This window comes from Neopsephotus bourkii, unplaced genomic scaffold (assembly GCF_033783945.1).
Source record: "Neopsephotus bourkii isolate Nb327-2 ecotype Australia unplaced genomic scaffold, CSIRO-AGI_Nbou_v1 NB_107, whole genome shotgun sequence".
NCBI classification, from domain to species: domain Eukaryota; kingdom Metazoa; phylum Chordata; class Aves; order Psittaciformes; family Psittacidae; genus Neopsephotus; species Neopsephotus bourkii.
This window is the reverse complement of record NW_026900624.1, coordinates 12,915,056-13,376,721: the sequence shown is the minus strand read 5'-3', so window position 1 is coordinate 13,376,721 and position 461,666 is coordinate 12,915,056. Positions and strand designations below refer to the sequence as shown.

Genomic DNA, 461,666 nt, shown 5'->3' with positions numbered 1-461,666 from the left:
AGAACCTGTGGCAAAAGCAGCCTCAGGGCCCCCTACTTATAGCCATCACTGCCCTGTGATTGGCCTGCCGGAAAGCACGAGTTCCATTGGATAGCTTGAAGGATTTGAAATGCCCGCCTCCGGTTGCTCGCAGGGTGGATTGTAACGGCCGCTTCCCGCTCCGCAGTCCCCTCCCCCGATGAAGGCGGTGTTCCTGTCACTCACCCTCTCCACCCCCCTCTTTTCCCCGCCGAAAGGAGCCGGCAGCGGCGGCGCCCTCTGACCACAGTGGAACCTGACAGTGAAACCGCGGTGTTTGCCCCCTCCCCGCAGTAGGCGTTTTTGTCACCGCCGCTGTCCCTGGCGCGCATGAATTCAGCAGCCTTGAGAAAGGTTTTTTTCTAAAGCCAGACTTACCAAGCACATCCTGCACCATTCGCAGTTCGATAAAGCGCTTCCATTCACTTTTTTTTTTAAGCACCTCTTCTATTACTAGGTAATAGTAACTTATTACTTAGAATCTATAAGGAATATGTTTATTCTTCTCTATCAAAAAGAGGTGGCAAAATAAACTCTATGCTGCTTCCACGTAAAGTCTAGGGATGAATTAAACGATACCGATTCTTATACAGTTTCATTTCAGCTGTGCGCAGTGACAAATTTCATGAAACATCGTATCCCAAATGTTGCGCATACGCAGACTAACCCCGACAGAGCTCTCCGAGTAAACAAGCCGCTCTGGCTAGTGGCCAAATTGCTAGAGACTGATAGCTGAGGGTTAAGAGACGACGGAGATTTATTAGAAATTGGAGAACCTGCATTACCATAAGGTTGTTTTGTAAGATAAAAGCCCACTCAAACAGAAAAGCTTTATTTCATACCGAAATGTCCTCAAGGTTGCAGTGCATGTTTATCTGCACTTGCTCAAAACCTAGAGCAGATAGTAACTTGAAAATGAAAAATGGTAAACTTAATGGCTTTAGAGCTCGATTAGGCTCTTAGCATTTTTCTTACAACCTTCACGATGAGCAATTGAGGTGGGGAACACACAAGATGACCCGCATCATTACTAGCACTTCAACATTTCCTGATTGAATGCTACCTACACTCAGGGAAATAACACCAAATACAAGTACCACTCACCAAATACAGCGTGAACGACTCTTTTACTGAAAATGTGGGTGGCTCTTAAAAGAGCCTTTGGGTTATGTGATCCACCATTTACTTGGAACTGGTATACTTGGTGACAGCCTTAGTGCCCTCAGAGACTGCATGCTTGGCCAGCTCACCAGGCAGCAGGAGCCGCACAGCCGTCTGGATCTCCCGAGAGGTGATGGTGGAGCGCTTGTTGTAGTGTGCCAGGCGGGAGGCTTCGCCGGCGATGCGCTCAAAGATGTCGTTGACGAAGGAGTTCATGATGCCCATAGCCTTGGAGGAGATGCCCGTGTCGGGATGCACCTGCTTCAGCACCTTGTACACATAAATAGAATAGCTTTCCTTCCTAGTCTTTCTACGCTTCTTGTCACCTTTCTTCTGCGTCTTGGTGACAGCTTTCTTAGAGCCCTTTTTCGGAGCAGGAGCGGATTTTGCTGGTTCCGGCATTTTACAAGTCTGTCTCTACCAGTCTATTGCAGAAACGACGTAAATACACTGCCGGTGCCCCCGTATTTATAGGGAAGGTATGCAAATAAGATGACTCAGTGCTGTTCTTTTCCATTGGACAGTCCGCGTCTCTGATGTCAGACTACATGGCATCTTTGATTGGTAGCTCTTTCATCTGTCTTCCCATTGGTTAACTTTACAATCTCAGTCTCCGCCAATCAAAAGTCCCACCGAAGCCCAGAAGGAAGAGATAAAAAGGCTGGGCGGGAGCTGTCGTTTTTCTTCCTTTTCCTTAGCATTTTTTCGGTTGGTTGTTCTTTTTTTCGTTGTTTGTTTGTGGTGGTATTCTTTATTTCGTAGCTTTTATTTGCGGTATGTCTGGGCGTGGCAAGCAGGGCGGGAAAGCGCGTGCCAAGGCTAAATCGCGCTCGTCGCGGGCAGGCCTGCAGTTCCCCGTGGGTCGCGTCCACCGCTTGTTGCGTAAGGGCAACTATGCGGAACGGGTGGGCGCCGGCGCCCCGGTGTACCTAGCAGCAGTGCTGGAGTACCTGACTGCTGAGATCCTGGAGCTGGCGGGCAACGCGGCCCGTGATAACAAGAAGACACGCATCATCCCGCGGCACTTGCAGCTTGCTATCCGCAACGACGAGGAGCTCAACAAGCTGCTGGGCAAGGTGACTATCGCACAGGGTGGTGTGCTGCCCAATATCCAGGCTGTGCTGCTCCCCAAGAAGACCGACAGCCATAAAGCTAAAGCCAAGTAAAACTTGGCAAACAACCCAAAGGCTCTTTTCAGAGCCGCCCCCATTTTCCTAAAAGGAGCCGGAACACCCGAGGTATATTCAGTTTTATTTTTCTAGTTGGTGAATGTCCTTACCTGTTCTTTATTTCATTTGTTTCTAAGGACCATGGTTTTATGTAATTTTTTTCTAGTTTTACTCTTGAAAAGCCAATAAAAGGTGGCAGTTGCAAGTTATGAAGCCTGTCACCGCCGCATGGTTTAGGAGGGACGATCAGAACAGGTCAAGTGTTGTGGACTCGCCACCCGTCTGAGGTGGTGGGCAGCAGCACCCCTCTCCGGCCAGGGGTAGGTTCGGTGTGGGGGGATGGCTATACTTGGCCACCGTGAGGCGCGGGGTTGTCTCCGGCTAATCCGCGCGGTTTTCAAAATCGGGTAGGGTTGGATCGTACTGTTTTCCACGCGCAGCTAGTGCTATAGAGGGGAAAAGTATCCTGACCGCTTTGTGTAGAGCGGCTGCTTTGTTTGTCTACCTATTGAGGTTCTTTATTTACTTATATTTTGTGGCTTTCAGGCAATAGTGGCAGAACTGTATTTCACTGGGATGCCAGACTGTAACCACCCCGGAGTGGTTTTCAAAGCACAGCATCAACTGTTATGAATGATTGGGGTGTCACTGGAAATTGTAATGCAGGATGGCAAGTTAAACCAAAAGAGGGTCAAGTATATTTTTCTGTAGCATGTGAGTGCTTATTGAAGCACTATGGAAAGTCATATGTAATTGCAGCAGGGGATAAGCATGTACTAGTCTAGACTTGAACTGATGCTTCGATCATTTTTTTTATTCTGACATCATGGGTGGCATTTAAAGGTGCTGTTGGGCTTCTCTACAAAGGTTTCCTCTTACTGTATATCCTCTTGGGTGCTGCTTTCATTAGTGCCACCTTTGTGAGCTAGGTAGCCTTAGTCATCTTGAGTGTAGCGGCTGCCGGCTGCTTGGGAATTCTGAAGTCCCCTTTAGCCCACTGTAGCACCGGAGCCCTGTGCTCTCCTTGGCGGTGAGCACGCCCCGGGACACAGAATCGGTGGCGCTTGGGCCTTGGGGTTTGGAGCCGTTCCTCACCGTCTGCAGCTGCTTGGCAATCGGAGCCAAGACGACGGGAAAAGCATCGGGTATGGCTGGGGACAGGAGAGGCCGGAATTTGTAGGGAGGAGTCTCTCGACCATTGGTGCACCGAGGAGCCAGCTGTGCTGGAATGTAGAGAAGGTTTAGCTCACTTTTGTTTTCTCTATACAGTTTATTCATTTGCTTTCACTGTAAAAGAATATGTTAGGCAAACATAGATAAAACAGGCGTTTACTTTTTCCTCTTCAGTAGTGTTTTATGAGGAAGTAAAAGCTGCCCGAAGGGTAGGCAGGAATGCAATCACAGAAGCCTTCGAAGGAGCTGCCCGGGGGTAGGGAATGTTCCCTTTGTTCTTTAAAAGAGCCCCTTGAGCCCTAAGGAAAGAAAAATTGCTGCTTTTATAGTGTCCTGCCTCAGCAGACAGATGAGTGAGTCATTGTGGCAATGGTTAATCGCAAATGTTTTTCAAGCAGAGATATAACGCGGGGGGGGGTGCCCGACTCAAGTGCCTCTTGGAAACAGGATGGTTTCGGGTCGCGGGTCCGGCTTCAAACAGTACTTGCTGCTTACACAATTTACAAGACTGTTTTGGTTTGGTTTGGTTTCTTTTCCCTCCTGAAATAGAAAGGACTTTTTTATCTCCGTGTCGTGTCCGTCCGTCCCCCCCGTCCCCCCCCCGAGTCAACCCCGTCTTATTGGAAAAAAAAAAAAAGGGGGGGGGGAACCCAAAATACATTAAGTATTAATCTTCCGCCATTTAGAGATAGACTTTGAAGCAGTATTAACCACAGGACTTTGGTAGTAGCCATGCTGAAACTTGAGACTAGAAATAAGTTTTGGGAAAAAGTTTTTTTCTTTTTCTAGAATAATTTCGGTTTCTTGTACATTAAGTATATTATACTTGTAGGTAAGTATATTCAGCCGAAGAACCTTCTGTTAGTGAATACTTAGTAGGTGGGAAGAGATGGTGTAGGTCTGAAGCCAAGGACTGATATGTAGAAAGGCTTGGTTAGGCCGTTTGAAATCCCGTTTTGAAACAAAGGCCTCACATGTTTTCTTTTTGCTCTCAAAAGCAAAAAGCTGTTAGGAGGGAGTGTTTCTTTTCAAGAGCAATGTCACACTGAAGTACCTGAGAAGATAGTATCTCTGTTCCACTGGCCTTAGAAATTACAGGAGGTTTTTGTTCTTCAATGATGTTTGAAAAAAAAATCCCTTGAAGACACAAGTATTTTCAAATGAAGTATGAGTAGATTGAAATCTAGTCTAAAGTATGTTTTTCTATTCACTCAAAACTAGCTACACTCAGTAATGGTAAAGCGTTACATATTTTTCTCTGTCTTTCTAGCCAAGCTTCCACCGTGAGATAGCACATACAAAGAGCTCAGTTTCCTTATATAGTAGTTTATAATTAGTGTTCTATTTTCTATTATTGTATTCTAGTATTGTCATGATCATTTTGTTTCAGGCAAGATGCTTTAAGCTAGCATATTTACCAGAAAAGCGGGCAAGTTAGAGTGTTTGCCTAGGCCAAGAGAAGTAAATGGAATCAAATGCTTTGTACCAAGGATGTGTCCATGAAGCTGTGGGTTAAACTTATTTAACATTTGAGCAGCAGAGTGTATACAAAGGCTAAACATATATAAATATTTTCATAAACTACTCTTAAACCTCTTCACTCCAGATTTTAGTTCCTCTAGTACCTTTCTGCAAGCATACATAGCAAACCAAAATAAAACAAGTTGGGAGCATCTTGCAGATCTGATGTAATGTATAGAAAGCTCTTGAATTTTATCAGTAATTTTCATATTCAGACCTTCATAGGCATCAAATGAAGTTAAAAAATATTATTGATATTGTTGTTTATTTCTCTTAGGTACACAGTGCAAGATTAACTTATACATTGGTAACACGAAAAAGTCACATGTCTCTACTCACAATTTCAGAAGCTCTGACATTCAAAAAGTTTGAATGAAAATCTGAAAGCCAATTGCACTAAAACTGAGAAATGCAGCAGAAACCTTCATTTGCAGACAAGAATGGATGCTTCGAGTAACAGAAAAGCAGATTGCTGCAAGCTGCAGCTAAGTCCTTGTGTGTCTTTTCTCTTTGCATCTTCTGTGAGTCTCCTGACATTTCTGTGGCACAACTGAGTACCAGGAGGTGTATGGATCAGTTTGGTCTTTTCTTCCAAGCTCCGCTATCTGATTGGTACAGGCTCGGGCCTGGGATTGTCACTCCACCCAGACTGCAGCAATTCCTGACCAATCCTGCTCAGGAAGTGGTTTCTCTCCCTCCCTTCCTCCCTCCTCCTTCTCCCTCTGTTTACCTTCTCTGCCATTCTCTCCCCCTGAATAGTTTATATATTTTAACCATGCTTTCTTTATAATGTAGCTGCCACCCAGGATTGAAAAAAGTCAGGGTTCTAGTTTGCTCTGTTAGTAAATGTTATGCTGTTCTTCAGGTTTTAGGACAGAGAGAACGTCCTTCATGATAAGCTCATAACCATTAGAGGTTTCCACCCCTTTGTTCATTATGTCCTAGAAAACGTGATGCGTGGTATGGAAAAAAGCCTGCCATACTAACTAGGCAAATGCAAACAGGCTTTTTTCCCCTCTTCAAATGCTATCTCATATATAACTTCTCTAATAATTTTATTATTTTAAGACTCTGAACTCTGTATGTGAATAATACTGCTCTTTACATGTGAGGAAAGTTTTCAAATGGAAACCAAGTTATTTGTTCTTGCAGTAGAGAGCTGTTGGATTATTTTCTGTTATGGAAGTTTCTCTGTTTCCTCCCCAAGTAGTCTGCGACAGAACTATAAAAATACCTGCACAGGGAAGAATGCTTGTAAGTTGGAAGTCCTGAAAAAAAAAATAGTTAAATTAACAAATAGGTGCTCTTTAAAGGTGAACTCTTATGTGGGTCAATTGTTTGTTTAGGCTTAGGTTTTGGTGAGTTTGCTTTGGGACTGGAGGTATTTGACCTTGATACAAAACCAAAACTTATCCTCAGGAAGCGTCTATAGTTAACTGGCAGTTGACAGCACCAGGGATCAGCTTAGAAGTCTTTTAGAGATGGAAAATATTTACCACTGTTGTTACAAAGTGGTTATGGTTGGCAGCTGTGTTCTACAGAATTGATTGCTGTAGAGGAGAGAGATGGCTCTGGCCTCACCTTAAGTAAAGAAGATAAGCACAAACATCTTCATCCAGTTGTCCAGTAGTTATGTCTGCTCTGAAAGAGTCTCAGTATCCTTAATTTGAGGTCTAAAATAAGCTTCTCTATCTTAATTACTTTTCTCAGAACTCTCTATTCCAGTTGCATTGCACTTTTATTGTTATTATTACTTTTAGAGGCCAGAAATGTGCACAGTTCTCAAGGTGCAACTGTTTTGCACAATGGTGTTAGCGTAAGAACTGACACATAACCACCGGAATGGCTATATGAGGTGCTTTATTGCAGCGCTGGGAAACCAGGGGCACGCGCCCAAATCTGGCTTCGACCCCCATCTCATCGCATCCGCAATTTATACACTATTCAATACAGATTACATTATTAACTAATACATATGCATTAAGGATTACCACATCAATCTATTACGACATCAGCCTCCTCTACACTTGCGCAGCCCCCTGCGGTGGTCGTCCTGATGAAGTAAGGAGTCTTCCTCGGATGAAATAAGTCTTCCTTGCTCTGTCCTTTTTCACCTTTCGTTCTTTGGACAGGCCCCAACCATTATGTAGATGCCACCATTCTCTTATCCTCACTTGACTACCCTTAGTATGCCTGTGATTTCTGCTTCGATAGAGATTTACAATACTTTTTCATATCTACTCATGTGCCCTTCACCATATATGGCTATGTTAGCTCTTGCTACCAAGACTACCATTGTAACATTTGTTATAACCACGATAGAAGACTGCAAACCAAGCCACAAAGTTACATTTCCTAATGTACAAAACCAGACTATTGACTTAAAATTTCTTAAATATAATCATTTCTAATGTTTTATATTATTGTTTTATCATAAAAACTTCACCCTTTTCTAAGAATGGTACAAAGGTACAATATCTTCTGGTTTGCTTTGTGCTCCTTTTCTAGTGATTCTTGACGTTCAAAATATTCTCATTGTAGTGCTTCTGATCATTAAATTATGTGGGCTTGTTTTTTGTTGTGTGTGTTTTTTTTCTTTTGGGTGTGTTGTTTTTTTATTTTTGTTTTTTTTTGTGGTTAGGATCAACCTGGAGGGAGTGAAGATGGTGAGACAGTTCTGAGTACTGAGTTAGTGATCTGGCAGTCAGGCAGTGAAACTGAAAACTGGTCAAACCCAAGTTTATCAATGAGAAGGCTGAAATTTATTTTCCTTTAATGACATTCAAGTTGCCTAAGCCTTGGAAAATACAAGATGGTTTTGTTGTTAAGGTCATAATAAGATCACAGGTCAGGCAAATGGAGACTCTATCACCAAAAGGATGGTTTGATTTTCCACCATCCATTACAATCCAGAAATCTAAGGCCATGTTTCTGTAGGCAGTGAAGTTCCTATTGGTTGCTAGTCCTAGGCATTCACTGTGTTTGTACGGACTGCTAGCTGCTGAAGGACCTTGCAGACGCATCCCAGCAGCTCTAATGATTTTTCTAGGTGTGTGTGTGTTCAATAGAATATTTCATACTAGATGCATGTTTCTGTGTGTGCATGCACGCATAACATGCCGAAGGTAAAAGGACAGTTATTATACAGAACAGCAGAAGGATATGGAAGATAATTCTAATAAGCTTAATATTTAATTACTATACATTGGGAGAAAAAAAAAAGCTGAAAATAGTTCATTACCTTGTAAAGGACTTTATAACTTTGTCTTATGTACACTCTTTGCTGTATCCCACTTTCAGTCTGATCTATCCCTTCTTCATCCCTAAGAGTTTGGGGGTAAAAAGTAAGGTTATTGAAGGTTTTTGCATAAACACATCAATGCATGAAAAGGTAATAGTTTAAAGTGTCAGTAAGTAATAAGTACGTATATGATCTTAGTGAGGTTTATAAAGCTCTGTCAGAGATGGATCCCACTGTTCCTGGTGTAGGAGCTGCCCAGAATCCAGGCTGATTTCCAGCTTCCACCTGGAGGAAAACAACTTTAAATGCACCATTTGTGGCTTTCAGCAGACAGTTGCAAGTAGAGCCCAGAGGCAGATGCACACCTGAGAAGAAACCCTGTGGTGCCCTGGAGCAGACAGATCCCTGGGGAGCAGTCAGTACAGGGGCCATGTCCATCAGGCTTGTCCCAGTGCATGAGAATGAAAACTAGAGCTCAGCTGATCAAAACTCGGATCCTCCAGTGGAGATTTAGCAGCATATTGAGTAGTCGGGTGCTAAATGTGACATTCCTTTATATTAAGGGGATAACCACCAGTTGTGGCAATGGGCCTTTCTTCAGTTTTGTGTAGATGGCCTGTGCAGAGATTGACAGCTCAGAGGCCTCATGTGAGTAGCATGCACAGAGCATTAATTTTTGTGATGCTGTAACAGAAACTTAGGTAAAAAACTTACGATGCAATTTTGAACGATTTCTTCTGCTTCTCTTTTTTGTTTTTTGTTTGTTTGTTTTGTTTTGTTTTCTCCCCATTGAATTACTGTATTTCTGTAACACTTTCTCATCATGTTGATTGTCACTAAGCAAAAATCCATCTCCATGTTTAGCTGGACTTATACATTTCATGTGGTTATGTTCAGAGAATGCTTACATTTTCCTAGGAAGATGGTTTAGTGTAGTTTTATTCCTTTCCCTCACAAATGTCTTACCTAAGCAAAATAGAACACATCGCAAGCTTCTGCTTTAGAAGGTAAAGCAAATATGTACCTTCAAATTGAAGCATTTCTGCCACAATACTTTTTAGCTGGTTTAAAAAACATTTCAGAGACTACTCAAATATTAATTCTCCTAAGGACCTGAAAAGGCACCGATCTACTGAGAGCCAGTAACTCTGAGATAACTAAACAGATTTCCTGGAGGGGGAGGAAGCAACCAACCAACCCCCAAAACAGAGTAGGTCACTGAAGAGAAAACATTTTAAATTTTGCATTATTTCAACAGCTTTCTCATGGGGGTGGCTGTCTCTTGGGAAGGCCAGGACTGTTAGCAGGAATAGCAGGATGACAGATTGAAACCTAATGCTGAAGGGATGAGGACTGCCACAATCTGCTACGACATGTACGAGGAGTAGAATAACGTTCTTGCTCCCTCCTGCCCTCATCCATCCCACTCATTAATCTCGGTATGCCCTGGCTGCCTTTCCCACATCACAGAAGCAACTTAAGGCTCTTCCAACAAATGCAGCCTGATCAGGAATAGGAAAACAGAACTTCTTGTCCTTCCCCATACTGTCTTGATAAATTACTGTCTTGAAACTGAATTGTAAATAAATAAATGGAAAATTAATGGGTAATTCATATCCTCACTTGCTGTCTCTGAGTAACAAAATCCAAGTAAAAGAGCCACCAGAAGTGAAGGATGAACAGTAGTCATAAAATACAAGACCAAGATGTCATGTTAGGGAACGAAGTGTTAGTCTAGGATTCAATCAATGCAACTTGGAGCTCCTTCCTTCTTTCCCAGAACATTAAAAGCCTCAAAGAGATCCAGAGAACTAATATGAAGCACAAAAAGGGATGTCAAAAGAGACTGCAAATTTTTGACAGTGCCAATCAACAATAGGCATGGGAGGTTAATAGGGCAACTTGCAGGGCAGAATACCTCTTCTCAGTAAACTACACAGAGACATAAATACCTTAAGTGGATAATAATAAAAAAAAGTAACACCTACACATTTGAAGTTACCAGATGAAATGAAAGCAGAGCTATAGAAAAGATGTGTAAAAAAATTAATACTTAAGAACAAACGTGCCAAATGAGTGATTCTATGGATCTAGACAAATAGAGGGAAAACCACACTAATCACTAAAAAGGAAAAGATGCACGTTCTTAAATAGTGGGAGAAGTAATAGGCAGGGAAGAATATAGTTGTGCAAAAGCATTACTGAGCTCTCTTGTATTCTATTTGTGCTGTTACTCATAAAGGGGGGGGGGGGGAAGGCTGTACACCAATTTTGTTTATTTTCGCCTCAAACAGTAACTGAACTGATAAGCAATGTGCAAAGACAGTGACAAAGTGAGGAAACCCATCTGTCCTAAGAGCACCATTAAGGCTGATATGCAAAGATGATGTCTTCCCAATTTCTGTAGAACATAATAAAGAGCTATTAAAAAGGTTTATATAAACACTATAAAGCTGGCTATTTACACGTAAAAATAGTTATCAAAAAGTTGGCCAAACATAGCCTGAATGAAATAACATACATACTAAGAGGCTACAGAGAAAGACAAAAAAAATCCTCAAACGCTTCCTAAAGCTCTAAAGAAAAATATCTTCCTGGAAAAAAAAGGAGGAAAAAGGACAAACAATGACACAGGAAAAAAAGTATACAGAAAAAAACAACCAACCACAAAAGCCCCTCAACTAAGTCTTAGTATGAAAAGCTAAATTTACCCGAGCACCGACGCTACCACCCCTGTCCGCCGCCGCACACACCGCCCGTTCGCCACAATCCCCCCCCCCCGCCCAATCTCCTTTGTTTAAATGCCGCTAAATGGCGGCGGTGGAACGCGGGCGGGGCTGGGCGGTGCGGTACCGCGCGGGAGGGAAGCGGCGCTCCCGGCCCCACCGCCCCCATTGGCTGGATTTTGCTGCAGACCCGGGCCCCGCTCCCCCCACAGACCCCGAGCACCGCAGCGGCGGAGCTGGGCAGCTGGGCCGTGCGCACAGGGACGGAGCGTGTCCCCGTCCCGGGGGTTTGCTCCCGCGGCGCCCAGGCCGGCAGGAGGCAGGGTCGGCCGCCTCCCAGGGCCACGGCAGAGACCTGCATCGCACCACCCATCCCCTGTCGGAGGCGACGGCGCGAACGTCGCTGTCCGCCGGGGGAAGGGCGGGGACAAGAGCCCGCCCTTGCCCTGCCCCGTCGCAGTCCCCAACCAGGTCGGACTACTGGCAATATAGAGCCGCGCTGGAGCCTGTTCCCGCCACACGCCAGTTGAGTTGAGAAAGGTGAGGAGTATGTCTGGCAGAGGCAAAGGCGGAAAGGGGCTCGGCAAGGGTGGCGCTAAGCGGCACCGCAAAGTGCTGAGAGATAACATCCAGGGCATCACCAAGCCAGCGATCCGCCGCCTGGCTCGGCGTGGCGGCGTGAAACGCATCTCGGGGCTCATCTATGAGGAGACGCGCGGTGTGCTGAAAGTCTTCCTGGAGAACGTGATTCGTGACGCAGTCACCTATACGGAGCATGCTAAGAGGAAGACTGTCACAGCCATGGATGTGGTGTATGCTTTGAAGCGCCAGGGACGCACTCTCTACGGCTTCGGCGGCTAAACTCCATTTTTGGGACAGGTCACTTTTTCAGAACACAAAGGCTCTTTTCAGAGCCACCCACGCTTTCAAAAGAAGAGCTTGAATCACGCTTCGTGCCTAAGCTTTGTATTTCAGGACTGTAGTAAAATAACGGTGGCAGTGGGTGGTGTGATCTATGTTAGAGGCGGTAGGGGTGGGGTCTTTGTTCTCATCTCTAGTCCTTGTTCCAGATGGTCCTTTTAATGCTTAGTCTCAAGCAACAGGTAAGCGTGAAATCCGTGGTCTATAAACAGCGACCTTCTGCCGGGACTCCCTAGGCTCGGGAGAAACATTCATTTTCCCCAAAATCTACGTCTTTCATTCCCCATTCGTTCCCCCGTTTTCGTCCCCATCTCCTCCTCTTCCTTTGTAAAGGGAACGGAGGGGACAAGCCGGCGAAAAAAAGCTGGAATCCCCGGTCAAGCGCTATTGCGACAGCCGGTCTCCCGCCATCGGCTTCACCGCAGCAGCCTGAAATGGGAGCGCACGAAATGGCGGTGTTGCCCTCCCGCCCCGTATGGGGGACGGGATATGGCGGGAAGAAGAAACGAGAAACGGATACGACCGCCCGTCGCGCCCCATGGGCTGCAGCGGAAAGGGACGCTGAGCGAGAGCCTCCCTTTGCTCTGCTCCGACTGCAGGGCTTTCCTGTGCTCTGGAGCACTCCCCCGCCCTCGGCCTGCGCCGGCAGGTTATAAATGCGGAATCTCGGAACGTCAATACATAACGATCGGGTGGGGGCTGAGAGAAATATCCCACACTGAACCTCCGCCCCGTTATCCCACGATCAGCACTGCCTCGAGTACGGGAAATTGCGCTAGGCTTAGGCTGCCTATACCTGCTCCTAATACCAGAGACCCAGCTCTCTTTAGTGGCCATGTGGTGGCTCTTAAAAGAGCCTTTTCGGTTCGGGGGGATGGGGGCACGACAGGCACCTCAGGCGCGCTCGCCGCGGATGCGTCGCGCCAGCTGGATGTCCTTGGGCATGATGGTGACGCGCTTGGCGTGGATGGCGCACAGGTTGGTGTCCTCGAAGAGCCCCACCAGGTAGGCCTCGCTCGCCTCCTGCAGCGCCATCACGGCCGAGCTCTGGAAACGCAGGTCGGTCTTGAAGTCCTGCGCGATCTCACGCACCAGGCGCTGGAAGGGCAGCTTGCGGATCAGCAGCTCCGTCGACTTCTGGTAGCGCCGGATCTCGCGCAGCGCCACCGTGCCGGGACGGTACCGGTGCGGCTTCTTCACGCCGCCCGTGGCCGGCGCGCTCTTGCGGGCCGCCTTGGTGGCCAGCTGCTTGCGGGGCGCCTTCCCGCCTGTCGACTTACGCGCCGTCTGCTTTGTACGAGCCATAAAGCTATTTACTCTTCCGTACAATAGCTACAACCTAGCAGATAGAAGCTGAAATAAAGCGCACAGCGACTCCCTTTTATATCCAACCGCTGCTTGTTCATTGGCCGCTGGAAAGAGCCGAGTTCATTGGATAAATTTGAAAAGCCCGCATTAACCCCCTCTGTGCTGAACCGCGCTCCTCAATATTTGAGTCACAGATTCAGTCCTCTCGACTTCCGTTTCTTCGAAAACGCCATTGCTCTGCTTAATGACTTTATCTTAAGTTTGCCCCTCAAAAAATCGCTACCTCTTATAAAATTCCTGAAAGGAGTTTACTACAAGACATAGGGCCCCCCCGCCCTCCCCGTATTTTCACCTTATTAAAAAGATAATTTTTGCTTACAGGCTTACTTAGTAAATTCTAATTATGTAAAAAGCTCACCAGTTTTATTTTGACTTTCTACAACATTGAAATAAGTATTTCCTGAAGGAATCGAATTATTTACTTGCAATCCAAAACTAAAACTAACATACTACTAAGGTTCTTTAATCTCCGAAATTCATAGCAGTCATCATAACACATACTTAAAACATGTATGAGGTAAGAACAATTCATAGTGTCAAACATAAGGGGGAACAAAAAATATAGGAGTAACTACTGTAGAAATAAAACTTTTATGCAAGAAATCCTTAAAAGTTCATCATATTACTTTGAGAAATAAGGAAAAAAAAAGGGGTATGCCTTGTGTAACGAGTTGGAGCTCTGCGGCTTCAGTCACCTCCGCGGTTACCCAATGAAAAACTTCTCGTCGACCAATCAGAGATGAGGGGCGTGCCAGACCCCGTATAAATAGAAGTCGCACAATGTGCAAGTCTTGTGTTTTCACTTTTTGAGCTGGGGAGTCTTAATGGCGCGGACAAAGCAGACGGCGCGTAAATCGACAGGCGGGAAGGCGCCCCGCAAGCAGCTGGCCACTAAGGCGGCCCGCAAGAGCGCGCCGGCCACGGGCGGTGTGAAGAAGCCGCACCGGTACCGTCCCGGCACGGTGGCGCTGCGCGAGATCCGGCGCTACCAGAAGTCGACGGAGCTGCTGATCCGCAAGCTGCCCTTCCAGCGCCTGGTGCGTGAGATCGCGCAGGACTTCAAGACCGACCTGCGTTTCCAGAGCTCGGCCGTGATGGCGCTGCAGGAGGCGAGCGAGGCCTACCTGGTGGGGCTGTTCGAGGACACCAACCTGTGCGCCATCCACGCCAAGCGCGTCACCATCATGCCCAAGGACATCCAGCTGGCGCGACGCATCCGCGGCGAGCGCGCCTGAGGTGCCTGTCGTGCCCCCATCCCCCCCGAACCGAAAAGGCTCTTTTAAGAGCCACCACATGGCCACTAAAGAGAGCTGGGTCTCTGATATTAGAAGCAGGTATAGGCAGCCTAAGCCGAACGCAATTTCCCGTACTCGAGGCAGTGCTGATCGTGGGATAACGGGGCGGGAGGTTCAGTGTGGGATATTTCTCTCAGCCCCCACCCGATCGTTACGTATTGACGTTCCGAGATTCCTCATTTATAACCTGCCGGCGCAGGCCGAGGGCGGGGGAGTGCTCCAGAGCACAGGAAAGCCCTGCAGTCGGAGGAGCAGAGCAAAGGGAGGCTCTCTCTCGCTCGGCGTCCCTTTCCGCTGCAGCCCATGGGGCGGGACGGGCGGTCGTATCCGTTTCTCGTTTCTTCTTCCCGCCATATCCCGTCACCCATACGGGGCGGGGGTGGGCGGGAGAGCAACACCGCCATTTCGTGCGCTCCCATTTCAGGCTGCTGCGGTGAAGCCGATGGCGGGAGACCGGCTGTCGCAATAGCGCTTGACCGGGGATTCCGGCTTTTTTTTCGCCGGCTTGTCCCCTCCGTTCTCTTTACAAAGGAAGAGGAGGAGACCGGGACGAAAACGGGGGAAAGGAGTGGGGAATGAAAGACGTAGATTTTTGGGAAAATGAATGTTTCTCCCGAGCCTAGGGAGTCCCGGCAGAAAGTCGCTGTTTATAGACCACGGATTTCACGCTTACCTGTTACTTGAGACTAAGCATTAAAAGGACCATCTGGAACAAGGACTAGAGATGAGAACAAAGACCCCACCCCCACCGCCTCTAACATAGATCACACCACCCACTGCCACCGTTATTTTACTACAGTCCTGAAATACAAAGCTTAGGCACGAAGCGTGATTCAAGCTCTTCTTTTGAAAGCGTGGGTGGCTCTAAAAAGAGCCTTTGAGTTCTGAAAAAGTGACCTGTCCCAAATGGAGTTTAGCCGCCGAAGCCGTAGAGAGTGCGTCCCTGGCGCTTCAAAGCATACACCACATCCATGGCTGTGACAGTCTTCCTCTTAGCATGCTCCGTATAGGTGACTGCGTCACGAATCACGTTCTCCAGGAAGACTTTCAGCACACCGCGCGTCTCCTCATAGATGAGCCCCGAGATGCGTTTCACGCCGCCACGCCGAGCCAGGCGGCGGATCGCTGGCTTGGTGATGCCCTGGATGTTATCTCTCAGCACTTTGCGGTGCCGCTTAGCGCCACCCTTGCCGAGCCCCTTTCCGCCTTTGCCTCTGCCAGACATACTCCTCACCTTTCTCAACTCAACTGGCGTGTGGCGGGAACAGGCTCCAGCGCGGCTCTATATTGCCAGTAGTCCGACCTGGTTGGGGACTGCGACGGGGCAGGGCAAGGGCGGGCTCTTGTCCCCGCCCTTCCCCCGGCGGACAGCGACGTTCGCGCCGTCGCCTCCGACAGGGGATGGGTGGTGCGATGCAGGTCTCTGCCGTGGCCCTGGGAGGCGGCCGACCCTGCCTCCTGCCGGCCTGGGCGCCGCGGGAGCAAACCCCCGGGACGGGGACACGCTCCGTCCCTGTGCGCACGGCCCAGCTGCCCAGCTCCGCCGCTGCGGTGCTCGGGGTCTGTGGGGTGAGCGAGGCTCGGGTCTGCAGCAAAATCCAGCCAATGGGGGCGGTGGGGCCGGGAGCGCCGCTTCCCTCCCGCGCGGTACCGCACCGCCCAGCCCCGCCTGCGTTCCACCGCCGCCATTTCGCGGCGTTTAAACAAAGGAGATTAGGCGGGGGGGGGATTGTGGCGAACGGGCGGTGTGTGCGGCTGCGGACAGGGGTGGTAGCGTCGGTGCTCGGGTAAATTTAGCTTTTCATACTAGAAATTTAGGCATCGTTATTAATCCCCCTTCCCCCCCCCCCCGTTATGACACTAGGGGGTGAAGTCATTTGCATTTCCTGTATTCCTGTCTTAATGACCACACGCCTGTTTTGTGTTTATGGGACTGAGGTGCTGATAAAGGAACTGATTTGAGTGTCTTGTGAATATACCCATGTAATAAATCGATTTTGTTCCATGTGTTTTTATATGTGTGGCATGTGTTTTTTCATTTTCATGTTTTTACGTTTTATTTATGTGTTATTCCTCGAAGTTTTAATTTCACCTTTCCTTTTTATTCTGGACATAAATTTTGTTGTTTTTTTTTAATACATAATTGGGTGTTTTTATTAGCTATAGTACTGTAGCCGTATTCATACGGAGGGTAACCTTTTTAACAAGTTGTGTCAGTCATCTTCAGGCATCATATGTGCCCGAACTTTACTTATTTTGGAAATGCATAGCAATTTCTTTCCCCTCCCCCCCTTTTCATCTTGTGGGTTTTTCAGTGCAGTTATTTCATGCTGCAGAAATGTAACCTGTATATTTATTGCTTCTTTAAGCAGTTATGATGCCTTCAGATAGCAGTGACACTCAAGAATTTACGAAGGTAGAAAACTTGCAGCTATAGATGTGAAGACATGCAACATGTAACAGGATTGTTCTTAATATTTTAGTCTCAACAACTGAAAGTCCTATAGTAGCTACCTATAACCTTTAAACTCAAATTCTCTAATGCAGTTATAATACATACCATGCACCATAATAATCACAATTGCTATACAGCTGCACCTCATCATTAATATATTTGTAATGCTCCCTAATGCTTATGCGCTCAGTGCCTTCTGTTGAAGGTGTATTGTTTTGTAACTTTTCCTGGGGCTTCTCCTTCATTGTCTTCTCCGTACACCATACAGAGGAGCACACCATTCTAAAGGAAAATGGTGTTCAGAAACCAATGTAAGTCTCCAACACTTGTGCTACTACACTTAAAAAATCTACCTTGTTATCTCTGCTTGTTTGCTTTGGTTCATGTTTTTTATTGGTTTGTTTCTCAGGAGCTTTTGACATTGGCAATGTGTACTCTGTAAGCCCAAGATTATACACAGGCTTCTGGCTTTCCCTCATCAGCTAAGTTGTCCTCCAGCATGTCTGGCTAAAGAGGCTGCAGAAGGTAAATTGTTAAAGCCAAGATGATATTCAGAAACATTTTTTTTCTTGAAGTCCATTTAGGTAGTAAGAAAAGAACAGAAAAGAATTATCTTTCTGACCTGAGGTTTCAGAATAGGAAAGGGCATTTTTTAGGAAAATCTATGCAGACCTTACTCAGGAGCTCTTGTGGCAGAATACTAGCAGCAGCTTTGCCTTTATGTCTTACCAGTGCCACCTATGAACTTCCAGTTGGAGCAGTTACCTGAACAGAAGACAGCTGAGACCCTGTAGCACAATGTGCTCACCCGGCAGAGGGACACTAACCAGGAGAGAGTCCCACAGTTCATACTGATTGGTAATGTGTAATAGGCTGGTGACTTCTTCAAGTTCTAACATCCTTGAGTTGTTCTGGAACTGTTCTTGAAGCCTTTTCTCTATTCCCTCCCATCAGACTTCAGTTTCCTGACTCTGAAGGATTATTTCTTTTCGATACTTCAAAGCTTTGGTTAATCACTAGAAATTCTATTGTTAATGAAGTGAGATAGATGATGGACGGTGACTTGCTTTAGTGAACATGGTTTTTCTTAGACTGCAGAGGGGAATATGAATATCTAGATTCTTTTTTCATAAATCACAGAAACATTGAATGGTGTGGGTTGGAAAGGACCTTAAAATCATCCAGTTCCATGGGCAGGGACGCCTCACACTAGACCATGCCGTCCAAGGCTCTGTCCAACCTGGACTTCAACGCTGCCAGGGATGGAGCATTTAGCACTTCTTTGGGCAGCCTGTTCTAGTGCCTCACCACCCTCACAGTAAAGAACTTCTTCCTTATATCTAACATGAACTTCCCCTGTTTCAGTTTGAACCCATCACCCCTTGTCCTGTTGCTACAGTCCCTAATGAAAAGTCCCTCTCCAACATCCTTGTAGGCCCCCTTCAGATACTGGAATTGTGTAGAAACTCAGTTCATCTTTCTTCATTGGTTAGGCTTCCACAATCAGTTCTTTCCTGGAATTTGAGTTCCCTTTATAAATATCTTCTAACCCTCTTTTCACTCCTCTTCCCAATTCTTCAGCACTCTCCAGTATCTCTTCATGAAAGGGCAGCACACGCAGCCACATTGTTCCTACACCAGGAATGGCTGTCCTTCAGTTATTATTCAGCTGTTGGGTTTGGGGGGGTGTCACTGGGGTTTTGTTGTGTGTTTGTTGTTTTTTTTAAACAGATTTCTTAGTTGCTCAGTTCACAGTAGCTGCCTTCCCTCAATGAAGGCTCTAACCTGAATTTCCTTCTATTCTGTAGCTGATGTTTACAAAACTGGTTAGATTCTCCAAGACATGGATCAATTACAATTTTTGTTGGAGGTGATCAGCAGACTTTAAAGAATTAACATGGTAAAGAGGGTATTTGCAGAAGCTGTTTTTTTTTTAGTGGGGGAGGGTGGATTGATTTGTTTTTAATACCCTTGCTTTCTGGACCTATTCACTTAACATTGCTGAGATTGCCTGGTGATACTCTACATTTTGTCTTCCAGAGCAGTGTAACAAGAGCAATAGTCTTCATCTGCTAGTGTGGAACCAAAACTGGAAATCCTACACACATTGTTCTGGAGTGCCATGTCATGTCATGGAGCTTCACAGAAGCTCAAGAGAACACTCCTTACCAGGCAGATGTGTTATCAGCGAACTGCATTTCCAAATAATGTTTATGCCAAAAGAAAGCCATCAGGTTCACAGCATATGTGAGGGGTTAAATGTTTAAAGATGGGCTACTCTGGCTTCTTTTCTTGCTTCACTGAGAGAGAACTACTCTTCTTCACTTGAAAAAGCAGATACAGCTCCCTCTAATCTTACCAGATTTTCTCCAAGCTGATGGAGCTGCTAAAGACATCTGTGGGGGAAGCAGGGCAAATGAAGGTGGATGAGCAATTATCCCATCCCTGATTTGATGAGAGGGAGCGGGGTTGGCATGAGGGAGGCAGATATTAAATCAGAGAGCTGCAGCATCATAAAGGCAGCATGAAGCTGCTCTTCCCACATGGGTAGCTGCTTTTGTTTCCCCATTTTAGGTGTTAGCGCAGCAGAAGCATTTCCAAGCAAGCTTTATTGGGAAAGAGAAAGGCCCCATTTTTTCCTCTCCTGCCTCTCTTTCATCAGAGAGCACTATTTTGGACATAAACTGGAAATCTTTCTGCATCCAGAATTTTGCCCAGCAGGCAGGATAAAAGTAAAAAAAAAAAAAAAAAAAAACACAAAACAAACCAAACCAGAAGCAAACCCAGTCTGTAAGGTGATAGATCTTTTTATTGTTTGAACCAGTATCCAGGCTCTCCCTACTCTTATAAATATCCTTAATTGATCAGTCAATTTTGTTGTGATTTTAGCAGTCTCACCTGCTTTAAAGTATTTACCTGTGCTTCTTGTATAGGACCATGCCATCCATCTCAACGGATACCAAGGTCTAGACTTTAAAAGGCCCTTAGGAGTTCCAAAAGGAAATAGCATTATTATAGCACTGGCTATTTGATACCATTTTATGCAGTTCTAGCTTAATTCAAGCACAAATTAACTTGATCCCATTGAAAGTGGCTTATAGAACTGTGATGTATTGATGAATGAACCTATAATTATCATTTATAATGTGGCTGCATTTTAATATAAAACCCCCAAAACTAGCACATCAGAATTCCTAATGCCATTAAATAATTTTAGTATATTTAAAATATGTATATTTTCCTCTTGCTTAATGTAGTTAAAGGTGCAAGAAAGCAGCTTGAATTTCTGATTCATGATAAATTAAAAATGCAGTTGAAAATCCACAGTTAATGACTAGGATTATCTCAGGTTTGACATAAAACACATTCATCCAATATGCATTGCATCTCAAAAGAAATCCACATTCTTTCAAGTTACAAAGTAAATCATTTAAAATCCTGACAGACAAGCCATACCCTGTGGACCCAAAAGAATTATTTTCCTAAGCTATTAACGATGCTTAGTGTTCCAGATCCTCTGCATGATTTTCTGGTTGTTTTTTTGCCCTTTAAACTTGTGGTCATTACAAGCACAAGTTACTACATGAAGTATGCAGATATACCACTTCTTAAAGGGAAAAAACAGCAATCAACCAACCCAAAAGAGTATCGAAATCCCTTTTAAATTTCTCTAAGGTGTTTTTTTTTTTTCCCTGGATGGAGTGCGGATAACCATGTCCCACACTGCTCGCACAAAGCCGCAGAAGCAGCTGCCACAGGAGGGGCTAGAGCCCGGGAGAGAGGGGGGGCCAGGCAGCCGCTGCCGAGCTTCGCTACCAACCTTGAGATTGAAAGAATTCATTGCGATTGGCTGGTCGGATCCGCACTATCAACCAATAACAGCGTGGTATTTAAAAAGGACAAATTGCAAAGCCGTTCGTAAGAGAGGTGACGCCACCTGAGCTGCTATCCAATAGAAGCGCTTATCCCTGAAGCCAAGTATTTGCATAAGGGACCTATAAATAAGGGAGTGCGCACACTGCCGAGCATTCTGTTGCTTGCGGGTGACTTGAGAACTGTCGCAATGCCTGAGCCGGCTAAGTCTGCTCCTGCGCCTAAGAAGGGCTCTAAGAAAGCTGTAACCAAAACCCAGAAGAAGGGGGACAAGAAGCGAAAGAAGAGCCGCAAAGAGAGTTATTCTATCTACGTGTACAAGGTACTAAAGCAGGTGCATCCCGACACGGGCATCTCGTCTAAGGCCATGGGCATCATGAACTCCTTCGTCAATGACATCTTCGAGCGTATCGCCGGTGAAGCCTCGCGCCTAGCGCACTACAACAAGCGCTCCACCATCACTTCTCGGGAGATCCAGACGGCTGTCCGGCTGCTGCTGCCGGGTGAGCTGGCCAAGCATGCAGTCTCTGAGGGCACCAAAGCTGTAACTAAATATACTAGCTCTAAATAGAATATCACAAACCAGCAGTTTTAACCCAAAGGCTCTTTTAAGAGCCACCAATTTTTTCAAGTAGAAGGGCTGAATTGCTGTTGATTTTAGGAGCTGCAAAAGTAAACCTGATCATTTGTATGTCACCAGTGAAGTGCTTTTTCAGGTAAGTGAATTGAAGCTATTTAATTTCTGATAGCGGAGAATTTTTAATTTGCAGCCCGCATCCGGCATAAAGGGCCGTTTAAAACTTGAGCACGCAACACTAGCTGGTTTTCACTGTGGCGAAAAAGCAGCAGCCAACTGTGCCCCAGTGCTTTGGCAGCTCGCTCGGTTTCCAGAACTTAGGAGTCCCGTGGAGAAGATAGTTGGGCTTTTTATTTTAGAAGAGCTTGAATTCCTCTTAGTATGTCCGGTAGAAAATTCTGCTAAGAACTTGCACTATGCCTGTAAAATAATAATTAAAAACTATTTCTGTCTCTTTCAGTGAATAATAAATCTTTTGAAACCAAGTCTTCCAGGTGCGTTTGTAGCTTGGTTTCACTTTAAGTATGTTTTAAGCGCGGGTCTAATTCTCCCTCTCCACCATTGCCCCCACACACATCCCCTTTCCCCCGCAATACTCTCTTTTTCCAGTGAGGTAGCTGCCATACTTGATTAAGTAGAATTTTTCTTTACGAAAGGTTTTCCGGTTTAAAACAGCGATGGCCAAATGTGTGCAGGAGTTAATTCACTGTGAATCGGCGTGAAGCCGGGGCTGTCAGTGATGTGCAGAGACTTGGGGTCAGACAGCTGCGTTCGACTGTCCCGCCGCACTCACTGTGAAAGTGCAGCTTTGCCCGCAGAAACTGTAGGGTGAAAGCAGAACGGGAGCACTACGCACGCGTTTTCCATATCCCTTATCTATCCCGTTTTGCCACAGAGCCCCCAGGAAGGCGGCCCGTGCGGCGCCGCGCGTAACCGAGCATGGGGGAAGTGTGCGTGTGGGGTCACCGCCTTAAGAGGCGGGGCTTGACATCAACGGGGTTTGGCCGAGTGGGCAAAAGGGACCAATCCCGTCCCCGCGCGGGACACTTAAGCCTTCCCCCGGCTCCGCAGCGGAGGGCCGTGAGCTAGGGCTGGTGCCGGCCTCGTTGAACTCCGGGAGGGCGGAGCGCTTAGCGCTCGCCGGGCTCCTGAATTGTACGTAGGAAGCAAGACTTCCTTTTCAAGTTAGCTCTGGTCTCCCATGCAGGCTGCGCAGGCCGCCCGCCTTTCGGAAACGGTAACTTTCTTAATCTAGTATAAACCCCTGCCAACCCCTTTTCAAGATTTGGTTGTGCTGCTGCGATTACTGTACCGTTCCCCTTTTCAAGATTTGGTCGCGCTGCTGCGATTACTGTAGCGTTACAGCTCTTTTTAAGTTCAAGTGGGTGGCTCTTAAAAGAGCCTTTGGGTTTATTTAAATGAGTAGACTATTATTTCTCAGTCTTTTTACTTCTTTTTGGGCGCCGCCTTCTTTGCCTTGGCAGCTTTGGGCTTGGCTGCTTTAGGTTTGGCTGCTTTGGGCTTCACCGCCTTGGTTTTAGCCGGACTCTTTGCTGCTTTCTTCGGGCGACCTGCTTTGGCAGCCTTCTTAGGACTTTTAGTAGCTTTCTTGGCAGCAGCAGCCACCGGCTTCTTCGCTTTTTTGGGACTTTTCTTCACTGCTACAGCTTTCTTGGGCTTCTTGGCAGCGCTGGCGGGCTTCTTGGCTGCCGGCTTCTTGGGCTTGGCTGCCGGCTTTTTCTTAGTTGCTTTCTCCTTTGTCTCGCCTGGTTTCTTATTGAGCTTAAAAGAACCAGAAGCACCGGTGCCCTTAGTCTGCACCAGGGTACCTTTGTTGACGAGGCTTTTGAGCCCCAGCTTGATGCGGCTGTTGTTCTTCTCTACATCGTAGCCACCAGCGGCCAGCGCCTTCTTGAGCGCGGCGAGGGAGAGCCCCTTGCGTTCCTTGGAGGCGGACACAGCCTTGGTGATCAGCTCGGTGACGCTGGGGCCCGCGGGCTTCCGGGCTTTGGAGCCGCCCGCCGCCTTCTTCGACTTCTTGGCGGCGGCCTTAGCACCAGGAGCAGACACAGCGGGGGCGGCGACGGGCGCGGTCTCCGACATGGCTGCAGCAGTCGTCCACGGATCGGGGGAAACCACTGGGCCTGAAGCGGGTCCGAGGCCTCATATTTATAGGGAGGGGCTGCGCGGTGATTGGTGCTCTGAAGTGCCCGCCCCGCCGCCCGGCGGAAAGCTCCCGTCTCCCCTCTCATTTTGTGTTTCTTAGGAGGCAAAAAAGCCGGGTTTTATCCAAATTTCGGTCATGCACCCCCCTCGGTTCGCAGCACCGTGGAAAAGAAAGACTGTTGTTCCCCTCGGCGAAGTTTCTCTTCGGAGAGGCAACGGGTGAGTTAAAAAAGAGGCGATAAACCCCGAGTCCTGGACCCGGAGAGACCTCGGGAGGCAGAAACTTTTGTTTTTCCTTCTAAATAAAAGCCGCGAAGTGGTCACCTAAACTTCCAAAGTAATTAATTGTTATTCTTTAAAGGGTCTTCTCTTAATCTGAACTGAAAACAGGACATTTGAACGGATATTTTAAGCACAAATTGGTTTCAAAGAGGAGGAAGTAACACAGGTTCATCTTGAGCACTGAATATGGATTAGAAATTAGCTCCTTTGTCCCAAATCCTTTACCCCTTTCAAAATAATTTAAATAAATCCAATTAGTGCATGATGCAGCAGGGCAAGAAGGAGGTGAACGTTCGGTGAGGGGCTGTTTGTATCCTAGAAGGGAATGACTTTTTTACAGCATAGCAGCCTGTGCTGTCTTGCTCAGTGTGCACACAATGCAGGCACCATTCCCGAATGCTCTGCTACTAAAATATTTATTTTCCTAATAAATTAGGTGACAGAAGAGCTTAACACGGACAGGTTTTGTTAATAATTATAATCAGCACCCTGTCACTTCATGATTTGGCGGTGGTTTCTTTTCTGACACTGCTTGATTGGTGAAAAATCTGAGTCAACATTATCTCAGGAGACACGACTGCAGCTGAGTGTTTCCCAACTTCTGCACAACAAAACTCGCTCCCGTTATCGTCTTGGACTCCACTTTTGTGGCAGATTGTGAAATATTTGGTGATGTTTTGGTTTTGCTTTTGCTTTTGTTGTGGGGTTTTATTTTTTTGTTTGTTTGTTTGTTGTTTTTTTTTATATATATACTCTTCAATGACAGATTCCTGCACTGGGAGTAATATGAAAACAATATATAAGGCTAACATACGTGCTGTGCTGAAACAGCTGGCTGTGAGCAAGAGGGGGAAGTCCTCCCCTGCACTTTACCAAGACCACATGTAAACAGGTTAAAACTAAAAGTATCTTATTTTTCAAAGTACAGAGAGTTGAAAGGAATATCCCCTGATATTTTCCTTATTGCCTACAACCCTTTGTTTTGCCATAGGCCTGTAAACTGCTTGTTACCTCTTGGCATTGTGACTGTCAGTGGTACTAAAATGTTGCATGGTGTTATGATTAAAAGTCTTCAAATCGATCATTATTAAAACATGTTTGTTGACCTATAATCACCAATTTTCTGTTTCTATTTTAACATCTGTATGGTGGTGTTCAGCACTATAGGTAAGGTAGAATCAGAACTGGGAACAGTCCTGTTTACCTCAAATTGCCCATCCCAAAATTGCCAATTATTCCAAAACCCACTCAGATTTCAGTTTCAGCAGCTCAGGCAGAGCTGTGAGAAAACTGTATGAAAAATTACTAATTCAGAATGCCTGTTGGTATGAAAACCTGTAGGTCAAAGAGTTATTAGAAGGCTTTTAAAGATGTTGGTGAGTTACTTCAATTCCACCCAGCCTCAGAAAGGACAAGGCCGGGGGGGGGGGCAATTTCCTTGCAACATCAACTTTGGGACTTTGTCCCCGAGAGCAAAACAATTCATTCCACATGGAATCTTATTTTTAGTGTTTACCAGCAATTAACATGTTCCATTTTACTGAATTAATGTTACAACAGGTTTTGTTCTAAATTGAAAAATCGAATTTTCAAGAACTTGGACTTTACAAATTTGGGGGTGTTTGTGTGGGTTTGTTTTTTTAGTTAGAATGTACAGCTCCTTTTATGAGAAAGTGGGTGGCTCTAAAAAGAGCCTTTGTGTTAACTTTTGAAGTGGGAGCCTTCCTCAGTTTTTACTTGCTTTTTGCCTTATGGCTGTCGGTCTTCTTGGGCAGCAGCACAGCCTGAATATTGGGCAGCACACCACCCTGCGCGATCGTCACCTTGCCCAGCAGCTTGTTGAGCTCCTCGTCGTTGCGGATGGCGAGCTGCAGGTGCCGCGGGATGATGCGAGTCTTCTTGTTGTCACGAGCTGCGTTGCCCGCCAGCTCCAGGATCTCAGCCGTCAGGTACTCCAGTACGGCTGCCAGGTACACGGGGGCGCCGGCGCCCACCCGTTCCGCGTAGTTGCCCTTCCGCAGTAAACGGTGAACGCGGCCCACAGGGAACTGCAAGCCAGCTCGCGACGATCGTGACTTAGCCTTGGCACGCGCCTTCCCGCCTTGCTTTCCACGCCCAGACATCACTCTTAGCTCTCCTCCGCTGCTTCCAGCTGAACTGACACGAAACACCACTTGTTATGGCCCCCCTTTTCCGCGCCCGGCCTCTTTTATACCTTCCCCGGGCGCCCGGGCCTGCTTTCTCATTGGTTGCCACACGCTCCCTCTGGCTACTACCAATGGCGCTGCGGATCCAAATCCACCCAATCAGAGAGCGGCCCTCCCCGCCGTGTTACCCCCGCCCTCCAGCAAATGAAGGGAGGGGATTGGGGGGGGCCCTGGAGGGGTGCTTCTGGAGTAGCGGCGGGGTGGGTGCAAGCTCCGGTTCCGCGTACGGCAGCCACCTCTGACCCCTAGCAGTGACCCAGGAATTCATCTTACAGGGAAACGTATGCCTGAGGAGCTGACCCCCAGGAACAGGGGGAGCCCCTTGCTAGTGCCATTGCTGTTGTCTTAGAACCCTGTATTTAGAACCTAAAAAATGCTACTACAGGATTATTTATTATCATGAAGAAATGCTTGTATCAGTAGGCACATTTGCAGCCTAGCACTACTGATATCTGCAGAAACCAGGCAGGAACACATAACAGGAATTTTCTCTGCTCCAGGATAAAATTACTCAACTGTTACTGCAATTAAACTAATACAGTATTATTTTCAGGGCCATTCTGCAGAACACTAGAAATTACTCAAACTGGAGAATACTCCACTATACAAATAAGCTGAAGTGACTTTAAGATCAAATATTTGGTATATCTGTCCCTATTTTACACCAGGATTCCTGTTTGGTTTTTTTTCCTTTACTCGAATTACCCAGTTTCTCTTTAGTCCCTGACATCTTTTCCTCTTCTTCTGTATTTTGAGCAATGGCAGATACTATCCTTGTTCCAAGCAATGAAGGAGTCTGCACGCTGGACTATGCCACATCATTTTGCTACCCCAGTGTTGCACAGCAGTCTTTTCCTCCATTCTGCCCTGTTCCCTAAATTCCAGTTCTGTGACTTCTTTTGTTCCCTTCTTCATTCACTGATGCTTTTGGACTGTAACTCATGGTTCTTTTTTATAATGCATCCCAGGTCCCATTACATGGGTATCATAAAATTACAGTGAAGGGAGCAGTGTGTGTGCCAGACTATGCTTGGTTACCCTTGGATATGAACACTGGCATGGTTCAGGGAAAGACAGAGATATGACTGCTACACAGCCATTCATGATGGCCTAGCAAAGAAAAAAAAAAAGAAGAAAAACCACCAAAAAAAACCCCAAACAAAATAAAACAACCCACAAAACCAAAAAACCCAAACAACCAAGGAAAAAAAACAAAACCACACCCAAAACCCCAAACAAACACACAAACAAAATGAAACCCACCCAAAGCAATCAAACAAACAAAAAACATTTCATCTAAACTATGCCCCACAGAGCAAGAAAGAGTCACATCCTTCTTTCCAGAAGGGTACAGTAATAGGAATTCTGGTCTAAACTGTTCAGGATTATAAACAAGGAAAAATAAACATGTCATAGTGCACACAAAGTACTGTCACACTTTTAATAATGCATGGATAAATGGAAAAAAATAATCTTGATATTGCAAGTATTGCCAGTTTAGCTATGAAAACTCTTTGTCATAATTTCTGATGCTGGGGGAGAAAAGGTTGGCAGCAGTCTTTCAAGATGGATTTGGTGTTTCTGCCATGGCACATCATTCATGTGGATGATGAAGAACCAGACATTTACTTCACCAAGTTGTATGCCCTAAGATGGATAAGCCATTTCCTCAGCTTGCGCTAATCAGCACAGTTTGAATTCTCAGTTGTAAGGTTAGAATCTCAACACCTGTAATGATGTAAATCTACCTCCACTGATTTTCAGGCATATTTAGAGCTCAGATCTGTCACCTTGTGAGCATGTGGTTTGGTCACCAAGTTGTCACACAGAAGATGGGCACCGCTGCTGTTCCTCTCTCCCTTTAGTCTTAGATTATGGCTCCGCTCAGAGCAAAGCCACTGGCAGGTGAGCACTGGCTTTAAAGACTCCATTAATTTCTTGAAAGAAAAATGAAATAGTAAAAATTTTGACAGTCCATAAAAATGTAGCCCAGCAGTCCCATAGATTTTAGTCCAAATAGGACTGCAGGACTATGTCCTAATTGGGAAAAAGCTGCCTGTGATTCATAGGAAGAGGAGGAGGAAGTTGCACAGTTAGGTGAGTTGGCAGCACAGAAGTTTTTGCCTGCTTCTGAGCATCACAAGTAGCTACTCTTAAGCATTGTGTTTCCTGTCTATACAGGCAATCATTTCACTTCTTGCTGTGACTGCAATAAATACATTCCAGAACTGATTGTGTTCAGCACCTGAGTGCACAAATTGAAGTCAGGGCATCCACACATCGCATTGCTTTGATAAAAGGGACAGGAAGATCTTACATCTTTGTGCTCCTTCCACTTAGAACTGTATCAAAGGCAAGAAAGAAAAAAAATAAAAATAAATCACCCACATGGGCATAGCTGAAGAGAAACCACAGCTCTGGTGATTCAGATGAGTTATCAGCCCCACATGCAACTTTTCTACACACATAATCACAGGTAGCCATACAGCTCCCAACTTCATGTATTCATCCAAAACCACAACAGAATGTGAGAAGCCTCCTGTACAAGAGCCACAGAAGACAGTGGGCACCCTGGCCTTGGATTCTTTCCATTAAAAACAAAACAAAACCCAAATCCAGCTGTTTCATTGTCAAATCCAGCTCTTCCATGTGGCCACAAAGCCTATTCCAGGACTACTCTCTCATACACCTCCCTTCTCCACAACCCCTTAAAGGCATCTTAGAGGTCTACCAGTAACCACTCACCTGTTTTACACCCCCCCTTCACCTTTCAGCCCAGACAGGATAAGGAAATGCCCTTTCTGATATGTACAGTCCTTCTGCACCACAGTTCATATTTTTAGCCATTTTAAAGTTGTAGCAAATTCAAATCCATTTGTCTCCATCTGAAAACGATAGGTAAAAACACACACACACACACGTGTTCTCTCTATCCCAACACAAGAAAAGGTGGCTCAGCTATGTGAGAATATGGCAAAAGGAACATAAATAAACCAAGGCTCAGAAGTACCACAATGACGCTCCTTCTCCAAAAAATCACCATTCACATGTTTCACTTGAAGACAAAAATGTCTTAAAAGAAAAAAAAGCTGAAATATAAAGAAATATAGCTAAAGATTTATGATACTACTAACACAAGTGCAATTAACGCCTGAATCAGAGAAAGAACTGTTATACAAACCTGTTTGCGTTCAGAATTAATGAAAAACAGATTTGAAATTTTCAAGTGTAAGTTCAGGTAGATAATAATTCTGTTTCCTCAAAACACATTTAACTTCAAAACAGTGAGTACTCAGCTAAGTCTGAGACAGCCAACTAAAGGTATTGTTTAAGGTATCTGTTGGTCTGGCTGCTTGGTATAAACTCCCTTCATTAAAAATCTAAAACTCCGCAAATCCAGAAATATTCATCTAGAAATTGGTACGTTAGAGGTCTCACTCTTGAAAATGTTAAGAATCTCTCAAGTTCTTCAGCAGGAACAATGCAGAGCTTTCTCAATTTCTTCTATGCTGTATCATACTTATGACACTACTAGTACGTTTTGTGCTCAAATTCAGTGTTCCAGACAAAACTTTGCATATTTGCATCTATTATTTATAATGCAGCTACTGCTTTTCTTTTCTGAGGTTCAGAATTCCTCTATCTTCCCCCAAGGCCAGCAAAGAACCTCCCCCCATTTCCATTCACATGCTAGCTTTAAACAAATCACAACGAAAACAGTATTTTAATACACTGAACATTTATTGTCTTTCAGAAGACAAAATGAAGTCTCCCCAGCTGATGAAAGCCATCAAGATGACCATAAAGGGGATAGGGTGCAAAATTCCAGTGTACAGTATATGCAACAAGTTACCTCCCTGACTGCCCTGGAAGAAAGATGATTGATCAATCTCACTGCAACTAAAAAACAGGATTATAAAATATTTACAGAAAGGAACAGTACAGAAAATAAAAACTGGACAACCATATGTGTATGAAATGCTGCTAACACTTTCCTGTCTCTTTAAAAACCTGTTTCACTACCCTCACCAGAGCATTCAGGATGTGAAAGGGTTCAGGCAGAGCATAGTAACCCCCTACTCCCACACCTCCCTCCCCAGAGGGCCATTATTCCCCTCCAAGGAAGGGGGAGGACTTAAAGGAAGCAGCATCACCACCTTTACTGTGATTTCCTTCCACCAACTGGACATGCTAGCTCCTGAAAGGAGGTCCCCAGCCACACCTCATCTGCAGCGGTCTCTGTCCAGAGCATACTGGCAAGTTAACCTATGGGTAACTATTAACAGGCAAATATTCCCTGTAATGTTAGCCCTTTCATTGCTTGAAGGAGAAGTTTTCCTTCTCCTTCCTGGTCTGATCTGTGTTCAGAGGGGCAGGAAAGCCAAGTAGGACTACAACATGTCACAGGAGACCCTCCATTTCCTTCATGAAGGCTTCATACACATCATCCTTTGTCTGTACAGAGATCGGGGCAGATGATCCAGCCTTAGGGGCAGCTTTGGTTAATGGAAGAGCAGGCTCATCATCCTGTTTTCTCTGGGAGGCAGCCGAAGCCCCTTTATTCTCCCGACGCACTCGCAAGGCAGTGGGCACAAAGCGAGTGATCTCAGCCTTGGGGTTAGTGATCTGCGGCTTGGCACTGATAGTGGCCGTAGCTTTCTTCTCAATGGTGGCTGCACTGGTGTCATCCACCTTGGGGCGCTGAATCAAGCTGGGTGGGGCACTCAGAACCCCAGGATTTGGAATAGGAGCTGGTGGAAAGAGCCCAGGCGGGGCAGGTCCTAAGGGAGGCACCAGAGGTGGCCGTAACATGCCTGGACGAGGAGGAGGGATACCTGTAAGAAGAAAAGAAAGTATGAGCTGACTCCACACCTGGATGTCTTAAAAATGTTTGACTAAAAAGAATTCCACAGGCTCTGGAAGCCAAGAAGGAAAAACAAAATGGGAACAAAACACCCCCAACAAGAAGCAGTTAGCACTGGCTTAAAAAAAGTTTTCAACCCTGCACCAACGCTGGGTTAAAAATGCTCCTGCTCCTCAAATTTCAACAGCTACAGGAGCCTGTGTATTGCTCCCTTTCAAATTTTAAAGTTAAAACCTGAAAAATAAAGTTTCTTGATGATCCATCCCACTGGAATTTCAGACTCATCAGAAATGTCTCTGACCAGGCACAAAAAAATAAATATCCCTATCTCCAACTCATTAAGTGAATTATACCATCCAGGGGTTATTCAGAAACACTCCAGCAGAAGCTTGAAATCCAAAATTCCCTTTTTGAGGGCATGTTTCTTACTACCAAACTACACACAGAAGTATAGAATTACTTGCTGGCATTGCACAGAAAAATGTAATAGCACATAGCACAACCCACTCACACAAAGACAAACCATTAACCAATTATATTTACTGACTCAGTCACCACAGTAAAAACTGGGAAAATAAAGCTAGAAGAGACTTGTGTTGAAGTACACAGAACACTTTACCTGGTGGGGCTGGAGGGGGAAGACGAGGGGGGGGACCACGTGGAGGAGGACCTGGGGGCAGGCCTGGTGGGGGACCTGGTGGAGGGCCTGGTGGTCGTCCAGGTGGAGGGCCTGGTGGTAGAAGTCGAGGTAAAGGTCCACGCAGTCCTGGTAAGCCAGGAGGTCTCAGGAATGGAGGAGCTCCTGGAAACATGCATAGAAAAGAGAAACTCAGTTTATGGTTAAAAAGAACCCCAAAAACAGCAACTATCCCATCAGCTAATATTGAAGATCTTCAAAAGTAACTTGAAATCTGCTCTAGAACTATCCAGCCACCAGATTAAATAGGTCTTCTGAATATCTCAAAAAGAGGCAGCAGATGTAAAGTTAAGAGTAAAGCTTCATTATAATAATCAAGTGGAAGTATCTTTTCCCTCTGAAAAGAGAGCTCCTCTCCATGTAATGAATCAATAGCTGAGAACAGCTACTGAGCCAATGCTGTCAGAATTTTAACAGCTAAAAACTTTTCATGCTGGCATTTAATTGCCCTTCTGGCTTTTAAAGTAGTTTTGCACTATTGAAAGTAACTGATTTGTGCTTCCCCCTGTAGGAAGTATCAGAAATGGAGCAGCAAGGAAGACAAACTTTGGAAAGCAAAATTTGCCTGCCCCCCAACCCAGAAAATCATGCTACTAATGTGCCCACATAGAGCAGAATACATTAAAATTGTGGTATATAATACTCCTCACTATAGCCCAACTATTGATGTTTGCAATTTAAGAACAAGCAATATATTTATATACTTCAACTACAAAGCAACCTGCCACTGTTACTCAGTTCAGCTATACAGCAACCCCATCAACTTCCAGAAAATCAACTTTCTCCAGATCAAAGAAACTCGAGTGCTTCCCCTCAAAAAATCATGCACTATAAAAGAAAATGGTACCAATTAGTCTTATTATTAATAGTCTCTAGGCAGCCCAACATTGCTGTGAATTCAAATGTAGTACTTACTTCATTTGAGGATATCTTCCCTAATAAGAGGGAAATACATTCATGTGGTAGAGTAGCAGAAGCCTTCACACTCTAGCTTACATTAAAAAAAAAGAAATCTACACCAAAACCTAGAGCTAGGCAGTGGTTCCCAAACCTCTTTCATCATGCCTCACTCAGTGGGATGTGGGGAGATCAACACAAGAAGGAAAGAAATCAATAAAGGAAATCCACCCTACACTGGAGGGGCACATAGCACCAGGCCTTATGCTTCACATTCCAATACTATTCATGTTGCAACTACTGCCTCCTGTCAGTGTTACAGCTAACAAACTGTAACAATGCCCACCAGGCTGACTACAGCAACAGAGGTCTGATGCCTCAAAAGCACAGTACAGCAACAACAGATTGACCACAGAAGAGATCACACAGGTCTCATCAACTACCACAGGGGGCTTCTGTACCCTGTCTGCAACACATTCTACAGCTTCAAAACTCCCAAACTGATAGATTCTGTAGTACCAAGTGCCTGCACAATTCAAACCAGAGTACATCAAGTGTTTACCTGGTGGAGGGCCAGGAGGAAGGCCAGTGGGTGGGCCTGGGGGCCTCAGTGGAGGGGCAGGAGGTGGGCCTAGTGGAGGTGGCCCAGGCATAGGAGGTGCCTGTATCTGAGATGGAGGAACAGGCTGGGGAGGTGGTTGCTGCTGTTGTGTCTGGGAGGCTGCAGTAGACGACCCGGTCTCTGTAAGAGCTTCCTCACTGAGTTGTTGCTGTTGCTGTTGTGATGCCTCTTCAGAATCCGAGTCCTCTTCCTCTTCCTCCTCTTCTTCTGAATATTCCTCCACTTCTCTCCCTTCTTCTGGAATTTCCTGTCCTGGAAATGGAGACATGCTTGTAAAATCCATCCACAGGTAATATCTTTGTGAAACACCACAGAAACTGAGCATGCAAAATAAAAAAAAAAACAAACAAGAAAGACCATTGAGTAAGGTATTTCTCAACAAAAAGAACTGAGCGTATTTAAACAGAAAATTAAAATACAATAATATAAAAGTCACAGTTCTGTGACTGCGTGTTCCTGTGGGAGCAGAAACTTCTACTACCAACGTGAACTGCGACTATGTGACCTATGGTTGGTGGCAGCTTGCACAGGTAGCAGGGCATATGGGGGCACAACATCAAAATAAACATAGTCCCCATGTCCAAGAAACTCCAGCACCTTTGAAAGATACTGGGGTGTCTAAAACAGTCAGACAAAAGAAAGAAAAAAAAAAAAACTTCACTCTTGGTTAGCTTATTTCTGAAGAAGGATCTTTTTAAAGACTACAAATCCTTTCAGGTTACAGGCTGAGCCCAGAGCCAATCACATCCTTTCTTTTTCACTCATATTCAAACAAAACAATTGTTTCAAAGTTAAGAAAGGTAAACTTTAAAAGAAAAAAAAAACAAAAAAACAAAAAAACCACCCAAACAAAAAACCAATACCTAAAAAAAAAAAAAAATCCATATAGGTTGCTACTGTAACTTCAACTGCATGCAAAAAAGACACACTACTAGACTAAAATTAATAAAAACCCCTACCAACAATATCTAACCACAGTTTATTACAGTAAAATATTTACTCTATAAAATAAAACCTGTTGAAACCTAATAAGCTTACCAGAAAAACATTAACTGGAAGCCTAATGCCATATCTTCACATATCCATCTCACTCACCTGCCATTCGTAACATCATGGCCTGGAGTGGAGTCAATTCTTTCATGTTCTTTTTCTTTTTTCGTGACTTCCCAGGCATGTCTGCAAACCGCACGCTGTGACCTGGAGAAAGCAAAGCAAAGCAAAGCATGGGCAAGAGTGGTGGGAGCTGGGAAGAAAATAACAGAAATCAGGTAACATTTAATCTACCTACTATGGTACCTGCTCATTGCAGGGGGGTTGGAACTAGATGATCTTAAGGTCCTCTCCAACCCCAACCATTCTGTGATTCTGTGGCTAATATATCATTCTAATTAGTGTAATGCTGCTCCTTGCATAAGGGTTAATATACTGGTGTTATTGCTTATTTAAAGTTTTGCTAATTCACTGTCATCCATCAATTGGTCTTCCCCAAGTAATGAAGAAAAAAAAATTATCCAAAAGAATCAGTGGTACGAAACATAGTTCTTAGTTGCTCAAGTGACCAAAAAGTGCATATATTTTACACTGAGCCTTAATTTTCTGTAACATACCCTGACAACTCAACGCTTCAGATGAAACATGTCTTATTAAACTAACTCAACTGTTAAGAAAGCAGATCCACATGAAAGATGCTTCACTTCTAGATAGTTTCCTTCTGATCTGTTTGTTAATGAAATTTCTTCAGCTGAAATTCAGACAAGTTAGAGCAGAGTCATACAGCAAAACAAATTAACTTTCCTCCCCTCAGCCAGGAAAACAGACACAAACTCTGTTAAATAGTGTTGATCTTCTGAAAAATCAAAACCCAATCTATAACTTCCCATATCATACCTGATTTCTTTTCCTCACCACCTTCCCTCTCCTTGTCATTATCACGATGCAGGAAGTCCTCGCCATCGCTGTCTGCATCTGACCTGTCACTGTCACTATCGTCACTACTGTCATCATGCTTGTCCTGATCCATATCCTCAGGATAACCTTCATCTTCACTAGTACTGGACATGTCGTCATCATGCCCTCGCTGTCCTGTGGGAAGCAAAGTATTAGGAAATGCACAAACTCTAAATACACTGGTGTGAAAGACTGAATATTTTGTATGTCTACAGTTAGACAAATTCTCCTAGCAACAGCATGGACATATTGCCAGCTCTTTGCTGTTTAGCTCATATTCTTAAAGAATGTTTTGGGAGAGTCTATTTGTAATATTTTCTATTAAGCAGCTGGTTAATTTGCATAGCAAACAAGCGAAGGCAGCTCCCATCTGCTCAACTGGAACAAACAAATGAGTTGCAATCACCCACCACTGAAACACTTGGATGTTTTCTGGTGTGCAATAAAGCTGATTTACCCATTTGCTAAAGTTCCTAGAGATGGCACAGCAACTGTGAAAAGGAAGACCTAGTTTCACCTAGAAAATGCGTACCCAGGGTTGGCTGGGGCTTTTCTCGTTGTGGTGCTGGTTTGTCGTGGATTTTGGCTTCAGTTGGGTTTGTTTGGTTTTGGGGGTTTTTTTTGGTGGGCTTTTTTTTTTTTTTTTCTGTTTTAGAAGGGGTAATAGGAAGACTTCTTTGAGACTAGTTAAGTTTAAGGGATTAATAGGTCCAATGTTTCAGCACTGTTAAGACTACATCAGAAAGCTGTAATTAGAAGCTTCAATATTTAAAAATATAGCTGATAAAATTGCAGAATACCAGGATCAGCTCAGAGGTCCAATCACTTAAGTCCTTCAAGTAGCATTAACACCCATGCTGCCCAGAGAATAACTTGTGTAGGGCACACTACATTCACAGCAGTACTATCTGTATGAGAACGGACAGATCAAGCAAAATCTAGGGCAGGGAAGTTCTTACCTGCTTCAGAACTGTAAGAAATCTCCTCTTCTCGCCTTCGAGGAGCCATCTCCAAGGTGAAACCCACTTTACGGCCATACATCTGGAGGACCTGAGGTGGTGGTGGGCCTGGTGGAGGTCCAGGGGGCTTTCTCCCTGGAGGTAAACGTGGAACACCAAGCCCAGGAGGAGGAAGTACAGAAATGGACCGAACTGGTGGTCTGGAAATAAGGAAGGAAACAGAGATATAGGAAGAGAAAGAAATGAAAGCAAACATACGCTTAATAGAATTCTTTAGCCTTCTTTCATCATTGCTTACACAGCAGCCTTCTAAAAAGACATAGGAACATTTACAGATCTGTCCCAAGGAGTTTACAACCTCATACAAAGACATGACTGCAGAATATCAGCCAAAAGCAAGCTTCTCAGATGGCAAAAAACCCTCTTAAGGTTTTTTGGAATCTAAGGAATCCCACCACAGAAGCCAAATGAAGTAATCACAAAGTCGGTGAAAACAGAAGACTATTCAGAGAGAAATAAAAAGACCTAGCTGTAGAATGAGAGACAAGTAAACTAGGAAATTAAACTGCATATACTATCAAGACAAAAGAATACATAAGGTATGCCAGTTTAAGGGGCATCTATGATAAAAGTGGCAGAGCTCTAAGTTTTACTGATATACAGAAAGACAATAGATTATTACTCAAAGCAATTTAAACAAAACCCTGTAACAGTAGGGAAAGATTAAAAAGGGTTTTGGTTAAAAGAAAGTACAATTAACTCACACATAATTCCCAGTTTCTGCTAGTCAATATTACCTCTGCGTCTACCCATAGTCCCTCCCCAGTAATAAGAGTGCTCATTTTTCACTTCCTCTCCAAGTTTCTTTCTCCACTTACCCATACGCTGATGTCTTCTTGAGGATAGAAGGTGGTTGGGCCCCTGGAAGGGGAATGTCCTGGATGAGGATGTTGGAGGGAGCATGCGGCATATCTGGTAAGGGAATACTTTCCACTTCTACATGCTGAGCATTCTGGGCAGGGGGGAAAGGAGAAGAAAAAAAGAAACAACGGATTACTCCCACAGAAGCTCCTGCACAATCTCATTACCATTCAGAGTACAGAACACATGGGACTTGCTATCACTTGCCAAAGACTTCTTTTGTGGCTTGCTGCAAGAAAACACGGCCTAAAAAACAGACATTCAGGAAGATGTCAACAATAAAAGCTTTCAACACAAAACAAAACACATGAAGTGCACCTATGAAAGGCTTTAGTACTTCAGTCAAAACCCAGACAAGCTTCCATCTCTCTTTAGACCTTCAGTTTCCAAAGCAAAGAGGCTGTAGACACAGACAGGTTGGACAGAGCCTTAGGCAACATGGTCTAGTGTGAGGTGCCCCTGTCCATGGCAAAGCACTTGGAACTACATGATCTTAAGGTCCTTTCCAACTCAAACCATTCTATGATTCTATGCCTGTATTTTTTAAGTATCCAGAATGCACGAGTTACAGGCTGCTGCATATTCTAAAGGGGAAAAAAATTTTTAATTAAAAAAAGTTTCACAGATATTTGCACTTGGGCAACATTATGTTCTCCAATATGGTAGGGAAGAGCATCAAATAAAGCTCTTTAAAGGAGTGCCAAAAATTCTCATTAATTCCAGCAACAGCCTTCACAGAAATTCACAGAAATATCAACTGCACACTCACAGCCTGGCTCTCTAATATGGAAAACAAATTCTAACATGATTTATTTTTAGCAAAAAATCTTTTCCCCCATGATTTCATGTTGAATGAAATCAGTATATCATGTTGAATGAAATCAGTATATCAGACACAAACTCAGACTTCACTACCCCCATGCTGCCCTTACTGGAAATGCTATGCAAGTAAGTAGTTAATATGAGCCACATAACATATAGTCTGGTCTTATACTATAAAAGTTTATCCTTTGTAATGTTTGCACCTAAGAAACAGATGGAGTATACACTACCACAGTTAAAAGGCTGAAATATAACAAGCATTACCTTGACAGCATCAAAATACTGGCTAAGTTGTGATCTCTTCTGCTCATACTCTACTTCCAACTTGCGCAGTTCTTTGTAGATGTCAGGATTTTCCTTCTCGTAGAGCCGCAAGATACGCTCAAAAGTCTCACGGAGTTTTTTGCGTTTATCTTTCAGCACTTTTTCGTTAAGTTGTGGCTGTTGTACTGGGTTAAATTCTAATCCAAGACAGAAAAAACAACACCCCAAAATTCCTTAGTTACTCTGCTGCACAACTGTGATTAATCAAACATCTTCAAAGGGAAGTACAGGGACTGTAGGACAAGGGGAAATGAGTTTAAGCTTAAAAAGGGAAGTTCAGGTTAGATATAAGGCAGTTATCTACTGTGAGGGTGGTGAGAAACTGGCATTTTATCAGCCATCTTCTTGGGGGAGGGAGGGAGGGAGAAGTCATCTTCGATGGCACCACATCACTTCAAATCACGATCAATGCCCAATTACTCATAAAACTGTCACTTCTAACAGGAAAGGAAAAACGTTACTCTACCGTAATCTTTCAGACATCCCATGAAACTGTGTTGTCTACATAAAGCACCACCTAAGTCCTATACCTGGTATATCCACTTACCCATCTCATCCAATTTTTCCATGTCCCGAATAATCTGCTTTGGATCTTTCATCTTCAATACAGCTGCTCGTACCATCATTCGCTGCTTTTTGTTCTAAGATCAGAGATCAAGCAGATCAGAAAAGCAGCACAGGAAAAAAAAGAGAAAGAACATTTGTACCAAATACTCCCCTCTTAGTATGTTCAGTCTGCAGAAAAAAAAGGTGCCTCAAAATGCCCTGCAAATATTAACCATGGCACAAGCCAGCAGCAAAGGTAATTAAAACTTCTAGGAATTTAAATCCCACTATTTTGCCATATACAAACGTTTCTATAATTCATTCACTCAAAACCACATACAATCAACAAGATAACAAGTGTCTAAAGGTATGCAGTAAAACACACTAAAAAAGTACATGAGTCTGGGGTGGTTTATTTGTTGGGGGTTTTTCGTCTTTTTTTTAATGCCTACGTTCTTACAACGTTTCAAAAAGCTGTAGTCATGACAAGTTAAAAAATAGCAGATTATGAGATTATTATATTATATATTATGAGATTATATTATAGCAGATTATTATTTATTACTAAAAAGAAGAATTCTGTCTGTTTTCTTAAGCTACTTGTTTGAACAGTATATTCCAAAGTCAGTCTTAGGATATCAACCAAAACATGTGTAGTCTATCCATCAGCCACAATCACAAACATGGTACACAGTAAGCAGAATGCCAAGTAAATGTTCCTGATCTCTTCTATTTACCTTCTTTAGTTCCCTTTTCCGAGCTTCCTTCCCTAGAGAAGAGGGGAAAAGAAAGAAAATAAAAACTTGAGACAAATTCATGAAGAACCTTTCCTTCAAGACTAGTGCTGCGTCTCAACTGTTCAGTCATTTTGCAAAGACTGCAAGATTGCAACTGTTTAATTCATCTTCCCAGTGAGAGAGAAATACAGCACAAAATAGACTTCTATTTCATGTGTGTTATACAGAAAATAAAGGAGATGTAGGAGCCTTCACATCTCCAGAAGCAGGGGTGTTTCTACACAAAGAAAGAATAACAGGCAGGAAAAGTCAGTGTTATGTGCAGTCATGAAAGGATTTCTTCCCAGAAACAGAAGTTAACAACAGACAATGCACTTTGAAAATATGTAAGCTTTGAGTATCCATTAAAAACAAAGCATATTCACCATGAAGTCTGGATGTTTTTTATCTGCTTAGCATTGGTAACACCTGGCATGTTATTAAAAGGGAAAAAGAGTTAGCCAAGTCTCTCATGCAAAATTTGCCATGCTCCTCAAATTCTAGCCTCAGACAGATTAACTGTGTCCCAAGCAGCAGCTTGCAGTTTAGCCAGCAGCTAAGTACAAAGTCCTTTGAACACTGACAACCACAGTGTATAAATACACAGCAGAATGAAGCAAGCAGCCTTCTCAGAGAGTTTTTAAGCCCACCAAAACTGAGAAAATATTTTTTAAGTTAGGGAAGCTCAGTTCTGATTCACAAGTGAGGCCCTTATCCTCAGAGAAAGCTTTCCATCTGCCTCCTGAGGACCCTCTTACCCCCCATTTCCATAAGCTTTTACTGATACTTACGCGCCTGATCTGTGGGATTCATAAACTTCCCACTCTTGGTGGATGATGTAGATCTCCGCCCCATTTTGACTTTTTTATTTCTGCCTCAAAAAAAATACTTAAAAAGAGGGAGAGACCTGGAAAAGATGACATGGTTTCAGTGCCTATGCAACAGTAGCTTGAGTACTCTTAAATCTCTTTCTCTGTATCAGCAGGTTGCTCCCTCAAAAACCTCAAACGCTCAGGCATTTACATGAAAAATTACACAAAATTCATTAAAGAGTAGTACTTAGTTACAGTTAAGTACCTGCTTACTACTGCTTTACCAAATATCTATTTTAAACTAATCAAGTAGTTCATTATTATACATCCAAAGACTCAAAGAAGCTTCTTGCTTACATTAGAGGGGCACAGTGAAAACACGCTCTCTTTTTATAAGTGCACTCTAAGGGCCCATTTAGCTTTTTATTTACTTTCATGAGAGCTCTCCAATGTTTACTTTCCCATTCTTCTCTATTTCAGATGCTTCCCACAAATTTCCTCCCTTCTTCAAGACTTTTAAGCTGCCCTTAATTTCTCTCCTCAGCACCTACCATGTCCATCAGCAAGTGTTCTACAGACATTCTTGTCATCTCCTCCCCATATGCTGCTGCTGTAAAACTGCTCTTACGTTTTCTGACTCTTCAGTATTATTTCGAACTGTGTTATGAGGATCAGGAGAAAAGGTGATTCTGGGAAGAATTATTTCCTGTCTTCAGACATTTCTTCAGTTTACGGACAGATCTCAACAGATCCCAACCCAAAACTCTAAAACACCCTCTGAAATTTGGAAGTTGGTGGAATGCACCTTTCTAGTCACCATACTGAATCTAAATAGATAACAATCATAATGAAAGTATTCACAAGCTTAGTCCAAAGTTCTCTGCAGGCTTACTGCAGTCACCATATGCACCCTTCTTCCACAACGACAGCAGATGCCGTTTTCAAGCCACTAAACAACATGCCTGCCCTTCCTTACCCTTAAAAAGAAATGTAAGCACTGTGCCTCATTTAGTGCATCAAGGCCTCACAAAGAAAGGGGTGTTAACAAGCTTCAAGAACTGATCACATTCAATGTTCTGACTAGTAAAAACCTACAGAGCTCTGCTCATGGGTCCTACTACACGGCTATGTGCAGTTGCCTGGCTGTTTGAAAGGGCACCCCACGGTGGGAAACTCGCCAGAAAACAGTACCCTTTCCCGCATTTCTAACATTTAAAAGGTAAAGGTGAAGAGAATAAACTTCTGAAATCTCAATCCCTAATCCTTTCAGAATATAGAGCAAAGAGCTTCAATGCTGCAATTTAACAGCCGAAGAAACACCAACCCCCCCCCAAAAAAAAAACACAAACAAAAAAATCCCACTGAATTTATGAATTTGGCGTGCAGAGAGGACCGAGGCAGTAAGCCTCCCATGAGGCACACGAAAGCCTCCCCTCCTCCCCCGACGGAGGAAAAAAAGGCGGTAGTGCAAAACGTCGCCTTCCTTTCGCTTCCTTCCTCCTCCCCCTCCCCAGCTCAGCACCGTCCCGCTCCTCTCACCCCTCCGGCCAGCTCGGCTCCGGCCAGTCCGGCTCCGTCCCGCCGCAGCGGCCTCGATCACCGCCTCCCTCCTTGCCGCCGCGGCTCCACCGCCATCTTGAGCCTGGACCGAACGGCACGCCGCCGTAAAGTGCGACTGCCGCACCTCGCCGTGCGGACCCGCGCTCCGGAAGCGGGATCTTTTATGTGCTACCCGCAGCTCTATGATCCGCGGCTCTATGGTCGGGCCGGGGGCGGGGCCGGAAGGGGGGAAGCGCGTGCGCGGCGGGGGCCGTTGGGCTGCTCAGGCGGCGGATCGGGATCAGGAGGGTGAATGGGGACGGGGGACTCCCTGCCCGCCCCGCCGGACTTTGGGAGCGGGTCAAGGGAGAGCTATGGAGGGAAGATGCTACGCCGCTGCTAGGTATATTACGGGGACAAGAGGGCGTGGCCGTGGTCACTGCGGCAGTCTTCCCGCACGCTCTCTTGAGGGGATCCTACAGAGCGTCTCCTTGTTGCGAAGCAAGGCAGAGCTGGGGGGTGTGCGAGGAGCCTCTGGGGAATAAAGACAGTGTCGGGGGAGCAGTTCCTCTGTCACAGGTGTTCTGTGCGTTTCGTGTTGGGTTTGGCCTGAAGGCAGCGCTGCTGCATCCTTCTGTTGGGCTCATGTGCCAGCTGCTGTTTGAAGGGACTGCTGAAGCCAAGTGGTGGGATGACGGTCATCGGGCTGTACAGAGAACAGGAGAGGTGGTCTGGTCCCGGCAGGGACCACAGAAGCTAATCTGTTAGTTGTCATTTCCTGCAACATTCCTTGTGGTAAAGTGATGATCAGTTTACACTGGTGAGCACTGGGTAAGAGCTGTTCTGCCTTGTTGCCCTAAGTGCCACTACCAGCAAAAACCCCCGGGCACATGAAGAACCAGGATAAAGATACATGGTTTCTTCGGGTACCAGTTACACCACTGTGAAAAAGGAGGGGGCAAACAATAAAGCATGGGTGCAGTTTAAAAGAATTAACATGCCAAGGGGAGGTGTAGGAAGGGCATTTTTATCTGCACAAATACACCTGGGTGCAGAGGTTGTCTGATCTCTGAGCAGGATTTGTAGCCCCCCTGTAGACCCCTTGGTGAATGTGCCATGCAACACAACGTTGCAGTACTCTTTCAAGCAATAGAGGCTCAGCTACAAACTTGGAACTTTATGAAGAATCATTGCAGGGTGGGTAAAAGCAAGGTTATAACCTATGTCTGGCTTTTACACCAACATTACTCATAAACTGCACAGAGTCCAAGTTAGAAGCTGACCAGTCCAGAAACGTCCAAAAAGCCAGGGCTCCAGGAGCTCTCAGTGCCTGGGGAGCCTTCCTAGCCATGCATATAACAGAGTCACCCCCTCCGTGTGCCTCTTTGGCCTGTTCTTCTATACTGTTCTTGTTACCAGAAAGACTTCACTGCAGTGCAGAGTTTGGTTGCAACCACAGTGTTTCTACACAGGTTTGAAAGCATCTTAGACTGGTTTTGGCTCGTTTACAGTTTCTTTTCTTCTTTAGGGCTGTTCTTATTTGGAACACATATTATACAATTTTAACTCTTAATCTTTTGTCCAGAAGAATAGACTGTGCAGAAGGAGAATGCCTGAGGCGGTGTGATGGGAACGCTGCATACATCCCTGTCATGTACAATATCACTGGACGGGGAGACAGATGAGGCTTTGAAAATCGTCCACTCCTCACAAGGCTTGGGGTCTTCTGTCATGACAATACTGGGCTCAGTGGTACTGCATCAACCCCAAGACACTGCTTTCTCTCAGCAGTGTATGCTGACTTGGAGGACAATAATCCTGTCATACTTTTTACTTGGCAGTTCTGTCACACCAAGAGGCAGCTCCAGGAAGTCTCAAGAACAGTTCCACACGGCCAGGAGAAGCATCAGCAAACTGGTTATAACATTTTTGGGGGACAAATGCAAGACTGGTCAGAGGGCTAGAGAGGGCAGGAGCTACCTCTTATTTTGTGGGACAGAGTTTCAGTTAAGAAGCAGATATGGAGCTAAGCTGTTCCTGCTCCTGCTCCACTGGGTGCTCTCCCTTGCCTCTAGCCAGTTAAATGCATGCTGCACTCAGTTCAAGTACGTAACAGTTTGTAATGCAAGTAAATCCCATTGACTGTCTTATTGTTAGAGTTGAGGGAAGGAGTTTGGGAAAGTCCCAAGCTGATTGGCAGGTTTTTTACCTCAAAACCATCTTCTTGTGACTGGATGTTGCTGTACGCCTTTATGAAGTCAGAGGTGGCTCTCCTAGGTGATGGGAGAAGCTGGCCCAGTAAGCAGAGGGACAGGCTGCTTCCCGCCAGCCTCTAACATCTTCAACATCTTCCAACATCTCATGGCCATTGTGGGAAAGCCAGAATTCCTTTAAGTCCACCAGGAACAAGAAGTGAGTAGATAGTGTATATCTTTATGTTCCTCATTATGTGTCCTGCTTCCTGACCCCACTTAGAATTTGTTTTCAAGAAAATGTCAGCAAACTGTCTGATAAGTACAACAGATTTGTTTTATTTGACCCTGCTATTTTTATTCAGCAGTGATTGTCAATGTCATAACAATATGTGCTGAGGTGGTGGGTTTTATTCGTAAATTAGAATGTATATTTGTACATAGGAAGTCAGCAGAAGCCAGGAACTCCTGCCTCTCTAACAGCTAAACATCACTGTTCTGCTGATTGGCAGTCTTTTGCCACTAAACAAGTACCTCTAAACTGAGTGCCACTTGTGTCAGGAGGTAGGAGATGTCACATTTTGGAGAAATGATGCCTCAGGTCACCATGTCACCCACCACGATGCCTCATGAAAGGCAGTGGTTTTTGCCTCTTCTGAGTTGCATCTCTTGGCCCACATTGCCCAATTCATGGCTTGTGCTCGTCCCAGTTTGTCAGTCTGTGCTATCCATCCATATTCCTGAACCCTGGATTCTCTCCCTGAGAGCTGGCAGAGCTGCTTGATAGCCAGCAGCTGCACTGGCATCTAGTGGCTTTTGAACACAAAAGCAAAGAGGAGTCAGAAAAGATAATCAGAATGGGAACAGTGGGGGGAAAGGGAGAAAACACAACAAAAAAACAAAACCCAAAATTGAAGTGTTATGAAGCCAATGTAGAGTTTCCTTGTAATCTCACTCATCTCTCTACGTTCACAGGCACAATCTAGTTATCAATATAATGCATAATATTGGTAATATTGAATATTAACAAACATGTATGAATTCAGATATGCTTTTAGTATGGGGGAAGCTCATACCAAAAAAGGATCCTATATGCAATCCTACTAGATTAGTCTATCATGGTTATAAAAATAAATTGGATCTATAATGAAGATTTTAATATTTTTTCATTAATTGGTTTAAGATGGTTTTTCAGACAGAATATAAAAAAACTCAAACAAACCATTACAGGAAAAAGAAATTTTACAATAATCAGGTACATTTTTATTAATGATTTTATTACCTTTTTTTTTCTTTTTCAAAAGATCAAAGCAAAAAAAAAAACCAAACCAAACAAACCACAGCAAATCAGAGCAAGAGACTGCAAATAATGTTCCTGCTTCCAGCTTTGTTTTTAAAATCTGAAAAATAAGGACATTTGGTAGCATATTGTGAAATGCAGAATCTAAGCACGCTGTTGGCAGTCCCACACTGGTGAAGATTCAAAATAAAGCACTTGGTGCATTAATAGGGCTGTAATCCTACAGATACTTGTACATGTTTAGCATCCCATTTCAATCAACAAAGTAGCAACTGTGCACGGAAATAGTTACCTGTAGGTTGGCAGGAGCACGGCAGTGCTGAGAATAAGAGGTCATTCACAGCCTGGAACACTACAGCCTGTTTCTCTCAGTTGTGTGGCAAGATTGTGTGTGTTTGCTTGTAGGCCCATGCTTCTCTTACCTGCTAATCTACTGGAATTAGAGTTTATTTAAAGATCTCTGTCTAGCTTCTTAGGCAGGGATGGGACAGGAAATAGCAGCTAAATATGCTTCAGCTAGTCCTTGTAAGCAGTCCAACAAACATGGAATTGAGCCTACCAGATTTAGCACTAATCCACACTCTGAGTTTAGCAGACAGCCATCCTGATGATTGCTGAAATTTTTTTCTCCCACCATATTGTCATGTTTGATATGGAAACATAGGAGAAAAATCACACCTCCTCACCACTACTCCAGCAGTGAGGAGTATGTCACAAGTATAAGTTACAGTTCAAAGTTATCTACAGTGCACCCCAGAAAATAGCTGAAGAAAAGTTGCAACATATTTGAAGTGCTACCTCCCAGAAGCACCTATAAGCCAGTTCCTTATTAATATATTTCAATGCCAGTTCCCTGGTCTCTTGCTCTCTTGCCACTAATAAGAAAAAAAAGCCATCAGTAGTTCATTTACCATAATGAAGCAAAAAGGCTTCTGTGGGCATAATTGCTGCAGCCACTCTCACAGCAGGAGAAAGAGCTCTGACTTCATTCACTGAACCTGCTGTCTCACCAAAGAAGTCACTTCATGTATGGCACGCCGGTACTTTTCTGAGGCTGCTTTAAACTCAGCCAGGTGCTTCTCATAGCTTCTCACAGCTGCCAGAAGCTGATTCCTTTCCATGGCTCCCAGAATGGCATGGAGAATCATTTCGATGCCGAGTCCAAGAATAGTGATGCTGATTCCCCCAAGAACGGATGCCCCAATCTGTGCAAGGAGACTGACGAGCTTGCTCACAGTGAGCGTTAAAAAATTGGAGCTGAGAAGTTTGATAGCTACCATCCCAGCTGTTGAAGTCGCTTCTCCAAGTACAATGGAAAAAACTTTATGGGCTATTGCTATTTTCTCCAGCTCAGGCTCTTTGATGTCATACAGCTTCTGGTACAGCACAGGCTCTAGCTTTTCCTTCAGGTCACTATCAATCTTCTGTACCTGATGCTGAATCTCACTCATTGCTTGGATGATAATGTCACAATTTTCCTTGACTGTTCTGTTCTCTCTCATCTGAATGTAGGTAATGGTACAGCCCAGGTGTTCATTCAGCACTCTAGCCAGCTCATTTGTTGCATGGAAATTTGTGGACATGCAGTCAAGCAATTCCTGGTGCAGATGGATCAATTCTTGCCTTCTCTTGGGGTTATCTGGGTAAAGGAGGTCACTCAGCGCCATTCTTTAGAATAATCTACTTCAAGAGAGAAAAGAAATATATTACTCTCTTCAGCACCATAACCCTAGCCCTTACAGAGCAGTGAAGTGTGCTTTGTCTCTGCCTTACTGGTTCTTTCTATACTCAGAGATTCAAATCCCAAGTCATAGCTTGTAAATCTAGAAATCTTAATTCTTCTGATCTAAAGATCTTTGGATCTTTAACCAAATGATTGGAAAAGGACCCTATGAGGCATGGAATATATTGCTCAATATGGAGCAATAAAAATAGCCAACAAATAAGCAATTAGCAGATTGGTAAAATGAACATGGGTCATTCTTCCCCTTAGAAACTGAACATGGTAGAAGCTGAACTAGTTCATTAAAAACCAGAACAGTCTCATTTAATCAGCAGAATCTAAAATAAGCTGTGCAAAGGAAAGGCCTGTTCTAGACAGATCTCTGTATCAGCCTATTTTTATTCTTTTTTTTTCAGTTAGTGGCATCTGATTTTTATGACTGATGGAGTAGGCACAGTCTTTGTCACCATAAGGGTGTTTTATGTCAGTGTAGCTTATTTCTCTTCACAGTCAAGAGAAAATGTTAGTATATAAGCCCTCTGTTCTTATAGTAATAAATTCACACTTGGTAATTCATAGAAAATAGTAATATCTATGATAAACCCATCCTAACCTCTATCACCTAACACACATCTCGCACTGTATTTCCTTCCCTGATATTTAGTCCCTCTTCCCTCATTATTTATTCACCTCCCTAATGCTGTAATCAATTCACCATTGTTTTCTCACTCGTGAACATCGAACACTGCAGAGAGCACCTGATGTTCAGCATGCCATGGAAGCACCTACTGCAGCAGGATGTCTGTGCTGCCAGATGGCCTTGGAGCAGCAAGCACTGGGCTGCAGGGAGAGCCCTGCTTGCACAGCCACACTCCCTCCGTTCCCAGAGTGTCCAGTATCAGCAGATGCTCACCAGGCTCTTAAACCTTGACTGAGCAGAATCCGACTCTTCCTTATCACTGTACAGACCAGAGCACAAAACTTAACTAGTTTGATTCCTCCCCCTGCAAACACTTGTGTCTAGCCCTTATGGTCATTATTCTCTGAGCTGTCGCTGGTTTGCCAGCAAAAGAACATTTTTCTTCGTTACTTCCATGTCAATATACAGAGTCCAAAGCAACTGAATTACCTGTGATCATGGAGTCATTCTTCATACCATTTCCCTTTAATCCATCACCAGCTGCAAAGTAATCATGCTGTAGCATGATTTTGACTTGAATGCATATGTTTTTACTTTGCAACAGGGACATACTGAATGAGCAGGATGACTCATTTCTTTGTTGGCACTTCTTTTTTCTCAGTCTTCTTACTGCAAATCTGGGCCACTTTTGTGCAGTGTTTCACATATTTCCAAGATAAATCTCCTCTTGCTGTTGGTGCCTACATATCATAACTTCAAATAGGTATGTGTACGGTACTAGCTAGATTTTTATTCTTAAAATGATAATTTGATACCATTTTGGTCCTTTGTAGTTCTTGCATTAACTGCTAACTGTAAACCATCTGACAGTGACCCAGCTGTATTTTACCAAACACACCCTCCCCCACAAGATCCGTGTAGAAAACGAGAATGATTTCAACAGTTCCCCAGCCAGTTTTTTGTCTCTGTTGAAATACAAGCCTGTCTGAAGGTAATTTTTTCCACACTATTTTACACAGTGCTGTACATTTCTTTCAGCCACTTACCTTGCAGCTCTGTCAAGAGAATAAACTCTTTAACACATTTTCCTTCTTCTTCAAGCTAGAGGGAGCAAAGTAAACATACAGGAAAGGTTTGTGATTTTCAGGAAACATAAAGCCATGTCAGTGCAAAGTATGATTTCATACCAGTCCTCCCTCAAGGATGTTGCTGACTTGCTCTCTGACTCAGTGTGGTATTAGATACTTTCTGCTCGAGTGATGCTTTGTTGAAAGGTCATTTGTTTTACCTTATTTGTAGAAACTGAGAAGATAAAATGTTCTAAGAGGAACAGGACTTCAACAAATATTTAACGTATTTGACAGGTGTGGAGGAGACTTTTTAGCATCTGTTCTTTATGCATAATTATTTCAGCTTCCTATAAATGCTCTAGATTTTATGTCTCTTAATACTAAAAGCACCTTTTACTGTTCACATTAACATGCAAGAATTTTTACATTTGCTTTCTGGAGTTAGGAAAGCCACATATATTCCTGTATTTCTGACTATTTCTCCAGCTCCAGGGAGATTCGCTCCTGAAGCTTTTCTAATTAAACATTTAGACTACCTACCTGATTTTGTCTGAGTGCTCCTGCAATCAGCTGAAATGTATATGGGACAGTGACTTCATCTCTTTCCCGTGTGTTCCTCTGGTTGTTTCCAGTAGCATGTGATGAGTTAGGGATCCAGAGGCTGGGCTTCACCTCAGTCCTGTTGCCTGCCTGCTCATCATTAATTCTATTGTTTGGTGTTTACCCAGATTCATCTCATTTTCTTACTCCTGCCCCCTTCCAATTTGAACATATTTCAGTTTATTTAATGCTAGTTCCCAATAGTTAGATCCTCGAAAAGCCTTTTGTTCCTGGAGATAACAGGTACAGTATGAATACCCCTGCCTACAACAAAGGTACCAGCACAGGTACCTTTAGCCATGGCTGAAAGGGGATGATATCACCCTTCTTTGCCACATTTTGCAAGGTCCTCTGCTCTGATGCCATGAGAATGGAAGTTGTGTGGAGCCCTAGAGCCAGCTCTGGCTAAACAGCAGTGGAGGTTAAAATCTTTGCCATTCCACACAATTTCATACCACTTTTACCATGGAAAGGGAAAGAAGGAAGAGACAGAGGGCTGAGCTGAGCACTGGGAGAAAATTCTGAAGTATGAAGTGAGATGGGAAATTTCAACTGCTTGGACACACCTAACCACAACAATAGCTGATGAAACACATCTTCTGCAACCAGTCTGGCTTTTCGAGGCTCTGGCACAAGCAAAGGCAAAATCAGGAGCAGTCCTCAGCCACGTAATGTCCCAGGACTATACCTACAGTTGGCCTTGGAAGAGCTCTTTAGGTGCAAGTAGAAGGACATAACTTCCCTAGCAGTCAAAACAGTAGCAAGGTGGGAGCCCAAGCAAAGGAAATGTTTTGTGCTTCTACCTGTCAAAGGATGCTTGCAACATCTAACTGCTATATGAACTGACAGATATGGGTCACTTTGCAGGAAATTGTAGCCTGACAAAACCTTGTATTACTCTGTCTTCAGTCTCTTGTCACTTGAATGTAGATGTCTGATGCATTTGATTTTGCTGTGTTTACTTCCCCCTCCCAACAGTATGAATTGAATTCTGCATAGATCCACCATACCTTGTAGCAGCCTTCCAGTGTCTGAAGGGGGCCTATAAGGCTGCTGGGGAGGGCCTCTTCATTAGGGACTGTTGTGATAGGCCAAGAGGTAATGGGTTCAAACCTGAACAGGGGAAGTTCAGATCAGATGTAAGGAAGAAGTTCTTCACTGTGAGGGTGGTGAGGCACTGGAATGGGTTGCCCAATGAATTTGTGAATGCTCCATCCCTGACAGTGTTCAAAGCCAGGCTGGACAGAGCCTTGGTTGACATGGTTTAGTGTGAGATGTCCCTGTCCATAGCAGAGGGTTGGAACTTGATGATCTTAAGGTTCTTTCCAATGCGAACTATTCTATGATACTATATACAAACTGAAAGATTATGGTTCCAAGAATGGTGTAGATTGTTTGTTAGGACTCCCATAAATTTACCAATAAACACCAAAAGAAAATAATAATTCACTTACATCACTTCCATTCCTTTTCAGATTACATGCTGAAGGTCAGAGACACAACTTCCTGCAGCCATAAGAGTAATAATAGTTGCTGCTATTTACACCATATTTTGCTGGCCTGCTTAGTGAGACCCTACAAAGGCTGACAAAGACCTGTTTCTGTGTTTTCTTCTAACATTTTGGGGGAGGAAGGGTCAGGTGGATTGAAAATTTGTAATACTGGTTTCAGAAATATAACATTCTATCTGAAAATATTGTTAAAGAAAATTTTCTGCTCTAGGTTTCCCAAAGCACAGTCTCAGACTTCTGATTCTTAGATAAATAATTTGCTAATGGGGTGTTACAGGAATAAGAGCAGCTTAAGACTGTGTGTCTCTAGGGAGGGACTGAGAAAAAATAAATTCCTGGGATTTTCTACCATTTCAATGTATGCACCTTGCATGTGCCTCTTGGCCCAGGACTGAATTTTGGTCTGGGGTCCCCTTGTCCATCACTGGGTTCTTTCTTTACCTCCAGGAGATCCATACGTTATTTATCTCTCTGTTGCTCCTTGCTAATGTTTTCAACTCCTATCTTCCAATTTGCAATGGTCTTGTGGCCTTCATTTGCATAACTAAGCAAAGGTTGTAAATTAAGGTCAGCTTTATCTAAGTCAGAGTTAGCTACTTTTAGCCAAAGACTCCAGTAAACTTTAGCTTCCTATGCTAAACAATTACCTATATAGTCATATATATAGTTACATACTTATATATATATATGCATACTATAGTATGTAGATACTATAATATATAGTACGTATCATTACATACTTACATAGCTATATAGTATAGCTAAGCAAAACCACCAGTCAAAAGAACACATTTAAAAATTTCAACTAACTAAAATTAATTCATAACAATATATCTAGTTTTATTCCCCCATGTCTTCTGTATTTCCTCTATTTTTCAGAGTCAGATCCTACTCCAGAAATGTTAGCCCGCCTTGGTTTTATGAGTAATAAAGAAAGGCTGGTCAGGGCCTGTCAGAATCTTCATGACTTAGTGTACATCTATGTCTCTTCCATCAACGCAATCTTCCGACTCCTCAATAGAAATTTTGGCACCGACTTCCCTATCATGTCAGTAAAAGAAAACTTCAGCATTAAAGATAATCTACAGTTCCTGGTCAGTGCTTTGAAAGAGATGCAAGCCAACATGGAATCAAAAGACAAAGATGTACATGAAAGCATCAGCCAAAGTTTGTATGCTAGGATTGCCGGTCCCACCACCCCCCTGCAGGACAAGATCACTGCGGTAAAGGAACTTTATGAGAAATACAAGGAGACAGTAGAAAGCATCATGGGTGTTCTCGTTGCAGTGATGTTGAAACATGACAATTTCCCTGACACAGTAGAGTTTGCTATGCATCAGTTATTGAGTTCACCTGCCTTATCCCTCCAAGTATCAGACCTTCTCATGGATTATGCTGATATTGTGAAGATGCTGCAAGAAAATGAGGCACCAAGTGCAACAGAAGACAGCTCCTCCTCAGATGAACCACCACAACCACGCAGGCTTCGCTCTGTGTCGTCCTTCTCTTCACTTCTTGTTTTCCTACAGGCTATCCTTCAAGGACACAGATCCATAAAGAAAAGCCTGAAAATAGCAGCTGACTACTTAGAGGAGGCTTTCAGGGTGTTGAGACCACCTTGTGAAAGATTCCAAACCTTTGTCAAAATGGTTGAAGCCTGCATCCACGTGATAAAAGAGAAGCAAGAAGAACTATAAACATGCTGATGTGTCAGAAATCCATCTTGATTCCTCTAATTCTCACATAGGAAAGAGTCTGAGCATGTCTGAACACACATAAAAGAAGTATCTGCAGCAGCTGTTTCTAGTGTTTTTAATTTTGAAATCTGAGCTTAGTATCTTTGAGCATTTAGTGGTCAACATCAAGTTCTAACAACTTATTTCAAATAACTGGTAAACAAACAGCAACAAGAAAGTAACATGACACACAGACAGAAAACAAGTTAATGGTAAAATAGTTCTGTATTGAATCTGTTCTGGCTGCCTAGGCAACCATGTCTCAGGATTTCAGGGTCAGTAATTCAGTTTCACAGAACATGTTACTAGGTTTCAGATTATTAGATGTTGGCCTCTTCCATTACAGATACCTAAATCTGATACACAAGATGCTGAGCCTCAAGCTCCTTCATTCAATTTGCTAAAATATGAAGACATAAAAATTCCTTAAGTGCCTTTTGCATCCCACAGACTCTTTCTCACTAAAAATAAAGGCACAAAGAGATCTGCAAAGAATCCAGAGTCTGTGTGTGTGTCTTTCCTGAATGCGTATGGGAAAAACTACATACAGTGAAGGGTATCGCTGACCTGTTCTTCAGAAAGGCCATAGATAACTGCCCTCCTACCTGAAAGGGTGCAAGGAATGTATCATTTCATGAGTCAGGCTGAATGTTACGGTCTCAGCTGGAGAGCTGCAGTTGAAAGCAAAGGGAGGGTTGAACCTTCTGTAGCAACAGGAACTCCAGAGTCTGATTTCCTGTAGTTCTTCTCACCTGCTATTCAAGTGCATATATCTAGATGCAGCCAGAGAATCAGTCACTGTGAACCAAGCACATGAAAACTCCAACTACACTAGGAAGAATGGCTGAGGTGAGGGCAGTGGAACCACTGTTCTTGCTTCTTGAAGCTGAAATAAAGCCAAGAGAGCAGTCATTTAGACCTTTTTTTTTTGCTGCCTAGAGCTTCCTGAACTTGATAACACAAGCTTTTCCCAGAAGAGCCATTTTTCAAGTCAATCTACTACTTTGGCTTAGGTCCAGGCACAAACTCTGACTTCTGAATAATTATTTTTTGCTCTAAGGTTGCATTGACACACTATTGTCCAAAGAGACAAAAGCAAGGGTATTGGTGGTGTACTCATTAACTGGAACAGACCCAGTGAGGTCTTCCAGCATGGAGTTAGCTCTATAGCCAGGAAACTATGCATGTGCATTGCCAAAGGATACCTTTCCTCCCTGTTCTCACAGGAGAGAAAACACCACTAAAGCAATGGTAGTTTTGTTCGCGCTTACCTCAGCTTGCCGGAGTAGTAGTGGACCAAAGCCCAGAACAATCCTGAGGCCTGAAGCGCAGCAGCCTTGGAAGCCACCAGAATAAATATCTGAATTCAAGCTGCCTGCAAATCTCATCTGCCTTTGCAATAGGAATGCTGAGGGACCCAAATGCATGTGTCCTATGACATCCTTGCAATGGCAGATGGGATAAATGGAAGTAACAAAGAGCCCTGCAACCTTCTGTGTATCAGGTGAACTGTGGTGTGCTCCCAGGTTTCATGACAAACAAGTAAAAACCTGGGTCATGTGGCTCTCATAGGTGGACACAGAGAACACAGCTACAGATTTGGCCTTCGGTGTGGACCCGTGTTGGTGCAGCTGGCGGGGGCTGCTTGGGGACCTTGGAAACACTGTCCCGCTCCCGCCCGCATGAACATCTGTATACGGTACCTTCCACGAGATGGCAGTGGTACTTGCTGTAGTTCCCCACAGAATGAAGATGCAGACGGTTACCGTGCTGTGTCTGAGAGAAGCTTTTGACAAGGAATGTCTCATAAGGGGGAATGAGGACTTCCTTTTCAGATATGTAGTAAGAAAAGCCTTGCATAGCTGCTCCTAGGCAAGTGGTCACTGTGAACAAAGTTTCATTCCCAAACTTCTGAGCTTCATTCCAGAGGCGGGAGGTAGAGGTGAAACGGCCAAATCGCACCTTGCTGCCTTCCATGGCTTTGATATACAAGTCTTTTACACCCCTGTGCACCCGGTAGCACTTACGTTTCCCCATGCTCTCCTTGCTGCTCTGCCATTGCTTCATTATCTGAATAGCAGTTGTCAGGTAAAAGTGAAAATATTTGAAACTGAAGTTGTGTCTGTAGTGCTCTGGAGAACTTCCTGCTGTAGATGTGGCCCAGTTCAGCTGAGAGTGCAGGGAAGAGTTCATGGTGTAAGCCATGAGGACTATGGCATGGCTTTCCTGCATCTCCCTCAGGAGACCTACAGGGCTCTTTAACAAAGCTTCTTGAGCCTTCTTCCAGAGACTCAAATAATCCTTGTTAGCAGCTATTTCCTTTTGGAAATAGTCTCCTCTCTCCAGTTCTTCCATCACCTGCTCTCTGCACCCTAGATACTGGTCATCAAAGGAATGCAAAGCCATATCCATCATGAGCTGGCATGCAGCCTACAACATAAAAGCAAATGATGATTAGTATCATGTGTGTTTTGTGTATGTCTGTGGATGCAAGACAATTTTTCCCTGCCCTCTTCTTGCCTCTTTGTCATTACAGGCAAAGCAAGGACAGCAGGTAGGCATCTTCGACAAAACCACCCTGAGCAGCCTCAGGTTATTGTCCAAGTCCCACCTCAGGCAAATTCCAGCCAGGATGCCAAAATTCTTATTTCATGTGGATGAGTGGCACTGAAAACTTAAGAAGAGTTGGTCCTTCAGAAAGTGAGGGTATAAAGCCTGGAGGACAAACCCACGGTCCAGTTATTTCAATATTGTGCTCATGATTAATAAGTGCTTTTGAAAAGGGAAAGAATAAGCAAAAGAAGAAAAATTGTGCTAGGGTCAATGCAGCCTGAACACTCTCAGAGGTAAATTTCTTCTTCCTGTCTTGTCATACCTCTCGGACATGTTTTGACTTCAGGGACTGATGTTCAGTAAAGAACAGTATAGTAGCAGTGAACTAAAACTTTTGTTCATCCAGTTTGTCTCGGGGAGGCCAGCCTGACTTGTCATACCTTAAATGAATGTGTAAAGATTCACACAACTGAGTGCTGTAACAGGAAAATAACGTCTAATATATAACACTATCTGTTTCTAGCATTTCTAATTAATAAAAATCTTCTGTAATAAGATCTAAGAAATGGTGCGAGTTATGGCATTGTTATTTTTGCTGTTTGATCTCCCAGTAGACTGATCATGTACTGTAGTCAGTTGATAATTGAATTCTGTAAGTAGAAGTTCGCTTCATGTCAAGTATTCATCCTAGACACATAACCAGATTGATACCTTTCTTAGCCTCTGAAGTTATAGTGGCTCATAAACTACATGGGGATTCAGTTTCTCTATGATGCCATAATTGCTCTGATGGAAAGCTAAAAGGCATTACAAGAAATAGAGCGATATTATCACTGTCCCACCCAACAAAACATTTTGACAGAGCCTTGGCCAAGACAGGCTGGAAAAAAAGGAGAGGACCATAATTCCATGAGATCTACTCACAAACATACCCTGGAAAACCACCTGGCTCCAAACAAGAGGAAATTTCCAACCAAGTAGTTAAAAGGAATTTGAACAGATAAGAAATTCAACAGAGCAACTGAAAGCAGAAGAGTTAAAGCAGAACCCAAAGCTCCTTAAAGAACATGTTTCAAATGATAAAAAAGAGGGGGGGGGGGGGGAGAGGGGAAAGAGGAAGGTTTATTTCAGTGGGATAAGCAATTTTGCCATTTAAAATTAAGAACAATGTTAACAATGTTTAGTCCTTTTACCAGCATTCGAGAGATCAACAACAGAAGGCTAACCAGCAGCACTGTCATCCCAGAGTCTTCCTAAGACATCATAGAGAATATTTTTGACCAAGTAGAGGTCATTTATATGTGTTTCCCTTTTTCTTGAACTGGAAGATTCTGCAGTTTGTAATTTGCAGTCAGGTTTTGGTTACAGTTCTTCAACTAAAGATCATTCACCAGATTCTTACAGCAATTCAGAAGTCATTAATCAATCCAAAAAGACAATTTACTGGTAGAAGTGAGCTGACAATCCGTAAGGAAGGGTCTGGTTTCCCCAGCTCCATCTAGTCTGGTGTCCTTCACCTTGGTAGTTCTGTTAATTCCAAGGTATCTGATGTTCTTGTTCTTGCAAAAAGGAAGAACTCCCTGGCTTGGAGATGTCAAGGCAGGTCTCTCCTGAGGAGTTATGTGTCAGGATGAGGTGGAGAGCACTCCCTGGTCAAGAGCCCTTTTAAAAAAGTGCAGAGCTCTGATAAAGCCAACACAGAAATGCAGGGTAGGTTGGGATCCCATCTGGAAGCAGAGATAATTGTCCTCCTCCTCCTTAGCTCCTCGTGGTTTCTAATAACATGTAGCCAATTCTACCCTTACACCAGAGTGGCACCATGTTGGACTGTTTACACTGGATAAGCTCAAAATGAGTGTAAATACAGATCCTCGCCAGCAAAGCCTCATGGTCTCTGATAGCTCCTCTGCATGGAAAATAGCCAAGAAGATGTGTTAGGGCCTTGTTCTGACTACAGAGAATTGAAGTCTCGATTTAGGAGGCCAGGTCTACTGGAGGCTGGTGAGGCTGGTCTTGAGCGCAGTTTTGGTAGGAGGCCTGCCAGGCTGGTCAATAAAGCTTTAAACTAGATGTGTTGGGGGAGGGGCGGGGGCTTCATTCCATCCCAATACACCCAGTCAGTTGCCAGCACCTACAATAAATGCTTGGACCAATGCAGAGATATTCCGGCTGCTCCAGCCAATGAGGCGGCTTCATTTGGAGCTCAGCTCAGATGCCTCTATACAAATGTCCGTAGCATGGGGAACAAACAAGAAGAATTAGAGATGTGTTCTCGTCTACGGGGGTATGATATAACAGGCATCACAGAAACATGGTGGGATGGCTCCTATGCCTGGAGTGTTGGAACAGAAGGTTACAGGCTCTTTAGAAAAGACAGGCCCAGCAGATGGGGAGAGGGAGTTGCTATTTATGTCAGTGATAGGCTGGAGAGTATGGAACTCTGTCTGAGGACAGATGATCAGTCAACAGAGAGTTTGTGGGTCAGGGTTAAAGGGAGAATAGTGATGGGAGACGTTACTGTGGGGATCTGTTACAGACCACCTGATCAAGAGGACTCTGTGGATGAAGTACTCTATAGACAGATATGAACAGCCTCACACTTGCAGGTCCTTGTTCTCATGTGGGATTTCAACCACCCTGATATCTGTTGGAGGGACAATATGGCCCAGCACAAGCAATCCAGGAGGTTCCTCAATTGTGTGGAAGACGACTTCCTCTTGCAAGTAATAGAGGAGCCGACATGGAGAGGTGCCGTCCTTGACCTCGTGCTCACCAACAGGGAAGGGCTGGTTGGAAATGTGACAGTCCAGGGCAACCTTGGTTGTAGCAATCATGAGATGGTGGAGTTCGAGATCCTCAGGACAGTGAGAAAAGCGTGCAGCAAGGTCACTGCCCTGGACTTCAAGAGAGCAGACTTTGGCCTCTTCAGGAACCTGCTCAGTAAGGTTCCATGGGATATAGCCCTAGAGGGTAGGGGGGCCCAAGACTGTTGGTTGATATTCAAGGACCACCTGCTACAAGCTCAGGAATGCTGCATCACAACTAGAAGGAAGTGCAGCAGGAGGGCCAGGAGACCTCCTTGGATGGATAAGGAGTTGCTGAGGAAACTTCGAAGGAAAAAAAAGGCGGAAGCAAGGACAGGTGGCCTGGGAAGAATACATGGATGTCTGGGAAGCAAGGGACCAGGTTGGGAAAGCTAAGGCCCAGTTAGAATTAAACTTGGTGAGGGGTGTGAAAGATAACAAGAAGGGACTCTATGGTTAGCTTGCAAATAAGACAGACTAGGGACAATGTGGGCCCTCTACGGAAGCTATCAGGAGAACTGGCTACCCTGGATTTGGAGAAGGCTGAGGTTCTGAATGACTTCTTTTCCTCAGTCTTCACTGGCAAATGTTCTGACCACACCACCCAAGTCTTGGAAAGCAGATGCAGGGACTGTGAAAATGAAGACCTTAGACACACTGTAGGAGAGGAACTGGTTCGAGATCGTCTTAAGAACCTGAATGTGCACAAGTCCATGGAACCTGATGACCATCCGCAGGTCCTGAAGGAGCTGGCAAATGAAGTTGCTAAGCCACTGTCCATCATATTTGAAAAATTATGGCAGTCAGGTGAAGTTCCCAATGGCTGGAAAAAGGGAAATATAACCCCCATTTTCAAGAAAGGGGAAAATGCATGACCCGGGGAATTACAGACCAGTCAGTCTCACCTCTGTGCCTAGCAAAACCTTGGAGCAGATTCTCCTGGAAGGCATGCTAAAGCACATGGAAATCAACAAGGTGGTTGGTGACAGCCAGCATTGCTTCACTAAGTGGAAATCCTGCCCAACCCATTTAGTGACCTTCTATGATGGAGCTATGGAACTGGTGAACAGGGTAGAGCAGTTGATATCATCTACCTGGATTTGTGCAAAGTGTTCAACACTGTCCCACAAGACATTCTTGTCTCTAAATTTGAGAGACATCAATTTGACAGATGGGCCACTTGGTGGGTAAAGAACTGGCAGGATGGCCACACATGAAGAATTGTAGTCAATGGCTCAATGTCCAGCTGAAGACCAGTAACGAGTGGTGTCCCTCAGGGATCGGTGTTGGGACTGGTCTTGTTCAACATCTTTGTCAGTGATATGGACAGTGGGATTGAGAGTACCCTCAGCAAGTTTGCCGATGACACCAAGCTGTGGTGGTTCGGTTGATAGGCTGGAGGGAAGGAATGCCATCCAGAGGGACCTTGACACACTTCTGAGGTGGGCTGATGCCAACCTCATGAAGTTTAACCATGCCAAGTGCAAGGTCCTACACCTGGGTCAGGGCAATCCCAGGCACAGCTACAGGTTGGGCAGAGAAGAGATGCAGAGCAGCCCTGCAGAGAAGGACTTGGTGGTCCTGGTCAATGAGAAACTGAACATGAGCTGGCAGTGTGCGCTCGCAGCCCAGAAAGCCAACTGTATCCTGGGCTGCATCAAAAGGAGCGTGACCAGCAGGTCGAAGGAGGTGATCCTGCCCCTCTGCTCTTGTGAGACCTCACTTGGAGTATTGTGTGCAGTTCTGGTGTCCTCAACATAAAAAGGACATGGAACTGTTGGAACAAGTCCAGAGGAGGCCACGAGGATGATCAGGGGACTGGAGCACCTCCTGTATGAAGACAGGCTGAGAAAACTGGGGCTGTTCAGCCTGGAGAAGAGAAGGCTGCGTGGAGACCTCATAGCAGCCTTCCAGTATCTGAAGGGGGCTTATAAAGATGCTGTGGAGGGCCTCTTCATTAGGGCGTGTGGTGATATGTCAAGGGGTAATGGGTCAAAACTTAAACAGGGGAAGTTTAGATTAGATATAAGGAAGAAGTTCTTTACTGTTAAGGGTGGTGAGGCACTGGAATGGATTGCCCAGGGAAGCTGTGAATGCTCCATCCCAGGCGGTGTTCAAGGTCAGGTTGGACAGAGCCTTGGGTAACATGGTTTAGTGTGAGGTGTCCCTGCTCAAGGCAGGGGGGTTGGAACTAGATGATCTTAAGGCCCTTTAAGTATATAGTCCCTAACTATTCTATGATGCTATTCTACGATTCTATTCTAGAAGTCCATTTTCCATTGCCTGCTAGTGATAGCCCGAGTGAGGGGGGCACCTGCAGACATGGTGTGATTCCCTGAGAAAAGAGATGTATGTGCATCTGCTTGGGTTCTAGGGACAAACAGCATTTGCTGAATATTGCTGAAACAGGGTGAGAGATGACATAAGTTTTCATAATGGGTTTCTTGCAAAATAATCTATAACTGCTCCTGCTGATGCTGCTGATGCTGCTGATGCTATCTAGTGATATGCCACTAGTGATATGAGGTGATGGCATGAAGGATGATGCAAAGTGATAAATGCAGCCTTCCCACTTTGCTTTCTTGGAATTGCTCTACCGTCCTGGGCTGTATTTTAGAAAGTGGTTCTTTGGCTGCTAAAAGTGAGTTCACAGAACAGCTTGTGAATTTATTCAGAGGCATCTCCTCTTCTGCTTGTGAAGAGATGAAAAGGAGATAAACTGTGGCAGGCTCCAGTGCGAACTTGAAAATCAGGAAAAACAGCCCCACTAACATTTCAATTCAGCTGAATATAATTGAGTTGCAGATTATGTCTCTACTTTTCCCTTCTGGCCTTTTATCTTATGTTGTAGAACAAAGCAAATCAGGAAGAAAGCCCACTGGATTTATATTTTCAAATGCTTCAAAAGCAACGTAATCATTAACTACAATAAATACAACGGACATAAGATGGCAGCAGAGGATTAATAGTGGTACTTCAATCTGCTTTAACCAAGCTAAAATACAGTTTCTCCATTCCAGCAATAAATTTCTGCACTCAGATCTCCAAAGGTTGTAATGACTTCAACCCGTATAGACATCTGGTAACTTGGAGCAGACAACATGACTGAGGCCTTCATGTGCAACTTCCCTGAAAAAAATATTTACTGAAAGGGAGAGGGAAACATAAAACTAATTCAAAGATGCAAATATAGACAGGAAGCCTGATTTTCTTTTTGTGTGAACAAAATCATACAGTAACAACCCCCCTAACTTACAGTACAGCAGGCACTAGGATTTCAGTGGTTTTCCCAGCAAAATTTTCACTGATTTCAACAAGCATTTTGTTCATTTTTGTTGGATGGCATTAAGTTCAATTTTGCTGTGAGCAATGAAAGTCCATCAGTTTATGCCAGTAGAGGAACCAGTCTCAGGTGTTTGACCAAGGAAAGCAGAGATTAACTGTTAACATTAACCATCTTCTCCTTGGCCAAGATCAGCATGGCCAGTACAAGTCGTAGCAGCTTGCCAAACAAGAGATGCTCACACTCACACTGGCAGCCATCTCTGCGGACTTATCCCATGTCCTTACTGTAGGGCAAGGGCTTTCAGAGAAATGCTGAACTTAGCAGATGATAAATCAGGAAAAATCTGGCTCTCCTCTCCATCACTGTCACAGAGTACTGGGATCATGACCTGAATTTCAGTGTCGTCACTTTTGATTCACACTGAGGCACAGGAGAGGAGAAGGCAGTCTCACACGCAGGGACCCTGCTACTCAGGGGTCACAAGAGCAGGCTTTATCCTTCAGGCATCTCTTTAACCACAGATGAAGGCTGTTCAGAGAAACAGAGAGAAGCAGCATACCAACCTGCTTTGCATAAGCAGTATTGTACTAGGCAGCTGGAGATGGCTGCATCAGCTTACACACAGTCAGAGAGATCTGGTCTTTTTCAGCCTCCTGATGGTCAACAGTCTCTTTTTTTTTGGAGATGGGACCTGCCATCTATGTTTCAGAGAAGGAAGCTGACAAAGCACATCAATGGGGGCTGTGCAGAAAGTTGTTAAGGTATAACATTCACACCAGGGGACAGAATGAAGTAGTACAGAGGGTGGATATGTATATAACTACATATTTTTTATATATGTACATATATATATGAGAGATACAAGTTGTCTTGAACCGATTTTATTTTTGTTTATTTCAGTGTTTATTCTTTTTTTAATTCTTCCTCTTTTTTTGGAGCTATTTAGACACTTTAAGTTTCAGGCATAAGTGCTAAAGCATCAGAAAGAACAGATTATTTTTTTTATTGCGCTTGGGTATAATCAGTTTCACCAGAAACCAGTCGTAACACAAACAACAAGATTGCCAACTTACTTTTTAAAAAGACAGTCACTGAATGCAGCATACAAATGGAAGGGTTCATCTAAAAGGACTCCTTAAACATGCCTTTTGGGATTTATCTGTTGTTGCTATACAGGCAAATTTTGTGAGAGTATAATAGTATTTCCACACTTGTCTTTAGAAAATGATCCTACACTAGCACATATTTAGGGTGATCATACTACCTGAAAATAGTTAACTTTCCTAGTCGTTGTACCAGGAGTCATCCATTCTGCCTTCTTCCCAGTGAGCATCCTAGGGTCAGATCCATTGCATTTACACACAGTGTGACATCCTTCTTCTATAACCCTTCCTCATCTTGCAGAAGATGACAAAAGGTCTAGTTGTGTTGCTAAGGCATATATTGATTTTCCTTAGAGTAATCCCTTTTTTTCACCAATTGTGTCTTAGGGATTCAAATGGAATGGGGTAAGACAGAGTTTTCTGGTGAAGCTCAAAATGCCACAAAAGGCAACTGAAGGGAGACTTTTTTGGTGACAGGAAAAAAGCTAATGCAAGCTAAACAAGTGTAATAATTGTTGCCTTGGTGTTCCAACTGGTTAGGGAGACAACAGAAGAAGACTCCAGTCTAGATGGTTTTCTTCTCTCCTTCCCACCCACAACCTTCTTTCTTCCAGGTGGTTTAGAGTGGACAAAATGACCATCCCATCCCTAGTATCTCCCAAAGAAACGGTTGTAGGCCATGGAAAATCCTATTTGGTCGGAAAGATAGTCACAGGGGGGGTAGTTTTCACAACGCTCATGCATCTGCTCCATTGGACTTTTGTAATACTCATAGTACCTGGAGTAAACAAAAAGAAAGATGCTGTTATGCAGATTCAGTTAATGCAGTTGCAAAGGGTTCACACTCCTGACACTAACATGAGAAGAGTGATTCCCCAGGCTGTCCAACAGGGGACTTCTCATGGTCTACTTACATGACAATAAACTGCTTGATCAATGCTGGGAACAAATGGAATTGAATCCAACTTAAAGCAATTGAAGCAATTGTTCTTGAGGTTTTATCAAAAAAGAATACCATGGAAAAAGTTTGGCTATTTTTTGTTCCCAATTTCATTCCTCAACTACTCAGGAATCTTTATTAATTATTGTTATTGTTATTTTTGTTGTTACTGTTGCTGGTTTTAGTTCTATTATTAATATTTTGATTGCAAATTTATTTAGTTATTTCCTGTTTACCTTTATTTGCACCCAGTTTCTGCTTCCTTTCCTACTAGCCACTATCGTTCTTTAGCTTAAGCAGTTTTCTGTTATTATCCTCTCTTCTGCTGTAGATAGCAACACTATCCCTGTTCAGCTTGTGTTTTTCCAGGCTAAGCAAATCCAAATCTTTTAGTCTCAGCTATACACTCTGGATGCCCTTCTTAATTCTTCTTCTAGGTTTGGTTAATCTTTCCCAAAGACTGTACATACTGCTACAAGAGTCCCACCAGTATCTCATGACTTTTTACTTTATTTCTGTATTGAAAATACCCTGCAGCACCCCTGAATTACATTTGTTGCATCCATATTACCAAACTAACCTTACATCATGATCAAATAATATGCCGCAATGTCTGTCTACCTCAATCCTTCCTGCTTAATGCTTATAACAGAAGCTGCTTTTATGATCCCTCACCTATAGGGGGTAGTCAATACAGACAATACAGTTGCTGCTACTGAATTTCATCTTGGTTTTAAGCACTGCAGTTTTCAATATCAGTAAGTTTCTCTGCTACAGTACTCTGATCCTTTCCTTTAATGATGGGGTCTCCCAGTCTTCTATAGTCTAAACCCAACAGTCCAAAGACAGATTGAATAAAAATCTTTTTGCACAGACCTACACAAGAGTGGCTTAACAACCTTTTCCAGGAAATATGTGAAGAACATTCCTGGATTACTTCAAATTTATCCAACTGTTCAGAGTTAAGATTTCTCCAAATCTTTGTGTCTAGGATTTCAGTACAAATATATGCAGGATCTAGAGCTTCAGAAATAACAGCCAATCTGATCTAGCCACATCCCTGTAACAGAGCTGTGCTTCTTTTGTAGGGAGCCAGAGGCATTGACCAAGGTTCTGTGATACTCATTATCCTGGAGATTTGTTCTGATGACCCTGTGTCCAGAGAAGCTTCTAACTTGTATCCTGCTCTCCACATGGCTAGCCAAGACAGCTAGTACTATCTTCCTCCCAGGGAAGAATATCAGAGTCCAGCTGATATTCCTTTGAGTTTTCAAAAGGATATTTATGAAAAAAAATTATCTATAAATGTATCCTATAGCCTGTTTTTGCTACAACACATAGATGTACAACAAATCAATGCTTTGTCATGTCTTATTGCCTTCCCATCCCCTCTTCATAACAGGTCCAGAGTCTAGTTCTCAGCCTGACTCCTGAGTTGTTACCATTCATACAGGCTGGATCTCTTCTGCCTCTTCACAAAGGTATTGGCAACTTCTTTTTTAATCTTGATGCCTATGAAGAAAGAACACAGCAGGTTAGAGATGCAGGCCCATGATCTATGAGAAATAGAGACCAGCCTAACCTCTGGAACCGGACAGTCTACTCACAAGCAGGTGACTGATACAAATCATCCTAATCATCATCTTCACCAACACACTCTTCACTCAAAGCCCAACAGATGGGCTCCCTCCTCACTCCAACCTGCACAACTCCATGGAGTAAGGGCCTTTTCTGTCATAAACTCCATTCTCTTATCACACAGGGACATCTGATACCACAGCAAATGTGCTGATGGCAAAGTCATGACAGCATAAAATATGAATAAGGAGAAAATTCAAGGAATGGCACTCTCTCTCCCTGGCCTGGTTAACTTCAAAGTCTTGGCTTCCTTTCTGTATTTTGACTCAGACTGAGAGTGATGTGGGATACCAGCCACCAGGCCTTAAAATGCCTCCAGTGAGCCATAAGCAACAGTCAGTGCATAAATATACCAATACTCACATGTACATAATGCCATGAAAAATGAAGGATATAAAAGAGTGTCAGCAAACATCACCAAAGGAGAAATACACACAGGAGGTGAAAAGATCCTGTTGTTTAGGACTTGGAGAATATGAGAGGTCTTTCTGCCATGACGGCATTGGCACCTGGTCTCCACTAACATGTTGTCAGCACGATGGCTTGTTTGTTCCCCTGAATTTGTGGTTTACAAACACCAGGGTGCTGTGGAGTGGAGCACCTGACGAAGAGCAGGTAAAGCCACTTTGCTCCTCACCTCCACAGGGCTCAGCACAGCGCAGTCTTGCTCTGCAGTATGGATGCACAACAACAGAGGTGTGCACAAATGCTGACACACCAGCAACACAGGCAGCTGTGCATCAATACATGTGTCAGCAGGGCAACTGGCAAACTGCCAAGTTTCTAAGTTTCTAGAAGCAAGTTCCTGAGGACTCTACCTGGGGGGTGACGGTGGGGTTTGTGCCCTTCCCTCATCATCGTGAGGCATTTGACTGTGTTTTCGTTTGGCAAACGAGAGGTGCCCCCTCTCTAACAAGCTGGGGTTAAGCATGGATCAAAATACTGACTACACAGAAACTGACAGCTAATAAGCTGTCAGAAATCACCACCTTTCCCTGAACACTCTTTTCAGATCTTTTTTTATTTCCCAATCTGTATTTGTATTGGCTCACTGGAGAAATACCAGCTTTCATGCTCCTCAGCAGCAATGTTATCCTTTAAGGTGTGAGAACAGAGAGACAGGAAGGAATAAAAGGGGTTTTCCATAAAGCTTTCTGGCAGGATCGGCTTGCTGCAAAATCTGTGGACAACCCAAGGTGTGCAATTCACATGTCCCAGGCAACCTAACAGAAGGGACTTCAGGAGGCAGCCTGGAGCAGCCATAGAAGGTGCTTGCTTTCAGGCTCTCCAGGTTGAGGGATCTGGCAGGGATGTCACAACCTGTTGCTATGTGGCACTAAACCTTTCTGTTTTGTGATCCTGCACAACAGACTGACTGTTTAGAAGATCCAGAAGAACAGAGCTTGGAGGCCCTGGAGCAGATTCTGCTCCCTTAGCAGTCTGGGGATGCAACAGTCACTTTGGGTAAGTCTCTAATGCCAGACCAGAGAAACAGGGAGACTGGCCTTGTTGCTCACACTGTTTCACACAGAGCAGATGCATCCAGCTGCTAACAACCTTCAGGACTCACGTCTTGCCTTGGGGGCTACTCGACAGTTGTGGTAATGCAGGTTGCATCACTAGCACACATGGAGTGATGCTAGGGTGCCTGCATGGGAGGCTGACCTCCCTTGTGTCCACTGCCACCAGGGCTGTGAAAGGCAGTGCCTCTGCTCATTGCAGGTGTTCCTGCACCTCAGGGACTGCAGCGCTGCAGGAACTAAAAAGGAGCAACTGGAAGGGCTCAGCATGGTTCTTGTTCACCCCTTGAACCTATCAAAGGGGAAAAGGAGGCAGATGCAGAAGAATGGGGCTGAGCATCAGTCACAATGATAGTCACTCACTGTCAGTGCTGGGACCTGGAAGACAGACACAAAGGAGTTTGCTTGTGAGTCCTTCTCCTCTGCTTTGTTCTGTAATGAAACCCCTCTGTCTATTGCCTGGGTCCAGCTTCCCCCAGTTTTCCAGAAGGTCTGTTCCTTCCAAAAAAGATTTTGTAACACCCACCATTTAGAGACAGACACTTCTACCACAGCAGATTTCCCTCGTTATGCCTGGGTTTATTTAATTTCAACTTCCCCTGATCCAGATTAAATGACACAATAAACATATAACTACCATGGAAGCTGGAGGAAGACCTTCATCAACCTCCTTGCCCTTGATAAGAGCAGGGACAGCTAGAGCTACAGGACCATTTGAATGAAACCTCAGTTTGGACAGAACCCCAAGGGAGCTGAATATCTCACCTATTTTTGGAAAGAGAGGTTTCCTTACCTCTGGGGAGAAATCACAAGTCATTGATAAGGAATAGAAATAGGGCCAAAATTTAGGAAAAGTTCTGTCCTTACAGCTTTCTGTCTCAGGCTGAGGTACCTGGATCCCCAGCCCTTGCAAGAATTTACACACTGTATTTCTGTGTTCAGTCCTAATCTTAATCCCTAATGCTCCCTGGAAACACCCAACGAAAGCATCCTCTAAGAGAATAGAAGGTCTCCTAATATTGGGTCTCCTACACTTCCCTATTTCACAAATTTTTTCTTCCACTGTTTCCCCATACCTTTTTTCAAGTGTCGGTTCCACCCAAGTCACCAGGTATTTGGCGTAAGTGTATTTAGGGGCAGAAAGAGGGCTCTAGAGAGCAAAAAAATAACAACTGTGTTTAAACAAAAATGTTACATGAAAAGGGTTGTGTGTAGCTCTGGTTTTAAGCAATATATACATTCCTTGGATTAAAAAAAAAAAATATTGAAATTATAGAATGAGAAGTTACTCCAATGCAGATAAGCATTCTGGAACACAATAATGACTAAAAAAAAAGCAGATATATATGCCAGACTGAGAAAGTGAGAAAGAGACTGACAGAAGGAAAACACTAATTAAATATATATATATTTGCCAGTATTGAATCATGACTGAATAAAATTTAACTCTGAATGAGTTAAGAAGAAAAGACTGAGCTCTCTCCTCCTGCTCAGCTTCAATCTTCTTGCCATAAAGTGAAAACACTTGTTTTTATGATCTTTACCCCCTCCCTCTCTCTTCAACTATAGAGCTGCCACTATGTTACTATCTTTTCATCATGAAGTCACCATCGCTAGATAGCTTTCAAATGTGATGTGTTCATATTTCAATCGGACAGCTAATTTCTTTGTAACCACTAATAGGAGGCTTTTTCCCCAAATTCCACATTTCCCTGCAACTGAAGGCTTCACTTTGTGCTTATCTCTGTGTTCCTACAGCATTTCAGGACTGGCAGGTACAAAATCCTCCCCCCTACCGTGGTCGACACAGATCTGCCTGCAGTTCAGCCCTCTTACTCAAAAGCAAGCATCCAGCACACCTTTGCCAATTCACCTAAATGCTAAACTGGTTTAATACTTAAACATATTCAATTGTTCAATTTCTCTGCTGCAGTTCAGTGGTGCAATTAGGGGGTAGGGTTTGATCAGTGGAAGGAAGTGCCCTGCAAGAGACAAGGCTTTCTGTCCCCAGACCCTCTCAGCCATGGTTCTGTCTCTGGGACAGAGATGTGTGATGGTCAGTGGTGCACCTTGTCCCTGCAAAGCTCTGTGTCTCTCACAGACCAAAGGGAGGCTGGCGGCAAGCTACAGGGATGAGCAGCACTTCCAAGAGCCTTCCCAGAAAGACCTCCCCTTACCTTTCTCACCACAGCAGAGAGCTGCCAGGGCCAGAATCACGATCAGTGATGCCACCAGACTCCTCATGTCTTCCTTGGCTGTGCTCGTCTCTCTAACCTCAGAGCTTTCCTGGAGGTTACTGAGGTTCTCCAGAGCCTCCTTTTGGACAGCAATTTATATCATGTGATCTGCTGGAGATATCAGGGCTCTGGCTTGTGTTCCTTTGTCTGAGCTCCAAAACAAAGCATGTCCTTCTAGCCAGGAGATATTTAGTCCTGGCAGCCATTTTGACATCCATCTCAGAACCTGTGGCATTTCCAGAAGATTTTATCTGAGGTTTTGAATGAGGCAGTTGAAGAAAAACAACTGGATAAAGAAAAAAACAGTTTTATTATAAACATGAAACTCATTAATGTTTGTAAGTAATACTAGCTTCTTGCTTTGAAAGCCAGGGGAAAAACTAGTACGCCCTGAAGCAGAGCAACCTTTCCGTGTGATGGGGCTCTCTCATGTAGAAAATCAAATGATACTGAACCCAATGGCGACCCTTTTCCCATACCTCACCCTGACCCATTCCCGTGAAGGTAAAGAAACCCATGAAATAGTTTGCATAGGGCAAACACAGAGTAGATTTTTGCTTCAGAGAGTTTCACCAAATCACTTTGGAGAGCTGAGATTTTTACACTGTTGGGAATGTTGGGTAGTTAGTTTGAGGGAGGACCTTTCTTTTTCCTTCCTGGAAATCTCCTTAGTTTGGAGGTTTCAGTTTGGCTTCTCTTATCTAAAAATCAAATAAACCTTTAGACTCCAAAGTGATTTATTATTCAGGAGTTGGGTGATTGTGGTTATTCAGTATGTCAGGAGCCTCGCATGGGCTCTTCTACATCTCATCTACCAATAGCCTCATACTCCCTAAACCCACCATCTAAGTTCCCAAAACGGTGTCTCACAAACAACATATGGATCACGTCTTCCTCCACCTCAAATCCAGTCTTCCTTAGACCCACATGCAGGGAACATGTCCAAGGATTACAAAATTAACAGATAAAAAGCTCCCTGGGGCAGTCAGAGCCATTAGGGATTTTGCCAATCCTGAGAAATGCTGTCTTTTAGTTTACAGAGATTTCAGAATTTGGACGAGGAAAAAAGTTGAACTTTATATACAGTCCAGTATAACAATTTCCAGCAAAAGTATCTTGAAGACCAACAGTTTAAAAATAAATAAGTATCTATAAATAATAGGCATTCTAGGAAAGTTATGCTTCTGAAAGAATATTTGACATAATATAAATATACATTCCATGTAATCCAAACATCTTTACTTGCCTTTCCAACTTTTCCCAAGCTTTCTAACCAGCATGTAGTCTCTTAAACGTGTTTGGTTGTTGCTCACACTACCAAAATCCCACAGAAATCTCCAGTACTATTCATTATTCGTACTGGTAAACCTGAAGTTGGAATCACAAGATATTTCTGGACACACACCCAGACAGCACTAGCCCTGTGACTTCTGTTTTGGTAGTGTCAGAGTGTCAAGGCAAACCCAGACATTATGAACTTGTTGACTTTTGGGTATGAAAGTTTTGCTCTAGTTGTTGATTGTAAGATTCACTTACTTGGGAACATGCAGAACAAGTGTGGGTACAAATATACCTAATCCGTATGGCTTTTTTTCCTTAAACTAACTTCTCTCTCACTTTTTCCTTTGGACAAAACTTTAGCAGCTGTCAGGGTGGAGTTTCAGAAGTGTTTTCAATAAATAAATCACATTGTTTTCCGGAAGTTCATTTTCAAAGCTGGCAAAGCCTTGAAGCATATTTTGGAAGGAGATCTGTGTTTCTAATGTGGTAGGTAGACTTGGCTCTAAACTTAATTCCACAAATTAGTCAACATTTTGATACTTTATTCCTCATAGACTTTGAGAGTATGCCACTTTTATAATTTGCAGATGCTTATGGAAGTCTGGAGATGCAATTATTGAAACCAGCTGCGCTGTGATAAATGTTATGTCTTGTACATATGCCACAACAGGTAGCATCCAAGCTGCTGTAACTGCTGCCCAGCCCAGAGCAGCACTGAATTCTTGGGCATGTCAACACTGGTGCCTCTTGGCCTGGGGACAGGCTGCTGCAAGTTCCCCTGGTGCTGTTGGTGGTGATAACCTGACAGCAGTCACACTCACTCCTCAATGGGCCGAGAGGTGAACAACAACCTGTGCACAGGCCAGGACACATCTCCGTTTCCAAGGGATTATGAACAATAAAATGGAATTGTTCTAGGTAAACAAGGTTGGGTTTGACCCTAAACATTGAGTTTATTTGTTAATTTACCATAGAATCATAGAATGGTTTGGGTTGGAAAGAACCTTAGGGTCATCTAGTTCCACCCCTCCTACCATGGGCAGGGACACCACACACAAAACCATGTCACCCAAGACTCTGTACAATCTGGCCTTGACCACTGCCAGAGATGGAGCATTCAGAACCCAGAGCCCCTCTTCACCTTTGGTTTCTGCAGCTTTCTAGTGCTACCACAATCATTCCAAGTGGAAGTACAGGCATGAAAGAAGATTGCAAAAGGAAATATGAGTAAAGCCTGAACCATGTACTTCTTTCTACAGGAGTATTCTACCTCAAGACTCAAGGTTAGCTGGATAAACAAGTTGCAGTTTACATGCTTTTCCTGTCACTTACTCTCTCCCCAACTTTCAAGATTATATAGATGCCTTCTGAATTTTGTTTCCCCAATTAAGGAAGGATATTTTAGATTTCATTTTCAAAAAGTGCATCTCACCCTGCCTTCTGAACACCATGCCATTTCAGGGTCTCTCAAGAGTGAGAGCTGAAATTTGCCAGTGACTTCTAAAAGAAGCTACTTGTAGATCCTGGAACAAAAGCTTTGTAGATAATTTCAAATTCATGGGACTGCAAGGTAATGACTTTTATTTTCCATAATCTACACCAGATTCTATAATAAACAGACTCAGCTTCTTCATGGAAAATTGCACACCTCCATCCCAAAATACTGTGACTCACAAGAAGATAGTATCAAACTAGCAATTTATTGTGTAGTAAACACCCACATCTTGAACTCTCTCTGATCTCTGTTACATCAGCTCAGGGCTAATTAACACGATGTAGGAATCCATGGCTACAAGGGAGAGAAGCAGCAGGCAGGATAACATACAGGGACATAAGCAACTGAGTATGTTTCAGAGCCACTGCATTTTCTGGGAAGATACCCCGGGCTCCAGGCCCCAGGGTGGGTTTAGGTCATCGTTTACTTGGTTCTCCTCCTCCCAAAATAGTGCCTGTAAGCAGCAGCATAGCCATGGCGAAAAGCATACAGTTCACATGGGTAGTAGTCCTCGCAGGCCTCCCTCTGACGTTCATAGGGTGCTTTACTACGTTCCCTGATCCTGCAAAAGTAGGAGAGATGAAGGGTAAATGCTGTCCTCTTAAATATCCGTCTACAGCCCTTTTCTGGCCCACAACCCCCTATAAGGGTCCATAATGAGATTCCATCATCCACCTGCAAAAAGCTCCTCATACCATATTCTGTTTTCACCACTTACAGGGGAGCAACGCGACTACAGCAGGAACATTTTGCCTCTGCAGGCAACCTTTCATTTCAGGGCTAAATGGGCTGGTGGGGAGAGGGAGGTGGCTCCTGCCTCAACTTGGAGAAGAGTCCTTCCTCGGCAGTACCCCCATCTTGCTGCCTTCAGCTCTTCTGCTGTTCCCCAAAGCCATGCATGGAACAAAAAGCCCTGGAACATCCTGCAAAGGGGCCACCAGGTACTGTGGAGAAAGTTTGCCTTGATGCCTCATTAAGAGATTATTTCTGTGCTTCAGCCTTTACTTTCAAAAGCCCTGAATAAGGCATGAAACTGCCTATATTTACATTTCATAGATGAGGCAAGGAGGCCCCCAGATGGCCCTGTGATTTAGAAAAAGCTGTGTTAATTCTGCTTGAGATTTGAGGACTAGAACAAGATCTCAAACTGAGCTGTCTTTCTGGCCATCCAACACTGATTTCCTCTCCTTCTGTTGGTGTTTCCTTTGAACAAATTAAACAGAGCCCCTCCAGCATATGACATGATTTCAAATGTAAGGACTTGCTCTCTACGATTTCTAGTTCCAGCTTCTCCAAGGGATGAGGGACTTCACAGGCACCTCACATTGAAGAAAGGAACTGAGGCTTCTCAGAATCATCATGGCTGCCACCCCTGGTACCAGTCTGTGCTTGGCAAGGAGACACCTCTTCCCGCTCTCATCCTTAGCATCCTGAGGCTATAACATACCTCTCCTGAGTGATGGCTTCTAGTCTTGAGTCAGCTTGTATGAAGTCATTGGCCCTTCGCCTGTTGATGAAGGGATCTGAGAAGGGAAGGGGTTATTTAGAGTAGATTGACACTTTTTCAAGGCTGTACTTCAGCAAAAGCTAACTTCCACATCTATAATAGGCTTTCTGTCAGCTCTCCCATGCACAATGAAACCCAGAACCTTTTAATAGTCCCTGTTGCCTACCCCACTGCTTTGCGCACAGGCTCTCCCTCTGGCTTTTGCAGCCTCTGTGAAAGTGCACAAGCTTCTCTTGCTCTGCTGTTAATCAAGCCACCCAAGGGAAAGCTACTGTGATTTTGCTGCCACAGCCCCCCTGAGTGAGCAGAGCTTGGACAGAAGATAGGTGCCAAGCTGCACAGAATATGGGAGGTCTGGGCACACTCAGCATCAGGAAAGAAGATCCCGGGTAAGTTCATCTGCTTCTGAGGTTTGGTAGTCACAGAGCAGTCTGTGTGGCAGTTTTAGACTGAGGTGTCTGAAGGTCCCTTCTGTCGTTTTTGGGAAACACCACAGCCCTATTGCAGAGTTCAGGAGCCTGTGGATGTCTTTGGTATTTTCTCCCACATGTGCCTTTGTGCTTCTGACTAGCTGCTTTGTGAAGTCCTTCTTCCAGATGGTTTAATTTCATTTTAGTTTCAATCCATCTGTTTTCTAACCTCTCCAGGATATTGCTTGTTCCAGACTGAGGCTCTCCACCCTTTCATGCTTTTCCTGTGACTCAAACCCTCTCTTTCAGCTGAAGGATCTCTCCTGCTCACACATCCCACCTGTTTCTTCCAAGGTGCTGCAAGTAAGTCTCTCCCTGTCCTTGGAGGAAAACAAGTCATGTCACTGGCTTCTGCAATACTGCTTCCCATGCTCATCCTAGCATTTTTTGAGCAATGTCCTTTTCTAGTGTGACTTAACCTATTTTACATGCATGCAGCAGGGGTTTAAGCTCACGACTCTTCATTTTCCAGTTCTCATATTCTTGCAAAACAATGAAATGCATTTGTGTCCAAACATGTGAAGTCTTTTTTAATCCTTTCTCTTTTCATCTTGAAACTCCATCACCCACTAAATTCTATTTCCCTGGCCTCAGTGGTTTCACATATTTAATCCCTACAGTAAAATACGAGGAAATGATCTTGAAGATGTCTGTAGCCCATTTCAAATTTAAGAAAATAGTAAAGCAATCTCTTACTGAGATACTCATGGGATTCCATGCTCTCATGGGACTCTGGGGAAAGAAAGATTAAAACATATGGTAAGATACTGTACTGATGGGATTCAGAGTCTTTCACACACGACAGATCAATCTTTCATACATACATACCAGAGAAACCAGGAGAAAACAGGATATCTGTTTACCTTCAAAGCCTGCATGTGGTCTTAGGGAATGGATCAGCACAGTGAAATGTGCTTGACTCTTGCATGAAAAAGCATCTTAATTCCATCAGTGTGCCGCATAGGAAAAGGGGGTTGATATTAGAAAAAGAGAAAGGGAAATGTCCCAATTCAAAAGGAAGAAGAGTAACAACTCTTACTGTAGTGCAGACAACAGAGAAGCAGAAAGAGGAGCAGTCTTCAAGGTGAACTGGAACAGAAAGGAAGAGGCTGAAACATCTTGGACCACAAATCGCATTAAATAGAGCTGACAGCTCTGGAGCAGGGCTAGGAGGATCTGACACAAGGGCAGGAAAGCACTCAAGAAATCAAGTTAAGGGGAAAGAAGGCACAAAGGTGAATAAAAAGTGTCTGAATAGACCCAAAGACATCTGTAGGTTTGGAGCTCTACCCAATGAAAAAGGTCACCTACCATAGCAAGTAGCAGCTATCACCAAGACAGCCAGGAGCATAAGGATGATAAGAGCACGCATTGTGTCAGTGCAGGGAGGAATATCTCACTCCGTCTTTCTTGCTGTGTCACTCTCTTCCCACTGAGGGCAGCTGGAGATCCTGGGTTGCCTGCAAAGTTAAAACTGGAATGTTTATTATGAAAACAGAGCCAGGAGGGGCCCATGAAATAGCCTGGGGAAGGCAACGTCTGGCTGGTACACACTCTTTATGGACCCGTAACAAAACATCCTCTATTAGCAGATAGAATCAGCTTCTGGAAAGGAAGGGGCATACCCTCTTCATCTCCCATTTCAGGGTTGGGGGCCATAATTTACAGGCAAGTATGTCACTCACTAGTACTCCATGGTCAGAAAAGCCGATCTGAGCAAGTGGAAGGAATTTCAGGGGCTTGTGGGGGCCTTGGGGGAGAGTTATGTGCTGATCCCAAATGTAAATGTTTGCCTTTCTAATTTTTCCTCTGATCTGCCCTCTTTGCCCCCACCATCCCACATTTGGATACACCCAGCCCAGACTGTTCTGTTAGCTTTGCTGATAGAGACTTAGAGAATGAGGCTTCAAACATTCCCTCCCCACTCAGTCCCCCTCCCTCCAGTTGGCCCTGCTGCAGTCTCAGCCTGCCAGTCATCAGAGGAGGAATCCGGTCCCACTGCCTCTTCCTCTCTCCTACTTTATTGCTCCAGGAATGACAAGCAGCAATCTAGAAGGATCCCTTCTTTCTGCTGAAGGGATCATAATTTTTGCATTCAGATGAGAGCAGCATGCAGAGCTCTATCTCTGCAGGTCCTCACTGTAGTCTTGGCCCTACATTGCTCTTCCAGCCCAAGGGACAACATCTTAGTGAAGGCAGAGGCAACCGTATCTCTCAGGATTGCCACCTCTTTAGCACTAAAAGCCATTGCCCCACCAGGCACCAAAGTCAGTGCAAGGAGTTACAGAGTTAGCCATCCATCATGGGTGACAAGCAAAGGGAAGTAGTTTGCTAGAGGCAAGGCAGGGAGGGAAGATGGGTATCTTGTGCCTGCCAGCTCTCCCTCATGACAGTGATGGCTGTGATCATGCACACTGCCTGGGGATGAGCACAGGGCACAGCAACCCTTGTTATGTCTGATCCAAGCTCTGGTGACCTCCTGTTTTGTCTATGTGTAGCTGCAGGAATGATGACTTCTCACTGACAGGGTGCAGACTATGTACACCCTGGGTGCAGATCATTCCACCCAAGCCAGTGTGATGCTGTTACTGCTGTCACCTTCAGAGGCTGGTCTGGGGAGCCATGCTGTAGATGACACAACCAAGAGCTACAGGGACAGCTAGTCAGAGCCTAACACTTCCCCAGTGTGAAGTAGAACTTTAGTGGAACAAGATTACTCTGGGCTTTACAACTTACCCTTTCGATGCCAACTCCTGGCCCTTGCCTGAAGCCTGTGGTCTCTGGGAGAGAAACCAAGCAGGGCCTTCAATTTCAAACCAGAGAGAAATAGTTGCTTTTCTTTCCCATTATCCCACCCCAGTCCTGCACCATCAATACCCCTTCCCCCTCCATCCATGTCCTGCCCGTTCAATGCTCACCCTAAGATGAGGAAGAAAACTAGGTTGTGCTGGGGCAAAAGCCCAAAGTCTGCCATAGACACAAGGTCAGAGATGTAATGAGACTTTTCTGCTGCTCCTCCAAGCCCTGCCATTCCAGTCTCTTTAAGGGAATTCTCTGCTCTGGGATTGTTTGCATTCCATAGAGCCAACAGTTTTGGAGTTAGTACCACATGTGTATTTTATAGGTTTCCTGAATGTCTTGTACACTCTTGGAGGAGCTGCCAAGAAAGGGCGGCTTGAGAGAGAGTCTGGAGGAGAGAACCCAGTGGGAAAGCAGTGGAGCACAGAGAGGAAGATGCTGGAAGTACTTTGGCATGAAGTTGAGGCTGCACAGTGGGAAACTCCAACATGTTTTCCAAACAAACCCTCTTTATTTACCCTCATTCACTCAGGGCAGAGCACTCTGCTCTCTGGAAGACTCCACTCCCATTTCAGAGGACTCTGATCCCAGACTGCCTGGAGTATCCCCTACCTTCAACCACAGGAGAAGAGCCACAAACACCATGTTGACTCGAATGTTTCATTTTTCGCCACAGAGGCAATGCATTTTCCAAGAATGCTGGTATGACTGAGTATGCTGGCTACACAGCCCCAGACCAACTACCCTCCTTCTGGGAACACTTTCCCTTGCAAAAGTACATCTCCTTTTTACCCTCCCTGTACTCCATGCTTCACCAGCACACATGCCCCCTTCCCAGCATCAGTGGGCTGCTGCAGAGGTAACACAGCACACAACACAGTGAGCCCAATCCCCCTGATTTCTAGCAGCATCCATTGGGTAGCAAGTACAGAAAGAGAAGCTAAGATGAATTGTCTTCAAGTGCCAGGGAAACATCTGCTGTCCCCTAAGATAAAGGGGAGATCAGAAAAGCAGCTCTCTGTCCTGTCCCCTGCTGGAGTGGAGAATCACAGCATTCTGCATGCCATAGCAAGAGCTCAAAACATTTTGCACTGTGAAGCACCAGCAAGGCATCAATAACAAGCAGCTGTCCAGGAAAAGCAAGGCGGTCCCTGCATACTCACTGAGCCGTCGCTTCCCCGCCAGCCTGCAACTCTTGCCTGTGGGGCAGCTCTTCTGACGTCCTGATCCCTGGACTGAAGTAGAGAGGCCTTTTATTTATTAGCATCGATCACTGACTCCTCCCCTCTTCTGTCTCCTACTCTCGATCCACCCCCAGGCTACCACCTTCTCAGTCAAAAACATCTCCTGCCCACAGCAAGGAAACCAACAAGCTCAAGGAACTGAGCCAAAAGGGAGAGGAAAGAGCCAGAGCAGGCACCAGGGGCCACGTCCAGGCTGCCTTTCTGTGCCCAGGAGCAGTGAGTAGGAAGAGGTCTGAGAACAAATGCTAGTCTCCCTGTTTGCAGTTAGACCCCTCTCTCTGCTACCCCTTTCTTCCCTAGCTGCGCTCTAACTACAGCTGTGCTGCTGGCAAGGGCACCTGTTCTGCCACAGGGAGCAGGAGGCCAGAAGCCTTCTCCCATCTCCTTCCATGGTCCTTTTGCAATTGTCTGGTCTCCCCTCTTAATAGCAGGCTAATGTCAGGCTGAAAAGTCACATAACAAAGGTGTCTGCTTTTGGAGGCAGCTCTGAAGCCCCCAAAAGTGACAAACCCCAAGAGGCAAAGACCTGGCTTATATAAACCCAAGCCTCTGAGATGCACCCTCACTTCTCACAGCAGACCCACAAGAGTGCTGGACAACATGTCAGACGATCTACATGTGCTTGCTAGACTAAGTTATTGGCTTTCTAGCCCTTCCTGCACCTGAGCCAAGAGCACACAATGCACCATGCTGAGATGCTGTACCCATGTGAATAGCAATCCACAGCAGCGCTCCTTTGCTCTGCAGAGATCCATGCCTGGTGCATGCAGAGCATGGGTGCTGGCACATCAAGTCCTTAAGTAAGGGTAGGCACAGCCCTAGAGACAGAGCTCAGCAGAGGTGAGATGAAAGTGATGACCAGCTGCAGAATCAGTGGCTTGGGAGGTTAAGAAAGAAAACCCATCACATCTATTCACTAACCAAATAGCTGGTGAGTGTAGCTTGTCTGGTCCTGAAAAAGATCAAGCGTAGCCTGATTTGTAGGTTGCAAAATTACTTGGTAGCAAAATAAAAATTATAGCATAACTATGGAGTTAAAGACCCACCAAATGATTGGAACAGAGGTGGGATTTGTTGCACTTCTATAGGACACTTTGTGACCCTACAACTAACACATTCGTTTTTGATCTATGTATTCTTGCCTGGTTTCCAATGAACAGTAAGGGATTCCTGTAGGATCGTTAGCTCCTACAGTACTTGATAAGGTTGGGGAAGTTCAGACCTACCTGTGGTAACAAAGGTACCATATTACATGTGTCCTTGTACAAGCAGCTGTTGACTCTCAGAGTCTGACAGCAGTAACCTTGAGCTCCTCAAGGTATAGGATGCATGATCATGAGCCACCTTTGAAAAGCAGTGCAAACAGGAGGACGTTTCTTGCCCTCTTTTACCACCCTTCAGGGACAGCTGAATCTTCAGCCCTGTGACATGGTGAACCCTGTAAGTAACCACAGCCCAGATCTGCTCCTCCTCATCTACCTAGACACTGGAAGAGTTTTGTCCCCAGTGTAATCTTGCAAGTTTTTAGTTAACTTGGAGAAAATGGGAATTGAAGCCAAAATTGTGAGATGGTAAGGAACCAGGCAAATGGGGCCGAAGCTTGAACAGTGGAAAGAAGAAATGCTGAAGAATTACTAATTTAATTTTTCTTAGGACTAGTTTTACTGAATGCTTCCATTAATGACTGGATTAAAAAATGTATACTTGTTGAGGAAGTTTGTTGATGACACTAAGCAAGAAAGCAACAACAGTGGAAAAGAGGCCTGAGCACTCATAAAAGAGGAAAAGGATGACCTAGAAAGCTGAAGTAACAGAAACAGGAAAATATGCAATGGTGGAAAGGCAAGGTCTTCCATGGGGATTAGCAGTAAGAATCCTGCTGTAAATTAAAAGCTTGCAAACTGAAAGAAAACTGGGAACAAAAGATACAGCTATGAACCAACAGTCATAAAAATGATCACAGAATACTGGTTCTGTGATGTCTACTTGCAATGTGCCAGCAGAGATGGGCAACTGCTAGTGCCACTGGATAAGATACCAGGGAGACCTCAGGAGGAGTCATCTGTATAGCCCAGGTCACCCATGTCCATGGAAAAAAAAAATCCTGTGGGAAGTGGTGTAGATGAGGCCTAACAAGGTGAGGTGATTTGCAGACACCCTCAAAATGACAGGCCTTTTCACCATAGCATGTGGGAGTCACCAAGCCTCTTCTTCCCAGCATTGTCCACAAGGCTTTTCCAGCAGGACAGTGGATTAGTAATTAGGTTGTTTCCAGTACTCCTCCAAGGACTGTTTCAGAGCCCACAGCTCTCATGTTTAGCAGAAGTCCCATTTCCAGCCTCTCCATCTTCAGGGCCATAATCCATATCCATGTATCCATCACTGAGTGCCCAGCTCATGACAGCGAGGCTTCAGCTAAGTCACTGAGCGCTGCAGCAAGGGAATAAACCCTATCAATCAGCTCTGTGAAGGAGCAAAGTTTCCAAACCCAAGTTGCCCAGAGTGTCAAGTAACTGGACTCATCAATCTGGACAGCCCTTTCCCAAACCCACAGCCTGCTCCTGTGTTTCAGGACGTAAGTTAGTCAACTACCACATGGTCTATGGCTTAGGAAGTGATTTCTCAACATGATAAACAAATGCTTTTTGGAACAACTAGTTCTACAGCACATGAGAAAACAAGACTTTATTTTTGCTTTTTCATTTAGTCCTAAGTAATACCTAGGAACTGATCCAAGAAGCAAGTATAATTGAGCCACTAAGTAACAGTGTCTGAGCATCCACGATATAATTAAAGTCAACAACCTCATGGAATAAATCGTGCTGAAAACTAGCATACTGACAGTAAGCTTTAGAAAGGGTGATGTTTTTTAAACACAGGAGCTAGTCAAAAGACTATAAAATAAAAATAAACAGAACAAATTAGAAGAAATTGGTATGCATATCTGAACATGTGTTAGCTCTGGCAGAAAACTCACTCAGCTACCTGAAATTAACCCTGAAACTAGTTCAAAAGCTAGTTCAACCTGGGAAAAACACAGATTTAAACATTTCAGGCTAGATTTAAAACATTCCAAATATCAAAAGAAAAGGGGAGCTCATAAACAGGAAACATTTAGTTTCACAGCAATAAAAAAAATCTGTTTTAACGTAACTGAAATGATTAATTTCTATTTCAGTGGTGGGGTGGGAAGAAAAGAGTAATTTCATAACAAATAAATGGGGTTATTTTCAAAAAATATTTAAATACTTATCTTTGAAATCTGTTTACATTTTCCCAAAAAAAGAATTTTGTTCCCAGCATTACAGCTTTGTGCAAAAACAAAAATTCCTAGTGCAAAAATGCATATTGGTTCTAACTACAACTTCTTCTAGCAAAGTGAATCTGTGTAGTTTTGCAAGTATTGTGGACACCACCTTTTGTAGAAGTATTTTTGTATTGTAGAAGCTTACAGATAATATTGGTCTCCTGTAGCTGAGAAAGGCTCCCCTGCCAGCTCACAGCTTTTCTTTTATGCCTTCTTCAGTGTTTTTGGCCAGGGTACATTTTAGAAACTCCATTTTCCATCCTATGCAATGACTTCCAGTGCCTTTCTTTCACCCGTGGATGTGGAACACACCTGCACATTTAATCTGAGGGATGTCACGCTGGACTCGTGGACAACTAGTTTCTCAGTATCCCAGTGCCAAGGACCAGGACTGAAATTAAACACTATGAAAAAGCCCAGGTCCTTCTTCCCTGACCGAAGCCGATGGTGGGAAGATAATTCTTTTTCTACCTGCAGTATCCTACAGAATTTAGGTCTGTCTCCGCATTAGCCTTACCATAAAGACAAGTTTCTGATTATTGAGCTGTGGGTTCAGTTTACCTGTCTCCTTAGTAAACTGGGGAGGGTTTTAGCCACTGTATTTTGCTGGTGGTGGCATACGCTTAGTCTGTTGACATTCTGATATTAGTGGACAGTCAAAACCTCACAGCCATGATCTGTGGAGCTGTGATTCTCAAAGTTACTCCTAATCCATCAGACTTCAAAAGTTCCGTGTCCTGGAAAGATCACAATCTGGACATAAATGCCAGGAGCATTTGGGGTCAGCAGTACAGTTCAATGAGAACTCATTGCTCTCCATTTCTGCTTGGTGCAAAAAGTGAGCCTGGCTGAAGCCTTCAATTTCAATACTTGACACTCTCCACTTGAGTTAAGGTAACTTAAGTTACCATAAGGACTGATGCTCTGTTTGGCCAGGACTTTACAGTGTTTGGCTGAAACAATGAAAGAAGATTACTGGTGACGGGAAGTTCATGAGCACAGAAGACTAAAATTCCACGGAAGCCAGACCAAAGTTATTTAATACACTGAATAAAGCACCAAAGCCTTCAGGGCTAAAAGCTAACTCTGTCCCTTCCTTTGGCTTCACTCCCACCCACCCACACATGTCCACATGCACTAATCAGACTATTTCTCTTTCTGTCTGGAAAGGAAGGAAGAGAGAGGGTAATGTTAATATTATTTGGATGTTGAAAAAATTGGCAGAGGCTCCTGTGTAGGGACGAAATAATCCATGTAAGTAACTAGAATTACTTGTATTTCAAGTATCCTATGAAAACCTGAGCAAGCAAAAATGTTGAACTCTGACTATAAAAACAGAGCATACTTCTGGGATGCACTCTTACGGGAAAAGAGAGGAGAAATCTCTCTTCCACCCCCATCCCCCTCACTTCATATGAGCACAAAAATGTCCTGACCTGATTCATTCTTTGAGATCAGATGAGATTTACCCGTCTTATTTCCTGTCCAGACATGCAGAGCGATAAGAAAGCAGCTGTGGTTTCACTCTTTTCATCCTTCTGGTAAAAAAAAAAAATAAAAAATAACAATAATGCCCCTTTTTCCAACAATGAACTTAGATATCATCTTTGATCAAAAAACTGACAGTCCTTGTGAAAACAAGGTTGGCCTGAAATGTGTCTGTTCTGTCTGTTTTGAATGAAGGAAGCCACTGATAAATTTACAAGCATCCCTGTATTGTTATATCTTGGATTTATCAGTATCTATACTAAGATAAATTTTGTTTTTAGTAAATAAACAACATTTTCTGTGGTACACCAAGCCTCTGGTCTTAGCCTCTCTTGTAAAAACCTGACAGAGTTCAAAGGAACATGAGCCGGCAGTGTGCGCTTGCAGCCCAGAAAGCCAACCGTATCCTGGGCTGCATCAAAAGGAGTGTGACCAGCAGGTCGAAGGAGGTGATCCTGCCCCTTTACTCTGCTCTCGTGAGACCTCACTTGGAGTATTGTGTGCAGTTCTGGTGTCCTCAACATAAAAAGGACATGGAACTGTTGGAACAAGTCCAGAGGAGGGCCACGAGAATGATCAGGGGACTGGAGCACCTTCCATATGAAGATAGGCTGAGAAAGTTGGGGCTGTTCAGCCTGGAGAAGGCTGCGTGGAGACCTCATAGCAGCCTTCCAGTATCTGAAGGGGGACTATAGGGATGCTGGGGATGGACTCTTCATTAGGGACTGTAGTGATAGGACAAGGGGTAATGGGTTAAAACTTAAACAGGGGAAGTTTAGATTGGATATAAGGAGGAAAGTCTTTCCTGTTAGGGTGGTGAGGCACTGGAATAGGTTGCCCAGGGAGGCTGTGAATGCTTCATCCCTGGCAGTGTTCAAGGCCAGGTTGGACGAGGCCTTGGGTAATATGGTTTAGAGCAAGGTGTCCCTGCCTATGGCAGGGGGGTTGGAACTTGATGATCTTAAGGTCCTTTCCAACCCTAACTATTCTATGATTCTATGGTGTAGGGGGAAATGCACAATACCCACCTGATTGTGAAATGCTGTTTGTGGTGCAAATGACATTCCCTGAAGCATGAAGTTTTACTACTCTTATCTTCCTCTGCATAGCTACAAATTATATTAATGTTCCTAACATAACAAGTTAGCCAAGTCATTTGACTTAATGACTTTCCTTAGCAATTAATTTCACATATTAATTATATGCTCTTTGGATACATATTTATTTTTTATTTGTATAAAAAATAACAATTGCTTACTTTTTATCAAGAAATTTTGTGTTCTCATAAAGCAGGAAAGAATTTTAAAGGCAATATTGACAAAGGGATCTTCTGGGCTTCTAGTCTGGGACAAACAGAGCACTATTTAAAAACAAGATATGTCCTAAAACATGGGACAGGGTAAAACTAAAACATAATACAAGCAAAAATTCAAACCACTAGTGATGGTGGTGCTAACATAAAAAACAAGATTGAGCCATAAAATACCTAAATAAGAAGACAAAAGGCAGTGACATCTAAAGATACTCAGAGGTGGGAGAAGATGGAGAGACAAAAGACCACAGTCACTGCCAGCTTCTGAAGGATGCAAAAGAAGCATCCAAAATAAACATGTGGTGGCCAAATCACGAGAAACCCAGGAGACATAAGGACTCCGGAGCCCGTACCTTGAGTCTTCTATTGTGACTTCAAGAAAACCAAATAGCATGAACAAATGTATCTTGGTACTTGTGAATATGTGGTTATAAGAATGTTAGTCTGCATGAGTGAAATCAGTGTCACTTAAAAATAAACAACCTTCCTTTTCTGTAGTGTCTCACATTGACCTCTGTTACTCCAATATTGCAACATGAAATACCAAAAGGTAATGTGAATACTTTTTATGATGTCCTCAGTATGGAAAAGTCTTCATCCAAAACCATCTCACATCATTTTTCAGCTTTCGGGAGTGATCTGTGTGGTAAGAAACTTCTTTGAGAGCTCTTTCCACTTATGGTCCTTTTAGCCAGACACTGGGAGGAAACCCAAGACAGGTGTACAAGAAAAAGAGGAAGGCTCCAATGCTGCAAGCATGCAGTGACCTTCTTGGACTTAACATCCTCCCTCACTTTTTTGGTCACTGTTGGATGGGGTCTGCTGTGCTGAAACTAATTCCCTTTATTCTTTACAACAACAAAAAAAAAAAAAAGGATGGCATTTTAAGAATCAATACAGGTGCCAAAAATCACATAAAATCACATATATGACTTATGACATCTATCAGTTCTAGATGCTACTTGGAGCTTTTTCCACAGCAGGATGTCTCTTTAAAGACTCTTTCCAGCAAAGACACTTTTGCCCTTCCTAGGCTTAAGCTGATGTTTTTTGTTTTTTTTTCTGGTATTAGGATCTGTTTACAGTACTTACTGGAACCAACTGGTCTGTATTATTTAGGATTTCTCTTCTTACTGCCTCCCACCTACAGCTGTGCCTGCACTGGAAAAAGTTGCTGTCCATTTATCAGCAAAATACACTGCATGAGTCACATATTGGGTACATAAATGTTTATAATCCTGCTGGCTGGCTAAGCCTAAGATTAATGAGGATATTATTTAATACTGTACATTTTCCTGTACAAACCCCAGAAGGGCGAGATGTGGTTACGTGCCCGTCCTCGCCTCTCCATAGGACATGAGGCCTGTTTGGCACCTTCCTCAGACAAGGATCTTCTTATCACTGTCTGACTTTGCCTAGCCTGGGGCTTGGTGATGACAGAAGATATACAAGTATCTCGAGTTCACCCTCTTTTCTAGTCCCTGGAGCTCTTCTGCATTACCTGTTCTGCCTGGCCCCTTCTGTGCTATCACTCTAGTGATAATCTGTTGCTGATCCCCTGGGTTTCTGCTAAACAGATATCTGATGCCATTATACCTTAGCTGGGGAGATCTTGAGATAGTGAGAACATAAGATAATTTATCACAGTGGGTTTGCACTTCTAGAGGGGGGCACCATCAGTAAAAAAGCAGTGGAAGGGTTACTAGGAGCTCTGTACAGCCACTGAAAAGAGACATCTGATGCAAGGCTGAAGTGACAGCTGAGATCTTGGCTTTAGCTCCTTCTCTCCTGCCTGAAAGATTGCTTTGGTCAGGCTTCTGCCTTCTCCCTGCAGCACAGCACTGAGGCACAAAGCTGACCCCAAGCTGCTCCTCAGAAAAAGGCTGCTGCTGGCTTGCTGCTGAGGCTGTTTCCTGCCCATCCCTGCCTGCCTGTTGGCTGCTGTCTTTCATTCTTGCAGTCTGCTGAACCATGTGAGCTCCCTGAGAAGCTGCTGGGCCCCAGGAAGGGTTCCTTCTGCACTGCTGTCCTTCAGCTGCTTCCTGCAGTGACATGAAACCCCACCACCTGAGCCAATGTCCAGCAGTTGCAGTGGAGAAAAGTGGCTCAGGAGATGAGGGAAAAGGATCTTTCTTGACAGCCACTGGGCTAGGATCACCACTGTAAACTAACACACGTGCCTGAACTTTTGATTTGACCAGGCTTTGGTTTTGTTGGGAAACTAAGTTGCTAACTTGGAATGAAGTAACAAAATATACCTGCGGGCCTGAACAGGCAGAACACAGGGATTCCACTTAACTAGCTAAATTTCAATTCCCATATCAAGGTCTCCAAGGTATCAGAGGGAAAGGAGGGTGCCATGGCCATGGGAGCATCGCAGAGAGGGACCCCAGCTGCTGGGGAGAAGCACAGCGGGAGCATGCACAAAGAAGCCCAAATGACAGAGGAAAGCAGTTGCCAGTATCGGCTGCGTAGCCAACAAAGAAGCAAAGGTCTTGATACCCTGGAGCCCATCTCAGGACCCAGGCTTCCTCACTCTCTGGAAACCTTCTGGGGCTGCTAACTTTGCTGTTCCTCCCAGCCCCACTCCTTGCTGTTAGTGGGAGCTTTTGATACTTTTGTCAGTGACGTGGGGAGGAGGGTCCTTGGGAATTCGATAAGTGGGTGGTGGGGCTTGGGGATAAGCAGAGGAGGAGGGTGCTTGTCTGGAAATGGGGTCTCCCCACACACACAGAGCCTATCTGTGGCATGTCTGTCTGTCACAGAGAAATTCAGAGACAGATTTAATGTATTAAACATAAACCTACACCAAGCCTTTGGCTGATTGTCACAGCTAGAAATAGAAGCCAACCACTTCAGGAACTTTGCATTTGCATGCTCGATGGATTCCCAGCCCAATGCAGATATTCAGCTAACTCCAGCCCAAATCAAAGGAAACTCGCCTGCTTGGATTTTCAAGAAGGGGGCATGGAGGTGAGTTAGAGAACACGGGTGCCATACAAGGCAATGGCAAAAGAGCAAGAAGCAGCTCTCAAGCAGCTCATCTTGGGAGGGTTGAGGGTCCCAGCAAGGATGTAGGAACATGCTATAAGCAGGACCACAGTATCCCTGGCATAACAAAGGTAATGATGCAGCACAACACTTAGTGTCACAAAACTAGTAGCACCATTACACCTTAGAGACCACTGCCCTGCTGTCAGGTGTGTTTGAGCATTTGTAAGTGGGAACAGGACAAGCAGACACAGGAACCACCTCATGTTCATAGGAGCAATCACAGAAATACACTACTGATAAAGCAGTTTCTCAAATGTCCTCTATACACTTATCTTTATTATTAAAAGAAGGAGGGTTTTATTGTCCTAGAATACAGAACCAGACCTACTAAGAAGGCCTCCACTGAAATACCAGTTACAGGACTCAGACTGCTAACAGAAACCTCTGGGTGAACTTGGCCCCAAGGCAAGGCAGCTAATCCATTCCCAGATGTTGCTAAAATCTTGCTTCATCACAACTCTGATCCAGGGTGCCTGGTCACTTATCTTTGCTCTCTCTTTGTATGGGATATTTGTTCTTTTTGAAAGGGAGAGCCTAGGGCATGTGCATTGGGGCAGGAACATTCCCTTGGGAGCAGCAGGGTTTATGCTTGAGACAGAGCTGCCTTCAGAGCACAGAGTGAGTAAAAAGAGAAATAAAATCATAACAAGGATCAGTGGGTCCATTACTTCCACAGAGACAGAAGTCAAGTCAGCCGCAAGGAGGGTGCTGTGTACCCTTGAATGTCTTCACACTGCTGAACAGACAGCAAGGCAGAAAAAAAGAGACCCTTGTTTGGGATACTGAGAACAATCCTAAAGAGGTGATTCTTAGGTCACCCTACTTCTGCCTGCTTCTCTGTGGGAGGATTGCATCTTTCCAGAATGCTCTGCATCTCTATGCAGTGGTGGTGAGTTATCAGGTCACAGGAGAGATACCAAAGTCCATGCTGTCCCCATGTTAGGGAACAAAAGATGGAAGTAGTTGGAAGACCTATTAGCTGTGGCAGCATCCAGACTCCTGGATGCCAGAACAGACCAGTAAAAAGAAGACTTACAACCATTTAAAGATTATGATCTTTGATACAAATATTGCTACCTCAATTACAGAATGAGAAATAGACTTTCACTTTAACAATCCCTTCCTTTCTGCTACTGTCTTGCCAAGAAAAATGTACCAAGCAGAGCTCATTCACATTTTCCTCTTACCTGCTATAGGCATTTTTTAATATTTTCTTAATATCTTTGCAACAAAATATTTATAATAGAATACTATTTAATTATCTAACAATTACTGAGAGTGATATTATGAAATTAATGTGAAACTATCTCTTCCTAATATTTTCTTTTTACTTTACTGCCAGAATCTCAAGAAGGGAGAAAGCCTGAAAACATTGCTACAGAAGGAGGTCTGAAATCCAGGATGCTCAGGGATCCAAGAGAGCACTGAAACTGCATTGAGAAAGCCAAGTGGCAAGGGAGCACATTCCCCATAAGCCTCCATAAGGATAAGGCAGTTGCTCCAGGAGGAAAGCTCTCGCTGGCAATGAGTGAGAGATGGAGAGAAAGCAGTGATCCAGATTTGTTCAGCTTCAGCTGTGCCAAACTAAAGCAATCAAAAAAGGCAGGCTTTGATTCGTGGCAAAAGACTATCATTTCAACTTACGACAACAGCCATTGAGAGTCACGGGGAGATGGAAGGTGAAGAGAAACTATGCCCGTGTTCCTAAGGCTCAGGAGATCTGAATGCAGGAGATCTCTCTCCAGCTCTGCCCACAGACTTCCTCAAACAATCTGGGGTAAGTTACTGTCTGTCTTTTCTGTTTCTCATCCAAAGAACTGAAATCATTAGCCAGGAAAATAAAGTCTTGATTACAATGGGAAATCATGAAATAGCCAAGGGTCAACTCCGAAGTTGAATTTCAAAATACCAAAAAATTACTAGAGCACAACAAACTCATACTGAAAGTCTAATACCTATATTTTAAAACACAATTTTTTAGGCATACAGCCTTGTATTATTCAGTGGGTAAGAAAACAGATTGACTTTTTTTTTTTTTTTTGAGGTCATTATTCTATTGATATCAGTGATCAATAGCAACAAATCAAAACCCAGGGAAACTGCAAGACCCCATCTTGCTCTCCTGATAGCTGAGGACTTGACATTTCTCTGCAGTTCCCCACACAAATCAAGGAACCAGAAGCAGACTGCACCAATTCTAATTATGTCTTCTGGTGCCTATGGAAGTAATGACTGTCTCAGATCTGTCTCAGAAAGTTACAAATAGCAATACTACCAACACCTCAGCGATAGATGAAAGGCAAGATAATGCTGGTGATGTAGGCATTATACAAACCACATGACATGACTGGTATAGAGCTACACAAAGTGCCTAACACTACGATGAAATGTGCACTCTGGCCTAGGAAGAGAGGTAGGTAGGAGACAGGAAGGGTATGTAATACTTAGGGATACACTGGGATAGGGAGAAACCTGGAGTGCACACACAGCCCATGTGTTTAGACTGGAAAGTGGATTTGCCTGGCTTCTCACCCTGTACATGGACTCCTCTAACCTGGAGAAATATGCCGCTTGGCAGCTCATGGGACTGGCCTGCCTATCTGGATCTGTAGGTACATTAGCAGAGAAGGAAGAAATTCAAAGGGGAAGAAAAATACTTTCTTCTTCAATGTGCATCTTGTGGCTTTGCAGGTTTTTCCACTGAGAATATTCCTCTGATGTTTCCTTAGTGACTGAGCCAAAATTGGTCAAAGAGGTACTTGATTCACAGCCCCAGAAAAAAACACTGTTATGTTTTTCTCTCCATCATTATCAGTTCCCTGTGGTACCCACCCAGAACCTTCCCTCATTGACCCTTGCTGTCCCTTGCCACATCACCCCTTGGACAAGTTCTTTCCTTCTCCCTGACCAGCCTCTGGCTCTTGCCTGCCCTCTTCCTTCACAGTCCTGCAAACCACTTCCCCAGTTGCATACTTCAGACAATATTTCCCCCTCCTATATCAACCTCCCCACCTCTTCGCTAGCCCATGAGCTGCTGTTAACGGTACTGAGGGAAAGCCATCCTGAGCGGAGGTGAGAAGTGACTAAGCCCTGTTGTCTCCCCACCTGTAAGAAAGGGTTTACTTCTACTACTGCTGCCCGATTTATTGGTTCAGCTTCCTTCCAGATGAACAGAGGTGTTAGACAGCTGTGCCCTTCATTCTTTTATTATAAGGAGGACATTCCCTACCATATCTTACACTAAATCTTCACCATTTCCTCCCCCACGTAGGACCCAGCCCTCACATCTAAGGAAAATATACTTTATACCACAACAGTTCAGGAGGATAACTGCAAAAATGTTAGCCCCTTGCTGAACCTCCAGGTCTTTGTAATATTCTGCTTTTGAAGGCATTCAAATCTTTTCTCACCAAGGAAGAATATAGAGTTGCATCTTCCACAGCACAACCCAGTTCCCTGTTCCCTGTGGTAAAGATGGCAGCTCTCACAAGCATCTGCAGCCTTGCTTTGCTGTCAGGCAGGCTCAGCTGCTCTCTTGGCTATTTTGAATGTCCCTTGAGTTCAGGCAGTGGCTCTCACACCATGGTACCTCCATAATACTGAAGGGAATAAGAACCCCCCATGCTTCCCTCTGTCAGTCAGTCTCCAGCACTTCCTTCCTTGAAAACCAGCCCAGCCTCTCTGGCCAGCTCAAAACATCTGGGCCAAGTACATCACAGATTCAAGTCAAAGGGTTAATACAAGAGGGACAAAACCCAAACCAGAACAACAAGAGGCTCCCCCTTCATAACATTATGCCTTTGGTTTCTACCTTGGATGCTCCCCCACAGTGGCTAAGCCCACCAAAGCTGCATTGCAGAAGCCTTGGAGCACATAAATTCATGCAAACCCCCTGGCTCTACCACCACTGTTGTCTGTGCCCAGGGCATCCTGAGCATAGCACTCCAGGGCTGCCTGTGCTATGCAAGTTCCAGAGAGTATGGCAGAGCAGCTGAAGAAGGAGGAGGCTTTTCCTGTGGCTGCTTTGTGGCTCCCAAGGTTGTTGGTTAGGTGCAGAGCTCTGGAAGGCACAGAGGGAATGAAGCTCCCCAGTGTACATAATTAAACTCCTGAAAAGCTGTCCCTATAATTAGCTATGTACACAGCAAACACGGTCAACGGGGACATTGCTCTTGGTCCCAAGCTTGTTTGCAGAACCAGAGCTTCATTCATGTCCTGTTTTTTTCCCTCTAGCACTGAGGAAGAGTCACGTCGCTGTGCCCAGTTCCTGCAGCTATTGTGTTCACACAGGACCAAGACAAGAACCTCAGATGCCCATGGACCAGGCCAGTTTCCCCACAGTGTTTGGTCTGGACCACCAAAGGTACGTGACACTGGAAACATTTACAATGTCAAGGCTCCTCACAGATGTCCCCGCAGAAGACCTTCCCACTTCACCTTACTACAGAGAAAGCAGTACAACCTTTCCTAGCGAGAAACAAGCTACAGCCATAAAAAAAGAGCAATTTTCCCATTTAGGGAAAGCAGAGCATTTGCTAACAGACACCGCCCTGTGTGTTCTAGGACTGGTATAAACCCAGGAGTTCAAAACCATCATATACCACTGACATGGGATGTTGGAAGGAGTTTACTCTGCCTGAGCTCTGGGCCAGTATGAGATGAGCCATGTCTGATCCTCAATGCTGTAATGTGTGACAGAGTCTGGGACGAGACCCTGTGGCTCCCCAGTGTTTCAGAGGGCCTGAGTCCTGTGCTCACACTTTTACACAGCCATATGGTCAGAGACAACAGATCTTCCCATTACAATGCCCTTTGCACAGGCACACACAGGCCTGGCAAGCCTCATGCATTACACAGGGAACTCCACTGCCAAAGTTTAGACTTCATTCATGCTCTTCTAGTCCAGCACTACAACCTCAGCCCATACTCTGGGGCTCAGACACCAGCCGAAGCCAGCAAGACATTCTGACACTTCGGACATCGGCCTCCTATCCTCAGCATCTTTCCTGTACTTTTGCACACTTTCTTCAATGCACAAAAGCCACAGGAGCATCCAGCAGGTTAGAGGCATATATATTACCACGAGACACACGCTCACCCAAGAGGTCATCTGGTGCAGACAGTTCTCTTCCCTGGCCTTACTGATGGTGAGGGCCTACTTTGGTCTGCTCAATGACAGCATCTCCTGAGGAAACTTATCAAGTAGTAGAGAAGCTGCAGTGAAGCCACATGATGCTACCAGGCAAGGCCCTACATGCCAAGGAGTACCACTGAGCAGCAGTCTTCACTTGCAGCTCCAAGACTAGCACGCAAATCCAGGGCACCAAACAGCAGCAGGTATGTGACCACCTTGGATAGTCTTGTGCTTCAAAGAAAAAGACACTTAAAAGGCCTGCAGAAATGGCTCACTCCAGCTGTCACATGAACACTACACCCATGGACCAAACCTTACGGCCTTGTAGGCTCCAGCTGATGATGGTGACACATCATCTTCTGGGACTACATGCTAGTGGCACGAAGTCACTGTTAAATGGTTACTCAGAAGAAAGGACACCAAAGCAAAACAATTTTATGGGCTGAGGACTGTTGCCTCCAGTTTTACCAGCCCAAAGAAATAAATATGCAGAGTGTAATGCCTCAAACTCACGTCTCTCTTGACATCTTCAGTGTTAATATCCAGCTGTGGCCAGAAGCAATACTACATGTTCTCAGAGGCCACATACAAACCAGAGGTTAGGGAGCACCCAGCTGTGACAAGAGGAGAATTGAACAGAGGTGGTTTGCTTCTCTCATCTCCTCACTGTTCTGCTCTTTTCTGAACTGCCTCATTTAGGAAACAATTATTGGCTATTTGTTGACCATGGAGCTTCTAAGACCCCATATTGACCACCACCTTGCCTCTTAGGGGATAGTTCCCTGGGCAGGGAAACAGTTGCTCAGCCTTGCCAACAAAAGGCGCAATCCTGTATACTGTTTTGATCACACCACTCTTCCTTGGAAATGTGCAGCAATTTTGACTCCCCATACCAACTGTTGCAGCATTGGATTTGCTTTAGGTAAGCAGAGTAGAAGTAACAGTAGAGCGCTGAAGGAGCTGAGTCCAGCTGCAAGGAAGACAGAGCCTTAGGTTGATGGAAGGCATCAGCTTGACCCTCACGGGTGAAGCAAGAGCTAACACAGGGCTGGCACCTGCCTCTCTATTGTACTGAGAGCCTTCCTGCTATGGTGATCATCATGATGGCTGCCACTTACTTTGCATCCTTGCCATCTCCTGACTTCTCCCTCTGTGGTGGGGAGCTGTGTTTGTCTCATTCGCGAGAACAACTTTCTATTCCCAGTTCTTCCCCTTGGGCCAATCCCTGAGAGAAAGGATCAAGTGAGGTTTCTCAGCTTTACTCCACTTAGGCTCCCTGTCCCAAGCCAAGTCTCTCAAGCCCTGAGAGACAATGCAGTCACTGTTTGACAGAAGCATCCATGCTTCATGCCAAAGGATGCTCAGCCAACTATGAGGCAAGCCTACTGCATGAATCTAGTACAGCAGCACACGGATGGCTAATACACCTCGTCTGCAAAGTCCCCATCCCCTGTATGCCAGCACTGGGACCTCTGAGGGATGTCTGAGGTCAATACACAGACATTAGCCTTCCTCTCTAATGCAATGTGAAGATATCCCCTATCTTGCAATGCAACTTCTACTGCTCCTCTGCCACAGATCCCATTCCTCTTAGCCTCAATCTGCATCTTAGTCTAATTCATTTTTGCTGCACCAGCTCAGACCTGCTGTACCCAGTGCTGTTCTGATCCCAAACCTTCACAGAAATCTCTCATCTTGCTGAAAATATCTGTTGATGATGGGTATGGTTCCATGGGAAATGATTCTTAGCAACCAATCTGACTGGTTAGGCATTGCAAGCCTGGTGAAATTCAGAGAAAGGAGATTTTTGAGCTTACTCACTCAGAAATACACAGGCTTTGTCCTTAAGTGAAAGACATACGGAGTAGAAAATCACATATTTGCATAAAAAATCAGGCTATTCAGTTTCTGGTTTATTTAGTAAAATAAATGGAAAAGTTCATGTGATATCAAGCAACCAATCTATTTCTAGTGTCAGGAGAGGCTGACAGTGGAACTCAGCATGGCACCAAAAGAAAAGAGAATGAGGGAAACATCTCTGGAAACTATATTCTTCATTTCTGATATTGCCACTTTGCTGTGTCACAGAGCTGTCATGGACGGACACAGTGTAGGGCAATACCAGAACTACTGGAGTACTGAGAAAATGAGAGCTGGAGACAGCAAATGAGAAGGGAGAAGAGATTTCTAGAAAGGACAGACAGCATATATGTACATGGCATGGTGATGGGAATCCATGACTGACGTGGTCCCATAATCCTGCCATCCCAGGACTTCCTGAGCTGTGGGGCTCAGTGAACTCTTCATATGCCAGAAACAGACTCTGGCAACAGTCATCCTGATGGCTGAGAAAGAATCATAGTTCCTCATTGGGAGTCTTCTCCTCAGGTTCATCTTCACCCTAAAACACATTAGAGGCATGAAATCAGTTTTTATGTAGCTCAGTTTCTTCAGCATAATGATAAAAGGAAACAAACCAGCTTAAATGCCTCTCCTGTCTCTGCCACTGCCCTGCATATCCCATTTCAATTGCCCAACACAAGGTACTGACACACAAAGCCTCTGTGCTATAGGAAGATGAGCCTTGACAGAGAGAGCTCTTAACACTGAATGAACATGGAGATTAAATTGTCCCTTTACCAGCAGAGACCTCTGCTAGAGTTCTGAGCCTTTGTCTGCATACTCTGTTCTGTGGCCTTCCTGATAGATTTCCTTCCTCTCCGTGCCACTCTCTTTCTGACCCTATCATGTGCTGCCTTCCTAGTGTCCAAAAGCACCCTTCATTCTGTCTCCCAGCTGCTTTCCCCAGAAAAAAGATGCTTCACTGACATCTTCATACAGTTGCAGAGGTCAGTGAAGTCTTCCTGCTGCAGACTAGAAGGCAGAAATCAATGAAGAAAGAAGCTCTGCAAAAACATCCATTTCTGCTTTCCTCTAGATTGAACGTTTTTCTGATATCCAGGTGAAATGAAAATAAAAGAGGAGGTGGCAGGGCTGGGGAGGAATTCAAGGAACTGAAGAGAGCCTTGTGAGCAACAGCATTGTCCTACAAGATCCCAGATTTCTGTAGACTGTACAGAAGTTCCCCTTTACCTTCTCCATTCTTTCTATGAAACCATTACAAAAGTCCTGTACACGCTCAACAGAGACTTCATCCAGAGTCAAGACATCCTGCTCCTCATCTGGTGCATTGAATATAGCCAGAGCTGGCAGCTGGGACTTCTTCAGTTTGAAGAATGACACTGTTCGTTCACTGCTCTTCAAATTAACGTCTACCAGGATAAAGAGAATCTGTGATGGAAACAGGACAGGAAATGTAAGCAAAAAGGAAACTGAGAGAGAGACAACAGCTCCCCAGACCATGATCATACGAAGATTAACAGCAATGTTTTTAGAATTAGAGAAAGCCTACTATACTCTCTTAGGACACCACTTTCCTCTGCCACTATATAACTGCTCCACACAGTGCATTTTTCTGTATTTTATCAAGTCCAGTCTTACACTACCAAATAAAATGTCTTCTTTCACCTTCTTTAAAAGTATATCTACACTATGGCAAGAAGGCAATTTCCACTTCAATTCTCTTAGTAGCTGAGGAAACAAAATGGCTTTTATCTTAGTGGCACATGCAAAAGAAGCTGACTTCTCTCCTTGCATGATATTTGGATAAGATCACATCTGTGGAAGACCCACAGTGGCAGAGTAAAAAGGTGTTTTGGTGTGTAAAAATCAAACTCAATTGCAAGAATGTGGGAGTGAAGTATAGGGCAGCAGGAGCCTGCAAGGATAAGAACATAAGAGAGCCAAACACAAACATTTAAGTGAGCTGCAGTGAACAGAAATGAAGATGCAATCATCTAGGAAACGAGTTGGTGGCAAGACACCAATATCCATACGGCTCAGCTCAGTGGAGGGTTGTTCAGACCTGAGGAGAGAAGCCCAACAATGACTAAGCCAAGATAAGAACAACATTCAGTTTTCTGGGCTCATGAATAGTCCTGGAGAGCAAGGGTTAGGATTCTGACATATGATTCACTAGAACAGGTTGCACAGAGAAGCTGTGGTTGCCCCATCCCTGGCAGTGTTCAAGGCCAGATTGGACAGGGCTTGGAGCAACCTGCTCTAGTGGAAGGTATCCCTACCCATGGCAGGGGGGTTTGAACTGGATGAGTTTTAAGGTCCCTTCCAACCCAAACCATTCATGATTCTATGATTCAATAGTATAGATTTAGCAGAAATGGTAAGCAGCTCCATGGTTTTATTTTATGAATAACTTTCAGCTGAGATCTTACAAGTGCAGTAGGAATTGGTATAAATTTTAATGGTTTTAATCTGAAAGACTAACAATAAAATATACAGCTATCTCAAAGACCTTTTTTAAATTATCTGTTAATGCTAGGTGAAAATATTATGTACAAATTTAAAAATAAAAAATAAAAAATACAGCAATTGAAAAATTTAATCAGTGACCTGATTAAATAGATTCCCTTTGGCTGCTGACAACCAAGTCAATGAAACAAACATCCAGCTATCATGCACCATTTTACCTTACCTTTATCCTGTGCAATCTACTGGGCCTAGCATATTCAATATACCTATGGACATGGATATGACTTAACTTACACAAAAGCCAGAAAGAGTTTAAGAAAAAGGAAAGTAATGCAATGTGAAGATGATGTGTCTGGTTCCCAGGCTGTGACTCATGTTTTTCTTTCTTTTAGATCAAGAACAAGCAAGTTAGTTTGAAACCTTTTTCTTCTCAAAAAAAAAAAAAAACAAAAACAAACCTTGGTAAATCTCAAATTCTTTATTAAATTTGTGTTCTATAAAAGACCAAATATACCTGGAAACTTTCCTAGGAAACAGCCTATGGGAAGGATGGATAGTTAGGCTAGTGTAAGGTTTAACTCCGGTTAATCACTGCAATACAGAAACAGGAACAACATTTTTCACTGGATACGTGGTATTTATCACTTGCAATTTCTATTCCAAAAGTCAACTGTACCCCGAGGAAAACAAGCTAGTGAGCAGACATGCTGTGGAAACTTCTCCCTGAGTGCTAAATTCATCCTTTTGCAGGATAAAACACTAAATAGATTAACTAAAGAAGGGCCACAAATCTGAAGGTCACAGGTCTAAGCACTCAATATAGGAAACTCTCAGCTGGAGCATCAATATTTATATTTTAGGGCTCTCCTTCCAACTAGCAAGTTGGGAACAGAGGCCAGTGTTGGTGAGAAGCATTTTCAGAAGGTTGGTACAGGATATGGTATCACATTTTCACCAGTTCATTCAGCAGCTTTTAGATTTCTGTATGAAAGATTCACTAGACAGCAACATTATTTAAAACAAATGTTAAGCAAGAAGCTAAAAAAAACCCCACATTTAGAAAATTTAGGTTGTTAAATGTCACTTTCTATGCAAAATTTCCTCCACCTTTAAAAAGATGGTAATATAAATAAATATCAGTCAATATTCTTCACTTTATCAAGCTTCCAGCCTTTGCTAAAAATCCCCAAACTAAAAAGCTGTACATACTTTATCTATGAATACAGAGAATAGAGTAAGAATAAAAGAATAAAAAGGTTTAGAACTCCAAACATCTTTTTCCTTACAAAAGAAAAAAAAAACCACAAAACCCACTGGCCCCTCAGCTAGAAAGGCTGAGATGTCATCATTCACAGTTCCTGACTTGGATCTCTCTAATGACTCACACTTGGCTCATGGACTTACAGGATGCCAAAGTATAGCAAAAGTTTCCTTCCCCTCATATTCCAAAAATACAGGAGAGACAGCAATTGCATTTGTCCACTGCCTCTTGAAAGAAGACACCTTAATGCTTATCCTAAATGCATTTTAGAATGACACATTCTAGGCAGCTGTTGTGATGTGGGATGAATCCTCCTTCAGCAAAAGGACGTGCACCCTGCACTGGATGTGCTCCATGGGTCCTGACAAGACCTGTGTGGCCTCAGAGTCACACCTGTGAGGCACTCTGTAAGGTGTGTTGGTACTGAGGTCACAAGCATTGCAAGGCTGGTCTCCTCAGCAGCTGGAAACCAAGCAAGTTTCTCAGTGGGGGCATTTCCATGATAGAAGCCACCTGGCATTTTCTCATGAGGAATTTATTTTGTTCAGAGATTCCCAGCCAGCTCCAATCACAAAGAATGAATGCAGTGACCATGGAAAAATACACTGGCATGAGACAAGAGTTACGTTGCCTAACATCTGACATCCAGATCTTAGTCTTGTATCAGACAGTTATTTACATAACCTCCGCAACCAATGGTGGCAGGCACATTATTCCACCTATTTTAGAAGAAAAGAAGGACATGTCCTTCTCTATCAGTGCTGAAAGGAGCCTAAAGCCTTTGCTCAGACAACTTACCAAAGCTATAATTCACAAAAACATATCCCACTTACAATGCCAACTGTCACATCACTGCTAGAAACCAGGTAGTTCCATCCCAGACAGAAAGTTCATTTTCTATTTCATCCTATCCTGTACAATAGCTGTGTTTGTTTGCTTTGGTTTGGGTTTTGTTTTTTTTTTTTTTTCATTCTGAAATGATTTCTATGAAACTGTTTCATTTTGAAGAAATTTTCTTGCTTGTGTTCAGAAATCAGCTGCTACAGGCAGTGAAGGATCACCTGCATGGATAGGGAATTCCTGACACAAATTCTCCCCTCCAACGTGATATTATCTGTGCACTGTCACCTGCAAATTTCTCTTTCAGAAAATTTTGTACAGTGGTGCCATCTTGGTGTCTTGACAGCTTGATTCCCGGTTGAGTGCTTTTAGAACATCAAGTTCCTGGTAAATACTAAGATACTGAATGATGCTGTTACCCAAGGAATTAAAGTTAATTGCAAATAGGACTGCAGTGGTAGAAACCAATTTGGTGTTGTTTAGTTTTTCCTCTAACAAAGATAAACAGGAAGGATGATCCAACCTCATGTCCAGTGTTTGTCTTTGAGCTTCATGAAGCTGTAACCTTCATTCTTTGAGGAGACTGTATAACCAAAAAGATTAAGGTCTGTAGATTGAGTAACTTCTTACATAGCTTGCATAGTACATCAGAGCAAAACAAAAATATCAGTCATAAATTAAAAAAAAAGAAAGCTATAAAAACGAGTTTACTGCAGATATCTTTAAATGACATAGACAATCTGAATTTACAGGTTCCCCTGGTTATGGCTAGACAAGGCATTTCTAAATATTATCCCTCTCAGTTCTGGGGCTATCAATGACAAGAAAAATCAAAAGTGTATGAATGGCTGCCTGAAAAAGAAGGGGCAGCATTGTACTCCTGAAGGGCTCTTGGGAGTTTCTCAGAACCCCTTTCTAAATAGGCCTACATAGAAAGTAAAAGGGACTTTGCAAACATCTCTATCTAAACAATTTTGACGTTGTAAACCAGTTACATTAGTTGCAGCAAAAGTTGCCTTTGTTATTCCCAGCATCACCTTATTAAAACTTCTTCAAACATCCATGAGATATGCCAGCTGTAATTGATATGTTATGCTCTGATACTGTGGAAAGAAAATTGAAGATGTTTATGCTAATTTGGCTCAGCAATGCAAACCCTGACGTTTTGTTTCCATTAGAAAGCTTGGACTCTTGGCAGTACTTTCCCAAATACGCACATGTTTGATTGCAGTGGGGTCCTTCCAAGAAGGCTGGTGGATTCACTTCTGCAGCTGTAGCACCCTGAGCTCTGTCTGTTCACTGTTACCCACCTGTAATTGTTTCTCCATGTCCGCTAGAAAAGTATTGTATTTTTAATCTTGTCAGCTCTTGCTCTCTTAGCATCATCTGACCTTTTCATTTTCCCCTCCAGCATTTTACAGACCCCAGGTTCCATGATAAAATCTAAACTGCTTTCAGACACTGCTGCTCAGGGTGAAGTTCAGGCTGTTTTGAAGTAACAGTCCTCACCATACAGCCTCATGGATCCTCCAGCTGAAAACCTCAGCTTCGTCTAAGGCAAAAATGAAAAATCTTAAACCAGAGAGGAAGTGACTATAATCCAGGAACTGGCAGATTAATCATTTCCTCATGATCTATTAACAATTGGACTTCATGATCTTAAGGGTCTTTTCCAACCTAAATGATTCTATTTTCTTTAGTTTTCTTCATCCTTTGGAACCAGCCGCTCAGCAGGAGCAGTTCCACTTCATCTATTCATCAATGCAAGCAAAAAATTTCTCCTCTGCCTCCAGCTAGTGATGACAACAACAAGGACGCCTCTTCCCTTAGAGCAAAGTAGAGATGTGTGAAAGGATCCATACCCTTTCTCCTGCTTGGGAACCATCTCAAGGCTCTGTGTTCTGCACTGGCTTGTAAAGAAGTTGCAACACACACCAAGCCTCCCCACTCTGTTCTGGCACTCTGCAATCACTGTAAAGCACTGATGGATGCAGTGGTACATGCTCAGAGGGAGCTTGAACTGCACAATGATTCCTTGCTTGAACTACTAACAGAACTAACCCTGCAGCACAAACAAGCCTTTCACCACCAGCCCACACCAGGCTGTGAATTATTCACTGGTAATCCTAAATAAAATTCAAGTCAAGAATCTTGCATTTATTTGCACATAATCTGTGAGCTGCAAAAAGGCAAAACCTACTCAATACTTTACTTGTTTTGAAGTAAACCTGAGTTAACTTTGTGATCCTGACAACAGATAACTCCATGTCGTGGTTTAAACACAGTCAGTCACACAGTCTCTCACACACTCCCCCCTTGCCTTCCCCCTGCTCCCAGAGGAACAGGGAGGAGAATCAAAAGAATGCAACTCCCACGGGTTGAGATAAGAACAGTTTAGTAACTAAGGTATAACACAAATCACTACTGCTACCACCAATAATAATAACGATAAAGGAAATAACAAGGGAAGAGCATAAAACCTAGTCCAACCCCACAGTCCTCTAGCCCTTCCAGATAACTCCCAGTTACATCCTGGGCATGACGTGCTGTGGTATGGAATACTTTTTGGTCAGTTTGGGTCAGGTGTCCTGTCTCTGCTTCCTTCTGGCTTTCCCTCCTCCCTGGCAGAGCATGAGACTCACAAAGTAATTGGTCAGACTAAACACCAGTGTTACCAGTGCTGTTCTGAGGCTGAAAGTCAAAAACACAGCGCTGCACCAGCTACTAAGGAGAAAAAAAAATGACTGCTACTCCTAAACACAGGACACTCCACTTAGGAAAATTAGATAGCAGAGATTTCTGTGGTATTGTTCAGTGGCTGCTTCTGATACCCAAACTAACTCATGTCTTTCTACATCTCAGAGCACGAGACAAACCTAAGTGGGCATATTGTTCTGCTTACTCCTTACTATCCAGATCTAAGGCCCAAACAGAGAGGTCTTAGTTCTCTCTTACTGCTTTGTAAGTGGGCAGCACAAATCACAATTTACTCCTCAGAGTGGCAGTCCTTTGTGAAAAACACTTTATTAGACTCTAAGTCTTTTCATCTACATGTTCTTCAGTACCGCTGCAGTAGAAATAATAACTCAAATCCCCCCATGTTTAATCTCTATTTTTACTGTGGGAAACTTCTAGACTGGGAAACTTGCCTGGATGAATTTAAAAAAAGTTAGATTTGGCTTGTCGGCAATCCATAACTTATCTGCACATCAGTACAACATTTTATCCAATGTTTTATGAAGTATTTCCAGGAAAATTAATCACATTTTCTCAGATCTAGGCATGTCACATGAAGAGAAAGCTAGCTGGAGTTGCACCAGCAAAGGATAGTGATGCTAAGCAGTAATGTGTTATGTTGGAAGAGTTAGCTGCTTGGAGTGGGGAGACCTGTACCAAACTCTGCTGCTCACAGAGGACAGTGCTAGTGGTGTTACTATAGCACACATCTCACATGAAACAGCTGTAATTTTTCAGATAAACAAGTTTTCTTTTATCACTATGTATTCATCAAAGCAAAACACTTCTGAAGAGACCCTTTTACTTTGAGGCATAGTTTCCAGTAGGTGGGACAGATGGCAAAGTCCAAAGTAGCCTTGCTGTAAACAAGTCTCAGACTTTAGAGGGTGCACAGCTCCGAGGTGGCCCCTCCATTTGAGGATGATTATACACTTAATTTTTAATCTGCCCTTTCAGTACCACAAACAGATGCATGCAGATGTTTATGTTCTCAAACCTTCTCTTTCCAGCTCCACACATCACCCAGGAAGATTTCTTCCACTGCCTCTCAGCTCAGCCTTCCCCCCTGCTGTGATCTTCTGCCCCCTCCCTTCTAATCTTCTCCCTTGCCCCAGATGCATTCCTTTGCTTGCCAGTTCCTTCCTCAGTACCATGAACACAAATTCCCCTGTAATCCAGCTGCTGGCAGAGAATCAGCCATGGGATGTTTACTGTTTGGAGAGTTTTGTCCACAGTGGGGTGGGAACCAGGCAGAATTTCTCTGGAACACACCATCTATCCCATCACCTTAGTGTGGGAAAACTGACAAACCTATTTGCAACTCTTTTAAAACAGTTGTTTCCCCAGGATACAACCAGAAGGTTAAGAGTTAAGAATCACTGTGACATTAGTTGCTATCACTGGTTACTTATATAATGCTCCTTGGCACCTTGCAGGCTGTATATACAAAATCATCTCTCACACCAGTGGAATGCAATCATCACCAGACTGAAGTGCAGCAGCTGTTTGTCATCTCTTAATACAAGGGAACAAAACTGGACCAGAAGCAAGGAAGTACATAATGTCCCACTGAGGGAGCAGAGGAGCGAGATACAGAGAATATTTTCCCTACAAGGAGGAAAACTGGCAAAAGGAGAACAGATCCAGCCCCTCCACTTAATTATCCATCCAATCCTCTTTTACTGCTACTTGGATTTGCTCCCCTAATCCACAGAGAAGAAGATAATGCCATCCCCCTCCACTGAAGAAATCACTGCTCTCCAAATCGCTGTTTGGACTTACCTTTCCCTTGAAGAGCTCTGCTGCCTCCCGATATCTGCGCATTTGCTCAGGGTACTTTGGGGATGTTTTGTCTGTGACCAGGAGAAGGTGAAGCTGGAACGAACTCTGCATTACACCTATTGCTGTCTGCCACCACAGACAGAGAGAGAAACACACACAGAGAAGGAGATTGAGAACATTCAATCTGCATTGGTTGCAGCACTGAAGGGACATTGGTCCCTATGTCTCAGTTTAGATTTCTTTGCAAATCAGCCTCCCAAAAAAGGGACCTCTTAAAGCAGGAGGGATCCAATCTGGGTGCTCTGTGGAAGCACTTAACCTCATGACTTTGCTTATTGCCAAGATTAGAGTCTAAAGACCACAAGGATTCATCACTGGCCTCAGGACAGTCAGTGACTAGGAAAGAGGACTTCCTTGATACAGCAAGCTGAAAACTAGAGGGGCAAGGAAGATGAGAGGGAAGGCCAGCAAACACTGAACATAAGAGTGCCCTGAATGACTGAGATCCAGCACCTGGACAAAATGGGATCAAAAAAGTGGGAAGGATTTGTAGTGTCAGGGTTGGTGCCTTTCCTTATTTCTTTAGCAATAAGCTGTGTGTAGGATGGGGATGAGTCCAGAGTTTCAGCAGCTCCAGGGCCTGGGTATTCCAGAGTGTTCAGGGTTAAAATTGTCTCTGCAGTCTCATAGTGGGAGACCTGGAGCCAGCTGTTCTTCAACCCCTGGGTAAGGGCCAAGTGGGCCGAATACAGTGGCCCTCTGTAAAGGAGACAGTGCTGGCGCTGCCCAAGAAGGTGCTGCACCATCTTCAGGCACTCACTCACTCATCATTTTGCTCCTCCTTCTACCCACTTCCTGCAGCCCTGCAGCCTCTCCCTCAAACTAAACAGCAGCCAGACCAGAGCTGCTGCCTCCCCCGTGCCACTGAAACCACAGAAGTGCAGACTGTTGCAGCTCCCTGCCAGCAGGAGAAAAAAGTTTCCACAAGCTCCAGGAGTAATAAGGAAGGGGTCACGAAGTGCACATTGGCAAGGGCCATGAATCACAAAGCATCTAGTTGTTGAGAGCCAGGACTCTACCATTAGCCTCATGTTTATGAGGCATTTTGTATCCCTTCACTTCTCTGGTGGTGTGCAGATGGAGAAGGGGAGAGTAGAGGGGATGCAAAAGAAGGCTGGAGGGCATTAGACCTCATGGGAGAGGATGGGGCTGAAGGTGAGGGTGAAGCCACCCAGCACCGAGGGTCATGACAAGTCTGGACTGAGAGAGGGCAGGGCTGAAGCAGCAGTTCCTCCTGCAGCTCCAGACACAGGTGTGGCTGTCCACAGAACCTTGTGCAATAGCGATCAGCAGAGCTCATCAACATAGCTGAGTCACATCTGAGTCTCCTGGAAAGCCCACAGGGTAAGCATTGCCTGAAAATGCTTGAAGTATGTGGGGGAAACAGTAAGGGCCCCAGGATGGGAGAGAAACTCTTGGCAGGACTCAGTGTAATCCATGTGACCCCAGCCTCTGCTGCCCAGCAGCATTCTATGATGTAAACAGCATACGCACTGGGAATAAATATTTACCAAAACACAAGATACATTAGCAGAGCTGGGAGGGCTTTGGGCTGGAGACTGCAGGAGGCACTGTCAACTCCAGCACCTTGATAGGACTCCAGAGCATCTGGAAAAAAAAATGGAGCAACATGTGTACTGCCAGTCAGGGTGGAGAGGACCAGCTGAACAGCTCAGGGCTTCTCTGTCAACGGAGACAGCCTGGGTGCTGAATAGGATGCCGAAGAGCAAGAGCCCAAAGCATCAGCAGAAATGCATGAAGAAAGAGTCATGATCTAATTAATTGCTAAGAGATACAGTAAGAGGTCCCAGGGTTCAAAAGGTCTGGGCAATTATAAAGATAACAAGTAACAAGAACATCACTTCTGACTTGAGTGTTCATTGCAAGGACAGTGGGACAGGATACGGCTTTTCTGTCCTCCAAAATACTCTGTAATCTTGAAATTAATTTTTCATGTCCTTTATCAAAATGAAAAAACATCCAATTTTTTTTTTTTTCTTGAGGAAACAGAACTTCTCCAGTATTTCAGTGTAGAAACAAAATTTTGCATTTCCAAAAGAAAATATCCTCTCTACTGGCAGGCTGCACCTGAATTAGGGAATTTGTCAGCCTCTTAGCTGAACCTTGACGTCAACTTGAAAAGACTGGCTTTCAAACAGGCTGGCTCATTCTCCTTTCTGTAAATTGAGCCAGATCAACACTGTTGCAGCTATCTAGAAGTCTGCAACAGAACCCGTCAGTGATGACAGTCTCCACCTTGCGGCCACTGGGACTTCTAAAACCTATTGAATTCACAGCAACGCGACCAGTTAACTGCTGAGATTTCAGAGGAGCCTGAATCTTTTGTCACTCTCTATAGCAGAAAAGAGCACTGGCATACTGCCAGTGCCAGTCAGATGGGTGAGCTAATGAAGATGTCCAACATGGAAGTATCCTATGTCTGACTTTATTGTTTTTGAACTGATGAATTCTGAAGTAAGGGATGGAGGGAATGGGAAAAATTTTGCCTGGGAAGTTTCCAACCAACTCTTGAATATGCCTTCAAATAGCCAGGTTTACATCAAGCCATGTGTGCTGCTGGGCCAGGAAGAAGTCTGCCTTCTGGCAGTAGGTCAGTCAAGTTTCCATGTTTCTCTAGGCTTCTCAGTCAAAGAGAGGGGATGTGGCTGAGAAGAGTCTTCAGGCATGGCACAACATGGCAAAAACCATGCTGGGAGGAAGCAGCACTACTAAGGAGTGGTAAGAAATGGAGCTCTCAGCCCACCAACACCCCAAAATTACTAGAAAGCGAAATGAACCACCATGTCTCCCTTCCTCTCCCCACCCCACTTGCACGCCCCAGTACAGCATTTGCTTCCTGTCCCTATACGGAGTCACAGCAAAACTGTGTGCCTTCCTCCATCCACACCATTGCCACAACCCTCACACGTGTCTGGGTATGCAAACCCTTGGACCAGAGGATGTCCCCGAGGAGGAGGCCAAGTGACAAGGTGAGGACTGCGGGGAGCTTGTAATTACCATAGGGGTGTACTCTGTCACCAGGCGAAGCTCGTTGATCCGAATGAAACGAGTCATCTTCTCAGCATCAATATCATTGTTGTTCATATCCAGATCCCTCCGCTGATTGTCTACCTAAAGACATGCAAAGACCCCAACAGTCACAGCTGTCCTCTACTCCTATCACCCCTTCAAGAGGCACTGTTGGCACTCAATCACAGAGGCATCCACTCCCTGGGACACCATCATCCTCTCCCCGCCACCACATAATCCCCACTTCTGAAAGTCCAGCACCTACAGAGATAAGGATCTTCCACCCTCTTTCAGTTTCCCAAAGACAAGGCAAACTCATGGCAATACAGAAATCACCAAGAACTCCAGACATCCCTACAGTATCCTCTCCTGATGCACTGGAGACAGGGAGGATTAGCTGATAAACTATTCAAGGTGTTGTGGGGAGAGATCACGAAATAGCCTAACTCCTAGCATCAATTTTGGCTTTACAACCCTTTTCAAAATCTTCATCTGCTTATTCTATTTCTTCTGCAAATAATAAACATTGGCATGGGCCTGTATGGATTTCCTAGAAACATTGTGAAAGCAGGAAATCTCTCCAATAAAAAGAGGATTATTCTTTTTCCCAGTACAGCAGAAAAAAAAAAAAAAAAAAGGAAAAATATCAAGCCCAGCACATTTTAGCTTTAGAGGAAAATCCACCCTGCCACATATCTCCCCACACTCCCTCCCTCCCCCAGATGATGTGATTTTATTGAGGTCTTAGTGACCCTGTAAACAGAAAAAGAAAAAAGCAGTCAACCACTGGATCATAGCTAAACCACCTGAAGGGGCAGAGTTGCCTTGCAGCATATGCAGGACATGACTGAGTTGAGCCATGGGGATGCTGGGCTCTGACACGTAATAGGATCAAAGTTTGGTATTTGAAGGGCTTCAATACATGTGTTAAATGAGGTTCTTGGGGCTCAGGAAAAGTCCACATGCATAGCCCATATTTTACTCTCTGCATCTGTAACAACCTCTGAAAGTGCTTGTGTTAGTTTTTCCAGCAGTGTGCAGACATTTAAAGCCTTTTTCGGTGTTCTGTGGTCATTTGAAAGGTCTTTGATCTAGTAGGGAGCCAAAGCACCCTGTCTGGCAACTCAAACTAGTGCTTTTCAGACTGCATAGTCTCATTTCTCTCGTAGATTTTCCTCCTCCATAAAATGAAAGGGCAGCTCTACTCAAGTAAATGAGATCAGGCTAATGTGACACCTTCGTGGGTGGGAACAGACAGGCCTTGGGAACCAATCTAAAGCACTCCAGACTCCACGGAAAGTCTTCTCTTGACTTTCATGGGCTTCTTAAAACTGATTTCCATTTAGGGATAATAACTTCTTAAATCTGCAGTCAACATTCATGATCTTAAGGAAATAAGGTTGGGAAATGGCCTGCATCTAATAGTTGAAGATCAGTCAAAATGTCTTTATCACTTCATATAACTAGCTTGCTCGCATCTGTTAATTATGTTCTTTATAGGTCTATCAGGCCAGATTCCTCACTAGAACAAATCAGTTTTCTTTCACCATATGCAAAAAAGTGTCACCAGTTGACAGTAGCCCATCCTACTACTGTAATTACAGTTTAAACTTCTAAGCAAAAGCAAAGAAAAAATGAGTTTATGCTTCTGATTCACTGCTGTCCTGGTCACGAATCTTCAAATAAGTATTTGATTCAAAGTTCCTGTCTCAGCTCTTTTTTTCTTTTCCTTTTTATCTTTGATCCCTTACTCCTACACAGTATTTAGCACAGAATAAAAGGAAAAATAATATATCTGAATATCTTAATTTAAGAAAAACTGACAATTAGATAAGTGAGTTGTCAACCACATTTAAACCTAACTAGTGTATTAGCTTCCTGCTTGGGTTTTGTTTTGTTTTGTTGGGATTTTTTTTCCTTATTAAACAAGAGTTCAGCTGCAAAAACTGGACCATGAACAAAGAATATTCAATATAATCCAAATTCTAACAATCCAGACATTTTCTTTTATCAAACACCCTCCCAGTGCAGTCATCCTCACTATCTGCCACAGTGAAAAACAAAGGAACTTTTCAGTATTTTTGGAAGAAAATCAGCATGACTAAGAAACAAAATGGAGATGGGTGTCACTTCAAATTGCAACGCCTGCACATAGCAAATAAAAGGTTAAATAAAAGGACCTGCCTACCTATTGCTCACTCTTAGATCATCCTTTCTGAATTATTTGGATAATGTCAGTGGTAAACACAGTGCAGGAAACAGTGAGAAAGGAAGTGGAACAAACTGGCTTTGTCCAATCATTGACCAACCTGGATCTAGGACTTGGCCAAGCTGTCACATTTAGTTTCCCTAGTACACATAGTGTGTCTTCATTGCAATACCTCTCCCAGGGTGTGCTTAAAGCTCTGTTGACGTAACAGACTTCACTGGCTTTCAGGACATCTTGTGCTGCCTAGAGCCGCTCTTCTAAGATACATCTCTCTCTTTCCAGTATTCTAGTACCACACTTGTGTGAGAAGGGGCCACACTAGGAAATGGATATAATCGGCAGAAATTGCTCTTGCTCTTAGCTTTTTTCAGTACTCTTGAAGCAAGTGTATAGTCCTTCTCAAAACCATCTCCTTGAATTTCAGCAAACTTCAAACTTCAGTAGCTTCAAACTCAGTGAGGCACCAGCACTTACTGAATACAACTGTATCCATCCCTAAGAAACTGCAAAGTAACATTTTTAATGGGCCCATGCCCAAAGCCCATTTAGGGAATAACTGCAAATCATAGTGTAGCAGATAGAAAAAGTGTTTGGGACTTCTTTTGGTGGCAGAGCATTTATAATCACAGAGACCTGGTCTGGATCTGTTTTCAGTCATGATGGAAAAGTTGTGCACCGATTGAGACAGCCTTGCCTGTCTGAAGTGATGCTTGGTAAGATCTGATATCATGCCTGCTGTGTTGATCCATTGTAACATGGCCTCTAGATGCTCTTTGTGTGCCTCAGGAGCCTTACCAAAACCACGGGAACTCATTCAAGTAAAACTGAGTTCCAGGCAGGTCACTCAGAAACAGAGACGTCATTCTTTACACTAGGTGCTGAACCAGACCCATGGGGCAAACACTTTAAACGAAGAACCTTATCAGGTGTAATAAATGTTGCATATTTTGGTGATGGGTACTCTGTAAATGAAAAGTAAAACGCCTCTTTGGGGCAGCAAGCTCTACAGATGTGCTTTTAGGTGGGCAAGCAGTGACCGTCAATGACAAGCCTTGGTTTTTGGCTTCCTCTAAGGTGACTGCCATGGGCAGGGACACCTTCCACTACACAAGGCTGCCCCAAGCCTTGTCTAGCCTGGCCTTGAAGGCTGCCAGTGATGCGGCAGCCACAGTTTCTCTGGGCACCTTACGCCAGTGTGTCACCACCCCCATAGTGAAGAATTCCTTCCTAATGTCTAAGAGATGAGCAGCTTTAAACTCTGTCACTACTGCCTGGAGATTTCACTTCTCTACCGTGACCGCAGGCAGGTCTTTAGCACTTGCCCTAGAGCCCCTCTCATCAAACCTAGCAGGCAGGGGAACTCCTAAATCAGGGAGGTGATTTCGGGGGATACAGCTTGTTGCACAGCACCCTGTGTCCCGAGGCGGGAGCAGCTCGGGGGCAGCCGCGGCTCGCCCCCTCTGGCTCCCCGGGGTCATCTGACCACGGCGGCGGCGGCACGGTGTGTGCCGTTCCCTGACACGCTACAACGCGGGCTCACGCACCATGCGGAATAACGTGACGGTGTTCGCCTCGACGCCGTAGTGGGACAGGACCGCGGGGCTGGTACTGAGGCCGAAGGGCACCTCCGGGATCCGGCCGGCCGTCAGGAGAAACTGGGATGCTTCGGGGCTCCCCGGTTCCTGCGGAGGGAGAAGGAGGGAACTCGCGGAAGGCGGGGATGGAGAGCAGTGCCCGCCGCCCTCCGTGAGGTAGCGCGAGGGTGACACCTAGCAGCCGTCAGGGAGAACCGTCCGGATCAGCCCCCCTGCCGGGAGAGAGGGGAGAGAACCGGGCAGCCGGAGGAAGGGACAGCATCTTTCTCTCCAGTTATCACCCTGCCTGCGCTGCAGGTATGCTGCAGAGATCACCCTCCTCCCCTTGCCCCGCCAACCATCGCTCCTCCCCAGAATCAGGGATGTTACAGGAGACGATGCCCGGCGCGCTGTGGGTGTCACAGACAGCTGGCAGGTGAGGCAGCGCAGTGTAGGCCTGGCCTTGACTTTCCGTGAACCCACGCATCGTACCCACACACTTGCAGGTGACACTGTGATCGTGAGAAGCCCCAGAGGTCTCAAAAGGGAGGGGAGAAAGCCAGAACCTGGATGTAGCATGCTTAAATGTATATCCATATATGTCATGAAATCATGGAATCAGAGAAACACGGAACAGTTTGGGTTGGGAGTGACCTTAAATCTCATTCAGTTCTAACCCTCCTGTCATAGGCAGGGACACCTTCCACTAGACCAGGTTGCTCCAATCCCTGTCCAGCCTGACCTTGAACACTGCCAGGGATGGAGCAGCCACAGCTTCTCTGTGCAACAGGTTCCAGTGTCTCACCTACCCTACAATGAAGAATTTCTTTGTAACATCTAAACTAAATTTACTCTCTTTCAGCTTAAAGCCTCTTGTCCTGTCCCTACACCTCCTTGTAAAAAATCCCTTTTCATCTTTCTTTGTAGGCACCCTTTAGGTATCAGATACACATGTATAATTATGCACATACATGTGTGTATAAAATAAATATATAAAAATGCCATTTTTAAGATAACCTTGGTTTTAGAGTCAGTGGTTTACAACTTTTGTAAAAATACCGTGCATTAGTAGTATCCTGGTTCCTTTTAAAAAGCTGTCTTGGACACATAATTTAAAAACACACCAAGGGATTAAAAATGTGCAATTTCTCAGTAATTTAAGGTCCATTTTCTTTCTTGAGCAAGAGCATTGACTACAGCCTTAACCCATATTGAAGCATCCGTTGCTATTCCCATTCCAAGCTTTTGAGTAATGTATTTCTGATACCTTTTATTGGATTTAAATTCTCAAGACATAGTCTCTGCTAGAAAATAACTGGTTTGTTTTTCTTTTTAGTTTGAGCCATCAGTTCAGCTGTTTGTGAGCCCAGAGAGGACGGAAAACAAAATTCTTTCTTTATTCAAAAGAAAAACATGTCTCGTGACCTGTTTTGGAAATGCCAGCACATCGACATGGCTCTGGTGAGAGCACTGAAGCCTGGGGTGTGAATAACCGCACTGAATTTTGGAGCATTCCTGGGAAAGCTGTGTTTTAATCAGGCCAAGTACTGCCCTTTCTTGCAGACACGCAGGGTTTCTGGAGCAGTGTGCTGTTTTTCCATCATGGCATTCTGTTCCCTGTCAGAGAGGCTATGCTCGTTATACAGGGAGCTTGCCGAGCCATGTACTGCAGTGAACTAAAAGGCTGCAGTAGAAAAATAATTTACGGAGAACAGAGAACATGGGCATTATGTGGATGAATATACTCTCAGGCACAGGGCCAAGACAAGCCCTCATGGCACACATAGGTCTTTATCCACTGTTTAAAAGCAGCCCTGTCATGCTTCAGGCGCTGGATGACCAACACGTTGCTGCCTGCTGCCTCGTGCTCCTGGCAGCCTGGGCCGCATTGCACCAGCCTCCTGTCTGACTCTGGAATGAAATCCTGCACCAACAGAGAGGCCACAGTGGCACAAAACACCAGTGGTTATGCCCTTGCATAGCTTCACCCAGCAAGAACCCACAGTCCCTGCTGCTGCTTAGCAGCAGGCTCTGTGCCCCAGGTACAGCCTTGCCACAAGCCCAGCCAGCTGTCCAAGGGGAAGGAGGCACCTCCATACAGTAAGATTCCCTTGCTGGTTTGCAGCACTGTATCACTGTAAGAGCAAGGAGCTCCAAATGCCTGCAGGCACTGCAAGTGAGGCAGCTGGTGCTCTCTGATCCGTGCTTAGCAAGGCCCCTGGGGCACAAGCCTCCAGCACTCACATGCTTCTTGCTTCATACCATCAGTCCTCACTCTGGCGGGCTGTAAGATGCCATTGCCCTATACCAAGGCCACAATGCCCTCCCTAGGCTGCCCTCCAGCCCCAGGCATGGGGCAGAAGAAGGAAGGTGCTTCCAGAAGGAGCTGTTTTTGAAAAGCTGAAGTCTTTTCTGACAGAAGCAATGAGGCAGTGTCTGGCAGCAGAAACCCAGAGCAGAGCTCAAGGAAAAGGAGGAAAAAGGTGCAATTTGGGCACCTTAAAAGTAATGAGGATCCTGACAAAGAGGTCTCTGTTTTGCAGTGCTCTAGATAAATATTTTTGTCTTGTTTTCTGAGGAAAAACATTCACGTCATTTTGGGAGCAAGGGATGCATACCTTTGAATTCAATTGAATTCACGCACAGAGAGGCAGAGGCCTCAAGGGTATCAACTCTGGGGAACAAAGCAGCAAGGCAGAGAGACCATGCCTACATTGCCCCTGGGAGGAGGCTGCAGCTTGAGCTCACTGATGGACTTCAGAGGGCCCGCACCAGTGCTGCTCCCCAATACCCAGCTTCCTTAGTCCCATGACAGAGGCAGTGCCTCTTTCTGTCATTGCTGGCTAAAGCAAACAACTGACATTCCCACTCATGCCTCGTCAATGCTGCTTCTCTGCCACCCACATTCCTATTTTGTTTCCCCTGCAGCATTTCTCTTTCTCTGGCTCCAGGGTTCTTATGACCTCCTTCACCTTCCTCCTTTGCTTCATCTCCCTTCCCACACATAAATGAAATTCCCTGCATTCCCTCTGTGGCCTGTCACAGCCCCAGCACCTTTTGGGACAGGAGCTGCCTTTGGAAGGTGTATATGCCACATTCAGCTCCATGCTCTCATCAGGGTGGGACTGAGCTCATAGTTGGTGGAGCGGAGGTACTGTGAACACACCTGGAAGAATCCAATGACCGCCACCTCTGCCCCACTGATGAAGGCTTCAGCATCTGCAACATTGTCCAACAGGACAGGTTTCTCTGCATTGCTGGCTGTGCCTGGAAAGGAGAGGTCATGGTTGGACAGAGGGTACACAAACAGCTCCCCAACATGCATGAAAGCATCCCCCCCTTTACAGTGTCACCCACACACCTCTCCTGCAAGCTCAACAGAACCCTCCTGGGTAAGAAAGACTCCCCACAGCAGACCCAGCCTTTCCCCAAGCCAGGAGGAATTCTCACTTACTGTGGGATGCAGAGCTGTTGTCTCCAGCAGACGCTGCTGGAGAGCCCCTGGTGAGCAGGATGATCAAGAGGCACAGGAAGATGGAGGTATTCATGGTGTCAGCTTGCCCTGTCCTCACCATGGCACTCTGCTCCACTCCTCTCCAGCAAGAGACACGTCAGCTGCTGCAGGGGCCTGCAGCCACTCCCTGCGTGGTGGGAAGAGAGCAGCTGGCCCAGGGTGAAGCCTTCAGCTCTAGGGATAACCTCCTAGCTGGGAGAGAGCCCCTCGCTGCTGCAGAGGCAGCAGTCTTGGAGAGCCTCACCAGCACCACTACCACTGCATCCTCACACACAGTGCTGGATGCTTTGCCTACCCTTTGCCTGTGTGACCAGGTGCCCCAGCTGGGTAAGAGCATCTCTCCTCACAGAAGAAACCACTGCACTTCTCCAAGTGCTAGGGCACAGAGGCTGATGCTCCCTTGTGCTTGGCCAACAGGGCAGTCACTGGGACATGTTCTGAAGGAGGCAGGCTATTTGCCTCCTGAAGCATGCTCTTAAGCCCTCCTATAATGCATTCTCCACATACACATCACTGACACACACTAGAAAAGAATGTGACGCTTATACAGAAAAGAAGAAAGAAACTGGTTTTATTCTGGGGACACTGAAGTCTTGTTACAGCATCTAGCTGCATTCCCCCAACTGGTTTTGCCTGCACAAGGATGGATTTTAATGGGGTGGGGCACCAGATACAGACCAGGAGACCATCATGGAAGGTAAGAAACCATTTACGGTGAGTCAGAACATATGGCAAGTATAACTCAGGGATTTTCCAGGGACCAGTCCACCCTGCCAGGTGATCTCGTTTCCTAGAAAAGGCACTTCCGGGACCAGAGTTGGTACAGGAGAGATGGAGGCAGCAGGAGGAAGTACTGGGAGAAAGGGAAGGAGATACTTCCCAATTTAACCCATTAGGTGTAATGATGGGGTGGTGGTGAGAAAGGGCAGGTTATTTTCAGTGTATCAGAAGCAGCAGCAAAGGCCGCCTACAGACCTGTGCATCGACAAAGGCTGGCACAGAGCCCCAGCACCCATGGGAAGGGCTGCCAGGGTTGTGGCTGGCCGCAGTGGCAGGAAGGAGCAGCGTGGTGGGCATGGCCCACCTGGAGACTGGTGCAGGAGGCAAGGGAATGGGAAGGGGGAAGGCATACTGAGTGAACTCATTCTGTCCATTCCTTCTTGATGGACAGGTTCCACTCCCAGGTGAGATGGTCATGCTTGTCATCATCCGTGAAGAAGGACTTGTTGTGATAGGTGCCTCGAGCCAGCATACCCTTAGGAGCCTCCTCAGTAGGTGTCAGGAACTCATACTCCTCTGGCCGCGGCCCATAGCTGCCAACCATGAATGTGGCTTTGTCCACTAGGAGAAAATAATCCACAAGGTATGAGTCCCACGGGTGGAGAATGATTAAGGAGCATGGGCACAAATCACAGACAGAAAGGAGACAGTGGGGAAAGAAAGGGACAGTCCATGTCAGCAAGGGGAACAGAAACAGTGGGAAAAGTTAGTGAAGCATAAGGACAGCTAGAAAGATAAATGGATGAGCAGAAGGAGAAGCAATTCAGTACCCTCTCATATGTACGTTCTGCTGGAAGGGAGTGGGTACACCCAATGTATGGCTCAAGATCTCTCTTGATCCTCTGCTACTCTATTTTCTTGTGAGAAGACACCACTTGCATGTGCTGGTGCCTTAGAGGTGGTTGCATGCAGAAATGCACATGGGGGATGTGTGCATGCAAAACGGGGCTCTCTTGTGCATCACCCAGGCAGGGCAGCGCTGCACAAAGAGGAGTGCTTTTTGGGGCAAACACAGGACTCTGCACACAGCAGGAAGTTCCATAGAGCAGTTCTGAATTTTACCAAGTGCATTTGGAAGAGCTTTCAGGGGGTGACAAGCTCCACACAGGCTGAGCCACTCTAAAGGGGAGGAGGGGAGGTGAAGAGCTCTGTATAGAGAGGAAATCTGTGGCAAGCACTGTCTAACCAGTATCTCTGAAGACTGCTGCTGCAGATGGTGGTGTAGCACATAGATACCAGAGCTGGCTCATATTGAGTTTGCACAGGAACAGGAAGCAGTTGGCCTGGGTGATTCAGGGTGCAAACTAAGGCACTCTGCTGAGAAGCCTTGCCTCCTATATGGTGGCACAGGGTGGGCCTTGGGATGAGGGGAGGCCCTGTCCTCATCCAGAGATGCTGGCACACTTCTTTAAGCAGAGGGAACACAGAGGTAGAAGCACTGATGTGCAAGGCAAAGAGCTCTTACCCTTCACTCCTGTCCGGTAGGTGTGCTGCACGTATTTCAGTCCCGACACAATGTCCCTGTTTACCTGCAAGAAGTGACCAGAAAGAAGTGTCAGGGGAGGGGGGTTGATTTAATAGCTGCTGGTTTTCCCTCTCCTTGGAGACCTACCCATCTTGGCTTCCTACACCACTGCTCTCAAATGCTCAGCACAAGGCACATTGTGAGGACTTCTCCATAGGCACCTGGAGACCTGCAGCATCCTCTGTGCATTTCCTGCACTTCTCCATCCTTTCCCCTGACTTTGAAGCTGACTGAAGCACATCAGCCAGCTTCACAAGATGGGCTGATGAGGACAAAGAGAAGTGAAGAAGGGAATTCCTGGTTAACAATTTCCGTGTTGAAACCCAGACATGTATGACTAAGGTTATCCATGTAGCACAAATTGGAGGGCAAGGTTAACTGAGCACTCCCAGCTACTCTCTAAGCTCTGTGGAGAGCTGGCAAGTTTTTCCTCAAAAGACAAAGGGGCACGGTTTTCTTCATAGCTTTTCCTCAGACCTCCTATGGATAGCTTGAATGTATCCCTTGCTGTCCACCTCCGGCATACATCACCTCTTCACAGCACTACTCAATCTGGAAACAAGATGGGCAGATCCTTTTAAATCCCAGGAGATAATTCACATGGTGCCAGCTCTTACCAGCCTTAGGACTGAGGGAAGGAGTTAGAATAACTTGTCTGGCTCCAGGTATCTCCTGTCAACAGGCTTCAGATACAGATGGAAATATTTCACAGCACAAAGGAGAACTGGAGGTGTCTCTGGACACAAATTAATCTCTGAAAAAGCAAGCTTCAGAGAAGAAGGGAAATCTTTCCTACAGAATGAAAGACATTAACACTTTCCCTTGTCCATTTCAGGAGAGCTATCTTCCTTCCCTTTTTGCCTTCTCTGCCAAGCCCAGCTTTGTCTGCAGCAAACATTTGTTGGGGATGATCACTTCAGCACTGGATGCCATGCTGGAGTGTGGCCAAGTTTCATTTTCAGGTGGAAGCAGAAGAAATGTCTGACACACTGGTTAACAGGAGAGGGGAAGAAATGAGCCCATTTGGATATATCATGGCCCAGAAGAATTCAGGTATCTTCAGCCAAATGCTATGGTATTAAATCTTTTTTATGTATTCAGCCTTCCAGCTCCTAAAGGAGGACTACAAGAAATCTCGAGAGGGACTTCCTACAAGGACATATAGTGACAGCATGAGGGGAAATGGCTTTCATCTTAAAGAGGGTAAGTTTAGATAAGATATAAGGAAGAAATTCTTTACTGTAAGGGTGGTGAAGCCCTGACAGAGGTTGCCCAGAGAAGCTGTGGCTGCTCCATCCCTGGCAGTGTTCAAGGCCAGGCTGGACAGGACTTGAAGCAACCTGCTCTAGTGGAAGGTGTCCCTGCCCATGGCAGGGGGTTGGAACTGGATGAGCTTTAAGGTCCCTTCCAACCCCAACCATTCTATGATTCTATACATGATGCTCAGCAACGCCAGCTGAACCAGTACTTCACGGAAAGCAGTTTTCTCTTCCCTGTCCATTTCCACTTTATGTGAAGTAAAGGTTTTCTGGTGGCTAAAATGCGAAGCCAAACTCAGCCAAAACTACCCATCTGGCTTCCAAACCACCTGTTGTTCACCACTGTGAGTGGACAGAAAGCAACTTCTTCCAAGGGGCAACCAAGCACAAGGAATTCCCTGGAAATACCCAATCCCTTGTTGGGCAGAATGACACATGAAGCTATGGAAGCTTTACAAAGGCCCAACTTTTAGGCAGGCATGCTGCCTGGCTCTACTTATCTGGTAGGCTGCCACTGGCCAGATTCAGCAAGTGATGAGAAGCAACAGGAAGGAAAACAACTCACTCTAAAGTGGATCTTAACTCTATATTCCACTCCTTCCTTTAATACGAAGGTCTCTTTCTTGAGTGTTTCAAGATCACCTGTAAGGAGAGGATCAAGCCATTAGCTAGACATGTCACAGTGGGAAGACTACACGCAGGGAGGATGGTGATGGGATTGGTGTCAAAAGCAAGCATCCCTTCAAGCACAGCACACTTGCAAAATGAGTACACAGAGGTCTGTGTAAGCAATTGCCCTGTTGAGAGCACATACACAGAAATGCCTAGGTGTACATATGTTTTGACTCTATGAACGTGTACAAGGTAGCAATCTCTGGCACAGTCTTATGCAATGACAACTGAAGAATCATGAAAAGGAAAAGTTCTACCTGCAATAACTATGTACATATAATTCTGAGACATGACTATCAACAAGGACCATCTTGGACCTCAGCTGAGCATCAGAGCAGCATGTCCTATTTCCACCAAAAGGGAATCATACACTTATGGGCGACAAAGGCTCATTTGTTAAACAAATGTCAGTTGCGTAGAAACACTTGGGAAACAGGATTCTGGTGAACTAGAAAAAGAAACTGGAAAATCTGCATATGTTAATTTAATTCCAATCAATGAACAAGCTAGAAAATGGATTCTGAATGGAATGTTGAAATTTCTATTTAATGTTCACCTGAAACCCAGCATGAGCCTCTCAAACCCAGTCCCTCTAATCAGTGGGATATTGAGGTTACACCTGCCTTAGCTGTGCAGTTGAGGTCAGGGCTGTCTTTGGAAGTGAAACTCTAGATTATTCTATTCTATGTGCCTGTGTCCACATCTATGAAGATAATGCCTAAACAAACACAGGTCTGGGCACATATACACAAAGATGTTTATGCACAGACCCACTGCTGGGAATCTGCAGGAGCACGTACATGCTTGAATGTACATGCCCAGCCCTGGCTTGGGTGAGTGAGCACGTTTTACAGCTGCTGCCCAGCTTGTGAGACTGCCTGGACTCTGCAGGGTTCTGAGTGTTTTTTGGTTGAACAGGAAGCCTCTCTGCTCCTCTGGGCCCAACTTCCTCTCTCTGCAGAAAAGCCCATATAAGGTGAAGCCTGGTTCTCTCCCCATGTCTTCAGGAGCCGGAACTGCAGCATTGCTTGATTCTGAAGTTTCAAAACAGTCGGTTACCCAAATGCATGCACATCCCATGTGCTCATGAGGTCTCATTGAAAATAAGAAGAGAATGCAGGAAAAACTCAGATCAGTCGAGCCAGAGAAAAAGACCCTCAACAATTTTCTCTGTACATCTCCTTTTTCATATACATATACATCAAAATAAGAAACAAGGCTAAGATGCCCTTAGAGTTCCTCTAAAATCCACTGTAGCATCCCAAAGACAAGCTCCCTTTCAATGTGAAGCATGCTAGGGCCTTTGTTTGTTCCCCTTTGTGCGCAATGACAGTCTGTACCTACCTGTAAGGTCCATGGTGATTGGTCCTGGAGCAGAGTCACATACCAGGGTGAGGCGGGTGACCACCACATTGGGAGCTGTTGGGTCTGCAGGTAGGAAAGTCAGGGGGAAGCTGTTAGCTTGCAATATTAAAGGGGGGGGGGAGAGTGAACACTGTCTCTGAACACTGAAGAAACACAGAAACTCCACTTCACGCAACACCTAGTAACAACAGACTGTTAGTACAATAGGACCATGTATCTACCCCAGTCTGCCAACATGGATCCCTCCAGCCTCCATCCCAATACCCAGAGGAGGTCTTTCCACTCCAAGGCAATCCCCCCATAAGATCATTCTGAGCAGCAAGTCTCTCTTTCAGCATACACTGGTTCCCAGGGGATTTTAAGCCTTCAAGGGTCCTCCAAGGCCCACAGACCTCCCACCACAAGTCCCTTTCTGATGTCAGCACGTCCTAGTAACCTTACATCTAATGGTTAGAGCATTTTCCCTGTTTCTTTGACATGCATCTTTCCACCTGTCCATCCCCAGTCCTCCAACAGAAGCAGCTCATGTGCCTGGACAAACAAGCTCCCTCTTCCTTAAGGCTTTGCACCATCCCCACAGCACACTGTTGTGATGCATCTCCCCAGTCCCTTCCTATCAGAATGCCCCAGCCTACCTACTACCACAGGTCCATCTCCCAGCAGGGACTTCTTGTATTTAGCAAGGCTTTCATCATCCTTGTCCAACTCTTGCAGCTCCTGCAGTGTCTTCTGGGGAGGAGGTTTGTAGTTGAGTTTCCCATCCAGCTCATCATCATCATCCTCCACATGAGGTTCTTGGGTCTTCTCAGTCATGGTCACTGAGAAGAAGTGCGGGTAGTCAATAAGACTGGTCTGGAAGGTAATCCCCAGGGGCAATTGCTCTGGGCACAGCGCAGCTCGATCCCTGGATAGGCAGGCACACACCCAGCACAGAGCGGGATCGTTAAAGGCAAATGGCGCTGGTGATCAGCTGCAATCCCGGCACTGCCGAGCCAATATTCTGGCTCGAACACAATCCCCCTCTGCCCCCGCTCCTTTCCCTGCAGGCACCACGCGCACACGCAGACCTACAGACCTACACCATTCTTCCCTCCTGGGGAGGAGGTGCAGGAGCAGAGGCTGAAAGCAGAGTGATTTACAGCCACTCTGCAGCACAGTTGTGGCCGGCAGCCCTGCAATTACAAGCCACCATGCAAGGCTTCAGTGCTCGCCAGCTATATCACACAAAGAGCCACTGCCACGCACTGGGGGACAGAAAGACATGAATAAAGCCAAGGCCAGGGGTTTCATTTACCCTTTCACAGTAGGCTAAAAGCCACATTTCACAGAAAGCTCAAATACCTGGCAGCAGCTCCCTTATATTAGCAAGTAGCCCTCAAGGAAATGCACCCACTACAGTCATCTGCTGGCGTTCCCAGTGCTTGCTCCAGGAACAGCTCACTTCAGGCACCGATCTTATCTCCTTCCCGCTGCTGCATCCAGCCCAGCTTCAGAGCAGCCATGTGTATCTGTGCTGCATCAGCGGGGTTTCTCCGAAAAGAGAGGCAGGATGGCTGGAGCCCGCAGCCAGCACAGCCAGGACATGCACTGCTGAATGCAGGCATGCAGCAAAGCTGCTTGGGTGGCATCTCAAATGGGAGCCAGAGCAGGGAGAGATCAACTGATGAGCAGCCAGGGCATGGAATGGCGGAACAGGAGACAGGCAGAAGAGGTGAGCAGTGCTGTGCCAGGTCCCCCTTAGTCATCTGCCTGCCCTGCGGAGCCAGCTTGCACGGTTCCAGACACTTTCCCATTCTTCAGAGAAAGGAGGAAAACAGCAGTGCTCTGGTGCAGTGGCAGTTGTCACAAATGGCCAAGCCATTCCTCGCTGTTTGGCAGCAGAAGGATTTGGTCAAGCTACACAGTTCATTCAGTTCACTTCCACTTACCCTTGTATTAACCCCCTTTTTGAGACTGTCCCAACTAAAAATTCCCCTTTTGCCTGATTATTTGCAGTTTCCCCAGCAAGCCCTTTATCCTTCTCTGCAGCTGGCCTTAACATTCATCCCTGCTCCCATAAGTTAAACTGGGAGCTAGTGGGATAGTTCTCTCATTCATTAAACTAGAAAGGAAATGCAAAAAAAGCTATACACGCAACAGTTCAGGATGAATCAGCAAGTGGAATCAGGCAGCAATGAGTAATATGCAGACATCCCAGGGCAATTCCAGTGGGGAAAAAATAATGAAAAAAATCCCCCAAACCAAATCAAAACAAAAACCTCACAAAGCAGGGAGCGATATATTGATATGTTACAACAGGACAGAGAAGGACCAAGCACCAGAAGAGTAAGAAGAGTGGTGTCACAGTTGAGAAAGCTAATGGCCATCACAAGACTACTTTGCGATTTTGTGGTGAGTCAGGAATTAGTGCAGAGCAGGCAGCTGGGAAATAAAATGGGAATCTCAGCTCACATGAACAGGGAAGAAAACACATCCCAGCAGCTGAATAACTGTGGCTGAGTTCATGCCCAGCCTTAGAAGTGTGAAGGGCTTACACACCATAGGGAAGGCCCTTCAGCTTGTCCTCATGAGGAGGGAAACCAGAAGCTCCCTCAGGACAGCAACAACTGCTCATGCCCCATTGCTCTGCGGCTCCAGCATTAGTCACCTTACAAAGCCTCGCAGTCCTCTCAGTGCCATCCCACATGCAGCACAGGAAAGGCATGTAATGAGCTGCAGCAGCCACCACCAGGTCTTGCCTTTCACTTGGGCTCCAGCTGCAGTCCCAATAATTTTCTCTCTCCTTAGCTCTCTCATGACACCAGGCTGCATCTGCCACCATTACAACCATAGCACAGAACTGCCTGTCTGCCCCTGTCCTCCGGGAGGGGAGTGGGGGTGATTTAACACCAGAGAGAGCAATGGCCACTAAGAGAAAAAGCAGTCAGGGTTGCACTAGCTGGTTGCTCTCCATCCCTCAGATCTTCCCTTTGCACCACATAAGCCATATAGACATTCTCTGACAGCCCATGTGGGTGGCTCATTGAACAACCCCTGGCTTACACGCACCTTAGTATGGCTGTGGTGAGAGCCCATTCTGGCATTTCTCCCCGGGCTGTGAACCTGACCCTGCCTTCCTGCCAAATTCTCAGGCAGGAAGTGACCAAGAGGAAAGCTCACACCTCAGCTGCCCCTGCCCCTACTCGCTCCAGCTCTACAAGCTGAGACATGCTGCCGGGCTTTGGCACCAGCACTTCCCCAAAGTGAGTGTGGTACCCAGTTATCAGGGTCCCTGGGATCCTGTGCCACTGCCCAAGCCAAGGGCTGGGCTAAGATGGAGATCCCCCCTTCAGGCCACAAGCCACAGTACAAATGAGAAAATTAACCCTATAAATGCTCCATACAAACAGAAATCTGGACGATTTGTGCCTTGCACCACTACATTTTTCTTGCATTCCTGCAGCCCCAACCCACAGTCATGCATCACCTGTGCTTCTGAGGCCTGGCAGCACCCACAAAACAGTGGGGAGAGGGGCAAGGGTAGCGTTAGAGGTCCTTGCCAGAAGAGGAGATGGCTGCAGGACATGAAGGAGGAATCATACCCTGCTGAGTGGTGCGAGCATCTCATGGCTGGGCTCTGCCTGTGCAGGGAAGTGATTGCCCTCACACCTGCAGTAGGAGTTGGGTTGCAGCAGATGGTGGGCACCTCCGCAGCCCCCACATGCCTTCATGGGTGCAAAGAGCAGTGACACAGGGGCAGCGACACAGGGGCAGCGTTTTATTTGCCCTCCCTCTGTCCATCACTCCCCCAAACACCCTCTGATCGAGGGCTTATCTCCAGGAAGTGGGTTTAGCAGGGAGGAAGTAATTTTCCACAACAGGGGCAATGCACAGCGACCCCTCCAGCATCCCCCGCCATGACTCCCCATCCCACCCGGGGGGGGGGAGGGGGGAGAGAGCAGAAAGGGAGCTCGGGGGCCGCCGGGTACCATCCCACTGGGGTACACCCACCGACACCCCACGGGGGCCCTCACACCACCTCGAGGGCTGCCTCTCCTTCCCCTGTCCCTCCAGCCCACCACATCGTGGAGCCCAACTTCCCCCTCGGATGCAGTGGGTTTCTGCCCGTCTCCCCGGGCAAGGCTGGGCAACGAAGCCAGCCGCCGGGAACAAAGGCGCAAAGTTGCGGAGCGTCCGGGGACATGGAGCCGGGAGTGAACCCTCTCCTGTCCCCCTACCCGGCTTCTCCCCGGACTCTCTCCGCCGGGGTTCGTACTCACCGGCTCAGCGGCGCCTGCGACCGGGGTCCTCCACTCAGAGCTCAGCTTTGAGCTTTGGCAGTTGAAGCAGGAAGGAAGTTGGTGAAGAGAGGAGAAAAAAAAAAAAAAATAACGTTCACACGAATGGGGAAAAAAAAAAAAAAAAAAAAGGCAGCGGCCGCCAGAGCCCACTCGCGGAGGAAGCCCTGCACAGCCCCGCATGCTGCAGCGCTCAGCAGCGCTCGCTGGCCCCGCTTTGTCTGCGCGCCCGCTGCGTTCTTTTTGCGCAGAGTTGCGCAGGGCTTTGTTTACGGAGCTGAGCCCGGCTAGAGACGCGGGAATGTTCCCCGCGCCCGGATCCGTGTGCCTGGGAAAGGGGAGTCTTTGTTTTGTAGTCCTGGCTTTTATTTTGTTTACTTTCCTGGTGTAATTGCGGTCGATTTCAAAAGCTGGCCCTGATTTATACCGATTAAAATAAGCGGAGAATCACGTTGAGTGTATTCCTGCATAGGTGGAGGGATACGGAGGGGTGCAATTAGGTTCATTACTGATGAACCTCCTTTTTTCCTGGTTAACGTATGCTACCTGCTGCACTTAATCAGCTAATTGTTCCCAACTCCCAGCCATTTTCACACAAGCGGTTTCATAAAGCAGCTACCTCAGGAAGAAGAGGCTCTCCTTCCCCAGATTAGAAATTATCAGAAATTATCAGAAAGATTTTACACCACTTCCTTGAGAAATATCTTCAGCCAGAAAAATCCTTCACACGCACAATCCCCAATGCACAACAAATTAGATCATTGGTTTGCAAACAGCAAATCTGGATCTGCAGTGACTGATAGACTGCTCTTTATGCATTTCCAGAAGCAAAATAAGCAAAGCAAATCTATTAGCAGTGGGCTTAAATTCACTGCCCTGGAGCCACATGTCTATTAAAAAACATTTATCGTACGCAAATTTTTTAAGGCTGCAAACAACTGCAAAGGGCTCTCCTAAAGGGGCAGGAGATCTCGGAGGACAGGAACTGATATTCTCAGCCTACCATTGCTTTCATTTAGGGTATGGGTGGCACTTTGATTCTGACCTCATGCTTTTCAAGGGACCAAGAGAGCATATGTCTGTCTGGCAGTGAATTTCCATTTAGCAGGGGCTGTAGCCTCAGAAACATTTTAAGCTTCCATGAATTAGCTTCACCACCATGAGAAATTATTTTATTCTCTGCTGCTCTGTTTCACTCCTACGCTAACCCTGCCCATGGGCCAGCACAAGAGAGCTGATCTGAACACAGCACTGAGCTGAGTGTAAAATGTGCTTCACACAAATATGCAAACAAATGCATAAGTACATAATTTTAAACCCAGATAGGTTTCCTGGTCCTTGTTCAAGTGGCCCAATGTGGCTAAACCCTTGTGCCAAAACAAGGGAAGGGGCTGTATGGGATAGGGATGGGGAGAGGACAGAGCAAATTCTGCCAATGACAGTGCCACATTATGGTGGCTCAAAGCGTCCATGTGAATAGCCCTGGCCTGAGAAAGGTGTGAAAAGCTGGATGTGTAAACTATGGGGAGCTTTGAGGAAATGGTCTTGTTAAACAGCCTCTGTGTCTGGTACACCAGCTTCTTGTTTCCTGTGCCGTCTGTACTAACACTCTGATTTCAGTAGATTTCCCAGTTTGTACTGGGAAACCATAACACCCTTTAGGAGGGTGTGTGGGTTAAGGTTACGGTTCAGTCATGGCTTGGCTTGAAATTCGCTTGATTTTAGTGGCTGCATACAGAGAGAGCAAGGCAGTCATAACTCCAGCGCCATTACAATCATTTTTGCTGGGGGGTGGTTGAGTTTAGCTTTGTCTCTTTTTTTTTTTTTTTTTTTTTTTCCAGTTAGACTGGATATTAGGAACAATTTTTTCCCCACAAGGGTGGTCAGACATTGGAACAGGCTGCCCAGGGCAGTGGTGTAATCACTATCCCTGAAGTGTTCACAAACTGTGTAGATGAGGCCCTCAGTGACATGGTTTGGTGGTGGCCTTGGCAGTGCTGGGGGAACAGTTGGACTTGATGATCTCAAATGTCTTTTCCAACCTGGCTGATTCTATGATTCTATAAATGCCAGACTGCCTGTGCTTTTGTGTAGCTATTTGCATACTATTTCTAAATGTGTGTGAGCATACATCAAAACCAGTATACCCACAAATATGCATGAAGGTATAGGGATGTATAGCTATGTGTCACCATAGAGTACATACACTCAGCCTGTATTGACACGTCTGATGATCACACAGGAGAAACAGATTTTACCCCTAGATTAGAAATTAGCTGGTATGTAATCCTGGACAAATCATGTCATTGCTCTGTGCTTCATCTTCCTATTTGCAAGAGGGGTGAGAAGGAGCTGCATACGTTGGGTATGCACCATGTCAAGCAGATGAGAACTTAGAAGCCAGGCATCATCCTTTGGGTCAGCATATCCAACATCCTGCTGGGGAAACACGTCACTGATCTGCTGGAAGAAAGGCAAGTTTTGAACCATGTTGGAGAAGAATATTACTGAAAGCAAATCCCTACCACTGAGTATTTAATCTCTGACAAACTGATGCCATGCAATGAAGATCATCTCTTGGCCAACATTGTTCAACTCCAGCCAGTTCTTCTGTCTGTAGCAGAAGGAGGCAAGAACAACAGCTAGAATGTACCAACTTTATTATAAATGAAACTGTAATATTTCAAATGTGTTCTTAGTTGGAAAAGAAATATTTTCTACTTAAAATATTATGATTAGGACCTATTTACTTTGATCTAACTGATCACAGTTGGTTGTACAATTAATTGACCACATTAATACGTATCATCAACTGTAAGTATCTAAACTTCTTTCAAGTAAATAACCAAAAGCTTATGCAAAATTTTAAATACATATTCTTCAATTATGCAGCCTTTATTCTCAAGTCATACACTTTCTATAGCACTTTATTAGACCCAACAAATCATGAGCTTTCTTAAAAATTGTAAGATTTAAAAAAAAAATTAGGCATGTCATTTTTTATTATTTTTTTTTCTCTGTTTGTGTTTGGATTGCTCCCATAAGCTGTCCAGCGTTTCTGGGTTTTAATTTTTTAGACTGGTGGTACATTGTTGCTGCGTGCTGCTAAATGTAACCTCCATCTTCTGCAGAAAATGTGGTTGCATTTCAGGAAAGAAGCTATTTTATGGCCTTCAGGAGTGACTAATTCAGGAAATCCTCACCTGTTAGAATCCTTTACTTTCATCTACTCTTAGTTTCCAAAATTGTCTAATTTGAGCTGAAATTTCCCAAGCTGAAAGATCTGAGGGGAAAAATAAGAAGAGATTTCAGTCCAGGCAGGGAATTTGTTTTTGTAACTGTAAGAGGCCCAATAGTGTTATATTTTTTTTAGTACTGCTCTTGTAAAGTGGTTTGGAGCTCCCCGTTTGAATTTGCACTGAACTCAGTACACAGTGCTACTCACTTAGGTAACACTGCTGACTCCTGTCACTGCCCCTCAAGCTTTTTGCAGTCTCCAGGAAGACTAGTGGTACGCTGGGAAGAAAACATCATGATGCAGCAAATTCATGTCAACAGCTGCTGCAAGGTAAGCATCAGTTTCAGTCATAAGCATCTCCAGGTGGGTGTCCCCAGATGGTGTCCTTCACTACCTGCAGAGATCCTTTCTCCTCCAGAGATGGGAGGAGGTAATCCAGGCCTGAGGCAGTCACAAGGTGATGAGCATGGGGGAAGGTGACAGGTCAGATGCAAGGCTTTTCCCTGCCGTATGAGGGGGTATTCACTGCATCACCAAGTGTCACCCAACTCCTTGATAAACCCAGCACTGCCTCCTCCCCCTCCCACTTAAGCAGGATAAACAGGGGTTACACGCAATGAAGCATGAATTCATTCCACGCAAATCAGATGCAGGCACAAGGTGTCTCAGCATTTGTTTTTTAAAGGAAGCATCCTAATGTTGATCCTGCTGTGCCTAACACATGTTGTGCTTGTCTTCTGCCTACTCCGTGCTACTCTCCGCTCCTGTAGTGCTGCAAAGGAGTGTGCAGATGATAGGGTAAGAATGGAGGAAAGGAATGGGCACTAGACACAGTGCCAGACAAATTAGCCAATATTCAGCATGGAGAGCAAGGAGGAGGAATGTACTCTTCAGGGTGTAGCCACAGAGCCCCTAGTAAGGGTTTATTGGGTTTCCTACTGCCCAATCCCATGGCAATCCCTTCAAACCACCTGGCCACAGGACTTGAGGGCTCTCAGCAGGGCAAATAGCTGACTCCAGTCAACATGACTGTGTGCTCCATCTCTCCATCTCCTCCAGAAGGGATTTCCTGAAAGATGGAGAGAAGATTGGAGATTTAATGCTTGCCTAAGCAGCTTTCAGGCCAGTTAACATGCTTATCTCATAAACCTCATCTCCAGCCTGAAGGTGTGCAAAGACTTCACATGTTACGGCTAGATGACTCGATTCCTCTGGGGGAGCAAGGGAAACTGCAAGAAGAGGGAAAAAAAATGATTTGGCTGGGGATGAGAGAGTAGGGGTAAAACAGAGCCAGTTTCCTCCAGAGACTAGCCTGAGATTGATGATGGAAAGAGCATCCCAGTAAAGGAGAGGGAGAGCTAAGCTGGTAAAAGGGGGAGAGTGAGAGGACCTGGCTTGGTGAGGGGAGGAAGGTCCCTGCCACTGGGTAAGAGGGGTATCTGCCTCACCCCTGCACTCCAAAGCCTAGCACAGAAGAAATCAGCTTTTGGTCTCCACCCCTCAGTGGATATTTTGGTGGAAGCTGACATCTCCGGGTCCTGGAGAAGTCACCCACAGAAGCTGGATTTGAAAAAGGACTGGATTATTTTAGGACCTCTCAGAAAACAGGTGGTTATGTAAGGTCAAATCTCAGCAAGTGTAATCAAATCTTAGTTCTAAGCTGATCATCAGGCAGGGTGTTAGGAGGTATTTATTCAAACACTCCTCCTGGTGCTGTGACTTTCCTTCAAAACATCCAGAGCTGAAGTGGAGACTAAATTAGGAGGAGAGCTGTGCCACCCTCTCCTCCCCTATTGGCCTTAGAAAATCTCTCTTGCCAGCTGCACCCTGCCTTGCCTGTGCTAAACACTCCTCTCAACAGACACCTTGATTTTATATTGGAATTCATGACTCCCCGTCAGGCTGCATCCAGGCTCCTGCTAGCTCTTAGGTGCCTTACGTGCTTTGGTACTTTCACCTTAGCAATGCTCAGGGCATGCTGCTTGCAGCTACAAAAGCTCTCTCTGAAGCTATGAGGCAGTAATTACCAGTGTCTCTGTGGCAACAGTTTTCCTTTATTGCACTTGTGCTGTTCCCATATTATTGCTGTCACAGCCCTGCCTCTGCAAACCCCCACAGTGTTATTGTAGTGGATTCTAGTGGAAAGCACCAGTGTGAGAATTGCCTCTCCTCCCTCTGCTTCTTTATCTCTTGTTTTGTAGACTTTAGCATACAAAAGAGAAAACCAAATGTCACGTTCAACAAAGCAGCTAACAGCTATTTAAATTCTCAATAAATATTATCTGATAATACGTATTCACAGAAGCTCAACAAGTAATGAATGTGCAACATTTGCACACGATGAGCATTTTCTTCCCAGAGCTAATAGAATCACAACCAGGAGTAACCAACAGGGGGTTTAAATGTGCCCTGGTGAAAATACATGATACTAAAGAAAAGCACAGCAAGAAATCATCACCCTCACCATTTTCATTGTCATCACATGCTGCACTGGAGAGAGCTCGCAGAGGACAATGTTCCTATGGGACCCCATCATTGCCTTCCCCAGCTGGCCACTGGAGAAAGTTTCCCCTCTTTTTTCTCTCTCTCCTCTTTCTTTATTTTAATTTTTCTCTAGAAATAACTTTCACCACTACAGGCAAAGTATGCCATTAGCTATGAACACCACAAACGAATCTTTGTATATATGAAACTGTCAGAACATCCTCTGTGCCATGCATGCATGCCCAGCGTGCAATGATAGCTACTAAACAGTTCACTTCATCTATGATGTGTTTATGATGCTTGACTGGGCCCAAAAAGCAGGCTACAGTTCCAGATTCTTGGCATAGAAGTATCCTTATGGGCCTCCCAGTAAGAGACTCTAATTCACTTTATAGATGTATGTACCTTCTCTGGAAAGCAGGACTGTAGAGGGTCTAAATTAAAAGAAAGGTTGGGATCTGTCAGTGAAAGGCCATAAAAATTACACACATTAAAACACTAAACTCTACACATTAGCAAGATCTGAGGGGAGAGCAGAACTAGGTGTATTACCTAGCAATACACTGATCAATAAAAGGAGAAAAGTGGGGTGGGGTGTGTGGAAATGATTTGTATGTTCATCCCCTGGCTTTTCCCCTTCCACAGTTATTTCCACCAGGGATCTACTATCACATGGCAGCTAGAGCATTTAGCATCCATGTACGTGAGAGGTGAGCAGCCACCCAAGAGACAAGATAATGGAGCAGGAAGAGCTGCCTCCTCTGCCCATTAGTTGAATCCTCTCAAGGAGAGTACGTGATGCTCCCCAGAAGCAATCATTTCTGTTTGAAAGCCTCAGCTGTCACATGAAAAATTCGTAATAATGGTGGCAAAGAGCTGAACTGAATGAGATTGCACAGCGGTGCTTTTATCTGGTAGGAGGAGGAAAGAAGAGTATAGTATGAAAGCCATAGGAAGAGATGTGTCCCCTTAAGAAGAAGAAAGAAACATTCTACCAAACTGTTTTAGAAGAGCCTTTCTTTATTGAGCTGCTGGTTGCCAAGGAGAAAAAATTGATCGTTCAGAAAAGAGATGAGAAAAGGAGCTGTCAGGAAAGAAGACATCTGGAGCTGACTTGTGTACAGTTTCTTCTTCTTAGCCCAGTGACACTGAATCATTTGCTTCTCTGTTTTAAAAGGAATAAAGCTCTGGAATTATCTGATTTCCATTTAAATAAAAACATATTCTCACAGTCTATTTATTTATTTATTTATTTTTAACAAAGCATTATTATTTCTCTGTTTAGTTCAATGTGTGATCATTTTAGTGAGTGCTAGTGGGTCATTTAATCACTGTTTACAGGTATGTGGCATATAATTCATACAGAAGGAATCAATTATGGAAAAAGAAAAATCTAAGGAAGACCCTTGAGACAATACTGTACAAACTGTTATTCAGGTACATTTTTAAGAGCAACCACATGCTCTGCTTTCTGGGAGTCACATAGATAACAAGATTAACTGCTTGGGTTTGATCAAAAAAGAGAAAAATGTTAAGTATGGTTCAGTATATTAATGTTGAGCTTGTTCTGTTCATGTCATTCAGGAAGGGAAATAATCTTACAAAAAAAAAAAAAAAAGGAATCCAAATTGATATTTTTATTCTGGGCAGAGTGAAAACGTGAAAGAAACAGAGCTTTTTAAAATAATCTAAGAGCTCAATCTCATTACAGCCCTGCCAACACCCTACTGCAGACATTCAGCAAAGTCGTGCATGGAAAGGACGTATGTTAATGTTACTGCTTTCTCATGGGACAACTCTACAATGAGCAGGGGGATGCTCTTAAACGATGAATCACAAAGCAGTTACAAAGTACTGAGCTTTTTGTGCCGCATGGCCAAGCACATCAGTCCCCGCAGCAGATGTCTGGATGGCTGGGTCTCATCTGCAGGTCTATGAACTTCCTGTTCGTCAGCTTCTGTATTTACAAATAGGGTTGATGAAAATTTAGCTTTGTGTTTTGAGATCTGTGGGTGAAAAGTGCCATCTAAAAATGGAAAAGATAATTCTGGTTTTCCTTTTATTTATGCCAATAAGGCAGAAGTTCATGTAAGTTAACAAAATCATACCAATGTAGCAGTCTCGTTAGCGTTTAGATGGTAAAACTTGATTATCTGTTCCAAGAAAGACCAGACTCACTACTCAGAAGAAAATGTAACTCTCTGGTAACTAATGAAGTGTATGACAGGCTACATGTTTTTATCATCTGCTATAAAAAGCCCCAGCATGTCGTAAAGTGTTGGTGCCTGAAAGCCTGGGGCCTGTAATGATCTGACATGCAAAATCAAGTATCCTTGGCTGAATGAGAAAATCAGGAACTTGATTTTTCCTCAAGAGCCTTGGCAATGACCTTGGCTTGCAGACTTAGTCATGTCCCCAGTGCTGCCTTGTCATGTCCCCAGTTTCTAACGCAGACAGGGTGATTGCTGATAGATCAGCTAAACCTTATGGTTTGACTGGTGCTTCCTCAAAGGACCCTTTTCTCCAGACTGACCATGGAATCTCTCTCTAGAACCCTGGCAGCAGAAAAACAGACCTCAGCCTCTTTAATCTCTGCATCATTGACGAAGTATCCTCCAGGGCATGAGTGAAAATGAGAATTGAGACCAGGCTCTTTTTAAAGCTGGGTTTGGAGACACCCAACATAACTCTTTGAGCCAGCAGCAGGCACAGATTCCCAGAGTCAGCACACCCAGTTGACTGCAGGCTGCTACAGATGCTTAATCCTAACACGAGAACAGTGGTGCATGATTTCCTGGAGGCAGAATGATAAAACTCTCCACTAAGATGCCTTCTTCTCTGCATCTTTGATGGACTGATTTGCATGTACTCAAATAGACAAATATCTGCACCAGGCAAAGCCCAATCCTCTACATCTCTTTCTCTTTTTTTTTCATTAACACAAATGACAGACAGCTTAGGAAAATGATGGGCATTGGTAAAGGAGAGTTACAGCATGAATATCTTCTTTTGCAGGCACCTCAATATGCTGAGTTTCTCACCAAAATGCTGTTGACATGACATCCTCACTGACTTTCTACAAGACCAATAGACAATCTCATTCCAAATCCAGGTCCTGCCACTGTCCTTCTCCTGTCAGGGATACAGAGGCACTTCATGAGGCTGCCTGCCTGCAGGAGGAAAACTGAGGTTTAATTGCAGATGCCTTGGAAAGTCCCTGCTCATTTCTGGTCAGGTACACCTGTGTGGCAGGTGATAAAGCTCTACCAATAAGGCACAGAGTCTTCCGAACACCTGGCACAAGCTTGTAAAGATGTATTTCTAAAGAGTTATTGTGGCCCATGCCAGCCACAGCTCTCATACGCTGCATCCCTGAGAGCACGCCTCGACTGGGATTTCCTCCCACAGTCCCATGAGCTCAGCCAGCCCCTGGAAAAGTCACTGTCTTGTAAACTTATGTTTTCTTTGTCATTCAAGTGAGCTGCTATTTCTGGTTACGTACAGTTACCATGGCTACAGCAGCTCATAAATAGGGTCAGAAACCTTGGCAATGTTTTTAAGTGATTCCTTGGAATAGAGAATAATCTGGACAAAGGCAATGAAGCTCATGGGTTTTCTTTTGGAGCCACAGGGACTGCACTCCTGCTACCACTTGGAACCCATGGCTTCTGCTGCAGCTCTCTTCTGGATTGGGTGACAACTGATGCAACCCAAAATTCTGGAGCTGGCTTTCCTGGGGCCAGGGGAGGAAGAAGCTGGGAGGTGCAGGGACGGACAGGGATCAGGTATTCTGTCCTTGGACAGAAGCACACACATTCCCACAAAGCAAATGCCACAAGCTTTGTGAGGGGAAGGGAGAAAGGGAAAGAGAGGAGGGAATGGCCTGATAATCACAAGAGATAAGGAAAAACATGGTGAGTACGGCCCTTTAGGGAGTTTCTGACATGCTTTGTCAGTGGCCAAAAAATAGTTTCATGTGACACCATGGAAATTTTATTCCCACGTGTCCACTTTTGTGAAAGAGAAATGAGCCAGATTTCATCTGGAAAACAGGAAAATAAAAGGGCTGTTTAGAAAACAAATAGTATATATATTTTTAAGGTTCGGAGAAGAGGAGTAGGGGGCTATAGAGCTGATTTCCCCAGCAACTTTACCTATACAGGAGAAGGCAGAAGAGGAGGGAGAGCCCCAGGAAACCTGTCTGCAGCAGATGGAGGCATGGGAATGAGCAGCCGGGATGGGAGTGAAGTCTGCTGCCAGCAGGCTTCACCTCTTTATAGCCACACAAGCAGGTCCCGGCCCACTTGTAATCACTGCTGCTGTCAGGAGCTGCCGAGTGCCATCAATCTCCATGCATTTGTATACAGGCTCCAGTCATCACAGGGAAGAGACAACGCCAACACAATGCTGCCCCCGTCCTCCTTCCTGTGCCCAGAAATTATCACACAAGCGTCTGAAAGCTGTGTGATCATTCTCAAACACGTGGGAACGTTAAGTGTGTTTGCTGCTTCTCTGCTAGATTGAAAGCCCTTTGGCTGTACCTAGGATTTATATCCTGTGTCCACTCAAGAGCTAGGACCTTATCAATTTTTAAAAAGTAAGTTAAGGGTCTTTCTGAAGGATTTATCTTGTCTAACTTCAGTAGTCTGAAAAGCCAGCCTTAGCTGTGGGCTTTTGCTCAGCATCAGAGCACTGCTGGACTGGTCCCTGCCGCCAGGGTCTGTCATGTCAGAGACTGTCCCTCCTTGGTCACATGCAGTCACACCCCTGGCTGTCATCTCCAAAATCCCCTCCTCCATCATTACCCAAAGACAAAGCCCGTCCATCACTACACAAACCCCTACCTTGGTTTCCTTCTGCTCCTGCACTGCTCTGCTGTTCCTAGCACAGCTCTGTTTTCTGGGTCCATTTTCGGCACCGCCAGCCCTGATCTCATGTTGTGAGCTGGATGCTCAAAAAAGGTTTAATGAGTGGTGCTTAACCACAGCCAACGGATCCCAGAGGATTGTTAACCCTCTGGTTATGCCTCCAGCCAGACAGCTATAGTCCATGACTGAGGTGCTGCCACAGCTGAGGATGAAGATGACCTTCCAGCACCTTCTAGCAGGACCCCGGACCTTCTTTTTTCGCCTTGTGATTCTGCCTACTTTTTCCACATCTCTGACACCAGTCTCCTGGGCTGAGCTGTCATAACAGGCTTGTAAAATGCATTGGAATTACAAAACAGCTGGTAAAGCAGTATGCATTACCATGCATGGAGATTTGTTGGGTTGCAGTTTAGGCTGAGGTACCAGCTCTACCCTTTCTCAGGCAGTGCCTCACAGTAGCAATGCTACTAGCACCCAGATGTGACCTATCTGTTAACCCTAAATCCAGTCCCTCTGTTCTCAGAGGTGACAGGCCACACTGCTGGCTGGCCACCCACATGCAATGCAAACATTCCCACTTCTTCCCCTGCCATCCCATCTGCTGGATGCAGTTAAATATTCACCAGGTTCCTGTGCGGCATCTCAGCAGTGTTCCCTATGACTCTCTTGAGCGGACTCAGCCCTCATGCACTAGGCTGACTGCATGCACCACTCTGGAAGATGAATCTTGACCCCCACAACACTGCTGAGAAGTTTGCTGGAAGCCTTTCCATGCATTCACCAACACAGGGCAGGGATCTGAGCTGATTAGGACCAACTCCTCCTTCCCTGCATGTGCAGCCTTGTGTGTGTTCACAAACAGAAGCATCTCTCAAAGGGCAGGTGATTTCCTTATTCCTCTTTGCTTCTCCAGACATCTCCCATCAGGAGCTTCAGGGAAGCCACAACCTCTTTGTGCAGAAAGGAGCACTTTGCCCCTCAGGATGGTGCTGAGGCTCTGCTGCTTCACCACACCTCCTTGGAGCTGTGCCTGCTGAGTGCCAGGATCACAGAGTGCTCCCAACACGTGTCGTCCTCCCCCCAGCCATGTGGGCACCCGCCTATGATTGACACCCGAATGTCACCTGGTGGCAGGGTATATCTAGAGGAGACAGGACATCTTCAGACACTTTCTACACAGGCTGGAGGACTGGAGTTGAATGATTTTCAAGAGGAGCCCTTGGCACTGTAAGTGTGTTTCCCAGGAGCAAAAAGCAATTATGAGGGTGGCGGGGGGATGCAGGAGGAACTGACTGCAAAACCCAGAGGAGAGAAAAGTCCTGATAAAACCCCATGGAGGAGAAATTTGGTTGTTTGTGCTTGGAGAGTGTGAACAGACCCAGTAGCTAAAGAGAAGGAGATGTGGTTGTTGGGTGTTTGTTTTCTGTTTCCTCTAACATTAGGACAAGTGCTGCAGCAGTGGTTTGTCTCAAGGCTCTCTGGCTGTGCGATCAGCTCTGCCCTCCATGGGGCTGCTCGGTTTCTCATGTCAGGCGTCCCTTAGTTGAGGCTCCCTGGCACCCCCTTGGCTTGTGCCCTTGGCTAGATGAGCCTATGTATGAGCAGCACTGGTGGGGCTCCTGAGGAGCAGTCAGGACAGACAGATGGTGTCTCCTGCCCCAGTGCCCAGCAGTACATGCAGGGTACATTGGTGGGGAGTTTATACCATGTGATGCTGTACTTCCAGAGTTACTGAATGTCTTCTTTAAACTGTCATAGTCTATCCAATGGTCTCCGTCTGGGAAACAGTTGTGGGAATATAGTTCTACTTTAAATGGGTCTCTGCCTGCTAGAATGAAGGGCCTGAGATCCTGTGTAAAATACAGGAACAGAGAAGGATGAACCGATGGACTTTTTGCATTGCTATGATTACCCAGCTCAAGCAACTGAGACTGGAGTTGTGATACTCCTCACAGGCATCTTACACCAGATACAATACTCCCTGATGAAAGCCTGGCTGCAAGGGTGATGCTAGTGGTTCTCATGAAGTCAAGAGCTAAGAATGCAAGAACCCCATCAAAAGGGATGTGAAAATATTTCCTCCTGGTTGCTGTCTACTCCCAGTGTATCTCTGCATGGAGGGCCATGAGGGTTCTGTGTGGGACACCCCTGAGGCACCACAATGACACATGGAGGAGTCTATATTTTTGAAGGTTTCAGACAGGGGAAGATGAGTTCCAACACTGAATCTGTCTGAAGAAGATCAAGTGAGGCATCTGCATTATCTGTCACAGAAATTTTCCACAGAGAATCAGAGATTAAGGAGAGAGCAGATTAAAGAGTCAGCATTTGCCAGTAAGTGTTGAAGCTCCTTTGAGTTCAAAGAAAACTAAAAGAAGGATGATTAACCTGGCCAGCAACCCAGAGATGGGATATCTGACGCAACTGAGATAAGCCTATTACCATGTATTAGGTATAATTAGCATTTGGACGCAAGCAAAGCTTATAACCACAGGATTAAACCCTGGAATGAGCAGAAATGCTGTCAGGGGAAATTTGGTAATACCTTGTCAGAGGAGGGAGCAGAGGAAGTGCATGGAAGAACATCTTGTTCCTCAACAGCCTTTGATTTCACAGCCATCAGCTCTCACCCGGGAGCTACATCCCAGAGCCTGCAGCAACAGAAGGGCTCTGGCAGCCCAGGAAGCACTGAGAGAAGGCAGAATAGCACTTGCAGAGATCTAGAGAAGGAGCCTCAGTCTCATCAGACCTTTGTCAAGCCATCTGCTTGGTGTGGTACCAAGGACTATCCGAATACCCAGGTATGGGGAGGTGAAAGGCTGGGAAATTCCCCTGGGAAGCTTCTGTGGTGTTTCTTCCACATCTGTGATCTTGGGGTGTCTGCCCCCCCCCCCATGTCTGGCTGTGTTCAGGGGCTACTAGTTCCTGAGTTGTGGGAACTGGAACCGGTCTTGTGCTGTGGGACAAGGCCCTCTCCATCATGAATGGCGACACACCTCTGTGTGATGGCTAGTGTATGAATCCAACCAGATCAACTGTGGGAGGGCAGCTTGATTTCTGCTGCAAGATAGAGGCTCTTATGTGGCATTAAGGCTGCTTTCCATTTTTGCCATTTCTTTTGGTGATGTGTGGAGAGAATAGGTAGAGGGATGTTGTTAAGGGAAAAGTTAGAATTGTCCCTTTCAGTTTCATTGAGTGCTCTTTCTTGAATTCCTACAGGTGAGAGAGAAGGTGAAGTTTGATTTGGGCAGATTTTCCTACCAAATCCTACCTTTTCCTACAAAATTCTGGGTTATCGAGTAGTTGGTAGGTGGATACAGCTACCTCAGACTGGGGGAAAAGGAAATTCCAAAGACTGAGTCTTTTTATTAGCTATTTTCCTATTAAATAAAGGCCAGAGACAAAGCATGGTCTCAAGGAACTAAGAGGAGCTGATTCTGAAAGACATTTTTGTGGTTAAGGTACTATGCTGGCAAACAGCAAGGGTTGGTGAAGCAGTGCAGGAACTCATGTGGAGATGGAACTCAGATGTATTTTACAAATTTTGGATGCCAGTCCAAAGGGTTGGAAATCTGTTAGCTGGCTTGTTTCTTCTGCTGTACTTTTGCAAGTAGCCCTTGAGAGGGGTACCATGTATGTTGTAATGTCAGATGAGCATGGTGCTTAGAAATGGATGTGTGTCTCTCATAGTTCAGGAGGGATGTCTAGCCCTGCGGCAGACACCCTGTTGATGAGAACTGCACCTGAGGCAGAAGCATAATGTTATACTTTGGAGCATTAGCAGACATAATGGAGCAGCATTTTGTTGTAGACCAGTAACATCTGAATCCCTCACTGGTCCTGAGTAAAAGTGAAGCACGAAATTCTCTCTTCATTTTGGAGCCAAACTGCCTTCACCTCTCAGTTTGGTCCTAAAATCTGTGAATCAAAAGATTTTGTCACTCCTTCCAGCAGTGCAGTCCAGCTCATGCCAATCACTGCACCTCTTTTCTGTTCTGTAAAAGATGAAGGTGACAGTGTTTGCCTGTCCTGCCACTGTGTTGTGAGGATAAAGCTATAAATACTGGGCTGCAGAGATGGCAGCTAAATAAGTAACTTCTACAATCTGAGTTGATCGTTGTGTTTGTGGGCACAGTATGTGCTTAGGAAGCGCCGTGTTACAGGAGGGAGAATAGCATCTGTGCATACTTCAGCTGCAGACACAACCATCTGCTGCTCCATTTGGGGCTGCTGGAACCCATCCAGTTTCCTGCTAAGGGGTATTACAGCTGAGAAAGGAGCCTGACCGCAAGCGACAGGAGAATTAAAATGCCTTTAGGTGCTCTCATTAGGACTCATGCCACTGTCAGCACAGATGGAAAGATGTCAGGAGTGAAGTATTCCCAGACCGCCACAGACACAGAAACACTTCTTTGTCTTGCACTGATGTGGAAGTGACACGGAATTGCTTGGATGGTCTTTCTCATCTCAGGCTTTGCTTTCAGGTACTTTAGATATTTCAGGGCAGTCAAAGACACAAACTGTCTTCAGACTAAGGAAAGAAGAAAACCAGAATTACCCACAAACCGAAAGATCTTTGATGGCATTTACAGTTCTGAGTTTAAAAGTCTGGAGTGTCACTGCATGTGATGTTGGGGATTAGGCCACAGCACTATGGTGACATAATGTGATTACCCCTTAGTACCAAATCCTGAAGTTAATTCCATCAGTGATTCCATCAGCCTGGCTGCACGGGGACAAACACCTGGAGATAGGAGTTAAGTAATGGTCATGGGGAAGAAGAATGTGACTTCAAGGAGAGGAAAAAAAGAAAAGGCATTTATTTTTGTCCATAAATGCACTTGCTCAGACCATTCTAGCATACTAATAAGCATAAAATCTGATGAAGGGGTGGTGAGGGTTATTGCCGTGCAGTCTGAGAAGGAAGCAAAGGGCTCTGAGTTCTGCTCTCTGAGGCCAGAGAGATTTCTCCTGCACAAGAATTGCTCCCTGATAACTACTTAGCCCTTGCGAAGTGGAGCTTGGCTCATGTGCAGTGTGGTGCAGAAGAGGTGAACACATGTAATGTAATGCTCAAAAATACCAAAATGAACATACCCTGGGGAAGGTTGCAGGCTTTACTCTCCTAAATCCTGAGGAATTCCATTCTGCCTAAAAGACAATCTCCAACACTTTGCCTTAGCCTTCTTTACCATCTTTCAAAGATCCTGTGCTATTTCCCGTGAGTTTGGTATTGACAAATATGAGACCTTAATTGAAGTTCCACCCAGACTAAGGGCCCATCTAACTCAGCATTCAGTGTGTAAAACGTATTTGTGCTTAGGTACAAGTGAAGTATATAATGATGATTCCCAAGTATAGGATATTTCTCTAAGCCTTAAGTGTGTATTTGTAGCTCCTAGTAGTCACGTCCTTAACCAACAAGTAAAAACATTAGCACTGCTGTTTCAAGACTTATTAGAAAACAAACTACGTTGTCATTAACCTTCCTATTTCACCCAAACTGTGGGGAAAGCTACTGCAGCGACCTGTCTCCGAAAGTCCAGCTATGTCTGGGACAAAAGAAGGTGTGACTCTTCATGACTCTGCAAGTTACTGCACTATGGAGCAAAGTGTCTTTTTGTCCTTAGCTCAAGAGTCCTTTGTTTGGCATCTTAATTCTAGCATGCCAAATGAAAGGCAGTGCTATCCTACTTACTTTGAATGCATTACAATATTTCTTTATGTTTAACATCTTTATGTTTAATCCTGTCACAATTATATTTTTCATAATTCTGTGACCTGACTACTGATACGTAGAAATGCTAAGCAGAACGTTGCATCAGTCCTTGCTGTTATCTTGCAGCCAGAGGAATCTGAGAGAGGCACGTGCCTGGCACACACAGCAGCCCAGAAATGAGTGAGAACCCAACCACCAACCTCAACACTGGAGATGCTCCAACTGGTCCCACCACACCACGCAAGGGGCCTCCCAAGTTCAAGCAGAGACAGACAAGGCAATTCAAGAGTAAGCCACCTAAAAAAGGAGTAAAAGGGTAAGAGCATTTTCAAAAGAAAAGAAGCCATGCTAGTAGGTGGCTCCCCATTGCTAAGGTTTCTGTGGTAGCGTCTTCCCTTGGGCAAGGAGCCAGGAGGCTTCCCCCTGCCCCTGGTGCCATCAGCTGTCGTGCCTGAAGCTGCTTCTCTTCATTTGCTGCCCACCCACAATTCTCCTTCCCTGGCTGCATGTGCAGGGCTGCTCTCCTTGCCTGGGTGCCTTTTGGCCCAAACTCAACTCTTCACCTTCTCTTTTCTCCCCTAGGTTTGGAGACGACATCCCAGGCATGGAGGGACTTGGCACAGGTAAGCCCTGTGGGACGTTGTTGTCATGCCCTGCTTGAACAGCTGTGCAGTCATGCTTCAACACAGGAGAGGACTCTCTGGGATGGCCTTTCTGTTTCCCTGGCCTCTCTGCAGCTCTCAGGATCATCAGAGAAGGCTGATACTTCCACCTCAAGCTGCCACAGTCATACTTATATTTATTTAGGCATGCTCCAATTTCTGAATACTTTCATTTGGCTGCAAATGGGCTTGTTTGTTTTCTGCTAATACTCTGGCTTAGAATTGCAGCAGAATGCGGTTCTCAAAGAAATGACAAATGCTAAACACAGGAACTGAATTCCAGCTGGTTAAGTGTTCATGTTATCACCGGAATTCTAATTTTAAGAATTTTATGCACCTGTCTGGGATTGAGAAACATGCACAGGATGGGATGTATCCAGTCAGAACTTCTTAGGTATCAATAACAACTGCAACTATCAAAGAGCTGCAGATCCTGAATGTTGTAGACCAAATTATTCAGCATCTGATTTAAGATTGCATGTGTCTTCAAGGAGATCACAGTTTTGCTACAGTTAGTCTGTAAGAACAGTTGAAACCACATAACCAGAATGAATTTTTATACCAGTCTACAGAGTCACTAAAGAGATTATAGGAAATGCTGAAAACTTAAGCAGGAGAAGATACAGTTGTTCTGTATCCTGTATGTAGATACAGTCTAGTAGGTAGTACAAAATTTGGAGAGCTCATCTGCTCATTTAAGCTTCAAATGGAGTTGTCTTCTTCTTAATGTTTTCCAAGTAAGTCAGCTTTTCCCTTAATCCAAAAGAAATCCAAGAAATGCAGTGACCAGAACCCATTTCTCATTCTCTCTTTTGCAGATATCACAGTGATTTGCCCATGGGAAGCTTTCAGCCATCTGGAACTGCACGAGCTGGCCCAGTTTGGGATCATCTAAGGTGCCAGTATCTCTAATGGTGTCACCTGGTGAATCCACCAATCCCAGCAGGTCTTCATCACCTTTGAAACTTATTTTTGGCCCTTACATTCACTTATTCACGGACAGAGGGATTTTGTAAGAGCTAGTTATGAGAAAGTCCTTTGCAGATTAATTTGGCAAAGAAGTTATTCGGATCCCTGAAAAGACCTCATGCTCCATGTGATGAAACTACTCAAAAATGTCTTAATGCCCCCCTGTACCATAATCTGTTTTCTCCCACTGTTGTAGCTCTTTATGTTTATGGAGATACAGGGAGGCTGTATTTGAACTTTTCCCCTATCAGCTGAGATACTGTGTGCATGGGTGTGCATGTATATCCAGACCTATTTATATCAAGCCTGTTCTGTTTGTTTCCTTCCCTCCCTGAAAGTTTTCTATGTAGAATTTACCTGGCTATATCCCCATGTTATCTGGGCCACCAATTATTTGCTGAGAGTATATTTGTAGAGGACAGAAGTAGAGTCCCCAGTCCGATTATTAGGCTATTTTTCCATAGGAAAACCTTCCCCAGGGGTTCATTATAAGGAATTGGCTGCTAAGATTTACCTCATGAGCAAAGGGAAATGTAGATGTCTCTGCTGTACTGCCTACAGTTATAAGCCATTCCGTCCGAATAATGTTAAATGAAAATGTGCGTGTCTGAGATCAATAACTAAATGAATTAATCCTATTCCTAATTCCTTTGTGTTCACAACTCCAAAGAAGCAGTGCTCCAAATGACACTGTGCTTCCTGTCCTTCAATGGGACACCCGTGTGTGACACTTGCAGTGTTCGGATGCGCATACATACTTTGATGAGTCATTTGCTCCCCAGGACATGTTTGCTGCCAGCCGCTATGACAGAGAATCATTATTATGTGTTACCAGGCAGTGCCAGCAGACCCATCTCGTATAGCAGAAGATGGTATTGCATACCTTGATCCCTCTTCCCTGTATTTAACATAGGGCAAGTCTCCCTTCACGTCACCCCCCCCCCACATTCATCAGCAGGAAGGCTTTTCTTTTTTCACCCCTTGGCAAATTTAAGCTCTGGATCTTGTCTGGACAAGCTGGCAAATGGTAGTTCCCTTGAGAGAGATAACAGCAGAGCAGGTGGGGACGCAGGGGGACATTAGGATGTGTATATGCAGGCAAGCACAGAGTGAATCCACTTAACCCTATCGATTTGTGTCTCCTGGTCTCCAACAGCCTGAGTGCTGGTGAGTGGTGAGGCACTCATAAGCACTTAAACGCTCAGCGAAGGCACCAAGATTTCCTGCTGCCCTGGCACTAAGGAAGGGCTTTTGTTTTGTTTGGAGGCAAGGAGCGAGCTTTGTTGTAGCTACATAATATTTAGAAGAGGAGGTGGCATTTTTTATCATTGCTTTCAACTTGATGAGCTTCATTGCATAAGAAATGCCTCCCCCCAGCTTATCTTTCCTATGCCAAAGATGTTTATGGGAGCAAGGAGTGGCTGCAAACAGGAGAGCAAAGCCTGCCTAAAAGGTCAGTCCCCATGCATAAAGCATTGCTATAAACCCATGGTTGTGCTATAGTTATCTACTAGTGTTATTCCAGAAATAAAAGCTAATGTTTTTGTTGTTTTTTGTTTTTTTTAATATAGTTTCAGCACCAAAAGCTAAAGGAAATTCCTGTTGGCAGTCCAGAGAATACAGCTTTTATTATTCAGCACTCCTTCCATTAGAAACAGGAGTAAACCAATGAGTGGCTCAGAACCACAACATAATCACAGAGCAGGAGTCATGTACCATTTAGCTAATTGCAGCCCACAGCTACTTCTTCGGGCAAAGGCAATGTGTCCTTCCCACTTACTCCTGATTTCTCCCACCTTTCTCACCTTTTAAGGCTTTTCTTCTTTCCCTAAGTGTTCTTTATGTAAATTACTGCAGAGGACTGATTTAATCTTTTTTTACAAGTTCCTGTGCTAGCCTTCTGCTTCTGTGCTTAAATGTGAATGTGCTTGTGTGCTTTCCCTCACATTACACCATCCTGTAGCATGTGATCCTTATTCCACCTTTCAGTCTGTCCTCTTTTATCTGCGGAAAGACACAACTGGATCCAGTTTTGGATCCTGTAAGCTTGCTGCCTCTACTATCATTGAGTTTTCCCTTTTTTAAGCTTTTTAAAACAAGAGATCAAGGAGACAAACTTTGAATTAGCCCTTTTGCTTCCATTTCATCCCAGGCCTTGGGAAAGCAGTCCAAAGGTGGTGAGATCCTCTGTCAGAAAACACTGGGATAAAAGCAAAGTTCTCCTTATTCCAGGGACTGAAACATTTCAGCAAATGTGAGGGTACTGGTGAAATTCCACACCTGATTGTCATAACCCCTGCTCCCATCAGAGAACTGCTCCGTTCCCCTTCCTAGAGGAGTATAATAAGAATATACACATACCCCAGCCCTCATGCCTGCCTGATGACTTGTATTAGAAGATGTTTTGAGTCAACATAGTTTGTTAGTTAATTTTAAAACTGATTTCTATGTATTAATAGGAATTACATTCCTTCCTTTACTTGTAAGGAGTTTCAAGGCTTGGAAGAAGAGTCTTAATACACCCTCATACTTGTTTTGTCTGAGGTTCTGATTTTTTTCTAATGAGCTATAACCCCTGAAACTTCCATTTTCGAACATTGTGAGATGGTTATGATGCAAGAAAGTAAATGTGTTAAACTAGCTTGTTGAAGGACTTCAGTCTATATACATTGTAATATTTTATTCTTTATTATTTTACTATAAAAATAAGTCAAAAGTCATAAAAATAAATAAAAATATTTTTAAAATCATAAAAATGTAGTTTGACTTGCTTACAAAATATATCCAGAGAAAGGCAGATGAATTAGCTTTTCATTCTAAAATCTTTTCCTGAGGAAAGCTTGGAAAGCCACTCACTCCTCATGAAAGAAAATCAGCTAGCTATCTGCAAACAATAGGCAATAAAGACTGACTGTGATATCATCTGAGAAGCAGTTTTTTCCTGAGTAATGACTGGTGTTTTCTCCCAGGCGTGGTGCACATGATTTCCTTAGGGCTGAAAACTTTTGGTCAGTTACGTATTCTGGGACTCTTTAGATAATTGAGTGATGGCATTTTTCTACCCTATAGCAAAGAATGACTGAGATGTGAATACCACTTAGAGCTGCTAACACTCATCCCCTTTTGTTTCTTTATAAATGTACATAGGGGTTTCAATTTGGTCAGGTTTAACTGCCTTCTGATACGAGATACAAATATGAGTTAGGCAAGAGTCATTCTGGGCCCTTTTTATAAATCCCTTCCAAACAGCACTTTGAAAACCCAAGAATCTTCTTTTCTCATGGTTACTGCCACCTAATAGCACCAACCTTAATGATGGGTTTAGCTGATCCCTGTAAAATTCTGTATCACAGCAAGAGTGACCTCAGAGATGAGTCCCATTCTCACCAACCTCAGTTTCTGGATCTACTGAGAAAGTTAAATAAACCTAAATCTCTGCAAGAAAAGAAGAATGGACCTTAGGAAAAGTGAGAAGCACTTGTCTTGCTTTTCCTCCCTTAGGATATCTAAATCACTTCAGAAAACTCAATTAAGATTAAAAAAATCTTCAGTGCAAGATTCCCATCCTCCAGCAGTTTTCAAATCAGCACATCACTCAGTACCAAGCCACTGTCGTATTTTCCAGTCTGATATGGTATGGGCTACCAAAGGTACTCTGACAATACCACTGTGTTTTGTGGAACATTTTTCTATTTTATAAATGATATTTTGAGAGTTAGAAAACTTAATGTCTAGAGTATCCATCACCTTTAAGTCTCCAGTACCTGATTTTTCAGAGTGCATAACGTTATGTCTTGGTGTTTAAAATACAGCTGTTGTTGATTGTCGTTGCAGCTATGAGCACTCATTAGTGAGTCTCACTCTCTCTGAGTCTGATCTCACTCAGACAGTAAGATCCAAGACCGCAGCTTGGAGATCTGAGGAACAATGAGTATGTATTTTGACAGTATTTATGCAATACCTCATAGGAATGACATGTTGAGCATCACTCAGGGTGAACAGGTTATTCCAGCCAGCAGTCTGTTTCAGCATCACCACAGCCCTGTGGTGTAAATCTAGACAGATTGGGAAAAATAAAGAACAGAAGATTATGCAATTAAAATTTAAGATAGTATCACACGCTTATAAATGTGATCAGTTCTGAAATTTCTTCATACTGGACTGCTTAACTTTGAAATCTTACTCCCAGTCCCCATAGTTCTGCCAGGGTTGTTAAAGCTGGGCTCAGCCTGATGTCAGGCTCCTGCACCTCCAGAGGTTGTCCTGACTGTCCAACGCAGTGAGCAGTTATGGCTCCCAGGCTTCCCCACACGGACTGCAATCCACCTGTAGGGAGTGGGAAGGATGAAGCCTTTGTGCTGGGAGCACATAAGGATTTAACGAAATCAGTTGAAACTTCTAGCTTCAAGTGCTCTCATTTTCTACATGGTTCCCCTTTTTGAAGTTTAGCATAACTGTGGTGAAATTTTTGGCCCTTTCTGTTCCTGGTGGGTAAAACAGATACTTTCAGTATGAAGGCTTATTGTCTTCAGGCATTTTCAAACACTTTCTTGACTCTGGCATCTTTCTAAGGGCCTCTCACATTCGTGAGGCTATAAATGAAGTGGCTGAGCATACCAAACACCAGCACATACATAACATACACCAGGCTGTCCCAGTGTCTGGGCAGACCATAGATAGGACATAAACAGATGAACTACATCATTACCTTGTGAAGAGTATGACTTTGGTCAGGAAGGCACTGGCAGTGAAGAAAGTTTTTGGTACCCTGAGAGCTTGCTCAAGACAATGGTGAGCACAGAAAAAGTGCATAGGAAGGAAAGATTCCTTCAGGAGCACGGAGAGCAGCAACGTGATGAAGACCCTGCTCTGTGAGCTGACTGCCAAAGCTCACCTGCTTTGTCTCACAAGCTAACCAGATATAAGTCAGCTCAAACCTGTACAAAGGACAGCCACCTTAACATCCAGGCAGCTGCCGGCATGAGCATAGTAAGCTTGCGTCTGTCTGCATCAGGGAAGCTAGCTGTGCAGGTCTGAAAGTAAAGGAAGAAGAATAACAGCAGGGAACAACAAGTAGTGTTAGGTCTGGCTTCAGCAACTGCAGTGCTACCAGAAACTCTTACTGGATTGAGGTCTTTCCATACTAGGCACTTTTAAGTACATCACAGGGAACTAATGAATTATAATAATCCCTATCTCCAAGCCAGTTTGTTACTCCAGCCTGTGGATTCTAAACTTTACTAACAAGCAGGGAACAGTAGAGATGCAGCACAGTCTTGAAAATGTCAGTACATGGCCAGGTCACATATAGACAGTTGGGATGAGGAACACACAGATGGAGGCATCAGGAAACAGTCCTTTCAAATACAAATCTGAAGCTAGGAGAAGAGCTGGTAAGCACCACCAAGAACAAGAGGAAAGCAAGTTGGCAATAAAATTGGGATGAAATACGGTCAGCAAATGAAGCACTAAGACTAAAGCTGTGTATACAAAAATAGTACCATGTCGTGGTTTAAGCACAACTGTAAATCAGAACCAAGCAGTCTCTCTCTCATTCCCCCCCTTCCCCCCCCCACCCTGGCTCCTGGAGGGATGGGTAGAAGAATCAAAAGAATGTAACTCCCAGGGATTGAGATAAGAACAGCCCAGTAACTAAGGTATAACACAAATCACTACTGATAACACCTGATAGCAGTAATGATAAAGGAAATAACAAGGGAAGAGAATACAATCGCTCACCACCAGCTGACTGATACCCCGCCCGACCCAAGCAGTGATCTCCCCCCTCCAGGTAACTGCCTCCTGTTTATATAGTGGTCATGACATGCTGTGGCATGGAATACCTCTTTGGCTACTTTGGGTCAGGTGTCCTGTCTCTGCTTCCTCCCGGCTTCCCCTCCTCCCTGGCAGAGCATGAGACTCACAAAGTCCTTGGTCAGAGTAAACATTACTTAGCAACAACTAAAAACATCGGTGTTATCAGCGCTGTTCCCAGGCTGAAAGTCAAAAACAGAGCACTGCACCAGCTACTAAGAAGGAGAGCAATGACTGCTACTACTGAAGCCAGGACATACCACAATGAGCTATATTATGCGAAACCGAAGAGGAACTTAACACTGTTGCATCTCCCTGCAGAAAGCTGCATTCAGTTCTAGGCATTCTGAGGATAGGGGCTGATAAACTGTTACACATTTGAGCTAGTGTAAAAAGGGGGCAGAAGAGGAAAGAAACATACAATAGAAAAATCAAGAAAGGAGGAGTAAGGACTCCACAGGCAGCAGGGAATTTACTCCAGCAAACACAGCCCCCTGAAATAGCCAGGTGGTGTTGTGATTCCCATCTGGAGGTATCTGTAGACTACAGATAACAAAGTAGGACAAGTATTAGGTTAAGATGGAACAATGAAAATCTATTTGAACATACCAACACATCAAAATTTTAAGTAGTTATTATCAAGAAGTCTTATCAAATGCCTTCCTTGGGAAAGCTGGCCTCTTGTCGCATGGGAAATGGAAAGTCTGTATTAATTAGGATGCTGGTGACTGGACTGTAGAAAGCATCCAAGAATCCCCTGAAGGGAACATCTGGTATGGATCAGGCATAGCTCCTGTAGGAGGCAGGACAGTTGTGCTGGGCCATTGCCATCGCTGCTTTCCCTCAAGATATGCAGTAGTGATGTATAGAAAATAAGTTTGTTTTTCATACGAAATTTATGCTCAGTGATTAAAATATCAAAGTTAAATACGCAACTCTGTTTAGCAGCCATCTGTAAGCTTCTGATAACAAGACACAAACAAACCAGTGAAGAAATAGGAACACCTTCATATGATGGAAGAAAAACATGTTAGCTGATCTTTCACCCCTGATCTGTGTTACCTGTTAGGAGTTATTATTTATCTGTGGAACAGAAAGCAACAGAAAACAAACAAAACCAACCAACCAAATAGGGATTCCTCTGCTCTCTTCTCCTCTTCTCTCATGGTTTCTTTCCTGCAGTTCTGGGTGTCCTTTGCTGACTCTCTAGGAGGTAAGGGAGCAACTGCAACCAAAAGCTCATTTGGAAAAATAAATATAAAAAACCAGCAAAAATCTAAGTCTCGAAATAAAGAGCATGGAAGCACATGAGATATTTTCATTTCGCTGATCACCAAGATCTGCTTCTTGGAAAAAAACAGTGAGATTTCAGTTCTGCATCCTGCCTCTAGTGCCAGATTTCTCCACTTTGGAATCTACAAGATGCACCTTGTGCTATATAATTTTATTTCTTAGCTCCAGTCTTGGAGCATTTCCCTGAAAGGCAGAAAAAACATTTGCAGCTTTATCCCAGCCATGTAAACTCTTTGCATTCATTCATGGTAATGCCTAATCCCATTTTTAATCTTAATAAGCTCTTTAGTACAATAATATCCTATGGCACTAAGGCACACAACTTAATTCCTTGACTTAAAGCCAGGATTCTCATAGTGCTATTTGGTTTATATCCTTTTAACAAGTAGCTTTTCTATGTATATAAAAATCTGATCTAAAATATGCATCCACAAGCACTTCAAACAGTGTTTAACCTGAATAATTAGATACTCTGATTCCAAGATGCTCTCGATAAACCCTGCAGGAAAGAATATTTCCTTCCCCTCACTGCCCTGGCCCTGGGTTGATACAGTAATTCAAAAGGAGAAGTTTGGAGCCCTCGAGTGCCTACTCTTAGAAGAACTTTATCTCTCAATCTATCTAAATTAGTCAGTTAAAAACAAGATTCACAAGTTCATGCAGACAAAAATTATAGAGATAAATTTAATATGAACTAAATTGCAAGCAGGGGAAATTGCTGCTAGTTATAATAATTTAATTACAGAGAACATTTCACACCACCTCTTTTGAAGGACTGAGAAAAGTCACACTGTGTGGAACACCTGGAATTCCTCTCTAAGACCCAGATGAAGGTCCCGGGTGGACCAAACAGTACAGACCTTCTGGCCTGCTTTCAGACTGGAATTGTGGCTGGGAGCTACACAACAGTGCAAAAGCTACTCAATGCCCTTCATGTGTATTCACTTTGACATTACCTATAACCAAGAAGAGAAATCTGTCTCCATAGCCCCTTCAGCCCCTTGAGCTTTGCAGTGAAACACTGAATGTGCGCAGAGGGGGTAAATTAGCTCAGGGTTCAGACACATCCAAAGCAAGGGGGTTGCCACAGCTTTAAATGTTACTGCTCATTGACTGGGTTAGAGAAGATGACCTGTTTGACTATGCCAATTGTCAGTTAAAATACAAGTCACAGTGGCTTATGCTTGCATGTATTCTTTCTGCTTGCATACCCCCTGTTTGGTTTGCTAAAGAGATAGTGAAAAGGCCATTTGATGAGACTGAGAAATGTCTCCATGTGAATGCACTTCTGATAGAAGATGAATCTTTCTTCTAAGCAGCAAAAGTAAAGTCAGATCTGGTAGCTGGAAACTGTTTTGACAATTCAGATAAGAACCACATTGCTCATTTCTGACAGAGGAAATAATGGACCTCAGAAACAACATTGCACATGATGTGTGCCCTGTAGATCTTTAAACCAAGACCGTGTGACAGGATAGAAGATAGATATACTGTGGCTAACATCTGCAGTTCAGGCAGTTCTTGTGCAGGACCACTAGAAAAGTTTTCAGGTAACCTTTAAATATCCTTACAAAACACTGTAATAAGTGACAGTGGGAGGCTGATTTTTCATTTAAGTCAATGCTACTTAAGAGCAGCATTTCAAGAATTCAGATAGGACATGGTGGAGATTAGTAGAAGTTATTGAAATTGAGTTAGTAAAGCTCCTGTGGGCAGATAAAATGATCTTTACAATCACTGCATTCTCCCAGTAGTTTCAAGACAGTAAAAAACACTTCACAGCCTTCCCCTACACACAGACTAGAACATCTGCTGCTGAAAATTCACCTTGCTCCCATAATTCATCATGCACTTACTGCAACTAGTCAAAAGACCATCTTTCCAGCTCCTTAGGAGAAGCTCAGTTGTTCTTGTGTGCCCTGTTTTGAGGAACTGTGCTTTCTTCCAGCAAGCAGTCTTTCTCCACATTTGGTTTTTGAGGCATCACCGTTCACAATATCAGTCTTGGGCTTCTACAAGAGTTGGTAGTTAAGCTCGTTGAAACAGTGGGGATGGCTATACTATGAAAAGGGATGTAAAGTTCTTAGCCTTCGTGAAGTAACTAGAAAGAAGGAACATTTTAGCTAAGACAAGGGAGTTTCTAGATTTAACATTTTAGCCATCTATGGCAAACCAGAAGACACTGCCTCATGCTCACTGGTATCTTAACTTGGGATATTACATTTTGGGGTTACTCAAAGCAAGGCTATGGTGAAGAATTACTGCCTCAGAAAGGCCAACAAGACATACCTAGAACTGAAACTGCATGATGGATGTTTGGAGGGGGTAAGTGCATTCAGCAGGCAGGGTCCACACTTAACAAAGCAGAATCAGAGGGAGGACTGCAGATGCCTATGGAGATCAAAACAGGGATATATTAACAATTTATGTTATAGAATCATAGAACAGTTAGGGTTGGAAAGGACCTTAAGATCATCTAGTTCCAACCTCACTGTCATGAGCAGGGACACCTCACACTAGACCATGTCACCCAAGGCCCTGTCCAATCTGGCTTTGAACACTACCAGGGATAGAGCATTCACAACTTCCTTTAGCAGCTTGTGCCAGTGCCTCACCACTCTCACAGTAAAGATTTTTTTTTTGTAGCAAATGAGAGTATTTGTAGCAGATCAAATTTAATTAACAAGATGATAGCCAGGACATCCCTATTGCCTCAGGCAAAGTCCAGCTACAGAAACAAGGCTGTCAGTACCGGTAAGCACAGGTTGGAAATGACCTGGTATTGCTTTTGTTCGAGTGCTGGAAGTGGCGAGGTTGCAGGTGTATAAGTGGGCACCCTCTCCAATTCTTGATCCCCAATCCCTGTACATAACTGCCTCCTATAAGTTCCTTTTGGAGAGACAACAGTGGGTGGCAAACATGTCCTGTTCTCTTGGGGCTCCTCATGTGCTTGTAGTGGTTCTGCCTGCTATTCATCCAAGGGTCATTGTGCCCTCCTCCCCCTTTGAACACAGTGTTGGGCACTCAGCTTCTGGCCATGCCAAACTCAAGGGTAATTTCCTTAATATAGAGAATGTCCTTATTGAGGACACAGACCTGTATGATTAGACAGTAACATCTGTGGTGCATTGTGAGAACTGGAGCTATAAATACAGAAAATAAGGGTAACTTTGGTATGTTTTCCAACTTCAATCTTTATTGGACTTTTTAGATCTAGAAATACCAAAAAGTTCCTTTTATGACTATGGTATTCTCTAAAAGGTTATAAAAACAACGCCCTAAAACCTCTGCCCTACCAGTCCATGCTTCTCACGCCTTTGTGCAAAATCACTCTGACTGAGGCTGTGCCAAGGGAAGACCCTCCTGACACGGCACCACTGTCCATCCCACTGCCCTTTCCCATATTCCAGAAATTATCTGCTTACTTGTTGCCCTGTAAGTCCACCTGAAAGTGGAGAAAGGAGAGCTGGAGTAGCTTTTGCCTTCCAAAATGTACTGCCAGAACTGTGCAACAGCAGTTGGGCCACGGTCGGCTTACAAGGTGGTAGGAGGCTACATCCTCAAACAGCTTCTTGTTACTGGCACTGAAACACTGGGACATTCCTCATCCATAGAAACATTGAGTTTTCAGAAGTTAAGAGGAACCATGGGATTGGTAATACCTGACATCTGAATGCAGAGCATAGGGAGCTGGCTGCCTCCCACAACCCACGCCACCATGTGGGAGAGGAGCAGTATTATAGTGTTTTGGGCCAGGAACAGCACAGAGGGGCCCAGAATACACGCACAATGAGCTGTGTGTATCTCAGGATATATTCTCCCTACATGGAAGCAGTGATTTCTGCTCTAGGAAATAGCAGCCACTAGTACAGAATTTCTTGAACAAAAAAGCAGCTTTATAACATGAGTTTTAACTTTTGGCAGCTGTCCCATAAGTAAGAACTTTCTCTTACTGGAAGCAAAGACAGGCGGGGGGAAAATATATTGTACCTTCAGCACTATCAAGTACTATGCAAGCTCTCCATAGCTGTAGAAAAACAGCTCTTGGGTCCTGTTTTAATCAGTGAAAGGCACAGTTACAACTTTGAATGATACAAGTACAGAGATAGAAATAGCTTGGTTTTATTTATTTTGTTTCCTAAAATCTACAAAAATAAGCATCTTCAAGTCTGTGACACTTCGCAAAAAATTAAAAATTCAATTGAAGAAAAAAAGGAACAGCCACACTGTTCCTTACCCCAAGTCAACATAAAAAAATAAAACTAGCCACAGCAGGGTGAGTATAAGAAGTGTTTTCCACCCTACATGCTTGCGTAATTCTCACCTCACTTCCCAGTTATGAATGCAAAAAGAAATGAAGAAAATAATTCATTATCATACACTGAACATACTTAGCATTTTTGTTCTCAATTAGGTTCTATTTGCCGTGCACACCACACTGTCCTGACCTAAAAAGCATTCCTTCTGTCTCAAATAAGCTATGAATGTATTTGTGGATGCATCATCCTGTTTTTTCTGCTGAAAGAGATGCTGTGTCCCAGGAATTTGTAAGGCACCAGGAAAGAGAATTATTAAATGATTTTCAGCCTGTGGTCTACAGTCCCCAGGGTTCCATGAACTACTTCTAAAGGGTCCATGAAGAACAACCAAGGCAAACAAGATGTTTGCCACTACACTTCAATTTGATGGGCAGAAACTCACCCTACGGTAGAAAGATTTTTGAAGCATATTGGAAAAAGATAAAAGACATCATCCACGGTTGGAGGCGGCCTAGAAAAGTCCATGCATCACCCCTAAAGAGCAGGAACCTGCTTCATTCATATGACTTTCTGGACTCTAAGTGTTTCAACTAACTGAAACATGAAACTATGGTGATTATGTATAGCTTCTCAGCAGCATTTTGCAGCCCATGCAGAATTTTTGCTGCTGCACCAATTTTCTCAGCAGGATCCATGCCAGATAACTTACAGCTAGTGCAGTGGTTTCATCACCTGTACTGCTACTTGAGCTAAGCTGTTGTTATTTCCCTGAGTCAAGAGGCTTTGCTTTCATCTTGGAAGCAAAAACATTATTGAACTGTTTGTTTTCTGCATTATAGATCTGCTTTGCTGATTAACCCAACCAGCCCTGGATCTTCTTGACTTACTAAGCGTCACTAGATCTACTCAGATTGTCCTAATCTGGGTGCAGCTATCTTGCAACAGACAGGTGAAAATGACCTCTGTTGGGTTAATGTTTGTCATGTTGTCTGTTATATCACAGATCTCCTTGGTACAGAAACAGGCAATAGAGCATACTTGCATCCTACAACAGAGTCTGGTGCAAAGGTTGCAGTTAATGGCCACCAAAATAGCTCTGGATTGGGAAACAGCCTAACACCTCAGCACAGCACCCTGACCAGCTGATTTTCCCTCCAGTGAAATGTCATCACTAGTGAAACTGCTGTACTGTCCTCTAGATCCAGACTGCTACATCAGCACAACACTGTTCACATATTCCAGCTCTAACTGGAGCTAGCTGCAGCACATCTGAGCTATGAAGTGCATACATGCCACCTATGTGCTAGTCCAGAAATCACTGCAGGGATGATGAGTACACAGACCACATCACCTTTAGAAAAGATGTTTCCATAAAAAAATAAATGAGCAAGTAACAAAGTATTTGCCATGCTCTTGTATAGCAGCATAAAATAGACTAAATTAAGGGTGGTACATTAGAAATGCAGCAGGTACAAGAAGCCATAGCAGCATAATTCGTTTTCCATTCCATCAGGGGACTGACCACTCAGAGTCATTCCCAGATTGAGTTAGGCAGAAAAGCAGACTTTCAAACCACTGGGTTAGCTTCAGAGGGGTTTGGCTTTAGGCTATCACTAATGCTGTTGAAATTTAAATTCAAGTTTATTCTTCTTAACAGGGTACTCAGTCAGGATAGCTGTTCTCTAAGTGCTTTTACCTATCACTGTAGTGCTGTAGGGTCAGAGCTTGCCATCAGTAAGCACACACTATCCCTTTTGTAAAACAAATCTCTCAACTTTTTCTTCTCCAGAGCATCTTCTCCATCAGCTTTTCTCACTGTCTCCCCTATTTCTGTGCCATTTTGGAAAGTTGGTCACTGCTCCTCCCAGCACTGGTGTCACATTGCTGCTTACCATTAACCTGTATTTTACAACACCAGAGGGTGTACTCTGTCAGCTAGAGAAGACTTCTGGCTGGACTGCACCTTACAATGGTCTTCCTAAGTCACAAGAATCTTCAGAGCCTGGTTATCCCAGCAGGTTTCTGTCCTAGATGACTGAATATTAAATCAGAGGCAATCTTTAGTGCAAGCAACAAACTCACTGACTCTGTACGGTCATTAAGGTGCACCAGCTCTCCTACCACTGGTCTCCCACAAGGCCCTTATCACCCCTGATGACAGTGCTTTCATTAACTGTTTCTCCACTCTCTGACTATAGCCAATGTCTTTGGAGTTTATAACTAAGGTGAACTTAATTATTATTTCATCTAAAAAATCAGAAGTAATTAAGGTGGTTCCTGTAAGTAAACCCCCAGTTTACAAAACAACACCAAAGCCAGCAATGCCCAGTTGAGAGTGAGGGGGGTAGAGGAAGGATTAGACATGTCAGCCCCAGACCCGCTGCCACAGTACTGCCTTTATTTGTGAGAGTTCATGGATTTCGATCCAAAGATAATATCTCTGATTTAGAAAGACTTTGAGCCAGGCATCTGTAGACTGGAAGTACCGCCATGGGCTTGCCCTTCATCTTTCCCCAACGTCCACTACAGGCAGCTATCAGAAACACAGCAGAGAGTTGTGAGCCCTGGGGCTGGCCCAGTTCAGCTATTTTACATCCCAAGCTGTTTAAAAAAATGAGCATGGAATATCTCATTCTTCTATTGCCCATGTAGTTAGAAAGACACTAGTGAAAAATATGGAGTGAAATAACAGTGAAACCAGTGAAAAACTGGCAGACTGGGTACAAAGCAGCGTAGGCACAAGTACAGTGCTGCAAACAGCAGCAGAGATAACCAAAGGAAAGAGCAGGACAGGGCAGGGCGAGGAGGGAAGATGTGGCAGAGGGGAACAGGGAGAAAGATTATTATCTGGAGTTCATGCTTTGCTCCAGATGTGGCAGACTCCGTGGGCCCAGTTACAACAGATTCACAGGATAGGGAAAACATAAAGGATCCCCTTCACTAGGCCAGAGACAGCCCCTGTAGCACCCAGCCCTCTGATTGGGATGGGTTAGGCACCATCTACACATCATCTTTCTCCGTTGTTACGCAGGCAGCACAGTAGAGGTCTCTAAGGATGGGATTCATCTCTGCTAACTTTAGCTATCTATAGGATGGCTGCCAAGGGGAATCTAGTCAATAAAATCACCACAGTTGAAGGATGTATTCATCTAACCAAATACAGGCATATGCTTCAGCATGATATGAACCGTGCCCTGGTCACGGCTACATTGGTTAATCCTCCACAGACAAGGGAAAAAACTTACGGTGCCTAGCTCAGATACAGACATTTGCATGTGATTAGAGGTGCCATACTCAGAATCCAAAAACAAAGGAGTCCAGAATAGTGAGTACTAGTCATGGTATGACAATGACAGTGACAGTCACACTAATATGTAGCTGAGAAATGTGGATAAAAATAAAACCTCTGGGAATAAGACAAATTCTCAAAGAACTACAATAACCATTGGTTAAATAGCACAGTTTTCACTGGCATTCTCAAAACGTCCAAAAAACCTTAGCAGGGCTCAAAGCTTTGCTGTGCTAAGCACTGTAAATCCATGTAATAAAGACACTCCCTATCCCTGGAGAATGTGTGTAGGAGCAGTTAAGATCTTTGCATGGTTACCACCCATTTTCCCTGACTTTTTTTTTCCCAGCTGTTTCCAGGAAGGTCTCACCCTTGCCCAGCTCTCTCAAGGGGCTGTGCTGGAATGCAGTAACATGATTTTGGGAAGCACTTGTGTTAAACAGGGTTGCTCAGAACATGGCATATATTCTTGCTTGCAAGCTTTCTGACATTGGAGGACCAAGTGTGTACCACGACATTTCAAGTTTCATTTTGGGTGATCCAAGTTATTTCAACACAATAAGTCTCCAGAGCTTTAGCCAAGGCTTTTAAACAGATTAACAAAGGAAAACATTATAAATATTCCCCAAGTATGTGAGAGAACTTCTTTTATATGTACAACAACCAGAGCTTTGGGAGGAAAATGGGAAAGAAACGTACCACCTTTAATGAAACATTTACAGAACACCTTTTTAACTCAGTAAATGCAGGAAGGAACATAAACATTACAACAGGCTCAGAACAATTTGTTAATGAAGGAAGAAAAAAATGTTAAAAATTTGTTTACTTTTCCAGTACTCCAGGTTTGAGTTCAGATGTGTGTCACGTACCCATCTCCAAAGAGCTTCAGGAGCTCTTTGTTCAGTCTTAAAAACAAGGTCACTTGACTTTTTAATCAGCCTCAGAGTACACAAGGGTTTATATGCAGTTACAGATGAAATCTTCAAAGAAAGCCCAGAAGGCTTATTAAAGTCGGACCTGGGAAAAGGAGAAAAAGAGAAAGAAACCCATGCATGGACACAAGAATCAGTATTGGCAGCTAGGGATGTGATGTTCATGAGATGGCCCAAGAGAAGAAAATATCTCGAAAGAACAGAAAAGTACAAAGCAGAAATAACTGGATTTAAAGGAGCTTGCTTGACAAAGAGTTTCCCAAATACCTGTGAAAATTCATAGAGATTTATTAAATCCCATAAGTGTGACAGTTGTATAAATATCCAGAGGGTATGTTTATTTAGGTAAAGTAGTTGGAATATATATTCTTACACAATTTGCTTTCTACAAAACTGAGGATGCACCTTTGAGGATTGTGGAAGTAAAGGAAAACATGGAAATTAAGGCAGAAATAGAAAAAGGTATCAATGAGTGTATGAGAGAGAAACAATTACCTTTACCTCCAGTGCTTCATTTTATTAAGCAGTGAATGCTCAGTCCATACTGATGCACTTTTTTCTTCTTTGAAAGGTTTAAACTCCATGCTGCAAAATGTCTGAGCATTCACATCTGTGCACCATGCCAAAATGAAACTATTTGCAGTACAACTCACATTTATATGTACAAACCCAGTAAGAAATGAGGGTCTTATTTCGTTGCAGAGTTGAGTGAATTTTATAATGCTGTAAATTGAATGTTGCCTTTATATTAAGTTGTGCTGACACACAAAAACTTCACTCAAGTATGATGTAAAGCAGATACAGGGTAGAAACAGGTTAGTGTTAACGAGTCCTCACACACCTTCCCATAATCCCCATAAATCAAGAAAGATGAAGTTCTCCCAGAATTCACAATGAATCAGTTTACAGAACAACCTCCTGTCTTTTCTGGTAATCGTAATCCAGATCAAAATGATCCACACAATTGTCTGCCCTAGTAATCTGTCAGAACCTCCACTTTCTGTTCGTTTCTCTCACAGCAGGAGCAGCAAAAGTAAAAGTGGGTTGTTTGTTGCCTGGGGTTGTTTTGGTTTTTTTTTTTCCAAAAACTGTGGTTTCAATTGCATTAATGGCACTGCCACATAGCATAAATTTAATCTTGATCATGTGTGGGGATATGACTGCATTTCTATTAAATCGGAGCACATGATGGAGTTTTCACTGTCTTTTTCTATTAACACAAATTTTATGTCAGGCCACAGAGGCTGGATGACATCTGATTTCTCACAAAGCCAGGCAGTATGAACTTATTACATTATGGATTACATTACTCTGAACTGATCTGAGCTGTCAGAAGAAGGGATATGTCTGAGGTCAGCACCCTGCAACCTGGGGCCATGCCATTCTGAATGCCATCAGGAGAGCCCAAACAGCAGATGGGCTGCACAAGCCAGCCAAGACCTCATGGCAGCACACAAGCCCATATGCTAGTTTACGCTGGCAGTTTTTAAATGGATTTGGAATTGGCATCTTTGCCCATGCTACCAGCCTACAGAGACAAGAAGAGAGACATTATGGTGTTAATCTCCTGTTTTTCTACCTCGCATAAGATTACCTCAAAGTAAAAGAACTCAAGAAAATATATCTAAAATAACTCTGCTTGAACACTGCAAATGCTCCCCTGTACAGTGTAAGGCACACAGACAGTATTTGCCTCCTTGGATCAAGACGCAAAGATAGGAGCCATCTTCTGGTCCGCCCTTACAGACTGCTACCACCTCGTGGCCATTCTTTTCCCTATGTTGACAGCAGCAATTAAAACCTTAAAAGTACGTTTTTTCCCTGTCCTCTTAACTGTTCCACTGGAAAGAAATGGTGTTTGGGGAAAGAAGCAGCAAACCGAAAGCACTGTGGGAGAACTGTGTCACTGTATAAAAGAGTAGCATTAAAGAAAAACATTTCAAAACCGGTTTTCATAAAGTTTACTCAAGGTTGTCAAGATAGCACCTATCGTTCCGTTTTGCAAATGCAAATAAAACATTTTAAAAGAAAATAGTGCAGATGCTTTAAAACAAATTAATGATTTGTGAAGAATGACTTCTCTAATATCAAACAAAGCTTTAATCACTTATCCTGAAATCCTGCCATCCTGGATTCATTCGGGAACAAATTAATTTTGAGACTGAGAAACAGTTTGCAATATAAAACTTAAAGAGAACATTTTAAACCACACTGCTACCAACAAAAAATGGCTTTCCCCCCAAGAAGGAATACAGAAATACACAGCTTCTCACCAGAGGTACCCAAGGTTACTGGAGACCCCAGATTGAAGTTTAGGCTGTGAACTTTCCCCTGCCACCTGAGCAGCTCACTTTCGGTCTCCTGTAAGGAATAATGCTACCTGTTGGCAGGACAGACGTATGACACACTTTTTATTAGCAGTTCTGTCCCTCAATCCTCTGGGCAAAGTCAATCCTGCCTTCTCTGCCTTTTATGTTCACTTTTCTCAAGCAAGGGTGAACTCTTAGAAAAATGCAGCATCTAACACAACATGGACCTATTAGAATTGATGATTTTTAAGTACCTTGGTGATAGAAATAAAAGTGAATAATTGAAATAAGAGCATATGACTGACTTTTATGTTTCATTTCATTTTTTGGAATTTGGGTTTTTTGTGATTAGGTTACATAGATTATTGTTTATAGAAGGGAAGCAAATCTGACAATTCAGTTGGCATTTTTGGCAATCAAAAAAGCAATTCTGGAAATATCAGGATATTGATGAGTTAATATTGCTTCTCAGCCTACAAAACAGAATCATTTTTAAGGTCTGTTTCAGAAGTGTTCCCACTATTTGCTTATATTACAGAGGTTTTCTTGAAGCGCACAGTAGTATTCTAAAGGTGGTTACATTAAATGCGCAATCATAAAAAGGGGAAATATGGTTTAAATCTCTTTTCTCAGAGACTTCATTTTATTCAAACATTTTAATAGCATGGGAGGAATTTTTTATATCTGCATGCATCTAAAGACCACCTTCACTACAGAGAGAAACATACACATTGCTTTCTAGTGCTGAAATGCAGGGTCTGACTCTAGAGGGGGATGTATAATCACATGCGTAATGTGACTATTGCAGGGAGGAAGCAATATTCCTACATGTGTTAAGAAGCAGTGATCCCCCCTTTCATGCACAATTGATGCAACCCTAACACATATTGCTGATATAGAGGCCATGACACCTGTCTTATGGCAGCAAACAACAAAACTCCCACATCTGTTTTGTCCTAGAGACTATCTGTGGAGCTATTAGGTGCTCTGTGATTAGACAGATCAAAAGCACATAGTAACATGTCACTACATTTTTCCTGGGTTTCAAAAGTGGCTAGCATGGATTCATTCTCTGTGCAGAAGGTCTGACTAAATGTCCAGCTTTTCCTTCTCTGAGATGAAATAACATTTATTTTTGAAACCCATCCACCCTCTGGGGCACTGTTCAGGAGGACATTTTCAGGTTTTGCAGCTACAAAGGAAAAGAGAGAACAAAATTTCTACCTGGTAAAATCTTAGCATTCGTCACCATAACTCAACCGAGAATGTAGATTATTTGAGAGCCAATGCCACATGAGATGCTGGAAGAGAGGCCAAAGGGAGGGCAAAGGCTCTAACCTTCCCTGCCTTTCAAACACCATCTTCAGCTGAGAAATGTGAGGGTTGGGGGCTGCAACAGCTGTGGCAAAGAACAGAAGTTGTATCTTGATAATGCAGCTTCGTTGTTGAAACTGCTCAAGGACATGGCAATGGATACTTTCTTTAAGAACTCTGCAATAAAAAAGCATAACATTTTAGGGCACCTAAAAACGTTGCTAAACGGACATGAAAGGATTAAAATGATGCCCTGAAAATGGGTAACAGGGGCATGGGAGGCTCACCTGGAAGATCTGTGTTTGGTTCCTGCTTGGTCACTCTCAGATTCAGCAGATACCTGTACAATGACTACTTGCCAAGATACATGACTTATGAAGAGTGGTTACTGCCTTTAAAAATGTGAACCAGAAGAAGGCCGAGCTTAAAAGCTAGGAAAATATCCTAGTCTGGAAACAGAACACTATGTTAGTCTCAGAGAAGCTCACAAGGAAGATGGAGAGCTTGGCATATTGATCTTGAAAGACATGGGAAGAAGACATTGCAAACCACTATAAATGCACTTAGAATTAACCCAGAAGATGTACTTCTTGGGGGGAAAAGAAATACGCAAGAGGAGAAACTGGAACAAAGTATTCTGTATACCTTTGCTCCCCATAGTCATTCACCAAGAATGCACAAGAACAGAAGGAGACACCTTGTAAGGACCTGTGGTCAGGGTTAGGATTGACAGAGTAGGGACCTATTTTTCAGTAGCTGTCAAAAGTCCAGATGAAAGAGTCAGCATGAAGTGCCAGGCAGGATAAGAAGTTCATTTTGCTGTCTCTGTAAACTGTAGTGTAAATATGCCAATAAATACTTCCAGCCACTGCTCCCTGTGATGCTCTGGATCTCTGCTTTTGGTTGACCTTCCTCCTCTGCTTTATGTTTGTGGTGGTCAAAGACTGCATTGTTTACCTGATGGTACATGCTTCTACTTGGTCATCATTGCACTTGTACTGGGCATGGATGAAGCCCTTCCTAGGTCTTCGTTCGGGAGGCCAAGCCATCATCAATCAATCCTGCTCACTAGCCTTCGGGCAACCATCCTAGGAGGACAACTCTAACTTCAAACCTGGGCAGATGGAGCTCATCTAGCCTTGTAAGACCATCCATCTAAGAGAAGGACACTCTAAACAAACCTATAACCTGAGGACTTTGCTGTCACTGTCCAAAATCGCAGATAAACCTCAGGTGTAAAGGGTTGAGGCAGTTACGCGCACACTGAGCCTCACCTAAAAAATCCACTGCGTGGGCCTGAAGGGTTTGCCTGTACTTGCAAAGCCCTGTAGCGACTCGTAAGGGTCGAAACAGCAGGTGATAAGGTGCACTGGAAGCCACATACCCAACCCTTCATGCAGGCAGTCAGGACATTGGTCACTCAAGATTGACCCAGCAGATAACAGTCTTGTTCAGAAACATCCCAAATGACCAAGCAGCCTTTTTTCCAACCGGATTTGCCTACCCCACATTGCCTTTTTAGTCCTCATTGCGCTTGTAGTAAGTGTGGGTAAAGCCCTTTCCAAATCTTCATTTGCAAAGCCAAGCCATCAAACATGCTTCTAAACACGTGTCTAGTTACTGTCTGTAGGTGGGCACCGTTTTTGACAGTGAAATTCACAAACTCTGTGTAGGACCATGAGGGAGTCTGTGAATTCATCATGAGCCTGGATTGACTCTTAAAGGGTTATCCTGCAGGTGATCCCTCCTCCCACGTGCCAGCACAGGGGCTCAGGACCCCATTTCAGCTCAACCGATCCACTGATTTCCTGGCTTCACCTTAGACCTGCCCTGATGATGTGGAGGCTTGGCTGAGCCAGACTACTACCTACATCTCCCCTGCTCGCATTAAAAGTCTCAAGTGGCAACTGTATTACAGCAAATTGCTAATAGTCAATTAATGTAGTTTTAAAAAAACAAAGCCCCACATGAACTCCCTCTCATTTTAAGCTTTTTTTGTTAAAGAAAACTTACACAGTATTTACCACTACTGTGAGATTCCCAAGCAAAGTTCAGTCAGGTGCATAACAACAGAATCATGCAAGGAGCTATTTTGTAATGCAGTTCCAACAGGTGAATTGCTTAATGCAGTTTCGTTTAAAGCTTTCACAGTAGCAACCCACAAAACCAGAAGTTGGTAATAACAAATATATAAAAAATAGATATGCATAATTGCTGTGTACATTTCATGGGTTGTTTAGCCACATCAGTTAAAGTTGAAATGGGCTGGATGGGTACTTTGAATCTTGCTCTTCTAGGTTATAAAGTTCTTGTGTAATGAGCTCTTTGGCAGGAAAATCAGTTTGGACTGTGTGATCTGCACAGAATCCACCATACTGGAGCAAGACATGTCTTCCCTCTGAGCATGCTGCTTGCTGTGCCCCACTGAAGTCCTACCACCTGACATCACCTTCATGGTCAATTTAGCCAAAGACCTTGAGATACATTGTGTGGACTTTGACACCTTCTTCCATTTCTGCTACCATCGTCACTAATCAAGGGATATGGATATTGCACATCTCTCTACAATACTGACTCCCACTCTCTTGTCTTCCCCATCAGAGTTGTTTTAAACTGCTTAAGCTTATGGTTCTATTAGAGGGACACAGTTATATCCCAGTATCTCTCCAATATTTTACTGTGTTGATCTCAGTTTGGAAAAAATTACAGCTAAGTCTTCTGTGCTTCGTGAATTTGTAACCAATACACATCTCATCCTCTCATATTTTATCTTCCAGGCTTCTTTCTCCTTCACACTCTGGCTATCTCTGACAGGTTATTTTATGCTACTCACACTCTTTTTTAAACAAAGGCTATATAAACATATAAAATGTTATCCAGTTTAAATGGAGTATGATCTCTGATTTCTTTTATGGTGCAGTAGAGACATCTAGTGACTATTTTGTATTATTAAAATGCAAAGGATTAATGTAAGATGGCAAACCCTTGAAATAACCTTCTAGTGATCAGAACTATGCTTACCCACTCCACCAAGTCCACGAGAAAAAATCTTTACATGCTCTCTACCAAATCCACTGAGAAAATAATTTTGTCAGTTCTGTGCAACTGGTAATACACAGGATGGAAAACAGTGATCAAACATCACTGCCTTCTGTGCCTCCAGAGCCTCTTTTCTCTTTTCCCTGGTGTCTTCAAAAACCTTGGATGCTACAGTAAATATGTTTAGTCTAGGTTTCCATCACTGACACTGAGGGCACAGTTTAGTGCCTAAGTGCCAATACAAATCCATTCCTCGTGTGTTTTTTTTTTTTGCTGCAGTAAAGACTCTGCCTCAGAACATCTTGCCTGTAAAGTCATGAAGCAAATGTCTTTTCCATCAGCATCATCCATCTCCTGCCTGCTAAGGGAAGGGGAAGATGTTGCATTTAGAAGAGGAAGGATGTTGGAACTGGAAGGGGCCTGGAACTAGGTGACCTTTAAGGTTGTTTCCAACCCAAGCCATTCTATGGTTCCATGTTTCTGTGTTCCTTTGGACATAAATATTTTAATGCTAAAATTTGCTCACTTAGATGCCTATAGGTAGGTGTCTAAATCTAAGCTGTTTACTTTTACTTTCCAATTAGTAGAAAGAAATATGTACCTCCACGGTCCTAGCATCTTCTCCTGAAAAGTCAGAGAAATGGTCAGTCCCTGAATGTCTCCAAACAAGGACAGACCAGGTGAAGAAGGCACCAGGGGGAGGTGTGTCCTCTGTACCTGCAGTGTCCCAAGCTGCTGCTGAAGGGCAGGACCTGGCTTCAGGGTAGGTGCTTTGAGTGTGACCACTCTATGCTTGTTTTACAAGGTGTGTAAAATAATGCAGGTCAAGCTGATGGTGCTTGTCTCCTTTGCCCGAAACCTCCTTTCTATAAAAGGAAGACTGTCTTGAATCATTAACATGAATCATTAGCTCACGATGGGCCAGAGCTACTAAAAATGCCCTTAGCAATCAAATTCTTCCATTCCCTACATAACACTCGAAGATGGCACAATGTCAAATGTATACCCATATACATACTCAGGTTCCAAATGAAAATGGGGGAGGGGGGGTGAAAGACACAACTTATGAGAAAGTTGATAGAAATAGAAGGTATGCAGCTTTTAGTGGAATGTGCACCAGCAGAAGTGGCTGAGAATTCATAAATGTTTATCAAAAGCTACAAGGAGAGAATTTGTATTAAAAAAAAACAACACAGAAAGGAAAGGAAAGGAAAGGAAAGGGAAGAGGAAAAAGAAAAGAGAAAAAAGAGAAAAAAGAGAAGCAAAGATACGATATCTCATTTCCTTCTGGTTTACAGACATTTAAACATTTATTTTGACCTAATGTGGTCTGATGGGTGGGGTGAGACCAGAAAGGGTGTGATACAGGGTACTACTTCTCCAATGAGTCCGTTTTGATTGCAGATCTGAAAGCATCTTTTCAAAATGGCAAGTGAGGTGGTTTATGCAGAGGTATTGCCCAAGGAAAGAGTGCATTTTACTTCACAAACTTCAGATACAGGTAAAAAAATGGGCATCTTAATATTACTTACTTTTCTGTTGCTTGGTGACACATTCTGAAACTTTAATTTCTTCTTAAATCTAAGCACTCATTAGAAGCATTTTCATAACTATTAATATGCATCTCTGTTTATTGTAAATCTATTTGCTTGGCAAATTCATGTTTTTTTATAGAAGTAATATTGAATTCTAGCAAAAGTAAGGAATGACCTTTAAAATCCCGTTCTGGATTTCAGTAGTATGGTTGAAATGTGCTGTTTCTGAAACACATTAATGACCAGACATTGAAGATATTAATACAGAGTATTAATAGGTAATTAATAGGGTGAAGAAAGCCCCACCATTGTGGAAAATTGTCAATAGGGATATGATAACACCTCAAGATTAGCTCTGAAATATATCTGATTTTGTGTATCCTTTTCAAATCTGGGGAGAACAGATATTGATTTGGATGTTAGTGGGAGCCAATTTTGAGGTAAAAACTGAACCAGAAGGAGAATTAGTAAGACATGGAAATCTCTTTGAAACTGGGATGGACTTTTGCTCCAGTTCCAGACCTTAATCCTAATGAGATGGCAAGTGAACCAGGAAAAAGACGGGGAAGAAAGAAATAAGAAATAAAAGGCAAACAGAAACAGAACAATCGATCTATCTCCCAAGAAAAACCTGAGGTGAAAATTTGATGTTAGGATTAATGAAAGAGTTTGCTAATTTGCAGAAAATGTCACAAATGACTGTTTAACAATTTCAAGAGCAGTAATTGAATCAATCCCCTGGGGAATTTTAACTATGAATCTGACAATTTTAAGTAAAAATGAAAACAAACCTTGTGAACAAAAACCTGTGGCTGAATGGCAACAACAAATGGAAACCATTCGGAAACAATGGAAATCCCCAGGTAGTTGGGCTGACTGTGAGAAATTGTTAAATTATGTTTTTACCAAAATAGGGAGATCTAAGACTGTAGGACGGTGTTCCTATGGTGAACAATAAATGTTAGTCGAATGATCATGGAGTGAAAATGAAATGAGACAAGTCTGACACAAAAAACTGAGGCAAACTGGGACTCTTGTTTGGTGGACTGTAGCCATTTTATCTCCATTTCAATTCATGGCTAAGGCACCTTGGTGTTTTATTTGGGCTAGAATCACTTTTGCAACCTGGCCAAATGTAAAGAATAGGAGTAGTTCATGGTAAGAAAAGGAAAACTGAGTGTCCTGATGGAAGTGTGAAAAGATATCCAACTGTAATAGCACTGATATGGCGATCTAGGCTACTAGTCCTCCTTTAGTTGCTGCTTTAAAATATGGACATTTGTGTAGGGGCCTTAGGAATGACCTCAAATTGACTGAGATATACATACCCAAAAGAGAAACAATGCTTAGTTGCAAAGAAATCTGCACTCCGGAGCCCAGGACACTTAGTGTGGACAATGAGTGATGGGACCTGGATAACTCATTTCCCTTTAGATGGTAAAGGAAAACAAATAACATGAGGCATGCTGATTCCATGTCCAACCTGGAAAAGAACTTTTAGAGGAGCATTAGAAAATTTAAAATTGGAACGGGTGAAGAGGTCAGAAATAGATGAAGAATGGAATGAACCTTCAACTGGAGCGAAATTCAGTTGGGCTGTGGAGCCTTTGCTAACTCCTTTAGCAATATAGAATAGGGAATGCATTTACCAACTAATAGGACAAGTAGAAAAGCTAGCAAATGCAACCAGAAAAGGATTTAAGGACTGGATTTTACAATTACAGGCAACTTCAAGGATGGCTTTATGAAACAGAATGGTTTTGGATATGGTCTTACTTGAAGATCATGGGGATTGTGGCTACTTAAAAGGTAGAATTAATTATTATTGTATACATATTCTGAATGCGACTCGAGATGTGGAACATAACTTAGATTTCTTGTTAAAGGTAGAAGAGAATACTCAAAGGCTCCAACAAGGCATACAAGAAAGTTGGAGAGATAAAATCTGCAAGGGATTAGGGTGAAATCTGAGTTCATGGATAAAATCACTGATTAGCACTGCATTAGCTGTGTTGATAATCTTTTTAATAATTATTTTGATCTACTATTGTTTAAAAAGGCAAATAAAGAGCAAGACTGCATTTAACATAATGATCATCCAAACAGTGGCCAGTCAAAAAGATGAGCAAGAATCAACAATGTTAGAATGAAAGTACTGAAATGATTTTCAAAACTTTCCAAGGGGGAAAGTACCAAGCAGGGTCAGGCTCAGTTAGTACTTTGATGAACCTAAAGAATTGTTTGTTCACCTTAGAGAGCAGTAGCTGTGTCCATATGTTCAAGGGAGATACATGAAACGTATTTCCTTGCAGAGTTACTTTACTGCACAGTCTCAAAATCTGACTATACGCTTTTCCTCATGCCATAGATCTGGAGAAGACACGAAGGATAAAGAAAATTATTCCAGAAATAGAAATAAAATATCAAAACCAGAAAACTGAGTGGAAGTAAATATCTTCTGAGATCTAGCCTTTGTCAAGAGGTCCTTCTAGTTTGGTGACACAGAAATCCCAGGCTAACCACTTTGGAAATGTGGCATGGAAGGCAAGAGCCAATACCTTGACATATCCTAGCTGAGGTGCTAACCTCAAGCTCCAGTGCTTATGTCTTTTGGATAAGAGCATAATTTGCCAGCTTTAAGATGCAAGTCCACCTTTTGGTTTGCTTTCTGCACATTCGAACAGGAAAAAGAAACGGAAGGGTGATCACAAAACCACTGCTGAGCACAGCTGTCCAAACTGAGACATCTTCAAAGCTGGAAAACATTTTATTCAGTTCTGTGTTTCAAGCCTGAACCTATTGTAATCAGGAATTAGGTGTTGGATATCCAAAGTTGAAGTTCTACAAAAGTGGCTGTGTATTCTTCAACAGTGGCAGAAAGAAATACATGCCAGTCAGGAAGGGCAGAAGGGAGGTAATGAGGAAGAAAGAGAATATAGCAATGAGTGAGAGAGGAACATTTTCTTTAACGGTACGTGATCAAGGAAGTTCAGATGTATCTTGATGTCTCAGCTGCTTCATTTGTGCCTGCCAGTATGAGGAACCTGTGCAAAGGGCTAGATTTTCTTACTAGCTGCCAATGCTAGATCTTTTTTCTACCTTTTTGTTCTGAAGCTTTTCTTTTTACCAGCTATGACAGAAGTAACATATGCTAATCTCAGATTTCAAAACAGCCATGAACTGGATAATATCGCAGAGCCCAAAGATACTAAGGAAAAAGGTGTAGTATATATCAATCTTTCGTTACTTATCCTTACTAAAGTGTATGGGATGGGAAATACTTCTAGTTATAAGCCAAGCTGGCTTTCTTAGCTTTGCTATTGTCAAAAAGTTATACTAGTTATAAATATACCATGTTTTTTGTTGTCATTTCTGCCTGAATCTTCTGAGTTTGGAAGGTGAAATAGTGATCTTATTGTTTCATGACAAAGCTTATTACTGAGCGTTATACTAAGCTCCACAAACAGTCCTAATTGTCTAAATCTCAGAAGAGTTAACCTGAACTATTTTTTAAAGTGAATTATTTCAATTTAATTTCTCTATCCATTTTCATTCAGGCTTAGAACTGAATAAGCTTTAACTGACTCACTCTATTTCACTTCTGAAGTTCTGGGCTGAATCGAGATGCTGGTCTTTGAAATGGCTATGTCTGTTAAAGGGGTGAATGCACTCAAAATACTTTTTTAAATACTAACTTACAATTAATTTTGCTTAATTTGTGTTAAATTGCAAAGATAAGCTCTAGATTTGAGTAGTGCAACTCCTGGAAACAAAAGAACGTAGAAAGTGTACAGGGGTGGTGTAAACCTCTGGAGCAGAGGTTCATAAACAAGGAGACAACTTGCTTGTGATTAAGAATTCTCTAGAAAATTCTGTATCAAAGAGCAGTGGTTTCTAAAGCTATTATGTTTTTTGAACTTTTGTAATATTTTTTGAAATTTATCAAGTTCTGGGTTTGAGTATTGCCAAAGCATAATTCAGAGGCTAAAAACCAAAAAGAAAAGTTAAAATTTAACCTGTCTTTGTGCTAAGCTATGGGCTTCTTTTCCTTTAATGTTCAATGACACCAGTATCCTCATACGACTCCAGATATCCTGCTTCTCTGTCCCAAGTAGAGAACATATCCTGTGATGAGAGCACCATCCTGAGAGAATGTGCATTATTTTGATTCATAATGCTGCCCAGAAAATATTTTGTAGCTGTTTATGAAATCTTACTTTTGAATACAGAATCTTTGTCTCTTCTCATCTAAAAGCTCCAGGAAGCATAGACTACAATGCTTAGGGCTGTGACTTTGTAGGGGCAGGAACAATTTTTTTCTTTGCCCTTTAGCTCCAATACATATGGGTCTATATAGCAGCCTGCCTTAGGGGGTTAAATTTCTATTACTGAAGTTCTCCAAACTCATAATATCCACCTTCAGAGCATCTATAGAAGCACTTTGACATTAAAAACACTCACAAGTCAAAGCATCCTTGGTATGATCTATGTGATTCATCTATTCAGGTTTTATCTCTGAGCGTTTCTGTCATATGTCTGTAAGATCAGACTCTGGAAAATAATGTGGAAAGGAGGTGTTCTTTCTCTTCTGGGTATTTCTCTTTTATGCAATAACAAGCAGTTAGAGCACTTCCTTAGACTGGTGGTGCATTCTGGGGTGAAATACAGATGCATGGAGAGTGGCAGATATATAACTAGCAAGGCTTTTGTGAGTAGCTCTTATGGTATTGTCATTTTAAAACTTGAGGAAGTTTAGGGCTGAATGATGAGCTGCTGAGTGGATTAAAAACTGGATAGACTACAAGGCTGAAAGGGTACTAGCGTCTCAATATCTGTTTGGTCGCAGAGTCCCTCAGGGGTCCTTCAGGGGTAGATCCTGATTCTATATTGTTTAAAATCCTCATCAACAAGCGAAAAAATGACACAGAGTGTGTCTTCAGCAAATTTCTAACAGTATTAAATTAGGGATTTAGGGTTTCTTTAGTAGCTGATGCTATCAAGTTGTAGAGCTTCAAACAGAGAAACCTTGAGAAACTTGAGGACTGGGTGAGCAGAAACCAAGTGGCAACTTTAGTATTTGCCCTAGAATTAGTGCTTCCTTGACTGAATGCTTTTTCTCTCTTCTTTGGTGCACCTTCACCCATGAAATCTTCCAGTTTCTATAAACATGGATGACCCACATGCTTAAAATTTTCTTTGCTCAGGAAAAGAATTGTTCCTTTTTCTCCTCACTGAGTCCTCATGTTTATATCTAGGCTGTAATCCTTATTGCAGAGAAAATTTCTAGTAATTCCTAGCTAGAAATTTCAAACTACTATGAAGCAATAATTTTCAAACTACTATGAGTTAACTGTAAAACTCAAATTAACCAGATTACCAGATAAATTTCACACATCACAAATTACCACAACCATACACTGTGTGCTTTTTTTCGGCTTTGATTTTGCAATATCTTGCTTTCTCAATATCTTTCTTGCTACCATCTGTGGCCTCTGAAAGGACCAAGGCTGTTCCACATTCTTCACTGAACTGTTGTGACGTCTCACTCTTACTTTGTTTGTGTATCTTTTGCTGTGTGCAGACATTCTGCAGCAAGAATATACTACTGTAAAGTAAAAGCAATTATTTATCGACCAACGCATCACAAAGATGGTTGCAATTTAGTGAGGCATTCACCATTCCCTTCTTACCACACTTTCTTTTCATGAATTCCTACCAGGATCTCCCACTTCATTCCGCTCTTGCTGGACAGCAGTCCTGATTTTGCTCATTTTGTGCCTGACATTGCTGACGGCGCTGGTGACCCTGGCAGTTTTATGTAAGTACTAATGCATTTCTGTTTGCTGAAGGGCTCAAGCTACTAAATAACATCAGACTGACATCTTCTTGAGGTGCAATTTCTGGTTCAGCTGAGAACAGGCAACCATAAAAATCAGGTATTTTCCCTTGCTGTGGTACCCTTGTCCTCTTCTTGACGTGATGACGTTAAAAATGAGCAATGAGGATAGGAACTGGAAAAGGGTGGAGTAGAAGATTCACTGCTTGTTCTGATTGCCATTGTTTGGTCTCCTAAAAACTGTATCTGCAATCCTGCTGTACTGACTAAAGATGGAGTGAATTCTTCTTTGATAATGTTATATCTGAAGGGAAGGAAAAAGCTTTGTGTCACAGTAAACAGGTTGTGTGTATTACCTCCCAACTGCAATGGTTCAATGTGATCCAGAGCTGAAGATCACATTTTAGGAAAAAAAACACAGCCTGGAAACTGATATAAGAAAAAAGATACAACATGGAAATATGTGATGAAAAGTGACACTTTAATTTTCTTGTTCACTTCTTTCTTGTTCATTTGTTAGGCCAATAATACGAAACCCACTATGCAAATGTTTTCCATCTCAGCCCTTACATGCAACTGTTCAGGGAGGACTAGCATTCCAAATGTTTTATTTATCCCTATTGATCTGCTAAGACATCCCTTATCTGTGTCCCACCCTTTCTGAAGGACAGCACTGGAAAATTTATTATTGTGAATATTAGTTTTCCAGATTCCTAAGGGCTACAGAACACAACTTAGAGACCTCAACATGACAAAGAATGAGCTGCATGCAAATTTCTCCAACATGCTGCAAGCAATAGGAAATCAGCTATGCCTGGAAGGGGAAACAAACCTTAAAAATAATGGTAAATCAAAAAGTTTTTATGAGAGCTTATCTTTCAAAATGGCAGGGAAGGAAATCAGATGTGTCTTCTGTGTCCACTCAGGTCTGTCTCCTCAGGTAAGCCTGTGTCTTCTTATATGTGACCACCTAGAATGTAGGGAATGAGAATATCTCCTCATGCAGCACCTGAAGGGAGGCTCACAGCCTCGTCACATGTGAACTGGCATGGGACCTGGCAGTAGTACCAGGGTTTCAGGATTTAGTTTCCATAAGAAAAGGGTTGTGTGGGATATCTTCTGGATATGCCAGTTCCTGTCAGCACCAGAACTCTACAATATTGTTCATCTGCATCTGATAGACAATTTTACAGTAGTGACTGAGAATTGAACAACTTTATTGCGCTCTGTGTGAACAGCAGTCCATACAAAGGACAGTGTGCTTGTACTTGTGCTTGTCCAAGACAGACAACAATCTCCTAAAGTCAGAACTGAAGTGTTCTGAAGCATAGCTAAACCAACCTGTGAGTTCACTCCCTGCCTCCTGACCGTGTACAGTTCAGGGCTGTTTCTGAAATCAGTTTGCAACAGCTTGGTTATTTAAGTGGCATCTGACAATGAGCCTGCCAGAGAAATAGTTCTCTTCAGACAGCACTATTAGGCATCAGGCAAAGGGCTGTCAGGAAGGGGGATTACATTTATCCAGGTATCATTTCACAATGAAGTTAATTGTCTGGGCATCCATTTTAGTTAATGAAGAGAAATTGGTAGTGCAAGGATGCAGTCAGTTTTCTCCCAGGAAAGACATCTTAAATGTCAGGAAAACCATGCACGAGGCAAGCCTGCTTCTGTCCGTTGACTAAAATGGGAATCCAAACGAGTTGATTCATGTCACCTTTGTAGACTCCTAAAATTAGGCAAAATGAATCTCATTTGCAACACCTGAGCCTCTTCTCAGGGCTATAGGAATGTGAGAGATAAACGGATGGTTCAGTTTTCATCTCTGTTATTAGTTGAACCTTAACCTTCTGGGACCACAATAGGATTTTGACTGAATTAGGAACATCTCAAATATCATCAGCCCTACATATCTTGTTGTCACAGGTCAACAGCAATGTTCTATAAGGGACAGCCTGGGAATAGAAATAGGGTGATGGTTTTTCTTTTCCAGGCCAGAACTGCGTACTCTGCCCCACAAACTGGAACTGGAAAGGTGGTGATACGTGTTACTACCACTCCATGGAAAAGAAGTCGTGGGAACAGAGTCTCCAACTTTGTTCATCTCAAAACTCTACTCTTCTTCTGATAAAGCAGAAAGAAAAGCTGGTATGGACTGGTTTCTCACTCTGTTTAGTGTGGAGGAAGTTCTTACACCCTATCAGCTACTTGCCTCGCACAAAATTTTCTTAAATGGCACCATGAGCAGAAGTTTTTCTGCAGTGGTTGAGCTGTCCTGGGCAATGCTAAGGCATACAACTGGTCTACATCACTCAAAGCGTGGCCTTTCAAAGTGGCTGGCCATCAGGGACAGCCCATTTTGCCTTAGCTTGCCATGGCTGGCATCTTACTGGGTTGAAGGGTGAAAGCAGGTTCATGGCTGCTTTGCTGTAGGTAATGATTTCACTAATTTTACCAGTATTGCAGATCCATACAAGGATTTGGTAAAGATATTTCTGTGAAAATGTCTTTTAACCTGTTTTTTCCCCACAGGCAAATCGTAGTCTTCCCCATTTTGCAGAACTTCTTTCCACAAAAGTTGATCTCATCTTTTCAGTCAGGATTAGCAATGAGCTGCTGAAACCTGGCCTAATCTTCTAGTAAATGAAAACAAGCTGAGCTGGGGAGAGAAAATTCCAGGTGCAGAGGGAAATAATGCTTTTGCTTCTGAATGCCAGCAGATGCATTGGAAGAAAAGGCAGAAAAGTTGTCTCAAGAGCTAGCAGTCAGGACTGGGCCTGCCTGCTCTCCAGCACTTGACAAATGTCAGTTTCCCTCTCACTGAGCTACAGGCCATAAGGTTTGTCCCAGGAGTAAAGGCAAGCAGCATAATTCTCACCCTCGCAAACTGGTGACAGAAGTGATCGTGTAGTCTGTTCTAGCTGTCTTAATCATGGCATTGAGAGGTATGAAACAAAACAGAAAATGGAGAAGTGCAATCGGGGTGACAGTGATATGTGAAGGAAGGAAAAGAACAACAGAAAAATTGAATTCAAATCTTTAGAAATTTTCCTCCAGCAGCAGTGAGAAAACCAGCGTTATTCAAATCTGCATTCTCACCTGTTCTGCTCAGAGCATTTTTTAAGACTAGAATATTGCTTAACTCTAAGATCTCTTCTACTTGTCATGTTCCAGCTTTTGGGAATAAGTTAATGATGCTAGAGCCAAGTGTGACAGTTCAACAAATCCAAGGGAACGGCTCCCTGCAGAGGCTTCCTTTTTGCTGTTCACAAATGCTAAGGACAGAGTCAAGAAGGAGGAATGATTCATGACTAAAGGGGGGAGAATGATACAGTGTTTCACCCAGAGGGTTTATATCAGGTTGATGAGGGTGACATTGCTCTTCAGAGCTAGAAGTGCATGTCCTCTCCTATTAGGAACAGTTCTACTGTCGTTTTCACTTTGATACTAGGTAGAACTTAGATGTAAGAGCATCTAAGTGCAGAACTTGTCCTGACAGGTGGAACAATTTGTGGTGTTTATGTTCTTTAAGCAACTTCCATCAATGATTTCAACTTCTGAACCTAAATATTTGTTTTTAATATACTCCTACTAAACATCCATTTTGAATTGTCCTTACTATGCATAGGAATTGGTAAAAAAAAACCCTGAAGCAGAATACTGGCTTGGATTTAGAGTTGAACAGAGCGTCTGGTATTGGGCAGACAATACCACTCTTACAGAACAACAGAAGTCTTGGTAAGCTGTCATCTTTCTTGAAGTACATAAAGTTGGTCCTCACCCACGTACAACTCCCGGTTTCTGTGACTCAAAGGGCAAGTTGAACATTGAACATTTATGCATCTCTCTCTGTATCGTGGGGCTCACTTTTCCATTTCAGATTTTTCTTGACCTCACCCAGAACTGCTTGGAGGGTGATCTAAGCACTATTACTGGGCAAAAAAAATAAATATCTAGAAAGTTTATTTCCACAAGTTAATTTCAAATAGACCATAAATGTCATATGTTTCTCTTATATTTGACATCTTGTTTCAGTGAGGAGACAAGGTAAATATCCAGTGGAGAGGTGTTTCATTTCATGCTTTTGATTTAGTATCTTGTTACTTTCATAAAAGGCACTATTTGTTCTCTAGAACCATTTCATTTCACTTAGGTTGAATGCATTATTTCAGAAATACAATATATTTTTCCTCCTGCTTTCAAACCTGCTTTACCAATTTCCCTTTTCATCATTGGGCAGTCTCCTCTTAGCATTTCTGTTGAAACAGCCACTGACAGCCTCCAGTCAGTACCCAGGAGTTAGTGTTTCTTACTGCCAAGTACAAGAAACGGTTTAGGATCCACACTTAGTTTCCTCTGGGGGTGCTTGTTGGCATGTTCAGGATAGGGTCAGCCTCCTAGGAGTTGGTACACGGTAACACTAAACACTTCATTTTATTGCTGGGGATATATATTCTTCATGAAAGCCATATAAGGAGTTCTTGCAAACACAGCTTTTTGGAAGGGGCAAGGATGCACCATATGAAAGAGGTGTGATGTAAAAATAACGATTCTTCTTTCCTAGGGTAAAGCCTAAATACTACTCCCAGGGCAGTTGTGGATCAGTTTATCATACTACCATATATTTCAAATCATGTAAAGAAGTGCTTCACTATATCTGTGAAAAGCCTGCCGTCCAATTACAGCGATGTAACAACTCTTGTCAGGAGGGCTGGTTTGTCAGACCAAATGATTATGAGAAGCTAGGAGATGCTCTGCAAGGTTGGAATTTTTTATTTTCTTTTTGGGAACTATCACATGAGAATTTAAATATGTTGTTATCAGTCCTAATATGTTTCCCTGTTTTCATTCTCTTTTAGACATGTAAAAATATCTTCATATTAAGGAAATGGGCATGATGGCAGGTTCCAGGAGCACCCCAAGTCTGTCATTCCAGATTGAATACTGCCAAATAATTACTTAGTTTTAACCAACACAATTGATGGACAAAATGGCCAAAAGTGACGGCCAGGAGAAAAAGTACAGTGACAAGCACAGAGATTCATAGTCTTCATAAGGACTTGCGCATGTGTCACAGGAGAAGATACCCTTCAGCTATAAATGTCAAGCTCTTTTCCATGTTCTATACATCTTCCTGGCACTGTTAGTTCTCTTACACACACACACCCCCCCTTCTTTTCCCTTTTTCTTTTTTCCTAGTAATAATTCTGCTCTTCTTCTAATTCTTTCTAATTTTCTACTTTTTTAATCTATTGAAGAGTTACACTGGGTTTGAGTCAGAGGCATGAACAGAACCTGCTATTATGCATTTTTAGATATTTCCTGAATGCCATGCTGCTAATTTAATGTGCTGAGCAAGGGTCTACAAACCCAACCATAGTGAAAATATCCCAAGCAGTGCTAATGAACAAAATGTCTCCCTCCACATCTCCATAGAACAATGACAGTCAAGTTGAAATGAGAAATTGCAGTCCCATAACTGTGTTTTGATTTGAGCAAAAAGTCCACAATTTCTTAGCTTGGTCTCCTCTGGAGACTTGTGCATTCCTTGTGGATTTCATCCCAGATTATTTATTGTGGATCATCTACCAATGGTGTAGCAGCTGGGCTTCTGAAGCATTAGTCATTCTCTTCAAGAGGCTGTTCTAGTGTCTCGCTGCTCTCAGCACTACGCAACTATTTCTGATCACCGACATGAACATTTCGGGTGTTATTTTCAAATACCAGTTTCATACTCTGGAAACCTTAGTGGATTTCTTTTCCTGCCTGCTGTTTACATTCACCAATTGCATCTGTAACATAACTCTTCCTATCTGCTCCTGTCTTTGGGGGTGAAAATGCACAGTGCTTCTGTCCTGTCATGCAGACACAACCCTGCTGACTTCCTGGAGTATCTCTCAGCATTCATACAAGCTTTACACGTGGAAGGTATTCTGAACTGTACTCATGATGCATTCTCTTGATAATGATGGGCTTTGCTTTAATTTGCAGAAATAGTAAAAACAAAGAAGGAAATAAAAAAGAAGTCTGACCTTTTAAGTTTTCTCTTATGTTAGAGCGACTGTGAAGAAACAGGAAAGATGTTTCCAGGATGTTTTTGTATTAACAATCCATGTCGAGGATCAGATGGGCTAATCCTGGGTGGTTTTGCAGTATGTGGAAGACAAACATGTCCTGAGATTGACAGCTCTGCATGCTGACAAGCAGCCAAAAGGCTACATCATATCTTTGCTTTTACCTTTTGTGTCAATTTACTGCTGGCCCAAAAGCAGTTTCCAGTGCAGTGACTGTATTTGTAACTGTAAAGGCAGGTGAGGTTAGAGTATGGTTTCACAGTGTGAAACAATGTCTGAAACACACACACACACAAAAATAATAAAAGGAAGGGAAAAAAAAGGAAATAAAGTAAAAATCACCCCAAATTAAAGAGAGGCAGTATCCTACCACTCACTGCAGGCATTCAGAGTGTAGCGGTGAACAACCCTGTCCAGCAAGCTTGCAGCTGGCAAAGGGGATACCCTGGTTGTGGGGTAATCACAAAGGCTTTAAGGATGTGCTGTCAGTATCCCCTTTTCCACTGAAATTATAGCAGAAGAGGCACAGAAATGTACTGTTTGTGTATTGGCTGAGATGGCATTTTTGAATCACAGTTCCCTACAATAGTGTGTTTCCCATACCTAAATTCCACTCCTCACCAAGCCCCTTTCCAATCCCCCCAGCCATAGACTCCAGATAATACAATTTACTAAGTCACACTCTGGTTAATAAACACAGCTGTTTTGTCCAGCCTGCTGACAATATTTATACGAGTGTTCAAACGTAGACCCAAACTTCCTGCCTTAGTTTACCTTTTTTCAGTTTGAAGAAACAAGACATTTTGCCTGCTCTGCATCCTTAAAGGTCAGAGAGTGTGATAATGAAGTGCTATAACTGACAGGCTGCTTATTGACTTCAGAGCTAACAAAATGATAAGAGAAAATTACTTTGCCTCCTGTTTTCAGAAGTAAAATCAGATTGGAGACCTTCCCCCAAAGACAATCGATTACATACTTGAGAAGTTGTTGCTAAGACTGAAGAGGTTATAGTCACGTAAGCTGTCAACCAAATTCAGTAGCACACACTTGAATCCCAGTTATCTGCAGCAAAGCCTTTTTTTACACTAGGTGCCAACATACAGTTTTCAGGTCCAACAGACAAGTATTTTTGCACGATATTCAGCATGAGGTTTCTGTGAGGATATTATGGGTATAACATGAATACACAGTGACTGCTATTCCTTGTTATTCTTTGTTTGCTTCTCTGTGTAACAAAACTGACCGTAAGCACCCTTTACTCCCAACTTTTCCATCCTGCCTTCTTTTTGCATACAGGTAAGATATAATGCAAGAAATGCATGCAGTCCGAGATATTTTTGCTCTGAAAAAAATTCACCATCTGCAAAGCAAAGGAGGAATAGCCCAGTCATTGGAATGTATTACAGTTTATTTCCAGGTTGTTGATACTGTTTTGCAAATGGAAGAATTTGAACTTTACACACAAAAGCATGAAGAGCTACCACAGAAATTCCTCTCTTGCAAGAGAAGAATTTCCTTCCGTCAAGTCACCACAATGTGACTCATCATGTCTGGGGAGTGCTCTGTTTAAGGAGAGTTGGTCACTGAAGATGTTGAAGAACTACAACTCAGCATTGGATCAAGGCACTGCAGGGAGCTAGACATGAAGAGTGAGGATGGGCAAGCCACTTCTGCATGGTGACTTCTGTGTATGGTACAGCAGCAGAAAGGAGTTCAGTGAAGTCTAGTCTTCCCCTGACACAGGCTGAGCAGTCATGTGAATTACGCTGAGCTCCTGGCCTCACCATCCTTTCAGCTCAGCTTTTCCCCTTCTAGCATTTATTTCAGTAAATTTTTGTAAATTATTTTTTCATTTATTTTGTAACAGTGTATGGAGTTTCAGCCTGTTGCTTTCCATGCAGCTCTTCTGTTATATTTGTGCTCTGATATGTGAACAGATACCTTTCGAACTGCAATTCAAAATAGCAACTATTTCTAGAGCTTCTTATTTTAATGAGGTAGAAAATCCAGATATTTGCCTAATATTCCAGGGTCAGATCAGGTGGATAGTTAAATGAAACAGTCTTAAGTTCTGACCAGGAAAGGAGCCTTCCCATTTTCACATTCAGGAAGAAAATACCCATCTTTAACACTGCCACTTTAACTTCTTAATGTGCTTTCAACATGTTACACTTTTGCTATGACACAGTAATCAGACTAGAGCCAGCTTCCTTCGTGGTTTCCCTGGAAATGCTGAAAAATGAACTATTCTCATTGTCTCAGCATTGGTCGTGCTGCAGTGTACCCTTACTCCCAAAGTATTGCTATTGCAGGAAAGAAGTGTGGCTAGCTGGCGATGGAGGATGAGGAAGGCTACACCGCTTTAAATTTACGACCCTCAACTTCAGTTATCACTCCTGGATATTTGAGCAACAAGAAATGTTCTGCATTTAAGGCTCCAGGCAGTTGTGTTTTAGTAGACAGTAAGTACAATTGAAATTAGCTATTCTATTTAAATAAAAATGTAACTTAAATTTTCATGTTCATGGTGATTGCTTTAGAATCCTTCTAAACTTTATAGCATGCTCTGATATAAATGTTCATAAAGACAGCAGAAAGAAAAATCATAATGGAGTCTTGTGTGCTACGGGCTATGATCGCAGATTATATTCTTTCTGAAGCCTATCTTTACTCCAATTATTTTTTCCATTTATTTCAACACAGAAAACAAATTCCACCTTTATTAGGAATTTTTATCATTTTGGTAGGAGTCATTTTATACGACAGAGCACTACAAGAGAAGAAGGCTCTATAGTTTTATCAGATAATATAGGCCTAGGAAATGGAAGCAATTTCCTCAGCTGTGGGGAGTAGTGGTGCCCTGTTTATCAGTCTTAATAATGAATGTAAGCTCTGAGTACGTATTTTTATTTGTTTGTATCTAAATTTTTTCTGTAAACAAATTTAATGTTCATTGTGACCATTAAATGATGACTTGAAGACTGTTGCTGATGCTCATAAATTCACCAGGTGGCTTATGTGTGAAATAAATGTCATTGCTGCTATTTTCAGTTTGGGTAGAGTAGACAGAGACTAAATTAACATCACTTTGGTGCTGTCTGAAAAAGATCTAGGGCTATCCATTGAGAATGACTACTTGGCAAAGAGGATGCAGGAGAGGCTGTTAAAAAGCAGCAGCCAGAATCATAGAATCATAGAATAGTTAGGGTTGGAAAGGACCTTAAGATCATCAAGTTCCAACCCCCCTGCCATGGGCAGGGACACCTCACACTAAACCATATCACCCAAGGCCTCGTCCAACCTGGCCTTGAACACTGCCAGGGATGGAGCATTCACAGCCTCCTTGGGCAACCTATTCCAGTGCCTCACCACCCTAACAGGAAAGAATTTCCTCCTTATATCCAATCTAAACTTCCCCTGTTTAAGTTTTAACCCGTTACCCCTTGTCCTATCACTACAGTCCCTAATGAAGAGTCCCTCTCCAGCACCCCTATAGGCCCCCTTCAGATACTGGAAGGCTGCTATGAGGTCTCCACGCAGCATTCTCTTCTCCTGGCTGAACAGCCCCAAACCAAGAATAAAAGGGAGTGTGATCTAGCAGCAGTGCTTCCTGAAAAGAAACAGGTTGACAAGCTCAGAAAACTTTTAACTCTTTTGATATGCACAGAGAACATGACTTATGATCAAATTATACTGGGAGGGACCTCTATAGTTCATCTTTCTCAGTCTTTTGCTCAAAAGGGCTAGCTCTAAAGCCTGATCAAATTGCTCAGGGCCTTGTCCACTTGAGTTCCTGAAGCCTCCAGGGCTGAATATCTCACAGCCTCCCTGGGTACTTTTTCCAGTCCTGAAGGAAAAGAATTTTTGTTCTGCACATCTAATTGGAAATTTCCTTGATGCAACTTGCAACTCTCATATTGTGTCTTTTTGCTGTGCCTCTCTGGGAAGAGTTTGGCTCCATCTATAATGCCCTTCTAGGTAGCGAAGGGCTGAAATTAGGCCCTCCCTCAGGCTCCTCTTCTCCAGGCTAAACAAGCCTACGTCCTTCAGCCTCTCTGTAGGTCCCTGACCAATTCAGCGTTCCTCTGATGGACTCTCTGCACTTATCTGATATGTCTCTTAAACTGGGAAGCTCAGCACCAGACACAATACCCTGTTGTAATCCTTTCCACTAATCACTCTTACAATTTCACTGGCTTTATACTTCTGATAAATAATACCTCATAGTTTTTCAAGTCGTAAAGCATCTTCCAGAAAATACTGAGATTTCACATATAACATGGAGAAGAGAAGGCTGCGTGGAGACCTCATAGCAGCCTTCCAGTGTCTGAAGGGGGCCTGTAGGGATGCTGGGGATGGACTCTTCATTAGGGACTGTAGTGATAGGACAAGGGGTAACGGGTTAAAACTTAAACAGGGGAAGTTTAGATTGGATATAAGGAGGAAATTCTTTCCTGTTAGGGTGGTGAGGCACTGGAATAGGTTGCCCAAGGAGGTTGTGAATGCTCCATCCCTGGCTGTGCTCAAGACCAGGTTGGACAGAGCCTTGGGTGATATGGTTTAGTGTGAGGTGTCCCTGCCCATGGCAGGGGGGTTGGAACTTGATGACCTTAAGGTCCTTTCCAACCCTAAGTATTCTATGATTCTAAAAATGGCTCCATGATTGTCAAGTACAGTGGAATAATCACTTCTGTTGACCTGCTGGCTGCAGTCTCGCCAGTGCACCCCAGTCCTGGTCACTTTCACTGCCACAAAGACACTTGAGGACTCACATTGAACTTGTCCATCAGGACCCTGAAGCATAGCTTCTTTCTAGTCTCCTACCTGTACTGGTGCATGGACTTGTATTGTTACACATGCCAGATACCATATTTGCCTTTGTTAAGCACTTACAGCCCATTCCTAGGATTTTTAGGTCCCTTTTAAAAGGAAAGCCTGCTTCCAGCATATCAGTCACTATCTCAATGTGGTGCCATTTACAGTCTCTTCAAATTGCATTAACTGATGAGGGTTAGGGTCATCTCACTTAACTATGGCTATGTGAGTTTTAGTTGCCAAGTCTATCTGGACTTCTAGGCATCTCTGGTGTTTCTTTTCACCTAACAAAAGTGTCCCTGGAGGTGCTTGCTTTTACACACTGGACTCCAGTAAAGAACTTGTTATGTGCAATCTTTTTCAATAAGTCTGAACATTCTAGAATAGATAGTATGAATATCACAGAAAACTGCTGAGCACTGCTTCCCAACAAGGAAAAATGCATATATTTTTAATATATATATGTGGATACTCAGCTGTAAAATTCTGGAGCACTATAATCCTAATTAGACTTTGAATCACAATGGAAATCTGAAGAAAGAGCCTGAAGAAACGAGAACAGTTTAATGTACAAACACTGCGATTATTTAGAAATCCCAATCACGGGTTCCAGAAGTAATCATTGAAACCTAGGTGGTAAATTTTACTTTTTAAGATGAAGAAGTCACAAGAATTGTTTTATTATTTCCAGAACAGTGAGAACAGCAAAATTTAATCTGTTTATGAGTGTCATGAGAAGAAGTTGTAATCTAACAGTCGAGCCTTAGTTAATAAATATTCTCAGTGGTAAGTATATATTTTCTCAAAATTACTCTAGGAAATTCAGAACAGTGATTATAAAAACTGCATTGAGACAAAAAAAGAGGCTCTGCAGAAGGAAGTTGTGAAAGCTCCATCCCTTGCATTTTAAGTTTAAGGCCAGGTTGGACATAGTCTTGGGTGACACAGTTAAGTGTGTGATGTCCCATGTCAAGCAGGTTGGACCTGGATGATCATAAGGTCCTTTCCAACCCTAACTATTCTACGATTCTATGATGAAGATGAACTGGTGTTGTTAGAGAGGAGGTAACATCACTGCATGGAGAGAAGAGTTGTTAGTTTTGTTGCTGAATGTGTTTATTGTTTGTCTCAGGAGCCTCTGCCTCATCTTCCATATGGCGGCCAGTGGCCTTTGCTTTCCTCGCTTTGTGCGTGGTGCTGCTGCTGGGGCTGGTAGCCCTGCTGGCCCTGTGTAAGTACGAAGGTGTCTCAAGATGCTGATGTGTGAGTGAATTCCAGATGTATGGCTGCTTCTTCTCTCCCTGCAGACTGTCCCTGTTTCCGCAGTGAAAATAATAAGGCAAGAAGGGAAACAGTGCAGCTCTCCCACAGAAGTAACCCCATGGCTGAGTGTCAGCACAGGTCACTCAGGATCACTACTATCAGCACGTATAGTTACCTTAACCATAATGGTCACACTAATCCTAACACAAGATCTAAACCTAACTAAACTTAACCCTAAAACTAAGCCCTAATCTTAATCCTAAACTCAATAACCCTAACATTAAAAATGATCCCTGATCCTATCCCTAAGCATAAAATTAACCCTTAAACTGAACTCCAAGTGTAATCCTAAACCATAAACCTAAACATAACCCCAACACTAACACCTAATGTCTAACTCTAATCATAGCGACCCTAAACCTTCTCCTAATCCTAACTCCAACCTTAACCCTAACCCACACCTTTAAGCCTAATCCTGACCTTCACCCTAAAACCTAACCCTAACCTTCACCCTAAAACCTAACCCTAACCAATGACTAACCCTAACCCCTAACCCTTAACCCTAACTCATATCTGGAATGTTTAATTTCCACAGTGGTAGCTCACCTCATTAGATACACAATCAGGGTAGTAGTGCTTCCCCCACCCCCTGTGACTGTTACTGGAATATTTCACAGCTACTCTCTTTTTTTCTTGGATTCCAAGCTTTTTACAAGGAGGGCAATTCTGGCATTGAAGCACTGTGACTGGTCCATTTGTCCACAATTACAGCAGATTTTCCACAGCAACATTTCAATGAACAACCAAATATGATGCCAATACATTTGGAAGCAGAGACAGGGAATCCTCGTCTCCTTTTTGGCAGGAGGGAAGCAGTTCCAGGTGCCCAGAACAAATACTCAAGGTGGTCCATGGCATTACAGCAATGTTAGCTCAGAGGCAATTCTTCAGGTTTCTACTCTGACACCATCCCTTTCTTCCCCACAATACAAAGCTGAACTGTCAACAACCCACCTGTAGCTTTGTCTAATGACCTCTGAAAAACTTCAAGGGTGGAGATGCCCTCACCTTCCCAGGTGACCTTTTCCAGTGCTGCACAACCCTCCTGGTTAAGAAAATGTGGATGATGTACACACGATGGTGGATGTACAAATAAAGTAGACAAAAAGAAAAAAAGTCAAAAGCTACAAACTGAAGCTGCAATTAAAGCTACAATTTTTATAAAACCAATCTTTGATAAGCAGTTTCATACCCTTCAGTTTTTCAGGTTTCCAAGGACCCTGAGGAAGGAAAGAAGCTGCAGGAAATGAGGGAAGCATTATGTTTTGAAGGGAAGGAGAAGAATGGTAAATGTGGTTGTTATGTAAATAAACACAAATCACCCCCTTTACAGAGCCCATTGTCTGAGACACTGTAAAATCACAGGAAAAAAATCTGACTGGTTCATGTCTGGTTTTAACTGTGGTAGTATTTGAGGTGTGGATATGTGTACACTAACATGCAAAACAATTTATCTCTTGCCCCTCAAGAGCTTAGCTGATTCATGGCTCCCCCTAATCTTTCCTCAGTCAAGCCAGTAGCTAAAGCCCTGTATGCCTCACAAAGTCTTCATAATACTCCTTCTGATTTCTAGAAACAAAATGTGCCCTCTGTCCAGCAAGCTGGCAAAACAGTGGAGCTAACAACTGCTTCTACATTTCAAAGCAGAAGAAAACATGGAAGCAAAGTCAAGAGTTCTGTTCCTCAAGAAACTCCACTCTTCTTGTGCTAAAAGACAAAGCAAAGATGGTACATCTTTTTTTATGCTTTTAACCTCATGCATTTCTTTATGTGATGTGTTTTCACACAGGCAGAAAGTAGTTGGGTCATGTGTTTAAGTTTCCCTGGTGAAGCAGCCTTCCTGGAAGTCACAACATTGTCATGACTTGCAACGCTTTCTAAATTGTGTGCTGTGAAGATTACGCATTACATTAAATAGAACAAGCCATTGCATAAAGTACCTTTGTTAGCTAATACTTAGGTTTTCACAGAGAAAATAATTTTCATATTATCAGCATGGAGGAGAGAGACCCAGCACACAGAATGCATGCTTTCATTCTCTTTTTCCACATGTTTTATTACTACAGGCTCCCGACATCAAATTCACATCTACCATGAAATGTAGAGAGTGTCTGATTCATCATGGTACTATCATTTGCATGCTGCAGTGCAAAATGGCTATAAAAGGTTGTTTTCTGGTCTTGTGTTATGCCCTCACAGAGAGCTGTTAATGGTAGCACAAAGACTAGACAGCCTTGGACTTTAGGGAATTACTAATTTCAAGTAGTCTTACTAATTTGGGGTTGTTTTTGATAACTAATTAAAAATCTCTAATTTGCTGTTAAGATCATATTTTCCCTTTTTGTACACATATATCTAGAAACTTTTTTTCCAAAATATATTAAGCTTACAAAAAAAAACCCAAATAACCTTTTTTTTGCTACATAAAACTTCGAAAAGGAAACAAGCTTCCCTGAAAATCTTTCTCCTTTTTCCAGAGGGAGTTAGTTTCAGACTGGGGTTCTCAACTATTATTTTAAGGCATAAAGGATGGCCTTTTGGCTTTTTTTTTTTTTTTTTAATGAAAAACAGATGAGATTTAAGTGAAAATCAGAGACAAAATAGAAAGTGGAGAAATGATTTATTATTGTGTTTAGCAGCATCCTGAGGTTAGAATCATGGTTCCCATTGTTGGGAGACACCTGAACACCACACCTTCAGTGTTGAAGAGATTGTTTTGATGTGCTATATATATCCCTGGATAGCTTCATTCCAGATGTCCGGGTGCTTATTTTTATTTCCTTGTTTGGTATAGGCAGCTGCAGCTAGGATGAGGCCACAGCAGTTTAAGCCAGCTGTGAATTTTAGATTTTGGATGAGTACCTAGACATGCTACTAAGTAGCAGTAGAGTAGTTGGATGACATGAAAGGGCTAAAATGCTGAGGAATCTTTTAGGTAGCACTTAGGTGCCTATGGAATTATTCCAGTGCCTAAGCACAGGTTTCTAGAGCAATCTGAAATTACCTGTTCAACCTCCAAGCAATACCTCAGCAAGGCACAGTTCTCCCATAGGTTCTCAGTCCTGTCTGTCAGCCCTATGTAAAGACCTCAGACCAGCTGGAGAATCTCAAAAGGTATGAGAGGCCTGTATTTAGGTCACAGACTCTGCCCTCTAGGTTGGGAATTATCTCACCTAACTTCAGGCATCTACAGCATAAGTGGCCTGCAACTTCAAAGCTACTTCCTCAGGCTCTGTTAACAGTCACTGGGAGCTCTGGGCTATAGGAAGTGCTCAGTAGCACTCCCACTGGGTGAGGTGGGTCAGTTGTCATGCTCCACTTGGCCACACTTCTGCTGACTCCAATCGGTGCTTAAATAGTGTTCTCATAAGTATATCTAAATTGCAGATGTCTAAAGGCAGTGTAGATACCTAAAGGCAGACAAGGTTTCTGTTTATTTTAAAAAGCAGTGGTTTTACAGATCATTTCTCTTTTTCTCATTTACAGTACATTTCTCGCAATTCAAGAAACAATGATATTTGAATGATCCTATAATTAGAGCAGTCAGTATTGCCTCATAGAAAACAAGCATGGAGAACAGATCACTTTCCTATTGAGTAAGAGTTACCTCCTTTGGTTGCAGAACCTTCAAGAAGACACAGGAACTTAGGTCTCATTTTTGAAATATTATTGTGATGATTTTCTCATACGTACAGGTTTCTCTGCCACAGGATTCACAGTTTTACTGGGTTGGATTATCATACATATCTGAAAGGAGTGGCTGGTACTGGGAGGATGGAACAGCTTTTTCAAAAGAAGCAACAAATTGGTAAGCCTTCATAGTTTAGGACCAGTGCAGTTCTAGCCGGTGTGCCCCAGTAAATTATATGAGACTTGTGCTTCCTTTTACTTGCTCATGCTTGTCACATGTGCAATGATGAAGGAGCATGGAGACTATAGTATCTGCTATGGAGCTTCAGATTCATGTCCTGTGTAAGGAACAATGGGTGGCAAAGTACAGCTCAATCACAGTAACATGATGAAAGGACCACCTAGCACAAATAAAGTATCTCCAAGGGGGAAATAACTCTACATTCCAGTGGAAAATGATTACAAATGGGCTAAATATCAATCACGTGCTATTACCAGGATGTCATTAAAACATATTTTTTAACTTCCTAGGGTTTTGTTATATGACAGCATCTTCTGTGCCTCCTTATATGGACGGATCATTTATGCCAGCCACTCCTGTTCAACACAGCAGTTCTGGATCTGTGAGAAAGTGGCTGTTCATTTCACCTGAAGAAGCAGTGCAAGAAGAGATGTGGGATCTGCCACTGTGAGATACCCACTTTAGGATTTGTCATGCAGTTTTCTCAGAACAGTGATTCAAATGGGTGTGTTATTAGAGGCTAAGTCTTCCTCTTTGTCTGCATTTTCCCTTCCAGGTTTACAAATCAGAGAGGAAAAAAGAAAAACAACCTACAAAGCTAGAAACTACTAGCTGCAGTCAAGCAATGATTCTTGCATGGCTAAGTTGACAACCACAAATTTTTGCAGAGCTTTATGTTTTTGAGCTTCAGTCAGCATTTTACACTAACACCTGCCAGGCATGAACCAAACCGACCACATCTTTGATGATTTTTCTCACTGACTTTCTTAATGTATGCACTAACTACTGTCCACACATAACCCTCTTCTAGAGCAGTTTGCCCAGGCATGCCTTCTTTCCTAAATCTATTCTGCCAGCTGTTACCCTGGTTGAGTTACAGGGACACAGAAAGAACCCAAAGCTCTATCTATGCATAAAAATATATTCATATATATATATTTATAAAATTTAAAGGACAACTGTGAGAAGACTACAGGAAATCCCTGGAAGCAATCTCTTCAAAAAAGCAGAGTCAAATGTCACATTTGGATTAAAATATTACCTGAATAACTTCAGTGCTATGATATTATAAATTGCTGTGCAAATTACAGTAAGAATATTAATTATGTGCTCCATTCAGAGCTACACACAATTTGTATTCAAACTGATGCAAAATCCATTGCCACACTTGAGCTCTTCTATTATATCCACACTGCTTGAGTTCTCTGGACCCCAAGGTACACACTGTGCATCCTGTATTATTAAAGCACTTGTCATACTTCTTGAAGGAAGATGATGCCTCAAATTTTCTGGGTGGAGTTTCATTGTATGAGTTCCTTGAAGTTGTATGTCAGCATCTGTTTTGTATTACATATGCATATATTCCTTGTGTATATATACCTTGTATTGTGTGCATGTGCCTTAGTATTTGGAGACTTCCCTTAAAATAAGTGAAAAAATGATAGTATGTTTTTAATATTAAATATTTCCTTGGAAAATATTCTTACAGACTGAAGCAGTTCCTTGGTATAAAAATGAACCCTTGTTCCTAAAACGCTAAAATATCATAGAATCACAGAATCTTTAGGGCGGGATGGAGCTGGGCATCACCTACAGATGTCGTGGTCCAGAATCGTGACACCTACATGGCAATCCACTCTTATTTTTCAACCAAAAACTACCTGCCTACTGACTATCTGTTGAGTGCTCTCAGGCACCAGAGAGTTTGGGAGATCTTCATCCTTGGAGACTGCATGAGATTGACTTGGATAAGTCTTTGATCAAGTTCATCAGAGTTTAGTTCTGCCCCAGCTTTAAATAGGTGGTTGAACCATTTGAGTTCCAGAGGTTCCTTTTAAACAACAGCACTTAGGACATCAGTCTTAAGACACCATGGTTCAATCACGCATCTTTTCTTGGGGGTGCCTGAATTCTTGACACAGTTCTCAGCTCTGGCTCACGCATCTCTAATGACAAGTGTCCAGCTACACAACCTCACTACTACCCTACAGATTCACATTGCCCTAAGCCTGACTTGTCTTTCCCACAGAAACTTTTGCCCTTAACAGGAGCTTTCAACTGCTATTAGTTTGCCCATAGAGCATGGTCTTTCATGCTGTCCCTGCCTTCACTTGGTCAGTTTTTGCATTTGTTTTGTGTTAAATTAAATAAGCCTCTACTCATCTGAAACATCTGAGGCAGGAGGAGAGGTGCCAACCTCTCAGAGACTTCTCTCTTGACATCATGACTTCAATGCATCCTGTTCTCCTGGTAGGGGAATTTCCAGAGGAAAAAGGGAAGAGTGCACAGCACTGTGCAGAAAGGCCAACAAACTGTGAACCAAGCTTTGCAAGAAAAAAATGGGCTCTTATTGCAACTGAGTGGTGCAGAGGATTTGAGTTACTAAATAAAGCAGCATCCAGTCTGTTTCTCACGTCCTGAATTTTTCTCTCCAAGTTACAAAAATGTGGAACAGATAAAGCAGTTCTGGGTGGTCTACTATTGTTACTGTGTGCATTCTCCCCTAAAAATTATAGTGACTTTTCCCTTCTTACTCATAGATCACAGAATCATGGAAAGATCTAATTTTATAGCCCTTAACACTGAATAATCAAAAAGGCACAGAGCTGAAGTTAGTCTACCTCTGAGATGAATTGAAGGTGTTTGTTTCGGTTTTGAATGTGAAAAGTTCAAAGGAGATGGAAGTCATGGGAAGGTTAAATGGAAAAAAGGGGAACTACCACGCTGTACATATGCTGTGACTCATGTCATCCCTGCATGTCTTTAGAAGGGGGGATGCAGACCCAGGCTAAGACATATGGGTGAGAAGAGAGTTCTTCCCCTGAGGGAGGAAAAGGAGAAGTCACATGCAACATTTGAATACTAGTATCTTGCCTTAAGGCATATAAAGTGTGAGTCGTCCTCCTATCCCCACCCTCCTTCTGCTTTTCCTTTTGCTTCTTCACAAATCATTCAGTCTGTCTTTTAAGAGGATCATTACTGAACCCCGAATGAGTTCCCAGACCATGCCTATGAATACAGACGAAGAGGGTGGATACTCTAATTTATATCACCTGCCACAGCATCCAGCCAGATGCTACATGTCCCTGAACATCAACAAAGGTACAACTGATGCTTGCTCTTTGAACTTTCTGCACTACGACAATAATAGTAGGAACAGTTTATTTTGTTTAGGTCAGTAAGTAACACACTTATGTGTTTAATGTTATAGATTTTATGCACTATTTGGCATGGTTTTGTCTGACAAAACCCAGCATGCATGAATGTGAAAGTGCATAGAGTGGAACTACTGCCATTACTTGCCTTGAATTTCTGTAGGAAAAGACAGGTGGCTGCAGGATCAAACTCTAGAATGTAGGCATAAGTTTTTATGTGGTTAGTTTTATTTATGGTTTATTTATTGTTACAGGAAATGGCTGTAGACATAGGGCAATCTGACTTTAATAGAAAAAAACCCACCCTTTACTTTTTGACCTCTGAACCTTAATATGACAGAAAATGCTTAAGGCTGGAAGGGATGAGGCAGCATCAGGCCTGTTATGTCATTTCCGTTCTTCAAATCCCACAGGTCCACTTGGGCTAAATCATAGAATTATAGAACAGTTAGGGTTGGAAAGGACCTTAAGATCATCTAGTTCCAATTCCTTGTCATGGGCAGGGACACCTCACACTAGGCCATGTACTTCAAGAGGGCATCCAGTCTTAAGTTAAATATTTCTTTATCTAAAGGTCCATCATACCTCATTGCCATGGTTGTTTGGTGATGGTAACTCTCGGGAACTTTTGAACCCAGGGAAACTTCAGTGGATATTTTGCACTCTGGAGTTTTCCTGAATTAGGCTTCAGCCTTGTGGTAGCATGCAGAGTGAGCACTGTGTGCCCCCAGAGCAGGAAGGATTTCTGCAAAGTAGATGGTAAAGATGGTATTCAAACCATCCTTACTCTGTTCTGACAAAGCACAGTAACAGAGTACTACCAAAGGAGAACAGCATCATCACCTACTTCTAAGGCAAAGGATAACTACAGTGTTCCACAGTTTCAATATTCGTCAAAGACAAGCAATCCCCTACCTCTTCCATTTAAACCATGTCTAGTGTCTTCTTTCAAAGAGATATCTTTAACAGAGGCACCACATCTTCTGAGCTTGCATTTGGGTTGATCCTTAAAATATACAGCCTGGAAGGGGAACTCTTTCAAGAGTTACCATTTGGCTTTTCATGAAGGGGTGGAGGGTTGGGAGTGCTGCTGAAATGGGTACCTGCTCTTGGATAAATTGTTGATTTCTCCCAGGGCACTCTCTTCCACTTGCTGTATGGTGGCCAGCTATCTTTACTTTCTTTGTGCTGTGCCTGGCCCTCACCATAGGAATGGTAATCCTAGGTAAGTGCTCAAATATACTGTGTGCCTTTATTCATGTGTCCATTTTTCTTGAAAACTGACTGCTACACCAGGACATCATGTTAACACCTTCAACTGAAAGAAGAAAGGTGGCTGACTGTTACAAGGACAGTCATAGCTCATTCTCCCCACATATACAGTCCTTTCCTCTCCTCCTAGTTGGCTATGATAAACACTCTGAAGCTGAGTGCACATAAGGCTCTGAGGGAAGCAGTATTTTTAAGTCTGGACCTATGCTCAGAGCAAGGATATAGAAGTCAAGATGATACATTCTGGAAGAAGCGGGAGGAATGGATTCTGTCCTCATCCATCTATTACTCATTTATTTGCTAATTCAAATTAAGTTATAAAATTCTGATGTGACTGTCATAAATCAGTCTCTAGTTCCCCTTCACCTCTTCTCTTGTTGTTCAAGTCTCCCTACTCTACTGCAAGAGCGGTTCTTATCTCATTCCTTTGATGAACCTTACATGTTTGTGGACTACTTAAATTAATTCACAGTAGTACATCAAAAATGGGCACACTTTTAGTACTCAGATTCATGAGAAAATCTCAGTTTTTCTGTCTGTTTCACTCAGTCATCACAGAAAGACACTCATATTTATATTAGCTTTTATAATGTGTGACATGACTGTACCTATGTTTTCTACCATGGAGCCTGGAGATAGTAATTCTGAGATGTTGCTACTGGAAGCCAGTGTCAAATACTGTTGAGGAAGTTATATGAAAAAGTCCTCCCCACTTTCTTCAGAAATTTTACAAACTTTAATAGTAAAAGGCTTTTTCAATCTGAAGAACGTTTTGAATTCTAGTTTTTTTAAAAATCTTATAAAACTTCCTTTCAGATCAACACCATCAGTTCAAGATGGTCCTTCCTAAGCATATTTTTTGCATTATTTTAGTCCTTTATTAGATGACCATGTGATCTGCAATGACACTGTGATTAAACTGCGCTTAAAATTTGGAAATGTTTTTATTCATAATTTTCTGATCTGCTAATCTCACAATATGAGACACTGTAGCATCAGACTTGCATGTGAGCACGCTGTTGCAGAAACTGAATTTGCAATACATGATGAAACATGTATCATGCAGTAGCAATGTCACAGCTTTTTTTGTCTCATGAAGAATATCTTTATGAACTCCAGGTCTCAGAGGTTCTAAGGCACCTGCGGGACATAATGAAAACTTGCAAGGACTAAAAGAGAAATTGTGCTTGATGGGTGATGACAACAGTAAGAACAATAGTAAGTAGAACTACTGCTCACACAGCCTGAAATCTAGGTGTTAGGCCTTATATCAGATTAAACAAGGATGCTATATGCCCCATCAGATTAACTAATGAGTTTAAAAAAAGAATGTGACCTGTAAAGTGACATATACATTTCAGTTCTGCATTACTCTTCATTTATCAGGCCTATGGGTATAGAATTCTCCACTCTGCTTTTGACTATTTATAAGCAAGTGATGGTTTCTTTCTGTTCTAGGACCTGCATGTACTCTCTGCCCTGCAAACTGGAAATGGGTTGGAGGCAACACCTGCTTCTACTTTTCAGAAAAGAAGGCCACATGGCAGGAAAGTGAAGACTTTTGCTTCTCCCAGAATGCCACCCTTCTTATGCTGAAAATGAAAAGCAAGTTGGTATGGTTCCAATCACACTGGCATTTCTTTGCATTGGTATCAACTACTCCAAATTCCTTGCCAGTCAGCAAGTATCTCTTATGTTACATAGTAATAGAGGTAGTGTTAGCAAGGTCTGAGGCAATGCAGACTGCAGAATGTTTAACCACCGGATGTGTAATGATGAGGTAGCTAACAACACAGGATATTACTCAGCCAAACAGTGAACATGAGCATCGTGGATCCTGTGACAGTTATAAGGAGTATATTTTTCATTCAGGAAATCTCTTTGAATACTCTGAGAGAAAGGGCTTTAAAAATAATTGCTGCCCTGGTCTTACATTTAGTAGAGATGTCAGACACAAAATATTCCAGAGATGCATGCCAAATAGAGATATTTTCTTCTGGGAAGAGTTGTAGGGGCCTGATGAGTTGTTCAGAAAGTCATTGTCAAATTACCTCCTTTGATTCTTTCTTGATCACTTCCTCTCTTAACAGTAGTTGTTTAGGTACAACAAAGAAAACTACTTACATGCTTCTTGGTGATAAAGGTTTTGCATTTTTTTATAGATTAGCATATCTCAAATATTACCGAAACAGTCTTACTGGGTTGGATTATCATATGGAGTTGATGGCTGGTCTTGGGTAGATGGAATGAAACTTTCTACAAAGAGAATGGACTGGTAAGTTTTCTGAACTTAAACAGCTCGTGTTTTTTCATCTTTTCTTGCACAATATCCTCCCTGTGCACTGAAGGAGGAAGAAACAAAAATCCCACAAACGGCAAAGCCTCAAGGCAGAGTACAGCTGCAGATGTATTTGGAGTTAAAATAACTCATTCTGGTTGGAGTCCCCATGCTGGTTTGGGCTGAAATAAGAGTCAATTTTCTTCATAGTAGCTAGTATGAAGCTGTGGTCTTGATTTGTGCTGGAAGCAGTGTTGATAATACTCGGATATTTTTGTTATTGCTGAGCAATAAATTACTTTTCTGTTTCTCACCTCACTTTCCAGTGAATGGGCTGGAGGTGCACAAGAAGTTGGGAGGGGACACAGCCAGGACAATTAACACCAGCTGATGTCATGCTTAGCATATAAAGCTGGGGGAAGAAGAAGGAGTTATGGCATTTTCTTATGTGTATGGTTTTTGCTTTACCTATTTAGCAGTCTTTATCTCAACCCCTAAGTTTCCTCAGTTTTACTTTTCAGATCATCTCCCCATCCCATTGTGGGATGCGTGAGTGAGCAAGCCACTCTGTGGTACTTGATTGCTGGCTGGGGTTAAAACACGATATCCCCTGAAACAGACAATGAGTCTCAGAAAACTAGAAGTGTGAGCAGGACAAGGAGTCAAAACCACTGCAGACACTGACTTATCTCACAGTTTAAAACCATGCATTCTGTGAAATATTTCATGGCTCTAAAAGAAGCAACCCACACTTCCTTCAACACAGCCTACCTCCTGCAAAACCTGCCTACACCTGCCTCTTCTGCTCAGCCACCAACATTTTGAAACCTTTATTACACACAGAAAAAGTCAACATTAGGTGGAGCAAACCTGTTTTTATTTTCTTTTGTAAAATCTCATTAACTTACTTGGTGCATTTCTCCTTTACTAACCATGGCGGGGGGGGGGGGAATAATTCCCATTATGCTCTGTGTGAAACAATCACTGTATGCAATAACGTGAGAGTCTTCTTCAGGATCTGGAGAACCTTTTTCAAGTGAAGATTCTCCAGGGTCTCTTTGGAAATACACGCTCATTTTTCTTGCAAACTCTTACACTTCCCAAAGCTAGTAAACATCAGGCAGAATGATCTGACTTCTATTTTTTGCAGACCACTGCCTTTCAGTTTCCAGACCCAAATTATCACTATATGAAGCAATAGTTGGACAGGCAGCTTTTGTGAGGAAGTAGTACTATTTTCTGTTTTGATGATATGATGGTACATACATAGACTGTCTTTTTTACATATTAGAGCTGAAGGCAGGTGAAAGAATGATAATAGAATCATAGAATCCTAGAATGGTTAGGATTGGAAAGGACCTTAAGATCATCTAGCTCCAACCCTCTGCCGTGGGCAGGAATGCCTCACACTAGACCATGTCTCCCAAGGTTCTGTCCAGCCTGACCTTGAACACTGCCAGAGATCCTTCAGACTTGAATTATACAAGCTATTATGACCTTCAATATTGTATATAAACTTTTATAAATCTTAAAATGGCTAAGAAACTTTTGCAATAATGTATAATTGTCCAAAAGGGCCTTATGTTTTTTTTAAACACGTGTACCTGGGAATTTTTAATAAGATGGTCTGTTGTTTTGTTTGTTTGTTTGTTTTCTAGGATTGATTTGTCCTTTAAGCAAAACTGTGCATACCTATTTTATCATAGGTTAACAGTTTACAGTGAGAATTGTTATGAGAAACATCCCTGGATTTGTGAGAAGGCAGCAGTTCAGCTGATCTAAAAAGATTATCAACAGAAAAAGAACTGGAAGAGGATGAAGACTTTGATGTTCAGATTTCCAAAGAAGAGGTGTAAAATAACATTTAATACAAATTCAGAGCAGAGTCCATCCTTTCTTCCTAGTGTATTCACACAAAAAATGGAGATGATACAGAAAGCCTTTGCAGATAAAAGGAACCAGTATTAACAAGTATCTATGAATCAGAGACAACATGTTAGTCTTAGTGTTCTAGTTCAGAAACCTGTACTTAAGCAATGCTGACAATCTTGAGCATTATGTACAGCCAAAGGAATCAGAAGTGTAAAGGCCTTTAGGACCACTTCTTATCACTGTTTGGAATTTCATGTATATCCATCTATGCTGACCTCCCATAGTTCTTAACTATTTCCAGCCCTCTCTTCAGCACACTCACTTTCAGCTATTCTGTATTATTTTAAAACTCCAAGGCAGTCTCCTCTCTTTTAGTACTCAGAAACGTGTGTCTCCCTTGTTTTGGCACCCTTGTCCTCTTCTTGACTGGGTATAATATATGAATTTTAGATATGTTCAAATTTTACTTCCAGACAATGTTGGGTTTGCTTTACATGCAATACTATGATCTTCTAAGAATGCCTGTATGTCAGTGTTACATGAGTTTTTATAAACATTATGTTATTATCATAATCACCATTGCACTCATGCAGGGAGAAGGATTCTTGCAAGAATGCCATCTGGTGGCTATTAGTCTTAAAAGAATGCCATCTGATGGCTATTAGTCTTTAGCTAACATAGAATATGTTGTCTCTTTACCTAATGTATCTCATTGTATGAAAAGATGGATATGTGCCATAGTGGCTACACACTCAATGCATGTGACATGAATGGTGGCATTGATAGCTGAAATGCTGTGATGGTATTCAGAAGAATATTAATTGCTGAACTGGGTATGGAATTTTCCAATTTTCCTGGGTTCAGCATTAACAGTCATTTTTCTCCTTCTTAGTAGCTGGTACAGTGTTGTGTTTTCGACTTTAGCCTGAGAGCAATACTGATAACACACCAATAGTTTTAGTTGTTGTTAAGTAATGCTTACAACTTAAACCATTGATGTGTTATCAGGTATCCTGAACCCAGGACACTGGGTAATGTATGTAATGGCAACCACATATTTTTGGTGTTGTATATTAATTGTCTTTCAGAATGGATGATTTTCTAAACATAAATAACTGTGTCTGGTGTACCTTCTTCAGGATGCTGAGGAGAGGGAGGTGGGTAAAAAGCAAGCTCACAGTCCTGGACTTCAGGAAAGCAGAGTTTGGCCTCTTCAAATATGAGTTTTCTGACTCGAAAGAGTCCCATGGGATAAGGTTCTAGAGGGAACAGAACCCCAAGAAAGTTGGTTAATATTCAAGGATTACCTCCTCCAAGTTCAGGAGCCAATTCCAACGAGTAGGAAGTCAGGCAGGAATTCAAGGAGACCTACATGGATGAACAAGTTTATCCTGGCAAAACTCAAACACAAATTGGAAGCATACAGAGAGTAGAAGCAAGGACAGGTAGCTTGGAAGGAACACAGAAACACTGTCTGAGCATGTAGGGGTAAGGTTAGGAAAGCCAAAGCCCAAAAGGAATTTAATCTGGTGAGGGGGGCATCAAAGGCAAAAAGGATGGCTTCTACAAGCACATAGGTGACAAAGAAAGGGAAAAATGTAGAGAAAATGTAGGCCCTCTGCTGAATGAGATCATCAGTAAGTTCAGTAAGGAGAAGTGCAAAGTCCTGTAACCGGAAAGGAACAACCTCATGCACCAGTATATGCTGGGGACTGACCAGCTGGAAAGCAGCCTTGCAGAAAAGAATTGTGGATCTACTGGACACTAAATTTACCATGAGCCAACAGTATGCCCTTGTGGAGAAGAAGGCTTATGGCATCCTGGGCTGCATTCAAAGTGCTGCCAGCAGGTTTAGAGAGGTAAACTTTCCCCTCTACTTAGCACTGGTGAGATAATACCTGGGTCCAGTGCTAGGCTCACCAGTACAAGAAAGACATGGACCTACTGGAGAGAGTCCAGTGAAGGGCCATGAAGATGACAAAGGGACTGAAGCAGCCCCCCTATGAGGGAAGGCTGAGAGAGCTGTGATGGTTTAGCCTGGAGAAGAAAAGGTTTGGAGGAAAATTTATTAACGCATATGAACACCTGAAGGGAGGGTACAAAGCAGAGTGAGGCTCTTTCCAGTGGTGCCCAATGACAGGACCAGAGGCAATGGGCACAAACTGCAACACAGGAGGGTCTCTCTGAACATCAGGAAACACTTATTGTGAGTGGCACCAAACACTGGCACTGGTTGCTTAGAGAGGTTGTGTAGTCCTTGTCCATAGAGATATTCAAAAGCTGTCTGGACATAGTCCTGGACAACCGGTTCTAGGTAGCTCTGCTTGAGCAGGAGGGTTGGAGCAGATGACCTCCAGAGGTTATAGAATCACACAATATTTTAGTTGGAAGAGACGTTAAAGACCATCTAGTCCTATCCCTGCTGCCATGTGCAGGGACACCTTCCACTAGCTTAGGTTGCTCAAAGCCCCATCCAACCTGGCCTTGAACACTTGCAAGGATGGGGCACCCACAGCTTCTCTGGGCAATTTCTGCCAGTGTCTCACCACCCTCATTGTAAAGTATTTATTCCTTACATCAATGCAAATCTACCCTCTTTAAAATCGTTGCCTCATGACCTGTCAGTACAGGTAAAAAGTCTCCCTCTGTCTTTTGTTTAAGTTCCCTTTATATCTTGAAAGGCCACAATAAGGTCTCCCCAGAGGCTTCTGTTCTCCAGGCTGAACAAGCCCAGCTCTCTCAGCATTTCCACTTACAAGAGGTGTTCCAGCCCTCTGATCTGAGGTCCCTTCCAACCTCAATCATCTGGTGAGTCTATGTTTTTTCTAGGAGCTCAAATTTTAGATCCTAGTGAATAAAATCTCTGTGTGATACTGATGTGGCTACGTTGAAATGAGGTGCTCAATTTAGTTTATAGTGCTTGCTATTTTTTAGTAGGAACACTAATTACAAAAATCTCATTATTATTGTTCCAAGTTTGAAAGTGACTTTTAGATGTTTACTTCATGTTGGAAAACTGAATTGGGTGGACAAATTAGAAAAGGTATTTTGGCGTACTTTGTCACACTTAATACATTACATCCACTAGAGATTTGATGCATATTTCTATATGCATTTAGCATAGGGACACACTGGAACCACCACATTCAGCAATGACACTTCTTGGTCTATGAATATGTGATATTTGTGACACGGTCTTACTTATACAGCAGAATAAACTGCTCCTTTCCTTTGGGTTGCAACCTTATGCTTGAAGATGCAAGTTTTCTAAGTGCATAAGATTTTTGCACTCATAACATGGTCAAGCTGATATTATTTATTTGCTTTCCCCTACAAAATACTGCTTTCCAGCTACACAATTCTTACCAAATACATGCACCACAATCTGTGCTATGGAAAACCTTCAGCTTAATCCAACACTAAAAATAGCAGCAAATATGACTTCAGCATGGTCATTTGACTGTCCGTCTCCAGTAAACGCTTTACACACAAAGGCATCGTGTACATTTGTGTTCCAACTGAGTGCTCCAATTCCATATGTCACTTGAATCTGTTTGTTTCAGGTGCTGCTGTTACTAGCTGAGTTCTTCTGAAAGAAGTCCAATAAATCTAAAGGTTGAGAAAGAATGAAATACAGGAAACACTGAATACTGAGGGAACACGGGGTTTCCTGCTGATGGCTTAATCAGACTTATGAGGTCTTTGCCAAAAAAATATTTTACAAATGAATATTTTGCTTTCAAAACAGAACAAAAGGGCAACTCTTCTGCAGGAATGAGCACTTCCTCCTGTTCAGTTTCCTGATGGGCCTCCAGAGTGGTGACGAGCAGGGAGGGTAGGTAAGTTTTCAGGATAGAAGTCATATGTGTGCAAATCACTGACTCCAAATTTCTGAAACAGAAATAGGCTTCTCTGGAAGCATTTAGACAAGCTCTGCCTTTTAGCTTTCTAGCGTAAAACCATAAAGTTCTTTATGCTGAATTTACAGGATGAGAAAATTTAGCAAAATTTAAAAAAAAACAGTCCCCACATGATTCTAACCAGAGAACTGGAAGATGAGTAATATTTCCCTTTTTACTTCTTCTTTTAGCATTAAAACTAGTTCTTTTAACCAAGAAGGTTTGAGATGAGATGGTGGTGGAAAGAGAATCAAAGATTAGAGAGAGGACAAAAGATTAGGCTAAACACATTTAAATGCATAAGTTTAAATGCAGTTTCCCAAAATCCTGACTCTGAAGCATTCCAAGTGCACAGAAAAAAATATCTCTTGACCATCTTCCATGCCTTTTACTTTGATTTTAGGTCCAGGACATGAATACATATTTTAAACAAAACTGAAAACCTCAGAAAACTTAAATATTTCACTCAAAACACCAAATAGGCAGCTGTATTTACTGTTGTATATTCAATAAATCATTGTGTTTCTCTCCTTGCTTCCTTGTTCTCTCAGCAGTCTTTAGCAGAGGTGATTTAGCACTATTTTTTATCTATCTATCATGTAGCTGTGCAACTTGAAAATGACAGTATATTTTGTAAGGCCTGCTGTTAAAGACAGCACCTTCTTTTTCCACATGAAATAAGAGATGTATATATTTTCTTTGTTAATTATGAGTATATGGATCCTGCTGCAAGAACATTTTTCCCCACTTGGATTTAAAATTTTATGATGCAGATGGTTTATTGACTGTCTGCCACCAGGGTAAAGAGCAAGACAATGCAGAGAAGAAAACTCATTAAAAAGCAAAGATGTGACACTCTGTTCAAGGTTGCATCTCTGAGCTTTGTCAAGAAAGGAGCTACTTCTGCAGCTATACATCAGTACGAAGCAAATGAAAGCAGTAGAAGAAAACTAAGTGAGTAGATCTATTTGTCTTTAAAACACATAGGCACTACGTGTTTGGTAGATCTACTGAGACAAATAATCATGTTGGAAACAGTAAAGAAATTATTTGCCAAGAAGCACTGAGAGGGGCCTGTGAGATGATCACTTCTTTTGTAACATCATGCCATAGGTACAAGGCTTATATTCTGATTTTAGCAGACTTTGCACTGAATTCAAAAGGCTAATTATATACTTTCGATTTTTTTATCACAGTGAAAAACATAACCTCAAGAATGCAGAACTGCCTGTGCTAAGACCTTAGAGCAACAACAGAGAACTAATTGCTAATCTAGCAGTAGCTAGCAAAAAACCCCGTTTACTCTTTGCCTTTTTCAGTGTGCAACAAAATCCAAAGATTTGCCTATGACTATTGTATAACTCAAAATGAGCCAGTTCATTCAACTGAGCTATTGTATGCTGCCTTTTGAACTTTGTCAGTTTTAAATGCTTTCTGCAGCCAAATGACAGCAGAGATGATTTTGCTTTCAAGACAAATTGACATTGAAGTTGTGGTAATTTTGAAGGACCAGACTTCATAGGTAGCTGTGCAGAATGTAATGGTTAGCCCTATATGCGTTATCCTTCCCACTATTCATGTTTTACCTGCATCCCCTGTAGACCAGTCAGTGCTGAGATCCCAGGTAGTATTTCCATGGCTGCTTAGGCCCTGTGCTTAGACTTAGAAAATGCAGCATTTCCAGACTAAGAGATAGCTGTGTGGCAAGACACTCTGCTGTCCCTACTTATCTAAATTACTTTGTCATATACATAATTAAAATAATGCCCAAAGAAGAGGTAAATGCCCCATCTTTTGCAGTGTTCCAGGCCAGGCTGGACAGAGCCTTGGTCTAGTGGGAGGTGTACCTGCCCATAGCAGGGGGGTTGGAACTAGATAACATTAAGATCCTTTCCAACCCAAACCATTCTAGGGTTCTATGATTGCTAAGCACTCATTTAGTAAAGGAGACAGCACACTTGTTGGCTGTTACTACTGCACACTTCCAGTGCACAGCTTTATGTCTGAAATAAACATAATTAGAGACTTGCCTAAATATCTTCACTTTCCAACAGTTTCATTTTTGTTGAATGTCTCAAATTAGTACAAAATACACACAGGAACACAAGTTCTAACCATAAACCTGACTGCTCCTGAGACGTTTCAAAGAACTCTCTTGTTTGCTAGTGACATGGAAGAAAGATGCTCTCTCTGAAGCAGTCTTCTCTTTGAACAGCCTCTTAAAGAGCAGCAAAGTGGCAGGAGGCTTTGCATCATTAAAGGCCCTTTATTTGACAGTTGTTGAGACGCTTTGTGCAGTGGCTTACTAAAAAGATACACTACAGAAAAGGTCAATAGCAGCAATATTTATTCCAGTTGTGAAATTCTGCAGCAGAATGGAAAAAGGATTTGAGAAATCAAAGAACCGCATCATGTGTGATATGGATTATTTTCAAGGCCAATGTCTTAGAGGAATGCAGCTGCAACAATACAGTAGTAGCTGGACTGGCATTCCTAGGCATTAAAAATTGCTGACTTTCCTCAATGAAGATGTGTTGTGTATTTGCCCTCTGTTTTTTTGAGCCCATAAGGAATGCAATTACATTTCAAAGTTTTTTTTCTCTAACCAGGAGGACTAGAAATATTTTTGTCTTTTAAGGGAGGCTCTGATTTGATTGAACTTTCAGTTATCAGCAGGTGGAGAGTGAAATTAAATAAAATATTTGGAGAACTATTGCAAGTTGGGAGCTCACATCTATGAATACCTAATGGATAAATTTTGAAAACATGCTCTTATAAGCTGTCATTGATTCCTGTTTCGGGGAGATAGGTATGAATCTTTACAATAGAGTTCCAGAATCACATACTTAATTTTGTTTCATTTACAAAAGAATTTATGAGAAGTGTTTGCATAGGAATGCAAGGGCTGAAAGAAGAAAGAGGAAATTAAGTTGTTTTTAATTAAAGCCCTAGGACTCTGACTGAACTAAGACTCAGGATAATGTTTTGCCTCTTGCAAATTCTGGGCCAGAACTCATCCCCACTGTTGTATGTCCCAGGACGGGGCTCTCTACAGAGCTCTGCACCCTAGTGCCTGTCTGAGTAGCTCACTTGCTCGACCATCACAGGATCCATCACTTTCTCACAGATGTAAAATTTGTATTCACCACACTGTGCAGTGTCTATGTTTGCACCTTGAAGCCACACACAATCTAGAGAAGGACTTGAGCTGGCTCGTTGGATCTGAAACCTGTGAAAAAAAAAATAGCAGAGATATTCATCAGCCCATGGAAAAAGTCACAGTCTGATACAATAATTCCTGACTGCTGCTACCCGTTTGACCCATAAGTTCTCTGCTGGGGGCTTGCCTAGGTTGATGAGTGAATGATGATGGGAAACCTGTCTGCTGACAAGCAGGCAGGGCAACAGGCCATTACTGAGTGGAAGTTAAAGGTTGTTGCTTCTGACTCAGAACAAATATGCGTGGACATGGTCTGCTCCCATCTGTGTAAGGACTTACAAATCAGAGGAGAAAGCTGATCCATCCTCCCACAGCCAGGTCCCCTCTGCTCTGTTGCGAGACAGCCCAATCCAAAAAATGGAAGAACTGTGAGACAGTGCTGATCGCATTATGAAGTCCTGTGGGGAAATTCAGAGCCTGTGAAACACATCCCTGCTTCAGTCACAACAGCATATGATTTGGAAAAGCCGAGAAGCAAATGAAAGTGAGTTGCTCACACCTGTTTCCCAAGTGAATCTGGACCCTGACTTCTACTTCTGGTCATCAGTGCTGTTTTGGACATAGGGAAAATGAACCTCCTGAAAGCTTTCATAGTTCTCAGCTAAAACCACAGTTCAGATGAGATAACCAAAGCTAGAACATAAGCTGGATAACAACTTCCTTTCAACACTCTGGTTGCATAAGCCAGGCAGGAAAAGGCCTTTGAATCATTTGGTATCATTTTACACAAGAAATTCAAAATACAGACAATAAAACCATAGAGTTCAAGACATGATCATAGAATCATAGAATGGTTTGGGTTGGAAAAGGACCTTAAGACCATACAGTTCCAATCCAGATGCCTCACATTAGACCATGTCGCCCAAGGCTGTGTCCAGCCTGGCCTTGAACACTGCCAGAGATTGAGCATTCACCACTTCTTTGGGCAACCTGTGCCAGTGCCTCACCACCTCACAGTAAAGAACTTCTTCCTTATATCTAACCTGAATTTTCCCTGTTTAACTTTGAACCCACAACCCCTCGTCTTATTGCTGCAGTCCCAGATGAAGAGGCCCGTTGCCACTAAGAGTCTGGGTAGAACTTCCTTTGCACTCAAGAGCTCTTCTGGTTGTGCTTTTTCTGTTACTTCATCTACAATGTGACAGTCAGAAAAAGATACAGATCCTCTTCTGCTCATATGGGAGAAGACACCAGGGAGCTGGCCAAGCTGGTGAGCTTTCTAGTTGTGGACAGGCTCCTGATGTTTGCTAAATAGCTTGCCCTAGTAAGAAAACAGAAGAGTTGCCAACCGGTACTACTAGCTCAGTTATATTTGCCCTGAGGTGGGACGGGGTCTAGACACAGACCCAAGTTGGGTCTTCCGTGAAGTCAGTAGAGAGGCACCAGGGAGGGTGCAGCCACAGTACAGGAAGGAGGAATCCAAAGGGGCATGCTCAGTTTTTGCCCCTGGTCCAGCACATACATGCCATAGCATACTGCACCAGTGGAAGGATGGAATGGCTGCCTAGGCCACAGTAAAATGAAGACTGTATAGCTAGAGAGAAAAAAAAATATGTATCTTTACCAGCTTTTCCTTACTCTCTATCTTAAGAAGTCTGGACTCCAGAGCCAAGCATTTTGCCTTGCTTTCTTGCCAGGTTTTCCATTCCTCTGAAAACAAGTAGCAGTTCTCCCCGTACTGTAGCCAGTTCTCAGGGCAATGAATACATTTATGTCCTTAAAAACAACAGAGTACCTGATCAGGTTTGTCAGTGACAGCAATCTCTAGTGGTCTAGTGGATCCCTGCAGGATCACTAGAGCAATGCAGAGCCTATCACAGAGGAGCAACAATTCCTCCTTCATTCTGCAGACAAATTCACATCTTCATTGGAGACTTAATAAATCCAGTTGCCAGAAGACCAGAAAAACATCTCTAAATGAAAATCAGAAAAAAAAAAAACCCAAACAAATAAAAAAGATTTTTTGAATATGACCAGGAATCCTGGAGGTGCTGGTAAAATACAAATAGAGGAAATTTTGGAAGCTTATGCCATGTGCACAGACATGGATCTAGGTTCATGTAAAAAAAATCCCTAGACTTTCAGTCATACAGGTGCATCTCTGTTCATGTGAACATACTTTTAACTTCTTGTTAACATAGAATCATACAATGGTTAGGGTTGGGAAGGACCTTAACAGTTAAGTGCTTTACAATTCAATTTATTCTTTAACTTTCCTTACAGCATTTCATGCTTGCTGTGGATTCAGTGTGCAGACCTTGGATAGGGATGGCCAGCAAGTGAAAGATGTACCCACTGTTGTTAAAGAAAATGCCTTTCAGACAGCTGCACTTTGACTCTATTCTGCCACATTATTTTGTTAGCTGCCTGTTGGAACCCTGAGTAGTACTGAAGCCAGAAGGAACTCAAAATGATGGATTTTTCTTTCACTCCTGCACCATTTGGGGAACTCCATTTCTAGCTGGAAACCAAAATAATTGCAAGCAGCAAGAAAACCTGTCAGCCAAAATATTCTGAAGGCCTCTGGGAACTGGGTCCCAACCATAGGATGAATCATATTCATGGCTCTCCAGTTCACAGGACCATTTTATACTGTAACGAACCAGTGCCAGCTGGGAATTTCAGGACTTAATGCTGAATGGCAGTAGGTAACACAGAACAGTGCACTTGACTCTTACAAGTACCTTATGGTTTGTGTTAAATTGAAATGCAGACATCTACACAGATAATAACCTTGCCACTCTCTCACAAGATGCTAATTTATTATGATCAATTTCTCTCTGCAATATGATAATCCAGCATATTCAGCTAATACATCATTAAAGTTTCACATCATTATTTTGCACAAGAAAAAAGAAGAAATTACCTTCTGCATAAAGTCTGTAAACTGTTAAAGCCGGTGATTACGATCACATTTGGTAGAGAGCAGCAGTACTTACAGTGCTGCACCCATTACTGCATAATACAATGAAGCTGTCTTGAGAAAGTAAAGCTTTCCAAACAATTAAAGCCAGTAGGAATTTTCCATCAAAACATTTTTACTATGATTTCCTGAAACCGACTGTGAAAGAAGGAGCAGTAGCATCAATGAATCATCAATTAATTATTTTTGCTTAGAAATTTGTTGTTGTTGTTGTTTATAAAGTGTCATAATTTTCTGAATTAAAGTATTTGGTTTAGGGTATAAACCAGCTCCATTATAAAAATTCCATAAACATACTTCAGAAAGACTCATGCTTAAAAAATTATCAAAATGGAAATGCAGCTTGAAGTTTGTTTTTAAATTAAACCATTCAGGGTTATGTTAGAGATTTTGATTTGTCCTTCCAGTATGGTTGACAGAAAAAGAAAAAGAAATCAATCTGTGTCTACCATAAGCAATACAAAGATCATCTTCCCATCACTGTGTACCTCTGTGGGTGGCAAGTTGCTTTACAGTCTCTGTCAAGTTCAAATTCTGAGCCTGGAGGAGCTCTAGCTGCTGGTTGAGGCTTTCCATAATTGCCTTTTGCAGGGTGAAGTTTTCATCCCTTTCATGCATAAGGTGGGAGACCAGGATGACTTGAATCGCAGAAAAACAAGAAGGAAATTGTTCCATCAATATTAAAGATAAACTGCCCAATGCAACCTGAATAAATTTACCAAAGACACACGTACCTCCCCATAACTGAATATACCTGACCTACTTACAGTTTGTGCACACCCATAGGCATGACATAATACATACCAATCTCAAAGACTGGGAGATCTCTTGAGTGGGTAAACTCTCCCAGCAAGGGCCAGTTTTTTTTCATCATTAATTTCCTAGCTAATCCTCTTCTTTAACCAATTTCCTAGGCTTTTAGTTTCTCATACTGAACTCTGAACACTCCTGTGACCATACTTACACTTGGCAGCCAAGACTCCTGCAGCTGCCACTGAACTTAGGCAGAAGACCCCAAGCATCACTGTAGCCAGTCGCCAACAGGAAGATGGGCTGGGGGAATCTGAGGCAAACAAAAAGAAGCGAAGGCAGCAAGAACAGGAACCTCTCATCTTTGTATCTGCAGATCCTACGATGCACAAGACAACATGAATGGTCGTCAGCCCAGTGAATTCCTGAGTTTCAGACTGGTGTGCGGTATTACATTATGAAAACTGTCCCCTTGTTAGGCCATTGCCAGTACCCCAACTCCTTAGCAGTTGGGGGCTGGAAAGGGAGCAAGTCATGGAGACTAGCTTAGCCAGGAGCTTTCCAGAGAAAATGAACTGGACAAATAAAGCTGAACAGCACAGGACTTCAGATGTGGGGAAAGAGCATCAAGGAAGTATTTGTGCTCACAACATGGCTGAAATTTTCATATGTAGCCAGATATCAGGGTATTTTTACTTTTGAGTGCCTAACCTGACAAGAAGGAATGAATTCACTGTTTCAGAAAATAACCTCAGAAATAGTCACCAATGAAAGCCAGGCCCTTGTAAAATAACCTGAAACTAGTGTACGTAGATGTGAACAAGTCACAGCTTCACAGAAACGGTCTCACACCTGGAAATGCATACACCCATTCTTGCAATACGGGCAAATGCAAGTGCCCGTGTGAATTTACACAGTCCCAAAACTCAGGGGAAAGGACTGTTTCCAATTTATGACTTTTGTGTTCTTTTACTAGAGCCCAGTCTTAAATGTCAGTAGGAATACTAATATTATGTTGAAGTCACCAGCAGAAATACCAGCATATCAACCTGTGGTATTCTGGCATTTTATTCCCTGTGTTCCCTAAACCTTTAACCAAAGAACCCTACTAGATTACTGGGCATTCAGGTTCAGCTTCCAAGGATAAAACTCAAGGATGCCTTAAAAAGTGGGAATGAGATAATCACGGGCTAGTCAATAAGGGGAAATTTCCTTCAGAAACAGTTTTTTAATCTACTAGATAAAGTCAAATTTATCAAATCCATCACCAGACATTTAGTCAGGCTAGAACATAATATTCCCATTGCTTTGCCACTACCTTCCATACTGAGCAATCCTAAAGCACTAATGCAAGCATAAAGAATATAGATTTGCAACCAGTCACATTCCTCCCTTCCTCTGTGAAGCTATGTAGCATAATTTTTATGATTTTAAAGTACAAAAAGGTTTTTGTCCATCTATTCCTTTCCTTAAGAGAAAACATCTTTTTCCCTAGCATTTACTTTCAGTTTGTCATATTTAAATGAGTAAAGCTGAAAGACTTGCAAATTCCCTTTGGCAGATACTTCATTAAATTCCAGGAGCTGACACTTAATGTCCAAACGGAACACGTCTATTTTTACTTACTGTATCCCACAACCTTATTTATATCTCTCCTCTCAAACTGAAACAGTTTTTCACATTCTCCACCCTTCTATTCCTTTTAATCTCCTGCTTTCTTTCTTTTCTCCCTCCAATTTCTTAAAAGACTGGAATCCAAAGGGCTCCCAGGAGCCAGATTCTTCTTGGTGGGTGACATCCTCCTTTGAGCACCACATCAGAAATGTTCTCCAAGGTAAGAATTTGCCTTAGAGAGAACTCCCCCTTCAGCACCACCATTACCTTTTGCTGTGACAGTCTGGAGCTCCTGGTCCTGAGATTTTTCCAGTGTCATGAATTTCAGGTCTGCATAGGTCACTTCTTCACTTCTCATTTCTGACGAGGTTACAGGACAGTTCAAAAGTTTAATTAGTCCCACAGGAGAAATAGGGATAATCTGATCTGGCTGGGATGAAGCAAACCATCAGTGTCATTGAGAGCTAACAGAGTGATTCATGCAAAAGTTGAATTATTATTTTTTTTTTTGCTCATGCTAAAGGATTTCATGACGCAGTGATACTGGGGGTTGTTTACATGCAGCAGAGTCCCAGAATAGTATTTAAATATCCTCTCCATGTGCAAAACTTCAATGGGTCATGGAAATCTTACAGTTCTCAGTTCCTGGAACAGAAGCCTAGAGTTCCCTAATTTGAGTACATCCTTTCTGTAAAAAAAACAACAAAAAAACCCCCAAAACTAAAAATAAATTAGAAAAAAACACAAACCAAAAAAGAAGGGGAGATGTGAAAAGGAAATTACATTAATTTTTGATTGAGTCTAAACAATTCCTTGAAGTTTTTCAGCAGCAGGAGTGTTTGTTTCCTGGGTTTATTATACAGTGATAAATATTCAGTAAATTCAGTGAGAAGGGCTCCTTGATTTCTCAAGTGGCACAGGAGAACTGGAGCCAAAATGAAGTGAGCAACATCCTGATACCCTTTATTTATTGTTTGTAACCACACATATCACATTTATCTTAATGGGGTACCACACTGACTTGTCACAGTCATTGCCCGTTCCTAGGACACAAAGAAATTAATCCGGGTTTCCCATCTGCTGTTCCAGCTATGACTGCACTGTAAAAGGTAATAAGCTGAAGATATCTCCTGAACTAATGGGGAGTCTGGGTAGAAAATTCATGTACCAGAATATGATGCTGTGCTCCTGGACTTGCTCTGGGCTGGAAGTAGTCTAGGCACAGGCACATGATAATCCCTGCGTTTAGCAAGAGTGATTGACAGAGCACAGCAGCATACCATTTCCTCTAGGGCTGCTGCTGCATCCAAGAAGGGTTGTCAGCTTTAGCAGCTGCACCATGCTCTTTGGAAATTTGAGCACTAGGAGTAAGATGGAGAAACTTAACTGGTCCTACATTTCCTAGTATTTCTAGGTTTGATGGCAAAATGACAGGAATGAGATCTGAATTTTAATTTTTACTTCATATGGCTCTACTTCACACAGCTCCAGAACTGCTGCTCTCACCAGCTGTCAACTCAGGAACAAGCACGAGCGCAGAACACAGCCCCCCAGCACGACATCTCACCAGGGCTTTGCCAAGCCCAGGCTACTGGAGATAGAGCTCCCTGGGTACAGGGCAGAAGACATTCACTGACTTACCTTACCATGGAAAAAGCACGTGCAGTGTCTTAGACTCTAACATTTGGGCAGACAAATATAGACAAATAAATATTAACTTTCAGGATTGCCTTATGTTGCCTTCAATGAGCTGCATACGGCTCATTGGAGACAGAGATTTTGAAACCTCTGTCACATTTTTTGTCAAGGAGAGGTAACCCTTATGTCCTACATATGTCCAGTGTGAAAAGAGCATGTGTGTCGGTTTGGGCTGGGATAGATTAAATTTTCTTCATAGCAGCTAATATGAGGCTATGTTTTGGAATTGTGCTGAAAACAGTGTTGTTAACAGAGGGATGTTTTAGTCATTGCTGAGCAGTGTTTACACAGAGTCAAAGCTTTTTCTGCTTTTCACCCTATCCACCAATGAGCAGGCTGGGGGTATCAATAAGTAGGGAGGGGACACAGCTGGGACAGCTGACCCCAGGGATATCTCATACCATTCGGCATCAACATATGATATGGGATATGCTCAGCATATAAAGCTGGGGGTAGAAGAAAGAAGGGGGGGCTGTTCAGTGTGATGTTGTTTGTCTTCCCAAATAACTGTTATGCATAATGGAGCCCTACTGTCCTGAAGAACATCTGCCAGTGATGGAAGTGGTGAATGAATTCCTTGTTTTGCTTTACTTGTGTGTGTGGCTTTTGCTTTACCTATTAAACTGTCATTACCTCAACCCACGAGTTTTCTCACTTTTGCTCTTGTGATTCCCTCCTCCATCCCACCAGGCAGGAGTGAGTAAGCAGCTGTGTGGGGCTTAGTTGCCAGCTGTGGTTAAGTTATGACTGCATGAAATGTGGGAGGGAAGTGTTCTGCTTCTTTATGCACAGTTTATTAAAAAAGGATCTGGTTTTGCTTTGCAAGAAACAGAGCCCTTTTGGACTATTATCAACCAGTGTAAAATACATGAAAGCTTTGATAATCATGTGTCTTACGTAATAGATAATAAGTAAGGTGTCTCACTACACCTGCAGAAGTATCGAGGGCTCTTCTGGGCCCCAAATGTGTTTCCATACTTTATATTTCTAAATGTCGATGGGGAAGCATTGGGGATGACTGATCAAGCTGGCTCTAGTGGAACACTCCTTTGAAGAGTAATAGGAAACAAGCAGTAATTTCTCAACAACTTCTAGGAGCAGTATAACAGCAGTTTTTCAGCTCGTTAGGAAGCTTTACTCCCAGTTAAGATCGTTCTACCTATGAAATGAAAATCAGAACTGGCTTGAGCTGCATCCCTTGATGCAACCAGTAGAGGGAAGCAGAGAGGACACAAGTATTTTCTGCTTTCTCTGGCATCCAAGGAAGGATCCGTTCAACTCACAGATTCAGACTATGGAATGGACTCTAAGATTTTAAACAAAAACAAAGAAGAGAGAAAAAGTCAGTGATGATATATTTTTGTTTAAGCAATTCTCTAAAAGTCTGATCACTTTTTTAAACCTTTTGAAAGGTGGTAAGGGGAAAATATGAAAGAGAAAAGTCACTTCAATAAAGCATAAAGCAAATAAAGATAGAGATAATTGAGGCAAAATACGAGGGTTATGTGAAGAAATTTAAAGCATTCTTGAATGATAGCCTAGCAAGGCCATAGGTGGATTACTGGAAGCACAGTATTAACGGCAATGCCATAGAAATAGAAAGAGTGATCAGCAAGATTCATCAAGAACGAGTTATGATACGCACTTAACAGCAGGGGGCACTGTTTTATGCCACACGAATGATTTTTCTTTAGAGAAATTTTGGTATTTCTCCAGTTTAATCCGTCTAGAATTTGAAATCCTTATGAATTTCAAGTAAAAATCAAGTGGTAATCTACTGAATTATTACACTGACATTAAAAAGCCCCCAAAAAACACTTTAAATTTGCACTTTCTTTCCATATTGAATCCTACTAGTTTTAAAAGTTATACATATAAAAAAGGCTACTTTACAGTTCTGCTGGGTCTTTTCTTCTAAAACTCTTCTAATACACAAAATAATTTAAGGAGAAAGACAAAGAAGGAGAGAGACAAAAACAGTATTGGGCAATTCTCATATAAATATAAAGCAAATACCTCATGTTTCTATGTTTCTTATTTGTCCACCAGGTCTCAGAAACATTCTTCTAGTAATCGAGTGGGACGGATGGACGGACGGACAGACAGACAGATGGATGGATAGATTAGATAGATAGATAGATAGATAGATAGAGATAGATGACAGAAAAACTCATGCTAAGGGATGTTTATACTGCACCACTGCTTTTATAATTAAAGAACGGTAAACTTTTTTTAGCCTGCCTTGAAAGAGTACATTATGTTTATGAGTCCATTGGTCCTGCTCTGCAACTCTAAAATGCATCACCAGGGCTAATGATTCACCAGTTTAATGTGAATGCATTGTGACTGCAACACGGGGCAACAAGTTTCTCTAGCTTCTATCTTGCCCTTAACATATATTAATGTACTAGTCCCAGGTGGTTCCCGAACACAAATAGTAACCCATTACTGCAGAACATTTTCTTTCTCTTTCAGCTGTTTGAAAGAGAAGGTGAACACAATTATATGCATGTAAATAACACTCTGAATAGCCACGAGCAGTAACAGAAATCTAAAGCAGCTCTACAAGAGAGAAAATTAATGGTTCATTGAATGCAACCTACTAATATAACCAGCTGCAAGACAGACAGTGTCCAGGTCAACATGTATTCCCTGTAATGCACAACACTGACTGGGCCTTGGCTGGCCATGCAGGAAGTTCAGGTAAGAGAGGGATGGTGGAGGAGCCTTAAAATAGGAGATATAAGATGTGCTGCATATGCATATATATATGTGTGTGTGTGTGCATATGCATACATATATGATACAACCTATGATATATATGCACAGATGTGAGAAAAATAAATGCTACAGCTGAGCCCAGGACAGTTACGTGCATATCTGTTGCATTCATATACACATATATACATATAACTCTCCATATAAAATGCTGTCTATAATTATTATATTGAAAATTCTTTCACTTCAGCAGGACCACCTTGCTTGTAACATGCACTCTGTATGTTGACCCTACGGCTAAAGTCAATAGATTGGATCCACAAAGGCGGGACATTGTGAGGGCAGGGACAGAAACAGTACTGGAGGAGGGAGAGGAATCTAAACTTCATTTAAACAGGTCAGTAACATGACCTTCAGTCCACCCACCCTCAGGGTATGGGTGGGGAGATGAATAATTGGGAATGAACAAACTCAGAGACCCTTTCTGCTCACAGAAGGGAAGGGTCAGGTCTGCAGAGATCTCATGATGCCCTTCACTGAACTAGTTCAACATCTAAAGTAAGAACTTGTAGCGACCGCTTTTCTCCTGATCTGACTGGAAGGCTTTAGAGATCTCTTCAAAAGAGGGAGAGAAGCAGGCCCAGAAAATAACAAAAGGAGACAAACAGAAACAAACGCGAATTGCCAGGGACAAAGAGGGAAAGAGAGAAAGCAAAAACCTGAAGGGCAGAGAAGAACAGACCCAGAGGAGGAGAGGAAGAGATAGAACAGGAAGAAGAAACTGAACTCAACACACAATAAGAAATCTGCTCCTTCTTCTGGTCAGTGGACTGGTGAGGAAGAACAGAAACTAAAGGACAAGAAGACAACAGCTTAAGACATCAAGAGGCCACTGAACTACCAGCTCTACAGGGATGCATAGCCCAGTCATGATCTGCTTTGGTTTAGGGTGTTTCTTATGGGTAAGTCGCATCTCAGGTTCCTTTTCACAGGATCTCTGCTCAGTTATGAAGTTGCCTTAGAAAGATGGAGGAGCATTAGCAATTGACAGTCACAATAATTTCCCTGATATTAGAAAGAACTAGACATATAAAAGGCAGACATGCAGTAAAGAAGAATATTTGCTGCTATTCCAGAGATGATAACACAGAGATCAGGATATCCAAAGAAATTAGAAGGCTAGGAGTGCTGGAGGGTCCAAGCAGAATTCAAGTCAGTATGGGTATAATATGAAGCAGGACATTTAAAGGTTCTTAATATTTGAGCATGGAGAAGGATCTACATCTGTAAGGGGAGGGGGAAGCCTGTGGTGAGGGTGAACATAAGCTGGGGTGTGTTCTGGGAACAGTCCTAAGTAGGATTTTAATGACTACAGGAAGTTAAGATATGAAACAATGCAGTTGGTATCACAGTAACTTCAAAACTACAGCAAAATTTCTGATGCATACAAAGAAAGGTAAATAACAATAAGTCCTTACGGTAGGAGATTCAGACTGGTAACGATCCAGGTAACAAGGCTGTATATGACAAACTTAATTCACACTATTTGTGCCTTGTTTGGTTTTCCCCTTCTAGTTCTCCCAAGTCAGAGGTGAGGAAAACTGTCTCAACACTGAACTGTGAGTACTTGTCTATTTTACACTTTTTTAAGAAGACAACTACAGACAAAAGCAATAGTAGACATCACTGTTATGATGTGATGGCTGACAATGTGATGGCTGCAGCTTATTTAACTGCAACTACTGAAAACGCACATAAAATCTCCACCTCTTTGAATGTGAAGTATATTAATTACTATTTTATTGAAAGCATACTGATTATGCTATACTGTTCCTGCTACCTTTTGTGTAACTGTAATAGTTAAGAGCTTTCTGGTGTCATTTTGATTGGCTGAAATTATGAATTTGGAATCGACTATTCCTTGAAAAATATGGTTTGAAATACACTGCTTTAGTGAATATTACTCTAGGGAATGTCATTTGTAAGAATAACAGAAATTACGTTCTGACAAAAGCAAATATGAATGCAGATCCCTAAGGTTTGTAAACAGGCGCAAATATCAGGAGAACAACAAAGAGATAAAACCAAATAGAAGGGAAAGTCTATCAGGGAGATTGATGAGGTTGGTCAACTCTATTCTCCATGAAGCACAGTAAGTTTCTCGTCCTTGTGCCCTTTAGAAGGTGGATGGTAAGTAAGGAGCATGGGAGGAACCTGAAGAGTGTATGGTAGAGATCCTCCCATACATTTCGTATTCTATGGCTAACTATTTCTTGTACCCTCTCTTCCTCAGCTGTTCAGGTACGGAGTGGGACCACTTGTGGTATATCTGGTAAGATGGCATATATTTACTGTAAAAATCTGCATCTGTGGACAATTCCAGTAGCAAACAGTGGGATTAAATGTGACCTGCTCAAGTGTGATGCCATCTCCCACTTTTCCTTGGGACGCTCTAACAGTCTGCAGTAGCAAAGCAACCCCTTACATATTGCATTGTCTTGAACAAATCTTGACATGCCAGACTCCTTTTTTATTCCACATATTTTTTCCGATTAACAATACCAGTAAAAAATCTGTGGCACAGTGTGCCCTTTAAAAGGCCCATTTTAAAAGTAATTTTAGTCTGATTCCTTAGTAATTCTCATCAGGATAAGATAAAAAAAAGATGGACATCTACAAGGCTGCATTGATCAGTATAGCCAGCAGATTGAGAGATGATTTTTCCTCTCTGCTTGTCACTCCTGAGGACACATAGGAAATGTGTAGTCCAGTTTTGGTCCCCCAGTACAACAGACATGTTGACAAACTGAAACAAGTCCACTGGAGAGCAAATAAAATGGTCACAGGTCCAGAGGATATGATGTATGAGGAGGGTCTGAAAGGACCAGGTTTGTTCAGTGTGGAGGAGGCTAAGGGAGCAACCTAATTGCAGTTTTCCACTACCAAAAGTGGATCTTGAGAGAAGACAGAGCCAGAGCCTTGTCAGAGATGCCCCTGCAGAAGGACCTAAGCTGACTGACTAAGCTGCATATGGGGAAATTCTGATGAGACAGAAGAAAAAATGCTTCCCCTCAGGATGGTGAAGCACTGTAACAGGTTCCTGGAGGGGATATGGGATCTCCTTCCCTGGAGACTGTCCAAACTCTGCTGGACAAGGCCCCAGATTACTAGACTTTACCTAGCATTGAAATTATCCTTGCTTTATGCAGGGAAAGACATTAAGAGGTTCCCTGCAAATAAAATCTTTCTGTCCTAATCCTGTGTCCTCTCCCTTTCCAGGCTGGTTGTGGTGATTGGTGGGCTGCTGCTCCTGTGTGGCCTTCTTTCCATATGCGTGAGATGCTGTTTTCATTGCCATCACACAGGAGAGGAATCAGGTCCTCAGCCCTATGAGGTTACCGTCATTGCTTTTGATCATGACAGCACCCTCCAGAGCACCATTACCTGTGAGTTGGCTTTGACAGAAGCTGGGGACCTCCATATACCCTGAAGTGAGGGGCTGCACTGACTGCAGCATCCCAAGGCTGACAGAGGGAATTCATGGCAGAATGCAGGGCAAGCAGCATCTGTACATAGCACAAATTAAGGTGTTCACCAGACTTCATGTAGCAAATGCAGCCAGATAGTGAATCAGCTGTGAGACATGTTTGGATGGAAATGGGGCAGCTAAGAGCCTTGGTGGCATTTGAGGAAGGACTGACTGTGGGATGTTGCTGATGAGTGTTCACATACACCTCTTTTAGTGAAGAATGAAGGGGCAGGAAAAGTCAAACATTTAGGTTGTGGGGAGAGAAAAGCCAGTGTGCTGCAGATATATTTGTCCTCCTCTAATCATGTGGTGCTTTCAGGATGAGGCAAACAGCTTTTGTCTTCTCCCTTTCAGCTCTCCACTCTGTGTTTGGGCCTGCTGCCAGGAGGATATTAGCAGTGGCACACTCCCATAACGCTGCACAGGGAACACCATCCCTCTCGGCATCAGACACTCCTCCAGTCTACGAAGAGGCTCTGCGCATGAGCAGATTCACAGTTGCCAAGGCAGGGCAGAAAGTGCCAGACCTGGATCCAGTGCCAGAGGAGAAACTGCAGGCATCTGCAGATGGCAAGGATGCCCAGTCAGCCCTCCCAGGACACTAGTGCCTGTTTCTACTGAATGGCAAATAATACAGAACAGTTCCATGCAGAGACTAATTTTTCTGAGCAGGGTCAGGAATATCAGATTAGCTTTCTTAGTCTAATGAGAAAGCGAAAAAGAATAAAAATCCATATATTTTCAGATCCAACATATTTTGGTGGCCTCTTTTGACACTTCCTTCAGATAATTAGCTATTGACATTCTCTATGCCCATTTATTACATACACACATCACAACTACAGTCTGCACAAATAAGCAGGGAGTGGGACCAAGGTGCTGACCCACTTTACAGGCTACTGACCTGCAGGGAGATTGCAGATGTTAGCTCATTCTGCTTGCCTCCAGCCTAAGTTTCCTGGGGATGACAGAATGATTTTCACAACAGGAAAAACAAAGACATGTGAGAAGGTCTTGATACCAAATAATAACACCAAACTTCTGGAAAATGCCATTTATAGTACATTTAAAAAAAAAAAAAAAAAAGAATTTGTGTAGGAACACAGTCTGCATGCAAACAAGACAGAATACATTGGTAATATCTGCAGTATAGGCCTTAAATGCCCTACAGGATATATAGAATGAAGACAGTCCAGTTCTGAATAGGATATATAGCAATTATGAAATAGTAGTCACAAGCTTTTATATTTTAATTTAAAAAGATGATGTATGCACTAACAGATCAAAAGGGGGGGGGGAGGAGCAATGACATTACCCCTGAAATAAAGCTCGATCACATTTTTCTTGTATTCATATTTTATCTTTTATTAATTATTGTTACTGGTGCTGTCAAAAGCAGATCAAATTAAATAAGGCCATTTAAAACACTTAAGTCATTTCCCAGATAGAAATAATTTGAGTCTTTCCTTAGCAATACAAATATGCTGAATAATTCAGAAATATTAATCAAACTCTGTGGATCACCATAGGTACAGACCATCTGTAAAATGTTTTCTTGCCCTAGGTATTCATAAGAAGGTGATTCTTGAATTACATCAGTATTGTCTCTACCCCATGTTCAGCAACTGAAAACATTAACACAGAAAGATATCAAATAACACACGAGAAGCAGCCATGAATGAACTGCATGTATATGTTAATGTTGATATGAATGCACAGGTCATGGATATATCTTTCTTAAGCATGTGCATAGGTCTTCCTAGTAGAATACCCGAATTCTCACTTTCCTTCATATGCTGATCTTCTTGCCTGTGAAATACAGAAAATATGGTTATTTTGAAGGTAAAGAGTACAAGGACCAGGTCCCCAGGTAGGTTTTGGAACCTAACTGCTCTTTCAATTACAACCATAGAGAATTTTAGAGAAGGTTGGTAAGATAGCTTTGGGGATAGCATAAAGCCAAAGAATGGTTAGAATAACTTCGATGATGTGGGAATTTAATGAGGGTCTTGATTTCCTAGGTGACAAACCTCTGCCTCGTCATTACCTAACTGTACCATTAATGAGAGGAAAACTGGCATGGAATGAATGTGACATTAAGGTTATGTCTATTCTTCTATATGGCACACTTGAAATAATAGTAACAGCTGTTTGTAGAACATCTACCAATGTGATTTATTTCATCAGCTGCTCTCTGAAGTCCACTTCAAGCCTGACATCACCAAGCTAGAGTATTTCCTGGAAGGCTCTTGTTTACTCCACAGTGAAAGCCTGAAATAAGTAGAGACATTTAGTTTTGCTGAACATGCGTCAAGCATTATCAAGCCCACAAACCTCCTGGAAGCCTTCACAACTGTTTCCAGGGGGAACATACAGTCCTCTGCCACTTCCTACTGCCTTCCAGCCCCGAGGTATGTGGGCATTTAACACAAGATGGCAGCCCTGCTCCACGGGGCAGTAATCCTGCCTCACGAAACAGGAGTGCACACTTTGTAGCAACTTGCAAAAATAATTAACACTGTTTGGGGTTTGTTTGTTGGTGGGTTTTGTTTTTTTTTGTCTAAGATGTACAATAGAAAGGGAAGTTTTCAAATTCTTAGTTTTCCCTTCCTCTGCATCAAATCACCTCTGCTATCTCCTTTCTCAGTTTCAAGGGGAAAAGTTACAGGTCAGCCATACCCAGAGCTGTGCATTTACCTGCTAATTTCAGTGGTTTCCTCTTGACCAGACCCAGTTTTGTCTTTCTCTTCTGTCCTTTCCCGTCTGCTCACATCCTACTTTGCTTGTCTCACTCTCAGTTGTACGTGCTAGAGAAGGTATGCTCAAGTTCGGTTTTTTGGCATGAATAATTAAGATCCAAAGATCCTCATGCACTTTTCAGACTTTACCCATGTTGTCACACTGCCTACGCATCAGACAAGCCTTAGTATTCCATCTGTAGATGGGGAAAATGACGCACAAAGTACTGAAGATAACCATGATAACCAGTTCACTGACTCTCAGCTCAGCTTTGGCTTGCTTGTTCCCTCAGTCCTTGGCCAAACACTGGGAAAAGGGTGGGACCGGAGCAGGCATAGGACTAGTGATCTCAAAGGAGAAAGCAACCAGCCCCCACTACGTTTAGCCTGCACATGTTGCAATTTGGGCTGGAATCACATGAGGGGAACACGAATACACTGACAAAGGTGTTGCAAACGAGTTGTCCATGCCACCCATAGATTCCCCTAGAATATATGGTACTTGAGAAAAAACAGTCTTCAGAAACACCGCACCAGCCCCACTTTTGTGTTGCTCCTTTGTTTTCACAGAACAATGATGCCCATCCCCAACAGGCCACTCCAAACCACTGGATGGAATAAAAGGATCTCAGACTTGTGTTATTCAGACCTGGGGTTGTGTGCTTTACTGCTGCTTTTTACCAACAACGTGGTATGTTCCTCAATCCCCTTGTAACATCATTTGTATGCAAATTGAGCTGAGGCTGGGCCATGCAATCAGTTTTGAAGGAATGAGCAGCTTCTTTGTAAAAAATAAGATGCTGCAGAAAAGGGAGCAGTGAGGTGGCAGTTCAGTGTATACAATAGAGAGTCCTTTTCTAGAGGAAAGGAAAACATCTGCACAATTAGCCATTGTTTGCTGGGGGTGACTAACCCTATGCCCTCACACCAGGGCCGATGTGCTAGTACTGGCTCTGAGGCTGCTATAGATCCAGTGTCAAGTGAAACTGGTGACGAGTCACGAGTGGTGCAGAAGCACCAGGAGAAGCAGCATGCAAGGGCTCTGCCACGGATGGACATCAAACAGCAAGATCAGAAGTAACTTCAGGTACACCCTCTATGGTTTGATCACAATTCAGACTAAAAACTAAAGCTTTCTGACAAGAGAGGCTTTGATACGCTGAATCCATGCTAAAGATTAAATTAAAAATAAGGTCAGCCTGTGGAGGCACAAATTAGTACCCAGGTGGAGATACTAATGAAAGAAATAGCCAAGGGAGTCCAGAGTTATACATGGCTGAACAGTAGCTCCAGAGGATTGCCAAAAGACATCCAGGTAGATACCACCTCCAAGAAACACAGGGCAAATGATTAATATCTTTTGTCCTTAATGCACAGAATTTTAGGCAGTTAGCTACCTAAGCTGGTTCACTTCACCGTAGTGCACTGCAGAGCTCCTAGCAGTGCCCCTGGAGCAATGTGTGGTACAGCATGCACTGGAAACCCTGCCTCCAGAACCAGCACAAGTATTTTTATCTCCTGCTTCTATGGCTACAGGATTGGCAACACTTCAGGAATCCCTTTTAGAAGGAACTTCTGACTGCAGACAGTGATATACTTCCTGCTCAGTTGTTCTGACACTCTAGGTTAAGAAAGAGTATATTGTTTTGACACTCTATGGAGAAACACTTTGTGCTGTCAGTCGAGGGTAGGAAAACTATCCAAACCCATTTCCAGTTCTTCTCTCTAGCACACAGATCCAGAATATGGGGTTTGTCACATGCCTGTGCTCTGACATTTTAATAAGAAGTCAGATGATTAGCTGTTTGTCGCTACTGCTGCATGTATCATCTTCCTGTCTGCTGTTGTGCCAGTGACGTTATTGTTTTTACTGAGCTGGAGAAGAGGGCTGGGAATTCAGTGCCTGATGGGGAGGAAGCAGGGTAGTGGGAGGAGCAAGGCTTATAGCTGCACATCCAGGGCTGCATCATAAGGGCAGCAAGAGTTCAGTAAGAAGATTTGCAATCCTCACGTGGGATTTGTTGGGGGAGGCGAAGTCACCTCACAATAGACTCACAGGCCATGTCTTTGCATCAGACCAGGGAAGAACCCCAAAGCTCCTCTCTGGTTTGTCAACAGAAATTCAAACTAGATGCTAGCTCAGCACACTTATGTATAGTCCTGGAGATGGAGACAGCAATGCACAGCACAACAGGAGTTTGAGATCAGTCAGTTAAAACTGCCAGAATGTGTTGGTGGCCAGGCTGAAACAGGCTAGAAAAATCCCTCTTTTATCCTCGAGGAAGGGGCTTCATTCATAGTGATAGGACAAGGGGTAATGGGTTAAAGCTTAAACAGGGGAAGTTTAGATGGGATATAAGGAAGAAATTCTTTGCTGTAAGGGTGGTGAGGCACTGGAATGGGTTGCTCAGGGAGGTTCTGAATGCTCCATCCCTGGCAGTGTTCAAGGCCAGGTTGGACAGAGCCTTGGGTGACATGGTTTAGTGGTTTAGCGGGAGGTGCCCCTGTCCATGGCAGGGGGGTTGGAACTAGATGATCTTAAGTTCCTTTCCAACTCTAACCATTCTATGATTCTATGATCTAATCACTACAGACAAACACACTTCAGCAACTGCTATGCTGCAGGCAGTTAGGAAGCAAGGAGCTATTACGGAAAGTCACAATGCCAATAAATCAGAATTTTCCCCAGGCCTAAACGCTGGTATTCTTTCATTCTAGGCTGTTTGCTATGGTACTGCAGAAAAATAATTCTTTCCTTCTGACTCACACTTCTGAGATCCTCTGACACTACCTGCAACCATGGGGAAATGTTCACATGTCCCAGGACAGACAGAAACAAGTTGATGATGCTTCCTGTACAAACCTGATGCACATGAACTGGCAAAGGCTATCTGCTTCTCTGGATGAGGCACACAAAGAAAGAAATATTTGATACACTCCTGTTAGCTGTCCCCCAGCAATTTATTGTGCTGATTTGAGCTGATCCATTCTCTAATACTTCTTGTTTGCTGGTTGGTAAATAACTGTGAGCCCACTTATTCCTAGGAAAAAAACAAAGATGTTCCAAGTATGTATCAGCTGAGTAACTGGGCTAAAATTGGCCAGCTATTTTGGCTTGTTTGCGGACAGTTCCCTTGCACTGCCTGCTGTTTGTAATCTGCATCTGGTCTGGCACATTACGTGACAAACTTTCTGCCCCTTGTTGTTTACCTGAGCTGTCATGAACAGGGCAGTAACCAGATCCAAACAGCAACAGGGCCGGGCACGAAAACCAGCCTTTTTTTGGTCTTACATCTCATAGCCACATTAAGAACAGATCAGGACAAATGAGGCACCAAGCCTCACATGGGGGACAAGCAGCCCTGCTCCCACGAGTCCATCCCCACAATCACGGCTGGATTATGTGCCTGCTCATGCTGTATTTATAACCGCCGACTCACGCGTGGGTGCAGCGTTGCTCAACGTAGGTTTAGTTTGCGTTTATATATCTAAAATAAACGTTTATTTTATATATATATAAAATTACATATTTTATGTGCATCATTATTCATTGCCGCAAACAAAACCAGGGGGCACCTCCTTTCTTGTCCCCCCCTCCCCGGTACGTGAATGGTCCGCACCTTCCTCCCACCCCCTCCACGGGCGCTTTGGACACGAGCCCCGCCCCGACCGCACGGTGACGGCGGCGGCGGGGGGGGGGGCGGTGGGTGCCTCCCCGTGACGGCGCAGCGCGCAGCTTGGCGTCGGCGGGTGGTGCGCTCCAGCGGCAGGGCCCGGGTTGCGCTGGTGCGCTGTGCTGCGCTTGTCGCGGGGTGGGTGGCAGAACACCCGGCCGTAAGGGGAGGAAGCGGCTGCGGCGGCCTGCGGGAGGGACGGTGAGAGCCCGGCAGCATGAAGTTCCAGTACAAGGAAGACCACCCGTTCGAGTACAGGAAAAAAGAAGGGGAGAAAATCAGGAAGAAATATCCCGACAGAGTCCCTGTGAGTGCGGGTGACGAGGGCGGCTTCCCTGGCAGACGAATCAGCCTTTGTTGGCCTTGCTGCCGGCTGCTGCTTGCTTTATATTTATTCTTTTCTGAGGCAGAACAAATGAGATCAGTAAAGATGGTTGCGGTCGTGACGATCCGATTTCAAATCCCAGGCTGCTTTTGTGTTAAGCGCAAAGCTAGGGATGTTTATTGTGTAAGGAAGTCCTATGTCGGTGGGTGGCTGGATCCCGGCGCTCTTGGGATCCGCAGTAAGTCGGCAGTGGGTATGCTGCTAATCTCTTTTTCTGGGAGCCTGCGTGCGTGGGGATGGGGGATGGGGAGGGAGCTTACCATCCTTTGTGGAAATGGAGGAGAACAATGAGGTGGGTGAGCCGGGTACACTTCGTGGAAAACAAGCTCGAGATCCTTGTCATCTGATCCTTTCCCTTTATTTTTATTTTGCTTTCTTTGGGCCTTTTTTTTTCCGGCACGGCCTTGCTCTGTTATTTTCTTTTGCATGAGAGAAAAAAAAAATAAGATACTTCTCAGGCTTCTTGCCCTCCTGTTTAATCATCCTGTTGGAAAAAAACGTCACTTGGAAAACAAGGTCATCTCCTACCTAAACTTTGCTTCCTCATCTTTTGGTCCCTTTGGAGTACCTGTGGAAAACTTCTAGCTTTATAATTACTAATAATAGTTGGGAAAAGAGGTGACAAATTGAATTAATTGTGGTGGGGTTTTGGGTGGGTTTTTGTTGTGGGGTTTGTGTGTGTGTGTGTTCCTTTTTAATAAACGTTTTGCAAATTTTCCTTCTTTCCATCCCCACTGGAGAGGTCTGTCCTAGATTTACTGCCCAGGGGTACTGCATGCAAAATAATTTAGACTCCCCCATAAATCCAAGCACAAGGGTAACAGTTACTCCACATGTTTTCCCTACAGGCTAACACCATTTTTTTCATCTCAGGAGCGGTCCTCAACTGGACTTGTGAAAGTTCTTGGAAGTCAGTATTCAGGTGCATTTGTCCTAGCTCATTTTGAGAACCCCTGAAGCCTAGCAGGTTGAGCAAAAGTCTTGTGCGGTTTTGTGATATATGATGAAGACCACAGAGGTCAGGAGTGAGGCAAGTGGTAAACTGAGGATTAACATGGCAGATTGCACAACAGATCATGATAGATGTGTGCAATAGAGCCGTGTGAGGAGCACAAGACCACATCTGGCAAAGGTAAAAGAGGTCAAGGTCGGGGGGCACCACCAGATCATTATGGAGAAAGCCACGACCAAAATAACATGATGTGCTATAGCTCAGGATAAGTGAGAACGCCACTTGCTGAGGCCCAGATGTTAATTGTTGGGGGTAGCCTGTGGTCAGATCTGTGTAAGGAGCAGATGAATGCGGCAGAGACATCACTTATGTCTCTGCCCTTCCTAACAGGAAGATCCTTGAAGATGACGTCTGTTTGGCTGCCTACACTGCAGTGCCCTGATACATCTCAGCATTTTGCTGAGATTATACTGCTGGCATGGTCCCACCTTACCACAGTCACCACCCAGCAACAACAGACATACAGATAATCTGTATCTGCCCTTTGGATTTTATTTGTAGGTTTATTTGTGTGTGTGAAGGGTTTAGTGCTTCAGAAGAGATACCTGTGTTATCAGGCAAACTGACTACAGTTGCTAGTCAGATTAGTAGAGCACTTCCATTCCTTCCCCTGCCTCTTTGCAAGATATCTCTAAAGCTTAGTGGTGATCTGATTTAAATATTCAGTAGCATTTAGAAGCCCCAAAACTCTCGCCTCTTCCTTATAGCCAGTGACTTACTTTCCTTTATTGTCTAATGACAAGCCACCTTTCTGGAGACAGGGTGGTCATATCGGTGCTGCTGATATAGCAGTTGTGCGTGTCAGTAGTTTTTAAAATTGGAGGTAAGAATTAAAGTTTTCTCTCCACTGCAGTTTCTTGTGTTAGGTATTGCCGTGTTGGATGTGCAGGTGAAAAAAACATGCAAAGTGCTGTTGCTGTTCAGCCTGCATCTGTTCAGTGAGATTGTGAAACTCTCCTTCCTTCATAGCATTTACCAGCAGCATCTTATATGCAAATATATGTCCTACCGCAAGCTGCCTGAAAGAGCTTGAATGCCTTGTACTAATTGAGGTGCTTCAAGTTCTTGCAGTAACAGAGACAACCCTTTTTCTGTTTTAAAAACAGAGTCTTCAGGGGTTTTGGCTGCGTTGGCAGCATCCAGATGGAGCACATGGAAGAGACGTCCAAGCTAGCATCTCCATGGTGTGACATGCTTAGCAGATATTCACTTGGATCTAGAAAGAGTAAAGTTAGCAAGCCACTTTGGCCAGGCTAAATACACCAAGCTCATCATCATAATGTTTTCTCTAGCATATTGTCTCACTGATGTGGCACCACCATTTTGCTTCTAAAAGAAGACTTAGTCCACAGCCTTTTTGGTTAGACAACAGATAGCGTTGCTGATTTGAATTGCCAAAGAGCTGTGGGAGCATGGAACCCTCAGAAATTAGTCCCACAGTGTCTCAGATGGAGTATTTACATTTACAAGGTCTAACAGAATTATCAAGCTGAGGAGATCCAGAAAATCCAGCTTCTTGTTAGATGGTCAAAATGGCTTCTGCAGAACAGCATGCCATACAGATGGAGTTGTGTCATGTATCTCTTACCAGTTCAAAACTACATATCATTAAAAGAAAACAAAATAAAATAAACCTGCCTGCAGTTGTTTTCTGCACAAACCCAGTAGTTCCAAAGGTTTCATGGAAGAAGATCAGGTCATTTTGGAATATTTCCTGCTTCTGAGGTAAGCATTTTGCCTAGCTCTAGTAGCAAAAATGTTCCTATAGCAGAAGATCTCTTGGTCAGTTTGACTTTAAAGGTGCTGAGCTTCATATTTTAATGTGTTGTAATGATATTAGAATATAATGAGGATTAGGATTTTGTGTCAGAGGTCTCTCCAGTGACTCCAATTGCCTGGATGTTAGCCTGTACTTTATTAGACATTTATATGGATAAGAAAATACCCATAACTAGATAAAGTAGGGAAAATAGCCTTAAAGGATACAGATTTCACAGTAGAAAATAACTACCAAAGAACTGGGGATTAAAAAAACCCAAACATTCCCCAGTGAGCTGTAGTTTCTCTTTAATTCTTTGCTTCATTCTAGAGCACTTGGTATTGGTGAATATAGAAATTAGGATGTGGGACTCCTGAGAGTAGGGCTGATTTTGTGCCAATCAGTTTGGAACTGTTACCTGGAAACAGTTCAACTTGTGATGCTTCTTGTGTTCATGTATTAGCCTCCTGGCAGCTCCTACATACAAAATTAACCTGCATTGGGACCATCAAGGTGACCTGATTTTTTAATTTTTTTTTTCCCTTGGCTATTATGGTTTATTTTTATGCCTGTTCCAGACTGTTTTTTACTCAGTGTGCTTACTGCTGCAGTCCTGGGCTCCCAGCACAGCTATTGCCGGCAATTTTAAGTCTTCTCACCTATCCGTGCTTTAATGTTGTGCATTTGTTATAGATTAAATAAATTTCTGGTGCCTGGTAGCACCATCTCTCTCAAAGGGTAATATCCTTTTTCACTGATGCTTTTTGGTACATTTTGTCTTATGATGCTCATGGGTTATTTCTTGCTTTCTCTCACTCTCTAGGTAATTGTGGAAAAAGCACCAAAAGCCAGAGTACCCGATCTAGACAAAAGGAAGTATCTTGTGCCTTCTGACCTCACAGGTAACAAAGTCCATTTTTCCTGATTTTTCAGTGAGAAGGTCTCGGAAATGTTTTTTACTCTATGATCAGCACCAAGAAAATATCCAGGCAGGCTCCACATCTTATCATCACCTTGTTATATTTATGCACTTTACAGCCTGGATTACAACATGCAGAATTCTTTTGAGATCTTCTAACGTATCCCATTGACTTAGCATGCATGTGTCACAGATGACTTCTAACCATGATGAAAATGGCTGAATTGTGTATCATAGGCAGTAGCATAATCATCAGTTAATAATGACCTAGCTGCAGAGTAGTTGCCAGAGGCTATATCCTTGTTGCAGGAAGAGACACATTCTTGAAATAGTCCCATAATTTTCCAGGATGGAGTGGTTGGAGTCGTAGCTACAGAGTTTCTTTTCTGAATGGTCATAGACATTTTGTGTGTGAATACATTTGTTTTAATTTGAGAACATGAACCAGTTAAGAGAACAGTGTTTCTTTTTCTTGCAGTATATAGTGGATTGCAAAATACTTTCTTGTGCAATGTGGCTCAAGCAAATAGTAAGGAATTTGTTTTCAGGAATGGTATGAACACTTACACCAAGGCTAAATTCTCTAAGGTGTGTTTGAGCTATAGGATATAAAGGTTAAACTATTTAGACATCTTCCCACCACTCCCTGTAGTAGAGTATTTAATACCATAGTAGGTGGAGTGTGGACTTACAGGGTACATACCTGAGGCATGTACCTGAGAAAATCCCAGCTCCAGGTAGATTGGCTGCTAATGTGGTTGCAATCATGAAGTTCCCCTACTTTTCACATACAGCCTGTGACTTCCACCACCAAAGAAAACAACCATGGTTAGGGTAAAAAAAAAAACAACAGAAAACAAGAAACCAAAAAACCCAAACCAAATGTTCTTTCTGCACCTAAGGCATTCTTCTCTATTCCTCTTCAGTTGGCCAATTCTACTTCTTAATCCGAAAGCGGATCCACCTGAGGCCAGAAGATGCCCTATTCTTCTTTGTCAATAATACCATCCCTCCCACCAGTGCTACCATGGGCCAGCTGTATGAGGTAAGCCTGGCCCATCTCTTTTTTCTTTTGTTGAAGTATCTGGAAGAATGTTCATCTTCACTGAATGACAGCTGACCACTAGTCTACTGGCAAGGGGTGCAGCTTGGTCATAGATGCCTGAACACGAACAATTTTTGCCTGGGCTGCATTTCATCATTTCTTTAGGGAAGTTCCATCCTGCAGTTACAAAAGGTAGCCCGGGGAGCCTCATCATTTTAACTGATTGTTTGCTCGTTAAAAGGATTGTTGTATCAGATGGTAAATGATTGCCTCAGCAGTGATATGTTAGTCCTGCCGCTTTAACAAAGTAATGAAATAAACCTCTTTATTTCTCAGTGGAAAGATTGGGGGGGGGGTTGGAGTAGAACACATACTATAGCTTTCCAGTTTATACAAAAGAGATTTCCTTTTAGCTAGTAAAAGAACACAGTATCACTGGGAAACCAACTGTCTATAAATACATTATCAAGGAACACTTACTCTTTGTTGAGAATTTTTCATCGCTTGCACTGTATATGTGAGGACCTTGTAGGGCACTGTGAACATTGCTGCCCAGCATTTCTACTGAGCAGTATTATTTGATTGACCTTAAAGGCATTATTCTGTACTCATGAGAGGAATGTCCTCAATTAGCTGGTTTGCAGCCTGGATTGATTTCTTCTTTTGCTGTGTTAGTGTGCTTTAATAGAAGAGCTCCAGTATGGTGCTGGGAACCTTGGAGTTGGGTTAGGGTTTTCTTTTTACTGTCAATTTTTGACAGTAATTGGACAATTTGCATGTGAATGGATGAAAATCATGTAAGATTAACGCACACAGGGAGTTTTCCACATTTGGACATGTAGCAGGAAGGTATGTCTGACTGTCCAGATCTGAGATGAGGACTCTTTTCGTGGCACTCTGCAGACTTTTTGTCTCAATGTAATCACTTAACATCTCAGCTTTACTGCCCATATGTAAACCAAGACTAGAAATACAGCCACTTGCCAAAGTGTTCTGAAAAATGACAAACACAGCCACATTTACCAAATACTGAAGTATCTAGAGGTGATTTTTGACTTGTTAAAGCCTTCCAAGTCTCTCCTCTTAATCTCAAGGCTATACTAGTGCTGAGATTCTACTGCTTAGCCTGAAACAGTCAGAGCTGTGTCTGTAGCACGTTTGCAGCACACTCTGGCTGTGGCTCTTCCAAGTAATTTCACTGTGTCCAGAAACGTGACATGCATGAATTAAGAAGCAGAGCTGTGGCCAGAGAGAGGGAGTTGCTATACGCTTGCTTTGGTATGAAGAAGTGAAGCATTTGATATAAAGGGGGAGAAACAGTGAAAGAGAGGTTATGCCCTCTTGTTACAGTGGTCCCTGCCCCTCAAACACAGGGCTTTGGTGTGTTACTTTATTCCTTTCTCCCCTTGCAGGATAACCATGAAGAGGACTATTTTCTCTATGTGGCCTACAGTGATGAGAGCGTCTATGGCAAATGAGCACCAGCACCTCAGGCATGCAGGCGAGATGGACTGATGGAATGGATTTGGAGGGGGAGTGTTGGAGAGGCAGAAGGAGGATGCCTGAGAAGAGGGGAAGAGAACTGGAAGTGAAACACATGCACAATGCCATCACCTACCATGCATTAATGATAACCTTTTATTTTTTAAATTGAGGGGAGGGTGGGGTGGGGGGACAGTGTATGAAAGGGTGAACTGAAAGGCTAACAAGGGGTTCTGCACTGAGGGATGGGGGGACTCCACTGTTCATAGTTATTCTCTTGCCACAGATGAAAGTAGTTAGCCAGTATTGGAGGCTGCTAGACAAGCCAGTGTGGTGGAGCTCCAGAATGACTGGGCAGAAGGCCATTTTTGTGTAACCCTTTCTTTGGATGAAGGCATGCCATATATTGTACACTGACCTTGTCACGCCTTGCCCATGGCACAGGCTTCACTCCTGTGAGCATTCAGTGAGCTGTTAAATACTTCACTTTGCCCACACAAGGCTGTCCTGTGCTGACGGTCTGCACTCCTACAGCTACCTGAGAAGTGTTCCAAGAGTACTGTATTTCCCATCATTTCTCTCAGTATTAGAAGGGCTGACTCTGAGGGCTGGGAACTCCTCAGCTGTGAGATGTCAAGGTTGGGGAAAAGAAGGATTCACCCCCCCCAGCTTTGTTGCTTTAATTGAAAGTGCTGGAGAGAAAAATTAGAGAAGACATTTTCATTCTTACCTAGTGAAGTCAACTGATAAACTTGTAAGCACAGGGCTAGAAAGGACCTCAAGAGAATGACTAGCCTTCTCCAGCTCTGCAACAGGACTGAGTAAACCAAACATGTCCACCATAGCTGCTTGTCAAACTTGTTCTTAGTGAGCTTCACTGAGGTGGATCCTGGAAGCTGCTGAATTTGTCTCTTCAGTTCCTAGCTAGTCTACAAGTGAGAGAGCTTTTCTTGCTACCTAACTAGTCTCCCTTGCTGTGTATTAAGGTAACTAACTACTAATGGTCTTGTTATTGGTGAACACAGGAAATTACTTTCAGTGTTGTTCTTGCACCAGTCTTCTGCAGATTTGAAGATGGCAGAAGTCCTGTGGGTTTAGCCTTCCATGTCTCATCCTTGTACAGTCCTTGCACCACGTGCACAAGCAGAAGAAATCAGTCGCTTCCACAAGTGTTTTGCTGGATTTTTGTGATTGGAGGACAGTGCCACTCTTTGTGACAGGAGAGGTGCTTTTAGACTTGAAGGGGAATAGATTCTCTGTGGATTTATTTTTTTTAATTATTCTATTTTAAGCCAGTGTTGTTCTTAGAAGGATGACAGATGCTGTCCCGTGCAAGCCTTATGCTGTCATGCCAAAGCAGTTTCTTCCCAATGGCACAAACATCAGATTTTCCCATAATTGCCATAACTCTGATGAAGGAATGAGGGTTGGGGAGCGAGCTGACTCACAAAAATTGTGGGTGTTTATCTAAAAATCAGAGAACTGGGTCTGAATTACTGCTATCATTCCTACAATTGAGAGGGACCAAAAGGGAGGAAAAGACAAGAAGGATGAAGAAGACAGGCAGATTCTGAAGTAAGTCAAAGGTGTTTGCTCTCCTGACATGAAGTTAGGTCCCAGTTCTCTTGTGTTCCTCAGGAATGAGAAATCACAAAGAGCGCTTCTTGATTGTAGAAGAGAGGAAAATAGGTTTCAGCCTTCTGTGTTGTTCCACAGAGGTACATGAGACAGGAGAGCAGGCTGGGAGCATAAAGTGGGAGTTAACTGGCAGAACTGTGTGAAGGTCAGGGAAGGCAGCATGGTGGGGCTGGAGGGTCGCTACCTGTGTGGTATGGGAAATAGTAGAAGAATGGGAGAGAAAGGGGGACCGCAAAGGAGGTAGACAGAGTAGTCATAAGGAGCAGACAGAAAATTGGGAAATAAAGGATGAAATGGGTGGGTTAGCATCCCCAGTTTTTCCTCCTGAACTTCAGGTTTGCTGTTCCATCATCTGGAATAAATGCATTTGGATGCATTGTACCTTCTCCCAACTGGGATAACTTCAGTTTCTGCCTGCAGTACTCAGTTCTCTCTTTTTAGACCACTCTTCTCCAATTACCAGGCTCTTTTCACATCATTTGGGTGCAAATCCGAATCAGTCTCTTGTTTTAGGAAGCTCTGACTGTTCTGAAGCAAAAAACAGACCCAGGAGGCTTTCAGGGGTAGAAAACAAGATGCAGGCAGATGCTGTGCATGTCTCTGCCGCTGTCACGCTTGCTCACATGCGTGCTGCCAAGCACATAGTTCTGTGTTGTCTCAAAGCTTAAGGGAGAAGTGTTGGCATTCGGGGTGCTTGGTTTTGAGTTCAGACCTCTCCTCCTGTCCTGCTGCTGGGTTTATATATGACATGTGTGGGACTAATCTCAGCCGTTTGTTACATGTAGAGTTTACAGTTTGATTTAGTTATATTACAGTTCTTTTAACTGGATTGTGGCATTTACTTCTGTTTTTGTGCTAGTCTGATATTGTACAAGGTAATGATGGTAATTCTTTTTTGTGTTGGTTAGCTGCAGGTTCTTGTAAACTAAAGTTCATACTACTTGAGCTAAGTCAACCAATCAATAAAGACGCATTTGAAAATCACACTCTTGATCCAAAATGGGTGACTAGCCTGTCTTCCTGATGTGGGCTTGTAAAAAGGAACAGCTTTACCAGAACTTCTTGATGCTACTTTTTTCCAGAACCCCAGATTTACTCTGCCCTGTCTACCAGGACGACTCACTTTGTTACTTAGCCTGGGTATGTTGCCACCAATGTGGACTTCAGTTAGACCTGGACATGAGAAGCTCTTAAGAAGCGTAATGGAGGTGGAGGCAGAGGCATTCTCTGCCATTTTAAGGCCCTGAACAGTCCTAGCCAGTTGATGGGGCCCTGAGGGCACCATCAGCCATTACTATCCTTGCCAGGTGCCCAGGACCACCAGTCAACCTGCCCATGGCCTGGGACCCCATCCTACCCCCTCCAGGGCTGTCATCCCTGTCTCAGTCCACAGCTCTTCACAGGCCTGCCCTGCCAAGCCATGAGCTGTGTAGAGCCAGATCCATGGGGCCCAGCTTCAGCCCATCACCATCCCAACAGCTCTGCCATCACTGAGCCTGATCCTGACCCCGGCCTGCAGATGAGATTCCCATCTTGACCTGCCTCATCAACATCATGTTTGGGGCTTGGGCCTGGGCCTGGCAACCATAGAATGGCTTGGGCTTGAAAGGACATTAAGATCATCTAGTTTCAATCTCCGTGCGATGGGCAGGGACACCTCACACTAGACCATGTTGCCCAAGGGTCTGGTCAGCTTCAGAACACCCTCAAGTCCTCCGAAGGGCTGTTCTGAATCAGTTTATCTGCAGCGTCCTGCTCCAGGCTGGGCTCATCTCTCCTACGCTGGTGCAGAACCTCTTGCCGTGGCTGGACTCCAGTTCAGTTAAACTGCAGGTGGCAGCTGCAGCTTTCTTTGATGAGGTAAGGCTAAGGGCTGTGGAAGGAAGGGATCACAGGGCTTTTATTGAGATACTGCTGCTTGGGAGGACTGGTTTCATGCAAAGATCGGTGGAGAGCGGGTCCCTCGAGCGGGGCAGCCATGGGAGCATCTGCCTGGGACCAGGTCCCCATGGCTCTGCCTGTGTTGTTCCAGATCCCTCGAAGCTACAGGACTAGGGGGCCCTCTGATCGAGGCAGGAACTAAAGAAGACCCTCTGCGATACCTGGCTCCAGCCAACACCCAGGAGTTCATTAAAGCTCATCACTTTAATGACACCTAAGGGGGTGTTTTTCCCTGGTGGCACACTCGTGGTTGGCGAGACCACCTATGGGTGACAGCAAGGGTGGGGTCTGCCAGCTGTGGGGACATGAAGTCATGCCAGGAGAGACCGCAGAGCAGGGATCTCCCCACAGGATCCTGGGGCCTTGTTGTGGCCTCCCACTGTCCAGGGGAATTCCCTTGCCACCCTCCCATCGCTGCATGACCATGTCCAGCTCCATCCAGGGCTGGTGCAGAAAACAGCCCAGGGCAGACCTGACCATATCACCACAGCAAGCTTTGCCCTCCCACCGTCCTGTCACTCTGGGACCCTCTCCCCAGTGATACAGTGGGGGTGTAATAGGGGAAAAGGGGAACATGGGCAGCTGATGAGAACCACCACCCTCAGCCCCAGCACAGTTTGGAGTCTTCTTTTGTCACAGGCACAGTGCTGGTGTGTCTCGTGCATGCCATGCTTCCTGAATAACAGCTGGAAGAGCAGATCTAAAAGCAGGTTTGGCTGTCCTGGGTTCAGCTGTAGCAGTCATTTTTCACCTTCTTAGTAGCTGGTGCAGTGCTGTGTTTTCAACTTTAGTCTGAGAACAGTGCTGATAACTCACCAATGTTTTTAGCTCTTGCTAAATAATGTTTTCTCTGATCAGGGAATTTTCAGTCTCATGCTTTGCCAGTGCGGAAGGGCACGGGAAGCTGGGAGGAAGCAGAGACAGGACACCTGGCCCAAACTAACCAAAGGGGAATTCCATACGACAGCACATCATGCCCTGTATAGAAACTGGGGGGAGTGATGCTGAAGGCCCAGATCACCGCTGGTAGGTCAGGCTGGGTATAGGTCAGCAGGTGGTAATTGTATTGCGCATCACTTGTGTTTATTGTTTTCCTTTTCCCTTTTTAGTTTTATATTCTCTCCTCTTGTTATTCCCCTTACCATTATTATTATTGGTGGTAGCAGTAGTAGTTTTGTATTATATCTCAGTTACCGGACCCTTCTTATCTTAACCCATGGGTTTTACATTCTTTCAATTCTCCTCCATGTCCCTCCAGGAGCAGGGGGAGGAAAAAGGCCCCTCCAGTGCTTTGGAACTTCACCTCTGAACAAGTGCGAAATCTGTGAAAATTAGCAGAACACTTAAATGAGGTGTGCTATCATCCTGGCAATACCAGAGATGGACAAATCACTGCAACATGCTAGGGCTTGGCCTACGCCTACAGAGCGCCTCTGGAGAAAGATGTCTCTGGATCTGATGGCAAAGCAACAGAAAACACAGCTTACTCAACCCCCAAGAACAGCAGCTACGCCAGCCTGAACAACAGACACTGCAGCTGCTACAACCCTAGTGGCAGACACTGCAGCCGCTCCAGCCACAGTGATAGACACTGCAGCTAAACCTAAGGACCAATCCATGCCAATATCGGTTGCCCCTGTAAGCAAGGGGAAAAGCAAACGAGCCACAAAGGGCAACTTGTGCAGTGAAGAAGATGAAGACCCAATGAACTTACTACAGGGGATAGCATCTGAACAAGAGTTATTAATACATGAATCAGAGGAAGAGGAAGAAGGAGTGGCAGAAAACTCCAAGGGACATCTGAGGTCAACACCTTGGCTTTTGTAGTGGGGTTTACAGAGGATCTGAGGCCAGCTATATTCCAACTGAAAAAGAGATACTAGCAGCCTGTGAAGGGGGTTGAGCTGCTTCAGAAGTGATTGGCACTGAAGCACAGCTCCTCCTGGCACCCCGGTTGCCTGTGCTGGGCTGGATGTTCAAAGGCAGGGTCTCCCCTACACATCATGCAAACAATGCTACATGGAGTAAGTGGGCTGCACTAATTACACAAGGAGATCGAACAGGAAATCCCAGTCGTCCAGGAATTCTAGAAGTCATCATGGACTGGCCAGAGGGCAAAGATTTTGGAATGTCACCAGAGGAGGAGGTGATGTGTGCTGAAGAGGCCCCAGCATATAATGAACTGCCAGAAAGTGAAAAGCAATATGCCTTGTTTAGTGATTGTTCCTGCCATACTGTGGGAAAGCATCAAAGATGGGAGGCAGCTGTATGGAATCCCCAACGACAAGTTGCAGAAACTGCTGAAGGAGAGGGTGAAAGTTGAAAGGTGAAACCCTAACCCTAACCTAAGCCTTGAAAGGTGAAAGCCATCCAGCTGGCCTTGGACATTGCTGAATGAGAAAAATGGCCAATACTTTATACTGACTCATGGATGGCGGCAAATGCCCTGTGGGGGTGGTTGAAGCAATGGAAGCAGAGTAACTGGCAACGTGGAGGCAAACCCATCTTGTTGCTGCACTATGGCAAGATATCGCTGCCCAGGTGCAGAATCTGGTAGTAAAGGTACACCACGTAGATGCCCATGTACCCAAGAGTCAGGCCACTGAGTAACATCAGAACAACCAACAGGTGGATAAAGCTGCTAAGACTGAAGTGGCTCAGATGGACTTAGATTGGCAACATACGGGTGAATTATTTTTAGCCCTACAGATGGGCTCGTGATAAAGGGGTGGACTTAACAATGGACACTATTGCCCGGGTTATTCACAAATGTGAAACGTGTGCTGCAATTAAGCAAGCCAAGCGGTTAAAGCCTCTCTGGTATGGAGGACAATGGCTAAAGTACAAATATGGGAAGGCCTGGCAGACTGATTGTATCACACTCCCACCAACCTGCCAAGGCAAGCGCCATGTGCTTACCATGGTGGAAGCAACCACCGCTACCTGGAAACGTACGCTGTGCTCCACGCCACTGCCCGGAACACTATCCTGGGCCTTGAGAAACAGATTTTGTGGTGACATGGCACCCCAGAGAGAATTGAGTCAGACAATGGGATTCATTTCTGGAATAACCTTATAGACACTTGGGCCAAAGAGCATGGCATTGAGTGGGTATATCACATCCCCTACCATGCACCAGCCTCTGGGAAAATCGAACGGTACAATGGGCTGTTAAAAACTACACTGAGAGCAAAGGGTGGTGGGACTTTCAAACATTGAGATGCACATTTACCAAAAGCCACCTGGTTGGTCAAAGCTAGACAATCTGCCAAAAGTGCTGGCCCAGCCCAATCAGGACTTTTATGTACTGTAGAGGGGGATAAAGTTCCTGTGGTGCACGTAAAGAATTTGCTGGGGAAGACAGTCTGGGTTATTCCTGCTTCAGATAAAGTCAAACCCACTCGTGGGATTGCTTTTGTTCAGGACCTGGATATACTTGCTGGGTAATACAGGAAGATGGGGAAGTCCCATGTGTACCTCAAGGAGATTTGATTTTAGGGAAAAACAGCCAATGAGTTCCATTATATGCTGTTGCCTCCTCTATAACACTTTTTTAGTCGATCAGCTAAATGCCCATCACCACTCTGGGCTTTGAAAAGAAGATATGTGCTGTCATGAACATCAGCAGAGAATGAAGTCATGGGAAAAGCCAGCAGCAGCAGAATTGTCCTCAGGTCACCATGAATTGACCCTGACTTCCCTCCAGTCATCACCCCAACAAAGAATGAACTTTGATGAAACCAGATGAGTCCAGCAGTGTCGTCAGCAGGCAACAATCCAACACTACACACCATCTCTCCCGCCCTGAAAAGCTGTTTCAAGAGATGGAGCCTGACACCATGGACTGAAAGAATTCAGCAAATTTTATGGTGGTGGTCCATGGACTAAGGAATTATATCTCTCTCTTCGTGTGTATACACAAGACAAAAGCGATGGTATCTTGAATGTGCAATCTGAGCATGATGTGAATGTTATGGAATAAGGAGTGCTTATTATCCTGAGTTCAGCTGTAGCAGTCATTTTTCTCCTCCTTAGTAGCTGGTGCAGTGCTGTGTTCTTGACTTTAGTCTGAGAACAGTGCTGATAACACACTGATATTTTTAGTTGTTGCTAAGTAATGTTTACTTAGCTGGATGGAAGCAGAGACAGGACACCTGACCCAAAGTAACCAAAGGGGTATTCCGTACCACAGCACGTAATGCCCAGTATAGAACCTGGGGGGAGTTACCCAGAAGACCCAGATAGCTGCTCAGATCAGGTTGGGTATCCGTTGATGGTTGGTGAACAGTTGTATTGTGCTTATATTCTCTCCCCTTGTTATTTCCCATATCATTATTATTACTGGTGGTAGCAGTAGTAGTTTTGTGTTATACCTTAGTTACTGGACTGTTATTATCTCAACTCATGGTATTTACATTCTTTCGATTCTCCTCTCCATCCCTCCAGGAGCAGGGGCGGAGGCGAAGAAAGGGGGCGGATTGAGTGAGCGGCTGTGTGGTTCTGAGTTACTGGCTGGGCTTAAATCACGACATTGGCCAAAGAACCTGGGTGTGTGCCAGGCTGGCCACATCTGGCTCCTTCCAGCACCATTTTTAAAACCCAGCTGTGAGCTCCACAGCCCCTCCAAAGCATTATTCACTGATGTGACAGACAGCACTGTTGATAAGGGAGAACCATCACTAACCACACAAACCCCCAGTAGTACTTTTGCTGCCCAGCCTCTTTGACTGAGCACGTCTACATGGGTATTGCTGCCTGACAAGGAGGTGACCAGCTCCCAAAAAGTATCTTAGCTTGTCTTGGCTCTTTATGCTTGAGCTGGCTGACTACCATCACCAGTAGAGATATGGACATCTTCTGTGTCACCTCTCCCACCTGAGGGCCTTCTTCCCCTTCCATGGGGAGAATGAGAAATTCAGACACTTCTCACATTTGCACCTCATTCGCTTCCCCGCCAAGGCTGACTTAGTTGAAGAACACCTAAGCTGCTCCTTTGTGCCTTTTGAGATTTCTAAAAGTTCCCAAGGTGGGCAGTGGAGAGCACAGACCTTAGTTTTGATGGTATCTGTCATCTCCTTGCTCACAGAAGCTCTCATTCACTGTCTTCCCCAGCCCCTGGCTTGAGGTTAAACTAACCGTGTGACACAGTGAGAAATTCTTGGCAGCCCACAACAGGGCAAAACTAGTTGGCCTTGTGTTAAGGTAGTGACACAATAAACGGGAAAAACTACCAGTCAAAACACAGGAAAGCAGAGCATCAGGATGAAGCGGTGAAGGAGGAAACAGAAGGTGAATCTGTAACTGAGCTGGGGATGCCTGGTGCTGCCAGTCAGAAGCCCTGTTCCTGTGCTGTGCAACCTGCAGCAAGACAAGAAATCCACTTGTGTAACCCGAGGATTGCATTCCTTTTGGATCTGGTGACTGGTTAACTGCTCACCCTCCTGATCAAAGTCAGTCCATGCCCCAGACTGTACAGGGGCCAAACACCACCTCAGAGATGGTGATGGCACCTTTTCATTCAGGCACCAGTCGGTGATGCTACAAGAAGAGCTGGGTGTAGTGTACTGCAGTGCAGTGTGCCAATGCTTCCCTACCCTTTAAGTCTGGAGGGCAACCAGTTGGTTTCAGCACAGCTCAGAGGTTGTGCTGCTGCTTCTGCACAAGTGGCATGGGGTGTCTTCTAGTAAGAGCACTGGCACGTGGCACAGCGAGAGCCACAGGATCTGTACAGACATGAAGCTGTGCCTTTGCATGAAACTTCCCTTTTTTTTCTTAATTTCCAGTAGGCAATACTGCTGTTTATTCTCCGTTTCCTGTCTTTTCCAGCACAGTATCATCAGAGAGCTGTTTAGTTTTATTTTACAGGGGGAAGCTACTGGACATAAGCACAAACAGGTTTGGATTCCTCAGGGCCATATCTAGTGCTCGCATCAACTTCTTCCTCAGCACAGCTTCTGCCAAGTCCGTGGGCCCTGCAGGGCCTGTGTTTGTGCCACTGAGCCTTCTGAATTCTTCAGGATAAAGGAATGGTTTTGGCCCCCTTGGTCTGCCTAGGAAGGCAGGAGGGTTTGGGCTGGAAAAATATTTTCTTTACTCCTTAAGCAAAGACATTCTGAGCTTGTCTGCAGTGTGTAAGTTCCTTTATCTGAAACTCATGGGACGCTAACAGAAGCTGCTCAAAGGTGTGCTTTCTGATCCTGCTGCAGTCATTCACTGCAGTGAGATATTTAAGAAAGAGATGGGCTGCAGGGAGGTGCAAGGCTGTCACTTTAGCAGTTTCAGTGGCACTGTAACCCACCAGAGTAGGGCAAGTCGGCCAGTTATGATCCTGACATTGCTTAAGGCACTGTGCACTCCAGGCTGGAGCTGAAGAAATCCCAGAGCCACAAATGCTTGAACACGCATCCGTGGCCTTGGTGTGGAAGTGGTTAAGGTGGTAACCACCGCTGTCCACCGGCCTGGTGACCTTTCCTGCCGTGCCACCTACACCCGAGTTGCTGCTGCTTGGAGACGCTCCGCGTAGCACCGAGCAGGGCCGTGTCTGCCCTCGCTAGAGCAGGAGGAGCTCCGCAGCCTTCAGCTAAGGGCAGGCCTGGATCTCTCCTCTTCCTTGAGGCGCTGCTGACCCGCTCCTTCCCTGCCTGGGGGAGAGGGAGAAAGGGGGGGCTGGGAGGAGGTGCGGGGCAGCCCCGTCCCGAAGCCGTTCCGGTGCTGCCCTGGCCGTTGCAGCCCAGCGGCAGCTGCTGGGGAGCGGCCGCAGCAACGGTTCCCTGGGCAACTCCCGAGTGCCCAGGCTGCCCGCAGCCACCGAGCAGCCCGTGCGGAGCCGGGGGGCGACACTGGACCCTGCACAGAGGGGATCCTGCAGGAGAAGCGTGAGTTGCCCGTGTGCTGTCGGTGCCGGGCCCCTGAGGAGGGAGGAGGGGGTTCCCCTGACAGCAGGACCCAGGCTGTGGCAGTGCTGTAGGGCTCGGCAGGGTTTGGACGCGCCTGCTCTAAGAGGTTACGAGGGGCTTTAGCGGGTTCTAAACTTGCCGTGCAACTTGCAGTGATGGTGGACACTTGTAGCTTTATCTGTACAGCCTGGATAAAGGGAGCCTGCGGGGAGGGAGGGAGGGGCTGAAGCTTGGGTGTCCTTGGTGATATTCAGCTTGGCACCCAGCCCTGATACGTCGGGTTTTCCTGAGACGTGTCAGGAATTTTAGCCCAGCCCTGGGCATATTTCTTCATTGCTTTTCCAGGTGGTCTGGGCTGTTGTGGCCTGACACAGCAGGTCCTTCTGCGCAGGCTAAGGGCATTCACGCTCTGAACCCAAAACAGCTGCCTGTGTCCTGAGGGGGAACGGAGGGGAAATTGCAGCCCCTCCTTCCTTTCTGGGGCAGGTAAAGGGTTCTCTGGGGTGGGGAAGATAGCGGCAGGGATGGTGGGCTGAAGGTGTGCCGTGTCCTGGTTGCTGTTGTGTCCTGCCTCTACACGGAGTGGCTGCTTTCTTAGTGCTGCTCCTTTCCTCCTCCTCTCGGCTCTAGGGATGTGGAGCTGTGGGGCTGTGGAAGAACCTTGCTCCATGCCTAGACGGGAGGGGAAGCTGCTAGGCTGGGGTTGGGGTGTGGAGAGTGAAAGCCCATTGGAACAAGTGCTGTGCACATGAGGAACAGGACTGGCTTCAGGTAAAGTGACACTACAGTTTAGACAGTTGTGACAAATAATCCAGATATTCTCAAGACCCAGTAATAAATCACTGAAATCCAGATGAATGTTGCATGACAATGAAGATGCAAAGTACCATTTCCTTCCTTCTGTTCCCAGGAAAAAACTGTCAAAGAGTACGAAGGGGCAGTTTGGAGATGAACAGAGATCTGCTTGATATTTCTAGTAAATGGGGTTCTGTAATGGAAGGTGAGAAGTGCCAGCAGTTCCTGGTGTCTGTTCGTGGCTTGTGGGACTGCACTAATAGAAAAAGGCTGTTTTGGCTTGAGGACTGTTTATTCTGGGGTTTTACTTCTATGATCTTAACTCAGGTACTTAAATATGGCATTATCATGAAACAGGGTGGGGAGGCCCTATGTTCTCTGCTTATGAAGGGTGCCACAGCCAGAGACACAGGTGTATCCTTGGGTCTGCCGTGCCTGAGATTCTGGATTGTGAAAGTCCCATTTTCACTCCTTCCAGGTGATCTCTGAGATATGGCTACTGTCAAGATGCTCCAGGCCATGAGGTCCTCCACAAAGGCTGGTAGATTCCAGAGCAAAGTGGTAGCTCCTCATAATCTTGAGCTAGTCGGAGAATCAGAGGAGTCTGGAACTGTAAGTACATGCTACAGGCCAGGAAGGAGCTGTGCTGACGCTGGAAACTCCCTATGTCCCTCATGTACCTGCCCACGTTGTCCAGCAGCACTGTGAAGCTAGACACTACCTCCCCATCTCTTTGCTGCAATGCTTGTGGAGGATGTGTCAATCATGGTGCAGTAGGTGCTGGACTGTGTCCTGCTTCAGGGATAGTCCAGAGTCTTGCCTGAATGTGCCGCTGGAGCAAAGTTAAATGAACGTACTGGGCATTGCACTGGAGTAGCTGAAACATGTGTGTGGCCTTCTGTCCATCCTCTTTCTGTAGGCAGTCATACCTTCTGTCATGTAGGCATAGTTGCCAGTGCTTCTCTGGCCATACCTGCCCTCCAGGCAGCTGGGCATGTGGAGGGCTGCCCAAGCTCTGCCTCAAAGCTTGAGACACATGGCTGGTCCCAGATGGAACAACTGTTTTGGAACCTCTTCTGTCTCCTATCCTGTGTGGAGGACAGATCCAGCCCTGCAAGCAGCAGTGGAGTCAGGGCAATTCCTCTGTCCCATTCACAAATGTCTCTTTTGCTGACTGGAGCCCACTAGACTGTCAGTGACCTAGTGCTGAGTCTCTGTCAAGGAGATACCTCTGTATACTTCAGGGGAGAGGTCTGTGAGGCCAGAACAGAGAGAAAACAAGTGCTAATTAAAAAGAGATCACTACAACCCATTCCTTTTCACCTCAGTCACAAAATCATAGAATCATAGAACAGTTTGGGTTGGAAAGGACCTTCAGGTCACCTAGTTCCAACCCCCTGCCATTGTCAGGGACACCTCACACTAGACTATGTCACCTTGTCCAACCTAGACTTCAACATTGCCAGGGGGGAGCAGTCCTGCCATAACACTGCTTTTCTGCTCTTTTCTGATTCACCCAGCAGTGACATCTGCATGCGTGTGTTGGTTGTGAGTGTTGTGCAAGGATGGAGTTATGGGATTTTTGGGAACTCCTCCCTGATCCCTGCAAAGGTCACTGGCTCAATCCTTCAAAACTGAAGATGAAACAAATGCCTGAAGAGAAGTGACACATCAGGTGATGAAGAAGAGAAGCTAGTGGTACATAGCCACTTGATGAGAGCACATGTATTCCACTCAAAATCGTTGATTTACTGATGTTAAATATTTCAGGAGGTAACTTCCAGGACTGTCCTTTGGCTGTGATCACAAATTGTTCATCAGTGGCACTTGAGCAAAGCCTTTCTGAGCAAAGGTTTTTCTGTAGCTTTTGATGGTGTTTTCTGTTTCAGCTGACTCCCTCTGCCTTCTTGAAGAAGATGTCTCTCAGCACTGAGCAGAGGCTGGCCAGCACTCGGGAGATGAGGCAGCCCCAGATTATCCAGCTTCAGGACATGAGCGAAACCTCCCATGGAAAGGTAGCCTTTTCCTGCCCTTTCCCTTGCTGTTTGATGACATTTGAAGAAGTTACATGCTTGTGACAGGCTTGCCCCCAGCTTATCTAAAGAGCTCGGTGACTAGGTCCTGTTGTAATTTCAAACTGGTGGTGGTGTAATTCCTTCCGCTGGGGGAAAGGTAAAACCTTTTTCTCCAGTGAGAGTCTGGGACAAGTGCAGCTGGAAGAAGGGAAAAACAGCTCAAAGTAATGCCTCTGCTCTGGAAGCATTTGCTGTTTGTGTATTCATACATGATTCTGCAATAGTATTGAATAAACCAGCAATAACAGAATACACTAAAGCTTCCATTTAAAGCTCATGGAAAAAGAAGATACCATGTCCCGTCTTAGTTCAATTGCCCAATAATGCTGATAAAAGAGGTGAACCGTATCACTATCCAGCATTCACCTCATTGTTCTTTTTCCTAACTACTGTGTTACTTTCTTTTTGGTCTTACATCCTCTGGTACTGCTGTCTTCTTACTCGTTTCTAAGCTCTATATAGAATTAAAGACATTTGGGCATGTCTGGGACTTGTTCTCACTCTCTGGGAGAAAAGATCACGCCCAATTGTTTCCCTGTGGAGTTTCGTTTAAACTCTTGGGTTTTGCTTCCTCTATAAGGGTTCGTGGCTCTTTCGGTAAGTCTCTGGAGCTGAATGACCCCATTAGCAGAGGGCTCTGCTATGGGTAAGCACTGCCTTGCGTTTTGCAGAAGGAAACCTAAATAAACACCCACCAAAAGTGCTTCTTAGTTTAAACCTGTTCAGCATGGTCCTGAAACATCTGATCAGCTCAGAAGATGGGTGGGTGCTCTGCCATCTCCTTCATGTAAGCTGGGCACATGTACTCACCAAGAGACTGTACTTCACTGGAGATCAATGTAGGATTCTCATTCATTAACATATTTACCAGCAGCTGAACCTCTCACTGCTGTGTCTTGCATCTCCAGTTCTCAGCAGTTGACCTCGACAAGAGCTTGTTTCAGCCTTTCCCGTCAGAGGTGGTGTTTCAGAACTACCTTCCCTTCAAGGTCTGTGAAGTGCCGCTGGTTCTGAGGAACAAAGACAAGGTAAGTGCTGGGACATGGAGGTTTAACCCTGTGGTGGAAGAGGAGAGCAGTGGAATCCACACACTATACAGCATAGCAGGTTATTTGCTCCAGCACAGCACATCCAGAATAAAATGTCTCACCACTTTTATTTTGCAAGATGGTAGAAATCTTCCTGTGCTGCAGGTTCTCCCTCTGATTTTGGCCATGCATTGGTGGTATCTAACCCAAAGGAACTTTCTAGGCAGCATGCTTCCTGTGGAAACCCCTGGATTGATGGGAATGTTGAGGGCTGTATAGTTCATACCTGCTTGGATGCTTTACCGAGAGTGAACCATGTCCTGCTGGATCCTTTGTTAATCTTGGTTTCTGGCAGGGCAGTTTTCCTCTCTCAGCCTGTCTAGCTGCCTCTGTGCATCTTACTGTCCACCTTATGGTGAAATAAGTTATAATTCATGCCATTAGCACCCCGGGAAAGGTGTTTTCAAACAGCAGTGGAAACAGAACGATTTAGTGGACGCAGTGGGGAGGACTTCCCGTGTCACTTTAGGCTCCTGCTAAGCTTAATTCAGTTGTGCTCAGGTTTTTCTAAGAGCATGTCTCTTGGCTTTGCCTTTGGAGAGCCAGAGCACAGCCAGGGTAATGTGCATTTTGGGCAATCTTTGCTGTAGGTATCCACTTTTCTTATTAAAATGGGCCTCAGTTTCTCTTTTTCTGCTGCTCTGCTTCACTCCTCTAAGTCTTTTGGCTTCAGCTGTTCCATTATTCATGCAAAATGTTTGTCTTTGGCAAGTACCAGCTAGCAGGTGAGCAGTTAATTTGCTTCCCTAAGTGGAAAAGAACATCTGCATTAATATTCCTGCTATTCCCCAGTAAAAAGTTATATATGTGTACAGCTGCACCTTGGGATTTCTGTACCCCGTAAAACGGAGGCAATGTGTGAACTGTTGATTTTATCCAAAATTGTGAAAAAATAAAACCCACCAAAAACCCAATCTTCTGAAGCCAGTAAGACCTCCACCATTGGACAGCACTGGTGTAAAAGTAAGATTGGCTCTAAGGAAAATTCTTGGCATATTTAAGTACACAAAGATAGAGATGATAATCCCAAGAGAGGTTATGATGTTCTCCCTTTGCTGGCTTTTGGTAATGTCCTGGAGAAAAGTAACACTGTGCTCTGTCTCAAGGTTTTCTTGCCAATTTCCCAGATTCCTCTGAATCTTACTGCATGGTAACCTGAAGTTGTCTGCACCACAAAAATCCAGCTAACTGCAAAGTATATTCCAAATAGAAGCTGGCTCTGTAAGCACTCCATCCCAGAAGTGCTTCATTATGTACTTGCTGCTCTTACCTGTATGCTGTAAAATTCTTTCCTGTCTTCAGGCTGCTTCTCAACACCCAGCCTTCCAGTATCTGAAGGGGGCGTATAGGGATGCTGGGGATGGACTCTTCATTAGGGACTGTAGTGGTAGGACAAGGGGTAATGTGTTAAAACTTAAACAGGGGAAGTTTAGATTGGATATAAGGAGGAAATTCTTTCCTGTTAGGGTGGTGAGGCACTGGAATGGGTTGCCCAAGGAGGCTGTGAATGCTCCATCCCTGGCAGTGTTCAAGGCCAGGTTGGACGAGGCCTTGGGTAATATGGTTTAGAGCAAGGTGTCCCTGCCCATGGGAGGGGGGTTGGAACTTGATGATCTTAAGGTCCTTTCCAACCCTAACTATTCTATGATTCTATGTTCTGTGTGGCTTTTGATGAAGATCATTGCAACCTGTGCTCATCTCTCAGAGGACCTGGTGACTAAAATTCTTGTCTGTAGTGTGAAATTGGCTCCTGGAGCTCACTGCAGCAGGGCATTACTGGGAGCAAAGGGCCTCTGGAGAGCTCAGCACTGCCTTGGCAGTCCTTGGTTATCACGCTCGGGTGGGTGGTGGAGAATGAGCCTCCATGTTTTCCAAGCTTCATGTGGGTTTGTTGTTTATCATAGAACCATGGAATGGTTTGGGTTGGAAGGGATCTCTAAAAGTCATCTAGTCCAACCCCCCCTGCAATGAGCAGGGACATCTTCAACTAGAGCAGGTTGCCTTATCAGTGAAGCTGCCTGTCAGTCAAACCTGTTTCAGACTTTCTGAGATGAGACTTGAACTCAGGGGTTGATATCTGTGTGCTAGGAAGTGCCTGCTTACTGTTTCCATGCATTTGTGTCCTGGGTTCAGGTAGAAGTCATTTTTCTCCTTCTTAGCATGGTGTAGTTATCTTAACCCATGGGAGTGGGGGAGGAAAAAGGTGGTGAGTGAGCTAGCAGCTGTGTGGTTCTGAGTTATCGGCTGGGCTTAAACCACGATAACGTGGTATTCCAGAGGGCAGAAACTTGCAGCAAGGTGCCTGTAGGGATGCCTGGCTGTCGGTACAAATTCCCAAAAGTCTGGCTTTGCTGCAGTGACAGCTGCCTGACTGCAGGCACCAGGCCACAAGAGCCTTTGGGGAGTTGAGATTGGCTTTTCATAGTGAAACCACACTGAGTCAGTGCTGTCACCTATCTCAAGGCAGAAAATTCCTTTGAAGCCCACAGTTGATAGGTACAGCCTGGGGGTTGTCTGGCTTTCCATCATTTAGTCAAGTTGACTGCTCTCATTTTCTGCTTCAGCCTTTTCTTTTAGTGTATTGTGTTTTTCCTTTGTTTCTTTGCACCCCACTTTAAATTCTCTTAGCTATCCCCTTCTTTCTGGTGTTGTCTTTTTATCTTGCTATGCTCCTCCTTTTGCTCTTCAGGTTTACTTTTATTCCCAGTAAGGCCACAAAGTCTGTGGTGTCCTCTTGCTGGTCTGCTGGCATGACTAGCACAACAGCTTGACTTCCCCACTCGAAGCTGGTATGTTAGAAGTGAGTTTCTTCCTCCAGTACAAACACATACTGTTCTGCCTTCAGATAAGATATTCCCTCTAGAGGCATGGGTGTGTATAAGCAGAAGCAAGCAGGTTCTTTGGGCTCGTTGAATATACAGATGACTTGATTCAGGTATTTCACCTCTATGTTGCTGGTGTGTTATGTGGTGTGATGTATGTGCTGGTATGAAAGAAGCTGCTTGGTGCTTCTTTCACAGCAGTGCATTGCCCTGCTGCCTCTGGCCTAGAGCGTTTTGGCCAGGCAGAAGGGGTTCAAGTCCACCCTTGTGTACTATGTGGCCTAAGTGTTTTGGAAAGGTGGTTAAGGAGGGATGTCACCAGGGCATGGCCAAGTCTCCTCTCCCCATGTTTCCACAAGTGGCAAAGTGATAGTTTCATGTCTGCCCTGCAGGTTCCTCGGTTGGTGAAGGTCGTCTTGGAAAACTCACCTTATTTCAAGTTGATCAGCCCCAACGGTGGGAGCCATAAGGTAGCAGCTGGCCTGTCTTCAACCTTCCGCATCATTTTCACTCCTGAGGAGAACAAGGTGAGCCTGGAGGTCCCAGGAGATGGTGCCTTCAGTGGAAGGTGAACCTGCAGGGCTGGTTTCAGAACAGGACATCTGGTGTGGGTTTTGAGGAACTGCCCTGATTCAGTGGAGTTGCACTGGATCTAGAACTGAGAGAAACTCTTTCCTCATGGTGAAGGTTATGCTCTCATAGGCTGGAGGCTGTTACATGTTTCAGATTGTTTTTTATCCTTCAGTGCTAGAATATGTAATGTAATGTCTGTTGGCTTCAGGGATGAGCACTCTCTGTGGTAATGTGGCCTCTGGGTGTTGGTTTCTCGTATCTGTCCATTGCTGCATGATGATGTGTTTGCTCCAATAATTATAAACACAGAAGTCTGTTTAAAAATGACCAGGTATTTGGAAAACCCAGAGTTGGTCCTGATCAGAGTGAGGACCACCACCTCTGTCAAATGCAGTCTCTTTAATGTATAATGTTGGACACAGCAGTGAGACAGCAGCATGTTATCTCTAAAGCCATATTTTTTCTTGTACTTTCTGGCATTCTCTGTGTCCATAGTGTGCCGTCAGACCTTCTCTAGGTTGTGGGCAGGCAGTCTGCAGCTAGTCCCATCTTGGCATGGTGTGGTGCCACTGGTCACTGCAGTTGGGACAGACCAGCTGTGCTTTCCCTCCCTGTGCTTTCTTGAGCATTCATGAGGGAAGATCCACATGTACCGGTAGGAAAATGGCAGGGAGAGGTATTGATATGATGTTTAGCCCTCTCTCAGTGGTAGGGGTTTAATTATTATGGAAGTACTGGAGGAACAAAGAGATCCAGAGAGCTTTTCTCTTTCCCATCTGGCAACCACTTTCCTGCCTCACCCTAGGCTGGAGCAAAGCTGATGCTTTTTTATACCCTGGGGTTTCAAGTTTTGCAGCTGTGCTGTCCCTGAGAATACTTATCTGCCTGCATCCAGCCGTGAGTCCAGGGGAGAGAATATGCTGTGCACATGGCAGGGACATTTTTCTGGGAGGTTGAGGCATCAGTGCTGTGGCCCTGGCAAGTCTGATTCTCTGTGATATGAAGGGTCAATGGTGAAGGCTGTTGTACAAAAGGATTTCTTACATGGCATGGAAAGGAGGAAGCATTGCAGGGAAATGAGGGCAGACAGGCCAACTCCTTCCACTAGCATCCTGCTGCCTCTTTGCGTAATGGTGGTGGAGAGGCAATGTTAGGGGATAGCTCTGCACCAGCTGATGTTTCTGCACTGGGCCAGAGGTGTACGACTCCTTTGAGCATAACTGTTTTCTCATCTTCCATTTACTGCTTAGGCTTAGTTGAACACTTTGTCCTATCCTCAGCTATCATGGATATAGAAAACTAAAGAGGAACTGCCCTGTGGTCCCTAGTTACCCGTGCTTGTACAGTGTGGGTGTTCTTGCGCCACTGTGTGTTCCTGTGTGTCCACACGTTATGTTACTTACATCTGTGCACATAAACAGTACGGGACATGAAGTGCCCAGGTAATGGATTCACATGGGCTGCCCTTAGCTTTTATTTTAGAAGGCTTAGGATGCAAAATTTGGTACAGAATTGCTAATTCAGAAAGACTTGCTGAAGATGAAATGCCATCCTTGAAATGTGATATTCAGTTCTGTAGGTAATTTGCTGCATTCTCTTCCTGGCATTTTACCTTCCAAATGTGAGAAGCAAAAGCTCTTCTGCAGTTTCCAGTGTGAATATTTTAGATGTCTAGAAGAAAAGATCCTTCTTTAATCCCTTTATGTCTTGGATGTGACCACATCTGTTACAGCAACCTTAAGCCCCAGCTGAAGGTTTAAGGTTTTGTTGTTGTGTTAAAGCAATAGCTTTCTGTCTGTGCCTCATCTGGCTGCCTTAGGTCCCTTCCAGGCTTAAACAAGGTAAGTATGAAAGCAGGAGATTGCAAGTGCAAAGTAATCTGGATGAGTTCTGGTTAAGGGAGTTTGCTGCTGCGTGCAATTCCTACATCAAATTGTTTAGGGCTACTTCAGCAGTTACAAAAATATCAAATGAGTTAAAATCACTGAAAAGATCAGGACAGCAAGTAAGTGATAAGAGGCAGAGCTCTTATCAAGTCATCAGCAAGGGAACTGCTGGAGGCAATGGCTCCTAGCCGTACTACAGAAGTTAGATCATTGGTTTCACTGGAGGCAAGGCGATATTTCCAGCACAGCAATGCCACACTGTACATCTGGAGATGGATGATGGATCTGCTCATCCCTACAGGAAAAGCTGTTAGTGATTTGATTCACCTCTTCCTGCTAAATACCAGGATGCTGAGAGGGGGATGTCTGACTCTTTTCTGAACAAGCCAGTGACTGAGAGTAGTATAGTTGAGTTTGCTGTGGTAGGGATGTCTGTCTGACCCCTGAAGCTCCTGGTGCCACCTGTCTCAGGTAGGCATGAGAAAAGGGCACCAAGACCTTACCAGAGAGATGTGATTAAGGCATCAACCATGCAGCATCGAGGAAGCAAAGCTATTTCCTGCATCCCCTGAGGCTATGATGAGATGTAAAGGGAAATTGAGATTAGGCTCAAGAGGAATTCTCTTTAGGTCTAGGGTAGAGATGGAATAGTCTCTAGAGGGCAGGGGTGGAATTGTTAATGTACTCCTCAAACATCTCACAAGGATAGTTTGGGTATAAGACAGAGATAGTTCAGGGGTGGGGGCGTGCATCAGATGGCTTTTTAAACATGTGTGGCCACAGCCTTGTCCCTATAATGACATGGGAAACGAAGGTAAATACACACATACCCTATGCTCACCTGACATGAAAAATATGCTTGCTTCCACCTTGTGAAGTATTTCACCAAAGACAAACTGTTGACCATGCGTGTGGCAAAGGCCTTTTGCAAAATCGATCTGAGCATCCCCTGCCAAGCTTCAATGGGTCGCTGCATTGCTGGGATTGGAGTTAGTGCTGTGGCACAACTGAATTCTTAGCAGTGCCTTTAATAATCTGCAGTGGTGATCAAAGCAGGCTCTGTTACTGCTTTGATCCCTTACATGGAATTATTTTGGTAAAGAATCATAATCAAGTATGAGCTAATTTTGTCTGATGCTGCCAGCTCGCTGTGAAAGCAGGTGAATCAATGGGGTTGTTTCTTCTTTGCAAGTTAACAGCCCTGTCCAAGTTATGCTACTGGAATGAAAGGTCATTAAGGCAAAAAGTACTCCTACATTCTTGAATGCTACTGTTAAAGTCACAGAAAACAGCAGATTTTTCTCCTGCCATAGGGGTGGTACTAAATGCACTGTGCTAAGATTGTTTCTTCCCCTGCAGGATTATTTCCACCAGCTCATCTGCATCACAGAAAGGGAGAAGTTTATTGTGCCTATTCGAGCGATAGGTGCCCGAGCCATCCTGGACTTCCCTGACCAGGTGAACTTCTCAGAGTGCCCAGTCAAGTTCAGCACTCAGAAAACTCTGCTGGTGCGCAACATCGGTAATCGGAAGGCTCGCTACAGCATCAGCACTCAGAGGTAAGGGAGCTTATCTTTCTTGTGCAAAACACTGTTTTGTGATAATATAATTGGTAAACAGCAACAGAAAGGAATTGGTGCATCTGAGCTGCTGTACTGCAGCCATAGCTGGAGATAGGCAGAACACCTGGGGTTTGCTGTTGCTTATAGTGTTTTAAGCATGATGCGACCTTTGAGAAAACTCCGCAAGATGCAGTGAAGTTTTATACTGCAGTGGTGTCTCGAAAGCAGCATCTTGCACAACTGATTCTGTTAGATTGAAAGAGCTGACACAGGAAGACAGCTTGCCTGATGATGGCAGATGACAGCTCTAGGAGCACAGTTTATGTAGCCCAAACACAGTGCTGAGAAATGAGCACACTATGAGCTGGTGAGACATTGAAGAATTTAGTAGCAGCTGTGTCTGTATTAGCAAGTGCAGAGATCGTAGATCTAAGCAATGGGTATTGAGGCCCTGGAAGTAACAGTGTGTGGTCCAAGAACTTTGTTTTCCAGGGGGTTTGGTCTGGTTCCTGGGATCAAATATTCTTAAGTAGAATGAACTCCTAAATGAGAGGAGCAGGCACTGGCTTCAAAGCCGCATTATAGCCCCAGACCAGAATGCTACTGAGGGCTCAGGCAAAAGATGTAACCAGTATCTGGTGCATGGTTTAGGGGCCTTTTCTTCTGGGGCTTTCTCCTTCCAAGATTTCCTGCAGAGGGCTAGAATATGTTAGTAGCCAGGTTGTAACCTCCTGATCTTAAATAACCTTCTGAAATGGTTAAATACCACTATCAGCCAAGTACACCTATTCTCTAGGAGGCCACAAGAACTCGGCATTCGGGTGGTCCCCCTGTCAAATGCCTCATGTGAAGTCAGTGTCAAGTTGTGTATCCAAATAGCTCTTTCCCCACCTCTGTCTTCTTCAAAACCTATTCTCTGATAGTACAGCTGGCAGTACTATCTGGCTACAGATGGACTCTGGAGCCTCACTGCAGAGAACTGGATACAGAGTATGGGGAACATGAGGTCATGTTGTACCCTGGGATCTTCTGAGGGCTGAGACTCTTCAGAAGATCCTGTATGTTCTGTTTTTCTTCTACTAACTGTGGTTTGCTTGCTCCTTGCTTGCACAAGTGAGCTGAAGTGAACAAGATTGCAAAAGGAATATAGTCCTCAAATTTCCAACTATAGTCCTGATGTCTCTCTTTGTGTTGCAGCCCTTTCTCCGTGGATCCCTCCATCGGAACTCTTGGGATTGGTGAAGTCATGCAAGTAACAGTGGTGTTTCACCCACTGAAGACTGGTGATTATTCCCGATCCCTGATAGTTCACTATGACACAGGTAAGAGCTGGGCGCTGCATGGTGCACCCTCTCTATGTCCTTACAAACAGAGCCCTTCCTAAACAGAATAATGTTAAACTTGTTTTGCAAGACTTTGCAGGCTACTTCTAAAACCTTTTAAAACCTGTGCATGCTTCAGTTCTTAGAAGTGAGCAGGTAAGAGGCAAAGGCTGAGCTTGTCCTTGTTCTCTGTGTCCTGTGTTGCTGTGTGCCAGCTCATTCTTGGGAAGACCCTGGTGTCAGCACAGTGTTCTCCACACAGCACCCACCCATGGCAGTCATCTACCCTCATTCCTGTTGTCCCAGCCATCTGAATTCTCTCTCCAGGTGCATCTTCCCTGCCTCCTTTACCTCAAAGAAAAGTGAAGCTTTGTTGGTGTTTAAGGGATTGTTAAGGTGGATCCCCTCAAACTGGAATGAGGTTTTTGGAATCCTGTTTTGCTCAGAGTTGCTGAGTGGAGGAAAGCAGAACCTCGATTCTCCATTAGTGCGCATGTGCAGTCTTATTCCTAGACAGTGCTGTGTGTGAAGTGTGGCGTGTCTTGACAGACTCTTTCCAATGCCCACTGTCTCTTATACACCTCTGTCCCACATAGTGGTTCTCTGTTGTCTTGCCACAGAGCCTTTTTCTGTTTCCCTCTACCCATCTACGTCCCACACTTCACAACATCAGGACTAAAGCAGCTGGGTCTAGAGGCCACTTGGGATTTGGTAGGAAGTGCTCACTGTATCCAAACATAGGTATAATATTTATACTAGGGAATGTCATTCCAGGATCAGGCCACAGAAATACTGTCGGTATTAAACGTCGCTTCAAATGTAAGTGGGAAAAACTCAAGAAAAAGGTGAGGCGTTAAAATGCTTCTGTAGCCTTGCTTCAGCAGAGGTACCTTGTGGAGCTGAACACAGCATTTGCTCATCTGTGTGAATGCATTTGGTGTGCATTTTCTCTTTCCTGAAAGAGAGGTTTGTGTTGTCTTTGTTCCTGAACTCCGGTCCTGGGAAACAGGATGGCCTAACTTACGTGACACTGCGATACTTTAGCCCCACAAAGAGCATTTGAGTTGTTGTGAGTTCTAAAAATGTTCCTGTATCTTTCAAATGCTCTTTGTAGCCTTCTGAGTTTTCACACCTTTGTTTAGTACTTTTCAGTTAATGGCCTATTCACAGAGAACGGTTTATGCTTACACAGAGAGGCTCATTGGTTTCTTCCTTGAAAGAGCTACTGAATTCTTTACATTGCTGCTTCTAAGACCATAATGATTTACATTGAATATTTGACCCTGAGTGTTTTACGTGGCCTGACTCCTACATTTCTCCATGTACATGTGTCTGGGTGTGAAAAAGGTAGCTTGGGATATTATGGGCCACAGAACATCCCTATTCGTCTCCTTAACATCAGGTTGTGGTTAACCAGGAAGAGTTTCTGAAGTCTGCCTGCCAAGTACACATGCAGGTTTGGAAAGGGTTTATCACTTGGTGCCAGTGAAGTCCTCGGCCCTTCCCTGATGACTTTCAGCCACCCTGTGTGGCTGTGGGAAAACGAGTTTGTGGAGTTAAGTCTAGTCTCAGCCAAGTCAAGATTCATAAAGCTTACTTACTCTTTAAGCTTTCAAGCAGTGTTCAAGTGAGATGCCCAAGCTAGGTGCCCTGTGTACTGCTGTTCATAGATCAAACCCAGTTTGCTGGAGTCACAACTTTTGTTGCAGCCTGATAGTATAGCACAAGCTTGGTGTGGGAGGGTGAGCTTTGCTCAGGGACACATGGCTAAGGAGATACGTAGCAGCTTCCCAGAGCTGTGCCACAGGTGAAAAACAAATTCACCAGTCCCACAGCACCCAGAAACAGTAACATCTATGGCAAATGTTCCATGCAAGTGAAGGAGGCCAACAGAGACAACACTTGCTGGAGAGATGCTAGAACTGTGGAAGGAGAATCACTTCTGTGCTCAAAGCTCCCCAAATCCTGTTTTACGTTAGACTCTAGTCTCCAAGAAGTCCCTAGTATGGTATGATGGGTGGTTTTCAAGGTGTAGGACCCAATTCTGTGCTTGTATGTGGGTATCTGCGGTACCCACTGGGCCTCGTGGCAAGGTGCTCCAATGTGCTTCTAGTCCAGGAGATCTATTGTTCAGTGCTGAAATTACTCTGTACAGTTTTTCCCCACTGGTTGCTACATCCCATGGGATCTCTTTGTCAGCACAGGAAAATTTGGTAATTAATAAAGCACCCCTGAGCTTGTGCAGGGCTGACAGACACTATATACTGAGCTGCTTTTATTGCCATCCGTCATAAGAGTGATTACGGAGAGCATTTTCCTTTGGTGGCTCTGTGAGACGCATACAGAATCAAACGCCTCAGGGCAGATCTCACCCTGTTTGAGGAAAGAGATCAGAGTCAGTACACATAGGAGAATTTTAGGAGAAAGCATATGCAAGAAAAACCAGCTGTCAAGCAGGAGTGTCCACTCCATTACTGTCCTGTCTGTCCTTGGTGTGGAACCCCACAAAGCAGCTTTCCCACAAGAGAGGTAACGTAAGGCTCAGGAATACTTGGTGGTTTTAGTCCTGCTGGAAGCCTCCAGCCTTGTGCTAAAAGCCTGCTAAAGAACCAGCTGCATATTTGGCATTTGGCTGTTCTCCCTCAACTTCCTACACATCTTACAGGAGTGATGACAGTTCCTGAGCAGGAGCTCTCCTAAAGCAAATCTCAGCTTGTTTTGGTGTGTATCACAGGCCAGGCTCAGAGCATCCTTTGTGGCTTTGCACACCCAGGGCTAGGAAGAGAGAGCTCAGCCTCAGGTCCTTGATTATTCCTTCAAGGGCAGGTAGAAGATGTGGGTGGTATCTGCCTCTGGCTCCATAGTAGCCAATGAGTTTCAGGTTTTTCTGCACAGGGTTTATTACTTTACTTGTACAAATTGGATGGAGTAATGCCTCCCCTCCTGAGCCCTGGGGAGCAACACTTGTTCTCTGCCAAATTCAGGTTATTCCTGTACAGAAGAGAGCAGCTAAGCATGTTTCTCCAGTGCAGCACAGTAGGAGCTTGAGATGTGTGAGCTTGCCCTGCCCTGGGTGAGGGGAAGGCTCTGCGTTGCACACCTGCCTCTGAGCTTTGCTCGCTGGCCCTGAAAGTACAGGGTCCCCAGCAGCCTTTCCTCCCCATTGCTGTTTGCTACCTGTAGGACCAAATGTTATCAGCCTCATGTTGATGAGCACTAGGCTGCAGCATGAAGAAGCAGGCCCTGACTTGAGACAGTGTCCCACCAGGTTCCCAGAGAGCCTCCATGTCTAAATGGTTTCTGTTGGCCATTTAAAAACTTGGCAAAGGATTTTCTGTCTGCTTATTGCAGGTTGTGAGTGCATGTTGTGCTTTTCTTCCTTCTCTTGTGGGAATTCCCATGAGCATGGCTGGTTTCTGTCAGTCTTTTAACATTCTTATATGTTTGCTTCAAGGTAGGCAAAAACCAAAAGGTGTAAATAGGAGCTTGTGCAATTATATGTTGACTTTGCACCTTAACAAGTAGCAGCACTGCAACAGACCGAGGACTGGGAGCTGATGCTTTATACACCGGATTGGTGATGGGCTTTTATAGTTCAAATCAATTAGATTGATGGGTGAATGTAGTTGTTCTCCAAAGTGTTTGTTTATGTCAACACAGCCAGTATGTAGCAACTGTTTCCTGCCTTTGTTGCCTTTTCTAGAACTGTTTGTAATATGTTGTCAATTTTTTAATACTATTTTAGATAAGGTTGTTTCAACTCCTTGCAGACAGAGTGTGGCCTTTGCCCCTTTCCAGGGCCTCATGTTTCAAGACGAATGGTCTGTCATTGAGGGTACATGAGAGGGAGTTAAGTTTGTGCTTCATTTACTTGAGGGGTTTTTTTGCAAGAGCCTCATAGCTCCACAACACTGTAACACTCCTCCTGACAAAAGGCCTGCTAAAGCAACCCATAGAGTTGGCTGCATGAGCACAGCTCGGGGTGTGTGTCATAGGAAGGTCATTTGCAAGTTAAAAACCTCCTTTTGACTGTTTTATTTGTGCCCATGTATGCACAAAAGCAGATTTCCCTGTGATGCCACATCAGCCATTTTTAGCATATGACAGATTTCTAAAAAATGTGGTTTTCATCTCTTTGCAGGTCACCCCGGGCCACAGCTTGCCTACTCTATCATCAGTGGAAATCACCAATATGTTTTTAAGTCTCATTAAGCCTGGACGTGTTTCAGGGCAGAACTGACCCTACATTAGCCCCTTTTCCTTGTGGATCAGTCAGCATCTGCTGAGAAGCAGAAGAGCAGCTTGAAGGCTGATTGATTTATTAAGTAGTATATTGGGCATGTCTTTGCCAGGCAATCAGAATGAATCTCACTGTAAATGTTGGCACCTTGGTGATAAATCTCTACAAACATGCCCAGAAATAAGGTGCTTAAGGTGATATCAGGACATCATCATGCTGTACCACATGCAGATGTCAGGATGGATTAAATGTCTGATCTGTGGAACCGCTGCAGCTAAAAGCTGTAGCTCTTTCTTATGTTAACTGTGGTTTGCTCTGTTCCTTATACTTCCATCAGCAAATGAGATGAGCAGAGACTTCCATGTGCTTCATTCCAGGTGAAGATATTCACACAAGCCTTTATGGAGCAGCTGTAGATGTCAACATCAGGCTAGACAGGAACTCCTTGACGGTTGAGAAGACTTACCTCACGCTGTCAAACCACAGATCCATGGTCATCCACAACCAGAGTGAAATCATAGCCCACTTCCAGTGGAAGCCTTTTGTTAACCAAGAAGAGGAGGATCAGCAGAAGCTGAGGTTTGTTTCAAAGGTTCATTTTGGTAAGACACACTGCCCAGGCCCAAGAGAGGTGTTGGTGCTTTTGAATGGTTTAGGACAAGCAAACCCATACACAGCACCAGGGTACGTGTCCCTGGGCTTCAACGCAATGTAGCTTAATACTTGCCATTCCAGTTCCAGCCATATTCCATCTGAGGATGATGTTTTGGGGAGGAAAGGTTGGTTGCAATCACTGTATTTTCTCAGAGAGCAAATTCACATCTGGGAGTTGCAAACTACTGAGGTTCAGAGATCCTTGGGCTATGGAGGGTCCATGAGGCTGGGGAAGGTGTCAGCACTCATTACCTGGGACTGCACTGAGCCTGAGTTCCTTAGTTTGCTTTTGAAGTGCTTCAGGATCACCTGGTGGAAAGCAGGACAAGCAACAGAGCAGATACAGTTTCCTTATCCCCGTAGGTCCAAAAAGGAAGAAAAGAAGTGTGATGCTCGTACTGTGTAGCTGAAACCTACCTGCTTCTCCCCTTCCCACTGAAGCATTGCAGTGTGTGCTCCTCAGTCGTTTTCTTACCCCCCACATTAGCCCTATGGTAGGAAAAACCAGCTGAGGTTGTTGGTGAAATCACTATTGGCTGGGCCAGTGAGTTTGAACCAGGAGGCTCTCTTGAGGGCTGCTAGCTTTCAGAAACCTCTTCTTAGCTTGTAAGTGTGGAGTAAAACTACCTGCTCTGCTAGAAAATGACTGGTAATAATCAGATCCATTTAGGAGCCTGTGGCTTGCAGTCAGCCACTTGCTGAGCTGCTGCTGTTCTTCCCCGAGTGTTTTGCTGCTCCTGCATGTATAGGACAGTCTCTGCAAGTATGTTGCTTACTCATTTTCCTGCTTGGTTTGTCTGTCCCTGTAGCTGCAGGCTACAGAAGCGGGAAGAGGACAGGATGGATTGTGCTCGCAGGGAGGGTGGGGTGGACCCCCCTCTCCAAGAGCGCCTTTCTCTTCTCATCCGCACCTTTGAGAACCAGGTGACGAAGGTTCAGGAAGACTCCATGCTTTCCTCCGATGATGTTTTCACCATTGAGCCAGTGGTAAGCAATATCTGAGCACAAACCTTCACTGGCTGAGAGAGCTTGTTGCAGAAAGCACTTCTGAGCAGCTAGCTCCTGACAGGCAGCAAAAGCCTGCCGAAAGCTGAGCTCTGCTACTACTGCTATACATTAAGGGCACTTACTGGGTGTTCTTACAGTGTTCAGAAGTATTGATTATTATAGGTAAGGGCACAACCTTACACGTAGCATGTGGGGATTAACTAGGGATATTAGAGCACTCTCAGTTCACATGGTGACCCGAAGAATGAAATGGCTTCTGAGGAAAGGAGACCAAATTCAGCACAAGTTTAATCATGGAAATACTAATCCCTTCATATAACCTGGATTTATACCATGTCTGAATCACAGAATCCTAAAAAGGTTTGGGTTGGAAGGGACCTTAAAGCTTACCCATTTCCAACCCCCTGCTATGGGCAGGGACACCTTTCTCTAGACCAGGTTGCTCCAAGCCCCATCCAACTTGGCCTTGAACACTGCCAGGGACAGGGCAGCCACAGCTTCTCTGGGCAACCCTTGCCAGTGTCTCACTACCCTCATAGTGAAGAATATTTTTTCTGATATGTAATCTAAATACCTCCTCTGTCAGCTTAAAGCCATTCCCCCCTTGTCTTACCACTACTCATCCTCATAAAAAGTTCCTCTCTAGCTTGCTTGTAGGCCCCCTACATGTGCTTGAATCTCCCTTCCAGTGTCACCTGTGAGCCTGTACACAAGGCTGGCAGGTTTAAATGGACTTTTTGAGTTCTACTGCATATAGGCACAGGAAAGATTTTACTTTTCTGTTGAGGCAAGCAAAACCCCATTGTCCTTCAATCAGCCAGTGCTCTCATTCTGAGTATTTGCATGGTCTGAAATGAAGGATGCCTTCTGTCTGAGCAGTGCAACATCCCTTCTCATATTGGAGTAAAACCCTACAATAATACCAAACTCTTATTTCTTTTAAAGTAGGTGAAACTCATTCATTTTTTTCCAAGGAAGAGTAAGGCTGAGAGCCACCAATGTTGGCATAACCGCAGTTTCACCCCTCTGTTGACCCATATGACTGTGGGTTGCAGGCTGAGGTCCCCAGTTTGCTTCCTCATGCAAGTGTGTTGTCATGTGAGGCTTCATCTCAGCCAGTTGCTTGCTGGATAGAAATATGAAATACGTTTGATCTGACAAAGGTGTTTGCCATAGGTTTTGAGAAGAATCCAATTGACTTTATCCTTTCAGATTTCTTTTTCCTATTGTTGGTTTGTTGGTGTTTGGAATGGTTTTCTTTACCTATTATTCCCTCTGTTCTTTGACTTCCAGTAGGCTGTGCATTAGGATATTACTTGCAGCTGCAGCCCAAGAACTCACCATGTTATAGCCCTTTCATTTTTGTGGGGGCTGTCCTTTGAATTATAAGTGCTAAGTTGATGGGAAGTACTATAGTTATTTAATATTTATGCTGCAGGAGTGCTGGAGGCTCCAGTCATTTTGAGGCTTTTGGACTAAGTATGGAGGATACCCAACAGCAAGCAGAATCAAAGCCACACTTTGCAGACAGAAAAATAACTCTGTTCTTTTCATCTTCTTCTAGAGTATTCTTACAGTTGTCAGAAGTGCATATATTTATGTCAACAGACATTTGCAATGCTAAGGGCTGAATGAACGTAAGTGGTGACTTTGTTTAAACTAGTTGCAAGAAGTGAGAGCCTTTAGAAACAAGGGATGCCTCCAGAATGTGAGACAAGGCTCCCTGGGACTGAGTGCCAGTGCCAGGACTCTTTGGGATAAGACCCTGAAGAAGCAGCAGACAGTTGCAGGCACTGGTAGCACAGCCCAGACTTGGATCCCTGAGTAAGAGCATGACAAGGGAAAGAGCTTGCTGGTTGAAAGAGGTATGGAGCTGAAAGCAAATCTCATCTCTTCTTGTTTGAGCCTGTGCTCAGGGAAACAGGAATGTGTGCACCTTGCAGAGAGAAACAGGCCCTCTACTCCTTCCTCTGATTGTCCATCAGCTGGAAGAGCCTGTGCTGCCTGCCCACTCCAGCTGCAGGGCAGAAGCAGCCCTCAGTGGCAAGGAGTCTATTCTCCCTTGGTCTTCAAGCAGGAGGGTTTGTTCTGCAAGGTGCTGAGCACCCTGACTCACCACAGTACACTAAATACTTATACACATGGAAAGGTGAAAAGTACAAGAGACAGCACCTTCATAACCAAGAATGGAAAAACCCATCTGATTTGCTAAATCTCTTCTGATCTGAGTAAAAATGTTTGTGTAGCCATAGTGATACAGAGATACAAGGGGAAGTTTGCAGAAGAGAGATACCTTTTCCATAGAGCATCTGGTACCTCAAAAGAAATCCTGATTCATTTGTTAGAGTGTGAGCCAATTTGGTTGCTTCTGTCTAGCCCTAATTTAACACAATGCCTCTACCAGGTGGGAGTAAAGGTAAGGGACTTAGAAAGGTATTTTTGCAGCAGCTTCCAAGCTCTCTCACAGTTTTTGTCAATGAGTATTGCTTGCTTCTTGCTCTTCGTTGATGCTCTCAAAGCTTACAGGGCTCTGCTTGAAAACAAGAAATGCGACTTTTGAAGATAAATGGTTTGCTGTCTCCTTCTGTTTCAGGAAGGAGATGTCTGGCCAAATTCTTCAGCTGAAATCAAGGTGATCTTTAAGCCCCAAGAAGCCAAAGTCTATCAAGAAAGAGTCTACTGTGACATCTCAGGTACAGCTCCTTTCTCCTGCTCCTGTTACCCACAGTGAAGGCAAAACCACTCTTCCAGTCCACTCAGTTCTCATGTAATTGCTGGAGTGGTGAGCAGGGCAGTGCTGGCACGTGCCCACTGTCCTCTCCTGTCCCAGGCCAGGTTCAGGATGCCTGGCACTGGATCACTGATCCCAGAAGAGTCAAAGCAGTGAAGGGATAAGCTTTCATGCCATGGGTTTGCCAGCATTTCTTCTGCAGAGATATGTCTGTAAAGGCCAGAGAGCTACAAAGGAGAGCAGTTTTTAGTAAAAGAGCACTATGCCTCTGTAGAACATTTCCCTCCAAGATGAGCATTCCATGGATGCACTGTCAGACTCCTTAGGTGGCTGGAGCTGAGATAAAATGTGCTGCCTGAGCCTGGGTCCCCTCCCGCTACCCACACGCTGCCAGACTGCGGGTGACTGAGCCCTGTTGACTGCAGGGAGTTTGCAGAAGGACCACTCCTGGCCAGTATGTGCTTCTCTCCCTGCATGGGAGTTGCTGTGCTCAGCAGGGTGAGCAGTCTGCTAGACATACTGCTTTATGATTGCCCTGTCTTACAGAAGTGCTGTCAGGTCTTCTGGGAGCAGTTATCACTGAGCTGCCTGAGTTTGTACCACCTCTGCTCTTACAGAGGTAATTGCTTTGCTGTGCTAGCACAGGGTGGGGGACGTTTGTGGCAGGCTGCGTGATTCAGGTTACCTTGTCCTTCCTCTCCATCTCTGCATGTTGCTGCTTAAGGTGTTTTTCAGGAGTGGGAGATGACTGTCAAATCCAGGGAATATTTTGGTTTTGCTATTAAAGAGGAAAGGGTGCAAGGCCTGTGGTCCTCCACTGACCAGTCTCCTTTCCTGGAGGGTGCAAATGCAAAGCTGGTTTGAAGAGGTTTGAAATTTGCTCTTGCAGATATTTCAGCTTAGAATTTGCTTTCTTAGTTATTCATGCAAATAAAACTGTAGGACCTGGAAGGAAGCACATGGTAGGGGCTTCAAAAACCTAATTTTTTTAAATTTTTTTTTTTAAGTTTTTCTGCATATGGAAATGTTTTGGGTTACATCTGATTTCTTCCAAAACCCATTTCTAAGCCACTCTTGCAGGGAGAAGCAAAATCCCAAATGATGATCACTCCTTTACCTTCTGATGTCCTGCATCATGTACATAGTGGATCTACATTTATTAACAGGGTCAGATGGGAATCATGTTCAAAACCAGTCACGTTCTGTGAACAAGAAGAGGAGTGTCAAAAAGCAGCAGGAGTTAAGGGATTTGGCAACTAAGTCCTGTGCTGTTGGGCACTTCCAGGATTAGTGTAGGGGTAGAAGAAAGGATGGTTTTCGATGAACCTTCTGGAGAGGCTGAGGACTTACTGCAGAATGGGGAAACGCTGCCACTGATTTTTTGATCAGCATGATCATGGACAAAATCTTGTCACTCAGAAATCTTTGCCATTTCCTAAACCTTTGGTGGTTTATACCTAGAGTTTTTAATGAAAATTAAGCCACACGTGATGCAAGATAGGGAAATCCTTTGACAGTGAGCACCCAACACTGCCCATTTTATGCTGTCTGTGAAACAAATACACAGCCCTCTAATTAATGCCTGAGCTGTGAAACATAGAATCATCTCTGCTTTCAGGTGGCCTTTGACTGGATCCACTTACAAATTGCTGCAATGCACAAAAGCCACGTTGCCTTTCCTTCCTGGCTTTGGACATTATCAAACATTCTCATTTCAGGATTGCAAGATTGAAATCAGAAATCATTGCAAAGGCTGTTCCAGGAGAATTGTTTTCAGATTGTGATGTGTTCACCATGTTATCACACGTGGGCTGCTCTTTGCAATAAGAGACTTTACTTACTCATTTGGGACATTCTGGAATAACTGCAGCAGATTAAAAAAAGAAAAAATCAACCTTAATTCACTGATATTCTGTTAATTACAAGCATTGCACAAAAGGAGCTTGAAGGATGGGAGGATATCTTTGCAGAAAAGCTACAGTGAAGGGTATATACAAGTTAAGGGCTTTCTTCTCCTCCTTGTGCTACTTGCTTTTCATGCAGAGTAGAATGGGATGGCAGGGAGACCCTAGCCAAAATCTGAGTTTAGGATTGAGACTCTTCAGGCTTCTGCAGTGGTTCAGAGCAGCCTTCAGACTTAAAGGTCCTGCACTATATGTCATCTTAGCAGACTCAGAGAAGAAAATTAGCATCTTGGAGTGTAGCTATAAACCTTGCGGTCTTGGTTGCCTTTCAACAAGGGATGTTCATGTTAGCAGTACTTTTATGGCCTACCTGATCTCAGTAGTGAGGAGGGTGGTTTTCCAAAACTGATGAGCATGCTTTCAGGTTTCTTTACAAAGGTGAGGTCTTGGTGTCTTGAATGGATAGGTGAGTGCTTCTTCTCTCTGGAGATCATAAAGCCCTTTCTTATTTAGGCACTGCTGCAGGATGTGAGCCCTGGGGTACCCCAATATGGAGCTGTCTGTTAGGCACAAGCATTGGCTAAGATGTGTGTGTCGCTGTTAGCAGGGGGCTTCACCTTGCTTGGGCTCATGCTTTTTGACTCCTGTGCTGTTGTCTCTGATTGCATCAATACAAACAGCAGATTCTTACCTTCAGTTCTGTTTCCTGAGCTTTGTGCCTTCATGAATGGATGTCAAAGCTCATGGAAGTCATGGAAAGAGATTCAGAGATCTTGTTTTAAACTTGACATCACATTTTCAGGGTGCAAACCAATAACTAAATTACAAACCAGCCCAAGGGACTGGTTAGAAATGAGAAACCAGCCCCAAGGCATCTTTCAGCATCTTGAGCTGGCCTAGCGCTGTGGCAACCTGGAAAAAATGTGTAATTGATATACACTTCTATTCTATACCTCCCAAAGTACAGAGGTGGTGACCACACTGGGAATACAAGCCAGATCAGTTCATGATCAATGATTCTATTGTATTACAAGTCATTACCATAAAGTACAATGAAACAAGAACCTTAGCCAAGGCCCTCAGCTGATAAACACTAACACAACAAATACCGGATGTAAGGTACAACATGCTGGAACTGTGAGATCAAAAGCAACAACTTTGAGAGCCAATAAATCAGCATTGTGATGAGTGACTATTAATCCAAAACAATAAATGCTTATCACAAATGTGATTAGACACGCTCCAGTCAGAGCTGTCGTTATCTCAACCCTTCGTGCCCCACACTGGGCGCCAGAAAGAACTGTCAAGGTTTAAGTCCAGCCGTAACTCAGAACTATGCAGCCTCTCTCTCACTCCCACCCCTGCTTTCTCCCCCTGCTTCTGAAGGGATGTGGAGGAGAATTGAAAGAATGTAAAACCTGTGGGTTGAGATAAGAACAGCCCAGTAGCTATGGTATAACACAAACCACTACTGCTAACACGAACAATAATGATGATAAGGGAAATAGCAAGGGAAGAGAATACAGTCGCTCACCACCTGCCGACCGATACACAGCCTGACCCGAGCAGTGATCTAACCCTTCTGGGTAACTGCCCCCAGATTATATAGTGGGCATGATGTGCTGTGGTATGGAATACCTCTTTGGTCAGTTTGGGTCAGGTGTCCTGTCTCTGCTTTCTCCTGGCTTCCCCTCCTCCCTGGCAGAGCATGAGACTCACAAAGTCCTTGGTCAGACTAAACATTACTAAGCAGCAATTGAAAACATTGGTGTTATCAGTGCTGTTCCCAGGCTGAAAGTCAAAACCACAGCACTGCACCAACTAAGAAGGAGAAAAAATGACTGCTAATGCTGAACCCAGGACATGGAGGGAATTATACTGAAAGGGTTCTCTCTCCCCAGGCCGTGAGACAAGGCTGCCTCTGTGCATCAGTGGGGAAGGCATTGGACCCCAGCTCCGCTTCAACTTTGACCTGCTGGACATCGGGCAGGTTTTTGTTGGCTCAGCCCTCAGCTATGAGGTGAGCAGTAGGGGTTTGCAGGGGTTGGGGTGGATCCTGATGGTTCCTGGGGCAGCAGTGATCCTCATAGACCTGCAGGATTTCTGGCAACTCTGGCAGTTGTGAGCAGGGAATATTTGACTTAATAGTCAAATCTGGGGGGTATCACAGAGTCTAGATACTTTTGATGAGCTCTGAAAGGTGTGTATGTTATTCATGAAACCCTAATCCCTGCTTTTCGGCAAGCTTCCTTTGAGATCAGCTGGGAGGCTTAATGCAAAAAAACAACCAACCGAACTTGATACATGAAAGCCACACTGGGTCAGAAAGTTAAGTATTTAGATTTTTTTTTCAGCCTTGTGTGTACCTTTGTATTCTGGCTGTTAAAAAGCTGCTGGAACAAATTTACTGTGTTTGAACTTGAGTCCATTGCAAATGGTTTTCAATTAAATGTGTCCCACTGATTCCTGGGAGTCGGAGGAAAGCTGTCCAGCTCAGAGCTGTCCCTTGCAAAGAAACTGGGAGTGCTTTCCCTTGCTGACCAGTCTTTTGCCATGCTTCAGACTTGGTGCATTGCTGCCTCTATAAAGAGCAAAGCATTTCTGGAAATGAAGCAAAGGAATCTTCTACATATTTGCCTTCTCCCATCCTCAACAGCATCAAGTCTTCTGCAAAAATAAATGGCATAGAGCAACTCAGAGAGGTAGAGGATAATGCAGTGCATCATGCCACATTTTCAAAAGCTTGACTGTGGCAGGGAAGGACACATTATGGTGTTTTTTTACCAAAATACTGTGTTCTCTTTGCATTTTTAATGCCGATACTTTATTGATTCTCTCTACATGAATTTATTATTTCCATTACTTGAGACAATGTGAATAATTAGATTATATTGTTATAGCTGTACTATGCAGTGAGACTGGAGGTAAACTTCATCCTGGCATAGGATCCCGAAATGCAATTTGTAATTAAGGTATAAAGCACATGAGAGGAGAAAATAATTTTCAAGTTACCATTGCAGAGTTTGAATATGTAAATATTCACAAAAATAAAAAAAAAGGGGGACGTCTCTCTGCTTCTGACTCAATTTTTCTGACAGGTTTTGCAAGGACAAAAATTAGGTGAAAAAAAGAAAAGAAAATAAGTAGGTGCAAGGATGTCAGGATTTCACCCTGCAGCAATCAGAACAGCTTTGCTTTGGGTAGGTTTGTTGGTGAAGGGCAGTATGCTCATGCTGGTGCTCAACAGACAGGTGTGGGTGTTTCTCAGCAAATGAATGTCAACAAATGCTGTGGAACTGTGTTACTTGTTTGAGGCAGTTGATTTCTCAACTTGGCTGGGTTCCAAGTTTGCTTTTTCTTCTGAGTAACAGTGAATTTGTAAATAGGTGAAGCTACTGTACACCTCACTCTTGTCCTCTCTTCACATGTCTGCTTAAGCAGGGACTAAGAAAATACCATATCAAAATAAAAAAATAAAATAAACCTAAATTATATACGGCAGCAGAATAGGGGAGTGCTTCTGAAGTTGTTTATAGTGTATCCTAAGGTGTCTTCTGCATGCAGTAAACTTGCTTGCTGCAATGGATGCTGAACGTGACAGGTCTGGGACTTGTCTAGAGCAGAAGCAGTTATGTGATGATTCACTAGTAATGATGCAACTGCCCTTTACGGCTCTTAGAGATGGGTCTATATCAACTTGGTGATGCTGAAAAGTTCCTCTGCACTGCAAGTCAAAAGTGGACTACTTTGTGTCAGTGGAATAAACCCAGAGTGATTCTGTTTATGTGAACTTATCACTGAAAAAACCCAAAGGCAGAACTTGTCATATTGTATTTTCTTTGGCTTCTGTCAAGTAGCAGCACACAGCATCTTCTGTCTTCTACAGATATTAATTGTTTAATTAGAAAACAAATTATTTAATTAGAAAATAAATCAGCCTTCTCCTCATGTAATTCCATTTTGTTTCCTTGGTGCTGCAGGCAATCCTACTTAACAAAGGAGCCATCGATGCTCCCTTCAGCTTGGTCCTTCCAGCTACAGCTCTGGGCTCCTGCTTCACTTTTACCCCACAGGAGGGCATCGTTTTGCTGGGGGGATACCAAGTCATCCGGATCTCCTTCAGACCCACTATCCTGGGGCAGTTCACGGAGGAATTCATGTTCAGCATAGACAGATCCCCTGAGCCTGTGGCCTTGACTATCAGGTGAGGAGGGTTATAAGAGCTTGGTGGTCACGTTTGTAGCTAATGATCTCCCACCTACCTCCTTTTACAATGGAGCAGAGAAAAAGAAGGATATGCTAAGGTCTTAAGTCTTGGCTCTGATCCTAGCATCCCCACACTAAGAGCCAAAGCTTTTTAACCTTGACTTCTGCCTGACCTTGACTCCTGCCAGACCTTGACTCCTTGCAACTGCAGCGGAAATGAAACGTAATTGTTTGCAAGGGGGAATCATGAAGTAGCTGGACCACTCTCTGCAGGTGTGGTCTCACCAGATAAGAACTGAAATGACAAGTCTAGGTGGTGGAAATACAGATGACGTTTTATGTGATGCAGATGTTGCTTTAGTAAATTTTTATGCTGATTGCTGCCATTTCAGCCAAATGCTGCATCCTATTTTTGAGGACACTTCTGACTTAATTAAGTAGGAATATCCAGATAAGAATCAAGTGGCGTTTGCTAGAATGTGATCATCATTAGGATATAGCTCAGAGATACGAGATAAGCAGATACCCAGCTCTGAAACTCTTCTGGAATGGAATGATGGTAGAGAGAGAATACAGGGCCAGAGATCTGTGACAGCAATAGCAGATCCTGTCAGGCAGCAGGTTATTCTTGTAATGCTGTTTGGGAGGTCCAGGATTTGGAAGAGATCAGTTCTTTTGATTGCAGCAGAAGAAATATTGTTGGATACTTTAAGCAAAAGGACTGACTATTACAGAACCTTTGAAAGACTGGCAAATATTTTGCATGATGCTTGTGTATTCCTGTCTGCCTTTGAAGCTATTTCAAAAGCAGAGAGATTTAGCAGAGCCAATGTATCCAGCAAGCCACAAGGGGAAAACACTCGAGGTACAGCGTATTTAGGCTCACCAACCAATTTTGATTTGATTTATGCATGGACACAACATAAATGTGCACTGTGCTTCTGAGACCAGCTTTTACCCATTGGAGCAGTAACAAAAGCTGAAGGATTTGCAGTTCTCTTTATAATCAAGCCAATAGCTCCTCTGCCTTTGTCCTCACAGGGGCTGTGTCATTGGACCGACATTTCATTTCGATGTACCTTTCCTCTGCTTTGGTGATGTCTCCTTTGGTGAGTGTGCTCTGGGCTTGGACCGTACATCAAGAAGGCTGTGCATTACCAAAATGGAGCCCTTCAACATAGGAACATCTGTCACTTATGTTCCTCTGTAGCAGCCTTTAGGATGTTAAAACCAGGGCTGCTGGTTCCCTAGGCAGTGTTTTGCCATCATGAGATCATCATGTGTGGTGTCCCTCACAGTCAGTTCAGCCCCAGCCTCCCAGACCCTGGAAGCAGAATCATTGTGAAGGTCCTTGTCCCAGAAGGATCCTGAGGATGGGACCACAGGAGAAGGGAGTTTAAGCCATCTACTAGTTTGTAACTGCTCTGGGTAAATGTTCCTGTTGTAAGGCAAGAGCACCATTTACCCACCTGACCTTTAGTGTGATAAGTTAATTAGTGGTATGAGGGCACTTTGTTATCACCTCCCAGGTAATATGCCCAAACAACAGCTCTGCATCAGGCACCGATGTCCTCAGAAACTTGGCTCCTCCTTCCCCACCAAAAGCCCAGCTCTGATGGCAGGGCCAGTGGGTGCACACGTAGAGCATCTCCATTGAAATTCACATTCTGGTATTCTATATCAGTCTCACAAAGGGCTTTTTACTGAGATGGTCTGAATTTTAAATGTGAAATCAATTGTGGATAGATCAAAGGGCCAATTTCATTCTGTGCCCAGGACACCTCTGTTTTCATGCTGTCCATGGACTTCTAAAGAAAACTTACTAACTTTTCTAAGCAGCATCCCCACATCACCACTTTGTCACTTCTTTTTTTCCTTTTGAATAGCTAAAACACAAGAAATGCACCAGGCAGAAATGTGGTCATGTAATAGGAGAGTCATCCTATTTAATCTGATTTCATTAATAAGGCCTTCTCAGCTAAAGGCACCTATTGTATTTTTTGCAACTGCTGCTGACTGTTGTCTGCATCTGGTGGCTTGGGTCTCATTCGTGATTGTGGAGTCTGTGTTTCCTTTTCATGCAGGAGAAGCCTTAAGGATCCTGACTAGAGAATCTGTTTCTGAGTGCTTTGCATCTTTCTGCAGTTCTCAGTTCCCTCCTTCCTTTCTTCTACTGTAGCTTCTCCTCAATGACAATGTATTGCTTTTATCTACTGAAAACTGTGAATGTTTGTGGAGTTAACAGAGAACTTTTACGGGTTGAATTTTCAGAGTAAATGGTCTATCTGAAGTCCCACTCATGAGTGAGAAATAAATGGTGCTGGTCTGGGGGCAGGTGAGAGAGCTCCTTACAGTTAGAGAGAAACTTCTGATGCTCAGCATCGCTAAGAGTGGGCATTTCCAAGGAAGCAACCTCTGTGATCAGCATAAAAGGAACTTACTTGATTAATTCCTCACTGAGCTTCTCAATTAGCTGTAATTCAGATTGAAAATAACTGAACTCCAAACACAGTTTTATTATAACAGGATATTCACACCAGTAATCAAGGAGTAATTGGTGCATAAATTCATACTTGTGTAATTTTCCTAGGCTTTCCTCGCACCTTGTCATGTCGCCTCACTAACACCTCCTTGGTGCCCATGACCTTCAACCTTCGCATTCCTGGGGATGGACTGGGAGAGCCCAGTGTGACCAGTTTTGACAAGGTGTCAGAGAACGCTTGTCCATCCTGGAGAAGGGGAGTCCAAGGTCATGTCAAGCCAACAGAATTTACCATCAGGCCCTGCAGAGGGACTGTCCGTGCCTGTGGACACCTGGATATCCAGGTATGGGGCAAGTCCAGCTGTAAGTGCTTTAGAGGTGAGCTGAAGCTTCACTGATGTGTGAGCAGGCTTCAGCACTGCTAGCTTTGAGCATAATGTAAGGTACTTGCACTAGTGTTAGGCTTTTGTTAGCTGGGTTGCTCTGAGACTTAACTGAAGGAGCACCATTTTGTTTCCAAAATCATAATCAAGATTATGTACCATATGGTCAAGTAGATAAGTCATTCATGTGGTTTTGAGAGCTGCTTAGAGTGGTTTCTTTGATTTAAAATGGGCAGAGGAAGGATGAGAACAAAAGGCAGCTGTTAAAGAGTATTGTATAATGCAGTTGGCTTTTCTTTCCAGTCTTGTTCCTTGTCTCCTGTTGAGCAGAATGAGTTGTATTCACTGCAGTGATCTCCAGTGGGGACTGAAAAAGCTCTGGCAGCCATGAACTGCACAACATCTGCTGGGCCACATTTTGCCTTCAGGTTCCCACTGTAAAGTTCAACTCATTCTGTTAAAAGTCCATAGATTTCCCCTGGACTTATGCTATTGTACACCCAAGTAGGAAAGAACTTTGAAGTCTGGAAAGGAGTACTAGGCAAGCACGGTGTTGGCAGCTGCAATGATAACGGTCATCTCTTACTAGAGTTCTGTGCAGAGCAACAGCTTACCATCACCAACACTGTCTTCCAGCAGAAAGACAGCTCGAAGACAACCTGGATGCATCCTCGATCTAAACATTGGCACCATATTGACTATGTTTTAGTGCGCCAGAGAAATATTCGTGATGTCTGCCAGACCAGAGTGATGCCTAGTGCAGAATGCCAAACAGATCACCGCCTTGTGCGTTGCAAACTTAATTTCCACTTCAAGCCCAAACCTAAGAGGGGTGGCATTCCAAGGAGGAGGCTCAATGTTGATAATCTTCAAATAGCTGCAGTGAGGGACAGCTTTCAGGCTAACCTTCAAACTAGGCTTGAAGACCAACTTATAGATTCTTCTCCTGAAGCGCTTTGGCAACATATCAAAAACAGCATCCTGCAGTCCTCCGTAGAATCCATTGGGTTCTCCTCAAAGAAAAACAAAGACTGGTTTGACGATAGCAACCAGGAGGTCCAGGAATTGCTGACAAAAAAGAGATCTGCTCATCAAGCACACCTCGCTCAGCCACTCTGCCATGTAAGAAAAGCAGCCTTTCGTCTTGCATGTAGCAAACTCCAACAGAAACTTAGAGACATCCAGAACAAGTGGTGGGTCAACCTAGCAGAAAAGACTCAACTATGTGCAGATTTGGGTGACCACAGAGGATTCTATGAGGCTCTGAAGGCAGTGTATGGACCCACATTCCAGGTTCAAAGCCCCTTACTTGGTGCAGATGGCCAAACGTTTCTTACAGATAAAACCTCCATCCTGAATCGTTGGTCTGAACATTTTCAAACCCTCTTTAGTGCAAATCCTGTAGTCCAAGGCGAAGGAATCCAGCACATTCTGCAACATCCGGTGAAAAACGAATTGGATTTAGCCTCTACCATGGGGGAGACTCTTAAGGCCATACAGCAGGTGAAAACTGGCAAGGCAGCTGGGGTTGACGGAGTCCCACCTGAAATATGGAAGCATGGAGGCCAAGCACTTCACACTAAATTTCGTGAGCTAGTTGTGTGCTGTTGGGAACAAGGCAAAATACCGTCAGACTTTCGTGATGCAATCATCGTCACTCTGTATAAGAAAAAAGGTGTAAAGTCAGACTGCTCAAACTACCGTGGTATAACTCTGCTCTCCATTGATGGAAAAATTCTTGCAAGAATACTATTGAACAGACTAGTACCTGCTATCGCAGAAGAACTTCTACCTGAAAGTCAGTCTGGTTTCAGGGCTAATAGAAGTACCACAGACATGGTATTTGTTCTCAGACAATTGCAAGGAAAGTGTAGAGAACAGAATAAGGGGTTATACGTAACTTTCGTTGACCTCACCAAAGCTTTTGACACTGTGAGCAGGAAAGGCTTGTGGCTGATCTTAGAACGATTAGGTTGTCCCCCCAAGTTCCTCAAAATGATTATTCTGTTACATGAGGATCAGCAAGGCCAAGTCAGGTATGGTGATGCACTCTCTGAGCCTTTCCCAATAACCAATGGTGTGAAACAAGGTTGCGTTCTCGCACTGACCTTATTCACAATCTTCTTTAGCATGATGCTCCAAAGGTCTACAGCAGACCTCGACGAACAAGACGGCATTTATATTTGATATCGTACCGATGGTAGCCTATTCAATATAAGGCGACTGAAGGCCCACACTAAGACCCTAAACCATCTTGTCCGTGAACTGCTCTTTGCTGATGATGCCGCCCTTGTTGCCCACACAGAAGCAGCTCTGCAGCGTTTAGCATCTTGCTTTGCGGAGGCGGCTGAGGTTTTTGGGCTGGAAGTCAGCTTGAATAAGACAGTAGTCCTCTACCAACCTGCACCCCAAGAAGATCATCGCCATCCCCATATTACCATCGGTGAGTCAGACCTTAAGACAGTTCAGCAGTTCAGCTATCTGGGAAGCATCATTTCCTCGGATGCCACAATCGACAAAGAGATAGACAACAGAATAGCAAAGGCATATACAGCCTTTGGAAAACTCCACAAAAGAGTCTGGTGTAATAAACACCTGAAGAAAAGTACAAAGATTAGTGTCTACAGAGCCATTGTATTGTCTACTCTTTTATATGGGTCTGAATCATGGGTCATCTACCGTCATCACCTGCGACTCCTGGAACGCTTTCATCAGCGCTGCCTCCGTACAATTCTAAACATCCATTGGACTGACTATGTGTCTAATGTCACTGTCCTCGAACAGGCAGGGGTCACCAGCATCGAGGCCATATTGCTGAAATTGCAGCTGCGCTGGGCAGGGCACGTCTCTAGAATGAAGGATCACTGCCTCCCCAAGATCGTGTTTTACGGTGAACTTGCCACCGGTAGCCGCAAGAGAGGTGCCCCAAAGAAGAGATATAAGGACTCCCTGAAACAATACCTTAGCCTTGGCCATATTGACTACCATCAGTGGTCCACCTTGGCCTCCAATCGGGAGACTTGGAGGCACACCATACATAATGCCGCTGACTCCTTTGAGTGCTCACGAAGAACTAGTCTTGAGGAGAAAAGACAACGCAGGAAGAATCGTGTCCCACCTGTTCCACCCAAGGAGACCTTCTGCTGTGCTTTTTGTAGCCGGATTTGCCTATCCCATATTGGCCTTCTTAGTCATCAGCGCGCTTGTAGTAAGCGTGGGTAAAAGCCCTTCCCAAATCTTCGTTCGCGAAGTCAAGCCATGATGCTATTGTAGCTGAAATCAAAAATTGGTCTCCTAATTTTAATACAGTGATGAATAGAGCCTTATTCTAATTGTGCTTTAATTTAGCTTATGTATGCCCTGATAACTGCAAGGTTTATTTAACTATTCAGACATTGTCAGAAGACTTTTGTTACTCACAGAGACTGTACTCTACATGTGGACCAACAGAAGAATTAAGACAAAATCATGGAATCATAGACTGGTTTGGGTTGGAAGGGGCCTTTTTAGACTGTAAGGGTTGGAAAATCATCTAATCCCACCCCTCCCCACCACCACCACCGCAGGCAGGGACACCTTCCACTAGATCAGGTTGTTCTAAGTCTCATCCAACCCGGCCCCGAATACTGCCAGTGATGAGGCAGCCACAACTTCTCTGGGCAACCTGTACCAGTATCTCGTCACCCTCACAGGGATGAACTCCTTCCTGATGTCTAATCTCCCTAATATCCAAGAAATCCTCCCTTTCCTTAGTGTGGAATGAGAACTGGAGGATACCACACATGGCCTATGCCTTTTGGGAGTGATGAAATATTTGATGCTCTTGTCTTCCACCAGGTCACCCTGTGTTCCAACACTGTGAAGAGATACCAGCTGGCACTGGTGGTAGATGTGGATGGTGTTGGCAAGGAGGTGTTGGCTCTGCTCCTCACAGCCAGGTACCAGTGCTTTCCTTGCAGCTTTCCTCATCTTTCCTCATGCATCTGACTCCAGCACACTGCCTCGCACATGGCTTGCTGGCTTCAGCTCCAAATGAGAAGCATTGCTTAGTGAGCTACTTCTGCCCAGCTAGACAGGAGAACAGTAGTGCACTGAAAGCAGCCCACGTGCTTAGAGGGCAAGTACAGCAATGAGCCTTTCTCTGAAGGGGAATAGTGATTATATTATTTATTAGCCTGGAGTTTTGGTTCTTGAAGTGTACCATTTCCAAAGAGCCACCCCTCCTTCTTCCTTCAAATGCTGGACTTGTACTGGATTGCAACCAAAATGCAACATCGGTTTGGGCCACAGAGAGCAGCTTGCTGAAAGCTCATGTCTGGTTCAGTTAATGAAGGCATGTGCAAATGGGAAAGGGGCTTACGACAGGTCTGGTGAGGGAAAAGTAAAGGTGAGATCTTATGAAGGGGAAAAGGGTCCTTGATATGGAAGGTGAGCTCATGTTTCTCTGTTTCCCTCTGATTCTTTTGAGCATTAATGTTCTATGACTTAAGCTGAAAGTTGTTTTTGCTGCAGCCAGATTCAAGCCTGTTGTGCTGCAGTGAGTGTCAGTTTGATTACAAGAGGGGTGCCGTTCACTGGTGCTGTTCCCTCTCCCAGGCAGAGTCATCCAGTCAGTGCCTGGGCTGCATTTCTGTAAAACAAGTGCAAACGGGAACAGACAGTGTATGGACCCATGGAGTAAAGGAGCAATGTAGGTATAGGGACTGGGAGAGGGTGAACACCCACTGTGTAAGACAGGTGATGACCCATGCCTTCTGACACTGGGGCAAATAACTGGGTTTTCAGGCAGGGTGGCAGAGGAGTGGGTCGTTTTCACTGAGACACTAGAGTCTGGTGTTCCTTGAGCCCTGGTGAGTGCTGCTCCTGAGACTATTGGGAAGGTCCTTGCAAGCTCCTGGGGCAAAGGAAGGGCAAAGCCTATCTGGGGCAAAGCACCATGCTCTACTGGGTGCTTGTCAGCCTTTACAGTGCTGAGTCCCAGGTTCTGCCCTTCCTTTGCAAGAGGTTGTTGGGTAAAAAGAAGTTAAAGGCCATTTATGGCTGTAGGGGTATTAAATGTTTGACAGTGACAACTGTGTTATGCTCTATTTCGTGCTTTTCGTGGGGTAAACAAATTCTACTTTTTCTCAGTATCTAATTGCCTTTTGGTTGTCTCTTTCCCTAGATGTATAGTTCCTCCGCTGCGAGTGCTTGACCCTGTCATGACGTTTGGACGGTGCTTTCTAAAATTCCCTTATCAGCAGATGCTGACCCTTGTGAATGACAGTGACCTTCCAGGCTGCTATGGGGTTCTTCCTCAGGTTTGGCATTCCATCCACCTCCTGCCCTCAAGTGTTATCAAGGGTTTATTAGGAAAAAAGGGTTGTTAAGACCGTGCTGATTTATAGTCAGACCTAAAGGTTTGCTGAGAACAGGAACCAACCTGAACATAAACTTCAGGAAGCAGTTTAAACTCTTTAGGAAGCAGTTCATATTCTAGTTTTGGGGGTGCTTTCATGCAGGAGAACTTGGAGAGTTGTGCAAAGCTGCTTCAAAGAGACTGCCAGCACAGCAGTGGGTGTTTGTGGATGCAGCAGCTTTTGGACCTGCTGAGGATGCTGAGCCCATACAAGTCTTGCATCTTGTGTTGTGCAGAAGCTTTCTCCTAGGGATTTTTGAAAACGTGTGTGAGTTGCCATTGTGGTAGATTTTAAAGACTTGAAAAGTTTCCTCAAATGTCTGTCTGAAGTTGTATTTGATTCTATTCTTCATAGGAACGTAAGGATACCGCTGCTGTATGGTACTCCAGCTCCATGCCATGTGGAATTATCCAGCCTCACAGCTCAGTGGAGATCCCATTCACACTGGAAGCTCAAATGACTGGACAGCAGGACACTGTTGCTCATGTTGTGGTGTTTGGGAGCAAAGGTGCCCCACTGGTGAGTGCTAGGGAAGATGTGCCATTGTGTGGCTCATCATGGTGGAGCATAAAGTGTGCAGGGATTCTTCCAGGGAAACCAAGAATTTGTCATAATGTGACTGGTATGGACAAGGAAAAAAGGGATTCATGGCATAAGCAGCAACTAATGCCTACAGAAGAGGAAGGATGGTATCCTCTTAGGTGGTAATCTAAGTGTCTGACACAGCATTTAATTATGGATATGTGAGATGACATAACAAGCCCAGTCTGAAACCCAGAATAACCCTTGGGTCTTATACTCTGCTGTGTTACAGCTGAACAGCAGCTGCTGCTTCATTAGAACTTTTCAGGAGCACACAGGGACACCCCTAAACCCTGCTACAGCAAACTTTTTATTAGAAACTGTGCCAAAGTGATGTTCTGTCCAAAGAATGATTTAAGCTTTTCTGAAAGCCAGGTCCATCATATCTGAGAACTATTTGTCCATCATATCCCTTTACAAAAAGCCCCAGCAAAAGACATGCACACCACTTGCATCTGGAGCACAGAGGCTTTGTTTTTTCCACCAAGTGTGGAAATAGATGAGACAAAGTGTTTCTGTGCTGAAGCCTCCTGAAAGATGTTGTTTGCATTCAGACATATGCAACAACAGCAATGACGACAGAATGTAGGCAAGAGAATAGTGTCTGTAGTGTCCTGGCTCCATCTAGCTGGAACTGAGAACAAATTTAATTAAACTTCAATTTAAAATTATATTAACTTTTGAAGCAGCTGTTTTAAAATATCCTGTCTCTCTGAGCATGGAAGAGAATTCCTAGGAACATTAAGTTTTCTGTAACAGAAAAGAAGGCTGACATTTTGAAAGTAGTTGCATGGATTTAAACTTTTATTAAAATTAATGGAAATGATGCTGCTAGATCCCCTGGGTGCCACTGAATGTCTCCACCCAGGCTATTGCGGATGTGTATGTAAATAAGTCAACAAGAAGGCCATGAAGGAAGGTCTGAAGTTTGACAAGAATTGCTCATAAATATAAGGCATATTTGCCTTGGGGAGGAGGGTTTCTCCCCACTAGAATAACCAGTTTTTTAACTGTGAGCTTGCTTTTTAACTACATATTTCATAGAATCACAGAATGGTTAGGGTTAGAAAGGACCTTAAGAGCATCTAGTTCCAAACACCCTTCCATGAGCAGGGACACCTCACACTAAACCCAAGGCTCTGTCCAACCTGGCCTAGAACACTGCCAGGGATGGAGCATTTACTACTTCTTTGGGCAGCCTGTTCCAGTGCCTCACCACCCTCACAGTAACGAACTTCTTCCGTATATCTAACATGAACTTCCCTCTGTTTAAGTGTGAACCCATTGCCCCTTGTCCTATCACTGTATTTCCTGATGAAGAGTTCCTCTCTAGCATCCCTATAGGCCCCTTCAGATACTGGAAGGCTGCTATGAGGTCTCCTGCAGCTTCTCTTCTCCAGGCTGAACAGCGCCAACTTTCTCAGCCTGTCTTCATACGGGAGGTGCTCCAGCCCCTTATCATCCTTGTGGCCTCCTCTGGACTTGCTCCAACAGCTCCATGTCCTTCTTATGTTGAGGACACCAGAACTGCACAGTGCTCCAAGCGGGGTCTCACGAGAGTGGAGTAGAGGGGATGAGAGTGTAGAGAGACAGTAGAGAGCTTCTCACAAAACTCTTAGCCTTGGGCTAACAATTTATAGTTTTAAAGTTTACTTTACATGTTGGTTTGGGGTTTTTTTTGGGGGGGAGATGAACATGCCTGCAGGGTGAGCATTTCAACTGGGAAATTTTAGCTGTCCCTAAAGAAATGACCAGTGTACAACTGAGTGACTCTGTGTGCCTGTTCAGTCGATGTTCAGTGAGCACGCTCATGCTTGGTTGCTGCTGCTACAAAGTTTGCTGGGTAAGCTGCCTACACAGGTAGGAGTTTCTAGGTGTCAGGGTAGATAATCTGCATTTTCTATAGGTCTGTCTTATAGATTGAGTGCAAGTAGCTGGCTTATCCAAAGCTCTCTGGCCTAGCAGAACAGCTGCCCATCTTGTTCTGCATCCAGCACTGGTGACTGGTCCTAACCATATGGATTATCTGATGCAAATCTGACTTCAGGGGGATGGCTGCCATTTATTCCAATAAAATATTATAGAATCCTAAAAGGGTTTGGGTTGGAAGGGACCTTAAATCTCATCCATTTCTAGCCCCCCTGCCACACGCAGGGACACCTTCCACTAGAACAGGTTGCTCCAAGCCCCATCCAGCCTGGCCTTGCACACTGCCAGGGATGGGGCAGCCACAGCTTCTCTGGGCAGCCTCACCATCCTCACAGGGAAAATGATATCTAATCTAAATCTACCCTCAATCAGTTTAAATCCATTATGCCTTGTCCAGTCACAGCATACCTCTGTACAAAGCTCCTCTCCAGCTTTCTTGTTGGCCCCTTTAGGTATTGGAAGGCCTCCTCAGAGCCTTCTCTTCTCCAGGCTGAACAAAGCTAGCTCTCTCAGCCTGTCTTCATAGGAGAGGTTTTCTAGCCCTCAGAGCATCTTTGTGGCCTCCTCTGGACTCGCTTGCTCTTTATGCTGTCTAGCACTGATATAAAGTCTTTGCACTGTTTTAAATGAAATATGATGTAGATCTTTCATCTGGGCTGTGTAGAGTCCCTCCTTGGGGTCTGTTGCCTTGTATTTTGTTTGCAGGTGACTGCATGACAGATTCAATTTGTTCTTTGTCATCTGCATTAAGGAACTGCTAAAACCCAACCCTAGCTTTACTGGTGGCAAAGCAGCCTCATGTGCCACAGACAGGAGATTTGGCAGCTGGCTGCTACCAGAATAAATGGTCACTCAAACCACAGCTGCCAGGGGCAGATGCTCTTCATTCTTTAATGATCAAAAGTGGGGTTACATACCAGTCAACAAAGCCAGCAGTGCTGCTTGGGCTTGGGCAAAGTTGCTGTCTCCTTTACTGTCTTTCCTTGTGTGTCACATTGCTGTAATGCTCTTCAACAGATTTTTCCTTGTCCCTTTTAAGAAGACTGTAGATAAAGGTTTGGGGTTCTTAATGAGCCTTTTCCTAGGTGAGGATATATTATGGTAGTATACACTCTACTTGAAGCCATCTGGCATGAGCATCCTCCAAACGTTATCCTGCTCATCTCCAAAGGCTCCTGCCCTGCCTTTATTCCTCCTTCTCTGCTGTTGCCTGGAAGTGAAGCTGGCTGGCAAGGCACAGCTCCTCCCTCTGGCTTCTCTTTCCCAGGAGCTTTGGGCAGCATCACAGCTAACTGTACTGCCCTTCTCACGGAGGCGTGAAAGGTTTATCATCATGCATGGCTTCAGTTCCTTATTGTTGAGGTACCAGCCTTGATACATGATTTTTGGTCCGTCCTTGCACCTATTAGTGTCCTGTCACGAGATGAGCATTTCTGGAAGCTGCTCCTGCTGGTTGAATTGGACTAGTGGTTCTGACAGCTGTCAATGCCATTTCCTTGAGTCAGATGTCATTAAAAGTTTTACATCATGGAGGCTGGCTTCTTCCATGGTTATATCATACCCCATGCCTCCAGTGAATCAACAGCATCTTTTCAGATGTGTTCAGATCCTGTTTAAGAGTTGGTATGTTTGGAACTGGTGAAACCAGCAAGACTGGATAAATTCTCATTGGTTTTAGTGCTGTGAGAAGGTGGTTTAGCAAAGTGATCCACATTCCTCCCCCAATAGTCTGCAGTAGTTCTGCAAGAACAAACTTTTGGGTCTCAGACACTCTCAATAGAAAAAAATACTGTTTGAACAGTGCAATTAATAATTAATACCTGGTTTTCATATAGAATCATAGAATAGTTAGGGTTGCAAAGGACCTTAAGATCATCTAGTTCCACCCCCCCTGCCATAGGCAGGGACACCTCACACTAAACCGTGTCACCTAAGGCTCTGTCCAACCTGACCTTGAACACTGCCAGGGATGGAGCATTCACAACTTCCCTGGGCAACCCATTCCAGTGCCTCACCACCCTAACAGGAAAAAACTTCTTCCTTATATCCAATCTAAACTTCCCCTGTTTAAGTTTTAACCCATTACCCCTTGTCCTATCACTACAGGCCCTAATGGAGAGTCCTTCCCCAGCACCCTTATAGGCCCCCTTCAGATACTGGAAGGCTGCTATGAGGTCTCCACGCAGCCTTCTCTTCTCCAGGCTGAACAGCCCCAATTTTCTCAGCCTATCTTCATATGGGAGGTGCTCCAGTCCCCTGATCATCCTTGTGGCCCTCCTCTGGACTTGTTCCAACAGTTCCATGTCCTTTTTTCTGTTGAGGACACCAGAACTGCACACAATACTCCAAGTGAGGTCTCATGAGAGTAGAGTAAAGGGGCAAGATCACCTCCTTCGACCTGCTGGTCATGCTCCTTTTGATGCAGCCCACGATACCAGAAATGTGCATAAGCACAAATCAGGCAACTAACTTGCATGATCTCTACTCTGAAGAGCCAGCTTTGCTTCTGACTTGTGCTGATTTTCACAGATGTAGCTATGAGAATGCTAAAGAATTTCCTGTGCAGCATGGCTGTGCAGTAGCAGTAATCTGGGAGTGTGGTTTGGGGCCAGACTGAGCAATAAAAGGAGCAGGAGAGGGCATAATGTAGGGGAAGGAGAGCTAACAGCATGGAGGTGTGAAGAAGCATGCATGGGAAATGAGGTTTCTTTATCCCCTGATAACTAGGAGCTTGTGGCTTTCAAATGGGACCACTCCAAATCCCACACTTGCTCCAGGCCTTCTGTTTCAGCCTCACAACACTGAAAACTTCAGTGAGAATTGTTCCCCAGTCTATGTGTACCCTTACAGCTTTCCCTATGTTTTTTTTCTCTTTCCAACCTGCTTCCTGGAGCAGAAAATCCATTTAGTGAGCATTGGAGAAGGACCAGTTGTCTACGTGCATCCGAGCAAGATAAATTTTGGCACTATCCAAGTTCTACAAGATGCTTCCCAAACCCTTCACCTCTCCAATCAATCTGTCATCCCTGCACCCTTCTCAGCAAAGATGGTAAGTGTCTGTGGGACTATTTTCCAATGAAAATGTCTGGTCCATATCAGCCTGTGACTTTTTTTTTTCATATGCAACTTTTCCACATCACCGAGAGAGAAAGCAAGATATCCAATCACAGTGTGGCAAGAGGAGCCTGGGTTTGGGGGCTGTTTTAGCTGGGGCACCCCTCAGTTAAACAAAGAGTTTACACAGATGTTTGGGCAGAAATGATCCTGGATAATTTTTACAAGTTTTCCCTTTATTTGGAACTCTGAGATCAAGAGAACTCTGTGGCTCTTTGCTCCTGAAGGGGCATGAATTTCCCTATGGTTTCCCTGTTATGTCTGCATCTGCTTTGTGTTGAACTGCTGTTAGATAGAGACTGAGGTGTGGGGTCTGTCCTCAAACTGTTCACAGTGAGCTGAGTTTCACACCTACTGGGGGTCAAACCAGCTGCATTGTTGCACAAAAATAGACTTGTAAGGGGTTGCGTACCTACAGAGTCTGTGTGCTCCATAGAATTGCAGAGCATCTAGCTGCAGAAATAGACTATTTAATTCATAGAGGCTGCATAGTGTGACAGGTTGCACAGCAGGAGGATGGGTTGCTCCTCTGGCATGAGGAGCAGGGCTGATGCAGCCAGGAAGGGCTCGTGCTGGGCGTGGAGGGGGTGTGCTCCCTGCTGGAGAGGGGATCTGTGAAGGGCTCAGCACAGGGTGCAGAGGAGGTTTTGTCTTCTACCATGCTGAGTGGGTTGAACTTCTGGAGCTGGTTAACCCAGACCTGGTACTGGGGACTTGGTTGTGTCTGTGGATAAAGCATTGAGTGGTGAGTAATAGTACAGGCTCAGCCTCCTGGGCCAAGGAGGAGGGGGCGGAATTTCCCTCCTGCTGCTTTTCCAGCTGTTTGGGGGATAAATGTAATCTCAAAGTGGGGATTCTCAGGGCAGCTTTCTTTCACTCCGCTTTCCATCTCTGCAGAGAGCAAGTCACCTCAGATGGGTGGTACTGGTGTATAAATGATGAGGCTTGCATGCTCATAACCAGGTACTGACCTGCAGAGCTCTTTAAGTACTGTTGTCCTGGCGTAGTGCCTTCCCTTCTTCTCCTGGGCAGCCTGCAGTTACCCAGCAGGGCTTGCAGGGTGCATCTGCCTCTCCATTGCTTCAGGGCCGTCATGTGTGGGATTGGCAATAAATCCTATCCTGCTTCACTGCAATTTCTGCAAATATTGAGTCTAATAAATAGAACAAGGATAGGAGAGGAACTGGTTCGAGACCAGATGGGCTTGGGGTCCAATACCTTTATTGCCACATCCATAGAAGGATGTCCATGAGAAACCAGAGGAAGAGAGTGCTTGGGAACCCCAGGCCATGCCCACAGGGCATGTCTTGCAGTTCTCTTTCTGCTTATTGCTTTACTGCCCTACTCTAAACATTTGTAGCTGAATTTTCCAAAGCAGAGGGCACTGGGGCGCCTCACTGCAGCTGATGATCAGTGGGAACAGAGTGCTTCAGTCCTTCAGGGGCTGTTGAGAAGCACTACCTAATTCTTGGGAAGGAAGACTTTAGTGTTGGGGTTTTGATCAACTGGTTTTGCAGTTATTCTTCAGGCTGTCAGCAGTATCCCCCAAATCATGTGGCTGTTGAGGTGGGATTTGAGCAGTTCCGGCTTCCTCTGGCCTTGAGCCCTTATGCAAACCTAGCCACCATTGATGGGAAAACAGGAGAAAGTTTCCATTGGCATGCACTCCAAAAGAGAGACTGCAGGGTGAATAACCATCTCCTGCAGATGAGCATCCCTTCGGTTGGGCAAAATTAGGTTCATGAGGTGAGTCTGTTAAGGGAGGGTAAAATACAGGTTGAGTAGGTTCCTGCATAGTTGCTTTTTCCTATTTCCAGACACCAGCTTAGGTTCAGAGAAATTAAACCTTTGTGGGTTTTACTCTCCTGCCTTTAGTCCTTCCTCTTCCTGAATCATCCTAGATACCAGGGTCCATGGTTTCCATCCTAAATTATAATTTGGCTTGTCTTACAGGCTGACAAACGCTCACGCTGGAGAATTGAACCCAGTAACGGAGTGATCCCCCCTGAGACTGTGGTGTCTGTGGCTGTCATAGCAAACTTGAATGACACGGAGGAATTCAGTGATGAAGTGAAGCTGTTTGTAAAGAACAGCCATACCTCTGTCGTCCCTGTCCAGGCTGTTGGCATTGGCACCACGATTGTCACCGACAAACCCTTTGCTCCAGAGCTCAACCTGGGACCCCACTTCAGGTAGGGTATTCCGTGGCTCCTACTTCCCCCATGGGCTCAGCAAAGAAGAGCTGTGCTGCAGTCCTTCACATTAGTTCTTCAGTGCTCAAAGTCCTGGCTCCATTTTACTGAAGCCACAGGGATTCCTTTAGAAACACTTTTGACCACTTGAAAGACTAGATACACTCGAAAGCTACTGAAATGGAAACCAGTTGCTAAATTGTCACTGAATTGTCTTACATGGGCTTCATCAAGGCTGCATCAAAAGGAGTGTGACCAGCAGGTTGGAGGAGGTGATCCTGTCCCTCTGCTCTGCTCTCTTGAGTCCCCACTTGGTGTATGGTGTGCAGTTCTGGTATCCTCAACATAAAAAGGACATGGAGCTGTTGGAGCAAGTCCAGAGGAGGCCACAAAGGTGATCAGGGGGCTGGAGCACCTCCCAAATGAGGGCAGGCTGAGAAAGTTGGGGCTGTTCAGCCTGGAGAAGAGAAGCTGCGTGGTGACCTCATAGCAGCCTTCCAGTATCTGAAAGGGGCCTAAAAGGATGCTGGAGAGGAACTCTTCATCAGGGACAATAGCAATAGGACAAGGGTTAAAGGGTTCAGATTTAAACAGAGGAAGCTCAGGTTAGGTATAAGGAAGAAGTTTTTTACTGTGAGAGTGGTGAGGCACTGGAACAGGCTGCCCAAAGAAGTAGTAAATGCTCCATCCCTGGCAGTGTTCTAGGCCAGGTTGGGCAGAGCCTTGGGTGACATGGTCTAGTGTGAGGTGTCCCTGCCCATGGCTGGGTTGTGGAACTGGATGTTCTTAAGGTCCTTTCCAAGCCTCACCATTCTATGATTTATTTCCTCACTTTATCAAACAGAGATTTGGATGAAAACAGCAGATCCTGGAAGCCTCCAACTGAAAGATGCTGCATTACAAGTCTGAACATACTTCTCTGCAATAACGTTGCTTGCTTTTCTATTCCCTACAGAATATCATAACAGTGGAAAGCCTTGGCAGTAGCTTACTAGCATCTGCTTGACTAAATTAATGGTGCTGGTTTACCTACCCTCTGCCCGGGAGTCCTGGAGGAGCAGCAGAATTTGTCTCTGCCATGTATCATCCCTCTGTTCACTCATTTTCCCTGGCTACCCTGCTGGGCTGCTCTTTATTAGATGTAGTGGCTCTTTCCTTGTTTCTCCTGCCTGCTTCCCTTGCCACAGTGGCAGCCATAGGCATGGTCACATGAGCATGGGTACAGGACCAGCTCTGAAAGGGAGAGGAGGAGACGTCTGCTGTGTTTGGGCAGGATAAATTAATTGAAAGAGCTGAGCTGGAAGGAAGGAATTCACTCATCCCAACGTGTGTGTCTGAAACCACGCCCATTCTTAAAAATGGGACTAAAATAAGCTTTTTCAAATTGCTGTTTGCCTTGTGTTGGAGACCTCTTGGGACAAGAAGAATAGTCCTCTTGAGGTGCCTGATCCTTTCTCTGTCTGCAAAGAGGGTCTGTAGTGCTTTGATACCTACATTTTGGGGTAGAAAGAGCAGGTTAATCCTACCATAAGCACTCAGTATAGATTTTGGGGGTTTAAATATGCACCCACATGCTGTCCACTTAAGCAGACACATTGAGGGGGGTTGCTACTTGTCCAGCATGTCCTGTTCTCCATGCAGCCACAAACTAGCTACACGATGGAGGGGACATCAGTGTGATTTGTGTCATCACCCTTTCACGTCTTTGCCTTTGGGTTGGAGTTGTTGCCATTGCAACCACTGCCACCAGACAAGCTGAGATGGGATCCAGGTGAATTGAGCTTTCACAGAGCCACAAATCCTGCAGCTACCCAAAGGTTCTGCAAGCTTTCATCTGTTGCTGTCCAAAACATAAACCATTCCATACTAATCTTGTACACGTCATGTTTTAACAATATGTTACCAAGACTGGTGTGTTCTATACTGTCACCTCATTTTAGTTGCTTGTGCCAGATGGTAATTTTATAAGCTATGTATTCTGTACCTTTCAAGAATAAGAAGATAATTATTCTAGGAACAATTGATTTTCTGGTCGTGCTGAGATTTACAGAGGGTAAGAGTAGCCTGCAGTTAGTGTTTCTTAACATGAAGTAACCAATTTCCATTGAATATTCATTTTGTTTTAGGTCAAACTCTAGTTACAGAGTCACAGAATCGTAGAAACAACAAGGTTGGAGAAGACTTTTAAGATCATCAAGTCCAACCGTTACCCCAGGACTGCCAAGACCACCTCTAAACCATGCCACTGAGGGCCTCATCTGATAGTCTTTTGTTGTTCCATTCCCTCAGCAGTTAGAGCTGGCCTTGCTGCTGTGTTTGTGTTGGGGAAACTCCTCACAGGTGTTTCCACAGTGCATTTGTCTTCCCAAAACTCAAAACCAGCTATACTGTTCAGGCAAAGGGTGATATGGGGGCAATGAGGTTTGGATGCTGCCATGGGATGAGGGGATAACATGGATGCCAGGGCAAGGGTCCCACCATCAGAAGCAAGCGGTGTCCAGACCACCAGATGAATCGATATACCCTGCAGCTCCCCAGTAGCACCTTCAGAGGAAGCCATCTGAGGCAGCAGCTCACAAGGGAAGGTGAAATGGCAGCAAAGCTGTTTCCTCATCTACTTGAAACCAGGACAGGCCAGCTTAGTGCCTGATGCAGTGAGACCTGCAGGAAGCATCTTGGAGCAGCACTCCATATATTAAGCACCAAAGGCTGGTGATGCTCTGTCCACACCAACCAAGATCATGGTCTGCAAGAAGCTTTTCCTTGCTGTATGCAAGCAGACCAGCTGCTTGATGTTTATAAACTTAGGGACAGCCAAGGTCTCTCTTTTGCTGAAGCTTTGAGCTAGGTCAGCCTTCTGGGAGGAGGTTTTATCACTAGGTGTGCAGTCAGATCATGCCATCAGGGTGCTGAAGCTGGGTGACTGCTAGGAAATAGCAGCTCCCATTGCATTTTCTATCTCTGCTTCTCTTCTAGCCTGGATCCCTGCTATTACAGCTTCAAGGTAACAAACAAAGGACAACGCACCCATCTACTCTATTGGAGAACAGAGGGTTTCACTGCGTTTCAACGGCGTGATCGTCTCCCTCCCATCAGTAGCACCAAAGGCAAGGTTTCCTCCCAGGCTCCGAGTCCTACTTGCCCTGTGTTTAAGCTTCAACCAGCAAGGGCAGAGCTGATGCCTGGCAAGACAGTGGAGATGGTGCTTAAAGGCTCCTCTAGCACTCCCCGGGTGAGTTCCCTATAAGGGCTGAGCCTTCATTGCCAGATCACTTATACTGCAACCCCTTGACATTTGCCTGGGCAAATGAGCAAATGCTTTCAATAAGCTGTGGCATTTTATTAAAATGCCACAAGTTACTGTGGCAGCACCAGTTGCTTTCCGTCACCATCAGTTGCTAAGGCTTTTTTGTGTGTTCATAGCTGCCCTAAACCCAACTTGATGATACCAAAATGTGTCTGGCAGGACCTATTGCTAAGTCAGGGGCAAACAGCAGGTTACAGTTTCTCGTGTGCCAAGGAGGAAAGAAGGGCAGAGAAAATAAGTTATGCTTAAACTAGGAGCACAAGCAAAAATTAAATAAAAAATGCGAAGTGCTGTTATCTGGGGAAGCAGCGAGTAAAAAAAAAAAAACCACAAGGGAAGAGAAGGAGTATCTGTGAGCAGAATAATTTTTCCTCCCTAGACAAACATGGGCAAAGAGAACTTGTCTAGCACTGAGTCCTGGAGAAGAGAAATTAACACAGTGTGCCAGCTCTAATGATCAGAATGACATTCATCCAGGTGGGAGACTGTTCTCCTCTCTGGACCTGTCTTTCTAGGGGAAATCCAACTCTGCAGAGGAGCTGCCAGCTGACCCTGGTGTGCATTCCTTAGTTCCAGGAGCACTGGGCACAGATGTTTAAGCAAATATGGAAAAAAATCTGCATTAAGCTCCTGCTGCTACTAGTGTTTGAAATGTGTTTTAAAGGGTTGCCCTAGTGGTAGCTTGAGGAGGACTAGATTACTCGCCATGCAATGGGACTGTCCCTATGCAGTTCTGAGTCCAGAAGTTTCGCTGAAGAGGGAAGAAGGTACATAAAGGAAATAAGGTGGTCAGGGTACTGATAAGAGTGCCTTGCCTGGAAAGTTGAAAGAGCATCTGTGAGCTCAGCTGTGGCTACCTGGCTCCTGCAGTCAAAGACTCTTTCTTGGTCTTGAGAACTTCATGTTGGTCAGAAGCCCAGCTCCCTGTATTGTGTGTGAAACACAGATGATTCTGAAGCCTGCAGGCTCTGAGGAGGAGTTGGGCTGTGGTGGTGTATCAGAAAGAAGAGTGTCATGGTTTAAGCCCAGCCTGTCACTCAGAAACCATGCAGCTGTTTGCTCACTCCCCTCACTTTCTCCTCCCACTCCTGGAGGGATGGGAGGAGAATCAAAAGAATATAACTCCCACGGGTTGAGATAAGAACAGCCCAGTAACTAAGGTATAACACAAACCACTACTGCTAACACCGATAATCATAATGATAAGGGAAATAACAAGGGAAGAGAATACAATCGCTCACCACCCACCAACCAACGCCCAGTCTGACCCGAGCAGTGATCTAACCGTTCCAGGTAACTGCCCCCAGATTATATAGTGGGCATGATGTGCTGTGGTATGGAATACCTCTTTGGTCAGTTTGGGTCAGGTGTCCTGTCTCTGCTTCCTCCCGGCTTCCCCTCCCCCCTGGCAGAGCAGGAGACTCACAAAGTCCTTGGTCAGAGTAAACATTACTGAGGAGCAACTAAAAACATCGGTGCTATCAGCACTGTTCCCAGGCTGAAAGTCAAAAACAGAGCACTGCACCAGCTACTAAAAAGGAGAAAAAATGACTGCAACTGCTGAACCCAGGGCAGTGAGAAATGAGGGGAGGAAACATTGAAACCATGAGAAATCAAGAAAAAAAGTCTTGAGTATAAGAGCATCCAGCTTAAGCAGAGGGCTTTCATGCGAAGTGCAAGGCGTCTCTTTCCTGGGAACGTTTATCTTAAAACCAGCTCTAGGAGGGCACATTACACCCTAGGAAGACAGGCTGGTTATTGGCATTTTTCCCATGGATCCTTTCTGCCAAACTTCCAAGGGAGGTTTGCTGGTATTTGTTGGTCTTTCTATCAGCTGTTTCCCTTAATATAGTTTTCAGTTGGGTTTTGGGGGGGGGGGAAGCTGGGTGTCTGTGTTTTTTTTTTTAATTAGTTCCTACGGCTTTCTGTAAGCATTATGTGTAGCAATGGGGCAAATGAAACCAATAAACATCTGGTGCAGGTAGTATTACAGTTGTAGGCAGCACATGACTCATGAGTGCCTTTTGTGGCTATTGGGTTGTAGCATTAGGAACATCTGGGTGCAGAATCAATAAGATGCAGCATAGAAAGAAAAAGGTGCTATTGAGGAGACCAGTGATTGTAACTTTATGTCAGTAATAGGGTCCATGGCTGGTGAGCAAATGGAGTGTTTTTTTCTGGATGCCCTGATAAAACCCACTGGGTGACATGTCTTGCACACAGGTGGTGAAGGAGCGGCTGCTGTGTTATGCCGTTGTGGGGAACACAGCAGGGAAAACCCTGATCATGAAAACAGATGTCATGTGTGAGTTCATTGATCCCATTCTGCAAATGTCCACCAGAGAAATCACCTTCCATGTGGAGAAGGTAGGTCTCTGAATTGCATCCTGGCATTTACTGGTGTGGCTGATAACTGAAAGCCAGTGGGGTGTGTGTGCTTGTGTTCAAAGGAAGAAGTTTCTCCAGCTTTGGCTGTTGATTTGAGCTGGACCAAGCTTTTGCCATGAGCACCAAGATCATTATTTCACTCCTCTGAGGTTGTGGACAATCTCAGTTGCTCTATTCTGCCCTTCTTCAAAGAACCCACAGTTGCCCTTCAGCTGCAGTGTTGATAACACCAACCCAAAACAGGTGCCCGTCAGTCTCTGGATCCCAAATCCTGCATCATCTTGTCTTATCACTACAGTCCCTAATGAAGAGTCCCTCCCCAGAATCCGTATAGGTCCCCTTCAGATACTGGAAGGCTGCTATGAGGTCTCCACGCAGCCTTCTCTTCTCCAGGCTGAACAGCCCAAACTTTCTCAGCCTGTCAAAAGCAATTAGCAGAGGATAGTTACAATCCATCGGGCCCGATTATTATGATCTGATTTATTGAGTGCTGTGACACTGCAGCTGTTGGATATCTGTACATCCAGAACTAGTTTTCTAAACACTGTCTAGTTTCTAGAAACCATGCAGGAAGCCCAGAACAATGCATAAACAGGAAGAAATAGCTTAGGCTGAGCATAGGAGCTTTGAGACTACAGACACCATGTCACTGTAGCAGGGGCAGTAGGTTGCAACGAGAATGTTGAGGTTTCTAGCTGGCTGTGTGTATGCTTCAGTGTCCAAAGCTAACCCCAGGCTTCTGCAGATTCTCCACTATGGAGAGCAAATCCTGGAAGCAAATCCTGCTTGCTTTTCTCCTCTGAGTAGCATCACTGCTTTTATGAGGCTACTAGAGCTGATAAGGTTGTTAGAAATTACCATATGTGAGTGAAAATCATCTTGTGCCATTCTGGCCAAGAGAGGATACAAAACTGGAGGCAGACTGAGTTCACTTTCTGTTTTTCATCTTGTTCAAGCAACTGCCTCCTGTACAGGTCCTACTCTCTCATCTATATGAAGGACTGTTTCCCTGTCCACTGGGGTATGCTCTGGTTTCTAAACATGAAAAGCATCTGATATATTTTGACAGAACACTGGAACAGGCTGCCCAGGGAGGTTGTGGAGTCTCCTTCTCTGGAGACATTCAAAACCCACCTGGACATGTTCCTGTGTAACCTTATCTAGGTGTTCCTGCTCCGGCAGGGGGATTGGACTAGATGATCTTTTGAGGTCCCTTCCAATCTCTAACATACTGTAATGCTGTGATACTTAAAGAAAAAAAAACCTTCTATAAGGGTAGAAACTAATAAAAATAGTAAATACAGATGTATGCACTTTTAGGGTGAAAAATTTTAAATGCATCTGAAGGGGAAGGAGGTCCATGGCCTGAGTTCAGTATTTTTTTCTTGTCTTCTGTTTCTGTAGCAACCCAGTGATGTCCTTACTCTGCAGTACAAGCCTCTTTCTTTAAAAAACATCTCGTTACTGCCCCTCAGCATGGTCCTGGCCTTAGGACAACCTTTCTCCATCTGCAGTGCAGACCAGCAGCCCCTCCCTGCAGACACTCAGGTGAGCAGCTGTGGACCTTCCTGCTGGTGGGGTTTGAAGAGGGAGGAACGTGGTGATGCGTTTCTGTTGGGATGTCCTCTAGCATGGAAGTGTATTCTGTAGAGTCTGCAGTAGACTGGCTTGAGCTAAATCAGATTTGAAACAAGCTACTGATGGAAAAAATTATCATCTGTATTGGGAGGATATGTCTTGTCTGTAAGACATGAGGAGAAAGGAGCAGGCAGCTAGATTTGGGCAAGTTGTGTAGTAAAGGTGTCTCTGGGAAACCATCCCAGCTCTCCAGCAGCCATCAGATAACCTAAGGAGCAGCCTGCTGTCTTTGAGGACAGCTTTGCCTTTGGGAAGGCTGAGGATGCTTCTCCAGCTGCTGCCTGGCTCCTGCCCTGGTGTCAGTGGAAGGACATGGACTCTGCTAGACGTGTTGTTGTAGGTACAGGCACCATTTCTGTGCCCTGTCAGTGACTAGCCCCTGCAAGGGTGAGACTGCAGTGCTGATAAAATAGGTCCCTGAAGTCAGGGCAAAAAGCCCTGGCTTTCCAGAGTGCTGATTTGGTTGTGCATTTAGCACATAATCTCTGCAGATCCATAATTCAGGAGAACAGTGTTTATTTCTCTTCTATATTGATGCAGAGCACAGGAATGTGACCCTGAGATAGATAGTTTCAGACAAAAGCGTGGTGGTTGCAGTCAGACACTCATTGTGAAGAAAATGAAGGATGAACTGAGAAGCCCACATTGGGGTCCCACATTGCACATTTACCTTTTTGATGCTATCAGACCTTGGGACTTCATCGTACTGGTGATTAACTCTATCTACTTGCAGCCAGTGAAGCTGGGGACAGGAGAGGAACTTCATCTCTGCATCAGATTTAACCCTGCTTATGGGGAGGATTTGAGTAGCCGGGTAGTAGAGAAGGCTCTGAAGATACAGTTTCTCGAGCATCCTCATCAGGAGCAGGTCACGGTTCGGGGAGAAGTCTGCTTCCCGAATCTCCTTATCCCGACCACAGCCGTGGACTTTGGCTGCATCTTGAATGACACTGAAGATGTGCGTTATGTCAAGATGACCAACTGCAGCCCGCTTCTTGTCCGGTACCACTGGTCATTCCTGGCAGACAGCCATAGGAACCTCATTAGGTATGTGCACCTTTGCCCTCTCCCTGAAGCTCTTCTTCCTGGTATCCTGTTTGTAGTTTGCAAACACCAAGGCCATTTGCCTGATCTGGCAAACTGTTTTCAATTTTCCCTTTTGGAAACAACACCTACTGTCTGTGGTCAGGCTCAGGGAACAGGTGATCTCCACTAGTTTGATGCTGGAAAGGAGATGCTGTTCTCCAGCCATGCTGGGAAGGTAAGGCACTCTTAACACTTTTTGCATAGCCCTTCTGCATTATCTCTGGAGCTACAAAGCCATGTTTAGGCACTTGGACAAGCAGAGGTAAAACACGACCTCTTTTCTTTCCCTGCCAACCCTATTTTTTGTTATATCATAATAAGATCCTACATAGGCACTGCCACCAGAACTATGTACTCCTGTGCCAGGCTCTTGCTCTGCTTTGCTGTAGCCCCTGTACTGGTTCCTGGGGGAAGGAATGCTGGTGTGGGAGGCTGCTTTCTCAGACCTTGGCCTGAGTTTTTGTCTGTTAAAATACATACCACATTCACAAAAGAGCTATATAGCAGTTTACAGTGAAATGGCAGGTTCTGCTGCATCTTTAGGTACAGCTGTAGATGTTGGTGGGAGCACTGGTCTAGACATTCCTTGGGAAGCAGGCCCATTCAGCACCTAGCCTGTGGTTTCCAAGCCCAAGAACAATCTTGCAGTCATACTGAAGCACATCTGTAAACACATTTCTAGTGGTTCCTCCCACTGTGGCCTCTGCAGAGTACAAAAGTCTAGTCTCAGCAGTTTTCATTATGGTAGCAAATGGTTTTTCCGTAACGTAACGCCCTAGGAAACTGAGCGAAGTGTTGCTGTTACGAATAATAGAGATCATCAAGAAACAGTTTTGTTTAGGGAAGGTGACCTGTTGGGAGCTGAAAAGTAGCTATGGCTATGAGAATGCCTTGGGGGAGAAGACTGGGGCACTGTGGTAGCCCATTCTCAGCTAGGTCTTACCAATTCACAGATCTTTAGTGTGGCCCTTCTTGATGCATGGCAACTTCAAGAACACATTTAAAACGCAGAGTTGAGTCTGAAAAAGTGGATGAAGGGAAATGAGCGGGGCTGTAAGTTCTGCTTGGAGTCCTCTGCTATCTCCTGGTAAATGAGATGAGGATTTAATTACAAGCAAAAGGGAAAATCTAATTTTGGTGATAGAACAATACATATATTTTTTAAAAGCAGAGAAACAAACACATTACACTGAAGGGCTTTGGGGTGCTCCTGCTGGTACCCCTACACTGCAAGCATTTCCTTTGCCACCAGGTAAAGGTAACATTCAGCTGCAGGTTGCCCAGAAGCACCACTGTCACAGCTGAGCTGAATTTATTTCATCCTGTGCACCTCTACGTGGTGCTTGACAAGCCACACCTGGAATACTGTGTTCAGTTTTGGTCCCTGCTATACAAAAAAGATGTGGACAGGCTTGAGAGGCTCCAGAGAAGGGCCACAAAGATGACAAAATTACTGGGAAACTGAGAAAAGGCTGAGAGAGCTAGTCCTGTTCAGCCTTGAGAAAAGGAGGCTTCAGGGAGACCCTATTACTATGACCCAGCACTTAAAGTGTGCCTTAAAGAAGATGGAGACTGCCTTTTTACAAGGAGTCACATGAAAAAGATGGGAGTAATGGGCACAAGTTATTCCTGGGGAGATTCCAACTGGACACTAGAGGAAAGTTTTTCACAATAAGAACAATAAGCCACTGGAATAATCTCCCCAGGGAAGTGGTGGACTCCCCAGCAGTGGACACTCTTAAGATTTGGCTGGACAAGGTGCTGGAACATTTAGTCTAGGTCATGCTTTACTAAGAAAGGTTGGATAAGATGATCATCGAGGTCCCTTCAAACCTGGTATTCTGTGATTATGATTCTGATGCAGATACCCAAGTTAGTGGCTGCTAGAAGTGTTGAGCAGTTTGGTCACCCATCAGAGCACCCCAAGAGCTATTAAGGTACCTCAGCTGAGAGGAGCTAAGGTTGCATAGGTGGGACCATAGATGGGCCACCCTTTGCAGGGGCAAGTGAATGCCTTTCTCTCCTCCAGCCCTGCTTCATTCTTCCACGTGGAGTTGCTTCTAAGGTCTTGCTTAGGGTCCACATGAGGTCCCAGCAGCAGGCAGAGGAAGGGCTGCAGAGGAGCTCACTTGGAGCAAGCCTTGTTCTTGCATGTGGTTGTAGGAAGGACAAGTCAGGTGGGATCCCTTGGGGGTTAAAAAGAGCAGAGCCTCCAATCCAGAAATGAAGAACAGCCTTAGCTAATAAGCTACAAAGCTAAAGACAAGTATTTATTAGGGAACGTATCATTAAAGGCACAGAATTCCCAGCTGGGAATGAAGAGTCCAGGTTGTTGTAGAAAATCTGCCTTGTTTGACTACAGGAGGAACACTTGCAAATGGGCACAGTGACAAGCAGTCCTGGTTCGAGCATGTCCCTCCATGTGGCATTAGAAATGCAAGCAGAGTTCCTGTGAGCACCTGCTGCGATTTAAAACAGGGAACATAATCTGGGTCACCTGGGAATGTTTGAAAACGTTAAACCATCTACCTTTTACTGTCAGATATTGCTCAAATGATCAGCTTGGCTCTGTTCATGAGTGAGCTGGTGAGCCGCTTTGCTCAATCATTTGCCAAACTGGTCCTCCAGCAGTTTGTGTTTAGAAACTGCTGGGGAGGTAATTGCAGCACTGGTAAGTGCCACGTGGGTATCAGGCTGGTTTCAGCAGAGCTGCTGCCTTTTTAGCTTGAGGTGCAGTTAGAGCTCTTGCTTTGTAGTCAGGGAATACCTGTGACACAGCAGGGAGCTGAACCTTGTCACAATTTGCAGTACCTTAGTTAAAAATGACCAAAGCTTCTTTCTGCAAAGTACCAGTCGCTGCTGCTTTGGTGCTCATCAGAGATTAAAGGGCTGTTTAACTGTGAGTCTCTGCCTGGAGCTGCTTGATATGTCTTTCTGTGTTGCCTTGCATGTGCATCCCATGCTGGGCTCTATGGTGCCCCTACATGGTACTGGGCTTTGTTGGGGTCAGGCCACAGCAGGCTGTGGGCTCTATCTCTCCTCCTGCCTGATGGCCCTTGGAAAAAGCCATGGGCATCACAACTTGTTTGTACTGACCTGCAGCTACAGGTGATTGTCAGGGGAAATATTCAAGATAAATACTTAGTAGAGCTGCAAACTGTCTCGCTTTGGGTCTCTGGGTATGGTCTGTGACAGTGGGTGCTTTTAGGAGGGCATTTGGTGGGTCAGTACTGGCTCATCACTGTCTGGATCTGACCGTTTGTGTCTCAGTCTCACCTTTTTGCACTTTTTCCTTTCCTGGTGTGCTTTCTGCCTCCCCACAAGGCATTCAGCTCTGTCCTTTTTAGTTCCTTATTGCAATCAGTTGCCAGCTTCCTGTACCACTGCTATACCAGCATCATTCCCAGGCACCCCCAAGTGCTGGCCCACTCCATCCTGGTTTTGGAGCTCCTGGGTCAGACCCATTACTCACACCACCAGGGCCCACAGGGACCACATCCTGCTGAGGAGCTGCTCATGCAGGCTTTCTTACTCCCACTGCAGGTCGATGATTGAAGCTATGTTATTTTTCCAGGTACAGCCCTCCAACATCTAAATTTTTCATTGAACCCCAACCACTGAAGGAGAAGGGAACCTCCTCAGAGCACTCAGCATCTTCAGAGAGCAGCTCCAGGAGTGGAAGTAGAGAGGAGCCAGCTGAAGTCCTGGGAGCAGTGGGAGATCCTATCCAAGAGCCAGCACATGCAGATGACTCCCTGGAAGCAAAGGTAGATTTTCTTGTACACCTCTCACTTGCGCTGCATCCCCCAGCTTCCCTCCCAAGAGTTGTGCTTGTGCCAACCTCCCTTTCGCTGCCCTGAGAGCTGGCAGAGCATCAGGACCAGTGGCTGGGCATGAGTCTTCAAGGGAGGAGAAATTAACAGAATAGTTTTGCTTGGAGAAACCCACTCAGATCCTACTGACCTGTGTTGAGTTTGGGTTGGGTTGGTTTTTTTTTCCCTTTTTTTTGGGGGGGGCCTTTTACAATATAAAATGGGCTTTTGTCTGCATTGTGATGTGAAAGCTTCCAGTTTCCTTCCTGTATCAAGCTCTGACAGGCACTAATTTCCATGTCCCATCTTCTCACCCCCAGCGAGAGCCACCCATTTTCACGTCTTTGCATTCACCTGAGACCAGTATTGCAGCAACAGCCACGGAGCTGTCTTTTATAAAATAAGACTTTGTAAAGTCACTGTCTCTTCCTCCTAGCATGGCCTTTGGAAAATGGTCTTTGATCTGCTGACCTTTCCTGGTGAGCCTTGGCGCTTTAGAACTTGCTTTAGAGCTTGACCTCGATGCTAGTGGGAGCTGATGCCTTGTACAGCATCTTGTAGGAAAGAAACTGCTTCTGGGGCAATAAAAAAGGATGTAAGAAGGTGTGGGAGGTTCTGAAAGTGCCAATGTTGGTATTAAGTTCAAGGAGAGGGGTTTCACCTGCTCACCTCCAAGTATCAGTCATTTTAATGTCATAAGTCTGCACATATTTTCTGAATCAAGAAAAAATGATACCATGTAGATATAAAGAATAGTGTGGCTGACTGTTTTCAGATAGAAGCATGCAATAATCTTCATTTCCTGCTTTTTGCCATGTATGCACAAATAAACCAGGGAAATTCAAGTGGATATGGCTAACTAGGAGCTGAAATCGCTTCAAAGGATACATCTGGATTGCAGCTTCATCTTCTCTTTATGTCACTGTATCAAGGCAATATCCGTGTAACCTTCCTGGGAAGATGGGAGACCATAGGCCTGGAAAAGATGTGGGCTATCACCTTTGGGAATATATACTTAGTAAAACTTTGCTAGGTTTGAAAATGTGGAGATGACAGAAAGAGCATTGAAGCATGAGAAGACTCACCCCTCCCCAGTGCTTTAGCTACTTGGGGAGATGTAGCCTTTGATTATGTCTATAGGTGTCCTCTAAATATTCTTGCGAACTCTGCTGATGTCAAGGCCCCAGCACAAAGCACTTTTACACTGAAGAAGCAAGTGTTATTCGACTGTAAGAGAATCACAAAGCCCTTGGGTCAGAAGCCCAGGGACAAGCTTCCCTTTGAAAGATGGTACCTCTGAGGTAAAAAAACAGCTCTCAAGGGCTGCAAGACATCTCTGCCTTCTTCAGGAAGGTGTCATTTGAGAAGAATGCCCTGTTGGAGATCCTCAGTTCTCCACCACTGAGGAGTGTATGAGATGAAACTTAAACACCGTCTGAAATTGGGTAGTTGTGCCAAGCACTTCCTAAGTCCTTACTTTCCTGGGTTTGATACTTCTCACTTGCAATTATGTTCCTGTTTTTGTCATGGAGAAACTAACCTGTCCAGCCATGGGGATTTTGGGTGTGTTCCTTGGTCAGGAGTGAGTGAAACTGGGCTGGCACAAGGGTGCAAAATGCCCTTGAGATCTCTGCCAGGACTGAGCGCTGGGTACACTTAGCTTTCTCATGGGAGTTTGCATGTAGGAAGTATAAATGGAGCCCATGTCTTATCTGTGGATGGGCTTGGACCTACACTCAACTGATGGCATGGACATGCCATACTTGATTTTCACCTAGGTCCCATCTCGGCTGCACCTGGCTTGGTGGGGTGGTGGAGCCTGCAGCAGAGTGATCTTACTCAGACCAGCCAGCTGCTTACTGCAGCCCATGATGCTTGTTTTCCAGCTGCTGCCGTCCACTGCTGAGGAACTGGAAGGTGCTGCAGATACTCTGAGACCAAAGGAGATCAAGGAATTGGTCCGGTTTGTGGAGACAGAGCCCTTTGCCTTGGGAGTGGAGGAGGTAAGTGGGAATCTGTCTTGCTTTCAGGCTGCCAGTGTGGCAAACAGTGACGTAGCCATCACTCACACTGATGGCCCTCTGCAGTGCTCACAGAGTGGCCTCACATCCGTCCAGCGGCATCGCATGGCACTGCTGAGCTTATTGGAGAGGCCATGTGGGACATGTCGTAGGGCTGACCAAGGATGCCTCCTGTGTAGCACCTGTGGAAGGCATTATTCGTCTTGTTACTCATCAAGTGGGCAGTAGAAAATGTCTGCTGTAGCTTTTGCTGTAGCATCTTGAGAGAGCAGGGTGCAAATCAGAGAGAGATTGGAAAACATCAGCAGCCAGATGAGCTGGGCTGGACCCAACCCCCAGCTCCATGGGCTCTCACCTCCCAGGCTTGTAAAAAGTGTTTTTAAAGGCAAGTTCTGCAACAGAAAGAATTTCTTGAGGCCAGGAGATGTCACATATTATTTTACTGTAGTGTATTAATTAATGCGTTCATTAGTGAGTATGTAAGAAGATTTTTCCCCTGGTCCCTCCATTTTAAGTGGAATGGATGCAGGCTGAGATTAGGATGATTTTTGCCTGTGTTTGAGGAAGATGCCACTCCAGCCATGTCTGTACTTTGCTCCCCGGCATGGCTACTCTTCTGCATCAATTAACCCATTCTTGACTTTTCAATCTCTCCTGCGCTGCCTCCAGGTTTTTGATGTCCTGCCACTGTATGGTGAGCTGCAGCCAGGTGAGAGCCAGGAGGTCACGTTCACCTTCTTCGGCCACACAAACATCGTCGCCAGTGTCACAGCACTCTGCAGGGTGGAGGGCGGCCCGAGCTATGAGGTGATGCTGAGTGGGGAGGCTTCGCTTATCAGCTACTTCCTAGACACCACAGAGATCGACTGCGGGCTACAGGTACCACACACTTCTCTTGAGAGAGGTCCTTGTCTCAAAACTGTCACTGGTGGGTTCCTGCCCACATAGGTCTAGGGCTCTCTCCCCTTTGCAGCTATTTCGCTGGTTCTGTGGCTTGGAAGTCCAACTTGTGAGTGATATGCCCTGCCTCCTAGCTGTTTTTTTTAATGACCATTGCCGCTCCAGCGATAAAGCTGGGAATTCTTCCTCTTTGAGGTAATTGATGCTGCCTTTTGGGACAGACAGGATCCCAGTGGTGATCTCCAGAGGGATGTGTCCCTGAGACATCCATTTGCTGTCCACTCCTGAAGCCGGAGGTCCAAGGAGATGCTCTCTTTTAATGCTCTTGATTAATCAACAAAATAAATGAGGGAGGAAGCTAAGCTGGCTTCCAGTCACTGGAGAGAATGTCCCAGACCAATCCCCACTTCTTTTCAATTGAAAACCACACAGATATTTCCAGCTGTTGGCCCTGCATGTGTTGCCCTGTCTGTGTCCCTTTTTGCTTGTATTTTGCTTACAAATACTTGTATGCAGGTGCCTTTTCTTCTGAAATTCCTTGATGCTTCCTTCTTTGTTTCAGCTAGCTGATAGATGACATCCTCAAGTTCAGAGAGCTTGTATCCCCTGGTTTATCTATTACTGAACTTTACATGGTTGTTACTGCACCTCTGCATGCTGCTATAACCATCTCTTCTTATGTAGAGCTAAGAGGTACCCTGTTGCTGTGGATTCTCCAGGTTAACCCAGGAGAGTCAAGAGTCCATTTCTCCTCTGCACTCCCTGCTTCTGTGCTGTGTTCATTTACTTTGAAAGCAGTGAAAGAGGAAGGAGATCCCCAGCAGCAAACCTGTGTCTGTAACTTCCTATTCCTTTGTTCTGCTTTCAGCTGTTTAATGAAGTCATCAAAGCAAAGGTCACTCTGCACAACAGCGGGAAGCTGGGATTCACCTTTGTGGTGCTGAGCCCAAGCACAGCCACTGCAGCCAGCCCTTGGCCTGGCATGCCCTTGGTGGTGCCCAGCACAGTGAGTACCATAAGGGATTAACCCTGGCCCTGTGTCAGGCTGCCAGGAGAGGGTAATAAGGAAAAAAAAGGGGGAAAGGAAAAAAGACGACCATAAAACAAGCCAAGAGAGGGGGGGCTGTGAGCAATTGCTACTTGGGGCAGAGAAGGTCAAGCAGGTGCAGTCCTAATAGACTCCCATAATGGCCTTGGCTGACAGGCGGCTCTGCTGTCATACAGCAACCACTAGCAGCAGGCATGAGGTGCTATGGGAGCTCTTCAGACACAAACCACTGAGCTCTCGGTTGTGTGGCATTGGAGCTAGACAGTGCTGGTTCTTAGGAGGGTCTTCTTACCTAGGTTGTGTGATCAGAATGAACTTATTCCTTGTCCCGGTCTGTAACAAACACTGCCTGCCCCTGCCAGCTCTAAGCAGCACTTAAATACTCTCTTGCTTGGGCATGAAGCTCCTTTTCCAGAAACCGTAACAGCCCCTGTGCTGGTCTGTCACTCCTTCAGCTTTGCTGCTCTGCTTTTGCTTTTTTCTGCTCAGCTTTGGGCAGTGAGGGGGTCAGGGAGGAGCAAGGCTGGGATGGCAATGAGAAGAGTTTGCAGCATCCCAGCTTCACAGTCCTGAGCTGGCTGTCTGAACTGAAGCAGTGTTTCTATCTTTATCCCCTTCTGCAATCAAATGGCTTTCTGGATAGACTCCTGCACCCTTGAAGTAACCACACAGTCAGGAGATGTTTGGTTGGGATCATTAGCAATGGCTTAGGCCCTTCTACACCAACCTGGGAACCACTGGTGTGCTTGACAGGAGCTGCTGGCCCTGCTGAGAGCACAGGCTCTTCACTCATCTCCCTTAGTGGCTGGTAAAAGAACTTTTGTTTATTCTGTGTGGCTCTTGATAGCAGAGGCTAAACCCCATCTGCAGAAGAGCTATGTTCATGCTGAGCAAAGGGCAGACTGCACTGCAGGAGTACAGCTTTGTGAGGACTCCGAAGGACACACTTCATCCTGTTGTAGGAGACCAGAGCTTTTGGATACGTGAAAGCTAGAATGTGGTGACATCTGGTGTTTATATATGAGAACCTGTCTTGTCTTCTCAGCATGTCTGTCATCTGAGCCATCCCTCCACCAAACCCTCTTTGATGCATTTCCTCTTCTCCTGTGTCCTGCAGGGTTACATTGGACCTGGCAAGGAGCAAATGCTGAAAGTCTATTACCTGCCAGGAGTGCCTGGAGTCTTCTACAGGAATTTCCAGATCCAAGTAGGTCACCTGGAACCAGAAGAAATCTCCCTGAAAGGAGAAGGTACCTTTCCTAGAATCCACCTGGACCTGCCCAGGAACATCAAAGGTGAGCACTGCCTGTCTGCTCTCCAGGAAAGTCCCCTGTTTTTTCCCCCATGTCATGTAACCATAGCACAGCTCTTACCCGCCTCCACCAGGCCTGGAAGTTGCTTCTTGAGTCTCTGAAAAATGAGCCCATGTGGGCTTTGCCCCAGGAACCATCCCGCAGAAGCTGCTGGCCTATCTGTCAGAGGCCTGGGAAGATGATGGTTAGACAGAAAAGCTTGGGAAAGCTGTAATAGAGGCTGGCTGGGATTTTGGCAAGGTTGGATTTGTGTCACATTGCAGGAGATGAGGTGCTTCTGTGTGGAGAGGAAGATGGTGGGGGGCGAGTATCAGTATTTGGAGCAGAGCAGTGGCATCGTTTTTCATAGATTACTTGAAGAGTTTGTTTCTGGGAGAGGCCAGCATCAAGGCAATAGGGCTTTCCAGTTTAAATGGGAATGGCACGAGGCCCATGCTCCTATTTGTGGATGTTTTCTTTCTTCAGGAAACAAAAAATATGAGAAGATTCTCAAAGAGGTGAAAGAGAAGATGGAAAAAGCCAGCCAGCAAGATGAGGCAGTTGTTCTGGAGGAGGCTGTGGCAGCAGAGCCAGCCCCAGACAAGTCAGGCACCGTGGTGAGAACAAATGCTGCCCCACTGGCACATGCCACCTTCCCCCTGTGTCACTAGAGCCCCTTGCAGTCCACAGCAGGCTTCCCAGGGCTCTGCGGGCCCTTGGGACCTCCCTGCCCACCACTGGCCATGGTCTGGGGAGCTCAGCATTGCTCCAAGGGCTGCCCACCTCTCAGAGTTGTCCCTCCTAGAGATGCATCAAATTCCTGACTACCCCAGGAACAGATCCTGAAGGTGGTTCTCAAGCAATTGAATTTATGGTACTTTGAAGGAGGTGCAGGTCATTGCTGGGGTGTTTATTGCTCACAACACAAGCCCTGCCAGGTTTAGAGAGCTTAAAATCAGCAGCCTGACTGTGCCTTGGGGCTGTGCTATCAGTGTTTGTCTCCATGAGATGCCAGCTTTATTGTGGTTCCCTTTTTCAAGAGAGCTTTGTCCAAGCTGCTTTGTCACTGGCTGAGAGTAGGCAAATGCTTGGAGCTCTGAAAGGTTCCTGGCTTGTCTCTCTCTGTTTAGCCAGATCAGCTCTTATAACTGGGCAGGTGGAGATGCTGGAGTTCATTTCTCTTGAGATAAAGTGCTAAGAGAGCAGGTGTCACAGACACTGCGCAGTGAGACAGGAGGACTTCCATCATCCCTCTCAAAAGCAGGGTGGGATACTCCAGAGACAAGCAGGGTACAACTGTTGCTAACCAGCCACTGTCTTTCCTCAGTTGGATGCTCAGCTGCAGATGCAGATGGAGCAGATATTGATAGAGGAACATGCTCTGGAACAGCAGAAAGCTGTCACCTCCAGTTCCCCAGAGGAGACTGCTTTTGACCAGCGTGCACGTCAGAGGCTTCTCAGGTTAGTAGGGACTCCTCTATTTTATCTCCTGGTGCCTCGAGGGTAGCACCCAGCAGTGCAGCCCTGCTCCTGAGATTTCCTTGTGTCTATAGAGCTGGGAATAGCTGGGGACTTCAGAGAGGCTCTGAGTCCCATAATTTTGACATGCTCCCTGTGAGCAGCTCAGTGTCCTCACTTCCACAGTGGCACTTCCACAGTTGCTGGGTTCTATTCTTGGAGCTGAGGGGGTCCAGTGCAGACTGTCTAGGCAGCACAGCTACCATCCCTGCTGGCCAGCTCTCAAAGAGGCTACTCAAAGCTGGCATCTTTGTTCCAACTATCAGACTGCACTAAGCAAAAAGAGCAGGGAATCACACAGGCCGACAAACCCTTGACAAACCCTAAAATCAGGTGGCTTGAAAGCTGTGGGACTGCAGAGCTTGCCCAGGTAAATTGGCCCTTCCCTTTGCTCTTTGATGATAAGGCATGAGCACAGTAGGTTCCAGTTCAGGACGAAGATGCTTTGCAAAACAGATCATGTACGTGCTTTCCCAAGGGCGATTGCTTTGGAAAAGGACCTTCCCATGAATTTTGTAGATGTCAATTACTGCCTTCACCGGTGCCTCTTTGGGGAGAGATCTGGTTGCTGAGCAGTGAAAATTTGCCATGCAGGCAAATCTTACGATGAGGTCCAGGGCTGTACACCAGCTTAGCAATTCCACTGAGACCAGTGCAGGTCCAGTGGACTTAACTACAGTGGCTTTTCATAGCAGATGAGCTGTGTCCAGTATGCATTTAAAAGTAATTTTATTACGGAGTCCCATTGGTATCTGATAAAACCTAGGACCTTCACTCCCCATGACCTAGTCTTATTACCAGGTTGTCAGACCTTAGGTTTTATGGGCTTGAGTTTTTACAGCAGTGAATACAGAAATATCCACTGTATTTGCATCTTCCACCCTCTTGGAGATGTAGCCAGACTGTGTTTTAAGGACTTTCCTTACTCCTTTCAGAGCTGAGCTGCCAGAGTACATCCTGGACTTTGGCTACATCATTCTTGGTAACATCCACACGCACATCGTGAAGATTACCAACACCGGGCACTTCCCTGTGTCCTTCCACGTCAATGGACATGTCCTGCGTGACACAGGTAGCCTGTGCTGGAGAGACTTCATATGGGCTTGAAGGAGCTGTCTCTGACAGACTAGCTTAAGACACTGGACATGGGGAAGGGTTTGAGTGCTTTCTTGTATAGCTTTTTCCTCCTTAATACCTCCTGCTAGGTGCTTTAGAGCCTGAATTCCAGCCAACAGTGCCCAGAGACATGGCCAGGCTGTGGCTGTCCTAAAACTTCATTGCAGGGGCTATATGGACTGATGACCTTGGTCGCCTCTGCTCTTGCCTGCTGTGAGCACCATCTGAGTTTCTTTGTGCACTCTGTAGGCTTGTATTGCAAACAGATGGGACCCTTTGTGATTTGGAAGTGCTTTGTTTAGAGTTCATAGTGTCATAGCACTTATGTTCAGCCTTAACTGAGAAAACAGCCTGTGAGATCCACTGGTATATCAAAATAGGCTTCCAAAACAGGCTTTCAGGTAAAGTTGCAGCTCCGTCAGTGACTTGCTGTCCTAGAGAAGTGGTCAGGTGTCTCCTCTAAGTTGTTGTCCATGGAGCACCACAGCATGGAGGTATCTTAGTTGGAAATTCCTTCCCTGAGATGCCTCACAGAGGAATTGCTGGAGCTCCTCAACTGATACGTTACTACATGAACCTTGAATTTTGGCTGTGAAAACCCTTTCTCCGTGAGTGGTGAAAAGGGAGGAAGAGCAGCAAGTTTCTCTGGAGATGCAAAGGGGACTTTCACAGAGCTGACGGCCAGGACACCTATATGGCCTTAACATGTTTTCTATTGCTTACATATCTCAGCTTTTTTCATGTGTTCAAGGATTCAGCGTGGGGCTGGACCGTGTGAAGCACCTGCCCTGCTGCGAGACTGAGACATTTGAAGTGCGCTTTGACTCACGAAGTGCCAACCTGCCGCTGGGAGAAGTGGATGTGCTCCTGCCCATCAAGGTACTACAACTTTGGGGACAGGTAGCAGGTTGGGCACAGCAGCAGATGTCACCTGCTCTCTCAACTGGATGCTCTGTCCTTCACTAGGTCACAGGAGGCCCGACGTTTCACATCCGCCTCCGTGCCAATGTGGCTGTGCCATCCATCTGCCTCTCCAGGGACAGACTGGTATTCTCTGCTGTCCAGCATGGACAGTGCCAGGAAGAAACTGTCCAGCTCCACAATCAGCTCCAGATCCCCTGTAAATGGTTCATCACCATGGAACAGTCTGTTGAGAAGGTAAAGCACAGACAATGTTTAACACCTGACTTCTTGGTTGGATCTTCTTTGCTTCTCTTGCCTTTTCTGCCCCTATGACTTGCCTTGGGCTGCAGCTTGTTTGTGGAACAGAGATCAAGGCTGATTCGCTTTGCTGTTCATTAGCTGATGCTTCACTTCCCTGCCACCTTCACCCACTCCTTCTCTGAGGACAGTGCCTCCCCAGCTGCCTGTCCTGCCAGCATGTTTTCCCTCCAGTTCTAGGCTGTGGTGGCCAAATCTGGTTTGGGTGTGGGATGCTCTCAGCACCTTGACATTATCTCAGAGCACTGCAGCCACAGAGTGTGTGTCCTCACAGACCAAGGAAGCCTCACACGACTGGTTTCTGTGCTCCAGGTGGACAAACGTTTGCCAGTAGGAGTGCGTCAGAAGCTGCCTCAGGAGTTGAAGGCTGAGCCCTGTGTCTTTGAGGTGACGCCACTGGCTGGAACCCTCGCTCCAGGGCAGCGATGTAACGTGCAAGTCAGGTTTTCACCCACAGAAGAGGTGAGATTGGCAGGTGTCACCCCCAGGAGGTCTGGCAGGGCAGCATGGTCAGGAGAGCCCAGCACAGGGAGCAGGAGATGAGGTCTGCCTCCACACAGATTTTGACAAACCCTGTACCCACTGTGCCTCAGTTTCCCCTGCAGTACACTATTCTGAGAGGCACTCTGAAATCCCCATGGGGAGCTTACACAGAGAGCATCAGGGGTACTGCATACGGCTGCTTCTCAGCAGATGGGAGAAATCTTCCCATTTCCCATCATCTTCCGCCTTATGCGGGCCTATTTGCAGGCTGCAAGACTGGTGCAGAGCATCTGGCATGCTCACAGGGGATATCTCTGTAAGGGCCAGTCTAGGTTCATCCTGCTACTGGCACCAGCAAACAAAGCAGCCTTCAGACACCTTCCTGGCTATGGTAAGACTGTCAGAATACCTATAGCAGTATTCTGCCAGCAGTCCCTGTGCCTCTGACCCAGCTTGCTCCATGTTCCCCTGCAGTCTGGGAGTCAGCTTAAATGATGGAGCATTCCAAAAGATGAATTTGCTTGTGGCCACTGTGGCTTGGAAATTGACAGTGTGTAACAGTATGGACACAAGTGGTTCCATGCCTGGGAACAGTCCCAGGGATCTTTTAATTGCTAATAGAGATGAACTGTCTTGTGTCCGACTTTGACCAGAGCCAAACACTAAGCAGAGAAGACAACCATTATTTCTAGCCAGTGAGAGCTCATCTGCCTCTTTCATATAGCTGATGTTTGGTGCAGCAGTCCAGGACTGTGTCTGGGCAATGTAACCCTGAGGACCTTTCTCATAAGCATTACGGTCCCTCGTGATGAGGTAAAAACATCTGATAGACTATTTTAGATCCATCTGATGCCTAAATATCCAGTTACACTTCACACCAGGACTCATCCCAGTTACTCAGAGCCAGCATGCAGATACTGTAGCCTGTGATATAAGTAAATACCTGTTTTCCGTTCACCTCAGAGGTACTGATAACACTTCTGACCTTGGGGTAAAGGTTGAATTGGAGGCTCTGTCACCTGGGGAGCTTTCTGCGCTTCTCTCTTTGCAGAAGACCTACAAAAGTAAGATGAAGATTCACATTTGCCAAAACAGTCAGCACCTCCAGCTGTCAGTGCTGGGACGTGGTCTGGAACCACGGCTGGAGTTCAGCCCCCCTGTGCTCGAGCTGGGACCATTGCTGCCATACAGCTGTGGGGTGGAGGGGACAGTGATGGTGAAGAACCCGTGTCAGTTCCCCATCGAGTTTTACTCACTGGAGTTCGATGAGCAGTACCTTGCTGAGGAGGAGGTGAGAGGGAAGGTCTTGTCCCCATGTGCCTGCTCCCATAGCTTCACAGGGCTCTAGCATTCTCAGGCTTCTGCCAGGGATATGGGGGCAGTCCCCAGGACAAAGCCTGGTGACATTTCAGGGTTAGCCAGCATTGCTGGCAGGCTGTAGAGGGGCTTGGATAGTCAGTGTTGTTGGGAGGAAGGAATGAGAAAGGAGATAGGTTGGTTGGGGGGGTCTGTTCATGTGATGAAGGTCAAAAAATGCATCCTATATATGGTTACTCCTTATGCACACAGATCTTGCGGATGCTGAAGGATTACAATTGTCACAACACTTTGTTGCTGCCTCCACGTGCCCCGGGTGAGAGTTTACCCCCAGAGGTGCTAGAGTACTGTGAGGAGCAGAAGAGGCTGCAGGATGAGCAGGAGAAGTCCAAGACTGGGGAACCAGAAGGCCAGGACAATGGTGAGGGTTTGATATTGACTGTCCTGAGTGTGGACACAGCAGACTTCATTACCCATAGAAAGCCCATGCTTTCATCAGCTGCTTGTTGCCCAGCTTGGTGGAGGAATTCCTGGATGAATGTCTGTGGCTTGTAACACACAGCCTCTATCAGCCCTGAGTGCAGCCAAAGCAAGCTTGTATCTGTCTGTTGTAGATTGTGTCCCTCAGTCACAAAGAGCAGGATTGGACGAGTTCTTCAGCCAGTAGGACCAGGTCTAATATTGCTAGCTATTTTCTACTACTCCTTCCCAGCAATAAAAGCACAAGCTCAAAATTCCCTGAGGGCAGAGACAGCCTAGACAGGCTTCTCAGTGCCTCAGAGTTTCCCTCCTTGGGAAGTTTTCCACCTTTAGCATGTGGCTGTGCAAAGTGGCGAAGGGCAAAGAGCAGATTGCCAGGCTGTGTTCACCCTCTTCTTTTCTCTCTGTGTTCTTCTTCCTCAGCAAACACTGAAGATGTACAGTTCCCGTCAGATCAAGGAGGAAAACACTCTGCTGGGATGATTCACACCAGCTCAACTCGTAGCTCAGTCGTTCCCTTCTCCATTTTTGATGAAAGCCACTCCAACAAGGTGGACTCTAAATCTGTCTGTGGAGAAGAGGAGGAAGGTGTTGAGAGAAGACACAGGACAGGTAATAACCTTAAGCTCTTCACCTCTTTTATGTTCATTGTGGCAAAAGGGCCTAAGTGGAGGATTTCAGTGTCACCTGCATCCCTTCACTGCAGGCTGGTGTCATCTTTGCTCCTGTAGACCCTGAATCTGCTCTTGCAAATGAAATCTATAGGATCCTGAGAAGAGTCTGGGGCAGGGACGAGTGAGAGGCCAGAGAGGTTTTCCCCGGTTTTGCCAAATAAGCACTTTGCCCCCAGAAGCTGCTAGGATCAGGATGATACTATTCCCTTTCCTGGTGCAGTGCACTGCACCTTTTGTCCTACATGACATTGCAAGTGGTGATGGCTTTGTTGACCTTCTAGGGTCAAAGGCAGGAGCTCTTTGTAAATGCTGTTACAGTGAATTTAGAGCCCAGCCAGATCTCCCCGTGTAACGTGTAACATTCCTAAAGCGTCCAGCTTTTGGATAATTGCTTTATCCCCAAATGGAGCCTCCCCACTAGGACTGTGAAATGTCCTGGGTCTGCCTGTTTCCCGTTACTCATGAGGACCCAGGACCAAACTCCCATGAAGACCATGGTGACAGTTCATGGAGAGAGGTTTGGTCTGGTCCCTTAAGGTACTGCTGGATGCTCGTTCTCCCTCTTTCTGCCACCTCACTTTCAGGGGCGACAAGTACTCTGAACAGGCACCTTCACCAGCATCTAGGCCAGACCCTGATCTGCACAAACCTAAAGGAACCTTGGGTGTGACGTTGATGTCAGCAGTCTTTTCTCCCAGGATCTGAGGGGATTGGAAGGATGGTCAGGATCTAAGGTAGGCAGGTGACTGACTTTTCTATCTTGTTCTGCACAGCAGAGCATTGCCACAGCACCACCAGCAGCAAGGAGGCAGCAGGAGAACTGGACAACAGCCCTGTCTTTAGGGCCATCGCCCGTCACCTCGGCATTGATATCTCTGCAGAAGGGTGTGCAGCCCGAAACCGTAGAGGGATTGTCATCATTGTCCATGGGGCACCCCTGACAGGTACTTGAGCTGCAGCCCTTGGCTGCAAGGAAGAGGGAGGGTGGAGGAGCAGGACAAGAGAGACATATTCTGGTGGACATATTCATGGTGCTCAGTTGACCATTTGAAGTGAAATGAGGTGAGCCATAGCTCTGCTGATATGTGAAATGGTCACACACCTACGCTGAGCTGGTGTAGGTGGTGTGGTTTATCTTGTGTCCATACAGTTAGGCTCTCATTCCCCCAAACGGGGTGGTCATGTTGCCATTGCTTCATGAGACCACACTGCCTAGTTGTCCATGTTGCCTTATGGGAGCAGTCCCAGCCCATGCTGACCCCTAAACCACACCTGGATATTGCACAAGACAGTTCTGATCAGCACAGGCTAGTGAATGGTCTTGAGGGGTGGTGGACAGGGCTTGAAACAATGTCCTGGCCTAGGCCTCAGGTCACCACAAGTGACAGAGTCCTCAGCTGAACATGAGGTGGAGATGATCCACCTGGTTCTAGAATTCAATGCTTCTAACCATGCTCATATTGCTACCCTCACGGTCTCCCTGAAAAAAAGGACACTTGTTTTCCAACTGTTCCTGAAACTGAAATCCTGTCTGGGGGCTTTCCGAAGCCTGTCCCTGAACATGCCTCACAAGAAAGTGTCACCAAGCAGTCTTCCTCTCTCTCTCAAGGAAAGACAGCAGCAGCAGTTGCCCTGTCCAAGCGTTACGGTGCTGCCTGCTTGTCCATTGACGCTGTGGTGAAAGAAGCCATCTCGAGCAGGAGCAGCTTGGCAGGGCTCCACGCCCGGGAACTCTGCATCAGGGCTGCCATCGAGCGGAGCCAGCAGGAGACAGAGAGTGCTGGTAAGGAGAAACATGGGACCCAGAGCAGCACTTTCAAACACACCATGACCACCTACTTGTGCTTGCTCCACAAAAGAAGTTTGAAAGCCCTTGGGTCTCTTCAGGAACATAGGTGCAGCATGTACAAATGCAAAACAACTTCTTAAAGCATCTCTGGTTATTAAATATATATATTTTAAGCACTCAGACAGGCACTTTTACTGCCTTTGGCTTCTTGGTGCATGTTCCTTTCTGTAAGAAAGGTGAAGCACACCTGTATCTTTCTCAAAGTTTTTGTATTTCCTCAAAGCCGAATCCAGCCTGCTCCTCGTGGCCATCAGAGAGAACTGCTGCTTACTTCAACAAGGAAAAAGCCCTTTGAAGTGGCTCATTAAGCACTAGATGACTGACTTAAGAGTATGGCCTCACTCCTAAAAGGAAGGGAAGAATAACCTCGCAGAGGAATTTCACATGAGACACATGCTGTATATAGCAGAGATTTCTCCAGAGATTTCCCTATACACCCAGTCAGGTCACACAGCTCATATCTGTTGAGCTGTTCTCCATGCGAGACTGGAGACTTTTAGGAAGGTTTTTTGGGCCGTTGGTGCTCCAGGCTCTGCAGGGTGAGGCCAGACCTTGGCTCGGGGAGTGAGGGAAGTTTTGCATTGCTTAGCTTTGAACTTGGCTGGGAGCTGGGGGAAGGTCTGGGATGGGGTTATCCCACCAGGAATTAGCTCCAGTGGAGATAAGGGGATGCGGCTGGGACAGGGTTGCATATTACAGTCTCCATGTGAGAATACAGGATGGGTGCAGGGTGGTCATGGAAGACGAATTCTTGGTTTGATCCATAGCGGAGCTACTGTGCAGTGTCACCTGCGTGCGCATTTGCTATAGGAGGGACACAAGGCTGTGCATTAAAAACTCTCTGGCTTTAAAATCCAGTACCAGACAGTGTTCTTTATCATGCTAATAGAATCTGGGCAGGAGCTGCTTCTGGAAGGCAGTGCTGCTGGTGCCCTTCAGGCTAGGGGTGGGTGCTATGTCTCTGGCAGAGTGCAGGGCTGTGCCCATTGAGGTGAAAGGGCTCTGCTTGCTCCCCACTGAGCCTCTGTTCTCTCCACAGTTCAAACCGCAGTGGTGTCCCTCAGCCCGCAGCTACACACTGAGGCCACACGCTGCCCAGGTGCAAGCCAGTCCAGCTCTGAGGGCAAATCCGGCCTGCAGCCTAATGGGCTGAGTTCCCAAAGCCAGTCAAGCACAGCAGTGGGCAAGAAAAAGATGGATAGCCACACTTCCCAATCCCAGCGATGTGTAACGGATCCCACTATCTCCCAGGTGAAGTGTGATCTGCATTGGTTAATGCCTGTTGCCCTGAGAAGTGAAGGAGCTGCTTACAGTGGAGGCTCCATGCTACCCAGAGCTTTGTGTGGTGATATAGACCACAGAGCACCACCTGGGCACGGCTCAGGGTGCGATTGAAACCTTGTGCTCTAGCAGAAAATCTCTACTGGGTCATAACGGTTTGCTGGTCGAGTGCAGTCCTGGATAACGTGGCTGCAGGGGGTGGGCAAAGCCATGGGATGCTGCGCCTGGGGCTTGCAGGCTTGTGTCTCTGCTGGCCAAGGGATGTGCCCTCCAGGGTCATTCCCTGGAGCTTCTGACCTACAGTATTGTTCTAGTTTCCCACTAGTGAGAAACCCAGCTTGAGGCCCAGCATTTGGAATTGTTTGGGGGTTTCCAAAGTGGTTTATTTTCCTTGTGGTGTTCAACATTGCAGGGCTCATCCAGTTCTCATCTCACCTTTTCCCTTCCCTGCGTTGCTATGCAACAACGGCTGAGCATCAATGGCAACACAGAGGGAGAGCTGAGCTTCATGAGCTGCGTGCTGCCCGAGGACTTGCTTGTAACCATCCTCTCTGAAAGGCTGCAGGTATGGCATGGGGGCAAAGAAGATGTTCCTCCTATAGAGAGACACGCAGCAAGGTACAATTCAGATTGAAGGAGGTCTGTATCTGCTGTTCAAGATGTCATGGGCTGCATGCAGGGATCCTTGGGTGAAGCTGCAGATGCTATAAGTTGGGAGTGCATGGTGAAAGATCAGAGCTTATCTGAGCTGCTGCCCTTGAACCACGATGGCTGGTGTCCTTTGACATTTGTGTTTAATAACTAGCTGAGAGCCCAACGTGTGCAATAGCTGACTTTCTCTTCCTGACTTTTTCACAGTTGAGTGACTGCTACCAGGGAGTGGTGTTTGATGGCCTGGAGACCCTCTTTGCACACACCATAGCATCTGCTCTCCTCTGCCTTCTCAAAGCTGTTAGAAATCGGCCTCATATCTATTTTGTGAACCTGTTTGAAGATTATGCTGCTTTTAAAGCCAGGGAGACAGCTGCAAAAGAGCAGGAAGGTGAGATTTTTCATCTCCATAAGTCTCAAATCTTCTCTCTCAAAGCCCTCAGCAGTATCCATGTGTTATCTGGGCTACCAGCAGAGCTTGTAAGTAATGTTTTTATTAATCCATGTTCTGCCTCAGTACAGCCAGTATTCAGCTCACAGTTGTTTAAAATATAGAGGTGCTAAGGCTGTAATACTTACCTTAGCCTCTGACAGTGAAGCTTGGGTGCAAGTGCAAGCCTTGTGGCTCAATAACTGTGGCTCAAAGCATACCACGGCACTGGTGCACATGAGCCAGGCAAGGCACAGGAACTCACTGACTGGCGATTGGGGGTTTATCTGCATTTTGGAGCAGGGATATGAGCTCCCCACTATCTCCTGGCAGGATGATAAGCTGTGTCAGGCCAGAGCTGTGAATCCTCATAGCCTCCCCAAAACAGCAAAGCTCTGCTGGCAGTCGCTAATGGTTTCTCCTCTGGTCTGTGCAGGACGGGAACAGGAAGAAGCTGCCAGGAGGGAGAAAGCACGTCTCTGGGAGATGCATGAGGACGAGTATGATGCCCTCACTGAGGAGCAGAAAACTCAGTTTAATAACAATATACGACAAGTCCAGCAAGAGAGGAAGAGGAGGTCTGTAAGCCTTGCATGGGAAACTCCCTAGGATAGTGTCCCTAAAGGGTTTGCCTGCTCTGGAGACCTTTGTTGAGCTCAAAGCTTGCACTTCAGCACTTCATTCAGCCCAGGCTGAAATTTGTTTCACTGGGAGGAGATTGCCAGATCTGCTTTCAAATCACATTTTTCAGGACAGACAGCACAAGTTTCCCCTGGTCACACCTGGGTTCCAGCAGGAAACCTGGTTGTTCAGAGCCAGGATGGGAGTTACTGCAGCCTTCGCTTTGTGATTGATAGAATTTGTCTCAGTAAGAAGCAGGCTATTATTAGGGAGGATAAGGGCTGGGTAAGCCAAGTTAAGTATTTGTGCAGGTATATATATATATGTGTGTGTGTGTGTGTGTGTGTGTGTGTGTGTTAGCAATTTGTGAACTGGTTTAAATTGGGAAATCAAGAGAAGACTTCAGGCATCAGTGCAGGGAAATGGTGGATCAGTCTTCAGCAGTGTGCTGGAAGTGTCCAGGTGGACCTTATCAGAGAATTTGCCCAACTGACACCTTATGACAGCGAGGCTGAGATTTGGCTGGTCCTGGAGGTCCCCTCCCACCTTTCCTCACTTTGGATGTTCCCAGCCTCCCCAGGTTGAGGGAAGTACATGGGGATAGCCTAACAGTCCTGCCTGGCCTCAGGATCAGTGAATTAAGTGCAGGACCAGCTGGGATTGCAGTGAGCACAGATTTCTGGTGGTGACTCTCAAGGATGTTTTCTGTTTGCCATATTGAAGGGAGATGGCTCAAGTGCTTGCAAAAAAGCACCGGCAGAAGCTAAAGCACTTGAAGAAAGAAGAAGAGGTGAAAAAGAAGCCTAGGTGGGGGAAGAGGGAGCTTGGAAAAGACAAAGCTAATGCTTTGGGGAAGAAAAGCCATTCTGGAGTCAGGCAGGTAGGTAGTTGTGTTTATAGAGACGTATAAAAGCCCTGTGGACCTTCCCATTGAGTTGTACCATTCCCTGAGAAGCCAGCAGCCACAAGCAGTGCTGGGGAAGAGTACCTGGCCCTGAGCAATGTGAGGCTGTGCTGGGAAGCAACAGCCTGTGTTTGTACTGCTGCTTCAGCAGGGGTGTTTTCCCATGGATTTGTTGGTGGAGTTGCTCTTCTAGGATCATGCTGCCTTTGAGTCATGGCTTCAGATAACTCCATACATTCACTGTAAAGCTCTAGATAGTTTTAGTCGAGCATTTCTCCCCACTCCACATGCGACTTGCCATCTCTGAGCGATGACCTGTCTGGGATGAGGTGTCTTTTCTGACATGTCTGGCAGGAGATACACCAAGCCTTAGTTCATTCATTAGGAGCCAGACTTCCAAAGAGTCAACCAGCCACAGGGATGCTCAGCATGCCAGAAACAATCCTAGAAGACCACCCTGGTTTTAAGTACTCTGGGTTTGAAGCTGTTCTGTTTCTCAGCTGGTTTGCAGGACTTCTTGTCAGGCTAACACTGGAGAGTTTGGTTTCATTTGAGCTAAACTGTACAATCTGTGTGCTGAATTGCAATGTGTAGAACACCTAGCATGGGGCTCGGGCAAGGCTTAGGGTGCTGTTATAAAGATAACGAGTGCCCTACAGCATTTGAGTCAGTGCTTTGAAATAGTGTTTTCTCCTGCTTCTCCTGTCCAGATCATTAATGCATCCACTGGCAACACCAATGCATCCAACAGCAACCAGTCAGATGTCACAGAGGAGCTGGACAAGAAAGGACCTGTAAAGGAGCACCCAGACTCTGTTGCAGGTGACAAAGAAGATAAGAAAAAGCAGAGCAAGGTTCCCCTGACAGATGTCTGCACGGTGGTGGCACTGGACCCAGAACAGGAGGAAACCAAAACCAAGACCCAGAGTGATAGCAAAAAGAACTTGGCCCTGAGGTTTAAGAGCTACGAGGCATCACAGAAGGATGTCACCCATATTTTGTCATCCTGGGACAGAGTTCAGGGTATCCTGCTGATCCCTTTGAACGAAGAGGAGATGCAGCAACAAACAGAACAGCGGCACCAACGTTTATCCAGCTACAGGGCTCGTAAGAGCAGAGAGAAGGAGCGTCTGAAAAGGCTGGAGAAAGAGCGCCTGGAGAACGAGCGACTGGAAAAATTGAAGGCTCTTGAGGACTCAAAGTCATCTCTGCTGGAAGGGGAAGGTGCAGAAGGGTCAGCCAGAGACCACCATGTTGGGGTGCCCTGCTTGGAGGTCCAGGTGCTGCACTCAGAGGATGTGACCAGGACAATCCTGGAGAGCAGCAGGCTGCCAGCAGCAGAGCAGGTAAAGCCCTGCAAGGCTCAGATGCTGAACCTGCCATGGCCTTGGGCCTTGGTGCATTGTGTCCCACCAAATAAGAATGGCACAGACCATTGTCCAGGCTACTGATGATCTTCCACAATGTGTCCACAGCAGCCATGTGGCTGGGGAGGTTCTCACCATCCCTCAGATGGGTGGAAAGAGAGGGTGCTCTCTGTACAAGTATTCTGTTTGTTCAGAGAGTTTCCCAGCCTGGAAATCATTACAAATGGTCCCAGGGCAATGCAGCTCATGGTCACTGTTTCCTTCAGCTGAGTCACTCAAGGAAGAGGTTTCTCTCTAGGTCCCTCGTGTAGGTTGTGGCACTGCTCTGGAGCCTGCCAACCCTGCTGGGCATAAAAAAGCGTTGTACTCCATAGAAATAAAAAAAAAAAACAAACCAACATTGCCAAAAACTCAGTGCCTTTAAGGAGGGAGGGTGAGGGTGAAGGTGGTGGGAGTATAAACAGAGTTTTCTCTTGTGCTTTATTTAGATCCTGGATGACCTGGGGCTGGGTCCCTCAGGGCCTCCCATTCCCCCTACCACTTTGTACTCTGTGATCCACTACCCGGAGAAGCGGATAGCCCCCACGGCAGGAGAAGCCCTCAAGCACTTCTTCTTTGCTGTGCCAGAAGGTGCTATTTCAGAAGAAAAGAAAACTGAAAGTCTCCTCCTGGATGTTCCTGTTGTGCCCACAGTGAAGGTGCCAGAGCAGGGGCCAGGCTGGATGGGGGGGTTATGAAGGAGGTCGTATGGGATGGGAAAGGATAACTGTGGAAGGGCAGTGAAAATGTGATCGGGTGCCATGTCGGCAGGCATCACTTCTGATGTCCAAAAGAGATGGCTCTGCTTGAGACATAGGATGGTTCTGTAAAATGAGAGAGAAAGATACCACCTCATACCCTCAGCTTCCTTTGAGGAGAGGGTCCTGGGCAAGGAGAGGTGTTGTAGGCAAAATGAAGGCCAGTGAGGAAGGCCAAGTCCATGTGCAGATGCAGCTGCTTATTTATTCTCTTTCCTGTTTGTTATCCAACGTGCAGCTTTCTCTCCAGGAAGGGGATGTCCTGGGGCAGATCTCACCTCTCTCTCCCTTTTCTCTCTCCCCTTGGTGCTAAGACCTCAGAAGAGCAGATCACCCCGACCAAGAGCCAGTCAAGGAAGGAGAAAGCTGCGGGCAGCCGGGAGGCTGTGAGGGAGAGGCAGGGCTCCAGCTGGGGCAGGAAAGGGGTCCAGGGGCTGGGCACACCAGCACCTCCCCGTCCCCACAAGGTGCGCCGAACTGTCACGGACATGGTCCCACCCCCAGCGACATGCGTTAGGAGGTGAGCTGTCGGGGAGGTGATCCCTCTCCTTCATGGCCATCTTGCCAAATGAGGTCCATCATCCCCAGTGCCTCAGGGATCCTCTGATAATGCCTCCACGGGATGGCAAGTCCATGATCCTCCTCCTTGTCTTAACTGTTTGTTAGCAATATCTGAAGTCTCCTCTTTAATTGCCAGGCTGAGCAGCTGCCGGTGGATAGTGCCTGCCCACGGTGAGGTGGAACTGAAAGTCTTCTTCAGCTCCACAGAGGTTGGCCAGTTTGATCAGGTGCTGCATTTTGAGATCCTGGGGACAAACCGACTGTACCAGCTGCACTGCAGGGGCACCTGTCTGTATCCCACCATCAGCCAGGACCCACGGTAAGGATGGTCCGTGGGAGCCTCCCACACTCATTCCCCTTTAACTCAGAGCCAGGACTGCCCCATGTACCCCAGTGACCTTCTGACTTGTGCAGAGCATGCTGCTTGAGCCGCCTAACATCTCTTCTCATGCTTGGAACTGGGAACCAATACTAGTACCTCAGTCACCAGTAAGGGTTATGGCTTTCTAACCATGATTTCTACTTAGAGCATCTCATAGTTTCTCATTTGACACTTTCTCTGTCCAGGGTGGTGTTCCCTCACCAGAGGAAGAGCAAGACAGATGATGACATCATCTTAAAGCAGTATGTCATGGACACTGGTGTATTCCACTTTGGACCGCTGTGGTGTGGGAAGTCAAGAGAGTGGTATGTGCTCCTTGCACCCTGTGAACATCCTGATGTACTGTTGTGCAAAGTGAGACGTTGGGATGAGATCTCCAGGGCCTTGTGCTCTCATGATCATGCTTATGACATGTTGTCCCAGTGGCACAGTTCAGGGCAGGCCCAGAGAGAGACCCAGGAAATAGATACATGGAGTTGAAGGACCACAGGTTTGTGAGTGTTTGACAGGCACATTGGTCTTAGAGGAGCTGGGAAGAGGTAGAGCTAATCTTCCTACCTGGTGGGTGCCTTGGTGTCCCCCCTCCACATCTCGGCTTTATCACCTATGAAATGAACTTTATGGTGCTTTTATTGAGTGCTTTGAGTTCTACAGATACACTGAAGGAGCAATTATTCTGCTGATGGTTTTGTAAACCATTCCTTAGTCTGCAATATTAGTAAGACTACGATTTGACCTGCCAATATGGAGGATAGGAGGGTGTGCACTGGGCTACAGAGGAATGAAACTGGGAATTATGTTTTCCTGATCCTCAGTGCTGGATAAAGTCTGCCTAAAAAAGTTGGCCATTGTAGCATGTAACTTTTGTTTTAATATTAGAAATGAAGCTCTTGTCTTCGTGGGAGCTCTGCAGAGCTGGTGGTATTTTGCCAACCCGAGGAAATTAAATCAAAACAGTTTAAAAAAGAAAATGGGATCTTTAGCCAAGCTGATCAATGCTTTTGAGTTTCTGTTCATGTTCTTAGCCCTTTAACTCCAGATTCTGTTTCACACCTGAGAGGAGGGACATTGTTGAATTTAGCATTCCTCTTGGGAATGAATCCTTTCTATTTCCTTCCCTCAGGCTTTGAGCTAATCCATTAAATACAATGACTTGTTTGAAAGAGATAAGCCAAACTATTTTTAAAACCTTTTTCAAAAGCATTTCTTTTTACCATGCAGGGAAGGAAATCTAACAAAGAAGGGGGAAGAACCCATGTGCCTGGTGTATTTTTATTTTTGTCTTTGAATTGATATTTTGTAAAATGCTCTTTAAGTGGCCTGTGCATGATCAGGCTTCTGGGATGGAGGCACCAAGTATAGGGAAGACATCAAAGTAGCACAAGGATGAAGACACAGACTGTGCAACATGCCCCTGGAAGTGATCCTTAGCCAGCTTGTTAGATTATGGTCTTCCAGTGAGGCCTCCTGCTGCCAGGACATGGTGCTTTCCTCAGTGTGTTTCAAGGGCAGTGGTATCCTCAACAGCCTTTTCCCTTCTTGTGGACAGGTACAAGGCATTGCCCCATCCTAGCAACTGTGAGAAGATCACCATCCTCAACATCACTGCCTTGGAAGCAGAGGTGCATTTCTGCTTTGAGCATGATCTCAAAGCAGACACATTCCTTTTAGATCCTCCCAGCATGAAGCTGAAACCAAACGAGAAGCAGGTAGGAGACAGGTAGTTAGGGCAGGCACAGGCAGAAGTGCCCAGGACCTGTTCATCCTGCTCACTGAATGCTCTTCTGTGTTTCTTTTTGTGGGGATGGAACCAGGAGCTGAGCATTTGGGCATATCCCACTTCAGCTGGCCTCATAGAAGACAACCTCATCTGCTCCATTAACGGCAACCCAGAGCCAGTGGTGTTCCACCTGTGCTGCCAGGGGGTGCAGGTGGAGCTGAGGGTCAGCCCCAGGCAGTTGCGTTTCGACAGGCTGCTGCTGCACAGGTCAGTCATCCCACCCCACAGGCTCTGCTGGGGACACGAGCTGTTAGCCAGGTCCCTTCCAGCTTCCTTTGCTGGCTCTGTGGCCACTCAGATGGGAGGCTGGCTTCTTCCAGCAGATCCAGTCTCTTGATCACCATTCCTTGCTGCCTTGGATATCTCATGACTTCCACAAGCTCTGTAGCACCTAGCAGTGCTGTGCAATGGGAATCCTAGGGTACCCAGGTCTCCCCAAGGACCTCACCTCTGAGACTTGTGGCAAAGGGAAAATATTTAACTATGGTTTTGGATGTGGGGATAAGGCTGCTCCAAGGTGCATGCAATTGCAAGGCTGGCATGCCAGTCAAGCAGCCAGTGCTGAATGTTGTCTGGTCTCTGCAGGAGGGACAGCAAGACGCTGGTCCTGCAAAACCGCACCCCACTGCCTGTGGCCTGGCGACTCAGGGGGCTGGAGAACCTCGGCAAGGACTTCTCTGTGTCTCAAGCTGAGGGCATCATCGGTCCCTGCACGGAGTTTGGCGTGCATCTATATTTTAAGCCTATGAAGGCTCTCAGCATTAAGAAGACAATCCGACTAGAGGTGAGGGGAACTGTGGCCTCCCTGCCAAAGCAGGGTGGAGTGATCAGCTCTGTGCTCTTAGGGATAGAGACTGTGCTTGAAGGATACCCTGCAGAGAGAGCAAAATTATGAGCCTTCATGAGATTTCTTTCTACTTGCATTGCTGGGTAACCAGGCCCTGGTTGTCCAGACTTTGACATGCTCCCTGAACCCTTGTTGGAGTCTGTCTGGGGCTCTTAACATTGAGCAGCAAACTTTCACCTTGAAATGTTGCTCTGCATGGTTTAGAAGCTACATTTTGGTGAGGATGCTGAGTGATTGGAGAGGGTTGATTGAATCAATGCCACCTGCTCTGGGACAACTTACACTTCTTGTGGTTTTTTTTACATGCCTGCTGTGGTGCTTTAGCAGCAGAATTTCGTGCTGTAGGAGAGCAGAGTTGGGCCCATAGTGTTTGTTACTGCAGCCAAATCCCACTGGGTCAGCCCATGAGATGAACAGGTTAGGAAAACCTGAGAGTCCACAAACGCTTCGCAAGCAGGGGGAGGTCACGGTGGAAGCAGCTGGCAGAGACAAGGACTCATATGTTGTCTACCAAAAGAATTGAGGAGAATGATTTAAGCAGTATTTGTTTCTTGCTGTCTTAGGTTTCAGACACAGAAAACGAGCTGGGGGTTGCTCACACTGAAAATATCCAAGTCTTTGCAGAGGCCTATGATGTTGCTCTGAACATCAGCATTTCTAAAGGTCAGTGGATGTCCCCAAAGTACTCTGTTGCATTGCCTTATGTTGGCACATAGGCAAGCTAAGCCCTTGGTGTGTAGGATGAGACATCATACAAGTGTGGCACGGATCTGTAAAGAACATATCCTGCAAGCTGCTTGGAGTAAAACACTGCCAGGGCACAGCCAGCCTTGAGCCTCTCACCTCTGAGCTTCGAAGTGTGCAGCTTCACGTGCAGATTGATGTATCTCCTGTCACTTGGTATACTCTGCAGAAGATCACAAATATTTCTCATTTCTCACCTCACTCTGTGTTTTTTCTGCAGGTACAGATGGCAGTGTGGATTTTGGAATCCTTAAAGTCTTGGAGGGTGCAAAGGAAGTGCTGACTCTGAGGAATAAAGGGAAGTACGAGATTGCATACAGGTGGGTCCAGCTGCCTGCTCTGTGAATGCATGATGCCACCATCTGCCTTCTCCTCTTGCCCATGGCTAGAACCTGTTCCTGTGTTTGGCTATGTCATGGTCTGAGTGAATACAAAACCTGGGCTCTCTTAATAGAGAATCCATCCAAACACAATTCACAGCTCAGCAAGAACCAGAAGAACCCCAAAACATAAGCCACTCATTGCTGAGGTTTGTTGCATTCTGCTGTGGGCTGCTCATCCCTCTTAGTGAGACTCTTTAAAGAAGGGAACGAAAAAATGCAGTGTCAGGGTTAGCTTGCAACACTCATGATTGTCTGCACCCTGTGTCAAGATTTGGGAATCCCCAAGCAGAACTGGACTCTTTTCTCTTGATATTTTTTATGGTGATATGCAATGTCCTTGCTGTGCTGGAGGCCCCTGGACTTTCAACTGCAGCGGTTTTGTTCCTTCTCTTTCTCCCCAGATTCAAGCTGGAAACCACACATACCAGCATATCTGACTTGGCATCCCACTTCACCGTCCAGCCTCAGAGGGGCGTGTTGACTAGCTCCGAGTGCTCTGCGCAGGTCCAGCTGCTCTTCCACCCTAAGACAGAACTTAGCATTGAGAACAAACCCATCCTGCAGTGCCAGGTGAGTTGCCTGGGCCAGGCAGTGGTAACACACAGCTACAGGTGGTAGCTGGGGAGTGGGAGCAGGACATGTGTTTCTGGAAGGAGGGCTTTAGCTGGGGAATCCTCTCTCACATTCATATGACAAGGTCTTTCAGAAACCATTTGTGATGCTTCCTAAGCAGAGCTGAAAATCTGGTTCTGGAGGAGGCACTTAAATAGGGACAGTGAACCGATGGGGACCTGGGATCAGGGGACAGAGGTACAGGCTGGCCTTTTTGCTGTAATTACCAAGCTATTCTGTGGTTGCAGGTGGTTGATCCCCACATCTGTGAAGAAGGTGAGACCATTGCCATCATCCCAGTGAGGGTGTCAGCAAAAGCTGTGTTCAGCAAGTACAGCATTCGCCCTGCCTCACTCATCAGCTTCGGTGCCATGGTGAGTGGCACCAGGAAAACCTGCAGCTTCATGCTGGAAAACAAAGGCATCCTTGACTTTAAATTCTCCATCTACCAAGAAGACCAGGCTGCACCTCTGTTGCCAAAGAAAAGGTGAGAGGGGACCTGCACCATCCTTCCTGCCTGACAAGGCACCATGGCATGGCTAGGGTGTGACAGGCAGCCAGGACACCTGGGTTACTGTCCTTTAGCATCACAGGCTTGTGAACAGGGAACAGAAAAATGCTTCAGTATACCTATATGTAGGATGAAGCTGGTGATACAGCTAACCTATCCTTAAGCTTCAGCACAGTGTGCTGCAGGCAGCCCTCTGGGAGCAGCCAGGAGCCTGAAGGCTTTCCTCCATGGCAAGGAAGGCCAGCTTCAGCCTCTGAGAAGGGCAGAGGCAACTGTGCATGATGGATGTTTCTGTTTTCTCCTCTTAGTGCACATCAGAGGAAATCTGCTCACTCCCAAGAAAGTGAAAATGAAAAGCCAGTGGTTCTGTCAGCCAAGCCAAGCAAGTGCTTGCTGCAAAAGGACCCAAACCCTGTTCCACAGGTGAGTTGTCCCTGCTCCCCAACACATGCTGCTGCAGGCAGGGGACTTGTCACCACGGGATGGGGCATGGTCCACATGATGGAGGGCCATCGTCTCCCACCCACAGGTAGAGGCAGAAGCTGCTCAGTCCCACTGACAGTCCCATGCTTGGCTCAGACCTGGAGCTTGCAGGGCAAAAGAGGGTAACAGGTCCTGTGTTTGGCCAAAATAAGTGTATGAATACCACAGATGCAGAATGTTCCTGTTTGAACTCTCAGTCCACAGACATCAGATGAGCTTGGTTTTTCTTCTTGCCATCATTCTTCCCATTTGCCATCATTTCTCACAGTTTTCTGCTCTCCTATTGTACTCCAAGAGGCTGAAGGATCCCTGCTGCCACATTCACCCTTTATACCCAAACTCCTTTCTCCTCACTCAGGACAAGCCTGCAGCTCCTCCTGGCTTGTTCGTTTCATCTTGGGGCTGCCTTTAAGCCATGGAGTCATCCTTCCCTGCCCTGGGGCTGGGGGCTTGGGCCTGCCTGGAGGCGAAGGAGTGGCATGCTCCTTTCTGGGGATGCTCAAGGTAAGGCTGTTGATTTGCCTCTTTCTTCAGGCTCGTCTCACCGTGGGCATGTTCACAGTGTACCCAGGCTTTGGCACCATCCCTCCTGGGGGCCAGCAGATGATCACGGTGGAGTGCTGTGCAGAGCCGCTGGGGACATGCAAGGAGCTCCTGTCCATCGATGTGAGCGACAGAGACCCCAGGGATAATCCTTTTGGCATCCCATATACCCTGTTTGCTGAGTCCTGCTTTCCAGGTACACCCTGTCCACTGGTGCTAATCAGCACTTAAACTTACTGCTTGAATAGAGAGGCACCCTGACCTTGAAGTTCCATCTTAAAATCCTCAGAAGTTCCAGTCATTTGGAAGTGCACCAGTGAGGAAAGGCTGGGAGGGATGCATGGAAGGATAAAATGAAATCAATAGCCTTTAAGACTGAGCGTGACTAAGCTCTGTTCTCACAGCCAGCTCTCCCACCCAAGGTTGGGTTTTGCAATGACCTGGGCAGAAGGGGCTCATCAAGCCTTCTGAGAGGCCAACACGGTCCAGATAAATTCAGGAGGATGGCTTCTCCATCCTCAGCACTCCTCTGATCTGCTTGCAGCATTTGTGGTTGATGACATAGAGTCCATCTTTGAGGAACATCGAATCTGCAGCAACAACAACCTCTGCCACATCCTACGGACAGTGCAGGACAAGGGCATCTTCATCACAGATGAGAACAAGTTTATCTTCACCGATGTTCTGATTGGGCACCGGGCCACAGCTCGCTTCAAGATCTGCAATGTGGGCAAAGTCCCCTGTAATGTCATCCTATCCATCAGACCTGTCTCCAGTAAGGTAAGGACAAGAGGCCAAGGTGACTGTTGCTGTTTAAAGGCTGTGTGATAGCCTGCCTCATTCTCCAGATTGATTGCTTCCTCTTGCTCAGACTAGTTCAGCGCTGTGCAGATCAGACCATAGGGGAGTGCGGCAATGCTGGGGTGATGGGTTGAATTCAGCGTCTCTCTAGCAAGGTTTTGGCTCACCCCTCTGGGTCTTTGGTAGGAGACCTGAACCCTTCTGAACATCTCTTGGAAGCATACTCAGATGGGGTCTTTTACTGGACTGTGCCTGGGCTCAAAGCAGACCATTTCCTTGGGCTCCCTGGTTTTTTTCTTCTCATTAAAGGTCAATTCTAGACTATTTGCAGGGTTTTCCATGCAGTCCCCACCTCCCATGTATGCTGGGTTGACTGCCCAGAGCACAAAACAAGCTTTTGCAGTTCTGGCCCTTATGGCAGCTCCCCATGCAAGGTCATCACCACTCTGGGATGAAGGAGCCTGTCCAGGGAAGGAGGGAGAAATACATGCTGTGTGGGGCTGTTCCCAGTGATGCATATATGAATAACACTGCATCATATTGAAGAATGTTTCCTCCTAACCCCATTCTGTGGTGCTCCCAAGCTTAACAGCCGTGTTAGCGACGTTTTCGAGGTGGATCCTGTTCGAATGTGTATTCCCAGCTGCTCCCATGCCTTTGCTACGGTGGCGTTCACTCCCCAGTCGATGGAGACCTACCAGTGCACTTTTGAGGCTTCCCTTGATGTCCGGGCAAGGTAACTCACCCTGCTGGGGGAACCTTTCTGACAGCTGCCTCTCCTGTGTGAGGACATAGACCTCTTGTTAATCCTAAAACTTTCAGTCACCTTAGGTGAACTTAGCTTTATAGAAGGCAGTAACTACTAGATATAGCAGAGCAGAAAAATCAGGGTGATAGTTTAGCCAATAGGAGTGATTATGAAGACAGTGCAACATGAAGTAGCCAACTGGAAGTGACTGAATCAGAAAAAAACGAGGTGTGTAACAGCTGAGCTGGGGCTTTCCAAAGACAAGGGATTAGATGAAGATTAGATGCCGGAAAGTCAGTGTGCATTATTTCTTCCCTGTTTATAGTAAAATGATATGATCTATGTAGTTACCAGGGGTATATTAAGTTATTTTATGTTAAAGGAGCATTTGGATCCCTTATAAGAGCAGAGGCCATTTTCTCTGTCCCAGGACCTATGTACCGGGACCCTGATGTGCTCTTCCAAGACCTTTGGTCACTGAAGTGGGGCAAGATAAGTCAGCTTTCTGCCCTAATGAGCAATTTTTTAGTGTCCTTGGAAATAATCTGTACTGATGGTGTTATTTATTTATTTTTCCCTTCTAGTTTTCATACTATTTTCATGCTCTGCGTGTGCTTTTTTGCATATGTCTCCTATCACCACAGCCAGTGCATTTGCCACATCTCATATGTTTGCTTCTTAATTTGTCTGTAGTACTACATGAGTGAAATTATTATGTGTTACGCTGGAAGGCTTTGGCTCTTCAGCCATTCCTCTTGTGAATGGCCCTGATCAGATGGGGAGGAGAAGGGTGAGGGTGAATTTGTCATGGGGAAAAGAAGCACCAGTCAAGGCAAACACAGTGGATGGCCTTACTTCATGGCTTGCCCAGCAAGAAAAGGGTTAGTGCCTTCTGTGGTGATGCCACCTCTGCCTCTTCTACAGCCGTACAGCAATGAAAGCACAAAGCCTGATCTTTGATATCAGTGGAGATGGGAATTTGCCTCGGGTGACGGTCCTGTGCCCAGTCCTTCACAATAAGAGAGGGAACCCCCTGTTGCTCTTCAAGAAGTTGTTGCTGGGTGATTCAGAAAAACTCCCTCTAGTCCTTCATAACAGTGGCAACATACCTGTCCAGGTGAGTACCTGCCATGGGGCTGCTCTGGTCTGGGAACAAGTGCTTGTTCCATGAAGGAAAGGTCCCAGAAAACATGGTAGATGTGGAAGTAGGTCTTGGGAATTCTTCTTAAGCAACTGACGGATGTCTGTTTCCAGGAAGGGAGTTTCAGAAATGCAATATTCTCATCAGCCTGTCCTTTTCAGTTAAACACAACACCAGAAAGTTGGTGGGGTACTTTTCCTCCATCTCTCTTCTCATGTTTTGGTTTTCATGTAGGCACATATGATGTCCTAGTTACATTAGATTGTATTTGATCCTCTTTTACTACAACTTAATTTATCTCAGTTGTAGTTTATTCTGCTCATTACTTTTAGTACTTTCTGTCCTTTTTGGTTATCTTTTAATTATATCCCAACGCCTCTGAACACTTCCCCCCCGCACCCCCGCCCTTCCTGTCTGATTTTACTTAAACTTCGTGCTAAGAGCTGTGTGTGAATAGAGAGGCTGCTGAGCTCCCCATGCTAGACCAGCAGCAGTACAATGTTAATCCACATGCCATCCTGTGCCCACGCTAGTGTGGTCGTACTCTGTTCCCTTTCCTCAGCTGATGATTGACCTGTTGGATGAAGGGGGAGTTTTCTTCTTGAAAGCCAGGCCCACCACACACTGTATCTACCAAGCTGCAGACATGAAGGAGGACTCACCTGAAGAAGGTAAATTCATAACCATGAAGTGTGGTCATCCACACAGGTAAAATTTGTGCCCTACTCTTGGCTTGTCCAAACAACAGCCAGATGTTAGAGATAGTTTCTTTCCTGGGCTGCTCTGTACCCCCAGTTTTTCATGTGGACTCTTTGCAGGGTTTCCTCCTATCAAGTTTTAGGAAGTTTTTCTGTTCCAGACATTGTGGTTTGAGCTGTGGGGAACTATCACTAAGTCAATGCATTGAGGTCTTCGCTGCATGTGGGCAATTAACAGGAAGTTAACAGTCTGAATGGAGGCAGCCCTTGAGCCCACATCCAGCCAAGAAAAGCTAAAAACACTATTTGACTCAGATTTATGTATGACAGAAGCTGGCTAGATGCAGTCTGAGTGAGAGTTGGGTGTTAACCTGAGATTAAGACACTTAAACAGTGATATGCATGGTGGTGTTATAGTCTTGTGAACATAGCAGAAGAACATTGTGAACACTGTGGAAGAGCCTGCAGTTAGAGGCAGCTGAGTTTCAACCTCTTACTCCTGTTTATACCCCATGAAGCTAGTTCCCCTGAATAGCTTTACCACTTGTCTCTGATTTCCATTGTCATGTAGACAGGAAACCTCACACTGCTGCCCTGGTCCTGCATCAAGGGGAATCAGCGGAGTTTGATGTGCTTTTCAAACCCACCGTGGCTCAACGTGTGAAAGGGAAGATCTACGTGTCAGTGGTGGACAACCCATATGAAGAGACCAGCATTCAGCTGTTAGGTGAAGGCTACGAGGATGACTTCACGCTGGATAACATCCATGGACTAGTGTCAGACAACAAAGAGGAGAACACTGAGAGCAATCTGGAGGAAGACAAAATTGAGGGTAAGAGAGGAGAGGCTGCTAAGATGAAGCAAGGAACAGGAAAATGCACATCTGCTCGCCCTGTGACAGCGCAGGTCTGGTCCAGCCTTTGGGAACAGCTCCTGTTGCCTTTTGTAGCCTGCAGAGCAGCCACGCATAAGAACACAGGGGAAGATCCTCTGTCAATGGAGAATCTTTCAGGCTAGCCGGGAAGGGTCAGAGATGCCAGCATTCAGCTCCTATCTCTGGAAGGAGGTCTGTTAGCTCATAGTCAGTGAGTGAAATGAAGACCATGTGTGGCAATTTGTGCCCTCTGTGTAACCGGGCCTGTGCTGTTGCACAGTGGACCAGGTAGCCTGTGAGAATGCCAGCTGCACGCACAGACACAGTGCATACTGTACAGCTGTCTCTCTGCACAGCACAGCCACGGGTTTAGGGACGTGTTGGGGCACGTTCCTGAAAGTGGCAGGATGGAGACCTGCATCTCCCAGCAGGAGGAAGGCTTGGAGCAAGGAAGAGTGGACATACATATGTCTGTGCATGTGAGGGGTCAGATGGACCTCATTGCGTGCTGAGACTTCTTGTCCTTATTCTTTGCAGTTGCCAGAGTGGAACACATCCAGTTTGGGGACTGTCACATCGGGACACCCTACACCGTGACCTTCACGATCAGCAACCGCAGCAAGGCGGAGGTGCTGCGGTTTGAGTGGCTGGTAGACCCCCCATTCCAGTTCTCCCCGCAGGTGAGCTAGGACAGCTCTGCCTTTCCCTGTTGCTCAAGCCCTACCCAGTGGTTTCCTGGGAGCTAGTGGGGAGTCACCATAGACCAGTGCCATGTAGGAGATACAATCCCTGGTTTTATTGGGGCAGAGCCATAAGCCCTGCAGTAAAGACTGTGTTGCAGGATGTGACATCTTTTTTTTGTACTTTCCTCTGTCAAACCTCAGACAAAGACACAGTAAGATTCAGGTTCCTGGCACAGCTGCTCACCATCTCAATCCCTTTGCTGTCAGTCCTGCCCTTGCCAATGATTCCAGTTTGGTCTTGGCTCTCTGGTTCTCCGTAGGTGGGACACCTCCATGCTGGCTGTGCTAAGGACATCACAGTGACCCTGAAATCAGATGTCACAGTTGCCTTCAAAATGCACCCTGTGAAGTGTAAGGTTGTGAGGATCGCCTTCCAGCTGCCACCAGAGGAGGTGATGGACTGGGATGACCATCTGCACACCATCAAGTGGATGGATGCCAGCAGAGACTCAGCAGCCATGTGGCCTGTGAGAAAGGTAAGAAACACAATAGCAAAAGCTACTGAGCTTCTACAAAAAGAACTGCCAATGGCAGCAGACTGATGTCTCTGCTGGCTAAGCAGCTCCTGCCTCCTCCTTTATTTGATCCATCCCATGAAGTTAAACAGCAGTGCATTTTAGAGGAGAGGTGCATGCACAGTGGCCTGATATGCTCACATAAGATGGGGAAGTCTTTTGGAAAGAGATGTTTAGCTACATGCAAACTATCGGTCTCTGCCAAATGCTGAAGTGTTGCAGCCTGTGTTTAATGGGAGGTCACACTTTCTGATTTCATTGCATTTTATGGTGTTAAAATGTCTTATCTGATTTAGTGCCTTTTCACCAAGGAGTTAAATTCACTGTGCTCTGTCTCTTGGAGAGCAACATTAGTGCTCTTCTGTGTATGATGGGTAACCCACCAGCATGTTGTGTGTGTGCTCTGAGCTCTGTCTACACTGACATCAGAGATTTTGGTTGTGGTCTCTGTATCATGTGGGATATCTCATTATGGAGCAGCCCAGGCACTGTAGGACAGTCATGCAGGAGTCTGGATGTCATCTCCGGAAACTCCTGCTTCTACTGTCATTATTGTCAAACACACTTACCCAGTGATGGTTCTTCCCTAGTTTCTGAAGCACTGTAAAAGCTGTAAACCAAACTTCTTCCTCATCAGAGCTTCAGCAGTCAGAGGCCTTCCTAAGGAATTCATTTCCATCCCAAAAATACCTGTCGCCAGCCCCCACCACTGTGACTGCTGCCTAGCATGACATCTGGAAGGCACTTCCTCATAAGACAAGAAGGAAAAGGTGCTTTCTAGGTTTGTTCAGTCTTGGAGGTATCCATCCACAGAGCTCCTGCAGGGGAACTTATTTGTAATTTAGAGGCCTTCTGAGATTTATAGGGGCCAGGAAAAACATCAGGCACTCTACAGCGATGAAACACAGGGACTGATACCTGGTCATAGTCCCCATGGGCATACACAGTTGTGGTGGTGATTGCTTTGATCAATAGGTAGAAACAAATAGGCAACAGAAAGGTCAAAGTTAGTCATCTTTCAGGCAAAATAAATGGGAATGGTCCTTTCTAGCCCCTATATCTGACTTTAAGGCCAAAAGACTCCCTGCTCAGCCTGGCTTTCTGGGTTTTGCTTAATGATTCTTCTCTTTCCTCTATGGAGGTGATCAAGACAAACCCAGAACCAGCTCACACTGTCCTGGAGAAGAGCAGCCGTGAGGTGGAGCTTCACCTCAGTGCTGTTGTTGACTATGCTGAGTTCCAGCTGGATGTGGACATGATTCAGTTCAAGGAGACCTTGCTCTTCCAGACAAGGACAGTCACGTGAGTGCTGGAGGCCAGGCAGAGACCTGCAAGTGGGAGCTGCCTTTCCCAGGGTTGACCCAGCATCTGCTTCCCCAAAGATGTGCAGTGCTCTCTGGTGGCCTCTGCTTTTCCTTCTACTCATGGTCCTGTGCCAACAAAAGTTACACTGACATATTTATTCCTCAGCCACTTCTAATTCTTCTAATTCTTCTAAAGCCTCTTCTAATTTCTAAGAGGCTGAGCAGCCTTGGAGGGGGGTGCTGCTGCCTGCTAGTTCTTGGGGTTTCAGTTTCCATGTATCCTGGGGTCCTGGGGATCTCCCACATGCAGATTTGAGTCCCTTCCTAGAACTTTTTGTGCAGTCTCACCTGCTGTTCTTCCCTTTAAATAAGTCATTTATTGTTTCATCCTTTCCGGGTCCTGGCTAAGTGCTGAGGCCCACATATCTGCATAAAAGCCAAGCAGGAGATGGTAGACACCATGCTGCCAAGATATGCCAGGAGAGGTTCTGGTGAGAACAACCATGGTCTTGCTTTCTTTCCATGTCGCCTGTCCTCATCTGCTTAAGAATGAGTTTGCAGTCAAAATAATGTCAAGCTGAGATATAAAGACCAGAATAAGACCCTTGAATTAACCTCCTGGGCACTATGTCTGCCTTTTCCTCTTTACCTTGTCTTGGGGCAGCCCAGGGCAGCAATCTAGATGAAACAGAGATGCTTGAGGAAGAAGATGCTCCTCAGCATAAAGAAAGGGGTACCGGGAGTCCACCATAAAGCATTACTTTTCTACTTGCTTTGTAGTTATTGGATGTTTTCTTTTTGTTTCTTTTTATTTATTCTCTTGCTGAAAAGCAGTTTCCAGCTGTCTAATACAGGGAATGTGGCCCTGGAATACACCTGGATGGCAACTGTGGAGGATGAAAGGGCAGTGAACCATACCAGGGAGCTGCTCCTGTCCAATCTGAATGGTAAGGCACTGGCTTTGGGTGGGAGCTGGGCATGCCCAGGGTGTTTCAGTTGGTAGCTGAAGGCTTGGGGAGAAGACTGTGCCACTTCACCCCAAAACATGAATTGCTTTTTCGTCCCTGTCCAGTCATCTGATTTCCTCAGCATCTCCCCAGCTGCAGCTGTAGACTTTCTCCTTGTCCTACTCTCTGCCTTTCATACTGTCATATGCTTGCTCTGACACTTGTGGTCTGCATGGGAGCTGAGCCTGTGTCAGGACTGGCAACAGGGACATGAGGGCAGCAATTTGGAAAGTCTCTGAGACTGGGAAAACTGATGATGTAACACTAAGTTAGCTGATCTGTATCACTGTCTGTGTGTGATTCCCTAGTCCAAAGCAAATGCAATGTCACTATCTAAAACTGATCCTCCTAACTCAGGCACAGAAGTGTTGCTGCCGGCAGAGACCCTGCTTCCAGCATGTTGGAGCTCAGTGGTGGGGCTGTGACTCATTAACCCATAGCAATGTGCTTGTGTCTGAGTCCTTGTTTTCCTTGGGTGACTGCAAGGAAACAGGGCTGTGTGTCCAAGAGGTCCCATCATAGGATCATAGAACAGTTAGGATTGGAAAGGACCTTAAGATCATCTAGTTCAACCCCCCTGCCGTGGGCAGGGACACCTCACACTAAACCATGTTACCCAAGGCTTTGTCCAGCCCTGCCTTGAACACCACCTGGGATGGAGCATTCACAACTTCCTTCGACAGCCCATTCCAGTGCCTCACCACCCTAACAGGAAAGAATTTCCTCCTTATATCCAATCTAAACTTCCCCTGTTTAAGTTTTAACCCAGTACCCCTTGTCCTATCACTACAGGCCCTAATGAAGAGCCCATCCCCAGCATCCCTATAGCACTCTTCAGATACTGGAAGGATGCTATGAGGTCTCCACGCAGCCTTCTCTTCTCCAGGCAAAACAGCCCCAACTTTCTCAGCCTGTCTTCATACAGGAGGTGCTCCAGCCCCCTGATCATCCTTGTGGCCCTCCTCTGGACTTGTTCCAACAGTTCCATGTCCTTTTTATGTTGAGGACACCAGAACTGCATACCAGAAACAGGATATAGGAAAGCAGTCAACCCTTTTGTTTCCTAGCATGGACAGCTTTCTGATGGTTAGGATGAGAGAACTTAACCAAAGTTCTTGGTGCTCTGAATATGCTTATCTCCCTCCCCTGGGGTCCAGGTGTTGACTCTTCCCCAGCACAGGGCGCCCTCATGCTGGAGCTGGTCTGCTGGACTGAGACATTAGCTGTCTGGTTGTTACTTATGAAAGCCTGAGAAAGAGGAAAGAAGGAAAGGGTGTAAAGGACAGCAGGACTGTTCCCAAAGCCTTTTCTCCACCACACACAACAAGTAAAGCTCAGTTCTGCAGGACTCAGCACTGTCCTTAATGCTAAGTATTGAGGCTGGCTGGGCTGGGATGTGAAACAGCACCCAGAAATTCTCACAGATGCTGTAACACAGGTATCTCTGTTAGATCCTGGACATGGTTTGGGAATGAATGCTGGCCAGAAGTGATCCTGCACAAGATGTTTGCATCTAGCTCCCCAGTCCAGCATGGAATGAAGCAGCAGGCTTCTGTCCTGGGCCCTTTTGATTTGGTAACATAGACATAGCCTTCTTGTCCACCATCTGAGTGTCTTTACAGAGCGATGTTCAGTGGTGTGTTTTGGTAAAGCAGTTCTCTGGGTCTCTGCAGGGCCATTTCACTGTATTTGCTGCCCCCCACCCTGTTCTCGCACCTGTTTTCCCACCTCTCCCCAGGACTGTCTGGGATTATGATTTAGCAAGCAGTATCACAGAAGAAAAACACAATCTGGCCACTCTGCCTGTTCTTCAGTGGGAGCCCTCCTGCTGAAAGCACTTGGCCAGAGACACTCCAAATGCATACCAGCTCCATTCTGTCCACTGCAGCAGGAGGCAGAGTTGCTGGGAACAAAGGATTTTCTCCTTGAGAGATCTCATGCTTCTTCCTTACCACAGGGGATTCTCTTTCCTCCACTTGTGGTACCTCTGGGAAGCTGCATCCCAGTCATTGTTCAAGTCAGCTGGACCGTGAACTGGAGCACGTCTCTTCCTCCCTGAACTCCTCTCTGAATGCCATCAGCGGCAAGTCACCATTCACTGTTGAGCCCTGCAGTGGCACCATCCCTGTTGGCCAGAAGCAGCTCTTCCAGATGAAGTTCTCTCCAGTGTACGTGGGGGACTTTGAGAGCCGTATGCTCTGCAGGTAGGAAATGCCCTGGCACTTTTCAACTCATGCTACTGATGGATAGTCATGGTTGTGCCTCTGGGATGGGTGAGGTGAGAAACTGTGGACAACCAGCCACAGAGAGGTAGCAGAACCAGTCAACATGCAGAAGTAAAGATGATCATCCAGCTTTGGTAGAAGCAGGCATGGAGGCACTGGGAAAAGACATTGCATGAAATATTAAGCTTCTGTAGGGATCTCTCTGGAATGAGGGGGCAAGAAAGGCTACCAAGGGGCCAGCCAGTCCCTAGCTGTGCTCCCTTATCAGTCAAGCATGACCTCCTTATCTGCAGAGAAACCTGTGCACTGCAGTTGGTCTTCAGACACATCACTGGTTATGTTTGTGCCATTTTTTCTGTCTCTCTGGCAGGGAATGCAGTTCTGTTTTATTTTCTGCACAGTACTTGCATGGAGAGAGGGTGCAACAGTACATGCTGTACAAGGAGACAGGCAAGCAGCTGGCTATCTGGAAATGTTTACCTGGCTAATATCAGTCACTTTCTTCCTAGTATTCCTAACCTGACACCAAACCAGAAGTGCCCAGAGGTGGTTGTGAAGGGGAAAAGTCTGATGACAAACTGCCACTTTGAACTAGAAGACTCTGATTACCTCACAGCAAACCGGCGCAACCCAAAGTTGCCAGACCCAAAGGAGACAATGTTAGATCTCAACACAAGAGTGATTGAGTTTGTGGCAATTGGGGTGTGCAGCAGAAGCAGCAGGTAGGTGTGGGCATGGCTTTTCTGGCTGATGGTCTCCCAGTCATGCCCCTTATCTAGAGAACCTCTCCAGCTCCTCTTCCAAGCCCCAGTGTACTTCTGTACCTTGTCTGTGATATGCTGACCCTTGGCCACCAGTCTGTCCTGGGCCTGGAAGAAACTGGTCAGTGAAGACCAACTAGCCAGTTTTTGGTTCTCTTTGTCCTTTTCTTCAACAGTGTGGGTCAGTCTGGGAGGACCATGTATCCCAAGCTTCTGCTTTGTGGCCAATACAACCTTTGTCCCTCCAAAGAACATTCTTGCTCCTTTGAGATTACCAATTGGACAGGGTCAGCAAAGGCTGCAGCCACCATAGAGAGCACCATTCTTCCAAGAGACTCTTACTGGACTTGATGTTACCATTTTATTTTGATCTTACCATTTCAACATGCAAGAGTTTGCATAATTTCTTTGTTAATTTCTCTGTGGATAGCTATTAATTTTTAGTCACCTGAGACACAAACAAGGTTCCTAGAAAGCACCTGAAATGTTTATGCTCCCATCGTGGTTCCCAGTACCAAATAACTCCTTCCAGAGAGTGTCCAGGACTGGCAGTTCCTGACGCCTGCTACAGGACAAGAGTTGTTCACATCCCAACGCCACCTTAGTAGTCTATTTTGTTTTGTGTTCCCAGGACCTTCGCGGTTACAAACCCAACCAGTTCTGCATACTCATTCCAGTGGACTTGTCAAGACCCTGAAGCTCCACAAGGACAGGAGGCTTTCTTCTGCCTCACAGAGAGAGGTCAGATCCAGCCAGGGAAGAAAGCAGAGGTGGGTGCAGAAAATTAAGATGGTGCGTCTGTAGCTCAACTACACATGTATGCCACTTTAGCACTGGATATGCCTACACTACTGGGCATCCCTTCTCACTGGGAGCTTGCCAAGACCATGCAGAAACCTTTGAATGTAGTGTAAATGAGCTGGCAGATGAACCTGTTCTCACCCTGTACCCCACATCTGCCAAGCTTTAGGCACAGCTGCCTATCTCTGAGCTCGCAGCAGCATAAGGTAGAAGTTCCTTGGGTTTCTTGATGGTGTAAACTGCACACACACACACACTCCTTGCCCTGCCAAGGGCAGCAACTTTCCTTCATTTGCCTCTTTCTTTCACAGATGAAGTTCCAGTTCATCCCACAGCACCTGGATGTGACGGAATCATTCTGGATCTTTACAGTCCCTGAGCAGAACATTTCAGTCCCAGTTCTGTTAGTGGGCAATGCCAGTGACCCACTTGTGACTCTGGACAGATCTCACCTGAACTTCCAGTTGCTGTTAATCGGTGAGCACCATGGTTATACCTTGCATGCTCAGATGTGGACTGCTCCAGGGGTTCAACACTCCTGTTGTTCCAGCAGGCTCCAAAAGGGAAGCTGGAAATGGAAACGGGTACTTTTAAGCACATCATCCAGCTCCTGGCACCCAAAAGTATGAGGGGGAGGAAGGCATGTGTCAAGGACAAGGCATGTGGTTGCAGCTATTCTCAAGAGGGGATCTGGGGGAGGCAGGGGAGTCCAGGGAGTCCCCTTGCATGGAGAAAGTGTGCAACAGTGCATGCTGTACAAGAAAGGTTTCCATATTTGCATTCTGAGTGTGCCATGCTGCAAGCAATGGTCCTCACTGCAGGTTGCGTGCTGTGCTCAGCTGGCAGGCAGGAGCCCAGGGGGCAATGGCAGCCCAGTGGCCAGAGAAACAAATGATTTTCAGCAACTAATTTGTCCTCTCCCCAGGGCATGAAGTACGCCAGACTATGTATATGATCAACAGTGAGAAGGAAGCCTTCAGCTTTGCTTTCAGGGAAAGCTCTCTCTTCTCAGAGGGATGCAAGGCCTCCGTGAAGGTAGAGCCCCTGAAAGGTTCCATCGCTCCTCTTTCAAGGTAAAAGAGCTCACAGATCACATTCCCTCTCCTGCATGCTAAACATTGCACTGCTGTTTTGCTTTTGGGATTTTTCCCCTTGGTAGTCACCAGGTGCCTCTCAGCAATAGCAGGCATCTGCCTTGTTTCATTCCTTTCCAGTTGGACACTCTGAAGCTGTAGCTTTCTTGGTAAAGTGCTTGTGTCCAGGTTACCCTAGTCTTCTAGGTTCCCTTCCTAGAGAAATTCACACTATAGATCTAGTTTTATGAGAAAAGCATGTTTGGGGGTTTTAACCCTGTGATCCCCTAAGCCAGTAGCCTTAACTGTGCAAGGTCTGCTCTGTTCCCTCCATTCCTTTAGTGACAGAGCCCACCACACATGGTCTGTGCAAGACCACCAAGCAGGCAAGCAGCACTACAGGCACCATAAAAGCCCATTGTGGGAGTACAGCAACAGACTTACACAACTAGCTGTGTTTCATAGGATCCCCTGTTAGAAAATTGATGTTCTTGTAGACTGCAGCCATGGCTTGCAGTCAGACATGATCGTGAGTTCAAGCAGTGTTAACAGGTCACTAGCTCATCTGCTGACCCACCATGCATGTCCCTGTGCCCATTCATGGCTTGCTCTGGGGTACAGAGAACATGTTAGCTCCACGCAGCTTTGCTATGGCTTAAAAGATGTTGAATTTTTGCTTGCCATGGGGTGCAATATAAGAGAGCATCCTATACCAGTTACTGTGGCTCAGCTGAGAAGTGGTAATTCCTCAAATCTTTGTAGTTTGGTTGTGTTTGATCACCTGTCCAGAGATTGCTCACAGAAATTACAAAGAGGCAGTTTGATGGCACTCACATTGTACTGCTGTCATAGGATCTGGATGATTCTTCTTTGGAAAGAGGATGTTACCCTTGTCATACAGATCAGAGAGACTGGGGGTCTCTGAGTACCTTCTTCTGTGTTTGGGACAGAAGCAGGCTCTCAAGGCAATGCTGCCCTCCAGGACATGGACAGGACAGTAAAGGTAGTGTTAGCTGCTTCGTTGTATCCTCTGCTGTTTCATTGCATGGAATCATCATACTCTAAATAGCTGTCAGCACAGTGAGTGGAAGGCTCTGGAAGGGCAGAATACCATTCCTGGTTTCTTCCAGGCCCAGGGTCGCACCACAGCCATTGCACAGCTGCTCTCCCATAGAGAAGGCAATGTGGGGCCAAGAAAACTAGAAGATAGTGAACAGAGCAAAATGGTCTTTTCTTCTCAGGCTTCCCATTACAGTCTTCTTCATACCAACAATAGAAGGAGAGGTGGTCTTCAACCTCAAGTGCGATGTCAAGAGAAAGACCCAGCCTCTCTCCTTGAACATCAAGGCCACCAGCTACAGCATGAATGTCTCTGTCGGGTGCCACGACAGCGATGGCCATGTCACTGAGCTCAGCGCACACAAAATCAACATCATTGATCTCAAGGAAGTGAGTAGCACTGGTTCCCTGAACCATTTGCTCCACAAAGCCCTGCAAGATTGCACCTTAACCAGAAGCTTTGCAGACAGATTTCAACAAGAGGGAAAGTTCTTCTTCATTTATGGGTACAATCAGGTCTCAAGAGGGAGGGAGATGGATCTTTCACACAGGTCTTTAGCTGAATGGGAAAGATGCCAGAGCACATGAGGGAGGAGCACTTAGTGGGCTGGCCAGCAATTGGTGTGTGCTCCAGCCCCTCATCTTCACCACCACCTCCCCCACAGGTGCAGCTAAAGGAGAACATCAAGCGCACCTTCAGCATCCGAAACAACAGCAGGTTCAGCTTCACCTTCACATGGGAGCTGTGTGGTCCAGCAGCCTGTCAGCAGGTCCTCACCATCACCCCTTGGACAGGCACCCTGCAGGCAGAGGAGAAAGCAGAGACCCAGCTGGCATTTCACCCACAAAAGATGTGCTCTTTAAAGGATGTTAAGCTGACACTGCAGGTGAGGACCAACATTTAATAAGGGACCTTTGCCTTTCCTATGCAACAGCTTGGCAGCAGGATCCCGAAGTCAGGGGTGAGCTCCACCACTAAAGAGCCTGCTGCTGAGATAAAGAGTCTGACAACTTCTGAATGGAGAATTTTACTAAGTTTTTATCTGGGAGCCCTTTGGGAAGCATGTTTGTTCCAGAACATATCCACTAGGCTCTCTCCCTAATTTGGGAGTGGGAGGAGGGGGGCCTACCTAGATGTGCATGGGGATGGAGCTGTTTCTCCTTACCAGGCCCTTCCTGAGCCAGGTCCCACAGCTCAGAAAGGTCTTGCCAGCTTGTGGCTGCACAAAGCAGGGATGTGGCTCTCTAAAAACGTTTCCCTGAGAGGGAAGCAAGCCTTCTACCTTCAATTTCCATTCTGGGAACAGAAATCCTTTCAGCATTTGCTGAAATTCCTTCAGCATTTCCTTTTTCTTACTGTCACTGCAGCCAGCTGTCCCCATCCTCTTCCTCAGCTCTCAATGGTGTTTGTAGTTGGAATTCCCTTATTTTCAGCTGGTTCATGCAGTCTTTCACCCCACCAGATCAGCAAGGGTCCCACATTTACCTGTGTGTTCCGGGCCACTGTGGTAGCACCCGCTGTCCACTTCTCCACCACAAGACTCAACTTTGGAGCCTGCTTCATCTACCATGCTGGGATGACACCTGCCCAGCAGACCTTTGTCATCACAAACAAGGCAAACAAGGATATGAGGTAGGACTTCTCCACACGCTCCTTCGACCCTTGCTTAGCACATCCCTGCTCCGTGTCCTCATGACCACTGTGGGTGAAATCATGAAGATGCAGGGAAAGGAGGTGGAAGAGCCTCAAGCAGCCCTGTTGTTGTTTGAGCACACACAGCCTTGTGACACCTCTGTTCCTCTTTGCTGTGCTTTCTGCCAGTTTGAACTGCTTGTTCAGCAACACTGCGCACCTCAAGGTGGACTTTCCAGTGTATGTCCTATGCCCAGGAGGGACAGTGGAGGTCCCCGTCACTTTCTATCCCAGAGAGGTTGCATCTTACCGTGAACTCATCCCTATTGAAATCAGTGGTGTGTATCAACAGACCATCGAGGTCCGAGGAAGAGGCATAGAAATGAAGGTGAGATTAAATCCAAATCCTGAAACTGTAGGTAGCAAGCAGGCAGCATGGCTTTCTCATTTTCCTCATCTCTTCCCCAGCTTACCATGTTTTGGTTTTCTGCCTTAAGGGTGGTAGAAAGCCTTTTCTCCTTCTCTTCTTTCCCTTTACATTAATCCTTCCTGCCTCAGGTTGACATTGTGGAGCCACAAGGAAAGGTGGTGAACCTGGGAGCCCTCTCCATTGGACAGACTGTGAAGAAGATTGTCACCATAGCAAACAACAGTGCTGCCCCTGTCACTTTTAAGCTTAGTCTCACGTCCACCATGCCAGAGCTGCAAGAAGCTGGGGTAAGGCCTCTTCCTTCACTGGAGAGCACTTTGGTGTGCTGGCAGGTAGCTATGAACTGCTCTGGGCAGGAGCTAGTAGCTAATTACAACCATGTCCTGTCCAGTCTGCCTGTGTGCTGTCCTGTCCTCACTGCTTGGACTGCTCTGCCAGCAGGTACTTGCAGTGTGAATGCCTCAGATGAGCTGGGTGTCAGGACTCCCCTGAGCGCCAGAGGTGAGGTGGTACAATTCCCCTAGCCTGTTTTAGACACATATATTAGGATGCAGCCATGTATTTTAGATCTGGAAAGGTAAGGCAGATAAATGAATTTTTAAATATTAAGAGTTAAAGCTCTCTTGAAGTTTGCATGAAATTACTTCAGAAGACATAGTTCAGCTCACCATGGCCAGGTGGACACATCACAGGAAAACACCTTTGGTGTTACTTAAGAATTCATATGTGGGAATGAGTGGGACTGGGGCAATGTTGGTGGGGACAGAACAGGAATTCGAAGGCTCTTCTCTGACTTTAATGAGGGAGGATCCACAGCTCAGTTGCCAGATGAAGCAGTCTCCACTCATTTCGTTGGGCAGGTTCTCTGCTTTAAGCCCACTAAGGAGCTAAACCTGAAGCCCGGAGGAGACACCTGCAAGGTGGAGGTGACTTTCTCTCCAAAGCGCCGCATCCAGCCGTTCACTGAAGAAGTGATGTTGGAGTGCAGCGGGCTGGTGTGCTCCCTTTTTGTGGTGCGGGGCTCCTGCCAGGGCAGCCAAGTGAGTTTGGACCAGGACCACCTCAGCTTTGGAGCCGTGATGCAGCAAAGCTACACAAGCCAGCGTGTTGTCATGAGGAACACAGGCGACATAGGAGTCAAGTAATGCAGAACCCCATCCCCTCTGAGGGCTGACAGCTTGGATAAGGGTTGCATGGAGCTGTAGCTTGCCCAGATAGTTCCCCTCTGCTTTTCCATCCCACTGGAGAGTCATGCAGCCAACACTGTGCAGTCAGGCCCTGGCAGTTAGCAAGGGGGTACAACCAAAGGGGGTACAACCAAAGGGGATACAACCAGAAGCTTCTTTACAGATGGGCACAGCTAAGTCCTGCCCAGCCTAAAGCCTAACTGCCAGGTGCCTCAGCATCATGCCCAAGATGTGGAAAATACTACAAGAGACTTACAAGAGCACACAAGCCTCCCAAGTTGCTAATCCTTCTTTCCTGTTCTTGTGCTTTCCTTGGCAAGGTTTAAGTGGGACATAAAGAGCTTCAAGCCAGATTTCTGCATCAGGCCCACAGACGGTTACATCTCCCCAGGAATGGTTGTCCCTTTTGTCGTGACCTTCCGCCCCACAAAGCTGGGTCAGGCTGTCCAGTATGACGGGCTGCAGTGCTTCATCCAGGGCAGTGAGCCACTCCGGCTTACTCTGGCAGGATGCTGTGTGGAAGCCCCTGTGATCAAAGAGGTAACTGGAGCAGAGACAGGATGGATCCCATCCCACCTGTACCCCACCATTTGCACTACATCTCTCCCAGGGCAGGGACTGGAGGACACTTAATGTGCATGGACTCACTCTTGCCTGGGTATTCTAGAGAGCTGAGAAATCCGCTGGGCAGGGTTCTCAAAATTCCTGAGCCCTGTTAAAGGTGCTGTTCCTCCAGTGAGCAGCTCAGTTATGCTCGCTCTACACTGAAGCACCCTTGCCACAGGGACACCCTGCAGGGCTTTTCTGACACACTCCCCACAAAGCCACTTTGCTATACTCCCGAAATTGTACACCCACAGCCACTCTTCTCTGTGTTGGAACAGGGGAGGACAGTCAGCACTAGGAGTGGGCAGGGCACCTGCATCAGGCCCCTGGGGCACAGGAATGCAATGGGGAGGACTCCTGGCCCTCACAGGCATTGCAGGACAGGGAAACTTGGGAAGTGTTGGCTCCTAATCCCAAAAGAATGTCCAGAACTGCTTCTCAGCCTGCCCACAAAGGGGCTTTGCATCTATAGGTCTTCTCCTTGCATAGGAGAGTTTCCTTCTAGGACACTCCTTTTTCTTTCAGTCAGCATGTGAAAGGGTTGTTCTCCCTTATTTAAGAACAAATAACTTTATTTACTACAAAAGCTGTGGCCCAACTGGCAATTTTGCCTGTGACAAGAAAGAGCTGCTTTCTGCTTCAAGTCCCAGTGTAGAGCCAGTGTGAGAAGAGTGGAAAGGGTTCCTTGGTGTGACCAAGCAGCCTCTGTGCTCCTCTGTTGCAGACTCTGATTTTCACCTGCAGCGTGCGTGAGAAGCAGAGCCAGACCATCTTCCTGTCAAACCCAAGCAATGAGGCCTGGACTGTGCAACCCATCATTGAGGGGGAGCACTGGAAGGGGCCTGAACTTTTCCATCTAGAAGCCAATCAACAAAAAAAGCCGTACAAGCTCACCTACGCACCTCAAACCATGAGCTCTGAGAATATGAATCATCAGGTACGTGAGTTGTGCCATCATGCTAAGCCTCACGGGGTGACCCTCATAGCTCACCCGGCTTTGGGCAGGAGGTTGGACAAGATGACATTCAGAGGCTCTGTCCAAGCTGACTGTGTCCTGTGGTCTCTGTTGGAAGCTGCTTTCTTGGTGGCTAGAGGCCAGGCACAGGGAAAGGGCAGGTGGGAAGTCTGGACTGACTACTAACCATGTTGGAGCAGCTCACCTAAAAAGCAGGCTTTCTGAAGGTCCAGGAAATGAAGTTTGTTCGGTGCAGCTCCTGATCCCTGCCTATGCAGCATGGGGGGTCTCAGTCCCTATGGACTGAACAGGCTCCCCAAGCCCTGGCACAACCACTTCTGCCAGCAGCTCTGTGCTGGTGTCCTTTTCCCTTTCACAGGGAGCAAGAAGGGCAAAGCTACCCTGCAGTTTCTCACTCAGCCCCTGGGCATGAGCAGTTAGGTGGGAAACGACACCAAGGGCTCTCCTGACACCCCCGTCAGTAGTATAAGAGCTTGGAAAGAGCCATTCCTGCAGAACTCAGGCTGGGCACATGGGGATGACTGACCCCTTTGTTTCCATGGGCAGTATTTTTCATGACAGACCAGGGATAAGCCATAAATCAAAGGGGTCAGTTCAGAAAGAATTTGGGGTGCTGGAGCTGCTGGGGTCTTTGTCTAACTCCTGCTGACCTTACCCTAGGCCAGAATTTAGGCCAGAGTGGAGGCCACAAACTTCTGGGCTCAGTCTGCAGGGTGCTCAGCAGAGCTGGACCTTGTAGGGTTGCACATGCTCAGTACCTCTTTAACGTACAGTCTTGCATGAAGAGTGTTGCAGTTTTCAGCTGTTCTGAAGGCAGAGGAGATGCTGCTCCACAGGCAGGTGACTGTGACCCATTGGCATTGAAAATGAGTATGGATACGAGCTTTTCATGGCCCACCTGGCTGTAAGCTAGCACCCTGTTGTGCCAGCTTACAGGCTGCTCCCTTGACAGTAATACTGGGGCTAATCCCAGCATGGCTGGGGCAGTCCAGTTTAGCAGGGACTGCCATCCCTCTCACTATGGTTGTCCCTGCATGAGCACAGGGCTGGCAGCAGATGTGGCCAGGTTAGTCAGGCAAGTAAAAGAGTGTTGGGATAGGCAGAACAGCTCTGCTGCAGGTCCACTGTGTCTTTGCTTTGCCCAGAGATGCTGCCTCTGTGCCAGCCCAAGCATGTACAACGCTGCCATCTCTCCTGCACAGGACAGGGCTGCAGTTAAGCTCTGCCAGCTGGACTTGCTTAAAGCTGCTCAAGTGACAGCCTGAGACATGGGACTGACCAGAGGTACTCCAGAGCCAGGAACTGGTCCAAACAGAGCACAGGAGAGCTCACTTATCCTCCGTCTTGTCTTCTAGGGTTCCATCTTCTTCCCATTGCCAGATGGGATGGGCTTGTACTACTGCCTCCAAGGAACTGCTAAAGGCCCAGAGTGTTCAGGAATCATTTCCCGGCAGGTGCCATGTAGAGCTTCCCACACTGAGCTCATCCCCGTCTGCAACTGGCTACACAGGCCACAGAGGTGAGTCCAGCCCAGGAAGTCTTGCTCCATCAGCAATCCCTGCAGCAGCACAAGGAAGGAACCTTCCACTGCATGGAATATCCTTCCTGAAAGCTTTTTACTCTCTTTGGCCATTTTTGGCAATAGATGCCTACGCACTGCCCGTGTTCTGCCTACACAGACCCATCTGGGAGGCCTTGCCTCCAAGGTGGATAGAAGCTGGCTCTCTCTTCCTGAGGCATTGAGGATGAGAGGGGCAGTATTGTACCTATGTTTATCCTTCCCATTGACCTTCACTGTGTCCTCTCTCCCACAGGTTTCTTGTGGTGATAGACAAACCAGAAAAGCTGGAAAGCAGTTTTGTGCTGCAGGGGCTGAAACATATCGATGTGCCAGGCTCTGCCACGAAGGACTACCAGCTCACGTTCCTCTCGTACAAAGAAGTAGTCATTAATGCAGTGGTAAGTGTGCACTTCAGGCTGTGGGGCCCTTCAAGGAGCTGGTGGCTCACCAAGAAGGTACACACCTGTTCGTACCTTGACGTGCCCACTGGTAGGATTGTAGGTGTCCTGGGTGGGTACTAAAGAGCAGGCATCTCTCCACACACCCCCTAACACAATAAGTTTCTGTGAGGGTCCCACTGCTGAGTACAGGTGGGTCAGGACACTGGTGAGCTGGAAGCAATGGGTAATCAGGAGCCTCTAAAGGATAAAGTAGAAGAACTTGGGGGTGTTGGCTGACAAGAAGCTCAACATGAAGCAGCAGTGTGCACTTCAGCCCAGAACCACACCCCCCACCATGTGCTGGGCTGCATCCCCAGAGTGTGAGCAGCAGGTCAAGGGAGGTGATTCTAGACCTCTACTCCTCTCTGATGAGATCCCACCTGGAATACTGCATCCAGCTTTGGGGCCAGCATAAGGACATGGGCCTGCTTGAGCGAGTCCAGAGGAGGCCATGGAAGATGATCAGAGGGCTGGAGCACCTCCCTGTGAGGAAAGGCTGAGGGAGCTGGGCTTATTTTGCTGTGAGAAGGCTCTGCGGAGACCTTAGAAACGACTTCCAATATCTGAAGGGGCCAAAAAGGAAGCTGTGGAGCAGCTTTGTACAGGGGTATGGAGGGGTAGGGATGGCTTTAAACTGACAGAGGAGAGATTTAGATTGGATATTGAGAAGAAGTTCTTCACTGTGATGGTGTTGAGACATAGAAGCACATGGCCCAGAGAAGTTACGGATGCCCCATCCCTGGAAGTGTTTAACACCAGGTTAGACGAGGCTTTGAGCATCCTGATCTAGTGAAAGGTTCCATGCAAGAGGGATGAGAACTAGATGACCTTTAAGATCCCTTCCAATCCATACCATTCTAGGGTTCTGTGAAATACTACACATGCTTTCCCCCAGCCTTGCACTCTTCCTCTGTGGCTGCTCACAGCTATTCCTGAAATCAAGGCATTGTGCTTGGCAGGCTCTTTGAGCTGGCTTAGAACAGATGGTGTATTTTTATCTGCAGAATCATAGAACCACAGAATAGTTAGGGTTCGAAAGGACCTTAAGATCATCCACTTCCAACCCCCCTGGTGTGGGAAGGGACACCTCACACTAAACCATGTCACCCAAGACTCCATCCAGCCTGGCCTTGAACACCACCAGGGATGCAGCATTCACAGCTTCCCTGGGCAACCCATTCCAGTGCCTCACCACCCTAACAGTAAAGAACTTCTTCCTTATATCTAACCTAAACTTCCTCTGTTTAAGTTTGAACCCATTACCCCTTGTCCTGTCACTATAGTCCCTAATGAAGAGTCCCTCCCCAGCATCCCTATAAGCCCCCTTCAGATACTGGAAGGCATGCAGCCTTCTCTTCTCCAGGCAAAACAGCCCCAACTTTCTCAGCCTGTCTTCATACAGGAGCTCTCCAGCCCCCTGATCATCCTCATGGCCCTGCTCTGGACTTATTCCAACAGTTCCGTGTCTTTTTTATGTTGAGGACACCAGAACTGTACACAGTATTCCAAGTGAGGTTTCACAAGAGCAGAGTAGAGGGGCAGGATCACCTCCTTCAACCTGCGGAGGTCCTTCTTGGCAGAGAATTGATCAGCACTTCCCTTTTTCTCTGATTCAGGTGACCTTCCTCAATGAGGAGACAGGGGAATACTTGTTCTACACGGTGACTTACAAGGCTACCGCTTCGGAACCCATCAGCACTGTTGAAATTACCACCGCTGTTCGACAGAGAGTGGCCTCCACCGTCAAGGTGGATAACCCTCTGTCTGTCCCCGTGACGTTTGCCATAGAGTGCAAAGTGCCCGACGTCAGTGTTCCCCCACAATTCACTGTTCCTGCACAGTCAGAGGTAGGAGCAAAGCTCCTCAAGTACACTCTCACTTCAGCCTTTCTGGGAGGGCGTGCTCTTGGTGGGTGATGCCCTGAACAAACCATGTGGAGCTTCTTTCCAAGGGTGGCAGCTCCCATCTGCTGATAGTTTAGAGGGGAAGTAGTGTGTGAGAATATCCCTAGTGGGAATCATACTGTGCTGGTGAAGTCTGCTTTGCTACCCCTTGTGATATGCTGCCATCAGGCCTCATGTGGCAGGTCCTTGTGCCACATGCTCTTTATTTAATGTGTTTTTTCAGTTCAGAGTGGCTGCAAGGCATGCCTCAGCCCACCGGAGGGTGCCTTTAGCCTGGATTGATAGGACATGGTGTGTGCCCTGGGGCATTATAGGGGCATTTTAGGGTGGGAAGCTTCTGGGATAGTGCTGGAGGACTCTCAGCTCTTGGGGACTGTCCCGCAAGTGAACTGTCCTCCTAGATGCAGTAAGGCTGTGCCCCAGAGAGAAGGAATTGGAACAAGAAAGGCAGCTTAGCCTTCCAGCACTGTGTGTGCACAACATGGAACAATTTTCCCCATCCTAGGCCCTGAATTCGCTGTCTCTGCCTAACTCAGTGGCATTTCCCCTCATTCCTCTTAGGCTGATCTTGTACTTGAGTACCAGCCCCTGAAAGTGGGTGAGAGCACGGGGCGCCTGGTGCTCCAGAGCAGCGACTTGGGCTCTTTCTACTACAACCTGCAATTGAAAGCCATCGTGAGCCGGCCGGAGAAGCCCCTCTACTTCTGCATCACACTGGGCTCTAGTCAGACCATCACCACAAAAATAATGAATTATGCCCGGCAGAAGACTGAGTACATCCTCCAGGTGAGCCTGGGCTGCCAGGGCTCTGGCTGGAAGGCAGCTCCTCTGGCGAGCACCAGCCCTCTCTGCTGAGGGGTCCAGCCCCTCTGGCTTGGTCTGGCGTAGGCGGGATGGCCATCTGAGTCTGGGGGTCTGCCCACCAGCACTGGGCTTGTCCCCACCTGGACTAGCCTCCCTTGCAGAATGCTCTCTGCTGCCCTTGTTGGAGGTGCTTTTGCAGGCTCCATGGTGTCTGGACTTCCACCTTACAGCCCAAGTATGGCCTCTTGGGTTTGGGTGCAGGGTTGTCCCTGCTTGGCACACTTGGACAGTTCTCTTGCCCATTCAGCAGGGGAATGCTGTGGGTTGGACATACAGTGACAGGATGGGGACAGGAACCACAACCAGTGTGATGGCAGGGGACCATCAGTTTCTTCCTGAGGTACTGACTCAGCTTTTGTGACCCACTCCCTCCATGGTCTCTTTTCTCCCCTGTGCAGACCAATTGTGCCGACTTCCAAACAGAGAAAACCATCAGTGCGGCCCCTGCCAGCCCCAGGGGCTCGGAGCTGAGTGTGGAAGTAACCTTCGAGCCCTGCCAACTGGGTGAAGCCAGAGCCATACTGCAGCTCTCCTCCCCGCTTGGCGGCGATTACAGCATCCCGCTCGTTGGCCTCGCCCTCCCACCCAAGCCTCAGGGCCCCTTCCCCATCAAGGCTGGCACTACCATCTCCATCCCCTTCAAGAACATCTTCCTTCAAACCATGGCCTTCCAGTGCACGGTGGAGCACCCGGCCTTCACCGTCAGGGCCCCCAAGAGCTTGCATGCCAAAAAGACCATGGCCATCACCATCTCCTTCGCTGGCATCCCGGCTGTGGATGGGGCTTCCGTCCCTAGCAGGATGGTGGTCTCCTGCCCCGCGGTGGGCAGTGTCTCCTGGGTGTACTACCTTCGCGGCCTTCCCGCTGCCAAGAGACCGGTGTCCCCCTTGAGCCCTAGCTAGGCTGCTTCTGATAGCGGGCGCTCCGTAATTAACTGAGGGTCCATTAACTCTGCGGCGCTCGGTGTACAATAAACCAACCGCGCTCCTCCGGAGCTGCGGGTACTTTGGAGGCAGTCTCTGCGTCGCCTGGGGGCGCCCTGGATCACGGCGGTGCCTGGGGGCTGCAGGGGCCGTGGCCGCCAGCGCGGTGCGGGAAGAGAGCGGCCCTCGGTATCGGCAAGTGAGGGACGGCGGGGAGCGGGAACCGGCGATGGGGCGGTGCCGCTCCGGGAGACCCCAGCGCACCGGTGCCGAGGGGATGGAGGACGGAGCGGCACCGCGGGGAGGGACTGGGAGCAGAGCGGGGCCTCCTGCGGGTCGCGGGAAGGCAGGAACCGGCCTGTGGTGCTTGGGGGGATCCCGCCATGCACCGTGGAGCTGCCCGCCGTACGGAACCAGATCGGACAGGCTCCCCGGGTGATGGGGTCGCCCAGGGGCAGCGCGGCTGCAGGCCTGGGGGTGTGCGGGCCCGGAGCCCCAATAAGGGCTCGGGTTACGGTGGCTGTGTCAGGGTCAGTGCCCGGGCAGGAGGGGCGCAGCCCCCCCGAGCTGCTCCGTGTCTCCCATCCCCATACATCTGTCACTGAAGTTTATCTTCGAGCCTGTCAGCTTCGGGGCGCCAGCGGGTCAGGGTGCGTGTTCGGCACCGGAGTTGTGCCTGCGAGCCCCGCGCTGATGGCCTGAGCAGCGCGGCTTCGGCTCCCGCGACGCTCCTGGGGATGGCTGGCTCCGGGCTAGACTTGACCGCGGCTGGGTGACACGGGGGTCTCGCCGGCCAGCAGGCAGGAGCTGGCTCTGGGGTGGCCATGCCCGTCTCCCATCAGCCTGCTTTGCTTAGAGCAGGTTGATAACAGATGGTGTCAGCCGTTTTGGGAAGAAAAGTTCATAAGCATCTTCTGTAACGACTTTCCTGGATTTTAAAGTGGGTGACAGGCCGGTGGCAAACCCCTCTACCGAGTTAGACACTGGAAACTTTTGCATCTTCATTGAAGGCTAAAGTAAAGATGCTATTTAGGCTGAGATTTTGGGAAGAGTGGGTCTATGGAATGGGTAGAAGTCAAAGCAAAAAGGGAAAAGACAACATTGCATTGGCCGGGAATCGAACCCGGGCCTCCCGCGTGGCAGGCGAGAATTCTACCACTGAACCACCAATGCTCCAGCTGTTTGGGAAGTTGCTTGCACCGCTGCCTACAGCACTACCTGCACCTCTGCCTGCACAGCTGCCCGTGCCTCCAGCAGCTCTGCTGCAGGGGGCCTGGAACTGAAGGGCCATTGGGTGACCCGGGACCTTGAAGCGGTTGCACGGCTGAAGCAGGGTTACAGATGTCTTCATTTAAGGGCAGATGATAAGTTAAATATCCCTGGGTTCCAAGCTGGGAGTTCCTGGGGAGGAATAGGTATGGCTTATGGAAACCTTGTTTGCTTGGAATATCAGCTGAAGCGGTGTATGGGTGGCTGCGAGGATCCAAAATCATGGTGCTGGGCATTGGTCTGGTAGGCCGTAATTCCATACCAGCCAGTTCTCTGCTGCTGTCTTATGCTGTATTGTGGGTACATGACCCTCATAACCCACCATGTTGGAGAGGGTGTTTAAAGACCTGGTGACTTCTCTGCAAGCACGTAGCCATGGTGAGTGGCCCTTGAGTCTATCCTGGGCTGAGAGTTCATGAATGGTGTAAGAGGCTGCAGGCTGGAGCTGAGCAGGGAGGAGGAGAGAGCTCTGGTTACACTACTGGGTTCCTTCATCGTTCCCCATTTCAATACCACTTTCTTTGGCATTTGCTGTGGCCAAAAAATCATTTCTGACAGCTTACTGAAGATGAGTTGAGGGAAAGAAGAGGAAAGGTGTTTCCCTAAATGCTTGTTTAATTGTATACTTTTATTTTTTCTCTCCCCTTCTCAATATCTGAGTCAGTAATCCAAAGTTTTCACAATTTGGCAATAAGATGCCCCAAATGATGACTGCTTTGACCATGATAAGTATGCTTACTCCAGGTGGTAAAAGCGTCCAAAACCTGTCTGGTGGCCCAGCTTGTACATATAGCAGTTCCAACTTGAGCATAGCCTTCTTTATGATCTGGGAAAGCAGTTCCTTCCCTCAGTGACATTTGTCTTCACTCTTTATTGCTGCCTGACATGGCCAGTAAGTCACAGGTTGTCTCATTTTCAGGTCAGCCCAGGCTGCTTTAGCTTTCTCTGTATGTTAAGCCAATTAATGGTCTTCTCTGGGGTCACTAGTACATTACAAGGATATAAGGTTGTTAAGATTTCCTCTGTGCTGCTTCTTTCTTTCTGTTGCATACCCAAATCCTTTAGAATAGGGCAGATGTAGTTCAGAGCTTTAGGCACGCTTTCCTTGCAACAGCTATTTGTGCTTTTCCTGGTTTTGCCCAGTACATACTGAGGTCATAAAAAGTGTAAAAGCTGGCAAAGCAGTTCAGGTTTTGTTTTGTCTGAGTGATAGTTTTGGGCAGGTTTCACCACATGGCAAGCCTGGCCTCCATTTCCAGAGGATCTCAAAGCAATCTACAGAGACTGGTATTAAAATTGATACGATCATCCTACTTAAGGCAGCTGTTCTTTGAGATGCAGAAAACAACCCTAGATGAGCTGGATACAGAGTAGAAAAAGCAAAGTAACATCAGGTCTCTGGAGGGGAAGGTGGGGAGAATCTTCTGCTAGAGCTAGCTCAACACCTTCATAGACTCATCCACTTCCCGAAATACTGAAGGTGATTAACTATGATTTATAAGCTTAGTTTGAAAATTATTTTCTGTCTCCAAAAAGCATGACTTTTGTTTGGAGATCTGGAAGATACAAGCCCTACACAGTGTGGGAGTTTCAAAAGCAGAAATGTGGAAAGCTGAGTTACATAATAAGAGGGGAAAAGGTATACACGCTGGCTGTGAATTGGGAGTAGTGTGTTTTCTGGCAAGTTTTGTGCTGCCTCTTAAAAAGTACAGGAGAAGAAACAGGATGGGATGTCCCTGCCTGAGGCAGGGGGGTTGGAAGTAGATGATCTCGAAGTCCTTTCCAACCCAAACCATTCTAGGACTCTACGATTCTATGAACTAATCTAACTCAGTGTGGGACAGAAACCTGCCAGCTATTCCAATTTCCCACTTTGAGACAGGGGTTATCATAGGTATTTTCTATTAAAAACTCTTGTTTCAACAAGTCAAACAAACTCAAATACCCACTGTTTACGTAAGAAGGGTGTAGGCATTGTGAACCTCCAAGGGGTGGAACAGAGATTATAAAGTCACCCAGTGGGACAGATTTAGTAATGTCAGTGCAGGACCTAAAATCACAAGATTAAGTAGGATTCACCGTTAGGAATTTTGTAACCAATACTTGACTCTCCTGGGATTACAGTGTAAAGGAGAATAGCTTTATCCTTCTCCACAGTACATGGTTTTGTGAAGTGTATCAATCTTCAGGAAAAATGCCTTGATGAAAGGTGATCTATGCAAGCAAACAGGGTGATTTATTTGCTTGATGATGCTTTCAGTGGAAATCATCACTATTAACATTAGAAGATCTACTGAGATCCAGGCTGCTCGCTATGTCAAAGGTATCATCTCAGAATAAATTGGATTAGGCTGGAGTCCCAGGTTAAACCTGTGCACATTAACTTTGCATGTTGACTACAAACGTTCAACTGCTGGAGGGAGCTGACGGCCCTGTCTGTGAAACACAGAGCACAGTCCAAACAGATGCTAATCCTGTGTGAAAAATGAGGCAAGATTTCTTAGGCTACATCTGTGTTAGTCAATCAAACAGTTCTGGAACAAGCTGTCTTTATATTCTTACCTTAGAACTGTATTGTGTGCCATAGTGCTGGTGTCTCTATTCCCCACATTTTCTGCATAGGAAGAAAAAGAAAGCCTGTTTCTGCAGCTGACAAGGCATCACCTAAGCCACAGCGTCCACCATGCTTGGTGAGAAAAACTGGAGCTTCCCTCCAATGAATCAGAAACTTGCCCCACAGTTACCAAAAGAGAGAAGAGGTGGCAAGGGACATGGGCCATCACCTCTGCCAGCCATGTTACTGCTCTCAGCTCCCAGCAAGCCATCCGCTCACTACAGAGGACTGGCCCTTGCTGCTTCCCCAGATCTGGTCTCAAACCATCCTGCTTGCAGTATGGGCAAAGCTCTGTTTTGAGGAACTTCATGAGGTTGGCACTGGCCACCTCTCAAGCACGTTAAGGTCCCTCTGGATGGCATCCCTTCCCTCCAGCGTATCAACCGAACCACACAGCTTGGTGTCATCGGCAAACTTGCTGAGGGTGCCTCAATCCCACTGTCCATGTCAGCGACAAAGATGTTGACTGTGGCTGAGGGCACCTTTACCGGTGGGCCTCAGGACAAAGGAGCTGTGTTTATTTGGCTGCTGACAAAAGTAATTGTGTCAGCCAGCAATCCCTCAGGCAGATCTGGGGCAGGAACCTGTTTAAGAGCTGTAGTGGTATCTTGTTCTCTGCAACAGGAGACACTGCTATTCTGCAGTGCTAGTGCAAAGAATGTATTTCACTCCCTGCCCTCCTGACTCTGTTCCTGCCACCAGCTTCCTTTCTGCCCATTTATCAATCACCTAATGCACTGAATAATGATATCAGGCAGGAAAACAGAAAGTAACCACTGAAGAAATTGTTAGAAGCAACCTATGTTTATTTTCATCTCAGCAGGGTAGCAGTACCCCATCACAGTGAGTTATGCAGCTCTGTAACACTGGCAGCCATGCTGCAGTTTTCTCCAGGTACAAACAGCAGCAAGGAGCACAGCTTCTCTCTCTGAGAAGCTTCCTGAGGCACTTTCATAGGGAGAAAGCCTTAGCACAGCTCTCCAAAGGACACTTCCTCACACAAGGTCCACTGAGGTCACTGAAGAGATTTCTCGCAGATCCATGGGGCAAGGATTTCACAGCTGGAAGCACGAATGGCACCATCCAGCAGAACGGCACAGTTCTGCACGGGGCTGTTGAACAGGACACTGTGGGAGACACGGGCAGAGCACACAAGCGGGAGGACATTAGAGAGGGATCATCACTTTGGCAGGGGGAAGAACCTCGCACGTCTTTGGAAGTAGGAGACTCACTGAAGTTGGACTTCATGACCTTGTGTCAGGAAAGACCCATCCTGGAACATGGGAGGTCTGGCAGTGGGGCTTGCTATGCCCACAGCTCACCCTGAGACTTGAGAGGTAGTCTGTGTCATTTTGGCTCTCCATTTCCCATCACTAATGAGAGAAAAGTCCTGCTCCACTTAAAGCATTTAGAGACCTTGGGACAGAAAGTAGCAAGTATTCCAGTCTGAATGTGTTGTATGGGCACGTGGAAGATGAAAGCCTCTGTTTCATTAAGGTTTTCCAATAGAAAACCTTTTCAATGCAAAGGGAAATTAATGATCAAGCAGAAATCCACAGAGACACAAATCTGGTGCAAAAGAGGTAACAGAGGCAACGGCAAAGACTGGAAGTGTTTGGCTACTACTTAATGGGCCAACAAGAAACTCCAGGCACAGCTTTGGAGAGGGACACCCCAAGCTTTATAACTGATAAAAGAGGGGGGGAGGAGGAGGATGATTTGGGATGTTCCAGGTGGGCCTGTGCAAAACCTGTCGAGGAACGTTTAGGGGAAGGGAAGTGACAGAGGAGGGGACAGGCCGTGTGTGAGCAGGGGGACTGTCCGTGTGCAGTTCCAATTCCATGGCAGCTCCAAGCTGCACTAGCCAGGGGATAGGATGCCCTGGGAGCCTAGAGAGTGTTTTGTGTGTGTGTTCACTAATGGATTTCAATCCTGAGCAGCCAAAGAGGAGGAAGGGGACTTATCTGCCTATTCTTGTGCTTTATGTGAGTCCTATTAGCACTACATGTGGCTGCTGCTGAAGGCAGTGCCTTGTTTGTTGGCAGCGTGTGCAGCCAGCTGTGTGAGAGTCCTTTGCCTGCACATGTGTCTGTATTTGTGTCTCTGGGACACATGCTCAGATTTCCTAGTGAGTGATCCTACAAATGGGAATGTAGCAGCTGTGCACATCATCCTGGGATAGAGACTCCCACATCTCTGGTGCACCAGACTGGGCTCCAGCAGCCGGACAGGAAGAACCCATTAGTTCTGGAGCTGCTGGAGCCAGCAGCCACTCTGAACATAGCAGCTGTATTCATTGCTGATAAGACTTCCACAGACTACAGATGGAACATCTCATGTAGAAGTTTAAGGGCATGGGAAGGATCTCAAGCCCTTTGCTTTACAGAAAAATACAGAGGAAATACCATACTCACTTTTTTCCATTTAGTTTTGAGCCATCTTCCCAGACCCAGTCATAACCAGTGCTGTTCTGCAAACCAATCCAGTAGGATTCGGTGTGCATCATCTGGAAGAAGTCCTAGGAGGGACAGAGAGGCAGGGAGATCAGTAGTTTCAGAGAAACAGAGTCAAGTTCTGGACTCTGGGAGGAAACAATGGGGCGCTGTGTGAAAGAGGGAGGTTTGCAGCTATTTCTCAACGTCCTTTGGGCACCCACACCATTCCAATTCCTTACTGTAGGAACCTACTTTGTGAGAGGCAGCATTTCAGAGTGCCAGCAGCTCCCCCAGCCGTGGGTCTGAGGACTGAGCCCATGACAAGCTCAGCAAGGGCAGGCAGAGAGAAGCACGTTCCTCTTGCAAAGGCCTTTTACTCTTTCCCTTGCTCACAGAGGGGAAGAGCTGGACAGTACAGTGCCTTCGACCCGCTCCCCTGTAATCCTGTTATCCTGTATGGCAAAGGCCCTCGGTCCTGGCCACCGCAAAGGCACCCACCATTTCGCTGGTATCACTGATGACGAGGAGATGAGCTCCCTGTGCCCCGCAGGACTGCCGGCTGGAATGCCAGTCCTTCTTCTGCTTGGAGAAGCAGTAGCAGCTCCCTCTGTAGGTGACCCACTGCTCAGGGCAGCGTGGGCATGGATAGCCTGCAAAACAGGCATACGGCTCTCTTCTCGTTCGTAGAGCCTGCTCCGCTGCGGGCACATTTCGCACACGCACCCCTCTAGAAACTGATTCTCCAGCATTATAGTAATGCCATCGCTGGAGCTGTTCTGAGACTGGCAAAGACAATGTCATTAACAGCACAGAGGCTCTCTGAAAATCATCCATTTACCAGATGGGAATAGGTGTGAGATTATGGAGGGGTCTTTTGGGGCCTTCCTTTTCCTTTTCCTTTTCCTTTTCCTTTTCCTTTTCCTTTTCCTTTTCCTTTTCCTTTTCCTTTTCCTTTTCCTTTTCCTTTTCCTTTTCCTTTTCCTTTTCCTTTTCCTTTCCCTTTCCCTTTTCCTTTTCCTTTTCCTTTTCCTTTTCCTTTCTAGTGTTTTTACTCTTTTGTTTTCCCTTCTCCTTTTCATTCTGTCTTCCTCATATAAACTTCATCTTTGGCCCACGTTTCCTTCTGTCCAATGGGATAGGCAAAGCCCTGGCATCTGACAGGACTGTGGCAGGTCCCCCACTTCCATACAGCCCCCATCACTAAGCTCTGGCTGCTGCTAGGACCAGGAATCATTTTGTAACAGTTGCTAGTCATGGAGGTCTTGCAGTTTGAAGCACCCTCCTTTTCCTTCCTGACAGGAGAGCAGGTAGTGCCACTGGCCCATGGATGGCCACTGAACACCTCAGGGCTCATTCTCTCACTGTACAGCACTGATCTGCAGATGCACATGAAAAAATGGGCTTTCTGGTTCTGTCCTCTGGTCTAGAGCTGCATTTATCAGGATGTAGACATGAGTGGTTGAGCACCCAACAAAGTCTGCTTGCTACACATTGAAGTCTACCCAGTTGCCCCTCTCAAAGGCATCTTTGATATTCTCTATGCCTTACTTTCTTGATCCTGCTGAGGACTGGTGTAACTAGGCCAAACTTTAAAAACCTCAGAAAACAGAATCAAGTCTTTTTTAACAGAGAAATGATACTTCCATGCTCTTCTTGGAGCCCTGAGCAGATATCAAAAGCTCTGTTTTGCTTCCTGGCAAAGCTCTAACTTCAAATAAAATATTTTCAATGGCAGGTTTTTATTTACCCTTGATAATAAAACCCAGTGCTGTTCCCAGCGATGCCAAGATGAGGATCCCTAGAATCACTGCAGTAATACAGCGGCTGGTGCATAAACCAGGAAAATCTAACAGGAAGAAAAAGAGCATAAATGTGATAAAGGTGAGGTTTTCTCAATGGGATCAGCTCTAGAAATACAATATATGTGAAACTGCAGTGTCTGTTTACTTCACCCTGCACTCATGTCAGAGTGCAATACTATCTGACTAGTTCTTTTTGATATTCCACACATGGATAATTCAATGTTTAATATCAGTTTATTTTTACTAAAGAAATGTGATGTTGCATGAGATTCTGATTTAGCAGGGTGATACAGCTATGTGTTGAAAGCAACACATAAGTGCAAGTTACATTTAGCAAGTATAGCGTTTCAATACACAGCTGAATCACAAGACAAATGTGGTTCTCTTTGCCAGGCTCTACAATTTGCTCACCGTCGCAGCGCTGGGTTGCACCAACAAGGAATATGTGGGTTTAAGCAGCTCAAGCCTGTTGCTGTCTTCAAAGCTCTTTTTGTCAGTTGTACCGTGGTTGTATTCTCTGTTAGGCTGTCACATACACAGACACCTCCCCCCCCCCCCCGCTGGTCTGGCTAGGAAGACATTCACGCTCTTTTAATCAGCTCAAATTTACACCAGCTGATCACTCAAATGGTACAACTGTCGATCTAAAACCAAGGTACCTCTGTGGTACCCTTAAAGTTAAGTTCATCTTGCTTTCTGGCAGCCACATTCAATACTGCATACTTCATGCTTACATGGCACTTGTATACTTCCCTTCTCCCACTGTAGGGGCTTCTTGATCAGTCACAGCTCAGGATTATGTCTGAAGAGAAGTCCAACTACAGTGACTTTTTTGATACAGCATCAACAGAATTATTAGATCACACATCACTTAACTCTGTTGGAGCTGCAAGTCTCCAGCTTTAACCTGCCTCGAACTCTCTATCCTTCTCAACTACAAATAGCAGCCTAGAAAACTTATTAGCATAAAATTGCAAATAATTAATTCATAGAATCCTATAATGATTAGGGTTGGAAAGGACCTCAAGATCATCTAGATCCAACCCCCTGCCATGATTAGGGATGCCTCACACTAGACCATGTTAACCAAGGCTCTGTCCAACCTGGCCTTGAACACTGCCAGGGATGGAGCATTTACCACTTCTTTGGGCAGCCTGTTCCAGTGCCTCACCACCCTCACAGTAAAGAACTCCTTCCTTACATCTAACCGAAACTTCCCCTGTTTCAGTTTAAACCCATCACCCCTTGTGCTATTGCTACAGTCCCTGATGAAGAGTCCCTCTCTAGCATCTGTGTAGGCCCCCTTCAGACATGAAATCTGTTAGACTGTTTATTCAGGAATGCATACATCTTTCCCATTAACAGACTTTACCTTTGTTTGTGATGTTCTCCTCTGTTCTTTGTCTTCTCATCATCAGTTTCTTGGAAGAAGGGCTGTGGTTCACATTCAGATAGATGTGTTCCTTTTTATTCCTGTCATGTGCTTTTAAGTGTTGTGTTTTTTTACTTTGCTTTACTTGGAATTTAGAAGTCCAACTAGCTACAAAGTCCAGGTCTGGATCTGAATTTTCCTGAAGGTCAAAAGAGCTTTCCTTCCAGCAGTTTGGAATCATTTCTAATGATAGCATATATTATTAGTAGAAGAGTAATACATGGAACAAATCACAGAATCACAGAATGGCTAGGGTTGAAAGGGATCTTAAATACAATCTAGTTCAAATCAGCCTTCTGGAGTACAAGTCATTTAAGCAATGACAATAGCTCTCGAAGAGTTCTATCATTTATGACTAAACTGCTCCTATGATGAATGAATGTTAGGTAGGCCAGTGTTAGCCAGGGGATCTTACTTTCACAGAGAGGTGAAGTTACCTAGCATTCTCCACATCAACTAATATAAGTAAGCAACTAAAGCTTGACCAAAATGACAAAGGTGAGGAATTGTATTTCCTTATGTAGCAAATAGACAGACATGGGTAATTCTAGTGGGACAATTTGCAGAATGGATTTCTCTCTTTCACTGCAAGCACCATCAATAAAAGCAATACAGATGCATTTGACCTATACCAATGACATGTTGATTGACTTTGAGAATTTTGATAAGAAAATTGAGGGGATTTACCTTATTTCCACAGGAGGAAGCTGAAATGTGATAGCAGAGCAGGTGGTGCATCTGTCCTCATCTCCATATATGACTCTGCAGGATGACAAATTGATTGTTACTATCAGACTGAAACAGGGCAACTGAGAGATGGGAAATGAGTATCGTGGTGACCCACACAGGAAACTTGTGTCCTTTTATTGCAGCACAGAGCTCTACTTCTTCAGAGTTATAGTGAAAAAAAAAGTGTTCCTGCCATGGTTGCACCAAACTCTGAGCTATTTGCAATGTTACATTCACTGAGCAACAGAATACATTGAACAAGCTGTATCTGTAGACTCCGTTATTAAAAGCATAGGCTTGTACTGCCAGTCTTCAAATGGAAAACAAATAATAGTACTTTCATAAAAGAAGAGGACTTCACAATTCAATCATTTTGCTAATTCTGAGGTTTAGTCAAAATCTGGAAACATAATTTTATTAACATTTCATAATCATTTTTACTTTATAGGCTACCAGGAATATATATATGTTTAATTTTGAAACATAAAATTATTTTCCACCCCTTTTCTTCATGTCCTTTCCCTTCTTTTTCTTCTTACTCCATTTATTTTTAAGGACATAAATAAGAACTGGTTGGGGATGTAAAAGCTGGGGGAAGGTGTGGCTGCAGTAACCTAAGATGGTGGAGTTCAGGATCCTGAAAAGAAGGGAAAACCTGCAAAAAACAGGATCCCAACCCAGGACTTAAAGAAGGCAAACTTCGGGCTGCTCAGGAATCTGCTTTCAGGTATGCCATGGCAAACAGTCCTAGAGAGGAGGTTCAGGATAGCTGGATGGTTTTCAAGTGTCAGTTCCTTTGAGCTCAAGAACGGCCCACCCAATGAGCAGGTTACAAATGGTGACAGTGGGCCCCCATGAATCCCTTAGCTTGTAGGGGTGGGGTTAGGAAAGCCAAAGCCTGCCTGGATTGGAATCTGGTGTGAAAGGCCACAAGGAAGGTTTAACAGGGTACATCAGGAAGCAAAAAAATACCTAGCGAAAAATGTGGGCCTGCAGTGTAGCTGATCACAAAGACATAGAAAAGGGTGATACACTCTGTGACTCAGTGCTTCCTTTGTCTTAGTCTTTGCTAAGGTGACTTGCCTTCAGCAATCTCAGGTCCATGAAAACTATGAGGAAGTCCAGTGAAAAACAGACTTAACTTTGGTGGAGGAGCTATCATGTTAGGGAGCATTGAAACTAAATGCACATATACAAGTTCATGGACCCTGATGGGACATACCACGAGTGCTGTGGGAGCTGGCTTCATTGCAAGGCCACTCTCAACAACCTTTAAAAGGTCATGGTAATCAGGAAAGGTCGCTGAAGATGAAGACAGGAGATGACTCCTGTCTTCAAGAAGAAGGATCCAGGGAACTACAGACCAGTCAGCCTGATATCAGCCCCTGGAAAGGTAATAGAGCAACTCATCCTAGAAACCATTTCCAGACACACGAAGAATAAGAATCACTGAATCACAGAATGGTTTGGATTGGAAGGGACCTCTGGAGATCATCTAGTCCAATCCCTCTGCCAAGGAACAGTAATCACCTTGTCAGCACAGATTTGCAAAGGGGAAGACATGTCTGATTGACCTCATAACCTACAGTGAGGTGACTCACCCCATGGAGAGCTGTGGATGTTATTTTGACATTGTCTCCTGCAACATCCTCACACACAAGTACTGATGAACTATCAAACTGGATAAGTAGATAGTGAGGCAGACTGAAAACTTGCTATAGGGCTGGGTCCAGAGGCTTGTGACCAGTGGCATGCAGTCCAGCTGCAGGCTAGTGACCAGATGTGCCACAGGGCTCAACACTGGATGCAGTAGTGTGCCTGTGACCTGTGACCTTCACAATAGAGCAGAGTAAGTTCTCTTACCCTCAGTAAGTTCTCAGATGATACAAAACTGAGAGGAATGACTGATACACCAGGTGATTGTCCCAGCATTCAGAGAGACCTGGACATGGTTGGAGAAATGGCCAGAAAGAAACCTCATGATGTTCAGTAAAGGCAAATGCAGGCTTCTGCACGTGGCGAGAAATCAGCACACACTGGGGTCAGCTGTCTGGGAAGCAGCTTTGCAGAAAAGGATCTGGGAATTCCCGGCAAATGACAAATTGAACATGAGGCAGCAACGTGCCCTCACACCCTCATGGCAAAGGTGGCCAACAGGCTCCTAGGTTGCATTAAGCAGAAAGCTGCTTCCCCTCTACTCTGCACTGGTCAGGATGTGTATCCAGTCTGGGCTCCCCTGCACAGGAAGCATGTGGATTTACTGAAGCAAGTAGGAAAGAGCCAGTAAGATGATTAAGGAACTGAAGCATCTTTCATACAAGGAGAGGCTGTGAGCACTGGGACTGTTCAGCCTGGTGAAGAAAAGGTTCAAGGGGAATCTTGTCGTGTTGTGTTTTTTTTTTCCTTTCTTTTTCTTTTTTTTTTTTTTTTTAATGTACAGTGAATGTGGTCAAAACCTGGAACAGGCTTCCCAGGGGTGGTAAAGCCTCTCTCTTTCGGAGATATTCAAAGGGCAATTGGACAATGTCCTTCGTAGCTTGCTGCAGTTAATCACAGAATCACAGAACAGTTAGGGTTAGAAAGGACCTTAAAATCATCTAGTTCCAAACCCCCTGCCATGGGCAGGGACAGCTCACACCAAACCATCTCACCCAAGGCTCTGTCCAACCTGACCTTGAACACTGCCAGGGATGGAGCATTCACAACTTCCCTGGGCAACCCATTCCAGTGCCTCACCACCCTAGCAGTAAAGAACTTCTTCCTTATATCCGATCTAAACTTCACCTGTTTAAGTTTTAACCCATTACCCCTTGTCCTGTCACTACAGTCCCTAATGAAGAGTCCATCCACAGCATCCCTATAGGCCCCCTTCAGATACTGGAAGGCTGCTATGAGGTCTCCACGCAGCCTTCTCCAGGCTGAACAGCCCCAACTTTCTCAGCTGATCATATGGGAGGTGCTTCAGTCCCCTGATCATCCTCGTGGCCTCCTCTGGACTTGTTCCAACATTTCCATGTCCATTTTATGTTGAGGACACCAGAACTGCACACAATACTCCAGGTGAGGTCTCACAAGAGCAGAGTAGAGGGGCAGGATCACCTCCTTCGACCTGCTGGTCACACTCCTTTTGATGCAGCCCAGGATACGGTTGGCTTTCTGGGCTGCAAGTGCACACTGCTGGCTTGTTCATGAGTTGACCCTACTTTGAGCAGGGCACTGATGGTCACCAGAGCTGCCTCCCAGTCTCCACTATTCTGTGACTCTGTGACAAGTAGTGAAATTTCAGTATGAAAGAAGAAGATGGAGGCTGAGTGTTACAGCTGATTCCCCTACAAGTGGCTATGGAGAGGCAGGTAGGCTCTACCCTGCCTTGCAGTACAATAAATCTTTTGCTCCTGAAAGGGACTTCTTGGGCTTAGGAGGTTAAGACAGACTTCAGGTTGCTCTGCCTTGTGCTGTTGATAAGGCCTGAAGGCCTCCACATCCAAAGATCTCCTTCTCTCCCTCACCCCAGTTTGTGGGGTTTGTGGTTCAAGGAGCTGGCAGCTTCAGGGCCAGCTCTGCAGGAGTGAGCTGCAGGATGCTGCTGACCCATTTTCACAGAGTCTGTGGCTTTTGATACTTCAAACTCATCCAGACAGTGTTTGAGCAGCTGTGATGTAAAACATCTCTCTGGGGCAAAACAAGCTAGTACAGTTCTTCCTAGCAATTATACCATGCACCATAACTCACAAGATCAAAATCAGTTGTGCACACAGCAGAAATCACATACAGGATTAATGCTGATTGGACAAAGGTCTTCAGCATCGTTTTACAAGTCTGTGGTTCCTTGTGGGCAGATCTATGACACAGACATCAAACTTGCCACACTCCCCAGCAAGCTGGATCTAAATTCTGCCCTCATGCCCCGAGTTCTTTGTTGTGCTGCTGCATCTGAGTGCACATTCTAGGGCAGGAAGTTCCTCCTTTAAAACACAGATGTCTCAAATGAGTTTCCATACAGAATGCAGGATTAAATGTAATAAAAGTCTTTTTTATAATTCAGTATAAGAAATAAAGCAATTAAACTTATTAAAACATAACATTTTAACATTATATGGTGGGGGGTTGAAACTAGAGGATATTTAAGGTCCCTTTGAACCCAAACCATTCTGTGATTCTGTAACAAACTAAACGCTGTCCTCCATCTTGGAGCTGGAGATGTGCAGAAAGCACACATTCCTGAATTCTTTAAACCTAATGTTTAAAAACTTAGGTTACAGAGAATTCAGCTTGTATCTGGCTCCTCTTTCTTGTCACAAACAATAAACCACAGTAAATCCACAATCTGAAAAGCTGACACCAGCTCACAGGAAATGATGCTTTTGAAGACATCAGCTTTGACCAGACAGGAAGCATTGGCTTCACAAAATGCTTTGTTAAATAGCTCGTATGCAATGGTTAATCAAAAAGACAGTGAGAAAGCTCTGAGTGCTTCTCTTCCAAACCACTATATATATGTCATAGTGCCATTTCTTGTGTGCCTCATCAGATAGGCCTGGTTTGCAACATGCCCAAACATGTAAAACATCCATTTCTGGTTTGTGTGTTTGTTTACTGTGGGAGTGAGGGGATGGGGATGGTGGTGTTTGCTGCTGTGTTTTGGTTATCTCAGACTCAAGACTTCTCATGAAAATATAGAAATACAATTAACAACAAATAAACTCATCCGATCAGAACAGCATACACACGTTTTATTGTATACATTCCCACACTGTACTGTACTGCTCCTGTCTCTTCACCTCATCTTGAAAACGGGTTGTGGTGAAGAGCTGAGAGCTGCAGCGCACCCGTGTCCACGCAAGATGCTATTGGTATAATAAAGAAAGGAACAGCTGGTCATAAGCTAAGTCTGCAACAAATACTTAATTGTTTTCATTCTTGTGACAATGATCCCGGTGAAAAGAAATGAAATATTTCTCCAGTGGCAAGAGCTCTGCTGCAGATTTCCACATTAAAATATTTATTTCTTACCAACCCAGCCCCATGCGTCGCCAAGTAATGAATTTTGCAGTACTAGTCATGGGAAACTCTTCAAACTATTGCTGCTCATGCTGACACTGAGTTGCTTCTGTAAAGCTGTGTGGAAGGTGAGAGCATCCACTTCATTACAGTCACCCACTGAAGTACTCTTTAAATGCAAAAGAGGATAATTGACAGAGACCCAGATCTTCTGCACATAAAAGAGCAGTAGAGATGGCAATGACTGAAAGTCTCCAGCCACTACTTAATGGGCCAACAAGAAGCTCCAGACACAGCTTTGGAGAGGGACACCCTGGGCTTTGTAACTGATAAAGGGGGGGGGAAGGAGGAGGAGGATTTGGGATGTTCCAGGTGGGGCTGTGCAAAACCTGTTGAGGAACATTTAGGGGAAGGGTGGTGACAGAGAGGAGGGGATGGGCCATGTGTGAGCAGTTCCTGATGATGTGCAAGCCCTTGTCTGACCCAGGCCTGCCCTGATCACCACAGGAGGTCCTGGCTCCTCATTAAACCCTTTCTTTGCTCTCTCCCTGCTACCTCAGTCTCTGGCTCGTGTGTACCAGTGCTGTGAGGATGAGGTGCCAGCACCCAAGGGCACCCTGCAAGGGGATGTGGAGCCAGCTCTGGAGCCAGAGGGATCAAGGACTCCAGTGTGGTGCCAGGCGCTGGGGTGGGTGAGGGACTCAGCTCAGTGACTGGGTCAGGACTGGATCTGTGTGTCCTGGCCACAGCTGCTGGGGCACCAGGACAAGGGAGTGATGGGTGATGAGGGCGGGGCTCAGCAGCTGGAGCAGGGCTGGGGGTCACAGTCCATGTGTCAGTGCTGGGGGGAGAGTGCTCGTGTCTTCCCCAGCCCATGCATGTGCAGTTCCAGTTCCATAGCAAGCTCCAAGCTGCACTAGTCAGGGAGTAGGAGGCCCTGGGGCTGGGCAGGGGATCAGGTGGGCACAGGGTCCCTACTGATGTTTGGAGGGAGTCCTGTAAGTGTGGGGCTCCTGTGAGATGAGTGTCTGCGTGGCTGGTGAGCACTGAGCTGGACCCACTGGTGAGTAGAGGGCCTGTGGGGTGGGTTAAAGGCGCTGGGATCTGGGCAGAGGAACCAGAAGGAGAGGTGCTCTGCTGGCAGCCAGGGTATCCATGACTCTGTGTGTGTCACGGATAGAAATAGCTGCACACCCAAGCAAAGCAAAAAGCTTTTTCAGTACTTCCCAACAGCCAGCAGATGTCTCGCAAATAGCAGGGAAGATGGGCTGAGCACACGGATGGTTGCTTGGCAAGACAAATGCCATAGCCACAAAGGCCCTCCTTCCTCCTCCTTTCCCTGATAACCGTGGTGCTCCCTCTAATGCTTCTCTCCCTTTTATCCCTGCCCTTTCTTTAATACATGCCCCCAGAGGCACTGCTAGCCTGGCTGATGGGCTCAGCCGTGTCCTGCAGGGGTCTGTTGCGGAGCAAGCAGCCTCTAGTCTCTTCCCACAGAGACCATCCCCTGCAGCCCCCCACAGCCCACAGGCACCCAGCACAGTTACACACTGTACCCAGCACATCCCCAGGGAGTGCAGAAGTTGCACATGCAGCTGCAGACACCAGCTTCCATCACTGCGGCAGCTGGGGTTGCACCACAGGCACTGCCTGCCTTGCCCTGTGCATTGCAGCACTGCAGCTTCCTACTCTTAAGAGCTCCATTTGGAAAGATGGTGTTACTTCTTTTCTATATGCATTCTGCCAGAGGGTTGCAGGAGGAGGTTTTGGGTTTTCTCTAGTCCTGTTGGTATTTCACAGTGTTTTCTACTTTCTAAGGCTCTCTTTTTTACCTCCCATCACTTACCTTTACTTGCCTGCTTAACACCTAACATTTAAACTGACACTCTTTCAACTTTCTTTTCTTTTTTTTAAACAAACTGGTGTCATCTGTAACCACATTATGTGGGTCACGTCTTTTAAAGCCATAGCACTGGCTGTTTGGTTTCTTGTTGTCATGTCCCTTCCCCATTCAGGACTGCAGCCACATTACTTCCTGAGCCGGTGGACCTGTGTGCGAGTGTGTTGGGCAGGGGACAGCAGGAGACATGGAGAAACAGGGAGAAATACCATTGTGATGCTTGGAATGAATAATAATTCAAGACACCTCTGCCTGGTAGTGAAGTTTTCACCTGATCTGCTATAGACAGGAACAGAGACTTTTATGCATGCGAAATCCTGTGTTTTTTCTGAAACTGTAACGCACCAAGGATGAGGGGTGATGGTTTTTAACTAAAAGAGGGGAGATTCAGGCTGGATGTAAGGAAGAAACTCTTTACAATGAGGGTGGTAAAATACTGGAACAGGCTGTCCAGAGGTTCTTCCAAGTAGGAAACATAAACCCAACTTAAAAACAGTAAAAAGGAAGAGCTGTGGAACTACAGGACAGTCAGACGTAAGGAAGAAGTTCTTTACTATAAGGGTGCTGAGGCGCTGGCACAGGTTGCTCAGAGAAGCTGTGGCTGCCCCATCCCTGGCAGTGTTCTGGGACAGGCTGGACAGAGCTTGGAGCAACCTGGTCTAGAGAAAGGTGTCCCTGTCCCTGCCTGTGGCAGGGATTTAGAACTGGATGAACTGTAAGGTCCCTTCCAACCCAAATCATGCTGTGATTCTGTTTCTATTTCAGGTTACTACAAACTTATCACTAGCAAAGCAAACTTACTGATAATAGAACAGCATATACTCTTATGGCAGATTATTTACATGCATAAAAAGGCATGTTCATTGTATTAGCACTACCAAACTGATCCCACACATGGGAGGCCAAACGCATCCCACAGGTGGGACCAAATCAAACCAATCCCACAAGTGGGACAAATAAAATGGCAGAAGTTCACTTCAGAGATGATCCATGGCACAAACAGGAGCCAACGAGGCATTCCTGGCTGTGGCCCAGTAACTTGTCAGGAGGTCACATAGAAAAGCTCATGCAGGGAGGTCGGCCTGCTCAGGACAAAGAGGAGTACATGCAGCAGTATGGGAAGCTTGCAGAGGCTCCAGTTTGGGTCAAAAATAAGTCAGTTTTGTATCACAGAGACATACATGGGCACAGGACACCACCACCTGAAGCAGTCAATAGAGGCAGCTAGTTTCTATTTTTCACTTGGAACAGCCCATAGATGAGGATGCTTTCTGTTCTCTCAAAAGAGTTTTTGTTTTTCCAGACTGCTTCCCTGATCTTGCAGCTAGAGCAGCCACTGGCAGTTACCAGTTCTCACTTTCCCAGGATGTTTTCCCCTTTTGCCAGACTGTTTCTCACTTTTCCACATGATAAGTTTCTGTTACAATCCCTTGTTGTTGTTGCACTTGTTGACAGTATCTCAGGCTGTCTCAGTCCCTCAGTGCCCACCTGCACTTTAAAGGTGCCAGCTGTGCTTCTCAAGGATGCTTCTTGTTTCCAGGCCTTGTTCCCAGGCTAGCAGGCATTGATTGTCTCTGTTGGTATTTCAGCAGACATCCTCTTCTGTTTAGTATTTTCCCCCTTATAAACAGGTTGTTGTTATGGCTGTTCACATTGAGAAAGAAATGTGCATTTTTGAGAGAAGTCCTAAACTCCCAGTGTGATTTGATGCAGCCAGCTCTGAACATTGAAGCTGGTTGTGAAACTTCTGTAAGAAATTTTTATCTCTGTTATAATAGAACTTGAAACACAAATTTTGCCAGGTTCAGAGCCAAGCTGGAACAGAGGAGGAGAGTGACCAGTTCCTAGAGTTGTACTCTGGTACACTGGCTCCTATGCTGAGACACCCAACACCTAGGTTTTCTTTATTGTTTTTGAAACAATGGTTATGGAATAATGACCAGGACCCAGATGTGGCTGCCCTTGCCCTAAACAAAAAAACATTTTAATGTTTTTATATATAGAAGTCAAAAAACCTGGTGAGTGCTTGGTTTGCATTACCTGTCTTATATGCAGTGTGCTTCAGGCCGGGCAGAAAACAACAGGGCACTAAACTATCATCACATAGGAACCTCCTTTGGTACCCAGCAACTTAAATAAATACTGGCGTGTAATACAGTGAATAAACATTGTTCTGACCACAGTTGTTCTCAGAATTATGATGCCTCCTTTCTTCAAGCCTCAGAGATACTGTTACCAATTCCAAAATCTTGCTGAGAAGCTTCTGTACAACTACACTCCAGTTTTTAACATCTGCATATTGCATGTTGCATAAATCATTATGGTCTGCAAGTAATTGCAAGAGTTTTTAAGGCTGCGTGCACATGTATGGGATGGAAAACCATCTGGAAATCACGGATTTTCGAACTGTGTTCACAACACAGCTGCTAGCAGAAGCCATGTAAATACTGACCTCGATGTGAAGTTCTGTGCCTGTCTTCCCATGGTTTTCTCTTTCTAGTTGTTGTGGCATCTGCTGCTGCTAAACCCAGGACACTAGTTTTAGAAGTTCTCTTTCTCTCATGTTGGTTTTGGTGATGAACAGCAGTAACCACAGGCATTATCTGGTTATTATTAACATAAGCATTAAGATTTTGAGTTCCTGTGTCCACAGAAGGACACAAATGACAATGTCATGTATTCTTGCTTGGTCACAGAACATACCTTTGATAGCATGCCACAGAACTCCAAGTCTTGAGTGAGGCAAAATAACCCTCTCACTATTTTCATCCTTTACATTTTCCTTGACCTGCTCTCTGGAGAAGAAAAAGGAAGATATAATTAAAGGCCTGAGATGGGCAACTGGTGCTGCAAGAAGACTACAGTTATGATAAGCACACTTGGGGACATGCACCACAATTACCTTGCAGGTAGGATATAATAACAGGACTATCAGCAATGTGTCCTGCTGCTGCCAGGTACCAGACGAGCACTGAGCAATCTCACTTCAAAATACCACCATAGAGGCATTTTCAGTACACAAACCAACAGATGCCTACAGGCCACAGACCATCTGGAGTATCCCAGCATTCATGCTCACACTGTGCCAGCCTGAATGACACGCATGAATAGGAAGCAAGCACCAGGCATCACAACCCCCTTCTTGTAACAAATAGTGCTGCTTTTCAGGTCCCATCTTCTGCCAAAATGAAGCCAACCATGGCTGAAAAGACAAATTTGGGCACTGGTTACATCATTATCTATAACCACAACCCAGACCTGCTTCCAGTCTGCCTGTCCTTCAGCAATCCTCCCTGGCACCATTACCAGGAACCCAGTTACAGGGCAAGATCCCAGTGCAGGCAAGTGCTTTGGCCAATGTGAGGCAACTTGGCAGCTTTACTTCTGGAGTGAAAAGCAGGCTGTGTAACAGGCAGCAAGATAACCTACGTTGGAATTACTGGGTGGTGCCTGGCAAAAAAAAAATAAACTATCAGCAAGGGGATTATTTTTCTAATTTAATTTCTACTGACTTAGCTCCCAGATTTTCACCGAAGAGAGCTCTTTCAAACACTTCTTTCCTTACCTTTGCCATGTAAAGCAGATCACTGAGTAATCACAAGGCTGTACTGTAGCCACAAAACTCTGGATGTGCTCCGAGTCAGAAGAGACATACAGCTCCTCTCACTGAAGAAATAATTCTCATGTTTGCATTCAGCAGCTCTTGAAACAAAAGTTGTTTTAATCAACATGAATCACACTAGCACCTCTTTCTACTTAGAATACTCCTGGAGGACTTAGTCATGTCATAGCAAAAGTTGTCCTGAAGACAAAATATCCTAACAGGTGCTTGAACAAACAGATGGAGAAGCAACTATTTAGCAACTGAGAGAGAGCATTTTCCATATAATGTCCTGGTTTAAGTTCAGCACGAAGAACAATTCCATTGCAGGTACTGCTCTACAATCTTAAACCAGGCAACTGTGCTCAAAATCTCTGCTATTTTTTAACAAATTCAATACCATCTTATCTTGACTACCTCAATATTACTACAGTGCAAGCTCTTCCAGGTCCTATTTTGATGTACCAGATTTGCCCTGGGCACTGCACTGAAGGACTATAGATGTCATTCCAGCAGGGAGTGTATCCCACAGAGCAAACATGCATTGTGTTAATAATGAAGAAATAGGGGAAGGATTAAATCTGCAGTGCCTGGCAGCAAGCAGGAAGAAAGGTGCAGCATGGGTCTCATGACAGGGCTTGGTTTTCTGCTGCCATCTTAATACCAGCCAGTATGGGAATAACAAGCTTCCTGATAAGCAGATCCAGCACCTTTGGAAAGTACTGGATGTAGGCAAGGGTCATCCTGTTGCAGCAAGAAGACACAGTAATTTCTTCCTCTGCCACAATATCTCTTCAACTTCTTTAATCCTAACTGTGCTCTTCACTTCCTGTTTTAACAGTTCTTTTGCTCTTAAATCCTGGATGCTGACATCTTCTACTAAAAACTGCTCCAAGAAGGAAAACTTAAAATCTAGTATGGACAGAAATCACTCATTGACTCATGTGTAACAATTTGCATTCTAATCTAAACAAGATGATAAATATTTCATAACATGCCTTGTTGGTAGTGTTGTGGCTCAAGCCTAGCACTACTAAACACTGCTTCCTTCCAACATAGGTCTGCTGTAAGTTTCTCAAAGTCAGTAGTTACTGTAAGTGAAGCAGAGGGTAAAGAATGGAGGGAGAGGGTGAAGCGAGTTGGTTTGGTTGTAAGAGATGTTTGTATTGACCAAGTTAGTCCATATATGCCAAAATTACATGTTGCCTATTTACCCTTTTTTTACACTTCAGGATGGAAATTCACACTCAAGGTTGAACAGAGATATTTGTAGAGGAGCAGTTTCCGTGAATACAGTGTACTGGGTGATAAAGCAGGATGTGCTCAGAAAGCTGGTCAGCTGCCTGGAACCTGGAGAGACAAGAAGCTGTCTCCCCAAGCATGCTTCCATATCTCACAAGATAGCAGTTGTAAATACCACCATAGAGGCATTTTCAATGCACAGAAAGCAGTCTCTAACACAGGACACCTAACCACCCCCCCCCCAAAAAAACCAAAACAAACAAAAAACCCAACAAAAAAACCAAAACAAAACAACAAAACGAAACAAAGAAACAAACCAAACCAAAACAACAACAACAAAACCAACCAGCATTCTCCATAAAACTGCAGCAGGAAGAGGTCTGAAATAACAACCAGCCACTCACTTGCCTGTGAAGGCTAAGCCTCGCCACTAACACTTTATGATCCACGAGCTCACCCCAGTCTTAAGAGCTCAGAAACAAGTTCAGGATGATCTTTAAATCTATGGCTTCTAACAGGAACAGGAAAAAAAGCAGTGCTGGGTAAGAAATATTTATCAGACCCAAGATGTAAGAAGGAAGATCCGTAAGTTGTGACACTCTTGGGAGTCCAGCAATTTTTGCTTCAGCTTTCAAGCAGACTCTATGGGATGCAGGCTCTACACATACATCACCTTTACTGCGATCCAATGCTACAAGTCCTTGTTGTTTTATCTGATATGATATGGTATTTCACATGCCAATTGCATCCACATCAAATGCAGTCTAAATATACAGAAGCACTCAGGAGAAAACAGCGTGGTTGTGCTTTCCACACTGCATTTCTTCATCTGCTGCTTACTGGCTGCTTACATAAAGCTCAGCCACAAGGCAGGGTGCTTACAACAAACCAGCAACCACCAAACTCAGTTTTAAAGATCCTATAAAAGCAGCTATACAGCACAGCAAGATTTCAGTAATAATTTTTGGAACAAATGATTCATAACTGAGGTGTATCCCATCATTTGCAGCAACAAAGACTAGGTCAGATGCCATTCCAACATTAGACCATCAAGAACGGTGACTAATTTGCAATAGAGGATCATACTAGATTACCAACACTTCTAACATGAGCTGCAAAGCCACTGTGGATAAGACATGACAGGTATTCAGGAAGCATTCTCCAAGTGTATATCACTTGGCCTGAAAAAAACAGGTACTTGTCAGTCTCAAATGATTTAATGACACCTTGGCAGTGTTTTCCAAGTGTTCTTTTTTTACCTGATATCTCTGTCCTGAGTCAGACTCCAAACTGTGCTGCCACTACGGATCTGAAAAGTCACCTATAGCCACACACACCTTTCATGTGCACACACCTTAAAGACAAGACTATGATCTTTTCTCTTGGTTTCACAAGGCTACATTGGCCAAAGCCAGCTATTTCTCTCCAGCCATTAACTGTATCGAGCAGCTTTTATAAACTTTGAACAAAAAAAGCTACTGCCACACAGACCGAGGCAAGCACACTTTTTGTCTCCAGTATTTAAAAAATACTAATTCCAGCTACCCTGCTACCCTTTTAAAGCTTTTCTGCACAACTCTGCCTCAGATGTTTTTATTTTAACCACCTCTCCAGAGGATAAGCTCTCCAAGCCTTCTGCCTTCACTACTTCTTTTGGAACAAAGTGCAGAAATGTGATTATTTTAATATGCAGAAGTCCCATCATGGACTATACCAAGCATGTTTCCTGGACACCTTTGCCTTCCTGGTATGTTTTGTACACAAAACCTTGGATTACCAAAAAGCTCTATGAAATCCAGCTATTTTGTTGGGTATTTAATAACTCCATTACACTCACAGAATTGCTGATGCCATGCAAAATAAGAGTTACTGTATTTTTGTGTGCGATATTAAAGGAAGAAAAGTTTTGGTATATTACTCAAGCCACTGTTGCTGAAAGTCAGTGATGGCAGCTCAGGCTGGCTTGCTGCATACTCCTATGAGACTCTTGGGAACAAGATCTGTAGGGGAGAACCATAAGACAAAGAGAAACTAAAATAAGCTTCCAAGGACAAAATGGGACATCCCTACACCCCCACACCCACAAAGGGAACTACAGCATCCTGCAGGGGATGGGATTTGAGATAAAATCATTATAATCCAAACGAGTTTACAATAAGAAAACCAAAACAGCTTTCATTAATGTCTGGGAAAAATCACTGGGTAGCAAGCTCTAAGCCACAAAAGACTCAAACCTTCTTATGACCATCACCAAACTAAAAATGTTTTGCATATGAGTTATCAGTTTTACACACTGAGTAGAAACCTACCAGTGACCTAAAGGGTTGGTTATAGAAGACTCCACATGTGGGATAACCCAGAAAGAGAAACAGGAATATCTCAATTCTTACAGCAGTTTAAATGTGGCAGGCTTCATCTGAATGCTCAAAGCATATTAGAAGACTTCAGCTACTACTGTTATCTGAAATGTATGACTCACTATACATGGAGTTGTTTTAATGCTGTTCAGAGTCACAGTTGCATCTAAATAAAATCAGATGTACAGGTAAGTCCTCCTCTAACCTCACAACGTTAATCCTTAATTTTAAGAGATGACCACAGGGCAGACATGGTAAGACCAGTCAGTCCTGGCACACAGCCGACTGCAGCAACTAGAGGGGAACAGGGCAAACACTAGCCTATGGGCAGGGCTCTGTTGCTCAGTTGCCACGCTGCTGCCTGTTTCTTGGATCAGAAGCCATGTTGGCATTCTTCCTGAACCTGTGTGAAGTAAAGGCACCCGTAACCCTGTAACAAGGGTTATTTTGACATCTGAAAAACTTCCCCTGCCTTAGTGAGAGCAACTGCTGCATTGAAGCATGACTGATGCTTGTTCTTAAGATGCCACCTCAGAGCAGCTCTGACAGCAAAGGCTGCTCCAGCAAAGACAAATAATGAGCAAAATACACAGGGTGATGGCAGCAGGGAAAAGTAAACCAGATCCAAAGTACTGGTGAAAAATCAGAAATAAGCTAGCAAGGTAAATGAGCTTCTAACCTACAGCTATAACATGTTTTGTGTGAAGCTATGCTGGCACAGCAACAGAAGAGCAACACCTCTACTTTAAAACACAACATAAAATGCATCTTGGAGAACTGGATGATCATGGGGGCTGTTTAAATACAGGGCAAGAGGAAAACCCCAAGCCACCTCCTCCTTTTGTCATAGGCAGAAAGACCTGTTAAAGCATTCTATAAATACATGTCCTGGTTTCTGATGATCACTGCAACACGAGACTAACTAATGTGAAAAAAACTAGCACTTTCTTGTGTCTTAGGAGAGTAAGGGGGTGGTGGTATGTTTGTGAATTATTGCTGTTTCTTGGTGGTGCAGTACCTGCTATATATAAAACTACAAGCTGTTGGAGGGAGCATAAAGAAAGGCATTGCCAGTCCCATGACTGAACTGCAGCCCTCACCAAAAAGCAATTCTGTGACCACAGAAGAGCAAGTAAGAGCACTGTATTATCTTTCTTCTTTTGTTTAAATGGGAATCCTTCGCTATATGGCCACTGTAGCAGGAAAAAAGATTTATGGATGCTTAGAGAGTTCAAAAAGACTTAAAAAGGTAATGGTTTATTTGTGGTTTCAGGAAGATTCCAAGCATGGTGAAGCCAAACTGCAGCACAAATAGTTAGCATATGTGCATCCTGTCTGTTGTCACTTTTGCAACCATAATTTTTTTTTCTCTCTGCCTGCATTAGACAGAACATCCTTATCCCTAGGAGAGCTGTTAGTGTTAATTCACTTAATCTAATTTAGACTGCATCATTTCCAAACCTATATAAGCTAACCTGGGGAAAAGGCAATCGAAGATAAGTATGCTCGCATTGAGAATCAAGCCACTTAATTGAAAAGAAATTAAATCTGGACCTTATCATACAACAGGAGAATGTCTTCCTGTGGGTAAATTCATAAGCAGGGCATTGGCACAGGGTTGTTCACTGGGCAAACTAAAGCAGATATTTTGTTAGAGGCTGTGAGGTGCTCAGCATCCTGAATTCCCACATATTCCCTTGATCAGAGCTTTGGTAACAGAAACGAAATAAGAGGATTTGTGCAAAGCAGAAAATCGCTTTCTGTGATGCAACAAGATAGGGAACTCTGAGAACAGTGATGCATTTGTCACATTTATCTCTCCATTTAACAATGCTCCCTTTGAACTATTGTGTATTATTCATCAGGTCTGCAGCAGGACTATGGCTTCAAGTACCTCTGATATTTTACGAAGTCTGGATGATCATGAAAATCAATGACCAAATATTTTCATACAAGGCTTGTGCAGCTTATATTATAAAATATAAATATTGAACAAGCAAAACTCACACTTTTTTTGTTAAAGATGCTTGCCCCTCTCCTAGGTAAACACTGAAGACATACAGGTGCATTTCCAGTGGGACTTCAACCATCAGCTGTCCTAGGACAAGCCTTATCACAGGCACTACTAACTTTTCTGCAGTAGCACTGGCACAGCCACAGCCTGCTCATAACCTGAATAGTCAAATCATGTGCACTCACATAAATCACCAGTGCAACAAGCCCAGTCACTGAAATCTTTAGTGGAATCAAGTCTGGAACTCACATTAAGGTGTATCCACTGATCAATGCATGGCATACAAAAAGCTTGTAAGAAAACTGCATATGCAGAATTTCTCATGCTATTATTTTAAGCTTAATCTTGAGTTCATATTCAGCAGCTCACTGGGTACAAACTCATATCCTCCATATGATTACCAAAGTTATCTGTGATGTTTATACGTGAGACACTGAAGTCGCTCTGATATCATCAGTCCTCACAAAATGCTGCATACTGTCACCCTTGTCATAGAGTAGCTAAGAAGGTAATGTCTACTATCCAGATCCTCAATGCAGAAGTCATACAGCAAAGGTGTCACCGCAGAGATTAATGCAGTCTATGGTATACTCTTACCATAAAGCACACAACAATGTCACTGTGAATGCTTATTCTCATCATATGTTATTTTTACTGTACACAAACTTTTCTTATGTGGTCTACTCTTTACATTTCCATACTGCTTTTACAGTGGCTGTTGTAACCTTGGAGAGATGTCCCCAAAATACCAAAGTAATTAATCCATGAATTAGCAACTCAAAAGAGGAGCACAGGAACAAATGACCTGCACTGCTCAAAGGAATCACTGGTTAAAGGCCATCCCTGAGAAATTCAGGTCTGTAAGGGTTTTATCCTGAGCCAAGCATATGCCTTTTTTCTTGGAGTAGTAGTCACTTGACCCCACACCTACTACAGGGAAGGTACACCCTACATGAAGACATATTACATTAATGTAACAACTTCTGCATCCACAGATATGCAGGTTTCTAGTGTTTGCTTTTTTAATACAGTACCCATTCTTCCATAGAAAGCTCGAGTACAAAGCACTGGAGAAATCCCAGACATTTACTGAACTCTTAACAGGCACGAACACAACTGTCTTGGATAGGTCTTTAGTGAATGGACAGGAAACTACTCATTTGTATCACCTACTCTGTGCACTTTTTCCTATACTATATCTATAGCATATTCCCCAGGACATCTCTTTTGAATACCCAACTGATGCAATTTCCTGGGACAGAAAAAACTGGGAGAGATATCCAGAAACTTCCTTGTGGTGGGTCGACCCTGGCTGGACACCAGGTTCCCACCAAAGCTGCTCTATCACTGCCCCTCCTCAACTGGTCAGGGAAAGAAAATGTAACAACAGCCTCATGGATTGAGATACGGGCAGGGAGAGATCACTCACCAGTTACCATCATGGGCAAAACAGACTCAACTTGGGAAATCAGTTTAATTTATTGTCAATCAAAATCAGAGTACGATTATGAGAGATAAAACCTAAATCATAAAACACGTGCTCCCCACTTCTTGAGCTCAGCTTCACTCCTGATTTTCTCTACCTTCTCCAGGGCTGCAGAGGGATGGAGAATGGAGGTTGTGGAATAGTCTTTTATGAACTTCTGCATTGATCCTTCCCACAATTCTTCACAAACTGTTCCAGCATGGGTCCCTTCCAATGGGTGCAGCCCTTCAGGAACAGCCTGCATGGGTTACAAGTCTTGCAGCAAACCTGCTCCAGTGTGGGCTTCCGAAGGGGTTACAGCCTCCTGCGGGCATCTGCCTGCTCCAGCATGGTGTCCTCCACAGGCCGCAGGCGGAATCTGCTCCACTGTGGACCTCCACGGGCTGCAGGGGGCAGCCTGTCTCACTATGGTCTGAACTATGAGCTGCAGGGGAATCTCTGCGCTAGAGCCTGTAGCACCTCCTGCCCTCCTTGGGGCACTGACCTTTGTGTCTGTAGGGCTGTTTCTCTCTTCCAGTTAATGTTGCACAGGGTTTTTTTACCCTCTCTTAAACACGTTATCCCAGAGGTGCTACCACCATCACTGACGGACTTGGCTTTGGCCAGTGACAGGTCCATCTTGGAGCTGGCTGGAACTGGCTCTTGGGCATGGGGGCAGCTTCTGGTGTCTTCTCACAGAAGCCACCCCTGAAATCCTCTTGCTACCAAAACCTTGCTACACAAACCCAATACACTGTTAACTCAAGCTTCTCATTACATTTTCTATAGCTTCCTAAAAAAAAAAAAAGACCACTGGCAGACAGTTGATTTCATAATAATAATGAAAAGAGTTTGTTGTTTCTGGAATGGAGGAGAGATCGCATATATATAACATGTTCGAAAAACAAAGGGATTCCTCCCAACATACACACCTTATCCTGAGCTTGCAAAGCATCTAGAAAGGGCAGACTCAAAGAATTCTCTTATACCAACATGTATCAAGCTCCTTCAGAGTATAGTGTATTCCCTCACTAGATTGAGTACATCAACACCCGCAATATTAGCATAGAGTTCAGGCACCACCAGCTCAGGCACCTGCAGTACTGTATGATTGTTGCTGTTCTTCATCGCTGTTTGTAGGGACCACATCAGGTCTGCTGGAGAAGGCCGGTTAGTTGCATTCCACTGCCAGCAGGACTTCATGATGCTGTACCTGTAAGATGGAGAAGTACGGAAGCACTGGGAATGAGAAGCATCAACACTAAGCTTTACTACAGTCATATTTAAAATGTCTAGAGACCTCCTCTTTTTCTGCTTCATGTAAAATTCTTTCAATGACCCTCTGAAATATGCAACGACAGAATATTGTGTGGGGGCAAATGCATACAGTTGCTAGCCAGGATGTCAACTGTGAGTAAGGGAAAAGGGAAGAACGTTGTTTGGTATTCCCTTTTGAAACAGCATTATAGAAGAAAAAGCCTCTAAAACTAGAATGAATTATGCCTTCATAAAAGGAAATATAATGCCTTAGACCTTGCTCATGGGTGTTTTGTTTACTTCAGGGAGGATCCTGCAATTTAGAAGAGAAAGATTACTCCAGAACAGTCCTACACTTTGCAGGGAAGCAGTGGAGCAACAAAATGCAAGGGCAGACAAGTGAACACAAAGAGCAACTTGCAAAAGCAGGAAAGAAAGGGTCTGGCAATCAAGGTTCCATGCAGCAGCATCTAGTAAAGAGATGTGGTAGACGTGAGAAAAAGTCTCCTCAGCTAATAGGTGACTGTTTTGGGTATAGAGATCCTCTGTAAGATCTAGTTTTGTATGTCTCATTTCCATTTATCTCTTCAGATCTCAAGTTCAATTGTCCATGAAGTAAGTGGTTTACATGGCTTGCTGGCAGCTTGAGGGCTGTTTCATTATGTTCTCTCTCTGAAGGTATGGTAAAATGTCAGAAGGTGGCACCTCAGGATATGGTGGAGCACCTGGAAGGGCAAAAGAAGTTACAATAGAAAAACTGCAATAAGGAAATTGTTGCTGATGGCAGCTTCTTTGTAAGAATGCCTTCCTTCTCTATCAAAATCCATCCTTTTTATCCTGCCAAAACTCACACTGAAATGAAGTCTAAAAGGAATTGTCAAGGCTCTGCAAGTTGGAAAAAAGAGAATTCTGATTTAAATGGCCCAACTTTACATTCTAAAATTTGAGATTGGGGTCTTCCTAATTTGCTGCTTCCTTACATATTTTTTTTATCATCATTGTATCTTCTTACCTAACGTAATCATTTCATACAGTAGAATTCCAAAAGACCATCTGCAAGAAAAGAAAACAATGTTAAGTTTCCATTCTAGCTAAATTCTAGCTGAAATGCATACAAATAGGCACAACCTGCAGAAATGAGAAGAGCAGGTATGAGATATAAAGTGGAGCATTAAGCTCACAGTAGATACAACTTCCTGTGAACTTTAGGACATGAAATGATACATAAAGGAGTGAAAGAGATGAACTTCTAGTTCAACAGTTAAATCATACATGTCTGCCTTGATGCTGGGGGGTTTCTTCAGGAGCCGCTCTGGTGCCTGCCACTTGACTGGCACAATCTTTGTGACTGAGTTGACACCATATGTGTGAGTTTCATAGGCCAGACCAAAACCACAGAGCTTAGCAGTGAAGTTGCAATGAAGGAGGACATTCCTGGCAGCAATGTCACCATGGAACAATTTCTTCTGTTCAAGATAAGCCTGGGACGTTGGAAAACAAAGAGACCACGATAATTTTAAAAGGAATTTTAACTGATATAAATTTTCACTTAATTTATGCCTGTCTTCCATGCTGTGGAAAGACATGTATGCTCACAAAAACAAAGCAAGCATATATGGCTCAGTTTTAACAAAGCACATCCTCGCTGCTTAGGCCGAGAAGACTTAGGCCACCATGCAGACTTGTGTTGCAATCAGGAAGGCAAAAATGCAGTGAATATAAGCAGACTTACCAGAGCTGCTGCAACCTGCTGTCCAACTTCGTATACTTGTCTCTCAGTGAAGTCATAGGGAACACCATCCATTGTCATCACATCCTAGAGACAAAAGACCAAGACATTTGGTTCAAACAAATGCCATAGCTGTAGCATACTGGGGAATGTTTTCTTCTAATCTAATAAAATGAGTACTATAAAATCTTCTGCTCCCCCAAGTAATTTTCCAACTGATTATAAATTGACTGAAATATAAGGGTATGTAGATGGGTGATGTTGATGGATGGATGGTGTGCTGGGGAAGATAAGCACATTAGAGACAAGTGGTGGGTAACTTGAAGAGTGAAGAAGAGATTAACAGATTAGACAGAAATGGGTAGAATGACACTGGAGAATGACAATCCATACAGAAGAATGAGAGATACACATAATAAATTACAATGATGAGTGGAAAAGTACATTTATAACATACAAATGGTTATCTGGTATGAAACTAACAGTCCATCTCTCTTGCTATCCTGCCTCTAACAGTGACCCTACCTTGATGCCAGATGAAAGAAAGAGAATAAGGTAAGCACAGAATGTTTTTTCTGTGTCATTTTCCAGCCCCCCAACTATTTTCAATTTAAGGATTTCCTGAGATGGTTACAGTTTCAACATATTCTGTAACATCTGCAAGGCTACCCTCCATAAATGTATTCAGTCTTGTCTTGAACCCATGTAAAGTTTCCATATCCATAGCAGTCAGTGGCAAGGAATTCCACTAGTCAACTCCCCACTTCATGAAGAACCACCTCTTTTGTTTGTTTTGAACATGACGCTTGGTAGCTTTATTTGCTACCACCTTGACCTGCTGAACAAGACAATAAGCAATCTCTCTGTATTTAGTGTTCCAGATGTACGTAAATTATTCATGTAGTGACATGGCAGAGTTTTGTTCCTGTGCCTTTCTTAATAATGCTTAATACTTGGTTTCTTTTCCAGCCTGAGTTAACATTTTCATACAGATCCATGACTTTATTCCTCATCAGCAACATATGTGAGTCTAAGGTTGCTTTTCTACATGGTCATAATTTCATTTGTAACTATGCTGAATTTCACCTGTTCTTTTTATTGGCCAGTCTCTCAATCTTGTAAAATCCTGCAGTTCCACAGGGTCAGCACTTGCCTTTACTGGCTGGAATCGTCATCTCACTGTCATCCCATTTTCTAGGTTACTGATACATGCAACGAACAGCACCAGGTCCCACATGAGTGACATCCCTCCAGTGCAAGTATCAACCTTTCACTCATATGATCTGTTTTCTGGTGTTGTAACGGCTCTGCTTTCTTAAAAGCATTTGGAGTGAGACATTATTTAAAACTGATTAGAAATTCACATAGCTGTCTCAACTCTCACTCTTATTCCACTGCCTGCTGTATCTTTTAAAAGCTCCAGTTATCTGTAGGAGTATGTCAACTTCTCCAAACTGTATCGTACCAACGAAGATATCCACTAATTCCATTCCAGTTCAGACTTGTGCAGAACTTCTTTGGGGTGTGGAAATAGTTTAGACTGATAAAGAGGGATGCATGGAGAGAGAAAAGAATCGTCTATGATTTATGGACTATGACTTATGGATAAATATGTACCTAAGGAATTTAAGAAGATACTCTATCATTTCTTTTGACTCACCTTCCGACATGTCCATAAAAATGTCAAAAGGTCACCAAGAGAGACATCTTCCATGATCATATAAAGTGGGAGCTGAGCTACACAGCATCCAACCAATTCAACCAGGTTCTCATGATGGCCAAGATTTTGATGGAATTTAATCCTTCCCAGGAAATCCTTTACTTTCTGGGGACTACCCAGGTCTGAAAGAACAAAAACCCCAAACCAAACCAATCAAACAAACAAAACCAACCTCCGCCCCCCCCCCCAAAAAAAACCCACTATACTGCCAAATGGAGGAAGCGAAGAACAGCTTAAAATCAACATGAACAGCAATCTCCTTAGTCCTACCAAGACACTCCTATCAAAACAGCTACACAGACTAGCTAACATGATACTCAACACAGCTTGGTCTTTCCCAGCAATGACTGCAAGTTCTACCCAATATCATGTCTTTGATACAGAGATCCTGGCCATGTGCCTTACCTTGTAAGACTTTTAGTACTACTGTCTTAGTCTTCCCGGGGTTCCCAATTTCCAGCTGTGCTCTGTAGATGCTCCCATAGCGACCATGTTTTATCAGCAGCCAAGTGCCTGGTAAGAGTTTCTCTCGTGGTATCTCCAGTTCTTTCAGAGTCAAGGACGCAGAATTTAGCAGGCTTTCCACAGACATCTCACTCAGCTGGATATAGCGGCTCTCTGTTGAGCTGTATTCCTGCTGATTCTTGTCACTCACTGACAAAAGCAAATACACATGATGCTTAAAACCAGACAGATGAACTCTTGTAGTAGGTGGCAATGCTTGTCCTTCTAGCCTCCAATTTTTACCCCACAGTGTACTGGAAATCAGGACAAAGTAAAGAACTGTTACTGTATCTTACTTATCCTGGCCCTTGAAGAGGAGAGGGAATTTATCTCCAACCCTATTTGATTAAAAGGCAGAATGAGTCTGGAGATCTTTCCTATATTTAATTATGTAAACTTTCTAGGTAAGACACATTTGTACTTGATTCCCTTGTGTTGAAGCAATGACCATTTTATTACCAGCTACCAGCTGTTACAGAAGTCACATGCACAGGCTGTTCCACAGGGTGTTATCTTTGCTCTCAATTATTTCCCTTAATATAGGCTGAAAAGGCTTTTTCCTCTACAAAAGCAAAATCAATTCAGTACTGGATTTTCATTTCCACATTCAGTTCCACAGAATTTCATTTTTGCAACATGTGTTTTTTGGTATCTACAAACCTTTCCCTACCCCCTCTCCCTCCCAGTCCCTGTTCTATTTCTTCTTCTTGTTGTCTCCACAGGAAGTGGGAGACAGCAGCTTGAAATTTTTCTTAAATGACAGATAGAAAATGGATTAACTAGGTGTGATCTACACCAAAACAGCTGTCATTCACAATTACTCCAGTGAAACTCTCTTTGCAGTAGCATCTAGAAGGCTATTACATAAACACACTTTGCAGGTCTCAAGGTATGTTAGTTATCACAGTGTGTTAAAAAGTCTATATGATATGTTGCTTTAAGTTTTCTCAGATCCATCTACACTACAGATTCCATTACTACTACTGCAAGTGGTCTAAATCAGGGTTCTCAGTTTTTTTACTTTTCACTCAATTGCTGAACACCACTCAGGCTCTTCAGGCCAGACTGATGGCAATCGTACCTGAGCCACCTTGTGCCCAGGTAGCCAACAAGGCCAACAGCATCCTGGCCTGTATCAGCAATAGCACAGCCAGTAGGGCCAGGGCAGTGATCATCCACCTGTACTGGACACTGGTGAGGCCGCACCTCAAATCCTGTGTTCAGTTCTGGGCCCCTCATTACAAGAGAGACACTGAGGTGCTGGAGTGGGTCCAGAGAAGGGCAACAGAGCTGGTGAAGGGTCTGAAGCCCAAGTGTGATGAGGAATGGCTGAGGAACAGGGGAGTTTAGTCTGGAGAAGAGAAGGCTCAGGAGGGACCTTATCACTCTCTACAACTACCTGAAAGGAGGTTGTAGTGAGGTGGGGATCAGTCTCTTCTTTCAGATAAAAAAGGGACAGGACAAGAGGAAATGGCCCCAAGTTGTGCCAAGGGGAGGTTTAAACTGGATATTAGGAAAAAATTCTTCATAGAGAGGGTGCTCAGGCATTGGAACAGGCTGCTCAGGGCAGTGGTAGAGTCGTCCCTGGAAGAGTTCACAAACCGTGCAAAGACCTTAGTGATATGGTTTAGTGGTGGCCTTGGCAGTGCTGGAGAATGGCTGGAAGTGATGATCTTAAAGGTCCTTCCAACTTAGTTGATTCTATGATTCTATAAATGCTATTGCCTAATGGCTCAAACAATAAAGAGAAGGGATTGCCTTCTGGCCACTAACAGGAACACTCACTCCTGTGGTTGAAAAGAAGTTTTTTACCTTGGTGTCCAGATTGCTCCTGCTTGGCTCGCAAGCCTCGGCAGTGGAGCCAAAGGATCACAGTTAGCATGATGACAAAAACACCCACAAGGAGAACTGGGACAACAATCACTTCAGTCTGATATTCACGTACAACTATCAAAAGAAAATGGGAAAATGAAAAAATGAGGACTAAGCAGCATTTCCTCATGCACATTGGTTCTGTGTAACAGAATAGTAACATATTTCCGTAACTTTCAGTCCCCAAAGTTTACCTATCCTCTGCCTCGTGGAACAGCAACACTGTTAGTGCTGCCACCCTATTTTTCAAAGGTGCTGAGTATCTAAACTGCATGAATCCACTGGGGCTCCCACACCTGGGGTCTTTTATGTAGATGCTGTAATAGAGAGGCTGGAAATTGTAGCCGTGTGTAAGTATCATCCACTAGTGCAACAGAACTGCCCCTGGGAAAGGGACAGCAGGGAGATGGGAAGGGCTGAATATTGCTATGCCATCACAAATACATGTGCAATTACAGGTTCAGCTCCTTTCATTAAAATTACAGGAAACATTTTAAGGAAAACAAGGTGTGGACATTACAACTAACAAGGATGTTGCAAGTAACTAACTCTCTTATGCCCCAGATTTGGAGATGATTCTATTTTTGCATAGGCCAAGACCATGTTTAAGTTCCCAAAGATGACAGAAAGTCATGAAATCAAAATCTCACGAGACTGGTCCCTAGGGAAGCTGCAGGGAATCTTTAATGACTGTGTCTTATTCAAGGCAGAGATACTCTAAAATGGCTAAAGCTATGTGCAATGAATCCCACCACAAAGGCTGCATCCCTTTAAAAGTTTCTCCTTTGAGATACAATTCAAGGAAAGCTCAGTGAAACCTTTCTCTATGGGCTGGGATGCAGGTGGAGGAGTGGAAAGGGCTTGGCCCACTTTCTAGTAAAGCTGGACTTCCCGCTCAGCAAGTGAAAGTTATTACTCAAGGAATCTGGGAATCTTACCACACAGCTTGTCATTACTGTTGCATTCCAGCAGCATGCGTGTGAATCTTTTTACATCCCCTGCCATGTTCAACTATGAGCGAGTGGGTCTCCAACTTCTGTCTTCTGCACAGACACGAAGAATATTAATTAAATTTATTGCAAGAAAGGTTGACTTATGAAGCAACAAGTAAGCTGAATGTGGAACTTTCTAATCCTTATGATCAGTGCTTGTGTCAAGAAGCACCACTGGGACTTTGAGGCTTAGAGATTAATACAGGACATCCAGTATCAAATCCTATGAAAGGCAGACTGCATGACCAGAGAGAATTTAAGATTAAGCTTGTTCTAGAGTGCTTCACAAGCAAACAGTTATGGCTAGGCCTAAAGGCTGGCATATGCACAAAAATTCATAGGGCTCCTTTAACACTGCCAGGCCCACAGCTGATCTGAAGCACAACATGTGGAACTCTTCTGCATTTGTACTTAAAAATCCAGTGCCTGTGCAAGCACACACCTTTCTAGCTGTAATTTCTGCTATCACTAATCCCTTAGCATGTGCAATCATACACCTACATACCCTTCTGATTGTGTAAGTGCATTTGCCATTTGTGTAACCCAACTCAGACAGGACTAGACTCATCAAAGTATGCCGGTGTCTTTGAGTTGCTCCAGGACTGCAGATAGCTGCAAACCTCTCAAAACACATCCCTGTTGTAGAATTTTAGCTGTTCTGCATTACAGGTAAAGATTGTCCCTGTAGAAAATTGTATTTCAGTTCAAATAGGTGTGTGTGGTTTTGTTTATTCTCTGGAGAACACACAAGCATTTCAGATGATGCCCCATTGCTACACTAAGTATACTGTCTTTACTGAGGACTGAAGTAATAAAATTGGAAGAGGCTCTGTGGTGTTGCACTTTATGTACACCAGCAGAGGACCTGGACTACTAGTTCTAAACTCAAAAAATAAATAAATAAAAATAAATCAATCAATATGTGGTGAATACTGATGACTGACAGAAAGGCAAGGATCATACATTTAGTCAGTGCTACTTATAAACATTACCAAAAAATTAAGTCTAACAGCTTCACAAACAGTATAATCTAGAATGTTTTAGAAGCATCGGAACTCTCGTCCTTTTAAGTACTTACTTTATTTTCAGCTGTGAGTTCAAGGCAATTAACCTCAATGGCAAATGTTAATAATGATATATGGCATTCTTACTGGTATGAACATGGCTATATGGAAGTCAGTAATGGATGAAATATTAAACAGTTTGTTCTCATGCTAAATTGATGGGTGAAATTACGCTTGATCAGTTGCACAACAGAGGCAGCAGAAAGAGGAAAATGGATCATATCTGCACTTCAGGGTATAACGAAAGGTCTTTCTCGTTTCTTATTTCCTTCGATTCTTTGTATGCTAGCAAATTGACACGGACACACAGTGTGGCTACAACATGAATCCAGTCAAAGCAGCAATAATACAGCAATAACATTAAGCTTTGCAGGTGCACTCTGAACGTAAGCACACTAGATCAACCTAACTTAGCTATGACACATACACATGCTTACACAAACATACGCAGGATTAACCATAAAACTATAAATCCTATCTTCTTTCACTCTCAGATTACACTCAGATACGAAATACACCTACAAACAGACATGATAGCAGCACAGGAAAGCAGACTTCAGGACCACTAGCTAGCAATCATGCTGTATAATCTGAGTCATAAACAGTCCAAGTTCCATCTTAACAGTAGCTAATGGCTTTGCTTTCTGCAGTGTTCACTAGAAATGCACACTTACACTTAAATGATGTGCATGCCCAAGGCAGATATAAGCACACACATACCAACTTGTAGTTACACAGAAACATGCTCACACAATCAGAAAGATCCATGGAAGAAAGCTTTGATGCAGCAACAATGCCTACACTGGTCCCCTGTTCATAAAAAATGATTCCTACCTCCTCCCTTATGTACCTCCCACCAGTGATGCCAGTGGGTGGCACCCCATGTTTCCTAACCACGCTCAGGGCAGAACTATGGGATCCAGGAATAAAAACATTGGCAACCCCTGGTGCTTTATTTGCACTGGCACTCCCATTTGTTGCTGTTGCTTATAGAGCTGAACAGGAGTCTAATCAAACTGGAAAAGTTTAATTAGACAAGTCTGTTTACATTGTATGCCTCTATCCTCTTGCAATACTCTGGAAGCAGGAAAAGAAGTTGCACTTAGAAAAGTAATTCTGAAGTGCCTTTCAGTGCTACTTTACAGGCTGAGGACAATTTCAGACAAAATTCTCATACTCAGCTCCTGCATCTAACTTGTCTAAGAGCACCTTTATTGCAGTTCCTCCATTTCCATCCTCACAACCAGAGTGGTAACTCAGAAATCCACATTATATATTTAATTTTTATTTATTTTTTTTTTTTAATTTACCAGTAGGGGACACATGGAGGTTATGTGGAAGCAACATCTTCAGTGTATAGGCAGATACTCACCCGATACCAGAAAGCACATTGGGACTGCTCAACTACTTATTTTATTATATGAAGACCGTTTTTTCAGTACCAAGCTAGGATAAGTGGGACAAAAATACCTTATAAGGTTCAAAACCTATACCTCACTGCTACGATTTTCTTTGCCCGTGTGTTATGTTGTGCCAAGACCAGTGCTGTTTACATCATGAGCACAGGAAAATATATCCTGTATGACTTCAACTTAGAATTTGCATTGAACAATTTGTGCAATCACAAGTAAATCTCAGCTTAGTTATTCTACTGGCTTTTTTACTGCTCTTTTACATACACTGAAATCCACTCACTGGAATTCATTTATCTTGATTGTTTACTTTCAAAATCATACCTGCTTCAATAGTCTGCTCTCCCTGCCTTAGCCTATCTAATCTTTTCAGATCTATCCTGATTTCCTCCTCTCATAGTTTTCATTGGTGACACAAACCTGAAACTTTCCTTTCTCTTGGACATGCATCTTTCTTAGCACATTCTCTATTGTGCAGCACAACAGTGTGACTTAGTACCTTATTTAAGAAAACCAGCTGGCAGTGCAATACAGAAATCTAACACGATACATAATGACCATAGTACTAGGCCTTTCTTCCCTCAGAATGCCAAGGCTCAAGTTAAGGGTGGTATGTTTCCACTCAGTTTCAGATTACAAAGCCTTCCTGAAAGACAACTTCCCTTTGACAACAGTGACCAGAAAGCAAATGAGCTTTTCTATAACAAAAGTCCTCAATAAAAATGACTGAATCATAGAATCCTAGAATGGTTTACATTGGAAAGGACCTTAAGATTATCTAGTTCTAACCTCCTGCCATGGGCAGGAACACCTCACACTAGACCATGTCACCCAAGGCTCTGTCCAACCTGGCCTTGAACACCACCAGGGATTTACTACAGCTTCAGGGAACCTGCTCCAGTGCCTCACCACCCTCACAGTAAAGAACTTACTTACATCTAACCTGAACCTCCCCTGTTTACATTTAAACCCATTACTCCATGTCCTGCAAGTCCCTGATGAAGGACTTGGGGGTGCTGGTCGATGAGAAAATGAACATGAGCCAGCAGTGTGCACTTGCAGCCCAGAAAGCCAACCGTATCCTGGGCTGCATCAAAAGGAGTGTGACCAGCAGGTCAAAGGAGGTGATCCTGCCCCTTTATTCTGCTCTCGTGAGACCTCACTTGGACTATTGTGTGCAGTTCTGGTGTCCTCAACATAAAAAGGACATGGAAATGTTGGAACAAGTCCAGAGGAAGCCACGAGGATGGTCAGGGGACTGGATCACCTCCCATATGAAGATAGGCTGCGAAACTTGGGACTGTTCAGCCTGGAGAAGGCTGTGTGGAGACCTCATAGCAGCCTTCCAATGTGTGAAGGGGGCATATAGGGATGCTGGGGATGGACTCTTCATTAGGGACTGTAGTGATAGGACAAGGGGTAATGGGTCAGGAGAAGTTTAGATTGGATATAAGGAGGAGGAAATTCTTTCCTGTTAGGGTGGTGAGGCACTGGAATAGGTTGCCCAAGGAGGTTGTGAATGCTCCATCCCTGGCAGTGTTCAAGGCCAGGCTGGACGAGGCCTTGGGTGATACGGCTTAGAGCAAGGTGTCCCTGCCCATGGCAGGGGGGTCGGAACTTTATGATCTTAAGGTCCTTTACAACCCTAACTATTCTATGATTCTATGAATGGGAGCAACAAGGGGCTGTGAAGGACTTTGTAAATGAGTTTTGAAAAGGTGTTTTTTTTCCGGCTAGAGCTCAGGAGGGAACAGGGTTTCCACTAAACAGATTTTGAGAGATTTGGGAGCTTTTGCTGGGGCAGAGGGAAATAAATGAGAATCAATGCAGATAAAGTGCCCTAGACGGCAATGCTCAATGTTATGCTCAATTAACAATGCTCAGATACGACATAGTTCCAAGCAGACTGCAACAACCATGGCAGTCAAGCCCTTCTTTGACCAATACCTGAATCCAAAGCCCCATGTTCAAGCTAAATATACAGTGAAGGCCATGGTATCTAGAAAGAGCAGAAGCAGCTGCTCTTTTGGCAATGAGAGGCAAAACCTGAGCAGGAGCTGACCTATAGTCAGTAGCATTTGCAAACTGCCACTGGCAGACTACTTGGTGAACTGCATGTGGTGCGGCAGTTCCACAGCATGGGGACAGTCCCCCATATCTGCCCTACACAGACAATTGCTGATCCTCTGTGCAAATTTGCCAGCAGGATGAACACTGGGGGGAAAGGTGGTGTTTATTTCCCAAGCTGTTCTGCTGCCCTGGCAATTTAGACAAAGCACAGAGGTCAACACAGGGACAGCAATAAGCACCTGAAAGATGGTAGTTGTGGGGGCTGCTTAAACCAATTCAGCAAGCTCCAGTATGGAATGTGAATATGGTTTTGTGAATGCAGCTGAGCTGAATTAAGTGCTCACTAATGCCAAAAGAAAGGAGTATCTCTTCTCTCTGCTCTCTCCCCACTCGTTTTCATCACAGCTATGCAACTGATAACGTTAGACTGATTCAACCCACTAACCTAGCAGGAAAAACTCACCATTCTTTTGTCATGGTGATTTCCTGGCATTTTAGTGAGTGGTATTAGTCCACGAAGCAATTCAACATGTGCTAGGCAAGCTCAATGAAGTGGCAGGAGCACAAATCCAGGAAGAGGAACAGGGAAAATGGGTCTCCCAGCACCCAGGGTGGTAAATGGCTAATTCTAAAGCTGTATTGTGCACCCATTCCCTGTGTCAGCACAGATCCACAGTTACTGTGTGCCAGTAGAAGCCCTACTATGATTTTTCCAGTCCTCTGCCATTCATTCCCACATGTATACTGTCCCCTTAGAGCTAGCACAAGCATTCACATGGCAAAGCGGTAAACTGGATCGGGAAGGTGATCTGCCTAAATCATCAATCCTCTCTCACATTTTATGGATTTGTATTTCTCATCAGGCTCAATTTATGCTATTTAAGGTGCCAGAACATTTGACAAGAGTCAAGAAGCCCGAGTGACAAACATTGTGGGGAAGACTGAAGAGAAATACAGTCTTATATGTCCATGAAAGATATGGGAACAGACAGCTTGAGAACCGCACAAACAGAAACTGCCTTCTGCTTGCTCCTGCCATGTTCAGGAAAATAAAATGTTGTAATACACAGTTTTGCCAGTGAATATGTCTGACATCAGTACAAATAGGTAAATCCTTGAGTACCAACTAGCTATTCTGTCTATAGAAACTGCTGATTAAATGACTTTAATATGTTAAAGGGTAAGGTTCATTTGGATCTTCACTAGACCTTTTAAACTGTGGTGTGAGCTCCAATGGAATTAACATAGCTATTTCTCCAGACTTACCAGCCTGCATTAACTTCATGCCACTTTATTATAAAAATATTCTTACAAGTGTTTTTCATGCACTAATTGTGAGGACCAACGGTAATATGACTTACAGGCATGTAAAGAACAGCTATGGAATTACTCACTTCAGTCCTGCATACTGCCTGGATGATAAAAGACAAAATAAATCCTATAGCCATGACACCTTCTATTTAATTTCTTACAGTGGCAGAACCATACTCTCAAGCTTTTCCTGTGACCATTTCTGTACTGCTTTTATTATTTTTGTCATATTTTATATGACCTTTGAACATGGCCACCAGTCAAGGCTTAGGCAGCTGTTATGCACAAGCGCCCTGCCCTGGATGCAAAGCAGAAAGGGAGGAGAGCTAAAAGAGAATTGCTGGAACCAAAACAGCAGTGAAACCAGCCAAGTAGTTGTGGATACTGAGAGACAAGAGGGAGAAGAAAAGCACCATGGAAAAGCAAACAGCAAAACAGACATTTCTTCCCCTGTAATGTCCACCATTTTACTAAAAAGCAGCATCCAAAACAAGTAAGAAAAAACTTCCACAGGTTTCAAGCCTAACAACTTGACGCCATAAGGACTTCTGCAAAAGTTACGTATTTGTTAGATATAAGTATCATAGAATCATGGAATGGTGTGGGTTGAAAAAGAACATCCCATAGGAAGGGATGCCTCACACTAGACCATGTCACACAAGGCTCTGTCCAACCTGGCCTTGAACAGTGCCAGGGATGGATGATTTACCACTTCTTTGGGCTGCCTGTTCCAGTGCCTCACCACCCTCACAGTAAAAAACTGCTTCCTTATATATAACCTGAACTTTCCCTCTTTCAGTTTAAACCCATCACCCTTTGTCCTATCGCTACAGCCCCTGATGAAGAGTTCCTCTCCAGCACCTTGTAGGCCCCCTTCAGATACTGGAAAGGTGCCATCTTGTCTCTTCTGCCTTCACAAGATCTTATTGACTATTTCCAATGGCCTGCCAGATCATGACATCTTTGCAAGGTTTCCCTGGCCCACTGAGTCATATCATCTCTCACCTGGGGGTTACCAAGCACCACCTCTAACTGGATAGAATGAGAAAGTCTGACTGGCCAACGCCAGTTATAACATACCAGGTCATCTCACTTCTGTCCTGAACAAGGATTACTGATAATATGCTGCGGCTTGCTGTACTGGCTGTAATACTGTCTCAGCTATAAATATGTAGTGCTCTAACTCACTTCTGCAAGATCTGGTAGGTGTAACACCCTGTAAGAAAACAGTATTTAAAAGAAAATGTACAGTGATTCAAGATGATTTCTTTTGGCCCAGAACCTGTACTTGAACATAAAACCTAGGCTAGCTGCTACTGAAGCATATTAAAGAAGTGAAACTAAATTAGGCTGACCCCTTCTGAAGAGCTAGACCCTGGAGAAAACAGCAAGTAATGAGGTCCGTGCTGCTATTTGAGCAGGTGAATTACTTAGGGCAAACTTGGCTCCTTTTCAAGGGAGCAGAAAAAAACAGGCCAAGTCAGCACTTACTGCTGCATTGAGAAATACAAGTCAGGAGGACTCTGCACTGCTGTGCTTTCATCCTAACAAGGTTAGTCCAAACTGGCACCATATCAGTGGAGATAGGAAGGCTCTCATGGTGCTAAGTTCTGCTTAGACTCAGATCATCTAATAAAAGTTCATTTATCTATGCAGCATGAGGAAGTCTGAGTACAGAAGTGTGGAATGGTGCAGGAACTGAATGGTGATGAAGACAAAAACATGTTTTTCTAATGCAGACATGGACTACTATAGTTTCCAAAAAATTAATATGTATCATGATCACTCTCCCCCTGAATTAAGGCCATGGAAAGTAATTCCTCGCAAGTAATCTGCCAAATAAAAGTTAAAATTATAAAAAATTTGTGAGGAACATTATTAACCTGAAGCCCTCAGTGAGCAGGCTCTTGACAATATGGAAAGTCTAGGGGCCAAAGTCTCAACAGTCCACTTACCTATGACTTCCTTTTTTTGTTGTCAAAATCACACAGTGCTTCGGAAAACACAGGCTGTTCTGTCTCTTTCTTACTAACTGACTTCTAATTTTGGTGGTAACTGCCAGTTCTAAGCCTGGATCAAACCCTAGCACAAACTCAATGCAGATATTCTGAAAAACTGTGCCAGCAAAAGCTGGGACAGGACATTAACAAAAATGAAGAATTTCTTCAAAAGATCATGCAAACATACAGATCTTGCTGTAAAAAAAACATTGTGTGATAAAAATACTGCATGATATCACATTGCTGCACAATGGCTAAGGAAACAGAACATGAATCTGCTCTCAGAAACGCATAGCCATAGGGGAACTGAGCACAAAACTTCAGCTACAGTTTTCCAACTTTTGGAGGTTTGTGCATTTAACACAGATTTTTGTGCACACACAGAGAGATATACACAAACAGGTAAACACATAGAAAAATCTAGGTATCTGCACTGCTTTGGATTACATTTAGCTTCCTTACAAGTCAAGCAACAGCAATGGAAGTCAAATGCTAACTACTTCTGAATCCAGCCTTAGGCATGTATTACTCAACCAAACACTGCCAGATATTTATACTCAAATGCATAGCATCACTCTGCATTGTTTCAGTTAATTAAGACTAATTTTATATGAAACTTATTTCCTTTGCTATTCTTTTCCTGTTTAAAATGTGCCTAAAGTTATTTTGTTTAAATCTACCTGTGTTTAGAGACCATACCTTTTTTTTTTCTCGAACCCAAATATTATGATGATCACAGGAATTTATTACTGTAAGCAACTTTAGTGTAATCAGTAAGTACATGCACAGATGTATATGCATACACACACACAGAAACTTTACAGTACAGCTATACAGGTCACATTTATGTTAATAGAAGTCTTTTTAAAATACTAAATACTGATTAGCTAATCTTCCTGCAGTGTTTTCCTTCACTTACCTGAATTACACCACTTCTCTTGCCCTGTGGTAGCCTTTTCCTGGAGCTCACCTGCTGCCGGCTCTGTTTGTCTGAGGCCACTCCTGATAATGCTGCCGGTTACCTCGTGGGGTTGTAATTCTTATACCTAAGTTCCTTCCCACTGATTTGTCTACCCCAGACCTGCCCAGCTTCAATTGTTTATTCCTCAGAAGGTCTCTTCAGCTGTCTCCCCAGGGAGAGGAGATGGCTGGAGTGTACGTCCAACACGTTAGCAGGCAGGTAGGCACGCACTTGTAGAACGGGTCTGCCTGGCTTCCAGGCACCTGCTGCTCACCTGCTGCTGACAAGAGACAGGCAAATCAGAGTCCTAAGGCAAGGACCTGGAGCGTCATTTGAAAGGCGAGCAACCACAGAGCAGGAAGGATAGGCTAACATAATAAATAAAAACCATACACTTCACATTACAGGGTCACGTTCAGAAAAAAAAAAGGCTCTCAGAACAGAAAATCTGTACAAAAACTCTACAACTCCAGACGCTGGAAGAGATTTCAGTGACCTGTGTTATCAGGAACACAATCTGCAGATAATGAAAAAGGAAAATATTAATAATACAAATCATGCTACAACAGACAGCAGCAACACAGGCTTGATTCACATTCTGCCTTGCTCATTCAACTCCTCCAGCTTGGTCTGTCCATGCATTCTGTCAGCATTTTCCAGCCCTGCCATGAGCTCTCCCCTGCCCTTTCCTCCCACCAGTTCAGCCTGGAGCTCCCACACAGCCCTGACAATGATCCTCACTTACAAAACCCCTCCTGAGCTCCCGAACCACACTGGATAATATTTTTGAAAGTTGTCTTCTGCCTTTTTCTGCTATGATGCCATTGGGGTGACCACTGCGCTCTGCTGATGTTCTCAGTTCTCAGCAGCTCTGAGGTGTAGTCTTCACTGCACCTCAGTTCCTCAACATTTTATTTCTGTGGACCCTCTTTTCAAACAAGCTGTGAATGCAAGCCCCAGCTGCTGGTCTGCTTTCCCCTATCACTGAATTAAGAGTTTCAGATTCCCGACTCCTGGTTATATGAGTCTGTACAAGATTATTTGCTTACCTACTTTATACAAGTGAGAGGCAGCTGTGTTACAATAGGAAACAATAAGATCCATTGTTGAGAGACAAACTTCGCAGAGTCAACAACACAGTGCAGGTGGCTTTGGGAAGACAAAGAAGATGATACATTCCCTGCCAAGATTTTGAGCAAAACTTACCTACTTCTGTTAACACTTTGGTGCTGCATATATTATGTTGTGGGAGAATTTTAGTTGCAGTAGAGGCAATAGATTTAGATACTGAAACATAATTTATCCATAAAAGCGACCACATATCAATGTATTTGTACACTAACATGTCCTTAACTTCTCTCTGGGATTATTCTTTCAGCTGGCATTTACTGTCCATATACGCAAAACGGTGAAAACTAGGAGAGATTTTATTCATTGCTTGATCTCCCTTCAGAGACTGGCAGAAGCATGCAAAATAGCATTACTGAAACAGCTCTGTGCTGTGGATTTTCATCCCCTGAGAATCCAGGAGAGGCATCTTTTAGCTAGAGAAATTTATTGTGTTAGAAAGATCACAACAGTTGCAGAGTTTAGGCTCAGACTCCAGTTTCAGCTTTTCCTCTTATTCTGGTACTAACTTGCACTGACTTTCAGCAAAATTTTCTCCATGAAGGAGCAGAGGACCTGTCCTATACATCATTCCCCATTAAAACATGGCTAAAATGCAAAGGACAGTTCCTCATTTAAATGACTTCTTTCCTGAAATACATTACTTTCCACAGGCACCTTCCCCCAGGGTACCTGGGGAACCTATCTGGATTCCTATTTCAAAATATTATAATTGGAAATATTCCTCCTTTTGTGCCTTCCTTCACACTTTCTACAGCCCTCAAACTGTAGAAAAAAGAGGGGGAGGCAAAGGCTTAATACTCAAGGTCTGCATATGCAAAAGTAGCAACCACTGCTGCTTTTAGTTCCTCCAGTCAGTCTCTGCTGTGCTCCCAGTCTGACTGGTTGGAGAAGATATTTCATCAGTTCAGAGTTCAGCCCTCAGACTATATAATCTTCCTCACTGATTCACAAGCCCCTCCTCCATCAGTCATTTAGTGACACGTTTTGTGTTGTGAAAAAGAAACTTTTCCTGTTCTAAGCCTTGTATTGCGTGCACATCCACAAAGAGAACACTGACTGTTTAAATGCCTCTCTCCTCTCTGTTTCTTCCTCAGGCAAGTATGATCAGGTACACTGAAAGGCAGTAACTGGCAGCCTTACTAACAAAAACATCCTCTCTGTCTCCAAGACAAGATACAGCATACTAAGCAATCACCCAAACCACACAGCTGCTCAGTAGCCTCAAGATGTGTTTTTGGGACTAAGCATCAATTCAACCACAAACCATTCAGTCTTTGTCCTATGTGCTGGGACTGCTGACAAGGGTGCTGCTTCCAGTAGGAAAGCATAGCCCAAATAACTGCTGCTGGACCAGAAAAAGGTCTCCTTCTTAAAAGTCACTGCAGTATTCACTTTTTCTGTAGTAATTTCGAGGTCTCTGACTTACTTTCACATTCTAATGTAAGATTTAAACCTTGTCTTATAGTTGAGTACTATAACTGATAGCTATAACTAGGCTGATAACTCTAACTGAAAACTGTAAGTGATCTTTGGGTCAACTTGAGCCCATACAGGTTGAAAGCCTCAGAACCGTTTGTTTCTGCAAGCCAGCTATAAACCCCCAAATCAGAACAGATAATCTAGAAGTAAAAGGAGATTTCCCATAACTGTTCCAAGTCCCTGTTCTGGCTCACCAGCTTTGCCTCTCAAGATGGCAGGTCTTCTGGCTTGAGAACAATTCATTTGCCTATTTAAATTTAGATTTTTCTTTAAAATGGTGGCTCTAGTGTGATTTTCAGTTCATCCCTTCAGTTTCATCCCTTAAAATTTCCAAAGGAATAAAGGCTAGGAGAGAGAAGCATTCTATGAAAATAAATAGAGAATTAAAAAAAAAAAAAAAGTTTTTCCTTAGAAAAATAAAATGACTGAAGGATTATGCATCAATCTTCTTCAGCCAGTTGAAGGTCAAGTAAATCTAGCACCTCCTCTATTTAGGGTTAGGCACTTCTAATGACAGTATTTTCCCTCCACTTTCCTGCCAAATTAGACAGGAAGTCTAAGATTCCCAACTCTTAAATCTAAATGGAAATTTCATTTGCACAGTTTCATGCGATCATTAGTCTGGACATCCCTCCCTTCCCAAACCAGATGCTCAGGAAAGCCCCTGAAAGTTGGTTAGAAGCTGTAAGTAGGCTACAGTACTGTTTTCCACTTTGGTTTCTTCAGAAAATTTTCCAGGCCCAGAAGCTGGGATTCATCCAATACAGGTGAAAACTAAGTTGGGTCACAGCTGCCCTAGATTCTCTGTATTGTTAATACAAGACCATAAGAACTTCTGTAAAGCATTTCAAGTACTAAAATCCTCTCTCCCTACAGTAATATCACAGATACAAAGGGTACAGAGCTCTTGATTTACAAGTCTTGGACAAATATCAGAAGTTAGATGCCATATGTTTGTGCAAAATTCCATTGCCTTCCTCTTCTCCAAAGAAGTAACTTCCCTGAATAGGAGCTCTTGAGGCAGCATAACTTGGTAGCTTGGCCACAGCCTCTCCCGTATCTCCAGGGCTGATAGATTAACTGTTAGACTTTAAGTAAAGTGCAGCATGTATCACATACACTTAGTTCTATTCTGTATAGTTCCTAAGTTCCTAGTGTCCTGAGCAACCAACATCCTGAGGACATATTATTCTGTTACTTTTACCTTTTCTCTTTCAGTTTCTTATATTCGTTTTGTCCAAGTTATACATTTTCCTTTTAAGTTCCTGCTCTTAGGCACCACATTTTTACACTGTTCACATTTTCCTGTGAGAACTCCACAGCTCCTCTTGGCAAAACCTAGAAGTTGGTGAACAGACCTTCAGTGACTCAAACATCCAGTCTCGGGATGGAATAAATTACAGGGCTCCACACATAAAGAAGCTGAGGATCCACGAGTCCTCTAGAAAGGATGCCCCCAGAGACTTCAGAATTACAAAGTACGTATCACCAAGAGTCACACTGTAACATAAAAATACATTTAAGAACTATTCCATTTAATAATATAATTTTTACATCTGTAATTCACCCTTTAAAACATTGCTATGTCCTAATTATAGTAGAGAACAATCACAAATAAACCAAGATATGTTGAAGCAAAATATCTTCCTGTGTGCAGTGTCACTGGAAATGGATTCTAGTATATTTATTATTATGCAGTTGCAAGGTGGTTGCTAAGCTATTGAAGTTACGTGCATAAACACGATATTTTGCTGCCCAGATTTTCACAGAATAATAAAGCCATATTAAAAAGCACCACCACCAGACCAAAAATCAGCCTCCTAACCACACATATACATGTACAGCAGGGAGGCAGCATCTGGGAGGTGTCTTAAAGGCAAAGAATTTAGGAGCTGGGGTTACCTAAGAAATGACTGCGCCACCTCAAACCAACAGTCCATCAGCCTAGTACTATGCCTCAGATAGGTGGCAGTGAGTGCTCCGGGAAACTATATATATATATATGAAATACTGTTAACAACATAAAATGATATTCCCTTAACAATTTCTTCAGCCTCCACTAATCTGTGTGGTTAATGGATTTATCTAGCCAAATATAACTTTTTCTTTTATATGCCTTGATGGATTTGGCTCAACTGCTTTTGAACCCCTGCAAAACTTTAGCAACATGAATCACACTGCTCTGTAACAAATTCTGCAGCATTCATACAATTTGGGTGAACAAATACTTCAGCGTGTTTTGAAGATGGATTGCCATCTTCAAACCAGCTTCTCAGCTGGCAGTGAAATGAGTGGTGATAGCAAAAGATTAATAACTTTCATGCATGATAAGAAAGCTAATACACTTGTATCACTTAAAAACAAGACTTAGGTTCTTGTTTGTGTGGATGAAAAGGAGAACAAGAAACACCCCAACCCATTTAAGGTGTGGATATTGATCTGGTATGAGGCAAGATTTGGGGCATAAGCAATCTGGCCACTTCCAGAGATGGGGCATCCACGGCTTCTCTGGGCAGTCTCTTCCAGTGCCTCACCACCCTCACAGTAAATAATTCCTTCCTAACATTTAATCTAAACCCCTAATACCCTCTGTCAGTTTAAAGGCATTCCCACTTGTCCTGTCACTACATGCCCTGGTCTGAGGTTTCTTTCCATCCTGAAGGTGAAGATGGACCCCCCGAGAAAATAAGCAGAGGCACCAACAAATTTTCAAGCTTTCAGTTCAAGACGTTAACTTTTGGGTTACTTTTAGCAAAACTCCCAAAATGACAGGCCATCTGGTTACACCACCCTTGTCACTGCTTCAGTTGCCGGCTGCTGGCCATTACATGGGGCGGGCAGCAAAGGAGAGTGAGAGGAAGCCCTGCTAACATCAGTACATGCCGATGGGGCCGCAAGCAGGGGTGGCGGTTACCTCCTGTGGTCCGGACTCCGGGAAAGGGCAACTACACCACCGCAACAAGCACGGGCAGAGGAGCTGCGCAGCAGGCCTGCGCAGCCCCAGGGGTCAGGGGACCGGCCAGGCAGGCTGACGGGACAGCCGTGCCGCCGCCGAGGGCACGCTGCGGGTGCGATGGAAGGAGGGGGGGTGCGCGACAAGGAGCCACCTCCTCGCTGAGGCCCTGAGGGGGCAAACCCTTGCTTTTCTCTTCCTGTCCGTCGGCCGCCTAACGCTTCACCCGAGTGCTTGTTTTCGTGAAACACAGAATTAATCGAGTTCGTGAGCTCGCGGGGAGCGCGGGCTGGAGAGGACGGAGAGCCCAGAGCAACTGCTTTGTTTGGTGTTCCGTTCCCGCCCGCTCCTGTTGCCGCCAACGCTGGCGACACGACTTTGGCCCGGAAGGCGGGGAGCGCGGGGCCCTCGAGCCCGGGAGCTACGTCGGGGGGCCTGAAGGGCGCCCTCTGGCGGTGCGGTGGAGTAAGGTGTCCTCTGACGGAAGGCCGTCTCCTCGAGCGGGCCTCAGGCTCGGCCGGGCCATCGGTCCACACGGTGTTCCCGGTGGGAAACTACAGCGTGCCCGCTCCGTGGTACAGCAAACGGCTTGGGGCTTCTTAAGGTCTCTGGGGTGAAGGGTTTGCCGGCACACAATTACCTGGTGAAACTGGCTGTGTGAAGAGACCCTTGAAAGCCCAGAGCATTGATAAGGCTTGATGTTGCTTTAAAACACCACTGCACTGTTACAAACTTCCATTTCTTCCACATTTACCATCAATAAAAAAACCCAGAAACTGGATACTCATTAATCCAAGTTTGACAAATCGCATGTAAAAAAAGAAATTTGACAAAAGCCATGCCTGCTGCATGAGGTGTCCAGTGACTACAGTGACGCTCTTCTGGCTCCCTCATAGCTTCATCCCATTCACCAGTGGTTTTAAGGAAAGGGAATTAAAGGCAAGGCTGTGTGTCATATGTTCAATTACTATTATAGAATCATAGAACCATAGAATGGTTTCGATTGGAAAGGACCTTAAGATCATCCAATTCCAACCCCCTGCTGTGGGCAGGGGCATCTCACACCAGACCATGTCATCCAAGGCCCTGTCCAACCTGGCCTTGAACACTGCCAGGATGCTTACATGGTGACAGAACTTAGTGTATGTAGTTACCCAGCTGTAGCACGCAAGTGTGAAATACTGTAAGCAAATGGGGATTTTGCAACTAACTCTGAAATCAGAAATTGCCCTGCATCAGAGTATTTGGGAGAGAAGCCTGAAGACAACTGGAATAGGGTAACAGATAAAATTTTCTGATGAAGCATTTGATACAGTGATCTTTGTCATTATTCATACCAAAAGTCTTTATCTGCATACTTTGCATACTGCATATTTGAGTGTAATTCTTTCTACTTAAATTAACTTCAAAATGGAGTGAAAGTAGAATGCAGCATACGGGTGGTAACCAGTAACTCCAAGGGGAGATCCTTAATGAATTTACATGTAAATTGAATATTTATATACATATTGGATTTTATTTTTAATTTATTGCAATGTTACTTTCAAATGTGAAAATCAATTCATTTCAAAGTAAAATACAGCATGAAATTCCTGATTTCCTTGTAGATGGCCGAATCAGAAGTTCAGGAAGGAAACTATGATAACATGGTAAAGATGGCGGAGGAACTGAAAAGAGATTTAGAAAAACTTCTGGATGAAATGGAAAAACTAACAGGTACAGGTCTTTATTAAGAATGATAGGGATTTGTCTACTAAAGGAAAGATGTTGAAGATATATTGTTTATAATTATTGCTGTAAACTTCCATGTGATAGAAATTTAAGTGAAAACAACCACCATCAACTAATTCCCTCATGTTCTCAACTGGGAGAAAGCATGCAAATGATCTAGAAGTTTCAGGTGGCTCAGAACTGAAAATTTATAGGTCATTAAATCTGCTCAGTTCAGAGTTGTGGTTGAAAACAGAAATACTACTAAGATATGTAATGTCCAGTTATTAAATCATAGTATGTAAGATGACACTTAAGCCTGAAAAATGGTGGGAAACATAGTGATCTTGGGTCAGCACATGACATGTTTAATTCCTTAGCTAGAATAAAGACTCCTCTGTAGATTTAATCTTAGTCCTGTATGTTTGGAAAGGACTGAATATTCTTCTGCATGTTCTGCAACCATTCTATCAGAGACTGTGCAACTAACGAATAGATGGAAACCGTTCATTAAACTATTTTGCACTACATGAAGCACAATTCACGAGTGCCAGTGAGAAAACTACAATCTGTAGTACAACAAAAGGGAAAGTATGAAATAAGTGCTAAAACTATTTGCTCTGCTTCATGAGATACTTGTTATTTAAAAATCAATTCCATTATTTAGGTTGGTTTTAAAACCTTTTATCTCTGTGCTGCAGCCTCCTTGATCTTACTCCTTCTCACCTAACGTGAGCCTCCTCACTATAACTGGTCTGGAGATCTGGAGAGAGGATTCTTTGGTTCATTTATTTTAAAATAGTCTGTTGAACATTTCTGATTGCCTGTTTTGTTGTAATTTTTAGGTAAAATGTCCCTCTCCCTTCTGTAATTTACATCACTATTACTTCCACTCTGAAGCATTTCGAGACATTTATAAAGCAGTAATATTGAGTAGTCTTTTATTTAATCTTGAGTATTTATGTGGGTAATTTCCACTTTATTATACAGCAAGCCTTCTCTGACATAGGATCTGAACTGATAAAAATTCATGTTCTTTATTCATTTATTAAATCAGCTATTGCTCTTATTTAGCCAAAAATTCCTGGCTTAGCTTTATCTGTTGGGTTTGCAGTGGCGGCAACCTGGACGGCATTTGACATGGTGGTCATGCGTACCAACCCTGACCTGGCCAACTCCATGAAGCGTTTGGAAGACGCCTTCCTGAGTTGCAAAGAAGAGATAAAGAAATGGCAAGAAGCGCTAATGGAATTTAAAGGTGAAGAGCAAAAAAAAGAGTAAATTGAATTCAGTCATGCTCACAGAACTCCAACCCTTGGAAAATCACTCCAGTCTTATTTGCAGAGGTTTCACAGATACTGTGGAAAACGGATTGGCTTTCACCTTCCTAAGAATACTTACGTGTATACATCTATGGAAGTATTTTAATAAGATTATACATACATATATATATTTATAATTGCTGAAGGTAAAAGGTAACAATGTGTCTATTTTTATCATGTTCATCAGTAATCCTTGTGGTGTGTACACATACACAACTTGCATGCCTTCTGCGTCTTTCTCCCTGGAAGTTCATACTCATCAATATCCATGGAATTCCTTGATACCTGAACAAATGGCAGGGTGTGTGTGGTGTGTATGCAGACAGGGTGCAGTGAACCGTTACAGTGATATTGCCATCACATGCCTTCCAAGGAAAACTGAATAATTACTTGTATTTCCCAATGAAAAACAGGCAAAATTCTAGATTTGCAGATATATTGAGTTAATTCAATGTGGGACTGCCAAGTAGGTGTTCAGTTAAAGAGGTGGGTTTTTTTAGATAGCTCATCTGTGGTGGTTTCATTTTGCTTCCTTGGATTTTTAACCATTTCTTTGGACTGACTTTCCCAGAAAGATTGTTCTTCTCAAACCCTCTGAAGGTAGGTAGCATATCTCATTTAGGAGAAAACTGTTCACCATTATAAACTGCCCTGTGTGTGGTGTAGTTTGTGAGATTGCTGCAGAAACCAAACTAACCACGTTATATAACATGCTTGTATGTTCCTACTGCCCAATACTAAAAAAGGACGAAAAAATGAAGTTACTTCCATTTGCAGACAAGGTGTGGATTGAGAGCAGCAGCTTGTGGCTTGCAGTTACTGCATTAACAGAGTATCTAAGATGGAAGTCAGTTCAAGCTTTAAGAAGGATATTCCTTATCATTAAAATCAGTTTCTTTTAGCTAGAAAATAAGCACCATGTAGCAAGTGACAGCACCTCCATCCCCTCTTAAGAGGCATTTCATTATCTCAATTATATCTAAATTACCTGTCAAAAGATTTTTAGGCTGTATTCTTGATAGAATGTTTATCTCCTTGAAGCAAAAAATAAGTAATTTCACTTTTTTCCCCAAAGCTACTATTTCTTTCTAGAGGTGCAAATGGTAAAGAACATAAACCTATACTCTAGATTTTCCAGTGGACAGATCTTCATTACAGCCAAGGTAGGGCAAAATGGCAGAGCAGCATGAGGTAACTTAGATTTCAGTTAATTTCTGGAGAATTTTTAATGCCATGTTGTCACTTCAGTACCTCTGACTGCATTGTCTTCACTCTTCAATTCTATATTAAAACCAAAGTCTTTGAAAACCCACTGTCTTTAACAGCTTGTGTAGGAATCTACTGAATTTTCTGATTTTTGTGTGACTTTTCAGCCATAAAGTGCTACACTTGGATTGACTTGAGATCTTCCAGAAAGCTCAGTTTTCATTCAGACATTCAAAGCAAGTAGCCAGTGTTTTTAAAAAAATGAACACCATATTGCTTGAATCTAGGAATCCCATTTTGATTTGAGAATAGTGCTCAAAACCAACACTTCTATAAAATGTCTCTCAATTATGACAGTAGTGATGTTGAATCCCATTTCCCATGGTTGGAAGGCTGCAATAAGTCTGTCAGAATACTGGTTCTCCAGAGCAAAGGGTCAGAGTGCAACTGTAAGGAAAGGAGGCATCTGGTAACATTCTTTACAGTCCTCAAGTCTCATCACATTACAGTCTTTCCTTTCTGAAGTTTGGAAAATGCTTAAAAAATGGATATTGTTTTGAAGTATAACTGTAAGGCATTACAGCACTAACAGCAGATGGCATTAAGAGCACCTTAACTTTCTCCTCAGAAAAAAGCAGACAAATTATAGACTACTAACCATCGAGCACCAACTCAGTCTCAAGGAGAGGTGTTTACACTGAGGTACCATCCTACCCTGCTGTGAAGGAACAGTGAGTTAGCAGCATGGGTGTTGTGTACACCTGTGAAGACAGGCTAAGAAAGCTGGGGCTGTTCAGCTCGGAGAACAGAAGCTGCATGGGGACCTCACAGCAGCCTTCCAGTATCTGATTGGGGCCTATAAGGATGCTGGGGTGGGACTCTTCATCAAGGACTGTAGCGATAGGACAAGGGATAATGGGTTCAACAGGGAAATTCTGATTAGTTATAAAGAAGTTCTTTACTGTGAGAGTGGTGAGGAACTGGAAGAGGCTGCCCAAAAAAGCGGTAAATGTCTCCTACCTAGCAGTGCTCAAGGCCAGGTTGGAGAGAGCCTTGGGTGACATGATCTAGTATGAGGTGTCCCTGCCCACAGGAAGGGGGCTGTAACAGGATGATCTTAAGGTCCTTTCCAACTCAAACCAGTCTATGATTCTATGATAATATGGCTGCCTGAGTAGACTAGATCTGCTTCTTTCTCCCCAACAGTTCCTTTCCAGCTGTATGATGATAAGCAAAGGAGAGTTTGGGATATGCACCAGCATAGGAACACTGCATATTCCTTGAAAAACTATACACCAAGATAATTATACTTTTCCATTACTACTGAAATAATTTGTGCATATTTTTGGTTGTTTGTTTTGTTTGTTTTTTTTTCTTTTCCTTGAGAATCTGATTGTGGGAATTGTAAGTTTTGTTTCAGACATCTCACCATCTACTACGTTTCAACCCAGCTAGATGCTTTAGAAGCAGGAGAAAACAGAGAGCCCACATAGGAAATTGGGTGTTTCAGTCACAGGGTTTCATATTAATTTTCAGTAAAAACTATGTGGAGCAACAGCTCCATCTGGTGCTCACACAACTATGGCAGTAATCCGGATTGCTAGGTTGACATCTCTTAATCCCCCATCATCAAAGCTTTCTGTAATGAAAAGCGTCAACAAGTGAACTCCACTTTCGTCACCTGAGCCTGCACAGCAGTTACTCACAGGTGCTTCCTGTACTGTATTTAAGGCAAAGCATTCATCTACAAAACTGCTACAGAAGCCAGAGAAGTTGGCACCAGTGCACTGCCAATTTGGATGCCAAATACAGCAGTAAGGGACTCTGTTTCCTTAGTAATTCATTGCTTAGCCTCTGCTAAGTAACACTTATAAGCATGTCACAAATCAGCTAAAATGTACTGTTGCTTGGTTAGTTTTTCCTCTTGTTATGCAGACCCCTGGACAGGTTCTGGAACCTGTATGCACCCTGCTTCATTTTGCATGAGCTGATAGGCCAAGTCTTATTTCCATCAAGGAGTGTGTAAAGCTTAGCAAAGAAGTTATGGACTCGACTCTTAGAAACCTACTAAGGGTAGCAGATGCTCCAATGTTAAACACTGCAGTGCTTTTACTGTCCTTATCACAACAAAATTTACTGATCTTAGTTGTGAACTTAATCTGTGGGCAAGATGAGAGGGTCTACACCTAAGAGCAAACTGTCCAAGAGCCATCAAACTGAACCACCACCAAACTGAGCTGTGTGGTCTGAACAGCCTGCAATCACATAGCTCAAAGCACATTCCTCTTCTACATGTGAACAGCTATCTCCCCTCTAAGAAAGAGGCACTCAAGGTGTCCTACAGCCCCTTCTTATTCTAGCAGCTCAGGTGCTACTGCTACTGCACTGTATGTGGATTCTCAACACTTTTTAGAGTTTCTGTTAACAGCTTTTTAGCAAGTAACAGGTAAGAAATGGCTAAAAGCCTCCCAAAAAATTCTGATGGGCGAAACTGCCCTTCTCTCCAGTGTAAAACAACTGAGAAGGGGCTGTAGACATTTCACATGTTCACTTAGGCAGCTCGACCCTTGCCAAATTGTGGCCTACAGCTTTGGTTAGATTATGAATATCATTTAGTACTAGTGCTTTCCTATTTACTATTAGAGTCCCAATTCAGGTTACCTCAGACAGGGTCAAGAAGAGAATCTGTACTAGCTGTTCTACTTGGCATTGCTTAAAAATCTCACTCCAGATCCTTGCAGCAACTTCTCCCTGATACGCATATGAAGACATAATTGAACCTGTAACAGCCTATTTACACACGCTAGTATCAACAATGTTCTTTTTGCTGGCATCCTTAGCAGAGAAGCAAAGAGCTTATTGAGAACAAAGGGGGTGAACAACATTCCTTCAGTCAGTCTTTTTCTCCAGACCAAGGACCTTATTACCTAGGCTCTATCAGCAGGAGAAGTGTCAGGGCCTTTTCTGTGTTCATTCTATTAATACTGACTTCTTTTTCAGATCTCTGCCTCCTCCCTGCTTCTGCATTTACAGTTTTTCAACAGAAACATTATTTTCTCATTTTCTTGTTTCTGATAAACTATTGATTGCTTGCCTGGTTTTCTGTAGGTGCTTTGGATCTGAATCATTGAAATAGGCACACTGGCAGTAAGACTACAGGGGTCTGAAATGCCATGTGATTTTGCACATGGATTGAGTTCTGCTAACTGGAAAACTATTGGTGACTCCTCAGAAAGTCAAATGGTGAATAAAAGGGACACATGGCATCTTCCCCTTTACAGAAAGCCAGACTAAATAAAGGCATGTAGAGGCACTAGTCAGAGCAGGTACATTTAGTGACTGTTACAGCTTTTGTGCCACATTTGGGATGCCATCCCAAGATTATGAAATAGCTGGGATTTTACATACACCAGAACCACATTGCACAGAGGATTTTAGAAGAAGAAAGGCAAGACTGAGAGGCCATTAAAAACTGTTAACAGCATTCTGCAAGCCATGGACAAAGTTGTGAATATTGTGTGATGCAAGTGAAAATAATTAGCTAGAGCAACACTGAGCAGTAATCACAGAACACAGACCTTCTAAGACACTGGAAACAAAAGCCTATTACAGGTACACTGTACAAAGCATATTTTAACTCTTACCACCTAACTGCTGCTACCTAATATGTTAAAATAGTAGAAGGTGGATTTTAACTTGAGGTGCATCTAAAGTTGGGTTCTAGGCTGCTGCTAACTGCTTATCTGACTGCATGGATTGACACACATTTAACCCATACTTTGAGTTTTTTGAGAGCAGATCTTTCTGTACTACAGACACATTCTATGGCAAATCATCCTTGAGTAAATCTAAGGACCTGTGTGGTCCCACAAAAACCGTAATTTACAAGTCAAAATTCAAGACTAACAGTCAAGCACTGATGCATTTTGATAATCGGAAACAGGATGAAGCTCTGAACTCAGTGACAACATTCTATAGATCTTTCCTATCACATTTTAAAACTTTGAGATACTAGAAGTAATTATTCATCTCACCATGGTGGTAATAAGTTATCAGGATCGATTTTCTACCCCGTGCATTGTACTCTAGCTCCAACACTCCAAATGACAGCTGCATCACTCCACTATTGTCAACAGCACAAACTAAGAGTGCAAGCTACCACTTGTTTGCAATGGCCTCCAAAGCTTTCTCATCTCCTCTATGCTTGAGCAAGGATCCCACTGCTGTTTGGCTTGTGTAGCCATTCCCACCCTCCAAGTTACATCTGACCACCTCAGAATGTGGTTTCTCCAGAATCCCAGCAATGAAGACTAGCTGGTTCTCAAAAAAGCTAAACTAGCAGAAAAGTCAATAATGTCTAAAGCACTGGCTTTGAACTCAGGACCTACAAACAGCCTTTCTAAAAAGCAGTAAGAAATGAGTGTCAGACTTGCAGTTTTCTACTTTCATTGGAAGTTTCCGTAGATCTACAAATTGAGGAGTTTGAAAACCACTGTTCTAGAGTTATTTGGGTCATTGCAACTCTTATTAGCCATATCACATGCAAGTTCATGATAGCATTCTATGGGGGAGTCTCAAGCATGTGCCCCAGCAGGAAACAAGTATGCACGTAGCTTTGCCATAAGGGCTGTGAAAACAAGTTCTATGTAGCACAGATTTAATTGCCAAAGCTTTTCCAGCTGCAGCAGAAAGTCTGTTTCACTTCCAAAGCATCTGTTGAATGGCTTGAAAGCAAAACACAGTACCTGTGGACTGTCCTCCCATCGAAGCAGGTGGGAAGGGCTGCACACAGATACATTGCTCTTCAATGCAGAAGTTTAAAGTATACATATTTCTCTGAATCGATGTCTCATCAATGCAAGACTTATGTTTAAGTGAAAATGCACAAAGGCCTACAGCACTGTCTTCTTTCCTTCCTTATCCTCCTCAAAAGATCACAAGCCACAGGGAATATTTTTGCAGCTACGTAACAGCAGACAGCAGCCTTCACAGAAGCAAAAAGCCTGGGTGGAGTCAAGCAGGCAGGGTATTATGAAAACACTGTAAAATGGTGATGCCATGAAAGTATAACCCACTCCAAGTGTAAGCCATTACAAGTGCCTAGGAAAGGGAAGAATGCTGGAATGGAAGAATGAACATAGTACAAAAGCAGTGGCTCCAAGTAGGTATAAAATTATGTTAACTACTCTGCAAATTCAAAATCATTGCAGCTAAAAGACTTTAAAACAAACCAAACCTACAAACTAAGCACGCATCTGAAGTCATGCTCAAGGTAAACAACCACAGCTTTATTCACCTAAAGAAGCACCACTGTTGCCAAGAGAACCGTTCCTCGCCACTGAGCACCAGTTTTAGATTCCTTCAGCCAAAGCACAGCTAACAAGAGAACAGGCAGTCTGGTAAGGGAACAATTCATGCCCAGCCTGAGACAGCCAAAATGTAATTTCAGTGACTATTTTAGACTTGCTCAAGCTGAGCCTGTATTTCCATAACCAGGAATTCAAGGATCAAGAAGGCAGTATCAGTCACATGCTTCTGTTTTATGCAAAGATTCTTCTTATCATAAAGGCAGGACTGAAATAACAGAAATAGAACTAGACACTAGGGCACTACTTGCATCTCTTCCTCACTTTCTCCTTTCATAAAATAAAGACAGCTAGTTACATGCTTCTGTTCCACTGACTTGATAATGACTACATTTTTGCAGAGATTAAAAAAAAAAAATTCTCATTTGTCTGTCAAACCTCACTTTAAGAAAAAACACTTTGAAAAACTGAAGGCAGCTCAAGCAGTTTATGACAAGCTCTGCAGTAATGTGTCAGTATTTATGACTGTTATACATCTGTTTATATTAGGATGAAACTGCCAAGCTCACCCCAGTCTGCCTGAAATAGATTTAGTACTGAACCGTACTAAGGATAGTCCTGCTTAAGAAATTTTAAAAGGTGTATTACTTATGTTTTCCTCATCCTATTAAACTTTATTGTCAGAACAACCATGCTCTTAATTTTCCAAGGGAATGGGAAAGGTACTAGAATACCACCATGTCCACCTCCACATCTTTCCCAGCCTACAGATTGTCAGACTCAGTGCAGCAACTCAAGTTTCACAGCAACTCTTGTATCAATGTCCTTGCAGAACTGCTGCGTAAGCACTGCAATGACAGGTTGCACTACATAAGCTTGTAGCGTATACAACTATCCGTATGTACTCCGGGGATTCAAGAAGCATTCTTTTTCCTGAAGCAAGCCTGCAGCTTTCAACTCACACCTCAAAAGGTTTCTAATTCATTGCAAAACCAATCCCTCATGCATCACTAAATCTTCTCCTGTTCCTCCCAAGGCAAAGGCAGCATGGTGCAAGGGCCATTCCTCACCTTCCCAGGAGCTGGAAACTCAATTATGCCCTAAGCTCCCCCTACTTCTTACTTCCTGAGGAGTAGCATGAAAAAGTGTGTCTCCAGAAAACCTCTGTATAATTTTTCATTATTAAGACTGTGCAAGAACAGGCAAACTAGAGGAGACAAGGACAGCAAGTATCTGTCTACATGCACACAGTTACAGTGTGGCTCCAGCCCAAGGGGTTTTATATGAAGAGTAAAGGTTTGGTGAAGACTGCATAGCTAAGAACAGAAAGATGTTGTAAGAAAAATATGCTATCTAAGGTTTGGATAACAGCAACTGCAAGACAGGAGCGTGAGAAATGGCAGACTAAAGAATGAAGGACACAACAAGATAGCTGAATGCACACGCCCGTATTCAACAGCTGGAAGTAGACTGATAACACTTGCAAGGCACCCAAGTTTTCAGAAGGGACATTAGAAAACCACACACATTTTCAAAGTACCTTGCTCCTTAACACAGAGGATTTTACTAGTTGCAAACAAGGAAAAGTGGAGAGGCTAGTAAAACTTGGTCATTATCTGGAACAGAAGCTTGAATAGAGTGGCAGTTACTAAGCCTACTTTGTCTTTCTGAGCAGAGGAGTCTCAAAGCTTGTATTCCACTGTTTAAAGAACACAAAAAGGCTAGAGAACAGGGGGAAAAAAAAACAAACCATCCCAGCAACACACTCCAAAGCCCCCAAACTCCTGCCACAAGATGGCAACAGAAAAACCCAACCACTAACACCATTTGAGCCAGAAAAGCAGAGAGGACAGCATAGGGTATAGCTCTGTTGCATAAATTTCCTGCAGAAGTTGTTTTGTCTTGACGCAGATCCACCCAGCCTAGCCATATCCTTGCACATTTATCCTTCAGCATGGTTTCAGACAGGATTCATCAACACACACAAAACAGGCAGCTCTCATTTTCACACATAAATGCTGAAGCAGCAAGATTAAAATCATTAACTATTTTAAAAGTAAATGTGAAAAATATACTAAACCCAGACCGTTTTGTAGTTGTCACTTTTATTTGTGAGGAACGTCACCCATGCTGCACAGTTTCAAATAGATCTTACAAAGGAAAGCGCAAGCTTCTCCTCCCCCTGTCCTGCAGCAATCAGGACTGGCACAGAAAAAAAGAAAAACCTCATCACACCTGGGAGGTTCAGCACCAGCATCCAATTAAAAAACAAAAAAGCTTTTCTTTCAATTTCAGTTTTTTGGTTGGGTTTTTTTTTCTTCCCCTTTTCAGTTTGATACCAAAAGAATAATTGAAAAATTCAAAACTAGTGAAACAGTGAAATTTAAAACAAAACCATCAAAACCCAGGGTTGCTACTGAAACTGGGGAGGGTGCTCTGGCTGGATCTTGCTCTCTTGTCCTTCCTTCATGCATCTCTTGCAGGCGTTCCCTGGGTCTCAGCTGCTGGTACATGTTTAAGTTCCAATGGGTCAAATCTTTGCTTTTGTCATCACTGGTGACAATTTATTGCTTTGTGTGTTTCTTTGGTGTAACTTTTTGAGTTGTATTTTAGGACACCTGTTGAAGAGCCAAATTGAAAACAACAGCGCAGTTTAAGTTTCATTTTCCTGGTGAACAGATGGGATGTCAGGTGGAGAAGGAATTATCAAAGAAAGAAAGGATAAGCATGACTAGGATGTCCTGTCCATAAGCTGAGAGTACAGTATCTTCCTAAAACAAAGCACTACTAGCTAATCAGCAGATGCTGTTGCTGTATGGACCAGACAGATCTTGTACTTTGTAATAATTACAGAGGAAAAGGAAAGAAAGGAAAGAAAAGCAGCAACTGTTTCTGGTTTGCCTATACAGCATTCTCAGAAGTTATCATAAATATCTAATCATACATAAAGGGATGTAGCCAGAGGCCAAATCCTGCAAGTATGCACCATGCTGCTTCAGCTGGAGAACAGGAACCATCTATATTTCTTACCTGAGGAATGTTAAAGGTGCCTGGGGAGCCGGACTTTAATCAGCACCACTCTGCTCAGTCACTGGACCAGGTTTTTCAGCAGGTGTTTCAGTTACCTTTGTCTGAGACACAATAAACCTTTATTATAGACACAGACTGACCTCCTGATGCTTCCTCTGTTCAATGGTAGCATAACCCTGGTTTGAAAATAATCAAGGAAAATAAATCCTCTGAAAATATTAAGTATTACAAAGCAGGTTCTGTCAGGGGACTACCTCAAGTAGGTACAGAATGAGAAAGTCGCTTGTCATTAAGGCAAAATCTGTGTTAGCAAACAGTTCCCTTAACTAACCTGGTTCAAGCTGTTGAGGAAATGGATCTGGACCTGTCAAATCTATCTTGCACTACATACAGACTGAAGGTTTGAGGGAGCTGGGAAACACAACTGTTTCTCTCCACTTCAAAAACATTTATTACAGTCTGACTTAAATTAAGAGCTATCCAGAAGCAACCCCTATCCCACAGCTGGCTCCATTTAAGGTAAGCTATTCATTCTCCAAGAATGATCGCAAGGAACAGGCCAGATACCATCAGTTACCAACACTTAAACTTGACCAGACTCCTTTAGCACACCAGCTCCCACAGGACAGGTCTTGAGCACTCACCCCATTAAAACCTCAGTCTCTACCACAGTTGTGCCAGGAGTGCATTTACCTCTTTCCCATCCTGAGCTGGAGGGTTGGATGGACGAGGTCGACGCCTGTAGTTGTATGGGCGTCTATATCCACGACGAAGTGGCTGTTGACTCATAGCATTGGCTTCATGATGGTTCTCTTTGTTCTCAGCCTCTCCAGCCACTGGGGCAGGGCGAGGACGCGGGGGACCTCTGAACAGGGGGAGAAATAGGTGTCATACTTATGAGCGAAGCCCAAGAAGGTTAAACTATCCTGATTTTAGCGTGGAAAAAACCTCTCTAACCAAGTACTATCTTTAACAGTTTTGAACAATTGCAAAACAATCCTTTGGAGTTTGGCTGGCATAGAGTTGGAAGGGAAACACAAGCAATCTGGGTGTTTCTTCACTGTTGACACTGTATCAGCATATTCTGTCTATCCTACAATAAAGATGTAATTTGCCCACTTGAATTGCTGGCTAAGAAAAGAAACAAGCCAGTAGTGGCCACACAGACTGATTCTGCTAAAATTAGCCTTGGCATAGCCATACACCAGCCCAGCCCTATTCATGCTGCAATCCCCAGGATCTCTAGTTCCCCCTGTAAACCGTTCCTAGATCTTTGCTCTTTGCCTTAAGTTGTTCCTCTTGATCACATAAGGAAGTGTAGCATGTATTTCAATCAGGTGAAATGCAAGAACGTTTAATCTCATTTCCAGTATATACAAGCTATGTCCATAAACTTAAAACACAGCCAATAATGACAAAGTCACTGCCTACTGTCTAGTTTCCATTACCTCTTAGCTAATCCACAGCTACCTAGTCCCAAAAGCCAGTTTAGCTTTTCCAAGGAAATGTAAAAGCAATAGTATTACTGGATTTAATGCCTGTAAATGCAAGCAACAGTTACCTATTAACTCAAACAGAAGCCTTCTGCACTCATATAATATCATATTTCTTACAGGAAAAAAAAAAATGCATCAGAAATGCATAAATTCCTATTAGCCACAGGCAAATTATCCTGCTTGTGATTCACTCACAACATGCAAAAACTCAAGTGCCTCATTGTACTTGGTATGGTGCTACTCCTGACTGCCTAATGCTAATGAAGCTTTTAGGGAACCAAATTTATTCACCTTGGATGTCTACAAGAAGCAGCATGAATATTACCCCACTTCCCACAATCCCAGATAAGGACAACTTTAACATAAATGTTCATACAGAAAAGCTCAGAGTAGAGGTGAAAGGCTTGTAGCTCTAGACCGAGCATCAAGGATGAATCCACCATGCATGAGACAGTCATTACCATCAAGGATAATCTTGCTATTCCCATGAAAATCAGCTTGTTGCTCCTCTTGCACTGTTATTTACCTCTTGCTTTTTGTTTTCAAACAGAAGTACATACGGAAAAAATGGGGATTACATCATTTCAGTTTATCTCTGTACATTCAGTGTTGGAACTTGAACCTCTTAAGCTAACTGATGGAAAAACAAGTACAAGATGAAGAGGAGCAAGTGAGCGAATGGCAGACCAATACAAACCAGCTCCTGGACAGCAGTATCATAGATTAATTTGAGTTGAAAGGTACCTTCAAAGCTCATCTAGTTCAACTCCCCTGCAATGAGCAGGGACACCTTCAACTGGACCATACTGCTCAGTCACACCCAACCTGACCTTGAATGTTACCACCTCTCTGGGCAACCCAGTGTTTCACCGCCCTCACTGTAAGAAATATTTTTCTTAAATTTAGTCTAAGTCTACCTCCTTTTACTATAAAACCATCTTCCCCTTGTGTCTTATCACTACAGGCCCTACCACACAAATGTACCCCCACCTTTCTTATAAGCCCCTTGTAAGTACTGAAAGGCCACAATAAGGCCTCTCTGAAGGCTTCTCCAGGCTGAATCATTACAACTCTCTCAGCCTGTCCTCATAAGGAGGGGTGCTACATCCATCTGATCATTTTTGTGGCCCATGTCTTTCCTGTACTAAGGACTCCATAACTGCACACAGTGCTCCAGACAAGGTCTCACCACAGTGGAACAGAGGGGCACAATCACTTCCCTCAATGTGATGGCCATACTTCTTTTGATGTGGCCCAGAATACATTTGGTTTTCTGGGCTTCAAGTGCACATTGCTGGGTCATACCTAGCTTTTCATCCAAAGTCCCTTATGGCAGGGCTGCTTTCAATCCATTCATCCCCTAGCCTGTACTGATACCAGGGGTTGTCTCAAATCAGAAGCAGGATCTTGTACTGGACCTTGTCAAACCTCATGAGGTTCACATGGGCCCAACATTTGAGCTTGCTCAAATCCCTCTGGGTGGCATGCCATCCCTCAGAGATGTCAGCTGCACCACTCAGCTTGGTGTCATCTGCAAACTTACTGAGGGTGCATCAATCCCACTGTCCGTGTCATTGATGAAGATACTAAATAGTTCTGATACCAGTACTGACATCATTCAATCTCCATCTGACATTGTGTTGTTGACCACTACCCTCTGGATGTGACCATCCAAACAATCGCTCATCCACTGAAGAGTCCACCCATCAAATCCATAGATATCCCAGAGATAAGGATGCTGTGGGGGCCCGTGTTACAATGTTTCATGAACAACACCAGTGAAAGTAACCTCATGTTTTATCTGACTTGTTTTATCATGGACAACGAGTGACAAGTCACAAGAAGAAAGTGAATGAGCTTTTTCACTTACAGGAATTCAGTTTAAAAAAAAAACAACAAAAAAAACCACCTCCCCCCAAAAAACCCAACCCAAAAAACATCCAAAAAACCCACACAAAACACCAACACAAAAACAGACAAACAAAACCACCAAGAAGAAAACCCACAACTGAGGCAACATCTCAAAAAGTTATGACAGTCAGAGGTTGACTATTTCACACTGATATCACTGGTATTTTTAACTGTACAGAACTCCTTAGCTGTGGAATTGTTCCCTCAGTGTAGAGGCTGGAAGCTGGAGTAGTCATGTCAGAAAACGAAGAAAACGAAAGAAAACGAAAGAAAACAATCCTACACTGGCCAGTTTAAGGTATGACTAATAGATGACTTAGAAACTTCCTTTGTATTTCCCACTGGAAAACATCAGTGTTCATGTGAACTCCAAGAGATCTTAACTAAGAACTTAAGAATGGCCTAGTGGGTCTTTAAGTGCCCATTTATGCCAGTTCTATGGATCCCCAGGGAAAAATAAGGACAAGGAAACCTACTTCCCAAATAGCCTCCAAATATCCAATTAATTTCCATGCTGGAGATTTCCCAAGCTAGATGAAGTTTACATTCTTTACAATGGCATCCTTCTCTGGTATTTTACCAGTCTATCCCAAACTCATGCAAGTTTTTATCATCCCCAACATCCCTTGGCAAGTCTCCCACTATCTGCTGTATGGATCTAACAACCCAAGTCAGCAAAAACAAAAACATGAGTCAAAGGCAAAAAGGAGCCTGGGCTGCATCCACAGAGGTATTAGTAGCAGAGGGAGATGCAAACCTACCACTCTAATGAGCACTTAGCAGGCCACATCTGGGGAGTACTGTGTCCAGTGCTGGTCCCCACAATTCAGAGAGTAGGCAGACAGACTGGATGTGTTCCAAAGGAGGGCCAAGATGATGATCAAAGTGCTGGACAAACTAGCCTATGACAAAAGGCTGAGGAAGTCAGGTCTTTTCTCTTTGGAGAAAAGGCATCTTGGGGGAACTCATCACAGGATTTCAGTACTTAAAGGGCTGCTACAAAGAGGACAGAATCTCTCTTCACAAGAAAATACACTGAGAAGACAAGGGGCAACAGGTACAAGTTGGTAACGAGGTAACTATAACTTCACCATATAATCTAATGGCCTGAAGGCCATTACAGAGAGAACATAACTTCAGTATTCAGAACAGCTGGCTATCCTCTGTAGCTACAAGCAGCACCAGTGCATAAAACCAAGCCTGCATAACACATAAGGCTAAGCTGGATGCACACAAGCTGTAGTCCAGTGCTGAACTGCAAACTACTGTCTGCAGTCCTTAGGAGCAGTTATAAGGCACACCTTGACCCCCTGCAGGTGGTGGGCCTAGCTGTCCCAGGCCAAGTGGGATTTGGATGCATTACTTGTCCAAGAAAGCACAAGAGTTCAGCTGGGCAGGCATGGACCTGCAACTCACTTCACAATTGAGCAATATATTGAAAAGTAACAGGATACAAGGAATTCTTCACCTCTTGCTGACCACGAGGACTATATAAGCACTTTAACCAAAGCCTAGTTGTTCCCTTACTGCGGTAGCTCCCCTTTCTCCTGGTAATTAAAACCTTCTCACTGTCCCCAGGATTTGCATAGACATTAACAGCAGGGAACACAGTTTCCTGCTCTTAATGAAGCCAGTGTGGATCACAAAGCATCCAAGGAATAATGAGCAAAGGAAACCATGCAAACCTGCGATAGCGGGGACGATAGGTAGGATTCCTATGGACTTGTTGGTGAAGTTGTCCTCCTTCTGTGACCCCATCCTTGATTTCTCCCTCACCACCCTATAACCAAAAGAAAACAGAAGACAGTCAACAATGAAGCATTACCTTACTTCATGGACAGTATATTAACCATAAAGCCCAGAGATATGAATCTGAACACAAAACCAGTTTCAGTACTGAAGCACCAACAGATGAAGTAAAAAGAAGCAGATGATACTCAAAAGGCTTAAATCTGGACAAATATAAGCGTAGGATAAACAAATATTCACAGAAACTCCCATCAACTAAGTAATAAGTAGTAATAACAGGCAGCACCTGACAGAAGTTGAAAAGTATCTGAGACATTCAGAACCTGAAACAAAAGTTACACTTCTAAGCTTAGAACAACATTATACTACTTCTGTCTACTTTTGAATACCAATCTGTCCTGTTTCTATCAACACCCTTTATACTAAATAACTTTAATAGACCTGTGATGGATGGTTAGAAATGTCACAAACAGCAAGATGAGAAATAGCATAGCCAGCACTGTATGTGACAACCATGATTCAGATGTCTTGGGATTTGTCTTTTGTGAAGCAAGACGCTAACGTTGCTCCTGCTCTCACTCTCTCAGTCATGTGAGGACTACCAAAGCACAGAAACAGGAAAACAGAACAGCAAGATATAAAGGGAAGAGAGGGCACAAAATGAAAACAATCCTGAGTGTGTTCCAGCATAGTTGTCATTTCTCCAGAATTTCTGAGCAAGCACAAGACATCATTGCTCAGTTCTAGCTCTGCAATACTAGAAATACAGAATTAAAGACCTAGTAGGTCTCCTCTGAGGGACAATGTGCCAGAAGCTAGTAAAGCAGCAACCAACCTAATTGTAGGGAGGAGCATACACCAGTGTGTTTTGTTGGTTTTGTTTGTTTGTTTTTTAACCAAAGCTCTCCTGTAGCACTTGACACTCAGCATCACATGCAGAGCTCTTTAAAAGGCAGTATTGGGCTGTGCTATTAAAAACATGTAGAAGTTCAAATCCACTCCTCCCTACAAAGGGCCACATTGCAATCTCAGATAAAAAGGACTCTCTCTAGAACTGGTGAAGCATTACTCAAAACCAAAGCAAACTTTTTCTATTAACCTTGAACCGAATGTTGCTATGTCAGTATTTTAAATTGGTTTGGCTTAAACAATCAGTTGAAAACAGAATAGTAAAGCAACTGAATTGCTTAGCCTGTAAGTCCTGACAATTTTCCACATGTTCTATAGTAGCACAAAAATTCACTTGACACATTACATTACACTGTCAATTGACCTAGGTCTATTGTTCAGAAGTGAAGATGGCTCCAGGATAAAACTATGCTGTCAGAAGTCAACAGAATCAATGCAGAACAGAACCTGAGCATTGAGGTCTTATGCTTACTATCAGTAAACATTAGATTTATTTATTAGGAAAGCTACATCTGTACTCCTAAAAGCACCACACATCACATCTAGCACATACATAATCCCATTCACTCAATCTCCTTCACAGGAACCTTCCAACTCAGTGAAATACCTTCTAACAAAGCAACCCTAAAAAGGTTAGAGAACACCTAAAAAGGTACAGAATTTTATTGCTGTCCCCCAAATACCAGTTTCTTTAAGCATTAACTGTTTAATTAAAGCACAGTGAGCTTTTTACTCACCTGCTTCCCCAGATTTCTTTATCTGTTCTTGCATCTCTTCAGATCAGTCTAGTTTTGTATAATATTATTATTTTTTTTTGTGTCTCCTCTCTACAAGAAACAGCATCAGCCTATAAAACAACTTTTAAACTATTTAGCTTATTTTCTGACTCATAGGTATAGAGGCTTCTTCTAACATGTACCTGAGGGTACTATTAGCCCTCAAGGTTATTCCATGATTCATTCTCTGTTCTAACATTCTGCCTACAACTCCACACAATGTCTATGTTGTTAGTGAAGAGCACAGCCTCTTTTCTGTAGTGTCTACAATTAAGAAGCTTCTAATATGAACAATTACTTTACTCTGAACTTATCAAGCAATCCAGAAGCCGTTCCCACTAGAGCAAATTGAATACCTTGGATTCCCCAGGGTTCTCTTCATTCTTGAGAAAAATCACACAGTATGGTCAAAACCAGACTCAGTAACTTATAAAGTACAGGCACATGTGAACTAGCATGGCAAACACAGGATAGCATTATTAGTTAACCTAAAACCATGCCAGTAAGGAAGGAGAAACCAACTCTTACTGTGTTACACAAGGCTGGACTGGATTTGCCAACTGACATCAATTGAAAGTTCTTGAAATCTAGAAGGCCACCATGTCAGAAAGTCACCTCAATAAATTCAACTTTTTTGTTAGTAAGCACAGGATTGATGATGTGGGCAGCAGAGCTCTAGGAACACCTTTGAGCTCTGCAGCCTAGAAGATCTTTAAGCATAGCACGCTTGGGAACACAGAAACCCTTTCCTTCAGATATGCATTAAGAGTTGTCTATAGCTAAGTTAACATCCTTTCAAACACAGCCCAAGAATGCCATACCATCAGCAACTGAAACTTGCCTCAGAAGTATCCAGCAGGACAGTTAGCCAAGAAAAACCTCCTCAAGCAGAGGGGCACAACCTTTAATGCATGTACTAATGTGACCATACAGAACAGTGTACACATACTACTATGGCTCACAGACATTGCTACCTCTCTTCCCCCTTTACACACATGGGAATGGAAGGGGAAAGAGAAGACCTTTTTAAAAAGTTATCAGAAAGAAGAATCTTTCTAGATAGACACACAGCTTCAATGTGAAGAATGTTTTAACTGGTGCAAATGAAAGACCTCCAAAAGGAAGTACTGCTAGCCTGAGATGAGGATTCATTCTACTCTCAGCTGATCTACCAAAGCAAGCACACAGGGGATAACAATATCTGCACAAGTTTGAGTGGTTTCACTCACCTACACTAGGACAATTTCAGGGACAGCCCCTGCCCAGCCCTTCAGTCTCTGCTTTAGTCCCTCAATAAAGACAGCTGAGGGAAATTTTAATCTCAGTAGAGCAAAAGGGAAAAAAAAAAAAAGAGCGTAGCCAGCAGGACCAGCAAAGCAATCATTCCCCTGTACTCAGCAGAGGCGAGACCGCACCTTGAATCCTGTGTTGAGTTCTGGGCCCCTCACTACAAGAGAGACACTGAGGTGCTGGAGCAGGTCCAGAGAAGGGCAGAGCTGGTAAAGGGTCTGGAGCACAAGTGTGATGAGGATCAGCTGAGGGAACTGGGATTGTTTAGTCTGGAGAAGAGAAGGCTCAGGGGGGACCTTATCACTCCCTACAACTACCTGAAAGGAGGCTGTAGTGAGGTGAGGATCAGTATCTTCTTCCTGACAACAAGCAATAGGACAAGAGGAAACAGCCTCAAGCTGCACCAGAGGAGGTTTAGGCTGGATATGAGGAAAAATTTCTTCACTGAGGTGCTCAGGCATTGAACAGGCTGCCCACGGCAGTGGTGGATTCACAGTCTCTGGAAGCGTTCATAAACAGTGTAGATGAAGACTGTAGTGGTATAGTTTAGCAGTGGCCTTGGCAGTGCTGGGGAATGGCTGGACCTGATGATCTTAAAGGTCTTTTCCAACCAAGCTGATTCTATTCTCTGATTCTATGACAACATTTGTTCCATTTGCTCCCTTACTGTCAACTCTGTAGAGCAAGATGAGAAGAGGGTTGTGTTGCTTGGGCAGACTTCCACCAGGGCTTTCCTATTGGATCAATCACCTATTTCTGAAAGTGATGATCACAGACTCAACTATTAAAGAACAGGTAATCAAGCCTGGGGTACGTTCCAGTTTGTTGGCTTGTTCCAGACACAAATTTAGCATAAGCATAATGTGCACAGAAGTAGTAACTGCTAGAACTACAGCTGTGTAGCTCACACTTACTTCTCCCTCTGCAAAAACCTGAAGGGAAGCTGCTTCTGGGAGATTGCAGATGTTATGAACAGTGGTGTAGCTAGTTTGAAGAAAGAAATAAAAGGCTTTATCTTTACACTGAACTGCTGTAGGCAGAGGTCTCTGAAGGGATGGCACATGGAGGTTTCAACTAGCTGGCCAAACTACTACCGTATTACACAAAAGTGATGAACTTTTAAACAAATCCCATTTTCAAAGTAGCCCTTTTCAAGTTATGGTTATACTACTTAGAATAATATAAATACTTTTCCTTGCTGCAGGTAAAGGTCATGGTGAACCACTTCTGTGTCTTACTCCTTTGTGTTTGTTCTTTGACACAGATACTTTTGACACCCAAAGGAATGCTTTTAGCACATTTTACACAAATATGCCAAGGAAAGGCCTACAGGACACCCAAAAGTAGAAAATATCAGTATCAGCATCAACAAAGGAGGAACCCAGACTACCACCACAGAAAACTCACAACTTTGTTCCACATTAGCTGTTTATTATATGCTAGTGCAGAACCTGTAGCTCCCTCTCATGAGAGGACTGCAAGACTGCTGAGGAAGTGGGATGACCACCACTGCAGAAATTAAGACTTACACTTCGAGGTGGTCCACGGCGTCGGCCAAAATAGCCACGGCGATAGCGGCGCCGGTCTGCAGCATAACGGCTGCCTTCTACAGGGACTCCATCTGGACCAGTGACATTAGCTGCTTCTGCACCCTGAAAAGCCAAAGGAAAGTCAATCAAGATGATGTGAGAAAAGAACAATCAGCTACAGGGAGAAGGTGAAACAGTTCCAAAGATCAGAGATTCCTTCCCTCCACATCGGGCAAAAGCAAGTTTGTTGTTCTCAACCCATAACGAAGAGTTACCAGAATTAAGACCTTATCAGGCAGGCTGAGTTAAGAGGAAAAATACAGAACTTTAAAGCAAACAAGCAAAACAAAAGGAAAACCAACCACAAAAAAAATTGGAAAAACTCAAAAAGCATTTGAGAAAGTAGAAACACAAAAACCTTTAAGGTTCTTACAGTTATTAAGCTACCAGACACCAAGACAAACTCTTCAGGGTAATATATTCCTTAGTTAATGTTTACTGGGCAGGCTGCAAGCTTCAAATGTTCTACGAAATAAAAATTACAGGTTCTAGAAGCCCTAGGATGTAGTAATGAATTCTTGATATGTATCTAAAAATATTTCTTTATGAAGCCTTTAAATACAGATCTTCCACAGAAAAGCTATATGAATGCCACCCACCCCAGGGATTAACAGATTAGACAAAAAACACCAGATACATTGAACCATAACTGTGTAACTCTTTACTACAGTGATGTTACCTCTGCTGGACTACAGCTCAAAGTCCCCATTATCTCTTACCTTCTCTCCTTCAACCACATCAAATTCTACAGTCTCTCCATCCCCAACACTACGCAGGTATTTCCGTGGGTTGTTTTTCTTTATCGCCGTCTTTAAAGAAAGAAGATAGAGAAAAATGTACTATTTCATCTTACCTACACATTCGTAGCCCTCTAAATGAGGGAAGGGCAGTATTCCTTTGCTACAGTCACACCACCAAGATATTTTAAACATACAAGTGCTACTGATCTTCTTACATAAGCTTTACTACACATAGATCTAAAGAGAAACATGAAACTTATGAAATTTTTAGATACAGTCTGCTAGTTGAGTATTATCAAAGATGATCAGAGTGCTGGAGCGCCTCTTCTACAAGGACAAGCTGAGAGAGTTGGGTCTGTTCAGCCTGGGGAAGACAAGGCTCAGGAGACACACCTTAGAGCAGCTCTCAGTACCTAAAGAGGCCTAAAAGAAATCTGGAGAAGGGCTTTTTGCAAAGGTACGTAGGCACAGGACAAGGGGAAATGGCTTTAAATTGACAGAGGACAGATTTAGATTAGATCTCTGGAAGTTCCTCCCTGTGATGGTGGTGAGCCACTGACACAGGTTGCCCAGAGAAGACGTGGCTGCCCCATCCCTGTCAGTGTTCAAGGCCAGGTTGGATGGAGCTTGGAGCAACCTGCACTAGTCGAAGGTGTCCCTGCCCGTGGCAGGGGTTTGGAACTGGATGAGCTTTAAGGTCCCTTCAAACCTAAACCACTCTGTGAGTGTGAGAGATGCCTCCTTTATTCCACAGGCCTTCCGATATGCAGTCAAAGTTTACTCCTTTCTCAACACAAAGTTTACAAACTGGCTGTTGCCCCAAGATCCCCTCTGTCAACCCCACCAAAGATCCAGATCAGCACATATTTCTGTATGAACAGTGTTCACACTCAGTGTCTGATCTCCAACAAGCTGTACCAAGGCAGCTCCAGCAGCAAGTGTGCCCCATGCCTTCATTACCACTAGGAGACCTCTACACAATCTACAGAAAACTTAAGAGCAGGAGCATTTTTGTAGAAGATGGCATTAACTATAAGGCATCAGGGCAACTCGTAGTAACTAGAGTAGAATTACTATAACTCTAGTGTAACATAAATAAGCATTTTACTACCTAAGCACTGCAAGGTTAAAAAAAAAAAACTTGCCAAAAAAATTAGGCAAGTCACTGAAGAACACAGGAATAGTACAAGAAGACAGAGTCACCAAGACAGAAACCCCAAAATAATCCAAAGCCAATATTGCTAATAGTAAAATGGTTGAAAACCTCCTCAGACTCCCAGGAACACTCAAGCCTCCTGAAGTAATTTTCAGTCTGTCAAGTACAGATGCTTTTCACTCTGGGGAGTATTTCCAGGATTCCACAGAAGGCAGTTAGAAGGGCAAGCCTACCATCTCTCAGATAAGGGTACACAAACTGGAAGAGGCCAGGGGAGAAGAAACCCAAACAAAAAATGAACTACACACACGTAAGCTAACCTAGCAGCCTGCTTTTTACTAAAGTTCTCTTAAAGCGAGCTGGTCTTTAATAACCCAAGTGTCCTTTGTTAGCATAAAAGAACCAGGTGCAGATCTAGTACCTAGAAGCACATGACAATACACTTCCTCCACTTTAAGAAACTGGATGCAGAGCAGAAACAGAAGAGAACTGTCACATTTGTTTGCAGTTCAACAAAAACAGGCAGAATGAAGACCAGCTGAATTGTTGCCTGTGCATGGCAACTGTATTCATTAAGTCAACAACAGCCCAAAAATATTTCCCACTGAAGGAAAAAAAAAAAGCTGAGCTTGACCAGTTTAGGAAAAGTATTCTCATTGTTGCTGAATAGTCCCCTTTGCCCAACAGGCCAGCATGCTCTTCTAGCCCTACATCAAGCCACACCTTTCCCTGTATCCCACAGTGTCTCTAAAAGGCTTAAGGAAGAATGGAAGAGTACATATATTATTGCTATCAAAGCAAGAATAACCCACGAGACTGTTGGTTTGGGATGGGGATGAGGATGTGCTGATACAGGAAGAGAATGAGCTGCTCAAGTGAGCTGTTCTGGGAACTACTTTAGCAAGCAGTGTCTCCCACCATCAGCTGAGACAGCTCTGTCTACTTTCTGCTGACCTACCAGTGTAACCACCCCATGTCTAAAAATCAGCTGGAACTGATGGCTTTTCCATAACTGCTGTATACTAACAGTGATTATCTTCACTGCAGAGTAAGGGTTCTGTTCTTTCACTATCACTTGTACTGAGAAACTGGCTCAAACTCTTCAGATTTGTGCTCTGCATATGACAGATGTCAACAACCTGTATTTTAGAACTCCTTCGCCTTCCGAGTGCAGAGGAAAAAACGACTACAAGATTATTCAGTAGAGGTTGTACTTCAGACTAATGAAGCTTCTCAAACATCCTCCAAGAAGGGTAACGGAAGATGAATTCAACAGGATTACACATGTTCCATTCCAAGTTTATGGACAGAAACTTCAGAAATTCAGGTTTGCAACTGACCAACCTGCCAGCTGGAGACAGAGGCCGCCACACAGCAGGCTGCAGTTTGTTTCATAAATGCAAACAAGAACAATTTTGCGTAAATCCTAGACTTCAGAACAGCAACTATACAGCTTTACTACTTACTACTTCAGCTGCAGGCAAACAATGCTGAAATAAGCTTCTAATAAGCCGATGCTCTAAGCTTGACAAGAAGAGTTTTACTCTGTATATCTAGAAGGGAGAGAGCTCTATTCTCCCCATTACTGTTTCCTGCAGGTTCCTAGTTCTTTGATTCAAAAGACAGGTGTTTTGTGTTAACACAGACAGACCTCAACAATTAAGACAAAGCCCTTCCTTTCCCAAGGGAACACTGATGAACAGCCATGAAAGTTTTCAGAGCTAGTTCAGTATTTTGCTTAGAAGAGTTCTTTTCATATCGTCCTACTGCCCCATCATGTGCACATCCAGCATTGCCACAGCAATAGCCAACGTTTGTTACACCAGTTACTGTGCATGACAAATACTATCCAGTGACAGTATGGTCCTCCTCACTGCTTGTTGATTCAAACTATGCCTAATTAAGCTGGACTTCTCTGGCTACTGACACTTTTACTGGTGTTAAACTGCAAGATCCTCCTCTCCCTTAGATACGCTCCACCCCACCAGGTGAATCGATCCCTACTGCTCAGAACACCTCTGACAGAATGCCCTGCACAGCACCTTGCACAAACCAACCAGACAAGGGTGCAAGCAGGACAGAGAAGGTGAAGAACTGCCCTTCGCCAAAACACTGCTTGGGTCCCCCCGCAAGACAAAGGGTTAATTCAAAGCAATCCATGCATGCCCTAAAGAGAAAAGCATTTTAATCTGTACTAGGTTTATAAATAGCATCCAATAGCCAGACACTGAGCGTTAACCCCCCATTCCAATCATGAGATCAGCCTGTTCTCTACCACTGCGGATGTGTGCAGGGGAGGCAGGGAGGAGGCTGGATCCATTCAACTAGGTCAGCCTTATTCTGAAGGGATTAGGCATGTAATCCAGCCCCTCCTGAGAAGGGTGCAGGGAGGAGGGGCAAAACCAGCACTAACCCTGGCAAGGGAGCTCAAAGCAGCAGGACCTTTGGTGAGGGAAGCAAATCCATGGCATAAGCAAACGGCCACAATCAGGAGCTCTGGCTATGAGCACATCCACATAAAGAAACAGCTTGAGATTAAAGAGCTGAGGAAAATCCCACTGCAGCCAACCCAGGCCAGAGCTGAAAGCATCTACTTTGCCATACACAGCCCACCAAGAGAGTTAATCAGATGCAGGCTTGCACATAATGTGGTATTTCCTAAATGTCAAGCCAGTTTTGCACAGTGCTCACTCCAAGAGGATTTCACCCACAGGAGATGGGGAAACAAGTCATCATCCCTCCTTTCCCCACACAAACCAGTTTACATTTAGGTGGATAATTTCCACTGCTGAAGGAGAAAACAGTACAGGCAGTAGTAGCCTGCTGCTGACCTTAACTGTTTGGGTCTCTGCAGGCAGCCTCCCCAAGCAGAATAACACCGATCCATGTTGCCTCTGTCATCAGCACAACAGCCATTTTCCAGGATATCTTTTCACAGGTCTGAAGGAGACCTCATTTGCCTTCAAAAGTTAGTTTCACAGTGCTGCCTACCCAGAACATGTTTCTGTTACTAGAACTTGCCTCAACCTCCACTTGACATGCTCCCATCAGGGCACAGATGCAGCAGCAGTACTGCCATGCACACAGCCATCAAGGAAGTAGACAGCCCACTAGAGATCAGAGCATGCACTGAGAACTCTCGATCCCAAGTCCACCAACTGAACTAGGAATATGTAATTGCACATATTTTCCAATACTATCTTTACTCATTAAGGCACTAGACTTACTCCCTTCCAGCTTCATCTGGTTTTATATATTTATATATATATTATATACTACACAGTTCCTGACCCAGAGAAAGTTATCATAGGCTACTTAGTCATGATCCCACAGGAACTAAACTAACTCTCAGTGCTGACTAACGTATGTGTCAAACATATCCTCATGCTTTGTGACCAACTATCAGTGCAAGTTTCCTAGCTACATCTGATGGAAATACTGCCACATACACCTGAAAAGAAAGCTCATCCTTTTAAGGATCACATGGGTCTGCATATATTTCATATGGGTCTGCATATATTTCATATGGGACAAAATCTCAGATGTAAAAGTAGATCTAAGCCAACTAGCCAGTTTACATCAGCAGAGAAACAGCATCCTCTGTCTTTTCACTAGTCACCTGCAAGCTGACAGTATAAACATAGAACAGCCTACTGATGGCTCAAAGGAAGTTAACCAGTGACAAGCTGCTGGGCAGCCTCCCTCTAAATTGACACACTTTGGCACACAGCCTTCCTCCTCTTCCTAAGAGCAGCTGCCTTGTGCAGCAACAGCTGATGGCAACTCAGGCTGGTCAAGAGCCAGACTAGATCACTTTCTTTCCAATACCACAGAGGGCAGACAACAGACCTGCAAACTAAGGGTAGAAAGAAACAGAAGACAGGGAACATGAGGAAGTGGGGAGGGAGCCATGGGACACAGACAAGTAACAACGTACTTACAAAACAGGAGTCATTTCCCCAGGGGAGGGACAACCAAACAAAACCACACCAAAACAAAAACCCTCCAAAAACCAAACACAAAACCAAACGCTCTAGTGTTCAAATCAGAGCAGACAAAAAGCATGAAGAATTATAATACCTACTCCTTCAATTGTAACTCCAGAGAGAAGAAAACATACCCTAATATTCCTCCCTGAAAACTTCAAAAGGCATGTCCAGCAAAATTGGGCAGCTGTTACAGAAGTTGCCTGAGAAACCTATCACAGCACACATCGGAGTACAATTACTGCTGTCTTACCTGATGAACAAACACATCTTCCTTGGTATCATTTCTGTGAACAGAAAGTGAGAAGTTGTAAGAGTTTAGACTGAGAGACTTAAATAGAAATCCCTGACTCCACAAGTGAAGCCCTCCTTCCCCCACCCTGTAGTACATCTCCTGGATGCCATACGTTCTGTAAAGGCTATGATACCAAGACCCTGCTCTGATTTTCCAGGGTCAGATGCTTGACAGCAGAAAAGACTCCCCAGCCTTCAGAAGGGTGAGGGGACAGGGAGGTTCTCTGTAATCTTCTGGCAAGCACTCAGTATTTTGTTTTGACACTGGACGGAGTTAATGACTGGACTGCTCGGCTTTAACTATATTCCACACCCCCACCCCCCCCCAAAAAAAAAAACAAACAAAAAACAACTTCCACAGGGGCTGCAACCTGAGCTGTTATCCCAGAGGTCAAGCAAGACTATCAACAGGACTGGCCACAGCTGTCAGCAGAGCTCTCCTTTCAGTGAAACTCAAAGCAACCATGCACAAGAGATGTCAGGAGAGTCCATCAAAGGGAGACCCAGACATGAATGTGAGGCTGTCAAGATCAGGACAGCCAGTTCAAGCTTCCACATGCAAAACAGGAAGATAGGTTTAATACCTCAGTTCTGTGTTCCCATGCAACAGAAAGACCCCACCACTTGTTCTCTCAACTCCTTCTTTGCAGAGGGCATAAGAGGGTTAAAGTGTTTTTGAAAATAATGCATTATGCAAAACTTGTTGCACTGGCCTGAACTAACAGCAGACTTCAGTTTAGGAAGAAAGATAATAAATTATTACACCATATCCAGCTGAAGACTCTCACATCAACTGCTACAGAAGACTTAAGAGTACTTTGCCATTCAATCTTTTCTTTAAGCTTACGTAACACTGGAGAGTAGTCTCCAGACACTGGCATTAATAATGTACCAGAACTGGCTTCAAATCCATGAAACAGGCTCTTCTGCCCTCTTCTACACTGTCCAACTCACCAAAACCTACCTGCTGTGTAAGTTGCTTCAAGGACTTGTGGGATAAAATAACTCATCAGGCATGTCTTTTGCAAGACAAGCATTCCCCATACAGTAGCTTCATTTTTCATAAAGCACACAAGATATTTTAAAGTTTCTCAAACCAACAGAGATTCCAGCCTTAAAAGCCAGAGTTTCCTCCAGTGACTTGGAAGTATGGGTCTTGTGCACCTAAGGTTGGAGTGTGGTCAGTATCACTAACAGCTACTTATTGATCCCATTCAGAGTTTCACTTGTGATCAGAGAAGGACAAAAACCAAAAAGACAACTTCTGTGAACCCAGGCATGGAACATCTTCAGTTAGATGGCATCAGAGAATCTCAATGTGTATTTACACTAGGTATTTTGACCGATCAGTTAACACTTGAATTTTTATCCAAGAAGTATTTCCCTCACTCTACAACTTATCTTGCACAGACAGGCAGTCATGAAAAGCATATAGTCATTAAAGATGTAGTAAAATTAATCATGAGAAACAAGTAACACACCAAATCTGTAACGGGTTTGACTCTTTGTTTTCTCCCCAGACACACAAACTGTGATGGTGAATGGGGGGTGGTTCCTGAGATAGAGCTGGTTGAATGCCTGGCCAAACCTGGCTATCAACAGCATAAACTTGTAGTCAGGTCTTTGGGTCTCTGCTACAATTATTAAAAGTATGGAATATTATCTGTACCATGACTCAGTACAGTACAAAAATGACTATCATAATCTAAACATACCTGTTGATAAAGCCATATCCATTTCTGACATTGAACCACTTGACTGTGCCAAGAACTTTAGTGGCTGGAAAGAAAAAGTTAAAGAAGTTACTCTAAAATATAAGAAAGCACAAGAATGTTACAAAAATACCTTTATCTAAGCTCCTGAAGTCAAAACCAGACCTAGTCTGTTACCTTAACACTCAAAGTCTACCTTTATCTCCCTCTTCAGTTTATACTAACACGGGATTGTTTTAAATGATGTTCTTCAGCCAAGAGTTTACCACCCAGCATCTAAAATGAAGTCCAGCTCCATTTTCAGAATTGGGAATCCATCTCCTCTTTTTTCATTTCTTATGCCAGAGATGTGCACTGATGCTGAAAATCATCAGTTCTCTTTAGGTTAGTAACTAGACATTAAATAGAAAGTTGTTTAAAAGTTCTTCTTTCACTCAGTTACTTTTTCTTCCTTCCTTGGAAACCAGAACTGGCCAGCATCACTCTAACTAACAAGACCCCACAAGAAGTTTCTGGGGTGAGTTTATTTTCACTTGTGGTGTTTTGGGGGCTTTTGTGTGTGTGTGGTTTTTTTTCTTGTTGTTTTTTTTTTTTTTTTGTTTAACATTCCTACTTCTAGAGATCTTCTCTGATTTACAAACTGATCACTTTATGTTCCAAGGCTTCTAGGATCAAGACAAGCTCTTGTTTCAACACCAAAACAGCACCTTGCTTAGAAACCAAACTACAGTGTCCTATAGGATGTGGCAAAACCTGTTCCTCCAACATATGGGAGCATGTGGGAGGAACTCAACAGCAATGGAGGTGGTTTAACCTCTCCTTCCCTCTCAGCAACTGGGTGGAGACTACAAACTTTTCAAACCTGTAGGAAAGGGAGAATTTTGGGTCCTAGACTTAATAATGTTACTTATCACACAGCATGACCACAACTAACTAATCTACATAGCACTTATTTGAAAAGGGTCTAGTCACCTACAGATGACTGCTTGTCCTGTTAAAAAAACCCAAACACACTACAAACAGGTACCATCACCTGCTCTACATCTGCATTACTCCCTACACATTCACTAGGAGATGACACAGCTAGACAAGACCTTTGGTCTCATGCAACACTTGTCATTCATGCATAGCCCGCTGACAGACAAGAGAAGCAACCTCTTCCTCCTTTCCCAAATGCAGAACTAAAGCAGGAATGTTTGCTGATAGCAGTCCATTGCAGTAGTGTTGCTGTTATTGAAGGTAATAACAGATCATTACTCACTGCACTTTTAGAAGTGAAGGTTTTGATCTTCTTTAATACTTTTTTAGTAGAAAATGTTTATATTTAGAATCAGCAAAACCATGTTAAGACTGAAACAGTTACTAAAGGGCTCTACCCAGTATAGCACCCATTCCCAACACTGCTTGTTCAAAGAGATCCACTGCCTAGCACTGATGTTTCACACAAGTCTTGAGCATCAACAGATATAGCTGTGCTTTCAGGTTTAGTTTAATGGGGACATCACTACATACACTTATTGCTACCACACAGGCACTGGATACATGCAAGAGCTCATGCACAGTGAAACAGTGGAAGAAGGGCAGGGGGGAAGGCCCAGAAACAGGTGCCAATGGCACATGCAGGTTTTAGCCTGCTTTAAGAAACAAGGCTAATACCACTGATTCCCGCACCACCATCCTTTCCCTCCCCCACAAAATAGCTATTGAATCTGTTGGCCTATTTCAATCAGATTAGGAAGAGGGCGAGAAGCCTAGGAAGCCTGACAAAAACCCTCAGAGTAAGAAAGCTGTCAGAAAGGAAAATAAAACTCACACTATGTGCCCAAATGGCTGCTGCTAAGTGGATGTCCATGCACACAGCTTCAAAGCAACAGTGCTCCTTTTGGACAGTCTGGCAGAGATCAGGGGAGTCTCCAACAGATTCCCTAAAATACTGTTCTGGAGAGATACCATTCCCTACTCACACCAGTTGTAGTCTCCCTCAAGCATCACCTTAAGGGGGAAAAAGAACCTCAAGACACAACAGCATGACACCGAACATCCACGTGGCCACGGTGTAGCCATTGTTAAACCCGAGCCGTCGTATCAGGGAGATGAGGCAAGGAGGAGGGCAAGCCCAGAGGGAGCCATAACCAGTTTTACACATGACTCCGAGAAGGTAGTTGATATGATCCTTCCTATCCCACCAGCAAGTGAAAGCCCACATATTTCTACAAAATGCTGTACTCTGATGCTATCAGGGGAAACAACCTATCCATGTCAAGATAGTCTTTTCATTAGTTTTAACAGAGCAAGCCAAAGCTTCCTGTGGCCAAGAGAGAAGAAAGTTGACTAACCTTTATCCTTATTCCTCAGTCAGACATTTAGATGCCCTGAGCAAGCATTAGAGCTTGTGTCTAAAGGAATATTTGTAATTATATTCACTTCAGTCTCTTCTTAAAAGACCATTAACACGGACATTTGATGTGGACTTGACTATAAGTTTATTTTCAATTAGCATTATCAATGATCATTTTCCTTAGAGCTCCCGATACAAAGCTTGCCTAGTAATAACACCAGTGTGCAAAACCAACACTGGCAGTTTTCTTTCCCCTGCCAGGACAGGAAAGCCATTTGTGCCTCCACTTGCCCCCAGCCCCAAGCAACAGCAACAGGTGAACAAAATAAGAACATTACCAAGAGTGACACAAGCCATGTTAAGGCTAGAAGCAAGACAGACACACTAACAGGTATGACGGGATGTGCCTTGACTGATTACCAACAAATCTGGTAACAGAGCAGGGAAAAACACAAACTGTACCTCCAATTTCTCTTTTGCTTGAATTCCTCCTACCTAAGCTGCAGAGAAACCCTTTACCTGGCTCCTCTGTCTGCTGCAGTAAGATCTCGGCCTTTCAGAAGGGAGATGCTGTCTTTATGAAGCTCAGGACTCTGCACTAGTAGTTAGCCCCAACTTTGCTCTTACTAAAGTCTTACACAGTTATCAACACTAAATCCCTATTTCCACTGCAGACTGAAGTACTGTTCTTTTCAACAGGTTGATCCTGTTTAATCACAACGGAGAAAAACCACTGCATTAGCTATCCGCCAGACTTGGGCACAGAGATGGCAACTTGACATTATGGCTTACCCTTTACTGATAAAGTAACAACTGAAAGAAAAACTGAAAAAAGAAAAAACAACAACCCACCAACACCTCTCCCCCAAAACCAACCACTAAACCTAGAAGCATTACTATAGAAAGCCTCTTCACACATACAGAAGTTGTGCAAAGCCCGAAGGGGGGGGGGTGTCACACAGGGTTTGCCGGCAGCCCCTTCCAGGGGAGATGCCCCAGCAGGACACGGAGCCACCAGCAGGTGCCGGGGAGTCTATCAGCATGGCTGCACTTCACTCGCTATCCCCTCCCAGCACCGGAGCACCGGCGGGAAAACGGACCCCGGCTCTTCTCCAGGGCCGGGCTCGCCGCCGCTGCTGCTGCACACAGGTGCTACCGCCCAACTCGGAGTTGGCGTCCCGGACAGGCGCCGCTCGGCCCCCCCCTAGCCAGGGGGGAAGAGGAGGAGGCACGGCCGCCTACCCCGAGCGCTGCCTGACTCACAGCCGCGGGGGGAGCCGCCGGGGGGAAGCCGGGCTGGGCCCCGGGCGGCGGCCATGTGCCATGGCTTGTGGGCCCCCCCCCCCCGCTCCTGTCGCAGGTGCCCCGGGAAGTTGGGAGCAGGGCCCGCCACTCACCCAGCACTTTCTTCTCCGTCTCGGCCACGGCGGTTGTGGGGGTAGCGGCGGCGGCAGTAGCAGCAGCAGCAGCGCCGGGGGCCGCCTCACCAACAGCCGTGCTCGGCGCGGCGGTGCTGACGGGGCTCTTGGGCTTGACGTCCGGGGCGGCGGGCGACGGCGGCGCAGGGGCTCCGGCCGGGGGAGCGGCGGCTGCGGTCGTGGTGGTGGCCGTGGTGGCCGTGGCGGGTGCCGTGCTGGCGGTGCTGGTCTCGGCCGCCTCGCTCATGGTGGCTGACAGGCGGGCGGTGCGTGGCGGGCGGGTGCGCAGCCGGCGGGTCGGCGTCCCTCGGGCCCGCGCTGGGTCTTACTGCCCCCAAAATGGCCCCGCCGAAGTTTTAACACAGTCAGCGGGGGCTGGCGCCGGCACTCGCGCCGCCTCATTAGCATTTAAAGGGACCGCGCCGACAGCGAGCGGGACTCGAGGCATGGGGAGAGGTTTCTCCGTGGCGGGACGCATGGCATGGCCTGGCATGGCATGGCGATAGATAGGAGGGTGAGTGTCTATGCAGGTACATACTTGGCCGCGTGTGTACACAAGAGTGTGCGGACATGCGTGGGGCCGGAGTGGAACGGAGCTCCGCGCCTGCCCGCCCGTGGGCACACCCCAGCGTGCCCCTGCCGCCGTGCGCACAGGGGGCTCGGAGGGGCTGAGCTGTCGGTCGGGCCCGCACACGCGTGGAGGGACGCGGCTGGGCGGACGTGTTGGTGCGTGGGGCCGCGCAGGCGGGGGGTGTGGGTGCAGGAGTGAGCGTCCTGTGGGGGACAGACGCGTGCTGGTGGTGGGGGATGCATTCGTGGCGTCACTGCTGCGCAGGGCAGTGATCATCCGCCTGTACCGGGCACTGGTGAGGCCACAGCTCGAATCCTGTGTTCAGTTCTGAGCCCCTCACTACCAGAGAGACATTGAGGTGCTGGAGTGGGTCCAGAGAAGGGTAATGGAGCTGGTGAAGGGTCTGGAGAACAAGTGTGATGGGGAACGGCTGAGGAACTGGGGGTCTGTGTGAGTGTGTGTTTAGTCTGGAGAAGAGAAGGCTTGGGGGGGGGGGGACACCTTATCACTCTCTACAACTGCCTGGAAGGAGGATGGAAGCAGGAGATGGCTGGTCTCTGCTCCCAAGGAACAAGTGACAGGACAAGAGAAAACAGCCTCAAGCTGCACCGGGAAGGTTCAGACTGGATATTAGGAAGAACTTCTTCACTGAGAAGGTGCTCAGGCATTGGAACAGGCTGCTCAGGGCAGTGGTGGAGTCACCGTCCCTGGAAGTGTTCACAAACTGTGCAGATGAGCTCCTCAGAGATATGGTTTAGTGGTGCTCTTGCAGTCCTGGGGTAACAGTTCCACTTGATCTTACAGATCTTTTCCAGCCTCGTTGGTTCTATGATTCTTTCCTTGTCACCTTTTCCAAGTTCACACTTTCTCTCCTGTAGCACTCTCCAGTTTGTATCCCCCCCACACCACCTGATTTTCACTCCTGCCATACCACTGCTGCCTCATTTCCTTGACACTGCCAATCACATCTTCCTCACCTGCCTCCCTAACTCTTCTTGCTTTTTACTGCCCTTTCCCCAGTTTTTGTACAGCCTCCCTGGGTGTTCTTCTTTTTGTGCAGTCTTGCACACTAACACCCATCTTTCTTCCATGCTACCATGGCATCACTTTTCCTAATTGCCTCTGCCTTGCATACCCATGTTTCCATATGAGGTGAATGCCTGAACTGAAGCCTCATGCACCCAATCTTCTCTACTTCCTCAAAGTTTTGCTTTGCTTCTCTATATACCTGAGCACTCCAGGAGCATGATCCTGTTTGTTTTTCACTTTGTACCCCCTCCTAATCTCCTCCTCTTGGTAATTCCTCAATAGCTCTCACAACAAGAATAAAGGTCTTTGGAGGGCATCTCTTGCTGAACATTGCTCAGGTAGCAATGCCAGCATCAGCTCCAGAGTGGCCCCAGGTGAAGTGTTCAGTAGGAAAGCACTCCTTAGGGTATGGTTTTAACTGCATAAGGTCTTACCTGCTGGAGCTCCTCAGGAACCTTGAACCTGGGGTTGATAACTCATAGCATCACAGAATGGTTTGTGTTGAAAGGAACCTTAAAGTTTATCTAGTCCCAGGCCTCCTGCCACAGGTTGGAACTAGACCAGGTTGCTCAATATCAGAGCCAAAAGAAAAAGATGCTGCAAAGGTGTAATGTGGACCCACACACAACTGTGCACAAGCTGTGGCTTAGCTACTTTCCAGACTTATAATGAACCAGAAATTCTAGAATTCAAAATGCTTTTGGAGCATTCAGGGGTATTTCTACCCAGGCAGGCATCACTGCCCCCGGTTCATTTACTTACACCATTTCCTAAACCCTGGGTGGGAATTACTATTACAGCTCTCCTCATCACATTGCACTGGACACATGCAAACAAAAAAAATACTTTTGTCCTACAGTTTTTAATCCTCCACTGTTAATTTCACTATTAAAGATTATTTACATTACTGTTATTAATATGAATACTATGCTAATTTTCTTATTTTAAGATTTTGTCACTTTGTGTCCTCTTACATTTTCAGGGTATGTGAACATTTCTAAGAGGATGCTGACTTGAATGAGTTTTGAGAGGAAGATTTATTATGCTGAGTCAAATGCGTTATCAAAATTCAGCCACTGGCATGCAGTTGGGACATCAAATTTATTTTCAATGACATTGTTAATTAATTTTTCTTCCTCAAGCTAATTTTAGACTTTTACTGAAAAGCCCCTTCAACAAAACCCTACAGTGTACAAGCCATTGAAATGTACTGTGTTTGATTCCATTCCTTTGTAGAAAATTGGCAATGTTCTCCTCTTGGGTTTTGTTGGGGTTTTTTTCCAATTATTTTAATAATGAGAAAATGTAAGAATTAGAAAGTAGTTTCATTTTTCCTTTTCTTGCTGACAACTGGTAATACATTTCCTTTCAAACTCTTTTCAAAAATTATGTTGAAAGAAATTAAGCCACCAACTTGGATAATAAAAACATGTAAATCTTGCATGTGAAGATTAATTTCTGTACCTCTACATTTGCTGAATACTTCCTAGCAACTACTTGTAAATAACTATTTTATACAGTTTAGAACAGTACAGAGTCACAGATTGGTTGAGGTTGGATGGGACCTCTTGAGGTCATCTGGGTCCAACCCCCTGCTCAAGCAGGCCCACCTACAGCTGGTTGCCCAGGTCCATGTCCTGGCAGCTTTTGAGTATCTCCAAGGGTGGAGACTCCAAACCCTCTCTTTACTGTGAGTTCACCTCACTGTAAGAAAAGTGTTTCTCAATGCTCATAGCAAGCATTTTGTGTTCCAGTTTGCATCCATTGCCTCTGGTCTTGTATTCCCTGACCTAATCCTCTTCCACCAAGGGTACATTTTCCTTGCTCCAGACTTTCCCTCTGATCTCAGGGACCTGGGATTCCTGGAGGCTGGTCTTGCTAGTAAAGACTGAAGCAAAGGTGGATTCAGTACCTCAGCTTTTTCCACATCCTGTGCCACCACATCCAGATCTCTGGTCTCATGCAGCAGTAGGCTCACATTTTCCCTAGTCTTCCTTTTGTCACCTATTACTTGCAGAAACCCTCCTTGTTGCCTTTGACACCCCCCACCAGATTCAATTCCACTTGGGCTTTGGCTTTCCTAACCTCACCTGTGTGTGCTCGGGCAGGGTGTCTATATTCTTCCCAAGTTAGGCACCCTTGCTTCCACCCTCTGTATGCTTCCTTTTTAAGTTTGAATGGGCTTCCCTTTTTGTGGGCCAGGAGTTGCTTTTGCCTGATTTCCTGCTCATCAGAATGGACAACACTTGAGCTTGGAGGAAGAGATTGCTGAATGTTGATCAGCTTTCTTGGGCCCATCTTTCCTCCTACAGAGCGGTATCCCATGGGTCTCTCTTGAGCAAACCTTTGAAGAGGCCAAAGTCTGTTGTCTCTGGAGCTTTTTGTCCTTCATTTTGTCAGGATCTCATGGTCACTGCAGCAAAGGCTGCTTTCAACCTTCACGTTCCCAGTGAGTCCTTCCTGGTGACTCTGCTTCCCACATCATTCTTACTATAAAGCCCTTCTTTACCTGGTCAGCCATCCTGCTGGCAAGGATGCCTTTGTCTTGCTTAAATGAAGTGGATCCCATCCCTCCCAAACAGATGCTGATCCTCAAAAGAAGTCCCCTGTCATAGAAACCAAAACCCTGTCACTGACACCAGCTCCTCAACCAGTTGACACACAGTTGTTTCCTCCTCACCTCCTTTCCCCTGATCAGCAGGGCTGAGGGGAAACCACATCCTTCTGACCTTGCAGGAATACAGGAAATAGCAATCTAATACACTAAGTTGCTCATAACTTAGCCAAAGTGATAGCTTGGACTGAAATTTGTACTTCTCGTTTGAAAAGTTCAGCTAAAGATGCTAAAGTCCTGACAGTGACACTTCCCTCATTTGAATTTGGTTTAGGACTTGTCTTTATGAGTTACAGTGACTCTGTGCTTTTGAGTGGAAAGTTGAAATTTAGCTGTGATAGAGGTGCATGTTTTACAGTTCCTATTGGTAGATGCACAAAAAAGCACCCCTCAAAACTACTAGAAATCAAATTTCACCAAATAACGAACTTCTGAAAAGACATCTTTAGTACATGGTCAATAGAGAAATGATCTGAAGGTGCCATCTGGAGGTGTGCCAAGCATGCTTCAGTTCCTCCTTGCTGCTTGAACCCCATGTCTGTCACTCCTGCACAAGCACCATGGGACACTCCAGCTGGGGACCGCCAAGCAGGTCAGCCTTGCAACTGAAATTCCTCTGTGTGACTGTGGCATCAGTAATCAGCATTTGGAGAGGACTATCTTGGTGGTGCTCTTCTGTGTGCTTCCTGCTGCCCAAGTTGTAACAAGGACAGGAAGCAGAGTATGGCTGAGGAGCATGGGCTACACAGAATGCAAGACCAGGGACTGAAACATCCAGGGTGAAGACACTTGTCAGAAGAGGAGAGGCATTGGAACAGGCTGCCCAGGGAAGCAGTGGAACCACCATCCCTGGAAGTGTTCAAAATCCATGTAGATGAGGCTCTTAGTAATATGGTTTAGTGGGGTAACAGTTGGACTTTATGATCTTGAAGATCTTTTCCAAGCTAGTTGATTCTGTGATTCTAAATACTGAAGGCAGAAGCCAGGAGAAAACTGTGGCTGTAAGAGAGCAGGAAGCCCTGGTGATGGGTGTTTATACCCCTCTGATACATACTCCATGGGCTTTGCCTTTTGCTGCTTCCACCCAAGTGGAAGATATTCAAGCTGAAGCCCTGGAGAGCTAGACCTGCTTCTCCCTTGTGTTAGTTACAGTGGCTGCGTGGGACAACAGTGCTATTCCCCAGAATGGGGTTTGTTGCTGTTTTACTTTTGGAAGAGAACTGAAACCCAACAACAAAAGACAGTAAAGGTGCAAATCTAGTCAAGGAAAAGTTAAGAACCACTAAGAATGCGATTACTTGTAATCTTGAAGTTCAGCCCCCTTAAGCATAGGGACAATTATCTATTTCTTAATTAGATGATCACATATTCCTCTTCCCACAGGATCCTTTCATTTTTCAGCAAATGAGCTGGTTTTCAATAGTCCCTTTCATCCTCCTCACTTGATGTGCAGCTCAAGCTATGATTTATTAATGCATGTTGCATAACCCTCGGACTAGATGCGTAATTATTAATTCCCTTCTTTCTTCAGGATCCTATGGGGCTTTTACCTCTGTGTACCCATGGATCAAAAATATTGATAAATTTGTTTTATCCAGCATCATGTGCAAAGAGCTGGGATTATCATCTGCATTCTGGGAATGGGGAACAAAGGCAGAAAAAGAGCTACTCCTTTCAAGTATCTGCTCGTTCTGGGTAGCTGCCTTGAACACACATGCACTTTTTTTCCAGATAACCTGCTGTTTTTACAAGTTGGGTAGGAAATGGAACACTTGCATGAGGCTGGGACATATGGCGTGGGAGCTATTTTATGGGGCTATTTTATGTTCCTGGCTTCTGGGGATTCCCGAGAAGGACTTTTCATCAGGGACTGTAGCAATAGGACAATGGGTGGTGGGTTCAAACTTAAAGAGGGGAAGTTCAGGTTAGATATAAGGAAGAAGTTCGTTACTGTTAGGGTGGTGAGGTACTGGAACAGGCTGCCCAAACAAGTGGTAAATGCTCCATCCCTGGCAGTGTTCAAAGCCAGGTTGGACAGAGCGTTGGGTGACATGGTTTAGTGTGAGGTGTCCCTGCCCATGGCAGGGGGGTTGCAACTGGATGATCTTAAGGTCCTTTCCAACCCTAACCATTCTATGAATTTCTGTTGGTGGACTGACATCTATGAAGTTTTCATCAGATCCCAAGTGTGCCAAAAACTGGGTAGCTGACTCGGCTTAAATATATTGCTGTACTACTGTGCAAATATGACTTTTAATGAAGAAACTGAGGAATGAGTTAAGCATGTGCTTTCCAGCACTGTTGGGCTCAGTATCCTGCTGCACGTTATGTGGCAGAAGTGAGTCAGCCTTCTCCATTCCTGTTTTCTGGATGTTCCTTCATATTGTTGTTCCAGCCAAGGCTTATTGTGGTGTCTTAGGGGTTAAGGTGACATAAGACACATACACAATAGGTGGTGTTATTCTAATGGAGTATGAAGTATAGCTGGAAGGACCTTATCAAGATAAGGAATTAGCTCACTGAGGCACTGAATTGTGTAGTGACAGTTACACTGGCTTGCTTCCGGATCTTTGTTTATTTACCATAAAAAGACTGGATGACAGCCAGCTGTTGGCTCTTTAAGAAGGCAAAGGAACAAGATGTCTACATTTGCAAAGGACATTACAAGTTGTAATTTGTGTTATAGTTGCAAACAAGTATATAACACGGGATCTAAATTTCAATGCAGAAATCCATGCCTCAGCCACAAACACCACACCACAAACAACACATTCAGGAATTCAACTGTACATATAACAGAGAGACTACACACAGAACTATACAGCACATCCTTTCTTAGGTCACAGGTGAATGTGCATTTGCCTGCATTACAAAACAACTCAGGTTGGCAGAACACCTCCTCACCTCCCTGCTTGGTCAAGTTAAGACAAGCAAGCAGCCACAAGATACCTCTGTGGAGCCTTGATCATGCTGAAGTGGGGAGCTGCTCCCAAACCCCAGGCAGGGGCTCAGCATAAGCAGCTCGGCTCAGTACAGCAGTGAGAAGGGTTGAGGTGAAAATGTAAGGGAGAGGTACAGAACATGCTGCACTCCCTAGGGGCTATGAGAACAATCTTGTGTTCTCCAGCATCTCTCTTGGGAATGGTCTTTCCCTTGCATTTCAGGGTTATTTCTGAAGTCACGATCATGGACTGCCATAGTAATCTTTTCTAAAATGATAATCTTCCTGTCACTATGGAGAGTACAATTGCAGTGAGGTTTGTGGGAGTATGAGTGGAAAAGTGTAAAAGGAATGTAAACTAGCCTCTGACACAGAGTAAATAACACACTCAGAGAACCATGTTGCTGAAGAGTATCTTCTACTTTGTAGAAAGTGAGTTATGGAAGTACTATACTAAGATTAAGAATAACAAGAAAATAATAGATGCAGAGGAGTGAGTCTGCCCATGTGAGGAGTATCTTCTACCCATGCACTTTTAGAAAGTGCATTATATGTAAGTGCTATACGAAGATGAAGATGTGCTGTGACATCCACCTATAGCACTGGGTTCTCCTTTCGTCTCTCAAGGCAAAAGAAGACTGTAGAATTAATAAATTCCTTCTCTGCTCCCAAGTATGCCATCAGCTTTTTTTGTTTCTTGTCCTCAGGGTGTTTCATGGAAAAAATATGTGTCAAAGCAGACTTGGACACTGTGATGCAATTCTTAAGTCTGGGCCTTCCTCTTCTGAAACAAGCTTTCTCCTTTTTCTAGGGGCCTGCTCCCGCTAGCTGTAATGTAGCATATGACGGCACATGCCTACAAGGAAAATGGGTTGTGAGACACAGTGAAGATAGTTCAAGGTTTATACCTTAAGTAATTAAAGATTTTTAAAAGTTAAAAGTGGCAAGTGAAGAGGGGAATTGTCTGAGCCAGTGCAAAAGGTTTATAATTGGGAAGAAAGCACTGGAATGAAGAAAAATTATCCTGGCCTGTGGGATGGGTATCTGCAGGCAGGTGGTAGCTGTGTTTGCCAGAAGTAATCATGCTGCCAGCTAAGTGGTTCAATACTTTGTTCATGAAACCAAGTGTCAGACTCTGTGGGGTGGCAAAAATCCCATTTAATTTAAAGCTAAATTGCATTAAAGCAAACCAGAGCTTCAAATGCAGAGAAGAATCCTGCTCTGCCAAGAAGGGAAGTGTCTAAGGTGTGATCTGCTACAGTGCCTTTTCAGTAGGCATTTATGAGACCCTGTGAAATGCATATGTTGCAGCCTGAGCTAAAGTTTGTTGGACTCGCAACAGCTCCCAGTGAACAAACAGCCCAAGACAGCAAGACTACTTTTTTTGGAGGTTGTGTTGCACCAGCATGGAAGAGGCTGGATTTGCAGCCTGCTTGCTTTTTTGTTATGACACTGGGAGCACCAGTGTGGTCAGGTGGGCTTACCTAATGGTTGCAGGTAAGAGAGGAGAAGAAATTCATCAAAGGCCAAACATAATAAAAGTCCATCCAATCTTGCCTCCCTTTATGATCAGCAAAAATCAAAGCATTAACCTTTTCTGAGTGATTTCTGCCTGACTTACTGCCTATCTGATAATTTGCAAGACATTGCAGAGTTTGAACATTACCTGCAGTTTCCTGGAGCAATGAAAATAGCCAATACCCAAATGATGTTATTGCCTGACAGCACATACAAAGAGAGACACACTGCAGGATGCTGCTGTCCAACAAGGCAGTTGCTTTTCTTCATCTTAGAGGGTGTCAAGGTGCTTCTTGGAGCCATTTTGCTAGTCCTGGCTGCAGGTAACAAAACTGTTACACTCTGAGACTGACTCTCAAGAGGTATGTTGGCCCCTTTTATAAAGCTCTGTTTTAAATCAGTCTTTGGGAGGGTTGTGGGGTTTTTGTTTGTCTGTTTTTAAACAAAAGCCTTGCTTCAAAATAAAATAATCAATTCCCTTTGTTTTCAAAATGCTGGAAAGCAATACTTGGCTTTTGCGGATTATCTTCTCATTTCTTTAGCCATGACTTCTCCTTCAGTATGGCCCAAGCTCACCGTTACACAAGTACTATGTTTCTTAGTTAATCTATCCCAAAAGCCCTCTCTGAGACACTGCTGTTCCACCCCATATGAAGTCCTACACGTCTCATGAGGGACCCTGCCAACAGAAGCAACTCAGATCTCCTGCCCTAACCTCTGACGGTTTGTGATTATAGCCTTTTGGGGGTGAATGCAGCCATCCTTATGAACATGAGGGACATACCTTCACTCCACCCCACTGCTGCAAGAAGATGTGAGGCAGTGATGGATTTACCTTCCTCTGAAAACATGATGTATTTGGCATTGTCTGAGGTAGTAAAATGCAAACCAATTTTTATTAAAACAAATCCCATTCCCCTGCCCTAAACCCTTTTCCTTGCTTCTTCCCAGGAATATCCAAACTCAGACAAGAAACCTGAAAGGAGCATTGTCACATGCAGAAAGGCTGCTACATTGCCTGCACCTTCACCTTTTGATCCAAAAAGCTAGTGGTAACTCAGTATGATTTGTCTTTGCTGAAGTGCTAACAGGGAGTCAAAGGGATTTAAAATGGAAAGGAAGACAGACCTTCCCAGACCAGCAGAAATACTGGTTTTATCAAAACCTGTAGCTTTTAACCAAGTAGAGTAAAACAGACACTTATTCAAGGTCCAACAATGAAGCCATTCAGTCAGAGACAGTAGATGGCAGTAAAAGGCGGGGAATAAGGAAGATTAAATGTGGAATTGGGGAATAGCAGGCAGGTTCTCATTTCAGTGCAGAGACCTCACTAACCTGGTACCATACTTTGTTTGCAGGTAGGAAGGTGGTTTCTTGGAGAGCCTTTCTTTTCTTATGCCTCATAATTTTTTCCGTAGGTTCTGTGGACACTCAGGAAATGCCAGTGTATCTGTACCGTAAATTTATGTTTTCAGGATTTAACCTCTCAAATAAGTTCCCCTGGAGAAGAGTTGCAAGCAAAATGTCTGTTTCGTAGGTAGGATGAAGTATCACTATCATTTTGCATTAGCACCCAAGCTGCTGAAAGTCAGCTCCCTCTCACTGGAGCCCCAGTAACTGGTGGGTATGATCCACAACAGCTCATGAAGAAAGGGAAGACTACAGCCAGCTGACATGCAGATAGGCAGCTGAAGTAACCAAGAGCTCATTTGTCCACAGTAACGTCTGCTCAGCATTTGGATTAGCAAATTGAATATGGCAAAGAAAAACCATCCCAGGACCTTCACTGAGTGTAGTGATCAAAGCTCAGACTGTGCACTTTAATACAAAGCAAAACCTTGTACAGCAGAATACTGTGCAGTCCTGCATTATGTGAGCTGAATGAAACACTCGGCACTGTGGCCTGTATTAGTTGTCATGCCACCCTGCAACAACTGAGCACTTGGAAAGAAATGATCTTTAAGGCCCCTTCCAGCCCAAACCATTCTATGATTCCCACCTGGGCATTAAGGGCCATGACTGTCATCTGTCATGCTGAGAGGGGTGCAACATGGGAGCACAAGTCTGCAGGGAGTCCTAGACTCTGCATCATCACCCTGGCTCTGCATCATGATCACATTATATCCTTAGGGAACATATTAAGCTCCATCCCAAAACTAGTTTGTTCTCCTTTTCCATCCCATAAATGTCCTCCGATTATCACCTGTAGTATCCCATACTGTGCTCTAGCAATGACACATATGGTAGTTCTATATATTCAATGAACGTAATCATATTTTTATTATATAATATGTAAAATATAGAATTGATGTAATTATTCTGATTAAAATTCCTTAAGAAGTCTAAATACAAATAATAAAAAGTCCAGTTCACATTGGAAGTGGATTGACACTTCTCACAGAAAAAGGCTTCCGACAAGTAAAAAATGAATTCACAGTTCTCAAAATCTAAAACTTTTTCAGCAGATAAAACATTTCAAAGAAACTTTTGCAATGAAAACCGAAGAATTAATTCTACTGAAAGGTTTTATCAGAGGACAGCTGCTTAATCAGAAGCTGTATGTAACACCTAGAGGAAATAGCATCCTTCGCTGGGTCACCAGCAGCCACAGAGACTCCTGGACTTCATATTCTGCTCCTGTCCCTGCTGAGAGTGTGGAGTCCCTCATGTCATGGCCCTAGGAGGGTTTAAATTAAACTAACCTCTCACACACTGTGTGAGGCTCAACTTAAGTTTAGTGGCTTCTGCCCAGTATCCTAGAGGGGTATGTGTTCTCTGAAGACTCTTCAACAAGGCCCTCTGGTAAATCCCAATTTGTTTGGATTTGCCCTTGAAATGTACTGTTGTTCCTTTTGTCCTGCTTTTCACAACCATCACCATTTCAGAATCACAGAAAACTTTATGTGGGAAGGAGTTCATGTAGTCCTGCTCCCCGCTTAGAGCAGTTTGATAAAGTCACTCAGATGTTCTTGTAGAGCTGGGAAATCTAATAAAATCCTGTAACTAGGACAACAGAAAAGCACAAGGAATGGCAAGGAAACTCTTTGTTGTGGCAATTTTTTAAGTGAGAGCTGAAGGCATTCACTGACACAGTGTTATTAACAGAGTTGTGTGGCCCCTGTTACAGACTCTGTAAGGAGCTAGTGTCAGCTGCACATGTGATACGTATAAAGTATGACCAGCATTTTGCATCATGCTTGTGTAAAACATAGATTGCATTGTATAAAGCAGTAATGCACAGAGATACCCAGACAGGTATTTAATGCCAGTAGTGACTTGTCTGCTGTTTAATACCATGACAGCTGTTACCAGGTTCTGTTTGCTGTCTGGTGGGAAGGTGACTTTACCTTGCCAGGTGCTTTCTGAAATTGACTTTGGGGATCTGCAGTTCTCTGGAGGAATGTTAAAAGTGAATACCAGATTAAAGTATGAATCACAGGAATCTCTTTTGGGGTTGGGCTGCAAGGTTTGCATTTGAATTGGATCTGCCTGGGGATAACTTGACAGTGCTGGTGCAAGGATTTTAATTCAGTGGAAAATTGTAGCCTTAAGGTCGTATAAGTGGCTGGACAGCTGCTGGAAAAGGGTATCAAAACCTTCTGGTTTGATCTACATTTGTATGTAAGCTGAATAAACACACTTCTTCAATTTCTGTACACAGAGAGCCATTCAAGTCTTCTGAGCTCTGCAGCTAGTTGTTTTTGTGGGTCCTATGGTAGGTTGTTCCTGACATGGAAAGTGGAATTGGGAAGACAAGGAGCAGAGCTTCAATGGAGAGGTGGAGGAGAGAGCCCAGCAGGGTTGGATGTCCTCATGAGCGTGGTTCTCTTAAGAGCGTGGCATCTGCTTTCCACTGGCACAATCCTCCAGGAGCAGCTCCCAAGCCGACCCTCAAGTACAGCAGCAGTAGCAAGCCATGCTGCGGCAGGCAAAGGGCCTTGGCTATTGCTGCTCCAATGCACACAGTAAATGTGTTGTTAGCATCTGAACATAGTAAATGCTTACTTTCCTTGTTTTTACTTTAGTGCTTGTCTGCACTGAGCAGCAAGACACTGCATTCTTATGGGTGAGGGAAATCTTTACCCAGGCGTACAGCACCATCTCACAGCATCCAGCATTGCCAGGACACAGTTCATGGGTAGCAAGGCTATTCCTCTGGTGAGCTCCATCAGGCAGGGTGTGAGCTGGTGGAAACAGCCTTTGACGACCAGCTTTAGCCAGATGCTCCTTGGCTTTCCTTCACAAATCCTACAGACCTTTGGGAAGGATGTTGCTCCCCTGAGGGTGCAAGTCTCCATATGGATTTATTACGTCATGATATTTTCACCAAGATTGAGGCTTTCATTTAGAAAAAGTTATCTAGAAAAAGTGGTTTCTAAATGTTCTCTCTGAAAAGACAACATGGGAACCCCACGAAGAGCTGTATGGATAGGTTCAATTGCTTGAACAGAGGCATGTTCTTTCATCTGGGATGATCTATTTCTGACACAACTCCAAAGAATTGGCAGACATTACACGGGATTTACAGGAGACTTTCTCCCTTCTGGGGAGGGCACCAGGAGGCTATAAGGAAGACCTAAGTGATACAAGATGGCTCTAGATGTTCATGTTTAGGCATCTTACCAGTAAACTCTACTGAATGGCTATTCCATTCCGTCAGGAGAAGGTGTTCAGGAACGACTTAGCTTCTTTCAGAAATGAACAATTTGGCAGTAATCCAGTCCCCAGAAGGCTTTGTGCCAGGTTCTATTGCTGCTTTTAGCCTCTGTCTGGCTTCAACCAGGCAGTACACTGCAGACAGCCACCTGACCATTGCTCTGTCTCTGGCCACCATGGGGTTCAGATGTCAACCTAGAAGTCTGGGAGCTGGGCTATGAGCCTGGGCATTTATTGCTCCAGAGCTGAGGTATCTACAGGAACCCCAGTAACTGCTCTGGGGTGTCAGACCCTTTGCTGCAGCCACAACCCAAACCCTTGTACCTGAGCTGAAGCAGTTAAGCTTGCAGTGACCTAGGCAGGTAGGAGGTAGAGGGAAAATGAAATGTCTGGAAACGAGAGGGGAAGGGAAGAGTAGAAATGGCAGAAGAACTTTCCTGCATGTGAGTGCCATGCAATGGTCTGTTTGGTAACTACCACACCCTGCTATGTCCTAGAGCTATTTTTGTCTGATGACACTTCTGTGCTGACTCATCCCAATACTCAGCTTCTGACACACGCTTATGAACCACCAGGCAAAATATCCACCCATACTCATGCTTTATCTCCAGACCCACTGTTCTGCCTATAATGCAACAGTGCTTTAAAGCATGAAAGGAGCATAACAAGCTTTCCTTTAACAAGAGGCAATGACATGCATGTACCTTGTCATCACAGCACGTTGTTATTATCTTCCAGATCCTTAGATAATTAGGGCATGCTCAAATGTTCTTAAAATTACAACAGTCAGTGTGAATGATACTGTTATTATCTGGAAGAGGTGGACTTCTGTGGCTCAAGCAGTACAGCCTTAAACCAGAACAACAAAAGGTCATAGCAGTAAATTCAGGTTCAGGTACTGAAAGTCTGCCTTGTCTGCACCAAAGTACTAGGAACAGCAGTTGGGCTGAGAGGAAATAGAACATATCTCACAGAGCTTGAAAGTGATTTGGCAAAAGTATCTCACGTTCAGTAAAATCATATTCAGTCTTCCCTCTACCACATCTGTCAGGGCAGACAGGCTTCCTCCTGATTCATTCACATTTAAAGAAACCACAAATGGTGGTGGGTTTCCTACCACAGTCTATACACTGTAAATTGCCCAGCCTGATGTTCCCAAGTGTCAGAATTGAGCAGAGTTGGTTCAATGGAATTATATTCCCTGTGATACCATTTTGCTTGTTAGTTTTGTTTGGTTTCTTTGGCTTACGGCATCCTCTTTGTCACCAAAGAAACTGCTACGGAATAGCTTCCAGTGATAAATCCTTTTGACTCTTGATTTTTTTCTGTCACCGTTAGCTGCTAGTACCTGCTATCACTGTTATATAACTTGTTTTATGTGGTCACTCAAAATATTCTCTTTGAGCAACTACAGCCTGCATGTATACACAGGAAATTATAGAATCATAGTCATAGAATGGTTTGGATTGGAAGGGATCTTATGATCACCCAGTTCCAACCCCCCTGCCATGGGCAGGGGTGCCTCACACTAGCCCATGTTGCCCAAGGCTCTGTCCAGCCTGGCCTTGAACACTGCCAGGGATGGAGCATTCACAACTTCTCTGGGCGACCCATTCCAGTGCCTCATCACACTCACAGTAAAGAACTTCCTCCTTATACCCAGTCTAAACTTCCCTTGTTTAAGATTGAACCCATTACCCCTTATCCTCTCACTACAGTCCTTAATGAAGAGTCCCTCCCCAGCATCCTTATAAGCCCCCTTCAGATACTGGAAGGCTGCTATGAGGTCTCCATGCATCCTTCTCTTCTCCAGGCTGAACAGCCCCAACTTTCTCAGCCTATCTTCATATGGGAGGTGCTTCAGCCCCTTGATCATCCTCGTGGCCCTCCTCTGGACTTGTTCCAACAGTTCCATGTCCTTTTTATGTTGAGAACACCAGAACTGTACACAGCGTTCCAAGTGAGGTCTCACAAGAGCAAAGGGGCAGGATCACCTCCTTCGACCTGCTGGTCACGCTCCATTTGATACAGCCCAGCACATGGCTGGTTTCTGTGCTGTGAGTACACACTGAAGGAGGCTCATGTTCAGTTTGTCATTGACCAATACCCCCAAGTCCTTCTCCACAGGGCTGCTCTGAATCTATTCTCTTCCCAGCCTGTGCCTGGGATTGCTCTGACCCAGGTGTAGGACCTGCACTTTGATTTGCTGAATTTCATGAGGTTGGCATCAGCCCACGTCACAAGCGTGTCAAGGTCCCTCTGGATGGCATTCCTTCCCTCCAGCGTATCAACTGAACCACACAGCTTGGTGTCATCAGCAAATATTTATAAAAAATAATTGACTGGTTTGCTCCCTTGTCATCTTTTTTGTGACAGTCCATCTTTTCCAGTGGTCTCTGAACATCCCAGCCTTGCACTAAATCCCATTTCATATACTTTCTAGCAACTACAATCTCTCTCTACTGAGCCATACTTCTACGGAGCCATACTTCTACTGAGTCATACTTCTACTAACTTTCTAGATAGGATTTTTTATGACATAAAGCTTTTTTCTCTCAGGTAAAGGAAGAAACAAGCAAAAGCAGTTAGAGCCTTCTGCAACAGGCAGATTACAATTAGAGGTGAAATTAAGAAGTTGTGAGTCTGCAATGTGTTAAGTGATGCACCCAGAAGAAAAAGAATTACTTGTACCACTTGTCATCCTGCTGATCCACTTTCCTAGCCACCAAACCTTCCACATCCTAGATTAAACCTTCCCAGCTGCTCCAACCCTACAATCTAGTCCATCCAAGCTTCTGGACTGGGATGAATCCTGTGAGGAAAATTTTCTCTTACACAGATCCTTCACCCTCAGTTCATAAATTCTTTGCCTGGGAATACTTCAGAGATAATCCAACGAGATTAGTACTTAATTCCTGTAGGGCTTCAGAGCAAACTAATAAATTTAATTATGGGCTAAGTAAAACCCTACTCTGAGTTTTTCTCATGACTCATGTTTGATATGTTTAGAGATCACCACTGACAACACCACTGTGCCAGCTGAAGATCAAGTGCAAGTGGTCTTTTTTCACTTCCATTTTTAACCCTAATCTATTACTGCTCAGCTTCTTTTGTCTTCACTGACTGCGGCTTCTTAGAACCCATGAGAAATGTAGAAACTAGAGTCAGGTCAAACATAACTGCTTACCACCCTTCTCATTTCACATGCCATTGCGCTGACACATACAAAAGTGCCACTGGCTTAAGCAGGATCAGACCTACCTTGTAAAATGGCACTTCTCAGACAGAAGACTGCTGAATATCAATTCCATCTGGTGGTCCAAATTAGAGTAATGAATTGAAATGAGAAGGGTTGCTCTTATGAGAAGATCACATTAGAATTCATCTCCTTGGGAATGATTCCCCATATTATTTTCAGTTTTAACACTTTTTTTCCCTAGAAATGAAGAGTCTCGGTGGATGAAGACATACCTCTTATCACTGAGAAACCATCCAGACATTGCACTGTTGAAGCCAGCTAGAAATAGTCTACTCAAAACTCCAAGCAATCAGACATGTTTTTTGCTTCACATGTGCTTTCTTTCATGAGATAACAGCATAAAAGAATGGATGCAAAACCAACCAGAAAGAATCTGCTTCCCTTCATTTACCCTTATTCTGAAATGATAAACTTTTGGGAAGTAAAACCATGAATTACTGGTTAAAGAGGTGCAGTGCAGGTCACCAGCATTTCTTGATGTTCTTCACCTTGTGATCACTTTAACAACAGACCTCCTGGCTGCAACACCAAAGCCTGTGTTTTGCCCTTCTTTATAGCCCCACAGAGGACACCCACGTGGCGTTCCTCACAGGTCTCCCAGATGAATCCCCCTAGGTGGCAAAACTACATGTGGCATCTGAAAGGCTTCTCACCTCAGGACTCTGTCCACCTTTCCATCCTTGCTTCTTCCACAGCCCTCCTACTTCCTCTCTGAAAAGTTCAACCATGTTCAGTGGAGATGGTGGAGAATGAGGAGGAGACCACAAATGCTGTGCAAATGCCTGCTACACAGTGTGACTGAAACTTTACTTGCAATGCATAGTTGCACAGTCCAGAAGGAGCTATATGAGAATGCTCTGGAGATCAGTTCATCCTCTTAAGCTTCACAGGAGATTTATAAGATGCTAGTTTGAAATATTGCTATAGGTAGGAAAAGAAAACCCAAACCCACAGCCAAGATCAAAGCAAGACAACTCCCAAACTATTAAAAACTCTGAATTTAAAGAACGTTTTCCAAGTTGTTTGTTTACATGATGTTGTGAATGAACTCACACAATACTAGCAAACAAGATGACAGCTTTATAGTAGCTAGAAACTCTCTTTTGCTCCAAATGATTATAGAACCATTTGCTACTCAGCCACTTCTCCCAGGAGTTGAGGGGAATTTGACCTGATTTTTATACCTGGGTTTTGTTTGGGGTTTTTTGGGGGGTTGGATTTTTTTTTTTGACAGACAAAGATACAGTATATTGTGTTTTTCTTCTGTGCATTAGATATTTGTTTAATCAAACATAAAGTGAGGGTTACTGTTTCACAGCCAAAGGAATGCCAGAGAGGAACTGAAAACTGAGAGCTGAAAACAGTCTAAATTTATTTAAAATAACCCCAAGCCATTACTGCCCTGTACTAAAAAGCCTTTTAGTGGTCTTACAGCTCAAATGCATCTTTACTAACCTTAACTATACTTCTCACATGCTCACATTAGCAGTGAGGACAACGGTTTGCCGTACATAAAAGCACTTTTTTCGGGACATGCTTTCAAACATTCAGCTGGACAACAGACGACAAGAGCTAAGGGCTGTCTCTGAAAAACACCCTCACTTCTGTTCTTGTACTGGAAGCGGTGCCTTCAGTTTCTTTGCAAGCACAATAAGGAGCCTAAGTATTCATGAGAGGTTTCAGCCAGTGGAGGGCAGCAGCAGCTGGGCCTTAACACAGCAACAGTTGCTGAAAAATCTTCACAGTTCGCAGTTCAGCTTCAGGAAGATGCTCTGGAATGATGACCATGATGTACTCAAACTCGGCGTCTCTCCAAAATCCGCTACACTGGTGTTCACTTTCAGGAAAAACTGCATAAAGAGCTACAGTGAAAATACCATCAACTAAAGTGATTAAATACTTCAAAAGCATCATGGCCATTGTCACAAAGCAACCAGGGCAAGGGTTAAGGAATGTATTTCAAGAAGGTTCTCGCCTAAGTTTTTCCTTCCTAGACTATGGGAGGCCAAGCACCCCAGTAAAGTAGAAATAAGCAACAATACTGCTTAGGGTAATAAGCAATTCTGAAAACAGTTTAAAAGATGTCCAAGCAAACAAAGTAAAAAAAAAAAAGAAAAATTATACTTTGGCAAATAGGTTAGAAAACCACAAATAAAATATGGAGGGGGGGAGAATTCACCAAAAGCTCCCCCATGGGGTAATGGGTTTAAACTTCAACAGGTTAGATATAAGGAAGAAGTTCTTTACTGTGAGCGTGGTGAGGCACTGGCACAGGCTGCCCAGAGAAGTGGTGGATGCTCCATCCCTGGCAGTGTTCAAGTGTTGGATAGGGTTTTGAGCAACCTGGTCTAGGGTGAGGTGTCCCTGCCCATGGTAGGGGGTTGTAACAGTATGATTTTAAGGTCATTTCCAACCCAAACCACTCCATGATTCTATGAAATTACCTGAAGATTTTATTTCAGGTTGAAGAGTAAGGAATCCTCCCTGAGGGGCTGTAGGGCCAATTCATAACACTTCTTTAAAGAAACATTAAAAAAAAAAAAGGCAAAAGTGTGGCAAAAATAAAAAAAAGGAACTCCAAGCGTGCATTGTGGAGAAGGTTGGAACATCACAACTGGGGTGCAACAGAAGACCTCTCTCAAACTGAAGTATTAGTTGATGAGATTTTAGTATAAGAAGAACAAACAGCTTTTAACAAGGACAGTCATGGTTCATCAGTGTGCTGGAACTCTCTGTATAGGCAAGGGTGATTTGATTCGCATAGTACTTCTGGATGTTGTCAAATGTATACAAGGAAACTCCTTGGAGTGTCCCAAAGCAAAGAGAAATGACATAAAATAGTAGTTTTCTGTATCATTTTCTAGTTAAGAATAAGAAATAAAGAGGAGAAGAAAACCTGTTCACTTTCAAAAAGGATGAAGGTGGCTATTTATGTCCTAAAAGGAAGTTGGCTATAGCCTGCTGTGTTTTATGTGTTTGTGAATGCTCTTGAAAACGGGGTACAGGGAAGGGTGAAAAACCTACTGATGCAGAATTGCTTAGGACCATAAAACCAAAAGCAGACTGTGAAGAGTTGAGAAACGGTAAGACAATCAACTAGCAGGTATTCTTTCTTTATTTAAAAATGCAGAGATGCACATCAAGTAAAACAACCATACACATACAGACTGATCAGCTCTGAACTAGCAGTGGCCAACTAGTTTAGACCAGCAAGATACCGGTCTAAACATCCTTGTCTTACAGGAACAGTAAGAGACATTTCTGGTTAGCAGTTCTAGCATACAGGAATTCAGAAGGTGGCAAGGCCAAAATAAACAAAAGCAGGGGATTTTTCAGTGTTGTTAAACTAAATTGTCAAACATATGGTCACAGGATGTTGTACAGCCACAAAATTTATATTTACACAAGAGAATTCAGTAAACTGAAATTCCTTGGAGGACAGTAGACAGAAATATGCAAATCTTGATATGGAAAGTCACTAATTAATAGATTACCAAGAGTTGGATGGCAGGACCAAAGGTAGTATCAGTGTACGACTGCCCTGCTCTTATTTTCTTCTTTCCATAGCTGCTTTTGGCCACTAAGTGAGAAAGCATGCCAACAGTATATGTAGATGTACTATCTGCCCTTGTACACAGCCTGCTGTAGAGCAAAAGTACATTACCACTAATTAGCATGGACCAGTTGAGTGACAATGCAGCCCTGAATTAGGAATGTCATCACCACCTCAGATCAGAAAACAGCCCTGTGCAAAAGAGACTTTTCCTGACATTCAGATAAATCCTATCCAAGTTGATGATAAGGAATTTCCAAAGCAGTTTGCCATTCATCTTACAAAGGGAGTAAGACTTGAAGCACAAGTGTTTTAAAAACACATCACACATACAGGGGGCATTTTTGGTGATCTGCACATTTGAAAACAAAGCCAACAGATCTGTCACAGAACCTGTGACAGCTTTTACTCACAGCCACCAGACCAGCATGCAGTGTATTAGCATCTTGGTATCTTAAAAGACTTTACTCTTTTCTTCCATACTCTGCCTGCATGTCTGCCTTTCTATTCTTCTGTTGCTATTCCCATAGAGGATAAAATGCTCTTACAGCAGAAACCACCTATTTTTGCAGCTTATAGCCCTAAAGCTTTCTCTTGTGTGTAATCTCTTCAGGTCCTTCTTGCTGTCTAGAACAGAAGTTCCTCATCACATAACTTTCAGCCTGGGATAGGAGTTTGGAACTGGTAGCAAAGAAAAGTAAGCCATATGAGAAAACCAAGTCAGATGGGGCAGTGAAGAAAACAGGTCAGGCAATGTCCTTTAGGCTCCCAATGCATTTAATATGTCTGGGGAACTGAAGTAATCACTTTTTTGGTGGCGTACAAGAAGCCAGTTGTGCTGTATCAATCTGGGCTGTAGCTTTCCATCCCCATTCATCTTTGACTTGCCAAGTCAGCCAGGAAAAGAATTATGAGATAGGCTAAAAAATTAAGTGGTTTTCTGAAGGCTGTCTTCAGAGCTTTTAAAAGCTATTTTTAGTTTGGTTTTGCTAGTTTATTTTATTTCAAATCTGGGGCTTTGTATGTATGGTCCATTTTCTCGCTTTTCAAGAATCAGCAGAAATATTTCTCCCCCACAACACATTGTTATCACACCTAGCAAGAATGCAGAGAGAGCATCTTTTCCTCCTTGCAGGGAACTTGATGTCTGAGCTCAGCTGAGCAGGCAGGGTTCTCTGTCTCTTGATCCTCTTGCTAAAGAATAAAATAAGGCACTACAACAGGACAGGGCAAACACCGATGCTGATATACTGCAATCCAGATTCTAATAGTATCAAAACACAAAGAAGATTCAAAGCAAATTTTATAAAAGGATTCCTTCCATTAAAAAAGCCCCCCCAAAACAACTCCATATTTAGTAACTTTAGGAATCAAATGTTTCTGTGATGGAGCTGAAACTACCAGCTGATGACCACGTCTCTTCAATATGTCCATCTCTTTCTATACAGGAACAGAAGAAAACAGATATCAAATCATGAGGTCCTGAGTAAGCTCTTAACAGTCCCAGTGTGATGTAACACTAAGGGACTGATCCACCTGCTGGGAGACACTACCAGTAACTGCTAATCCCCCCTTTGACTCACTATCTCAAAACAAAGCTTCTTTAAAAGAAAAAAAAAAGGAGATAAATTGCAGAGTTATCAAAAAAAAAAAAAGTGTTCACTCAGAATGCTTCTCTTTTCCTCTGGCATCTTCCTCGCCATAGATGGATCTGTCTGTAACAAGACATCAGGAAGGTCACACTGCTGGACATTGTCCCCCCTATGCATACCCAAGTGAAGATACCAATATGGCCCCATGTCTTGATCTGCCAAGCAGGGCACAGCAATGCCAAGGGGGTTGGTACAGATCAGCATTGAAGGGGAAGCATAAAAATAGGATGTTCTGGAAGAGCCCAGGCTGCCTTATCAACTAAATGGGTTTATTACCTAAAAAGGCAGCCATGCAATAAGCAATCCTAGGTAATTCTAATCTACCCAAAGTATCTTATGCTTTCCTTTCCATGCAAACAAATCAGCTTAAGAAGCACACATAACCCTATGTTTTAAATTTAAATCCAGTTCCAGATCTAGACATTTCAGGTCAGCTGTGGCAGGCTAAGCCCAGTCACTAGTGAGCCAGGACCCAGATATGAAATGAAGTAGTAACTTCTGTTCTTCTACTCTTTCTCATGCACACGGAACTTCAGGAACTTCTAGTGGTGAGAGACAGTTGCCCCACCCCCCCCACCCCCACCCCCCTTTTTTTTTCATGTGTGTTAGGCAACAGAACACTGTCTCTAGATCATAAAGATGTGGGATCTCGAAACTGATCAAGACCCTGAAGAACACAGATAAGGTAACATCTGTATAAAAAGTAGAGCAGGATTTTCACTGTAGAAGAACAGAAAAAAAAACCAAACAACCCAAACCAAACAAGGCCCAACAAGAACAGAAATAGAAACTCACATGGATCACTGATCGCAAATTCTCCATCCAAACTGATGCTGTGCTCAACTGCGGGCATAAGGAAAAGGTGTTAAAAAAAAAACAACAAACAAACAAACCAAAAGCAAGCAAAAAACCTAAACCAGTAAAGCCAGTTCATTATAATGTATCACTCTACAATTCAGTTGGTCTTTCTGCTTCCAAACTAGGTATGAGGCACCTAAAAGAAAGTGATCCAGAAGGCAGGCAGCCCTGCTAACTGGCACACTATATGGACTGCCTGGCACTGGCATACAGGACCTGATGCCTCTTCAATTACCCTGTGTTTGCAGGGAAGAAGGAAGATGCAGCTCTGATGCCCTAAAGTGGTAAAATGATGGGTGCTGGGCTTGCTGTGCATTGGCCACATCCCCTGCAATGCACATTTCTTCTCTGGAGATAACCCACATCTTGTTGATGCCTTATGGATTGTTTCTCTTGTTCTGAATTTAGATCAGCACAGCCAGGAAGCCTTCATATCTGGTTTTAAAACAGCCATATATTATGTGTTTCAACAGAATATCTGGGTACATTCATTACGAAACATGAGACTATTTTATCAGGCATTATTGTTTAATACAACAGAAAAAAATACCTGTCTTTGCCACATTTTTCTCAAACAAGAGTTACAGGCCTCATGCGTATCTTTATAAAGTTATTGAGGCAAAACCTACTGTTTGATGCTCCCTCAGTGTAAAGAGATTTCTGTGGGTTAGAAAAAGCCCCCACAATCACAAGCCCCCTCTGCAGCATTCTCATGCTTACAGTTCTTTAGAATGTGCATAAAATAGATTTGTCACACAGTATATTAAAGACAGAAAAGTGACTATTTACAAGCTAAATAAAAATAAATGAAACTTCTTACATGTTCTCTTCTGCACATGTTGCTCAGCGGAGATGATGCTGGGCTCATCTGCAGAAAAAGTGAAATCAGTACTCTATGGAAATAGATGTCTCACATCCTTCTCAGAAAAGCTCTTTGTATATTGCCGTAGCAGCATCGTGTAAGGCTGGCTGTGCTATGCAGAAGCAGGAATAGCAAGCTAGCTGAATTTCCTGTATCCCGTCAGAGCAGTATCTGTGTACCTGGTAGCAGAGTACTTGTTAACACGGGTTTTACATGCAAAGCTAGCTGTTTATTACACGTGAGAAACTAACTTATATTTTTGTCTTCTTAAGTGACTACAGGTACTTACTCCTTTTGCTTATGTTTTATACACATGTAACTGCTGCAGGCTTGAAGAATTTATGAGAACAGTAAAAATTAGTAAAATATTAGCAATAGAGACAAAAATGAACTATGTGCCAGAGGAGGAGTGTATCCTGATACTGCTAAACAGGCATTTGGGGTTCTGCTTACATTTATTTCATTTCTATGGTGTATTTACAGCTTGAGAAAGGAAATGGATAAGAACTTAGGTATTTCTCTTATTTCCCATATAACAGAGCATACTAAAAGAAATAATTACTTTCTTAGACCTCCAAGAAATTTTCTTACTGAAGTAGGAGAGCAGACACAAATTTTTAAATATTTTTATGATGATGAAAAAGGCCAGAAACAATAAAACCCTTGAGTCCTTCTGCCTCACATTATACTTCACACAGAAATAGGCTAAGAAGCCAAGTTCAGGCAACAGACATCAAATTTTTCTTCTCCTCTACAGGTTATTACACACTGTAGGAATCTGAGGTATGCGTGAGGAGGGTAACTCTGAGCCTGTTGGCTGAAAACATTTGCAGGAGAAGGGTAAAAGAAATGGAGCTTCCTGGACATACCAGTCATGTAGTCTTCCTCTGTCATAGAGTCATATTCAGCTACTAAAACAGAAAAAAAAAATTAAAAAGGGCATATTTTAAAAGGAAAGGATTTCTAAAGACTTGAGAAGAAATCTCAGTTCATGAGAAACACCCCGAGATTCAAGTTTCATTCTGTGGAAGCAGCACTTAAGCCAGATGTAGAAGAGAAAGACAACAGTATCCTGATCCACCCACCTCTTCTCCTCATCACTCCAATCCCTCCTGAAATCCATCCTACCAAAGAAAGAGTATTAAATATTTTACTTGCTAACAAGCAGATTGAAAAGTAATACTGGTAGCAGGAGATAAAACCCTCAGAGTTTCTCAATACATTTGGCCCAGTGCACACGTGTTGCATGACAAGATAGGGAAGCTGTAGCACAGCTAGTCTCCTTCAGACATACATCCCAGTTGAAGGCACTTGCTTCCCACAGGATGCAGAAGAAGCTGTAAGCACACTGGCCAACTGTGAATGTTTTTGGAGACCCAGGACATGAAAATTTTGGATTTGTGCTACCCGAGGACTACTGCAATAGCAAGGGCAGGAGAGCCATAATCAAGGGCCAGATGAGCAAGATTGTGCTGACTGCACAAAACCACAGATAAACATGACTTCTGCAAAGCCAAAGAGCAACCACTGAAACATCAAGGTGGTGGAAGAGCAGAATTCAGAGCTATTTTTGTTGGTACGGCAATGCCAAGTCTGACCTATTTCATATAGAAAATTGTGTCTTCTGAAGCGGCTTTTTTATTGAGATTATTGAAAAGAAAGAAGATAACCAGTGGCCGAGGATGCTGCAGTAAGGGCATTGCAGGCACTGAGGGAGGTCACAGCTGGCACAGCAGTCAGAGTGTATGTCAAGACTGGCAGGATACTGGCAGTATTATTAAAGAAGTAAGACTCAACAGGAATAAGGCCTTCAAACTAAGCTCTGAAGAGCATTAACCGGTGACTTCAGTTGAGGTTGTCTTTCCCAGAGTTTTCTGGTATGAAAACACAGCTTGGGATCCTTAAGCAAAATCTACACGACTTCAACAGTCTGGGTCTTTGTCTGTGGCCCCTGCAACCTCCCATACAGCCTTTCACGCAGGAATCACAAGGATATGTATCACAGTAACAGGAGTTAGGTACTCTAAAAGCAGCACAACTAACTTACTGTATTCGCTCCTCCTGCCTCTGCTTCCACTGGTGGTCAATTCATCTGAAGTAATGAATACAAAAAAGTATATTTAGGCCAGTCATGCTCTACTAGATGCTCTCCGAAAACCCCTTAGGTACATGTGGACAGCTGCTGTGGCTTATGTGCCAAAAGAACAAGGTCAAAACATCTGGGCTACTGGGAAATAGGACAACTAAGAGATGCTCTGCTGCATCACTGGTATTGCAGCAGCAATGTCAGTTTGTGCAAGCTGTTACCTCTGCATTAAGGTTTGGCTCCTTCTTATAATGCTTCAGAAAATACTCAGGTTTCAATTGTGATGATGAATTATCTGAGACAGAGAACTGATCCAAATGGGGGAAAAAGCAAAAAGGAAAGCTGGGGTTGTAGCTGACGCTCCAATAATCAAGAGGTTTAAAGAATCAGTCACAGACCATGGCTAACAGGTAGCTCCTTTCTGAAAACAGAAGGGTCTTGTGCAGCATAGCAAAAGACAAAATATAACATGAAATAAATATTTAAGTTACAAGATGTTCACTGAGCTCATCTCCATTTGGGTCAAAACTGAGTTCAGCTGGACGCTAAGAAAACATTACAAGCACTACATATTGCCAGGAATAACTGTTGATTATTGCTATTCTTTTATGTAGGATACCCATCTGCTAAAGAGGCATTTCAGAGTAACATGCTATCTCAGACTGACCTGAAATCACACCAAAAGCCAGAAAGCAACAACTGCTACAGGGTGGAACTAATGTGTGTCAGCACAGCAACACAACGTAGTAAAAAACACCCTAAAACTGCCCTAGCACATACTGAAATGTATGAAGAAAGCTGTGGGGGGAGCCCCAGGCTGAGCTATCAGCGGGGCTCAAGGGCAGGAGTGCAAAGCCCTGCTAGAGCCATGTGGAAACAAAATTAAAATAGAAACAATTACTTATTTTAGGATCACTGTACTCAATCATGTGTATATTCTTCAGTCTTCAATATCACACTTTAAAAAGGAACTCACATGCTTTAAGGTAATTATAATTTACTCCTTAGACCATGAGCAAACAGTAGAATGGGCTTACACTTCTTGATAAAAATTCAGTTTGTCTGACTTGTAGCGATTTATCAGGCAGAAGTAACAGATACCAAGGTTAAGAAGGGTTTGATAGGAAAGAAGGATGACACTAATTCATCTGTTCCCTTTCCAGCTGAGTCTTCATTATGAAAAGTGATATTTAGGAAAGCTAAGTAAAGCAGACAAATTAGTAACATTCTTTCCAGTCTTGTGCACTTGCTAGTACTAGTGGGCAAATAAAGTATGAAAGAGACCCAGGCTTCACAAAAGAAAGACTTCTCCATATTTTTCTAAAGATGATTTTTAAGCATTTGCAAGCATTTTTGTATGTATTCTTATTTTTTCCTGGCAATTTCTCTAATGTAGTCACTGACAATGAACATAATAGAGACACAGCCACAGGAAGCTTCTTTTTCTTTTCCTGTGTAGATTGAGGATTTATTCATTAATTCATTCATGCATTTGTTTAATGTCACTAACACTGGGAACCCATGTTTCTAAGAAATAATGTATTTTATGTGGAAACTCACCAAGTATCTTTGTTATTCCTTCCTCAGTAAAAGATTGGGTGAAACCTGGTGAAAGAAAAAAAAAAAAGACACAAAACTAGATGGAAACATTTTAGAAAGAACAATCACTAAATTTATCTTAATTGTATCTATCATATGTTTCATGCTGTTTTCATGTGTGGCAAGTACAAATAACATGAATAAAGAAAAACTTTTCTTATGAACATATTTATAAGGAGTTAATTTCTAGTCAAGAAACTCCTCAGATGGGTCTAGGCATGGAGAACAGGGGTTGCTGCAGAATTCAGATTTCGGAGCATCTGTGCTCCTGGTCTGGATATCCAGTAGTTCTGTAGTTTGTTACATGGAAAGACACTCACCAGTTGTTTCTGTAGCTGTGCCCTCCAGGTAAGAAGCTGTCGTACCTGAGGACAGTGTAATTATGAGAATTAAATATCTCCTGTACACTTGGAGGATATGAAAGTTTTAATCTCCACAGCAAACAGCACCTATCTGAGTAACCCAGCACTCTCCACAGTCTTGAAAGACCTTCAGCTGTTGGTCCCTGAGAGTTATTTTGATCTCTAGCACTCACAGGCTTCATACAGTGATGAGACCATCTGAATTTTCATCACTGGTTCCCAACAGCATCTTGGGTCTTTGCACTGGACTTGTGTTATCATAGAATTGGTTTGGGTGGGAAGGGACCTTCAAAGGTCATCTAGTCCAACCCCCCTGCAATGAGCAGGAGCATCTTCAACTAGCGCAGGTTGCCCGGAACCACATCCAGCCTGGCACATGCACTAGGAAAAGCTCCTGTGCAGCTTTTATCTTAGAAAGAGAACAGGAATTCAGCCGTTGCAAGATTTACCTCAAATGGGGAGAAGAGGGAGCACAGCATGCAACCATCACCCGCAAGCAAACCCATGAAGATGGGGACGCCAGTGAAGGGCCCCTAGCTAAAACATGGCCTAAAGGCCATATTTTAGAGATGTATTCGTTTAATATCACTAACACTGGTATAATTTAAAGGCATTAGCATGCTTCTGTGGGATACCATGTTTCTAGGAAATAATGTAATTTAGGTAGAAACTCATCAAGCACCTTAATTATATCTTCCTCAGTAAAAAACTGGGTGAAATACAAGTTTCACACAGACCCGGATACAATTGTTTGGGGAAAGCTGCTCTACCCAAACCAACCCCACCATGCTGGATGTCCTGGGTGCCCTCGCCTCGCTGCTAGCACACACACACCAAGGAGGCATCCATCCACCCCAATGGCGGGGTGCCCCTTGGGCATGCCGCCCGAGGTCCCACAAGGCGGTCGCACCACCTCAGCCCACCCCGGTCCCCGGTTACCTGGTGCCGCCGTGGGGAAGGCCAGCACTGGGGCCAACACGGCCAGGAGGAGCAGCGCTGCCCTCGCCATGGCCCGCTGAGAGAGCCCGGTGGGAGAAGCTCGGCGCCGCCGCTACTTGAGGAGCAGCAGGGTGGGAAGGAGGGGAACGGCAGAGGGGGTGCACGCCCGGGGCCATCCAGAAACGCATTCCCGCATTTCACAGGTAACTGAAATTCCCCTCTTAGCCTGCTCGCTGGTTCCAGAAGCTTAGCCCGGGGGCAGCGAACCCCCTCTCATCTGAAACCGCCTTGCCCGGCTGGTGCTGCCGGAGGGGGCCACTCCCAGCTTAGGCTCGGCTTTGGTATTTCCAGTTTCTGAGGCCAGGCCCAAAGAAGCCTAAAAGCACGGATAAGGTTGTTTTGGGGGTTGTTTTTGCATGCTGTAAGCTCATCTAACAGAATTTAATACGCTGCTTTATAACCCCAGTTTGGGAGGGTGGGTGGGGTTTTCTGGATGGGTCTTTTAATAATACTTTTGCATGCTTATTATGTTGGCCTGAAATAAGACTAGCTTATTTATTATTTCCTAGAGTTTAAAAAAAAGCAGTCCTCCTTAATTACACCCCAATTCCAGTCTTCCTCCCCATTTCTTGTAAAGAGCCTATCCAGATCATCCTGATTTGAGCCTGCTGCCTTTATGAGCAGCCCCATCGAATCCCAGGGTATTGCTCTTAGATATCCTATAACTGCCTTCTCAAACTGTGAACATCTCAGGAGTCACCTGCTGTAGTGTGACTAGGCCCCTTATTAAGACAGCCAGGAACAGGCGAGCACCTTCAGAGAACTACCTTCTAATTCCCCTCATCAGGAAGAAGTTGTCTTTCCGCCTTGAGGAAAGCAGCTGCCAGAATTCAAATGACTTACCTTAATTAACAATATAAGACACGAGAGGTGATTGAAATATCTTAATTAAAGCTACATATTCTTTAGAATACTCTTTTTTCCTGGTCTGGACAGGGTGAGGGGATAGCTATGTGGTCATTAATACCAGAGCTGGGTCCTGGAGGGTTAAAGAACAGTACTGAGCTGTGTACAAGGTCTGAGTTCTGATGAATCAATGTGGGACAGCAATTAAGCCAGTGATTTGTTTACAGCTGTGGACGGTCAGCTAATGGCTGATCTGGCATCAAGACTAGCTGTACAAATTTGAGCCTTCTATATTTGTAAGAGGTTTCAAACAAGCACAGAGTAAGGATATTTTGACATGACATTAGAAGATCTCAGGGCAGATTTGCTGTGATGTCAAAGCCTGGTCTCAATTTCTTTGCTTACCAGAAAGTGTCTCCTCTTCCTGTTCAGTACTCTTGTACTCTCCATAATACAAGGCCTTTCTACTCAACTCTTAGGAAAAGAAACAACTCCCTGCCCCAACCCCAGGTGCTGGATTAACCATGCAGAAATTCTGAAGCATTTTAATGGAAATCCCAGATAAGGAGGCACTAGTAAACAACAGTATCTGCAGAAGAATATGGTTTCAAACTGGAATCTGATAGACCCTGTACAAACTCTGTTATGGAATACCACAGAGTGCTTATCACAGCCTGTGTTAAGAGGGGCATGGGCTTCAGCCAGTGTGCATGCAAAGAATTAAAGGGTGACCAATCTAGTGTTTCTACATAAGACTGAGCTCTCATGGTCTCCTTGGTGCCCAGCTTTTCTGCCACATAACTGATGCAACCCCAGAGAGGAAGCAGTGAAAAAAAAGGAATTTCCTCTAGCAGAAAAGAAGATGAAATTATGAAGGGAGAATTCAATGCAGTGGAAATGCATTGTTTATTAATCCCTAGTGTCCTTCCTCACTGAAACGTCACTTTCTCAGGTACCTTGATCTTGCTTGTCACTATCACCTTGTCGTGCTTTGTTCCAAGTCACTTAGAGCCCTGTTCTCCTGTGGTTCTGACACATCACTGATTACTTTGTATTATCTGCAGCTTGCACTTTCTTCTGTTGCCCATCTAATATTCCTACCTGCTTGCCTTCCACTTGCTAAATGTCCAGTCTCATGCTTTTGCCTGCATCTTGGAGTGATTTCTGGCTTTGCGGGCTATGTCTTCATCCTGAAGAGGGGAAGGCTAGGGTAAGTCTGAAAGAGAGTAAGTAGCAAGATCTGTAAAACAGATATGCCACAAACCAGCTTTCCCACCAATGTAAATGAAGGAGATTCTGTTACTCTTGCTGGTGCTGCAGGTTCCATCAGGTGATTGGTACATCGTGTATGGCTTCCTCAGCTATTCCAAACTTTTATGATGCAGGTTAGGGATGCAATATAAGTTGTGCTCACAGGCTTGCCTTTGCCAGTTTGCTGTCCTGGAAAACACTAGTTACATTTCTGGTGTTTTTGCATTTCTGGGTTTGACAGAGGAAGTGTCTTATTTTAGCATTCACAGCAACCTCATGTTGCTGTAGGTTGGGCTCGCTGTTTGTTACCCCCATCTTAAACACAACACATTTAATACAGTTGTGCAAGATGTTTATTTTTCTTGGTACTGCATGACTATCTCAACCCTATATACCACTGAGATTTAAAACAAGAAGCAAGGGAAGATGGAGAGACTTTTGCATGAGTCTTCACTGTCAGGCGTGGGGTCTGTGAAATACCCTGACACCACAGGACAAACCTCATCATGCATTTGCTGAAAAGGGAAATTGTAACCCAGGAGAGAACATGCAGACAGAGCTGCTCTAACATCAGGGCTGAGAGCTATACATTATTGAGGATGCATGTCTGCCATCCTACCTCAACTGCACTTGCCACCATTTCAGGTTGGGTGTTACAGTGTTTCACAGTTTCAATTTTAGGGGCTGTGTTTTGTTATTTTCTGTTTATTCACTGGCTTTCTGTGCAAGCACAATTGAATGAGCATGGGGACCTGATCCTCTGGGAAAAAAGAAAACCAAAACCCTGGAGTTACGTGAGGTCTGCATAAAAACTGTGGAGCAGTTTGACCATTGTTATGAGGAAAGAGCTAAGAGTCCATAATAAAAGCATACACTGAAATCAGCTTAGAAATATGGTTGTTTTTTTTTTTTTAACTGAATGTACATAAGGATATGGCTTCAAGAACATGTTGTAAAAGGCAAATTTTTTAAATATGTGGTTTTCACTGAACTGTAGAAATTCTTTCTTAAATTTCTAAGTATCTTCAAATTGTCTCCTCTCTGTACAGCTGGGACTAAGAAAACTAATCACTGTTGCACCTAAACACAGAAGGAGGGCTGCAAGCAGGTGAGAACTAATCCAGCTTCTACTGTAACCCATGTAACTCTCAAGGGTCCACGAGTTACTTCTGCTGCTGAACCAAGCTTTCAAGCTTGGTAATGTTTGAGCCTGCAGTTAGAACAGTCAGCCAGGGACAGCAGCTTTGCAGGAACCCAGACCTGAAGGCAATGGGAGGCCGAAGAAGTGCCTAACGCTGAAGATACATAAGGTTTCAAGGAGTTCAGGATGCAGAAATCAAGGCAGAAACATGTTGTTCTTAATTGCACTGATCCTGAGGAATTTGGGAGCTGGAT

General features: G+C 44.5%; 25 protein-coding genes, 4 long non-coding RNA genes, 1 other non-coding gene and 1 pseudogene across 50 annotated transcripts in view; 16 read left to right on the top strand and 15 right to left on the bottom strand.

The window, feature by feature from the left end:
- Positions 1-1,129: 1,129 nt before the first annotated feature.
- On the bottom strand, positions 1,130-1,629 carry LOC133217146 (histone H2B 8). Its single transcript, XM_061362313.1, has one exon. The coding sequence runs from the start codon at positions 1,579-1,581 to the stop codon at positions 1,201-1,203; it is 381 nt and encodes a 126-aa protein (XP_061218297.1). The 5' UTR covers positions 1,582-1,629; the 3' UTR covers positions 1,130-1,200.
- A 303-nt stretch (positions 1,630-1,932) lies between these two features.
- On the top strand, positions 1,933-2,386 carry LOC133217099 (histone H2A-IV). Its single transcript, XM_061362243.1, has one exon. It carries the CDS (start codon positions 1,956-1,958, stop codon positions 2,343-2,345), a length of 390 nt encoding a protein of 129 aa, XP_061218227.1. The 5' UTR covers positions 1,933-1,955; the 3' UTR covers positions 2,346-2,386.
- A 9,142-nt stretch (positions 2,387-11,528) lies between these two features.
- On the top strand, positions 11,529-11,930 carry LOC133217202 (histone H4). The gene has a single exon (XM_061362441.1). It carries the CDS (start codon positions 11,559-11,561, stop codon positions 11,868-11,870), a length of 312 nt encoding a protein of 103 aa, XP_061218425.1. The 5' UTR covers positions 11,529-11,558; the 3' UTR covers positions 11,871-11,930.
- Positions 11,931-12,754: 824 nt separating this feature from the next.
- LOC133217193 (histone H3) lies at positions 12,755-13,241 on the bottom strand. Its single transcript, XM_061362429.1, has one exon. It carries the CDS (start codon positions 13,233-13,235, stop codon positions 12,825-12,827), a length of 411 nt encoding a protein of 136 aa, XP_061218413.1. The 5' UTR covers positions 13,236-13,241; the 3' UTR covers positions 12,755-12,824.
- Positions 13,242-14,122: 881 nt separating this feature from the next.
- Positions 14,123-14,603, top strand: LOC133217054 (histone H3). Its single transcript, XM_061362185.1, has one exon. It carries the CDS (start codon positions 14,123-14,125, stop codon positions 14,531-14,533), a length of 411 nt encoding a protein of 136 aa, XP_061218169.1. The 3' UTR covers positions 14,534-14,603.
- A 6,478-nt stretch (positions 14,604-21,081) lies between these two features.
- LOC133214170 (histone H2B 1/2/3/4/6) lies at positions 21,082-21,543 on the top strand. The gene has a single exon (XM_061356912.1). It carries the CDS (start codon positions 21,112-21,114, stop codon positions 21,490-21,492), a length of 381 nt encoding a protein of 126 aa, XP_061212896.1. The 5' UTR covers positions 21,082-21,111; the 3' UTR covers positions 21,493-21,543.
- A 1,337-nt stretch (positions 21,544-22,880) lies between these two features.
- LOC133216701 (histone H1) lies at positions 22,881-23,627 on the bottom strand. Its single transcript, XM_061361667.1, has one exon. It carries the CDS (start codon positions 23,599-23,601, stop codon positions 22,945-22,947), a length of 657 nt encoding a protein of 218 aa, XP_061217651.1. The 5' UTR covers positions 23,602-23,627; the 3' UTR covers positions 22,881-22,944.
- A 1,974-nt stretch (positions 23,628-25,601) lies between these two features.
- Positions 25,602-26,069, bottom strand: LOC133216703 (histone H2A). The gene has a single exon (XM_061361682.1). It carries the CDS (start codon positions 26,067-26,069, stop codon positions 25,680-25,682), a length of 390 nt encoding a protein of 129 aa, XP_061217666.1. The 3' UTR covers positions 25,602-25,679.
- Positions 26,070-29,875: 3,806 nt separating this feature from the next.
- On the bottom strand, positions 29,876-40,464 carry WBP11 (WW domain binding protein 11). The gene is made up of 11 exons (XM_061361890.1): positions 40,320-40,464; positions 39,490-39,521; positions 38,754-38,847; positions 38,147-38,343; positions 37,018-37,151; positions 36,140-36,339; positions 35,121-35,315; positions 34,329-34,430; positions 33,174-33,485; positions 31,637-31,819; positions 29,876-30,988 (listed from the first exon to the last, which is right to left on the bottom strand). The coding sequence occupies exons 1-11, from the start codon at positions 40,381-40,383 to the stop codon at positions 30,555-30,557; spliced, it is 1,947 nt and encodes a 648-aa protein (XP_061217874.1). The 5' UTR covers positions 40,384-40,464; the 3' UTR covers positions 29,876-30,554.
- Positions 40,465-44,247: 3,783 nt separating this feature from the next.
- LOC133216697 (uncharacterized) lies at positions 44,248-51,923 on the top strand. The gene is made up of 3 exons (XR_009726700.1): positions 44,248-44,291; positions 50,880-50,971; positions 51,795-51,923. It is a non-coding gene; the product is annotated as an uncharacterized LOC133216697 (long non-coding RNA).
- On the bottom strand, positions 46,299-55,433 carry SMCO3 (single-pass membrane protein with coiled-coil domains 3). Of its 9 annotated transcripts, none has more exons than XM_061361622.1 (3): positions 49,345-50,533; positions 48,781-48,835; positions 46,299-47,051 (listed from the first exon to the last, which is right to left on the bottom strand). In XM_061361622.1, the coding sequence occupies exon 3, from the start codon at positions 47,036-47,038 to the stop codon at positions 46,361-46,363; it is 678 nt and encodes a 225-aa protein (XP_061217606.1). In that variant the 5' UTR covers positions 47,039-47,051; positions 48,781-48,835; positions 49,345-50,533; the 3' UTR covers positions 46,299-46,360. The 9 variants fall into 9 exon arrangements, 8 of the variants coding, with proteins under 8 accessions (XP_061217606.1, XP_061217586.1, XP_061217625.1 ...); XM_061361602.1 differs by having other exon boundaries at positions 46,299-47,054; positions 49,345-50,532; XM_061361641.1 differs by lacking the exons at positions 48,781-48,835; positions 49,345-50,533 and adding an exon at positions 54,355-54,481.
- Positions 55,434-63,043: 7,610 nt separating this feature from the next.
- On the bottom strand, positions 63,044-69,287 carry LOC133216658 (osteocalcin-like). Its single transcript, XM_061361568.1, has 3 exons — positions 68,673-69,287; positions 64,780-64,849; positions 63,044-63,175 (listed from the first exon to the last, which is right to left on the bottom strand). The coding sequence occupies exons 1-3, from the start codon at positions 68,737-68,739 to the stop codon at positions 63,046-63,048; spliced, it is 267 nt and encodes an 88-aa protein (XP_061217552.1). The 5' UTR covers positions 68,740-69,287; the 3' UTR covers positions 63,044-63,045.
- Positions 69,288-71,694: 2,407 nt separating this feature from the next.
- On the bottom strand, positions 71,695-77,586 carry MGP (matrix Gla protein). The gene is made up of 5 exons (XM_061361553.1): positions 77,448-77,586; positions 74,797-74,945; positions 74,182-74,217; positions 72,956-73,031; positions 71,695-72,070 (listed from the first exon to the last, which is right to left on the bottom strand). Exons 2-5 carry the CDS (start codon positions 74,855-74,857, stop codon positions 71,932-71,934), a joined length of 312 nt encoding a protein of 103 aa, XP_061217537.1. The 5' UTR covers positions 74,858-74,945; positions 77,448-77,586; the 3' UTR covers positions 71,695-71,931.
- Positions 77,587-93,715: 16,129 nt separating this feature from the next.
- ERP27 (endoplasmic reticulum protein 27) lies at positions 93,716-113,318 on the bottom strand. 2 transcript variants are annotated; one of them, XM_061362090.1, is made up of 8 exons: positions 113,099-113,318; positions 112,811-112,911; positions 109,615-109,752; positions 105,850-105,963; positions 102,772-102,897; positions 97,307-97,366; positions 94,917-95,114; positions 93,716-94,224 (listed from the first exon to the last, which is right to left on the bottom strand). In XM_061362090.1, the coding sequence occupies exons 1-8, from the start codon at positions 113,217-113,219 to the stop codon at positions 94,180-94,182; spliced, it is 903 nt and encodes a 300-aa protein (XP_061218074.1). In that variant the 5' UTR covers positions 113,220-113,318; the 3' UTR covers positions 93,716-94,179. The 2 variants fall into 2 exon arrangements, with proteins under 2 accessions (XP_061218074.1, XP_061218085.1); XM_061362101.1 differs by lacking the exon at positions 97,307-97,366 and having other exon boundaries at positions 113,099-113,303.
- Positions 113,319-113,712: 394 nt separating this feature from the next.
- ARHGDIB (Rho GDP dissociation inhibitor beta) lies at positions 113,713-119,598 on the bottom strand. Its single transcript, XM_061362153.1, has 5 exons — positions 119,395-119,598; positions 118,739-118,822; positions 117,288-117,364; positions 115,404-115,467; positions 113,713-114,499 (listed from the first exon to the last, which is right to left on the bottom strand). Exons 1-5 carry the CDS (start codon positions 119,570-119,572, stop codon positions 114,300-114,302), a joined length of 603 nt encoding a protein of 200 aa, XP_061218137.1. The 5' UTR covers positions 119,573-119,598; the 3' UTR covers positions 113,713-114,299.
- A 14,487-nt stretch (positions 119,599-134,085) lies between these two features.
- Positions 134,086-141,560, top strand: PDE6H (phosphodiesterase 6H). 2 transcript variants are annotated; one of them, XM_061356900.1, is made up of 4 exons: positions 134,086-134,853; positions 139,472-139,661; positions 139,928-139,968; positions 140,826-141,560. In XM_061356900.1, exons 2-4 carry the CDS (start codon positions 139,522-139,524, stop codon positions 140,900-140,902), a joined length of 258 nt encoding a protein of 85 aa, XP_061212884.1. In that variant the 5' UTR covers positions 134,086-134,853; positions 139,472-139,521; the 3' UTR covers positions 140,903-141,560. The 2 variants fall into 2 exon arrangements, with proteins under 2 accessions (XP_061212884.1, XP_061212875.1); XM_061356891.1 differs by lacking the exon at positions 134,086-134,853 and adding an exon at positions 136,172-136,427.
- Positions 141,561-167,741: 26,181 nt separating this feature from the next.
- Positions 167,742-176,506, top strand: LOC133216652 (C-type lectin domain family 12 member A-like). The gene is made up of 7 exons (XM_061361537.1): positions 167,742-167,980; positions 170,480-170,578; positions 171,298-171,441; positions 172,587-172,741; positions 174,222-174,331; positions 175,158-175,354; positions 175,453-176,506. The coding sequence occupies exons 1-7, from the start codon at positions 167,893-167,895 to the stop codon at positions 175,458-175,460; spliced, it is 801 nt and encodes a 266-aa protein (XP_061217521.1). The 5' UTR covers positions 167,742-167,892; the 3' UTR covers positions 175,461-176,506.
- A 676-nt stretch (positions 176,507-177,182) lies between these two features.
- On the top strand, positions 177,183-187,137 carry LOC133216638 (natural killer cells antigen CD94-like). 2 transcript variants are annotated; one of them, XM_061361519.1, is made up of 6 exons: positions 177,183-179,129; positions 182,615-182,713; positions 184,005-184,091; positions 184,379-184,533; positions 186,501-186,613; positions 186,967-187,137. In XM_061361519.1, exons 1-6 carry the CDS (start codon positions 179,003-179,005, stop codon positions 187,085-187,087), a joined length of 702 nt encoding a protein of 233 aa, XP_061217503.1. In that variant the 5' UTR covers positions 177,183-179,002; the 3' UTR covers positions 187,088-187,137. The 2 variants fall into 2 exon arrangements, with proteins under 2 accessions (XP_061217503.1, XP_061217509.1); XM_061361525.1 differs by lacking the exon at positions 182,615-182,713.
- Positions 187,138-193,264: 6,127 nt separating this feature from the next.
- On the top strand, positions 193,265-195,230 carry LOC133214153 (uncharacterized). The gene is made up of 2 exons (XR_009726018.1): positions 193,265-193,378; positions 195,040-195,230. It is a non-coding gene; the product is annotated as an uncharacterized LOC133214153 (long non-coding RNA).
- A 6,955-nt stretch (positions 195,231-202,185) lies between these two features.
- On the bottom strand, positions 202,186-208,305 carry LOC133217008 (oxidized low-density lipoprotein receptor 1-like). 2 transcript variants are annotated; one of them, XM_061362140.1, is made up of 5 exons: positions 207,927-208,305; positions 205,784-206,358; positions 203,937-204,088; positions 202,652-202,770; positions 202,186-202,381 (listed from the first exon to the last, which is right to left on the bottom strand). In XM_061362140.1, exons 2-5 carry the CDS (start codon positions 205,968-205,970, stop codon positions 202,219-202,221), a joined length of 621 nt encoding a protein of 206 aa, XP_061218124.1. In that variant the 5' UTR covers positions 205,971-206,358; positions 207,927-208,305; the 3' UTR covers positions 202,186-202,218. The 2 variants fall into 2 exon arrangements, with proteins under 2 accessions (XP_061218124.1, XP_061218130.1); XM_061362146.1 differs by lacking the exon at positions 207,927-208,305 and having other exon boundaries at positions 205,784-206,547.
- A 4,244-nt stretch (positions 208,306-212,549) lies between these two features.
- On the top strand, positions 212,550-216,865 carry TMEM52B (transmembrane protein 52B). The gene is made up of 5 exons (XM_061361506.1): positions 212,550-213,037; positions 213,651-213,694; positions 214,369-214,407; positions 215,355-215,521; positions 215,959-216,865. The coding sequence occupies exons 1-5, from the start codon at positions 212,990-212,992 to the stop codon at positions 216,207-216,209; spliced, it is 549 nt and encodes a 182-aa protein (XP_061217490.1). The 5' UTR covers positions 212,550-212,989; the 3' UTR covers positions 216,210-216,865.
- A 5,203-nt stretch (positions 216,866-222,068) lies between these two features.
- GABARAPL1 (GABA type A receptor associated protein like 1) lies at positions 222,069-231,240 on the top strand. Its single transcript, XM_061361493.1, has 4 exons — positions 222,069-222,323; positions 225,996-226,074; positions 227,018-227,136; positions 228,549-231,240. Exons 1-4 carry the CDS (start codon positions 222,234-222,236, stop codon positions 228,612-228,614), a joined length of 354 nt encoding a protein of 117 aa, XP_061217477.1. The 5' UTR covers positions 222,069-222,233; the 3' UTR covers positions 228,615-231,240.
- A 7,698-nt stretch (positions 231,241-238,938) lies between these two features.
- On the top strand, positions 238,939-345,449 carry LOC133216744 (hydrocephalus-inducing protein homolog). Of its 4 annotated transcripts, XM_061361747.1 has the most exons (85): positions 238,939-239,072; positions 240,367-240,500; positions 241,778-241,903; positions 242,872-242,991; positions 246,266-246,400; positions 249,692-249,891; positions 251,092-251,216; positions 255,834-256,035; positions 256,926-257,097; positions 259,712-259,811; positions 263,655-263,773; positions 265,734-265,957; positions 267,001-267,068; positions 268,550-268,785; positions 272,662-272,762; positions 273,989-274,124; positions 274,578-274,742; positions 279,631-279,783; positions 281,802-282,040; positions 285,017-285,272; positions 287,571-287,714; positions 289,140-289,283; positions 290,107-290,420; positions 294,034-294,226; positions 296,158-296,274; positions 296,962-297,171; positions 298,061-298,198; positions 299,358-299,535; positions 300,019-300,149; positions 300,860-300,993; positions 301,986-302,122; positions 302,918-303,045; positions 303,133-303,324; positions 303,700-303,849; positions 304,922-305,161; positions 305,440-305,608; positions 306,103-306,279; positions 307,115-307,285; positions 307,951-308,124; positions 309,230-309,441; positions 309,884-310,036; positions 310,330-310,513; positions 310,989-311,130; positions 311,897-312,053; positions 312,788-313,423; positions 313,933-314,142; positions 314,556-314,761; positions 314,939-315,121; positions 315,370-315,489; positions 316,734-316,893; positions 316,999-317,171; positions 317,550-317,748; positions 318,375-318,474; positions 318,776-318,875; positions 319,340-319,508; positions 319,799-320,037; positions 320,370-320,484; positions 321,079-321,283; positions 321,632-321,867; positions 322,473-322,624; positions 323,561-323,753; positions 324,340-324,448; positions 325,047-325,307; positions 325,887-326,029; positions 326,353-326,568; positions 327,749-327,909; positions 328,746-328,858; positions 330,876-331,122; positions 331,653-331,865; positions 332,536-332,674; positions 333,017-333,182; positions 333,631-333,778; positions 335,020-335,227; positions 335,503-335,724; positions 336,301-336,470; positions 336,660-336,858; positions 337,029-337,187; positions 337,761-338,041; positions 338,408-338,627; positions 339,418-339,630; positions 341,025-341,188; positions 341,484-341,628; positions 343,287-343,517; positions 344,136-344,360; positions 344,837-345,449. In XM_061361747.1, exons 2-85 carry the CDS (start codon positions 240,381-240,383, stop codon positions 345,338-345,340), a joined length of 15,339 nt encoding a protein of 5,112 aa, XP_061217731.1. In that variant the 5' UTR covers positions 238,939-239,072; positions 240,367-240,380; the 3' UTR covers positions 345,341-345,449. The 4 variants fall into 4 exon arrangements, 3 of the variants coding, with proteins under 3 accessions (XP_061217731.1, XP_061217709.1, XP_061217722.1); XM_061361725.1 differs by lacking the exons at positions 325,887-326,029; positions 326,353-326,568; positions 327,749-327,909; ... (17 more) ...; positions 344,136-344,360; positions 344,837-345,449 and having other exon boundaries at positions 325,051-325,279; XR_009726718.1 differs by lacking the exons at positions 303,700-303,849; positions 304,922-305,161; positions 305,440-305,608; ... (47 more) ...; positions 344,136-344,360; positions 344,837-345,449 and having other exon boundaries at positions 302,899-303,045; positions 303,133-303,272.
- On the top strand, positions 266,341-266,904 carry LOC133213845 (endoplasmic reticulum resident protein 44-like; annotated as a pseudogene).
- Positions 337,601-429,877, bottom strand: YBX3 (Y-box binding protein 3). Of its 2 annotated transcripts, XR_009726767.1 has the most exons (10): positions 429,595-429,877; positions 425,863-425,926; positions 424,107-424,140; positions 418,691-418,780; positions 417,912-418,034; positions 413,344-413,438; positions 408,945-409,116; positions 408,252-408,352; positions 407,816-407,839; positions 337,601-337,611 (listed from the first exon to the last, which is right to left on the bottom strand). XR_009726767.1 is itself a non-coding variant. In XM_061362072.1 (9 exons), exons 1-8 carry the CDS (start codon positions 429,860-429,862, stop codon positions 408,287-408,289), a joined length of 912 nt encoding a protein of 303 aa, XP_061218056.1. In that variant the 5' UTR covers positions 429,863-429,877; the 3' UTR covers positions 407,310-407,839; positions 408,252-408,286. The 2 variants fall into 2 exon arrangements, 1 of the variants encoding a protein (XP_061218056.1); XM_061362072.1 differs by lacking the exon at positions 337,601-337,611 and having other exon boundaries at positions 407,310-407,839.
- Positions 346,464-346,534, bottom strand: TRNAG-GCC (transfer RNA glycine (anticodon GCC)). The gene has a single exon. It is a non-coding gene; the product is annotated as a tRNA-Gly (tRNA).
- Positions 350,245-355,845, bottom strand: LOC133216601 (killer cell lectin-like receptor subfamily G member 1). Of its 5 annotated transcripts, none has more exons than XM_061361444.1 (6): positions 355,601-355,839; positions 354,854-355,052; positions 353,427-353,525; positions 352,178-352,329; positions 351,659-351,762; positions 350,245-350,371 (listed from the first exon to the last, which is right to left on the bottom strand). In XM_061361444.1, exons 1-6 carry the CDS (start codon positions 355,649-355,651, stop codon positions 350,260-350,262), a joined length of 717 nt encoding a protein of 238 aa, XP_061217428.1. In that variant the 5' UTR covers positions 355,652-355,839; the 3' UTR covers positions 350,245-350,259. The 5 variants fall into 5 exon arrangements, with proteins under 5 accessions (XP_061217428.1, XP_061217439.1, XP_061217458.1 ...); XM_061361455.1 differs by having other exon boundaries at positions 354,854-355,096; positions 355,601-355,835; XM_061361474.1 differs by having other exon boundaries at positions 354,854-354,902; positions 355,601-355,835.
- On the bottom strand, positions 374,052-381,347 carry STYK1 (serine/threonine/tyrosine kinase 1). Its single transcript, XM_061362003.1, has 9 exons — positions 381,243-381,347; positions 380,245-380,379; positions 378,334-378,582; positions 377,869-378,050; positions 376,212-376,295; positions 375,752-375,960; positions 375,492-375,532; positions 375,108-375,204; positions 374,052-374,435 (listed from the first exon to the last, which is right to left on the bottom strand). Exons 1-9 carry the CDS (start codon positions 381,307-381,309, stop codon positions 374,231-374,233), a joined length of 1,269 nt encoding a protein of 422 aa, XP_061217987.1. The 5' UTR covers positions 381,310-381,347; the 3' UTR covers positions 374,052-374,230.
- LOC133217207 (uncharacterized) lies at positions 379,509-431,197 on the top strand. Its single transcript, XR_009726829.1, has 3 exons — positions 379,509-379,745; positions 416,613-416,831; positions 430,840-431,197. It is a non-coding gene; the product is annotated as an uncharacterized LOC133217207 (long non-coding RNA).
- On the top strand, positions 396,068-398,941 carry SYCE3 (synaptonemal complex central element protein 3). Its single transcript, XM_061361432.1, has 3 exons — positions 396,068-396,252; positions 397,285-397,393; positions 398,502-398,941. Exons 2-3 carry the CDS (start codon positions 397,285-397,287, stop codon positions 398,666-398,668), a joined length of 276 nt encoding a protein of 91 aa, XP_061217416.1. The 5' UTR covers positions 396,068-396,252; the 3' UTR covers positions 398,669-398,941.
- Positions 431,198-461,633: 30,436 nt separating the features above from the next.
- Positions 461,634-461,666, top strand: part of LOC133216563 (uncharacterized) — a 10,667-nt gene continuing 10,634 nt past the window's right edge. The window contains exon 1 of the long non-coding RNA XR_009726670.1: positions 461,634-461,666. This exon is cut by the window's right edge and continues 1,790 nt beyond it. This is a non-coding gene — a long non-coding RNA (uncharacterized LOC133216563).

Bases quoted from the DNA above. Each gene is read 5' to 3' on its own strand.
- LOC133217146 (XM_061362313.1), bottom strand. From the start codon at position 1,581: ATGCCGGAACCAGCAAAATCCGCTCCTGCTCCGAAAAAGGGCTCTAAG.
- LOC133217099 (XM_061362243.1), top strand. From the start codon at position 1,956: ATGTCTGGGCGTGGCAAGCAGGGCGGGAAAGCGCGTGCCAAGGCTAAA.
- LOC133217202 (XM_061362441.1), top strand. From the start codon at position 11,559: ATGTCTGGCAGAGGCAAAGGCGGAAAGGGGCTCGGCAAGGGTGGCGCT.
- LOC133217193 (XM_061362429.1), bottom strand. From the start codon at position 13,235: ATGGCTCGTACAAAGCAGACGGCGCGTAAGTCGACAGGCGGGAAGGCG.
- LOC133217054 (XM_061362185.1), top strand. From the start codon at position 14,123: ATGGCGCGGACAAAGCAGACGGCGCGTAAATCGACAGGCGGGAAGGCG.
- LOC133214170 (XM_061356912.1), top strand. From the start codon at position 21,112: ATGCCTGAGCCGGCTAAGTCTGCTCCTGCGCCTAAGAAGGGCTCTAAG.
- LOC133216701 (XM_061361667.1), bottom strand. From the start codon at position 23,601: ATGTCGGAGACCGCGCCCGTCGCCGCCCCCGCTGTGTCTGCTCCTGGT.
- LOC133216703 (XM_061361682.1), bottom strand. From the start codon at position 26,069: ATGTCTGGGCGTGGAAAGCAAGGCGGGAAGGCGCGTGCCAAGGCTAAG.
- WBP11 (XM_061361890.1), bottom strand. From the start codon at position 40,383: ATGGGGCGGAGATCTACATCATCCACCAAGAGTGGGAAGTTTATGAAT. The intron at 39,522-40,319 runs GTAAGTATCAGT...CCTCTTCTCTAG, and splicing joins GAATCCCACAGATCAGGCGC to GGAAGGAAGCTCGGAAAAGG. The intron at 33,486-34,328 runs GTGAGTGAGATG...CTCCATTTCCAG, and splicing joins CATGATGTTACGAATGGCAG to GACAGGAAATTCCAGAAGAA.
- SMCO3 (XM_061361580.1), bottom strand. From the start codon at position 55,066: ATGATGGATATGGCTTTGCATTCCTTTGATGACCAGTATCTAGGGTGC. The intron at 53,538-54,354 runs GTACCGTATACA...GCTTTATTTCAG, and splicing joins CCACTGCCATCTCGTGGAAG to CTTCAAGAAGCAAGAACAGT.
- LOC133216658 (XM_061361568.1), bottom strand. From the start codon at position 68,739: ATGAGGAGTCTGGTGGCATCACTGATCGTGATTCTGGCCCTGGCAGCT. The intron at 64,850-68,672 runs GTAAGGGGAGGT...CTTTCTTCATAG, and splicing joins TCTCTGCTGTGGTGAGAAAG to GCATCAAGATTAAAAAAGAA. The intron at 63,176-64,779 runs GTAACAACTCAG...TGTTTACTCCAG, and splicing joins AGATCCAGCCTGTATGAATG to GTACTATGAGTATTACAAAA.
- MGP (XM_061361553.1), bottom strand. From the start codon at position 74,857: ATGCGTGCTCTTATCATCCTTATGCTCCTGGCTGTCTTGGTGATAGCT. The intron at 74,218-74,796 runs GTAGGTGACCTT...TTCTTTCCCCAG, and splicing joins GATAGCTGCTACTTGCTATG to AGTCCCATGAGAGCATGGAA. The intron at 73,032-74,181 runs GTAAGAGATTGC...TTCCCTTCTCAG, and splicing joins GGAATCCCATGAGTATCTCA to ATCCCTTCATCAACAGGCGA.
- ERP27 (XM_061362090.1), bottom strand. From the start codon at position 113,219: ATGGTGAGGACAGGGCAAGCTGACACCATGAATACCTCCATCTTCCTG. The intron at 102,898-105,849 runs GTAATTACAAGC...CTGTGGTGGCAG, and splicing joins TGACAGAGTACACCCCTATG to ACAGCAATAGGTGTAATGCA. The intron at 94,225-94,916 runs GTAAAGGGGAAC...AATGTGTTTTAG, and splicing joins TCATAGAAAGAATGGAGAAG to GGTGAAGATGAACCTGAGGA.
- ARHGDIB (XM_061362153.1), bottom strand. From the start codon at position 119,572: ATGACTGAGAAGACCCAAGAACCTCATGTGGAGGATGATGATGATGAG. The intron at 115,468-117,287 runs GTGAGTTGTTTT...CACTTCTTGCAG, and splicing joins GAGTTAAGATCCACTTTAGA to GTAAACAGGGACATTGTGTC. The intron at 114,500-115,403 runs GTAAGAGCTCTT...ATTTTCTCCTAG, and splicing joins CTACCGGACAGGAGTGAAGG to TGGACAAAGCCACATTCATG.
- PDE6H (XM_061356900.1), top strand. From the start codon at position 139,522: ATGAGTGAGAACCCAACCACCAACCTCAACACTGGAGATGCTCCAACT. The intron at 139,662-139,927 runs GTAAGAGCATTT...TTTCTCCCCTAG, and splicing joins CCTAAAAAAGGAGTAAAAGG to GTTTGGAGACGACATCCCAG. The intron at 139,969-140,825 runs GTAAGCCCTGTG...TCTCTTTTGCAG, and splicing joins CATGGAGGGACTTGGCACAG to ATATCACAGTGATTTGCCCA.
- LOC133216652 (XM_061361537.1), top strand. From the start codon at position 167,893: ATGACAGAAGTAACATATGCTAATCTCAGATTTCAAAACAGCCATGAA. The intron at 170,579-171,297 runs GTAAGTACTAAT...TGTGAATATTAG, and splicing joins GGTGACCCTGGCAGTTTTAT to TTTTCCAGATTCCTAAGGGC. The intron at 171,442-172,586 runs GTAAATCAAAAA...TTTCTTTTCCAG, and splicing joins AACAAACCTTAAAAATAATG to GCCAGAACTGCGTACTCTGC.
- LOC133216638 (XM_061361519.1), top strand. From the start codon at position 179,003: ATGGAGGATGAGGAAGGCTACACCGCTTTAAATTTACGACCCTCAACT. The intron at 182,714-184,004 runs GTAAGTACGAAG...CATACCCTTCAG, and splicing joins GGTAGCCCTGCTGGCCCTGT to TTTTTCAGGTTTCCAAGGAC. The intron at 186,614-186,966 runs GTAAGCCTTCAT...TTAACTTCCTAG, and splicing joins TCAAAAGAAGCAACAAATTG to GGTTTTGTTATATGACAGCA.
- LOC133217008 (XM_061362140.1), bottom strand. From the start codon at position 205,970: ATGGAACAATTTCCTTCTTGTTTTTCTGCGATTCAAGTCATCCTGGTC. The intron at 202,771-203,936 runs GTAAAGATACAT...ATTTCCCCACAG, and splicing joins TAGAGAGTAAGGAAAAGCTG to GACTTCATAATGCGATCAGC. The intron at 202,382-202,651 runs GTAAGTCCTTAC...TTTTTTTCACAG, and splicing joins TCAGCTTTCTCCTCTGATTT to GTTTCAGATCCAACGAGCCA.
- TMEM52B (XM_061361506.1), top strand. From the start codon at position 212,990: ATGCATAGCCCAGTCATGATCTGCTTTGGTTTAGGGTGTTTCTTATGG. The intron at 213,038-213,650 runs GTAAGTCGCATC...TTCCCCTTCTAG, and splicing joins GTTTAGGGTGTTTCTTATGG to TTCTCCCAAGTCAGAGGTGA. The intron at 214,408-215,354 runs GTAAGATGGCAT...CTCCCTTTCCAG, and splicing joins GACCACTTGTGGTATATCTG to GCTGGTTGTGGTGATTGGTG.
- GABARAPL1 (XM_061361493.1), top strand. From the start codon at position 222,234: ATGAAGTTCCAGTACAAGGAAGACCACCCGTTCGAGTACAGGAAAAAA. The intron at 222,324-225,995 runs GTGAGTGCGGGT...CTCACTCTCTAG, and splicing joins AATATCCCGACAGAGTCCCT to GTAATTGTGGAAAAAGCACC. The intron at 226,075-227,017 runs GTAACAAAGTCC...ATTCCTCTTCAG, and splicing joins TGTGCCTTCTGACCTCACAG to TTGGCCAATTCTACTTCTTA.
- LOC133216744 (XM_061361747.1), top strand. From the start codon at position 240,381: ATGGCTACTGTCAAGATGCTCCAGGCCATGAGGTCCTCCACAAAGGCT. The intron at 315,490-316,733 runs GTATGTGCTCCT...TCTTGTGGACAG, and splicing joins TGTGGGAAGTCAAGAGAGTG to GTACAAGGCATTGCCCCATC. The intron at 317,749-318,374 runs GTGAGGGGAACT...TTGCTGTCTTAG, and splicing joins AGAAGACAATCCGACTAGAG to GTTTCAGACACAGAAAACGA.
- LOC133216601 (XM_061361444.1), bottom strand. From the start codon at position 355,651: ATGCACCACCTGCTCTGCTATCACATTTCAGCTTCCTCCTGTGGAAAT. The intron at 355,053-355,600 runs GTAAATCCCCTC...TTTGACCTTCAG, and splicing joins CTTCCTCCTGTGGAAATAAG to GAAAATTCAGATCCAGACCT. The intron at 350,372-351,658 runs GTGAGTATGGTA...TGTCTCCCACAG, and splicing joins TCAAAACTAAATGGAAAAAA to TGTCCTGTTCAACAGCCCCG.
- STYK1 (XM_061362003.1), bottom strand. From the start codon at position 381,309: ATGGCAGGGGATGTAAAAAGATTCACACGCATGCTGCTGGAATGCAAC. The intron at 375,961-376,211 runs GTAAGTCTGCTT...CCAACGTCCCAG, and splicing joins AGCAGGTTGCAGCAGCTCTG to GCTTATCTTGAACAGAAGAA. The intron at 375,205-375,491 runs GTAAGAAGATAC...TTGCCCTTCCAG, and splicing joins GTATGAAATGATTACGTTAG to GTGCTCCACCATATCCTGAG.
- SYCE3 (XM_061361432.1), top strand. From the start codon at position 397,285: ATGGCCGAATCAGAAGTTCAGGAAGGAAACTATGATAACATGGTAAAG. The intron at 397,394-398,501 runs GTACAGGTCTTT...TTGGGTTTGCAG, and splicing joins TGAAATGGAAAAACTAACAG to TGGCGGCAACCTGGACGGCA.
- YBX3 (XM_061362072.1), bottom strand. From the start codon at position 429,862: ATGAGCGAGGCGGCCGAGACCAGCACCGCCAGCACGGCACCCGCCACG. The intron at 418,035-418,690 runs GTAAGAGATAAT...TTGGCTTTTCAG, and splicing joins ATGTGGTTGAAGGAGAGAAG to GGTGCAGAAGCAGCTAATGT. The intron at 413,439-417,911 runs GTAAGTCTTAAT...TTTTGGTTATAG, and splicing joins GCCGTGGACCACCTCGAAGT to GGTGGTGAGGGAGAAATCAA.